This window comes from Equus asinus, chromosome 17 (genome assembly GCF_041296235.1).
Source record: "Equus asinus isolate D_3611 breed Donkey chromosome 17, EquAss-T2T_v2, whole genome shotgun sequence".
In the NCBI taxonomy this organism is placed as follows: domain Eukaryota; kingdom Metazoa; phylum Chordata; class Mammalia; order Perissodactyla; family Equidae; genus Equus; species Equus asinus.
Window position 1 is genome coordinate 30,870,428 of NC_091806.1, and position 565,742 is coordinate 31,436,169.

The window sequence follows — 565,742 nt, forward strand, 5'->3', positions numbered from 1 at the left end:
CAGAGTATCCCCACCACCAACCCACCCTGGGCTGGGCCATGAATGGAAAATAAACCTGTGTGGTAAGCTACTGAGACTCAGGAATTGTTTGAATCAGCAATCAGCCTACTATAACCAACACACCCTCTCTAGGGACACTGAGCCCAAGAGCGCAAGGGAAGTGACATTCAACATCAGAGTGTGCTCCTGAGGGGCCAGGGCTAACCAGCATTTCCCAAGAACAGCCTTTGATGAGGGGAGGGGGAGCCATGACCACACACCACAACCTGGGCAGCACCAATTCCCAAAAACCTTTATTGTTTTAAGTGGCAAAATGTTATTGGTCTCTTTGGGGCACCTGGCAGGGCGGAAGGAGACCGGGGTTGCGGCTGGGCTCCGCCCATTACAAAAATCAAAGGCTTTCATAAAAAATGCTATAAACTGGTATCAAAAGAAAACCCAAGGGAGGCTGGAGGAGGAAGCAGAAAGGGATGTGGGAAGAGCGGAAGGGAGGGAGGGACAAAAACCTTCGACCACTAGTGACTGAATCCAGGCTGGGAGGGAAGGTGTGGGGGGAAAGTTGGAATGGTGATACAAAGTGCATAAATGTGCCTCCCCAGACGCTCCTCAGAGGTGGATGGGGGACAGAGGCTGCAGCCTGGGGCATGGTGGGGCTCCAGCCATCTCCTCGCTGGGGTCCCCACAGGAAAGGGCACTGCCTGAGACTGCCGGATGGGAAGTACCTGCAACGGGAGGGGAGAGAATGGGTCAGGGGAGGAGAGCGGGGGAGAGAGGAGATGCATCGGCTTCCTCTCCCTGTGCCCATCCTGCATCCGCAAGCTGAGCCCAGTGCTGGGGACCTTGAGCCTGCTGAGTGCCCCCAGGGGTCCCAGACCAGAAGAGTGGCTGAGCACACTTAGGGAGGAAGGCATGGATGGAAACCCTCCTCGTCCATCCCAGGCCAGACAACAGCCTGCTCTGTGTGCAAAATCTAGGGGAAGCCAAGGGACCCAGGCAGTCCTGGAGCTTGGCTTCACCTGCCTGCTTCCAGCCTCAGAGAGAAAGGAAGATGGGGTGCCAAGGGCTAGAAGGGGGATGGGAGTGGCTCCTAAGTCCTCCAGGGCAGGCCCTACTCACCCTGAACCCCACTCCCCAACCCCAGAGAGCCCCGAGCCCATGAACCTGCCCTCACCTAGTGACTTCTCAGACCTTCTTCTTCTTCAGCTTCAGGGCTTGCAGCCAGTTGGGTGACGATCCTTCTGACCTAGAAGGCGGAGGGTAAAGGTCATAAGGAAAACTTGAGGAAAGCTGAACAAAATGGGGAGTGGAAGGGATAGAAGCCCCCAACCCCCACTCACAACCAGAAGAGGCAGCCTGGAGCCTGGCTGCAGAGACCAGAATGCTGCTACCAACTCAAGAGAGTTAATTTGGGGCATGTCAACCTCCTCCCCGAGCCTCAGCTTTCCTCTTCTGTAAAGTGGAGTTTCCCTTTTCAGGCCAACACAGTCAGGTCAGTTGATGCCCACAACTCGGGTCACCTACCCTGAGGATTTCTCTGGCTTGGGAGGTAACACAAGGGGCTTCCCCAGCCCTGGGACCTTGCAGGATTTGGAGCGCTGGACCGCAGACTCCTTCTGGCCGGACCTGCTCTCCACTGGCTCTCCCTCCTCAGCTGAGCGGTTCCGGGAGCGCAGCTTGGCCTGAGAGACAAGTCCAGGTGCAGACAGACGTCAGAGCGACAAGCAGGAGGATTCAGAGAGCTGGGCCTTCTCCCAAGAGTATGCAGTGCCCAGAATCAGGCACAGACCCCTTTGCAGTCCTTTTACCCAGATGGATGGAAAGTCACTTAAAGACAAGCTTCCCCCAAGAGCTGAGGCATGCCTCGCACACAGTAGGCCCTCAAAAATATACTGTCAAACTGAATTCAGACTAATTGGACAGGACAAAGCCAGTGGTGACTTCCCACTCCTGTGACTTGGCTCACTCTTCCATCTGCCTGGAATGCCTTCCTGCCACCCCACCCCCCAGAGCCAACTCCCATGCATGCCTCAAAGCTAAGACCAAACGCTTCTGTGAGGCCTTCCCCAATCTACCCTCCCATCCTCAGGCACCTACTGTTAAGAAATAACTTCTCTCTCTCTGACCAAGCTCAGCCTTTATTTACCTCTACCTCCCAGTGACACCGAACTTCTCCCTTCTCCAGAGCTAATTATGGCCACGGCTCGTGTACCTCACTACCCTGTGAAGTTCCGGGACATGAACACACCTTGTTCTTCCTTCCATACCACTTAGCACATAGCACAGGATCCAGTGGGGCACAAAGGGATCTTTGGGGGCCCTTCCTGGAGAGCAGAATGAGAGGAGGAATGGGAAGAAGGGGATGGGGGAACGAAGAGCAAGCTGGACGCAAGGTGGCTAGCAGGCCAGGTGGCTGGATGTTTCTTGAATGATCAGATGGTACCTTCAGGGCTGATGGGCTCAGGCCAGGAAAGAGGTTGACTTTCAGCCCCTTGGTGCCCAAGGACATCCGTGTCCGGCGGTTCTGAGGCTCCTCCACTACCTCCTCATCTGAAGATGGCACCCGAGAAGTTCGTGGCTCTGCAAGGATCCAGAGAGTGGGCTCAGCTCAGGCAATAAACTCAGACCTCCCCACCCCAGACAGGGGCACAGATGTCATCAAACAATACTCTACCTGTAGAGTCCTGGAACAGCCGTGCGTCTGAGTCTGCCGCCTCCGAGAGGCCCAGGGTACCCCCCGGCCGGATGGCTGGGGCCCGGTGCCCACGCTTGCGCCCCAGATTGGCACGGCTCCGATACATGGCACTGTCGAGGATCTCGGTATCCTGCTCAGGACAATGGCAACACCGCTGCCACCTCTGCCCCGTGGTCCTGTCCCACCCCAGAGGAGCCCCTCCACAGCAGCTGGCCATGAGCGGATCCCTCCCTCAGTCTGGAGCTCCCTGTTTATATGACTACCCGCTTTCTGCCTCCCAGACCGAGACTGCTCAGGGCTCCTCGCAGCTAAGGGAAACCCCAGGGACGAAGCTCTGGCTCCACCACCTGCAGTGCCCCTACAACAGCACCCTACTGCCCTAGGCTCACCCTCCACTGACCTCAATGAAGGAGAAGTCCTGACTGGGGGACCTGGGCGGAGGGTCTTGAGGGGGCCGCGTCGGGCCCTGCTTGCCCTGCCCGGCCCCTGCAGGGCCCCACGTGCCATCCACCTCGTCTGTCCGGCTGGCTTCGCCATCAGGCTGGGGCCTCCAGGAGGGCACAGGGTCCCTGCTAGGCTCCAGAGGCTCCCCTAGGTCAGCACCTGCTGTGGCTCCTTCCTTCTCTAACAGGTCCCTGTGGCCAGAGGCTGCTGACTCCCTCCGGGCTTCTGCCTTGGAGCTGCTGGCAGCCAGCATCTCCTCCAGCAGGCCCTGGGAGCCAGAGGGCGGGGAGCGGGCTGGGCACCCGCCGGAGCTACAAAGCAGACAGAGCAGAGGACACAGTCACCGTGAGGTACACCTCCCTCCCCCGAAGACCCCTTTATAGGATCTGACTCCCCTCTCCCCCAACCTCTCCCTCCTTTCCATGCTTTTCCCAGACTCCTTCAGGAAGGACACAGTCAGAGCCTCTCACAACACAGCCACAGAGGGGACAAGCTAGGCCAGGCCAGCAGTTCAAATCCTAGGTCTGCCACTTACTGAGACTCTGGATGAATCCCCTCACCTATAAAAGCCGTGGGGTCCTCTAACTTTATAGAGCCACTGAGGACATGAAATGATAATCAGAAGCACCTAGCATAGTGCCTGACTCTCAGGATGTGTCCTATAAAAACAGCTGTTACTGCTGCTGTTGCTGTTGATGCTGTCAACGTGTCCCTCCCAGGGGCACCTGCTTTGATGGCCATGCTCCTTGAGATAAGCCAGGTCCTGGCCCACCTACCTGTCTAATCTCCTCAGCCCTCGCCCCTGACGTCTTCCCTCCCTATGCCCCAGTCTCACAGCACAGGCAGGGACTCCCAGAGCATGCCAGGCCCTCGCAGGCTGCTGTGTATCTGGACAAGCTGTTCCCCGCCTAGAAAGATCCCCCACCGCCCCTCCACTCACTCTCCCTGCACTTCAGTTCCTCTTCTGAGGCTCGCCTGCTCCCTTCCCCCAGCCACCACTCCTCCTCAGCTCAGCGAGCCCTGGGCTCCCACCTGTGCCAGCCCCTGGCCCAGAGTCTGTGGTTCTCTGTCCCCACTGCCCGTCTGTGAGCTCCTCAAGGGCAAAGATAGGGCCCCCTCTCGCCTTTGTGCCCCCAGCACCTGGCCCACGGCCTGGTCAGGAGCAGGACTAAGCAAATGTTTGCTCAGTGAATGAGAGGCTGGGTCACCTTGCACCTCAATGCAGCTTATGTGTCTTCTGCCTGCCGCTCCCATAAAACACAACACAAACACACAGGCACAGCACACCACATGATCTAACTCATGTACCTCACATAAGAAGCCTGTGTGTTGTCCAGCTGCCACCCCCTGAAATACAGACACCCTGCACACACTCACAGCACACCTCATGCAGGGATGGGAGGGCACTGTTCGTCTGTCATTCCCTCCAGAGATGCCTAGTACCCACTCTCATAAGCACAGCAGAGCCATACCACACACACACACACACACACACACACACACACACACTCCATCACTCGGGCGTGGGAAAGGCTGGCAGGGCAGTGCGTGGAACCAGGCAGGACTGGAGGGGAGGAGAATGAGGCAGGTGAGTCAGTACCAGGCAGGAAGGGGGGAGGGCTGGAGAGAACATGTGTCAGTCTGTCCTTCCACAAGCTGCTGACAGATGGAAATTAAAGCGGTCTGGGGAGGGAGGGTGGAGGGAGAGGCAGCAGCAGAAGTGCAGCAAGGCAGCGGAATCGGGAGCCGCCAGCCCTGGATGGGGGCCAAAGCCAGCTCACCCTGCTGCCTAAAATCAAGGAGGCCGGGAGAGAGGGGGTGGTGTCAGCACCCCAACCAGCCTGAGGAGGCCCTGCTCCAAGCCTCTCCCTGGGGTAGGGCAGAGAGAAGGCTGAGGGCAGGCCGGGAGAGCTAAGAGGATGTGAAACAGCGGATGGGTGGATGGAAAGATCCATATCCAGAGCAAGACCTGGCCCTAAGCCACAAGGGCAGAGGGAAGGGGAGGAGCTTGATGGGCTGGGGAGATGTGGGGGCCATAAGGTGGGGAGAGCACTGGGGTGCAGTGTGCATCTAAGCCTGTCTAAACCCACTCACCCTCTCCCCATCTCAGGAGAAGCCTTCCTACTTCTGAGCACCCAGAACACCTACAACCTGAGCTCCTCACTGGCTCTCCTTGCAGGGAAGTGGGACAAAGGAATGGTCAGGAGCCTGTGCTGGGCACTGCCACTCCAGTATGGATATGGGCTCCATCCCATACTATGCCTGTGGCCTTGGCAAAGTTACTGATGTATTCCAAGCCTCAGTTTCTTCATCTGTAAAATGGGGATAATAAAAGTACCCAACCTTTGCTCGGTGTGTTGGCAGAAATATGTGCCCGGCACATACTCAGCACTTGAAAAATTTTTAGGATAATCACCATCATCAATACAGGTTCTTGGCCTGAGGACCTGTCTCATCTTATACCATCTATAGCTCTCACCATGTCTGGACATGGCATATCCTGAGGGCCTGGACTCTAGCCAACTCCACCCCCCACCACCACTCCAGGTGCAGACTGGTAAACGGCATGCAGAAGATCTGCAAAACATCAGCTTCCCAGTGTTCTAGGCTCCAAATCCTGAAATGAGGGCGGTTCAGGCTGGAGCTGGAATGACAGGTCCAAAGGGGCAGCAGCTGGCCTTGACCCCAGAGAGAAAAGCAGAGAACCCAGAGAGATGACCACAAGGCTGGGGCCTGAGGGAACAAGGAGGAGGCCACGATCACAGCTGTGGGCCTTCTGCAAGTCCCACTGCCTCTCTGGGCCTCCAACTCCCCATCCATGAAATGAGGGAGCTGGCCTCAATGATCTGAGGGTCCTCTCAGATTCTATGAAGGCCCCAAAATGACTGGGAGGTTTCTGCATCCCTGGGGCCCAGGGGGTTGGGCAGGAGATGACCAGGAGGCCAGAGAGAGAAGAAGGCAGTCCATCAGCTCTCAGGAGACCCAGGAGAGCCTCCCACCAGGACAAGGTGGCCCTAGACACAGAGGAGGGGCCTGACCTCTCCCCACATGCCACCCACGCCCATGCTTGTCTGGTCACAGCTGTGCTGGACAGCATTCCAGTCAATGATCACCATCAGGGGTACCTTTATCCCACACAGGGATGATGACAAAAATGTCCCCAGGGGCCTCCCTTTATGGACAGCTCACATCCATCCAAATTGAAACAACAGCTACAACTACAGTTAGAGAGTAGGTTTCTATCACAACAGCCCTGTGAGTATTAGGAGTAAATTACTCTCAATTTACAGAGGCGTTGCAGGCCCTGAGAAGAAAAGGAACTAGCCCAAGGTCACAGAGATGGTGACAGAATCAGGACCCAAACCTGGCTGAGGGGCCCAAAGCCAGATGCTCTGAACTAGCCTCAAGGACTTCTTGTTACCAGGGGAACCTCCAAAACTTCCTTTAAAGAGCAACTTTCCAGAGTGCAGAATTTCCCTAGGTCAGACGTCAGAACACTAGTTCCTTGAACAGTCAAACAAGTCTGGGAAACACTTTGTTAGAGAAAGGGAAACGTTTCCTCATTCCTGTGCTTTCATGCACTAATTCACGCTAATACACAGACACTCTGAGTCGCTGCATGGCCACAGAGTACACAACATTTTCCAACGTATAACACAGCCTGAAAACCAGGGCGTTTTAAAGGTGTGATGCAGACCAAAGCTCAGAGAGCTGAGTGCTGAGGGCTCCCTGCTTCTCTGCCACTACCCTCCTCTTCCCCAGCCCAGGCTCCGGCATAATCTGCAGCCCCCAGCCAGCCTCTCCCTCCATCCTAAAAAAAGGGAAAGATACTCTCACTTCCCCACCCCCTGCTTCTCAGGAGCCACCCCAATCAGAGGGGAAAGGTGGAGGGCTGTGGGTCGCACCACTTGGTAGTCTGAGTCTTGAACACAGAGGCCATACCTGACAGCATTTAAGATAAAGAAGGCAGAAAGGCACTGCTGACTCTGTGATCTTAAGCAGGTCACCCTGCTTCTCGACCTGCAAACTGGAGATGATAAGATCCCTTTCCTGCTTCACAGGCAGCTGTGAAGATCAAGGAGGTAAGAGGTGCAGCTGAGCACTAGGGACTGCAGAGTTCTGGAGTCCCAGGAAGAGAAATCGGGAGCAACCCCAGCACACCTCCATTCTCCCCAGGCACCAGGAATGCTAAAGCTTCCTGAGCCTAACGTTAGAAAGTGAGGCTCAGAGAGGTGGTCCAGCAACTGGTTCAAGATCCCAGGAGCCTCTGGACTCCTAGTCCTGTGCACTCCCCACTTCCCTATAGTCTTCACCACCTGCCCACGCTCCCCCATCGCCCCTCAACAGACTGGGTCCCCAGAATGTCCCCCCTCCTCAGCTCCCCCTAGCCCCACATCATCCTGGCCCCACTCTCTGCCCACCTTCCCCTCTCCCTCCTTCTCCTAAACCCCAAATGCCTCTCCCAACCCCTCCAACACCTCAAGATTCCCTCTAGACCTTTCCTGGCCCCTCCTGCCCCCCTCCCACTACTATGAGCCTCCTCCACCTGTAACACAGCCCCCACCCAACACTTCCCTTCCCTTCTTCCCTGATGGCCAATGAGAAGCTCCAGGGTGAGAAAAGGTCAAACTTTCTACTCAGTCAAGAGAATAAAATCAAATCTCAATGGATGGAAATGTTAACGAAATAGATGCAATGCCTTTTTATCACCCTTTCCAGGTGTGAAATCACCTCAGCTGGTTTTAGAACATAAAAATCTCTGAGACAGATCGTGGCTGGCTCATAAAACTACTGGTTCATTTCTCTGGAAAGTTCTTTTGCAGCAACTGTGTGCACAGACGCCAAGGTCATGGGGCTAGGAGCCAGGTCCCACCATCTTTCAGGTTCTTAAACAGTTGTTCTCCTGGGTCTTAAGACAGAACAGGCAGGAAGCACCAAGTAAGTTCCTAACTTCCGTGAGAAACAATGAGCATCACTATCGACTCCACTTGACCTGCAGTGGCCCAGGCCAAGAAGACACAGAGTCCTCCATCCTAGGCCTATGAAAGCCACATTCCCTGGCCTGGAAGCACCTGTGGCTTCAGAGCTGAGGGGCCTCAAGCATAGCCGCTGTGCACAGAGTGCAACCCACCAGAAACTATCTGAAGATGTGACATACATCATTTCCTTCAGCACAGTCACAATACAAAATCACCAAGGAAACCTAAAGCACGGGCTTTGAAAGAATAACAGCTCAAACATCCCATTTGTCATCAAAAAAGGAGCACACATGTATGTGTGCCATATTTCAATTAAAAAAAAAGTAAAATTAAAAATTCACAGTCCATGAGCTGGTCCTGTGGCCTAGGGGTTAAGTTCAGCACACTCCACTTCAGCAGCCCAGGTTCAGTTCCTGGGCACGGACCTATACTGCTCGTCAACAGCCATGCTGTGGCGGTGAAACATGTACAAAATAGAGGAAGACTAGCACAGATGTTAGATCAAGGTGAAACTTCCTCAGCTAAAAAAAAAAAAATTCACAGTCCAAACCATCTCAATTTTCCAAACACTGAAAGTCCTTGGGGAAAGCTGTTTCTTTCCTCCTCAGAAGGGCTGCAGTTTTGGGGACAGATGTCACACCTTCCCTCCCACACAGGGATGGGGCTCTCTTACCTGGCTCCAAAGCGGGAGGCTTCTCCTGTCTCCATTCGGAGGTCCTCAGGGCGGGTCTCCAAGGAAGGTAAGGAGTTGTCTTTGCCCTGGGTCTCTGGCCCACTTGTCTCTCCGACCCCCAGCTCCCTGGCCTCTGAGGGGTCTCTGGCCTCCAGACCAGGGGACAGAACACCGTTGTCCCTGAGTCCTAGCTCTGGGCACTGGCTGACCTCTCCTACCCCGTGCTCCCTGGCTTCACTCAAGGCCCTAGAGAGCTCCACATCTCGGAGCGCTAAGTCCTGGGTCCAGTCCATCTGTCCCACTCCACATCCCCGTGGCTCCCAAGAACCTCGAGACTCCAGGTCACATGGCATCTCCAAATTCCTCAGGCCCAGATTGCTACCCCAGTCCGCCTGGCCCGCCCTGAGCTCCCTGGGGCTGCAGCCTGCCCCTGGGGCCGTGTTCCTCAGCCCGAGGCCAGGTGTCCAGTCTGCCTGTCCCACTCCACGCTCCCTTGATTTAAGGAACTCTCCGGCCTCCACACCTGACCAGTCGGTCTGCCCCACGCCACTCTCTCTGGCCTGGCTGTGGCCTTCTACTTCCCCTGCCCCAGCCAAATCTCTGCCCCTCACCCCAACATCCGAAGTCCACTCCTTCTCCCCGACTCCAATCCCCCTGGGCTCCTCAGACCCTCCAGTCTCCAAACAGCTGGCCAGGTCCACATCTCTCAAGCCCAGGTTGTCTGACCAGCCCATCCGTCCCATAGCATCCTCCCTGGCCTCACTCGAGCCCCCAGAACGCACACAGCTGGACACTTCCAAGTTCCTGAGGCCCAGCTGGTCAGTCCAGTCCACAGGCCCGGCCGAGGTCTTCTCAGGAGACACAAAGTGGTCCATCTTGCTGGAAGAGCTCAGGCCAGCACCGCTCACTCTGTCATTGCCGATGATGCCAAACTGATGGCTCCTCTCAGTATCCTCTAGGCAGAAGTCACCACTCCAGTCTCGCTGCCCCGGGCTGAAGGCCACCTCTGGCTGGTGGACAACACCGAGGCTGAAGTCGCTGGCCCAGCCTCTCTGCCCCACCTCCCTGTCTTCCTGGTCAGCATCACCTGGGCTCTGGCCTCCTGCCTGCTGTCTCCCCTGCAGCCCTCCAACCTCTTGGCTGGCACCACTGCCTTGCCAGCTGTTCCGGTCCCTCTGCCCCAGTGCCCCATCCTGTGACTGGGGGGTGCTAGGGCTGAACAAGTCCCCTGACTCTCTCTCTTCAGACTGGCCTGCATCCCCACTGGCCTTGCCCGGGCTGTCTCCACCACTCGGAATCTTCTTCTCAAACTCTTCATCCTGTTGTTGGGCTTCCTCAAGGCTGAACCCGGCGCTCAGGGCTCTCATTCCGAAGCCTCTGTCCTGGGGGCCGAGGGCTGTGGGGCTGCCGCTGCTGCTGTAGTCCCTCATCCAGGCACTCCTCCCAAAATCCCGGTCCAGCTGCTCTGCATCCCGACTGCCGTAGGTGCTCAGAGAAGGATCTCTCTTCCCAAATTCCTGGTCCTGCTTGTCTGCATCCTGGCTGCTGTACCTGCCAAGGTGGTCTTTCTTTCCCAATTCCTGGTTGTGCTCATCTGCATCCTGACTGCTGTAAGTAGCCAGCGAATCTCTCTTCCCAAATTCCCAGTCCCGAAGGCTCATATCCTGGCTGCTGTAAGTACCCAGCGAATTTCTCTTCCCAAATTCTTGGTCCTGGAGTTCCGCATCCCGGCTGCTGTAAGTACCCAGCGAATCTCTCTTCCCAAATTCTTGGTCCTGGAGTTCCGCATCCCGGCTGCTGTAAGTACCCAGCGAATCTCTCTTCCTGAATTGCTGGTCCTGGAGTTCCGCATCCCGGCTGCTGTAAGTACCCAGCGAATTTCTCTTCCCAAATTCTTGGTCCTGGAGTTCCGCATCCCGGCTGCTGTAAGTACCCAGCGAATCTCTCTTCTCAAATTCTTGGTCCTGGAGTTCCACATCCCGGCTGCTGTAAGTACCCAGCGAATCTCTCTTCCTGAATTGCTGGTCCTGGAGTTCCGCATCCCGGCTGCTGTAAGTACCCAGCGAATCTTTCTTCCCAAATTGCTGGTCCTGGAGTTCCACATCCCGGCTGGAGTAAGTGCCCTGGGAATCCCTCATTCTGAACTCCCAGTCCTGAACATCCGCCTCGCGGCCCCGCTGAGTGCCAAGCTGGGTCAGCTTTCCAATCACCTGGTCCTGGGCTGTGAGCCCTCCACTCCCATCTTGGGCGCTGATCTCTATCTCCTCCTGGCCGATGCCACACCTGCTGGCCCACTCCCTGGCACTCCCTTCCCCTGCTCCTTGCCCACACTTGCTGGTCCAATCCCTCTCTCCAAGGCCTGGGTCCCCTCTAGGGCTCACACCCCCAAGGCCATAGTCCTGAGAAGTGTCTTGGGACCAGCTGGAAGGACTAAAACCGCTGGGATGTGGGTCTGCTGCAATCCCAAATTCACTCTGCAGATCTTTCTGGGCCCAGCCAAGGAGTCCCTGGGAATCAGGAAAAAGGAGAGAGATAAAGAAACAATGCTTAGAGTCAGTCAGGGTGGAAGTCAATCCAGAATGAGAGTCAGCACTGCCCAGTGCCCGAGAGCCCCACTTCAGAGAGCCCCACAGCCTGGGTTTGGATCCCAGCTGTGTGATCTTGAGCAAATCACTTAACTACTCTTGGCTTCAGGGTCCTCATCCTTGAATGGGGATAATGCCTACTGCATGGGGTGGTTTGGGAGGATTAACAAGATCATTTAAGCCAAGGGCTCAGCAGAGCACCTGGCACGCAATGGGCACTCAATCGATGATCCCATGGTCATGTTTACAGCCCTTGGGCAACACTTGGCTAACAGCCAGGAGAAAGCCTGCCTGGCAGAGTGGTCTTCACATGGGCTGGGGGGAGGGGTAGTCTTTCAATTATAAGCCCGCAAGAGTCAAAGCCCCTCCACAACCTCCTTTCGAAGGCAGGATTCCACCACCACCCCTGGCCCTTCTAGCCCATGAGATCCCAGCCTCATCCTCCCTAAGGAAAGTACCCTTCCGCCACAGGCCTCCCCAGAAAGACCTCTCAGCCCTAGCCTAGGCTCTGGGGGAGACAGGAGGAACACCCTCTGGTGCAGGCGAAAGACCCAGCTAGGGCACCCCCCACCCCGTACTCCCTGACTCACTCCTGCTGGCAGCTGAGCCCTGGGCTCAGGGCTGCGGAGCCGGCCAGCCTCATCCCGCAGCGCGGCGTTGGCCAGTAGCCTCTCCAACACAGACATGCTGGGCTCCCTGTCCCCAAGCTGGGCCATGGGCCCTGGCCCCTGCCCGCCCCAGGCTGCTAGGTGCGGCAGGCGCTGCTGGGACAGGGCTGGGCCGCTCTCCTCGCCCGGACCTGTCCAACGGCTCTGGCTCCCTCTCGCCCTGGCCCCGCTCCCTCCAGAGCAGCTGCAGCTCTGGCAGCCCCGCCCAGAAGCCAGTTGAGTCACTCACATCCCAGGACAGACACACCTACTGCAGGAGCCAGCTTGGCCTTAACTCCTTCCTGCTCTTCCTCCGCCCCCTCTGCCCCAGAGGCCCCCTGGCTCCTCCTTCCTTCCAGCTCCGCCCCTGCCAGCCCAGGCTGCGCTTGAAAAATAAATTTCAAAAGCCACCTGGACCCCAGCTCTTAAATTCAGAGGCAGCCTGGTAGGAGAAAGGGCACTGGCCCAGCCACTAACTTGCTGGGTAACCTTGCACAAGGCTCTCCCTCCTCTGGGCGTCAGCTGCCCATCCACAAGACAAGTGTGGGGCTCCACAGTAATAATGGTCACAAAAGCCAACACTTACTAAGCGCTCATCATGAACCAGGTACAGCTCTTAGCGCTTTACGGGTATCAGAGCTCATTTAGTCTTCACCATCACTATGAGACATAGCTCATTATCGTTATCCCCATTTTACAGATGCAGAAACTGAGGCACATGTGGAAAAGTAACTTGTTCAAGGTCACATGTGGGCAAATAAACAGCAGAGGCAGGAGATGAACCAGGCAGTCTGGTTCCAGAGCCCACGCTCTCCGTGGCTGTGCTATTTCGCCTTTCACAATACTCCACGTAATAACGGACTGAACACTCAATATATGCCAAGCATTGCCCCGAGTGCTTTCCACATCTCATTTCACCCGCAACACAACCCTAAGAGGCCAGTGTTATTATTATGAAAGGACTCTGAAGCTTAGAGGTCAAGGCACATTCCCAGGACCACTCAGCTAGTGAATACTGGAGTCAGAAATGAGCTCGCACTAAACCCTGAGCGCCGTCTTGTACCCTCTGCTCTGCCAGCTTTGCCAGAATACACAGCTATGAGCAGCATGTCCACAGCTGCCTTTCTCACGGCTGTATCCCAAGTTCTTGAAATATAAAATCCACGCTGAAAGAACAAAGCCACTGAAGGCCTGGCCTCCATCCCGAGGCCCCCACCCCTCCTTGTGCCCCTGTCCTCACCTCAGAGCAGGCACTCGGGGTCTGCATGTCCTGCAGCTCAGATCCAGCTCCCCGCCTTGCACTGCCAGCACTGGGTGGTGGGGAAGCCAGGAGGTCATCCAGCCAGTGGGAGCTGCTTTCAGGGCCTGCAGGCTCGGGGGACGCCCCACAGGAGTCTTGAGCCTCTGCCCTGGGTTGGGTGGTCTCAGCCCGGACCAGGGTCACGGCCTCCTCCTCGGCAGGCAGTGCCTGCTCAGGGTCAGGAGTGTCAGCAAAGAGGACACAAGGCTGGTCAGGGGATGCTGGCTGCTGCTGCCCCAGGACCGGCTCCAGGACAGGCAGGGCAGTCTCCCTGGTGGCCAGAGGAAGAGGGGACTCCTGTGCAGCCAAGGGCTCCCGGTCCTCATCTCTCTCCTCTGCCTGCAGCAAAGCTGGTCCAGGTGGGCCCCCTGTTGTTGGCAGAGGCTCGAGGGGAAGAGCTGGGGACTGAGGCTGACTCTCTCCATCGTCCTCTTGGGTTGGGGAGGTGCCCGAATCACCTGCCTGCACCCAGGAACCAGGCCTTCCTGGCTCCTCTGGAGCTGACCAGGCCCCTTGCCCCTGCTGGGACACTCCTTCCTCCCTGCTGGACGCAGCCCAGTCTCCAGCCTCAGCAGCCTCGGCGGCCTCAGCAGCTTCAGTGATGGGGGAGGGAGGCGGCGAGTCCAGTCGCCACACCCCCAGACCTGAAGGCCGCGTGGGGAAGGTCCACTCAAAGGACTGAGACAAGCTCCAGTTGGACTCTGTCCCATTCCCAAAGGGACGATCCAGGGCTGACTGGCTCCCCTGTGTTTGGGGCAGGGCAGCCAGCGAGCCCCCCAGCTTCTCCTGCTCTTGGCCGGGCGGCTGGAGCACACCTTCAGAAAACCGGCGTTGAGCCAGGCCAACATGGGGAAGGTCTGCAACACTCTTGGCCACCTCCTCTTCAGAGGGCAACGTCCGAGCGAGATCCAGCAACCCACCCTCAGCCCTCAGGGGTTGGGGCGAGGTGGCTGGGGGCTGCTCTGAGCTGTGGCACCCTGAGACTTTCTCAAGGAGAGGGCTTTTGGTTCTGGCGGCCTCTGGGACCCCAGCAGCAGGGAGCCCTGGGCTTGGGGGATGGCGGGAGCCCTCATCAGGCAGGGCTGCAGTTGGGGATGCTGGAGTCTCAGGGAGGCAGGGAGAAGCCCCAGCAGCTGCTGGACTCTGGGTTTCTGGAAGCTGAGAGTGGCGGGGAGAGCTCTCATGGGGTGAGAGAAGATGGGGAGACCCGGGGGCTGGATCTGAGACTTCAGTGGCAAGGCCTGGGCTGGCAGACCCTCCATTCTCTGAGGCAGGGCCTGGACTTGAGAGGGCCCAGAGCTTGGCAACCTGCAAGAGAAAGGTCAAGAGCCATCACTCACCTCTCAGCTGGGTGGGGGAGGTCCCTGCTAACCCCATATAGACCCCAGGTCAGTTGCTTCCTCACACTCTCCCTTCACAGACAAGAGGAGGAAACCAGGGCTCAGAGGGAGGCCTCCAAGGACAACTGGGAGAGACCTCAAACTGAGTTAGAGCATCTTAAGCTTCTTAGGGTTCACAGACCCCTCCTGCAGGCCCTTTCCCCAGAAAACACACAGCCTTATTCACCTAGTATCACTCACACCACTTCAGGTGGTTCAAACCCATCCACCCACCCCAAAGTTCATCTTAGGATCTCCTAAGAGTCCGCAGTTGATGCGTCAAGAACACTGGCTTTAATAAGGGAAAAGGATAACTGGGCAATCTGACCGTTTGGGCATGGGGGCGTTCTGCCTCCGAGTGGGACTCCAAGCCCAGTGCAGCTGCAGACCAGCTCCCAGGAGCAGCTGCAGCAGGGAGGTGTGGAGCTCCCGACCCTGCCCCGTGTAGCCACAGGTCCCAGCACCACCCAAGGAAGCAGGCAGGCCTTGGATTCAGGCGCAAGGCACTGGGCGACACGACAGCACCCGGCGTGGCGTCCCCCTGGCACTGCCTCCTATAAGCTGTATGCCCTCCAGTACGGTCACTTGGTGTCTCTGAGCCTCTGCCTCCCCATCTGGACACTGAAGTTCATGGCAACAACATAAATCACACAGAGTTAGGTGAGGATTAAATAAGATTTGTGCACGTGGCCTCTTGGAATAGGACTTATAGAAATAATGGAGGCAGTGGGATGATGAGGGGCACGGGGAAGAAGGGGACAGAGGGGGCACCAAGCACCTGGCTCTCCTTCACCGCTCCACTCGGCCTGTCCCTGACAACGACATGAGTATTGTTCTATCTGACCTTCGCCTTCCCCAGGGGTCATGCTTCCCCTGCCGCCCTGTCCAATAGAGCTGTTTCTCCCACATCATCATCTACCGGGTATGGGCAGAGAAAGGCATCCTGATTGCTTCTCAAGGCCCCTTCCATCCCCTCCATCCTCCTCCTCTCTACAATGCTCTAATTTTAAAGCTCATGTCCTTAAACTATACACTCACCATCCCTCCTGTTAGAGTCCCCAACAGACCCCTCATTCCTTGAAAAGCATAGCTCCTGGATCGCTGCAGCCTGGCCCAGCACGACTCCTGTTAAAATTTCTAGTGACTTTAAGAGCCACAAGGTTGACCCTTCCAGCATCCTGGCTCTGTTCCATGACCCCTCTTTTGCAACGACTTGTAACCCCAGGGTCATACCCGCAGACCTTGTCCTTACCAATAACTGCCGCCCCTCCACAAACTCAGCGTCAAGTGTCCCGCTCCCCGGTTCCCACCTCCTATCTGTCCAGCTCCCTCCTCCCATCTCCCCACCTCCCACAATCCTTCAGCCCCTCTAGGAGGCACAGCCATTGACCCCCCTTCCTTCTCTCTGTCCCCCCTTCTCCTCCTGCCCTCACTTCTCTCTTTACCACCATTAAAGTCACTCTTACACAACCCTCAACTCCCTCCTTCATCCTACCGGTTGACCTGTTCTTCAAGACAGCTCTCCTCCACCCTAAGGCTGTACATGGGCAGCTGGACGTGGCTGGAGAACAGCAGGTAACCAGGACGGCTGGTCTCACTTGAGCTTCACCCCCACTGCTCTCACACAGGCCCTGGAGCTGCTCAGTCTTCCCTCCTTCCCCGCCTTCCCCTCGATCCCAGGCAAGGCATCCTCTGCTCAAACCTCCAACACCTCCTCCCCACCCTCTCTCAGCTGATGGCCTTGCTTGCCGTTCCTGTGAGCACAGGGGCCATCAGCAGAGAACACCCACCCCCACCGCACCTGCCTGTGAGCCTCAGCACTCTGCTCCCCTCTTCGATGGATTGTGAACTGTCCTCGCTCAAAGCTAAGGCCAACCCCCCTACTCCTGCATCATTGATCTCTTCTTCTCTCTTGGAGCATTTCCATCAGCATGCAAACTGCTCTCATTTCTTCTGTCTTGAAAAAAAAAATACCCTTTGACTTCACCTCTCCCTAGTTACCAACCATTTTCGCGAACGCATTGTCTACATTCACTAGCACCACAGTTCCTCTTGCCCCCTCTCTCCAAAACCTGCTCCAGACAGGCTTTTTCCCTCACCTAACTGCTCTCATCAGGGTCACCAATGCAGCTAGATCCCATTCTCAGGGCTCACCTTCCTCGACCTGTCAGCAGCAGCTGACCGCTGAGGGTGCCCCACTCCAGTCCCGGGAGCTGGCTTTCTCTGGCCTCCAGGACTGCCCCCTCAGCGGCTTTCCTCCCACCTCACCGCTGCTCCTTCCCGTCTCCTTGCTATGCCCTGGTCCTCTTCCCTCTCATCCGTCACCCACTCCCTTGGTGATCGCAGCCAGGCTTAACTACCATCTGTTCGCTGACAAGTCCCTGGAACTCCAGACTCAAATATCCCACTGCCCACTCGACATTTCCACTTGGATGTCTAAAAGGCACCTCGAACTCAACAAATTCCAAAAGCAAATTCCTCATATCTCCCTCGATCCTGCTTCAACCTTAGAAGTCCCCATCTCAGTAAACGTAACCTCACCTTTCTGGTTCAGGCCAAAAGCCCTGTTCTTCCTTGATTCTGCACTTTCTCTCCTCACATCAAGCTATCTACAAATCCCATCCCCTTCACCTTCACATTCTATCCAAAGTCGACCACTTCCTGCCATCTCCACCCACAAGCTACCTCCAGAGACCAAGCCACCATCGTCTCTCACCTGGACTATTCCAACAGACCCCCAAGTGGTCCCTCCTGCTGCTCTTAGCTCCCTGCAACCAATTCTTAATCCAGAGGGCAGGGGACTCTTTACAACTAAATCAACAGCATTCAACTAAACCAGTCACTCTTCTCCTCCAAACCCATCAATGGCTTCTTCCCCTCACTCATGCCAAGGTCCTTTAGTGGCCTATGTGGCTCAACACAACCCAACCCATCACCTCTTGGGCCTCACCACCACCCACTCGTCCCCTCTCACTGCAATCAGACATCTTGGCTTCCTTGCCAGGAAGGCACCGAGGCCTTTGTACTTGCAGTTCCCTCCACCAAGAATGTTGTTCCCCTAACATCCACACAGCTCACTCCCTCACCTTCTTTGGAGCAAGGCCCTCCCGACTACCCTCACCCCAGCATGCCCCATCTTTACGGTCTCATGCACTACACATCTGCTGGTTCACAGGAATGTCAGTTTGCGCCTGCTCCCCACCCCCCAATGTGAGAATTAAACTGAGAGCAGGCATGGGATGTGTTTTGTTCTCAGCAGTTTCCCTAGCACCCGGCTCATAGGAGGTGCTCATCAAATATTTGCTGGATGGACAAATGAATGAAGTCAGGTCTCCATCACAAGGCAGATAGGACAGCCTCTGGCCAGCAAGGGCTCTAGGAGCAAAAAGAGCCATCTTTACATCATTTACTCAGGAAAGTAGGCTGACGGTCCTATGAGCACACTGTGAGAAGAGGGGAAGATCTAACAGGAAACCCCCCAAGAAACATCTCTTCCTTCTTCTTAACCCTGAGAAGCAGCCCAGCCAGGGAGAGCGTTGGAGTCAGACCCTTCAGATCCTGCCTCAGCCCCTGGGTTACTTAACCTGTGTGAGCCCTGGCATCCTCAGCTCTCACGTGGGACCAACAGGGCCTACTAGCTGGAGTGATCACAAGGATTAATTTAGTCAACATTCCTGGGACATGCCCAGCACACAGTAGGTCCCCGATCAGTGGCAGTTGTTACTCTTAATAATGAACAGCCTCATGGCCTGAATGCACTTAGCCACCTAGCTGATCCACCTAGCTGAGGGAGAGCACTGGCCTGGGAGTTGAGAAATCTGAGTCCCAGGGCCAGCCCTTGGACAAGTCACCACCTCCATGGGCCTCAGTTTTCCCATCTGAATAATAAGGAGGGTGGAACAGATGATCTCAGATGACCCTTCCAGCTCTAAAATACTATGATCTTGATTCGTAACAGAATAACTCACGTCAGTAGGTGGCTCAGAGCTGGCTGGCTGAGCAAGGTGCCCGTTGAAGGCCCGGTCCGAAGCAGGGCTCCTATGAGGGAGAAAGACAGGAAATGGAGAAGGAAGCCTGTCACAGATGGATAAGAGGACAGAGGTGCTCAAGAGTCAGCCTAAGGGACTGTAACAGCACCCAGAATTAACCACCGCCCCCTAGTCAGACAATTACTACTGAGCCCTGCCTGGAACCACTGGGGACAGAGAAGCTGTACAGTTTCCACAGAGGAAGTGCCGCAGGAGATGGTACCTATTCCCTACCTGCACATCAGGGGTTAAATTCCCCAGCGCCTTCAGGAAAAACATCCTGCATGCCCAGACCCCTCAGTGGTTCCCAAAAAGATAACTCCTCCTTCCCCAAGTCCGTAAGGGGTTAAGGTTCTCCTCCAGCCAGAATGCAGCTGGTCCCGGCTGCCCTGCCAATCCTTCTTGAAGGATTGCAGGGGGAGGGAAGGGGGAAGAGTGATTTTCCAAGATTGAAGTTGTTCCTCTTAAACTCTGCTTGGAGCAAGTGAGGAGAGGAGGAGGGAAGGCAGAACCCAGCCCGGGCAGGGTGTGACCTCTGGGGAGCCCTGGCCTGGGACAGAGAAGGGTTAATTAGGGGCCCTGCCCTCCAGGTACTTTCAGGTGAGAGAAGGGTAAGGCTGGAGGGCAGGGCAGGGGCCTTTAGCTTCTGGCTCAGCCCAGACCACAGCAGCAGGAGCAGGAGGGGAGCCTCTGGGTCCAGCAGAGCCACCAAGGGCCCAGGGGACCAAGTGGTCCCCAAGGTGGCTCTCCCTGCCCTGAGGATGGCCTCCATGCAGCTGACGGCACCCAAGATCCCTCAGCCTTCTCCTCCAATGCCCTGTGCCCACCATCCCAAGGGGCACCTCCTGGCCAGTCTTCCTTTACACGGGCACCAACTCCAGAGAAGTGTGTCATATGCAACAGTCTCCAACCCAGCTGCAATCTCTGCATGGACACATGTCTGGCATTAAGGCATGTTCCTGCCTTATCTCTCCCATCAGACTCCTCCTCATGGACAGACTGTGTCCTGCTCATCCTGCTACCCACACACCTCTCAGCACCTGGCACACTGCTCCACCCACGGCAGGAGCTGGCAGTTATGAGCACATGCTCTGGAATCAACTAGACATGAGTTCAAACCCCAGCGCTGCCTCTTACTTGCTGAGGGACCAAGGGAAGTCACTTGTGAGCCTCAGTTTCCTCCTCTCTAAAATGGGCCTGATACTCCCTTCACTAAACAGGATGGCTGTGGATTAAATGAGGCAAAGCTCGGCTCTCAGTATAAAGAAACTAAAAATAAACTTCCACGCTGCACACGTGAACTCCACCATAAACATGCATCCACTCTGCAAAGAAAATTACAATTTTAAAAAGAAGATAGTAAGGATAACACCATCTGCTGGGGGAATGCTTTGTGATAGACCAGGGTCTGCCTGCACTCACAGTACACAACTAACTAAAAGTGAACGACACAGTCCCAGATGGGGCCACCCACTTTGTCCTCCAGGCTGCAACAAAACAGACAGCCTCCCACCCCTCACCTCTCCTTGGGGGTCTTGCTGTGCTCTTCCGGGCACTGTGTGGGAGACTTTGTTGGCCCCTCCTGGGACCATCCCCTGGAGAGGGGCCCACCGTCCTCATCCCTGGGACCGGAGGCCACACCATAAGTCCTGGGGCCGTATCTTGAGCTGCCATCATGGTTAAAGGTGAGGCGGGAGCCCCAGAGGCGGTCAGGGCTGGCTGGGACTTCTTTCCGTGGCTGCTCCATCTTGGCCAGGATCTCTTCTACTGTGGTGGCTGCAAAGCGCTCCGAGGCTGGACGGAACGGGGCAGGGGCCTTCCGCACACCCCCTGGGGCGGCACATCGAGCTGGGGGTGTCAACGGGGGCATCTCTTCTTTCCCAGCCTCCTCTTTCCCAGTCTCTCGGGTGACCTCTCCTCCAGCAGAGGCCTCGGACGTGGGCCTTGTTGCAAAGGGAAGGGGACGCTTGCTGCCACCATAGGGCTGGGGTCCCGCCAGCATGTTCATCTTCCGGGCAGAAGGTAGCTCAGCCAGGGGACCCCGGGGGGGCCGAGGCCCAACAGGCACCAGCAGGCTGGGCTTGGCAGGCAAGGCTGGCTTGGAGGGCAGGGCCCGGGGTTTGGGCTTAACGGGGGGTTTGGCCCGAGTGTCACCTGCCAAAAGGAGAGGGTTGGTTGAGGGGCTGTCAGAAGAACCAGGAAGCAGAACTTCATCTCCCACCCTACAAACTCAAAATGTTCACCTCCTTCTAGGCAACAAACGTCACCTCGTCTATGAAGCCGTCCTTGATTTTCCATACACAACCCTGAAGCATCTTCTCCCTTCTCCAAATTCCCAACAGGTTTAGTCAATTCCTCTTATAAGCTAAAGCTATTTAAGAGCCCAGCTGGCACCTTATTTCCCTTTGTACCCTACTTTGCACCTAATATGTGTTCTTATCAAATGAACGAATGAATGAGTGAATGAATGAATGAGCAAATGAACCAGTGAACAAATGCCTGCCTGCCTACCTACATCAAGCAGTCATCCCTTCATCTCCCCAAACCAGTCCTTTCCTCTTATACAACACTCTACTACACTATCCTCCATGGTAAACCTTTTATCCCAGCGAACTTCCCCACTCTGCCCCCTCCCCCAGGGCATACCCAGGCCACCTCCCCACTGTCATCCGGTGTGTGATCAGGAATGCAAACTTACTATTGACCTAAACCAAACAGAAGTAAATCTGCTACAGGAAAAACAACACCACCAGAAACCTACCCTCTATATAAAGCATTTCAATGCCAAATAAAAGACTTTAGAATTACTCATGGGCAAGGCCCTCCTGCTAGAATCCTACATCATCCACTCATTCGGCTCAGTCTAAGAAAGGAGTCTTCAACAGGGAGCCAGGAGGCCTGGGTTCAAACCCCCGTAAGTTCACGCCGTTTCTCTTCTGGGCCTCAGTTTCCTCCTCTGTAAAAACCCCAGCTTGATCCACTTCCTCTTGGAAGGACAGTCTGCTTTCATCTTCTCGAGATCTATGATCCCACACAGTTCGGAGGGGGTCTCAACAGGAGCTGAGAACCTTTCAAACTCATCCTGCACGTCCTCAGCACCCCTCCTTCCCTGCCGCCTCAACAGAATCGTCGAGCCCACCCCCTCCAAGACAGAACAGGGGTTCAGCCTCTGCCCCTCCAGCCAGCCTCACAGCCACCCTGCCCCGCCCCGCCCTGCACCCATAGGTACCTGGCTCGGAGCCAGCAGATACCAGCTCCTCCTCCAACTCCTGGGGTGGTGGGGAAGCCATGGCTGTACCTTCCCTGAGAGCAGACACTTTCATCACATGCGGCAGAACCTGCTGAGAATTGGGAAGCAGAGGGGTGTGAGCTGGGGTGGCTGAAGACCCAGGAAAAGAGGGAGAGAGAGAGAAGGCAAAAGGGTTGGGCGTTGGCAGTAGGCTTAGCCGGGGGAAGTCTCCTACTTCTAGCAGAGGCAGAGTGTGGGACAGGAAGAGAGAACTTCAGGAGGGGGGTTGGGGGAGGTCAAGGGAGGTCCCAACAGCCATATCCTCCCCTGTTCCCAGACCACTCTCTAACTGTCTCCTAACCCCAAAGTCTTGGAGCTTCAGGGAGCCGCCCACTGCTCCCTCCTCTGGCAAGCTCTCCAAGACACCCCACTTACCGTTCCCAAGGCACCCCTTGAGTCTGGTAGCCCTGCTCTCGAGGTTTCTACTCAGGAGCAGAGCAAGAGGGCCGCAAAGTCTGAAGTCTCTCCGTGAATCACCTCATGGGAGACGGGAAAAACCCGCTCCTCCCCAACCTGGGGCTCCGCCCCACCGCCTGCCTCCCCCTTCCCGCTCACCCTCCTTTCCTCCCTCCCTCCCTCCTGCAGCTGGGAGTGGTTCCCTCTCCCCGCTCTTTCCCCCTCCTTCTTCCACATCCCTGCCCCACTCCCGCCTCCCTCAAAGCTGCCTCATCCAAACACGGAAAAATAAGGAATAAAAAGTAAACATCTGGAATACATTTTTTTCTTTAATTTCTCAATCGCTTTGGCTTCAGCTTGGAATTTGATGAGGTAAAGCCAAGGCCTAGTCCTGTTGCCATAGCAATGGCCTCCCACTGGATTTCCAGAGCCTCGCCAAGAGGAAGGAGGAGCCGGCCCAAGCCTAGGCTGGGAGAATGGGACAGGGCTTGAGAGCATCCGGGTGGTGGGGTGCCTTGGGGGAAAAACTCCCTGGGGTTTCCCCCTTCTAGACAGTCAGGGTGGGACAGCCACAGCCTATGAAAACGGGCTAGGTGGGCATCACTCACCAGCCTAAGGTTGGCCTGAGGGGTTTTGGGGGGGGCAGAAGAAATTGTAACCCAAATGACACTGCCTTATGGTGGAAGCCAAATGGTTGCCCCTCCTCTAAGCTCAGAACAGGAGTTTTGGGATCTGATACACCAGGATGCTAATACCGAGTGGGTCTACCACTTTAAACGTGTGCAACTTTAGGCACATTGCTTACTTCTCTAAGCCTCAGTTTCCCTATGTGAAAAATAGAGCTCCTGAGACCGTTGGGAGGCTCACATGAGAGGATGCATGCAAATTGCTTAGCACAATGCCTGGCGCCTAATAAGTGTCCAATAAACGGTGGCCATCATTAGCATGATTCCATTCAGTGTCACCAACGAGCGAACATCCTTGGTAACCACCTCCTCCTCTCCCCAGACTACAGGCTGCCAGCATTCCAGACCATTCCTTCACTCCCACAGGCCCAAGTCATGTCACCTGTTCTTCAGACTTCCCACCACCTCCTCAGTTCCCATCCTGGCTCCTGAAGCACCATCCCACCCACAAGACCCCCAGGCTCTCCAGCCTGGCAGACAGAGCCCTGCCCCTCTTCTTCCAAAGGAAGGGGAATGTTTCCTATCACCTGATACACACACAGTTGGTGAAGACAACCCAACCCTTTCCAACCTGCAAGGGGTACTGCCTTTCTCAGAGTCAACCACTCCAGCTGGGCTGGGAAGACAGCACCAAATCTTAAGAAGGGACCTCGGTGCCCAACCTTTGCAAAACCCACTCAGCCTTCACCTTTGACCCTGAAGCTGCCTGTTTCAAAGATAGGCAGAGAATATGAAGAGGGTAGAGAGAAACCCAGGACCATCAATCCCTTGGTCAGTTGGCTACCACAAGGACTGTTCATGGCGGGTGGGTGAATAACTGCAGAGCCAGTCTAAGTGAGTATGGGGGGAGGGGCACCCAACAGGAAAAAAAATTTAAAAAACACAAGATTGTTTCCTTGTCCTTGAACATTATTACAAGGGACATGGTGTGGGTGGTTACAAATGGGGAGGAACTGGCCCAGAACAAAAAACCCTTTCACCTGGGGGCCTGATGGGCACCTCTGTGGTATGAGGGGATGCAGCAATTAAGTGGGGGGCTGGCCTTCCCTAATTGAGGAGGAGGCCACAGCACAGACGCCCAAGCCAGGAAACCCAGGTGACCAAGACCATAGCCGAAAGCTGTGGAATCACAGCGGCTCTGACCCCTCCCCATCCCCAAGAGTCAGGGGGAGACTAGCTGACTCCCGGGAGCAAAGGCTGCCAGAAGGGCTAGGGAGACGCCCGGCGGCTCCATCCAGAGGACAAGAGCCAAGAAAGAGGCATAGGCGCAGGCGGGGTCGGCCCTACGGACCCTAGCTTCTCCGGCTGGATCCAGGACCAGAGAGGTCGGCAGGGACAGCACGTAAACTGCTGTAGGAGGGAGGGCCAGCGGGAAGACGGAACAGCCCGGGGCGAGGGGCCGTCTGGAGGGGCCCAGTGGGGAGCTCTGGACACAGAGGGGACGGCGGCAGGCGAAGAGGAGAAGGAGAAAAGGGTGGAGGAGGAGGAGGGGGCGGCGGCAGCAGAAGAGGAGGACCTGTGCGCGGGATGTGAAGCAGCCGGCGAAGAGACAAGGGACTGGGGACGCGGACCGGGTCGGGGCGGACTGAGGTGGCTGGGGGCGTGCCGAGGGAGCTGGAGGAGGGGACCAGCGCGGGCCCGGGAGAAGGCGAAGGCGGGGGTCCCTTCGGCAGCTCAGCCCGCCCCCGGCCCCGCCCCAAGCCCTCGCCCCCTCCCCCCTTTCTTCTGGCTCGGCCAGCAAGAGCTCCAGACCGTGCATCCTCCGCCCCCGCGCACATGCGCGGGCTCCGCCGTGCCCCCTCTTCCCCTGCGCCCCCGGCCCCTGCAAACTTTCCTGGTGACCCTGCCTCCACCTCAACCCGAGGTCCCGGCTGGAAAGCGCCTACTCCGTCCACGCCTCTCCCCAGCCGCCAGTCTCGGACCCCGCCCCCTCCCTCGCCCTCCTGCCCGCCCCCGCGCACTCACGCGCTCCCCCAGGATCCGGCTCCGCTCCCCGACGCCAGTCGTCGTCGCCGCCGCCGCCGCCGCTGCTGCCGCCGCCGCCGTCACCGCGGGACCAAGCCAGTGCGAGCCCAGGCGGGACCCCGCCCCTGGCCCCGCCCAGGCCCACGCCTCCAGAGTGCTTCATGAATATCCATGAGCCGGCGAAAACCCGGAGTAGGAAGCCCGAGAACTCACGGGATGGTATGCAAATAGGCACAGCCCAGGTGCTCAATTATTCATGAGGCTTACAAATGAGGGGCCCGCCCCAGGCTCAGACCTGGGCGAAACTGACGCAATTCCGCGAGCAGCTCAGAGTGTTCGGACAAAATGGCCACCGAGACGACTGCCTAGAGAGGAGACCGCCCGATCCTCAGCCCGGCGGCCTGTTCTGATTGCAGCACCATAGAGTCACGGCCAGAAAGAAGGTAACCGTTGGCCCACTGGAGAGGCTTCCTGTGGCAACAGCTGAGAACCTAGGCAACGTGGTCACTCCACGTGTATAAATTCAGACTTACATAGCAGCCGTGAGGAAGACAGGAAGCTCTATTTTCCTCGCTAAGCCTCATTTATTTCCTGTTATGTCCCCTTCCCAGATAGAAACTCCTCCCAGCCTCAAAATTTGGTATGCCCCTTTCCTCCCATAAGTACAAAAGCTTCACATTGGCCATACCTTTCCTGTACACCCATTAGACTGCACCCCGCCCCACACACATCGCGCACATCCTCCCCAACTCTGCAGGCTCAGGTTTCCATTCCCCAGGCTGCAGGGAGGCTAGTTGATCCCGATTCCATTATCTGAAGCCTGGGAAGACCCTTGACTCACAGGTGATTAGGGATGGAGCCAAGAGCTGCCTCCCCTTAGCTGGGCTAATGGAGTGGAACTGTGAGACTTCCTAATCAGATCAGCTCTCATTTCTAGACTCTCAGGTGGCCCATCCCGGCAGAAGAGGGTGAAAACCAATGCTTGTCCAGCCGGGAACAGAACAGGATGTACCTGGAGACTTGTTTCCCGGCTGACCAGCAGGGCCCTGCCCAGCCAGAATATGGTAAATAACACCAAGAAAAGCAGGAGCATTACAGCAGGGCCAGAGAGAAAGCATAAGGACATGGTTTCCAAAGTCAGTTCCCTTTATTAAATGTTGATTTTTCACAGACCAGAAATACAAAATAAAAGTAGAAATAGGCCCCAGTTAGGAGCTACAGGCCTGACCCCACATGACCCCTGCTGCAGCAACTTGAACAGGACAAGCAGCAGCTATATCCGTAAGGTTGGGAAAGTAGGATGAGGATTTGGATCCTGCACTGCCCTGCCTCCCAGCCAATCTCTCCCCAGATTATAAAGAGCCATCCTTGTGAAGCAGCAGAGAAAGACGCATCCCCTGCTGCCCTAGCGAAGTGCATACCACCAGGAGAGCTTGTTCAGATGGCACGGAATCCAAGGACTACATTTGATATGAAGAGAAACTGGTAGGAAAATATGGGTGGGAAGACAGAGAGTGTGACAGGGCAAGCCCAAGGAGGGAGAATTTTCCTCCTCTCTACTCATCAGATCCTGATGCCGAGTCTTCTGAGCTGGGGGGAGTACTGGCTAGTTCTTCTTCTTCAGAGTCCTGAAAACCAAAGGTCTCTTAAGGGGAAAGGTAAGAGTCCTGGCTGCCCTCCCCGCCATTCCTCAGTGGCGAAGGGCCCCCAATTCCCTACCCACCTCCCTAAACTCCAGCACTAGCCTTCAGAGCGTCAGAATTCCACCTGTCCACTCCATCTCATTACTCCTATAGACCAACCGTAACCCCTGGCCCAGAAACATCTGTCCCCACCCACCCACCCTTGACTCAGATGCCCCTAACCTTTCCAGGCCCCACAGCCCGGAAACTCCTGCCGCACCTCACTCCGCCTTCTCTTCTTTTTGCTCTTGTTCTCTCCTGAAGAGCTCTCATCACTGGACACAAACTCTTTGCTCTTGAAGCTCTCACTTAGCTGCCTTGGCGACGACTTGGACGACGAGCCCCTAGAGGGCGTTGATTTCTTTTCCATCTTTACTTTGACTTTCTTCTTCTTCTTTGACTTGTCCCTATATTAGCAAGAGGGAAAAGGGACTAGGCCTTCTGGTTCCCACCACCACCAAGGCCAAACCTCTCCTAGCTTTCACAGGGCCATTCTCAATCCTAGTCACACTGCCCATCTTACTCTAAACGTAAACAACCAGCCATGTCAACCCCAAGTGCCCCAAGGGAGAGCATCCAAAGCAAATAACCAGAAGTATCAGGGGCCATAGCCCGAAGCAGCCCCATATGCAAAACTTACTTAACATCTCTTGCTTTATCTTTAAAAATTCATGTAAATTATGCTCCATGATAATTTTAATTCCTCCATACCTTCAAATAAAATTGACCCTCTAAAAAAATGGGCCCTATAATTCCCCTGGCACGTTACCCATACTTGGACAACTGCCTACCCAGATTGGAGCAGCACTACCCCGCTGCAGAGAAAAGCATATTTAACACCCAGTTCTCAATCTGGACCTGCAAAAATATCCACCAAAAAAAAGCAGATACTGGGTCATTTTGTTCCTGACACTCACCTCTTAGAAGACTCACCCCGGCCCCCTTCATATTCTTTCATGGCTTTTTCATATTCCCTCCTGGCATCCTCAGCCTTGCGATCCCACTCCTGTCTCACACACACAGAAAAATAAGAGAGAAGAATGAGACCTCTTCCTTTGATGCAGGCAAAATCTAGAAAGAACAGTTCCACCAATGGCCCCCCCGGCCCCTCTATCAGTTACAAGGTTCGCCACCCCTTGTCTCTGCAGCTACTCACCTCTTTCTTCTCTTTGGACATTCCCTTCCAAATCTCGCCTGCCTTCTTGGAAAGATCAGTGATACTGATGCCAGGATGGTCTGACTTGATCTTCTCTCGGCTGGCATTGAGCCACAGCATGTAGGCAGACATGGGCCTCTTGGGGGCATTGGGGTCCTTGCCCTTCTTCACCTACATAGAAACGAAACCAGATGCCTTCAGCCATCTATTTCCCACAGACGTCCACATTCTCCCAAAGAAATTACTTGGATCACCTACTTGGAGGAAAAAAATGGAGAAAGGAGTAAACAGCATCAGGCTGGACCAAGAGCTCCCTAAAAGCAGAGACCATGTCTTCCTCCCCTCTGCACCCCAGTGCCTAGCTCACTAGGGGCCCTTTCCTTGGGCTCCTGAGAAAGAAGCTACCTGTCTCCTAATTCAGATCTCCCAGATGCTAATTATCTCAAGGACCAGAGAAAAATTTCCCAGAAGATACTCAAGACCATAATCACTGGCTACAAAAAGTAGCACCAGGAGGACCAACTGACAGGTCCTGCTGGTGGTGGACAGGAGGCGGTAAAGAAAATGGCTTCCCTAACACCCTCCCATTTAGAGGTGAGTCTGTACCTCCATAGGCTTCTTGCGGCTCTTGCGATCTTTGGCCATCTTGGCCTTTTTAAGCTGTTTCCGTTTCTTCTCATCCCGGTCACTGTCACCCTCATTACTGGAGGAGCTAGCAGAGGCATTGCTGTCAAACCTGCCAAAGAGAGTGGGGCTTAGACTCCTGAAGGGAGGAGAGCAGCCCATAGCCCCAAGGATAGGAAGAAAACAAGTCCAAAGATACCTGCCCAGAAAGGGGAGAGGGAGGAGGACCACAGGACAGCCTCCACCACCAGCCCCCAACCCCACCTCCTCCCCCTCACTGAGGTGGCTTCAACCATCCCCTCTCCAGACCCAGCCACGGCAATGAGTTATTTGTTGAATCAATAAATGAAAAGCAAATGAACCAATGGGCTTCAGCTGCTCTCTTTGGTCATAGCCTAACCCAAGTCCTACTCCATCCCCACGCCCCCGGAGGACAGAAACTTTGTCTCATCTTGCCAGAACATGCCCTAAATCCACTTTTCCACCTCCTTTGAGTTAATCATCTTAACCCACCCAAAGTCTTTTCTGACAAAGAGATAATTAGTTACCATAAAAAGTGGGGAAAACCAACTTCAGGCCAACCCAGCAAATACCCATATAAGTCAGTCCTATCTGATATACGTGGAAGTCCTCAGAGATAGAACTACCTTACACCTGTATGGTGCTGAACACTTTTCAAGGCATTTGCACAAGCATTTGCTCACCGACCTTCATAAGTATGTGGCAAGCAGAACTAGTGGACACCTGGCGAATTTTTTTTTTCTTCTGCCCAATATTCATTCCCAATTCTTCTGGATTAACGATTCCAATTTTCTGTTGGGAAGCACCTTACCCCCATCCATGGGGGGCTCACCCCAACCACAGGCTCTAAGGGTGGGTACCTGGCCTAGTTCTGGCCCATCAGAGCACATCCTAGTAACCCAGACTCAGAAGGGGCAGTAACTATGCTGTTTACTGCTGTTCTGAGAGAAGAGGCACTTGTGGGTGTTACACTAGTAGGATTAAGCCTGCCCAGAGCTTCTGAGGGTCATTTGGCACTGCCTGGAGCAAACCTATCTAAATATAAGGAAATCAGAATAGAAACAGATTCCCCACAACTTTTGAGCACCTGGATCCAGACGCCTGAAGCCAACTATATCCCTGGACTCTCCAGCTAGACGAACTTATAAAATTCCCTTATTATGCTAAAGTCACTTTGAGTCACAGTTCAGACATCGGCAATCAAGAGCCTTGATCAACACAGCATAGGGGGACCACTGCCCTTTTATAGGTGAAGGCACAGATCCAACAATGGACAACCCAAGGACTCCCAGCTAGTAAGCAGACAAGCACTGGCTCTTATTCTCATTCTCTCCCTACTGTACTTTTCCAGCTTCCCAACGTGCCCTGCATTTACAAAGCCCTTGACAGTTTTCAAAGCATTTCCATCTATCCCTCTTTGGAAGTCACTTTTCCACCCTGGATCAGTAGCTAATGCTGGGACATGAGAAATGTCCAGAAATCTTTTGGTCCCTTAAGCTTACAGGCCACCACCTCACCCCCATGAGGTGGAACCAAAACTCACTCCTCTGCCACGTCTTCCTCCTCTTCACCTGGGTTGAATGACTCATCTGAAAAAGAACACAGGATGTATCAACTGTGTCCCAGTGGAAATCCTGCTCCCTTACCCAGACATGCAACTCTGGCCCCAGGGTGAGCCTAGCCCTGGCCCCAGGGAAGAGTCTGACCGCCCCTGTGCCCCAGCACTGGCAAGACCAGCCCACCGGTTTCTTCTCCTGAGTCATCGCTGCTGTCATTGGCATTCTCTTCCCGGATCTTGCCCTCCTCCTTCATCCGCTCCAAGTAGGCATCATGCTGATCTTCATCAGAGTCGGCATATTCGTCGTAGTTTGGGTTCATGCCCTAGCCAGGGAAGAGGAGAGAGTGAGGACCAGCTGGCCCTGGTGCCAGGGCCCCTGCACACTCAAAAGCACTCCCCCATGCCTGTGAGTAACATCACAGCAGCAGCTCCCAGGAGAGCCCCGGGGCTGCACTGTCCACACACAGCCAACGTGCAGGGCCTACGCCGAGGACTTCCTGCCAGCTGGTTAGTCCAAGCCCCTCCCTCTCCCAGCCTACTGGGGGCTCCTGAGGGGCTGCAGAGACTGATCTAAGGTCATGCTGAGGAAACCTGCACCGGGAGGGGGAAGGGTCACACGCACCTCTTTTTTCTATAAGGGTAAGAAAAGAAGAGAGAGTGAAAAAGAAGCCGGAAAACTCCCTGCCCCTTCCCCCCCTGCAGAAAGAACAGGAGAGAGGCTCATCCTTTCCACACACGCAGGTACCTCTTTCAATCCTCGGTTTTTGATGTTGAGTTTTTTTGCGTTGACAAAATCAAACAGCTTCCCGTACTCCTCCCTGAGGGAAGATGCGCCATGTTACCAGACAGCAAGGCCAACGCAGGGCTGGACCACACACTGTTCTGACACCCATGGGCAGGGACCTGTGGGGCCTGGAGCTCCTGACCACATTATCCAACCCAACAGCTCAGAGACCCCCAGAGGACAGCAGTAAGGAAGAGGCAGACACTAGTCCTGAAAGTCTTGGAACACACCAGTCTGCACAGTCTTAAGAGTTCTGGGGAAAAAAAGGCGGGAGGGGTGTGTACCTATTTACAAGACATGCACGGAGCTGGGGGTATGTCAGGAGAGGGGACGTTATCACCTTTTTACTGGTCTGTATCTCATACTTCACAGGGTGGTTATGAGGATTAAGGGCAAAGATGTTTGTAAAACATTTAGCCCACAGGAAGCACTCAATAAACATTAGCTGTTAGGTGCTGTGTTCTCGGGCAGAAAGCTCATTCCAGGAAAGAGAGAGATAGCATTTCTACCAAGAGGGGAGTGCAGAAGAAAGGCTCGTACTGAACACACACGGCTTTTGTAATAGAGAAAACAGTATTTTTCTTCAAGTACAGAAAGAAGACAACGGAGAGGCTTCCAAAGGCTGGGCGTTCCAAGGAAAAGAACCAAATCCCAGGGACCAGGACACCCAGGAAGTGACTGGCAGAGGCTCTCACCTCTCAATGCTACTGAAGGTGTACTGAGTGCCCTGCTTGGTCTCGATTTCAAAGTCAAAGGAACGAGTGGTGGTGGTACCGCGGGCAAAGTTGACAAAGGAGATCTCATCGAAGCGGATGTGCACTGGTGGCTTGTGGACGTAGATGAAGCCCCGCTCCAGTGGGTACAGCAGTCCTGAGCTGGCCTTGTAGGAGCAGGTGATGCACTGGGCCCCTGAGTGCCTGGTGGAGGGCACAGGGAGCCCAGTCAGTGCCTACCTGGGCAGCAGGTGGCACAGAGCCAAAGGGCACATCTGTCAGCAGGGACATACGTGTGCTGAGGCCCTCAAGGGAGTGCACCTCACTAAGCTGCTCTGAGGGAGGCAACTAACACCATCAAGATATGACCCAACCAGGCCTCTAAGAGGCCACATTCCCATCCCAGGGGGCGTTTACCAAGGAGACACAGCCAAGCCCCTCCCCAGGCAGGCCAGGACCACAGGCCTGCACTCTCACCCTTGGAAGTTGCCTGGAACTGTGATCTTGCGGTTGACCAGCGCTTTCATGACCCGGCTGACCATCTCGTAGAGGGATCCCGACATGTTCTTGGTGAGACGCCCCTCGAAGCGCTTCTCTACCTCTTCCCTACAAAGAGAGGAAGACAAGGTCATGAGCACTGCTGTCTTTTAATGGCACACCTGTCCCCTGCCTGGACAGCAGCAGGACAGAGTCCAAGGAGACACTCACTCATTCATGTTGAGAGTCAAGGAGATGTCCTCATCCTTGGAGAAGAGGAGGATCAGGAAGTGGTAACGGGTTTGGCCCTGCTTGATGGGGGGATCCAGGCTGATCTGGTAAGCAAAAGCCAACAGGGTTTAGCACCAGTCGATCCTCCATAAGAACTTGCTGACTAACTAAACACCACTGAGATCTGTTTACTAAAGACTCGGGCAAAAACCAGGACAACCCACCCCCATGGTTTCTGCTTACCACAAAGAACATCTGGCGCTGGTCCTTGTGGGGCAGCAAAAAGAGACGCAGTACCGTGGTGTAGGGTATCTTGTAGTCAAAGGTCTTGCCGTGTAGGTGCAGAAAGGTGGGATAGATCCGAATGTCATAACGGCCTCGAGGAGTCAGACACTGAAGCTCCCGGAAGATGCAGATGGCATCTCCAGTGGCCTGGATCACATCCGCCTTAGACAGCACATTCTGGGCAAAGGCCTGCAAAGGCACACAGTGGTCATGGAGTAGCGGGATCTTGCTATTGGACCAGCCAGGGCCCACGTGGCACCATCTCCTCCCAAGGTGACCAGGGAGGCCTCACCTCAACAGGGTCCACGCCATCCTCCTGGGTGGGAGGCACGTAGAAGCGCACCTCCATGAGAGAGACCTCTGCATCATCATTCTGGTGGAATTCCAGTGTCACCTCATTCTTGCCTGTGGTGCACTGGGACACATTGCTGAGGGGTATCTCGAAGACCGGCTGGTCGCCAATGTCAAAGGAGAGCAGCTGCCCTGTGGGGAAAGGGCTTTTCAAGCCACAAGCTCCTTCCCTTGGGTCTGTGTAAACAACATCCCCCACCCGGAGACCATAGGTTCCCTGAGGATAGGGCACCGGGGCTGTTTTGTGCAAACTATACCCTCAAGACCATGCACAGTGCCTGATACACCGTTGGTCCTCGAGAAATACACGATGAATTACAGACTGATAGGAAATCAGGGATAGTTGGCAGAGGAGAACAAAACAAGCTAAAAGCTGAAACCTTTCACCCTGTTTTCTCCCCCAGACCTCAATCTTTCCCAGGACTCACCACCAAACTTCACCGTCCCCCAGTTCCAGCCCTTCACACATAGGTCCTTCTCCATCAGTTCAAGGCGATAGTGAGTTTTGAAGAAATCAGAGAGTTTCTCAAACTCCTGTACGTGGAACAGAGAGAGCAATCCCAGTAAAGCCTCAATACACACTTGAACATTCTGGGATTGGCTATTTCTGAGAAACTGCCCTAATATACCTTTTATCAGAAATCCATGCTGACTTAGAATCTCAGCTATAGAATTGTTTAAAAGGCTGTTAAAGAGGTTGGTTCTGGGGACTGGATCTCAGGCTGGGAGAGGAGGAAAGTAAGAAACTGACATTCCTGGTTATGAGCGTCTGGTTTTGTGTAGGTACTGCTCTAATGAAAGTGGAAGTTAAGAGGAAGTGAAGTCTTTAACTCAAGCAGCTCAAAATGGAAAAACAAAACCCAAACTAAAGCATCCAGCTAAGACTCTGAACCTAGATAAAGGCAATGAGCAGAAACCACCAAAGAAATCAAAACAGCATAAAATATTCTGGAGTCAAGGCACAAAGAAACTGTGGAGACTGACACCCAAAGCTGACCACTGCTTAATGGACTCAATGGCTCTGCTCTAAGGAGCCCAAACTAGCAAATACAACGTTATCAAAGGAAGGAGCCTCAGTTCTCTCTAGAAGATTAAATATAAAGAAGATGGCCCAGTAAAAAGAGGATTTGTGGCAACAGGACATCTCACCGATTCTCGGAAGCCGTCATACTTGTAGACATGGCCATTTTTTGTGAGCAGTTTAAGTCCATGGCCCAGAGCTACACGGCGCCAGATGCCTTCCGTCAACTCCCCAGCCTGGATATTGTCCACTTTGCCCGTCTTACTATTCTTGAAGATGATGCCCTGGCGGCTCAACCTCAGCCGACCATCATTCTGTTGGGAAAAAAACAGGTCCAAATGCACAGGGATGGTGCGCAGTGCATACCAGGTACATTCCCACCCAGCACCCCTCCTGGGCTGGCCAGATATCAGTGCAGGAGCAACAGCTGAAGTGCTAAGGACAGACAAGTAGTGAGGAAGTCTGGATTCTAATCGTGGCTCTGGCATCAAAACCCCTTGCAGGTCCTGAGTTTCAGGATTCAGGACTGAGCAGCATGTAAGGTTCCTTAACTCTCGTACTCTCTCTCGATATTGTCTTTGGGGAACACTAGGTACACAATATACTCCTTTTCTAAAGAAGCAATATTACCAAGGCCAGCTCTTGTTAACGGCCAAAAAGTCTACTCCCCTTCCCTCTGCCCCCTGTACTAAAAGGCCAACCTCTTCTTACCATGGAGCCTTTCACCTCCTGATAGATGTCGTTGAACTCCAGTGTTTCTGCCATGCTGACCTGCTCCTGTTGGCCTCAACTGGGAGGTGGGCCCCAACTCCTGCCTGGATGGGTATGCAGACTCTTAGGAGGTTGGATATCTGAATTCAAGAGGGAGATGGAGAAGCATGAAAGATAATACCTCCCTTTGCTCAGGATGGAGCCAGGTGGCACCCCTTGGCTGCGCCTGGAAATTCTCAAGATCTCCTCTGCTTGGAAGCCTGTGGGCCGGCTCTCTAGAGCTCGTGGGGCCAGGCCCAGCCCTGGCTGGAGAACAGGGCCTGGAGTAGCGCTTACACGCCAACCAGACACCCGCTCTGGGAGCTCCACCGGGCGCCATGGCAACGAGCAGCGGAACCCTAGGGCCTGCCGGAGCCTGCAGCTCGCCCGCGCCCCAACCCAACTCAGCGCGCAGAGTTTCCCTCCCAGTGCCCCTACCGCGCCGCGGCCCCAGACCCACGGCTCCCCCCTCCCCCTAAAATGGATTCGCCCGCTGCCGTGGATTCGAGCGCGGACTGGTCCATCTGGAGCGTCCCGCGGGGGGGCAGGGCCCGAGCCCTCCTGGGGCACGGGGACGGCGACCACCCACCTTCTCAAGCTGCAGCCTCGCGACGCCCCGGGTGCGGGCGGTGGGCGCGCTGGGGGATGCGGGGGAGGGGGGCGGGGACACGGGGGATGGGGGGACGCTGGGGAAGCTTTTCCCGCGTGCGCGGCCCCGCGTCCGCCACCGGAAGCCGTGCACAGACCATAGAGAGGACGAGCTGGTTAGAGAGACCCGAGACCGGCCCGCCAAAGACGTAGTCACGTAGAGCGGCTGCGGCTCTGGAGGACCTGAGGGAAGCCGGCCTGCGACGAAAGTGACGGAGTCCGACTAGAACCTGGGGGCGCATAGGAGTGTAAAAATTACAGACACTTCCTCAGTGGAGAACTAGGTTCTAGAGAGAGCTTGTGGAGTTTTATTTTTCAGACTTTGCACAGATGCGTGTGTATGTGTGGCCCTCTCTCCTGCATAGTAGTGGTTTCAGTGGAGTAGAGGGAGGCTGGGGGACAAGAAGAAAAGTATTTAAAGAGTTGTGGGGAGAAATGGCCCCTCCTACTGGCTGCCAAGAGCATGCGGATTTTAGTGTCTTTGTGGCTGTACCGTTCTCCCTGGCACATGGGATTGGCTCCTTTTTGAAATGAGTTCACTATCTATACCCCCCAAATTTCACATCCGTAACTGCAATGTACGGGTGGCCTGGAAGAGGCTGGCAAAAGCAGTATCAAGTTAAAGTCTGGTGTCACATTCACCGTGGAGCCAGAACTGATTTGAAACCACATCAGTCTCGGATTGCAGAAGCCAGGCCCCCCTTATATAGTCGTAGGGCGCATCTTGCAAAATCAAAGGAAGCCAGACCTTGAAGAGATGCTTGAATTTGTCTACAACTTCCTTTGCACATGGGAAAACTGGTCTCAGGGAGTTAGTAACAAAGATGGAGGCTGGAACCCAAATCCCTTTACCCTGGTCCAGTTCTCTTCTATCACAATCACAGTGACTCTACATTCAGAATGATGGATATGTGTCCTGCATAAAGACATTAGGATAGAATATTTAAACTCAAGATTTCTCTGACAGTCTGACTTAAAACAGTTAGAAAAGCTTGCTAACTCAATCCTGGGTAAAGAGAGGACGGGAATACACTGCTGCTCCCTGAACTCATGGCTGCTCCAGCACTACCTAGCAACATAAATTCAACTGGATTCAATAAATGTGTAGTGAGCTCCAACACAGGTACGGGATTTGAGGAAACTAGTAAATAAGACAGAAACAGCCCCAGCCTTCCAGGAGCATGTAATCTAACAAATGATTCAGATAAGTGAACTGACAGTAAAACAAAACCCAATGTGATAATGCTATGCTACAGGTAGAGCTTTAGCCACTGCCATCTTGAGTAGGAAATATGAACTATGTGACTCTTTACTCATACCCTGCCCGGAGACCAAGAGAAGTGTTCCAGAGACCCCTCCCCCTGACCTCTGCTATTGGAGGCAACTAGGGAAGGGAGGAACTGGCTGCAGGATTGAGTGGCTTTAGGAAGATCTCAGGAATGAAGGGGGTACTCAGCTCAGGCAGGCTCTTAAGTGGCTGGGGGATGGGGCATTGCGAGGGGCTTTAAGGAGAGAATGAAGCAGCTGGTGAGCTGAGATGAAGATGCGGCATAACAGAACGGAACAGAAACGGTAGACAGAGTGCAGATAAAACATGAGTCCCAGAGGGCCCTAGCCAGCTGCATCCCAGGCAATCAGGAGCCTGGAATTGGAGACCCCACCCCTGCCGTGACATCACAGGGGAGTGGGGTGGAGACGAACAAAAAGGGGGTCCCCCGCCCTGGCCTTGGGCTCTTGGCAGCCTAGAGTGTCAAGAGCAGAGAGCCTGGGCACTGGGCTAGGGTTGCCTGACTTAAAGGAGCAGGCTCCCTATTCCTCCAGCCCCTCTAAGCTGTCCCCTCCAGGCGGTGGTCTCTGTCTCCCTGCCCAGAGGATCTCTCCCTCCTGAGGCCACCACTGGGTCTTTTCTGAGTGGTCCCTGATCACTCTGTCAACATGAACTGCATTTCAGATTTCTTCACCTACGAGACCACCAAGTCAGTGGTTGTGAAGAGCTGGACCATTGGAATCATCAACCGAGCAGTTCAGCTTCTGATCATCTCCTATTTTGTGGGGTGAGTTTGTGGCTCTCCAGGTCCTAGGAGGGAGGGCTGCCTGATGTGCTGTCCCCCCATCCCCTCAGTGTTGCTGTCCAGCTTCCTAAGCTTATCCTCTCATGGGGGAAAGCCTCTTATGTGGAGCCATGTCCCAAGGACTGGCCTCTGCCACCCCTACTAGCGATCTGGTGCCCAGGTGAGTTTTTTCCCCCAGCAAATCCTCCGGAGTTGGAGGGTGGTCTTCAGGCACATCCTACAAGAATGGGAGTCCCTGCCCCTGCACTACCCTCCACCAGGAGAGGTCTCAGGTGACCATCTCCCCTCTCCCTACTCTCATCTCCCCCCAACCAGAGAATGGACAGACCACACACATACACATCTTCTTATTCCCCTCAGTCAACTCTTTGGGGTCTCAAACAGATGTGAGAACACAGGGAAGAGAAAGGAGAGGCACTGAAACCAGGCAGGTGGTGACAGGTTGATTAGGTTGGTGGCAGGGTGAGAAGGAGAGAAGTGGATCTACTTTAGCATTAGAAGCAGAATTAGAAGCACTTCCCCTTCTGGCATGGAGAGATGGTGAGAGGACATGGAAAGGGGAGAAGCCTTTGCTCCTGGAGGGAAGGACAAAGCGGGGAGATCTGTCTCTTTGGAGTAGGGGGAGGTGTGGAGAAACAGAGACACAGAAAACACTCAAGGGAAGAGTTGGAGGAGAAAAATGTGGCTTTTCCTCCGCAAGAATCCAGAAATGCTCTCCCCTTTGTCAGAAAGCATAAATGCCCTACTTCTACCTGACTCTGCACCATATAACCCATCCTGGGAGTTGCTTAAGAGCCAGTAACAAAGGACCACAGAGCAGACAATGGCCGGGGGAAAAACACAGGTTCTGTCCTTCTTGTGGTCATTCGCACACACTGGTGGGCACCAGGAAATACAGGCAGAAACCTCGAGGGCTTTCTTTCCTGGCGTACCGGTCTCTAATGTGATGCTGTTCTTTGAGACAATGGGTCTGTGTGTGTAAGACAGCAAGCCACTGACAACTGTCATGGGTTAATTCAAGCAAGTGAAAGGAGACATCTGTGTGCATGTGGGCTGGAGCTGGGTGTGAGTGGGCCGCTTACTGAAGGTCGGAGTAGCGTGTGATGGTGTGTGTGGAAAGGTGGGTAGATGTGGATTAAGGGGTTTTTCGCTCCTCTTGCTTAGTTAGAGCCAGTAGCCTTCATTTATGTGGATGTTGTAGACGAGAGTATACATCTACGCTCCTAGTGGGGATATTAGAGAAGGGATTCAAGCTTTAGGGTAGGATTAAATGACCTTGAAGTTCCCTTCCAACTTTGAGGTTTTGTGAGATACAATGTTTGGAAATGTTCCGTGTCCACATCTCCAGAGCCTGGGTTGAAGTCGGTGCTTAAAGATTCCATGTTCACATGTACATGCGATGCTGTGATTATTTATAGCCACAAGGTGATATGTTGGTCTAGGTGAGTGCAAAAGCTGCCTCAGCACATTCCTAGCCTGGCCCAGCTCCATTGGCTCCAGTCAGAAGATTGATGGAGGGTAGGTAGCCAGCTCCTGGACCAGTCCACTCAGCTCCCCCGCTGCCTGTGTCTCTCCCTCATCATGATCCAATCTGATGCTCCGACCCTCAGTGCTGGATCCCAGCCTGCTGGAGAGGCTCTTTGGCGTCTTGATATCCAATCCCATCCATCTCCCAGCCTGACAGCTCCCCATGGAGCAACTCCTTCCAGTTATATCAGTGCATTCTGCAGCCCAACTCCCAGGCCTGAACCCAATCTCTGTGCACAGGAGCCCATGCACCATTAGGACTTCATGAATCCATTGTCATTAACTGAGCAAAAATGTATTGAGTGTCTCTTTGTGCCAGGCATTATGCTCTGAGGATAGAACAGTGGGCAAAAGCAGACAGGGTCCTCATGATCATGAAGCTTACAATGCAAGAGATGGACATTAATCAAATAATCTCCAGAAACAAATGTAAAATTTCAACTGCAGCTCAGGGTTCGAAGAAGAGGTGCACGGTGCTAGGAGAGCTGCTGGTATGGAGACAGTTGACCTGGTTGGGGAATTCAGAGAAGGTTTTCTGAAGATGTGACATCCAAGCTAATCTGAAGGAGCAACCCAGGGGAAAGCAAGAAAGGAAGAGGGTTGAAGGCAGAGAAACCCAGCTCTGCAAAGGGAAAGAGCATGGCGAATGGGGAGAAGAGAAGGTCTTTATGGCTAGAGCAGAGGGAGCAAAGGCGAGGGTGGTGTAAGTTGGGGATGGGATCACAGACAGGGGCCCCACCTCTGATACCTCACATCTTTTGTTTTTGGAGAAGAGTAATGGATGGGAAGCTACTGAAGCACCTTAACCTGTGTGTGTATATGTGTGTGCCTGTGTGATTGAGAGAAAGGCAGGCATGATGAGATCTGAGTTGGGAAGATCGCTCAGGCTGATACACCAAGGGTTTGGAGTGGGTAGGAATGGATACGAGAAAACCAGTGAAGAGGCAGTGCAGTCACATGGAAAGAGATGTTGGAAGCTTGGACTCCATAGAATTTGAAAGGATTTTTAATGCTTTAATGTGATGTTAACGCTAAAGTAACACTTCAATCTCTTCCATATTAGCCCTGCCGGGTAGACCAGATGCACAACCTTACCTAGGCCACATGTGATATGAGCCAACCATTCCTCTTATGCACTCACAGCAACACACCACCTAATCGTCCCCACACAAACTAGCCTCTAGCCTCCACTGCTTGTGTGTAGTTGACACCACCTCATCACAGGTTTCCTTTACTCAACTCCCCCCCAACCCCAACAGGGACACAGAGAGGCCAGGACTTACCTGGTGTTTCTCACGACGTCTCTCCCGGGCACAGGTAGTAATCCCTAGTCTCCTCTATGGGTTGGACTTCCTAAGAGCCAATCTGCTTTCTAGATCCAATGGGGACCTGAGGAGGAAGTAGAAGGAGATCCCTGGGGCCTGAGTCTCCAGAAGCGCTGGCCCGTGCACAGCCTGAGCTTGGTTTTCAGGGCCTTGCTGGAGGAAGCTACCTCCCTGCAAACTAGTGGTGAGGGACCCTCCCAGCCCTTTGATGCTCCATCCATTAGAAGGATCTGTGGTGGCTGAAGGTGCCTCTGACCCCATCATAGCCCTGCTCTCCCTGCCTTGTTCCTCCCCCGGCAAAGCCCGATCCACAAACTTACCATTTACACAGCTACCCCCTTTGGTTCATAATGTTCAGCCTCGTTTCAAATCTTACATAGAAGCTTAATACATAAAGCAGTTAAAAGCTGCTCTAGTTTAAAGAGAAGGGCCAGGAATTCTACCTTCTTGGCCCCCTACCCCATCCTCTCAGCTCAAGGTAGCACCCAGAGGCACCTCATTGGCACACTAGGTGACATATGGTGGAAATACCTGTTGGAACCCCCATCTTACAAGTGTAGAGAGAGGCATGGCTTTCATTTTTGTCTCCCCTCTCCCCTCACCACACCCTATGATGGGGAGACCACGGAACGTGGAGCACCTGGTTAGAAGCCTCGCTCTGACACCAACTGGGAGTGGGGCTTGGTGGTGCCATTTTACATCTCTAAGTCTCTGTCCTTATATCTGGAAAATGGGTGTAGGAATGCTTCTCCCAGGGAGTGATGGCGAGGGGAGGTAACATGTCGGGTGCCTTGCCTGAGATGGGTGACTCGGTAATAGGTGTTGACCGTTATTATTTCATAGACTGCCCATCACGCCTCCCCCTTTCCCTCTGCCCAGCTCACGCCTTCCTGAGAGACCCTCTCCTCCAGGCACACACAACACACACTCCTCACACCCACTCCCTGGCTTCCTCCCTGACTCCCTGGAAGGGGCCGCTGCTCTGGCCTCCTTCCTGCACATCCCACCTGCCAAGGAGCTGCCACCCGCCTTCCGCTCTATAAATAATAAACCAGGAACACAAGAAAAAAATAAGTCAAAGCAGCAGAGTAAATGCCAAGAATTAAAGGCTCAGTCCTGCCCTATCTCCTCAGCCCTGGCCTCTAGAGACAGACTCAACTCTCTGTTCTGGAAATGAAGCATCCCCTTTTTCAAGCTGCCCTGATGACTTCCTCAGCCCCGTGGGGCCACTGGAATTCTTCCTCTTGTTATTTAACTTGGAGAAAGAATTCAGATGTGGCCTCTCCTCCCCAGTGGGCATAAGAGGGAGGCCTGAAGGAAGAGGAGGAGGAAAGAGATTGATTAATTGTTCCTCCAAGCCCTCAGCCCTTTCTCCTGAGACTTTCCTACCTGCTAGGACATTAGACTGTGTTCTCTCTGGTGACAGGGCAGGGCCAGCAGGACAAGGACCAGGATCCAGTTCAGGAGGCCAGCTGAGGCCTGGCCATGAGCTAGAACACAGCTGGAGACCTTCCAGTGAGGTGGTCATGAGCAGTCTGCCTGGGTAGGAGCCCACATATCAGCTTGGCAGTTTAGCCCACCACTCTGTGCTGCAGTGTCCTCATATGTAACATAATGATAATAACAAAGCTGTCTCGTTGGGTTGTGGTAGAGATTGAATGAATCCTTAACACATACAGCACTTAGCGTGCTACGTTGATTATACGATGTTAGTAATCTGAACTCTGCTTCTCACCTGCGAATATTCCTGGACTGAAGGACAGGAGAGGGGCCTCAGGAAGCTATTTCATTAGATCAGTACTCAGAGATGTGTCCATTCTGTGGCTAGGCACACTGAGGTTCCAGAGAGTGTGTCATGACTGTGGCTTCCACTCGGCCAAGTGTCCAGCAGCGACACAGATGCTCTTAGCTGGGAGCAGAGAGACTGGGCCTTAGACCTCACTTCCTCCACCCCAAAGGGCCCCAGGCTGTGAGCTAATAATGCTCATTTGGATAACTTCACCTTTCTGGTAATGGATGCTCCCTTCTCTTCTGCCAGGACAGAAGATGATGGATGAGATTTCTATGTGAGCTATCCTTCCTTGCAAGACCTTAATGAAACACCTCCCCTTCCAAAAAAAGAAGAGAATAATGCTAGGAAATAAAGCCCACCACACCACAGGCTTCTATAGAGGCGCGGTGTTCATAAGAGCATTTTATAAGCATGCGAATAACTCTTAATGGTGGTGCATTAGTCAGGATGTTGCCTGCTGTAAGGCAGCAACAATAAAACAGGTGACAGGTTAGGAGCCATCGCCGGCAGTGGCTGCAACACCACTCTTTCTCTCCCACTCAAGAGAGCATTCTGAATTCAAGCACATGAGGGAAGCACAATTGTGGGGATAACTCAACCCTCTCCCTGAAAACTGGATAAGGAGCAGCTTGCAAACACCAGCCTGTGTTCACATAAACATGTTGGGCAGGTGACCATCTCACCAGGGACTGTGACCCCAGCATGACCCGGGAGCCGCTCCCCTCTGCATCTCCCAACATCAGGGAACCACAGAGGTCATCCAGTCCAAGGAGCTTCCTCTCGGCACAGCCGGAAGGTGGGCATCAGGCCTTTCCTTGAGTCTTCCTGGGCTTGTGACACTCGCTCCCTCCCACAGCAGCCCGTGCATAGACGCCTCTCTGGGAGTTAGGAAGCTCCTGGGCCTGAAGTTGTAACCCTCTCCTTATAAATTCCTTGGGCCAGCCCAGGTGCTGCCCTCAGCAGCGTCCTTGCCTAGGCCCCCCAGCATTGTCCTCTCTGAGCTACATAATCTCCAGTTCCTTCTGCTCTTCTTCATCTGCTTCCTCTCCATCTAATGGGGCTCTCCACCCTGTACCACCCTGGGTAGCCTGCAGAAAGTAACCCTAACCCAGCGTTTCCAAAAGTGCACTACAATGCATGAGATGTCACCAGTGTTTCTTCAAAACTGAGAGATGTCACCAGTGTTTCTTCAAAACTGAGAGAGCACAGCATTTTCCAAACATGCTCGATGAGGTTTGCTCAGCTGTACAATGGGGACAGTAGCAGCGTCTGCCTCCCAGTGTCCTGTCAGGAACAACTGGGACTGCTCCTCAGGCTGGAAGCATGGTTTCCAGGCCAAGAGTGGCTTGAGCCTTGAGGGCTGTGATGGGTAATTTCAAATGGAAAGGCGGGCACCTCACAGAAATGCAGAGGGAAGAGTTGTCTGCAAGTGTCTTCAGGCCCTTCTTGCTGCAGGGGAAGGGTGAGAGAGTCCGGGGAGGGAGGAGGGCGTGGAAGAAGGGGTCTCTCCCTGATCCACGTGATGGGGTGATGGCTGGAAGCTGCAAGGAGAAACTAGTACAGGCAAATGTCCACTAGGTGGCAGCACAAGCCAAGGAATAAGATCAGAGGCCCTTGCCTCCCAACCCAACTCCATTTACCTGCCAGGTAAAGGCTCAGCCGTTGCCCTCCCTCCCCTCTCCATCCACAGAGGGAGACTGCCCAGTGTCCAGCTCCCAAGTGCCTTCAGTGACTCATTTACTGAACACCCACCATGTGCCAGGCACCTAGGGTACAGCCATGAACAAAGCCTGGGATGCATGGGGTTAGAGGCCTAGGATCCACACCTTCTCTCTCTCTGGGGTGCCTGCCAGACAGGTGGTCTCCACAGTCAGTGGGAATGACAATACGTTCTCCACTAGGCGAGTGAAAATTGGTTCTTGAGGGATAAAACTATTTCACTCTTTTTATGTATAAAGCACAAGTAAACATACGATACATAAATAGATATCTATACATTAGCCCCCCTTATCTGCAGGGGAGACACTTCAAGACCCGCAGTGGATGCCTGAAGCCACAGATAGTACAAAAGCCCATATGTACGATGTTCTTTCCTATACATACATACCTATGATAAACTCTAATTTATAAATTAGGCTCAGTAAGAGATTAACAAGAATAACTAATAAAATAGAACAATTACAACAATATGTTGTAATAAAAGTTATGTGAATGTGGTCTCTCTCTCTCTCTCTCTTAAAATATCTTATTGTACAAATTTAATGCCTTTTCCATCTTCACCAAGCACTTACTACTCACTTTAGCCATACTTTTGCAGCTTCAGGTGCAGCAGCAAAACTAGCACGAATTTCTTTTGCTTTCTTCACAATTTCACAGAGAGAAGATTCGTTCTTACCGCAGACCTTAGCAACCTCAGCATACGATCTTTTTTCCTTTCCTTATTCAGTCGAGACCTTTCACCTTTTCACTTAAAGGAAGCACTTTATAGCTTCTCTTTTGCTCAGCCGAATTGCCAGCATCACCACTCTGGCCCTTTGAGGCCATTATTAAGTAAAATAAGGGTTGCTTGAACACAGGCACGGGGATACAGTCGATGTGATAACCGAGACGACTACTGAGAGGCATATACAGCGTGGATGCGCCGGACAAAGGGCTGATTAACATCCCCTGGGCAGGAGGGAGTGGGACAGTGTGAGTGTACAATTTAAAACTTATGAATTGTTTATTTCTAGAATTTTCCATTTAATATTTCCAGACCGCCATTGACCGCAGGTAACTGAAACCGTGGAAAGTGAAACTGCAGATAAGCGAGGACTACTGTAGTGTTCAGATTTCATGGGGGGATTACAGTTAGGAAAAAAAAAAATATCTAAAAAGGCTCCTTAGGGGGAAAAGATGGAGAAACACTAGTCTAAGCCAACCCAGGGCTCACCCTCAGGCCGCCCCTCCCCCCATCTCCAGCACAGGCCTCCACCTGCCAGGGACCCCATGTCATCCTAACATTATCAGGAAGGGAACCTCTCTCAGCCTCTGTCTGATGGCTCTAGACCCTTCTTTCTTGCTCTCCATCTCTGCTTTCCTGCCCAGGTGGGTTTTCCTGCACGAGAAGGCATACCAGGTACGGGACACAGCCATTGAGTCCTCGGTGGTGACCAAGGTGAAGGGCTTTGGACAGTATGCCAACAGAGTCATGGACGTGTCTGATTATGTGACCCCACCCCAGGTATGGTCCCCCCCACCCCAGGGCGCAGTGTGGACGCCCAGATGCTAGGCAGGTTGGAGGGGAGGAGGCAGGGCAGGAAGAGTGCTCACGGGATCCCCAAACCAGCATCTGGCATCAGTGGCCCGGAGAACTCCTTCCTCAGCGGCTGGGAGGTGGGGGAGCTTGGGCCTGCCATCGGAGTGCAGCACTGGGCATCGGGAAAGCTGGGCTCCCCTCGGGATCTGCCAACTTGTCCTGTAATCAAGGACAACACACAGAAGGAGCAAGAGGGGCTGGAGGGTGGTTGGGAAAGGCTGGTTTGGACCCACCTGTGTACTTGACTAGCCTTGTGACCTTAGCCAGATCTCTCAACTCGAGCCTCAGTTTCCTCGTCTATAGACTGGGGATAACAATGGTACCCACCTCACAGATTGACAGTGTTGCACTTTTTCTCTCCCTCCTCAAGGGCACCTCTGTTTTTGTCATCATCACAAAGATGATCGTTACTGAAAACCAGATGCAAGGATTCTGCCCAGAGGTGAGGGGAGGGAGGGAGGTCAGATGAAGTGGTCAAGGAAGAAAATGTTTGGGGGCTGGGGCTGGCAGGGAGGGGCAAGCATGTAAGCAGAGGCCCAAGGTCCAGCCTTGGAGCCGTGTCTGCGACCTGTACCCTCCAGAGGCCCCCAGTTGTGGGGAGGCAGTGGGAGCAGAGGGGCTCACCCAGGGTCCGTCACCCACCTGCAGACCTGTCTCCCCACAGAGCGAGGAGAAGTACCGCTGTGTGTCAGACAGCCAGTGCAGGCCCGAGCGCTTCCCAGGTGGCGGTGAGTGCAGCCCCGTCCATCCGCGCCCCTCACAACCCCAAAGTGTTAGCGTGCCCTAGAGGGCAGCACATCCCTTACCACCTAGGAGAGAGAGTGGGAATTGGCCTATGTGTGTGCCAGACCCAGCGGGGCTACCCCCAGAGGAGTTCCCAGTCCAGGGATGGTGGTGACAGACAGGTGTGCCAGGAGGTGGCAAGTGCTGTCAAGGAGGTACTGTGGGAGCTGGGGGAGGGAGGGAAATTGGTTTTGGGTGGGTGACCCCAGTGGCTTCCTAGAGGCACTGAGATTTGAGATGGGCCCTGAAGGATGGGTAGGACTTGGCAGGATGGGAGGTTCTAGGCAGAAGGAACAGCTGCAGCAAAGGCTCAGAGGCCAGGAGGAGCATGCTGTGATTGTAGAACAAGAGGACAAGGGACCCTGGGGTGGCCGGGGCTTGGAACCTGTGAGAGGAGAGCTGTCACCGCCCTTTGGCTTGGTCTAGGGCTCAGGAAGAGGGGAGAGAAGAGTTCTGCAGGGCTAATGTGTCACCATCGACCTCCCCTGCCCTGCCTGTCTTTCCCTCTACCTTTGGAGTCCCTGTGGGAGGGGGGTAGAGGAGTGGCTAAGGGCCAAGTGGGCACCCAGCACTTGTGGCTCCACCCCCACAGGGATCCTCACTGGCCGCTGCGTGAACTACAGTTCTGTGCTCCGGACCTGTGAGATCCGGGGCTGGTGCCCCACCGAAGTGGACACAGTGGAAATGTAAGGACCTGAGCCAAACAGGAGGAGAGGGGACCTCACCCTCGCTCAGTTTTGCCCTATGGGAGCCCTGCATCTCTGAGCTTGCAGGGTGTCTTGTGGGCACCCCCAGTAGTGTCCACTCTGGGGACGGGGAAGTGGCCTCAGGATATCATCTTCTCTAGCCCACCTCACCAGCCACCCTCCTGTCCCTCTGACCCTCAGACCCAGAGAGGCCATGACCATGTGCCTGTGGGGAGACATCCACCAGGAAAGGTGGTCCCCCCTTGTCTCCCCTTCCTCTTCCCAAGAAGCTAAGTCCTCCTGTTCTCGCCCACAGGCCTGTCATGATGGAAGCTGAGAATTTCACTATTTTCATCAAGAACAGCATCCGTTTCCCTCTCTTCAACTTTGAAAAGTGAGTCCTAGCTTCTTCCCTAAAGCCAGCAGCAGGGCACCCGGCCCACCCTGCCACCTCCTGTCAGAGGAGTGGAGATGCCCGTCACCACGGTTCTCCCCACTTTCTCCCCATCTCCCCGCCTCCCTGGGGCTCCTCCTCCCGATGTCCCTGCTGGCCTCCGGGCCGTGTTCTCTGCCAGCTGCCCTGCCTGGGGGCTCAGAACCCACATGGGAGTTCTGTTTGGGGCAGGAGAGGGACAACTGAAACCTGGGCCTGGAACTCCAATACCTCCAAAGGTTGGGGCCCGAGGGCGCACCCCATTTCTTTCCTCCCCACATCAAGCCCATGTGTGCGTGCCCCTTTCCTCTTAGTGAGTTCAGCCTCTCTTCCTTGTCTCCTTCATTCAACAACTCCGCTGTGGGTTTCAGGGGTGTGCAAACACAAAACCAGGCAGGACAGAGGTGCCAGGGGTAACCAGGCGTGACCTGGGCTAGGGGATATTAGACATGAACACACATAACCCTAATACGTGATAGGTGACTGGAGTAACAAGAAAGATGCAGGGACAGAGGCAAGGGAGGCAGTGAGAGTCCAAGAGATCAGGACTCAGATCCCCGTTCCTGGGCCTGGAGGGCCCTGAGGCTCGGTAAGCCTAGAGAAAAATTGGTGCAGGACTGTCTTCACATTAACCCTGGGCCTCGCCTCTCTCCTCTTCTCCTCCCCAGGGGTAACCTGCTTCCCAACCTGACGGCCGCCGACATAAAGACATGCCGCTTCCACCCTGACAAGTCCCCTTTCTGCCCCATCTTGCGGGTGGGGGATGTGGTCAAGTTTGCGGGGCAGGATTTTGCCAAACTGGCCAGCACGGTGAGGACGTAGCCACTGTCCACGACCCCAGCCCGGGAACTCCCTCCTTCCCCGACTTGGGGGCCCTGTGGCAAGCAGCGGGGCGCTGGGGAAGAGGAGCGGGAGTGAGACAGCGCCACCTCGTGGAAGCATCCGGGCCTGCAGCTGGCTGTGTGCTGAAGCCCTTTTTATGCAGCCCCGCCCTGAGGGTCTTGTCTCCCTCACCCTTCCCCACAAGCCTCAGTCTCCCATTCCCATCTTCCCACCTCAGCTGCAGGCAGAGGCCTTAGGTCTCTGAAAAGGCCCACACAATGGGAAAGTGGATCTTTGGCCACTTTCTCTGTCCTGTGTTGGCTAAGGGCCTCAAGTCAACAAAAGCAGGATTTAGAGGCTCGAGGGTCCTCAGCCCTAGCTGTAGTACTTCTTCACCAAGCAACATGTGACAAACCACTTTTCTTTCTCCTTCCCTCCGTCCTCCACCTAGGGAATGGAAAGAAATCACTTGTCTGTTTGTCACGAAGCTCCCCAGCCCCCAGCCCCCACCCTGGCCGAGGACAGGGAGGCGGAGGGCTGTGGAGAGCTCACACGCGGCCCCTTTCTCCAGGGTGGAGTTCTGGGCATTAAGATTGGCTGGGTGTGCGACTTGGACAAGGCCTGGGACCAGTGCATCCCCAAGTACTCCTTCACCCGCCTCGACGGCGTTTCTGAGAAGAGCAGCATCTCCCCAGGCTACAATTTCAGGTAATCCCCTGTCTCCTGGAACATCAGGAGAAGGCAGCAAGGGCTGTGGTACAGAGCTGCATCTCCAGCAGCAACACATGTACTGGGAAGAAAGGGTCCCACATTCCCCCATCAGGTTTCTGCTCAAACTTAGGAAGGACTTTCCAACAGCGAGCCACTCAGAGACAGATAGACTGTCCTGTGAGATAACGGCTGCCCATCACTGGGAGGGACCATGCTGAGGATTCATGCTCCTGGCTGCCAGTTAGACCACATGCCCAAGGTCTCCTGCAATGCTGGGTTCTGTGATTTGGAGCCCATCTTAGCTCTGGCTCTGAAGCTATGACGTGGCTGTGTAACTCCCAGGTAGCCCCATTCCTTCTCCTGGACCTGAATTTTCTAAGGTTGCTCACTCTGCAAAGCAAGGGCAATGGCTGGTGTCATTTTACACGATGGAAGTTTTGTATTTCTGTCCATAACCAGGAAATTTCATCTGAGGCACAAAGAACTGTTACAGTGGTCGATAGTTCTTCAGTGCCTTCCCAAGCAAGAACAAGAACTCGAACCAGTCTTTAAATATTATCTAATTTATATTCCCAATTTATATTTCCCAATTATGCCTTGAGATATAAGGGATCTCACCCCACCCCTCATTTTGAAGAAAGGGAAAAAGAAGAACCCTGGGGAACTAGCCTGGTGGTGTAGTGGTTAAGTTCATGCTCTCCACTTTAGCAGCCCAGAGTTTGCAGGTTTAGATCCTGGGCAAGGACTTACATACTGCTTGTCAAGCCATGCTGTGGTGGCGTCCCACATACAAAATAGAGGAAGATTGGCATAGATGTTAGCTCAGGGCCAATCTTCCTCACCAAAAAAAAAAAGAGAGAGAGAGAACCCCGGGGATAAACTGTTTGGAACCAGCTGTAGGCCCCTGAATAAGCCTTGACCTTCTCTCACCCTAACTTTCCCATCTGTCAAATGGTGATAGTATCCTTATTGTCTTGAGGATCCTGTTAGCTAATGTGTGAAAAGCTTCACCTGTCTGGGGGGTTTTCTGCTTAATTTTTGAAGATCCTGATGTTTCTGGCAGGGCCCTGATTAAGTACACACTGTTACCCACTAAACAGGCTAAATAGGCCATGATCAGGAAGAAAAATACATACAATAACGTATTTAAGCTATATGTTCAAAGAATTACTACTCCAATTTCCTTTGTTGTAGTGGTATTTTCCAATATAATGTCATACGTAAGCCAAAAAAAATTATCCACCTTTTTTTACCTTTATTTGTAGTTTCAAAAAGTAATTATGCGCCCAGTAAGCTTTATATTTAATAGTTAAAACATACATGTATATGTTCTGGAAAGAAGAATTTTTTCAAATTGAAAATGCTTTCATAATCAACTCCAAACTTTAAAAAAAAACCATAGGAAACAACACATATTTTAAAGTAGGTTAAAAATACTGTTTGGCTCCCCAGCAGAAATTGGCGTATTTATTCAGTCGGTACATCACACTGAGATCAATACAAAGGATATCTGTATGGTGGCTTAAAATAGTAACATATTAATAAAATGCTTATGATCCAAAATGCAAGTTTTCATCTCTGTAACTTCCCTCTGGCCGTTGGGAATTCTTCAACCCTCCAAATAACTCATTTGGCTGGAGGGTTTGTGAAGAATCTATTATGAAGACCCTGACTATTGGTGTCACACAGCTTTAGAACAATGTCTTTTGTTTAAAGAGGAATCGGTTTGGAGTCCTTCAGCTCCAGTTTTATTGGGCGGTGGTGCCCTCCCTGCCTCCCCACCCAGGCAAGTAGGACACAAGATGGACCTACTCCTGAGTAAGCACGGATTGTATTTGGAGAGTCAGATCAGAGGATCTCTAAGGACCCTGCGAGTGTAATTCCCAGGGGCCTAAAGGAAACTGTCTGAGAGGTGTGGGCCCCAGGTAACTGACCGCCTCACCAAAGACCTCCAAGCCAGAGTATGAAGGGGAAAAGCTGCTCAGTTCGACCTTCGTGGTTTCCAGAGGGCCCGAGGAATAGTACTGGCATGGGGGAATGTAAGACAGCCATGCCAAGCAGAGGGCTGTGCTCAAGCTCCCTCAAGTACCTCCCTTGGGTGCCCACTCACCACCCTCATGGTGCCTTCAAGCTACTAGCACCACACAGACACCCACGGCTTAGCTAAGAGCCCAGGTTGGGGAGGCTACGGGCCACTTTTCTGAATCCTCGGTTCAGCCAGGTTCAGCACAGGCCACAGGGTGGTTCCTATGATACAGTAAAATGTATGCTGCTCTTTAGAACCCCACAAAGTTCCTTATTAGTGGGCCACCCTGTGTGCAAAGTGTCTCGTGTGCTTTGGCTTATTGCTCCTCATTCATCCTGCAAGGGAGGTGCTACAATCTTGCCACTTTACAGGTGAGAAAACCAAGGCTTGCAGAGTTAAGTTGGTTTCCCAAGATCACAGAGCCAGTAAGCGTGTTACTGAACAAGGGCTTCATCTGCTCGCTGCAAGATAAAAGGCTAAGCAGGAGGTGGTAGAGAAAGAACTTTAATAAGCGATAAACCAGCAAATTGGAAGATGGTGGACATCGTCCTAAAAAAACCATCTTAAAGGGGAACTGATTTGGAAATGACTTATTTAAGACAAACGTTGTTGGGGAGGGGGCTCAGAAATGTCAGGTGATGGATGACCACAGAATGTTGGGTGGCTCTCCGTAGCAGATCTGCTGAATGAGACATTCCTGAGGAATCTAAGAAAACCTCAGTTACTTCCTTATCTTCAGCGGAAGGAATAGTTTGGACAGAGGACGTAAATTTTCTGCTAACCAGTTATTCTTTCTCCTGGTTACAGATTGGCTTGCCTACGTGAGGTTCTAAGCATTTTTCTAAAGCACGTGGTTGCATATTGGGGAGGGGGAGCATATGGCCCTGGGGGCTGAAGTTCTAAGAGTCCTCTGCACAGGGGCGACTGTCTTTCATATTTCTTCATGGGGGGCGTGTGCAAACTCGGGCGGATTCTATGTGTTGCATGCGGTGGATTTTTAGTCTGTGACATCTGAAGTTTACAATCAGTCACTGTAGCTTCTCAGTGCTCCTGTGTGATGCTTAGTCAGGTGAGGGGCTGTCCCAAGTTGCTCTCTTATCAGTGGTCCTCTTGCTTTTCTGCAAAGCAAGCTCAGAAACTTTGGTTACTTTGTTTCCCACGTTAACCTGTGGGTACAGGCACAGCTTCATCCTAATCCAGAAAAACTTTAACTCCTTCGTCCTTGGTTTCAAGGGTGGGAGTCTGGATGCAAACATATTTTCTTGGATGATGTCCACCCCAACCAGAAAGGCTAGGGACATTCACGTTTGTTCATCATCAGAAAAACATGCCTGTGTGGTTGTTACTCTCATCCCCACTTGAGAACAAAGATTCTGAGGTCCAGGGAAGCTAAAAGACTAGCAGCTGCTGGAGGCACAATTCATAGCCTGGCCTTTTGTCTCCCAAACAAACTCATTGGCCGCTCCCTCTCCAACAGAGGCCAGAATTTTCAACATCCTACTGTTGCTGTGTGTTCCAGAGGGAATGGAATCATTCAGCCAAGATTCAGCCTTGTTTTAATCTTCAAACTCAGACATCCAGAGGCAGCTAGAGATTTGTATTTCCATCACTAATTACTTCTGCAGCTTCTTTCCAATTCCCCCCGCCCCCCCGCTTTTTGCACCTCCTTGCCTGCAGAAACAGAGATTTAGAGAATTTATAGCTGTTGCAAACCCCTTGGAGACGCTTAGACTGAGGCAGTCATTTTATAGATGAGGAAGTGGAACCTCCAAAGGGAGAAGTGACTTGCCCAAAGCCGTGGGTGCATCTTAGAGTAGCGTTAGAGGTCTATTCAAGGGGCTGCTTCACCAGATGGCCTGTCCATCATCAGATGGCCTCCAGTTATTGGAAATGTGACTTCATATTGAGCCAAAATGCATCTCCCTTCAACTCCCACCCAAAGGACCTAGTGCTGTCCATCTAAACTAATCTTTATTTGTGTGACCTCCTGAGGGATTCCATCTGTCCCCACCTGAAATTTGGTAGAAAGATTTTATTTTTACTCCTAGGTCTGTTCTGCATGGCTAAAGACTCTAGGGGCCACTTTAACTTTGTATTTTTATGAAGCCTCTTTCCAAGTACCTTGAGAGTGTGCTGTTGGTGGGTTCATTCAGATTAGTAGTGGACAAAGTGCAGCATTTCAAAACAAAGAACTGGTGAGAGTTGCCAATTCGGTGGCGAGCAGGTGACAGGCACGCCAGCAGCAGGATTCCTGCAAGGGCCTGGCTCTTGTATCACAGGTGGACCCTCAGCTCGCAGAGGGGGATTGAACCAGAGTGCTACATTCCCCGAAGTGCTGGGAGCAGGGGATGCCGTGTCTGAGTCCTGAGTGTGAGTTTGCCAGTGAGCGGGTGTGTTTGTGGATGAATGTATGTGAGTGAGTGTGCAAGTATAGGAGTGTCTATGAGTGATCATGAGTGAATGTGTGTGTCAGTTGTGTGCGTAAGCGAGTGTGTGTGTGTGTCAGTCAACGTACGTGTGTATGTGAGTGTAGAGGCAGAGATGGTACAAAGAAAAATTAAAAATACTGTATCAGTCAGGGTCCCAGCAGGAAACAGATGGCACATGCAAATTGGGTAATTTGAGGAGAGTTTAATAAAGGGGCTGTTTCAAAGGTGTGAGCAGGGTGTAGGGAAACCGCAAAGGAGAATGCAGTGCCTGGGGCCAGTCGGGGACATTGGTGACTGCCCAGGTCTGAAGGGGCCAGGGCAGGAAGCAGCTACTGGAACCCAGAGACAGAGAGCTGTGAGGAGGGGCAGGCTGACAGGAGCTGTGACCCAGCCGGGCCCACCGGAAGCCCAAGCCCAGCAGAGCAGCCAGGGCAGGGCAGGGCAGGAGGAGCGTGGATCAGAGGAGGTGTCTAGTACAAGTCCTCACAACGCTCACCTGTGAAATCACAGCCTTTCGTCAACTTTTGGAGATCTTTATGCCCCCTTATGCCCCTGAGGAAAGCATGGACCATTGACTGCCCAAGAAAAATGCACGTCTTCATAGACATGAGCAATTTTGCAGGCAATTTCTTTTTTAAAGGATACTTTATTTCTATAAATAAGATATAAATACATCCTCAGAGTAATAAACCCAAGCAAAACAGATACATACAGCGTAATGGCCTGGAAACCCCTGCACTCCTCCAGTCCTGCTCCGCCTGCAGGAAGTTAACATCCTGGGTGGTTCAGTGAGTTTCCTTCCAGTCTTTTTTCTCTGCATTGATATCTATGTGGCATAAAATTCTGGGACTCTGAAGACCTTTAAAAACCTATCCCCGGACCTCAGATTAAGAGCTCCTAGAGTGAAGTTTGCAAAGCCTTTTCACACCTATTTTTGACAAGATTCACAGCTCGCTGCCCTCCCCCATGGAAGGCTCGGACAGATTTTGAGATTTGCCCAAGATTACACAGCCTAATAAGGAGGTGCATCAGGACTCAAACCCAGGAAACTAATCTATAGCCATTGGTTCCGTCACACCCTCCACCACCACATTGCTTGCAAAAACGAAAAAGCAGCTGTAGGAGATACACCTGGTAGTGATTGCTGGAGTGATGGGAAAGAAGCAAAACGGTGCATTTAGCAATGTCTGCTTTCTTGTTTCTCCTCCGAGCATTCCTAAGACAGCTTTGCTACTAAAAGGCAACACAATTTTGGATTTCCTCTCTGGGTGTCTGGGACAAAAAACACTTGTTCAGCTGCTAGATGTTCCTCGTGCCGTAGGTGTTTCTAGTGATCGTTCTGTGTTGGAAATGTACCCACAGCAGCTTTCATGAATCTCTGAAATTTGGCGCCTGCTCAGCTTCCATGCTGAAACGTGCAGATCAGCAAGATCTTAGGCCAATTGACAGAGATGGAATCGAAGTGCGCCCTTGGCTTCCATCATGCTTTTTGCAATCTGGATTTTTCTCTTTCCAAAAGCCATAGAATATGTGTTAAAAGCAGCCATTTCCATCATTTCGACAGAAACACTTGAAGGCTCTCTTCGATGGGGGGTATTTGCTTGAATTCTCCATGATACATTTTCCTTTTCACTTTCCTTAGGTTACAGTGGGAGGTGAGGCAGTTAGAGCGACCCTGAATTTAAACAGGCCTTTGTAATTTTCATGTCTATCTTATCCTCACAACAACCAACATTGTTGGTAGAAAATATCGGCTAACACTCATTAAGCACTTACCAGTGATCCAGGGACATAGCTAGTGCTCTTTGTGGATTATCTCATCGACTCAGATGAGGGAGAATGTTATAGCTGAAAATCTGAGGCTCAGAGATGTCATTTATCTGCCTAAGGCAACACAGCAAATAGCACTGGAGCTAGAATCCAAACCCTGGCAGCCTGACTCCAGAGCCTGTGCTAGCAGCCACAAGTATCCTGGTAGGACCGATGTGGTTACCCCCGTTTTACAGATGAGGAAACTGAGGCTAAAAAGATTACCCCCAGGAGAAGACAGCTAGTAACCTGGCTCCCACATACATCTTCTAGCTGTGTCCATTGGTCTTTCCCAGCCTGATTAATGATAAATTAATAGTAATACATTTTTAAAAAATCAACAACAAACCATTTTTTAAATACCTGCCTTTGAAGTTGATTAGGTTCCTAGAAGATGAGTAAATAAATATGGCTTGGGGGCCGTCTCTCAGGGGAGGAGCCCAGCCTGCTCGAAGGATGCTGCCCCACCCCTATGCCGTGAGTCGCCAGGAGATATTTTCCTGTCAGTATAAAATCAACTGCCAAAGTATATTTCGGCTGGCAGAAGTACTTCCTGCTAGGCAAAAGCTTTGCTGAGAACGCCACCTCCTTCACTTAGAAACCCACATTCCAGGCTCAGGTTTTCCCTTGCAAGTCCAAGTCCAGCCCGGATCCCGCAAGTTTGTAGCTGTTTTTCCTGCTGCTGTCACAGTGTCCCTGCTTTAGGAAGGAATTGCCACCACTCTACAGGATCGTCTCTAAACAGATGTCTGAGCGCTTCCAAGGGGTTTGTACATCGTGATACAAACCCTCTCCATTCAGCAAACGTTTATTGACTGCCAACTGCTGCAAATGTCAGCTCAGTGCAGGGAAGCGCTTGCGAGGGAGGGAACCATCCAAAGCTGAGGTTTGGCCGCTCCTCCAGGTAGTGAGTCCCCTCTCACTGCGGGTGTTCAGGAAGTGGCTGGAAACCCTCTGTGATGAATGTGGGGAGAGCTTTGAAGGTCTCTTCCAACTTCCAGATTACATCACGTGCTGGGCTTTGGGGCTGATACAGAGGTGAACAAGAGGAGTTCCTACGATCAAGGAACTTTTAATCTAGTGGAAATAGTAAACCTGAACCCAAATAACAAACATGTTTATACAAAAAAAAAATATTTGGCAGGGCCAGCCCGGTGGCACAGTGGTTAAGTTCATATGCTTCGCTTCATGGGGCCTGGTGTTGGCTGGTTCGGATCCAGGGCACAGACCTAGTATCGCTCATCAAGCCACATGGTGGCAGCATCCCACATAAAATAGAGGAAGATTGGCACAGATATTAGCTCAGCGACAACCTTCCTCAAGCAAAAAGGGGAAGATTGGCAACAGATGCTAGCTCAGGGCCAATCTTCTTCACACACACACACACAAAAGTTTGGTGCTGAGGCAAGGCAGGAATAATTAAGATGAGGCAGAGGTGAAGCAAAGAGGGCCCAGGCTGTGGGTCAGGAGACCTGCAGGCTGTGCTTCAGGCCTTGTCACAAATGCTCAGTGTGATTTTGAGCAAGTCTTATCCCCTCTGTGGGCCTCAGTTTCTTCCTGTGTAAAATGGACTAGTTAAAGGTGATCATCTTTAGGGCCTCTTCAAGCTCTAAGAGTCTGAGTCAACGCACGTAGGTGTCTGGGGGAGGGCTTTGGAAACTCGGGCTGCTGAAGCAAGCACTATTATTTATAGACCTGTCACATCGGCATGTAGCTTCAACACTGCCCTGCAGAAGCACATCTGACAACTGATTTATTATGGTAATTGACGTTGGTACGTACTCATTCTTTATCTATTGCTGCTTGTGGCATGAGGAGCATGCACACACACCCACACACACAGAAATGTCTCGGCCCTGTCTGGCCTCCGAATTGTTCCGTTCGGTCCTGTGTTGGAAGTGTCTTGTCTGGTCACAGAACAGGTGTGTCAGTGACGGTCCTGTTGGGAAAGCTCCCTCAGCTGGGGTTTGTGAAGAAACTCACAAACATGGAAGCTGAGATACTCAGGGCCTAACAAAGTAGAAAGTTGTGCCCACCTCTAGCCACACAGTCACAGCGGGAGGCATGAGAAACTGGGGGAGTGCTGGGGCCCCTGAGAGGAGCAGTAGTCACAGAGCGACACAGCCACAGGCCAGCGAGGCAGGGAAGCAGTGGGCAGAATACATACCCTACCTTTCTCCTTCCTGCCCTCTGGTCCCCCACCAGGGCATCACATTCCAAACCCCCCAAATACCAGAAGGGAAGGAGGGCAGGCATGCAGCCTGGAGAGGTCAGCCTGAGGGGGCCCAAGACCAGAGGCTGGGTCTCGGGGCAGTGGAGAGCAGTCAGCACCAGTAATCATCCCACATCCTTCAGATGTCTGGGCTCAGGTGGCCCTCCCAACGCTGACAGCGCCAGCTCTGCCCTCGTCCCCTTCCCCACCCCCACCCAGGTTTCCTGCCCCTCCCGGGCTCAGCGCCAGCCGGTGTCCTGGCTCTGTTCTCCCCTCCCATGGTTCTGGCCTCATCGCAGTCACAGCCATGCTGCGCTTTCCTCAACAGCTGAGGTGTTTTCACAGGCACCGGCTTCACAAGCTCCCTGCCCACTGAGGCTGCAGTGAACTCTCTTGCTGGCTCCTCCACAGGGAAGCAGCAGGCAGTTAGATTCCAGCAGCCTGGGTTCAGCTCCCAGCTGCGGCCCTTGCAGGCCGGTAGCCCAAGGACAGCTGCTATGCTTCTCTCCCGCCTGTGAAGTCTGGACGGTGTGGCCTGATGATCCATAGATGATGCTCCTTGAAAGCTCTGAGCCAGGTGCGGTGCTCAGCCTTCATGTCCTACAGCTCCCTGAATCCTCTCAATAAGCCCTCAGCACTTGTTAGTCTCTCCAGTTCACATTTGGGGAAACTGGGACACAGAGAGCTGAAGTAACGTGCCCCAGGTTCTATAAACTAATTCAAGTGGTAAAGCCAGAATTCAAGCCCGGGATTGTCTCATTTCAGAGCCCCTAAGCCACCAGCCACCCCACTGAGCTGTTGTCATGGGGCCTCAATGAAATATGGGTGCGGAAGCCTCTCACTAGCGTCAGCAGCAATAAACACTCCACATGTACGATGTCTCTACGCTTTTCCACATCTCCCCTCCACTGGGGCTGGTTCCCACCAATACCACCTACTTTGCCACCCAGCTGGCTGCCAGATTGAAATGTTTTCTGTTTGGGAGAGAAACAGCCTGTTGTTACCCCTTTGTACTAGCTCCACCTGAAAAATCGGGAGAATTCGGAGAAGCTACAGTCAACAGGAGGAACCCTGGAGGCCAACGTTGCTCGACTCATGCTGTGAGATGTCAAGAATCTCAGAAATTCATTTGTTCCTCCAGCAAGCATTTACCCTACCCTCTGCTGCACGGGGCCCTCGGGCAGAGAGAGAAGGAGATCTGAATCATAGTCAGTAGTCCAAATTGTTAACTACAGTCTGCGTGGCAGGTACTGTCGTGGAGGCCAGGATCCCAGCGGAGACAGGAAAGGTGGCCCAGGGGGTGTATACAGCCTCAGTGCCGCACTGGTAAACCAGCTCTCTGGAAAAGAAGAAAACAAAACCCCAATTTGGGCGTTTGCTGATTTCCATGGTGTAAATACTCCACCATAGTCGATTTCAAGCTACAAGCATGACGTCCCTGAATGTGGAATTGGGAAGAGATGCACACAATTGGCTTTGCCAGCCAGGGCGAGGTGGACCACCCACTGCCATGACCCTCTATCTCTGTCCTCCAGCCCCCTGGTGCTCTTTCAGCTTCTGAAAAAACACCACGTGCTTTCCCATGAGAGGGCTTGCAGTTCCCTCAGCCAGGAAAGCTGCCCCACCTTGGGCCTTCTTACCTTTCAACTCGCCATCCTTCAAGTCTCAGCTTTGCATCACTTTCACACGAAGCCTTCCTTGGCCGGCCAGCCAGGGTCAAATGCCTTCGCTAGCTATGCTCTTAGAATGGTGCTCCACTCCTTCCCAGCCCTTATGTCTGATTTTAGCTATTTATGGGATTGTGTGATTAAATTATTATTTCTCTCCCCTCATGACAGCAGAGCTGGCCCAGGTATCAGGAGTGCCTAGCGCCAGTGCCTGGCATATCTGCTCTAAATGTCTGTTGAGTGTTGAAAGGATAAGAGGCCACTGAGCTGGGCTCTAATGGATGAATAGGAGTTTGCAAGGTGGAAAAGGGGAGGAGACGGGAACGGCATGAGCAAAGACACAGAAATCTATGTCTCTGAAATGTGGGCAGGAAATACAGGAAGGCAGGTGGTGTGGTGTGGCTGGTGCTTGAGGTGCCTGGCAGGGAGAAAACTTTGCAGATGAAGCTAGGAAGGTGGACCAGGCTAGGTTCGGAGGGGCCTTGTATTCCAGGCCGAGGTGTGGAATGCTGGTGTCACTCTCACCAACCCCATTTCCCAGAACCAGAGGAAGTGGGAGAAATCAGGGCCCGGCGTGGTCTAGCTCAGCTTTTCCCCTTTTCAGATGAGGAGGCTGGTGGCCCTTCTTCTGACTTTTCATGGCCCTCCTATGCTTCCTGCTCTGCTCCCAGCCAATGACTCTGGGGGTCAAGACCCACCTTGCAAATGCAAAAGTGTCCCCCAGCTGGAAAACTGAAAAAAATTAGCCAGGACCTAACAAAAATCAAGCAATGAAAAGAACAGTCCAGAACGCTGGCTAAGAGTCTGGGCTCTGGAACTGGACTGGCAGACTTTGAATCCCAGCTTCGCTCACCGACTGTTGGCTTTGTGACCTGAGGCAAGTTGCTTAACTTTTCTGATCCTGATTCCTCATCTGTAAAATGGAACTAGCAACAGTACTGAATTTCATGGGGTTTTGTGAGTGTTAAATGACTTAAGAAGTGTATAGCATTTAGCACGGTGCTGGGCACAGAGTAAGAACTCAGTATATGTTGACGACTGTTATTGTTGCTGATACTATTATCTCCAGGAGGCAGGAGAGTGTAATGGTTAAGGTAAATGTAGATATTATTAGTTCATTTTATCTTGAGCTGAGGATAAGAAAGAAAGGGAACATGCTTTCAGCACTTACTATATATGAACATTGTCTCATCTCATCCTCCTGCAGCTCTCTACTCTCACTTCTCAGTTGAGGTGAAAAGCTCAGAGAGGTTGAGTGGTTTGTCCAGGGTCAAAAAGCTAGTTCAAGACAGTGGTTGAACCACCCCCAGATCTCCCAGGACTTTCTTAGAGAGTTTATTCCTAGGAGTGGAATCATCACTGGAATTTGCCCTCTCTCTGTCTAACCAACTCCCCAATTTTAACTCATTCTTTGTCCTTTGACAAAGAAATTCTCCTCTGGGAGCCTCAGTCTTCTCAGCTATAAAATTACAGGAGTTTGTAACAGTTGGGGTGCCGTCACAAACAACCCCCTCGTCTCAGTGGCTTCACATGACATGGCCCAGTGCACTGTGGGTCAGTGGAGGTGGGGTGCTCCACACAGTCACACGGGGATCTGGGTTCCTGCCACCGGTTGACACAGTCTCCCCTAGGGCCTGAGATCTCCCCTGGCTCCTGAGCAGCTGGCCAGGAGGAAAGGAAGGATGAAGAAGGTACGCCTTACGCCTGTCACACACCTTGGCCCGCAGGTAACAGACCTCGTTTCCATTCACGTTCCATTGGCAAGAACTAGTCATGGGGCCCCAGCTAAATGCAAGTGGAGCTGGGAAATATGGTCCAGACATGTGCCAGAAGAGAAGAGAGCCAAGATCCTGGGGCCACAGGGTTGGGCCAGATTCTGTGACCTCCCACTGGCCATACTAGAGAAGTGCAGAGGTCAGGACTCCTGGGTCCTTCCCCTGTGTGCAGCCTGGGTCCTCCCTCCTGGAGCACTGTTCCTCCTCGCTCCTACCCAGGAAGAGAACCAGTCCCTGCCAACCCTCCTCCGAGGGTGGGTGGGTGGTGAGATAATGAGCGTATCATGCTTATTGCCTCTTGGAAGGCAGGTGCTGGAGAAAAACCAAGTCTGCTTTGGTTTTTCTCCCTGTTCCCTTCACATTCCTTCTCGAGACAAATTTAGTCAGCCCTGCTTCCAACAGCAGTGCCCAGGATGCCGACTTTTTGTTCTCTGAGTTGATGTCAGAGCATTTGTCATGCCTGCAGCCTTGGGCCTGGAATGCAGGCCTCAGGAGCACAGTCCCAGCCTCTGCCCTGCCCCAAATGTCTGTGCCCCATCTACCCACCCCTGCTCAGTCCCCATGGGCATCAGTTGCCATGGCTCTCAGACAAGGGCCCTGAATTCTCCACTGGCATGAGACAGAACACAGAATATAGAAGGGCTTTGAGGTCTGGCACAGGGCTGCCTGTGTCCTTAACAGCCACTTAGAGCTCAGAGGCGGGACAGTTCAGGGTTAAGAGCACAGACTTTGGAGTTGTCCAAGTAGATCAGAATCCCGGCTCAGGCAAGTTAACTTTTCATCTGTCTCCCCATCTGTGAAATGCGTCAAGGGTGCCGCCTTCATAAGATTTCCTGAGATGCGTATATTAAGAGCTTTGCCTATTTTTCTGGTGCTCTATAAGTGGTGGGTGTGGAGATGGTGATGGTCCATACTTAGCCTCAAGCCAACCTGAAAGCCAGAGTGAGAACTTCCTGGAGGCTTCAGCCCATTCCAGAGACTTCTTTTCCAAACTGCTTTAAAATCTCCTGAGAGGCCTCCTTGGAGAGTTATGTTCTTGGACCTCCTCATCTTTGCAGAAATGATTTCTTTGCTTTCTGTCTTTCTTTCTTTTCTTCTTCTTCTTCTTCTTCTTCTTTTTTTTTTTTTTGGTAAGGAAGATTGGCCCTGAGCTAACATCTGTTGCCAATCTTCCTCTTTTCCTTTTTTTTTCTTTTTCTCCGCAAAGCCCCCCAAGCATATAGTTGTAGATCCTAGTTGTAGGTTCTTCTGGTTCTTCTATGTGGGATGCTGCCTCAGCATGACTTGATGACTGATGCTAGGTCCACGCTCAGGATCTGAACTGGCAAACTCTGGGCCACCAAAGCGGAGAGCACAAATTTAACCATTCGGCCATTGGGCTGGCCCCTGATTTCCTCTCTGATGTCTATCCTGTTATCCTCCTGCTGGTGCAACTTGAATTCCTTCCACTTTGCCTTGGTTTGTGAAGCCCTCTGCCACCACTGCCCAGACCATAACTTACGATGTTTTTAAAGATTATTTGGGAATGTCTCCTGCAAGCCTTTGCTTCCTGAGGTTAGGTAGTTGTGTTTCTTTCAGCCTCCTTCCTGGGGCCACTCTCACTTTTACTCTGAGTCTCAGTCTCAAGAAGATCATCCTGCCTCCCCTGCCTGTCCTTTCAGTTACAAAGGCCACAGGGAAACACCTCCCCAGTCAGGCTCCCAGGGAACCTCTTTCTCACTGAAAGTTTTCAGCCTTACCTGGGCAGCAGGTGCAGCACTCAGCCATACAAGCTCCGGCCGTGCCCAGGCACAGGCAGAGACAGCAAATGGGCCACCTGTACTCCTACACACCTTCCTGGCCCAGTTAAACCTCTGCAGATCTGAGCCGCCTGCTCTGTGAAATGGGGAAGGTAAGGGTCATTGTCCTGGGAGGAAACAGTCGGTGGTCTCAAAAGGGGTGATCGAATGAAGGGACTATTCACAAAGGTGCATGCAGGGAGAGGGGAACCAAGAAGGCTAGGGAAGGACCAGGGCTGGCCCCACAGGAAAGCTGTTCCTACATAGGCTGGCAGGGCCAAGAGGAGGGAGCAGTGCCCAGAACCTGGAGAGAGGTGTGGCTGTAGGACAGGCCACCCTCCAGGCTCTGGGCCTTAGGTGGAATTCACCCGCTGTTAGAGGCCCAGCAGAGAGGAGCTGAAGGATAAAACACCCTCACTCTTCTTCCCTCCTGTCCTCTGATCACCTGTAGGTGCCTTCCACTGGCTGAACCCAACTGGAACCAGAGGGTAGGGAGCTTGCTGGAAGCAGACTTTGCAGAAAAGGGCAGAGACTGAGGGTGCAGGCGTAGGCGTGGAGAGAGTGCTGCCTCGAAGGGTGGGTCTCAGCGTGTACCCCCCTTGCCAACAGACCTGCCAGGGGGCTTGAGCACCCCCATTTATAGACATGGCAAGTGAAACCCTGAGGGTTAAGTCACACAAGAGGCCACACTGCCAGCCAGCGATGGAGCCAGGATTTAGACTCCACAGTTCCCATGGCCAGAGCAGACAGTGGTCAACATTTCACGATTGAAGATGACTCCTCCCCACAGATGGTCTTCCTCCCAGGCCTGTAATCCCTCCATTATTTATTCACTTGGGCTGAGCATTTCATTCTCCCTGCTTGGAACTTTCTTTTTTCTTTTTATTGAGGTAACATTGATTTATAATATTATGTCGATTTCAGGTGTACATCAGTATAATTTGACTTCTGTATACATTACGTCGCATTCACCACCACAAGTCCAGTTTCTCTCTGTCAGCACCTGCTGGACAGTTTCAAATCCAAAGATCCCTGCTTGGGGCTGGGGGGGAGCATCATATCGATCACTCAACAATTCCAGGGAAGGAGTTTCTCAGACCTTTCTGCTGGGAGAGGTCTGGGACAGGGCTCAGGAATCCGTGGGGGCTGGAAACACTGAAAGGGAGGCAGCAGCCCGGAATAAGATGGTTGTTGATCCCCCCCACCCCCCCAGTTACAGAGCTTCTGAGCACTTCACCCCCATCCTCTCACTTAATCCTCACCATTTTCCTGGGATACTGGCACCAGTATTTACAGTATTCACAGCTGTGGGACAGTAGCCCAAAGAGATTACACTTGGCTAATGATAGAGTTTTGCCTGAGATGGGCAGAGCCACATGGAGGAAAATGCACTGGCTTTAGAAGCCAAAAGATGAATGCAGGTCAAATGCTTCCTACCTGTGAAACTACAAGGTAAGTCCCCTCACCACCACAGGCATCTTCCAGATGGGAGTGTGAACACCTGCCTCACTGTGTTTGGTGAGAATTAAATGTGATCATTCTTATCCGTCCCCAGTACAGTTCCTGGCACCCCGCATCCCAGGCAGAGAAGGTGTTGATGACAAAATCTTGAATGTCAGCAAACCTAGCGTTGAGTCTCGGAGAGTTGGATGGCCCTGGACAAGTCATGTAACCCCTGGAGCCTCATTTAAAACATAGAGCAATCACATCCCCATCCCACAAGTTTGTGTGAAGGTGAAATGAGATGAGGTGTCTGAAAGGACTTTTTTAAACCTCTCTATAAATGCAAATGTATTTCTTCAGCAATAACAACAGCCAACATCAGCGAACATTTCCTGGGTGCTTACGGTGTTCCAGGCACTGTTCTAAACCCCCCATGTGTGTGGTTTCATTCAGTTCTCACGGCAACCCTATGAAGCAGGACTTTTGTATTCCAATCACAAATGAGGAAATTGAGTCTCAGAGAGGTTAAGTAACTGGCCCAAGGTTGCATTGCTGGTAAGTGGCAGAGCCAGGTGTTGAACCCAAGCAGGCTGAGAAGCCTCTGGAGAGGTGAGCATCTGCAGGTAGCCAGGACATGGGATACGCAGACAAAGGGAACTGAAGAAGCTTGGAGTCCAGCATGGCTCAAACATTCGTACAAATCAGAATCATTTAGGGAGATTATTTAAAAGGCAGAGTCCTGGCCCCCTCCCCTGCCCTGCCACAGAGATGCTGATTCCATGGGTTTGAGGTGGAGGCTGGGACTCCTCCTTTTTAACAAGCCCCTAAGATGATGCCTGTCAGCTAACCACGCAGGGAGGACCGTGGCAGGTGTCCCACCACGCCATCGGTAAGGGTTGCTCAGTAAGTGAGGCTCATAGGCTCTAGAGGACCTTGAAGTCTCAAGAAGGAGCCCACAGTGGGACCCACCTTTGCCTCTGGCTTCCAGGTTTGCCAAGTACTACAAGATGGAGGACGGCAGCGAGTACCGCACACTCCTGAAGGCTTTTGGCATCCGCTTCGACGTGCTGGTGTATGGGAATGTGAGTGCTTAGGCTGGGCAGATGGGCTGGTCAGGGGAGGAAACCCAGATCCATCTGGGGCCCTGAAGAGGCTCCTCTCGGGGGCAGGGTCCTGCTGCTGACCGGCTCTGAGACCCTGGGTTGGTCACATCTCCAGTGTCCTCACCTGTACCATGAAGGGATGGGGCCTGCTGACCCCCCAAGAACCCTTCTAGCTCCACTTCCTCTCTGGCTGGGAGTCCAAGTTCAGCCTCAGCCTCACTTCTGCCCTGCTGGACCCTCTGCCCACTCCCCTTGGTCTTTGTGCCTGCAGGCTGGCAAGTTCAACATCATCCCCACCATCATCAGCTCCGTGGCAGCCTTCACCTCCGTGGGAGTGGTGAGTTTGCCACTCCAGGCTCTGACAGGAGGCCGGTCAGGGTGGGGCCCCGGCTGGCATGGGGGGTCGGTGGGACCCAGAATGCTTCTGCCGAGAATGTAAAGCCCAACCTCTTGCCAGATGCTTCCTCTCCTCTACCCCCTCCCTGCTGGCTTGGCCCTTACATGAAGGCCTCCAGTCATGGAGAACTTATCACCTCCCTCAGCAGCCTCCCCACTAGCAGGAGGCACCACCCAATGCAAAGTTCCTGTCCCTCACCATGAAGGTGGGCGAGGAGACCAGGGTTCCACAGACCTGAGGAGCCTTCAGGAGGAGCCGATCCTGGCTGGCAAGCCCACTCTCAGGGACTTCCACCCCCTCAGTCCTTCTGCTTCTCCCTCCAAGTCCTCTCTCTGCATTTTGCTCTGGGGTCACCCCCAGGAGCTGGGGAGGCAGGTCATGAAGACATTCTGCAAAGCCCCTGGACATTTTTCCAAAAGGAAACATTGGTGAGGCCTCTTGGGGGACTCACCCTGACCCTTGGCCTGCTCTCTGCCCGAGGGCACTCCTGCCCACTGCCCGGGCAGCTCAGGGTCCGCCTGAGCCTGCTGCTTCCTGCCCTCCTGCTCCCACCTGTCCCAGGGCAGCCCCTCTGAGCCCACCTGCCTCTCTTCCTCCAGGGGACTGTCCTCTGTGACATCATCCTGCTCAACTTCCTCAAGGGGGCCGACCAGTACAAAGCCAAGAAGTTTGAGGAGGTGAGGAGGTAGAGGGGCAGGGCAGGGAGGGCCACTAAGACCCAGGGACTCTCAGTGGCTCACCTTCTGGGGACTTCCCAAGGGAAGTTCGTTGGGCCTCAATGTATATTGGGGAGTCCAGAAAAGAGGGGGTTTGGAGACCTCTCTGTGGAGAATCTTGGGGCTGTGCAGGTCATCGCTGTCAGCATCCCCATCCATCATCATCCCCTGTCTGTCTCTAGGGCGGGACAAATCCTGTGATGAGTTAGCTCAGGTTTCTGTTTGTCCTTGAGGTGCAGGGAAAGGAGCTCAGGATCACACAGACTTGCTCTAGCCCCCTAGTGAACAGGCCGTGAGCCCTGACTGCTGAGTCTGTCGAATGGAGCCCCCTAGGAGGACCTCGCCCATAGTGAGAGCATGAAAAAGCCAGCCCTTCTGCCTGCAGGTGAATGAGATGACGCTGAAAGCTGCTGCCTCGGCCAACCCAGTGTTCTCCAGCGACCAGACCACGGAGGAGAAGCAGTCCACAGATTCAGGGGCCTACTCCATAGGCCACTAGGGCCTCTTCCCAGGGCCCCATGCTCACCCCTGGAATCCGGGCCTCCCCATAGGGCATCCCACCTGGGCAAGGGAGGATGGGAGAGGGGAGGGGCTCTCATTTCTGCTGCTCATCTCATGAGGCCACAGCCGGGGACCAGCTGTTCCCACAGGGCTCCGACATACAGGTAGTACTCCCTGCTAAGACCTCTATCTTCCCTTCACCCCTTGCCTCACCCCAATCTGCTTCCCAAGACCCCCAGGGCAGTGGCACCTGAGTCATCCCCCTTCCAAAGAGTAGACATAAGAATAGTAATAATGAGTGGCCACAGGGCCTACCAAGTACCAGGCACTCTCACATGCATTATCTCGTTTAATCCTTAGAATAATCCTATGAGGTAGATATTAGTTCCCCTGTTTTGAAGATACCCTGAGGCTCAGAGAGACAGTCATGTGCCCAAGGCCACACAGCCAGGAGGCGGGAGAGCTGGGATTTGAACCCAGGTCTAACTCCATTGCCCACACTGCACAAGAGAAGAATGAACGTCAGGGGGCGTCTGCCCTGCTGCTTCCACCTGCTCCACTCTACCACGATTAGGTTCAGCTGAATCAAGAGTAAGCCCCAGGCTTTCCCGGGAGCTCAGGCAGGCCCCATTTTAGGAGAGACCAGTGAGACAGTGGTGCGAGGTCTCCTTCTCCAACTTGGGTGGGTCCCAAATTCACAAGGAAATAGGAGGCATGACTGTCAGTGAATTTGTCCTTACCTCCCCCACAGCTCTGTCCCCAACCCAGGGAAGGGGCCATTCTTGTTCTCTCTCTGGGGCTCCCACATACTTATAGCCATGTGGGTCCCCTCACTCCAGAAGCCAGAGTAGGCCACACCCAGGGTGATGTGATTGTTAGACCTGGGGCCCTGTTCTAAGAGGGCAGCAATCCTCCTTAAAAACATTGGTGAAAAGGCTCCAGTGAGCCCCAGTGCCCTGTGGGCAGGTGATCAGCGGGCGGGTCCCCGCAGGGTCCTAACAAAGTGGTCAGTCTCCTAATGTTAGAAACTAAAGGGCCTTAGAAAACATCTTGCCCACTCTCCTGTTCACAGATGAGCAATGGAAGCCAAAGGGGGAAATGACTTATGTCATAGTGAGTGGCCCAAAGGGAACCAGGTGTCCTGCCTCTCTGGGGAGGAGGCAAGAACAGGAAGCTGGGAAGGCTGTGGAGAGAGCATCTGGTCCACCCCTGCCTCCATGTGCCCAGACCTCCCCTTCCCCTTCTGGGCTCTCACCCCATGAGGGGCCCAGAAATCACACCAGGGCCGAGTGCAGGAGCAGGTCCAGATTTTATGAAGACTGATGCACATACGATTGGGGCATTTTTTAAAAAATAATAAAAATTAGGCATAAGAAGGAGCTCATGCAAGTGAACAGCACTGAAGTGTGCTTCATGAGCTTCACGGTAAATCTGCCTCCAGGAAAGTTGGAGTGTGGGCATGACCATGAGGACTTGGCAGAAAAGAACTTAACTGTAGATGAGGGCTGGCCCCTCTAAGGAAGGTGCGGAGAAAGGGGGTGTGGGCAGCTTTGGGGGTAGTTTGGGACGATCAAGCAGTGAGCACTTGCAAAGGCCCAACCCCAATGATCCCCCACTGCAGGGGGAGAAGGGGTAAGATTCCCACAGATAAGGCCCATCCCCCTTCCTCAACTGAGTCTTCACCCCTCAGCTCCACCCCAGGAGCAGCCTCCAGAATAAGGCCGTGTCTGGAGATCTGATGAGCAGACAACATCAATGAAGACAGCACTGCATTCTCCAACCAGGAGACACACAGGCATTCCCAGTGAATCCAGCTCTCAGGAGCCTGGCTGGGGCTGAGGACGTTCTCTGAGGAGGAGATGGAGGCAGCGGTGTCCTGGAGGGGCCCTCTCCCCCAGCCCTCCCCTTCCCCACACTGGCCTGAACCCGTGTGTGTGAGCCTGACACTGTCCTCCCACAGCTGAACTAAGTTAGCGCTTCTGTGTGCTAGACTTCGGGTTGACATCAGTACTAATAAAATAGCTAACTTGTCTCCCCTGCATCCTGGTGTCCTCAATACAGTCACCGACATAATCACATGGACCCGCACACCAACCCTGGTGAGATTGCTCTGGTTTGTTATTAATCCTATTTCATAGAAGAAGAAATGTGCAATACATGGAAATTCAAACTGGAACCCATGCTCATTCCTACCACTACACTGCTTCCTTAATGACTCTGCACAAAATCCAACATTTAGTGACAACCTGCCATTGCCAGGCCGTGGGCTAAATGCATTACAGATGTTGTCTAACTCAACTTTATTTTATTGAAGAAGAAACTGAGGCTTAGTAAGGCTAAAAAATTTGAAATGTAGAACAGGGACTCAGACCCAGAGCTTTGTGACTCTGGTGGCTGGGATCCTGACTTCTGTGCTATGTCTGTCCGGGAAAAATTAGGACATTCCTTGGTGCCTTCTTTTCTATATGTGTTGGGTTAAACCAGGTTCTGCTGCAGTAACAAGTGGGCTGTGAAATCTCAAGGTTTACTACACACAGCAGGTCAGACAGCCCCTTCCATCGGGTAGCTACGCCTTCAGGGACACGGGAACCCCCAGATCCCTGTGGCAAGGACAGTGAGAACGGGAAGATCATAGGGGGTCATTTAAAGGCCAGGCCTGGAAGAGACTTACATCATTTCCTCCCACATTGCATTGGCCACACCCAGTAGCATGCTGCAGAGCCCAACTTATGCAAGGAATACCAGGAAACACACTCTACCTCTTTCCCCAGCAAGAAAAAATGGTGTACATTGCACTCTCTGCTTCCTTATCTCCTTTTCAATGGCTTCTCTTCTCCACAACCACCCTCCCCCCATGCCCACTGACAGTGACACACATCCTTGCCTTCTGTGTTCCTTCTCACAAAACCTCTTTCTCGGCAAGTAACCATCAACTTCCCAGAGGTATTAAGAGATAAGGCCCTTGGAGTTTCTTCTCCTAAGAGTATTTGCTTTTTAATCAAAGGTTGTTCAAGACTGCAAGTCCTTAAACAACCAAAGGAATGAATATATAATGGTTGAAGTCGAGCCCAATAACAGACAGTGCTGGATATTTCAGGGACACCTTATCTACCCTTGCCTGCATCAAGCAAGCTTCAATCTGGAGAGGTCTAAGCCCCCTCCTCTCCCTGCCCACCCCTACCTCCAGTCTTGGCTGGCAGGATATTGGGCTACCAGGATTGGCTAGAACTGATTCACCATCAAAGAGTTAAGCAGGGGCTTGCTTTCAGCCGAAATACCAGTCCCAGAGCTCCCTATGCAGAGCTTCCTTTACTGCCTATCCCTCCCACCCCTGAAAGCCAGATTCCACTGTTCTTTCAGAGGCAGACCATCAAGAATTAGCCTGTTTCAGGGTCGTCCCTGTGGCTCAGTGGTTAAAGTTCCACACACTCTGCTTCAGTGGCCTGTGGCTTGCATGTTAGGATCCCAGGTGTGGACCTACTCCACTTATGGGCCATGCTGTGGAGGCATCCCACATACAAAGGGGAGGAAGATTAGCATAGATGTGAGCTCAGGGCGAATCTTCTTCACACATACACGAAAAAGAATTCGCTTGTTGCAGTATACAATGCAGGGACCTGGGGGGGGGCCTGACCCCCAGGCAGCCCCCGTTCCAAGCCCTTGGGGAGACTGACATGCTGTGATTAGCAGCTTCCTGACCCAATCTGCAACCAAGGCTGAGGGACAGGCCCCTCTGTGGAGGACAGACCTCTTCACCAGAAGCAGTCCCTGAGGTCCAGCATTGGTGAGATTCATGGCAAGCCCAAGACCCGTGGTCCCATTGTCAGAGGCCCGCTCATATTCAGGGAACTCAGCCCTGCTGCTTCTTCGCGACCCGCTTCCCCTGGGGTTCTCTGCCCTGTCCTGTTCCACCACCTCCAGAACCTTTAGAAAGAAAGCACATCTGGGAGACTGTTATTTTTTTCATGAAACTCCACATCCCATCAGATGCCTGGACAGGCACATACATGTTCACACAGAAACGTAGACCTGTACACAGGTGTGCTCAGACACAAACATATATACACACCCCAAAACATACTGGCCAAAGACACACAAGTACACACATGCATGCACACACAGATTCAGGCATCTTACGGTGCAGAGCTTCATAGGTGTCCACAGACACACAGGCCTATCCATAAACACACAGAGATGTACAAAATGTACACCCTCAAACAATACACAAATACACACTGACTCAAATATTTACGCACATTTACATATACAGATTCACACATACACAGATACACACAGGTATACAAAGAGTGACTCGCTTACACACCAAAATACATATACACGCATGTGCACATCCATCTGCAGAAATATTTATACCTTCTCCCTGTGCCCCATGTAGAACGACACCCAAAGAAGTATTTCTGTCTCAGAGTGCCCCCCTCATTCTCTCCCCACAATCCAAGGCTGTCTGCCCTCTTAATACCCAGTCTCAGGTCTGAACTTCTGCTTCATCAACGCCAGATCCTACCGGGAGCCAGCATCCTGCCTCGAACAAGGTAAAGAGCAGCAACAATGCTGTCTCTCAATGTCCCCTGGGTCAGAGAACACCTGGTGAGGGAGAGAAGCTGAGGCCTGGGGCTGTAGACACAGCATAGGAGCCAGAGGCTACCAGATACCCTGACTGGCCCCTAGGCCCTCCTGCTGGGAGGCACCTCCCTCCTGAGAATGTGGCCCCTTTAGGGAGGTAGGCTGTAGATGTGGGAGAGGGAGAAGTGTCAGGGAGTGGGAAGGACGGCCACACTCCTGGGAATGGAGTGGGGAACAGATCTCAGAAGAAGGTGGGGCCTTTCAATTCACCCTCAGTGGCTGGAAGAATGCAAAATAGAGGCGACTATCTGAGGCCAACAAGACAGAGGACTAGAGGAACAGGCTGCCCCCACACAAGACTACTAACTCCTCCCTCTCACGTGCTTATCCAGATGGCATCGCACTGCTCCACCCCAACCCTTGAATCAGCAAGATCAGCTCCGTTTTGGAAAGCCGCCCCACTCTCACCCTACTCCACCCCGCATAGTGAACCCAAACAAAACAGGAGGGCCAGTTCCCCACCCCCCCAGCGAATGGGATCTTCCCCCAGAGCCTGGGGCGGAGGGGTGGGAATCCCGAAGCCAGGGCTGAGAAGGGTCCTCCGGAGTCCATGCTCCGCCCCCAGGTGGCTCTGCAGCCGAACACCTCAGCACCCCCACCCACACCACCTCCACTACCCACCCCACCTCCACCACCTTTTACTTTCCTCAAAGCCCCACCCTGCAAGAGTGAGCGTTTCCGGGCGTTTCCAACCCCGGGGATTCCTCTGAAGTGAGCAGTGAAGAAACGAGTCAGGAGATGCTGTGGGAAGTCTGATTTTATATCCAGGAGGGACAAAGGGACCAGCCCAGTGTCCAGGGAACAGACGGGAAGCTGTGAAGGCAGGAGGCTTCAAGGCAGGGTCTCCGTGCCAATGGCTTAGAAGGAGCAGATGAAGGGCAGAAACCTGCTGCAAGGAGCTCTTCGCCAGCGACCCCCTGGCAGTAGAGAGAGCACAGTGAGGTCAGCTGCCCATCTGAGTGTGGCTTGTGCCCCGCTCCTTCCCTCCTCAGGCACCTCATACCCTCCCTTGCCTGCTGTGGCTGTGACCAGTCAGCCATATGTTGCCTACACATCCCTACCAGTTAACGTTTCTTGAGCTCCCACAGCGAAGGAGGCAGGGTGATTAAGTGCTTTCATCTTCACAATGACTCCAAGAGATGGGTGCTAGCTCATCCCCATTTCCCAGATGAGGAAACTGAGGCTTAGTGGGGGTAATAATTTGCCTGTGTCTCTACTGGCCAGTGGCAGAGCCGGGATGTGATCCGGAGCTGTCTTACTCCAGCGCCTATGGTCTTAGCCATTGTACTAAGCTCCCTCACATCCCTCATCCATGCTGTTGGAAGCTGGAGAACAGTCTGTCAGCCTTCCCTAATTCCCACATCTTTCCTTAGTCCCTCATCCACCCTTAAATTCACATCTGCTACTCTCATCTGTCGCCCTCATATCAGATGAGGGAAAGGACCACCCCCCAGGCCATAAGATGGAAAGCCCACATCTAGCCCCCACACTGGGCACCCCATCACCTGGTTTTGCTTTGAGGAATCCTTCCCTAAATCTCAGCCCTTCTCACAGAGAGGACGTTGGCTCTCGAATTGTGGGGAGGGTGTGAGTTTCGGGGAGTGTGTTGAGACAGCTCAAACGGATAGTATGTAAGAGTCCACATTGCCCCCCTTCCCATTTCCCAGTCCCCCTCACCTCTGCTGCTTACAGCAACACAGTCGCCTCTCCCATTTCCAGGCTCCCCTGGGGCCCAGTTTTCATAATCCCAGGTGCTCCCATCAGTCCAGAAGAATCTCTTGTACTGGAACTAGAGAAGGGATAAGCTGCATCAGAGGGCAGACGTCCAAGAAGACAGAGAGATTCAGGGGCTCCAGAGAATGCTCACTGAGCACAAAGTATCCCTTTCTGGACATTCACTACATATATAATCTCTTATCACTGTTCACCCGGCTAGAAGCCAGATACCCTAGAGATCCATCCCTGAGTGCAGGCAATGGCATCATCACACAGAGTAGGCTTCTCAAACTTCATTGTGTATACAAATCTCCTGGGCATCTTGTTGAAATGCAGATTCTGATTCAGGAGGTCTGGGGTGCGGCCCAAGATTGTGCATTTCAAGCAAGCTACCAAGGGATGCTGATACTACTGCTTCATGGACCACCCTTGAGTAGCAAATGTGATGGCACTTATTCATCCACAATCCCAGAACCACTCTAACAGAAGAAGGACCTCATTAGAGATGAGGAATCTGAGGCTCAAGGAAGTCATTCAGCTTGTAAGTGACCAAGATGGGCATGGAACCTACCTCGTGACACCAGTGGTGTGCTGGTAAGTCTTTAACAACCAGCTCTGGGGGAAGGTGAGAAAGCAGAGGAACTTGTGGCAGTTGCCAATTTCCTTGGGGTAAATTCATCCACCATGGGAGATCTCAAGCTACAAGCGTGAAGTCACTGAACATGGAGTTGGGAAGAGATGTGCATAATCAGTGGTTCTCCTGAGCCAGTGCAAGCCAGCTCCAGCTCATCACCACCTGCCTAAGGTCACCTCAGCTGCTGGGATAAGATTTGAGGCCAGCAGGTGTACCCTCGAGGTGATCATGAAAAACTTCCTGTACCTGGGATTTGGCCCCTCACTTACCCAGTCCTTCAAGAAGCCTCCAATCCAGACCTGGCCTTCGTTGATCCCCGTGATCGAGATCTGGATGTGATAGTTTAAACTGGAGCTGTGTATGGAGACAAGATTGCCTCGGTAGCACCTCCTGCAGACATTCTGCAGAGAGAAGAGGTGGGGTAGAGAATTCACTCTGGTTTTTCTCAAGTCCATGAGTCTCCAGCAGAGATCCCTCCATCCCTTTACATTTCAGAAATCAGGGACCTACTTTCCGCCCTCAGTCTCATTGCTTGCTCCATTTTCTGTTGTCAGGAACTTCTTGTAGGAAGTGGTAGTAATACTCAGAATCATTATAGCCCCCATTTATTGAGAGTTTACAGTGACCCTGGGATTATTCTAAATACTTTCCATGTATTATCTCTTTGAAACTTCACCAGAAGTCTAACAGCTTGGAACTATATATCTCCATTTTACAAATGAAGATACTGAAGCTCTGAAAGGTGAAGTGACTTGCGCAGGTAACACAGCCACTGACAGGCAGAGCCGGGATTGAACACAGGTCTATCTAATACCAAAGCCTTTCGTCCAAATCAGTGGTTCTCAAAGTGCAGTCTCCAGGCAACAATATGATCATCACCTGGGAATGTGGTATAAATGCAAACTATTAGGCTCCGCCACAGACTTGCTAAATCAGAAATTTTGGGGAAGGTGCCCAGAAATCTGTATTTTGGCTTTGAGAACCACTAGTCTAGATGGATATGAAACAGAAGGTTGGATCTACTCTCTTCTTCTCCCATTGGTCCTGCACAGTAGCTTTCCTGCCACTCACCTGAGCTTGTCTAAAGTCCATGGGGCTCCGCACCAAAAGGTAGTTGACATTCTTGCACCCAGGATGGCCACATAATTGTACTGTTTCCTCTTCCCTGGGGCACTGAAACTGTTCAGCTAGGGCTGCTGGGTCCGACTCCATGGCCTGGTCATCCTCAAAGATGTCTTGATTGGTGGAAGCCTCAGCCTCCTCTCCTTCTGACTGGATCACCTCCTCTGTCAGGGCCAACTCTCCCTCCTGCTCCCCTGAACCTTCCACATCCTGGATCAGGTCTGCCTGTGTCTCTCGGATGTCCAAATGGGGGTCATCATTCTCTGGGAAGAAGAGGTAACTTACCATCAGATGAGTTCTCCCCTCTTCCAGTGCTGTGGACAGCTCTGATCCCACTCAAGCCTTCTTATGGACGCCACCTGGCGACAAGACTGGAAGGATCTCTGAGGTGTTGGGTGAGGCAAGAACTCTTGGGTCATATGCACATATGGATGAGAACCTGACTTCTGGCTGACACCACAGGTATGTATTTTGAGTTGGGAGGAAGCACCTGTGAGAAGCCCTTCACCTACATGAGTGGGTGGTTTTTCTTTGTGAAGGAGCCCTGATAGAAAGTTCAGGTCACAGTAGTGAGTCCAGGAGAAATCTTAACAGAGATGAGCTAGGTCAAGTGAAGAGGGGAGGCTGTGGTCTTGGCCCCACGAGTGCAAAAAAGGTGCAGAAAAGAGGAGAAAAGAGAAATATAGATGAGACGAGAAGGGGAGGACTTACTCAGATGAAGAGCAGCAACTGTCCCCAGCAGGAGAAGGGGCAGGAGCAGAGGGCATTTCATATCTACTCAGTCTTGTGACAGGGACACAGCTCCACCTTGCCTCCCTGGGTTGTCCAGTGTGTCTGCAAAGGCCCTGTCACACGGCAAAGAAGAAGAGTTTGTTTAACTGGTTTATTAAAGAGCCAAGTAGAGAGCTTGCTTCTCCTCCAATGAACAGACCCTGAGCTGGAGAATCAGGGAAAGGACGTGAGGGTGTCGGCTCAAGGTGAAAAGTCCCTTTTTTCCTGAGAACTCCATCACTGCTTGCTGGAACAACACTTAGCCCAGACCCTGGAGAAACACGTCTGCTCAGGACCAGGGCCAATTTCACTGACAGTGGAGAAGAAGAGGGAAGGAGAGTAGCCATTATGGTCCGAAGGACAGACCTCTGAGGTGTTTGCCAGATAGGGTCCTGCTTCCTCCCAAGCCCTGGACCCCTCCTCCATGGGCAGCCAGGGGAGCACTCACCTCCTGAGTCTGAGGCTCTTCTCTCAGGGTCTCTGGCTGCTGGGCCCCAGAGGCAACCCTTATACTGGGCTTTTGGGGAAGTGGGAAGAGACTCAGGGTGGGGTGTGGGGCAATGGAGCTGATCAGGAGTTTGCTCAATCCTCTCCCCCCTGAGCCCTGCTCTCTACTGTGACTGCAGGGACCTGCCTCCTGGGGTCTACTGCCATCTACCCTGGTGTGCTTGAGAAGACCCCAGATGTATATTGTCAAGGCAAAGTTGTTATTATTGCCCCTAAAGGGCCTCTGTCTGAACAATACTCATTAATCCCAGGAGCAGCCTGTCTTTGGTCATATCCCAACAAACGGAGTGGAGAATCCAGGGATCCGGGAGGCCATGAGAGGAGGAGGTAGGAGGTGAAGGGAGCCTCAGTCCCCCTTGGCCCTCATCTACAAGTACTTTATATGCATCACGTCCCTGAATCTTCACTTTCATCTCATTCCCATGAGGACATATGATTATCCCTACTTCACAGACATGAAAAGTGAGATTCAAAGAGGGAAAGTGACTGGCCAAAATTTCACTGCATGTGGGTGAACTGGGATTTTGAAGTTTTTTTGACACTAAAAACCTCTGTCTCTCTGTCTCCCCTCCCTGCCTCCTTTCCTCACTCTCCTTCTCCCTCTCCCTCCCTTTCTCAACTTTAATGCTTGAGAAACCTATGCTCTTTCTTCTGCATTGAGGATCTAGATCAAGATGCTCAACCTTTGCACTCTTACGATTAGGAGTATTTCTTTGTTGTGGGGAGCTGTCCTGTGCATTGTAAGAAGTTTAGCAGCATCTCCAGTGTCTACTGACTAGAACCCAATAATACCTCTCCAAGTTATGATTATCAACAAGCTCTCTATATATTTTCAAATGTCCTCTGCAGAGCAAAATGACCCCAGTTGAGGACCACTGATCTAGAATATGCCATTTTTTCCAACCTCAGGTCATGTCTTTCCAGCAAGGAGGCAACAGCTCCAATGGAAAGCCTCATGCAGAATCATTCAGACATTGGTGACCACCCTCCCCACCCACCCCACCGTCCACCTCCCACCAGCCATGTATTACCACAGTGTCAGGACTAGGGACAAGTGAGTGAAGCAAGATTTAAGGATGCAGAAGTCAAGGCAAACGATATTTCAATGCAATCTTTCTTAAAAGTCAAAATAAATGCAAAAATATCAAAACTTCCATCAACCAAACTCCAGCCAAATTCAGTGCAGTCCAAGGAGAGACTAGCAAGTGCTAAGCGGTGACTATGCTGGATATCACTGCCAAGAGCTGGTGGACTTGTTGGGGTGGAGGACTCAACTCTGTGACCTCCTGGTTTTCCTCAGATTCCAGCCCAGTCCCCCAGTTCTCAGGGCACCAGGAACAGGTAACTCAGAGGGTGAAAAGGCCTGGATTCCTTCCTCTCCTCTGCTCTCCCAGGGGACCTACAAATGGAGAAGTATCAGAGAGGTCACTTCTGGGCCTGATTGCAGAGTAACCGTCTTGGCTGTTATCTCCCCAACCCAACGGAGCAGACCCTCAGCTTATCTAGCTGACTGAGGGGATTGGCCAATTCCAGGGCCCCCAAACCCTGGTCTCTGGGTTTCAAACTTCAGACCTCTTAGTGGAGGAGGGAATAGAGGACTAGACCTCCTCCTCATTGTTCTCCCCCATCCTGGGGCCCAGGCCAGGGGCATCATTTCACTGAGTGGTTGGGTTGACCAATAGGGTCAACTACTCTCGTGAACCAGCACCACAACAAGCTTTGCACATGTTGTTTCATTTCAACATCCCTGTTTCACAGATGAGGAAATGACATCTCAAAGCACTTAAACAAGGTGCTCAAGATCACACAGCAAGTGAGAGACAGTTCTAAACCAGAGACAGGCTCCTTTTGCACTCCTGACTGCCTTCCCTCTGCCTTCTCTCACTCACCTACCTTCTCCACAGCCGGCCCCTCCTCTGCATTAACCCAGTTTTCTTTGCACACAGGCCCTGGGAAAAGACATTCCAATGATGTCCTCAGTGACCACAGTGATGTCCATCCATTAGCTCACACAACTCATAAGAAGTGGCATGTTGACCCTGCTCTGTCTGACTCCCAAGTCCTCGCTTTTTTGGACACACCCAAATTTGTTACCTCCAGACACTCTAGCTAATGGTGCCAACATTTTCAACATCCATCAACTTCCAAGTCTCTGGCTTACTGTTTGCATTTATGTTCATAGGGTTTTCAAACTCTGCCTCCCGGGAGTCTGTCCACCACCACATTATGCAGAGGGTGTGTCTTGCCATCTTGAGAGGCAGTGTTGTGTGATGTATAATGAAATCACAAGTCCCAGAGTCAGCCCTCTGTGTCTCAGTTTTCTCATCTGTAAACTGAGGCTAATGCCAGAACCTACCTCTAATGAGATCAGCTTCAGTACAGCTCTCAGAACTGTCCCTGGCGGATGGTGTTGGGAGTGACCCTTGTCAGGAAACCAGGGCTAGAACTGTGACCCTGATCAACACACAAGCCCTGAGTGTTGCTTGAGCTCTGCGCTTTGCACGATGTGAGGACTCCACAGATTCCATTGTAAACACACCATCTTCCTTTCACAGAGCTTAGTTAATATCTTGTTGGAGAGGAAAAGTACACACAGAAACCTGTATTTTGAAATGTAAAGCCAGTGCCCTTATGTCATTATTTTCATTTTTTACAACATTTTTTGTGGATGTATAACATGCATTTTGTCAAGTATGGTACACTGCTCAGGGAAGTTTTACAGAGTGAATGCTTCCACATAACTGTGCCCAAAAGAAGATACAGAACGTTCCCGGGAACCCAGACGTCTCCTTCATGCCCCTTCTGGACATTAATCCCCCAAAGGGGAATCTCCATGGACTGGAAGTCACACTTCTGTCACAACACACGCCCTCAACAGAAGAGATTTATGAGGGACAACACAAAATCCACCTACCGCCTAGCACAGAGCCTGGCACCTAGTAAATGCTTAATAAACGGGAGATTTTGTTACTCTTTTTATTAATATAGGAATAGAGGGAAGTAATGCCTTCCCACACCAGAATATAAAGTCCGTAAGGGCAAAGAGTGAAAATTCTATTTCAGCAGCGTCCTCCACAGTACCCAGCACAGGGCTGAATCCATAACAGTGTTTCAGAATTCCATCATCTTTGAAATCCACAGACTATTGTGGTACAATTACAATATCACAATGGACCTGTTTGATTTCTATCTGTTTCTCAATTTACTGTGCAAATCTGAGCAAGTAGCTTCTCAATTCTGGGCCATACTCAAAAATGAAAGGTCTTGATTGGCCTCTCTCTATGACCTTGGTCCCATCTGTAATTCTCTGAATTTGAGGGGTCCTGGAGGAAAGGGGCTTCAGGACACTGACCCCTTACTTTCTGCTTGCCTCCCTAGTGGAGAGTGGAGAGAGGATTCAGAATGCCTTCCTTCCTCATCTCTGATTGGGACACCCTCACCCCAGCTAGGTTGGAGTCCTATGCCCCAAGATGAACCCAAGGATAAGGGAGTCCATCCCATCCCCTCCCCCCAACTGTGCTCCATCCCCATAGGATCGTCTCCTGGAGGGGAGAGCAGCCAACGCTCCAGCCAGAGAATCATAATGGTTAAAGGACCATGCTCTGGAGCAGATAGTAAAACCACAGGCTAGCTGGCATCTGGGTATTCAGCCTTGGCAAATCTTTTAACAGGTCATCCCTTCTCTGAGCCTGGCTCTGTAAGATGGGATAATAATTGTTGATCACACAAGGTCATCTCTGTATAGTGCCTGCCACAGTAGGGAGTACTTTGTGAGTGTGTAATAAGTGGCAAAAAGTAGTGGATATTGTTGTGCTTATATTATAAACAACTGTATGTTCCCAAACAGTGTCCTAACATATTCCCAGGCCTTATACAGAGTTGACCATAGAGCAGGTTGTCTGATATTGGGTTTCCCAAGGAGAAGACCCTGAGACAAGGACTTATGTGCCAATTTATTTGGGAGGTGCAAGGGCACTAGTAGCGAAGAGAATAATTCACAAGAAAATATGTGTTGTAAAGACAGCCACCTCCCTGGGTAACGAAGTTAATTCCACTGTGAAACACTGCCCAGGACATGCCTTAAAATTGTTGCACCTGAGGGCCAAGGGACTGAGGTGCTCATACACCCACTCCTGAGAGTTGTCGGCTGTTCCTGGGACGTGCTAATTTTCTAGCACATCAAGGCAACCACAGTCTGTAGGAGAGGCCAGGACATTGATGGTCCATCATGAAAGATTCAAGAGAGATTGGTGGGGTCCTGCCAGGATCTGTACACCGGCACCCAGTAATTGGGCATTCTATGAAAAGAGCTAGCTGAGCCCATTCCTCTGTCTCCAAGACTGCCCCACAGACCCCACCCCACGTTTCATCCTCCTTGACAGTAATAACTTCTGGCCCCTTTCATGAAAGACAGTAGAGTCATCGTAGGGCAGAAAGTTCAAGATTGAGGCTAAGCAGAGTGGATCAATGATCAGAGGAAACAGAAATCAGTTTCAGGAAAATAATTTTATTCCTGGGTGGTGGAGGAAGGGGCTGCAGGCATGGGAGGGGAGGCAGGGCCCAAGGAGGGGTCGGCTCTGAACTCCCGGCTGGGTCCTGCTAAGTAGGAACAGACACACAGAATGAACGCGTTGCAATGAGGTACTCTCCAGCCACCTTCTGTGAAGGCAGAACAAGAAGGGGCCTTCAGCCTCTTGTTTCCCCTGACTTAGCCCCAGGAGGGTCTTTCCCCCTCCCCACCGCACACTTCACTGGAAATGAAGTTTGAAGATCCAGAAGGCCTCTCCCTTGGAGGGTCCACATCTTCCTAGCACCACCTTTATAACCCCCTCCCACCTCCCATGCCTTGTCATGTTTCATTCCCACTTCCACATCACCTCGGTTCCACATGGACACACAGCTGCCACCAGAGGCCAGGGGCTGGCTGAGAGCCCAGTACCAAATCTTCCAGGCACTGCCATCACCCCAGTAAAAGTGCCGGCAGCTGCCCTAGAGGAGAGAGGAAGGGAGAAGGTGGCCTTGGAGCATAAGGCAAAGGGAAAGCAGATAGGTGGAGCTGGAACTGTCCCTGTCTGATCCTCCTGCTGCCTGCTGGGCATTTGCCTTCTCTGCTGGATCATCATGGACACAGTCCTGGTCAACCAAAATGTTGATCCACAGTGATCAGCACCATTACATTCTATGCATCCTCATGACACACTCATCCTTCTGGCCCTGACAAGAGGTGGGACAGGAGTTTCAACCCCTTTCTAGAGATGAGGACCCAGGCTCATAGTCCTGCCCAAGTCATACAGACAGTCAGAGGCTGAGCAGAACTAGAACCCAAACCTACTCATCTAAAGCCTTGGCTCTTCCCGATGCCTAGGCAGCCACCTTACTATCATGCCCAGGTGTCCAACTCTCCCCAGTGGTTCAGAGGATCAGACAGCAGAAGCACAAAGAAATATGCAGCAAGTTGAGCACTGGCTTGGGTCAGAAGGGGCTCCCCATTTAGATCTGGGACCCCTCTTACCAAGCCTGTGCTCATGCCTCAAATCCAGACTTGACCCTGGCTGACACTTCTGGCTGAGCACTGGATGTGGTAAGGAAAGATGAGGTTATGGATGGAGACGAGTTTGCCCCAGTAGCACCTCTGCCAAGTACACTGCAAGGCAGGATAAAAGAGGAAAAGTGGGGTGCCCCTCCTGAGGAATACACGTGATGTTAGCCCTGGATCTTGAAGTCTCCACAATTCATTCCCCCACTCACCAAGCCAATCAGACAGCCATTTGAAGACTAGAGATCAAAATGTAACTTCTGTTTCCACTTGACCCTCACCTTTTACGCCCTCTTACCCACGTCTAACACCTCTGCAAGCCTGAGACCCTGCTGACACCCCCAGGGTCCTCAGTGAGGAAAATAAACAGTGACTCAGAGGCTGGGGACATCCCCTCCCTGCCTTCCTCTCCACCCCTGGACTCAGCCTCAGCCACAGGCCACTCACCTGAGCTTGACTAAACGTCATGGCTCTCACCGCCCAACAAAGTGGCAGGTCTTACATCCAGGGATGCCCACCTGTTTGACTGTATCCTCTTCCTTAGGGCACTTAAAGTCCTTGTCCACCTCTTCTAGGGCTGAGACTGATTTGACAGCCCCCTCTTCCTCAGGGGCATCTTCACCTCCAGAGCCTCCCTCCTCCTCTTCCTCCAGCAAGATCAGTCCCTCCATAGGAGCCTCCATTGTCCCGTGTTCTGGCATCTCCCCATCCTAAGGCAGGATCTCATCTCCCAAGGGGCTCTCAAAGTTGGACGTTTCAGTCCCCGGTAGAGAGAAAGTCCAACTGCACCCCCTCACATCTTTTCCCGTTCACTCCAGAACCATGGACAGTTCCCTCCTTGCCCTAGCCATCAGAATGCTCAGCCTTGGAAAGAGAGGAACCTAGAACCAAGCCTCCATGAGGATAACCTAGCCTCCCACATGAGGTCATGGGGTGAAGATCAAGGACTTCGCATCAGGCCATTGTGGGTTTGGGTACTGATTCCATCATCTACTAGCTTTACTTCATTTGCAATATGGGTATACAATACTTCATTCCTCATGGGGATGCTATGAGGATTAAAGGAGATAATGCATACAAAATGCTTAGCACAGTACACTAGGTGAGGTCAAAGTAAAAGAAAGTCATTATGCTGATTATCATTGGCATTATCTATAAAGGACAAAATGGAGAATGTCATAGTATAAATGAGGCTGCAGATATACAGATGACCTGAGAAGTCCCTCTAACTCCAGGTTCTACAGTCTCTGTTCCTTTAAATGCAGACATCTTGCAATAGAGGATGGCCAGCAAAAGAGGTGGCTTGTGACTCTGACCCTATATACTTTAGAAAGGAGCAGAAGAGAAAGAAAGACTGAAGACTAAGGAGACTTACCCAGATGAAGAGCTGAAACTGCCCCAAGTACAACAGCCAGAAATAGGGAAAGTTTCATCTTGGCTTTTTCCTGCAATGGGGAACATAGTTTGTCAAACACACACATACATACACACACACACACACACACACACCCCACAGCCACACCCTTAGGGGACATTGGGAGTGAGGTAAAGAAACAGCAGGCATGAACAGAAGCCAGGATGGGCCAGAAAAGCTAATGCTGAGCCCAGCCTTTGATTCTCCAGGATGCTAGCACTTCTCTCTGAATAGAATGAAGCAGACCATGAGGGGCAGACAACGTTGGCTTTCCTGTGAACCTGAATGTGAAGAAGGGAATATTATTTTTTTGTTTTGTACTTAATAAGCCCCTCACAGTCTATGAAACATAGAGAATCCAGAAACAATGATTATTGGCCTTCCTAGGCCACACATCACTTACAAAATGGCTTCCCTCCTCAAAGCTCAAAAAGCCACATGTACATCTCCCTTCCTCAGACAACAGGAGCTCTCGCATACCTCAGAAGGAATGTGAAAGGTAGAGGATGAGAATTCCTGTCTGCTGACACCTATGCAACCTTACAGCCACACACAATCCCAGCCAGCCCTCCAGAACCTCCCAGCCCAGGCCAGACGTGTCCCAGGAGATGAACATTTACTTGGAATAAGTTCCACTACACCAGAAAGCACCTACCTGCCCAGAAGTCTTCCTGGGTCCTGAGGAATTCCCAAATCCCAGATCTTCCTTCTCTCCATCCCACAGTGACATTTTATATAGGGACTTTGGAGGAAGTTCCCCAGAGGAAGGAAGGTTTGCCACAGCCTGAGGGAGGTGGGAGGGCTGATAAGAACCCTTCATTTCTTCACGTCCCTGGGGAGACCACTCATTACCCTCCAGCTTCTCACCTGTCACCCCTTTCAGGAACCTGGGGGGCCGTTCTGAGATGTCTCAGAGACTGTGGTTCCTATCCTGTACTTAATTTCAGACTCTCCTTGGGAGCTTGTCCAAAATGCATGATTCTCCTGCTTTATTGGTGGGAATGTGAATTGTCACAGACATTTTAACCCTGAAGTACGTTTCATTAGCTTCACAGTAAATGTGCCTCCATGAAAGTTGGAGTGTGGGCATGATCATGAGGACTTAGCAGAAATGAACTTAACTGTAGATGAGGGCTGGCCCCTCGAAGGAAGGTGCAGAGAAAAGGGGTGTGGGCAGCTTTGGGAGTAGTTTGGGACGAACAAGCAGTGAGCACTTGCAAAGGCCCAACACCAATGATCTCCCACCGCAGGGACAGAAGGGGTACGATTCCCAAACATAAGGCACATCTCAGCAGACACATCAATGAAGACAGCACTGCATTCTCCAACCAGGAGGCCCACAGACATTCCCGGTGAATCCAGCTCTCAGGAGCCTGGCTGGGGCTGAGGACATTCTCTGAGGAGGAGATGGAGGCAGCGGTGTCCTGGAGGGGCCCTCTCCCCCAGCCCTCCCCTTCCCCACACTGGGCTGGTCCTCCTGTGGGTGCATCAGCCCCTCCTGGCCTGAACCCGTGGGTGTGAGCCTGATGCTGTCTTCCCACAGCTGAACTAAGTTAGCGCTTCTGTGTGCTAGACTTCGGGTTGACATCAGTACTAATAAAATAGCTAACTTGTCTCTCCTACATCCTGGTGTCCTCAGCACAGTCACCAACATAATCACATGGAGCCACACACCAACCCTGGTGAGCCTGCTGTGATTTGTTATTAATCCTATTTCATAGAAGAAGAAATGTGCAATACATGGAAATTCAAACTGGAACCCATGCTCATTCCTACCACTACACTGCTTCCTTAATGACTCTGTACAAAATCCAACATTTAGTGACAACCTGCCATTGCCAGGCCGTGGGCTAAATGCATTACAGATGTTGTCTAACTCAACTTTATTTTATTGAAGAGAAACTGAGGCTTAGTAAGGCTAAAAAATTGAAATGTAGAACAGGGACTCAGACCCAGAGCTTTGTGACTCTGGTGGCTGGGATCCTGACTTCTGTGCTATGTCTGTCCAGGAAAAATTGGGACATTCCTGGGCACCTTCTTTTCTATATGTGTTGGGTTAAACCAGGTTCTGCTGCAGTAATCTCAAGGTTTCCTACACACAGCAGGTCAGACAGCCCCTTCCCTCGGGTAGCTATGCCTTCAGGGACACGGGGACCCCCAGATCCCTGTGGCAAGGACAGTGAGAACGGGAAGATCATAGGGGGTCATTTAAAGGCCAGGCCTGGAAGAGACTTACATCATTTCCTCCCACATTGCATTGGCCACACCCAGTAGCATGCTGCAGAGCCCAACTTATGCAAGGAATACCAGGAAACACTGACTACCTCTGTTCCCAGCAAGAAAAAATGGTGTACATTGCACTCTCTGCTTCCTTATCTCCTTTTCAATGGCTTCTCTTCTCCACAACCACCCTCTCCCCATGCCCACTGACAGTGACACACATCCTTGCCTTCTGTGTTCCTTCTCACAAAACCTTGTTCTCGGCAAGTGACCAATCAACCTCCCCGAGGTATTAAGAGATAAGGCCCTTGGAGTTTCTTCTCCTAAGAGTATTTGCTTTTTAATCAAAGGTTGTTCAAGACTGCAAGTCCTTAAACAACCAAAGGAATGAATATATAATGGTTGAAGTCGAGCCCAGTAACAGATAGTGCTGGATATTTGAGGGACACCTTATCTACCCTTGTCTGCGTCAAGCAAGCTTCAATCTGGAGACGTCTAAGCCCCCTCCTCTCCCTGCCCTCCGTCTACCTCCCGTTGTTGCTGGCAGGTTATTGGGCTACCAGGATGCCCTAGAATCGATTTCCCACCTAAGAATTAAATGGGGACTTGCCATTCAGCCGAAATCCCAGTCTCAGAGTTCCCTATGCAGAGCTTCCTTTACTGCCTATCCCTCCCACCCCTGAAAGCCAGATTCTACTGTTCTTTCAGAAGCAGAGTGTCAAGAATTAGCCTGTTGCAGGGTCGGCCCTGTGGCTCAGTGGTTAAAGTTCCACACACTCTGCTTCAGTGGCCTGTGATTTGCAGGTTAGGATTCCGGGTATGGACCTACTCCACTTATGGGCCATGCTGTGGAGGCATCCCACATACAAAGGGGAGGAAGATTAGCATAGATGTGAGCTCAGGGTGAATCTTCTTCACACATACACGAAAAAGAATTCGCTTGTTGCAGTATGCAATGCCGGGACCTGGGTGCGGGCCTGACCCCCAGGCAGCCCCCGTTCCAAGCCCTTGGGGAGACTGACATGCTGTGATTAGTAGCTTCCTGACCCAAACTGCAACCAAGGCTGAGGGACACACCCCTCTGTGGAGGACAGGCCTCTTCACCAGAAGCAGTCCCTGAGGTCCAGCATTGGTGAGATTCATGGCAAGCCCAAGACCCGTGGTCCCGTTGTCAGAGGCCCGCTCATATTCAGGGAACTCAGCCCTGCTGCTTCTTCGCCACCTGTGTCCCCTGGGGTTCTCCGCCCTGTCCTGTTCCGCCACCTCCAGAACGTTTATAAGAAAGCACATCTGGGAGACTGTTCTTTTAGTTCCTGAAACTCCACATCCCATCAGATGCCTCGACAGGCACACACGTGTTCACACACAAACGTAGACCTGTACACAGGTGTGCTCAGACACACACTAACATGTATACACACCCCAAAACATACTGGCCAAAGACACACAAGTACACACATGCGTGCACACACAGATTCAGGCATCTTACGGTCCAGAGCTTCATAGGTGTCCACAGACACACAAGCCTATCCGTTAACACACAGAGATGTACAAAATGTACAGCCTCAAACAACACACAAATACACACTGACTCAAAGATTTACGCACATTTACATGTACAGATTCACACATACACAGATACACACAGGTATACAAAGAGTGACTCGCTTACACACCCAAATACATATACACGCATGTGCACGTGCATCTCCAGAAATATTTGTACCTTCTCCCTGTGCCCCATGTAGAACGACACCCAAAGAAGTATTTCTGTCTCAGAGCGCACCCCTCTTTCTCTCCCCACAACCCAAGGCTGTCTGCCCTCTTAATACCCAGTCTCAGGTCTGAACTTCTGCTTCATCAACGCCAGATCCTACTGGGAGCCAGCATCCTGCCTCGAACAAAGTAAAGAGCAGCAACAGTGCTCTCTGTCAATGTCCCCTGGGTCAGAGAACACGGGGTGAGGGAGAGAAGCTGAGGCCTGGGGCTGTAGACACAGCATGGGAGCCAGGGGCTACCAGATACCATGACTGGCCCCAAGGCCCTCCTGGTGGGTGGCACCTGCCTCCTGAGAACGTGTCGTCTTTATGGAGGTAGGCTGCGGATAGGGGAGAGGGAAGAAAGCCACCCTCCTGGGAATGTAGTGCGGAACAGATCTCAGAAGAAGTTGGGGCCTTTCAATTCACTCACAGTGGCTGGAAGAATGGAAAGCAGGGGTCAGTATCTGAGGCCAAGAAGACAGAGGACTAGAGGAACAGGCTGCCCCCACACAAGACTCCTCCCTCCCACGTGCTTATCCAGATGGCGTCTCACTGCTCCACCCCAACCCTTGAATCAGCAAGATCAGCTCCATTTTGGAAAGCCGCCCCACTCTCACCCTACTCCACCCCGCATAGTGAACCCAAACAAAACAGGAGAGCCAGTTCCCCACCCCCCAGCGAATGGGATCTTCCCCCAGAGCCTGGGGCGGAGGGGTGGGAATCCCGAAGCCAGGGCTGAGAAGGGTCCTCCGGAGTCCATGCTCCGCCCCCAGGTGGCGCTGCAGCCGAACACCTCAGCACCCCCACCCACCCCTACTGGGAGCCCTACTCCACCACCTTTTACTTTCCTCAAAGCCCCACCCTTTGGGAGTGATGGTTTCCAGGCGTTTCCAACTCCAGGGATTCCTCCAAAGGGAGCAGTGAAGAAAAGAGTCAGGAAATGCTGTGGGATGTCTAGTTTTATTTCCAGGAGAGACAGGGGGACGAGCCCAGTGTCCAGGGGACAGACGGGAAGCTGTAAAGGCAGGAGACTTCAAGGCAGGGTCTCTGTGCCAACGGCTCAGGAGGAACAGATGAAGGGCAGACGCCTGCTACAAGGGGCTAGTCGCCAGTGACCCCCTGGCAGTAGAGAGCACAGTGTGGTCAGCTGCCCATCTGAGTGTGGCTTGTGCCCTGCTCCTTCCCTCCTCAGGCACTTCATACCCTCCCTTGCCTGCTGTGGCTGTGATCAGTCAGCCATATGTTGCCTACACATCCCTACCAGCTCACGTTTCTTGAGCTCCCACAGCGAAGGAAGCAGGGTGATTGAGTGCTTTTATCTTCACAATGACTCCAAGAGATGGGTGCTAGCTCATCCCCATTTCTCAGATGAGGAAACTGAGGTTTAGTGGGGGTAATAATTTGCCTGCATCTCAGCCGACCAGTGGCAGAGCCAGGATGTGAACCAGAGCAGTCTTACTCCAACGCCTATGGTCTTAGCCATTTTACTAAGCTCCCTCACATCCCTCATCCATGCTGTTGGAAGCTGGAGAACTGTCTGTCAGCCATCCCTAATTCCCACATCTGTCCTTAGTCCCTCATCCACCTTTAAATTCACATCTGCTAGTCTCATCTGTCACCCTGATATCAGAAGAGGGAAAGGACCCCCACCCAGGCCATAGGATGGAAAGCCCGCATCTAACCCCCACACAGGGTACCCCATCACCTGGTTTTGCTTTGAGGAATCCTTCCCTACATCTCAGCCCTTCTCACAGAGAGGAAGTTGGCTGTCCGGTTGGGGGGAGGGTGTGAGTTTGGGGAGGAGTGTTGAGACAGCTCAAAAGGACACTATGTAAGAGTTCACCTTGACCCCCAATCCCCTTGCCCTGGTGCTGAATTCCCCTCACCTCTGGTGCATAGAGCCACGCAGCGGCCTCTCCCATTTCTAGGTTGCCCTGAGGCCCAGTAGCTAAAATTCCAGCGGCTCCCATCAGTCCAGCGAAATCTCCTGCACCAGCGCTAGAGAAGGGATAGGCTGCATCAGAGGGCAGAAATCCAGGAAGACAGAGACAATCACGGGCTCCAGAGAATGCCCACTGGGCACCAAGCATCCCTTTCTGGACACTCACTATATGTATAATCTCTTCTCACTGTTCACCCGGCTAGAAGCCAGATACCCTAGAGATCCATCCCTGAGTGCAGGCAATGGCATCATGACACAGACTAGGCTTCTCAAACTTCATTGTGTATACAAATCTCCTGGGCATCTTGGTGAAATGCAGGTTCTGATTCAGGAGGTCTGGGGTGCGGCCCAAGATTGTGCATTTCAAGCAAGCTACCAAGGGATACTGATACTACTGCTTCATGGACCACCTTTGAGTAGCAAATGTGATGGCACTTATTCATCCACAATCCCAGAGCCACTCTAACAGAAGAAGGACTCCATTTTTAACATGGGGCAACTGAGGCTCAAGGAAGTCGTTCAGCTTGTAAGTGACCAAGAAGGGCATGGAACCTATCTCATGACGGCAGGGGTGCGCTGGTCTTTAACAACCAGCTCTGGGGGAAGGTGAGAAGGCAGAGGGACTTGTAGCGGTTGCCAATTTCCTTGGTGTAAATTCATCCACCATGAGAGATTACAAGCTACAAGCATGAAGTCACTCAACATGGAGTTGGGAAGAGATGTGCCTAATCAGTGGTTCTCCTGAGCCAGTACAAGCCAGCTCCAGCTCATCACCACCTGCCTAAGGTCACCTCAGCTGTTTGGATAAGACTCGAGGCCAGAAGGTGTACCCTCGAGGTGAGCAGAAAGAACCTCCTGTACCTGGGAGTTGGCCCCTCACTTACCCAGCCTCTCAAGATGCCTCCAATCCAGACCTGGCCTTAGTTGATACCCCTGATTGAGCACTGGAGGCAATAGTTTAAGCTGGAGCTGTGTATGGAGACAAGATTGCCTTGGTAGCACCTCATGCAGACATTCTGCAGAGACAAGAAGAGGTGGTTTAAAGAATTCACTCTCCTTTTACTCAAGTTCGTGAGTCTCCAGGAGAGAGCCCTACATCCCTTTTCAGTTCATAAATCAGGACCTACTTGCCCTCTCAATCTCATTGCTTGCTCCTTTTACTGCTGTCAGCAACTTCTTGCAGGAAATAATAATACTCAGAATCATTATAGCCCCCATTTATTGAGAGTTTACAATGACCCAGGGACTATTCTAAATACTTTCCATGTATTATCTCATGGAAACTTCACCAGAAGTCTAGGAGCTTGGAACTATATATCTCCATTTTACAAATGAAGATACTGAAGCTCTGAAAGATGAAGTGACTTGCGCAGGTAACACAGCCACTGACAGGCAGAGCCAGGATTGAACACAGGTCTGTCTAATACCAAAGCCTTTTGTCCAAATCAGTGGTTCTCAAAGTGCAGTCTCCAGGCAACAATATCATCATCACCTGGGAATGTGGTATGAATGCAAACTCTTCGGCCCCACCCAAGACTTGCTAGATCAGAAATTTGGGGTAAGGGGCCCAGAAATCTCTATTTTTTTTTTACAGATTTCATCTCACTAGGAGATTCTGGTGCACATTAGGCTTTGATAACCACTAGTCTAAATGAGTATGGAACGGAAGGCTGAATCCACTCTCTTCTTCTCCCCCAGGACCTCCACAGTAGCATTCCTGTCACTCACCTCAGCTTGTTTAAACCTCCTAGGAGTTCGCATCAAGCTGTAGCGGCAAGTCTTGCACCCAGGATGGCCAGACAATTCAATTGTTTCCTCTTCCCTGGGGCACTGCAAGTCTTCACCTAGGGCAGCTTGGTCCGACTCCATGGCCTGCTCATCCTCAAAGGTGTCTTGATTGGTGGAAGCCTCAGCCTCCTCTCCTTCTGACTGAATCACCTCATCTGTCAGGGCCAACTCTCCCTCCTACTCCCCTGAAGCTTCCACATCCTGGATCAGGTCTGCCTGTGTCTCTCGGATGTCCAAATGGGGGTCATGATTCTCTGGGAAGAAGAGGTACCTTGCCTTCAGTTGGGGAGGGGGGAGCCCTTTCATCCAGGACCATGGGCAGCTCTTATCCACCTCAAGCCTTCCTATGAATGCCACCTGGCGCCAAGACTGGAAGGATCTCTGAGGTGTTGCGTGAGGCACGAACTCTTGGGTCATCTGCACAAATGTATGAGAACCTGACTTCTGGCTGACACCACAGGTGTGTATTTTGGGGGTGGGAGGAAGCACCTGTGAGAAGCCCTTCTCCTACACAAGTGGGTGGTTTTTCTTTGTGAAGGAGCCCTGATAGAAAGTAAAGGTCACAGTTGTGAGTCCAGGAGAAATCTTAACAGAGATGAGCTGGGTCAAGTGAAGAGGGGAGGCTGTGTCTTCGGCCCATGAGTGCAAAACTGGTGCAGAAAAGAGGAGAAAAGAGAAACATAGATGAGAAGAGAAGGGGAGGACTTACACATATGAAAAGCAGCAACTGTCCCCAGCAGGGGAAGGGGCAGGAGCAGAGGGCATTTCATATCTACTCAGTCTTGTGACAGGGACACAGCTCCACCTTGCCTCCCTGGGATGTCCAGTATGTCTGCACAGCCCCTGGCACAGGGCAAAGAAGAAGAGTTTGTTTAACTGGTTTATTAAAGGGCAAACTAGAGAGCTTGCTTCTCGGCCAATTAACAGACCCTGAGTTGGAGAATCGGGGAAAGGACGTGGGGGTGTCGGCTCAAGGTGAAAAGTCCCTTTTTTCCTGAGAACTCCATCACTGCTCGCTGGAACAACACTTAGCCCAGACCCTGGAGAAACAGGTCTGCTCAGGGCCAGGGCCAATTTCACTGACAGTGGAGAAGAAGAGGGAAGGAGAGTAGCCATTATGGTCCGAAGGACAGACCTCTGAGGTGTTTGCTAGATAGGGTCCTCCTTCCTCCCAAGCCCTGGACCCCTCCTCCATGGGCAGCCAGGGGAGCACTCACCTCCTGAGTCTGAGGCTCTGCTCAGAGTCTCTGGCTGCTGGGCCCCAGACGCAGCCCTTATACTGGGCTTTTGTGGAAGTGGGAAGAGACTCAGGGTGGGGTGTGGGGCAATGGAGCTGATCAGGAGTTTGCTCAATCCTCTCCCCCCCGCCCCAGCTCTGCTCTCTACTGGGACCTGCCTCCTGGGGTCTACTGCCATATGTGCGTACCCATCCACCCCGGTGTGCTTGAGAAGACCCCAGATGTCTATTGTCGAGGCAAACTTATTATTAGTGCCCCTAAATGGCCCCGGCCTGAACAATACTCCTTAACCCCAGGAGCAGCCTCCCTTTGGTCAATATCCCAACAAATGGAGTGGAGAATCCAGGGATCCGGGAGACCATGAAAGGAGGAGGGAGGAGGTGAAGGGAGCCTCAGCCCCCCTTGGCCCTTATCTATAACAAGTCCTTTATATGCATCGTGTCCCTGAATCTTCACTTTCATCTCATTCCCTTGAAAATGTATGACTATCCCTACTTCACAGACATGAAAAGTGAGATTCACAGAGGGAAAGTGACTGGTTAAGATTTCACTGCAAGTGTGTGAACCGGGATTTCTAAGTCTTTTTGTCTGTACAACCTCTGTCTCTCTGTCTCCCCCTCCCTCCCTCCTTTCCTCACTCTCCTTCTCCCTCTCCCTCCCTTTCTCACCTTTAATGTGTGAGTTGAGTATCACTGATCTAGAATATGCCATTTTGTCCAACCTCAGGTCGTATCTTCTGGCAAAGTGGCAACAGCTTGAATGGAAAGCTTCATGCAGAGTCACTCAGACATTGGTGGACCACCTCCCCACCCCTCCCACTCTCCATCTCTGTCCAGCCATCTATCACCACAGGGTCAGGACTAGGGGGAAGTGAGTGATGCATTTGTCTCGAGTGCAAGATTTGAGGGAACACTACAGAATTCAGTAGTCAAGGCAAACAATATTTCAATGAAATCTTTCTTAAAAGTCAAATTAAATGCAAAAACATCAAAACTTCCATCAACCAAGCTCCAGCCAAATTCAGTGCAGTCCACGGAGAGACTAGCAAGTGCTAAGCAGTGACTTTGCTGGATATCACTGCTAAGAGCTAGCAGACTTTTTGAAATGGAGGACTCAACTCTGTGACCTCCTGGTTTTCCTCAGATCCCAGCCCAGTCCCCCCTTCACAGGGAACCAGGAACAGGTAACTCAGAGGGTGAAAAGGCCTGGATTACCTTCCTCTCCTCTGCTCTCCCAGGGGACCTACAAATGGAGAAGTATCACAGAAGTCACTCTGGGCCTGATTGCAGAGTAACCGTCTTGGCTGTTATCTCCCCAACCCAATGGACCAGACCCTCAGCTTATCCAGCTTACTGGGGGGATTGGCCAATTCCAGGGCCCCCAAACCCTGGTCTCTGGGTTTCAAACTTCAGACCTCTTAGTGGAGGAGGGGATAGAGAACTAGACCTCCTCCCCATTGCTCTCCCGCCTCCTGGGCCCAGGCCAGGAGCATCATTTCACTCAGCGGTTGGGTTGTCCAATAAAGTCAACTACTCTCGTGAACCAGCACCACGACAAGCTTTGCACGCATCGTTTCATTTCAACGTACATGTTTCACAGATGACGAAACAACATCTCAGAGCCCTTAAACAGGTGCCCAAGATCACACAGCAAGTCAGAGACAGTTCTAAACCAGAGACAGGCTCCTTATGCACTCACGACTGCCTTCCCTCTGCCTCCTCTCACTCACCTCCCTTCTCCACAGCCTGCTCTTCCTCTGCATTGACCCAGTTTTCTTTGCTTATGAACCCTGGGAAAAGTCATTCCAATGACTTGCTCAGTCGCCATCGTGATGCCTATCTAATTTATAACTGAAAATAACATTTTTAAAGGTCTACCATGGACCACATATTATGCCTCATTAAGGCTTTTACATCCATTATCCTACTTAATTAGTCACTAAAATCATCCTACAATCTGGTGTTGCCATCTCTAGCCTGTATATCTACTACAAAAGCTCAGAGAGGTTGAATGACTTGCCCCAGTCCACACTACTCAAAAGAAGTGGCATGTTGACCCTGGTCTGTCTGACTCCCAAGTCCTCGTTATTTTTGACACACCCAAATGTGTTACCTCCAGACACTCTAGCTAATGGTGCCAACATTTTCAACATCCGTCAAGTTCCAAGTCTCTGGCTTACTGTTTGCATTTATGTTCATAGGGTTTTCACACTCTGCCTCCCGAGAGTCTGTCCACCCCCACAGTGTGCAGAGGGTGTGTCTTGCCATCTTGAGAGGCAGTGTTGTGTGATGTATAATGAAATCACAGGTCCCAGAGTCAGCCCTCTGTGTCTCAGTTTTCTCATCCGTAAACTGAGGCTGATGCCAGAACCTACCTCTAATGAGATCAGCTTCAGTACAGCTCTCAGAACTGACCCTGTCAGATGGTGTTGGGAGAGGCCCTTGTCAGGAAACCAGGGCTAGAAATGTGACCCTAATCGACACACAAGCTCTGAGAATAGATTTGGCTCTGCACTTCATACGGTGTGAGGAGCTCCACAGGTTCCATTGTAAACACACCATCTTCCTTTCACAGAGCTTAGTTAATATCTTGTTGGAGAAAGAAAATAGACACAGAAACCCATATTTTGAAATGTAAAGCCAGTGCCCTTATTTCACTCATTCATTTTTATACAACATTTTTTGTGGATGTATAACACTCATTTTGTCAAGTATGGTACACTGCTCAGGGAAGTTTTACAGAGTGAATGCTTTCACATAACTGTGCCCACAACAAGATACAGAACGTTCCCGGGAACCCAGACGTCTCCTTCATGCCCCTTCTGGACATTAATCCCCCAAAGGGGATCTCCATGGACTGGAAGTCACACTTCTGTCACAACACACGCCCCCAACAGAAGAGATTTGTGAGGGACAACACAAAATCCACCTACTGCTTAGCACAGAGCCTGGCACCCAGTAAATGCTTAATAACTGGGAGATTTTGTTACTATTTTTGTTAATATAGGAATAGAGGGAAGTAATGCCTTCCCACACCAGAATATAAAGTCCGTGAGGGCAAGGAGTGAAAATTCTACTTCAGCTGCATCCTCCACAGTACCCAGCACAGGGCTGAATCCATAACAGTGTTTCAGAATTCCAGCATCTTTGAAAGCAACAGACTATCATGGTACGATTACAATATCACAATGGACCTGTTTGATTTCTATCTCTGTCTCAATTTACTGTGCAAACTTAAGCAAGTAGATTCTCCTATCTGGGTCATACTCCAAAAATTAAAGGTCTTGATTGGCATCTCTCTATGACCTTGATCCCATCTGTAATTCTCTGGATTTCAGGGGTCCTGGAGCAAAGGGGCTTCAGGACATTGACCCCTTACTTTCTGCTTGCCTCCCAGCTGGAGAGTGGAGAGAGGATTCAGAATGCCTTCCTTCCTCATGTCTGATTGGGACACCCTCACCTCAGCTAGGTTGGAGTCCTATGCCCCAAGATGAACCCAAGGTTAAGGGAGTCCATCCTGCCCGCCCCCCCACCCGCCCCCACTGTGCTCCATCCCCATAGGATCATGTCCTGGAGGGGAGAGCAGCCAACGCCTCTGGCCAGAGAGTCATAATGGTTAAAGCAACATGCTCTGGAGCAGTTAGTAAAATAACAGCCTTGCTCGCATCTGGGTATTCAGCCTTGGGAAAATCTCTTAACAGGTCATCCCTTCTCTGAGCCTGGCTCTGTAAGATGGGATAATAATTATTGATCACACAAGGTCATCTCTGTAAGATGCCTGCCACAGTAGGGGGAAATTTGTAGGTGTACAATGTGGTAACAATTTGTAGCTATTGCTGTGCTTATATTATAAACAACTGTGTATTCCCCAACAGTAATTTGTGTGCAAATTTATTTGAGAGGTGCTAGGGCACTAGTAGGGAAGAGAAGAATTCACAATAAAATGTCTGTTGTAAAGACAGCTACCTCAGAGTGTAACTGGAAGTTCATTCCCCTGGGAAATGGTACGCAGGACATGCCTTAGAATTATTCCACCCGAGGGACTGGGGTGCTCAGATATCCACTCCTGAGAGTTGTTGGCTGTGGCTGGGACATGTTAATTTCTTAGCACGTTAAGGTAACCACAGTCTGTAGGAGAGAGAGGCCAGGACATTGAGGGTCCACCGTGAAAGATTCAAGAGAGATGGATGGGGTCCTGGCAGAAACTGTACCTAGGTGCCCGGTAATTCGGTGTTGTATGAAAAGAGCTAGCTGAGCCCATTCCTCTGTCTCCAGGACAGCCCCACTGAGCCGATCCCATGTTTCATGCTCCATGAGAGCGATAACTTCTAGTCCCTTTCATGACAGACAGTGGAGTAGGGAGTCATTGTAGGACAGAAAGTTCATGAGTGGGGCTAAGCCGAGTGGATCAATGATCAGAGGAAAAATAAATCAATTTCAGGAAAGCAATTTTACTGCTGAGGGTGAAGGTAGGGGAGGCAGGCAGGGGAAAGGAGGCAGTGTCTTAGGAGGGGGCAGCTCTGAAGTCTTGACTGGGTCCCACTCAGTGGGAACAGACAAAGGGGAGGACCACGTCGCACTGAGATAGTCTCCAGCGACCTCCTGTGAAGGCAGAACCAGAAGCGGCCTTCAGCCTCTTCTTTCCCCTGACTCAGCCCCAGGAGTCTTCACTCCCCACCCCACCCTGCACTTCAGTGGAGATGAAGTCTGTAGATTCAGGAGGCGTCTCCCTTGAAGGGTTCAGTTCTTCCTCGAAACTCCTCTAGGAGCCCATCCCACCTCCCCAGGCCTTTTCAGATTTCATTCCCACTCCCACCTCACCTTGGGTGTACATGGATACACAGTTGCCACCAGAGGCCGAAGGCTCGCCGTGAGCCCAGAACCAAAAATCCCAGGCACTGCCATCCATCCAGTAAAAGCTCCTGGAGCCACCCTAGAGGATAGAGGAGGGAGAAGGTGGGTTGGAGCATGAAGCAAAAGGAAGACAGGTAGGCAGAGCTGGCACTTTTCCTGTCTGGTCTTCCTGCTGTCTGCCAGGTATGTTCCTTGACTATTGGACCATGATGGACACTGTTCTGGTCAACCGAAATGTTGATCCACAGTAATCATCACCATCACATTCTATGCATCCCTGTGATGCATTCATCCTTCTGGCCCTAACAAGAGTTCGGACAGGAGTTTCAACCCCATCCTAGAAATGAGGAACCAGGCTCACATTCCTGCCCAAGTCATAGAAACAGTCAGAGGCTGAGCAGAACTTGAACCCAAACCTCCTCGTTCTAAATCCTTGCCTCTTCCCGATACTTAGGCAGCCCCTTTGATGTCTTGCCCAAGTGTCCGTTTATCCCCAGTTCTTCAGGGGATCATAGAGCAGAAGCATAAAGAAATCTGCAATAAGTTGTGCGCTGACTTGGGTCAGGAGGGGCTCCCTTAGAGCTGGTACTAGTCTTACCGAGCCTCTGGCTGCACCTCCGATCCAGATTTGACCCTGGTTGACACTTCTGGCTAATCGCTGGATCCGGTAGTTAGAGGTGAAGCTATGGATGGAGACGAGGAAGCCCCGGTAGCAAGTATACTGCAAGCCAGGACAAAAGAAGAAAATGAAGCGCCCCTCCCACAGGAATTCACACAACCTCAGCCCTGGGTGTCAAAGTCTCCACAATTCATTCCCCCACTCCCCACCCCAACCCCACAGCCATTTGAAGACTGGAGATCAAACCATAACTTCTGTTTCCACATGATCCACAACTCTTAACCACCTTACCCACCTCTAACACCTCTGAGGGCCTCAGCCCATGCTGACACCCCCAGGGTCCTCAGTGAGGCAAATAACCAGTGACACAGAGGCAAGGGACATCCCCTCCATGCCCTCCTCCCCACCCCAGGCCTCAGACTCAGCTACAGGCCACTTACCTGAGCTTGATTATATTCCATGGCTGTCGGCACCAGTGTAAGGCGGCAGGTCTTGCATCCAGGGATGCCTCCCAGTGTGATTGTATCCTCTTCCTTAGGGCACTGAAAGTCTTTGTCCACCTCTTCTAGGGCTGAGACAGACTTGACAAGCCCCTCTTCCTCATGGGCATCTTCACTTCCAGAGCCCCCTGCTCCTCTCCCTCCAGCAGCGTCAGTCCCTCCATAGGAGCCTCCATTGCCCCACGTTCTGGGATATCCCTATCCTGAGACAGGGTGTCATCTCCCAAGGGGGTCTCGAATTTGGATGTTTCAGTCCCTGACAGAGAGAAAGGCCAAATGCTCCTCCTTCACATCTCTCTCTGTTCCTCCACAGAACCATGGACATTTCCCACCTTGCCCTAGGCATCTGAGGGCTCAGCCTTGGAAAGAGAGAAACTTGAAACAAGGTTCCCTGAGGAGAACCCAGCCTCCCACATGAGGTCATGGTGTTAAGAGCAAGGTCTTAGCATCAAGGGGTTGTAGGTTTGCATACCGATTCCATGGTCTACTAGCTTTACTTTACTTGTGATATGGGGGTACAAATGGGCAAGCTCTCAAGGGGAGCTCATGGGGATGATATGAGGATTAAAGGAGATGATGCATAGAAAATGTTTAGCATAGTGCACTCAGTGAGCTCAAAGTAAAAGGAAGTCATTATTGTGATCATCGTTAACATTATGAAGAAAGGACAAAACTGAGAATATCATACTATAACCAAGACTGCAGATATACAGATGCCCTGAAGTGTCCCTTTAACTCCAGGCTCTAGAGACCCTGCTCCTTTAAAGGCAGAGATCCTGAAATAGGGGATAGCCAGAGGAGGAGGTGACTTTGTGACTCTCACTTTGTGTAATGTAGAAAGGAGCAAAGGAGAGAAAGAAAGACTGAAAACCAAAGAGACTTACTTAGAGGAAGGGCTGAAACTGCCCCCAAATAGAAGAGCCAGAAGTAGGGGGAGTTTCATCTTGACTTTGTCCTGAAATGGAGAACACAGTTTGTCATAAACACACACACATAACAGCCACACCATTAGGGGACCTTGGGAGTGAGGTGGAGAAAGAGTAGGCATGAGTAGAAGTCAAGATGGACCAGAAAAGCTAATGCTGAGCCCAGCCCCTGAGGCTCCAGGATGCTAGAATAGAATGAAGCAGACTATGAGGGACAGCCAAGGTTGGCTTTGCTGTGGACCTGAGTATGAATAAGGGAATTATTACTTTTACTTTTTGTACTTAATGGACCCTCACAGTCTATGAAACAGAGAGGATCCAGAAACAATGATTATTGGCCTTCCTAGGAGTACACAGCACGTAGAAAGTGGGTTCCCTCCTCAAAGATCAAGAAGCCACATGTGCATCGCTGCTTTCCCCAGACAAGGAGAGCTTTGGCATACCTCAGATGGAATGTGAAAGGTAGAGGATGAGAATTCCTGTTGCTGCTGACACCCATGCAACCTGACAGCTGCACACAGTGCCAGCCAGCCCTCCAGAACCTCCCAGTTCAGGCCAGATGTGTCCTGGGAGATTGAACATTTACCTGGAACCAGTTCCACTACACCAGAAAGCACTTACCTACCAAGAAATGTTCCTGGGTCCTGAGGAGTTCCCAATCTCAGACCTTCCGATGCTTCCTCCCACAGTGACATTTTATATAGTGGCCTTGGAGGAAGTTCCCCGGAGGAAGAAAGTTTTGCCACAGCCTGAGGGATGTGAGAGTACTGATAAGAACCCTGCATTTCTTCAGTTCCCTGGGGAGCCCACTCATTGCCTTCCAGCTTCTCTCCTGTCAGCCTTTTCAGGAAATTGGAGGCCATTCTGAGACCACTCGGAGCCAGTGGTTCCTATCCTGTACTGCATTTCAGAATCTCCTTGGAAGCTTGTCCAAAATGCACAGCTCTCCTGCTTTACTGGTGGGAATGTGAACTGCCACAGACATTTTGGAAATGAATCTGCCAATATCTATTAAAACTAAAAGTATCATTTGATCAATTTCAGTCTTTGGAGACTCTCCTTTGGGAAGAAAAGCACCTATAAGTAAGAACACTTTTACAAAGTTGTGTATCGCTTTACAGTTTGTAGAAATGAAAGTTTCCATGGCAACAAGGAGCTGACTCCCAGCTGGATGGATTGGAAGTGAATTGAAAGAAGGGAAAGAAGGGTATTCCAGGCGGAAGGAGCAACATGAGCAAAGGTGTGGAGGTGGGGCGACCTTGGCACATGCACAGGACAGTGTCCTTTCCTTCATAACAGATGCTAACAGTGTACACATTGGAAAGGACTGGGAAAAACAGGGAAGAATACATCCACTCTTAAGCCAAGGAATGGAAATATCCTTCCTCTTATCCACTGACTTAAGGAGATTGAAGCAGAAGTCAAGGGAATGACTCAACAAGAAACCAGACAGAAGCTTTGAGCTGGCTCCTGCTCACTCCCCTCCCTAAGCCCTGCTTGCAGGGCCACTTTGCGTGTTGGATAGAGCTACTGCAGTCAATGACAAGATGCAGCTGATTCTTGGAGGCCAGTTGGCCACTCAGGCACCTCTACCCCAAGGAAAGTCTCCTTTAGGTCACACAATCCACAATCTGAAAGCCACAGCTTAGTGACCCTGGAAATTCCATTTCATGAACATCCAGTGGAGGTATGGAGCAATGGCTGAGGGTGTGTGTTCTGGAGTCTGACAGTCCAGGTTTGAATCTAGGATCTATCACTTACTAGCTGTGTGACCCTGGACAAGTTCCTTCCCCTCTCTGTACTTCATATCATCGTTTATCAAGTGGGGATAACAGTACCTACCTTACTAGGTAGTCAGGGTGTAGTGGACATACTGTGAGCTGCCTGACTACCTTACCACCTTCCTGAGGTTTCTGGAACTCCTCCTCCTATGGATCTTGGTGGGGAGAGGGCCTCTCACTATTGAAGATGAAAGAGCCAAATAGGTTCCCAGCCTCCTTTACAGCTAGGGGATATGGCTCGACTCTATTAAACAGAAGCATTCATTCAAGCCTTTGAATCTGGACCTAATGACCAAAAAGTGGGGGCCACGAAGACCTCTCTCTGGTTGTGGCAATGGCAATATCACATTCCTGGCACTGCAGTGGCCATAGTGTTAGAAGATCGATCCAGAGTCCATGTGGTCCCAGCCACGGGGTCTGAATTATAGCAGCGGCAGGGGGGTCCTCCCCAGACCTGTCCTGTGTCCTGGTTTTGGCCCCAAGTCTGCTTCTGTAGCCCTTCCTGCACTTTTATTAGCTACCTCTCTTTCTTTTAACAAACTCGTTTTTCTACTCAGATCAACCAGGGAGAGTTTTTTTTTTGCCTGCCACTAACATCCCTGAGCGATGCAGGAACTGACATTTAGTTATTGCTCAACAAATGACAGCTACTCATATTAATAGGCAGAAGTGATCAAGGTCTTCGGGGCTGACCCACATTAATCAAACTCTCAAGAGACCAACATCTATATCTGGTCCCAATAACTTAATTTAAGTTGACCTATGCCAACAAGGGGCCCACTTGCCTGGGCCCTCTGATCAGTGCATTCTCTCCTTGTATCATAAACTACAGTGTGTTTAGTAGACCTAGATTGTTTTTAATTGAGGTTATGATAGGTTACAACCTTGTGATATTTCAGTTGTACATTCTTATTTGTCAGGCATCTTATAGGTGCACCACTTCACCCTTTGTGCCCACCCATCAACCCTCTTTCCCCTGGTAAACACTAATCTGTTCTCTTTGTCCATGTGTTTGTTTATCTTCCACATATGAGTAGAGTCATACAGAGTTTGTCTTTCTTTATCTGGCTTATTTCACTTAACATAATACCCTCAAGGTCCATCCATGTTGTTGTGAATGGGACTATTTTATCCTTTTTCATGGCTGAGTAGTATCCCATTGTATGTATATATCATATCTTCTTTATCCAGTCATCAGTCAATGGGCACTTATGTTGCTTCCACATCTTGGCTATTGTGAATAATGCTTCACTGAACATAGGGGTGCATTCATCTCTTTGAATTCCTGATTTCAAGTTCTTTAATAGATACCCAGTAGTAGGATGGCTGGGTCATATGGTATTCCTAGTTTTAATTTTTTGAGAAATCTCCATAGTGTTTTCCATACTGGATGCACCAATTTGCATTCCCACCAGCAGTGGGTGAGGGTTCCTTTGTCTCCACAACGTCTCCAACACTTATCTTTTGTTTGGATTATTTTAGCCATTCTAATAGGTATAAGGTGATATCTTAGTGTAGTTTTGATTTGTATTTCCCTGATCAGTGATGATGAGCATCTTTGCATGTGCCTATTAGTCATCTGTATATCTTCTTTGGAGAAATGTCTGTTCGTAGCTCCTGCCCATTTTTTGATCACATTATTTGATTTTTTGTTGTTGAGTTGTGTGAGTTCTTTATGTATTATGGAGATTAACCCTTTGTCAGATATATGATTTGAAAATATTTTTTTCCAGTTGGTGGATTGTGTTTTTGTTTCAATCCTGGTTTCCCTTGCCTTGTAGAAGTTGTTTAGTCTGATGAAGTTCCAACTGTTTATTCTTTCTACTGTTTCCCTTGTCTGAGAAGACATGGTGTCTGAAAAGATCCTTTTAAGACTGACGTCAAAGAGTATACTGCCTATATTTTCTTCTAGAATCCTTATGGTTTCAGGTTTTACCTTTAGGTCTTTGATCCATTTGGAGTTTATTTTTGTGAATGGCGTAAAAGAATGGTCCATTTTCATTCTTTTACATGTGGCTGTTCAGTTTTCCCTACACCATTTGTTGAAGAGCCTTTCTTTTCTCCATTGTATGCCCTCAGCTCCTTTGTCGAAGATTAACTGTCCATAGATGTGTGGTTTTATTTCTGGACTTTCAGTTCTGTTCCATTGACCTGTGTGTCTGTTTTTGTACTAGGACCATGCTTTTTTGATTACTATAGCTTTGTAGTACATTTTGAAGTGAGGGATTGTGACGCCTCCAGCTTTGTTCTTTTTTCTCAGGATTGCTTTAGCAATTCGGGGTCTTTTGTTGCCCCATATGAATTTTAGGCTTCTTTGTTCTATTTCTGTGAAGAATGTGCTTGGGATTCTGATTGGGATTGCGTTGAGTGTGTAGATTGCTTTAGGTAGTATGGACATTTTAACTATGTTTATTCTTCCAAACCATGTGCATGAAATGTCTTTCCATCTCTTTATGTCTTCATCAATTTCGTTAAGGAAAGTCTTGTAGTTTTCACTGTTTAGGTCTTTCACTTCCTTGGTTAAATTTATTCTGAGATATTTTATTCTTTTCATTGCGATTGTGCATGGGATTGTGTTCTTGAGTTCACTTTCTGTGAGTTTATATTTATATTATATTATATTTATATTATAGAAATCCTACTGATTTACGTAAGTTGATTTTGTACGCTGCAACCTTGCTGTGATTGTTAATTACTTCTAGTAGCTTTCCAATGGATTTCTTAAGGTTTTCTATATATAAGATCATGTCATCTGCAAACAGTGAGAGTTTCACTTTTTCCTTGCCTATTTGGATTCCTTTTATTTCTTTTTCCTGCCTAATTGCTCTGGCCAATACCTCCAGGACTATGTTGATTAAGAGTGGTGAGAGTGGGCACCCTTGTCTTGTTCCTGTTCTCAGAGGGGTGCTTTCAGTTTTCCCCCATTGAGTGTGATGTTGGCTGTGCGTTTGTCATATGTGTTCTTTAATATGTTGAGGTACTTTCCCTCTTATCCATTTTATTGAGAGATTTTATCGTAAATGGCTGTTGGATCTTGTCAAATGCTTTCTCTGGGACTATTGAGATGATCACGTGCTTCTTGTTCCTCATTTTGTTAATGTGGTGCATCACGTTGATTGACTTGCGGATGTTGAACCATCCCTGTGTCCCTGGTATAAATCCCACTTGTTCATGGTGTATGATCTTTGTAGTGTATTGCTGTATTTGGTTTGCCAATATTTTGTTGAGGATTTTTGCGTCTATTTTCATCAGTGATATTGGCCTGTCGTTTTCCTTCTTTGTATTGTCCTTGTCTGGTTTTGGGATCAGGATGATGTTGGCCTGGTAGAATGTGTTAGAAAGTGCTCCATCTTCCTCAATTTTCTGGAATAGTTTGAGAAGGATAGGTATTAAATCTTCTTTGAATGTTTGGTAGAATTCTGCAGAGAAGCCACCCGGTCGTGGACCGGGGATTTTGGGGGAGGTTTTTTTTTTTTTTAAAGATTTTATTTCTTTCCTTTTTCTCCCCCAAAGCCCCCCAGTACATAGTTGTATATTCTTCGTTGTGGGTCCTTCTAGTTGTGGCATGTGGGACGCTGGCTCAGCGTGGTTTGATGAGCAGTGCCATGTCCACGCCCCGGATTCGAACCAACGAAACACTGGGTCGCCTGCAGCGGAGCACGCGAACTTAACCACTCGGCCATCGGGCCAGCCCCTTGGGGGAGGTTTTTGATTACTGTTTCAATCTCTTTATTTCTGATTGGTCTATTCAGATACTCTTTATTCCTGATTCAGTTTGGGGAGGTTGTAATAGTCTAGGAATTTGTCCATTTCTTCTAGGTTGTCCAATTTGTTGGCATATAGTTTCTCATAGCATTCTCCTAATCTTTTGTCCATTTCTCCTCTTTCATTTCTGATTTTATTTTTTGAGTCCTCTGTCTTTTTTTCTTAGTGAGCCTGGCTAAAGGTTTCTCATTTTTGTTTATTTTCTCAAAGAACCAGCTCTTTGTTTCATTGATCCTTTCTACTGTCATTTTTGTTTCGATTTCATTTATTTCTGCTCTAATTTTTATTATTTCCCTCCTTCTACTGACTTTGGGCTTTGTTTGTTCTGTTTCTAATTCTGTTAGGTGTAGTTTGAGGTTGCTTATTTGAGACTTTTCTTGTTTATTGAGGTGAGCCTGTATTGCAGTGATTTTCGCTCTTAGGACGACTTTTGCTGCATCCCAAATGAGATGGTATGATGTGTTTTCATTTTCATTTGTCTCCAGGTAATTGATTTCTCCTTATTTCTTCAATGATCCATTGGTCATTCGGTATTGTGTTGTTTAATCTCCACATCTTTGCCCCTTGCCCAGCTTTATTCTTGTAATTGATTTCTAGTTTCATAGCATTATGGTCAGAAAAGATGCTTCATATTATTTCAATCCTTTTGAATTTGTTGAGGCTTGCTTTGTTTCCCAACGTATGGTCTATCTTTGAGAATGTTCCATGCACACTTGAGAAGAATGTGTAACCTGCTGTTTTTGGATGGAGTGTTCTACATATATCTATGAAGTCCTTCTGGTCTAGTTTTTCATTTATTTCAACAATTTCCTTCTTGACTTTCTGTCTGGATGATCTATCCATTGGTGTTAGTAGGGTGTTGAGGTCCCCTACTATTATTGTTTTGTTGTTGATATCTCCTTTTAGTTTTGGTAATAGTTGCTTTATGTACTTTGGTGTTCCTGTTTTGGGTGCATATATATTTACAAGTGTTATGTCTTCTTGATGGAGTGTCCCTTTTATCATTATGAACTGCCCCTCTTTGTCTCTCTTTACCTGTTTTGCCTTGAAGTCTACTTTGCCTGATATGAGTGTGGTGACACCTGCTTTCTTATGTTCACTATTAGCTTGGAGTATCATCTTCCGTCTCTTCACTCTGAGTCTGTGTTTGTCTTTGGGGCTGAGGTGTGTGTCCTGGAGGCAGCATATTGTTTGGTCTTGTTCTTTAGTCCATCCTGCCACTCTGTGTCTTTGATTGAAGAATTCAATCCACTTACATTTAGAGAGATTATTTAAATATGGGGGCCTCATACTGCCATTTTATCACTCATTTTCCAGTTCTTCTGTGTTTCCTTTGTTTCTCGTCCCATGAATTTTCGACTACCAATTCATTAGGTAGTTTTCCATGTTGCGTTTCTTCTTATTTTTAATTTGTGTCTCTGTTATAGTCATTAGCTTAGTGATTTCCATATGGTTTGTATAAAACATCTCATACATGAGATAGTCCATTTTCTCATAGCCTGTTATTTCCTTAGACTAAGCCAGTTCCATCCCTTTCCTTTCCCCCTTCTAAGTTGTTATTGTCACATGTTTTTTTCTTCTTGTGTTGTGAGCTTGTGATCAAAATGACAGGATTACATTTATTCTTGGTGTTTTCCTTCCCTTTCTCTTCAATGTTATGCTTAAGCATTTGCTAACCTGTTCTGATGGATAGCTGTGATTTTCTGATTTTGCCTTTCTACTTATATCCTTTGGTCAGGGTTTGGTAACCCCTTTCCTCTTTTTTTTTTTTTTCAAGTATGAGGGCCTTCCTGAGAATTTCTTATAGAGGGGATCTTGTGGCAATGAACTCCCTTAACTTTTGTTGATCTTGGAAATTTCTTATTTCTCCATCATATTTGAAGGATATTTTCACTGCATAGAGTGTTCTTGGCTGCTAGTTTTTGTCTTTCAGAATTTTGAATATATCATTCGACTCTCTCCTAGCCTGTAAGATATCTACTGACAGCCTGATAGGGGTTCCTTTGTAGGTTATTGTCTTCTTTGCTGCCCTTAATATTTTCTCTTTATCGTTGACTTTTGCAAGCTTCACTACTATCTGCCTTTGGGTTGGGCTTTTTACATTGATAATGTTTAGAGATCTATTGGCTTCTGCCACCTGGATTTCCAGCTCCTTCCCCAGATTTGGGAAGTTCTCAGCTATTATTTCTTTCAACCAGCTTTCTGCTCCATTCTTCTTCTCTTCTCCCTCTGGGATACTGATAATCCTTATGTTGCATTTTCTATTTGAGTCAGATATTTCTTGGAGAATTTCTTCATTTCTTTTTAGTCTTAGTTCTCTATCCTCCTCTATCTGAAGCATTTCTATATTCCTATCCTCCAAACTGCTAATTCAGTCCTCCATATTATCAGCTCTACTGATCGGGGAGTCTAGATTCTTCTTAATCTCCTCTATCGTGTTTTTCATCTCCGACATTTCTGATTGTTTCTTCTTTATAGTACCAAGCTCTTTTGTGATGTAGCTCCTGAACTCATTGAGTTGTCTATCCTTATTCTCTTTATACTCATTTAGATTTATTTTTTTTTGAGGAAGATTAGCCCTGAGCTAACATCTTTTACAAATCCTCCTCCTCTTGCTGAGGAAGACTGACTCTGAGCTAACATCCATGCCCATCTTCCTCTACTTTATATGTGGGAGGCCCACCACATCATGGCTTGACAAGCAGTGTGTAGGTCCTCACCCAGGCTCCAAACGAGCAAACGCCAGGCTGGCGAGGCAGAATGTGTGAACTTTCCCACTGCACCTCTGAGCCGGCCCAACATTGAGCTTTTTAATGATGGTTATTTTGGATTCTTTGTCATTTAGGTTACAGAGTTCCATGTCTTTGGGATTGTTTTCTTGGTACTTGTCATTTTCCTTCTGTTCTGGGGACAGTATATTTTTTCATACTGCTTTATGGTGTGGATTTGTCCCTCATCAAAGAGATAGAGTTTGATGGCTGCTTTCACTTGCTGCCTCTGTGAGGGAAGGGGCGGCAGCCATGTAATCTGCACAGACCAGGCTCCCTGTCAGCTGTTCCTGATCAAGCCCGGGCCACTCCTTGGGATTTCAATGGAGATGTAGGATCTCCTGTAAACTGGGGCAACAATCATATGGGGGCTTCGGGTTGCTGCTGTCTGGTCCCACAGACCGAGCTAGAAATACTCCCTCCTTAGGGACTGCAGTGGTGTTATGGGCTTTCATGGTAGGCAGGAGCTGGTTCACCATGACTTACAGCCCAGTCGCCATCTGGTCCTGCTGGATCTCACTTGCCCACTCTGGGCCACAGCAGAGCCAAGGGTGTTTAATGCAGCTGATGGATAGCTCACCCAGCCATGCCACTTCTGCTCCTAGGTCGCCCAGCCTTTGTGCTTGGTGAGTGGGGCCTCTCCACTAGGGTCTAGAAGAGACTCTCCCTGGGGCCACCATGGGACTGTGGATTTTCCCCCTGGACTGAACAGCAATCACGCTGGGGCTCCAGATTGTCACCGCCCACCCATGCAGTCACACTGGATCTCACTTGCCCCCTCTAGGCCACAGCAGAGCTATGGGTGTTTAATGTAGACCTAGATTTTTAATTGGAACAATAAGCTGGAGGTCTGGGAGTTCAGTAACTTTGAGCAAGGAGGCCTGATGCCCATCATCTCTACTCCAGTCTCAGACCTGCCCCCTTCCCCCAAGAAGTGTTAGATGAATACTGCAAGATCCCAAGTCTTAGAATTCCCCTCTTCTGGCCCCAAAGTTACTATAGCACCTGGATGTCCCTAATCAGACTTGGTTGCCCATTTCCATATCAGCATTCCTATGGAGGATCCCAAGAGACCACCCCTGCATTTCATCTTTCCTAATCTCATTCTCAGGGACTCATTCCAACTATGACTTCATGGGGGAGCTTGCTGTAGCTCTGCTGCAGCCTGTCCAGGGGAAGTCTTGGCACTGAGGGCTCTCCCACGGCACAAGTTGGGCTGCTGCACAACACGTACAACATGCGTGTACAGAGCACTGGGTAGAGGTCACCTTGATTATGGTGGCCAATACCAAGGAGCACAAGTTTACTTCCTTCCCGTGACCAACACAGAGCAGCTTGAAGATAGAAAGCTCTGCAGCTCCAGATACTAATATCAAACTGTTTAGCCCTCATGCTAACCTGCATCCTTCCCCACACCCTGCCCCAGGGTTTATCAACCTGGAAGTGATGAGTGAGTTCAAGGGGCCACGGATTCTCCAATCCTATGATTGGACAACATATGATGTGATGTTCCTAGGGTGAGGGTCCAAACCTTCCATGACATTCTTTTGTGGTCTCCCAAAAGGAAAAGGACCTCTACATTTACTGAATGACTTGTTCTGAAATCTCATCTCAAATTTGTTCATTGCCACGAATGACCTCTAACCTTCTTCATCAATAAAGTCCTGCTTGGCCCTTCAGATAGTCGGAATTCTAAGATGTCCTCCAAGCTCCTTCCCCTCCCCCATGTACCCATGCTGCACAATCCCTGGGACTGTCAATATGATGTATGTTTACTCCTGTGGTTGCGTTATGCTTTAGGGTACAGTCCAATTTAGGAAAGGGAGATTATCCAGGGTGAGTCTGGCCTAATCAGGGGAGCCCTTCAAAGGGACTGAGCTCTTCCTGAAGTCAGAGATTCCACACGTGAGGGAGATTCAACTTGAGGGAGATTCTCCACTGCTGGCTTTGAGAATGGAGGGGGCCATGTGGCAAGGAATGTGGGCAGCCTCTAGGACCTGAAAGCACCCCCCATCTGACAGCCAGCAGGGAAACAGACACCCCAGCCCTACAAGGACAAGGAGCAGAGCTCTGCTACAACTAGGTGAGCTTGAAAAAAGACCCTGAACTCTAGACGAGACCGCAGCCCAGCCAACACCTTCATTTTAGCCTTGTGAGATCCTGAGCAGAAAACCCGGCCATGCTGCGCTCACTTCTGACCTATAGAACTGTGAGCTAATAAAGGTATATTCTTTAAAGTCACTAAATTTGTGTCAACTTGTCATGCAGCATAGAAGAGTAATACAGCCCTCAAGGCCCATTTTCCTCCCAGGATGAAACTGATATTTGGTGCAGTTGGTGGGCAAGGGCAGGGCTGATTGACACGGAGGAGTGTCCCAAAGGAATGATTTGAGGACTTCCTGGAAAAGATCCCAGGGATAGCAGATCAGGAAGCACAGACAGAGAAAAAGAGAAGTTCTGTTCAAGGCAGATGTCCCACCACCCTTCCTTTCAGACCATACCAGTCTGGGAAGTCACTTCTAGTTCCAAGTTCTTCCCTCAGAGACATGATGGACTTCAGGGACCAGATCTTCAGGGCTGATCGACTGGCTGCTGACTGGGCTTGGCCAACATCCCTGTGGGGCAGATAAGACATGGTGAAAGGAGTGAGATCATCCAAGAGTGAGCAGCCCAGGAGATAGAGACCTGGACCGTTGCTCTGTGAAATCAGCCTCAACAACGGCTCCTCAGACACTTCCCCATTTCGATGTTCCAGTGATTGACATGGACCAACAATACTGGTGCTGGAAGGGCCCTAGAGATGATCCAGTCCAGTCTCCATGTCTGAGATGTGCAAAGTGCCCTGAACTGGACTCAGATGTCCTGAATCCCAGTTCAGTGCTCTTCCTGCACCCTCCGTGAGATTACCCTCCTTCCCCTCCAGGCACCTCCTTCCCCTCCAGGCAACTCCTCTCCCAGAGACTTCATACACACAAGGCTGGAAGGAATATGTCTCTGCAGTCAGTGCCTCCCCTTGCACCACCTTCTTCCTTCAATATATCCCCAGTCCATCTACTCCTTTGACCTCTGCTGCCATCTCCCTAGCCCAAGCTGCCATGTTTGACAACACACACCAGAGCCCATCATCCCCATACTTCCCATACTTCAATGCCTTCCCTCTGCACTAGCAATTAATCCAAACTCATTACCACTGCCTGCAAGGCTCCTCGTGGCTGGCTCTTGTCTACTTGTCCAACCTCACTGGTATGAGTGACCCTAGTCATACTGGTTTCAGCTCCCTTGGCCAAGCTAGAGTTTTTGTACTAGCTCCTTCTCATCTGTCAGGTCTCAGCTCAAAGGTTGCCTCTTCAGAGAACCCTTCTTTGAGAACTCTCTAAATAAAGAAGCCCACTCATCCCACTCTCGTGTCTAGTTACTTTGTCCCACATCTTCCCATTTATTTCCTTCAGAGCATTTACCACAATGATATCATCTTTCTTATTTATTAGTTTCTTGTTTATTGTCTGTCTCCTCAGTAGGAAGAAAGATCCATGAGAACAGAGACCTTGTCTTTTTTGTTCACTACCTAGGACTCTACCCAGATCATTGGGTAGAGTTTTTGAATTATATGTTGAAATAATTAATCAACTCATTAATCAACTTCAGCTTTACCCCCTGGAGAAAGTCCAGCTGAGCTTAGCTCAGAGTCTAAGTCCCTTAATTTTGATTCTACAGGTATTTTTCTGAGTTCCACTTGCCATAGGCACAATCCTGGGCCAGGCTGTGTGCTCTGGATCATTCAATCATTTATTCATTCGTTCAACAAATACTCAGAGGTAGTCTCTACTCTCAGGGAGGCTTCATGTAGCTGATAAAGCATGGCAAACAGAATGAACTTTTTAGTCAGTCAGTAAGACAAGGCCCTGGATTGAGTGGAAATCTAGAAGGATGGCACCTATATAAACAGGAAGATACAAACTTCCAGTGCTACCCGAGTCACATTAAGGGCAAGGGCAGTCAGGGAGGGTTTCCTTAAAGAGATCTTACTTGGACTGGGCTCTGGAGGACTGACAGACAGGATAAGAGAGACAGAGGAGTGGTGGGAAGCACTTCTAGGGGCCCAACCATGGCCGGGGTACTGCTGGAATTTAAGCCAAGATATGGATGATTTGGTGTTTCCTGGAGGGTAAGTCAAAGAATGAGGTGGCTTCTCTGCTTTGCACCAAAGCCCAGCTCCTCCAGCAGTGTAGACTTGCGGTCAGTTCCTCAAACCCCTCTTACTCCCCACACTGTAGTATGCTACTTTCTGCCCACCCCGTTGGTCCACAGAAACTACTCTTACCAAGGTCCCCACTGGCCAACCAATTGGCAAACCCAACAGACACTCTTCATTTCTTATCCTACTTGACCTCTGTCATACACAATACATCTTTACTTCCTCCTTCTTAAAAGCTGTCTCCTTTCTTAGCAACTTTTCTGGTTATTTCTTCCCAGTTTGGGACTGGTAGGCTCCCCTTCTTCTTCTGGAAACTTAAATATTGGTAATCACCTCATCCCTTGGTGGTCTTTTTTCCTAACTCTGCACAATCAACATGGACTATCTCATCTGCCCCTATGTCTCGAGCTACCAAATATATGCTGATCACTCCCAAACTCCAGCCCCAGACCTGTTCCTCATCAGGTCTGGTCCCCAGCTGCAGACTCACATATACAGCCACGCAATAAGCTTCCCAACCTGGATGTCCCACGAGCATTAAGAATTGAACATGCGTCAGACTGAACTCACCACCCACATACACACTCACGTGCACCTACACAAACCTGCTCCTCTAGTTGTGGTCATTTTCTCAGGAGAAATCATCCCCTTGCACCCAGATCTCCAAGCCAGGACTCAGGGACCATCCTTGACCTGCCCTCCTCCATCACCCATGCATCCATAAGTCACAGTGCTCTCTCTTCCCCACCTTGTCTACCCCCCCCCCAGCCCTATTTCCTCTGCCTCTCTCCTAATCAATGGCTGACCATCTTTCACCTAGATCATTTCAATGGCCCACAAATTACTTTCCATGCCTCCAGGATTACCACCTTCCCCCACCTTTGATGTGTTGTCCACCTGCTGCCAAAATGAGCTATCTAAAACCCAGAGCTAATCACACCAACACTTTTCAATTACTTCTTCTTGCTCTTGGGCAGATACTCTCTTCATGGTCTGACCCCTATGTACCTCAGCCTTGACACTCTTGATACTTTGGACTGGATACTTCTTTGTTGTATGGGTCCTCCCCTGCATTGTAGGATGTTTAGCAGCATCCCTGTCCTCTACAAACTAAATGCCAGTAGCACCTTCCTCCCAGATTGTGACTATCAAAAATGTTTCCAGACATTGCCAAATGTCCCCTCAGGGGCAAAATTCCCCCAGTTGAGAGCCCCTGCTCTACCACCTCAACTCCCCAAACACACACACACACACACACACACACACACACACACACACACACATTGTGCTCCAATCATTTTGAACACCCTGCTATTTCCCTAACATGCCATGAGCTCTCAGGCCTGCATGCTTTTGCTCATATCATCTGCCCAGAAAGCCCTTTCTTCCATAACCACTGGGCTTACTCCTTCTCTTCATCTATGTCTCAGCCAAGGATTGCCTCTTCTATGACGCCTGCCCTGGTTCTCCCAGAGGGAAGTAGAAAAGAGTCTAATCAGGGCTTATTTCTACCCCAGTCCCTGTTCCATCTCACTGCAGCTTTCTTCTGATTTCGTTTCCTCGGTGGACCAAGGCATACTCACCTGTGTATCTCTGGTACCTCCACACTCCTAGAAACACGCTCGGGGCACAATTCATGTCTGCCAAATGAGTGAATAAACGACAAAAGGCAATTCTTGTTGAAGAGTGTCACAGACTGAACTGGGCAGAAGCTCCCTGAAATGACATCTTAGGCAGGAACTTTAATAACAATAACAACAGCAGCCACTAGTATTTAGGAAGCATTTTTTATGTGCTAAGTTGTCCGTATCATTTAATCTTCTAAACAACTCTATGAGGCAAGTACCATTGTCATCCGTAAATTAAAGATAAAAGACTGAAGCTCAGAGTGGTTAAGTTACTTTCCAGGTAAGCATCAGAGGCAGGATTTGAATGGGAGCCTGCCGTTTTACCCTTCACACCTCTCACCCCGTGGTGGCAAATGACTAGCACAAAGCACTGATGGTCATTCTCTAATGTAAGCGACACAGATGGCAACCCTGTAAGTTAGTGGGACAGATGACGATATGGGAAGCAAGAAGAAGGTGCTCCTTGGAATTGGAAGGACCCTGGCTCCATTCCTGGCTCTGACACTCATGAGCTGGCCCACTTCAGCAGACACCTTATCTCCCAGTCTCCATTTGCCCATGTGTGAGTTAAGGTTGACAACCTCACTCAGGCTTTGGGGAGGATGAATTGAGAAGGTGGCTGTGTAATAATCTACTAAGTGCCTGACACATGGTAGATCTTCAACAAACAATCCTGAATATTATCCCTATTTTAGGCATAGAGAAATTGAGGCTCAGAAAGGTTAAGTGATGGTCCAAATTTCACAAACTAGCAAATGACAGAGCTTGAAAAAGAACTTTAACTCATCTGTCATCCACGAGGAGAGGTTTTCTTAGCATCTTCTACATACTCATCACTGCGTGGGACTAGTCACTGCCCCACCATTGAGGAACCAAGTCATAAGCACCTGGAGTTATAGCTCTGATCTCCCCAGCTGGAAGCTCAGAGCTGGAATCAGATATTCAGTTGGTATGAATAGCCCAGGCATGGGGCTCTGACAGACACAGCAAGGGAGGTTTGTGCCCAGGCAGTGAGGGCCTAGGGATGTAAGCCAACTCACAGATTCGGCAATGAACAAGAAAGGTGGGCTGGCCTGTGCTTGTTGGTGTAGTGGGCTTTCAGGTTTGCTGGGCTCAGCACCAGGCTGGCCACACACCATCCCGGAAGCAGCTGCTCTCAGGCCCCAGGAAGACTCCTGGAGAGGGGCTGGGTACGTCAGGGTCTTCCTCCTAAATAGGCCATGCTCTCTTGGTCAGCTGTAAGAGGACAGCATTCTGACCCAAACCATACATCCTTCTATGCCTGCCCAACATGACACCCCCAGAAACATCCCAACCCTCACCAACACCTTCTGGCTCATGTCTTCCTGCAGTTTCTGCAAGCAAGTCCCTGTGAGTGGGGGAACAGAAATATCAGAGTGGTGGAGGGCTAAAGAGGCTCTTTCCTTTCTTCCCTCCTCCCTTTCATCCTTGCCACCCTCTTTCCTTCCCTTAGTCCCTTTTCTCCCTCTTTCTTTCCTTTCTTTTTTTTTTTTTTGTGGAAGATTAGCCCTGAGCTAACTGCTGCCAATCCTCCTCTTTTCACTGAAGAAGACTGGCCCTGAGCTAACATCTGCGCCCATCTTCCTCTACTTTATATGTGGGTTACCTACCACAGCATGGCCTTGTCCTACCCCCTGGTGCCTTGTCCGCACCCAAGATCCAAACTGGCGAACCCCGGGCCAGCGAAGTAGAACTTGTGAACTTAACCGCTGCACCACCTGGCCGGCCCCTCTCCCTCTCCTTTTTTCTTTCTTTCTCTTCCTCCCTCCCTTCCTTCCTTCTCCCCCACTCTTTGTGTCTCTCTCTGTGTCTGTGTGTGTGTGTGCGTGTGTTTGTCTGTGTGTGTGTATGTGTGTGCATGTCCCTTATATATCCAGTATTTCTTGACCCTCCATTCTGTGCCTGGTAAGGTGCAAAGCCCCGAGGATACAGTGGGTAAAAAAAGATACATTTAATGCCCACATGCACTTCCCAGCCTAAAGGTAGACACACATTAACTCTTTTTCATCCTATGTCAAACTGCAACTGTGACAAGCTCTATGCAGGAGAGGTGCCTGGTGTGAAGAAAATCTGTTCTAGTTAACAGATCAGAAGGAAAGTCTGAGCAGAGAGGTGAAGGAACTGTAGGAGTTAACTGCGGGTTGGGTGGGTGCATTCCAAGCAAGGAAAACTAAACCAGTTCACTTGTAAATGGTACCCTTGAGATTTAATGTGATTTTTTATATATAATAAAAATTAATAGCTGCCCTTAATTGAGGACCCACTGTGTGCCAGGGCCAAGCGCTGTTCATGTGGAGTCTCATTTATCCTTACTACTCTCTGAGGTGGGCTCCATACTCCCATTTCAGGTGAGGAGACAAAGGCAACTGAGCGGCTATGACTCGGTCAAGGACAAGCAGCCGGAGATGGTGAGAAGGAGATGCGGGGCTGCATGCCTGTGCTCTTCCCCAGCCCCAGCCATCTGTGACCCCAAGCCCCTGGCTCCTGAAGGAATGTACAGCCCAGCCCCTGATGATTCCCATTTCTGTTCTCATGGGTTTTTCGCATTGACTCCTGGAGAAACAGAGTAGTACAAAAATTGGATATGAAGATTGATGTTTTTCATTGACTTTGGCTTAAGATTTGGGGTAATTAGAAAGTCTTCTTTTGCCTTCGTAATGTTCCCATTCTAAAGGCTACAAGAGAGTGTAGGCTGTTTTGTTAAGCAGAGACCAGCTTGGGCAGATGCCTGCAGAGTGGTTTCTGTCCTGAACCAGGTTGTGACATTCCAGGCTCCACCAGGAGTGAAATGTAGACACTCCTTGTCCTACCCTCCCCTCAGGGGATCTCAGATTGTACCGATAACATCCCCAGTCACACATGCCAGGTGGTTTGAATGTCCTGTTTGAAGTGATTTATGTTCACTGTTTGACTTAACCCTTACAACTCTATGATGTAGTTCTACTGTTATCGCCATTTTACAAATGAGGAAACTGAGGCACCGTGAATCTTAGTCTCAGACCTTGTGTGGGGAAGAGCTGGAGGTTGGTTTTGGACAGTCCACCTGCAGAGCCCAATCTACCTCCACCTTTTATTCTCAAATGTTCTCTCTGGTCCTCCCCACAAGTCCCCGTGGTACTTATTATCTCCATTACAGGGGAGGAAACTGAGGCTCCACGTGATTAAGGGTTTCTTCAAGGTCACACAGCTGGTCAGCACTTGCAAAGCCTGGAGCCTTTCCCATGCACCTACTGCTTGAGTCCACCTTCAGGCCTGGGAGGGAACATTGGACTCAGGAAACAGAATGCTGAGAGGCCTATAAGCAGATGTTTGAGGTTAGAAAAAAAAATCAAAACCCCTGGAGAGGGGGCTGGTGAGACCACAAGCTGTGGTCCTGCGTTTAATGAACCTGCCAGTAAGTCAGCCCTGCTGTGCACAGAGACGTGGGTTGCAGTGTGCCCAGGAGGGGTCAGACGTGTCCCACCCAGGAAATTGTCATCGCCAAAGAACGGACAGATCGGAGCCCATGCCTTGATACCTGGATGCAGTGTCCTTTCCAAAGACTGTTAGAGGAGGCACCCTCTCTGTGCCCTGGAGTCACACCCAGCACATTTGGGGATCATCTATCCGCTGGGGGTCTGGCAGGAAGAGGAGCTCCAGGTGTAACCACTGGAGTCTTTGCCCCAAGCTTTAAATTTAGGGAAGAGGGTCGACAGCACCTGGGAAGCGGGCAGCCAACACCTTTGGCTTAACAACAGCTAGCACCAGATTCACAGATGATGATGAATGGATGGACATCATCTCTAGAAGCTCCAAAGGTGGCTCTCTGGCAACATCTGGCCCCCTGAGATCTGTTATTAGGAACACTCTCCAGTGTGCAGAGCTAGGTTGCTCTCATGGTTCACTTTCAGGAGGCACCCCCCACGCCAGCTCAGGCAGCAGAGGAGAACAGAACGGGGTGGGCCCAATGTCCCAAGATGTGAGTGAGGGCAGCCCCCAGGACGGGGTGGGTGGGGGATAAATAAGGTGTGACATTGCCTTAAGATGGGCTTGTAAGCAGCCACTTACAATCATGTTTTGGACGACTATTTGATGACAAAGAAAAGTTTATGAGATCGTTTCCCTTATCACACACATAGTCATGACGAGAGCGAACATACCAACGTCTTAACCATGGTCATTTCTGAGCAGTGCAGTTAACAATGATATTTGTTTTTCATGCACTTCTTTGTTTTCTGAATTCTTTTACAAACACCACATGTTTCTGTCGTAAGAATGAATGTAAAGAGAAGGTAACACCTAAAATGAACGTGACCTTAGGAGACAGACAAATCTGGGTCTAAACGCCAGCTCCACAATGCGCCAGACAGATGATCTTGGACATAACTTGCCGCTCAGAGCCTAACTCTCCTCATCTGTAAAATGCAGCGAGTGAAAGGAGATTGTCACACAGACTTCCTGATTCCGGCTGTCAGCTGTTGTTTATTTTATTCTACTTGTCCAGCTGTTCTTTAAACGGCAGGCACTTTGCTCCTCATGGAAGTGTCCTCTGCCCCAGGAGAGGCCCCGCCCGGCACCAAGGTCTGTAGAGGGGGAGACTTGCCTCCAGTTCCTCTCTGCTGAGGCTGGAGCTGGAGAGGAGGGTTGCACCAGGAACCCAAAACTTGTGAAACCCCTGTTGCTTGCTTCCTCATTTAAAAGAGCAGTTGGTCCCATCTGGGGAAGAAGTTGCAGCAAGGGGCTCTTGGGGCAGAAAGAGGCGGCTGTGCACACAGCTGCGCTTCTCTCTCTCTGGGTCCAAGTGTTTCCTGCACTTGCTGAGGAATCCAGACATCTTTTTCCTTTTTTCAATTTTTTAACACAATGTTTTATCTTTTTTAATCCAATGATACTTTTCTAAGAAAATGGTAATTCTGATTTAAATTCAATGTATTTAAATGTACCACAATGATTTTAAAATATCCCATCCTATTTCTCAAACTAAAACTCAAGGAAAATATATTGATCTTGTCTATACCTTTAAAATGAAGGCAATTTTCCAGACATCTTTTTTTAGTATCAGCTTTATGGAGATATATTCACATACAAGTCGCCCATTTAAAGTGTATGCAATTCAATGGTTTTTAGCATATTCAGAATTGTACACTCATTATCAATTTTAGAAAATTTTCATCACCCTAAAAAGAACCCCTTACCCATTAGCACTCACTACCACCTTGCCCAGCTCTAGGCAATCACTAATCTACTTTCTGCTTCTAGAGAGTTTCCTCATCTGGACATTTCATATAAATGGAGTCACACTGTATGCAGTTTCTAGTGACTGGCATCCTTCACTTAGCATACTGTTTTCAAGGTTCATCCACGTAGTAGCATGTGTCAATACCTCATTCCTTTGTATTGCCAAATAATATTCCATTTTATAAATACACTACATTTGATTTATCCATTCACCAGTTGATGGGCATTAGGCATCCTTTTTGACTTAATATGTTAACTGCAATCATAGCTATCATCTGTTGAGTACCTACCATGTGCTAGGCACTTGACCTAATTTCCAACCCTTGCAACAGTCCAGAGGGCAGGTCTATTTCTCCCTTTATACTGATAAAGGAACTGACATGTAGAGGTGAAGTGGCCCATCCAAGGTCACACTAGTGACAGAGCCAGGATGAAAAAAGGGTTGGCCTGGCCCCCCAGTCCATGTTCTTCCCACTGCCCCATCCCACCCCATGTGTCTGCTCTCTCCTTCCAGTTGGCACTGAGGCCAGAACAAGAAAGAATTCACTCATTCAGTGATCATTCATTCAATGAGCCCTAACCGGCACCACATGGACAGCAAGCACACATTAGTCACTGAGCCAGGTAAGACCCATATGCCGCCTCCTGGAGTTGGCTGTCCAGGTGAGGAGAGGTCATCATGCAAGGAGGCAGGTGCCAGTCACCAAAAAGGGTGCGACCAAGTGCCGAGAACTCAGAGCTGTTGGAGAGCCCAAGGAAAGATTTTGAGAGAAGACAGCATTTTGAAGAGGACCCCAGTAGACCAGGCAGATTTTCCTGGCAGAGATGGGAGGAGCCACCACGCAGAGGAACTGGTGTGCTCACAGACGCCCAGACCAGGAACCTTGGCCCACAAGAATGAATTCTGTCCTCCTGGAGGTGGGAGGTGAAGAGGGTGGGGAAGGTAGGGGAGTGGTTGGAATCACATCCTGAGAGCCATGAATGCCAATCTGGAGTCTGAGCTTTGCCCCATGGACAGCAGGAAGCCGTGGAAAGTTTTGGAGCAAGACAAGATTAAAGCTGTTCACGAGCACTCGGATGTCTGTCTTCAGACCCAGGTCCCCAGTCCCCTGGAAATTACCCTTCCAGCGGTTTACAGAAGAGCTGTGTTTCAGCCCCTTGTGTATCTCTGCAACCCCAGCACCTAGGACAGTGCCTGATGCATTGTAGAGGCTCCATAAACATTAGCTGATTGACAGACTGATTGGATGAAGGAATCTGCCTGCCAGCCCCCTCCCCCTCACTGTCCTCTCCCAGCCCCTCTCTGGGCTAAGTGGAAGAAAACACCTGGTGTATTCCAGTTTGTCCCATCTCGCCCACCTACCATCTCTCTCCCTCCCAGTCCCTCCCCTTCTCCCTCCTTGCTACCCCTTTCCTTTCTGGTCATGAGTAAATGAAAGAACAAATGCGCACGTGCTCCCACCACGGGCTAGGCAGTAGCAATTACGTTAAATTCTCACTGTCACCCTCAGGGATAGAAATGATTCATTGCTTTTTGCAGGTGAGGAAGTTGTGATCCAGAATGGTTAAGGGACTTGCCCAGCTGCTGAGTGACAGAACTGAGACTCACCTGGGGCCCTTCTGATTCCATCTAGTGCTTCCAGCTGGGGGTGGGGAGTATTGTGGTGGGAGTAGGATGGGGTACAGAGGAAGAGGAGGCAAAGGAAGGGACTCCTGGGAGGTGGTGAGGGTGCAGGGGTGGAGGGGCTTCTCAAGCCCATCCTAGAACCAGGTAGCTGGATACCAGTCTGAAGGCTCCTACCCCACTCTGGGTCCAGCTGCCACATCAGGATGCTGCCACCAGATTCCTTGACTCCACTCCTGTGTCCACTCCCCAGGAAGCTGGGGCATGGGGCAGGAGCACACACACACGCACAGCATCCCCAAAGCCTGAAGTGGTGAAACAGTAGTTGCCTTAAGCAGAAAGACTTTATTGTTCTACAAAATTCTTCTCCCGAGAACATTTTTATATAATTCCCAAAGTCAGTCATCATCTCCCTTCTTGATGAGGAAAACATTCCTAAGAGGCTTTGTCAGAAATCCTTCAGTCGAGCAGGCCAGCTGGTGCCCAAGGCTCTCTGGGTGGCCTGATTCTCTGCCACTCCTCTTAAAACCTTCTAGAATGTTAGCTTCAGCACGAACCACCAACTCCAGAACCCTCTCATTTTACAGATGGGAAAACTGATGCTCAACCCAGAGGAGGCTCTGCTTAAGGGCCTCCAGCATCAGTGGCACAGCTGGATCTCAGGCCCAGGGAACCCCCCCCCCCAACCCCACCCCGTCTCTCCTCTTTCTCCCAAGGCTCTCTAACCAAGCCTTTGTCGCTGCCACTCTCTAACCAAGGCTGTGCCTTTGAGGGAGAGCTGGGCACCACCTCCAAATGCCAGGGGGCATAGCTGAGGCCATGACAACCTCACCCTCCACCTGGAAATTTACCTGGCGGTAATGGGTCCAGGCACACACGGGCTTCAGGGCCAAAGAGGCCAAGAGAAGCAGGTCAAACACCTCCTCTCCCATCACAGCACCTCCCTTTGGGTCAAGGCTCTGCCAAGGCCATGTGCGTCCTGCTCTGGGACTAAGGAGAACTTCCACAAGCTTTTGCTTTGGGTCTGTATGGTATCAATCAGCTTGGCATTGAAATTCTTTTCTTGCCTATCAGAAGTCTCAGCTAGCTGTTACGTGTCTTCTTTTTTTTTTTTAAGAAAAAGTAATGTCTGCTTAATACAAGCAGCCTGAGTGAGCAAAGACTTTCTGGATACGGGGTCCTCAAAGGTAGGGGAAGATTAGCAAATGCATCCGCAGAGCTGAAAAGGGAGGGCTTCCGAACTAAGCGATTGTAGGGGGGCCTTCCGTCCCCTGGCACTCTCGGTACACCAGGAAGGGGTGCATGAACATCAGAAGAGTGACGAGCACCAGCATCACGTTCACCTGGAGGCAGACAGGAAGGAGGGAGGTGAAGTCCAGGAACTCTGAGCAATGCCCATGACCAATGAGGGGACCAGAATTCCGCCTAGTTTATCTTCCACTTTCCACTCAGACACTCTGGTGCCCTGGAGGAAGGACTCTGCGTTACTTTTCATTCTGCCCTGTGGAGCCAGGTGGGGAGGGATATTGTGCCCATTTCATGGATGAAGAAAGAGAGGCCCAGGCGGCATTCAGTGACCAGCTCAGGGTCACACAGGAAGCTGACGGAGGGACCAGAGCTACATCATATCTTCTGAATATTCAGTTAGGGTGCTCCGATATCACAACCAAGTAATTCTCCTCAGTCTTTCAGTTCAGGGCTTTTTTTTCTCCCAATGACTGATTTGAACTCCTGTTCTACGCTTTGCTGATCTTTTTAAAATGAGACTAAAGGGCTGTGCAGTGGTCAGAACACTGAATTCAAAGTCAGAGGACTTCTGCTCCTTTGCTGTGGGCTTCTGAACATATAAGTCACACAACCCAAATCTCTGAGCCTCAGTTTCTTCTATCTCAAACAGCTGGAAAGTCGCACCCACCTCCCAGGGCTGGGCAGGTGAGCATCACTGGTGGTGTGGGGATGCAGGGGTGAGAGCACAGAGCTCCTGGCACTCATGTCAGCTGTGGAATCTAATGCACGTTGCATCCCTAGGGCCGAGGCCAAGGTCCGCCTGTGCTCATCATAAGCAGGAAATATCTTTGAACTCTTAGGTTTTCATGAATCATCGTGAGGATTTTGCGTTCTCCTCCTGAATATGATTACTTGTCTCCACACACATAAAAAAATATTTTCTTCCCAAATCTCTGAAGAACGTGGACCCCCTGGGCAGCCACCCCATGATAGCCCTGTGGTTTCAGGTACCCACAGCACAAGGCACGGTGCTCCCACTGACCCCAGTTTGAGAAGCAAGACCAAGGATGTACCCGTGTGCAGCAATGTTCCTGCAGGAAATACCTCAGCCAGATTTGGGGCGCCCCCTGCTGGGTGCCCATTGAGTCACCCTGATCTGGATGTCCTTGGTGGTCTGAGGCCCACAATACTCACATAGAATGGGTCATTCTGGAGGGGGGCCTTGATGAATGTGAAGATGAGGAACTGGAGCAGAGACACAATGGCTGACAAGGCCATCACTAGCCCAAAGATCTTCCCAAAGTGCTCCGGAGGGAAACTGGGAGAGAGACAAATGGAGTTCCAGTGAGACTCAGGGACCCTCCCTCCAAGCAGGGCCTCATCTGGGAGGGCCTTTGTCAGCTACCTGCTCACAACTCCCCTGTCCTCAGCCTGTGTTCACCCACCCTCACCCACACAGCCCTCTCCCCTTTGCCTTTGGTCAGGCTTTCAAACCACAGAACACAGAGAATTTATTGTGCTTGACAGTGGGAAAACAGCAGGGCCCCTGACACGAGCTGCACCCCAGGGAAGTTGCGAGAAAAAGATGAACACAAAAACAGATCACTATATAGCAGATGATGTGTGCACCATCAAATGCAGCAGGAATAGAGTGCCCAGAGCACAAATAAGGGAAGACACTTTATTTCCAGCTCTTCCCTGGGAGAGTTGGAACAGAAGTGGGCCTCGGAGGGTGAATAAGAGTCCACCAGATAGATAACAGAGGCAGAGGGAGAGCTGATACGAAGGCTCAAGTACATGAAAGCTCTACTCCTCCGGCCAGCCTCACCTCCAGGCACCACCCTCTGCACCTGCTCCCAGACCCTGTCACCATCACCTGACCATCTCAGGCCCATCCTCACCTCCCAATTTCTGTGCCTCCAGCACACTTCCCTTTGCGCCATGTGTCCCCTATTATGTAAAGCACCCTAAGCCCACTTACTCAAGGGTCAGGAAGGCAGCATTGCCCCCATAGAGGAAGGAGCGGCTGATCACTTGCAGGATGAAGGTGACGTACTGGAGGGGGAGGACAGGGACCGAGGCACAGAGGGCGAAGCCCAGGCACAGCAGAGACGTCAGGGCCAGAGAAGGAACCGTGGAGCAAAGGGCCACCGCCGAGGCTGAGAAACCTGGTCCAAAAGGGAAGAGGAGGGGCTGCCTGCAAGCGGGCACAATGGAGGGCAGGAAGGAGGCAAGAGAGATCTGGGTAAAGGGAGGAGCCACCATCCATCTAACTCTACAGGCAGAAACCCAGGGTGTCATCCTTGAATCCTCTTTCTCCCACATGCCCCATCTCCAGTCCATCAATGAATGTTGATGAGCCACCTCCTAATTATCATTCAAAAGTATCCACTCTTCTCCATCCCCACCAACTCATGCTAGTTTTAAACCACCATCACTCACTCACAGATTACACAGATTGCAATGGCCTCCTAACAGGGCCACCTGCTCTGGCCCCTGCAACCTGCAGCCAGGCATTCTGTGTAGCATGACAGGTACTAACAAAAGACAGGGGCGATCCAAACAGCCATCCGGAGGGACAGCTGTCTTGGCTGTACTGCAGCCCCGTCACAGATAACTAGGCAGCGTGAGAGGAGTGAGGAGAAGGCCCTGCTGGGGAGCATCCTTGGGACAGAGAGTCACACAGAAGGAAGACTGCAGAACAGGGCGTGCAGTATGTGGCCTTTATCTGAGAGCGAAATTATGTCTATATAGTCTGTCTTTAAGAAAAAGATCATTGCCTAAAGACAGAGTGAATGAACAGGGTGCAGGGAACAGAGAGGAAAACTAAGCTTCTTTGAATGTATATTGTTTCATGGTTTTGGCTTTGGGAAAATGTAAATGTTTGATATACAAATGTTTAAAAATTAAATTAAAATAAAATAATAGGAAGAGAAGAAGCAAAGCAACCCTCCAAAATCAGGAACAAAATGAAACCAATGAACATTACTTTATGTCAAGTTGGTGATTCTTAAAACAGTAATTTGACTGTACATCCTCTTGTGGGATATATGCTAAGGAGGAGAATGGAAGGAAAGACGGAAGGACAGAGAGAGAGAGGAACAGCATTCAGCAACAGTATTCTTATTCATAGTATTGATATTGCTAAAACCAGTGATAATATATAAAACATACTTTTAAAATACTATACGTGTGTGTGTCTGTTTAGTATTGTTAGGAACCAAGATTTTCAGAGGAAGAGAAAAAGAGATACGAATGTAAAATTAAGGAAGTAAAAATTGAATTAAAGTATCATTGTTAGGCATTCACAGTGTATTTTTTCTTCCAAAAAATTATGTACGCTTTAACTCTATCCAAAGCCCAAAAGCAATGACAACCCAGGAGAATTAGAAATGCTAGCATCCAGACTACAGTCTTTAAATACCATTTCCCATTAAAGGGACCCAGCGTTACTTGGAGAAATGGCTGGTTTCAGGTCTGAGATAGGAAACATACCCAATGAGATGGATGTGAATATCTCATTGTGCTAGAAACTAAAGACACTCTCTAAAACTAATGGGATGATGTCTAAAGGACACAGATACTGGATTGGTAAAGTTCCCAATGGCCAAAGATGTGACGATTTGAACATCAAAAAGAATCGTGGTGAAAATGGATTGAAACACATCAAATATATTTAAAATGAGACTTTGAAAGAGAAACAATGAGTAGTCACCCCTGGAGGTTGCTAGGACATCACTTCATTATTCTCAAAACTGGTAAAAAGAAGAAAAACCAAGCTTTTATGCCCGGGTAACAAAATAGTTAATAAGGGGAAGTTTTCCTTTCTAAAGGAATTCTCACTGTTGAAAGCAGAAGGAAAGATGGAAATAGGAAATCACGAGTTGGCAACCCTAGTAAAATAATGGGTATAGGCATTGATCATCAATGGCTGCTACAATCATCAGACGCACAGTCGATGGGAAACTTATAATAAGTGGATGAGACTGACAATGTCTGAGCCCATTGATCAATCTTAACATGATAAGAACAGGACAATAGGTACCAGGGGCCTGCTGACGGGAGCCCTTAGGAAGCCCACAGCTCCACCTCTGAATTATTCTTGCCAAAAATATGAAACTGAGTCTCCTTGAGCTTCCAACCTGTGTGTTTACAGGAAATACCCAAAGAAACATTTTAAATGACACCAAAAGAATGCCAAATCCAAAATGTGGAAATGTGACAGAGCAAATCACCCCCTTTCTTCAACAAATAAACAAGGACAAAAAGCATGTGGGAGACGACGCTTGTAGGTTTAAAAAAACATAAAAGGCACATCAACCAAATATACTGTGTGGCTCTTAATTTGAACAAATCAACTGTAAAAAGACATATTTGAGACAATTAGGGAAATTTGAGCAGATTGCATAGTAGATGGTATTAAGAAATCATTGAGGGGTGTTTTTAGATGTGATAATTATACTATGGTGATATTCAAGTAAAAGAGGACTTATCTGTTAGAGCTATAAACTGAAGTATTTACAGATGAAATGGTTTGATGACTGAGATTTGCTGTAGAATACTCCAGCAGGGTAGGAGAAGCAGGGCAGGGATGTCATGGAAGGTGTAGATGAAAGTCATAGGAGAAATGTTACTCTCTACTTTTGTCCCTCCACATCCCCAACCCCTGCAGGTTAAAATACCTCAGCACCCCTCTGTTCCTCGACAGATGTCCACGGAGCCTGTCCAAGCTCCTCGGCATAGGGCACAGCCTGCCCCTTCTCACGGCTCTCTCTCCAGCCCCTTCCATACTCCTTTGTACCCTGGCCAGCCTGAATTACACTGTTTTTTTTTTCCTGAGGAAGATTCGCCCTGAGCTAACATCTGTGAATCTGTGCCAATCTTCCACTATTTTGTATGTGGGTTGCCACCGCAGCATGGCTGATGAGTGGGGTAGGTCTGCACCTGGGATCCAAACCAACGAACCTGGGCCACTGAAGCAGAGTGTGCTAAACTTAACCACTACAACACCGGCCAGTCCTTGAATCACTTTAAGGGATTCCTCGGAGTCCTCAACATTTCCCTCTCTCCTTCACAACCTTGACCCCACCTTCAGCTCCTCTTCATCTCCTTACTTCTGACTCATCCTTCAGGTTTCAGCTTAGATGACACTTTCTCCAGGAAGCCTTCCCATACAATAATCTCATCCTTATCTAGAACAGGTTGTGTGCCCTTATTGTGTCCCCATAGCCCACTGTGGGTTTACTTCATGGTTTGCAATGCCTAATTACTTGTCTTTCTCCACTCTCTACACTGACAACAAGGACATATCTGTCTTGTCCACTGTTGAATCTGGATCTACGTCTGGTCCATAATTGGCACTCAGCGACTAGTGGTTAGACAGACAGATGGATAGATGGATGAAGGAATGGAGGGATAGACGGATGGATGCAAGTAGAAAAAGATTAAGAACAAAAGAGAAGATGGGCAGAAAGGCAAATGAAGATCTCTCCTCTCCTGGTTGCCTGATGCTCCAGAGCCCAGGTCTCACCTGTCTTGCTCGCTTTCTTCTGCTACCTCTGTTTAAGCTGGTCCATGAGCAGGCCATTCCAGGGGGAACAGAGCACTGTGAAGAACTGAGTGATGGCAAAGGCATTTGTGTAGATGCTGACTGCAGAGGGCAGAGAAGGGCTGAGAGATAAGAAATTTCCAGGGCTGCCTAACAGGAGGGGACCCTCCCACCCTGCCCTGCCTGACCATTTTCCCCACATCCCTGATCAGACCTTTCTCTTGAGCACATAGCTCTACTGGGCTTCAGCACCCCGCAGCCCTCAAGGTTCCAAGTCCCCAACTGGGATGCACAGATGGGATGCCTCCCAGCCCTGCCACGTATCTAGTGCCCTGTCTCCCTTGGCCAAGGAGGTGAGTAGAGAGTTAGGGTGCCAATGAAGAGATAATGCCACAATTGTATCATAGACAGCCACATCAGGTGCCAGGCAAAGCGCCGAGAGAAAGCGTAGCTCCAGAAAGAGCAGAGCTCCTTCTGCTGCCCTGCATCTGGGATCTCTGACGGAGAAATGAGGATCTGGGCATGAACTACAAGGAAAGTGGAGCACAGGGGTGAACAACAGTGTTGAAGCCTGAACGGAACAATTTGAGGTCCACGTTCACCTTGTATTCTTACCTCCCAGAACTCATCCGGCGTGCTCTCTGAGCTGCCCGCAAGTGGCACATGCTCACCTCTACGCCTTGGTCATCCTGGCCCTACCACCTTGAATGACTCTCCCCATGTTCTTCTCATCTACTGAAATCTGATCTGTCTTTCACAGTTTTAGTTCAATGACACTTCTTGCACTAACACTTTCCTGATCTTTCTCAGCCAGGATGGTGAAAAAAAAGACAAGGAAAGGAGAAAGTTAGACATGAGATGAGGGTTAGTGGCTGACAGCTGTTGTCTCAGTTGTTCTGCATCCCCTCTCTTTCGGTACCAGGATCCTGGTTTCTTCTGGAAATCTTCCCCTGCCCTTTTCATCATGGTCCAGATGGGCCTGTGAATTAAGCATTCTGTTCCTCAGCCAAGGTGGCCCAATCTGATCATTTTCCCTAGAGAGTGGCTGTGACTTTCGACTGGGACCCCCAGGCGTATCCTGGTTCTGCTCATCCTGGAACCCGGAAAGTTCATTTTTCCCTTGATTCTGTGAGCTTTCCAGAATCCTGTTCTTGTTTCTACCTCAGCCAGCAGTGGTTTGTGATGTTTGTAGCCAAAGACCCAAGAGATGAGGAGGCAACAGAGGCGGTGATGGAAATGGAACAGTGAGAGGGCAGACCCAGGAGACCTGCAGAAATGGGGACAAATAAGGCAGACTTAGGACTGAAGAGTCGGGGGACAGGAAGGAAAATGATGGAAGATGGAATTCAGGGGGTAGTGTGATAATGACATGAGAGAAAGAAGAGAGGGACAGAAAGGAGAAAAGAAACAAAAGTCTTGCCCTTGTCTGGACCCTGTATAAAGTGAGGGGGTTGAGAAGACCCCACAGGTCCTTTCTCCACCTGACCTTTCCAGATTGAGCCGCTAGGGGAGCTCTGGAGGTGAGGGACCAGGTCGACCTCCACGAAGACCAGGTTCTGAAGGGAACTGGGTTCACCAGCAGGGCTCACCTTCCTTTGGCGAAACGAACTCCGACTGTCCCTCCAGCTCTTTGGACTCCACTGTCTTCTTCTCCTCCTCCCTGCTGTCCCTCCCAGAGCACAGGCCTTGGAAACAGAAGTCCCCTCAGCCAAGCCCAAGGGCTGTGAGCTGAGCCTGAGTCTCAGGCTGGAGGGAATAGTGCAGGGGATCCCCCGTTTCACAGCACAGTGAAATCACCTCTTAACAACCCCGAAGCCCAAGTCACAGCCAGACAGGTTAAATCAGAGTGTCTGGGAGTGGCAGCCAGGCTTCCAGATTTTTTGAACATCTCCGAGTGATTCTGTGATTCTGATACCCAGCAAAGTTTGGGAACCACTGGAGGCATGGGCAGAGGAGGAGAGGCTGAGTGCACATCCCATCTTTTGTTCTTGCTGGCTGTGGCAACACGGCTCAGACATAACCCTTCCGACCCCCATTTTTCCCATTTGGAAAATGGAGCTAAGGCTATCTATCTGAGAGGATCATGGTGAGATGAAATCAGAGAGCACTTGAGATCTGGCAGATAGTAAGTGAGCAGCAAATGAAAGCTATCCCTCTACTGCTTGTGGGGAAGAGCTGCAAAAAGGGTCACATTTCTTCACTTCCTCTGTTCTCCACTCTTTCTGATGGAATTTTGCAGCTCTGACTATTTCCTCATCCCCTGAATCTGCAGCGGGCCTTGTGAGCTGCCTCAGCCAAGAGAATGCAGCAGAAATGATGCTGTGCCGATTAAAGCCGGGAACTTTAAGAAAGCTTGTGCATTTCTGCACTCTCTCTCTTGGAACCCTGGAACCATCACATGGACAAGCCCAAGCCAGCCTGCCAGAGGATGAAAGCCAGGTGTCCCAGACATCCCTGTCACCCTCAATGACCTCCAGAAAAAACTCGTGTGAGTGAGGTCATCCTAGACAAGCCAGCCCCGAGCTAGCCCACTAGATGATCAGAGGCAAGAATGAGCCCTGTCAAGATCATCCGAGTCTGTCCCTGATCAGTAGAACTCGTCAGCTACCCACAGACCCAGGAAAAATAATAAATGCTTAAGGTTTCAGGTCACTGAGTTCTGGGGTAGTCTGTTATGTAGCAATTGCCAACTGACACACCCATTCTGGTCTTCCTCTCCTGTGACAGGTTTCCTCTGCCCTACTGTGACCACGACTTTCCCATCCCCTGCTTCCATCCCAGGTCACATGGGGGGCTCTGGCCCACAATCGCTAGATCATAGTCCTTACCCATAGTGGTAGTTGGGGGGCAGCGGGTAGGGGATGTGCCCCCGGGGCAGCAGGAGGAAAGTGCGCCCAACATGCCAGACACTGAAGACAGAGAAGAAGAGGAAGGAGGCCCTGAGGCTGACGCCCTGTTCATAAAGGAGCTGCAGATAAAGGAGGAAAAAAGTCAGTGTAGGGGCCAGCCCAGTGGCATAGTGGTTAAGTTCACATGCTCTGCTTTGGCAGCCTGGGGTTCGTTGGTTCAGCTCGCGGGCGTGGATGTGCACACTGCTCATCAAGCCATGTTGTTGTGGCATCCCACATACAAAATAGAGGAAGACTGGACTAGATGGTAGCTCAGGGACACTCTTCCTTAAGCAAAAAGCAGAAGATGGCAACAGATGTTAGCTCAGGGCCAATCTTCCTCAACAACAACAAAAAAAGGTAAGGAAATTCTGACACATGCTATAACATGGATGAACTTTGAGGACATCATGCTAAGTAAAATAAGCCAGTTATAGAAGGATAACTACTACATGATTCCATTTGGATGAGGTCCCTAGAGTAGCCAAATTCACAGAGACAGAAAGCAGAAGGGTGGTTGCCAGGAGCTGGGGGCAGATGGAATACTGGAGAGTTAGTGTTTAATGGGGACAGAGGTTCAGTTACACGAGATTGAAAAGAGTTCAATCTGGAGATGGATGGTGGTGTTGCTTGCCTAACAATATGATGAACTTAATGCCACTGAACCATACACTTAAAAATGGTTAAGATGGTAAATTTTATTCTATAGATTTTACCACACCAAAGAAAAGTCCGGGTAAGAAGCAGGAACTGGAACCCCAGTTTCTAAGAATGAGTCTTGGTACAGGCTGCTGCCTTCCACCCTGGAAGCTAATTAATTACACCTCGTACACACATAGCCTCCCTGTCACCCCAGGGCCCAACCAGCAGCAGAGGAGGCAGCGTATTATCCATCCCCACAGTCTTATAGAGCCTCCTAGTGAAGTGAAGTTTCTCAGAGATCTTCCAGCCTGGTGCTTTTTTATTTTTTAATGGCAGCAAAGTCCTTTTGTTCAAACAAAATTTTACACAGAAATTCAACTTATGAAACACATGAGTGGGGAGTGGCTCTGTCATCCTCCCCCTTATTCTCCTTGGTGACCAACATAACATCAAAGGGAAGCCCTCAGTGTTCCTCGACACCCAGTTTGAAAACTATTGACCTAGCCCAACCTCCTCACTTTACAGAGGGTTAAACTGAGGTCCAGAGAGGCACAAGGAATTGCTCAAAGTCAGAGTGAGCAGCAGCAAGGTCAGAGTAAACGGAGATCTCCAGCTCCTGCTCTGGCACGCTCTCTCTCCTTCCAACTCCAAAGAGGGAAGAGAGAAAGGGAAGCACATCCAGGGGAAGGAGGAAGAACCTGGAAAGTGGTTCTTGTAGGAGCGGTAGAAAAGCTTGAGTACGTGCCCCAAGGCTCAGCCTGTGGGCGACCCTCCAAGCCCAGGTGTTCACAGTACTAAGCTAGTTTCATATCTGGATAGTGACTCCCAGAGATCCTCTTCTCTTGCCTCTGGCCCACAGGCTGTGCCAGCTGCCTCTGGCCTAACACAAAGCCCAGAGGGAAGTCCCAAGTTGGTCGGCTTGGGGTGTCAAGGACTCATATTCTTTTATTCCTTTCACTCATTCATCCTTAGTTTGCTAGCTTTTGTCCTCCAGCTTGTTGCCTCATAATAACAGAATGGCTGTCACACATCCAGCTATATTCAAACATTCAAATAGTTGCCACAACATTCAAAGGGGAAGGGTGGAAAGCGGGACCACGGAGGAAGGCTTTCTTTTTGCTCTGCTCTCATCTTCCAACAAGGAGGGAAATACCCTTAAAGTCCTCATGAATACAACCCCTTCACATGATTAACAAGGACAGGAGAACATGCCCACCTCTACTCTCATTAGCAAGGAGGAAAGCGACTGCCTCAGTTGGCCTAGATCAATCAGGATTCATCCCTTGGGCTGGGTGAATGGACAGACCCCTCTGTGGAGGACAGGCTTCTTCACCAGAAGCAGTCCCTGAGGTCCAGCATTGGTGAGATTCATGGCAAGCCCAAGACCCGTGGTCCCGTTGTCAGAGGACCGCTCATATTCAGGGGACTCAGCCCTGCTGCTTCTTCGCCACCCGCCTCCCCTATGGTTCTCTGCCCTGTCCTGTTCCACCACCTCCAGAACCTTTAGAAAGAAAGCACATCTGGGAGACTGTTCTTTTAGTTCCTGAAACTCCACATCCCATCAGATGCCTCGACAGGCACATACGTGGACACACACAAACGTAGACCTGTACATAGGTGTGCTCAGACACACACTAACATGTATACACACCCCAAAACATACTGGCCAAAGGCACACAAGTACACACATGCGTGCACACATGGATTCAGGCATCTTACGGTGCAGAGCTTCATAGGTATCCACAGACACACAAGCCTATCCAACACACAGAGATGTACAAAATGTACACCCTCAAACAACACACAAATACACACTGACTCAAAGATTTACGCACATTTACATGTACAGATTCACACATACACAGATACACACAGGTATACAAAGAGTGACTCGCTTACACACCCAAATACATATACACGCATGTGCACATGCATCTCCAGAAATATTTGTACCTTCTCCCTGTGCCCCATGTAGAACGACACCCAAAGAAGTATTTCTGTCTCAGAGTGCCCCCCTCATTCTCTCCCCACAACCCAAGGCTGTCTGCCCTCTTAATACCTAGTCTCAGATCTGAACTTCTGCTTCATCAACTCCAGGTCCTACCGGGAGCCAAGCATCCTGCCTCGAACGAGATAAAGAGCAGCAACAGTGCTCTCTCTCAATGGCGCCTGGGTCAGACAACACAGGGTGAGGGAGAGAAGCTGAGGCCTGTGGCTGTAGACACAGCATGGGAGCCACAGGCTACCAGATACCCTGACTGGCCCCAAGGCCCTCCTGCTGGGAGGCACCTCCATCTTGAGAATGTGGCCCTTTTAGGGAGGTAGGCTGCAGATGGAGGAGAGGGAAGGACAGCCACCCTCCTGGGAATGGAGTGGAGAACAGATCTCAGAAGAAGTTGGGGCCTTTCAATTCACCCACAGTGGCTGGAAGAATGGAAAACAGGGGCCAGTATCTGAGATCAACAAGACAGAGGAACAGAGGAACAGGCTGCCTAGAGACAAGGAGACAAGACTACTTTCTCCTCCCTCCAACATGCTTATCCAGATAGCACCTCACTGCTCCACCTCAATCCTTGATTCAGCAAGCTCAGCTCCGTTTTGGAAAGCCACCTCACTCTCACCCAACCCCACCGCGCAAACTGAACCCAAACAAAACAAGAGGGCCAGTTCTCCACCCCCCACTGAATGGGATCTTCCCCCAGAGCCTGGGTGGGGAGGGGTGGGAATCCCGAATCCAGGGCTGAGAAGGGTCCTCCAGAGTCCATGCTCCGCCCCCAGGTGGCGCTGCAGCCAAACACCTCAGCACCCCCACCCACCCCTACCGGGAGCCCTACTCCACCACCTTTTACTTTCCTCAAAGCCCCACCCTGTGGGAGTGATGGCTTGCAGGCGTTTCCAACCCCAGGGAGTGCTCCAAAGTGAGCAGTGAAGGAACGAGTCAGGAGATGCTGTGGTAAGTCTGATTTTATTTCCAGGAAGGACAAGGGGACGAGCCCAGTGTGCAGGAGGCAGACGGTAAGCTGTGAAGGGAGGAGGCTTCAAGGCAGGGTCTCCGTGTCACCGGCTTAGAAGGAGCAGATGAAGGGCAGACGCCTGCTACAAGGGGCTAGTCGCCAGTGACCCCCTGGCAGTAGAGAGCACAGTGAGGTCAGCTGCCCATCTGAGTGTGGCTTGTGACTCCCTCCTTCCCTCCTCAGGCACCTCATACCCTCCCTCGCCTGCTGTGGCTGTGATCAGTCAGCCATATGTTGCCTAAACATCCCTACCAGCTCACGTTTCTTGAGCTCCCACAGCGAAGGAAGCAGGGTGATTGAGTGCTTTCATCTTCACAATGACTCCAAGAGATGGGTGCTAGCTCATCCCCATGTCCCAGATGAGGAAACTGAGGCTTAGTGGGGTAATAACTTGCCTGTGTCTCAGCAGGCCAGTGGCAGAGGTGGGATGTGAACTGGAGCAGTCTTACTCCAGCGGCTATGGTCTTAGCCATTGTACTAAGCTCCCTCACATCCCTCATCCATGCTGTTGGAAGCTGGAGAACTGTCTGTCAGCCATCCATAATTCCCACTTCTTTCCTTAGTCCCTCATCCACACGTAAATTCACATCTCTTATTCGCATCTGTCGCCCTCATATCAAGAGAGGGAAAGGACGCCCCCCAACCCCAGGCCAAAAGATGGAAAGCCCGCATCTAACCCCCACACAGGACACCCCATCACCTGGTTTTGCTTTGAGGAATCCTTCCCTACATCTCAGCCCTTCTCACAGAGAGGACGTTGGCTCTCCAGTTGGGGGGAGGGTATGAGTTTCGGGAGGCGTTTGAGACAGCTCGAAAGGACAGTATGTAAGAGTCCACATTGCCCCCCTTCCCATTTCCCAGTCCCCCTCACCTCTGCTGCTTACAGCAACACAGTCGCCTCTCCCATTTCCAGGCTCCCCTGGGGCCCAGTTTTCATAATCCCAGGTGCTCCCATCAGTCCAGTGAAATCTCCTGCGCCACCACTAGAGAAGGGATAGGCTGCATCAGAGGGCAGACGTCCAGGAAGACAGAGACAATCACGGGCTCCAGAGAATGCACACCGAGCACCAATCATCCCTTTCTGGACACTCACTACATGTATAATCTCTTCTCACTGTTCACCCAGCTAGAAGCCAGATACCCTAGAGATCCATCCCTGAGTGCAGGCAATGGCATCATGACACAGACTAGGCTTCTCAAACTTCACCATGTATACAAATCTCCTGGGGATCTTGTTGAAATGCACATTCTGATTCAGGAGGTCTGGGGTGCGGCCCAAGATTGTGCATTTCAAGCAAGCTACCAAGGGATGCTGATACTACTGCTTCATGGACCACCCTTGAGTAGCAAATGTGATGGCACTTATTCATCCACATTCCCAGAGCCACTCCAACTGAAGAAGGACTCCATTTTAGACATGAGGCAAGTGAGGCTCAAGGAAGTCATTCAGCTAGGAAGTGACCAAGATGGGCCAAGTTTCCCAAGATGGGAAACTATCTCATGACGCCAGTGGTGTGCTGATAAATGTTTAACAACCATCTCTGGGGGAAGGTGAGAAGGCAGAGGGACTAGTAGCAGTTGCTAATTTCCTTGGTGTAAATTCATCCACCATGAGAGATTTCAAGCTACAAGCATGAAGTCATTGAACATGGAGTTGGGAAGAGATGTGCATAGTCACTGGTTCTCCTGAACCAGTACAAGCCAGCTCCAGCTCATCACCACCTGCCTAAGGTCACCTCAGCTCCTGGGATAAGACTTGAGGCCGGCAGGTGTACCCTCGAGGCCAGCAGAAAGAACTTCCTGTACCTGGGAGTTGGCCCCTCACTTACCAAGCCCATCTTGAAGCCTCCAATCCAGACCTCACCTTCGTCGATACCCCTGAGCAAGTGCTGGAGGAGATAGTATAAGATGTTGCGGTGTATGGAGACAAGATGGCCTCGGTAGCTCCTCCTGCAGACATTCTGCAGAGACAAGAAGAGGTGGTGTAAAGAATTCACTCTCCTTTTACTCAAGTCCATGAGTCTCCAGCAGAGAGCACTACATCCCTTTTCAGTTCATAAATCAGGGACCTACTTGCCCTACTCAATCTCATCGCTTGCTCCTTTTACTGCTGTCATGAACTTCTTGCAGGAAATAATAATACTCAGAATCATTATAGCCCCCATTTATTGAGAGTTTACAATGACCCAGGGACTATTCTAAATACTTTCCATGTATTATCTCATTGAAACTTCACCAGAAGTCTAAGAGCTTGGACTATATGTCTCCATTTTACAAATGAAGATACTGAAGCTCTGAAAGGTGAAGTGTCTTGCCCAGGTAACACAGCCATTGACAGGCAGAGCCAGGATTGAACACAGGTCTGTCTAATACCAAAGCCTTTTGTCCAAATCAGTGGTTCTCAAAGTGCAGTCTGCAGGCAACAATATCATCATCACCTGGGAATGTGGTATAAAGGCAAACTCTTAGGCCCCATCACAGACTTGCTAAATCAGAAATTTTGGGGATGGAGCCCAGAAATCTGTTTTGTAACAGATTTAATATCGCTAGGAGATTCTGGTGCACATTAGGCTTTGATAACCACTAGTCTAATTGTGTATGGAACAGGAGTCTGAATCCACTCTCTTCTTCTCCCCCAGATCCTCCACAGTAACTTTGCTGCCGCTCACCTCAGCGTCACTAAACGTCATAGGAGTTCGCACCAAGAAGTAGCTGCGGGCCTTGCACCCAGGATGACCAGACAATTGAACTGTTTCCTCTTCCCTGGGGCACTGCAAGTCTTCGCCTAGGGCCGCTGGGTCCGACTCCACGGCCTGCTCATCCTCAAATGTGTCTTGATTGGTGGAAGCCTCAGCCTCCTCTCCTTCTGACTGAATCACCTCCTCTGTCAGGTCCAACTCTCCCTTCTGCTCCCCTGAACCTTCCACATCCTGGATCAGGTCTGCCTGTGTCTTTCGGATGTCCAAATTGGGGTCATCATTCTCTGAAAAGAAGAGGTAACTTGCCTTCATTGGGGGCGGGGGCGGAGGTCCCTTTCTTCCAGCACCATGGACAGCTCTCATCCCACTCAAGCCTTCCTATGGACGCCACCTGGCGCCAAGACTTTAACAATCTCGGAGGCATAGAGTTAGGCTAGAACTCTTGGGTCATATGCACAAAGGGATGAGAACCTGACTTCTGGTTGACACCACAGGTGTGTATTTTGGGGGTGGGAGGAAATACCTGTGAGAAGCCCTTCACCTACACAAGTGGGTGGTTTTTCTTTGTGAAGGAGCCCTGATAGAAAGTTCAGGTCACAGTGTGAGTCCAGAAGAAATCTCAACAGAGATGAGCTGGGTCAACTGAAGAGGGGAGGCTGTGGCCTCGGCCCCATGAGTGCAGAAACAGTGCAGAAAAGAGGAGAAAAGAGAAATATAGATGAGACGAGAAGGGGAAGACTTACTCAGATGAAGAGCAGCAACTGTCCCCAGCAGGAGAAGGGGCAGGAGCAGAGGGCTTTTCATATCTACTCAGTCTTGTGAAGGGACACAGCTGCACTTTGCCTCCCTGGGTTGTCCAGTGTGTCTACACAGCGCCTGTCACATAGCAGAGATGGAAAGTTTGTTTAACTGTTTAATTAAAGGGCCAACTAGAGAGCTTGCTTCTCATCCAATGAACAGACCCTGAGCTGGAGAATCAGGAAAAGGACATGAGGGTGTCGGCTCAAGGTCAAAAGTCCCTTTTTTCCTGAGAACTCCATCACTGCTCACTGGAACAACACTTAGCCCAGACCCTGTAAGAACAGGTCTGCTCAGGACCAGGGCCAATTTCACTCACAGTGGAGAAGAAGAGGGAAGGAGAGTAGCCATTATGGTCTGAAGGACAGACCTCTGAGGTGTTTGCCAGATAGGTCCTGCTTCCTCCCAAGCCCTGGACCCCTCCTCCATGGGAAGCAAGGGGAGCACTCACCTTCTGAGAGTCTGAGGCTCTGGTGCCAGTGTCTCTGGCTGCTGGGCCCCAGAGGCAACCCTTGTACTGGGCTTTTGGGGAAGTGGGAAGAGACTCAGTGTGGGGTGCAGGGCATTGGAGCTGATCAGGGGTTTGCTCAATACTCTCCTCCCTGAACCCTATTGTCTACTATGACTGCAGGGACCTGCCTCCTGAGATCTACTGCCACCCACCCTGGTGTGCTTGAGAAGACCCCAGATGTATATTGTCAAGGCAAAGTTCTTATTATTGCCCCTAAATGGCCCCAGTCTGAACAATACTCCTTAACCCCAGGAGCAGCCTCCCTTTGGTAAATATCCCAACGAATAGAGTGGAGAATCCAGGGATCGGGGAGACCATGACAGGAGGAGGGAGGAGGTGAAGGGAGCCTCAGCCCGCCTTGGCCCTTATCTAGAACAAGTACTTTATATGCATCATGTCCCTGAATCTTGACTTTCATCTCATTCCGATGAGGACATGTGATTATCCCTACTTCACAGACATGAAAAGTGAGATTCAAAGAGGGAAAGGGACTGGTTGAGATTTCACTGCAAGCAGGTCAACCAGGATTTTGAAGTCTTTTTGTCTCTACAACCTCTGTCTCTCTGTCTCCCCCTCCCTCCATCCTTTCTTCACTCTCCTTCTCCCTCTCCCTCCCTTTCTCACCTTTAATGTGTGAAAGACATATGCTCTTTCTCCTGCACTGAGGATCTAGATCAAGATGCTCAACCTTTGCACTCTTACTATTTGGAGTCCATTCTTTCTTGGGGGGCTGCCCTGCGCATTGTAAGAAGTCTAGCAGCATCCCCAGTCTCTACCAATTAGATGCCAATAACACCTCTCCAAGTCATCATTATCAAAATTGTCTCCATACATTTCCAACTGTCCTCTGGGGAGCAAAATGGCCCCAGCTGAGTATCACTGATCTAGAATGTGCCATTTTGTCCAACCTCAGGTCATATCTTCTGGCAAGGCGGCATCAACTTGAATGGAAAGCTTCATGCAGAGTCCTTCAAACATTGGTGGGCCAGCTTCCCCACCCCACCCCACTCTCCATCTCCCTCCAGCTGTCTACCACCACAGGGTCAGGACTAGGGGGAAGTGAGTGATGCATTCATCTCGAGTGCAACATTGAAGGGAACACTACAGAATTCAGTAGTCAAGGCAAATAATATTTCAATGCAATCTTTCTTAAAAGTCAAATTAAATGCAAAAATATCAAAACTTCCATCAACCAAGCTCCAGCCAAATTCAGTGCACTCCAAGGAGAGACTAGCAAGTGCTAAGCAGTGACTTACCTTGATATCACTGCCAAGAGCTAGTGGACTTGTTAGGATGGAGGACTCAACTCTGTGACCTCCTGGTTTTCCTCAGATTCCAGCCCAGTCCCCCAGTTCTCAGGGAACCAGGAACAGGTAACTCAAAGGGTGAAAAGGCCTGGATTCCTTCCTCTCCTCTGCTCTCCCAGGGGACCTACAAATGGAGAAGTATCAGAGAGGTCACTTCAGGGCCCTGATTGTGAAGTAACCATCCTGGCCGTTATCTCCCCAACCCAACGGTCCAGCTTATCTAGCTGACTGGGGGGATTGGCCAATTCAAGGGCCCACAAACCCTGGTCTCTGGGTTTCAAACTTCAGACCTCTTAGCGGAGGAGGGGATAGAGGACTAGACCTCCTCCTCATTGTTCTCCCCCGTACTGGGGCCGAGGACAGGGACATCATTTCACTCAGCGGTTGTGTTGACCAATAAGGTGAACTACTCTCGTGAACCAGCACCAGAACAAGCTTTGCACGCGTTGTTTCATTTCAACGTCCATGTTTCACAGATGAGGAAACGACATCTCAGAGACTTAAACAGGTGCCCAAGATCACACAGCAAGTCAGAGACAGTTCTAAACCAGAGACAGGCTCCTTATGCACTCACAGCCGCCTTCCCTCTGCCTCCTCTCACTCACCTACCTTCTCCACGGCCTGCTCCTCCTCTGCGTTGACCCAGTTTTCTTTGCATATGAACCCTGGGAAAAGTCATTCCAATGACTTGCTCAGTCACCACAGTGATGCCTATCTAATTTAAAACTGGAAATAACATTTTTAAAAGTCTACCATGGGCCACATATTATGCTTCATTCAGGCTTTTACATCAATTATCCTACTATCTGGTATTGCCATCTCTAGCCTATATATCTACTACAAAAGCTCAGAGAAGTTGAATGACTTGCCCAAGTCCACACAACTCATAAGAAGTGACATGTTGGAAGGCGGGACCAAGATGGCGGAGTGAGAGGTCTTCTTTGTCTCTCCCCATCCAATCTACAATTAATTGGACATTCACTGACTAACAAAGGATATCCAGATAGCATCTCAAGATGCCTAAAAGTCTCGTGCTACTACACATCGGAACACAGGCAGACTTCCCCCCCGGGAGGAGGTGGAAATAGGTGAAAGCTTCCAAGCCCCAACTCCCGACCCCCAGACAGCCTAGTTCCTGGAGGACGCTCTCTTCCAATGGACTCCACCATAGCATCGCCAGACACCAAGGGCAGGAGTGTGCACTCACCAGTGGAGCGACAGTGGAAACAGGTGACAACACCGCTACCCAAGCCCCCGCAATCGCACCTAGGCCCAGGGGGATATCCCAGGGCCCCGCACCCACTGGCAGGGAAGGCTTCCACTCGCCATTAGCAGGGAGGCCCCACCCAGAAGCCAGAACAAAGAGAAGCTCCTGGCGGGCCCGGCACAGCACCAGACCGCAAGCTACCACTGAGCTCACGGTCTCTGGTGCACAGCTCTGTACAGGGGACACCCTGACTTCCCATAGACGTGCTTGGGGACATGTTTGGAGCTCCAGCGCCTGGCTCTGTGGTGTTGGGGAAGGCTCTGGGGTCCCGCATCTCCCTGGCAGGGAAAGCCTCTGCTCGCCATTAACAGGGAGGCCACGCCCAGAATCCAGGAAAAAAGGAAAGTTCCTGGTGAACGGATCTCCCGGGGTGGCTCCAGACTGCAAGCTGCCGCTGGCGCTTGGCTCGGTGCAAGGGGCACCCAGACTTCCCGTAGACGTGCTTGGGGACATGCTTGGAGCTCCAGCGCCTGGCTCTGTGGCGCAGGGTAAGGCTCCGGGGTCCCACATCGCCCTGGCAGGGAAAGCCTCTGCTCGCCATTAGCAGGGAGGCCACGCCCAGAATCCAGGAAAAAGGAAAGCTCCCGGTGGGCGGATCCCCTGGGGCAGCTCCAGGCTGCAAGCTGGTGCTGGGCTCAGGGTCTCCTGCACACAGGTCAGTACAGGGGGTGCCCAGACTTCCCATGGACGCACCTGGGGACTGGCTGGAGCTCCAACACCCAGCTCTGCAGCCTGGGGGGTTGCTCTAGGGTCCCACACCCCCCCAGCAGGGAGGGCCTCTGCTCTCCATTGGTAGGGAGGCCCCACACAGCATTCGGAACACCAGGAAGCTCCCTAGAGCAGAATTCCCCACAAGGCAGCAGCTTACAAGCCACCGCCAGGCCTACGGACTCTGGCCGTGTCCCAGACGAGGCAAGGGGCTCCCAGAGATCCTGTGAGAGTAAAGTGGGGCAGAGTAGAGCTCCGGTGAAATGACTACGTAGCCCATGGGGGAACTCCAGGTTCTTGCAGCAGCCTCAGTGAAAGCCTCTGCACAGCACTAGTGGAGAGGTCCCAACTGGCAATCACAAGGCGGGAAGGCCCTGGGGCAAAAGCAGCACAGCTAAGTGAGCTAATGACAGACTACAGAAGATACCCATAGCTCTGCTGGGACTTATGGTGGACAAGTGTGATCTGGTGGGCTCCGTTAGGGACAAATCAGAGATTATAGGTGATCCTGCTCCTGGCTGATGGGAAAGCCCACAACACTGCTGTAGACCACAAGGAGGGAGCGCGTCTAGGTGGGCTGCCGCAGTAGGCACCAGCAGCCTGAGGCCCCCTTGCGATAGCCCCCACAACCAACAAGGGACCCCACAGGACCACTGTGACTACGAGGAGGGGTCCAGACCCAGTCAGTAACAACTGACAGGGTTCCTGGTTGGGGCAGTCTAAACAGCTGCCCCCTCACACACACCAGTTGCAACAAGTGGAAACAGTGACTAAACTCTATCTCTAGGTGGAGGCACAAACCCACACCATCAAGCAGTATGAAAAAATATATTAAATCTCCAGAACAGAAGGAAAATGATAAGCATCCAGAAAACAATCCCAAAGACAATGAAATCTACAACCTAAATGACGATGATTTCAAAACTGCCATTATGAAAACACTCAACGACCTAAAAGAGAATTCAGATAGACAACTCAACGAGTTCAGGAGCTATGTCACAAAAGAGCTTGACGCCATAAAGAAGAACCAATTAGAAATACTGGAGATGAAGAACACAATGGAGGAGATTAAGAAAAATCTGGACTCTCTGAACAGTAGGGTCGATAATATGGAGGACAGAATTAGCAATTTGGAGGATAGGAATAAAGAAATGCTGCAGGCAGAGGAGGAGAGAGAATTAAGACTAAAAAGAAATGAAGAAACTCTCCAAGAATTATCCGACTCAATTAGGAGATGCAACATAAGGATTATAGGTATACCAGAGGGAGAAGAGAGGGAGAAAGGGGCAGAAGGCCTGTTCAAAGAAATAATAGCTGAGAACTTTCCAAACTTGGGAAGAGAGATGGAACTTCATGTCACAGAAGTCAATAGATCTCCAAGCTTTATTAACGCAAGAAGACCAACCCCAAGACATATAGTAGTGAAACTAGCAAAAGTCAATGACAAAGAGAAAATACTAAGGGCAGACAGGCAGAAGAAAATAACTTATAAAGGAAACCCCATAAGGCTATCAGCAGATTTCTCAAGAGAGGCCTTACAGGCTAGAAGAGATTGGAATGAAATATTCAAAACTCTGAAGGACAAAAACTTGCAGCCAAGAATACTCTACCCAGCAAAAATATCCTTCAACTACAATGGAGAAATAAAAACTTTCCCAGATAAACAAAAGGTAAGGGAGTTCATCACCACAAAACCTCCTCTTCAAGAATTGCTCAGGAAGAAACTCATTCCTGAAAAATCAACAAAAGGAAAGGGGTTATAAAATCCAGAACAAAGGAGATAAGCAGAAGGAATAATACAAAGTAACAGCTCTCCATCAGGACAAAATGCAAAAGAACCGGAAAGCAAGTGATAAAATTGCAACAGTAGGCCCCCACGTTTCAATAATCACACTAAACGTGAATGGATTGAACTCTCCAATCAAAAGGCACAGAGTGACAGAATGGATCAAACAACAAGATCCAACAATATGCTGCCTCCAGGAAACACACCTCAACCCCAAAGACAAACACAGACTCAGAGTGAAGGGGTGGAAGACAATACTCCAAGCCAATAATGAACAAAAGAAAGCAGGTGTTGCCATACTTATATCAGACAAAGTAGACTTCAAAGCAAAACAGGTAACGAAAGACAAAGAGGGGCAGTATATAATGATAAAAGGGACGCTCCACCAAGATGACATAACAGTCATAAATATACACGCACCTAACACAGGAGCACCAAAATTCGTGAAGAAACTCTTAACAAAACTAAAAGGAGACATCAACAGTAATACAATAATAGTAGGGGACCTCAACACCCCATTAACACCAATGGACAGATCATCCAGACAGAAAATCAACAAGGAAATAATAGAATTAAATGAAAAATTAGATCAGATGGACCTAATAGATATATATAGGACACTTCATCCAAAAACAGCAGGTTACACATTCTTCTCAAGCTCGCGTGGAACATTCTAAAGGATAGACCATATCTTGGGAAACAAAGCAAGCATCAATAAGTTCAAGAGGGTTGAAATAATATTAAGCATCTTTTCTGATCACAATGCTATGAAACTAGAAATCAACTACAAGAATGAAGCTGGGAAAGGGCCAAAAATGTGGAGACTAAACAACATGCTACTGAACAAACAATGGATTATTGAAGAAATTAAAGAAGAAATCAAATATTATCGGGAGACAAATGAAAATGAAAACACACCGTTCCAAATTATTTGGGACACAGCAAAGGCAGTCCTAAGAGGAAAATTCATTGCAATACAGGCTCACCTCAATAAGCAAGAAAAATATTACATAAACAACCTCAAACGACACCTAACAGAATTAGAAAAAGAAGAACAAACAATGCCCAAAGTCAGTAGAAAGAGGGAAATAATAAAAATTAGAGCAGAAATAAATGATATTGAAACGAAAAAGACAGTAGAAAGGATCAATGAAACAAAGAGTTGGTTCTTCGAAAAAATTAACAAAATCAACAAACCCTTAGCCACACTCACTAAAAAAAAAGAGAGAAGTCTCAAATAAATAAAATTAGAAATGAGAGAGGAGAAATCACAACAGATACCGAAGAAATACAAAGGATCATAAGAGAATACTATGAAAAACTATATGCCAACAAATTGAACAACCTAGAAGAAATGGATAAATTCCTAGACTCATACAACCTACCCAAACTGAATCAGTAAGAAATAGAGAATCTGAATAGACCAATCACAAGTAAAGAAATAGAAACAGTAATCAAAAACCTCCCCAAAAATAAGAGTCCAGGACCAGACGGCTTCTCTGGAGAATTCTACCAAACATTCAAAGAAGATTTAATACCTATCCTTCTCAAACTGTTCCAGAAAATAGAGGAAGATGGAGCACTCCCTAATACATTCTATGAAGCCAACATCACCCTGATCCCCAAACCTGACAAGGACAACACAAAGAAGGAAAACTACAGACCAATATCACTGATGAACATAGATGCAAAAATCCTCAACAAAATTTTGGCAAACCGAATACAGCAATATATCAAAAAGATTATGCACCATGATCAAGTGGGATTTATACCAGGGACACAGGGATGGTTCAACATCCGCAAGTCAATCAACGTGATTCACTACATTAACAATATGAGAAACAAAAACCACATGATCTTCTCAATAGATGCAGAAAAAGCATTCGACAAGATCCAACATCCATTTATGATAAAAACCCTCAATAAAATACGTATAGAAGGAAAGTACCTCAACATAATAAAGGCCATATATGACAAACCCACAGCCAACATCATACTCAATGGACAAAAACTGAAACCCACCCCTCTCAGAACAGGAACAAGACAAGGGTGCCCACTTTCACCACTCCTATTCAACATAGTACTGGAGGTGTTGGCCAGAGCTATTTGGCAGGCAAAAGAAATAAAAGGAATCCAAATAGGCAACAAAGAAGTAAAACTCTCGCTGTTTGCAGACGACGTGATCTTATATATAGAAAACCCCAAAGAATACATACAAAAACTATTAGAAACAATCAACAACTACAGCAAAGGTGCAGGGTATAAAATCAACACACATAAATCAGTAGCATTTCTATATGCTAACAATGAACTAACAGAAAAAGATCTCAGGAACTCAATCCTATTCACGATTGCAACAAAAAGAATAAAATACCTTGGGATAAATTTAACCAAGGAAGTGAAAGATCTATACAACGAAAACTACAAGACCTTTTTGAAAGAAATAGACGACAACATAAAGAGATGGAAAGATATTCCATGCACATGGATTGGAAGAATAAACATAGTTAAAATGTCCATACTACCTAAAGCAATATACAGATTCAATGCTATCCCAATCAGAATTCCAATGTCATTCTTTACAGAAATTGAACAAAGAATCCAAAAATTCATATGGGGCAGCAAAAGACCCCGAATTGCTAAAGCAATCCTGAGAAAGAAGAACAAAGCTGGAGGCATCACAATCCCTGACTTCAAAACATACTACAAAGCCACAGTAATCAAAACAGCATGGTACTGGTACAAAAACAGATGCACAGATCAATGGAACAGAATTGAAAGCCCAGAAATAAAACCACACATCTATGGACAGCTAATCTTTGACAAAGGAGCTGAGGGCCTACAATGGAGGAAAGAAAGTCTGTTCAACAAATGGTGCTGGGAAAACTGGACAGCCACATGGAAAAGAATGAAAATCAACCATTCTTTTTCACCATTTACTAAAATAAACTCAAAATGGATCAAAGACCTAAAAATTAGGCCTGAAACAATAAGTCTGCTAGAAGAGAATATTGGCAGCACACTCTTTGACATCAGCTTCAAAAGAATTTTTTCAGACACCATAACCCCTCACATGAGGGAAACAATAGAAAGGATAAACAAATGGGACTTCATCAGGCTAAAGAGCTTCTTCAAGGCAAGGGAAAACAGGATTGAAACAAAAAAACAGCCCACTAAGTGGGAAAAAATATTCACAAGTTATTTATCCGACAAAGTGTTAATCTCCACAATATACAAAGAACTCACACAACTCAACAATAAAAAATCAAACAACCCAATTACAAAATGGGCAGGGGACATGAACAGACATTTCTCCAAAGAAGATATACGGATGGCCAATAGACACATGAAAAGGTGCTCATCATCACTAATCATCAGGGAAATGCAAATCAAAACTACACTAAGATATCACCTTACACCTGTTAGAATGGCAAAAATATCCAAAACCAAGAGTGACAAATGTTGGAGAGGCTGTGGAGAAAAGGGAATCCTCATACACTGTTGGTGGGAATGCAAACTGGTGCAGCCACTATGGAAAACAGTATGGAGATTCCTCAAAAACTTAAGAATAGAAATACCTTATGACCCAGCCATCCCACTACTGGGTATATATCCTAATAACCTGAAATCATCAATTTCAGAAGCTCTATGCACCCCTATCTTCATTGCAGCATTATTCACAATAGCCAAGTCATGGAACCAACCTAAGTGCCCAGCAACTGATGATTGGATAAAGAAGTTGTGGTATATTTATACAATGGAATACTACTCAGCCATAAAAAAGACAAAGTTGTCCCATTCACAACAACATGGATAGAGCTTGAGAGTATTATGTTGAGTGAAATAAGCCAGACAGAGAAAGACAAACTCGGCATGACTCCACTCATAGGTGGCAGTTAACGTATGGACAAAGAGAACTGATCGGTGGTTGCCAGGAGAAAGGGGGGTGGGGGAAGGGTACTAGGGCTGAAGTGGTCTACCTACAACATGACTAATAATAATGTACAACTGTAATTTCACAAGGATGTTAACTTTTATAACCTTAATAAAAAGAAAAAGACGTGACATGTTGCCCATACTCTGTCTGACTCCCAAGTCCTTGCTTTTTTTGACACACCCAAATGTGTTACCTCCAGACACTCTAGCTAATGGTGCCAAGGTTTTCAACATCTGTCAACTTCCAGGTCTCTGGCTTACTGTTTGCATTTATGTTCATAGGGTTTTCACACTCTGCCTCCCGAGAGTCTGTCCACCCCCACAGTGTGCAGAGGGTGTGTCTTGCCATCTTGACAGGCAGTGTTGTGTGATGTATAATGAAATCACAAGTCCCAGAGTCAGCCCTCTGTGTCTCAGTTTTCTCATTTGTAAACTGAGGCTAATGCCAGAACCTACCTCTAATGAGATCAGCTTCAGTACAGCTCTCAGAACTGACCCTGTCGGATGGTGTTGGGAGTGGCCCTTGTCAGGAAAGCAGGGCTAGAACTGTGACCCTGATCAACACACAAGCCCTGAGTGTTGCTTGAGCTCTGCGCTTTGCACGATGTGAGGACTCCACAGATTCCATTGTAAACACACCATCTTCCTTTCACAGAGCTTAGTTAATATCTTGTTGGAGAGGAAAAGTACACACAGAAACCTGTATTTTGTAATGTAAAGCCGGTGCCCTTATGTCATTATTTTCATGTTTTACAACATTTTTTGTGGATGTATAACATGCATTTTGTCAAGTATGGTACACTGCTCAGGGAAGTTTTACAGAGTGAATGCTTCCACATAACTGTGCCCACAACAAGATACAGAACGTTACCCGGAACCCAGAGGTCTCCTTCATGCCCCTTCTTGACATTAATCCCCCGAAGGGGATCTCCATGGACTGGAAGTCACACTTCTGTCACAACACACGCCCCCAACAGAAGAGATTTGTGAGGGACAACACAAAATCCGCCTACCGCCTAGCACAGAGCCTGGCACCTAGTAAATGCTTAATAAACGGGAGATTTTGTTACTCTTTTTATTAATATAGGAATAGAGGGAAATAATGCCTTCCCACACCAGAATATAAAGTCCTTGAGGGCAAAGACTGAAAATTCTATTTCAGCTGCATCCTCCACAGTACCCAGCACAGGGCTGAATCCATAACAGTGTTTCAGAATTCCAGCATCTTTGAAATCCACAGACTATTGTGGTACAATTACAATATTACAATGGACCTGTTTGATTTCTGTTTCTCAATTTATTGTGTAAATTTGAGCAAGTAGCTTCTTCTATCAGGCCCATACTCAAAAGTGAAAGGTCTTGATTGGTCTCTCTCTATGACCTTGGTCCCATCTGTAATTCTCTGAATTTGAGGGGTCCTGGAGGAAAGGGGCTTCAGGGCTTTGACCCCTTACTTTCTGCTTGCCTCCCAGCTGGAGAGTGGAGAGAGGATTCAGAATGCCTTCCTTCCTCATGTCTGATTGGGACACCCTCACCTCAGCTAGGTTGGAGTCCTATGCCCCAAGATGAATCCAAGGTTAAGGGAGTCCATCCTGTCCCCCCCACCCCCAGACTGTGCTCCATCCTCATAGGATCATGTCCTGGAGGGGAGAGCAGCCAACGCCTCCAGCCAGAGAATCATAATGGTTAAAGGACCATGCTCTGGAGCAGATAGTAAAATAACAGCTTTGCTCGCATTTGGGTATTCAGCCTTGGGCAAACATTTTAATAGGTCATCCCTTCTCTGAGCCTGGCTCTGTAAGATGGGATAATAATTGTTGATCACACAAGGTCATCTCTGTATAGTGCCTGCCACAGTAAGGAGTACTTTGTGAGTGTGTAATAAGTGGCAAAAATTAGTGGATATTGTTGTGCTTATATTATAAACAACTGTATGTTCCCAGTGTCCTAACATATTCCCAGGCCTTATATAGAGTTGACCATAGAGCAGGTTGTCTGACATTGGGTTTCCCAAGGAGAAGACCCTGAGACAAGGACTTGTGTACCAATTTATTTGGGAGGTGCAAGGGCACTAGTAGCGAAGAGAATAATTCACAAGAAAATATGTGTTGTAAAGACAGCCACCTCCCTGGGTAACGAAGTTAATTCCACTGTGAAGCACTGCCCAGGACATGCCTTAAAATTGTTGCACCTGAGGGCCAAGGGACTGAGGTGCTCATACACCCACTCCTGAGAGTTGTCGGCTGTTCCTGGGACGTGCTAATTTTCTAGCACATCAAGGCAACCACAGTCTGTAGGAGAGGCCAGGACATTGATGGTCCATCATGAAAGATTCAAGAGAGATTGGTGGGGTCCTGCCAGGATCTGTACACCGGCACCCAGTAATTGGGCATTCTATGAAAAGAGCTAGCTGAGCCCATTCCTCTGTCTCCAAGACTGCCCCACAGACCCCACCCCACGTTTCATCCTCCTTGACAGTAATAACTTCTGGCCCCTTTCATGAAAGACAGTAGAGTCATCGTAGGGCAGAAAGTTCAAGATTGAGGCTAAGCAGAGTGGATCAATGATCAGAGGAAACAGAAATCAGCTTCAGGAAAGTAATTTTATTCCTGGGTGGTGGAGGAAGGGGCTGCAGGCATGGGAGGGGAGGCAGGGGCCCAGGAGGGGGCGGCTCTGAACTCCCGGCTGGGTCCTGCTAAGTAGGAACAGACACACAGAAGGAACGCATTGCAATGAGGTACTCTCCAGCCACCTTCTGTGAAGGCAGAACAAGAAGGGGCCTTCAGCCTCTTGTTTCCCCTGACTTAGCCCCAGGAGGGTCTTTACCCCTCCCCACCGCACACTTCACTGAAAATAAAGTTTGAAGATCCAGAAGGCCTCTCCCTTGGAGGGTCCACATCTTCCTAGCACCATCTCCATAAGCCCCTCCCACCTCCCCTGCCTTGTCATCTTTCATTCCCGCTTCCACATCACCTCGGTTCCACATGGACACACAGCTGCCACCAGAGGCCAGGGGCTGGCTGAGAGCCCAGTACCAAATCTTCCAGGCACTGCCATCACCCCAGTAAAAGTGCCGGCAGCTGCCCTAGAGGAGAGAGGAAGGGAGAAGGTGGCCTTGGAGCATAAGGCAAAGGGAAAGCAGATAGGTGGAGCTGGAACTGTCCCTGTCTGATCCTCCTGCTGCCTGCTGGGCATTTGCCTTCTCTGCTGGATCATCATGGACACAGTCCTGGTCAACCAAAATGTTGATCCACAGTGATCAGCACCATTACATTCTATGCATCCTCATGACACACTCATCCTTCTGGCCCTGACAAGAGGTGGGACAGGAGTTTCAACCCCTTTCTAGAGATGAGGACCCAGGCTCATAGTCCTGCCCAAGTCATACAGACAGTCAGAGGCTGAGCAGAACTAGAACCCAAACCTACTCATCTAAAGCCTTGGCTCTTCCCGATGCCTAGGCAGCCACCTTACTATCATGCCCAGGTGTCCAACTCTCCCCAGTGGTTCAGAGGATCAGACAGCAGAAGCACAAAGAAATATGCAGCAAGTTGAGCACTGGCTTGGGTCAGAAGGGGCTCCCCATTTAGATCTGGGACCCCTCTTACCAAGCCTGTGCTCATGCCTCAAATCCAGACTTGACCCTGGCTGACACTTCTGGCTGAGCACTGGATGTGGTAGGGAAAGATGAGGTTATGGATGGAGACGAGTTTGCCCCAGTAGCACCTCTGCCAAGTACACTGCAAGGCAGGATAAAAGAGGAAAAGTGGGGTGCCCCTCCTGAGGAATACACGTGACGTTAGCCCTGGATCTTGAAGTCTCCACAATTCATTCCCCCACTCACCAAGCCAATCAGACAGTCACTTGAAGACTAGAGATCAAAATGTAACTACTGTTTCCACTTGACCCTCACCTTTTACGCCCTCTTACCCACGTCTAACACCTCTGCGAGCCTGAGACCCTGCTGACACCCCCAGGGTCCTCAGTGAGGAAAATAAACAGTGACTCAGAGGCTGGGGACAACCCCTCCCTGCCTTCCTCTCCACCCCTGGACTCAGCCTCAGCCACAGGCCACTCACCTGATCTTGACTAAACGTCATGGCTCTCACCACCCAACAAAGCAGCAGGTCTTACATCCAGGGATGCCCACCTGTTTGACTGTATCCTCTTCCTTAGGGCACTGAAAGTCCTTGTCCACCTCTTCTAGGACTGAGACTGATTTGACAGCCCCCTCTTCCTCAGGGGCATCTTCACCTCCAGAGCCTCCCTCCTCCTCTTCCTCCAGCAAGGTCAGTCCCTCCATAGGAGCCTCCATTGTCCCGTGTTCTGGCATCTCCCCATCCTAAGGCAGGATCTCATCTCCCAAGGGGCTCTCAAAGTTGGACGTTTCAGTCCCCGGTAGAGAGAAAGTCCAACTGCACCCCCTCAAATCTTTTCCCGTTCACTCCAGAACCATGGACAGTTCCCTCCTTGCCCTAGCCATCAGAATGCTCAGCCTTGGAAAGAGAGGAACCTAGAACCAAGCCTCCATGAGGATACCCTAGCCTCCCACATGAGGTCATGGGTTGAAGATCAAGGACTTAGCATCAGGCCATTGTGGGTTTTGGTACTGATTCCATCATCTACTAGCTTTATTTCATTTGCAATATGGGTATACAATATTACATTCCTCATGGGGATGCTATGAGGATTAAAGGAGATAATGCATACAAAATGCTTAGCACAGTACACTAGGTGAGCTCAAAGTAAAAGAAAATCATTATGGTGATCATCATGGGCATTATCTATAAAGGACAAAATGGAGAATGTCATAGTATAAATGAGGCTGTAGATATACAGATGCCCCGAGGAGTCCCTCTAACTCCAGGTTCTACAGTCTCTGTTCCTTTAAATGCAGACATCTTGCAATAGAGATGGCCAGCAAAAGAGGTGGCTTTGTGACTCTGACCATATATACTTTAGAAAGGAGCAGAGGAGAGAAAGAAAGACTGAAGACTAAGGAGACTTACCCAGATGAAGAGCTTGAACTGCCCCAGATAGAACAGCCAGAAATAGGGAAAGTTTCATCTTGACTTTTTCCTGCAATGGGGAACATAGTTTGTCAAACACACACATACACACACACACACACACACACACACACACACACCACAGACACACCATTAGGAGACATTGGGAGTAAAGATACAGAAACAGCAGGCATGAACAGAAGCCAGGATGGGCCAGAAAAGCTAATGCTGAGCCCAACCTTTGATTCTCCAGGATGCTAGCACTTCTTTCTGAATAGAATGAAGCAGACCATGAGGGGCAGACAAGGTTGGCTTTCCTATGGACCTGAATGTGAAGAAGGGAATATTATTTTTGTTTTGTACTTAATAGGCCCCTCCCAGTCTACGAAACATAGAGAATCCAGAAACAATGATTATTGGCCTTCCTAGGCCACACAGCACTTAGAAAATGGATTCCCTCCTCAAACCTTAAAAAGCCACATGTGCATCTCTGTCTCGCCCAGACAAGGAGAGCTCTCACATACCTCAGAAGGAATGTGAAAGGTAGAGGATGAGAATTCCTGTCCCTGCTGACACCCTTGAAACCTGACAGCCAACACAATCCCAGCCAGCCCTCCAGAACCTCCCAGCTCAAGCCAAATGCCTCCCAGGAGATGAACATTTACTTGGAATAACTTCCACTACACCAGAAAGCACTTACCTTCTCAGAAGTCTTCCTGGGTCCTGAGGAATTCCCAAAACCCAGATCTTCCTTCTCTCCATCCCACAGTGACATTTTATATAGGGACTTTGGAGGAAGTTCCCCAGAGGAAGGAAGGTTTGCCACAGCCTGAGGGAGGTGGGAGGGCTGATAAGAACCCTGTGTTTCTTCAGTTCCCTGGGGAGACCACTCATTACCCTCCGGCTTCTCTCCTGTCACCCATTGCAGGAACCTTGGGGGCCACTCTCAGATGTCTCAGAGTCACTGGTTCCAATCCTGTACTGCATTTCAGAATCTCCTTGGGAGCTTGTCCAAAAGGCATGGTTCTCCTGCTTTATTGGTGGGAACGTGAACTGTCACAGAAGTTTTAAGCCTGAAGTCTGTTTCATTAGCTTCACAGTAAACCTGCCTCCAGGAAACTTGGACTGTGGGCATGACCATGAGGACTTAGCAGAAATGAAGTTAACTGTAGATGAGGGCTGGCCCCTCGAAGGAATGTGCAGAGAAAAGGGGTGTGGGCAGCTTTGGGAGTAGTTTGGGACGATCAAGCAGTGGCCATTACAAAGGCCCAACACCAATGATCTCCCACCGCAGGGAGAGAAGGGGTACGATTCCCACACGTAAGGGCCATCACCCCTCCCTGACTCTGCCTTCACCCCTCAGCTCCATCCTCAGGATAGTGGGATAACACCACACCAGGAGCAGCCTCCAGAATAAGGCCATGTCTGGAGACCTGATCAGCAGACATATCAATGAAGATGGCACTGCATTCTCCAACCAAGAGACCCACAAGCATTCCCGGTGAATCCAGCTCTCAGGAGCCTGGGCTGGGGCTGAGGACGTTCTGTGAGGAGGAGATGGAGGCAGCAGTGTCCTGGAGGGGCCCTCTTCCCCAGCCCTCTGTTTTCCCACACTGGGCTGGTCCTGCTGTGGGTGCATCAGCCCATCCTGGCCTGAACCCGTGTGTGTGAGGCTGACGCTGTCTTCCCACAGCTGAACTAAGTTAGCGCTTCTGTGTGCTAGACTTTGGGTTGACATCAGTACTGATAAAATAGCTAACGTGTCTCTCCTGAATCCTGGTGTCCTCAGCACAGTCACCAACATAGCCACATGGACCCGCACACCAACCCTGGTGAGCCTGCTGTGGTTTGTTATTAATCCTATTTCATAGAAGAAGAAATGTGCAATACATGGAAATTCAAACTGGAACCCATGCTCATTCCTACCACTACACTGCTTCCTTAATGACTCTGCACAAAATCCAACATTTAGTGACACTCTGCCATTGGAAAGCCAAGGGCTAAATGCATTACAGATGCTGTCGTACTCAACTTTTATTTTATTGAAGAAGAAACTGAGGCTTAGTAAGGCTAAAAAAATTGAAATGTACAACTGGGACTCAGACCCAGAGCTTTGTGACTCTGGTGGCTGGGATCCTGACTTCTGTGCTATGTCTGTCCGGGAAAAATTAGGACATTCCTGGGCACCTTCTTTTCTATATGTGTTGGGTTAAACCAGGTTCTGCTGCAGTAACAAGTGGGCTGCGAAATCTCAAGGTTTACTACATACAGCAGGTCAGACAGCCCCTTCCATCAGGTAGCTATGCCTTCAGGGACACGGGGACCCCCAGATCCCAGTGGCAAGGACAGTGAGAATGGGAAGAGCATAGGGGATCATTTAAAGGCCAGGTCTGGAGGAGACTTACATCATTTCCTCCCACATTGCTTTGGCTACATCCAGTAGCATGCTGCACAGCCCAACTTATGCAAGGAATACCAGGAAACACTGACTACCTCGGTCCCCAGCAAGAAAAAATGGTGTACATTGCACTCTCTGCTTCCTTATCTCCTTTTCAATGGCTTCTCTTCTCCACAACCACCCTCTCCCCATGCCCACTGACAGTGACACACATCCTTGCCTTCTGTGTTCCTTCTCAGAAAACCTTGTTCTCGGCAAGTTACCAATCAACCTCCCAGATGCATTAAGAGATAATACTCTTAGGGGTTTCTTCTCCTAAGAGTATTTGCTTTTTAATCAAAGGCTATTCAGGATTGCAAGGCCTTAAACAACCAAAGGAATGAATGATATAATGGTTGAAGTCGAACCCAATAACAGACAGTGCTGGACATTTGAGGGACACCTTATCTATACTTGCCTGCCTCAGGAAAGCTTCAATCTGGAGAGGTCTAAGCCCCCTCCTCTCCCTGCCATCCCTCTACGTCCAGTCTTAGCTTGCAGGATATTGGGTGACTGGTATTGGCTAGAACCAAGTCCCCAACAAGGAGTTAAGTGGGGACTTGCCATTTAGCCGAAATACCAGTCCCAGAGCTCCCTATGCAGAGCTTTCTTTACTACCTATCCCTCCCACCTCCCACAGTCACATTCCACTGTTCTTTTAGAAGCAGAGTGTCAAGAATTAGCCTGTTGCAGGGTCGGCCCTGTGGCTCAGTGGTTAAAGTTCCACACACACTGCTTCGGTGGCCTCGGGTTTGCAGGTTAGGATTCTGGGTGTGGACCAACGCCACTTATGGGCCATGCTGTGGAGGCATCCCACATACAAAGGGGAGGAAGATTAACATAGATGTGAGCTCAGGGTGAATCTTCTTCACACATACAAGAAAAAGAATTCACTTGTTGCAGTATGCAATGCAGGGACCTGGGTGGAGGCCTGACCTCCAGGCAGCCCCCGTTCCATGCCCTTGGGGAGACTGACATACTGTGATTAGCAGCTTCCTGACTCAATCTGCACCCAAGGCTGAGGGACACACCCATCTGTGGAGGACAGGCCTCTTCACCAGAAGCAGTCCCTGAGGTCCAGCATTGGTGAGATTCATGGCAAGCCCAAGACCCGTGGTCCCATTGTCGGAGGACCGCTCATATTCAGGGAACTCAGCCCTGCTGCTTCTTCGCCACCTGCGTCCCCTGGGGTTCTCTGCTCTGTCCTGTTCCACCACCTCCAGAACCTTTAGAAAGAAAGCACATCTGGGAGACTGTTCTTTTAGTTCCTGAAACTCCACATCCCATCAGATTCCTCGACAGGCACACACATGTTCACACGCAAACGTAGACCTGTACACAGGTGTGCTCAGACACACACTAACATGTATACACACCCCAAAACATACTGGCCAAAGACACACAAGTACACATGTGCGTGCACACACAGATTCAGGCATCTTACGGTCCAGAGCTTCATAGGTGTCCACAGACACACAAGCCTATCCGTTAACACACAGAGATGTACAAAATGTACACCCTCAAACAACACACAAATACACACTGACTCAAAGATTTACGCACATTTACATGTACAGATTCACACATACACAGATACACACAGGTATACAAAGAGTGACTCGCTTACACACCCAAATACATATACACGCATCTTCAGAAATATTTGTACCTTCTCCCTGTGCCCCATGTAGAACGACACCCAAAGAAGTATTTCTGTCTCAGAGTGCCCCTCTCCTTCTCTCCCCACAACCCAAGGCGGTCTGCCCTCTTAATACCCAGTCTCAGATCTGAACTTCTGCTTCATCAGCCCCAGATCCTACCGGGAGCCAAGCATCCTGCCTCAAACAAGGTAAAGAGTAGCAACAGTTCTCTCTCTCAATGTCCCCTGGGTCAGAGAACAAGGGATGAGGAAGAGAAGCTGAGGCTTGGAGCTGTAGAAACAGCATGGACGCCACAGGCTACCAAATACCCTGACTGGCCCCAAGGCTCTCCTGCTGGGAGGCAACTCCCTCCCAAACTGGTGGCCCCTTTAGGGAGGTAGGCTGCGGATGTGGAAGAGGGAGAGGGTCAGGGAGGGGGAAGGACAGCCACCCTCCTGGGAATGGAGTGGGGAACAGATCTCAGAAGAAGGTGAGGCCTTTCAATTCACCCTCAGTGGCTGGAAGAATGCAAAATAGAGGCGACTATCTGAGGCCAACAAGATAGAGGACTAGAGGAACAGGCTGACCCCAGACAAGACTACTAACTCCTACCTCCCACGTGCTTATCCACATGGAATCTCACTGCTCCACCCCAATCCTTGAATCAGCAAGATTGCCTCCGTTTTGGAAAGCCACCCCACTCCCACCCCACCCCACGTCTCATACTGAATCCAAACAAAGCAATAGGGCCGGTTCCCCACCCCGCACCTAATGGGATCTTCCCGAGAGCCTGGGGGTGAGGGGTGGGAATCCTGGAACCAGAGCTGAGAAGGGTCCTCCAGAGTCCATGCTCCGCCCCCAGGTGGCGCTGCAGCCGAACACCTCCAGCTCCCCCAACCACACCACCTCCACCACCCACCCCACCTCCACCACCTTTTACTTTCCTCAAAGCCCCACCATGCAGGAGTGAGTGATTCCAGGCGTTTCCAACCCCGGGGATTACTCCAAAGTGAGCAGTGAAGAACGAGTCAGGAGATGCTGTGGCAAGTCTGATTTTATATCCAGGAAGGACAAGCGGATGAGCCCAAGGTCCAGGGGACAGACGGGAAGCTGTGAAGGGAGGAGGCTTCAAGGCAGGGTCTCTGTGCCAATGGCTTAGGAGGAGCAGATGAAGGGCAGACGCGTTTCGCAAGGAGCTCGTCGCCAGTAACCATCTGGGAGTAGAGAGCACAGTGAGGTCACCTGCCCATCTGAGTGTGGCTTGTGACTCCCTCCTTCCCTCCTCAGGCACCTCATACCCTCCTTCACCTGCTGTGGCTGTGATCAGTCAGCCATATGTTGCCTACACATCCCTACCAGCTAACGTTTCTAGAGCTCCCACAGCGAAAGAGGCAGGGTGCTTAAGTGCTTTCATCTTCACAATGACTCCAAGAGATGGGTGCTAGCTCATCCCCATTTCCCAGATGAGGAAACTGAGGCTTAGTGGGGGTAATGACTTGCCTGTGTCTCAGCTGGCCAGAGGCAAAGCAGGGATGTGAACTGGAGCAGTCTTACTCCAGTGCCTATGGTCTTAGCCATTGTACTAAGCTCCCTCGCATCCCTCATCCATGCTGTTGGAAGCTGGAGAACTGTCTGTCAGCCATCCATAATTCCCACATCTTTCCTTCATCCCTCATCCACACTTAAATTCACATCTGCTACTCTCATCTGTTGCCCTCACATCAGGAGAGGGAAAGGACATCCCCCTACCCCAGGCCATAAGATAGAAAGCCCGCATCTAACCCCCACACAGGACACCCCATCACCTGGTTTTGCTTTGAGGAATCTGTCCCTACATCTCAGCCCTTCTCACAGAGAGGACGTTGGCTCTCCAGTTGGGGGGAGGGTGTGAGTTTCGGGAAGTGTTTGAGACAGCTCGAAAGGACAGTATGTAAGAGTCCACATTGCCCCCCTTCCCCTTTCCCAGTCCCCCTCACCTCTGCTGCTTACAGCAACACAGTCGCCTCTCCCATTTCCAGGCTCCCCTGGGGCCCAGTTTTCATAATCCCAGGTGCTCCCAATAAGTCCAGTGAAATCTCCTGCGCCACCACTAGAGAAGGGATAGGCTGCATCAGAGGGCAGACGTCCAGGAAGACAGAGACAATCACGGGCTCCAGAGAATGCACACCGAGCACCAAGCATCCCCTTCTCGACACTCACTACACGTATAATCTCTTCTCACTATTCACCCGGCTAGAAGCCAGATACCCTAGAGATCCATCCCTGAGTGCAGGCAATGGCATCATGACACAGACTAGGCTTCTCAAACTTCACCATGTATACAAATCTCCTGGGGATCTTGTTGAAATGCACATTCTGATTCAGGAGGTCTGGGGTGCGGCCCAAGATTGTGCATTTCAAGCAAGCTACCAAGGGATGCTGATACTACTGCTTCATGGACCACCCTTGAGTAGCAAATGTGATGGCACTTATTCATCCACAATCCCAGAGCCACTCCAACAGAAGAAGGACTCCATTTTAGACAGGAGGCACCTGAGGCTCAAGGAAGTCATTCAGCTAGTAAGTGGCAAAGATGCCCTTATGTCATTATTTTCATGTTTTACAACATTTTTTGTGGATGCATAACATGCATTTTGTCAAATATGGTACACTGCTCAGGGAACTTTTACAGAGTGAATGTTCCCACATAGCTGTGTCCACAACAAGATACAGAACGTTCCCGGGAACCCGGACGTCTCCTTCATTCCTCTTCTTGACATTAAACCCCCGAAGGGGATCTCCATGGACTGGAAGTCACACTTGTGTCACAACACACGCCCCCAACAGAAGAGATTTGTGAGGGACAACACAAAATCCACCTACCACTTAGCGCAGAGCTTAATGCTTAATAAACGGGAGATTTTGTCACTCTTTTTATTAATATAGGAATAGAGGGAAATAATGCCTTCACACACCAGAATATAAAGTCCATGTGGGCAATGAGTGAAAATTCTACTTCAGCTGCATCCTCCACAGTACCCAGCACAGGGCTGAATTCATAACAGTGTTTCAGAGTTCCAGCATCTTTGAAATCAACAGACTATCATGGTACAATTACAATATTACAATGGACCTGTTTGATTTCTATCTGTTTCTCAATTTACTGTGCAAACTTGAGAAAGTAGCTTCTTCTATCTGGGCCATACTCAAAATATTCAAGGTCTTGATTGGCCTCTCTCTATGACCTTGATCCCATCTGTTATTCTCTGGATTTGAGGGGTTCTGGAGGAAAGGGGCTTCAGGACACTGACCCCTTACTTTCTGCTTGCCTCCCTAGTGGAGAGAGGATTCAGAATGCCTTCCTTCCTCATCTCTAATTGGGACACCCTCACCCCAGCTAGGTTGGTGTCCTATTCCCCAAGATGAACCCAAGCTTAAGGACGTCCATCCTGCCCCACCCAAGCCCCCATGCACTGTGCTCCACCCCATAGGATCGTGTCCTGGAGGGGAGAGCAGCCAACGCCTCCAGCCAGAGAGTCATAATGGTTAAAGTAACATGCTCTGGAGCAGACAGTAAAATAACAGCCTTGCTCGCATCTGGGTATTCAGCCTTGGGAAAATCTTTTAACAGGTCATCCCTTCTCTGAGCCTGGCTCTGTAAGATGGGATAATAATTATTGATCACACAAGGTCATCTCTGTAAGATGCCTGCCACAGTAGGGGGTCATTTGTAGGTGTACAATGTGGTAACAATTTGTAGCTATTGCTGTGCTTATATTATAAACAAATGTATGTTCCCCAACAGTAAGGGGCTGTGTCCTAACATATTCCCAGGCCTTATATAGTGTTGAATATATTATGTCTGGTATTGGGTTTCCCAAGGAGCAGATCCTAAGTCAAGAATTTGTGTGGAAATTTATTTGGGAGGTGCAAGGGCACTAATAGGGCAGAGAAGAATTCACAATAAAATGTCTGTTGTAAAGACAGCTACCTCAGCGTGTAACTGGAAGTTAATTCCCCTGGGTAAGGGTACCCAGGTCATGCCTTAGAATTATTCCACCCGAGGGACTGGGGTGCTCAGATACCCACTCCTGAGAGTTGTCGGCTGTGGCTGGGACATGTTAATTTCTTAGCACATTAAGGTAAGCACAGTCTGTAGGAGAGAGAGGCCAGGACATTGAGGGTCCACCGTGAAAGATTCAAGAGAGATGGATGGGGTCCTGGCAGAACCTGTATGTAGGCACCCGGTAATTTGGTGTTGTATGAAAAGAGCTAGCTGAGCCCATTCCTCTGTCTCCAGGATGGCCCCACCGACCCGATCCCATGTTTCATGCTCCGTGAGATTGATAACTTCTGGTCCTTTTCATGACAGACAGTGGAGTAGGGAGTCATTGTAGGACAGAAAGTTCATGAGTGGGGCTAAGCCGAGTGGATCAATGATCAGAGGAAAAATAAATCAATTTCAAGAAAGCAATTTTACTGCTGAGGGTGAAGGGAGTGGAGGCAGGAAGGGGAAAGTAGGCAGTGTCTTAAGAGGGGGCAGCTCTGAAGTCTTGACTGGGTCCCACTCAGTGGGAACAGACAAAGGGGAGGACCACGTCGCACTGAGATAGTCTCCAGCGACCTCCTGTGAAGGCAGAACCAGAAGGGGCCTTCAGCCTCTTCTTTCCCCTGACTCAGCCCCAGGAGTCTTCACTCCCCACCCAACCCCACACTCCAGTGGAGATGAAGTCTGTAGATTCAGGAGGCATCTCCTTTGAAGGGTTCAGTTCTTCCTCGAAACTCCTCTAGGAGCCCATCCCACCTCCCCAGTCCTTTTCAGATTTCATCCCCACTCCCACCTTACCTTGGGTATACATGGACACACAGTTGCCACCAGAGGCCGAAGGCTCACCAGTAGCCCAGAACCAAAAATCCCAGGCACTGCCATCCAACCAGTAAAATCTCCTGCAGCTACCCTAGAGGATAGAGGAGGGAGAAGTGGGTTGGAGCGTGAAGCAAAAGGAAGACAGGTAGGAGAGCTGGCCCTTTCCCTGTCTGGTCCTCCTGCTGTCTGCCAGGTATGTGCCTTGACTATTGGACCATGATGGACACTGTTCTGGTCAACCGAAATGTTGATCCACAGTAATCATCACCATCACATTCTATGCATCCCTGTGATGGATTCATCCTTCTGGCCATAACAAGAGGAGTTTCAACCCCATCCTGGAAATGAGGAACCTGGCTCACACTCCTGCCCAAGTCATAGAGACAGTCAGAGGCTGAGCAGAACTTGAACCCAAACCTCCTCGTTCTAAATCCTTGGCTCTTCCTAGGCAGCCCCTTTGATATCTTGCCCAGGTGTCCATTTATCCCTAGTTCTTCTGGGGATCATAGAGCAGAAGCACACAGAAATCTGCAGTAACTTGTGCACTGACTTGGGTCAGGAGGGGGTCCCTTAGAGCTGGAACCGGTCTTACCGAGCCTCTGACTGCACCTCCGATCCAGACTTGACCCTGGTTGACACATCTGGCCTAGGACTGGATCTGGTAGTTAGAGGTGTGGCTATGGATGGAGACGAGGAAGCCCTGGTAGCAACACCAGCAAGTATCCTGCAAGACAGGATAAAAGAGGAAAATGAAGTGCCCCTCCCACAAGAATTCACACAACCTTAGCCCTGGGTCTCGAAGTCTCCACAATTCATTCCCCCACTCCCACCCCAACCCCACAGCCATTTGAAGACTGGAGATCAAAACATAACTTCTGTTTCCACATGATCCACAACTCTTAACTCCCTTACCCACCTCTAACACCTCTGAGGGCCTCAGCCCATGCTGACACCCCCAGGGTCCTCAGTGAGGAAAATAACCAGTGACACAGAGGCCAGAGACATCCCATCCATGCCCTTCTCCCCACCCCAGGCCTCAGCCTCAGCCACAGGCCACTCATGGGAGCTTGATTATATGTCCTAGCTGTCATCACCACAATAAAGCGGCAGGTCTTACATCCAGGGATGCCTTCCAGTTTGACTGTATCCTTTTCCTTAGGGCATTGAAAGTCTTTGTCCACCTCTTCTAGGACTGAGACAGACTTGATGAGCGCCTCTTCCTCAGGGACAACTTCACTTCCGGAGTCCCCCTCCTCCTCTCCCTCCAGCAGCGTCAATCCCTCCATAGGAGCCTCCATTGCCCCACGTTCTGGCATCTCCCCATCTTGAGGCAGGGTGTCATCTCCCAAGGGGTTCTCAAAGTTGGATGTTTCCGACCGACGGAGAGAAAGGCCAAATGCTCCTCCTTCACATGTCTCTCCCTTCCCCCAGAGAACGATGGACAGTTCCCACCTTGCCCTAGGCATCTAAGGGTTCAGCCTTGGAAAGAGAGGAACTTGAAACAAGGCTCCCTGAGAAGAACCCAGCTTCCCACAATGAGGTCATGGTGTTAAGAGCAAGGACTTAGTGTGAGGGGGTTGTGAGTGTGCATACCGATTCCATCATCTACTAGCATTACTTTATTTATGATATGGGTGTACAAGTGGGCAAGCTCCCCAGGGGAGCTTATGGAGATTATATGAGGATTAAAGGACATGATGCATAGAAAATGTTTAGCACAGTGCACTCAGTGAGCTCAAAGTAAAAGGAAGTCATTATTGTGATCATCACTAACATTATGAAGAAAGGACAAAACTGAGAACGTCACACTATAACCAAGACTGCAGATATATGGATGCCCTGAAGAGTCCCTTTAACTCCAGGCTCTAGAGACCCTGCTCCTTTAAAGGCAGAGATCTTGGAATAAGGGATAGCCAGAGAAGGAGGTGACTTTGTGACTCTCACCTTATGTAATGTAGAAAGGAGCAAAGGAGAGAAGGAAAGACTGAAAACCAAAGAGACTTACTTAGATGAAGGGCTTAAACTGCCCCAAACAGAAGAGCCAGAAGTAGGGGGAGTTTCATCTTGACTTTGTCCTGAAATGGAGAACACAGTTTGTCATAAACATACACACATCACAGCCACACCATTAGGGGACCTTGGGAGTGAGGTGGAGAAAGAGTAGGCATGAGTAGAAGTCAAGATGGACCAGAAAAACTAATGCTGAGCCCAGCCCCTGAGGCTCCAGGATGCTAGAATAGAATGAAGCAGACCATGAAGGACAGCCAAGGTTGGCTTTGCTGTGGACCTGAGTATGAATAAGGGAATTATTACTTTTACTTTTTGTACTTAATGGGTCCTTCACTGTCTATGAAACAAAGAAGATCCAGAAACAATGATTATTGGCCTTCCTAGGAGTACACAGCACGTAGAAAGTGGGTTGCCTCCTCAAAGCTCAAGAAGCCACATGTGCATCGCTGCCTTCCCCAGACAAGGAGAGCTTTTGCATACCTCAGAAGAAATGTCAACGGTAGAGGATGAGAATTCCTGTCGCTGCTGACACCCATACAACCTGACAGCTGCACACAGTGCCAGCCAACCCTCCAGAACCTCCCAGTTCAGGCCAGATGTGTCCTGGGAGATTGAACATTTACCTGGAACCAGTTCCACTACACCAGAAAGCACTTACCTACCAAGAAATGTTCCTGGGTCCTGAGGAGTTCCCAATCTCAGACCTTCCAATGCTTCCTCCCACAGCGACATTTTATATAGTGGCCTTGGAGGAAGTTCCCCGGAGGAAGAAAGTTTTGCCACAGCCTGAGGGATGTGAGAGTACTGATAAGAACCCTGCATTTCTTCAGTTCCCTGGGGAGCCCACTCATTGCCTTCCAGCTTCTCTCCTGTCAGCCTTTTCAGGAAATTGGAGGCCATTCTGAGACCACTCGGAGCCAGTGGTTCCTATCCTGTACTGCATTTCAGAATCTCCTTGGAAGCTTGTCCAAAATGCACAGCTCTCCTGCTTTACTGGTGGGAATGTGAACTGCCACAGACATTTTGGAAATGAATCTGCCAATATCTATTAAAACTAAAAGTATCATTTGATCAATTGCAGTCTTTGGAGACTCTCCTTTGGGAAGAAAAGCACCTATAAGTAAGAACACTTTTACAAAGTTGTGTATCGCTTTACAGTTTGTAGAAATGAAAGTTTCCACGGCAACAAGGAGCTGACTCCCAGCTGGATGGATTGGTAGTGAATAGAAAGAAAGGAAACAACGGTATTCCAGGCGGAAGGAGCAACATGAGCAAAGGTGTGGAGGTGGGGCGACCTTGGCACATGCACAGGACAGTGTCCTTTCCTTCATAACTGATGCTAACAGTGTACACATTGGAAAGGACTGGGAAAAACAGGGAAGAATACATCCACTCTTAAGCCAAGGAATGGAAATATCCTTCCTCTTATCCACTGACTTAAGGAGATTGAAGCAGAAGTCAAGGGAATGACTCAACAAGAAACCAGACAGAAGCTTTGAGCTGGCTCCTGCTCACTCCCCTCCCTAAGCCCTGCTTGCAGGGCCACTTTGCGTGTTGGATAGAGCTACTGCAGTCAATGACAAGATGCAGCTGATTCTTGGAGGCCAGTTGGCCACTCAGGCACCTCTACCCCAAGGAAAGTCTCCTTTAGGTCACACAATCCACAATCTGAAAGCCACAGCTTAGTGACCCTGGAAATTCCATTTCATGAACATCCAGTGGAGGTATGGAGCAATGGCTGAGGGTGTGTGTTCTGGAGTCTGACAGTCCAGGTTTGAATCTAGGATCTATCACTTACTAGCTGTGTGACCCTGGACAAGTTCCTTCCCCTCTCTGTACTTCATATCATCGTTTATCAAGTGGGGATAACAGTACCTACCTTACTAGGTAGTCAGGGTGTAGTGGACATACTGTGAGCTGCCTGACTACCTTACCACCTTCCTGAGGTTTCTGGAACTCCTCCTCCTATGGATCTTGGTGGGGAGAGGGCCTCTCACTATTGAAGATGAAAGAGCCAAATAGGTTCCCAGCCTCCTTTACAGCTAGGGGATATGGCTCGACTCTATTAAACAGAAGCATTCATTCAAGCCTTTGAATCTGGACCTAATGACCAAAAAGTGGGGGCCACGAAGACCTCTCTCTGGTTGTGGCAATGGCAATATCACATTCCTGGCACTGCAGTGGCCATAGTGTTAGAAGATCGATCCAGAGTCCATGTGGTCCCAGCCACGGGGTCTGAATTATAGCAGCGGCAGGGGGGTCCTCCCCAGACCTGTCCTGTGTCCTGGTTTTGGCCCCAAGTCTGCTTCTGTAGCCCTTCCTGCACTTTTATTAGCTACCTCTCTTTCTTTTAACAAACTCGTTTTTCTACTCAGATCAACCAGGGAGAGTTTTTTTTTTGCCTGCCACTAACATCCCTGAGCGATGCAGGAACTGACATTTAGTTATTGCTCAACAAATGACAGCTACTCATATTAATAGGCAGAAGTGATCAAGGTCTTCGGGGCTGACCCACATTAATCAAACTCTCAAGAGACCAACGTCTATATCTGGTCCCAATAACTTAATTTAAGTTGACCTATGCCAACAAGGGGCCCACTTGCCTGGGCCCTCTGATCAGTGCATTCTCTCCTTGTATCATAAACTACAGTGTGTTTAGTAGACCTAGATTGTTTTTAATTGAGGTTATGATAGGTTACAACCTTGTGATATTTCAGTTGTACATTCTTATTTGTCAGGCATCTTATAGGTGCACCACTTCACCCTTTGTGCCCACCCATCAACCCTCTTTCCCCTGGTAAACACTAATCTGTTCTCTTTGTCCATGTGTTTGTTTATCTTCCACATATGAGTAGAGTCATACAGAGTTTGTCTTTCTTTATCTGGCTTATTTCACTTAACATAATACCCTCAAGGTCCATCCATGTTGTTGTGAATGGGACTATTTTATCCTTTTTCATGGCTGAGTAGTATCCCATTGTATGTATATATCATATCTTCTTTATCCAGTCATCAGTCAATGGGCACTTATGTTGCTTCCACATCTTGGCTATTGTGAATAATGCTTCACTGAACATAGGGGTGCATTCATCTCTTTGAATTCCTGATTTCAAGTTCTTTAATAGATACCCAGTAGTAGGATGGCTGGGTCATATGGTATTCCTAGTTTTAATTTTTTGAGAAATCTCCATAGTGTTTTCCATACTGGATGCACCAATTTGCATTCCCACCAGCAGTGGGTGAGGGTTCCTTTGTCTCCACAACGTCTCCAACACTTATCTTTTGTTTGGATTATTTTAGCCATTCTAATAGGTATAAGGTGATATCTTAGTGTAGTTTTGATTTGTATTTCCCTGATCAGTGATGATGAGCATCTTTGCATGTGCCTATTGGTCATCTGTATATCTTCTTTGGAGAAATGTCTGTTCGTAGCTCCTGCCCATTTTTTGATCACATTATTTGATTTTTTGTTGTTGAGTTGTGTGAGTTCTTTATGTATTATGGAGATTAACCCTTTGTCAGATATATGATTTGAAAATATTTTTTTCCAGTTGGTGGATTGTGTTTTTGTTTCAATCCTGGTTTCCCTTGCCTTGTAGAAGTTGTTTAGTCTGATGAAGTTCCAACTGTTTATTCTTTCTACTGTTTCCCTTGTCTGAGAAGACATGGTGTCTGAAAAGATCCTTTTAAGACTGACGTCAAAGAGTATACTGCCTATATTTTCTTCTAGAATCCTTATGGTTTCAGGTTTTACCTTTAGGTCTTTGATCCATTTGGAGTTTATTTTTGTGAATGGCGTAAAAGAATGGTCCATTTTCATTCTTTTACATGTGGCTGTTCAGTTTTCCCTACACCATTTGTTGAAGAGCCTTTCTTTTCTCCATTGTATGCCCTCAGCTCCTTTGTCGAAGATTAACTGTCCATAGATGTGTGGTTTTATTTCTGGACTTTCAGTTCTGTTCCATTGACCTGTGTGTCTGTTTTTGTACTAGGACCATGCTTTTTTGATTACTATAGCTTTGTAGTACATTTTGAAGTGAGGGATTGTGACGCCTCCAGCTTTGTTCTTTTTTCTCAGGATTGCTTTAGCAATTCGGGGTCTTTTGTTGCCCCATATGAATTTTAGGCTTCTTTGTTCTATTTCTGTGAAGAATGTGCTTGGGATTCTGATTGGGATTGCGTTGAGTGTGTAGATTGCTTTAGGTAGTATGGACATTTTAACTATGTTTATTCTTCCAAACCATGTGCATGAAATGTCTTTCCATCTCTTTATGTCTTCATCAATTTCGTTAAGGAAAGTCTTGTAGTTTTCACTGTTTAGGTCTTTCACTTCCTTGGTTAAATTTATTCTGAGATATTTTATTCTTTTCATTGCGATTGTGCATGGGATTGTGTTCTTGAGTTCACTTTCTGTGAGTTTATATTTATATTATATTATATTTATATTATAGAAATCCTACTGATTTACGTAAGTTGATTTTGTACGCTGCAACCTTGCTGTGATTGTTAATTACTTCTAGTAGCTTTCCAATGGATTTCTTAAGGTTTTCTATATATAAGATCATGTCATCTGCAAACAGTGAGAGTTTCACTTTTTCCTTGCCTATTTGGATTCCTTTTATTTCTTTTTCCTGCCTAATTGCTCTGGCCAATACCTCCAGGACTATGTTGATTAAGAGTGGTGAGAGTGGGCACCCTTGTCTTGTTCCTGTTCTCAGAGGGGTGCTTTCAGTTTTCCCCCATTGAGTGTGATGTTGGCTGTGCGTTTGTCATATGTGTTCTTTAATATGTTGAGGTACTTTCCCTCTTATCCATTTTATTGAGAGATTTTATCGTAAATGGCTGTTGGATCTTGTCAAATGCTTTCTCTGGGACTATTGAGATGATCACGTGCTTCTTGTTCCTCATTTTGTTAATGTGGTGCATCACGTTGATTGACTTGCGGATGTTGAACCATCCCTGTGTCCCTGGTATAAATCCCACTTGTTCATGGTGTATGATCTTTGTAGTGTATTGCTGTATTTGGTTTGCCAATATTTTGTTGAGGATTTTTGCGTCTATTTTCATCAGTGATATTGGCCTGTCGTTTTCCTTCTTTGTATTGTCCTTGTCTGGTTTTGGGATCAGGATGATGTTGGCCTGGTAGAATGTGTTAGAAAGTGCTCCATCTTCCTCAATTTTCTGGAATAGTTTGAGAAGGATAGGTATTAAATCTTCTTTGAATGTTTGGTAGAATTCTGCAGAGAAGCCACCCGGTCGTGGACCGGGGATTTTGGGGGAGGTTTTTTTTTTTTTAAAGATTTTATTTCTTTCCTTTTTCTCCCCCAAAGCCCCCCAGTACATAGTTGTATATTCTTCGTTGTGGGTCCTTCTAGTTGTGGCATGTGGGACGCTGGCTCAGCGTGGTTTGATGAGCAGTGCCATGTCCACGCCCCGGATTCGAACCAACGAAACACTGGGTCGCCTGCAGCGGAGCACGCGAACTTAACCACTCGGCCATCGGGCCAGCCCCTTGGGGGAGGTTTTTGATTACTGTTTCAATCTCTTTATTTCTGATTGGTCTATTCAGATATTCTTTATTCCTGATTCAGTTTGGGGAGGTTGTAATAGTCTAGGAATTTGTCCATTTCTTCTAGGTTGTCCAATTTGTTGGCATATAGTTTCTCATAGCATTCTCCTAATCTTTTGTCCATTTCTCCTCTTTCATTTCTGATTTTATTTTTTGAGTCCTCTGTCTTTTTTTCTTAGTGAGCCTGGCTAAAGGTTTCTCATTTTTGTTTATTTTCTCAAAGAACCAGCTCTTTGTTTCATTGATCCTTTCTACTGTCATTTTTGTTTCGATTTCATTTATTTCTGCTCTAATTTTTATTATTTCCCTCCTTCTACTGACTTTGGGCTTTGTTTGTTCTGTTTCTAATTCTGTTAGGTGTAGTTTGAGGTTGCTTATTTGAGACTTTTCTTGTTTATTGAGGTGAGCCTGTATTGCAGTGATTTTCGCTCTTAGGACGACTTTTGCTGCATCCCAAATGAGATGGTATGATGTGTTTTCATTTTCATTTGTCTCCAGGTAATTGATTTCTCCTTATTTCTTCAATGATCCATTGGTCATTCGGTATTGTGTTGTTTAATCTCCACATCTTTGCCCCTTGCCCAGCTTTATTCTTGTAATTGATTTCTAGTTTCATAGCATTATGGTCAGAAAAGATGCTTCATATTATTTCAATCCTTTTGAATTTGTTGAGGCTTGCTTTGTTTCCCAACGTATGGTCTATCTTTGAGAATGTTCCATGCACACTTGAGAAGAATGTGTAACCTGCTGTTTTTGGATGGAGTGTTCTACATATATCTATGAAGTCCTTCTGGTCTAGTTTTTCATTTATTTCAACAATTTCCTTCTTGACTTTCTGTCTGGATGATCTATCCATTGGTGTTAGTAGGGTGTTGAGGTCCCCTACTATTATTGTTTTGTTGTTGATATCTCCTTTTAGTTTTGGTAATAGTTGCTTTATGTACTTTGGTGTTCCTGTTTTGGGTGCATATATATTTACAAGTGTTATGTCTTCTTGATGGAGTGTCCCTTTTATCATTATGAACTGCCCCTCTTTGTCTCTCTTTACCTGTTTTGCCTTGAAGTCTACTTTGCCTGATATGAGTGTGGTGACACCTGCTTTCTTATGTTCACTATTAGCTTGGAGTATCATCTTCCGTCTCTTCACTCTGAGTCTGTGTTTGTCTTTGGGGCTGAGGTGTGTGTCCTGGAGGCAGCATATTGTTTGGTCTTGTTCTTTAGTCCATCCTGCCACTCTGTGTCTTTGATTGAAGAATTCAATCCACTTACATTTAGAGAGATTATTTAAATATGGGGGCCTCATACTGCCATTTTATCACTCATTTTCCAGTTCTTCTGTGTTTCCTTTGTTTCTCGTCCCATGAATTTTCGACTACCAATTCATTAGGTAGTTTTCCATGTTGCGTTTCTTCTTATTTTTAATTTGTGTCTCTGTTATAGTCATTAGCTTAGTGATTTCCATATGGTTTGTATAAAACATCTCATACATGAGATAGTCCATTTTCTCATAGCCTGTTATTTCCTTAGACTAAGCCAGTTCCATCCCTTTCCTTTCCCCCTTCTAAGTTGTTATTGTCACATGTTTTTTTCTTCTTGTGTTGTGAGCTTGTGATCAAAATGACAGGATTACATTTATTCTTGGTGTTTTCCTTCCCTTTCTCTTCAATGTTATGCTTAAGCATTTGCTAACCTGTTCTGATGGATAGCTGTGATTTTCTGATTTTGCCTTTCTACTTATATCCTTTGGTCAGGGTTTGGTAACCCCTTTCCTCTTTTTTTTTTTTTCAAGTATGAGGGCCTTCCTGAGAATTTCTTATAGAGGGGATCTTGTGGCAATGAACTCCCTTAACTTTTGTTGATCTTGGAAATTTCTTATTTCTCCATCATATTTGAAGGATATTTTCACTGCATAGAGTGTTCTTGGCTGCTAGTTTTTGTCTTTCAGAATTTTGAATATATCATTCGACTCTCTCCTAGCCTGTAAGATATCTACTGACAGCCTGATAGGGGTTCCTTTGTAGGTTATTGTCTTCTTTGCTGCCCTTAATATTTTCTCTTTATCGTTGACTTTTGCAAGCTTCACTACTATCTGCCTTTGGGTTGGGCTTTTTACATTGATAATGTTTAGAGATCTATTGGCTTCTGCCACCTGGATTTCCAGCTCCTTCCCCAGATTTGGGAAGTTCTCAGCTATTATTTCTTTCAACCAGCTTTCTGCTCCATTCTTCTTCTCTTCTCCCTCTGGGATACTGATAATCCTTATGTTGCATTTTCTATTTGAGTCAGATATTTCTTGGAGAATTTCTTCATTTCTTTTTAGTCTTAGTTCTCTATCCTCCTCTATCTGTAGCATTTCTATATTCCTATCCTCCAAACTGCTAATTCAGTCCTCCATATTATCAGCTCTACTGATCGGGGAGTCTAGATTCTTCTTAATCTCCTCTATCGTGTTTTTCATCTCCGACATTTCTGATTGTTTCTTCTTTATAGTACCAAGCTCTTTTGTGATGTAGCTCCTGAACTCATTGAGTTGTCTATCCTTATTCTCTTTATACTCATTTAGATTTATTTTTTTTTGAGGAAGATTAGCCCTGAGCTAACATCTTTTACAAATCCTCCTCCTCTTGCTGAGGAAGACTGACTCTGAGCTAACATCCATGCCCATCTTCCTCTACTTTATATGTGGGAGGCCCACCACATCATGGCTTGACAAGCAGTGTGTAGGTCCTCACCCAGGCTCCAAACGAGCAAACGCCAGGCTGGTGAGGTAGAATGTGCGAACTTTCCCACTGCACCTCTGAGCTGGCCCAACATTGAGCTTTTTAATGATGGTTATTTTGGATTCTTTGTCATTTAGGTTACAGAGTTCTGTGTCTTTGGGATTATTTTCTTGGTACTTGTCATTTTCCTTCTGTTCTGGAGACGTAGTATAATTTTTCATACTGCTTTATGGTGTGGATTTGTCCCTCATCAAAGAGATAGAGTTTGATGGCTGCTTTCACTTGCTGCCTCTGTGAGGGAAGGGGCGGCAGCCATGTAATCTGCACAGACCAGGCTCCCTGTCAGCTGTTCCTGATCAAGCCCGGGCCACTCCTTGGGATTTCAATGGAGATGTAGGATCTCCTGTAAACTGGGGCAACAATCATATGGGGGCTTCGGGTTGCTGCTGTCTGGTCCCACAGACCGAGCTAGAAATACTCCCTCCTTAGGGACTGCAGTGGTGTTATGGGCTTTCATGGCAGGCAGGAGCTGGTTCACCATGACTTACAGCCCAGTCGCCATCTGGTCCTGCTGGATCTCACTGGCCCACTCTGGGCCACAGCAGAGCCAAGGGTGTTTAATGCAGCTGATGGATAGCTCGTCCAGCCATGCCACTTCTGCTCCTAGGTCGCCCAGCCTTTGTGCTTGGTGAGTGGGGCCTCTCCACTAGGGTCTAGAAGAGACTCTCCCTGGGGCCACCATGGGACTGTGGATTTTCCCCCTGGACTGAACAGCAATCACGCTGGGGCTCCAGATTGTCACCGCCCACCCATGCAGTCACACTGGATCTCACTTGCCCCCTCTAGGCCACAGCAGAGCTATGGGTGTTTAATGTAGACCTAGATTTTTAATTGGAACAATAAGCTGGAGGTCTTGGAGTTCAGTAACTTTGAGCAAGGAGGCCTGATGCCCATCATCTCTACTCCAGTCTCAGACCTGCCCCCTTCCCCCAAGAAGTGTTAGATGAATACTGCAAGATCCCAAGTCTTAGAATTCCCCTCTTCTGGCCCCAAAGTTACTATAGCACCTGGCTGTCCCTAATCAGACTTGGTTGCCCATTTCCATATCAGCATTCCTATGGAGGATCCCAAGAGACCACCCCTGCATTTCATCTTTCCTAATCTCATTCTCAGGGACTCATTCCAACTATGACTTCATGGGGGAGCTTGCTGTAGCTCTGCTGCAGCTTGTCCAGGGGAAGTCTTGGCACTGAGGGCTCTCCCACGGCACAAGTTGGGCTGCTGCACAACACGTACTACATGCGTGTACAGAGCACTGGGTAGAGGTCACCTTGATTATGGTGGCCAATACCAAGGAGCACAAGTTTACATCCTTCCCATGACCAACACAGAGCAGCTTGAAGATAGAAAGCTCTGCAGCTCCAGATACTAATATCAAACTGTTTAGCCCTCATGCTAACCTGCATCCTTCCCCACACCCTGCCCCAGGGTTTATCAACCTGGAAGTGATGAGTGAGTTCAAGGGGCCACGGATTCTCCAATCCTATGATTGGACAACATATGATGTGATGTTCCTAGGGTGAGGGTCCAAACCTTCCATGACATTCTTTTATGGGCTCCCAAAAGGAAAAGGACCTCTACATTTACTGAATGATTTGTTCTCAAATCTCATCTCAAATTTGTTCATTGCCACGAATGACCTCTAACCTTCTTCATCAAAAAAGTCCTGCTTGGCCCTTCAGATAGTCAGAATTCTAAGATGTCCTCCAAGCTCCTTCCCCTGCCCCATGTACCCATGCTGCACAATCCCTGGGACTGTCAATATGATGTATGTTTACTCCTGTGGTTGTGTTATGCTTTAGGGTACAGTCCAATTTAGGAAAGGGAGATTATCCAGGGTGAGTCTGGCCTAATCATGGGAGCCCTTCAAAGGGACTGAGCTCTTGCTGAAGTCAGAGATTCCACACGTGAGGGAGATTCAACTTGAGGGAGATTCTCCACTGCTGGCTTTGAGAATGGAGGGGGCCATGTGGCAAGGAATGTGGGCAGCCTCTAGGACCTGAAAGCACCCTCCATCTGACAGCCAGCAGGGAAACAGACACCCCAGCCCTACAAGGACAAGGAGCAGAGCTCTGCTACAACTAGGTGAGCTTGAAAAAAGACCCTGAACTCTAGACGAGACCGCAGCCCAGCCAACACCTTCATTTTAGCCTTGTGAGATCCTGAGCAGAAAACCCGGCCATGCTGCGCTCACTTCTGACCTATAGAACTGTGAGCTAATAAAGGTATGTTCTTTAAAGTCACTAAATTTGTGTCAACTTGTCATGCAGCATAGAAGAGTAATACAGCCCTCAAGGCCCATTTTCCTCCCAGGATGAAACTGATATTTGGTGCAGTTGGTGGGCAAGGGCAGGGCTGATTGACACGGAGGAGTGTCCCAAAGGAATGATTTGAGGACTTCCTGGAAAAGATCCCAGGGATAGCAGATCAGGAAGCACAGACAGAGAAAAAGAGAAGTTCTGTTCAAGGCAGATGTCCCACCACCCTTCCTTTCAGGCCATACCAGTCTGGGAAGTCACTTCGAATTCCAGTTCTTCCCTCAGAGACATGATGGACTTCAGGGACCAGATCTTCAGGGCTGATCGACTGGCTGCTGACTGGGCTTGGCCAACATCCCTGTGGGGCAGATAAGACATGGTGAAAGGAGTGAGATCATCCAAGAGTGAGCAGCCCAGGAGATAGAGACCTGGACCGTTGCTCTGTGAAATCAACCTCAACAACAGTTCCTCAGACACTTCCCCATTTCGATGTTCCAGTGATTGACATGGACCAACAATACTGGTGCTAGAAGGGCCCTTAGAGATGATCCAGTCCAGTCTCCATGTCTCAGATGTGCAAAGTGCCCTGAACTGGACTCAGATGTCCTGAATCCCAGTTCAGTGCTCTTCCTGCACCCTCCGTGAGATTACCCTCCTTCCCATCCAGGCACATCCTTCCCCTCCAGGCACCTCCTCTCCCAGAGACTTCATACACACAAGGCTGGAAGGAATATGTCTCTGCAGTCAGTGCCTCCCCTTGCACCACCTTCTTCCTTCAATATATCCCCAGTCCATCTACTCCTTTGACCTCTGCTGCCATCTCCCTAGCCCAAGCTGCCATGTTTGACAACACACACCAGAGCCCATCATCCCCATACTTCCCATACTTCAATGCCTTCCCTCTGCACTAGCAATTAATCCAAACTCATTACCACTGCCTGCAAGGCTCCTCGTGGCTGGCTCTTGTCTACTTGTCCAACCTCACTGGTATGAGTGACCCTAGTCATACTGGTTTCAGCTCCCTTGGCCAAGCTAGAGTTTTTGTACTAGCTCCTTCTCATCTGTCAGGTCTCAGCTCAAAGGTTGCCTCTTCAGAGAACCCTTCTTTGAGAACTCTCTAAATAAAGAAGCCCACTCATCCCACTCTCGTGTCTAGTTACTTTGTCCCACATCTTCCCATTTATTTCCTTCAGAGCATTTACCACAATGATATCATCTTTCTTATTTATTAGTTTCTTGTTTATTGTCTGTCTCCTCAGTAGGAAGAAAGATCCATGAGAACAGAGACCTTGTCTTTTTTGTTCACTACCTAGGACTCTACCCAGATCATTGGGTAGAGTTTTTCAAGTATATGTTGAAATAATTAATCAACTCATTAATCAACTTCAGCTTTACCCCCTGGAGAAAGTCCAGCTGAGCTTAGCTCAGAGTCTAAGTCCCTTAATTTTGATTCTACAGGTATTTTTCTGAGTTCCACTTGCCATAGGCACAATCCTGGGCCAGGCTGTGTGCTCTGGATCATTCAATCATTTATTCATTCGTTCAACAAATACTCAGAGGTAGTCTCTACTCTCAGGGAGGCTTCATGTAGCTGATAAAGCATGGCAAACAGAATGAACTTTTTAGTCAGTCAGTAAGACAAGGCCCTGGATTGAGTGGAAATCTAGAAGGATGGCACCTATATAAACAGGAAGATACAAACTTCCAGTGCTACCCGAGTCACATTAAGGGCAAGGGCAGTCAGGGAGGGTTTCCTTAAAGAGATCTTACTTGGACTGGGCTCTGGAGGACTGACAGACAGGATAAGAGAGACAGAGGAGTGGTGGGAAGCACTTCTAGGGGCCCAACCATGGCCAGGATACTGCTGGAATTTAAGCCAAGATATGGATGATTTGGTGTTTCCTGGAGGGTAAGTCAAAGAATGAGGTGGCTTCTCTGCTTTGCACCAAAGCCCAGCTCCTCCAGCAGTGTAGACTTGCGGTCAGTTCATCAAACCCCTCCTACTCCCCACACTGTAGTATGCTACTTTCTGCCCACCCCGTTGGTCCACAGCAACTACTCTTACCAAGGTCCCCACTGGCAAACCATTTGCCAAACCCAACAGACACTCTTCATTTCTTATCCTACTTGACCTCTGTCATACACAATACATCTTTACTTCCTCCTTCTTAAAAGCTGTCTCCTTTCTTAGCAACTTTTCTGGTTATTTCTTCCCAGTTTGGGACTGGTAGGCTTCCCTTCTTCTTCTGGAAACTTAAATATTGGTAATCACCTCATCACTCGGTGCTCTTTTTTCCTAACTCTGCACAATCAACATGGACTATCTCATCTGCCCCTATGTCTCGAGCTACCAAATATATGCTGATCACTCCCAAACTCCAGCCCCTGACCTGTTCCTCACCAAGTCAGGTCCCCAGCTGCAGACTCACATATACAGCCACGCAATAAGCTTCCCAACCTGGATGTCCCACGAGCATTAAGAATTGAACATGCGTCAGACTGAACTCACCACCCACATACACACTCACGTGCACCTACACAAACCTGCTCCTCTAGTTGTGGTCATTTTCTCAGGAGAAATCATCCCCTTGCACCCAGATCCCCAAGCCAGGACTCAGGGACCATCCTTGACCTGCCCTCCTCCATCACCCATGCATCCATAAGTCACAGTGCTCTCTCTTCCCCACCTTGTCTACCCCCACCCCCAGCCCTATTTCCTCTGCCTCTCTCCTAATCAATGGCTGACCATCTTTCACCTAGATCATTTCAATGGCCCACAAATTACTTTCCGTGCCTCCAGGATTACCACCTTCCCCCACCTTTGATGTGTTGTCCACCTGCTGCCAAAATGAGCTGTCTTTAACCCAGAGCTAATCACACCAACACTTTTCAATTACTTCTTCTTGCTCTTGGGCAGATACTCTCTTCATGGTCTGACCCCTATGTACCTCAGGCTTGACACTCTTGATACTTTGGACTGGATACTTCTTTGTTGTATGGGTCCTCCCCTGCATTGTAGGATGTTTAGCAGCATCCCTGTCCTCTACAAACTAAATGCCAGTAGCACCTTCCTCCCAGATTGTGACTATCAAAAATGTTTCCAGACCCTGCCAAATGTCCCCTCAGGGGCAAAGTTCCCCCAGTTGAGAGCCCCTGCTCTACCACCTCAACTTCCCAAACACACACACACACACACACACACACACACACACACACACACACATTGTGCTCCAATCATTTTGAACACCCTGCTATTTCCCTAACATGCCATTAGCTCTCAGGCCTGCATGCTTTTGCTCATATCATTTCATCTGCCCAGAAAGCCCTTTCTTCCATAACCACTGGGCTTACTCCTTCTCTTCATCTATGTCTCAGCCAAGGATTGCCTCTTCTATGACGCCTGCCCTGGTTCTCCCAGAGAGAAGTAGAAAAGAGTCTAATCAGGGCTTATTTCTACCCCAGTCCCTGTTCCATCTCACTGCAGCTTTCTTCTGATTTGGTTTCCTTGGTGGACCAAGGCATACTCACCTGTGTATCTCTGGTACCTCCACACTCCTAGAAACACGCTCTGGGCACAATTCATGTCTGCCAAATGAGTGAATAAACGACAAAAGGCAATTCTTGTTGAAGAGTGTCACAGACTGAACTGGGCAGAAGCTCCCTGAAATGACATCTTAGGCAGGAACTTTAATAACAATAACAACAGCAGCAACTAGTATTTAGGAAGCATTTTTTATGTGCTAAGTTGTCCGTATCATTTAATCTTCTAAACAACTCTATGAGGCAAGTACCATTGTCATCCATAAATTAAAGATAAAAGACTGAAGCTCAGAGTGGTTAAGTTACTCTCCAGGTAAGCGTCAGAGGCAGGATTTGAATGGGAGCCTGCCCTCTTACCCTTCACGCCTCTCAGCCTGTGGTGGCAAATGACTAGCACAAAGCACTGAAGGTCATTCTCTAATGTAAGTGACACACACGGCAACCCTGTAAGTTAGTGGGACAGATGACGATATGGGAAGCAGGAAGAAGGTGCTCGTTGGAATTGGAAAGACCCTGGCTCCATTCCTGGCTCTGACACTCATGAGCTGGCCCACTTCAACAGACACCTTATCTCCCAGTCTCCGTTTGCCCATGTGTGAGTTAAGGATGACAACCTCACTCAGGCTTTGGGGAGGATGAATTGCGAAGGTGTTTGTGCAATAATCTACTAAGTGCCTGATACAAGGTAGATCTTCAACAAACAATCCTGAATATTATCCCTATTTTAGGCATAGAGAAAGTGAGGCTCAGAAAGGTTAAGCGATGGTCCAAATTTCACAAACTAGCAAATGACAGAGCTTGAAAAAGAACTTTAACTCATCTGTCATCCACGAGGAGAGGTTTTCTTAGCATCTTCTACATACTCATCACTGCGTGGGACTAGTCACAGCTTCACCCTTAAGGAACCAAGTCATAAGCACCTGGAGTTATAACTCTGCTCTCCCCAGCTGGAAGCTCAGAGCTGGAATCGGATGTTCAGTTGGTATGAATAGCCCAGGCATGGGGCTCTCACAGACACAGCAAGGGAGGTTTGCGCCCAGGCAGTGAGGGCCTAGGGATGTAAGCCAACTCACAGATTCGGCAATGAACAAGAAAGGTGGGCTGGCCTGTGGTTATTGGTGTAGTGGGCTTTCAGGTTTGCTGGGCTCAGCACCAGGATGGCCACACACCATCCCGGAAGCAGCTGCTCTCAGGCCCCAGGAAGACTCCTGGAGAGGGGCTGGGTACCTCAGGGTCTTCCTCCTATATAGGCCATGCTCTCTTGGTCAGCTGTAAGAGGACAGCATTCTGACCCAAACCATACATCCTTCTATGCCTGCCCAACATGATACCCCCAGAAACATCCCAACCCTCACCTACACCTTCTGGCTCATGTCTTCCTGCAGTTTCTGCAAGCAAGTCCCTGTGAGTGGGGGAACAGAAATATCAGAGTGGTGGAGGGCTAAAGAGGCTCTTTCCTTTCTTCTCTCCTCCCTTTCATCCTTCCCACCCTCTTTCCTTCCCTTAGTCCCTTTTCTCCCTCTTTCTTTCCTTTCTTTCTTTCTTTCTTTTTTTTTTTTTTTGAGTAAGATTAGCCCTGAGCAAACTGCTGCCAATCCTCCTCTTTTCACTGAAGAAGACTGGCCCTGAGCTAACATCTGTGCCCATCTTCCTCTACTTTATATGTGGGTTGCCTTCCACAGCGTGGCCTTGTCCTACCCCCTGGTGCCTTGTCCGCACCCAAGATCCAAACTGGCGAACCCCGGGCCAGCGAAGTAGAACTTGTGAACTTAACCGCTGCACCACCTGGCCGGCCCCTCTCCCTCTCCTTTTTTCTTTCTTTCTCTTCCTCCCTCCCTTCCTTCCTTCTCCCCCACTCTTTGTGTCTCTCTCTGTGTCTGTGTGTGTGTGTGCGTGTGTTTGTCTGTGTGTGTGTATGTGTGTGCATGTCCCTTATATATCCAGTATTTCTTGACCCTCCATTCTGTGCCTGGTAAGGTGCAAAGCCCCGAGGATACAGTGGGTAAAAAAAGATACAGTTAATGCCCACATGCACTTCCCAGCCTAATGGTAGACACACATTAACTCTTTTTCATCCTATGTCAAACTGCAACTGTGACAAGCTCTATGCAGGAGAGGTGCCTGGTGTGAAGAAAATCTGTTCTAGTTAACAGATCAGAAGGAAAGTCCGAGCAGAGAGGTGAAGGAACTGTAGGAGTTAACTGCGGGCTGGGTGGGTGCATTCCAAGCAAGGAAAACTAAACCAGTTCACTTGTAAATGGTGCCCTTGAGATTTAATGTGATATTTTATATATAATAAAAATTAATAGCTGCCCTTAATTGAGGACCCACTGTGTGCCAGGGCCAAGCGCTGTTCATGTGGAGTCTCATTTATCCTTACTGCTCTCTGAGGTGGGCTCCATACCCCCATTTCAGGTGAGGAGACAAAGGCAACTGAGCGGCTATGACTCGGTCAAGGACAAGCAGCTGGAGAAGGAGAGAAGGAGACGCGGGGCTGCATGCCTGTGCTCTTCCCCAGCCCCAGCCATCTCTGACCCCAAGCCCCTGGCTCCTGAAGAAATGTGCAGCCCAGCCCCTGATGATTCCCATTTCTGTTCTCATGGGTTTTCCGCATTGACTCCTGGAGAAACAGAGTACTACAAAAATTGGATATGAAGATTGATGTTTTTCATTGACTTTGGCTTAAGATTTGGGGTAATTAGAAAGTCTTTTTTTTTTGCCTTCATATTGTTCCCATTCTAAAGGCTACAAGAGAATCTAGGCTGTTTTGTTAGGGAGAAACCAGCTTGGGCAGATGCCTGCAGAGTGGTTTCTGTCCTGAACCAGGTGGTGACATTCCAGGCTCCACCAGGAGTGAAATGTAGACACACCTCGTGCTGCCCTCCCCTCAGGGGATCTCAGATTGTACCGATAACATCCACAGTCACACATGCCAGGTGGTTTGTACGTCCTGTTTGAAGTGATTTACGTTCACTGATTGACTTAATCCTTACAACTCTATGATGTAGTCCTACTGTTATCCCCATTTTACACATGAGGAAACTGAGGCACCGTGAATCTCAGTCTCAGACCTTGTGTGGGGAAGAGCTGGAGGTTGGTTTTGGACAGTCCAGCCACAGAGGCCAAGCTGCCTCACCTATTATTCCCAAATGTTCTCTCTAGTCCTCCCTACAAGTCCCCGTGGTACTTATTTTCTCCGTTACAGGGCAGGAAACTGAGGCTCCACATGATTAAGGGTTTCTTCAAGGTCACACAGCTGGTCAGCGCTTGCAAAGCCCAGAGCCTTTCTCATGCACCTACTGCTTGAGTCCACCTTCAGGCCTGGGAAGGAACACTGGACTCAGGAAACAGAATGCTGAGAGGCCTATAAGCAGATGTTTGAGGTTAGAAAAAAAAATCAAAACCCCTGGAGTGGGGGCTGGTGAGACCACAAGCTGTGGTCCTGCGTTTAATGAACCTGCCAGTAAGTCAGCCCCGCTGTGCACAGAGACGTGGGTTGCAGTGTGCCCAGGAGGGGTCAGACGTGTCCCACCCAGGAAATTGTCATCGCCAAAGAACGGACAGATCGGAGCCCATGCCTTGATACCTGGATGCAGTGTCCTTTCCAAAGACTGTTAGAGGAGGCACCCTCTCTGTGCCCTGGAGTCACACCCAGCACATTTGGGGATCATCTATCCGCTGGGGGTCTGGCAGGAAGAGGAGCTCCAGGTGTAACCACTGGAGTCTTTGCCCCAAGCTTTAAATTTAGGGAAGAGGGTCGACAGCACCTGGGAAGCGGGCAGCCAACACCTTTGGCTGAACAACAGCTAGCACCAGATTCACAGATGATGATGAATGGATGGACGTCATCTCTAGAAGCTCCAAAGGTGGCTCTCTGGCAACATCTGGCCCCCTGAGTTCTCTTATTAGGCACACTCTCCAGTGTGCTGACCTAGGCTGCACACACAGTTCCCTGTCAGGAGGCAGCCCCGACGCCAGCTGAGGCAGCAGAGGGGGAACAGAATGGGGCGGGTCCAATGTCCCAAGATGTGAGTGAGGGGAGCCCTCAGGATGGGGTGGGTGGGGGATAAATAAAATGTGACATCGACCTGAGATGGGCTTGTAAGCAGCCACTTACAATCACGTTTTGGACAACTATTTGATGACAAAGAAAAGTCTATGAGATGGTTTCCCTTATCACACACATAGTCACATGACGAGAGGCGTACATACCAACTTGTTAACCATGGTCATTTCTGAGCAGTGCCATTAACAACGATATTTGTTTTTCATGCACTTCTTTGTTTTCTGACTTCTTTTACAACCACCACATGTTTCTGACGTAAGAATGAATGTAAAGAGAAGGTAACAACTAAAATGAACGTGACCTTAGGAGACAGACAAATCTGGGTCTAAACGCCAGCTCCACAATGCGCCAGACAGATGCTCTTGGACATAACTTGCCGCTCAGAGCCTAACTCTCCTCATCTGTAAAATGTGGCGGGTGAAAGGAGATTGTCACACAGAGTTCCTGATTCCGGCTGTCAGCTGTTCTTTATTTTATTTTCTTTGTCCAGCTGTTCTTTAAACGGCAGGCACTCTGCTCCTCATGGAAGTGTCCTCTGCCCCAGGAGAGGCCCCGTCTGGCACCACGGCCTGTGGAGGAGGAGACTTGCCTCCAGTTCCTCTCTGCTGAGGCTGGAACTGGAGAGGAGGGTTGCACCAGGAACCCAAAACTTGTGAAACCCCTGTTGCTTGCTTCCTCATTTAAAAGAGCAGTTGGTCCCATCTGGGGAAGAAGTTGCAGCAAGGGGCTCTTGGGGCAGAAAGAGGCGGCTGTGCACAAAGCTGCGCTTCTCTCTCTCTAGATCCAAGTGTTTCCTGCACTTGCTGAGGGATCCAGACATCTTTTTCCTTTTTGAAGTTTTTAACACAATTTTTTATCTTTTTTAATCCAATGATACTTTTCTAAAAACATGGTAATCCTGATTTAAATTCAAAGTATTTAAATGTACCACAATGATTTTTCAATATCCCATTCTATTTCTCCAACTAAAACTCAAGGAAAATATATTGATCTTGTGTATACCATTAAAATTAAGGCAATTTTCCAGGCATCTTTTTTAGTATCAGCTTTATGGAGATATAGTCACATACAAGTCACCCATTTGAAGTGTATACAATTCAATGGCTTTTAGTATATTCAGAGGTGTACAATCACTATCAATTTTAGAAAATTTTCATCACCCTAAAAAGAACCCCTTACCCATTAGCACTCACTACCACCTTGCCCAGCTCTAGGCAATCACTAATCTACTTTCTGCTTCTAGAGAGTTTCCTCATCTGGACATTTCATATAAATGGAATGACACTGTATGCAGTCTCTAGCGACTGGCATCTTTCACTTAGCATACTGTTTTCAAGGTTCATCCACGTCGCAGCATGTGTCAATACCTCATTCCTTTTCATTGCCAAATAATATGCCATTGTATAAATATTCTACATTTGATTTATCCATTCACCAGTTGATGGGCATTAGGCATCCTTTTTGACTTAATATGTTAACTGCAATCATAGCTATCATCTGTTGAGTACCTACCATGTGCTAGGCACTTGACCTAATTTCTCACCCTTGCAACAGTCCAGAGGGTAGGTCTATTTCTCCCTTTATACTGATAAAGAAACTGACATGTAGAGGTGACGTGGCCCATCCAAGGTCACAGTAGTGACAGAGCCGGGATGAAAAAAGGGTTGGCCTGGCCCCCCAGTCCATGTTCTTCCCACTGCCCCATCCCACCCCCATGTGCTCTGCTCTCTCCCTCCAGTTGGCACTGAGGCCAGAACAAGAAAGAATTCACTCATTCAGTGATCATTCATTCAACGAGCCGTAACCAGCACCACATGGACAGCAAGCATGCCTTAGTCACTGAGCCAGGTAAGACCCATATGCCGCCTCCTGGAGTTGGCTGTCCAGGTGAGGAGAGGTCATCATGCAAGGAGGCAGGTGCCAGTCAACAAAAAGGGTGTGACCAAGTGCCAAGAACTGAGAGCTGTTGGAGAGCCCAAGGAAAGATTTTTAGAGAAGATGGCATTTTGAACAGGACCCCAGTAGACCAGGCAAATTTCCCCAGCAGAGATGGGAGGAGCCACCACGCAGAGGAACTGGTGTGCTCATAGACGCCGAGACCAGGAACCTTGGTCCACAAGAAGGAATTCTGTCCTCCTGGAGGTGGGAAGTGAAGGGGGTGAGGAAGGTAGGGGAGTGGTTGGAATCACATTGCTGAGAGCTGTGAGTGCCAGGCTGGAGTCGGAGCTTTGCCCCATGGAGAGCAGGAAGCCATGGAAAGTTTTGGAGCAAGACAAGATGAAAGCCATTCATGAGCACTCTGATGTCCCCCGGCCCCTGGAAATTACCCTTCCAGCTGTTCACAGAAGAGCTGTGTTTCAGCCCTTTGTGTATCTCTGTGTCCACAGCACCTAGGCCAGTGCCTGATGCATTGTAGAGGCTCCGTAAACATTTGTTGATTGACAGACTGATTGGATGAATGAATCTTCCTGCCAGCCCCCTCCCCCTCACTGTCCTCTCCTAAGCCCCTCTCCGGTCTAAGTGGAAGAAAACACCTGGTGTATTCCAGATTGTCCCATCTCACCCACCTACCATCTCTCTCCCTCCAGGTCCCTCCCCTTCTCCCTCCTTGCTACCCCTTTCCTTTCTGGTGATGAGTAAATGAAGGAACAAATGTGCACATGCTCCCACCATGGGCTAGGCAGTAGCAATTACTTTAAATTCTCACTGTCGCCCTCAGGGATAGAAATGATTCATTGCTTTTTGCAGGTGAGGAAGTTGTGATCCAGAATGGTTAAGGGACTTGCCCAGATGCTGGGTGACAGAACTGACACTCACCCGGGGCCCTTCTGATTCCATCTAGTGCTTCCAGCTGTGGGTGGGGAGTATTGTGGTGGGAGTAGGATGGGGTACAGAGGAAGAGGAGGCAAAGGAAGGGACTCCTGGGAAGGGGTGAGGGTGCAGGGGTGGAGGGGCTTCTCAAGCCCATCCTAGAACCAGGTAGCTGGATACCAGTCTGAAGGCTCCTACCCCACTCTGGGTCCAGCTGCCACATCAGGATGCTGAAGCCAGATTCCTCGACTCCACTCCTGTGTCCACTCCCCAGGAAGCTGGGGCATGAGGCAGGAACACACACACACACACACACAACAGCACCCAGGCCTGAAGTGGTGAAACAGTAGTTGCCTTAAGCAGAAAGACTTTATTGTTCTACAAAATTCTTCTCCCGAGAACATTTTTATATAATTCCCAAAGTCAGTCATCATCTCCCTTCTTGTTGAGGAAAACATCCCTAAGAGGCTTTGTCAGAAATCCGTCAGTCGAGCAGGCCAGCTGGTGCCCAAGGCTCTCTGGATGGCCTGATTCTCTGCCACTCCTCTTAAAACCTTCTAGAATGTTAGCTTCAGAAAGACCTCCAGCTGCATAATCCTCTGATTTTACAGATGGGAAAACTGATGCTCAGCCCTGAGGAGGGTCTGCTCAAGGGCCTCGAGCATCAGTAGCAGAGCTGGATCTCAGGTCCAGGGGCCTCCCCACCCGACCCCGTCACTTCTCTTTCTCCCAAGGCTCTTTAACCAAGCCTTTGTCGCTGCCACTCTCTAACCAAGGCTGTGCCTTTGAGGGAGAGCTTGGCACCACCTCCAAATGCCAGGGGGCATAGCTGAGGCCATGACAACCTCACCCTTCACCTGGGAATTTACCTGGCGGTACAGGGCCCAGGCACACATGGGCTTCAGGGCCAAAGAGGCCTAGAGAAGCAGGTGACACATCTCCTCTCCCAGCACAGCACCTCCCTTCGGGGCAAGGGTCTGCCAAGGCCATGTGCGTCCTGCTCTGGGACTAAGGAGAACTTCCACAAGCTTTTGCTTTGGGTCTGTATGGTATCAATCAGCTTGGCATTGAAATTCTTTTCTTGCCTATCAGAAGTCTCAGCTAGCAGTTACATGTCTTCTTTTTTTTGAGAAAAAGGAATGGCTGCTTAATACAAGAAGCCTGATGAGCAAAGACTTTCTGGATATGGGGTCCTCAAAGGTAGAGGAAGATTAGCAAAAGCATCTGCAGAGCTGAAAAGAGAGGGCTCCCGAACTAAGCAATTGCAGGGGGGCCTTCCTTCCGCTGGCACTCTCGGTACACCCGGAAGGGGTGCATGAACGTCAGAAGAGTGACGAGCACCAGCATCACGTTCACCTGGAGGGAGACAGGAAGGAGGGAGGTGAGGTCCAGGAACTCTGAGCAATGCCCATGACCAATGAGGAGACCATAATTCTGCCTAGTTTATCTTCCACTTTCCACTCAGACGCTCTGGTGCCCTGGAGGAAGGACTCTGCGTTACTTTTCATTCTGCCCTGTGAAGCCAGGTGGGGAGGGATATTGTGCCCATTTCATGGATGAAGAAAGAGAGGCCCAGGCGGCATTCAGTGACCAGCTCAGGGTCACACAGGAAGCTGACGGAGGGACCAGAGCGTTCACCAGGTAGAGAACAGAGGCAGAGGGAGAGCTGATACGAAGGCTCACGTACATTATATCTTCCGAATACTCAGTTAGGGTGCTCCAATATCACAACAAAGTAATTCTCAGTCTTTCAGTTCAGGGCTTTTTTTTTTTTTTTCTCCCAATGACTGATTTGAACTCCTGTTCTACACTTTGCTCATCTTTTTAAAATGAGGCTAAAGGGCTGTGCAGTGGTCAGAACACTGAATTCAAAGTCAAAGGACTTCTGCTCCTTTGCTGTGGGCTTCTGAACATAGAAGTCACACAACCCAAATCTTTGAGCCTCTGTTTCTTCTATCTCAAACAGCTGGAGAGTCACACCCACCTCCCAGGGCTGGGGGGGTGAGCATCCTTGGTGGTGTGGGGATGTAGGGGTGAGAGCACAGACCTCCTGCCACTCAGATCAGCTGTGGAATCCAATGCACGTTGAACCCCTAAGGCCGAGGCCAAGGTCTGCCTGTGCTCATCACAAGCAGGAAATATCTTTGAACTCTTAGGTTTTCATGAATCATTGTGAGGATTTTGCGTTCTCCTCCAGAATATGATTACTTGTCTCCACACACATAAAAAAATATTTTCTCCCCAAATCTCTGAAGAACATGGGCCCCCTGGGCAGCCACCCCATGATAGCCCTGTGGTTTCAGGTACCCACAGCACAAGGCAGGGTGCTCCCACTGACCCCAGTTTGAGAAGCAAGACCAAGGATGTACCCGTGTGCAGCAATGTTCCTGCAGGAAATACCTCAGCCAGATTTGGGGCGCCCTCTGCTGGGTGCCCATTGAGTCACCCCGATCTGGATGTCCTTGGTGGTCTGAGGCCCACAATACTCACGTAGAATGGGTCATTCTGGAGGGGGCCCTTGATGAAGGTGAAGATGGGGAACTGGAGCAGAGACACAATGGCTGACAAGGCCATCACTAGCCCAAAGATCTTCCCAAAGTGCTCCGGAGGGAAACTGGGAGAGAGACAAATGGGGTTCCAGTGAGACTCAGGGACCCTCCCTCCAAGCAGGGCCTCATCTGGGTGGGCCTTTGTCAACTACTTGTTCACAACTCCCCTGTCCTCAGCCTGCCTTCACCCACCCACACCACACAGCCCTCTCCCCTTTGCCTTTGCTCAGGCTTTCAAACCACAGAACACAGAGAAATTATTGTGCTTGACAGTGGGAAAACAGCAGGGCCCCAGACACACGCTGCACCCCAGGGAAGTTGCAAGAAAAAGATGAACACAAAAACAGATCACTATATGCCAGATGATGTGTGCACCATCAAATGCAGCAAGAATCGAGTGCCCAGAGCACAAATAAGGGAAAACACTTTCTTTCCAACTCTTCCCTGGGAGTGTTGGAACAGAAGTGGGCCTCGGAGGGTGAATAAGCGTTCACCAGGTAGAGAACAGAGGCAGAGGGAGAGCTGATACGAAGGCTCAAGTACATGAAAGCTCTACTCCTCCGGCCAGCCTCACCTCCAGGCACCACCCTCTACACCTGCTCCCAGACCCTGTCACCATCACCTGACCATCTCAGGCCCATCCTCACCTCCCAATTTCTGTGCCTCCAGCACACTTCCCTTTGCCCCGTGTGTCCCCCATTATTTAACACATCTCAAGCCCTCTTATGCAAGGGTCAGGAAGGCAGCATTGCCCACATAGAGGAAGGAGCGGCTGATCACTTGCAGGATGAAGGTGACGTACTGGAGGGGGAGGACAGGGACCGAGACACAGAGGGCGAAGCCCAGGCACAGCAGAGACATCAGGGCCAGAGAAGAAACAGTGGAGCAAAGGGCTACCGCCGAGGCTGAGACACCTGGTCCAAAAGGGAAGAGGAGGGGCTGCCTGCAAGCGGGCACAATGGAGGGCAGGAAGGAGGCAAGAGAGATCTGGGTAAAGGGAGGAGCCACCATCCATCTAACTTTCCAGGCAGAAACCCAGGGGGTCATCCTCGAATCCTCTTTCTCCCACATGCCCCATCTCCAGTCCATCAATGAATGTTGATGATCCACCTCCTAATTATCATTCAAATGTATCCACTCTTCTCCATCCCCACCAACTCATCCTCATCACCATCACTCACTCACAAATTACACAGATTGCAATGGCCTCCTAAGAGGGCCACCTGCTCTGGCCCCTGCAGCCTGTAGCCAGGCAGTCTGTGTAGCATGACAGGTACTAACAAAAGACAGGGGTGATCCAAACAGCCATCCGGAGGGACAGCTGTCTTGGCTGTCCTGCAGCCCCGTCACGGATAACTAGGCAGCGTGAGAGGAGTGAGGAGAAGGTCCTACTGGGGAGCATGTTCTGGACAGAGAGTCACACAGCAGGAAGACTGTAGAACAGGGCGTGCAGTATGTGGCCTTTATCCGAGAGCAAAATTATGTCTATGTAGTCTGTCTTTAAGAAAAAAATCATTGCCTAAAGATAGAGGGAAGGAATAGGGTGCAGGGAACAGAGAGGAAAACTAAGCTTCTTTGAATGTATATTGTTTCATGGTTTTGGCTTTGGGAAAATGTAAATGTTTGATATACAAATGTTTAAAAATTCAATTAAAATAAAATAATAGGAAGAGAACAAGCAAAGCAACCCTCCAAAATCAGGAGCAAAATGAAGCCAATGAACACAACTTTCTGTCAAGTTGGTGATTCTTAAAACAGTGATTTGACTGTACATCCTCTTGTGGGATATATGCTAAGGAGGAGAATGGAAGGAAGCACGGAAGGATGGAAGGACAGGGAGAGAGAGGCACAGCATTCAGCAACAGTATTTTTATTAATAGTATCAACATTGCTAAAACCACTGATAATATATAAAACATACTTTTAAAATACTATACGTGTGTGTGTCTGTATAGTATTGTTAGGAACCAAGATTTTCAGAGGAAGAGAAAAAGAGATACGAATGTAAAATTAAGGAAGTAAAATTTGAATTAAAGTATCATTATTAGGCATTCATGATGTATTTTTTCTTCCAAAAAATTATGTATGCTTTAACTCTATCCAAAGCCCAAACGTAATGACAACCCAGGAGAATTAGAAATACCACCATCCAGACTACAGTCTTTAAATACCATTTCCCATTAAAGGGACCCAGCGTTACTTGGAGAAACGTCTGGTTTCAGGTCTGGGATAGAAAACATACCTGATCAGATGGATGTGAATATCTCATTGTGCTAGAAACTAAAGACACTCTCTAAAACTAATGGGATGATGTCTAAAGGACACAGATACTGGATTGGTAAAGTTCCCAATGGCCAAAGATGTGATGATTTGAACATCAAAAGGAATCGTGGTGAAAATGGATTGAAACACATCAGGTATATTTAAAATCAGACTTTGAAAGAGAAACAATGAGTAGTCACCCCTGGAGGTTGCTAGGGCATCAATTCATTATTCTTAAAATTGGTAAAAAGAAGAAAAACCAAGCATTTATGCCAGGGTAACAAAATAGTTAATAAGGGGAAGTTTTTCTTTCTAAAGGAATTCTCACTGTTGAAAGCAGAAGGAAAGATGGAAATTGGAAATCACCAGTTTGCAACCCTAATAAAATACTGGGTCTAGGCATTGATTATCAATGGCTGCTACAATCATCAGGTGCACAGTCGATGGGAAACTGTATAATAAGTGGATGAGACTGACAAAGTCTGAGCCCATTGATCAATCTTAACATGATAAGAACAGGACAATAGGTACCAGGGGCCTGCTGACGGGAGCCCTTAGGAAGCCCACACCTCCACCTCTGAATTATTCTTGCCAAAAATATGAAACTGAGGCTCCTTGAGCTTCCAACCTGTGTGTTTACAGGAAATAGCCAGAGAAACATTTTAAATCACACCAAAAGGATGCCAAATCCAAAATGTGGAAATGTGACAGAACAAACCACCCCATTTCTTCAACAAATAAACAAGGACAAAAAGCATGTGGGAGATGATGCTTATACGTTTAAAAAGACATAAAAGGCACATCAACAAAATATACTGTGTGGCTCTTAATTTGAACAAATTAACTGTAAAAAGACATATTTGAGACAATTAGGGAAATTTGAACAGAGTGCATAGTAGATGATATTAAGAAATCATTGAGGGTTTTTTTAGATGTGATAATGATACTATGGTGATATTCAAGTAAAAGAGGACTTATCCGTTAGAGGTACAAACTGAAGTATTTACAGATGAAATGGTTTGATGACTGAGATTTGCTATAGAATACTCCAGCAGGGTAGGAGAAGCAGGGCAGGGGAGTCAGGGAGGGGTGTAGATGAAAGTCATAGGAGAAATGTTACTCTCTACTTTTGTCCCTCCCCATCCCCAACCCCTGCAGGTTAAAATACTTCAGCACCCCTCTGTTCCTTGACTTATGTCCAAGGAGCTTGTCAAAGATTCTCGGCATGGGACATAGCCTGTCCCTTCTCATGGCTCTCTCTCCAGCCCCTTCCATACTCCTTTGTACCATGGCCAGCCTGAATTACTTTTTTTTTTTTTTTTTTTTTTGCTTAGGAAGATTCACCCTGAGCTAACATCTGTGCCAATCTTCCTCTATTTTGTATGTGGGTTGCCACCGCAGCATGGCTGATGAGTGGTGTAGGTCTGCACCTGGGATCCTAACCCACAAACCTGGGCCACCAGAGCAGAGAGTGCTGAACTTAACCACTACACCACTGGCCAGTCCTTGAATCACTTGAAGGGATTCCTCGGAGTCCTCAACATTTCCCTCTCTCCTTCACAACCTTGACCCCACCTTCAGCCCACCATATTCTTGGGCCACTCTCCCAGGGCCCTCCTCTTCATCTCCTCACTTCTGACTCATCCTTCAGGTTTCAGCTTAGATGACACTTTCTCCAGGAAGCCTTCCCATACACCGATCTCATCCTCATCTGGAACAGGCTGTGTGCCCTTATTGTGTCCCCACAGCCCCCTGTGGGTTTCCTTCATGGATTGTAATGCCTAATTACTTTCCTTTCTCCACTCTCTACACTGAGAACAAGGACGTATCTGTCTTGTCCGTTGCTGAATCTGGATCTACGTATGGCCCATAACTGGCACTCAGCGACTAGTGGTTAGACAGACAGATGGATGGATGGGTGGATGAATGGAGGGATAGACGGATGGATGCAAGTAGAAAAAGATTAAGAACAAAAGAGAAGATGGACAGAAAGGTAAATGAAGATCTCTCCTCTCCTGGTTGCCTGATGCTCCAGAGCACAGGTCTCACCTGTCTTGCTCGCTTTCTTCTGGTACCTCTGTTTAAGCAGGTCCATGAGCAGGTCATTCCAGGGGACACAGAGCACTCCAAAGAACTGAGTGATGGCAAAGGCATTTGTGTAGATGCTGACTGCAGAGGGCAGAGAAGGGTTGAGAGATAAGAAACTTCCAGGACTGCCTTACAGGAGGGGACCCTCCCACCCTGCCCTGCCTGACCATCCTCCCCACATCCCTGCTCACACCTTTCTCTGGAGCACATAGCCCTACTGGGCTTAGCACCCCACACCGCTCAAGGTTCCAAGTCCCCAGATGGGATGCCTCCCAGCCCAGCCACATACATAGTGCCCTTGGATAAGGTGGTGAGCAGAGAGTTGAGGGTGCCAATAAAGATGTAATGCCACAATTGCATCATGGACAGCCACATCAGGTGCCAGGCAAAGCGCCGAGAGAAAGCGTAGCTCCAGAAAGAGTGGAGCTCCTTCTGCTGCCCTGGATCTGGGATCTCTGACGGAGAAAGGAAGATCTGGGCATTAATTACGAGGAAAGTGGAGGACGAGGGTGAACAACAGTGTAGAGGCCTTAATGGAAGACTTTGAGGTCCACGTTCGCCTTCTATTCTTACCTCCCAGAACTCATCCGGCGTGCTCTCTGAGCTGCCCACAAGTGGGACGTGCTCAGCTCTACGCCTTGGTCATCCTGGCCCTACCACCATGAATGACCCTCCCCATGTTCTTCTCATCGACTGAAATCTGGTCTGTCTTTCACAGTTTTATTTCACCGACACTTCTTGCACTAACACTTTCCTGATCTTTCTCAGTCAGGATGGTGAAAAAAAGACAAGGAGAGGAGAAAGTTAGACATGAGATGAGGGTTAGTGGCTGACAGCTGTTGTCTCAGTTGTTCTGCATCCCCTCTCTTTCGGTACCAGGATCCTGATTTCTTCTGGAAATCTTCCCCTGCCCTTTTCATCATGGTCCAGATGGGCCTGTGAATTAAGCGTTCTGTTCCTCAGCCAAGGTTGCCCAATCTGATCATTCTCCCTAGAGAGGCAGACTGGCTGTGACTTTTGACTGGGACCCCCAGGCGTATCCTGGTTCTATTCATCCTGGAGCCCGGAAAGTTCATTTTTCCCTTGATTCTGTGAGCTTTCCAGAATCCTGTTCTTGTTTCTACCTCAGCCAGCAGTGGTTTGTGATGTTTGTAGCCAAAGACCCAAGAGATGAGGAGGCAACAGAGGCGGTGATGGAAATGGAACAGTGAGAGGGCAGACCCAGGAGACCTGCAGAAATGGGGACAAATAAGGCAGACTTAGGACTGTAGAGTCAGGGGACAGGAAGGAAAATGATGGAAGATGGAATTCAGGGGGTAGTGTGATAATGACATGAGAGAAAGAAGAGAGGGACAGAAAGGAGAAAAGAAACAAAAGTCTTGCCCTTGTCTGGACCCTGTATAAAGTGAGGGGGTTGAGAAGACCCCACAGGTCCTTTCTCCACCTGACCTTTCCAGATTGAGCCGCTAGGGGAGCTCTGGAGGTGAGGGACCAGGTCGACCTCCACGAAGACCAGGTTCTGAAGGGGAACTGGGTTCACCAGCAGGGCTCACCTTCCTTTGGCGAAACGAACTCCGACTGTCCCTCCAGCTCTTTGGACTCCACTGTCTTCTTCTCCTCCTCCCTGCTGTCCCTCCCAGAGCACAGGCTGTGGAAACAGAAGTCCCCTCAGCCCAGCCCAAGGGCTGTGAGCTGAGCCTGAGTCTCAGGCTGGAGGGAATAGTGCAGGGGATCCCCCATTTCACAGCACAGTGAAATCACCTCTTAACAACCCTGAAGCCCAAGTCACAGCCAGACCAGTTAAATCAGAGTGTCTGGGAGTGGCAGCCAGGCTTCCACACTTTTTGAAGATCTCCAAGTGATTCTGTGATTCTGATACCCAGCAAAGTTTGGGAACCACTGGAGGCGTGGGCAGAGGAGGAGAGGCTGAGTTCACATCCCAGCTCTTGTTCTTGCTGGCTGTGGCAACACGGCTCAGACATAACCCTTCCGACCCCCATTTTTCGCATTTGGAAAATGGAGCTAAGGGTATCTATCTGAGAGCATCATGGTGAGATGACATTAGAGAGCAGTTGGGATCTGGCAGATAGCAAGTCAGCAGCAAATGAAAGCTCTCCCTCTACTGCTTGTGGGGAAAAGCTGCGAAAAGGGTCACATTTCTTCACTTCCTCTGTTCTCCACGCTTTGCGATGGAATTTTGCAGCTCTGACTATTTCCCCATCCCCTGCATCTTCACTGAGCCATGTGAGCTGCCTCAGCCAAGAAAACACAGCAGAGATGATGCTGTGCCACTTCCAGCCCTGAACTTTAAGAAAGCTTGTGCATTTCTGCACTCTCTCTCTTGGAACCCTGGAACCATCACATGGACAAGCCCAAGCCAGCCTGCCAGAGGATGAGAGCCAGGTGTCCCAGACATCCCTGTTACCCCCAATGACCTCCAGAGAAAACTCGTGTGAGTGAGGTCATCCTAGACAAGCCAGCTCCTAGCTAGCCCATTAGATGATCAGAGGCAAGAATGAGCCCTGTCAAGATCATCCAAGTCTGTCCCTGATCAGTAGAACTCGTCAGCTACCCACAGACCCAGGAAAAATAATAAATGCTTAAGGTTTCAGGCCACTGAGTTCTGGGGTAGTCTGTTATGCAGCAATTGCCAACTGACACACCCATTCTGGTCTTCCTCTCCTGTGACAGGTTTCCTCTGCCCTACTGTGACCACGACTTTCCCATCCCCTGCTTCCATCCCAGGTCACATGGGGGGCTCTGGCCCACAATCGCTAGATCATAGTCCTTACCCATAGCGGTCGTTGGGGGGCAGCGGGTAGTGGATGTGCCCCGGGGCAGCAGGAGGAAAGTGTGCCCAACATGCCAGACACTGAAGACAGAGAAGAAGAGGAAGGAGGCCCTGAGGCTGATGCCCTGTTCATAAAGGAGCTGCAGACAAAGGAGGGAAAAAAGTCAGTGTAGGGGCCAGCCCAGTGCAATGGTGGTTAAGTTCACATGCTCTGCTTTGGCAGTCTGGGGTTTTTGGGTTCAGATCCCAGGTGTAGACCTGCGCACTGCCCATGAAGCCATGTTGCTGTGGCGTCCCACATACAAAATAGAGGAAGACTGGCCTAGATGGTAGCTCAGGGACACTCTTCCTTAAGCAAAAAGCGGAAGATGGCAACAGATGTTAGCTCAGGGCCAATCTTCCTCACCAAAAAATAAAAAGGTAAGGAAATTCTGACACATGCTATAACATGGATGAACTTTGAGGACATCATGCTAAGTGAAATAAGCCAGTTATAGAAGGATAACTACTACATGATTCCATTTGGATGAGGTCCCTAGAGTAGCCAAATTCACAGACACAGAAAGTAGAAGGGTGGTTGCCAGGAGCTGGGTGGGGTGGGATACTGGAGAGTTAGTGTTTAATGGGGACAGAGTTTCAGTTACACAAGATTGAAAAGAGTTCAATCTGGAGATGGATGGTGGTGTTGCTTGCCTAACAATATGATGAACTTAATGCCACTGAACCATACACTTAAAAATGGTTAAGATGGTAACTTTTATTGTACATATTTTACAACACCAAAGAAAAGTCAAGGTAAGAAGCAGGAGCTGGAACCCCAGTTTCTAAGAATGAGTCTTGGTACAGGCTGCTGCCTTCCACCCTGGAAGCTAATTAATTACACCTCGTACACACATAGCCTCCCTGTCACCCCAGGGCCCAACCAGCAGCAGAGGAGGCAGCATATTATCCATCCCCACAGCCTTATAGAGCCTCCTAGTGAAGTGAAGCTTCTCAGACATCTTGCAGCCTGGTGCTTTTTTTTTTTAATGGCAGCAAAGTCCTTTTGCTCAAACAAAATTTTACACAGAAATTCAACTTATGAAACACATCAGTGGGAGTGGCCCGGTCATCCTCCCCTTATTCTCCTTGGTGACCAACATAACATGAAAGGGAACCCCTCGGTGTTCCTTGACACCCAGTTTGAAAACCGTTGATCTAGCCCAACCACCTCACTTTACAGAGGGTGAAACTGAGGTCCAGAGAGGCACAAGGAATTGATCAAGGTCAGAGTGAGCAGCAGCAAGGTCAGATTAAACGGAGATCTCCAGCTCCTGCTCTGGCACGCTCTCTCTCCTTCCAACTCCAAAGAGGGAAGAGAGGAAGGGAAGCACATCCAGGGGAAGGGGGAAGAACCTGGAAAGCAGTTCTTGCACGAGCGGTAGAAAAGCTTGAGTATGTGCCCCAAGGTTCAGCCTGTGGGCAACCCTCCAAGCCCAGGTGCTCAGTACTAAGCTAGTTTCATATCTGGATAGTGACTCCCAGAGATCCTCTTCTCTTGCCCCTGGCCCACAGGCTGTGCCAGCTGCCTCTGGCCTAACACAAAGCCCAGAGGGAAGTCCCAAGTTGGTCGGCTTGGGGTGTCAAGGACTCATATTCTTTATTCCTTTCACTCATTCATCCTTAGTTTGCTAGCTTTTGTCCTCCAGCTTGTTGCCTCATAATCACAGAATGGCTGTCACACATCCAGCTATATTCAAACATTCAAACAGTTGCCACAACATTCAAAGGGGAAGGGTGGAAAGGGCGACCAAGGAGGAAGGCTTTCTTTTGGCTCTGCTTTCATCTTCCAACAAGGAGAGAAATATCCCTAACGTCCTCGTGAATACAACCCCTTCACCTCACTAACAAGGACTGGAGAATATGCCCAGCTCCACTCATCATTAGCAAGGAGGAAAGCAACTGACTCAGTTGGCTTAGATCAATCAGGATTCATCCCCTAGGGTGGGAACACCACTGCCCAGATGAAATGTTAGCAATGAAGAAAGGAGAATGGCTGTTAGGTGTGCTACTCATAGCACTGGCAACAGCCCATCCCCTGATCACTAACCTCGGCCTTAAGGAGAGCTGGAGAGGACTCTGTGTCTGCCCCTGCTTCCCCCATGAGCCACCCCCCACCTCCCTGTCCAACCAGAAGCTCACAGGCACAAACACCCCACTGCAAAGGGCCCCAAGCCTCTACCCAACACTGGCCCAGGCACATCATGGCCATGCCTTCCCTTAGCCTCCATGCAAAAGTCCTACAGGAGTGTGAACAAGGAGTTTAATGGTTACATGCTCAGCCTCTAGAACCAGACAGGCCTGGGCTCAAGTTCAAGTGCCATGTTTTCTAGCTGCAGAAGCTTGATGGAAAGAAATCATGTAAAGTTCACAAGACAAGTGTCTGGCATATATTAATGCTCAATAAAAGTTGGTTATTACTATTTTTTATGTTTTTGTTTTTTAAGATTGGCACCTGGACTAACATGTGTTGCCAATCTTATTTTTTCTTCTTGTTCTTCTTCTACTTCTTCTTCTCCCCAAAGCCCCCAGTACATAGCTGTATATTCTAGTTGTGAGTGCTTCTGGTTGTGCTATGTGGGACACTGCCTCATGGCCTGATAAGCGGTGCCATGGCCACTTTCAGGATCCAAACCAGCAAAACTCTGGGTCGCCCAAGTAGAGCATGCAAACTTAACCACTCGGCCAATGGGCTGGCCCCGCTATTTTTTACCTGAATGACAAGGAAGACTGCCGAGGAAGAGTCAAACGCTCCATTGTAGAGAGTGATGATGGTTGAGCGGTGTTTGCCAAACAGGTTTCCCACCTGGAGAGAATGTGACCAACCTGAATCACTTATTTGTTCATGAAATAAATATTTCCTGTGCACCCAGCATGTTCCAGGCCTTCATGATACCCAGACTCACCCTCCACCCCAGGAGCTACCACCCTGGCCTGGGTCCACTCCATTTGAGGAAGCCAATGTAGAAAAGTGCTTCTCCTTCCTTCCACCCTCCCCGACCTCCTGCCAGGTGCCTGGGATGAGGGCAGGCTCACACCTGCAGGTTGGTGATCAGAAACAGGATTCCCCTGACGGTGAGCATGGGCACAGCCAGGAAGAGCAGTAGGGCTGATTCTGGAACAATCAAAAACAGAACTGGGGCAGTATCATAGTGCAACCCAAACATGGAACCCCAAACTCTGGCTCCCACTTGCTCCAAATTCCCAACAATCCCAGGGTCAGGGCCCTAATTCTAGCATCCTTCGAGGGCCTTAGGGTACTAGTCAAGGCTCCCCCAGACATCCTTGCAGAGGTCTCCTGAGCCACCTTCTTCCCCACCAAAGACGGTCCTTGGTCTGTGGCAGACCTGGATGTCTCCAGATAGACTCGAAGTGAAGTCACTGCTCCCTTCTCTCATTCAACCACAAACAGCCTCTTCTATTCATCCTTGGCACTGTGGGGAGAGAAGTCTGGACTCTGCCCCCAAGCCCAGCTTCTTATTCGCTTCATGACTTTGAGCTGGATTCTGAATCTGTGACTCAGTGACCCTATCTGTGAAATGGGAATAACAGTCCCTGCTCTTCCTGCCTTATGGGGTGTATGAGTGAGAAAATGGGACAGACTCTTTCCTTTGTTCATCAAACTTGAGCACTTCCTTCATGGGGCATTGTGCTTGGCATTGGAAATGAAGGATGGGTTAAGCATACTTCCTACCCTTGAACAGACTGACCTGCAAACAAACTACTATGATAGGTCTGGAAAGTGTTGGACGATAACTGAACGAAAGTGCCTGGAGTCTGGAGCCCTTACTAAATTAGTCTTTCCCAAACTACAGACTTCTGCCCACTTTCCTGATTTGGGCCATAACCCATGCCCATCCTATTATTTGCCAAAATGTTTTCTTTACGTTGACTACCTTTGATCCAAAAGAAATCTATTCTTTTTAAGGGAAACTTTGTATCACTACTGTAAATGAAAAGCAACTCGTGTTGCTTGTCCAGAATAGAAAGGAATGGAAAAATAAATACAATGAAAGGAAAACAATGTTATTAAATTGTAACTAGATGCAGTTGCCCTCAGAATGCTCCAAGCTTGAAACCTGCTCCTGCCATAGTGTTAAATTCATACCGGCCCCATGTCAAGAATTTCATTCATGAAATCAGAGGACTGAAAGAGAAATAAAAAAAGAATGATTTTTTCACCAGATGATTCAGTGCTTAACGTGGCATGGTTGTGCCTCCTAATGTCCTCTGAAGTAACTATTGTTCTATACCTTGAGAAGCACTGTAAAGTGCTCATTTTAGACTATTCACACTATTTACCATTCAATTTCTGTCTTTATAAAAGGTACCTCTCTCCTAATGCACTCTCCTAAGGTTGGGTGAGATTCCTTTCACAACTGGGTCATTGTAGCCCCAACACTTTTTCCAAAGACCAAAAGCCCCGTTTTATGGAGGAAGGGACAACTGCTGCTCAAATGATTCACAAGGTGAGTCAAACATACTTAGCCACCACCTACACATTCAGCCACTTAAAAATCATTTACAGGCTTTTAGATAAGATAAAGCTGGTTTGATGAGGCGAGTGGTTTTAAAATTGAGCCGCGTGACCTGACACTGGGGAGAAATATTAGAAGGCATCTCTTGGCCCGCATAACCAAGATGCTAAGAGAGGGCACAACTGGGGACTCCAGGCCCACTTCCCACTAACTTGCTCTGTGGCCTTGGGCAAGTCTTTGCAAGGGGTCTCTCTCTAGCTCAGTTTTCTCCTCTGCATACTGGGGGAAAGCAGGAATAAACCAGATTGGAATTCCTAGACTTTGGGAATTTTATACATTTACAGACCAGTAAAATTTGAAAAGAAAACTTTTGACTACCTAGGATCGTCAACTTTTACCCTGCTAAGTAGGGATATTTTCAAAAGCAACTGTCATTCATATTATCATTTCGTTGAAATAAGAGAGAGAGACCATTTTAATACATACAACAGGAAAGATGTAATCTTTGGACCAAATTCTTCTCTCTGAGGCAATCCCTCCATTGTGCTTATTTTTTGCATTTCTTACTAGGTGAAACTGTTTTCATAGACCAGTAATAATTCTCTCAAGGATTCTTTCAAGCTCAAAGTCTGTGGCTCTCTGATAACCGTGGGGGGTCAGTGTTTCCTGCCCATCACTTTCGGCAACTCTCCCACCCAGCAGGTGCCCCTGAGCTTGTGTCCCTCCCACCCCCCGACAGCACTCACCTGCAGAGGTGAAGGCTATGGTGAGCGTGGCAGTGGTGTAGAGAAATCTGAAACACAGAACGGGGGATGGAGGATGTTGTCAAGAAAAAGTAAACCTGGGGGACAAAACCGAGAATTCTACTCACCCAATCTCCAAATTTGGCAGTAGAGCGCATTCTCAGCCTGGGAGTTCAATGGGCACTGGTGCCTCTGGAGCCCCAGGCTCAGAACCAGGTGCCAGAAGCCCCGATGTGATTGATATGGGGCCCTGGGCTATGAACTCAGCTAAGGATGCAATGAGTTCAGGAGAAGGTGACCTGGCTTGGCCAGAGACAAAGTGGGTGGAGCCAAGGCCCTCCCACCTGGGAGTCCCAACAGGCCAATCTTTTGGAGAAAGGGGTTAGTGCCTGGTCTACAAATCAAAACCTTCAGTCTTGGGGCTGGCCCCGTGGCCGAGTGGTTAAGTTCGCGCGCTCCGCTGCAGGCGGCCCAGTGTTTCGTTGGTTCGAATCCTGGGGGCGGACATGGCACTGCTCATCAGACCACGCTGAGGCAGCGTCCCACATGCCACAACTAGAAGAACCCACAACGAAGAATATAAAACTATGTACCGGGGGGCTTTGGGGAGAAAAAGGAAATAATAAAATCTTTAAAAAAAAAAAAAAAAACCTTCAGTCTTAATTCCTATTCACTGTGTGACCTTGGTCAAGACACTGCCCTTCTCTGGGCCTCAGTGGCCTTTTCTATAAAAGGAAATGATTGGACTGACCTAGAACCCAAGCGTAAAGTTCCAGGGTTCTGTGATTATAGAACCACAATCCAAGGGCTATGGGGATCTTCTAGCAGTTTGGGGGTCTTATAAGACATGGGGTAATAAAAGTAGTGCCTGTGTGATATAGTGATTTAGAATAAGAAATATCTATTTGGTCCTTGTCCCTAGTCCCTATCACAGGACTTCTAAAATCCTTCAAATTCCTCAGTGATAAGAGCACTAGGAGCATCTTTTGTTTTAATGAGGTGACTCTGGGTGGGCTCCTGGATGGCTCCTGGAACAGGCTGGTCACCAGAAAGACCAAGCCATAATTAGAAGATTGGAATTTTCAGCCCCACTCCCCACTTCTCTAGAGAGGAGAGAGGGGCTGGAAATGGAGTTAGTAATTAATCATGCCTACTTGAGGAAGCCTCCACAAAACCCCAATAGTAGAGGGTTCGGAGAGCTTCTGGGTTGGTGAACACATCCACATACTAGGAGGGTGACACACCCCAACTTCCCAGGGACAGAAGCTCCGAGGCTCAGGACCCTCCCAGACCTCGCCTACATATCTCTTCATCTGACCATTCATCTGTATCCTTTATCACATCCTTTAAGAAATTGGTAAACATAAGTAAGTTTTCCCCCGAGTTCTGTGAGCTAGGCTAGCAAATAATCAAACCCAAGAGGGAGGAGGTCATGGGAACCTCCGCTGTGTAGCCAAGTCAGACAGAAGTCATGGGCAACCAGGGGACACACCACTTGCTACTGGTGTCTGAAGTGGGGGAAGTCTCGTGGGACTGAGCCCTTACCTGTGGGATCTGACTCTATCTCCAGGAAGATGAGGTCAGAATTGAGTTAAATTGTAGGTCACCCAGCTGTTGTCGCAGGACGGCTTGGTGTGGGAACACCCCCACACACACACATTTGGGTGTGAAGCATCGTTTGTAAAAGTAAAGGAGAAACACAGGAAGGAAGACTGAGTTTTCTTAACACATGGAGGCTGGAGAAGAGGGAGGAGAGGGAAGAGGAGGAGAGGGAGTCAAACACCAAGAGAGACGAGATAAAGTCATTACGTGCCAAGCACTTAAAGACCAAGGGACCTGGCTATTTCCTGGCCCAGCCGGCCCTCCAGTCCCTCTGACAACTAATCTCTCACAAGCATGCCAGGGGCTGCTTGCTTTGGGTTCTATCAGCTCCCAGCAGGGCACTGCTTATCACTGACCCAGGCCACTTGGAGTGGCACCCTGGGTGAGCGAGAGCAAGTCCCTTGGCCTCTTTGACTCATCTGCATGGGAAACCCCACTGCCTTCCCTCCAGCCCCAGGGGACCTTATATCCCACCACTGCAGGTCCCAGGAGACCTCATTGGCTAAGTCTCTGGGGAGTGACGGGGGTGAGGAAGATGACAATTAAGTCTGAGCAACCTGGGCATGAGGCCTTGTAGGAGCTATAGACAATGGTCACCGGGATGAAGTCAGAGTGACATTTTTAGGTTTTGCTAATTTCATAACCCCGGCCCCAGGCCAGCCCTCACAGAAAGCCTGTCACATAGAACACAGATTCACACCTAGCAGAGGAAGGAGGCAAGGAGAGGGAAGTAGGGGTGTGGGAAGAGAGCAGGTCTAACCAAGCTCACACTCTGGGCTGTTTCTCACACAGTTGCTGAGGCAGTGCCTGGCAGGGCTGCCCAGTTGCCTGGCCCGAGACTCCCTCCAAGAGAGGCTGCTGCCAGGAGAATTCCTCTTGCTCATCTCCACCAAGACTAGGCCTTTGGACTTACATGGCTATGAGGTGGGCTATGGTGGTCTTGAAACAGTCAAAGTTGTAGCCGATGGGGAACGTCATGAAGTTGTTCACGAAGGACGCCAGGGTGAAGATGAGCGAGAACTTCTCATCCTGGGATTTGCAGTCTGGAGGCCGGAAAGGGGGATCTCAGAAGCAAGAGTGGGTGGGCCAACCTCCCATCTAGCCCAGCCTTCCTGCCAGGTGGGCTCCCAGCCTGGCTCCCCTCCAGAGCAGCCTCTCCCATCTTGGACAGCTGGCTGGTGGAAAGTTCTCCCTTCAGTGAGCTGAAATGTGGCTGCCTCTAATTACCCCTCAGGAGCTAGTACTTCTCTCTCCAGGCACCTCCTAGACTGAGGTTGAGGAGTAGGGGACAGGGGAGGCTGACATCCCCTTTCTCTCTTGTAGAAAGGTTGGCAGGTTGGGCACGGGATGGAGTCCTCCCTAACCCTTCCCACCAGATTCAGCCTCCTAGAGAAGTCATCACTCCCTTACCACTCTGTCCCGTGGCATTGCCCATCAGCGTGGTATTTACCGTCAGCCTGGCATTTGGTTCACACAGCTCCTCAAAGTAATGCTCTGTCTTGAAGACAAATACCAGCAATGCCCAGCCGAAGAGGATGCCTACAAAGCCAAGACATTCCAGCAGCCCCCACACTTCAGTGGAAATGAAGTTTGAAGATCCAGAAGGCCTCTCCCATGGAGGGTCCAGATCTTCCTAGCACCACCTCCATAAGCCTCCCACCTCCCATGCCTTATCATCTTTTATCCCTACTTCCACGTCACCTAGGTTCCACATGGACACACAGCTGCCACCAGAGGCCAGGGGCTGGCTGAGAGCCCAGTACCAAATCTTCCAGGCACTGCCATCAACCCAGTACAAGCGCTGGCAGCTGCCCTAGAGGAGAGAGGAAGGGAGAAGGTGGGCTAGAGCATGAGGCAAAGGGAAAGCAGGAGGTAGAGCTGGAACTGTCCCTGTCTGATCCTCCTGCTGCCTGCTGGGCATTTGCCTTCTCTGTTGGACCATCATGGACACAGTCCTCGTCAACCAAAATGTTTATCCACAGTGATCAACACCATCACATTCTATGCATCCTCGTGACACACTCATCCTTCTGGCCCTGACAAGAGGTGGGACGGGAGTTTCAACCGCATTCTAGAGATGAGGACCCAGGCTCATAGTCCTGCCCAAGTCATACAGACAGTCAGAGGCTGAGCAGAACTTGAACCCACACCTACTCATCTAAAGCCTTGGCCCTACCCGATGCCTAGGCTGCCACCTTGCTATCATGCCCAGGTCTCCAACTCTCCAAAATTCTTCAGGGGATCAGACAGCAGAAGCACAAAGAAATCTGCAACATGTTCAGCACTGGCTTGGGTCAGAAGGGGCTCCCCATTTAGATCTGGGACCCCTCTTACTCAGCCTGTGCTCATGCCTCAAATCCATACTTGACCCTGGCTAACACTTCTGGCTGAGGACTGGATGTGGTAGGTAAAGATGAGGTTATGGATGGAGACGAGTTTGCCCCTGTAGCACCTCTGAGAAGTATACTGCAAGGCAGGATAAAAGAGGAAAAATTGGGTGCCCCTCCTGAGGAATACACGTGATGTTAGCCCTGGATCTTGAAGTCTCCACAATTCATTCCCCCACTAGCCAAGCCAATCACACAGCCATTTGAAGACTGGAGATCAAAATGTAACTTCTGTTTCCACTTGACCCTCACTTCTTACCCCCTCTTACCCACCTCTAACACTTCTGCGAGCCTCAGACCCTCCTGACACCCCCAGGGTCCTCAGTGAGGAGAAGAAACAGTGACTCAGAGGCCAGAAACATCCCCTCCCTGCCTTCCTCCCCACACCTGGACTCAGCCTCAGCCACAGGCCACTCACCTGAGCTTGACTAAACGTCATGGCTCTCGCCACCACAACAAAGCGGCAGGTCTTGCATCCAGGGATGCCCACCTGTTTGACAGTATCCTCTTCCTAAGGACGCTGAAAGTCCTTGTCCACCTCTTCTAGGGCTGAGACTGATTTGACAGCCCCCTCTTCCTCAGGGGCATCTTCACCTCCAGAGCCTCCCTCCTCCTCTTGCTCCAGCAGCGTCAGTCCCTCCATAGGAGCCTGCATTGTCCCGTGTCCTGGCATCTCCCCATCCTAAGGCAGGATCTCATCTCCCAAGGGGCTCTCAAAGTTGGACGTTTCAGTCCCTGGCAGAGAGAAAGTCCAGCTGCACCCCCTCACATCTTTTCCTGTTCCTCTCCAGAACCATGGACAGTTCCCTCCTTGTCCTAGCCATCAGAATGCTCAGCCTTGGAAAGAGAGAAACCTAGAACCAAGCCTCCATGAGGATAACCTAGCCTCCCACACGAGGTCATGGGGTGAAGATCAAGGACTTAGCATCAGGCCATTGTGGGTTTGGGTACTGATTCCATCATCCACTAGCTTTACTTCATTTGCAGTATGGGTATACAATACTACATTCCTCATGGGGATGCTATGAGGATTAAAGGAGATAATGCATAGAAAATGCTTAGCACAGTACACTAGGTGAGCTCAAAGTAAAAGAAAGTCATTATGGTGATCATCATGGGCATTATCTATAAAGGACAAAATTGAGAATGTCACAGTATAAATGAGGCTGCAGATATACAGATGCCCCGAGGAGTCCCTCTAACTCAAGCTTCTACAGTCTCGGTTCCTTTAAATGCAGACATCTTGCAATAGAGATGGCCAGCAAAAGAGGTGGCTTTGTGACTCTAACCATATATACTTTAGAAAGGAGCACAGGAGAGAAAGAAAGACTGAAGACTAAGGAAACTTATCCAGATGAACAGCTGAAACTGCCCAAAATACAACAGCCAGAAGTAGGGAGAGTTTCATCTTGGCTTTTTCCTGCAATGGGGAACATAGTTTGTCAAACACACACATACCCACACACACACACACACACACACACACCCCACAGCCACACCATTAGGGGACATTGGGAGTGAGGTAAAGAAACAGCAGGCATGAACAGAAGCCAGGATGGGCCAGAAAAGCTAATGCTGAGCCCAACCTTTGATTCTCCAGGATCCTAGCACTTCTTTCTGAATAGAATGAAGCAGACCATGAGGGGCAGACAAGGTTGGCTTTCCTGTGGACCTGAATGTGAAGAGGGGAATATTATTTTCATGTTTCATACTTAATAAGCCCCTCACAGTCTATGAAACAAAGAGAATCCAGAAACAATGATTATTGGCCTTCCTAGGCCACACAGCACTTAGAAAGTGGCTTCCGTCCTCAAAGCTCAAAAAGCCACATGTGCATCTCTGGTTTCCCAGACAAGGAGAGCTCTCACATACCTCAGAAGGAATGTGACAGGCAGAGGATGAGAATTCCTGTCCCTGCTGACACCCTTGAAACCTGACAGCCACACACAATCCCAGCCAGCCCTCCAGAACCTCCCGGCCCAGGCCAGATGTGTCCCACGAGATGAACATTTACTTGGAATAAGTTCCACTACATCAGAAAGCACTTACCTTCCCAAAAGTCTTCCTGGGTCCTGAGGAATTCCCAAATCCCAGATCTTCCTTCTCTCCATCCCACAGTGACATTTTATGTAGGGACTTTGGAGGAAGTTCCCCAGAGGAAGGAAGGTTTGCCACAGATTGAGGGAGGTGGGAGGGCTGATAAGAACCCTTCATTTCTTCACTTCCTTGGGGAGACCACTCATTACCCTCCAGCTTCTCTCCTGTCACCCCTTTCAGGAACCTGAGGGGCCACTCTCAGATGTCTCAGAGCCAGTGGTTCCTATCCTGTACTGAATTTCAGAATCTCCTTGGGAGCTTGTCCAAAAGGCATGGTTCTCCTGCTTTATTGGCGGGAAGGTGTACTGTCACAGACATATTAACCCTGAATTATGTTTTGTTAGCTTCACAGCAAATCTGCATCCTCGAAAGTTGGAGTGTGGGCATAACCATGAGGACTTAGCAGAAACGAAGTAACTGTAGATGAGGGCTGGCCCCTCGAAGGAAGGTGCAGAGAAAAGGGGTGTGGGCAGCTTTGGGAGTAGTTTGGGACAATCAAGCAGTGGGCACTTGCAAAGGCCCAACACCAATGATCCCCCACTGCAGGGAGAGAAGGGGTATGATTCCCACACATAAGGCACATCTCAGCAGACACATCAATGAAGACAGCAGTGCATTCTCCAACCAGAAGACCCACAGGCATTCCCGGTGAATCCAGCTCTCAGGAGCCTGGGCTGGGGCTGAGGACGTTCTCTGTGGGGGAGATGGAGGCAGCGGTGTCCTGGAGGGGCCCTCTCCCCCAGCCCTCCCCTTCTCCACACTGGGCTGGTCCTCCTGCGGGTGCATCAGCCCCTCCTGTCCTGAACCTGTGGGTGTGAGCCTGATGCTGTCTTCCCACAGCTTAACTAAGTTAGCACTTCTGTGTGCCGGACTTCGGGTTGACATCAGTACTGATAAAATAGCTAACTTGTCTCTCCTGCATCCTGGTATCCTCAGCACAGTCACCAACATAATCACATGGACCCACACACCAACCCTGGTGAGCTTGCTGTGGTTTGTTATTAATGCTATTTCATAGAAGAAGAAATGTGCAATACATGGAAATTCAAACTGGAACCCATGCTCATTCCTATCACTGTGTTGCTTCCTTAATGACTCTGCATAAAGGCCCACAGGTAGTGACAACTCACCATTGCGAAGCAGAGGGGTATATGCGTTACAGATGTTGTCTAATTCAACTTTTAATTTATTGAAAAAGAAACTGAGACTTAGTAAGCCTAAGAAAAATGAAATGTAGAACTTGGACTTGAACCGAGAGCTTTGTGACTCTGGTGGCTGGGATCCTGACTTCTGTGCTATGTCTGTCCGGGAAAAATTAGGACATTCCTGGGCACCTTCTTTTCTATATGTGTTGGGTTAAACCAGGTTCTGCTGCAGTAACAAGTAGGCTGTGAAATCTCAAGGTTTCCTACACACAGCAGGTCAGACAGCCCCTTCCATCGGGTAGCTATGCCTTCAGGGACACGGGGACCCCCAGATCCCTGTGGCAAGGACAGAGAGAATGGGAAGATCATAGGGGGTCATTTAAAGGCCAGGCCTGGAAGAGACTTACATCATTTCCTCCCACATTGCATTGGCCACACCCAGTAGCATGCTGCAGAGCCCAACTTATGCAAGGAATACCAGGAAACACAGTCTACCTCGGTCCCCAGCAAGAAAAGATGGTGAACATTGCACTCTCTGCTTCCTTATCTCCTTTTCAATGGCTTCCCTTCTCCACAACCACCCTCTCCCTATGCCCACTGACAGTAACGCTCATCCTTGCCTTCTGTGTTCCTTCTCACAAAACCTTGTTCTCGGCAAGTTACCAATCAACCTCCCAGAGGTATTAAGAGATAAGGCCCTTGGAGTTTCTTCTCCTAAGAGTATTTGCTTTTTAATCAAAGGCTATTCAAGACTGAAAGGCCTTAAACAACCAAAGGAATGAATACATAATGGTTGAAGTTGACCCCAATAACACACAGTGCTGGATATTTGAGGGACACCTTATCTACCCTTGTCTGCCTCAAGCAAGCTTCAATCTGGTGAGATCTAAGCCCGCTCCTCTCCCTGCCCTCTCTCTACCTCCAGTCCTGGCTGGCAGGATATTGGGTGACTGGGATTGGCTAGAACCAAGTCCCCAACAAGTAGTTAAGTGGGGGCTTCCCATTCAGCCAAAATACCAGTCCCAGAGCTCCCTATGCAGAGCTTCCTTTACTGCCTATCTCAACCCCGAAGGCCAGATTCCACTGTTCTTTCAGAAGCAGAGTGTCAAGAATTAGGCTGTTGCAGGGTCGGCCCTGTGGCTCAATGGTTAAACTTGAACATACTCTGCTTGGGTGGCCTAGGGGTTGCAGGTTAGGATTCCGGGTGTGGACCTACTCCACTTATGGGCCATGCTGTGGAGGCATACCACATACAAACGAGAGGAAGATTAGCATAGATGTGAGCTCAGGGCGAATCTTCTTCACACATACACAAAAAAGAATTCGCTTGTTGCAGTATGCAATGCAGGGACCTGGGTGGGGGCCTGACCCCCAGGCAGCCCCCGTTCCAAGCCCTTGGGGAGACTGACATGCTGTTATTAGCAGCTTCCTGACCCAAACTGCAACCAAGGCTGAGGGACACACCCCTCTGTGAAGGACAGGATTCTTCACCAGAAGCAGTCCCTGAGGTCCAGCATTGGTGAGATCCATGCCAAGCCCAAGACCCGTGGTCCTGTTGTCAGAGGCCCGCTCATATTCAGGGAACTCAGCCCTGCTGCTTCTTCGCCACCCACTTCCCCTGGGGTTCTCCGCCCTGTCCTGTTCCACCACCTCCAGAACCTTTATAAGAAAGCATATCTGGGAGACTGTTCTTTTAGTTCCTGAAACTCCACATCCCATCAAATGCCTCGACAGGCACACACGTGTTCACACACAAACGTAGACCTGTACACAGGTGTGCTCAGACACACACTAACATGTATACACACTCCAAAACATACTGGCCAAAGTCACACAAGTACACACATGCGTGCACACACAGATTCAGGCATCTTACGGTCCAGAGCTTCATAAGTGTCCACAGACACACAGGCCTATCCATTAACACAGAGAGATGTACAAAATGTACACCCTCACACAACACACAAATACACACTGACTCGAAGATTTATGCACATTTACATATACAGATTCACACATACACAGATACACACACGTATACAAAGAGTGACTCGCTTACACACCCAAATACATATACATGCATGTGCACGTGCATTTCCAGAAATATTGGTACCTTCTCCCTGTGCCCCATGTAGAATGACACCCAAAGAAGTATTTCTGTCTCAGAGCGCACCCCTCTTTCTCTCCCCACAACCCAAGGCTGTCTGCCCTCTTAATACCCAGTCTCAGGTCTGGACTCCTGCTGCATCAACTCCAGATCCTACCGGGAGCCAAGCATCCTGCCTCAAATAAGGTAAAGAGCAGAAACAGTGCTCTCTCTCAATGTCCCCTGGGTCTGAGAACACGGGGTGAGGGAGAGAAGCTGAGGCCTGGGGCTGTAGACACAGCATAGGAGCCACAGGCTACCAGATACCCTGACTGGCCCCAAGGCCCTCCTGCTGGGAGGCACCTCCCTCCTGAGAATGTGGCACCTTTAGGGAGGTAGGCTGTGGATGGAGGAGAGGGAAGGACAGCCACCCTCCTGGGAATGGAGTGGGGAACAGATCTCAGAAGAAGTTGGGGCCTTTGAATTCACCCACAGTGGCTGGAGGAATGGAAAATAGGGGCAGAATCTGAGGCAAACAAGATAGAGTACTAGAGGAACAGGCTGCCCCCAGACAAGACTACTTTCTCCTCCCTCCCACATGCTCATCCAGATGGCATCTCACTTCTCCAGCCCAATCCTTCAATCAGCAAGGTCAGCTCCGTTTCGAAAATCCACCCCACTCCCACCTCACCGCACCCCGCATACTGAACGCAAACAAAACAGGAGGGCCAGTTCCCCACCCCCCACCTAATGGGATTTTCCCCCAGGGCCTTGGTGGGTAGCTGTGGGAATCCCAGAGCCAGGGTTGAGAGGCGTCCTCCGGAGTCCATGCTCCGCCCCCAGGTGGCGCTGCAGCCCAACACCTCAGCACCCCCCACCCACCCCTACCGGGAGCCCTACTCCACCACATTTTACTTTCCTCAAAGCCCCACCCTGCGAGAGTGATGGCTTCCAGGCGTTCCTAACCTCGGGGTTCCTCCAAAGTGAGCAGAATCATGAAATGCTGTGGGATGTCTAGTTTTATTTCCAGGAGGGACAAGGGGACGAGCCCAGTGTTGGGGGGGCTGACCAGAAGCTGTGAAGGGAGGTGGCTTCAAGGCAGGGTCTCTGTGCCAACGGCTTAGGAGGAGCAGATGAAGGGCAGATGCCTGCTGCAAGTAACTCGTCGCCAGTGACCCCCTGGCAGTAGAGAGCAAAGTGAGGTCAGCTGCCCATATGAGTGTGGCTTGTGCCCCGCTCCGTCCCTCCTCAGGCACCTCATACCCTCCCTTGCCTGCTGTGGCTGTGATCAGTCAGCCATATGTTGCCTACACATCCCTACCAGCTCACGTTTCTTGAGCTCCCACAGCGAAGGAAGCAGGGTGATTGAGTGCTTTTATCTTCACAATGACTCCAAGAGATGGGTGCTAGCTCATCCCCATTTCTCAGATGAGGAAACTGAGGTTTAGTGGGGGTAATAATTTGCCTGTGTCTCAGCTGGCCAGTGGCAGAGGCGGGATGTGAACCAGAGCAGTCTTACTCCAGCACCTATGGTCTTAGCCATTGTACTAAGCTCCCTCACATCCCTCATCCATGCTGTTGGAAACTGGAGAACTGTCTGTCACCCATCCATAATTCGCACATCTTTCCTTCATCCCTCATCCACACTTAAATTCACATCTGCTACTCTCATCTGTCGCCCTCATATCAGAATAGGGAAATGATCTCCCCCCACCCCAGCCCATAAGATGGAAAGACCGCATCTAGCCCACACACAAGGCACCCCATCACCTGGTTTTGCTTTGAGGAATCCTTCACTACATCTCATCCCTTCTCACAGAGAGGACATTGGCTCTCCGGTTGGGGGGAGGGTGTGAGTTTGGGGAGGAGTGTTGAGACAGCTCAAAGGGACAGTATGTAAGAGTTCACCTTGCCCCTCATTCCCCTTGCACTGGTGCTGAGTTCTGCTCACCTCTGGTGCATAGAGCCACGCAGCGGCCTCTCCCATTTCTACGTTGCCCTGAAGCCCAGTATCTAAAATTCCAGCGGCTCCCATCAGTCCAGCGAAATCTCCTGCACCAGTGCTAGAGAAGAGATAGATAGGCGGCATCAGAGGGCAGACGTCCAGGAAGACAGAGACAATCACGGGCTCCAGAGAATGCACACCATGCACCAAGCATCCCTTTCTGGACACTCACTATATGTATAATCTCTTCTCACTGTTCACCCGGCTAGAAGCCAGATACCCTAGAGATCCATCCCTGAGTGCAGGCAATGGCATCATCACACAGAGTAGGCTTCTCAAACTTCATTGTGTATACAAATCTCCTGGGCATCTTGTTGAAATGCAGATTCTGATTCAGGAGGTCTGGGGTGCAGCCCAAGATTGTGCATTTCAAGCAAGCTACCAAGGGATGCTGATACTACTGCTTCATGGACCACCCTTGAGTAGCAAATGTGATGGCACTTATTCATCCACAATCCCAGAGCCACTCTAACAGAAGAAGGACTCCATTGTAGACATGAGGCAAGTGAGGCTCAAGGAAGACATTCAGGTAGTAAGTGACCAAGGTGGGCATGGAACCTGTCTCGTGACGCCAGTGGTGTGCTGGTAAGTCTTTAACAACCAGCTCTGGGGGAAGATGAGAAGGCAGAGGGACTTGCAGCAGTTGCCAATTTCCTTGGCGTAAATTCATCAACTATGGGAGATTTCAAGCTACAAGCATGAAGTCACTGTACATGGAGTTGGGAAGAGATGTGCATAATCACTGGTTCTCCTGAGCCAGTGCAAGCCAGCTCCAGCTCATCACCACCTGCCTAAAGTCACCTCAGCTGCTGGGATAAGACTTGAGGCCAGCAGATGTACTCTCGAGGCGATCAGAAAGAACTTCCTGTACCTGGGAGTTGGCCCCTCACTTACCCAGACCTTCAAGATGCCTCCAATCCAGACCTGGGCTTGGTTGATCCCCCTGATCAAGCACTGGAGGTGATAGTTTAAGCTGGGATTGTGTATGGAGACAAGATTGCCTCGGTAGCACCTCTCGCAGACATTCTGCGGAGAGAAGAAGAGGTGGTGTAAAGAATTCACTCTCCTTGTACTCAAGTCCATGAGTCTCCAGCAGAGAGCCTACATCCATTTTCAGTTCATAAATCAGGGACCTACTTGCCCCCCTCAATCTCATCGCTTGCTCCTTTTACTGCTGTCAGCAACTTCTTGCAGGAAATAATAATAATATTCAGAACCATTATAGCCCCCATTTATTGAGCGTTTACAATGACCCAGGGACTATTCTAAATACTTTCCATGTATTATCTCATGGAAACTTCACCGGAAGTCTAAGCTCTTGGAACTATATATCTCCATTTTACAAATGAAGATACTGAAGCTCTGAAAGGTGAAGTGACTTGCCTAGGTAACACAGCCATTGACAGGCAGAGCCAGGATTGAACACAGGTCTATCTAATACCAAAGCCTTTTGTCCAAATCAGTGGTTCTCAAAGTGCAGTCTCCAGGCAACAATATCGTCATCACCTGGGAATGTGGTATAAAGGGAAACTCTCAGGCCCCATCACAGACTTGTGAAATCAGAAATTTTGGGGATGGAGCCCAAAAATCTGTTTTTTAACAGATTTCATTTCACTAGGAGATTCTGGTGCACATGAGGCTTTGATAACCACTAGTCTAAGTGAGTATGCAACGGCAGGCTGAATCCACTCTCTTCTTCTCCCCCAGGTCCTCCACAGTAGCTTTCCTGCCACTCACCTCAGCGTTTCTAAATGTCCTAGGACTTCGCACCAAGAAGTAGCGGCAGGTCTTGCACGCAGGATGGCCAGACAATTCAATTGTTTCCTCTTCCCTGGGGCACTGTAAGTCTTCACCTAGGGCAGCTGGGTCCGACTCCATGGCCTCCTCATGCTCAAAGGTGTCTTGATTGGTGGAAGCCTCAGCCTCCTCTCCTTCTGACTGAATCACCTCATCTGTCAGGGCCAACTCTCCCTCCTGCTCCCCTGAACCTTCCACATCCTGGATCAGGTCTGCCTGTGTCTCTTGGATGTCCAACTGGGGGTCATGATTCTCTGGGAAGAAGAGGTAACTTCCCTTCAGTTGGGGGGAAGGGGAGGAAATCCCTTTCTTCCAGGACCATGGACATCTCTGATCCCCCTCAAGCGTTCCTATGGTCGCCACCTGGCGCCAAGACTAGAAGGATCTCCAAGGTGTTGAGTGAGGTGAGAACTCTTGGGTCATATGCACAAGTGCATGAGAACCTGACTTCTGGCTGACACCACAGGTGTGTATTTTGGGGGTTGGAGGAAGCACCTGTGAGAAGCCCTTCTCCTACATAAGTGGGTGGTTTTTCTTTGTGAAGGAGCCCTGATAGAAAGTTCAGGTCACAGCTGTGAGTCCAGGAGAAATCTTAACAGAGATGAACTGGGTCAACTGAAGAGGGGAGGCTGTGGCTTCAGCCCCACGAGTGCAAAAAACGGTGCATAAAAGAGGAGAAAATAGAAATATAGATGAGACGAGAAGGGGAGGACTTACCCAGATGAAGAGCAGCAACTGTCCCCAGCAGGAGAAAGGGTAAGACCAGGGGGCATTTCATATCTACTCAGTCTTGTAACAGGGACACAGCTCCACCTTGCCTCCCTGGGATGTCCAGTGTGTCTCCACAGCCCCTGGCACAGGGCAAAGAAGAGAAGTTTGTTTAACTGGTTTATTAAAGGGCAAACTAGAGAGCCTCCTTCTTGTCCAATGAACAGACCCTGAGCTGGAGAATCAGGGAAAGGACATGAGGGTGTCAGCTCAAGGTGTAAAGCCCCTTTTTTCCTGAGAACTCCATCACTGCTCGCTGGAACAACACTTAGCCCAGACCCTGTAAGAACAGGTCTGCTCAGGACCAGGGCCAATTTCTCTCACAGTGGAGAAGAAGAGGGAAGGAGACTGGCCATTATAATCCTGCAGTCAGACCTCCAAGATGTTTGCCAGATAAGATCCTGCTTCCTCCCAAGTCCTGGACCCCTTCTCCATGGGCAGCCAGGGGAGCACTCACCTCCTGAGTCTGAGGCTCTGCTCTCAGAGTCTCTGGCTGCTGGGCCCCAGAGGCAGCCCTTATACTGGGCTTTTGGGGAAGTGGGAAGAGACTCAGGGTGGGGTGCGGGGCATTGGAGCTGTTCAGAAGTTTGCTCAATCCTCTCCCCCCTGAGCCTCTCCCCCCTGGGACCTGCCTCCTGGGGTCTACTGCCATATGTGGGTACCCATCCACCCTGGCGTGCTTGAGAAGACCCCAGATGTCTATTGTCGAGGCAAAGTTATTATTAGTGCCCCTAAAGGGCCCCGGCCTGAACAATACTCCTTAACCCCAGGAGCAGCCTCCCTTTGGTCAATATCCCAACAAATGGAGTGGAGAATCCAGGGATCCGGGAGACCATGACAGGAGGAGGAAGGAGGTGAAGGGAGTCTCAGCCCCCCTTGGCCCTCATCTACAAGTACTGTATATGCATTCACGTCCCTGCATATTCACTTTCATCTCATTCCCTTGAAGATGTGTGATTATCCCTACTTCACAGACATGAAAAGTGAGATTCAAAGAGGGAAAGTGATGGGCCAAGATTTCACTGCAAGCGGGTGACCCGAGATTTCGAAGTCTTTTTGTCTGTACAACCTCTGTCTCTCTGTCTCCCCTCCCTCCCTCTTTTGCTTATTCTCCATCTCCCTCTCCCTCCCTTTCTCCCCTTTAATACTTGAAAAACCTATGCTCTTTCTTCTGCACTGAGGATCTAGATCAAGATTCTCAACCTTTGCACTCTTACTATTTGGAGTGCATTCCTCGTTGTGGGGGGCTGCCCTGTGCATTGTAAGAAGTTTAGCACCATCCCCAGTCTCTACCCACTAGAGCCCAGTAACGCCTCTCCCAGTCATCAGTGTCAAAATTGTCTCCATACATTTCCAACTGTCCTCTGGAGAGCAAAATGGCCCCAGCTGAGTATCACTGATCTAGAATATGCCATTTTGTCCAGCCTCAGGTCGTATCTTCTGGCAAGGTGGCAACAGCTTGAATGGAAAGCTTCATGCAGAGTCACTCAGACATTGGTGGACCACCTCCCCACCCCTCCCACTCTCCATCTCTGTCCAGCCATCTATCACCACAGGGTCAGGACTAGGGGGAAGTAAGTGATGCATTTGTCTTGAGTGCAAGTTTGAGGGAACACTATAGAATTCAGTAGTCAAGGCAAACAATATTTCAATGCAATCTTTCTTAAAAGTCAAATTAAATGCAAAAACATCAAAACTTCCATCAACCAAGCTCCAGCCAAATTCAGTGCAGTCCACGGAGAGACTAGCAAGTGCTAAGCAGTGACTTTGCTGGATATCACTGCTAAGAGCTAGCAGACTTGTTGGGATGGAGGACTCAACTCTGTGACCTCCTGGTTTTCCTCAGATTCCAGCCCAGTCCCCCAGTTCACAGGGAACCAGGAACAGGTAACTCAGAGGGTGAAAAGGCCTGGATTCCTTCCTCTCCTCTGCTCTCCCAGGGGACCTACAAATGGAGAAGTATCACAGAGGTCACTTCTGGGCCTGATTGCAGAGTAACCGTCTTGGCTGTTATCTCCCCAACCCAACGCACCAGACCCTCAGCTTATCAAGCTAAGTGGGGGGATTGGCCAATTCCAGGGCCCCCAAACCCTGGTCTCTGGGTTTCAAACTTAAGACCTCTTAGTGGAGGAGGGGATAGAGGACTAGACCTCCTCCCCATTGCTCTCCCGCCTCCTGGTACCCAGGCCAGGGGCATCATTTCACTCAGCGGTTGGGTTGTCCAATAAAGTCAACTACACTCATGAACCAGCACCATGACAAGCTTTGCATGCATTGTTTCATTTCAACGTCCATGTTTCACAGATGACGAAACAACATCTCAGAGCACTTAAACAGGTACGCAAGATCACACAGAAAGTCAGAGACAGTTCTAAACCAGAGACAGGCTCCTTATGCACTCACGACTGCCTTCCCTCTGCCTCCTCTCACTCACCTCCCTTCTCCACAGCCTGCTCCTCCTCTGCATTCACCCAGTTTTCTTTGCATATGAACCCTGGGAAAAGTCATTCCAATGACTTGCTCAGTCGCCATAGTGATGCCTATCTAATTTAAAACTGGAAATAACATTTTTAAAGGTCTACCATGGACCACATATTATGCCTCATTAAGGCTTTTACATCCATTATCCTACTTAATTAGTCACTAAAATCATCCTACAATCTGGTGTTGCCATCTCTAGCCTGTGTATCTACTACAAAAGCTCAGAGAGGTTGAATGACTTGCCCAAGTCCACACAACTCATAAGAAGTGGCATGTTGACCCTGCTCTGTCTGACTCCCAAGTCCTCGCTATTTTTGACACACCCAAATGTGTTACCTCCAGACACTCTAGCCAATGGTGCCAACATTTTCAACATCCGTCACCTTCCAAGTCTCTGGCTTACTGTTTGCATTTATGTTCACAGGGTTTTCACACTCTGCCTCCCGAGAGTCTGTCCACCCCCACAGTGTGCAGAGGGTGTGTCTTGCCATCTTGACAGGCAGTGTTGTGTGATGTATAATGAAATCACAGGTCCCAGAGTCAGCCCTCTGTGTCTCAGTTTTCTCATCCGTAAACTGAGGCTGATGCCAGAACCTACCTCTAATGAGATCAGCTTCAGTACAGCTCTCAGAACTGACCCTGTCAGATGGTGTTGGGAGCGGCCCTTGTCAGGAAACCAGGGCTAGAAATGTGACCCTAATCGACATACAAGCTCTGAGAATAGATTTGGCTCTGCACTTCATACAGTGTGAGGAGCTCCACAGGTTCCATTGTAAACACACCATCTTTCTTTCACAGAGCTTAGTTAATATCTTCTTGGACAGGAAAAATACACACAGAAACCTGTATTTTGAAATGTAAAGCCAGTGCCCTTTTGTCATTATTTTCATGTTTTACAACATTTTTTGTGGATGTATAACACGCATTTTGTCAAGTATGGTACATTGCTCAGGGAAGTTTTACAGAGTGAATGCTTCCACATAACTGTGCCCACAAGATACAGAACGTTCCCGGGAACCCAGAGGTCTCCTTCATGCCCCTTCTTGACATTAATCCCCCGAAGGGGATCTCCATGGACTGGAAGTCACACTTCTGTCACAACACATGCCCCAACAGAAGAGATTTGTGAGAGACAACACAAAATCCACCTACTGCTTAGCACAGAGCCTGGCACCCAGCAAATGCTTAATAACTGGGAAGATTTTGTTACTCTTTTTATTAATATAGGAATAGAGGGAAGTAATGCCTTCCCACACCAGGATATAAAGTCTGTGAGGGCAAGGAGTGAAAATTCTACTTCAGCTGCATCCTCCACAGTACCCAGCACAGGGCTGAATCCATAACAGTGTTTCAGAATTCCAGCATCTTTGAAATCAACAGACTATTGTGGTACAATTACAATATTACAATGGACCTGCTTGATTTCTATCTCTTTATCAATTTACTGTGCAAACTTAAGCAAGTAGCTTCTCCTATCTGGGCCATACTCAAAAAATGAAAGGTCTTGATTGGCATCTCTCTATGACCTTGATCCCATCTGTAATTCTCTGGATTTCAGGGGTCCTGGAGGAAAGGGGCTTCAGGACACTGACCCCTTACTTTCTGCTTGCCTCCCAGGTGGAGAGTGGAGAGAGGATTTAGAATGCCTTCCTTCCTCATCTCTGATTGGGACACCCTCACCTCAGCTAGGTTGGTGTCCTATGCCCCAAGATGAACCCAAGTTTAAGGGAGTCCATCCTGCCCGCCCCCCCCCACCCCCACTGTGCTCCATCCCCATAGGATCATGTCCTGGAGGGGACAGCAGCCAACGCCTCCAGCCAGAGAGTCACAATTGTTAAAGCAACATGCTCTGGAGCAGTTAGCAAAGTCACAGCCTTGCTTGCATCTGGGTATTCAGCCTTGGGCAAATCTTTTAACAGGTCACCCCTTCTCTGAGCCTGGCTCTGTATGATGGGATAATAATTATTGATCACACAAGGTCATCTCTGTAAGATGCCTGCCACAGTAGGGGGAAATCTGTAGGTGTACAATGTGGTAACAATTTGTAGCTATTGCTGTGCTTATATTATAAACAACTGTATATTCCCCAACAGTAATTTGTGTGCAAATTTATTTGAGAGGTGCTAGGGCACTACTAGGGAAGAGAGGAATTCACAATAAAATGTCTGTTGTAAAGACAGCTACCTCAGAGTGTAACTGGAAGTTCATTCCCCTGGGAAATGGTACCCAGGACATGCCTTTGAATTATTCCACCCGAGGGACTGTGGTGCTCAGATATTCACTCCTGAGAGTTGTCGGCTGTACCTGGGACATGTTAATTTCTTAGCACATTAAGGTAACCACAGTCTGTAGGAGAGAGAGGCCAGGACATTGAGGGTCCACCGTGAAAGATTCAAGAGAGATGGATGGGGTCCTGGCAGAACCTGTACGTAGGCACCCGGTAATTTGGTGTTGTATGAAAAGAGCTAGCTGAGCCCCTTCCTCTGTCTCCAGGACAGCCCCACCGACCCGATCCCATGTTTCATGCTCCGTGAGAGTGATAACTTCTGGTCCCTTTCATGACAGACAGTGGGGTAGGGAGTCATTGTAGGACAGAAAGTTCATGAGTGGGGCTAAGCCGAGTGGATCAATGATCAGAGGAAAAATAAATCAATTTAAGGAAAGCAATTTTACTACTGAGGGTGAAGGTAGGGGTGGCAGGCAGGGGAAAGGAGGCAGTGTCTTAGGAGGGGGCAGCTCTGAAGTCTTGACTGGGTCCCACTCAGTGGGAACAGACAAAGGGGAGGACCACGTCGCACTGAGATAGTCTCCAGCGACCTCCTGTGAAGGCAGAACCAGAAGCGGCCTTCAGCCTCTTGTTTCTCCTGACTCAGCCCCAGGAGTCTTCAACCCATCCCACACTTCAGTGGAGATGAAGTCTGTAAATTCAGGAGGCGTCTCCCTTGAAGGGTTCAGCTCTTCCTCGAAACTCCTATAGGAGCCCATCCCACCTCCCCAGGCCTTTTCAGATTTCACTCCCACTCCCACCTCACCTTGGGTGTACATGGATACACAGTTGCCACCAGAGGCCGAAGGCTCGCCGCGAGCCCACAACCAAAAATTCCAGGCACTGCCATCCAACCAGTAAAAGCTCCTGCACCTACCCTAGAGGATAGAGGAGGGAGAAGGTGGGTTGGAGCTTGAAGCAAAAGGAAGACAGGTGGTAGAGCTGGCACTTTTCCTGTCTAGTCCTCCTGCTGTCTGCCAGGTATGTTCCTTGACTATTGGACCATGACGGACACTGTTCTGGTCAACCGAAATGTTGATCCACAGTAATCATCACCATGACATTCTATGCATCCCTGTGATGCATTCATCCTTCTGGCCCTAACAAGAGATGGGACAGGAGTTTCAACCCCAACCTAGAAATGAGGAACCAGGCTCACATTTCGGCCCAAGTCATAGAAACAGTCAGAGGCTGAGCAGAACTTGAACCCAAACCTCCTCGTCCTAAATCCTTGCCTCTTCCCGATACTTAGGCAGCCCCTTTGATGTCTTGCCCAGGTGTCCGTTTATCCCCAGTTCTTCAGGGGATCATAGAGCAGAAGCATAAAGAAATCTGCAATAAGTTGTGCGCTGACTTGGGTCAGGAGGGGCTCCCTTAAAGCTGGGACTGGTCTTACCGAGCCTCTGGCTGCACCTCCAATCCATATTTGACCCTGGTTGACACTTCTGGCTAATCGCTGGATCCGGTAGTTAGAGGTGAAGCTATGGATGGAGACGAGGAAGCCCCGGTAGCGATTCAGGCAAGTATACTGCAAGCCAGGACAAAAGAAGACAATGAAGCGCCCCTCCCACAGGAATTCACACAACCTTAGCCCTGGGTCTCGAAGTCTCCACAATTCACTCACCAACTACCCACCGCAACCCCACAGCCATTTGAAGACTGGAGATCAAAACATATCAACATGATCCTCAATTCTTATCCCCCTTACCCACCTCTAACACCTCTGAGGGTCTCAGCCCATGCTGATACCTCCAGGGTCCTCAGTGAGGAAAATAACCAGTGACACAGAGGCCAGAGACATCCCCTCCATACCCTCCTCCCCACCCCAGGCCTCAGACACAGCTACAGGCCACTCACGTGAGCTTGATTATATTCCATGGCTGTCGGCACCAGTGTAAGGCGGCAGGTCTTGCATCCAGGGATGCCTCCCAGTGTGATTGTATCCTCTTCCTTAGGGCACTGAAAGTCTTTGTCCACCTCTTCTAGGGCTGAGTCAGACTTGACATGCCCCTCTTCCTCAGGGGCATCTTCACTTCCAGAGCCCCCCTCCTCCTCTCCCTCCAGCAGCATGAGTCCCTCCGTAGGAGCCTCCATTGCCCCACGTTCTGGGATATCCCTATCCTGAGGCAGGGTGTCATCTCCCAAGGGGCTCTCAAAGTTGGATGTTTCAGTCCCTGACAGAGAGAAAGGCTAAATGCTCCTCCTTCACATCACTCTCCCTGCCTCCGCAGAACCATGGACAGTTCCCACCTTGCCCTAGGCATCTGATGGCTCAGCCTTGGAAAGAGAGGAACTTGAAACAAGGCTCCGTTAGGAGGACCCAGCCTCCCACATGAGGTCATGGTGTTAAGAGCAAGGTCTTAGCGTCAAGGGGTTGTAGGTTTGCGTACCGATTCCATGATCTACTAGCTTTACTTTACTTGTGATATGGGTGTACAAATGGGCAAGCTCCCAAGGGGAGCTCATGGGGATGATATGAGTATTAAAGGAGATGATGCATAGAAAATGTTTAGCACAGTGGACTCAGTGAGCTCAAAGTAAAAGGAAGTCATTATTCTGATCATCGTTAACATTATGAAGAGAGGACAAAACCGAGAATATCATAGTATAACCAAGACTGCAGATATACAGATGCCCTGAAGAGTCCCTTTAACTCCAGGCTCTAGAGACCCTGCTCCTTTAAAGGCAGAGATCCTGGAATAGGGGATAGCCAGAGAAGGAGGTGTCTTTGTAACTCTCACCTTATGTAATGTAGAAAGGAGCAAAGGAGAGAAAGAAAGACTGAAAACCAAAGAGACTTACCTAGATGAAGGGCTGAAACCGCCCCAAATAGAAGAGCCAGAAGTAGGGGGAGTTTCATCTTGACTTTGTCCTGAAATGGAGAACACAGTTTGTCATAAACACACACACATCACAGCCACACCATTAGGGGACCTTGGGAGTGAGGTGGAGAAAGAGTAGGCATGAGTAGAAGTCAAGATGGACCAGAAAAGCTAATGCTGAGCCCAGCCCCTGAGGCTCCAGGATGCTAGAACAGAATGAAGCAGACCATGAGGGACAGCAAGTTTGGCTTTGCTGTGGACCTGAGTGTGAATAAGGGAATTATTACTTTTACTTTTTGTACTTAATGGGCCCTCACAGTCTATGAAAAAAAAGAGGATCCAGAAACAATGATTATTGGCCTTCCTAGGAGTATACAGCACTTAGAAAGTGGGTTCCCCCCTCAAAGCTCAAGAAGCCACATGTGCATCGCTGCCTTCCCCAGACAAGGAGAGCTTTGGCATACCTCAGAAGGAATTGAAAGGTAGAGGATGAGAATTCCTGTCGCTGCTGACACCCATGCAACCTGACAGCTGCACACAGTGCCAGCCAGGCCTCCAGAACCTGCCAGTTCAGGCCAGACGTGTCCCAAGAGATTGAACATCTACTTGGAACCAGTTCCATTACACCAGAAAGCACTTACTTACCAAGAAGTGTTCCTGGGTCCTGAGGAGTTCCCAATGTCAGACCTTCCGATGCTCCCTGCAACAGTGATAGTTTATATAGTGGCCTTGGAGGAAGTTCCCCAGAGGAAGAAAGGTTTGCCACAGCATGAGGGATGTGAGAGGACTGATAAGAACCCTGCATTTCTTCACTTCCCTGGGGTGCCCACTCATTGTCTTCCAGCTTCTCTCCTGTCAGCCTTTTCAGGAAACTGGAGGCCATTCTGAGATCACTCAGAGCCAGTGGTTCCTATCCTGTACTGCATTTCAGAATCTCCTTGGAAGCTTGTCCAAAATGCACAGCTCTCCTGCTTTACCGGTGGGAATGTGAACTGCCACAGACATTTTGGAAGTGAATTTGCCAATATTTATTAAAACTAAAAGTATCATTTGATCAATCTCAGTCTTTGAAGACCTTTGGAGACTCTCCTTTGGAAAGAAAAGCACCTATAAGTAAGAACACTTTTACAAAGTTGTGTATTGCTTTACAGTTCATAGAAATGAAAGTTTTCACGGCAACAAGGAGCTGACTCCCAGCTAGATGGATTGGAAGTGAATAGAAAGGAAGGAAACAGGGGCATTCCAGGTGGAAGGAGCAACATGAGCAAAAGAATGGAGGTGGGGCGACCTTGGCACATGCACAGGACAGTGTCCTCTCCTTCATAACTGATGCTAACAGTGTACACATTGGAAAGGACTGGGAAAAACAGGGAAGAATACATCCCATCTTAAGCCAAGGAATGAAAATATCTTCCTCTGTATCCACTGACTTAAGGAGATCGAAGCAGAAGTCAAGGGAATGACTCAACAAGAAACCAGACAGAAGCTTTGAGCTGCCTCCTGCTCACTTCCCTCCCTAAGCCCTGCCTGCAGGGCCACTTTGCATGTTGGATAGAGCTACTGCAGTCAATGACAAGACGGAGCTGATTCTTGGAGGTCAGTTGGCCGCTCAGGCACCTCTACCCCAAGGAAAGTCTCCTGTAGGTCAGACAATCCACAATCTGAAAGCCACAGCTTAGTGACCCTGGAAATTCCGTTTCATGAACATCCAGTGGAGGTATGGAGCAATGGCTGAGGGTATGTGTTCTGGAGTCTGACAGTCCAGGTTTGAATCTAGGATCTATCACTTACTAGCTGTGTGACCCTGAACAAGTTCCTTCCCCTCTCTGTACTTCATACCATCGTTTATAAAGTGGGGATAACAGTACCTACCTTACTAGGTAGTCAGTGTGTAGTGGACATACTGTGAGCTGCCTGACTCCCTTACCACCTTCCTGAGGTTTCTGGAACTCCTCCTCCTATGGATCTTGGTGGGGAGCGGGCCTCTCATTATTGAAGATGAAAGAGCCAAATAGGTTCCCAGCCTCCTTTACAGCTAGGGGATATGGCTCGACTCTGTTGAACAGAAGCATCCATTCAAGCCTTTAATGTGGACCTAATGACCAAAAAGTGGGGGCCACGAAGACATCTCTCTGGTTGTGGCAGTGGTAATATCACATTCCTGACACTGCAGTGGCCATAGTGTTAGAAGATGGATCCAGAGTCCCTGTGGTCCCAGCCACAGGGTCTGAATTATAGCAGCGGCGGGGGGGGGGGGGTCCTCCCCAGACCTGTCCTGTGTCCTGGTTTTGGCCCCAAGTCTTCTTCTGTAGCCCTCCTGCACTTTTATTAGCTACCTCACTTCCTTTTAACAAACTCATTTTTCTACTCAGATCAACCAGGGAGAGTTTCTTTTGCCTGCCACTAACATCCCTGTGCGATGCAGGAACTGACATTTAGTTATTGCTCAACAAATGACAGCTACTCGTATTAATAGGCAGAAGTGATCAGGGTCTTCGGGGCTGACCCACATTAATCAAACTCTCAAGAGACCAACGTCTATATCTGGTCCCAATAACTTAATTTAAGTTGACCTATGCCAACAAGGGGCCCACTTGCCTGGGCCCTCTGATCAGTGCATTCTCTCCTTGTATCATAAACTACAGTGTGTTCAGTAGACCTAGATTTTCTTTATTGAGCTTATGATAGTTTACAACCTTGTGAAATTTCAGTTGTACATTATTATTTGTCAGCCATCTTATAGGTGCACCACTTCACCCTTTGTGCCCACCCATCAACCCTCTTTCCCCTGGTAACCACTAATCTGTTCTCTCTGTCCATGTGTTTGTTTATCTTCCATGTATGCGTAGAGTCATACAGAGTTTGTCTTTCTCTATCTGGCTTATTTCACTTAACATAATACCCTCAAGGACCATCCATGTTGTTGTGAATGGGACTATTTTATCCTTTTTCATGGCTGAGTAGTATCCCATTGTATGTATGTATCATATCTTCTTTATCCAGTCATCAGTCAATGGGCACTTATGTTGCTTCCACATCTTGGCTATTGTGAATAATGCTGCGATGAACATAGGGGTGCATTCATCTCTTTGAATTGCTGATTTCAAGTTCTTTGCATAGATACCCAGAAGTAGGATGGCTGGGTCATATGGTATTCCTATTTTTAATTTTTTGAGAAATCTCCATAGTGTTTTCCATAGTGGCTGCACCGATTTGCATTCCCACCAGCAGTGTATGAGGATTCCTTTTTCTTCACAACCTCTCCAACATTTATTTTTTGTTTTGGTTATTTTAGCCATTGTAATGGGTATAAGGTGATATCTTAGTGTGGTTTTGATTTGTATTTCCCTGATCTGTGATGATGAGCATCTTCATGTGCCTAGTAGTCATCTGTATATCTTCTTTGGAGAAATGTCTGTTCATATCTCATGCCCATTTTTTGATCAGGTTATTTGATTTTTTTGTTGTTGACTTGCGTGAGTTCTTTATATATTATGGAGATTAACCCTTTGTCGGATATATGACTTGAAAATATTTTTTTCCAGTTGGTGGATTGTGTTTTTGTTTCAATCCTGCTTTCCCTTGCCTTGTAGAACCTGTTTAGTGTGATGAAGTTCCAATTGTTTATCCTTTCTATTGTTTCCCTTGTCTGAGAAGACACGGTGTCCAAAAAGATCTTTTTAAGACTGATGTCAAAGAGTATACTGCATATATTTTCTTCTAGTATCCTTATGGTTTCAGGTCTTACCTTTAGGTCTTTGATCCATTTGGAGTTTATTTTTGTGAATGGCATAAAAGAATGGTCCATTTTCATTCTTTTACATGTGGCTGTCCAGTTTTCCCAGCACCATTTGTTGAACAGACTTTCTTTTCTCCATTGTATGAGCTCAGCTCCTTTGTCGAAGATTAACTGTCCATAGATGTGTGCTTTTATTTCTGGGCTTTCAATTCTGTTCCATTGATCTGTGCACCTGTTTTTGTACTAGGACCATGCTTTTTTGATTACTATAGCTTTGTAGTACATTTTGAAGTGAGGGATTGTGACGCCTCCAGCTTTGTTCTTTTTTCTCAGGATTGCTTTAGCAATTCAGGGTCTTTTGTTGCCCCATATGAATTTTAGGATTTTTTGTTCTATTTCTGTGAAGAATGTCCTTGGGATTGCATTGAGTCTGTGGATTGCTATGGGTAGTATGGACATTTTAACTATGTTTGTTCTTCCAATCCATGTGCATGGAATGCCTCTCCATCTCTTTATGTCTTCATCAATTTCATTAAGGAAAGTCTTGTAGTTTTCACTGTATAGTTCTTTCTCTTCCTTGGTTAAATTTATTCTGAGATATTTTATTCTTTTCGTTGCAATTGTTCATGGGATTGTGTTCTTGAGTTCTCTTTCTGTTAGTTTATCTTAAGTATAGAAATGCTATTGATTTATGTAAGTTGATTTTGTACCCTGCAACCTTGCTGTAATCATTAATTACTTCTAGGAGCTTTCCAATGTATTTTTTAAGGTTTTCTATATATAAGGCCACATCAGCGGCAAACAGAGAGAGTTTCAATTCTTCCTTGCCTATTTGGATTCCTTTTATTTCTTTTTCCTGCCTAATTGCTCTGGCCAATACCTCCAGGACTATGTTGATTAAGAGTGGTGAGAGTTGGCACCCTTTTCTTGTTCGTGTTCTCAGAGGGGTGCTTTCAGTTTTTCCCCATTGACTATGATTTTGGCTGTGCATTTATCATTTGTGTTCCTTATTATGTTGAGGTACTTTCCCTCTTATCCATTTTATTGAGAGATTTTATCATAAATGGCTGTTGGATCTTGTCAAATGCATTCTCTGGTTCTATTGAGATGATCACGTGGTTCTTGTTCCTGATTTTGCTAATGTGGTGTATCACGTTGATTGACTTGCGGATGATGAACCATCCCTGTGTCCCTGGTATAAATCCCACTTGTTCATGGTGTATGATCTTTGTAGCATATTGCTGTATTTGGTTTGCCAATATTTTGTTGAGGATTTTCGCGTCTATTTTCATCAGTGATATTGGCCTGTCGTTTTCCTTCTTTGTATTGTCCTTGTCTGGTTTTGGGATCAGGATGATGTTGTCCTGGTAGAATGTGTTAGAAAGTGTTCCATCTTCCACAATTTTCTGGAATAGTTTGAGAAGGATAGGTATTAAGTCTTCTTTGAATGTTTGGTAGAATTCTGCAGAGAAGCCACCTGGTCGTGGACTTTTATTTTGAGGGAGGTTTTTGATTACTGTTTCAATCTCTTTACTTGTGATTGGTCTATTCAGATTCTCTTTCTTCCTGGTTCAGTTTGGGGAGGTTGTAAGAGTCTACGAATTTATGCATTTCTTCTAGGTTGTCCAATTTGTTGGCATATAGTTTTTCATAGTATTCTCTTATAATCTTTTGTATTTCTGTGGTATCCATTTCTCCTCTTTCATTTCTGATTTTATTTATTTGAGTCTTCTTTTTTTCTTAGTGAGCCTGGCTAAAGGTTTTTCACTTTGTTTATTTTCTCAAAGAACCAGCTCTTCGTTTCATTGATCCTTTCTACTGTCTTTTTTGTTTCAATTTCATTTATTTCTGCTCTAATTTTTATTATTTCCCTCCTTCTACTGACTTTGGGCTTTGTTTGTTCTTTTTCTAATTCTGTTAGGTGCAGTTTGAGATTGCTTATTTGAGACTTTTCTTGTTTATTGATGTGAGCCTGTATTACAATGAATTTCCCTCTTAGGACGACTTTTGCTGCATCCCAAATGAGATGATATGATGTGTTTTTATTTTCATTTGTCTCCAGATAATTGATTTCTCCTTATTTCTTCAATGATCCATTGGGCATTCAGTATTGTGTTGTTTAATCTCCACATCTTTGCCCCTTGCCCAGCTTTTTTCTTGTAATTGAATTCTAGTTTCATAGCATTATGGTCAGAAAAGATGCTTGATATCATTTCAACCCTCTTGAATTTGTTGAGGCTTGCTTTGTTTCCCAACATGTGGTCTATCTTTGAGAATGTTCCATGCACACTTGAGAAGAATGTGTAACCTGCTGTTTTTGGATGGAATGTTCTATATATATCTATCAAGTCCACCTGGTCTAGTTTTTCATTTATTTCTACAATTTCCTTCTTGACTTTCTGACTGATGATCTATCCATTGGTGTTAGTGGGGTGTTGAGGTCCCCTACTATTATTGTATTGTTGTTCATATCTCCTTTTAGTTTTGGTAATAGTTGCTTTATGTACTTTGGTGTTCCTGTTTTTGGTGCATATATATTTACAAGTGTTATGTCTTCTTGATGGAGTGTCCCTTTTATCATTATGAACTGCCCCTCTTTGTCTCTCTTTACCTGTTTTGTCTTAAAGTCTATTTTGCCTGATATAAATGTGGTGACACCTGCTTTCTTATGTTCATTATTAGCTTGGAGTATCATCTTCCATCTCTTCACTCTGAGTCTGTGTCTGTCTTTGGGGCTGAGGCGTGTTTCCTGGAGGCAGGCTATTGTTTGGTCTTGTTGTTTAATCCATCCTGCCACTCTGTCTTTGATTGGAGAATTCAATCCACTTACATTTAGAGAGATTATTTAAATATGGGGGCCTAATACTGCCATTTTATCACTCATTTTCCAGTTCTTCTGTGTTTCCTTTGTTTCTTGTCCCATGAATTTTCGACTACCAATTGATTAGGTAGTTTTCCATGTTGGGCTTCTTCTTATTTGTAATTTGTGTCTCTGTTATAATCATTAGCTTAGTGGTTTCCATGTGGTTTGTATAAAACATCTCATAGATGAGATAGTCCATTTTCTCATAGCCTCTTATTTCCTTAGACTAAGCCAGTTCCATCCCTTTCCCTTTCCCCTTCTAAGTTGTTATTGTCACATGTTTTTTCCTTCTTGTGTTGTGAGCTTGTGGTCAAAATGACCAGATTACATTTATTCTTGGTGTTTTCCTTCCCTTTATCTTTAATGTTATGCTTAAGCATTTGCTAGCCTGTTCTGATGGAGAGCTGTGATTTTCTGATTTTGAATTTCTACTTATATCCTTTGCTCAGGGTTTGGTAACTCCCTTCCTCTTTTTTTTTTTCAAGTATGAGGACCTTCCGGAGAATTTCTTATAGAGGGCATCTTGTGGCAACAAACTCCCTTAACTTTTGTTTACCTTGGAAAGTTCTTATTTCTCCATCATATTTGAAGGATACTTTCACTGGAGAGAGTATTCTTGTCTGCAAGTTTTTGTCTTTCAGAATTTTGAATATATCATTCGACTCTCTCCCAGCCTGTGAGATATCTGCTGAGAAATCTGCTGACAGCCTGACAGGGGTTCCTTTGTAGGTTATTTTCTTCTTTGCTGCCCTTAATATTTTCTCTTTGTCGTTGACTTTTGCAATCTTCACTACTACCTGCCTTTGGGTTGGGCTTTTGACACTGATAAAGTTTAGCAATCTATTGGCTTCTGTCACATGGAATTCCAGCTCCTTCCCCAGGTTTGGGAATTTTTCAGCAATTATTTCTTTGAACACGCTTTCTGCTCCATTCTTCTTCTCTTCTCCCTCTGGGATGCTTAAAATCCTTATGTTGCATTTTCTATTTGAGTCAGATATTTCTTGGAGAATTTCTTCATTTGTTTTTAGTCTTAGTTCTCTCTCCTCCTCTATCTGAAGCATTTCTATATTCCTATCCTCCAAACTGCTAACTCAGTCCTCCATGTTATCAGCTCTACTGTTCAGGGAGTCTAGATTCTTCTTAATCTCCTCCACTGTGTTTGTCATCTCCAACATTTCTGATTGTTTCTTCTTTATAGTGTCAAGCTCTTTTGTGATGTAGCTCCTGATCTCATTGAGTTCTCTATCTGTATTCTCTTTCAACTCATTCAGGTTTTATTTTTTTTGTGGAAGATTAGCCCTGAGCTAACATCTGCCACAAATCCTCCTCTTCTTGCTGATGAAGAGTGACCCTCAGCTAACATCCATGCCCATCTTTCTCTACTTTGTATGTGGGAGGCCCACCACAGCATGGCTTGACAAGCAGTGTGTAGGTCCTCACGTTGGCTCCGAACCATCAAACCCCAGGCTGCTGAAGCAGAATGTGCGAACTTAAACACTGCACCTCTGAGTCGGCCCCTCATTGAGCTTTTTAATGATAGCTATTTTGGATTCTTTCACATTTAGGTTACAGATTTCTGTGTCTTTGGGATTGTTTTCTTGGTACTTGTCATTTTCCTTCTGTTCTGGAGATCTAATATATTTTTTCATACTGCTTTATGGTGTGGATTTGTGCCTGCGCATATAGAGTTTGGTTGCTGCATTCACTTGCTGCCACTGAGGGAAGGGGCAGCAGCCATGTAATCTGCACTGACCAGGCTCCCTGTCAGCTGTTCCTGACCGAGCCTGGGCCACTCATTTGGATTGCAGTGGCCCCGTGGGGTCTCCTGTAAACTGGGGAAACAATCACACGGGGGCTATGGGTTGCTGCTGTCTGGTCCCACAGACCCGCTTAGACATGCTCCCTCCTTAGGGACTGCAGTGGTGTTATAGGCTTTCATGGTAGGTGGGAGCTGGTTCACTCCGACTTGCAGCCCGGCTGCTGTCTGGTCCTGCTGGATCTCACTTGCCCACTCTGGGCCACAGCAGAGCAAAGGGTGTTTAATGCAGCTGATGAGTAGTTTGCCCTGCCATGCCACTTCTGCTCCTAGGTCGCCCAGCCTTTGTGCTTGGTGAGTGGGGCCTCTCCACTAGGGTCTAGGAGAGACTCTCCCTGGGGCCACCATGGGACTGTGGATTTTCCCCCTGGACTGAACAGCAATCACGCTGGGGCTCCAGATTGCCACCACCCACCCATGCAGTCCCACTGGATCTCACCTGCCCGCTCTAGGCCACAGCAGAGCTATGGGTGTTTAAAGTAGACCTAGATTTTTAATTGGAACAATAAGCTGGAGGTATTGGAGTTCAGTGACTTTGAACAAGGAGGCCTGACACCCATCATTTCTACTCCAGCCTCAGACCTGCCCCCTTCCCCCAAGAAGTGTTAGATGAATACTGCAAGATCCCAAGTCTTAGGATTCCCCTCTTCTGGCCCCAAAGTTACTATAGCACCTGGATGTCCCTAATCAGACTTGGTTGCCCATTTCCATATCAGCATTCCCATGGAGGATCCCAAGAGACCACCCCTGCATTTCATCTTTCCTAATCTCATTCTGAGGGACTCATTCCAACTTTGAGTTCATGGGGGAGCTTGCTGTAGCTCTGCTGCAGCCTGTCCAGGCGTAGACTTGGCACTGAGGGCTCTCCCATGGCACAAGTTGGGCTGCTGCACAACATGTACAATGTGTGTGTACAGAGCACTGGGTAGAGGTCACCTTGATTATGGTGGCCAATACCAAGGAGCACAAGTTTACATCCTTCCCATGACCAACACAGAGCAGCTTGAAGATAGAAAGCTCTGCAGCTCCAGATACTAATATCAAACTGTTTAGCCCTCATGCTAACCTGCATCCTTCCCCACACCCTGCCCCAGGGTTTATCAACCTGGAAGTGATGAGTGAGTTCAAGGGGCCACGGATTCTCCAATCCTATGATTGGACAACATATGATGTGATGTTCCTAGGGTGAGGGTCCAAACCTTCCATGACATTCTTTTATGGGCTCCCAAAAGGAAAAGGACCTCTACATTTACTGAATGATTTGTTCTCAAATCTCATCTCAAATTTGTTCATTGCCAGGAATGACCTCTAACCGTCTTCACCAAACAAGTCCTACTTGGCCCTTGAGATAGTCAGAATTCTAAGATGTCCTCCAAGATCCTTCCCTACCCCCATGTACCCATGCTGCACAATCCCTGGGACTGTAAATATGATGTATGTTTACTCCTGTGGTTGTGTTATCTTATATGGTACAGTCCAATTTAGGAAAGGGAGATTATCTAGGGTGAGTCTGGCCTAATCAGGGGAGCGCTTCAAAGGGACTGAGCTCTGCCTGAGTCAGAGATTCCACACGTGAGGGAGATTCAACTTGAGGGAGATTCTCCACTGCTGGCTTTGAGAATGGAGGGGGCCATGTGGCAAGGAATGTGGGCAGCCTCTAGGAACTGAAAGCACCCTCCATCTGACAGCCAGCAGGGAAACAGACACCCCAGTACTACAAGTACAAGGAGCAGAGTTCTGCTACAACTAGGTGAGCTTCAAAAAAGACCCTGAACTCTAGACGAGACCGCAGCCCAGCCAACACCTTCATTTTAGCCTTGTGAGATCCTGAGCAGAAAACCCATCCATGCTGTGCTCACTTCTGACCTATACAGCTGTGAGCTAATAAAGGTATGTCGTTTAAAGTCACTAAATTGGTGTCAACTTGTCATGCAGCATAGAAGAGTAATATAGCCCTCAAGGCCCATTTTCCTCCCAGGATGAAACTGATATTTGGTGCAGTTGGAGGGAGGGCAGGGCTGATTGACACAAAGGAGTGTCCCAAAGGAATGGATTTGAGGACTTCCTGGAAAAGATCCCAGGGATAGCAGATCAGGAAGCACAGAGAGAGAAAAAGAGAAGTTCGGTTCAAGGCAGATGTCCCACCACACTTCCTTTCAGATCATAACAGTCTGGGAAGTCACTTCTAGTTCCAAGCTCTGCCCTCAGAGACCTGATGGACTTCAGCGACCAGACCTTCAGGGCTGATCAACTTGCTGCTGACTGGGCTTGGTCAATACCCCTGTGGGGCAGATAAGAGGTGGTGAAAGGGCTGAGATCATCCAGGGGTGAGCAGCCCAGGAGATAGAGACCTGGACCGTTGCTCTGTGAAATCAGCCTCAACAACAGTTCCTCAGACACTTCCCCATTTCGATGCTCCAACAATTGACATAGACCAACAATACTGGCCCTGGAAGGGCCCTTAGAGGTGATCCAGTCCAGTCTCCATGTCTCAGATGTGGAAAGTGCCCTGAACTGGACTCAGATGTCCTGAATCCCAGTTCAGTATTCTTCCTGAACCCTCTGTGAGATTACTCTCCTTCCCCTCCAGGCGCCTCCTTTCCCTCCAGGCACATCCTTCCCCTCCAGGCACCTCCTCTCCCAGAGACTTCATATACACAAGGATGGAAGGGATACTTCTTTGCAGTCAGTGCCTCCCCTTGCACCACCTTCCTCCATCAATATATTCCCAGTCCGTCTACTTCTTTGACCTCTGCTGCCATCTCTCTAGCCCAAGCCTCCATGTTTGATAACACACATCAGAGCCCATCATCCCCATACTTCCCATACTTCAATGTCTTCCCTCTGCACTAGCAATTAATCCAAACTCATTACCACTGCCTGCAAGGCTCTTTGTGCCTGGCTCTTGTCTGCTTGTCCAAACTCACTGGTATGAGTGACCTAATCATACTGGTTTCAGCTCCATTGGCCAAGCTAGAGTTTCTGTACTAGCTCCTTCTCATCTGTCAGGTCTCAGCTCAAAGGTTGCCTCTTCAGAGAACCCTTCTTTGAGAACTTTCTACATAAAGAAGCCCACTCATCCCACTCTTGTGTCTAGTTACTTTGTACCACATCTTCCCATTTATTTCGATCAGAGCATTTACCACAATGATATCATCTTTCTTATTTATTAGTTTCTTGTTTATTGTCTGTCTCCTCAGTAGGAAGAAAGATCCATGAGAACAGAGACCTTGCCTTCTTTGTTCACTGCCTAGGACTCTACCCAGATCATTGGGTAGAGTTTTTAATTATATGTTGAAATAATTAATCAAGTGATTAATCAACTTCAGCTTTACCCCCTGGAGAAAGTCCAGCTGAGTTTAGGTCAGAGTATAAGTCCCTTAATTTTGATTCTACAGGTATTTTTCTGCATTCCACTTGCCATAGGTACAATGCTGGGCCAGACTGTGTGCTCTGGATCATTCAATAATTTATTCATTCATTCAACAAATACTCAGAGGTAGTCTCTACTCTCAGGGAGGCTTCATGTAGCTGATAAAGCATGGCAAACAGAATGAACCTATTAGTCAGTCAGTAAGACAAGGCCCTGGATTGAGTGGAAATCTAGAAGGATGGCACCTATATAAACAGGAAGATACAATCTTCCAGTGCTACTCCAGTTACATTAAGGGCAAGGGCAGTCAGCGAGGGCTTCCTTGAAGAGATCTTACTTGGACTGGGCTCTGGAGGACTGACAGACAGGATAAGAGAGACAGAGCAGTGGTGGGAAGCACTTCCAGGGGCCCAACCATGGCCAGGATACTGCTGGAATTTAAGCCAAGATATGGATGATTTGGTGTTTCCTGGAGGGTAAGTCAAAGAATGAGGTGGCTTCTCTGCTTTGCACCAAATTCCAGCTCCTCCAGCAGTGTAAACTTGCCGGCCAGTTCCTCCAACCCCTGTTACTCCCCACACTGTAGTATGCTACTTTCTGCCCACCCCGCTGGTCCACAGAAACTACTCTTACCACGGTCCCCACTGGCCACCCAACTGCCAAACCCAACAGACACTCTTCATTTCTTATCCTACTTGACCTCTGTCATACACAATACATCTTTACTTCCTCCTTCTTAAAGACTGTCTCCTTTCTTAACAACTTTTCTGGTTATTTGTTCCCAGTTTGGGACTGGTAGGCTCTCCTTCTTCTTCTGGCAACTTAAATATTGGTAATCACCTCATCCCTCGGTGCTCTTTTTTCCTAACTGCACACAATCACCATGGACTATCTCATCTGCCCCTATGTCTCGAGCTACCAAATATATGCTGATCACTCCCAAACTCCAGCCCCTGACCTGTTCCTCACCAAGTCAGGTCCCCAGCTGCAGACTCACATATACAGCCATGCAATAAGCTTCCCAACTTGGATGTCCCACGAGCATTAAGAATTGAACATGCGTCAGACTGAACTCACCACCCACATACACACTCACGTGCACCTACACAAACCTGCTCCTCTACTTGTGGTCATTTTCTCAGGAGAAATCATCCCCTTGCATCCAGATCCCCAAGCCAGGACTCAGGGACCATCCTTGACCAGCCCTGCTCCATCACCCATGCATCCATAAGTCACAGTGCTCTCTCTTCCCCACCTTGTCTACCCCCACCCCCAACCCTATTTCCTCTGCCTCTCTCCTAATCAATGGCTGACCATCTTTCACCTAGATCATTTCAATGGCCCACAAATTACTTTCCATTTCTCCAGGATTACCACCTTCTCCTACCTCTGATGTGTTGTCCACCTGCTGCCAAAATGAGCTGTCTAAAACCCAGAGCTAATCACACCAACACTTTTCAATTACTTCTTCTTGCTCTTGGGCAGATACTCTCTTCATGGTCTGACCCCTATGTACCTCAGGCTTGACACTCTTGATACTTTGGACTGGATACTTCTTTGTTGTATGGGTCCTCCCCTGCATTGTAGGATGTTTAGCAGCAGCCCTGTCCTCTACCCACTAAATGCCAGTAGCAACTTCCTCCCAGATTCTGACTATCAAAAATGTTTCCAGACATTGCCAAATGTCCCCTCAGGGGCAAAATTCCCCCAGTTGAGAACCCCTGCTCTACCACCTCAACTCCCCATACACGCACACACACACACACACATTGTGCTCCAATCATTTTGAACACCCTGCTATTTCCCTAACATGCCATGAGCTCTCAGGCCTGCATGCTTTTGCTCATATCATTTCATCTGCCCAGAAAGCCCTTTTTTCCATAACCACTGGGCTTACTCCTTCTCTTCATCTATGTCTCAGCCAAGGATTGCCTCTTCTATGACGCCTGCCCAGGTTCTCCCAGAGAGAAGTAGAAAAGAGTCTAATCAGGGCTTATTTTTACCCCAGTCCCTGTTCCATCTCACTGCAGCTTTCTTCTGATTTCATTTCCCCGGTGGACCAACGCATACTCACCTGTGTATCTCTGGTACCTCCACACTCCTAGAAACACGCTCGGGGCACAATTCATGTCTGCCAAATGAGTGAATGAATGACAAAAGGCAATTCTTGTTGAAGAGTGTCACAGACTGAACTGGGCAGAAGGTCCCTGAAATGACATCTTAGGCAGGAACTTTAATAACAATAACAACAGCAGCCACTAGTATTTAGGAAGCATTTTTTATGTGCTAAGTTGTCCGTATCATTTAATCTTCTAAACAACTCTATGAGGCAAGTACCATTGTCATCCGTAAATTAAAGATAAAAGACTGAAGCTCAGAGTGGTTAAGTTACTTTCCAGGTAAGCGTCAGAGGCAGGATTTGAATGGGAGCCTGCCCTCTTACCCTTCACACCTCTCACCCCATGGTGGCAAATGACTAGCACAAAGCATTCACGGTCATTCTCTAATGTAAGCGACACACACGGCAACCCTGTAAGTTAGTGGGACAGATGACGATATGGGAAGCAGGAAGAAGGTGCTCCTTGGAATTGGAAGGACCCTGGCTCCATTCCTGGCTCTGCCACTCAGGAGCTGGCCCACTTCAGCAGACACATTATCTCCTGGTCTCCGTTTGCGCATGTGTGAGTTAAGGATGACAACCTCACTCAGGGTTTGGGGAGGATGAATTGAGAAGGTGGCTGTGCAATAATCTACTAAGTGCCTGACACATGGTAGATCTTCAACAAACAATCCTGAATATTATCCCTATTTTAGGCATAGAGAAAGTGAGGCTCAGAAAGGTTAAGTGATGGTCCAAATTTCACAAACTAGCAAATGACAGAGCTTGAAAAAGAACTTTAACTCATCTGTCATCCACGAGGAGAGGTTTTCTTAGCATCTTCTACGTACTCATCACTGTGTGGGACAAGCCCCACCATTGAGGAACCAAGTCATAAGCACCTGGAGTTATAGCTCTGCTCTCCCCAGCTGGAAGCTCAGAGCTGGAATCGGAGGTTCAGTTGGTGGCAATAGCTCAGGCATGGGGCTCTCACAGACACAGCAAGGGAGGTCTGTGCCCAGGCAGTGAGGGCCTAGGGATGTAAGCCAACTCACAGATTCGGCAATGAACAAGAAAGGTGGCTGGCCTGTGCTTGTTGGTGTAGTGGGCTTTCAGGTTTGCTGGGCTCAGCACCAGGCTGGCCACACACCATCCCTACAGCAGCTGCTGTCAGGCCCCAGGAAGACTCCTGGAGATGACTGAAGGGCCCCACAGGGGGAGAGGGGCTGGGTACCTCAGGATCTTCCTCCTAAATAGGCCATGCTCTCTTGGTCAGCTGTAAGAGGACAGCATTCTGACCCAAACCATCCATCCTTCCATCCCTGCCCGACATGACACCCCCAGAAACACCCCAACCCTCTCCAACGCCTTCTGGCTCACGTCATCCTGCAGTTTCTGCAAGCAAGTCCCTGTGAGTGGGGGAACAGAAATGTCAGAGTGGTGGAGGGCTAAAGAGGCTCTTTCCTTTCTTCTTTCCTTCCTTTCTTCCCTCCTCCCTTTCATCCTTCCCTCCTTCTTTCCTTCCCTTAGTCCCTTTTCTCCCTCTTTCGTTTCTTTCTTTCTTTTTTTTTTTTTGAGGAAGATTAGCCCTGAGCTAACTGCTGCCAATCCTCCTCTTTTCGCTGAAGAAGACTGGCCCTGAGCTAACATCCGTGCCCATCTTCCTCTACTTTATATGTGGGTTGCCTTCCACAGCGTGGCCTTGTCCTACCACCTGGTGCCTTGTCCGCACCCAAGATCCAAACTGGCGAACCCCGGGCCAGCGAAGTAGAACTTGTGAACTTAACCGCTGTGCCACCTGGCCGGTCCCTCTCCCTCTCTTTTTTTCTTTCTTTCTCTTCCTCCCTCCCTTACTTCTCCCCCACTCTTTGTGTCTCTCTCTGTGTCTGTGTGTGTGTGTGTGCGTGTGTTTGTCTGTGTATGTGTATGTGTGTGCGTGTCCCTTATATATCCAGTATTTCTTGACCCTCCATTCTGTGCCTGGTAAGGTGCAAAGCCCTGAGGATACAGTGGGTAAACAAAGATACAGTTAATGCCCACATGCACTTCCCAGCCTGATGGTAGACACACATTAACTCTTTTTCATCCTATGTCAAACTGCAACTGTGACAAGCTCTATGCAGGAGAGGTGCCTGGTGTGAAGAAAATCTGTTCTAGTTAACAGATCAGAAGGAAAGTCTGAGCAGAGAGGTGAAGGAACTGTAGGAGTTAACTATGGGTTGGGTAGGTGCATTCCAAGCAAGGAAAACTAAACCAGTTCACTTTTAAATGGTACCCTTGAGATTTAATGTGATTTTTTATATATAATAAAAATTAATAGCTACCCTTAATTGAGGACCCACTGTGTGCCATGGCCAAGTGCTGTTCATGTGGAGTCTCATTTATCCTTACTACTCTCTGAGGTGGGCTCCATACCCCCATGTCAGGTGAGGAAACAAAGGTAAGTGAGCGGCTATGACTCGGTCAAGGACAAGCAGCCTGAGAAGGTGAGAAGGAGATGCGGGGCTGCATGCCTGTGCTCTTCCCCAGCCCCAGCCATCTCTGACCCCAAGCCCCTGGCTCCTGAAGGAATGTACAGCCCAGCCCCTGGTGATTGTCATTTCTGTGCTCATGGGTTTTCCGCATTGACTCCTGGAGAAACAGAGTAGTACAAAAATTGGATATGAAGATTGATGTTTTTCATTGACTTTGGCTTAAGATTTGGGGTAATTAGAAAGTCTTCTTTTGCCTTCATAATGTTCCCATTCTAAAGGCTACAAGAGAGTGTAGGCTATTTTGTTAGCCAGAGACTAGCTTGGGCAGATGCCTGCAGAGTGGTTTCTGTCCTGAACCAGGTGGTGACATTCCAGGCTCCACCAGGAGTGAAATGTAGACACACCTTGTGCTACCCTCCCCTCAGGGGATCTCAGATTATACTGATAACATACACAGTCACACATGCCAGGTGGTTTGAATGTCCTGTTTGAAGTGATTTACGTTCACTGATTGACTTAATCCTTACAACTCTATGATGTAGTCCTACTGTTATCCCCATTTTACTGATGAGGAAACTGAGGCACCATGAATCTCAGTCTCAGACCTTGTGTGGGGAAGAGCTGGAGGTTGGTTTTGGACAGTCCAGCCGCAGAGCCCGAGCTGCCTCCACCTATTATTCCCAAATGTTCTCTCTAGTCCTCCCTACAAGTCCCTGTGGTACTTATTTTCTCCGTTACAGGGGAGGAAACTGAGGCTCCACATGATTAAGGGTTTCTTCAAGGTCACACAGCTGGTCAGCGCTTGCAAAGCCCAGAGCCTTTCTCATGCACCTACTGCTTGAGTCTACCTTCAGGCCTGGGAGGGAACATTGGACTCAGGAAACAGAATGCTGAGGGGCCGATAAGCACATGTGTGAGGTTAGCAAAAAGAAATCAAAACCCCTGGAGTGGGGGCTGGTGAGACCACAAGCTGTGGTCCTGCGTTTAATGAACCTGCCAGTAAGTCAGCCCCGCTGTGCACAGAGACGTGGGTTGCAGTGTGCCCAGGAGGGATGAGACGTGTCCCACCCAGGAAATTGTCATCGCCAAAGAACGGACAGATCGGAGCCCGTGCCTTGATACCTGGATGCAGTGTCCTTTCCAAAGACTGTTAGAGGAGGCAACCTCTCTGTGCCCTGGAGTCACACCCAACACATTTAGGGATCATCTATCCGCTGGGGGTCTGGCAGGAAGAGGAACTCCAGGAATAACCACTGGAGTCTTTGCCCCAAGCTTTAAATTTAGGGAAGAGGGTCGACAGCACCTGGGAAGCGGGCAGCCAACACCTTTGGCTGAACAACAGCTAGCACCAGATTCACAGATGATGATGAATGGATGGACGTCATCTCTAGAAGCTCCAAAGGTGGCTCTCTGGCAACATCTGGCCCCCTGAGTTCTCTTATTAGGCACACTCTCCAGTGTGCTGACCTAGGCTGCGCATACGGGTCCCTGTCAGGAGGCAGACCCGACGCCAGCTGAGGTAGCAGAGGGGGAACAGAATGGGGTGGGCCCAATGTCCCAAGATGTGAGTGAGGGGAGCCCTCAGGATGGGGTGGGTGGGGGATAAATAAAATGTGACATCGACCTGAGATGGGCTTGTAAGCAGCCACTTACAATCACGTTTTGGACGACTATTTGATGACAAAGAAAAGTCTATGAGATCGTTTCCCTTATCACACACATTGTCACATGAAGAGAGGCGTACATACCAACGTGTTAACCATGGTCATTTCTGAGCAGTGCAGTTAACAACGATATTTGTTTTTCATGCACTTCTTTGTTTTCTGACTTCTTTTACGACCACCACATGTTTCTGACGTAAGAATGAATGTAAAGAGAAGGTAACACCGAAAATGAACGTGACCTTAGGAGACAGACAAATCTGGGTCTAAACGCCAGCTCCACAATGTGCCAGACAGATGCTCTTGGACATAACTTGCTGCTCAGAGCCTAACTCTCCTCATCTGTAAAATGTGGCGGGTGAAAGGAGATTGTCACACAGAGTTCCTGATTCTGGCTGTCAGCTGTTCTTTATTTTATTCTACTTGTCCAGCTGTTCTTAAACGGCAGGCACTCTGCTCCTCATGGAAGTGTCCTCTGCCCCAGGAGAGGCCCCGCCCGGCACCACGGCCTGTGGAGGGGGAGACTGGCCTCCAGTTCCTCTCTGCTGAGGCTGGAGCTGGAGAGGAGGGTTGCACCAGGAACCCAAAACTTGTGAAACCCCTGTTGCTTGCTTCCTCATTTAAAAGAGCAGTTGGTCCCATCTGAGGAAGAAGTTGCAGCAAGGGGCTCTTGGGGCAGAAAGAGGCGGCTGTGCACACAGCTGCGCTTCTCTCTCTCTGGATCCAAGTGTTTCCTGCACTTGCTGAGGAATCCAGACATCTTTTTCCTTTTTTGAAGTTTTTAGCACAATTTTTTATCTTTTTTAATCCAATGATACTTTTCTAAGAAAACGGTAATTCTGATTTAAATTCAATGTGTTTAAATGTACCACAATGATTTTAAAATATCCCATTCTATTTCTCCAACTAAAACTCAAGGAAAATATATTGATCTTGTCTATACCATTAAAATTAAGGCAATTTTCCAGACATCTTTTTTTAGTATCGGCTTTATGGAGATATATTCACATACAAGTCACCCATTTAACGTGTATACAATTCAATGCCTTTTAGTATATTCAGAGGTGTACAATCACTATCAATTTTAGAAAATTTTCATCACCCTAAAAAGAACCCCTTACCCATTAGCACTCACTACCACCTTGCCCAGCTCTAGGCAATCACTAATCTACGTTCTGCTTCTGGAGAGTTTCCTCATCTGGACATTTCATATAAATGGAGTCACACTGTATGCAGTCTCTAGCGACTGGCATCTTTCACTTAGCATACTGTTTTCAAGGTTCATCCACATCGTAGCATGTGTCAATACCTCATTGCTTTTCATTGCCAAAAATATTCCATTGTATAAATACACTACAGTTGATTTATCCATTCACCAGTTGATGGGCATTAGGCATCCTTTTTGACTTAATATGTTAACTGCAATCATAGCTATCATCTGTTGAGTACCTACCATGTGCTAGGCACTTGACCTAATTTCTAATCCTTGCAACAGTCCAGAGGGCAGGTCTATTTCTCCCTTTATACTGATAAAGAAACTGAGATGTAGAGGTGAAGTGGCCCATCCAAGGTCACACTAGTGACAGAACCAGGATGAAAAAAGGGTTGGCCTGGCCCCCCAGTCCATGTTCTTCCCACTGCCCCATCCCACCCCCATGTGCTCTGTTCTCTCCTTCCAGTTGGCACTGAGGCCAGAACAAGAAAGAATTCACTCATTCAGTGATCATTCATTCAACGAGCCCTAACTGGCACCACATGGACAGCAAGCACTCATTAGTCACTGAGCCAGGAAAGACCCATATGCCACCTCCTGGAGTTGGCTGTCCAGGTGAGGAGAGGTCATCATGCAAGGAGGCAGGTGCCAGTCACCAAAAAGGGTGTGACCAAGTGCCGAGAACTCAGAGCTGTTGGAGAGCCCAAGGAAAGATTTTTAGAGAAGATGGCATTTTGAACAGGACCCCAGTAGACCAGGCAAATTTCCCCAGCAGAGATGGGAGGAGCCAACATACAGAGGAACTGGTGTGCTCACAGATGCCCAGACCAGGAACCTTGGTCCACAAGAAGGAATTCTGTCCTCCTGGAGGTGGGAAGTGAAGAGGGTGAGGAAGGTAGGGGAGTGGTTGGAATCACATTGCTGAGAGCCGTGAAAGCCAGGCTGGAGTCTGAGCTTTGCCCCATGGACAGCAGGAAGCCGTGGAAAGTTCTGGAGCAAGACAAGATTAAAGCCATTCACGAGCACTCTGATGTTCCCAGGCCCCTGGAAATTACCCTTCCAGCTGTTCACAAAAGAGCTGTGTTTCAGCCTTTTGTGTATCTCTGTATCCCCAGCACCTAGGAGAGTGCCTGATGCATTGTAGAGGCTCCATAAACATTTGTTGATTGACATACTGATTGGATGAAGGAATCTGCCTGCCAGCCCCCTCCCCCTCACTGTCCTCTCCCAGCCCATCTCTGGGCTAAGTGGAAGAAAACACCTGGTGTATTCCAGTTTGTCCCATCTCACCCACCTACCATCTCTCTCCCTCCAGGTCCCTCCCCTTCTCCCTCCTTGCTACCCTTTTCCTTTCTGGTCATGAGTAAATGAAGGAACAAATGTGCACATGCTCCCACCACGGGCTAGGCAGTAGCAATTACCTTAAATTCTCACTGTTGCCCTCAGGGATAGAAATGATTCATTGCTTTTTGTAAGTGAGGAAGTTGTGATCCAGAATGGTTAAGGGACTTGAACAGATGTTGGATGGCAGAACTGAGACTCACCCGGGGCCCTTCTGATTCCATCTAGTGCTTCCAGCTGGGGGTGGGGAGTATTGTGGTGGGAGTAGGATGGGGTACAGAGGAAGAGGAGGCAAAGGAAGAGACTCCTGGGAGGGGGTGAGGGTGCAGAGGTGGAGGGGCTTCTCAAGCCCATCCTAGAACCAGGTAGCTGGATACCAATCTGAAGGCTCCTAGCCCTCTCTGGGCCCAGCTGCCACATCAGGATGCTGAAGCCAGACTCCTCGACTCCACTCCTGTGTCCACTCCCCAGGAAGCTGGGGCATGAGGTAGGAACATACACACACACACAACATCAACAAAGCCTGAAGTGTTGAAACAGTAGTTGCCTTAAGCAGAAAGAAATGATTGTTCTGCAAAATTATTCTCCCAAGAACATTTTTATATAATTCCCAAAGTCAATCATCATCTCCTGTCCTGTTGAGGAAAACATCCCTAAGAGGCTTTGTCAGAAATCCTTCAGTCTAGCAGGCCGGCTGGTGCCCAAGGCTCTCTGGGTGGCCTGATTCTCTGCCACTCCTCTTAAAACCTTCTAGAATGTTAGCTTCAGAAAGAACCTCTAATTCCAGAATCTTCTCATTTTACAGATGGGAAAACTGATGCTCAGCCCAGAGGAGGGTCTGCTCAAGGGCATCCAACATCAGTGGCAGAGATGGATCTCAGGTCCAGGGGCCTCCCCACCCAACCCCGTCTCTCCTCTTTCTCCCGAGGCTCTCTAACCAAGCCTTTGTCGCTGCCACTCTCTAACCAAGGCTGTGCCTTTGAGGGAGAGCTGGGCACCACCTCCAAATGCCAGGGGGCATAGCTGAGGCCATGACAACCTCACCCTTCACCTGGGAATTTACCTGGCGGTACAGGGCCCAGGCACACATGGGCTTCAGGGCCAAAGAGGCCTAGAGAAGCAGGTGACACACCTCCTCTCCCATCACAGCACCTCCCTTCGGGTCAAGGGTCTGCCAAGGCCATGTGCTTCCTGCTCTGGGACTAAGGAAAACTTCCACAAGCTTTTGCCTTGGGTCTGTATGGTATCAATCAGCTTGGCACTGACATTATTTTCTTGCCTATCAGAAGTCTCAGCTAGCAGTTACGTGTCTTCTTTTTTTTTTTAAAAAAAAGTAATGTCTGCTTAATACAAGTAGCCTGAGTGAGCAAAGACTTTCTGGATACGGGGTCCTCAAAGGTAGGGGAAGATTAGCAAAAGCATCTGCAGAGCTGAAAAGGGAGGGCTCCCGAACTAAGCAATTGCAGGGGGGGTCTTCCTTCCGCTGGCACTCTCGGTACACCAGGAAGGGGTGGATGAACGTCAGAAGAGTGACGAGCACCAGCATCACGTTCACCTGGAGGGAGACAGGAAGGAGTGAGGTGAAGTCCAGGAACTCTGAGCAATGCCCACGACCAATGAGTGAACCAGAATTCCGCCTAGTTTATCTTCCAATTTCCACTCAGACACTCTGGTGCCCTGGAGGAAGGACTCTGCGTTACTTTTCATTCTGCCCTGTGGAGTCAGGTGGGGAGGGATACTGTGCCCATTTCATGGATGAAGAAAGAGAGGCCCAGGCGGCATTCAGTGACCAGCTCAGGGTCACACAGGAAGCTGACGGAGGGACCAGAGCGTTCACCAGGTAGAGAACAGAGGCACCATCCATCTAACTTTCCAGGCAGAAACCCAGGGGATCATCCTCGAATCCTCTTTCTCCCACATGCCCCATCTCCAGTCCATCAATGAATGTTGATGAGCCACCTCCTAATTATCATTCAAATGTATCCACTCTTCTCCATCCTCACCAACTCATCCTAGTTTTAAACCACCATCACTCACTCACAGATCACACAGATTGCAATGGCCTCCTAAGAGGGCCACCTGCTCTGGCCCCTGCAACCTGTAGGCAGGCAGTCTGTATAGCACAACAGGTACTAACAAAAGACAGGGGCAATCCAAACAGCCATCTGGAGGGACAGCTGTCCTGGCTGTACTGCAGCCCTGTCACGGATAACTAGGCAGCGTGAGAGGAGTGAGGAGAAGGCCCTGCTGGGGATCATCCTCGGGACAGAGAGTCACACAGCAGGAAGACTGCAGAACAGGGCGTGCAGTATGTGGCCTTTATCTGAGAGCAAAATTATATCTATATAGTCTGTCTTTAAGAAAAAGATCATTGCCTAAAGACAGAGGGAAGGAATAGGGTGCAGGGAACAGAGAGGAAATCTAAGCTTCTTTGAATGTATATTGTTTCATGGTTTTGGCTTTGGGAAAATGTAAATGTTTGATATACAAATGTTTAAAATTAAATTAAAATAAAATAATAGGAAGAGAACAAGCAAAGCAACCCTCCAAAATCAGGAACAAAATGAAGCCAATGAACTCAACTTTATGTCAAGTTGGTGATTCTTAAAAACAGTGATTTGACTGTGCATCCTCTTGTGGGATATATGCTAAGGAGGAGAATGGAAGGAAGCACGGAAGGATGGAAGGACAGAGAGAGAGAGGCACAGCATTCAGCCACAGTATTTTTATTAATAGTATCAACATTGCTAAAACCACTGATAATATATAAAACATACTTTTAAAATACTATACGTGTGTGTGTCTGTATAGTATTGTTAGGAACCAAGATTTTCAGAGGAAGAGAAAAAGAGATACGAATGTAAAATTAAGGAAGTAAAATTTGAATTAAAGTATCATTATTAGGCATTCATGACATATTTTTTCTTCCAAAAAATTATGTATGCTTTAACTCTATCCAAAGCGCAAAAGCAATGACAACCCAGGAGAATTAGAAATGCCACCATGCAGACTACAGTCTTTAAATACCATTTCCCATTAAAGGGACCCAGCGTTACTTGGAGAAATGGCTGGTTTCAGGTCTGGGATAGGAAATATACCTGATCAGATGGATGTGAATATCTCATTGTGCTAGAAACTAAAGACACTCTCTAAAACTAATGGGATGATGTCTAAAGGACACAGATACTGGATTGGTAAAGTTCCCAATGGCCAAAGATGTGACTATTTGAACATCAAAAGGAATCGTGGTCAAAATGGATTGAAACACATCAAGTATATTTAAAATGAGACTTTGAAAGAGAAACAATGAGTAGTCACCCCTGGAGGTTGCTAGGGCATCAATTCATGATTCTCAAAATTGGTGAAAAGAAGAAAAACCAAGCATTTATGCCACGGTAACAAAATAGTTAATAAGGGGAAGTTTTTCTTTCTAAAGGAATTCTCGCTGTTCAAAGCGGAAGGAAAGATGGAAATAGGAAATCACCAGTTTGCAACCCTAATAAAATACTGGGTCTAGGCATTGATTATCAACGGCTGCTACAATCATCAGGCGCACCCTCGATGGGAAACTTTATAATAAGTGGATGAGACTGACAATGTCTGAGCCCATTGATCAATCTTAACATGATAAGAACAGGACAATAGGTACCAGGGGCCTGCTGACGGGAGCCCTTAGGAAGCCCGCAGCTCCACCTCTGAATTATTCTTGCCAAAAATATGAAACTGAGTCTCCTTGAGCTTCCAACCTGTGTGTTTACAGGAAATAGCCAGAGAAACATTTTAAATCACACCAAAAGGATGCCAAATCCAAAATGTGGAAATGTGACAGAACAAACCATCCCATTTCTTCAACAAATAAACAAGGACAAAAAGCATGTGGGAGACGATGCTTATACGTGTAAAAAGACATAAAAGGCACATCAACAAAATATACTGTGTGGCTCTTAATTTGAACAAATTAACTGTAAAAAGACATATTTGAGACAACTAGGGAAATTTGAACAGAGTGCATAGTAGATGATATTAAGAAATCATTGAGGTTTTTTTAGATGTGATAATGAAACTATGGTGATATTCAAGTAAAAGAGGACTTATCCGTTAGAGGTACAAACTGAAGTATTTACAGATGAAATGGTTTGATGACTGAGATTTGCTATAGAATACTCCAGCAGGGTAGGAGAAGCAGGGCAGGGGAGTCAGGGAGGGGTGTAGATGAAAGTCATAGGAGAAATGTTACTCTCTACTTTTGTCCCTCCCCATCCCCAACCCCTGCAGGTTAAAATACCTCAGCACCCCTCTGTTCCTTGACTTATGTCCAAGGAGCTTGTCAAAGATTCTCGGCATGGGACACAGCCTGCCCCTTCTCATGGCTCTCTTTCCAGCCCCTTCCATACTTCTTTGTACCATGGCCAGCCTGAATTACTTTTTTTTTTTTTTTGCTTAGGAAGATTCACCCTGAGCTAACATCTGTGCCAATCTTCCTCTATTTTGTATGTGGGTTGCCACCGCAGCATGGCTGATGAATGGTGTAGGTCTGCACCTGGGATCCTAACCCACGAACCTGGGCCACCAGAGCAGAGAGTGCTGAACTTAACCACTACACCACTGGCCAGTCCTTGAATCACTTGAAGGGATTCCTCGGAGTCCTCAACATTTCCCTCTCTCCTTCACAACCTTGACCCCAACTTCAGCCCACCATATTCTTGGGCCACTCTCCCAGGGCCCTCCTCTTCATCTCCTCACTTCTGACTCATCCTTCAGGTTTCAGCTTAGATGCCACTTTCTCCAGGAAGCCTTCCCATACACCGATCTCATCCTCATCTGGAACAGGCTGTGTGCCCTTATTGTGTCCCCACAGCCCCATGTGGGTTTACTTCATGGATTGTAATGCCTAATTACTATCCTTTCTCTACTCTCTACACTGAGAACAAGGACATATCTGTCTTGTCCATTGTTGAATCTGATCTATGTCTGGCCCATAATTGGCACTCAGCGACTAGTGGTTAGACAGACAGATGGATAGATGGACTAAGGAATGGAGGGATAGACGGATGGATGCAAGTAGAAAAAGATTAAGAACAAAAGAGAAGATTGGCAGAAAGGTAAATGAAGATCTCTCCTTTCCTGGTTGCCTGATGCTCCCGAGCCCAGGTCTCACCTGTCTTGCTCGCTTTCTTCTGGTACCTCTGTTTAAGCTGGTCCATGAGCAGGCCATTCCAGGGGACACAGAGCACTCCGAAGAACTGGGTGATGGCAAAGACATTTGTGTAGATGCTGACTGCAGAGGGCAGAGAAGGGTTGAGAGATAAGAAATTTCCAGGACTGCCTTACAGGAGGGGACCCTCCCACCCTGCCCTGCCTGACCATCCTCCCCACATCCCTGCTCACACCTTTCTCTGGAGCACATAGCCCTACTGGGCTTAGCACCCCACACCGCTCAAGGTTCCAAGTCCCCAACTGGGATGCACAGATGGGATGCCTCCCAGCCCCACCACATACCTAGTGCCCTTGGCTAAGGTGGTGAGCAGAGAGTTGAGGGTGCCGATAAAGGTGTAATGCCACAATTGTATCATGGACAGCCACATCAGGTGCCAGGCAAAGCACCGAGAGAAAGTGTAGCTCCAGAAAGAGCGGAGCTCCTTCTGCTGCCCTGGATCTGGGATCTCTGACGGAGAATGGAGGATCTGGGCATGAACTACAAGGAAAGTGGAGGACGAGGGTGAACAACAGTGTAGAGGCCTTAATGGAACACTTTGAGGTCCACGTTCGCCTTCTATTCTTACCGCCCAGAACTCATCCGGCGTGCTCTCTGAGCTCCCCACAAGTGGGACATGCTCACCTCTACGCCTTGGTCATCCTGGCCCTACCACCATGAATGACCCTCCCCATGTTCTTCTCATCGACTGAAATCTGGTCTGTCTTTCACAGTTTGATTTCACCGACACTTCTTGCACTAACACTTTCCTGATCTTTCTCAGTCAGGATGGTGAAAAAAAGACAAGGAGAGGAGAAAGTTAGACATGAGGGTTAGTGGCTGACAGCTGTTGTCTCAGCTGCTCTGCATCCCCTTTCTTTCGGTGCCAGGATCCTAGTTTCTTCTGGAAATCTTCCCCTGCCCTTTTCATCATGGTCCAAATGGGCCTGTGAATTCAGTGTTCTGTTCCTCACCCAAGGTGGCCCAATCCGATCATTCTCCCTAGAGAGTGGCTGTGACTTTCGACTGGGAGCCCCAGGCGTATCCTGGTCCTGCTCATCCTGAGCCCGGAAAGTTCATTTTTCCCTTGATTCTGTGAGCTTCCCAGAATCCTGTTCTTATTTCTACCTCAGCCAGCAGTGGTTTGTGATGTTTGTAACCAAAGACCCAAAAGAGATGAGGAAGCAACAGAGGCGGTTATGGAAATGGAACAGTGAGAGGGCAGACCCAGGAGACCTGCAGGAATGGGGACAAACAAGGCAGACTTAGGACTGGAGAGTCGGGGGACAGGAAGGAAAATGAAGGAAGATCGAATTCAGGGGGTAGTGTGATAATGACGTGAGAGAAAGAAGAGAGGGACAGAAAGGAGAAAAGAAACAAAAATCTTGCCCCTGTCTGGACCCTCTATAAAGTGAGGGGATTGAGAAGACCCCACAGGTCCTTTCTCCACCTGACCTTTCGTGAGTGAGTTTCTAGGGGAGCTATGGAGATGAGGGACCAGATCGGCCGCCACAAAGACCAGGTTCTGAAGGAAACTGGGTTCACCAGCAGGGCTCACCTTCCTTTGGCGAAACGAACTCCAACTGTCCCTCCAGCTCTTTGGACTCCACTGTCTTCTGCTCCTCCTCCCTGCTGTCCCTCCCAGAGCACAGGCTGTGGAAACAGAAGTCCCCTCAGCCCAGCCCAAGGGCTGTGAGCTGAGCCTGAGTCTCAGGCTGGAGGGAATAGTGCAGGGGATCCCCCGTTTCACAGCACAGTGAAATCACCTCTTAACAACCCCGAAGCCCAAGTCACAGCCAGACCAGTTAAATCAGAGTGTCTGGGAGTGGCAGCCAGGCTTCCAGATTTTTTGAAGATCTCTGAGTGATTCTGTGATTCTGATACCCAGCAAAGTTTGGGAACCATTGGAGGCGTGGGCAGAGTAGGAGAGGCTGAGTTCACATCCCAGCTCTTGTTCTTCCTGGCTGTGGCAACACGGCTCAGACATAACCCTTCGGACCCCTATCTTTCACATTTGGAAAATGGAGCTAAGGGTATCTATCTGAGAGCATCATGCTGAGATGAAATTAGAGAGCAGTTGGGATCTGGCCAATAGTAAGTCAGCAGCAAATGAAAGCTCTCCCTCTACTGCTTGTGGGGAAAAGCTGCAAAAAGGGTCACATTTCTTCACTTCCTCTGTTCTCCACGCTTTGCAATGGAATTTTGTAGCTCTGACTATTTCCCCATCCCCTGTCTGCAGCGGGCCTTGTGAGCTGCCTCAGCCAAGAAAACACAGCAGAGATGATGCTGTGCCACTTCCAGCCCTGAACTTTAAGAAAGCTTGTGCATTTCTGCACTCTCTCTCTTGGAACCCTGGAACCATCACATGGACAAGCCCAAGCCAGCCTGCCAGAGGATGAGAGCCAGGTGTCCCAGACATCCCTGTTACCCTCAATGACCTCCAGAAAAAACTCGTGTGAGTGAGGTCATCCTAGACAAGCCAGCCCCTAGCTAGCCCACTAGATGATCAGAGGCAAGAATGAGCCCTGTCAAGATCATCTGAGCCTGTCCCTGATCAGTAGAACTCGTCAGCTCCCCACAGACCCAGGAAAAATAATAAATGCTTAAGGTTTCAGGCCACTGAGTTCTGGGGTAGTCTGTTATGCAGCAATTGCCAACTGACACACCCATTCTGGTCTTCCTCTCCTGTGACAGGTTTCCTCTGCCCTACTGTGACCACAACTTTCCCATCCCCTGCTTCCATCCCAGGTCACATGGGGGGCTCTGGCCCACAATCACTAGATCATAGTCCTTATCCATAGCGGTAGTTGGGGGGCAGCGGGTAGGGGATGTGCGCCCGGGGCAGCAGGAGGAAATTGTGCCCAACATGCCAGACACTGAAGACAGAGAAGAAGAGGAAGGAGTCCCTGAGGCTGATGCCCTGTTCATAAAGGAGCTGCAGATAAAGGAGGAAAAAAGTCAGTGTAGGGGCCAGCCCAGTGGCATAGTGGTTAAGTTCACATGCTCTGCTTTGGCAGCCTGGGATTCGTAGGTTCAGATCCCAGGTGTGGACCTGCACAGTGCTCATGAAGCCACGTTGTGTGGCATCCCACATACAAAATAGAGGAAGACTGGCATAGATGGTAGCTCAGGGACACTCTTCCTTAAGTAAAAAGAGAAGATTGGCAACAGACGTTAGCTCAGGGCCAATCTTCCTCACCAAAAGAAAAAGGTAAGGAAATTCTGACACATGCTATAACGTGGATGAACCTTGAGGACATCATGCTAAGTGAAATAAGCCAGTTATAGAAGGATAACTGTTACGTGATTCCATTTGGATGAGGTCCCTAGAGTAGCCAAATTCACAGACACAGAAAGTAGAAGGGTGGTTGCCAGGAGCTGGGTGGGGTGGGATACTGGAGAGTTAGTGTTTAATGGGGACAGAGTTTCAGTTACACAAGATTGAAAAGACTTCAATCTGGAGATGGATGGTGGTGTTGCTTGCCTAACAATATGATGAACTTAATGCCGCAGAGCCATACACTTAAAAATGGTTAAGATGGTAAATTTTATTCTATAGATTTTACCACACCAAAGAAAAGTCTGGGTAAGAAGCAGGAGCTGGAACCCCAGTTTCTAAGAATGAGTCTTGGTACAGGCTGCTGCCTTCCACCCTGGAAGCTAATTAATTACACCTCGTACACACATAGCCTCCCTGTCACCCCAGGGCCCAACCAGCAGCAGAGGAGGCAGCGTATTATCCATCCCCACAGTCTTATAGAGCCACCTAGTGAAGTGAAGCTTCTCAGAGATCTTCCAGCCTGGTGCTTTTTTTTTTTTTTATGGGCAGCAAAGTCCTTTTGTTCAAACAAAATTTTACACAGAAATTCAACTTATGAAACACATGAGTGGGGAGTGGCTCTGTCATCCTCCCCCTTATTCTCCTTGGTGACCAACATAATATCAAAGGGAGCCCCTCAGTGTTCCTCGACACCCAGTTTGAAAACCGTTGATCTAGCCCAACCACCTCACTTTACAGAGGGTGAAACTGAGGTCCAGAAAGGCACAAGGAATTGATCAAGGTCAGAGTGAGCAGCAGCAAGGTCAGATTAAACGGAGATCTCCAGCTCCTGCTCTGGCACGCTCTCTCTCCATCCCACTCCAAAGAGGGAAGAGAGGAAGGGAAGCACATCCAGGGGAAGGAGGAAGAACCTGGAAAGCAGTTCTTGCACGAGCGGTAGAAAAGCTTGAGTATGTGCCCCAAGGTTCAGCCTGTGGGCAACCCTCCAAGCCCAGGTGCTCAGTACTAAGCTAGTTTCATATCTGGATAGTGACTCCCAGAGATCCTCTTCTCTTGCCCCTGGCCCACAGGCTGTGCCAGCTGCCTCTGGCCTAACACAAAGCCCAGAGGGAAGTCCCAAGTTGGTCGGCTTGGGGTGTCAAGGACTCATATTCTTTTATTCCTTTCACTCATTCATCCTTAGTTTGCCAGCTTTTGTCCTCCAGTTTGTTTCCTCATAATCACAGAATGGCTGTCACACATCCAGCTATATTCAAACATTCAAACACTTGCCACAACATTCAAAGAGGAAGGGTGGAAAGGGGTACCAAGGAGGAAGGCTTTCTTTTCGCTCTGCTCTCATCTTCCAACAAGGAGAGAAATATCCCTAAAGTCCCCCTGAATACAACCCCTTCACCTCACTAACAAGGACTGGAGAATATGCCCAGCTTCACTCATCATTAGCAAGGAGGAAAGCGACTGCGTCAGTTGGCTTAGATCAATCAGGATTCATCCCCTGGGCTGGGCACCCACTGCCCAGATGAAATGTTAGCAATGAAGAAGGGAGAATGGCTGTTAGGTGGGCTACTAATAGCACTGGCAACAGCCCATCCCCTGATCACTAACATTGGCCTTTAGGTGAGCTGGAGAGGACTCTGTGTCTGCCCCTGCTGCCCCGACGAGCCACCCCCCACCTCCCTGTCCAACCCAGAAGCTCACAGGCACAAACACTCCCTTGCAAAGGGCCCCAAGCCTCTGCCCAACACTGCCCCAGGCACATCATAGCCATGCCTTCCCTTAGCCTCTGTGCAAAAATCCTACAGGAGTGTGAAGAAGGAGTTTAATGGTTACAAGCTCAGCCTCTAGAACCAGACAGGCCTGGGCTCAAGTTCAAGTGTCATGTTTTTTAGCTGCGGAAGCGTTGATGGAAAGAAATCATGTAAAGTTCACAAAACAAGTGTCTGGCATATATTAGTGCTCAATAAATGTGGGCTATTACTATTTTTTACGTTTTCATTTTTCTTTTTTAACTCAGGCACCACGACTAACATCTGTTGCCAATCTTCTTCTTTTTCCCCTTCTTCTTCTTCCCAAAGCCCCCCAGTACGTAGCTGTATATTCTAGTTGTGAGTGCTTCTGGTTGTGCTATGTGGGACACCGCCTCAGCATGGCCTGATGAGCGGTGCCATGGCCACTTTCAGGATCCAAACCAGCGAAACCCTGGGTCGCCCAAGTAGAGCATGCAAACTTAACCACTCGGCCAATGGGCTGGCCCCGTATTTTTTACCTTAATGACAAAGAAGACTGCCGAGGAAGAGTCAAACGCTCCATTGTAGAGAGTGATGATGGTTGAGCGGTGTTTGCCAAACAGGTTTCTCACCTGGAGAGAATGTGACCAACCTGAATCACTTATTTATTCATGAAATAAATATTTCCTATGCACCCAGCATGTTCTACGCCTTCATGATACCCAGACTCACCCTCCACCCCAGGAGCTACCACCCTGGCCTGGGCCAACCCCATTTAAGGTAGCCAATGTAGAAAAGTGCTTCTCCCTCCTTCCACCCTCCTGCCAGGTGCCTGGGATGAGGGCAGGCTCACACCTGCAGGTTGGTGATCAGAAACAGGATTCCCCTGACGGTGAGCATGGGCATGGCCAGGAAGAGCAGCAGGGCTGATTCTGGAACAATCAAACCAGAGGTGGGGCAGTATCATAGTGCAACCCAAACATGGAACCCCAAACTCTGGCTCCTACTTGCTCCAAATTCCCAACAATCCCGGGCTCAGGGCCCTAATTCTAGCATCCTTCGAGGTCTTATGGTACTGGTCAAGGCTCCCCCAAATGTCCTTGCAGAGGTCTCCTGAGCCACCTTCTTCCCCACCAAAGATGGTCCTTGGTCTGTGGCAGATCTGGATGTCTCCAGATAGACTCGAAGTGAAGCCACTGCTCCCTTCTCTCATTCAACCACAAACAGCCCCTTCTATTCATCCTTGACACTGTGGGGAGAGAAGTCTGGATTCCGTCCCTAAGCCCAGCTTCTTATTCACTGAATGACTTTGAGTTGGATTCTGAATCTGTGACTCAGTGACCCTATCTGTGAAATGGGAATAACAGTCCCTGCTCTTCCTGCCTTATGGGGTGTTGGCAGACCTCAGTGAGAAAATGGGACAGACTCTTTCCTTTGTTCATCAAACTTGAGCACTTCCTTCATGGGGCATTGTGCTTGGCATTGGAAACGAAGGATGGGTTAAGCACACTTCCTGCCCTTGAACAGACTGACCTGCAAACAAAGTACTATGATAGGTCTGGAAAGTGTTTGATGATAACAGAACTAAAATGCCAGGAGTTTGGAGCCCTTAATAAATTAGTCTTTCCAAACTACAGACTTCTTTCCTGATTTGGGCCATAACCCATGCCCATCCTATTATTTGCCAAAATGTTTTCTTTACGTTGACTCCCTTTGATCCAAAAGAAATCTATTCTTTTTAAAGGAAACTTTGTATCACTACTGTAAATGAAAAGCAACCCGTGTTGCTTGTCAAGAATAGAAGGGAATTGTAAAAATAAATACAATGAAAGGAAAACAATGTTATTAAATTGTAACTAGATGCAGTTGCCCTCAGAACGTTCCAAGCTTGAAACCTGCTCCTGCCATAGTGTTAAATTCATACCGGCCGCATGTCAAGACTTTCGTTCATGAAATCAGAGGACTGAAACAGAAATAAAAAAAGAATGATTTTTCCACCAGACAATTCAGTGCTTAACGCGGCATGGTTGTGCCTCCTAATGTCCTCTGAAGTAACTATTGTTCTATACCTTGAGAAGCACTGTAAAGTGCTCATTTTAGACTATTCATGCCATTTACCATTCAATTTCTGTCTTTATAAAAGGTACCTCTCTCCTAATGCACTCTCCTAAGGTTGGGTGAGATTCCTTTCACAATTGGGTCATTGTGGCCCCAAGACTTTTTCCAAAACCCAAAAGCCCCATTTTATGGAAGAAGGGACAACAGCTCCTCAAATGATTCACAAGGTGAGTGAAACATACCTAGCCACCACCTCCACATTCAGCCACTTAAAAATCATTCACAGGCTTTTAGATAAGATAAAGCTGGTTTGATGAGGCGAGTGGTTTTAAATAACTGGCTTGAGGTGCCAGGCTATCTCATGAGATCAGAGACACTCAGCCCGTGTTTACGGAGCACAAATGGAGACGACCTCATGATGCCATACGGCTTCAGCAAAGGACTACACACACAACAGTTATGTACTTTTACTTCCTATCCCCAAAATTGAACCACGCGATCTGATGCTGTGGAGAAATATTAGAAGGCATCTCTTGGCCAGCATAACCAAGATGCTAGGAGAGGGCACGGCCGGGGACCCCAAGGCCACTTCCCAATAACTTGCTCTGTGGCCTTGGGCAAGTCTTTGCAAGGGGTCTCTCTCTAGCCTCAGTTTTCTCCTCTGCATACTGGGGGAAAGCAGGAATAAACCAGATTGGAATTCCTAGACTTTGGGAATTTTATACATTTATAGACCAGTAAAATTTGAAAAGAAAACTTTTGACTACCAAGGATCATCAACTTTTGACCTGCTAAGTAAGGATATTTTCGAAAGCAGCTGTCATTCATATTATCATTTCGTTGAAATAAGAGAGAGAGAGACCATTTTAATACATAGAAGAGGAAAGATGTAATCTTTGGACCAAATTCTTCTCTCTGAGGCAATCCCTCCATTGTGCTTACTTGTTGCATTTCTCAGTAGGTGAAACTGTTTTCATAGACTGGTAATAACTCTCTCAAGGATTCTTTCAAGCTCAAAGTCTGTGGTTCTCTGATAACCTTGGGGGGTCAGTGTGTCCTGCCCATCAACTTCGGCAACTGCCCCACCCAGCAGGTGCCCCTGAGCTTGTGTCCCTCCCACCCCCCTGACAGCACTCACCTGCAGAGGTGAAGGCTATGGTGAGTGTGGCAGTGGTGTACAGAAATCTGAAACACAGAACAGGGGATGGAGGATGTTGTCAAGGAAAAGGAAACCTGGGGGACAATACCGAGAATTCTACTCACCCAATCTCCAAATTTGGCACTAGAGTGCATTCTCAGCCTGGGGGTTCAATGGGCATGGATGCCTCTGGACCCCAGGCTCAGAACCAGGTGCCAGAAGCCCGGATGTGATTGATATGTGGCCCTGACCTCACAAATGAGGGTATTTTGCTCCTCTCAAGGTCCAGGGCTAGACGGGGAAATCCTGGGCAATGAACTCAGCTAAGGATGCAATGAGTTCAGGAGAAGGTTACTGGGCTTGGCCAGAGACAAAGTGGGTGGAGCCAAGGCCCTCCCACCTGGGAGTCCCAGCAGGCCAATCCTCTGGAGAAAGGGGTTAGCGCCTGGTCTACAAATCAAAACCTTCAGTCCTAATTCCTACTCGCTGTGTGACCTTGCTCAAGACACTGCCCTTCTCTGGATCTCAGTGGCCTTTTCTATGAAAGGAAATGATTGGACTGACCTAGAACCCAAGCTTAAACTTGTAGGGTTCTGTGGTTATAGAACCACAATCCAAAGGTTATGGGGATCTTCTAGCAGTTTGGGGGTCTTATAAGACATGGGGTAATAAAAGTAGTGCCTAAGTGTGACATAGTGATTTAGAATAAGAAATGTCTATTTTGTCCTTGTCCCTAGTCCCTATCACAGGACTTCTAAAATCCTTCAAATTCCTCAGTGATAAGAGCACTAGGAGCATCTTTTGTTCTAATGAGGTGACTCTGGGTGGGCTCCTGGTTGGCTCCTAGGACAGGCTGGTCACCAGAAAGACCAAGCCATAATTAGAAGATTGGCATTTTCAGCCCCACTCCCCACTTCTCTAGAGAGGAGAGAGGGGCTGGAAATGGAGTTAGTAATTAATCATGCCTACTTGAGGAAGCCTCCACAAAACCCCAATAGTAGAGGGTTCAGAGAGCTTCTGGGTTGGTAAACATATCCACATACTGGGAGGGTGACACACTCCAACTTCCCAGGGACAGAAGCCCCGGGGCTCAGGACCCTCCCCGACCTCGCCTACATATCTCTTCATCTGACCATTCATCTGTATCCTTTATCACATCCTTTAATAAACTGGTAAATATAAGTAAGTTTTCCCCCGAGTTCGGTGAGATGGTCTAGCAAATAATCGAACCCAAGCGGGAGGAGGTCATGGGAACCTCCGCTGTGCAGCCAAGTCAGACAGAAGTTGTGGGTAACCAGGGGACACACCACTTGCTACTGGTGTCTGAAGTGGGGGCAGTCTCGTGGGACTGAGCCCTTACCTGTGGGATCTGACTCTATCTCCAGGAAGATAAGGTCAGAATTGAGTTAAATTGTAGGTCACCCAGCTGTTGTCGCAGGATGGCTTGGTGTGGGAACACCCCCCACACACACACATTTGGCTGTGAAGTATCATGTGTAAGAGTAAAGGAGAAACACAGGAAGGAAGACTGAGTTTTTCTTAACACATGGAGGCTGGAGAAGAGGGAGGGCACAGGGGGAGGAGAGGGAAGAGGAGGAGAGGGAGTCAAACACCAAGTGAGACGAGATAAAGTCATTATGTGCCAAGCACTTAAAGACCAAGGGACCTGGCTATTTCCTGGCCCAGCCAGCCCTCCAGTCCCTCTGACAACTAATCTCTCACAAGCATGCCAGGGGCTGCTTGCTTTGGGTTCTATCAGCTCCAAGCAGGGCACTGCTTATCACTCACCCAGGCCAGTTGGAGTGGCACCCTGGGTGAGCGAGAGCAAGTCCCTTGGCTTCTTTGACTCATCTGCATGGGAAACCCCACTGCCTTCCCTCCAGCCCCAGGGGAGCTGATATCCCACCACTGCAGGTCCCAGGAGACCTCATAGGCTGAGTCTCTAGGGAGTGATGGGAGGTGAGGAAGATGACAATTAAGTCTGAGCAACCTGGCCATGAGGCCTTGTAGGAGCTATAGACAAGGGTCCCCGGAATGAAGTGAGAGTGACATTTTTAGGTTTTGCTAATTTCATAACCCTGGCCCCAGACCAGCCGTCACAGAAAGCCTGTCACATAGAACACACATTCACACCTAGCAGAGGAAGGAGGCAAGGAAAGGGAAGTAGGGGTGTGGGAAGAGACCAGGTCTAGCCAACTTCACCCTCTGGGCTGTTTCTCACACAGCTGCTGAGGCAGTGCCTGGCAGGGCTGCCCAGTTGCCTGGCCCGAGACTCCCTCCAAGAGAGGCTAATGCCAGAAGAATTCCTCTTGCTCATCTCCACCAAGACTGGGCCTTTGGACTTACATGGCTATTAGACGGGCCTTGGTGGTCTTGAAACGGTCAAAGATGTAGCCGGTGGGGAACGTCATGAAGCTGTTCATGAAGGACGCCAGGGTGAAGATGAGCGAGAACTTCTCATCCTGGGATTTGCAGTCTGGAGGCCGGAAAGGGGGATCTCAGAAGCAAGAGTGGGTGGGCCAACCTCCCATCTAGCCCAGCCTTCCTGCCAGGTGGGCTCCCAGCCTGGCTCCCCTCCAGAGCAGCCTCTCCCATCTTGGACAGCTGGCTGGTGGAAAGTTCTCCCTTCAGTGAGCTGAAATGTGGCTGCCTCTAATTACCCCTCAGGAGCTAGTACTTCTCTCTCCAGGCACCTCCTAGACTGAGGTTGAGGAGTAGGGGACAGGGGAGGCTGACATCCCCTTTCTCTCTTGTAGAAAGGTTGGTAGGGTGGGCACGGGATGGAGTCCTCCCTAACCCTTCCCACCAAGTGAGAACCAGCCTCAGCCTCCTAGAGAAGTCATCACTCTCTTACCAGTCTGTCACGTGGCAATGCCCGTTAGCGTGGTATTGCCCGTTAGCCTGGCATTTGGTTCACACAGCTCCTCAAAGTAATGCTCTGTCATGAAGACAAACACCAGTGACACCCAGCCGAAGAGGATGCCTACAAAGCCAAGACATTCCAGCAGCCACCACACTTCAGTGGACATGAAGTTTAAAGATCCAGAAGGCCTCTCCCTTGGAGGGTCCACATCTTCCTAGTACCACCTCCATAAGCACCTCCCACCTCCCATGCCTTATCATGTTTCACCCCCACTTCCACATCACCTCGGTTCCACATGGACACACAGCTGCCACCAGAGGCGGGGGCTGGCTGAGAGCCCAGTACCAAATCTTCCATGCACTGCCATCAACCCAGTAAAAGCGCTGGCAGCTGCCCTAGAAGAGGGAGGAAGGGAGAAGGTAGGCTGAAGCCTGAGGCAAAGGGAAAGCAGGAGGTAGAGCTAGAACTGTCCCTGTCTGATCCTCTTGCTGCCTGCTGGGCATTTGCCTTCTCTGTTGGACCATCATGGACACAGTCCTCATCAACCAAAATGTTTATCCACAGTGTTCAGCACCATCACATTCTATGCATCCTCGTGACACACTCATCCTTCTGGCCCTGACAAGAGGTGGGGCAGGAGTTTCAACCCCATTCTAGAGATGAGGACCAAGGCTCATAGTCCTGCCCAAGTCACACAGACAGTGAGAGGCTGAGCAGAACTTGAACCCACACCTACTCATCTAAAGCCTTGGCTCTTCCCGATGCCTAGGCAACCACCTTGCTATCATGTCAAGGTGTCCAACTCTCCCCAATTCCTCAGAGGATCAGAGAGCAGAAGCACAAGAAATTTGCAGCAAGTTGAGCACAGGTTTGGGTCAGAAGAGCCTCCCCATTTAGTTCTGGGACCCTTCTTACCCAGCCTGTGCTCATGTCTCAAATCCAGACTTGACCCTGGCTGACACTTCTGGCTGAGCACTGGATGTGGTAGGTAAAGATGAGGTTATGGATAGAGACGAGTTTGCCCCAGTAGCACCTCTGCCAAGTATACTGCAAAGCAGGATAAAAGAGGGAAAATGGGGTGCTCCTCCTCAGGAATACACATGACGTTAGCCCTGGATCTTGCAGTCTCCACAATTCATTCCCCCACTCCCCAACACAATCATACAGCCATTTGAAGACTGGAGATCAAACTGTAACTACTGTTTCCACTTGACCCTCACTTCTTACCCCCTCTTAGCCACCTCTAACACTTCTGTGAGACTCAGCCCCTGCTGACACCCCCAGGGTCCTCAGTGAGGAAAATAAACAGTGACTCAGAGGCTGGGGACATCCCCTCCCTGCCTTCCTCCCCACACCTGGACTCAGCCTCAGCCACAGGCCACTCACCTGAGCTTGACTAAACGTCATGGATCTCACCACCACAACAAAGCGGAAGGTCTTGCATCCAGGGATGCCCACCTGTTTGACAGTATCCTCTTCCTTAGGGCACTGAAAGTCCTTGTCCACCTCTTCTAGGACTGAGACTGATTTGACAGCCCCCTCTTCCTCAGGGACATCTTCACCTCCAGAGCCTCCCTCCTCCTCTTCCTCCAGCAGCATCAGTCCCTCCATAGGAGCCTCCACTGTCCCGTGTTCTGCCATCTCCCCATCCTAAGGCAGGATCTCATTACCCAAGGGGCTCTCAAAGTTGGACGTTTCAGTCCCTGGCAGAGAGAAAGTCCAACTGCACCCCCTCACATCTTTTCCTGTTCCTCTCTAGAACCATGGACAGTTCCCTCCTTGCCCTAGCCATCAGAATGCTCAGCCTTGGAAAGAGAGGAACCTAGAACCAAGCCTCCATGAGGATAACCTAGCCTCCCACATGAGGTCATGGGGTGAAGATCAAGGACTTAGCATCAGGCCATTGTGGGTTTGGGTACTGATTCCATCATCTACTAGCTTTATTTCATTTGCAATATGGGTATACAATATTACATTCCTCATGGGGATGCTATGAGGATTAAAGGAGATAATGCATACAAAATGCTTAGCACAGTACACTAGGTGAGCTCAAAGTAAAAGAAAGTCATTATGGTGATCATCATGGCCATTACGTATAAAGTACAAAATGGAGAATGTCATAGTATAAATGAGGCTGCAGATATACAGATGTCCCATGGGGTCCCTCTAACTTTAGTTTCCACAGTCTCTTTTCCTTTAAATGCAGACATCTTGCAATAGAGGATGGCCAGCAAAAGAGGTGGCTTTGTGACTCTGACCCTATATACTTTAGAAAGGAGCAGAGGAGAGAAAGAAAGACTGAAGACTAAGGAGACTTACCCAGATGAAGACCTTAAACTGCCCCAAATAGAACCGCCAGAAATAGGGAGAGTTTCCTCTTGGCTTTTTCCTGCAATGGGGAACATAGTTTGTCAAACACACACATACACACACACACACACACACACACACCCCGCAGCCACACCATTAGGGGACATTGGGAGTGAGGTAAAGAAACAGCAGGTATGAACAGAAGCCAGGATGGGCCAGAAAAGCTAATGCTGAGCCCAGCCTTTGATTCTCCAGGATCCTAGCACTTCTTTCTGAATAGAATGAAGCAGACCATGAGGGGCAGACAAGGTTGGCTTTCCAGTGGACCTGAACGTGAAGAGGAGAATATTATTTTTATGTTTCGTACTTAGTAAGCCCCTCACAGTCTCTGAAACAAAGAGAATCCAGAAACAATGATTATTGGCCTTCCTAGGCCACACAGCACTTAGAAAGTAGGTTCCCTCCTCAGAATTCAAAAAGCCACATGTGCATCTCTGGTTCCCCAGACAAGGAGAGCTCTCGCATACCTCAGAAGGAATGTGAAAGGTAGAGGATGAGAATTCCTGTCCCTGCTGACACCTATGCAACCTGACAGCCACACACAATCCCAGCCAGCCCTCCAGAACCTCCCAGCCCAGGCCAAATGCCTCCCAGGAGATGAACACTTACTTGGAATAAGTTCCACTACCCCAGAAAGCACTTACCTGCCCAGAAGTCTTCCTGGGTCCTGAGGAATTCCAAAATCCCAGATCTTCCTTCTCTCCATTCCACAGTGACATTTTATGTAGGGACTTTGGAGGAAGTTCCCCAGAGGAAGGAAGGTTTGCCACAGCCTGAGGGAGGTGGGAGGGCTGATAAGAACCCTTCATTTCTTCACTTCCTTGGGGAGACCACTCATTACCCTCCAGCTTCTCTCCTGTCACCCCTTTCAGGAACCTGGGTGGCCATTCTCAGATGTCTCAGAGCCAGTGGTTCCTATCCTGTACCGCATTTCAGAATCTTCTTGGGAGCTTGTCCAAAATGCATGGTTCTCCTGCTTTATTGGTGGGAATGTCAACTGTCACAGACATATTAACCCTGAAGTATGTTTCATTAGCTTCACAGTAAATCAGCCTCCAGGAAAGTTGGAGTGTGGGCATGACCATGAGGACTTAGCAGAAACGAAGTTAACTGTAGATGAGGGCTGGCCCCTCGAAGGAATGTGCAGAGAAAAGGGGTGTGGGCAGCTTTGGGAGTAGTTTGGGATGATCAAGCAGTGGGCACTTGCAAAGGCCCAACCCCAGTGATCTCCCACCGCAAGGAGAGAAGGGGTAAGATTCCCACACACAAGGCCCATGTCCCTTCCCTGACTCTGCCTTCACCCCTCAGCTCCATCCTCAGGATGGTGGGATAGCACCACCCCAGGAGCAGCCTCCAGAATAAGGCCATGTCTGGAGATCTGATCAGCAGACACATCAATGAAGATGACACTGCATTCTCCAACCAAGAGACCCACAAGCATTCCCGGTGAATCCAGCTCTCAGGAGCCTGGGCTGGCGCTGAGAAGGTTCACTGAGGAGGAGATGGAGGCAGCGGTGTCCTGGAGGGACCCGCTTCCCCATCCCTCTCTTTTCCCACACTGGGCTGGTCCTCCTGTGGGTGCATCAGCCCATCCTGGCCTGAACCTGTGGGTGTGAGCCTGACACTATCCTCCCACAGCTGAACTAAGTTAGCGCTTCCGTGTGCAGGACTTCGGGTTGACATCAGTACTAATAAGTAGCTAACTTGTCCCTTCTGTGTCCTCGTGTCCTCAGCACAGTCACCAACATAATCACATGGACCCGCCCACCAACCCTGGTGAGCTTGCTGTGGTTTGTTATTAATCCTATTTCATAGAAGAAGAAATGTGTAATACATGGAAATTCAAACTGGAACCCGTGCTCATTCCTACCACTACACTGCTTCCTTAATGACTCTGCACAAAAGCCATCATTTAGTGACAACCTGCCATTGCCAGGCCGTGGGGTAAATGCATTACAGATCTTGTCTAACTCAACTTTTATTTTATTGAAGAAGAAACTGAGGCTTAGTAAGGCTAAAAAAATTGAAATGTAGAACAGGGACTCAGACCCAGAGCTTTGTGACTCTGGGGCCTGGGATCCTGACTTCTGTGCTATGTCTGTCCGGGAAAAATTAGCACATTCCTTGGCACCTTCTTTTCTATATGTGTTGGGTTCAACCAGGTTCTGCTGCAGTAACAAGTAGACTGTGAAATCTCAAGGTTTACTACACACAGCAGGTCAGACAGCCCCTTCCATCGGGTAGCTATGCCTACGGGGACCCCCAGATCCCCTGAGAAAAGGAAGATCATAGGGGGTTATTTAAAGGCCAGTTCTGGAAGAGCCTTACATCATTTCCTCCCACATTGCATTGGCCACACCTAGTAGCATGCTGCAGAACTCAACTTTTTTTTTTTTTAAAGATTTTATTTTTTCCTTTTTCTCCCCAAAGCTCCCCGGTACATAGTTGTATATTCTTCATTGTGCGTCATTCTAGTTGTGGCATGTGGGACGCTACCGCAGCGTGGTTTGATAAGCAGTGCCATGTCCGCGCCCAGGATTCAAACCAACGCAACACTGGGCCACCTGCAGCGGAGCGCCCGAACTTAACCACTCAGCCACGGGGCCAGCCCCTACAGAGCCCAATTTATGCAAGGAATACCAGGAAACAAAGTCTACCTCGGTCCCCAGCAAGAAAAAAATGGTGAACATTGCACTCTCTGCTTCCTTACCTCCTTTTCAATGGCTTCTCTTCTCCACAACCACCCTCTACCCATGGCCACTGAGAGTGACACACATCCTTGCCTTCTGTGTTCCTTCTCACAAAACATAGTTCTCGGCAAGTTACCAATCAACCTCCCAGAGGTATTAAGAGATAAGGCCCTTGGAGTTTCTTCTCCTAAGAGTATTTGCTCTTCAATCAAAGGCTATTCAGACTGAAAGGCCTTAAACAACCCAAGGAATGAATATATAATGGTTGAAGTCGAGCCCAATAACAGACAGTGCTGGATATTTGAGGGACACCTTATCTACCCTTGCCCGCCTCAAGCAAGCTTCCATCTGGAGACATCTAAGCCCCTCCTCTCCCTGCCCTCCCTCTACCTCCAGTCTTGGCTGGCAAGATATTGGGTGACTGGGATTGGCTAGAACCAAGTCCCCAACAAGGAGTTAAGTGGAGGCTTGCCATTCAGCCTAAATACCAGTCCAAGAGCTCCCTATGCAGAGCTTCCTTTACTGCCTATCCCTCGCACCCCCAAAAAGCCAGATTCTACTGTTCTTTTAGAAGCAGAGTGTCAAGAATTACTCTGTTGCAGGGTCAGCCCTGTGGCTCAGTGGTTAAAGTTCCACACACTCTGCTTCAGTGGCCTGCACTTTGCAGGTTAGGATTCAGGGTGTGGACCGACCCCACTTATGGGCCATGCTGTGGAGGCATCCCACATACGAACGAGAGGAAGATTAGCATAGATGTGAGCTCAGGGCGAATCTTCATCACACATACACGAAAAAGAATTCGCTTGTTGCAGTCTGCAATGCAGGGACCTAGGAGGGGGCCTCACCCCCAGGTAGTCCCCGTTCCAAGCCCTTGGGGAGACTGACATGCTGTGATTAGCAGCTTCCCGACTCAATCTGCAACCAAGGCTGAGGGACACACCTCTCTGTGGAGGACAGGCCTCTTTACCAAAAGCAGTCCCTGAGGTCCAGCATTGGTGAGATTCATGGCAAGCCCAAGACCCGTGGTCCCGTTGTCAGAGGCCCGCTCATATTCAGGGAACTCAGCCCTGCTGCTTCTTCGCCACCCGTGTCCCCTGAGGTTTTCTGCCCTGTCCTGTTCCACCACCTCCAGAACCTTTATAAGAAAGCACATCTGAGAAACTGTTCTTTTAGTTCCTGAAACTCCACATCCCATCATATGCCTCGACAGGCACAGACGTGCTCACACACAAACGTAGACCTGTACACAGGTGTGCTCAGGCACACAATAACATGTATACACACCCCAAAACATACTGGCCAAAGTCACACAAGTACACACATGTGTGCACACACAGATTCAGGCATCTTATGGTGCAGAGCTTCATAGGTGTCCACAGACACACAGGCTTATCCATAAATACACAGAGATGTACAAAATGTACACCCTCAAACAACACACAAATACACACTGACTCAAAGATTTATGCACATTTACATGTACAGATTCACACATACACAGATACACACAGGTATACAAAGAGTGACTCGCTTACACACCCAAATGCATCTCCAGAAACATTTGTACTCCCTCCCTGTGCCCCATGTAGAACGACATCCAAAGAAGTATTTCTGTCTCAGAGCGCCCCCCTTTTTCTCTCCCCACAACCCAAGGCGGTCTGCCCTCTTAATACCCAGTCTCAGGTCTGAACTCCTGCTGCATCAACTCCAGATCCTACCAGGAGCCAGCATCCTGCCGCAAACAAGGTAAAGAGCAGAAACAGTGCTCTCTCTCAATGTCCCCTGGGTTGGAGAACATGGGTTGAGGGAGGGAAGCTGAGACCTGGGGGTGTAGACACAGCATGGGAGCCACAGGCTACCAGATACCCCGACTGGCCCCAAGACTCTCCTGCTGGGAGTCACCTCCCTCCTGAGAATGTAGCCCCTGTAGGGAGGTAGGCTGTGGATAGGGGGGAGGGAAGGACAGCCACCCTCCTGGGAATGGAGTGGGGAACAGATCTCAGAAGAAGTTGAGGCCTTTCAATTCACCCACAGTGGCTGGAAGAATGGAAAACAGGGGCCAGTATCTGAGGCCAACAAGACAGAGGACTAGAGGAACAGGCTGCCCCCAGAGAAGACTGCTTTCCCCTCCCTCCCTCATGCTTATCCAGATGGCATCTCACTGCTCCACTCTATCCTTGAACCAGCAAGATCAGCTCCGTTTTGAAAAGCCACCCCACTCCCACCCCACCCCACCCCAGCCCACCCTGCATACTGAACCCAAACAAAACAGGAGGGCCAGTTCCCCACCCCCCACCGAATGGGATCTTCCCCCAGAGCCTGGGGGGGGAGGGGTGGGAATCCCTGAGCCAGGGCTGAGAAGGGGTCTCCGGGTCCATGCTCCGCCCCCAGGTGGCGCCGCAGCCAAACACCTCAGCACTCCCACCCACCCCTACAGGGAGCCCTACTCCACCACATTTTACTTTCCTCAAAGCCCCACCCTGCGGGAGTGATGGCTCTAGGCGTTTCGAACCTCAGCGAGTCCTCCAAATTGAGCGATGAAGAAATGAGTCAGGAAATGCTGTGGGAAGTCTGGTTTTATTTCCAGGAGGGACAAGGGGATGAGGCCAGTGTCCAGGGGGCTGACCGGAAGCTGTGAAGTGAGGAGGCTTCAAGGCAGGGTCTCCGTGCCAACGGCTTAGAAGGAGCAGAGGAAGGGCAGACACCTGCTGCAAGGAGCTCTTCGCCAGTGACCCCCTAGCAGTAGAGAGCACACTGAGGTCAGCTGCCCATCTGAGTGTGGCTTGTGACTCCCTCCTTCCCTCCTCAGGCATCTCATACCCTCCCTCGCCTGCTGTGTCTGTGATCAGTCAGCCATATGTTGCCTACACTTCCCTACGAGTTAACGTTTCTTGAGCTCCCACAGCGAAGGAGGCAGGATGATTGAGTGCTTTCATCTTCACAATGACTCCAAGAGATGGGTGCTAGCTCATCCCCATTTCCCAGATGAGGAAACTGAGGCTCAGTGGGGGTAATAACTTGCCTGTGTCTCAGCTGTCCAGTGGCAGAGGCGGGATGTGAACCGGAGCAGTCTTACTCCAGCACCTATGGTCTTAGCCATTGTACTAAGCTCCCTCACATCCCTCATCCATGCTGTTGGAAGCTGGAGAACTGTCTGTCAGCCATCCATAATTCCCACATCTTTCCTTAGTCCCTCATCCACAGTTAAGTTCACATCTGCTACTCTCATCTGTCGCCATCATATCAGAAGAGGGAAAGGACCCCCACCCAGGCCGTAAGATGGAAAGCCTGCATCCAACCCCCACACAGGACACCCCATCACCTGGTTTTCCTTTGTGGAATCCTTCCCTACAAATCAGCCCTTCTCACAGAGAGGACGTTGGCTCTCCAGTTGGGGGAGGGTGTGAGTTTGGGGAGGAGTGTTGAAACAGCTCAAAGGGACAGTATGTAAGAGTTCACCTTACCCCCATTCCCCTTGCCCTGGTGCTGAGTTCCCCACACCTCTGGTGCATAGAGCCACGCAGCGGCCTCTCCCATTTCTAGGTTGCCCTGAGGCCCAGTATCTAAAATTCCAGCGGCTCCCATCAGTCCAGCGAAATCTCCTGTGCCAGCACTAGAGAAGGAATAGGCTGCATCAGAGGGCAGACGTCCAGGAAGACAGAGACAATCACGGGATCCAGAGAATGCCCTCTGAGCACCAAGCATCCCTTTCTGGCCACTCACTAAATGTATAATCTCTTCTCACTGTTCACCCAGCTAGAAACTAGATACCCTAGAGATCCATCCCTGAGTGCAGGCAATGGCATCATAACACAAACTTCTCAAACTTCATTGCGTATACAAATCTCCTGGGGATCTTGTTGAAATGCAGATTCTGATTCAGTACTTCTGGGGTGCAGCCCAAGATTGTGCATTTCAAGCAAGCTACCAAGGGATGCTGATACTACTGCTTCATGGACCACACTTGAGTAGCAAATGTGATGGCACTTATTCATCCACAATCCCAGAGCCACTCTAACAGAAGAAGGACTCCATTTTTGACATGAGGCAACTGAGGCTCAAGGAAATCATTCAGCTTGTAAGTGACCAAGATGGGCATGGAACATATCTCGTGACGCCAGGGGTGTGCTGCTAAGTCTTTAACAACCAGCTCTGGGGGAAGGTGAGGAAGCAGAGGGACTTGTAGCAGTTGCCAATTTCCTTGGTGTAAATTCATCCACCAGAAGAGATTTCAAGCTACAAGCGTAAAGTCACAGAACATGGAGTTGGGAAGAGATGTGCCTAATCACTGGTTCTCCTGAGCCAGTACAAGCCAGCTCCAGCTCATCACCACCTGCCTAAGGTCACCTCAGCTGTTGGGATAAGGCTTGAGGCCAGCAGGTGTACCCTCGATGCGATCAGAAAGAACTTCCCGTACCTGGGAGTTGGCCCCTCACTTACCCATCCTCTCCTGATGCCTCCAATCCAGACCTGGCCTTAGTTGATACCCCTGATTGAGCACTGAAGGCGATCGTTTAAGCTGGAGCTGTGTATGGAGACAAGATTGCCTCGGTATCACCTCCTGCAGACATTCTGCAGAGACAAGAAGAGGTGGTGTAAAGAATTCACTCTCCTTTTACTCAAGTCCATGAGTCTCCAGCAGAGAGCCTACATCCCTTTTCAGTTCATAAATCAGGACCTACTTACCCTCCTCAATCTCATCGCTTGCTCCTTTTACTGTTGTCAGGAACTGCTTGCAGGAAATAATAATAATACTCAGAATCATTATAGCCCCCATTGATTGAGAGTTTACAATGACCCAGGGACTATTCTAAATACTTTCCATGTATTATCTCATGGAAACTTCACCAGAAGTCTAGGAGCTTGGAACTATGTATCTCCATTTTACAAATGAAGATACTGAAGCTCTGAAAGGTGAAGTGACTTGCCCAGGTAACACAGCCACTGACAGGCAGTGCCAGGATTGAACATAGGTCTATCTAGTACCAAAGCCTTTTGTCCAAATAACTGGTTCTCAAAGTGCAGTCTCCAGGCAACAATATCATCATCACCTGGGAGTGTGTTATAAATGCAAACTCTTAGGCCCCACCCAAGACTTGCTTCATCAGCAATTTGGGGTAAGGGGCCCAGAAATCTCTATTTTTTTTTTACAGATTTCATCTCACTAGGAGATTCTGGTGCACATTAGACTTTGATAACCACTAGTCTAAATGAGTATGGAATGGAAGGCTGAATCCACTCTCTTCTTCTCCCCCAGGTCCTCCACAGTAGCTTTCCTGCCACTCACCTGAGCTTGTCTAAACCTCCTAGGAGTTCGCACCAAGAAGTAGCGGCAGGTCTTGCACGCAGGATGGCCAGACAATTCAATTGTTTCCTCTTCCCTGGGGCACTGCAAGTCTTCACCTAGGGCAGCTGGGTCCCACTCAATGGCCTGCTCATCCTCAAAGGTGTCTTGATTGGTGGAAGCCTTAGCCTCCTCTCCTTCTGACTGAATCACCTCCTCTGTCAGGGCCAACTCTCTCTCCTGCTCCCCTGAACCTTCCACATCCTGGATCAGGTCTGCCTGTGTCTCTCGGATGTCCAAATGGGGGTCATCATTCTCTGGGAAGAAGAGGTAACTTGCCATCAAATGAGTTCTCCCCTCTTCCAGTGCCATGACAGCTCTGATCCCACTCAAGCCTTCCTATGGATGCCACCTGACGACAAGACGGGAAGGATCTCCGAGGTGTTGAGTGAGGCAAGAACTCTTGGGTCATATGCACAAATGCATGAGAACCTGACTTCTAGCTGACACCACAGGAGTGTATTTTGGGGTGGGAGGATGCACTTGTGAGAAGCCCTTCACCTTCACAAGTGGGTGGTTTTTCCTTGTGAAGGAGCCCTGATAGAAAGTTCAGGTCACAGTTTTGAGTCCAGAAGAAATCTTAACAGAGAGGAATTGGGTCAACTGAAGAGGGGAGGCTGTGGCCTTGACCCCACCTGTGCAAAAATGGTGCAGAAAAGAGGAGAAAAGAGAAATACAGATGAGACGAGAAGGGGAGGACGTACCCAGAAAAAGAGCAGCAACTGTCCCCAGCAGGAGAAGGGGCAGGAGCAGAGGGCATTTCATATCTACTCAGTCTTGTGACAGGGACACAGCTCCACCTTGCCTCCCTGAGATGTCCAGTGTGTCTGCACAGCCCCTGGCACACGGCAAAGAAGAAGAGTTTGTTCAACTGGTTTATTAAAGGGCCAACTAGAGAGCCGGCTTCTCGTCCGATGAACAGATCCTGAGCTGGAGAATCGGGGAAAGAACGTGGGGGTGTCGGCTCAAGGTGAAAAGTCCGCTTTTTCCTGAGAACTCCATCACTGCTCACTGGAACAACACTTAGCCCGACCATGGAGCAACAGATCTGCTCAGGACCAGGGCCTATTTCACTCACAGTGGAGAAGAAGAGGGAAGGAGAGTAGCCATTATGGTGCTAAGGACAGACCTCTGAGGTGTTTGCCAGATAAGATCCTGAATCCTCCCAAGCCCTGGACCTCTCCTCCATTGGCAGCCAGGGGAGCACTCACCTCCTGAGAGTCTGAGGCTCTGGACTCAGTGTCTCTGGCTGCTGGGCCCCAGAGGCAGCCCTTATACTGGACTTTGGGGGAAGTGGGAAGAGACTCAGGGTGGGGTGTGGGGCATTGGAGCTGGTCAGGAGTTTGCTCACTCCTCTCCCGCATGAGCCCTGCTCTCTACTGGGACCTGCCTCCTGGGGTCTACTGCCATATATGGGTACGCATCCACCCCGGTGTGCTTGAGAAGACCCCAGATGTCTATTGTCGAGGCAAAGTTATTATTAGTGCCCCTAAAGGGCCCCGGCCTGAACAATGCTCCTTAACCACAGGAGCAGCCACCCTATGGTCAATATCCCAACAAATGGAGTGGAGAATCCAGGGATCCGTGAGACCATAAGAGGAGGAGGGGGGAGGTGAAGGGAGCCTCAGCTCCCCTTGGCTCTTATCTAGAACAAGTCCTTTATAAGCATCGCGTCCCTGAATCTTCACTTTCATCTCATTCCCTTGAAAATGTATGATTATCCCTACTTCACAGACATGAAAAGTGAGATTCAAAGAAGGAAAGTGACTGGACAAGATTTCACTGCAAGCAGGTGAACCAGGATTTCGAAGTCTGTTTGGCTCTACAACCTCTGTCTCTCTGACTCCCCTCCCTCCCTCCTTTCCGAACTCTCCTTGTCCCTCTCCCTCCCTTTCTCACCTTTAATGTGTGAAAGACCTAGGCTCTTTCTTCTGCACTGAGGATCTAAATCAAGATTCTCAACCTTTGCACTCTTACTATTTGGAGTCCATTCTTTGTTGTGGGGGGCTGCCCTGTGCATTGTAAGAAGTTTAGCAGCATCCCCAGTCTCTACCAATTAGATGCCAATAACACCTCTCCCAGTCGTCACTATCAAAATTGTCTCCATACGTTTCCAACTGTCCTCTGGGGAGGAAAATGGCCCCAGTTGAGTATCACTGATCTAGAATATGCCATTTTGTCCAACCTCAGCTCGTATCTTCTGGCAAGGTGGCAACAGCTTGAATGGAAAGCTTCATGCAGAGTCCTTCAAACACTGGTGGACCAGCCTCCCCACCCCACCCCACTCTCCATCTCCCTACCGCCATCTGCCATCACAGTGTCCGGAATAGGGGGAAGTGAGTGATGCATTCGTCTCGAGTGCAAGATTGAAGGGAACACTACAGAATTCAGTAGTCAAGGAAAATAATATTTCAATGCAATCTTTCTTAAAAGTCAAAATAAATGCAAAAATATCAAACCCAGCTTCCATCAACCAAGCTCCAGCCAAATTCAGTGCAGTCCAAGGAGAGACTAGCAAGTGCTAAGCGGTGACTTACCTGGATATCACTGCCAAGAGCTAGTGGACTTGTTGGGATGGAGGACTCAACTCTGGGCGCTGCTGGTTTTCCTCAGATTCCAGCCCAGTCCCCCAGTTCTCAGGGCACCAGGAACAAGTAACTCAGAGGGTGAAAAGGCCTGGATTCCTTCCTCTCCTCTGCTCTCCCAGGGGACCTACAAATGGAGAAGTATCAGAGAGGTTACTTCTGGGCCTGATTGCAGAGTAACCGTCCTGGCAGTTATCTCCTCAACCCAACGCACCAGACCCTCAGCTCATCTAGCTGACTGGGGGGATTGGCCAATTCCAGCGCCCCCAAACCCTGGTCTCTGGGTTTCAAACTTAAGACCTCTTAGTGGAGGAGGGAATAGAGGACTAGACTTCCTCCTCATTGTTCTCCCCCCCCCCCCACCGCCCGGGGCCCAGACCAGGGGCATCATTTCACTGAATGGTTTGGTTGACCAATAAGGTCAACTGTAGTCCTGAACCAGCACCAGGACAAGCTTTGCACGCGTGTTTTCTTTTCAATGTCCATGTTTCACAGATGACGAAACGACATCTCAGAGCCCTTAAACAGGTGCCCAAGATCACACAGCAAGTCAGAGACAGTTCTAAACCAGAGACAGGCTCCTTATGCACTCATGACTGCCTTCCTTCTGCCTCCTCTCACTCACCTCCCTTCTCCACAGCCTGCTCCTCCTCTGCATTGACCCAGTTTTCTTTGCATATGAAACCTGGGAAAAGTCATTCCAATGACTTGCTCAGTCAACACAGTGTTGCCTATCTAATTTAAAACTGGAAATAACATTTTTAAAGGTCTACCATGGGCCACATGTTATGCTTCATTCAGGCTTTTACATCCATTATCCTACTTAGTCACTAAAATCACCTACAATCTGGTATTACCATCTCTAGCCTATATATCTACCACAAAAGCTCAGAGAGGTTGAATGACTTGCCCAAGTCTACACAACTCATAAGAAGTGACTTGTTGACCCTACTCTGTCTGACTCCCAAGTCCTCGCTTTTTTTGACACACCCAAATTGTTACCTCCAGACACTCTAGCTAATGGTGTTAACATTTTCAACATCTGTCAAGTTCCAAGTCTCTGGCTTGTTGTTGGCATTTATGTTCATAGGGTTTTCAAACTCTGCCTCCTGAGAGTCTGTCCACCCCCACATTATGCAGAGGGTGTGTCTTGCCATCTTGAGAGGCAGTGTTGTTTGATGTATAATGAAATCACAAGTCCCAGAGTCAGCCGTCTGTGTCTCAGTCTTCTCATCCGTAAACTGAGGCTAATGCCTCAACCTACCTCTAATGAGATCAGCTTCAGTACAGCTCTCAGAACTGTCCCTGTCGGATAGTGTTGGGAGTGGCCCTTGTCAGGAAACCAGGGCTACAACTCTGACCCTGATCAACACACAAGCCCTGAGTGTAGATTCGGCTCTGCGCTCTGCACGCTGTGAGGAGCTCCACAGATTCCACTGAGCACATGCCATCTTCCTTTCACAGAGCTTAGTGAATGTCTTGTTGGAGAAAGAAAATACACACAGAAACCCGTATTTTGAAATGTAAGGCCAATGCCCTTATGTCATTATTTTCATTTTTTACAACGTTCTTTGTGGATGTGTAACATGCATTTTGTCAAGTATGGTACACTGTGGGTGTGTAATAAGTGGCAAAAATTAGTGGATATTGTTGTGCTTATATTATAAACAACTGTATGTTCCCGAACAGTGGGGCTGTGTCCTAACATATTCCCAGGCCTTATAGAGTTGACCATAGAGCAGGTTGTCTGATATTGGGTTTCCCACGGAGAAGACCCTGAGACAAGGACTTGTGTGCCAATTTATTTGGGAGGTGCAAGGGTACTAGTAGCGAAGGGAATAATTCACAAGAAAATATGTGTTGTAAAGACAGCTACCTCCATGAGTAACTGGAAGTTAATTCCCCTGGGACATGGTGCCCAGGACATGCCTTAGAATTATTCCACCCGAGGGACTGGGGTGCTCAGATACCCACTCCTGAGAGTTGCCAGCTGTACCTGGGACATGTTAATTTCTTAGCACATTAAGGTAACCACAGTCTGTAGGACATTGATGGTCCACCGGGAAAGATTCAAGAAAGACGGATGGGGTCCTGGCAGAACCTGTACCTGGGTGCCCGGTAATTTGGTGCTGTATGAAAAGAGCTAGCTGAGCCCATTCCTCTGTCTCCAGGACGGCCGCACAGACCCCATCCCATGTTTCATCCTCCTTGAGAGTAATAACGTCTGGTCCCTTTCACGACAGACAGTGGAGTAGGGAGTCACTGTAGGACACAAAGTTCATGAGTGGGGCTAAGCCGAGTGGATCAATGATCAGAGGAAAAATAAATCAATTTAAGGAAAGCAATTTTACTGCTGAGGGTAAAGGTAGGGGAGGCAGGCAGGGGAAAGGAGGCAGTGTCTTAAGAGGGGGCAGCTCTGAAGTCTTGACTGGGTCCCACTCAGAAGGAACAGACAAAAGGGAGGACTGTGATGCAATGAGATAGTCTCCAGTGACCTGTGAAGGCAGAACCAGAAGGGGCCTTCAGCCTCTTGTTTCCCCTGACTCAGCCCCAGGAGTCTTCACTCCCCACCCCACCCCACACTTCAGTGGAGATGAAGTCTGTAGATTCAGGAGGCGTCTCCCTTGAAGGGTCCAGCTCTTCCTCGCAACTCCTCTGGGAGCCCATCCCACCTCCCCAGGCCTTTTCAGATTTCATCCCCACTCCCACGTCACCTTGGGTATACATGGACACACAGTTGCCACCAGAGACCGAAGGCTCGCCAGCAGCCCACAACCAAAAATCCCAGGCACTGCCATCCGTCCAAGAAAAGCGCCTGGAGCTACCCTAGAGGATAGAGGAGGGAGAAGTGGGTTGGAGCCTGGGGCAAAAGGAAGACAGGTAGGCAGAGCTGGCACTTTCCCTGTCTGGTCCTCCTGCTGTCTGCCAGGTATTTTCCTTGACTATTGGACCACGATGGACACTGTTCTGGTCAACCGAAATGTTGCTCCACAGCGATCATCACCATCATAACCTATGCATCCCTGTGATGGATTCATCCTTCTGGCCATAACAAGAGATGGGACAGGAGTATCAACCCCATCCTAGAAATGAGGAACCAGGCTAACAGTGCTGGCCAAGTCATAGAGACACTCAGAGGCTGAGCAGAACTTGAACCCAAACCTCCTCGTTCTAAATCCTTGGCTCTTCCTGATACCTAGGCAGCCCCTTTGATGTCGTGCCCAGGTGTCTGTTTATCCCCAGTTCTTCAGGGGATCATAGAACAGAAGCACGCAGAAACCTGCAGTAAGTTGTGCACTGACTTGGGTCAGGAGTAGCTCCCTTAGAGCTGGGACACATCTTACCCAGCCTGTGACTGCACCTCCGATCCACACATAACTCTGGTAGACAACACGGGCTAAGCAATGGATGTGGTAGTTAGAGTTGAGGTTATGGATGGAGGCAAGGTTGCCCCGGTAGCAAGTCCGGCAATAATCCTGCAAGCCAGGACAAAAGAGGAAAATGAAGCGCCCCTCCCACAGGAATTCACACAACCTTAACCCTGGGTCTCGAAGTCTCCACAATTCATTCCCCGACTCCCTACCCCAACCCCACAGCCATTTGAAAACTGGAGATCAAAACATAACTGCTGTTTCCACATGATCCACAACTCTTATCCCCCTTACCCACCTCTAACACCTCTGAGGGCCTCAGCCCATGCTGACACCCCTAGGGTCCTCAGTGAGGAAAATAAGCAGTGACACAGATGCCAGAGATATCCCCTCCATGCCCTTCTCCCCACCCCAGGCCTCAGTCTCAGCCACAGGCCACTCACCTGAGCTTGATGAAACATCATGGCTGTTGTCACCACAATAAATCGGGAGGTCTTGCATCCAGGGATGCCTTCCAGTTTGATTGTATCCTCTTCCTTAGGGCACTGAAAGTCTTTGTCCACCTATTCTAGGGCTGAGACAGACTTGACAAGCCCCTCTTCCTCAGGGGGATCTGCGCTTCCAGAGCCTCCCTCCTCCTCTCCTTCCAGCAGCATCAGTCCCTCCCTAGGAGCCTCCATTGTCCCACGTTCTGGAATCTCCCTATCCTGAGGCAGGGTGTCATCTCCCAAGGGGTTCTCAAAGTTGGATGTTTCAGTCCCTGACAGAGAGAAAGGCTATATGCTCCTCCTTCACATCACTCTCCCTTCCTCCACAGAACCATGGACAGTTCCCACCTTTCCCTAGGCATCTGAGGGCTCAGCCTTGGAAAGAGAGGAACTTGAAACAAGGCTCCCTGAGGAGAACCCAGCCTCCCACATGAGGTCATGGTGTTAAAAGGAAGGTCTTAGCATCAAGGGGATGTGGGTTTGCATACCGATTCCATCGTCTACTAGCTTTACTTTATTGTGATATGGGTGTACAAGTGGGCAAGCTCCCAAGGGGAGCTCATGGGGATGATATGAGGATTAAAGGAGATGATGCATAGAAAATGTTTAGCACAGTGCACTCAGTGTGCTCAAAGTAAAAGGAAGTCATCATTGTGATCATCATTAACATTATGAAGAAAGGACAAAACTGAGAATATCATACTATAACCAAGACTGCAGATATACAGATGCCCTGAAGAGTCCCTTTACCTCCAGGCTCTAGAGACCCTGCTCCTTTAAAGGCAGAGATCCTGAAACAGGGGATAGGCAGAGAAGGAGGTGACTTTGTGACTCTCACCTGATGTAATGTAGAAAGGAGCAAAGGAGAGAAAGAAAGACTGAAAACCAAAGAGACTTACCTAGATGAAGGGCTGAAACTGCCCCAAATAGAAGAGCCAGAAGTAGGGGGAGTTTCATCTTGACTTTGTCCTGAAATGGAGAACACAGTTTGTCATAAACACACACACATCACAGCAACACTATTAGGGGACCTTGGGAGTGAGGTGGAGAAAGAGTAGGCATGAGTAGAAGTCAAGATGGACCAGAAAAGCTAATGCTGAGCCCAGCCCCTGAGGCTCCAGGATGCTAGAATAGAATGAAGCAGACCATGAGGAACAGCCAAGGTTGGCTTTCCTGTGGACCTGAGTGCGAATAAGGGAATTATTACTTTTATTTTTTGTACTTAATCGGCCCCTCACAGTCTATGAAATAAAGAAGATCCAGAAACAATGATTATTGGCCTTCCTAGGAGTACACAGCACTTAGAAAGTGGGTTCCCTCCTCAAAGCTCAAGAAGCCACATGTGCATCGCTGCCTTCCCCAGACAAGGAGAGCTTTGGCATACCTCAGAAGGAATTGAAAGGTAGAGAATGAGAATTCCTGTCGCTGCTGACACCATGCAACCTGACAGCTGCACACAGTGCCATCCAGCCCTCCAGAACCTCCCAGTCCAGGCCAGATGCCTCCCAAAAGATTGAACATTTACTTGGAACCAGTTCCACTACACCAGAAAGCACTTACCTACCAAGAAGTCTTCCTGGGTCCTGAGGAGTGCAGAAATCTCAGATCTTCTGTTGCTCCATCCCACAGTGACATTTTATATAGTGGCCTTGGAGGAAGTTCCCCAGAGGACGAAAGGTTTGCCACAGCCTGAGGGATGTGAGAGGACTGATAAGAACCCTGCATTTCTTCACTTCCCTGGGGCGCCCACTCATTGCCTTCCATCTTCTCTCCTGTCAGCCTTTTCAGGAAACTGGAGGCCATTCTGACATCGCTCGGAGCCAGTGGTTTCTATCCTGTACTGCATTTCAGAATATCCTTGGAAGCTTGTCCAAAATGCACAGCTCTCCTGCTTTACTGGTCGGAATGTGAACTGCCACAGACATTTTGGAAATGAATCTGCCAATACCTATTAAAACTAAAAGTATCAATTGATCAATCTCAGTCTTTGGAGACTCTCCTTTGGAAAGAAAAGCACCTATAAGTGAGAACACTTTTACAAAGCTGTGTATAGCTTTACAGTTCGTAGAAATGAAAGTTTCCACGACAACAAGGAGCTGACTCCCAGCTAGATGGATTGGTAGTGAATAGAAAGGAAGGGAACAGGGGCATTCCAGGTGGAAGGAGCAACATGAGCAAAGGTGTGGAGGTGGGCAACCTAGGCACATGCACAGGACAGTGTCCTTTCCTTCATAACTGATGCTAACAGGGTACACAACGGAAAGGACTGGGAAAAATAGGGAAGAATACATCCCATCTTAAGCCAAGGAATGGTAATATCCTTCCTCTGTATCCACTGATCTCCTTAAGGAGATCGAAGCTGAAGTCAAGGGAATGACTCAACAAGAAACCAGACAGAAGCTTTGAGCTGCCTCCTGCTCACTCCCGTCCCTAAGGCCTGCCTGCAAGGTCGCTTTGCGTGTTGGATGGAGCTACTGCAGTCAATGACAAGATGGAGCTGATTCTTGGAGGCCAGTTGGCCGCTCTGGCACCTCTACCCCAAGGAAAGTCTCCTGTAGGTCAGACAATCCACAATCTGAAAGCCACAGCTTAGTGACCCTGGAAATTCCGTTTCATGAACATCCAGTGGAGCTATGGAGCAATGGCTGAGGGTGTGTGTTCTGGAGTCTGACAGTCCAGGTTTGAATCTAGGATCTATCACTTACTAGCCGTGTGACCCTGAACAAGTTCCTTCCCCTCTCTGTACTTCATACCATCGTTTATAAGGTGGGGATAACAGTACCTACCTCACTAGGTAGTCAGTATGCAGTGGACATACTGTGAGCTGCCTGACTCCCTTACCACCTTCCTGAGGTTTCTGGAACTCCTCCTCCTATGGATCTTGGTGGGGAACGGGCCTCTCATTATTGAAGATGAAAGAGCCAAATAGGTTCCCAGCCTCCTTTACAGCTAAGGGATATGACTCGACTCTATTAAACAGAAGCATCCATTCAAGCCTTTGAATCTGGACCTAATGACCAAAAAGTGGGGGCCACGAAGACCTCTCTCTGGTTGTGGCAATGGCAATATCACATTCCTGGCACTGCAGTGGCCATAGTGTTAGAAGATGGATCCAGAGTCCTTATGGTCCCGACCACGGGGTCTGAATTATAGCAGTGGCAGGGGGCTCCTCCCCAGACCTGTCCTGTGTCCTGGTTTTGGCCCCAAGTCTGCTTCTGTAGCCCTTCCTGCACTTCTATTAGCTACCTCATTTCCATTTAACTAACTCATTTTTCTACTCAGATCAACCAGGGAGAGGTTTTTTGCCTGCCACTAACATCCCTGAGCGATGCAGGAACTGACATTTAGTTATTGCTCAACAAATGACAGCTACTCGTGTTAATAGGCAGAAGTGATCAGGGTCTTTGGGGCTGGCTCACATTAATCAAACTCTCAAGAGACCAATGTCTATATCTGGTCCCAATAACATACTTCAGGTTGACCAATGCCAACAAGGGGCCCACTTGCCTGGGCCCTCTGATCAGCACATTCTCTCTTGTATCACAAGCTACAGTGTGCTCAGTAGACCTAGAGTTTTTTATTGAGGTTATGGTAGTTTACAACCTTGTGAAATTTCAGTTGTACATTCTTATTTCTCAGGCACCTTATAGGTGCACCACTTCACCCTTTGTGCCCACCCCCCACCCCCTTTCCCCCTGGTAACCACTAATCTGTTCTCTTTGTCCATGTGTTTGTTTATCTTCCACATATGAGTAGAGTCATACAGAGTTTGTCTTTCTCTACCTGGCTTATTTCACTTAACATAATACCCTCAAGGACCATCCATGTTGTTGTGAATGGGACTATTTTAGCCTTTTTCACGGCGGAGTAGTATCCCATTTTATGTATATACCATATCTTCTTTATCCAGTCATCAGCCAATGGGCACTTATGTTGCTTTCACATCTTGGCTATTGTGAATAATGCTGCGATGAACATAGGGGTGCATTCATCTCTTTGAATTGCTGATTTCAAGTTCTTTGGATAGATATCCAGTGGTGAGATGGCTGGGTCATATGGTATTCCTATTTTTACTTTTTTGAGAAATCTCCATACTGTTTTCCATAGTCGATGCGCCAATTTGCACTCCCAAGAGCAGTGTATGAGGGTTCCTTTTTCTCCACAACCTCTCCAGCATTGATTTTTTGTTTTGGTTATTTTAGCCATTGTAATGGGTATAAGGTGATATCTTAGTGTAGTTTTGATTTGTATTTCCCTGATCAGTGATGATGAGCATCTTTTCATGTGCCTATTAGTCATCTGTATATCTTCTTTGGAGAAATGTCTGTTCATAGCTCCTGCCCATTTTTTGATCAGGTTCTTTGATTTTTTGTTGTTGAGTTGTATGAGTTCTTTATATATTATGGAGAGTAACCCTTTGTCGAATATATGACTTGAAAATATTTTTTTCCCGTTGGTGGATTGTGTTTTTGTTTCAACCCTGGTTTCCCTTCCCTTGTAGAACCTGTTTAGTCTGATGAAGTTCCAATTGTTTATTCTTTCTATTGTTTCCCTTGTCTGAGAAGACACGGTGTCTGAAAAGATCTTTTTAAGACTGATGTCAAAGAGTATACTGCCTATTATTTTATCTAGAATCCTTATGGGTTCACGTATTACCTTTAGGTCTTTGATCCATTTGGAGTTTATTTTTGTGAGTGGCATAAAAGAATTGTCCATTTTCATTCTTTTACATGTGGCTGTCCAGTTTTGCCAGCACCATTTGTTGAACAGACTTTCTTTTCTCCATTGTATGCCCTCAGCTCCTTTGTCGAAGATTAATTGTGCATAGAAGTGTGCTTTTATTTCTGGGCTTTCAATTCTGTTCCATTGATCTGTGCACCTATTTTTGTACTAGGACCATGCTTTTTTGATTACTATAGCTTCGTAGTACATTTTGAAGTGAGGGATTGTGACGCCTCCAGCTTTGTTCATTTTTCTCAGCATTGCTTTAGCAATTCAGGGTCTTTTGTTGCCCCATATGAATTTTAGGATTCTTTGTTCTATTTCTGTGAAGAATGTCCTTGGGATTCTGATTGGGATTGCGTTGAGTGTGTAGATTGCTTTAGGTAGTATGGACATTTTAACTATGTTTATTCTTCCAATCCACGTGCATGGAATGCCTTTCCATCTCTTTATGTCTTCATCAGTTTCGTTCAGGAAAGTCTTGTGGTCTTCACTGTATAGGTCTTTCACTTCCTTGGCTACATTTATTCTGAGATATTTTATTCTTTTCATTACGATTGTGCATGGGATTGTGTTCTTGAGTTCTCTTTCTGTTAGTTTATCTTAGAGTATAAAAATGCTACTGATTTACATAAGTTGATTTTGTACCCTGCAACCTTGCTGTAATTGTTAATGACTTCTAGTAGCTTTCCAATGTATTTTTTAAGATTTTCTATGTATAAGATCATGACATCAGCAAACACAGAGAGTTTCACTTCTTCCTAGCCTATTTGGATTCCTTTTATTTCTTTTTCCTGCCTAATTGCTCTGACCAAAACCTCCAGGACTATGTTGAATAAGAGTGGTGAGAGTTGGCACCCTTTTCTTGTTCCTGTTCTCAGAGGGGTGCTTTCAGTTTTTTCCCCATTGAGTATGATGTTGGCTGTGCATTTGTCATATGTGTTCCTTATTTGGTCGAGGTATGTTCCCTCTTATCCATTTTATTGAGAGATTTTATCATAAATGGCTGTTGGATCTTGTCAAATGCTTTCTCTGGGTCTATTGAGATGATCATGTGGTTCTTGTTCCTCATTTTGTTAGTGTGGTGTATCACGTTGATTGACTTGTGGATGTTGAACCATCCCTGTGTCCCTGGTATAAATCCCACTTGTTCATGGTGTATGATCTTTGTAGTGTATTGCTGTATTTGGATTGCCAATATTTTGTTGAGGATTTTTGCATCTATTTTCATCAGAGATATTGGCCTGTAGTTTTCCTTCTTTGTATTGTTCTTGTCTGGTTTTGGGATCAGGATAATGTTGGCCTGGTAGAATGTGTTAGAAAGTGCTCCATCTCCTCAATTTTCTGGAATAGTTTGAGAAGGATAGGTATTAAATCTTCTTTGAATGTTTGGTAGAATTCTGCAGAGAAGCCACCCGGTCGTGGACTTTTATTTTGAGGGAGGTTTTTGATTACTGTTTCAATCTCTTTACTTGTGAGTGGTCTATTCAGATTCTCTTTCTTCCTGATTCAGTTTGGGGAGGTTGTAAGAGTCTACGAATTTATGCATTTCTTCTAGGTTGTCCAATTTGTTGGCATATAGTTTTTCATAGTATTCTCTTATAATCTTTTGTATTTCTGTGGTATCCATTTCTCCTCTTTCATTTCTGATTTTATTTATTTGAGTCTTCTTTTTTTCTCAGTGAGCCTGGCTAAAGGTTTCTCATTTTTGTTTATTTTCTCAAAGAACCAGCTCTTCGTTTCATTGATCCTTTCTACTGTCTTTTTTGTTTCGATTTCATTTATTTCTGCTCTAATTTTTATTATTTCCCTCCTTCTACTGACTTTGGGCTTTGTTTGTTCTTGTTCTAATTCTGTTAGGTGTAGTTTAAGGTTGCTTATTTGGGACTTTTCTTGTTTATTGAGGTGAGCCTGTATTGCAATGAATTTCCCTCTTAGGATCACTTTTGCTGCATCCCAAATGAGATGGTATGATGTGTTTTCATTTTCATTTGTCTGCAGATAATTGATTTCTCCTTATTTCTTCAATGATCCATTGGGCATTCAGTATTATGTCGTTTAATCTCCACATCTTTGCCCCTTGTCCAGCTTTATTCTTGTAAGTGATTTCTGGTTTGATAGCATTATGGTTGAAAAAGATGCTTGATATTATTTCAATCCTCTTGAATTTGTTGAGGCTTGCTTTATTTCCCAACATGTGGTCTATCTTTGAGAATGTTCCATGCACACTTGAGAAGAATGTGTAACCTGCTGTTTTTGGATGGAGTGTTCTATCTATATCTATAAAGGCCATCTGGTCTAGATTTTCATTTATTTCTACAATTTCCTTCTTGACATTCTGACTGGATGATCTATCCATTGGTGTTAGTGGGGTGTTGAGGTCCCCTACTATTATTGTATTGTTGTTCATATCTCCTTTTAGTTTTGGTAATAGTTGCATTATGTACTTTGGTGTTCCTGTTTTGGGTGCATATATATTTACAAGTGTTATGTCTTCTTGACGGAGTGTCCCTTTTATCATTATGAACTGCCCCTCTTTGTCTCTCTTTACCTGTTTTGCCTTGAAGTCTACTTTTCCTGATATAAGTGTGGTGACACCTGCTTTCTTATGTTCACTATTAGCTTGGAGTATCATCTTCCATCCCTTCTCTCTGAGTCTGTGTCTGTCTTTGGGGCTGAGGTGTGTTTCCTGGAGGCAGCATATTGTTTGGTCTTGTCCTTTAATCCATCCTGCCACTCTGTGTCTTTGATTGGAGAATTCAATCCACTTACATTTAGAGAGATTATTTAAATATGGGGGCCTAATACTACCATTTTATCACTCATTTTCCAGCTCTCCTGTGTTTGCTTTGTTTCTTGTCCCACGAATTTTCGACTACCAATTCATTAGGTAGTTTTCCATGTTGGGCTTCTTCTTATTTGTAATTTGTGTCTCTGTTATAATCATTAGCTTAGTGGTTTCCATGTGGTTTGTATAAAACATCTCATACATGAGACAGTCCATTTTCTCATAGCCTCTTATTTCCTTAGACTAAGCCAGTTCCATCCCTTTCCCCTCCCCTTCTAAGTTGTTATTGTCACGTTTTTTTGTCTTGTGTTGTGAGCTTGTGGTCAAAATCACCAGACTATGTTTATTCTTGGTTTTGTCCTTCCCTTTATCTTTAATGTTGTGCTTAAGCATTTGCTAGCCTGTTCTGATGGAGAGCTGTGATTTTCTGATTTTGCCTTTCTACTTCTATCCTCTGCTCAGGGTTTGGTAACCCCTTTCCTTTTTTTTTTCAAGTATGAGGGCCTTCCTGAGAATTTCGTACAGAGGAGGTCTTGTGGCAATGAACTCCCTTAAATTTTGTTTACCTTGGATAGTTCTTATTTCTCCATCATATTTGAAGGATATTTTCATTGGATAGAGTATTCTTGGCTGCAAGTTTTTGTCTTTCAGAATTTTGAATATATCATTCGACTCTCTCCTAGCCTGTAAGATATCTGCTGAGAAATCTGCTGACAGCCTGATAGGGGTTCTTTTGTAGCTTATTGTCTTCTCCTTTGCTGCCCTTACTATTTTCTCTTTTTCCTTGACTTTTGCAAGTGTCACTACCATCTGCCTTTGGGTTGTGCTTTTTACATTGATAAAGTTTAGAGATTTACTGGCTTCTGTCACATGGAATTCCAGCTCATTCCCCAGGTTTGGGAAGTTCTCAGCTATTATTTCTTTGAACAAGCTTTCTGCTCCATTCTTCTTCTCTTCTCTCTCTGGGATACTTATAATCCTTATGTTGCATTTTCTAATTGAGTCAGACATTTCTTGGAGAATTTCTTCATTTCTTTTTAGTCTTAGTTCTCTCTCCTCCTCTATCTGAAGCATTTCTATATTCCTATCCTCCAAACTGCTAATTCAGTCCTCCATATTATCAGCTCTACTGTTCAGGGAGTCTAGATTCTTCTTAATCTCTTCTATTGTCTTTTTCATCTCCAACATTTCTGAATGTTTCTTCTTTATAGTATCAAGCTCTTTTGTGATGTAGCTCCTGAACTCATTGAGTTGTCGATCTATATTCTCTTTCAACTCGTTCAGGATTTTTTTTTTTTTTTGAGGTTGATTAGCCCTGAGCTAACATCTGCCACCAATCCTCCTCTTCTTGCTGAGGAAGACTGACCCTGAGCTAACATCCATGCCCATCTTCCTCTACTTTATATGTGGGAGGCCCACCACAGCATGGCTTGACAAGCGGTGTGTAGGTCCTCACCCAGGATTCAAACCAGCAAACCCCAAGCTGCCAAAGCAGAATGTGCGAACTTAACCACTGCACCTCTGAGCCGGCCCCTCATTGAGCTTTTTAATGATAGCCATTTGGGATTCTTTGTCATTTAGATTACAGATTTCTGTGTCTTTGGGATTGTTTTCTTGGTACTTGTCATTCTCCTTCTGTTCTGGACACTTAATAAATTTTTTCATAATGCTTTATGGTGTGATTTGTGCCTCTGCAAAGAGATAGAAATTGGTTGCTGCTTTCACTTGCTGCCACTGTGGGGGAAGGGGCAGCAGCCGTGTAATCTGCATAGACCAGGCTCCCTGTCAGCTGTTCCTGACCAAGCCTGGGCCACTCCTTGGGATTGCAATGGCCATGTAGGATCTCCTGTAAACTGGGGGAACGGTGATATGGGGGCTTTGAGTTGCTGCTGTCTGGTGCCACAGATCCACCTAGAAATGCTCCCTCCTAAGGGACTGCAGTGGTGTTATCGGCTTTCATGGTAGGCAGGAGCTGCTTTGCCCCAACTTGCAGCCCTGCCACCATCTGGTCGTGCTGGATCTCACTTGCCCACTCTGGGCCACAGCAGAGCCAAGGAGGTTTAACGCAGCTGATGAGTAGTTTGCCCAGCCATGCCACTTCTGCTCCTAGGTTGCCCAGCCTTTGTGCTTGGTGAGTGGGGCCTCACCACTAGGGCCTAGCAGAGACTCTCCCTCAGGCTACCATGGGACTGTGGTTTTTCCCACTGGACTGAGGAGCAATCATGCTGGGGCTCCAGATTGTCACTGCCCACCTATGCAGTCCCACTGGATCTCACTTGTCCCCTCTAGGCCACAGCAGAGCTATGGGGGTATAACGTAGACCTAGATTTTTAATTGGAACAAAAAGCTGGAGGTATTGGAGTTCAGTGACTCTGAGCAAGGAGGCCTGATGCCCATCATCTCTACTCCAGCCTCCAACATGCCCCCTTACCCCAAGAAGTGTTAGATGAATACTGCAAGATCCCAAGTCTTAGAATTCCCCTCTTCTGGCCCCAAAGTTACTATAGCACCTGGATGTCCCTAATCAGACTTCGTTTCCCATTTCCATATCAGCATTCCCATGGAGGATCCCAAGAAACCACTCCTGCATTTCATCTTTACTAATCTCATTCTGAGGGACTCATTCCAACTTTCAGTTCATGGAGGAGCTTGCTGTAGCCCTGGTGCAGCCTGTCCAGGTGAAGACTTGGCACTGACGGGTCTCCCATGGCACAAGTTGGGCTGCTGCACAAATGTACAACATGTGTGTACAGAGCACTGGGTAGAGGTCACCTTGATTATGGTGGCCAATACCAAGGAGCTCAAGTTTACATCCTTCCCGTGACCAACACATTCAGCTTGAAGATAGAACGCTCTGCAGCTCCAGATACCAATATCACACTGTTTAGCCCTCATGCTAACCTGCATCCTTCCCCACACCCTGCCAGATACTCGGAATTCTAAGATGTCCTCCAAGCTCCTTCCCCTACGCCCATGCACACATGCTGCACAATCCCTGGGACTGTAAATATGATGTATTTTTACTCCTGTGGTTGTGTTATGTTATATGGTACAGTCCAATTTAGGAAAGGGAGATTATCCAGGGTGCATCTGGCCTAATCAGGGGAGCCCTTCAAACGGACTGAGCTCTTCCTGAAGTCAGAGATTCCACAAGTGAGGGAGATTCAACTTGAGGGAGATTCTCCACTGCTGGCTTTGAGAATGGAGGGGGACATATGACAAGGAATGTGGGCAGCCTCTAAGACCTGAAAGCACCCCCCATCTGACAGCCAGCAGGGAAACAAAGACCCCAGTCTTACAAGTACAAGGAGCAGAGTTCCGCTACAACTAGGTGAGCTTGAAAAAAGACCCTGAACTCTAGACGAGACCACAGCCCAGCCAACACCTGCATTTTAGCCTTGTGAGATCCTGAGCTGAAAACCCAGCCATGCTGTGCTCAATTCTGACCTATAGAACTGTGAGCTAATAAAGGTATGTCATTTAAAGTCACTAAATTGGTGTCAACTTGTCATGCAGCATAGAAGAGTAATATAGCCCTCAAGGTGCATTTTCCTCCCAGGATGAAATTGATGGTGCAGTTGGTGGGAAAGGGCAGGGCTGATTGACACAGAGGAGTGTCGCAAAGGAATGGATTTGAGGACTCCCTGGAAAGATCCCAGAGATAGCAGATCAGGAATCACAGGCAGAGGAAAGCAGAGGTTAGGTTCAGTGCAGATGTCCCACCACCCTTCCTTTCAGACCATAACAGTCTGGGAAGTCACTTCTAGTTCCAAGTTCTGCCCTCAGAGACCTGATGGATCTCAGGGACCAGACCTTCAGGGCTGATCAACTGGCTGCTGACTGGGCTTGGCCAACATCCCTGTGGGGCAGATAAGACATGGACTGAGATCATCCAAGAGTGAGCAACCCAGGAGATAGAGACCTAGACTGTTGCTCTGTGAAATCAGCCTCAACAATTGCTCCTCAGACACTTCCCCATATTGATGCTCCAACGATTGACATAGACCAACAATACTGGCGCTGGAAGGGCCCTTAGAGATGATCCAGTCCAGTCTCCATGTCTCAGATGTGCAAAGTGCCCTGGACTGGACACAGACGTCCTGAATCCCAGTTCAGTGCTCTTCCTGCACCCTCCGTGAGATTACCCTCCTTCCCCTCCACGCACCTCCTCTCCCAGAGACTTCATACACACAAGGCTGGAAGGAATATGTCTTTGCAGTCAGTGCCTCCCTGTGCACCACCTTCTTCCTTCAATATATCCCCAGTCCGTCTACTTCTTTCCATCTCTGCTGCCATCCTCTAGCCCAAGCTGCCATGTTTGATAACACACACCAGAGCCCATCATCCCCATACTTCCCATTCAATGTCTTCCCTCTGCACTAGCAATTAATCCAAACTCATTACCACTGCCTAAAAGGCTCCTCGTGGCTGGCTCTTGTCTGCTTGTCCAAACTCACTAGTATTAGTGACCCTAGTCCTACTGGTTTCAGCTCCATTGGCCAAGCTAGAGTTTTTGTACTAGCACCTTCTCATCTGTCAGGTCTCAGCTCAAAGGTTGCCTCTTCAGACAACCCTTCATTGAGAACTCTCTAAATAAACAAGCCCACTGATCCCACTCTCGTGTCTAGTTACTTTGTCCCACATCTTCCCATTTATTTCCATCAAAGCATTTACCAAAATGATATCGTCTTGCTTATTTGTTAGTTTCTTGTTTATTGTCTGTCTCCTCAGTAGGAAGAAAGATGCATGAGAACAGAGACCTTGTCTTCTTTGTTCACTGCCTAGGACTCTTCCCAGATCATTGGGTAGAGTTTTTCAATTATATGTTGAAATAATTAATCAACTGATTAATCAACTTCAGCTTTATCCCCTGGAGAAAGTTCAGCTGAGTTTAGGTCAGAGTATAAGTCCCTTAATTTTGATTCTACAGGTATTTTTCTGAGTTCCACTTGCCATAGGCACAATCCTGGGCCAGGCTGTGTGCTCTGCATCATTCATTCATTTATTCATTCATTCAACGAATACTCAGAGGTAGTCTCTACTCTCAGGGAGGCTTCATGTAGCTGATAAAGCATGGCAAACAGAATGAACCTATTAGTCAGTCAGTAAGACAAGGCCCTGGATTGAGTGGAAATCTAGAAGGATGGCACTTATATAAAGTGGAAGAAACAAACTTCCAGTGCTACTCGAGTCATATTAAGGGCAAGGGCAGTCAGAGAGGGCTTCCTTGAAGAGATCTTACTTGGACTGGGCTCTGGAGGACGGACAGACAGGATAAGAGAGACAGAGGAGTAGTGGGAAGCACTTCTAGGGGCCCAACCATGGCCAGGATACTGCTGGAATTTAAGCCAAGATATGGATGATTTGGTGTTTCCTGGAGGTTAAGTCAAAGAATGAGGTGGCTTCTCTGCTTTGCACCAAAGCCCAGCTCCTCCAGCAGTGTAGACTTGCTGGCCCGTGCCTCAAATCCTTCTTACTCTCCACACTGTAGTAATCTACTTTCTGCCCACCCCGCTGGTACACAGAAAGTACTCTTACCAAGGTCCCCACTGGCCACCCAATTGCCAAACCCAACAGACACTCTTCATTTCTTATCCTACTTGACCTCTGTCATACACAACACGTCTTTACTTCCTCCTTCTTAAAGACTGTCTCCTTTCTTAGCAACTTTTCTGGTTATTTCTTCCCAGTTTGGGACTGGTGGGCTCCTCTTCCTCTTCTGGAAAGTTAAATATTGGTAATCACATCATCACTTGGTGCTCTTTTTTTCCTAACTCCACACAATCACCATGGACTATCTCATCTACCCCTATGTCTCGAGATACCAAATATATGCTGATCACTCCCAAACTCCAGCCCCAGACCTGTTCCTCACCAGGTCCGGTCCCCAACTGCAGACTCACGTATACAGCCATGGGATAAGCTTCCAAACTTGGATGTCCCACGAGCATTAAGAATTGAACATGCGTCAGACTGAACTCGCCACCCACCTACACACTCACATGCACCTACAAAAACCTGCTCCTCTACTTGTGGCCCCTTTCTCAGGAGAAATCATCCCCTTCCACCCATATCACCAAGCCATAACTGTAGGGCCATGCTTGATCAGCCCTGCTCCATCACCCATGCATCCATAAGTCACAGTGCTCTCTCTTCCCCACCTTGGCTACCCACTCAGCCACATTTCCTCTGCCTCTCCTAATCAATGGCTGACCATCTTTCACCTAGATCATTTCAATGGCCCACAAATTACTTTCCATGCCTCCAGGATTACCACCTTCTCCCACCTCTGATGCGTTGTCCACCTGCTGCCAAAATGAGCTGTCTAAAACCCAGAGCTAATCACACCAACACTTTTCAATTACTTCTTCTTGCTCTTGGGAAAATACTCTCTTCATGATCTAACCTCTATGTACGTCAGCCTCAACACTATTGACACTTTGGACAGGATACTTCTTTGTTGTAGGGGTCCTCCCATGCATTGTAGGATGTTTAGCAGCATCCCTGTCCTCTACCCACTAAATGCCAGTAGTACCTTCCTCCCAGGTTGAGACTTTCAAAAATGTTTCCAGACATTGCCAAATGTCCCCCTCAGGGGCAAAATTCCCCCAGTTGAGAGCCCCTGCTCTACCACCTCAACCCCCAAACACACACACACACACGCACACACATTGTGCTCCAATCATTTTGAACACCATGTTATTTCCCTAACATGCCATGAGCTCTCAGGCCTGCATGCTTTTGCTCATATCATTTCATCTGCCCAGAAGGCCCTTTCCTCCATAACCACTGGGCTTACTCCTTCTCTTCATCTATGTCTCAGTCAAGAATTGCCTCTTCTATGACGCCTGCCCTGGTTCTACCAGAGAGAAGTAGAAAAGAGTCTAACCAGGGCTTATTTCTACCCCAGTCCCTGTTCCATCTCACTGCAGCTTTCTTCTGATTTTGTTTCTTCAGTGGAACAAGGCATACTCACCTGTGGATCGCTGGTACCTTCACACTCCTAGAAACATGCTCAGGGCCCTAATTCACGTCTGCCTAATGAGTGAATGAATGACAAAAGGCAATTCTTGTTCAAGTGTGCCACAGACTGAACTGGGCAGAAGCTCCCTGAAATGACATCTTAGGCAGGAACTTTAATAACAATAACAACAGCAGCCACTAGTATTTAGGAAGCATTTTTTATGTGCTAAGTTGTCCGTATCATTTAATCTTCTAAACAACTCTATGAGGCAAGTACCATTGTCATCTTTAAAATAAAGATAAAAAGACTGAAGCTCAGAGTGGTTAAGTTACTTTCCAGGTAAGTTTCACAGCCAGGATTTGAATGGGAGCCTGCCCTCTTACCCTTCACACCTCTCACCCCGTGGTGGCAAACGACTAGCACAAAGCACTGACGGTCATTCTCTAATGTAAGCGACACACAGGCAACCCTGTAAGTTAGTGGGACAGATGATGATATGGGAAGCAGGAAGAAGATGCTCCTTGGAATTGGAAGGACCCTGGCTCCATTCCTGGCTCTGACACTCATGAGCTGGCCCACTTCAGCAGACACCTTATCTCCCAGTCTCCGTTTGCCCATCTGTGAGTTAAGGATGACAACCTCACTCAGGCTTTGGGGAGGATGAATTGAGAAGGTGGTTGTGCAATAATCTACTAAGTGCCTGACACATGGTAGATCTTCAACAAACAATCCTGAATATTATCCCTATTTTAGGCATAGAGAAAGTGAGGCTCAGAAAGGTTAAGCGGTGGTCCAAATTTCACAAACTAGCAAATGACAGAGCTTGAAAAAGAACTTTAACTCATCTGTCATCCACGAGGAGAGGTTTTCTTAGCATCTTCTACGTAGTCATCACTGCGTGGGACAAGTCACAGCTCCACCATTGAGAAACCAAGTCCTAAGCACCTGGAGTTATAACTCTGCTATCCCCAGCTGGAAGCTCAGAGCTGGAATCGGAGGTTCAGTTGGTGGGAATAGCCCAGGCATGGGGCTCTCACAGACACAGCAAGGGAGGTCTGTGCCCAGGCAGTGAGGGCCTAGGGATGTAAGCCAACTCGCAGATTCGGCAATGAACAAGAAAGGTGGGCTGGCCTGTGCTTGTTGGTGTAGTGGGCTTTCAGGTTTGCTGGGCTCAGCACCAGGCTGGCCACACACCATCCCTACAGCAGCTGCTGTCAGGCCCCAGGAAGACTCCTGGAGATGACTGAAGGGCCCCACAGGGGGAGAGGGGCTGGGTACCTCCAGGTCTTCCTCCTAAATAGGCCATGCTCTCTTGGTCATCTGTAAGAGGACAGCATTCTGACCCAAACCATCCATCCTTCCATCCCTGCCCGACATGACACTCCCAGAAACACCCCAACCCTCTCCAACGCCTTCCGGCTCACGTCATCCTGCAGTTTCTGCAAGCAAGTCCCTGTGAGTGGGGGAACAGAAATGTCAGAGTGCTGGAGGGCTAAAGAGGCTCTTTCCTTCCTTCTTTCCTTCCTTTCTTTCTTCCTCACTTTCATCCTTCCCTCCCTCTTTCCTTCCCTTAGTCCCTTTTCTCCCTCTCTTTCTTTCCTTTCTCTCTTCTTTTATTTCAGGAAGAGTGGCCGTGAGATAGCAACCCTGCCCATCTTCCTCTACTTAATATGTGGGTCGCCTGCCACAGCATGGCCTGCCAGGAGGTGCTATGTCCTCACCCAAGATCTGAACCTGCAACCCCAGGCCGCCAAAGCAGAACTTGCGAACTTAACCGCTGTGCCACTGGGCCGGCCCCTCTCCCTCTCTTTCTTTTACAACCACCACGTTTCTGACGTAAGAATGAATGTAAAGAGAAGGTAACACCTAAAGTGAACGTGACCTTAGGAGACAGACAAATCTGGGTTTAAATGCCAGCTCCACAATGCACCAGACAGATGATCTTGGACATAACCTGCTGCTCAGAGCCTAACTCTCCTCATCTGTAAAATGCAGCGGGTGAGAGGAGATTGTCACACAAAGTTCCTCATTCCTGCTGTCAGCTGTTCTTTATTTTATTTCATTTGTCCAGCTGTTCTTTAAATGGCAGGCACTCTACTCCTCATGGAAGTGTCCTCTGCCCCAGGAGAGGTCCCGCCTGGCACCACGGCCTGTGGAGGGGGAGACATGCCACCGGTTCCTCTCTGCTGAGGCTGGAGCTGGAGAGGAGGGTTGCACCAGGAACCCAAAACTTGTGAAACCCCTGTTGCTTGCTTTCTCATTTAAAAGAGCAGTTGGTCCCATCTGAGGAAGAAGTTGCAGCAAGGGGCTCTTGAGGCAGAAATGCTTTTTAACACAATTTTTGATCTTTTTTGATCCAATGATACTTTTCTAAGAAAATGGTAATTCTGATTTAAATTCAATGTATTTAAATGTACCACAATGATTTTAAAATATCCCATTCTATTTCTCAAACTAAAACTCAAGGAAAATATATTGATCTTGTCTGTACCTTTAAAATGAAGGCAATTTTCCAGACATCTTTTTTTAGTATGAGCTTTATGGAGATATATTCACATACAAGTCACCCATTTAAACTGTATACAATTCAATGGTTTTTAGTATATTCAGAATTGTACAATCACTATCAATTTAGAAAATTTTCATCACCCTAAAAAGAACCCCTTACCCGTCAGGACTCACTACCACCGCCGCCCAGCTCTAGGCAATCACTAATCTACTTTCTACCTCTAAGGATTTTCCTCATCTGGACATTTCATATAAATGGAGTCACACTGTATGCAGTCTCTAGCGACTGGCTTCTTTCACTTAGCATAATCTTTTCAAGGTTCATCCACGTCGTATCATGTATCAATACCACATTTCTTTTTATTGCCAAATAATATTCCATTGTATAAATATACCACATTTGATTTATCCATTCACCAGATGATGGGCGTTAGGCATCCTTTTTGACTTAATATGTTAACTGCAATCTAACTATCATCTGTTGAGTACCTACTGTGTGCTAGACACTTGACCTAATTTCTAATCCTTGCAACAGTCCAGAGGGCAGGTCTATTTCTCCCTTTATACTGATAAAGAAACTGAGATGTAGAGGTGAAGTGGCCCATCCAAGGTCACACTAGTGACAGAGCCGGGATGAAAAAAGGGTTGGCCTGGTCCCCCAGTCCATGTTTTTCCCACTGCCCGATCCCACCCCCTTGTGCTCTGCTCTCTCCTTCCAGTTGGCACTGAGGCCAGAACAAGAAAGAATTCAGTGATCATTCATTCAACGAGCCCTAACTGGCACATGGACAGCAAGCATGCATTAGTCACTGAGCCAGATAAGACCCATATGCCGCCTCCTGGAGTTTGCTCTCCAGGTGTGGAGAGGGCATCATGCAAGGAGGCAGTACCAGTCATCAAGAGGGATGTGACCAAGTGCCGAGAACTGAGAGCTGTTGGAGAGCCCTACAAAAGATTTTGAGAGAAGATGGCATTTTGAACAGGACCCCAGTACACCAGGCAGATTTCCCCAGCAGAGATGGAAAGAGCCACCAAGCAGAGGAACTGGTGTGCTCACAGACACCCATACCAGGAATCTTGGTCAACAAGAATGAATTCTGTCCTCCTGGAGGTGGGAGGTGAAGAGGGTGGGGAAGGTAGGGGAGTGGTTGGAATCACATTGCTGAGAGCCATGAACGCCAGGCTGCAGTCTGAGCTTTGCCCCATGGACAGCAGGAAACCGTGGAATGTTTTGGAGCAAGACAAGATGAAAGCCATTCATGAGCACTCTGATGTCTGTCTTCAGACCCAGGTCCCCAGGCCCCTGCAAATTACCCTTCCAGCAGTTCACAGAAGAGCTGTGTTTCAGCTCCTTGTGTATCTCTGTAGCCCCAGTACCTAGGACAGTGCCTGATGCATTGTAGAGGCTCCATAAACATTTGTTGATTGACAGACTGATTGGATGAATGAATCTGCCAGCCAGCCCTCTCCCCCTCACTGTCCTCTCCCAGCCCCTCTCCGGGCTAACTGGAAGGAAACACCTGGTGTATTCCAGATTGTCCCATCTCACCCACCTACCATATCTCTCCCTCCAGGCCTCTCACCTTCTCTCTCCTTGCTACTCTTTTCCTTTCTGGTCATGAGTAAATGAAGGAACAAATGTGCACGTGCTCCCACCATGGGCTAGGCAGTAGCAGTTACTTTAAATTCTCACTGTCGCCCTCAGGGATAGAAATAATTCATTGCTTTTTGCAGGTGAGGAAGTTGTGATCCAGAATGGTTAAGGGACTTGCCCAGTTGCTGGGTGGCAGAACTGAGACTCACACGGGGCCATTCTGCTTCCATCTAGTGCTTCCAGCCGGGGGTCTGGAGTATTATGGTGGGGAGTGGCATGGGGTGCGGAGGAAGAGGAGGCAAAGGTAGGGTCTCCTGGGAGGAGGTGAGGGTGCAGGGGTGGAGGGGCTTCTCAAGCCCATCCTAGAACCAGGTAGCTGGATATCAGTCTGAAGGCTCCTACCCCACTCTGGGTCCAGCTACCACATCAGGAAGCTGCTGACAGATTCCTGGCCTCCACTGCTGTGTCCACTCCTCAGGAAGCTGGGGCATGGGGCAGGAACACACACACACACACACACACACAACAGCCCCCAGGCCTGAAGTGGTGAAACAGTAGTTGCCTTAAGCAGAAAGACTTTATTGTTCTACAATATTCTTCTCCCTAGAGCATTTTTATATAATTCGCAAAGTAAATTTTCATCTCCATTCTTGATGAGGAAAACATCCCTAAGAGGCTTTGTCAGAAATCCTTCAGTCGAGCAGGCCAGCTGGTATCCAAGGCTCTCTGGGTGGCCTGACTCTCTGCCACTCCTCTTAAAACCATCTAGAACGTTAGCTTCAGAAAAAACCTCCAACTCCAGAACCCTCTCATTTTACAGATGGGAAATCTGATGCTCAGCCCAGAGGAGGGTCTGCTCAAGGGCCTCCAGCATCAGTGGCAGAGATGGATCTCAGGCCCATGGGACCCCCCGACACCACCCCATCTCTCCTCTTTCTCCCGAGGCTCTCTAACCAAGCCTTTGTCACTGCCACTCTCTAACCAAGGCTGTGCCTTTGAGGGAGAGCTGGGCACCACCTCCAAATGCCAGGGGGCATAGCTGAGGCCATGACAACCTCACCCTCCACCTGGGAATTTACCTGGCAGTACAGGGCCCAGGCACACTTGGGCTTCAGGGCCAAAGAGGCCTAGAGAAGCAGGTGACACATCTCCTCTTCCAGCACAGCACCTCCCTTCGGGTCAAGGGTCTGCCAAGGCCATGTGATTCCTGCTCTGGGACTAAGGAGAACTTCCACAAGCTTTTGCTTTGGGTCTGTATGGTATCAATCAGCTTGGCATTGAAATTCTTTTCCTGCCTATCAAAAGTCTCAGCTAGTAGTTACGTGTCTTCTTTTTTTTAAGAAAAAGTAATGTCTGCTTAATACAAGTACCTGAGCGAGCAAAGACTTTCTGGATATGAGGTCCTCAAAGGTAGGGGAAGATTAGCAAAAGCATCCGCAGAGCTGAAAATGGAAGGCTTCCAAACTGAGCGATTGCAGGGGGGCCTTCTTTCCGCTGGCACTCGTGGTACACCAGGAAGGGGTGGATGAACGTCAGAAGAGTGACAAGCACCAGCATCACGTTCACCTGGAGGGGTACAGGAAGGAGGGAGGTGAAGTCCAGGAACTCTGAGCAATGCCCATGACCAATGAGGGGACCAGAATTCCGCCTAGTTTATCTTCCACTTTCCACTCAGACACTCTGGTGCCCTGGAGGAAGGACTCTGCGTTACTTTTCATTCTGCCCTGTGGAGCCAGGTGGGGAGGGATATTGTGCCCATTTCATGGATGAAGAAAGAGAGGCCCAGGCGGCATTCAGTGACCAGCTCAGGGTCACACAGGAAGCTGACGGAGGGACCAGCGCTACATCATATCTTCTGAATATTCAGTTAGGGTGCTCCGATATCACCACCAAGTAATTCTCCTCAGTCTTTCAGTTCAGGGCTTTTTTTTGTTTCCTCCCAACGACTGATTTAAACTCCTGTTCTACACTTTGCTCATGTTTTTAAAATGAGGCTAAAGGGCAGTGCAGTGGTCAGAACACTGAATTCAAAGTCAAAGGACTTCTGCTCCTTTGCTGCGGGCTTCTGAACATAGAAGTCACACAACCCAAATCTTTGAGCCTCTGTTTCTTCTATCTCAAACAGCTGGAGAGTCACACCCACCTCCCAGGGTTAGTCGGGTGTGGGGATGCAGGGGTGAGAGCACAGAGTTCCTGCCACTCATGTCAGCTGTGGAATCCAATGCACCTTGCATCCCTAGGGCCGAGGGCAAGGTCCACCTGTGCTCATCGCAAGCAGGAAATATCTTTGAACTCTTAGGTTTTCATGAATCGTTGTGAGGATTTTGCGTTCTCCTCCAGAATATGATTACTTGTCTCCACACACATAAAACAATATTTTCTCCCCAAATCTCTGAAGAACGTGGGCCCCCTGGGCAGCCACCCCATGATAGCCCTGTGGTGTCAGGTACCCACAGCACAAGGCAGGGTGCTCCCACTGACCCCAGTGTGAGAAGAAAGACCAAGGATGTACCCGTGTGCAGCAGTGTTCCTGCAGGAAATACCTCAGCCAGATTCGGGGCGCCCCCGATGGGTGCCCATTGACTCACCCAGATCCGGATGTCCTTGGTGGTCTGAGGCCCACAATACTCACGTAGAATGGGTCATTCTGGAGGAGGCCCTTGATGAAGGTGAAGATGAGGAACTGGAGCAGAGACACAATGGCTGACAATGCCATCACTAGCCCAAAGATCTTCCCAAAGTGCTCCGGAGGGAAACTGGGAGAGAGACAAATGGGGTTCCAGTGAGACTCAGGGACCCTCCCTCCAAGCAGGGCCTCATCTGGGTGGGCCTTTGTCAGCTACTTGCTCACAACTCCCGTGTCCTTGGCCTGCCTTCACCCACCCTCACCTACACAGCCCTCTCCCCTTTGCCTTTGGTCAGGCTTTCAAACCACAGAACACAGAGAAGTTATTGTGCTTGACAGTGGGAAAACAGCAGGGACCCAGACACACGCTGCACCCCAGGGAAGTTACGAGAAAAAGATGAACCCAAAAACAGATCACTATATGCCATATGATGTGTGCACCATCAAATGCAGCAGGAATAGAGTGCCCAGAGCACAAATAAGGGAAGACACTTTCTTTCCAACTCTTCCCTGGGAGTGTTGGAACAGAAGTGGGCCTCGGAGGGTGAATAAGAGTCCACCAGATAGATAACAGAGGCAGAGGGAGAGCTGATACGAAGGCTCAAGTACATGAAAGCTCTACTCCTCCGGCCAGCCTCACCTCCAGGCACCACCCTCCACACCTGCTCCCAGACCCTGTCTCCATCACCTGACCATCTCAGGCCCATCAACACCTCCCAATTTCTGTGCCTCCAGCACACTTTCCTTTGCCCCGTGTGTCCCCCATTATGTAACGCAACCCAAGCCCACTTACGCAAGGGTCAGGAAGGCAGCATTGCCCCCATAGAGGAAGGAGCGGCTGATCACTTGCAGGATGAAGGTGACGTACTGGAGGGGGAGGACAGGGACTGAGGCACAGAGGGCGAAGCCCAGGCACAGCAGAGACGTCAGGGCCAGAGAAGGAACCGTGGAGCAAAGGGCCACCGCCGAGGCTGAGAAACCTGGTCCAAAATGGAAGAGGAGGGGCTGCCTGCAAGCGGGCACAATGGAGGGCAGGAAGGAGGCAAGAGAGATCTGCGGAAAGGGAGGAGCCACCATCCATCTAACTTTCCAGGCAGAAACCCAGGGATCATCCTCAAATCCTCTTTCTCCCACATGCCCCATCTCCAGTCCATCAATGAATGTTGATGATCCACCTCCTAATTATCATTCAAATGTATCCACTCTTCTCCATCCCCACCAACTCATCCTAGTTTTAAACCACCATCACTCGCTCACAGATTACACAGATTGCAATGGCCTCCTAAGAGGGCCACCTGCTCTGGTCCCTGCAACCTGTAGACAGGCATTCTGTGTAGCACCACAGGTACTAACAAAAGACAGTGGCGATCCAAACAGCCATCTGGAGGGACAGCTGTCTTGGCTGTACTGCAGCCCTGTCACGGATAACTAGGCAGCGTGAGAGGAGTCAGGTGAAGGCCCTGCTGGGGAGCATCCTCGGGACAGAGAGTCACACAGCAGGAAGACTGCAGAACAGGGCGGCGTGCAGTATGTGGCCTTTATCTGAGAGCGAAATTATGTCTATATATTCTGTCTTTAAGAAAAAGACCATTGCCTAAAGACAGAGGGAAGGAATAGGGTGCAGGGAACAGAGAGGAAAACTAAACTTCTTTGAATGTATACTGTTTCATGGTTTTGGCTTTGGGAAAATGTAAATGTTTGATATACAAATGTTTAAAAATTCAATTAAAATAAAATAATAGGAAGAGAACAAGCAAAGCAACCCTCCAAAATCAGGAACAAAATGAAACCAATGAACATTAGTTTATGTCAAGTTGGTGATTCTTAAAACAGTAATTTGACTGTACATCCTCTTGTGGGATATATGCTAAGGAGGAGAATGAAAGGAAGGACGGAAGGACAGAGAGAGAGAGGAACAGCATTCAGCAACAGTATTCTTATTCATAGTATTGATATTGCTAAAACTAGTGACAATATATAAAACATACTTTTAAGATACTATACGTGTGTGTGTCTGTATAGTATTGTTAGGAACCAAGATTTTCAGAGGAAGAGAAAAAGAGATACGAATGTAAAATTAAGGAAGTAAAATTTGAATTAAAGTATCATTATTAGGCATTCACAGTGGTTGCGTTACATAATGGGGGACACACGGGGCAAAAAAATTTTTCTTCCAAAAAATTATGTATGCTTTAACTCTATCCAAAGCCCAAAAGCAATGACAACCCAGGAGAATTAGAAATGCTAGCATCCAGACTACAGTCTTTAAATACCATGTCCCATTAAAGGGACCCAGCGTTACTTGGAGAAATGGCTGGTTTCAGGTCTGGGATAGGAAACATACCCAATGAGACGGATGTGAATATCTCATTGTGCTAGAAACTAAAGAGACTCTCTAAAACTAATGGGGTTACCTCTAAAGGACACAGATACTGGATTGGTAAAGTTCCCAATGGCCAAAGATGTGACGATTTGAACATCAAAAAGAATCGTGGTGAAAATGGATCAAATATATTTAAAATGAGACTTTGAAAGAGAAACAATGAGTAGTCACGCCCGGAGGTTGCTAGGACATCACTTCATTATTCTCAAAATTGGTGAAAAGAAGAAAAACCAAGCATTTATGCCAGGGTAACAAAATAGTTAATAAGGGGAAGTTTTTCGTTCTAAAGGAATTCTCGTTGTTGAAAGCAGAAGGAAAGATGGAAACAGGAAATCACCAGTTTGCAACCCTAATAAAATACTGGGTCTAGGCATTGATCATCAATGGCTGCTACAATCATCAGGTGCACAGTCGATGGGAAACTTATAATAAGTGGATGAGACTGACAAAGTCTGAGCCCATTGATCAATCTCAACATGATAAGAACAGAACAATAGGTACCAGGGGCCTGCTGACGGGAGCCGTTAGGAAGCCCACAGCTCCACCTCTGAATTATTCTTGCCAAAAATATGAAACTGAGTCTCCTTGAGCTTCCAACCTGTGTTTTTACAGGAAATAGCCAAAGAAACATTTCAAATGACACTAAAAGGATGCCAAATCTAAAATGAGGGAAGTGTGAACAGAACAAATCACCACGTTTCTTCAACAAATAAACAAGGACAAAAAGCATGTGGGAGACGACGCCTATACGCGTAAAAAGACATAAAAGGCACATCAACCAAATATACTGTGTGGCTCTTAATTTGAACAAATCAACTGTAAAAAGACATATTTGAGACAATTAGGGAAATTTGAGCAGACTGCATAGTAGATGATATTAAGAAATCATTGAGGGTGTTTTTAGATGTGATGATACTATGGTGATATTTAAGTAAAAGAGGTCTTATCTATTGGAGCTATAAACTGAAGTATTTACAGTTGAAATGGTTTGATGACTGAGATTTGCTGTAGAATACTCCAGCAGGGTAGGAGAAGCAGGGCAGGGATGTCATGGAAGGTGTAGATGAAAGTCATAGGAGAAATGTTACTCTCTACTTTTGTCCCTCCCCATCCCCAACCCCTGCAGGTTAAAATACCTCAGCACCCCTCTGTTCCTCGACTTATGTCCAAGGGGCTTGTCCAAGTTCCTTGGCATGGGGCACAGCCTGCCCCTTCTCACGGCTCTCTCTCCAGCCCCTTCCATACTCCTTTGTACCCTGGCTAGCATGAATTACTCTTTTTTTTTTTTTTGCTGAGGAAGATTCGCTCTGAGCTAACATCTGTGAATCTGTGCCAATCTTCCACTATTTTGTATGTGGGTTGCCACTGCAGCATGGCTGATGAATGGTGTAGGTCTCCACCTGGGATCCAAACCCACGAACCTGGGCCACCGAAGCAGAGCGTGCTAAACTTAACCACTACAACACGGGCCAGTCCTTGAATCACTTGAAGGGATTCCTCGGAGTCCTCAACATTTCCCTCTCTCCTTCACAACCTTGACCCCACCTTCAGCCCACCATATTCTTGGGCCACTCTCCCAGGGCCCTCCTCTTCATCTCCTCACTTCTGACTCATCCTTCAGGTTTCAGCTTAGATGCCACTTTCTCCAGGAAGCCTTCCCATACACCGATCTCATCCTCATCTGGAACAGGTTATGTGCCCTTATTGTGTCCCCACAGCCCCCTGTGGGTTTCCTTCATGGATTGTAATGCCTAATGACTTTCCTTTCTCTACTCTCTACACTGAGAACAAGGACATATCTGTCTTGTCCACTGTTGAATCTGCATCTACGTCTGGCCCATAATTGGCACTCAGCGACTAGTGGTTAGACAGACAGATGGATAGATGGATGGAGTAATGGAGGGATAGACGGATGGATGCAAGTAGAAAAAGATTAAGAACAAAAGAGAAGATTGGCAGACAGGTAAATGAAGATCTCTCCTCTCCTGGTTGTCTGATGCTCCAGAGCGCAGGTCTCACCTGTCTTGCTCGCTTTCTTCTGATACCTCTGTTTAAGCTGGTCCATGAGCAGACCATTCCAGGGGGCACAGAGCACTCCAAAGAACTGAGTGATGGCAAAGGCATTTGTGTAGATGCTGACTGCAGAGGGCAGAGAAGGGTTGAGAGATAAGAAGTTTCCAGGACTGCCTTACAGGAGGGGACCCACCCACTCTGCCCTGCCTGATCATCCTCCCCACATCCCTGCTCAGACCTTTCTCTGGAGCACATAGCCCTACTGGGCTTAGCACCCCGTACCCCTCGAGGTTCCAAGTCCCCAACTGGGATGCACAGATGGGATGCCTCCCAGCCCCGCCACATACCTACTGCCCTGTCTCCCTTGGCCAAGGTGGTGAGTGGAGAGTTGAGGGTGCCGATAAAGAGGTAATGCCACAATTGTACCATAGACAGCCACATCAGGTGCCAGGCAAAGCGCCAAAAGAAAGCGCAGCTACAGAAACAGCGGAGTTCCTTCTGCTGCCCTGCATCTGGGATCTCTGATGGAGAAAGGAGGATCTGAGCATGAATTACGAGGAAAGTGGAACACTGGGGTGAACAACAGCGTAGAGGCCTTAATGGAACAGCTTGAGGTCCACGTTCACCTTGTATTCTTACCTCCCAGAACTCATCCGGCGTGCCCTCTGAGCTGCCCACAAGTGGCACATGCTCACCTCTATGCCTTTGTCATCCTGGCCCTACCACCTTGAATGACCTTCCCCATGTTCTTCTCATCTACTGAAATCTGGTCTGTCTTTCACAGTTTGAGTTCAGTGACCCTTCTTGCACTAACACTTTCCTGATCTTTCTCAGCCAGGAGGGTGAAAAAAAAGACAAGGAAAGGAGAAAGTTAGATACGAAATGAGGGTTAGTGGTAGACAGCTGTTGTCTCAGCTGCTCTGCATCCCCTCTCTTTCGGTACCAGGATCCTGATTTCCTCTGGAAATATTCCCCTGTCCTTTTCATCATGGTCCAGATGGGCCTGTGAATTCAGTGTTCTGTTCCTCAGCCAAGGTCGCCCAATCCGATCGTTCTCCCTAGAGAGGCAGACTGGCTGTGACTTTCGACTGGGACCCCCAGGCGTATCCTGGTTCTGCTCATCCTGGAGCCCGGAAAGTTCATTTTTCTCTTGATTATGTGAGCTTCCCAGAATCCTGTTCTTGTTTCTACCTCAGCCAGCAGTGGTTTGTGATGTTTGTAACAAAAGACCCAAAAGAGATGAGGAAGCAACAGAGGCTGTTATGGAAATGGAATAGTGAGAGGGCAGACCCAGGAGACCTGCAGAAGTGAGGACAAATAAGGCAGACTTAGGACTGAAGAGTCGGGGGACAGGAAGGAAAATGAAGGAAGATGGAATTCAGGTGGTAGTGTGATAATGACATGAGAGAAAGAAGAGAGGGACAGAAAGGAGAAAAGAAACAAAAGTCTTGCCCCTGTCTGGACCCTGTATAAATTGAGGGGGTTGAGAAGACCCCGCAGGTCCTTTCTCCTCCTGACCTTTCCTGATTGAGTCTCTAGGGAAGCACTGGAGGTGAGAGAGCAGGTCGGCCGCCACGAAGACAAGCTTCTGAAGGGGAACTGGGTTCACCAGCAGGGCTCACCTTTCTTTGTCGAAACGAACTCCGACTGTCCCTCCAGCTCTTTGGACTCCACTGTCTTCTTCTCCTCCTCCCTGCTGTCCCTCCCAGAGCACAGGCTGTGGAAGCAGAAGCCCCCTCAGCCCAGCCCGAAGGCTGTGAGCTGAGCCTGAGTCTCAGGCTGGAGGGAATAGTGCAGGGGATCCCCCGTTTCACAGCACAGTGAAATCACCTCTTAACAACCCCGAAGCCCAAGTCACAGCCAGACCAGTTAAACCAGAGTGTCTGGGAGTGGCAGCCAGGCTTCCAGATTTTTTAAAGATCTCCGAGTGATTCTATGATTCTGATACCCAGCAAAGTTTGGGAACCACTGGAGGCGTGGGAAGAGTAGGAGAGGTTGAGTTCACATCCCAGTTCTTGTTCTTCCTGGCTGTGGCAAGATGGCTCAGACATAACCCTTCCGACCCCTATCTTTCACATTGGGAAAATGGAGCTAAGGGTATCTATCTGAGAGGATCATGGTGAGATGAAATCAGAGAGCACATGGGATCTGGCAGACAGTAAGTGAGCAGCAAATGAAAGTTCTCCCTCTACTGCTTGTGGGGAAGAGCTGCAGAAAGGGTCACATTTCTTCACTTCCTCTGTTCTCCACTCTTTCCGATGGAATTTTGCAGCTCTGACTGTTTCCCCATCCCCTGAATCTGCACCAGGCCTTGTCAGCTGCCTCAGCCAAGAGAATGCAGCAGAAATGATGCTGTGCCGATTAAAGCCATGAACTTTAAGAAAGCTTGTGCATTTCTGCACTCTCTCTCTTGGAACCCTGGAACCATCACATGGACAAGCCCAAGCCAGCCTGCCAGAGGATGACAGCCAGGTGTCCCAGACATCCCTGTTACCCCCAATGACCTCCAGAAAAAAACTCGTGTGAGTGAGGTCATCCTAGACAAGCCAGCCCCGAGCTTGCCCACTAGATGATCAGAGGCAAGCATGAGCCCTGTCAAGATCATCCGAGTCTGTCCCTGATCAGTAGAACTCGTCAGCTCCCCACAGACCCAGGAAAAATAATAAATGCTTAAGGTTTCAGGCCACTGAGTTCTGGGGTAGTCTGTTATGCAGCAATTGCCAACTGATACACCCATTCTGGTCTTCCTCTCCTGTGACAGGTTTCCTCTGCCCTACTGTGACCACGACTTTCCCATCCCCTGCTTCCATCCCAGGTCACATGGGGGGCTCTGGCCCACAATCACTAGATCATAGTCCTTACCCATAGCGGTGTTTGAGGGGCAGCGGGTAGGGGATGTGCGCCCGGGGCAGCAGGAGGAAAGTGCACCCAACATGCCAGACACTGAAGACAGAGAAGAAGAGGAAGGAGGCCCTGAGGCTGATGCCCTGTTCATAAAGGAGCTGCAGATAAAGGAGGAAAAAAGTCAGTGTAGGGGCCAGCCCAGTGGCATAGTGGTTAAGTTCACATGCTCTGCTTTAGCAGCCTGGGGTTCATGGGTTCAGATCCCAGGTGTAGACCTGCACACTGCTCATCAAGCCATGTTGTTGTCGCGTCCCACATACAAAATAGAGGAAGACAGGCATAGATGGTACCTCAGGGACATTCTTCCTTAGCAAAAAGAGGAAGATTAGCAACAGATGTTAGCTCAGGGCCAATCTTCCTCACCAAAAAAAAAAAAAAGTAAGGAAATTCTGACACATGCTATAACATGGATGAACCTTGAAGACATCATTCTAAGTGAAATAAGCCAGTTATAGAAGGATAACTACTACATGATTCCATTTGGATGAGGTCCCTAGAGTAGCCAAATTCACAGAGACAGAAAGCAGAAGGGTGGTTGCCAGAAGCTGGGGGGAGATGGGAACTGGAGAGTTCGTGTTTAATGGGGACAGAGTTTCAGTTACACGAGATTGAAAAGAGTTCAATCTGGAGATGGATGGTGGTGTTGCTTGCCTAACAATGTGATGAACTTAATGCCGCTGAACCACACACTTAAAAATGGTTAAGATGGTAAATTTTATTCTATACATTTTGCCACACCAAAGAAAAGTCAAGGTAAGAAGCAGGAGCTGGAACCTCAGTTTCTAAGAATGAGTCTTGGTACAGGCTGCTGCCTTCCACCCTGGAAGCTAATTAATTACACCTCGTACACACATAGCCTCCCTGTCACCCCAGGGCCCAACCAGCAGCAGAGGAGGCAGCGTATTATCCATCCCCACAGCCTTATAGAGCCTCCTGGTGAAGTGAAGCTTCTCAGAGATCTTCCAGCCTGGTGCTTTTTTATTTTTTTTTACTGGCAGCAAAGTCCTTTTGTTCAAACAAAATTTTACACAGAGATTCCACATATGAAACACATCAGTGGGGAGTGGCCCTGCCATCCTCCCCCTTATTCTCCTTGGTGACCAACATAACATCAAAGGGAACCCCTCAGTGTTCCTCGACACCCAGTTTGAAAACCGTTGATCTAGCCCAACCACCTCACTTTACAGAGGGTGAAACTGAGGTCCAGAGAGGTATAAGGAATTGCTGAAGGTCAGACTAAGCAGCAGCAAGGTAAGATTAAATGAAGATCTCAAGCTCCTGTTCTGGCACGCTCTCTCTCCTTCCAACTCGAAAGAGGGAAGAGAGAAAGGGAAGCACATCCAGGGGAAGGAGGAAGAACCTGGAAAGTGTTTCTTGTACGAGCAGTAGAAAGGCTTGAGTACGTGCCCCAAGGTTCAGCTTGTGGGCGACCCTCCAAGCCCAGGTGCTCACAGTACCAAGCTAGTTTCATATCTGGATAGTGACTCCCAGAGATCCTCTTCTCTTGCCCCTAGCCCACAGGCTGTGCCAGCTGCCTCTGGCCTAACACAAAGCCCAGAGGGAAGTCCCAAGTTGGTCGGCTTGGGGTGTCAAGGACTCATATTCTTTTATTCCTTTCACTCATTCATCCTTAGTTTGCTAGCTTTTGTCCTCCAGCTTGCTGCCTCATTATCACAGAATGGCTGTCACAACTCCAGCTATATTCAAACATTGAAACAGTTGCCACAACATTCAAAGAGGAAGGGTGGAAAGGGGGACCAAGGAGGAAGGCTTTCTTTTTGCTCTGCTCTCATCTTCCAACAAGGAGAGAAATACCCTTAAAGTCCTCGTGAATACAACCCCTTCACCTCATTAACAAGGATGGGAGAACATGCCCACCTCTACTCTCATTAGCAAGGAGGAAACAGACTGCCTCAGTTGGCCTAGATCAATCAGGATTCATCCCCTGGGCTGGGTGGATGGACAGACCCCTCTGTGGAGGACAGGCTTCTTCACCAGAAGCAGTCCTGAAGTCCAGCATTGGTGAGATCCATGGCAAGCCCAAGACCCGTGGTCCCGTTGTCAGAGGCCCGATCATATTCAGGGGACCCAGCCCTGCTGCTTCTTCACCACCCACCTCCCCTGGGGTTCTCCGCCCTGTCCTCTTCCACCACCTACAGAACCTTTATTAGAAAGCACATCTGGGAGACTGTTCTTTTAGTTCCTGAAACTCCACATCACATCAGATGCCTCGACAGGCACACACGTGTTCACACACAAACATAGACCTGTACACAGGTGTGCTCAGACACACAATAACATGTATACACACCCCAAAACATACTGGCCAAAGTCACACAAGTACACACATGTGTGCACACACAGATTCAGGCATCTTATGGTGCAGAGCTTCATAGGTGTCCACAGACACACAGGCTTATCCATAAATACACAGAGATGCACAAAATGTACACCCTCAAACAACACACAAATACACACTGACTCAAAGATTTACACACATTTACATATACAGATTCACACATACACAGATACACACAGGTATGCAAAGAGTGACTCGCTTACACACCCAAATACATATACACGCATGTGCATATGCATCTCCAGAAATATTTGTACCTTCTCCCTGTGCCCCATGTAGAACGACACACAAAGAAGTATTTCTGTCTCAGAGTGTCCCCCTCATTATCTCCCCACAATCCAAGGCTGTTTGCCCTCTTAATACCCAGTCTCAGGTCTGAACTGCTTCATCAACCCCAGATCCTACTGGGAGCCAAGCATCCTGCCTCGAACAAGGTAAAGAGCAGCAACAGTTCTCTCTCTCAATGTCCCCTGGGTCAGAGAACACGGGGTGAGGGAGAGAAGCTGAGGCCTGGGGCTGTAGACACAGCATAGGAGCCACAGGCTACCAGATACCCTGACTGGCCCCAAGGCCCTCCTGCTGGGAGGCACCTGCATCTTGAGAATGTAGCCCCTTTAGGGAGGTAGGCTGTGGATGGGGGAGAGGGAAGGACAGCCACCCTCCTTGGAATGGAGTGGGGAACAGATCTCACAAGAAGTTGGGGCCTTTCAATTCACCCACAGTGGCTGGAAGAATGGAATACAGGGGCCAGTATCTGAGATCAACAAGACAAAGGAATAGAGGAACAGGCTGCCTACGAGACAAGTAGACAAGAATACTTTCTCCTCCCTCCAACATGCTTATACAGGTAGCATCTCACTGCTCCACCTCAATCCTTGAATCAGCAAGATCAGCTCCGTTTTGGAAAGCCACCCCACTCCCACCCAACCCCACCCCGAAAACTGAACCCAAACAAAACAGGACGGCCAGTTCCCCACCCAGCACCGAGTGGGATCTTCCCCCAGAGCCTGGGGTGGAGGGGTGGGAATCCCCAAGCCAGGGCTGAGAAGGGTCCTCCGGAGTCCATGCTCCGCCCCCAGGTGGCGCTGCAGCCGAAAACCTCAGCACCCACACCTACCCCTACCAGGAGCCTTTTCTCCACCACCTTTTACTTTCCTCAAAGCCCCACCCTGCGGGAGTGATGGCTTCCAGGCGTTTCCAACCCCAGGGAGTCCTCCAAAGTGAGCAGTGAAGGAATGAGTCAGGAGATGCTGTGGGAAGTCTGATTTTATTTCCAGGAGGGACAAGGGGACCAGCCCAGTGTCCAGGGGACAGACGGGAAGCTGTGAAGGCGAGAGGCTTCAAGGCAGGGTCTCTGTGTCACCGGCTTAGAAGGAGCAGATGAAGGGCAGACGCCTGCTACAAGGGACTAGTCGCCAGTGACCATCTGTCAGTAGAGAGCACAGTGAGGTCAGCTGCCCATCTGAGTGTGGCTTGTTTCCCACTCCATCCCTCCTCAGGCACCTCATACCCTCGCTCGCCCGCTGTGGCTGTGATCAGTCAGCCGTATGTTGCCTACACATCCCTACCAGCTCACATTTCTTGAGCTCCCACAGCAAAGGAAGAAGGGTGATTGAGTGCTTTCATCTTCATAATGACTCCAAGAGATGGGTGCTAGCTCATCCCCATCTCCCAGATGAGGAAACTGAGGCTTAGTGGGGTAATAACATGCCTGTGTCTCAGCAGGCCAGTGGCAGAGCCAGGATGTGAATCGCAACTGTCTTACTCCAGCGCCTATGGTCTTAGCCATTGTACTAAGCTCCCTCACATCCCTCATGCATGCTGTTGGAAGCTGGAGAACTGTCTGTCGGCCATCCCTAATTCCACCATCTTTCCTTAGTTCCTCATCCACACTTAAATTCACATCTGCTACTCTCATCTGTCGCCCTCATATCAGGAGAGGGAAATGACGCCCCCCTACCCCAGCCAAAAGATGGAAAGCCCGAATCTAACCCCCATACAGGACACCCCATCACCTGGTTTTGCTTTGAGGAATCCTTCCCTATATCTCAGCCCTTCTCACAGAGAGGACGTTGGCTCTCCAGTTGGGGGAGGGTGTGAGTTTGGGGAGGTGTGTTGAGACAGCTCATAAGGATAGTATGTGAGAGTCCACATTGCCCCCCTTCCCCTTTCCCAGTCCCCCTCACCTCTGCTGCTTAGAGCAACACAGTTAGCTCTCCAAATTCTAGGCTCCTGCGGGGCCCAGTGTTCATAATCCCAGGGGCTCCCATCAGTCCAGCGAAATCTCCTGCGCCACCACTAGAGAAGGGATAGGCTGCATCAGAGGGCAGATGTCCAGGAAGACAGAGACAATCACGGAATCCAGAGAATGCCCACCGAGCACCAAGCATCCCTTTCTGGACAACACTATATGTATAATCTCTTCTCACTGTTGACCCAGCCAGAAGCCAGATACCCTAGAGATCCATTCCTGAGTGCAGGCAATGGCATCATCACACAGAGTAGGCTTCTCAAACTTCATTGTGTATACAAATCTCCTGGGGATCTTGTTGAAATGCAGATCCTGATTCAGGAGGTCTGGGGTGCGGCCCAAGATTGTGCATTTCAAGCAAGCTACCAAGGGATGCGGACACTACTGCTTCATGGACCACCCTTGAGTAGCAAATGTGATGGCACTTATTCATCCACAATCCCGGAGTGACTCTAACAGAAGAAGGACTCCATTTTAGACAGGAGGCACCTGAGGCTCAAGGAAGTCATTCAGCTAGGAACTGACCAAGATGGGCCGTGAACCTATCTCGTGACGCCAGTGATGTGCTGGTAAATCTTTAACAACCAGCTCTGGGGGAAGGTGAGAAGGCAGAGGGACTAGTAGAAGTTTCCAATTTCCTTGGTGTAAATTCATCCACCATGAGAGATTTCAAGCTACAAGCATGAACTCACTCAACATGGAGTTGGGAAGAGATGTGCATAGTCACTGGTTCTCCTGAACCAGTACAAGCCAGCTCCAGCTCATCACCACCTGCCTAAGGTCACCTCAGCTGCTGGGATAAGACTTGAGGCTGGCAGGTGTACCCTCGAGGCCAGCAGAAAGAACTTCCCGTACCTGGGAGTTGGCCCCTCACTTACCAAGCCCATCGTGAAGCCTCCAATCCACGCCACACCTTCGTCGATACCTCTGAGCAAGCGCTGGAGGAGATACTATAAGATGTTGTGGTGTATGGAGACAAGATGGCCTCGGTAGCTTCTCCTGCAGACATGCTGCAGAGAGAAGAAGAGGTGGTGTAAAGAATTCACTCTCCTTTTACTCAAGTCCATGAGTCTCCAGCAGAGAGCCTTACATCCCTTTTCAGTTCATAAATCAGGACCTACTTGCCCCCCTCAATCTCATCGCTTGCTACTCTTACTGCTGTCAGCAACTTCTTGCAGAAAATAATAATAATACTCAGAATCATTATAGCCCCCATTTATTGAGAGTTTACAATGACCCCGCGACTATTCTAAATACTTTCCATGCATTATCTCATGGAAACTTCACCAGAAGTCTAAGAGCTTGGAACTATATATCTCCATTTTACAAATGAAGATGCTGAAGCTCTGAAAGGTGAAGTGACTTGCCCAGGTAACACAGCCATTGACAGGCAGAGCCAGGATTGAACACAGGGCTATCTAATACCAAAGCCTTTGTCCAAATAAGTGGTTCTCAAAGTGCAGTCTCCAGGCAACAATATCATCATCACCTGGGAGTGTGCTATAAATGCAAACTCTTAGGCCCCATCACAGACTTGCTAAATCAGAAATTTTGGGGATGGAGCCCAGAAATCTGTTTTGTAACAGATTTAATATCGCTAGGAGATTCTGGTGCACATTAGGCTTGATAACCACTAGTCTAAATGTTTACGGAACAGGAGTTTGAATCCACTCTCTTCTTCTCCATCAGATCCTCCACAGTAACCTTGCTGCCACTCACCTCAGTGTCACTAAACGTGCTAGGAGTTCGCACCAAGAAGTAGCTGCGGGCCTTGCACCCAGAATGGCCAGAGAGTTGAACTGTTTCCTCTTCCCTGGGGCACTGCAAGTCTTCACCTAGGGCTGCTGGGTGCAACTCCATGGCCTGCTCATCCTCAAAGGTCTCTTGATTGGTGGAAGCCTCAGCTTCCTCTCCTTCTGACTGAATCACCTCCTCTGTTAGGGCCAACTCTCCCTCCTGCTCCCCTGAACCTTCCACATCCTGTGTCAGGTCTGCCTGTATCTCTCAGACGTCCAAATTGGGGTCATCATTCTCTGAAAAGAAGAGGTAACTTGCTTTCAGTGGGGGGCGGGCGAGGGGGGGGGGGTTGCAGTCCCTTTCTTCCAGGACAATGGACAGCTCTTATCCCACTCAAGCCTTCCTATGGACGCCACCTGGCGCCAAGACTTTAACAATCTCGGAGGCATTGAGTGAGGCTAGAAAAATGGATGAGAACCTGACTTCTAGCTGACACCACAGGTGTGTATTTTAGGGGTGGGAGAATGCACCTGTGAGAAGCCCTTCACCTACACAAGTGCGTGGTTTTTCTTTGTGAAGCAGCCCTGATAGAAAGTTCAGGTCACAGTTGTGAGTCCAGAAGAAATCTTAACAGAGATGAGCTGGGTCAACTGAAGAGGGGAGGCTGTGGCCTCGGCCCCACCAGTGCAAAAAGGGTGCAGAAAAGAGGAGAAAAGAGAAATATAGACGAGACGAGAAGGGGAGGACTTACCCAGATGAAGAGCAGCAACTGTCCCCAGCAGGAGAAGGGGCAGGAGCAGAGGGCGTTTCATATCTACTCAGTCTTGTGACAGGGACACAGCTCCACCTTGCCTCCCTGGGTTGTCCAGTATGTCTGCAAAGCCTCTGTCACACGGCAAAGAAGAAGAGTTTGTTTAACTGGTTTATTAAAGGGCCAACTACAGAGCTTGCTTCTTGTCCAATGAACAGGCCCTGAGCTGGAGAATAAGGGAAAGGACATGAGGGTGTTGGCTCAAGGTCAAAAGTCCCTTTTTTCCTGAGAACTCCATCAGAGCTCTCTGGAACAACACTTAGCCCAGACCCTGTAAGAACAGGTCTGCTCAGGACCAGGGCCAATTTCACTCACAGTGGAGAAGAAGAGGGAAGGAGAGTAGCCATTATGGTCCGAAGGACAGACCTCTGAGGTATTTGCCAGATAGGGTCCTGCTTCCTCCAAAGCCCTGGACCCCTCCTCCGTGGGCAGCCAGGGGAGCACTCACCTTCTGAGAGTCTGAGGCTCTGCTCTCAGTGTCTCTGGCTCTTGGGCCCCAGAGGCAACCCTTATACTGGGCTTTTGGGGATGTGGGAAGAGACTCAGTGTGGGGTGCGGGGCATTGGAGCTGATCAGGGGTTTTCTCAATCGTCTCCTCCCTGAACCCTATTGTCTACTATGACTGCAGGGACTTACTTCCTGGGGTCTACTGCCACCCACCCTGCTGTGCTTGAGAAGACCCCAGATGTATATTGTCAAGGCAAAGTTGTTATTATTGCCCCTAAATGGCCCCAGTCTGAACAATGCTCCTTAACCCCAGGAGCAGCCTCCCTTTGGTCAATATCCCAACAAATGGAGTGGAGAATCCAGGGATCCGGGAGACCATGAGAGGAGGAGAGAGGAAGTGAAGGGAGCCTCAGCTCCCCTTGGCCCTTATCTAGAACAAGTCCTTTATATGCATTGCGTCCCTGAATCTTCACTTTCATCTCATTCCCATTGGGACATGTGATTATCCCTACTTCACAGACATGAAAAGTGAGATTCAAAGAGGGAAAGTGACTGGCCGAGATTTCACTGCAAGCAGGAGAACCAGGATTTCGAAGTCTGTTTGGCTCTACAACCTCTGTCTCTCTGTCTCCCCTCCCTCCCTCCTTTCCTAACTCTCCTTGTCCCTCTCCCTCCCTTTCTCACCTTTAATGTGTGAAAGACCTATACTCTTTCTTCTGCACTGAGGATCTAAATCAAGATTCTCAACCTTTGCACTCTTACCATTTGGAGTCCATTCGTTGTTGTCGGGGGCTGCCCTGTGCATTGTAAGAAGTTTAGCAGCATCCCCAGTCTCTACCAATTAGATGCCAATAACACCTCTCCAAGTCATCACTATCAAAATTTTCTCCATACATTTCCAACTGTCCTCTGGGGAGCAAAATGGCCCCAGCTGAGTATCACTGATCTAGAATGTGCCATTTTGTCCAACCTCAGGTCATATCTTCTGGCAAGGCAGCATCAACTTGAATGGAAAGCTTCATGCAGAGTCATTCAGACATCGGTGGACCACCTTCCCCACCCCACCCCACTCTCCATCTCCCTCCAGCCGTCTACCACCACAGGGTCAGGACTAGGGGGAAGTGAGTGATGCATTCATCTCGAGTGCAACATTGAAGGGAACACTACAGAATTCAGTAGTCAAGGCAAGTAATATTTCAATGCAATCTTTCTTAAAAGTCAAAATAAATGCAAAAATATCAAAACTTCCATCAACCAAGCTCCAGCCAAATTCAGTGCACTCCAAGGAAAGACTAGCAAGTGCTAAGCGGTGACTTTGCTGGGTATCACTGCCAAGAGCTAGTGGACTTGTCAGGATGGAGGATTCAACTCTGTGACCTCCTGGTTTTCCTCAGATTCCAGCCCAGTCCCCCAGTTCACAGGGAACCAGGAACAGGTAACTCAGAGGGTGAAAAGGCCTGGATTTCTTCCTCTCCTCTGCTCTCCCAGGGGACCTACAAATGGAGAAGTATCAGAGAGGTCATTTCTGGGCCTGATTGCAGAGTAACTGTCCTGGCTGTTATCTCCCCACCCAAGGGACCGGACCTTCAGCTTATCTAGCTGACTGAGGGGATTGGCCAATTCCAGGGCCCCCAAACCCTGGTCTCTGGGTTTCAAACTTCAGATCGCTTAGTGGAGGAGGGAATAGAGGACTAGACATCCTTCTCATTGTTCTCCCCCGTCCTGGGGCCGACGTCAGGGCATCATTTCACTCCGCGGTTGTGTTGACCAATAAGGTGAACTACTCCCATGAACCAGCACCACGACAAGCTTTGCACGCGTTTTTTCTTTTCAACGTCCATGTTTCACAGATGACGAAACGACATCTCAGAGCCCTTATACAGGTGCCCAAGATCACACAGCAAGTCAGAGACAGTTCTAAACCAGAGACAGGCTCCTTATGCACTCACGACTGCCTTCCCTCTGCCTCCTCTCACTCACCTTCCTTCTCCACAGCCTGCTCCTCCTCTGCATTGACCCAGTTTTCTTTGCATATGAACCCTGGGAAAAGTCATTCCAATGATTTGCTCAGTCACCACAGTGATGCCTATCTAATTTAAAACTGGAAATAACATTTTTAAAAGTCTACCATGGGCCACATATCATGCTTCATTCAGGCTTTTACATCCATTATCCTACTTAATTAGTCACTAAAATCATCCTACAATCTGGTATTGCCATCTCTAGCCTATATATCTACTACAAAAGCTCAGAGAGGTTGATGACCCAAGTCCACACAACTCATAAGAAGTGGCATGTTGACCCTGCTCTGTCTGACTCCCAAGTCCTTGCTTTTTTTGACACACCCAAATGTGTTACCTCCAGACACTCTAGCTAATGGTGCCAACGTTTTCAATGTCCGTCAACTTCCAGGTCTCTGGCTTACTGTTTGCATTTATGTTCATAGGGTTTTCAAACTCTGCCTCCCCAGAGTCTGTCCACCCCCACATTGTGTAGAGGGTGTGTCTTGCCATCTTGAGAGGCAGTGTTGCGTGATGTATAATGAAATCACAAGTCCCAGAGTCAGCCCTCTGTGTCTCAGTTTTCTCATTTGTAAACTGAGGCTAATGCCAGAACCTACCTCTAATGAGATCAGCTTCAGTACGGCTCTCAGAACTGTCCCTGTCAGATGGTGTTGGGAGTGGCCCTTGTCAGGAAACCAGGGCTAGAACTGTGACCCTGATCAACACACAAGCCCTGAGTGTTGCTTGAGCTCTGCACTTTGCACGATGTGAGGACTCCACAGATTCCATTGTAAACACACCATCTTCCTTTCACAGAGCTTAGTTAATATCTAAACTAAGATAAGAGAAAGAAAGAAAATTTCTTGGAGAAAGAAAATGCACACAAAAACCCGTATTTTGAAATGTAAAGCCAGTGCCCTTATGTCATTATTTTCATTTTCTACAACATTTTTTGTGGATGTATAACATGCATTTTGTCAAGTATGGTACACTGCTCAGGGAAGTTTTACAGAGTGAATGCTTCCACATAACTGTGCCCACAACAAGATGCAGAACGTTCCCGGGAACCCAGACGTCCCCTTCATGCCCCTTCTTGACATTAATCCACCAAAGGGGATTTCCATGGACTGGAAGTCACACTTCTGTCACAACACACGCCCCCAACAGAAGAGATTTATGAGGGACAACTCAAAATCCACCTACCGCCTAGCACAGAGCCTGGCACCTAGTAAATGCTTAATAAACGGGAGATTTTGTTACTCTTTTTATTAATATAGGAATAGAGGGAAGTAATGCCTTCCCACACCAGAATATAAAGTCCGTAAGGGCAAGGAGTGAAAATTCTACTTCAGCTACATCCTCCACAGTACCCAGCACAGGTCTGAATCCATAACAGTGTTTCAGAATTCCATCATCTTTGAAATCCACAGACTATTGTGGTAAATTGCAATATTACAATGGACCTGCTTGATTTCTATCTGTTTCTCAATTTACTGTGCAAATCTGAGCAAGTAGCTTATCCTATCTGGCCCATACTCAAAAATGAAAGGTCCTGATTGGCCTCTCTCTATGACCTTGGTCCCATCTGTAATTCTCTGAATTTGAGGGGTCCTGGAGGAAAGGGGCTTCAGGGCATTGACCGCTTACTTTCTGCTTACCTCCCTAGTGGAGAGAGGATTCAGAATGCCTTCCTTCCTCATCTCTGATTGGGACACCCTCACCTCAGCTAGGTTGGAGTCCTATGCCCCAAGATGAACCCAAGGTTAAGGGAGTCCATCCTGCCCGCCTCCCCCTGCGCCCGGCACTGTGCTCCATCCCCATAGGATCATGTTCTGGAGGGGAGAGCAGCCAATGCCTCCAGCCAGAGAATCATAATGGTTAAAGGACCATGCTCTAGAGCAGATAGTAAAATAACAGCTTTGCTCGCATTTGGGTATTCAGCCTTGGGCAAATCTTTTAATAGGTCATCCCTTCTCTGAGCCTGGCTCTGTAAGATGGGATAATAATTGTTGATCACACAAGGTCATCTCTGTATAGTGCCTGCCACAGTAGGGAGTACTTTGTGAGTGTGTAATAAGTGGCAAAAATTAGTGGATATTGTTGTGCTTATATTATAAACAACTGTATGTTCCCAAACAGTGTCCTAACATATTCCCAGGCCTTATATAGAGTTGACCATAGAGCAGGTTGTCTGATATTGGCTTTCCCAAGGAGAAGACCCTGAGACAAGGACTTGTGTGCCAATTTATTTGGGAGGTGCAAGGGCACTAGTAGCGAAGAGAATAATTTACAAGAAAGTATGTGTTGTAAAGACAGCTACCTCCCTGGGTAACTGGAAGTTAATTCCACTGTGAAACAGTGGCCAGGACATGCCTTAAAATTGTTCCACCTGAGGGCCAAGGGACTGAGGTGCTCATACACCCACTCCTGAGAGTTGTCGGCTGTTCCTGGGACATGCTAATTTTCTAGCACCTTAAGGAAACCACAGTCTGTAGGAGAGGCCAGGACATTGATGGTCCATCATGAAAGATTCAAGAGAGATTGGTGGGGTCCTGCCAGGATCTGTACACCGGCACCCAGTAATTGGGCATTCTATGAAAAGAGCTAGCTGAGCCCATTCCTCTGTCTCCAAGACTGCCCCACAGACCCCACCCCACGTTTCATCCTCCTTGACAGCAGTAACTTCTGGCTCCTTTCGTGAAAGACAGTAGAGTCACCGTAGGGCAGAAAGTTCAAGATTGAGGCTAAGCAGAGTGGATCAATGATCAGAGGAAACAGAAATCAGTTTCAGGAAAGTAATTTTATTCCTGGGTGGTGGAGGAAGGGGCTGCAGGCACGGGAGGGGAGGCAGGGCCCCAGGAGGGGGCGGCTCTGAACTCCTGACTGGGTCCTGCCAAGTAGAAACAGACACAGAAGGAACGCCTAACAATGAGGTACTCTCCAGCCACCTTCTGTGAAGGCAGAACAAGAAGGGGCCTTCAGCCTCTTGTTTCCCCTGACTTAGCCCCAGGAGGGTCTTGCCCCCTCCCCACCGCACACTTCACTGGAAATGAAGTTTGAAGATCCAGAAGGCCTCTCCCTTGGAAGGTCCAGATCTTCCTAGCACCACCTCCATAAGCCCCTCCGACCTCCCATGCCTTGTCATCTTTCATCTCCACTTCCACATCACCTCGGTTCCACATGGACACACAGCTGCCACCAGAGGCCAGCTGCTGGCTGAGAGCCCAGTACCAAATATTCCAGGCACTGCCATCAACCCAGTAAAAGCGCCGGCAGCTGCCCTAGAGGAGAGAGGAAGGGAGAAGGTGGGCTTGGAGCATAAGACAAAGGGAAGACAGGTAGGTAGAGCTGGAACTGTCCCTGTCTGATCCTCCTGCTGCCTGCTGGGCATTTGCCTTCTCTGCTGGACCATCATGGACACAGTCCTGGTCAACCAAAATGTTTATCCACAGTGATCAGCACAATTAGATTCTATGAATCCTTGTGACACACTCATCCTTCTGGCCCTGACAAGAGGTGGGACAGGAGTTTCAACCCCATTCTAGAGGTGAGGACCCAGGCTCATAGTCCTGCCCAAGTCACACAGACATTCAGAAGCTGAGCAGAACTTGAACCCAAACCTACTCATCTAAAACCTTGGCTCTTCCCGATGCCTACGTTGCCACCTTGCTCTCGTGTCCAGGTGTCCAACTCACCCCAATTCTTCAGAGGATGAGAGAGCAGAAGCACAAAGAAATCTGCAGCAAGTTGAGCACTGGCTTGGGTCAGAAGGGGCTCCCCATTTAGATCTGGGACCCCTCTTACGAAGCCTGTGTTCATGCCTGAAATCCAGCCTTGACCCTGGCTGACACTTCTGGCTGGGCACTGGATGTGGTAGGTAAAGATGAGGTTATGGATGGAGACGAGTTTGCCCCAGTAGCACCTCTGCCAAGTATACTGCAAGGCAGGATAAGGGAGGAAAAATGGGGTGCCCCTCCTCAGGAATACACATGATGTTAGCCTTGGGTCTTGCAGTCTCCACAATTCATTCCCCCACTCACCAAGCCAGTCAAACAGCCATTTGAAGACTGGAGATCAAAATGTAACTACTGTTTCCACTTCACCCTCACCTCTTACGCCCTCTTACCCACCTCTAAAACCTCTGAGAGCCTCAGAGCCTGCTGACACCCCCAGGGTCCTCAGTGAGGAAAATAAACAGTGACTCAGAGGCCAGACACATCCCCTCCATGCCCTTCTCCCCACCCCGGCCTCAGCATCAGCCACAGGCCACTCACCTGAGCTTGACTAAACGTCATGGCTCTCACCACCACAACAAAGCGGCAGGTCTTGCATCCAGGGATGCCCACCTGTTTGACTGTATCCTCTTCTTTAGGGCACAGAAAGTCCTTGTCCACCTCTTCTAGGGCTGAGACTGATTTGACAGCCCCCTCTTCCTCAGGAGCATCTTCATCTCCAGAGCCTCCCTCTTCCTCTTCCTCCAGCAGCGTCAGTTCCTCCATAGGAGCCTCCATTGTCCCGTGTTCTGGCATCTCCCCATCCTAAGGCAGGATCTCACCTCCCAAAGGGCTCTCAAAGATGGACGTTTCAGTCCCTGGTAGACAGAAAGTCCAACTGCACCCCCTCACATCTTTCCTGTTCCTCTCCAGAACCATGGACAGTTCCCTCCTTGACCTAGCCATCAGAATGCTCAGCCTTGGAAAGAGAGGAACCTAGAACCAAGCCTCCGTGTGGATAACCTAGCCTCCCACATGAGGTCATGGGGTGAAGATCAAGGACTTCACATCAGGCCATTGTGGGTTTGGGTACTGATTCCATCATCTACTAGCTTTACTTCATTTGCAATATGGGTATACAATACTACATTCCACGTGGGAAGGCTATGCGGATTAAAGGAGATAATGCACAGAAAATGCTTAGCACAGTACACTAGGTGAGCTCAAAGTAAAATAAAGTCATTATGGTGATCATCATGGGCATTATCTATAAAGAACAAAATTGATAATGTCATAGTATAAATGAAGCTGCAGATATGCAGATGCCCCAAGGGGTCCTTTTAACTCCAGGTTCTACAGTCTCTGTTCCTTTAAATGCAGACATCTTGCAATAGAGGATGGCCAGCAAAAGAGGTGGCTTTGTGACTCTGACCCTACATACTCTAGAAAGGAGCAGAGGAGAGAAAGAAAGACTGAAGACTAAGGAGACTTACCCAGATGAAGAGCTGAAACTGCCCCAGATAGAGCAGCCAGAAGCCAGAGTTTCATCTTGGCTTTTCCCTGCAAAGGGGAACATAGTTTGTCAAACACACACATACACACACACACACACACACACACACACCCCACAGCCACACCATTAGGGGACATTGGGAGTGAGGTAAAGAAACAGCAGGCATGAACAGAAGCCAGGATGGGCCATAAAAGCTAATGCTGAGCCCAGCCTTTGATTCTCCAGGATGCTAGCACTTCTTTCTGAATAGAATGAAGCAGACCATGAGGGGCAGACAAGGTTGGCTTTCCTGTGCACCTGAATGTGAAGAGGGGAATATTATTTTTGTTTTGTACTTAATAAGCCCCTCACAGTCTCTGAAACAAAGAGAATCCAGAAACAATGATTATTGGCCTTCCTAGGCCACACAGCACTTGAAAAGTGGGTTCCCTCCTCAAAGCTCCAAAAGCCACATGTGCATCTCTGCCTTCCCCAGACAAGGAGAGCTCTCGCATACCTCAGAAGGAATGTGAAAGGTAGAGGATGAGAATTCCTGTCCCTGCTGACACCCTTGAAACCTGACAGCCACACACAATCCCAGCCAGCCCTCCAGAACCTCCCAGCCCAGGCCAAATGCCTCCCAGGAGATGAACATTTACTTGGAATAAGTTCCACTACACGAGAAAGCACTTACCTGCCCAGAAGTCTTCCTGGGTCCTGAGGAATTCCAAAATCCCAGATCTTCCTTCTCTCCATCCCACAGTGACATTTTATATAGGGACTTTGGAGGAAGTTCCCCAGAGGAAGGAAAGTTTACCACAGCCTGTGGGAGGTGGGAGGGCTGATAAGAACCCTTCATTTCTTCACTTCCTTGGGGAGACCACTCATTACCCTCAAGCTTCTCTCCTGTCACCCCTTTCAGGAACCTGGAGCACCACTATCAGATGTCTCAGAGCCAGTGGTTCCTATCCTGTACTGCATTTCAGAATCTCCTTGGGAGCTTGTCCAAAATGCATGGTTCTCCTGCTTTATTGGTGGGAACTTGAACTGTCATAGAAGTTTTAACCCTGAAGTATATTTCATTAGCTTCACAGTAAACCTGCCTCCAGGAATGTTGGAGTGTGGGCATAACCAGGAGGACTTAGCGGACATGAACTTAACTGTAGATGAGGGCTGCCCCTCGAAGGAAAGTGCAGAGAAAAGGGGTGTGGGCAGCTTTGGGAGTAGTTTGGGATGATCAAGCAGTGGGCACTTGCAAAGGCCCAACACCAATGATCTCCCACCGCAGGGAGAGAAGGGGTACGATTCCCACACACAAGGCCCATCAGCCTTCAATGACTCTGCCTTCACCCCTCATCTCCATCCTCAGGATGGTGGGATAACACCACCCCAGGAGCAGCCTCCAGAATAAGGCCATGTCTGGAGATCTGATCAGCAGGCACATCAATGAAGATGACACTGCATTCTCCAACCAGGAGGCCCACAGCCATTCCCAGTGAATTCAGCTCTCAGGAGCCTGGGCTGGGGCTGAGGACGTTCTCTGAGGAGGAGATGGAGGCAGCGGTGTCCTGGAGGGGTCCTCTTCCCCAGCCCTCTTTTTTCCCAAACTGAGCTGGTCCTCCTGTGGGTGCATCAGCCCATCCTGGCCTGAACCCGTGTGTGTGAGCCTGACACTGTCTTCCCACAGCTCAACTAAGTTAGTGCTTTTGTATGCTAGACTTCGGGTTGACATCAGTACTGATAAAATAGCTAACTTGTCTCTCCTGCATCCTGGTGTCCTCAGCACCGTCACCAACATAGCCACATGGACCCGCACACAAACGCTGGCGAGCTTGCTGTGGTTTGTTATTAATGCTATTTCATAGAAGAAGAAATGTGCAATACATGGAAATTCAAACTGGAACCCATGCTCATTCCTACCACTACACTGCTTACTTCATAATTCTGCACAAAATCCAACATTTAGTGACAACCTGCCATTGCCAGGCCAAGGGCTAAATGCATTACAGATGTTGTCGTACTCAACTTTTATTTTATTGAAGAAGAAAGTGAGGCTTAGTAAGGCTAAAAAAATTGAAATGTAGAACTGGGCCTCAGACACAGAGCTTTGTGATTCTGGGGGCTCGGATTCAGACTTCTGTGCTATGTCTGTCCGGGAAAAATTAGGACATTCCTGGGCACCTTCTTTTCTATAGGTGCTGGGTTAAACCAGGTTCTGCTGCAGTAACAAGTGGGCTGCGAAATCTCAAGGTTTACTACACACAGCAGGTCAGACAGCACCTTCCATCAGGTATCTATGCCTTCAGGGACACAGGGACCCCCAGATCCCTGTGGCAAGGACAGTGAGAATGGGAAGAGCATAGGGGGTCATTTAAAGGCCAGGCCTGGAAGAGACTTACATCATTTCCTCCTACATTGCATTGGCCATACCTAGTAGCATGCTGCAGAGCCCAACTTATGCAAGGAATAACAGGAAACACAGTCTACCTCGGTCCCCAGCAAGAAAAAAATGGTGAACATTGCACTCTCTGCTTCCTTATCTCCTTTTCAATGGCTTCTCTTCTCCACAACTGCCCTCTCCCAATGCCACTGACAGTGACACACATCCTCGCCTTCTATGTTTCTTCTACAAATCTTGTTCTCGGCAAGCTATCAATCAACCTCCCAGATGCATTAAGAGATAATACTCTTAGGGGTTTCTTCTCCTAAGAGTATTTGCTTTTTAATCAAAGGCTATTCAAGATTGCAAGGACTTAAACAACCAAAGGAATGAATATATAATGGTTGAAGTCGAGTCCAATAACAGACAGTGCTGGATATTTGAGGGACACCTTATCTACACTTGCCTGCCTCAAGCAAGCTTCAATCTGGAGACGTCTAAGCCCCCTTCTCTCCCTGCCATCCCTCTACCTCCAGTCTTGGCTTGCAGGATATTGGGTGACTGGGATTGGCTAGAACCAAGTCCCCAACAAGGAGTTAAGTGGGCGCTTGCCATTTAGCCAAAATCCCAGTCCCAGAGCTCACTATGCAGAGCTTCCTTTACTGCCTATCCCTCCCACCTCCTACAGTCAGATTCCACTGTTCTTTTAGAAGCAGAGTGTCAAGAATTAGCCTGTTGAGGAGTCGGCCCTGTGCCTCAGTGGTTAAAGTTCCACACACTCTGCTTCGGTGGCCTAGGGTTTGCAGGTTAGGATTCTGGGTGTGGACCAACGCCACTTATGGGCCATGATGTGGAGGCATCCGACCTACAAAGGAGAGGAAGATTAGCATAGATGTGAGCTCAGGGCGAATCTTCATCACACATACACGAAAAAGAATTCGCTTGTTGCAGTATGCAATGCAGGGACCTGGGTGGAGGCTTCACCCCCAGGTAGCCCCCGTTCCATGCCCTTGGGGAGACTGGCATGCTGTGATTAGCAGCTTCCTGACTCAATCTGCACCCAAGGCTGAGGGACACACCCCTCTGTGGAGGAGAGGCCTCTTCACCAGAAGCAGTCCCTGAGGTCAAGCATTGGTGAGATCCATGGCAAGCCCAAGACCCGTGGTCCCGTTGTCAGAGGCCCGCTCATATTCAGGGAACTCAGCCCTGCTGCTTCTTCGCGACCCGCTTCCCCTGGGGTTCTCTGCCCTGTCCTGTTCCACCACCTCCAGAACCTTTATAAGAAAGCACATCTGGGAGACTGTTCTTTTAGTTCCTGAAACTCCACATCACATCAGATGCCTCGACAGGCACACACGTGTTCACACACAAACATAGACCTGTACACAGGTGTGCTCAGACACACACTAACACGTATACACACCCCAAAACATACTGGCCAAAGACACACAAGTACACACATGCGTGCACACACGGATTCAGGCATCTTATGGTGCAGAGCTTCATAGGTGTCCACAGACACACAGGCTTATCCATAAATACACAGAGATGCACAAAATGTACAGCCTCAAACAGCACACAAATACACACTGACTCAAAGATTTACGCACATTTACATATACAGATTCACACATACACAGATACACACAGGTATACAAAGAGTGACTCGCTTACACACCAAAATACATATACACGCATGTGCACGTGCATCTCCAGAAATATTTGCACCTTCTCCCTGTGCCCCATGTAGAACGACACCCAAAGAAGTATTTCTGTCTCAGAGTGTCCCCCTCATTCTCTCCCCACAACCCAAGGCTGTCTGCCCTCTTAATACCCAGTCTCAGGTCTGAACTTCTGCTTCCTCAACCCCAGATCCTACTGGGAGCCAAGCATCCTGCCTCGAACAAGGTAAAGAGCAGCAACAGTTCTCTCTCTCAATGTCCCCTGGGTCAGAGAACAAGGAATGAGGGAGAGAAGCTGAGGCCTGGGGCTGTAGACACAGCATAGGAGCCACAGGCTACCAGATATCCTGACTGGCCCCAAGGTCCTCCTGCTGGGAGGCAACTCTCTCCCAAGATTGTGGCCCCTTTAGGGAGGTAGGCTGCAGATGTGGGAGAGGGAGAAGGGTCAGGGAGTGGGAAGGACAGCCACCCTCCTGGGAATGGAGTGGGGAACAGATCTCAGAAGAAGTTGGGGCCTTTCAATTCACCCACAGTGGCTGGAAGAATACAACTAGAGGCGACTATCTGAGGCCAACAAGATAGAGGACTAGAGGGACAGGCTGCCACCAGACAAGACTACTAACTCCTTGCTCCCAGGTGCTTATCCACATGCCATCTCACTGCTCCACCCCAATCCTTTAATCAGCAAGATCGCCTCCGTTTTGGAAAGCCACCCCACTCCCACCCCACCCCACACTCCATACTGAATCCAAACAAAGCAAGAGGGCCAGTTCCCCACCTCGCACCTAATGGGATCTTCCCCAGAGCCTGGGGGGGAGGGGTGGGAATCCCGGAACCAGGGCTGAAAAGGGTCCTCCAGAGTCCATGCTCCGCCCCCAGGTGGCGCTGCAGCCGAACACCTCCAGATCCCCCACCCACACCACTTCCACCACCCACCCCACCTCCACCAGGTTTTACTTTCCTCAAAGCCCCCCGCCCCACCCCCCCCACCCCCCCCCACCCCCCCCCCCCTCCGCCTTGCAGGAGTGAGTGATTCCAGGCGTTTCCAACCCCGGGGATTCCTCCAAAGTGAGCAGTGAAGAAACCAGTCAGGAGATGCTGTGGGAAGTCTGATTTTATATCCAGGAGGGACAAGGAGACCAGCCCAGTGTCCAGGGGACAAACGGGAAGCTGTGAAGGGAGGAGGCTCCAAGGCAGGGTCTCCGTGTCACCGGCTTAGGAGGAGCAGATGAAGGGCAGACGCGTTTCGCAAGGAGCTCGTCGCCAGTAACCATCTGGGAGAACAGAGCACAGTGAGGTCAGCTGCCCATCTGAGTGTGGCTTGTGCCCCGCTCCTTCCCACCTCAGGCACCTCATACCCTCCCTTGCCTGTGTCTCAGCTGGCCAGAGGCAAAGCAGGGATGTGAACTGGAGCAGTCTTACTCCAGCGCCTATGGTCTTAGCCATTGTACTAAGCTCCCTCACATCCCTCATCCATGCTGTTGGAAGCTGGAGAACTGTCTGTCAGCCGTCCCTAATTCCACCATCTTTCCTTCATCCCTCATCCACAATTAAATTCACATCTGCTACTCTCATCTGTCGCCCTCATATCAGGAGAGGGAAAGGACGTCCCCCTACCCCAGGCCGTAAGATAGAAAGCCCGCATCTAACCCCCACACAGGACACCCCATCACCTGGTTTTGCTTTGAGGAATCCTTCCCTACATCTCAGCCCTTCTCACACAGAGGACGTTGGCTCTCCAGTTGGGGGGAGGGTGTGAGTTTCGGAAAGTGTTTGAGACAGCTCAAAAGGACAGTATGTAAGAGTCCACATTGCCCCCCTTCCCCTTTCCCAGTCCCCCTCACCTCTGCTACTCAGAGCAACACAGTTGCCTCTCCCATTTCCGGTCTCCCCTGGGGGCCAGTTTTCATAATCCCAGGTGCTCCCATCAGTCCAGCGAAATCTCCTGCGCCACCACTAGAGAAGGGATAGGCTGCATCAGAGGGCAGACGTCCAGGAAGACAGAGACAATCATGGGATCCAGAGAATGCACACCAAGCACCAAGCATCCCCTTCTGGACACTCACTATATGTATAATCTCTTCTCACTGTTCACCCAGCTAGAAGCCAGATACCCTAGAGATCCATCCCTGAGCGCAGGCAATAGCATCATCACACAGAGTAGGCTTCTCAAACTTCATTGTATATACAAATCTCCTGGGGATCTTGTTGAAATGCAGATCCTGATTCAGGAGGTCTGGGGTGCGGCCCAAGATTGTGCATTTCAAGCAAGCTACCAAGGGATGCGGACACTACTGCTTCATGGACCACCCTTGAGTAGCAAATGTGATGGCACTTATTCATCCACAATCCCGGAGCCACTCTAACAGAAGAAGGGCTCCATTGTAGACATGAGGCAAGTGAGGCTCAAGGAAGTCATTCAGCTAGTAAGTGACCAAGATGGGCGTGGAACCTATCTCGTGACACCAGTGGTGTGCTGGTAAGTGTTTAACAACCAGCTCTGGGGGAAGGTGAGAAGGCAGAGGGACTTGTAGCGGTTGCCAATTTCCTTGGTGTAAATTCATCCACCATGGGAGTTTACAAGCTACAAGCATGAAGCCACTCAACATGGAGTTGGGAAGAGATGTGCATAGTCACTGGTTCTCCTGAGCCAGTACAAGCCATCTCCAGCTCATCACCACCTGCCTAAGGTCACCTCAGCTGCTGGGATAAGACTTGAGGCTGGCAGGTGTACCCTCGAGGTGATCAGAAAGAACTTCCTGTATCTGGGAATTGGCCCCTCACTTACCCAGCCCTTCAAGATGCCTCCAATCCAGACCTGGCCTTGATTGATATCCTTGATCTTGTACTGGAGGAGATGGTTTAAGCTGGAGCTGTGTATGGAGACAAGATGGCCTTGGTAGCACCTCTCGCAGACATTCTGCAGAGAGAAGAAGAGGTGGTGTAAGAATTCACTCTCCTTTTACTCAAGTGTATGAGTCTCCAGAAGAGAGCCCTATATCCCTTTTCAGTTCAGAAAGCAGGGACCTACCTGCCCCCCTCAATCTCATCACTTGCTCCTTTTACTGCTGTCAGCAACTTCTTGCAGGAAATAATAATAATACTCAGAATCATTATAGCCCCCATTTACTGAGAGTTTACAATGACCCAGGGACTATTCTAAATACTTTCCATGTATTATCTCATGGAAACTTCACCAGAAGTCTAAGAGCTTGGAACTATATATCTCCATTTTACAAATGATGATACTGAAGCTCTGAAAAGTGAAATGACTTTCCCAGGTAACACAGCCATTGACAGGCAGAGCCAGGATTGAACACAGGTCTATCTAATACCAAAGCCTTTTGTGCAAATAAGTGGTTCTCAAAGTGCAGTCTCCAGGCAACAATATCGTCATCACCTGGGAATGTGGTATAAATGCAAACTCTTAGGCTCCTCCACAGACTTTCTAACTCAGAAATTTTGGGGAAGGGGCCCAGAAATCAGTGTTTTGGCTTTGAGAACCACTAGTCTAGATGGATATGGAAGAGAAGGTTGGATCCACACCTTTTTCTGCCATTGATCCTGCACAGTAGCTTTCCTGCCACTCACCTGAGCTTGTCTAAAGTCCTTGGGGCTTGGCACCAAAAGGTAGTTGACATTCTTGCACCCAGGATGGCCACACAAGTGTATTGTTTCCTCTTCCCTGGGGCACTGCAACTGTTCAGCCAGGGCTGCTGGGTCCAACTCCATGGACTGCTCATCCTCAAAGGTGTCTTGATTGGTGGAAGCCTCAGCTTCCTCTCCTTCTGACTGAATCACCTCCTCTGTCAGGGCCAACTCTCCCTCCTGCTCCCCTGAACCTTCCACATCCTGGGTCAGGTCTGCCTGTGTCTCTCGGATGTCCAAATGGGAGTTATCACTCTCTGGGAAGAAGAGGTAACTTGTCATCAGATAAGGTCTCCCCTCTTCCAGTGCCATGGACAGCTATGATCCCACTCAAAACTTCCTATGGACGCCACCTGGCACCAAGACTAGAAGGATCTCTGAGGTGTTGGGTGAGGCAAGAACTCTTGGGTCACGTGCACAAATGGATGAGAACCTCACTTCTGGTTGACACCACAGGTGTGTATTTTGGGGGTGGGAGAATGCACCTGTGAGAATCCCTTTGCCTACACAAGTGGATGGTTTTCCCTTGTGAAGGAGCCCAGATAGAAAGTTCAGGTCACAGTTGTGAGTCCAGGAGAAATCTTAACAGAGATGAGCTGGGTCAACTGAAGAGGGGAGGCTGTGGCCTCGGCCCCTGAGTGCAAAAACAGTGCAGAAAAGAGGAGAAAAGAGAAATATAGACGAGACGAGAAGGGGAGGACTTACCCAGATGAAGAGCAGCAACTGTCCCCAGCAGGAGAAGGGGCAGGAGCAGAGGGTGTTTCATATCTACTCAGTCTTGTGACAGGGACACAGCTCCACTTTTCCTCCCTGGGATGTCCAGTGTGTCTGCACAGCCCCTGTCACACGGCAAAGAAGAAGAGTTTGTTTAACTGGTTTATTGAAGGACAAACTAGACAGATTCCTTCTTGTCCAATGAACAGACCCTGAGCTGGAGAATCAGGGAAAGGACATTGGGGTGTCGACTCAAGGTGAAAAGTCCCCTTTTTCCTGAGAACTCCATCACTGCTCAACGTAACAACACTTAGCCCAGACCCTGGAGGAACAGGCCTGCTCAGGACCAGGGCCAATTTCACTTACAGTGGAGAAGAAGAGGGAAGAAGTGTAGCCATTAGGCTTCTAAGGACAGATATCTGTGATGTTTGCCAGATAGGGTTCTGCTTCCTCCCAAACCATGGACCCCTCCTCCATGGGAAGCCAGGGGAGCACTCACCTCCTGAGAGTCTTGGGCTCTGCTCTCAGTGTCTCTGGCTGCTGGGCCCCAGAGGCAACCCTTATACTGGGCTTTGGGGAAGTGGGAAGAGACTCAGGGTGGGGTGCGGGGCATTGGAGCTGATCAGGAGTTTGCTCAATCCTCTCCCCCCGAGCCCTGCTCTCTACTATGACTGCAGGGACCTGCCTCCTGGGGTCTACTGCAATCCACCCTGGTGTGCTTGAGAAGACCCCAGATATCTATTGTCAAGGCAAAGGTGTTTTTATTGCCCCTAAATGGCCCCAATCTGAATAATACTCCTTAATCCAAGGATCAGCTTCCCTTTGGTCAATATCCCAACAAATGGAGTGGAGAATCCAGGCATCCAGGAGACCATGAGAAGAGGAGGTAGGAGGTGAAGGGAGCCTCAGCCCCCCTTGGCCCTTATCTACAACAAGCACTTTATATGCATCACGTCCTTGAATCTTCACTTTCATCTCTATCCCATGAGAACATATGATTATCCCTATTTCACAGACATGAAAACTGAGATTCAAAGAGGGAAAGTGACTGGCTAAGATTTCACTGCAAGCAGGTGAACCAGGATTTCGAAGTCTTTTTGGCGCTAAAACTTCTGTCCCCCTTCCTCCCTCCTTTTCTCACTCTCATTCTCCCTCTCCCTCCCTTTCTCACCTTTAATGTGTGAAACACCTATGCTCTTTCTTCTGTACGGAGGATCTAGATCAAGATGCTCAGCCTTTGCACTCTATTTGGAGTCCATTCTTTGTTGTGGGGGGCTTCCCTTTGCATTGTAAGAAGTTTAGCAGCATGTCCAGTGTCTACCTACCAGAACCCAATAACACCTCTCCAAGTCATCACTATCAAAAAGGTCTCTACTTATTTCCAAATATCCTCTGGGGAGCAAAATGACTCCAGTTGAGGACCACTGATCTAGAATATGCCATTTTGTGCAACCTCAGGTCATATCTTTCCAGCAAGGAGGCAACAGCTCGAATGGAAAGCCTCAGGCAGAGTCATTCAGACATTGGTGGACCACCCTCCCCACCCCACCCCACCACCCTCCTCCCACCAGCCATCTATTACCAAGGGTCAGGACTAGGGACAAGTGAGTGAAGCAAGATTTAAGGATGCAGAAGTCAAGGCAAACAAAATTTCAATGCAATCTTCCTTAAAAGTCAAAATAAATGCAAAAATATCAAAACTTCCATCAACCAAGCTCCAGCCAAATTCAGTGCAGTCCAAGGAGAGACTAGCAAGTGCTAAGTGGTGACTTTGCTGGATATCACTGCCAAGAGCTAGTGGACTTGTCGGGGTGGAGGACTCAACTCTGTGACCTAATCGTTTTCCTCAGATCCAGCTCAGCCCCCAAGTTCTCAGGGCACCAAGAACAGGTTACCCAAAATGTGAAAAGGCCTGGATTCCTTCCTCTCCTCTGTTCGCTCAAGGCACCCACAAATGGAGAAGTATCACAGAGGTTACTTCTGGGCCTGATTGCAGAGTAACCGTCCTGGCTGTTATCTCCACAGCCCAACGGACCAGATCCTCAGTTTATCTAGCTGACTGGGGGGATTGGCCAATGCCAGGGCCCCCAAACCCTGCTCTCTGGGTTTCAAACTTCAGACCTCTTAGTGGAGGAGGGGGTAGAGGACTAAACCTCCTCCTCATTGTTTTCCTTCGTCCTGGGGCCCAGGCCAGGGGCATCATTTCACGGAGTGGTTGGGTTGAGCAGTAGAGTCAACCACTCTCTTGAACCAGCATCACAACAAGCTTTGCATGTGTTGCTTCATTTCAACATCCCTGTTTTACAGATGAGGAAATGACATCTCAGAGCACTTAAACAAGGTGCCCAAGATCACACAGCAAGTGAGAGACAGTTCTAAACCAGAGACAGGCTCCTTTTGCACTCATGACTGCCTTCCCTCTGCCTTCTCTCACTCACCTCCCTTCTCCACAGCTGGACCCTCCTCTGCCTTGACCAAGTTTTCTTTGCACACGGACCCTGGGCAAAGACATTCCAATGGCTTCCTCAGTGAGTACAGTGATGTCCATCCATTAGCTCACACAACTCATAAGAAGTATCATGTTGACCCTACTCTGTCTGACTCCCAAGTCCTCGCGTTTTTGGACACACCCAAATGTGTTACCTCCAGACACTCTAGCGAATGGTGCCAACATTTTCAACATCCATCAACTTCCAAGTCTCTGGCTTACTGTTTGCATTTATGTTCATAGGGTTTGCACACTCTGCCTCCCGAGAGTCTGTCCACCTCCACATTATGCATAGGGTGTGTCTTGCCATCTTGAGAGGCAGTGTTGTGTGATGTATAATGAAATCACAGGTCCCAGAGTCAGCCCTCTGTGTCTCAGTTTTCTCATCCGTAAACTGAGGCTAATGCCAGAACCTACCTCTAATGAGATCAGCTTCAGTACAGCTCTCAGAACTGTCCCTGGCGGATGGTGTTGGGAGTGGCACTTGTCAGGAAACCAGGGCTACAACTATGACCTTAATCTACACAGAAGCCCTGAGTGTAGATTCGGCTCTGCGCTTTGCATGATGTGAGGAGCTAGACAGGTTCCATTGTAAACACACCATCTTCCTTTCACAGAGCTTAGTTAATATCTTGTTGGTCAGGAAAAATACACACAGAAACCTGTATTTTGAAATGTAAAGCCAGTGCCCTTGTGTCATTATTTTCATGTTTTACAACTTTTTTTGTGGATGCATAACATGCATTTTGTCAAGTATGGCACACTGCTCAGGGAACTTTTACAGAGTGAATGCTCCCACCTAACTGTGCCCACAACAAGATACAGAACTTTCCTGGGAACCCAGACGTCTCCTTCATGCCCCTTCTTGACATAATCCCCCGAAGGGGATCTCCATGGACTGGAAGTCACACTTCTGTCACAACACACGCCCCCAACAGAAGAGATTTGTGAGGGACAACACAAAATCCACCTACCACTTAGCACAGAGCTTAATGCTTAATAAATGGGAGATTTTGTTACTCTTTTTATTAATATAGGAATAGAGGGAAATCATGCCTTCCCACACCAGAATATAAAGTCCATGAGGGTAAAGAGTGAAAATTCTACTTCAGCTGCATCCTCCACAGTACCCAGCACAGGGCTGAATTCATAACAGTGTTTCAGAGTTCCAGCATCTTTGAAATCAACAGACTATCATGGTACAATTACAATATTACATTGGACCTGTTTGATTTCTATCTCTTTCTCAATTTACTGTGTAAACTTGAGCAAGTAGCTTCTCCTATCTGGCCCATACTCAAAATATTAAAGGTCTTGATTGGCCTCTCTCTATGACCTTGATCCCATCTGTTATTATCTGGATTTGAGGGGTCCTGGAGGAAAGGGGCTTCAGGACACTGACCCCTTACTTTCTGCTTACCTCCCTAATGAAGAGAGGATTCAGGATGCCTTCCTTCCTCATCTCTGATTGGGACACCCTCACCTCAGCTGGCTTGGAGTCCTATGCTCCAAGATGAACCCAAGGTTAAGGGAGTCCATCCTGCCCGCCTCCCCCTGCGCCCTGCACTGTGCTCCATCCCCATAGGATCATGTCCTGGAGGGGAGAGCAGCCAATGCCTCCAGCCAAAGAATCATAATGGTTAAAGGAACATGCTCTGGAGCAGATAGTAAAACCACAGGCTTGCTTGCATCTGGGTATTCAGCCTTGAGAAAATCTTTTAACAGGTCATCCCTTCTCTGAGCCTGGCTCTGTAAGATGGGATAATAATTATGGATCACACAAGGTCATCTCTGTATAGTGCCTGCCACAGTAGGGGGTCATTTGTATGTACACTGTGTGGTAACAGTTAGTGGCTATTGTTGTACTTATATTATAAACAACTGTGTGTTCCAGAACAGTAGGGGGCTGTGTCCTAACATATTCCCAGGCCTTATATAGGGTTGAACATATAGCAGGTTGTGTGATATTGGGTATCCCAAGGAGCAGATCCTAAGTCAAGAATTTGTGTGCAAATTTATTTGGGAGGTGCAAGGGTACTAGTAGCAAAGAGAATAATTCACAAGAAAATATGTATTTTAAAGACAGCTACCTCCATGGGTAGCTGGAAGTTAATTCCACTGGGAAATGGTACCCAGGTCATCCCTTAGAATTATTCCCCCCGAGGACTGGGGTGCTCAGATACCCACTCCTGAGAGTTGTCGGCTGTACCTGGGTCATGTTAATTTCTTAGCACATTAAGGTAAGCACAGTCTGTAGGAGAGAGAGGCCAGGACATTGAGGGTCCACCGTGAAAGATTAAAGAGAAATGGATGGGGTCCTGGCAGAACCTGTACATAGGCGCCCGGTAATTTGGTGCTGTATGAAAAGAGCTAGCTGAGCCCATACCTCTGTCTTCAGGATGGCCTCACCGACCCCATCCCATATTTCATGCTCCGTGACAGTGATAACTTCTGGTCCCTTTCATGACGGACAGTGGAATAGGGAATCATTGTAGGACACAAAGTTCATGAGTGGGGCTAAGCCGAGTGGATCAAGGATCAGAGGAAAAATAAATCAATTTCAGCAAAGCAATTTTACTGCTGAGGGTGAAGTGGAGGGGGAGCCAGGCAGGCGAGAGGAGGCAGTGTCCTAGGAGAGGGCAGCTCTGAAGTCTTAGTTAGGTTCCGCTCAGTGGGAACAGACAAAGGGGAGGACTGCGTCACATTGAGATAGTCTCCAGCGACCTCCTGTGAAGGCAGAACCAGAAGGGGCCTTCAGCCTCTTGTTTCCCCTGACTCGGCTCCAGGAGTCTTCACTCCCCACCCCACCCCACATTCCAGTGGAGATGAAGTCTGTACATTCAGGAGGCGTCTCCCTTGAAGGGTCCCGCTCTTCCTCGCAACTCCTCTAGGAGCCCATCTCACCTCCCCAGGCCTTTTCAGATTTCATCCCCACTCTCACCTCACCTTGGGTATACATGGAAACACAGTTGCCACCACAGGCCGAAGGCTGGCCAGCAGCCCAGAACCAAAAATCCCAGGCACTGCCATCCATCCAGTAAAAGCTCCTGCAGCTACCCTACAGGATAGAGGAGGGAGAAGGTGGGTTGGAGCATGAGGCAAAAGGAAGACAGGTAATAGAGCTGGCACTTTCCCTGTCTGGTCCTCCTGCTGTCTGCCAGGTATTTTCCTTGACTATTGGACCATGATGGACACTGCTCTGGTCAACCGAAATGTTGATCCACAGTGATCATCACCATCACACTCTATGCATCCCTGTGATGCATTCATCATTCTGGCCCTAACAAGAGGTGGGACAGGAGTTTCAACCACATCCTAGAAATGAGGAACCAGGCTCACAGTCCTGCCCAAGTCATAGAGACAGTCAGAGGCTGAGCAGAACTTGAACCCAAACCTCCTCGTTCTAAATCCTTGGCTCTTCCTGATACCTAGGTAGCCCCTTTGATGTCTTGCCCAGGTGTCCGTTTATCCCCAGTTCTTCAGGGGATCATAGAGCAGAAGTACAAAGAAATCTTCAGTAAGTTGTGCACTGACTGGGGTCGGGAGAGGCTCCCTTAGAGCTGGGACCCGTCTTACTGGATATTTGGCTGCACCGCCAATCCAGACTTGACCCTGGTTGAGAAATCTGGCTTCGGACTGGATCTTGTCGTTACAGGTGTGGTCATGGATGGAGATGAGGAAGCCCCCATAGCACCTCCGGCAAGTATCCTGCAAGCCAGGATAAAAGAGGAAAATGAAGTGCCCATCCCACAGGAATTCACACTACCTTAGTGCTGGGTCTCCAAGTCTCCACAATTCATTCCCCCACTCCCCACACCAACCCCACAGCCATTTGAAGACTGGAGATCAAAACACAACTTCTGTTTCCACATGATCGACAACTCTTATCCCCCTTACCCGCCTCTAACACCTCTGAGGGCCTCAGCGCATGCTGGCACCCCCAGGGTCCTCAGTGAGGAGAATAAACAGTGAGACAGAGGCCGGAGACATCTCCTCCATGCACTCCTCCCCACCCCAGGCATCAGTCTCAGCCACAGGCCACTCACGTAAGCTTGATTATATGACATGGCTGTCGACACCACAATAAATTGGCAGGTCTTGCATCCAGGGGCGCATTTCAGTTTGACTGTATCCTCTTCCTTAGGGCACTGAAAGTCTTTGTCCACATCTTCAAGGGCTGAGACAGACTTGACAAGCCCCTCTTCCTCAGGGGCATCTTCTCTTCCAGAGCCCCCCTCCTCCTCTCTCTTCGTCAGCGTCAGTCCCTCCATAGGAGGCTCCATTGCCCCATGTTCTGACATCTCCCTATCCTGAGACAGGGTGTCATCTCCCAAGGGGCTCTCAAAGATGAATGCTTCAGTCCCTGACAGAGAGAAAGGCCAATTGCACCTCCTTCACATCTCTCTCTGTTCCTCCACAGAACCATGGACAGTTCCGACCTTGCCCTAGGCATCTGAGGCTTCAGCCTTGGAAACAGAGGAACTTGAAACAAGCCTCCATGAGGAGAACCCAGTCTCCCACATGAGGTCATGGTGTTAAGAGCAAGGTCTTAGCGTCAAGGGGTTGTGGGTTTGTGTACTGATTCCATCGTCTACTAGCTTTACTTTATTTGTGATATGTGTGTACAAATGGGCAAGCTCCCAAGGGGAGCTCGTGGGGATGATATGAGGATTAAAGGAGATGATGCACAGAAAATGTTTAGCACAGTGCACTCAGTGAGCTCAAAGTAAAAGGAAGTCATTATTGTGATCATCATTAACATTATGAAGAAAGGACAAAACTGAGAATATCATACTATAACCAAGACTGCAGATATACGGATGCCCTGAAGAGTCCCTTTAACTCCAGGCTCTAGAGACCCTGCTCTGTTAAAGGCAGAGATCCTGAAATAGGGGATAGCCAGAGAAGGAGGTGACTTTGTGACTCTCACCTTATGTAATGTAGAAAGGAGCAAAGGAGAGAAAGAAAGACTGAAAACCAAAGAGACTTACTTAGATGAAGTAGATGAAGAGCTGAAACTGCCCCCAAATAGAAGAGCCAGAAGTAGGGGGAGTTTCATCTTGACTTTGTCCAGAAATGGAGGATACAGTTTGTCATAAACATACACAATCACAGCAACACCATTAGGGGACCTTGGAGTTAGCTTGAGAAAGAGTAGGCATGAATAGAAGTCAGGATGGACCAGAAAAGCTAATGCTGAGCCCAGCCCCTGAGGCTCCAGGAAGTAAGAATAGAATGAATCAGACAATGAGGGACAGCAAGGTTGGCTTTCTTGTGGACTTGAGTGTGAATAAGGAAGTTATTACTTTTACTTTTTGTACTTAATGGGCCCCTCACAGTCTCTGAAACAAAGAAGATCCAGAAACAATGATTATTGGCCTTCCTAGGAGTACACAGCACTTAGAAAGTGGGTTCCCTCCTCAAAGCTCAAGGAGCCACATGTGCATCGCTGCATTCCGCAGACAAGGAGAGCTTTGGCATACCTCAGAAGGAATTGAAAGGTAGAGGATGAGAATTCCTGTCCCTGCTGACACCCGTGCAACCTGACAGCTGCACACAGTGCCATCCAGCCCTCCAGAACCTCCCAGTCCAGGCCAGACGTGTCCCAAGAGATTGAAAATTTACTTGGAACCAGTTCCACTATACCAGAAAGCGCTTACTTACCAAGAAGTGTTCCTGGGTCCGGAGGAGTTCCCAAATCTCAGATCTTCCATTGCTCCGTCCCACATTGACATTTTATATAGTGGCCTTGGAGGAAGTTCCCCAGAGGAAGAAACTTTTGCCACAGCCTGAAGGATGTGAGAGGGCTGATAAGAACCCCGATTTCTTCACTTCCCTAGGAAGCCCACTCATTGCCTTCCAGCTTCTCTCCTGTCACCCTTTTCAGGAACCTGGAGGCCATTCTAAGATCGCTCAGAGCCAGTGGTTCCTATCCTGTACTGCATTTCAGAATATCCTTTGGAGCTTGTCCAAAACGCACCGCTCTCCTGCTTTACTGGTGGGAATGTGAACTGCCACAGATGTTTTGGAAATGAATCTTCCAATACGTAGTAAAAGCAAAAGTATCATTTGATCAATTTCAGTCTTGGAGACTCTCCTTTGGGAAGAAAAGCACCTGTAAGTAAGAACACTTTTACAAAGTTGTGTATTGCTTTACAGTTTGTAGAAATGAAAGTTTCCACGGCAACAAGGAGCTGACTCCCAGCTGGATGGATTGGTAGTGAATAGAAAGAAAGGAAACAGGGGCATTCCAGGTGGAAGGAGCAACATGAGCAAAGGTGTGGAGGTGGGGCGACCTTGGCACATGCACAGGACAGTGTCCTCTCCTTCATAACTGATGCTAACAGGGTACACAACGGAAAGGACTGGGAAAAACAGGGAAGAATACATCCCATCTTAAACCAAGGAATGGAAATGTCCTTCCTCTGTATTCACTGATCTCCTTGAGGAGATCGAAGCAGAAGTCAAGGGAATGACTCAACAAGAAACCAGACAGAAGCTTTGAGCTGCCTCCTGCTCACTTCCCTCCATAAGCCTTGCCTGCAGGGCCACTTTGCATGTTGGACAGAGCTACTGCAGTCAATGACAAGATGGAGCTGATTCTAGGAGGTCAGATGGCCGCTCAGGCACCTCTACCCCAAGGAAAGTCTCCTGTAGGTCACACAATCCACAATCTGAAAGCCACAGTTTAGTGACCCTGGAAATTCCATTTCATGAACATCCAGTGGAGGTATGGAGCAATGGCTGAGGGTGTGTGTTCTGGAGTCTGACAGTCCAGGTTTGAATCTAGGATCTATCACTTACTACCTGTGTGACCCTGGACAACATCCTTCACCTCTCTGTACTTCATACCATCGTTTATAAGGTGGGGATAACAGTACCTACCTCACTAGGTAGTCAGTATGCAGTGGACATACTGTGAGCTGCCTGACTCCGTTACCACCTTCCTGAGGTTTCTGGAACTCCTCCTCCTATGGATCTTGGTGGGGAGCGGCCTCTCATTATTGAAGATGAAAGAGCCAAATAGGTTCCCAGCCTCCTTTACAGCTAAGGAATATGACTCCGCTCTGTTGAACAGAAGAATCCGTTCAAGTCTTTGAAACTGGACCTAATGACCAAAAAGTGGGGGCCACGAATACCTCTCTCTGGTTGTGGCAGTGGCAATATCACATTCCTGGCACTGCAGTGGCCATAGTGTTAGAAGATGGATCCATTGTCCCTATGGTCCCAGCCACAGGGTCTGAATTATAGCAGCGGCAGTGGGGTCCTCACCTGACCTGTCCTGTGTCCTGGTTTTGGCCCCAAGTCTGCTTCTGTAGCCCTTCCTGCACTTCTATTAGCTACCTCACTTCCTTTTAGCAAACTCATTTTTCTACTCAGGTCAACCAGGGAGAGTTTCTTTTGCCTGCCACTAACATCCCTGAGCGATGCAGGAACTGACATTTAGTTATTGCTCAACAAATGACAGCTACTCATCTTAATAGGAAGAAGTGATCAGGGTCTTTCGGGCTGGCTCACGTTAATCAAACTCTCCAATGTCTATATCTGGCCCCAATAACTTAATTTAAGTTGACCTATGCCAACAAGGGGCCCACTTGCCTGGGCCCTCTGATCAGTGCGTTCTCTCCTTGTATCATAAACTACAGTGTGTTCAGTAGACCTAAATTTTTTTTTATTGAAGTTATGATAGGTTAAAACATTGTGAAATTTCAGTTGTACATTCTCATTTGTCAGGGAGCTTATAGGTGCACCACTTCACCCTTTGTGCCCATCCATCACCCCCCTTTCACCTGGTAACCACTAATCTGTTCTCTTTGTCTTTGTGTTTCTTTATCTTCCACGTATGAGTAGAGTTATACAAAGTTTGTCTTTCTCTATCTGGCTTATTTTGCTTAACATAACACTCTCAAGGACCATCCATGTTGTTGTGAATGGGACTATTTTATCCTTTTTTGTGGCTGAGTAGTATCCCATTTTATGTATATGCCACATCTTCTTTATCCAGTCATCAGTCAATGGGCACTTATGTTGCTTCCATATCTTGGCTATTGTGAGTAATGCTTCGATGAATATCAGGGTGCATTCATCTCTTTGAATTGCTGATTTCAAGTTCTTTGCATAGATATCCTGTGGTGAGATGGCTGGGTCATATGGTATTCCTATTTTTACTTTTTTGAGAAATCTCCATACTGTTTTCCATAGTGGATGCGCCAATTTGCATTCCCACCAGCAGTGTATGAGGGTTCCTTTTTCTTCACAACCTCTCCAACATTGATTTTCTGTTTTGGTTATTTTAGCCATTGTAATGGGTATAAGGTGATATCTTAGTGTAGTTTTGATTTGTATTTCCCTGATCAGTGATGATGAGCATCTTTCCATGTACCTATTAGTCATCTGTATATCTTTGGAGAAATGTCTGTTTATAGCTCGTGCCCATTTTTTGATCAGGTTATTTGATTTTTTGTTGTTGAGTTGTGTGTGTTCTTTATATATTATGGAGATTAACCCTTTGTCGGATATACGACTTGAAAATATTTTTATCCAGTGGTGGGTTGTGTTTTTGTCTCAGTCCTAGTTTCCCTTGCCTTGTAGATCCTGTTTAGTCTGATGAAGTTCCAATTGTTTATTCTTTCTATTGTTTCCCTTGTCTGAGAAGACATGGTGTCCGAAAAGATCCTTTTAAGACTGATGTCAAAGAGGATACTGCCTATATTTTCTTCTAGAATGCTTATGGGTTCAGGTCCTACCAGTAGGTCTTTGATCCATTTGGAGTTTATTTTTGTGAGTGGTGTAAATGAATTGTCCATTTTCATTCTTTTACATGTGGCTGTCCAGTTTTCCCAGCACCATTTGTTGAACAGAGTTTCTTTTCTCCATTGTAGGCCCTCAGCTCCTTTCTTGAGGATTAACTGTCCATAGATGTGTGCTTTTATTTCTGGGCTTTCAATTCTGTTCCATTGATCTGTGCGCCTGTTTTTGTACTAGGACCATGCTTTTTTGATTACTATAGCTTTGTAGTACATTTTGAAGTGAGGGATTGTGACGCCTCCAGCTTTGTTCTTCTTTCTCAGGATTGCTTTAGCAATTCAGGGTCTTTTGTTGCCCCATATGAATTTTAGGATTCTTTGTTCTATTTCTGTGAAGAATGTCCTTGGGATTGTGATTGGGATTGCGTTGAGTGTGTAGATTGCTTTAGGTAGTATGGACATTTTAACTATGTTTATTCTTCCAATCCATGTGCATGGAATGCCTTTCCATCTCTTTATGTCTTCATCAATTTCGTTAAGGAAAGTCTCGTAGTTTTCACTGTTTAGGTCTTTCACTTCCTTGGTTAAATTTATTCCGAGATATTTTATTCTTTTCGTTGCAATTGTGCATGGGATTGTGTTCTTGAGTTCTCTTTCTGTTAGTTTATCTTAGAGTATAGAAATGCTACTGATTTACATAAGTTGATTTTGTACCCTGCAACCTTGCTGTAATCGTTAATTACTTCTAGTAGCTTTCCAATGTGTTTTTTTAAGGTTTTCTATATAAATTATCATGTCATCTGCAAACAGTGAGAGTTTCACTTCTTCCTTGCCTATTTGGATTCCTTTTATTTCTTTTTCCTGCCTAATTGCTCTGGCCAAAACCTCCAGGACTCTGTTGATTAAGAGTGGTGAGAGTTGGCACCCTTGTCTTGTTCGTGTGCTCAGAGGGGTGCTTTCAGTTTTTCCCCATTTAGTATGGTGTTGGCTGTGTGTTTGTGATATGTGTTCCATACTATGTTGAAGTACTTTCCCTCTTATCCATTTCATTGAGAGATTTTATCATAAATGGCTGTTGTATCTTGTCAAATGCTTTCTCTGGGTCTACTGAGATGATTACGTGGTTGTTGTTCCTCATTTTGTTAGTGTGCTGTATCACGTTGATTGACTTGCAGATGTTGAACCATCCCTGTGTCCCTGGTATAAATCCCACTTGTTCATGGTGTATGATCTTTTTAGTGTATTGCTGTATTTGGTTTGCCAATATTTTGTTGAGGATTTTTGCATCTATTTTCATCAGAGATATTGGCCTGTTGCTTTCCTCCTTGTATTGTCCTTGTCTGGCTTTGATGTTGGCCTGGTAGAATGCGTTAGAAAGTGCTCCATCTTCCTCAATTTTCTGGAATAGTTTGAGAAGAATAGGTACTAAATCTTCTTTGAATGTTTGGTAGAATTCTGCAGAGAAGCCACCTGGTCGTGGACTTTATTTTGGGGGAGGTTTTTGATTACTGTTTCAATCTCTTTACTTGTGATTGGTCTATTCAGATTCTCTTTCTTCCTGACTCAGTTTGGGGAGGTTGTAAGAGTCTACAAATTTATCCATTTCTTCTAGGTTGTCCAATTTGTTGGCAGATACTTTTTCATATTATTCATATTATTCTCTTATAATCTTTTGTAATTCTGTGGTATCAATTTCTCCTCTTTCTTTTCTGATTTTATTTATTTGAGTCTTCTTTTTTTGTTAGTGAGCCTGGCTAAAGGTTTGTCACTTTTGTTTATTTTCTCAAAAAACCAGCTCTTCATTTCATTGATCCTTTCTACTGTCATTTTTGTTTCGATTTCATTTATTTCTGCTGTAATTTTTATTATTTCCCTCCTTCTACTGACTTTGGGTTTTGTTTGTTCTTTTTCTAATACTGTTAGGTGTAGTTTGAGGTTGCTTATTTGAGACTTTTCTTGTTTATTGAGGTGAGCCTGTATTGCAATGAATTTCCCTCTTGGGATCGCTTTTGCTGCATCCCAAATGAGATGGTATGATGTGTTTTCATTTTCACTTGTCTCCAGATAATTGATTTCTCCTTATTTCTTCAATGATCCATTGGGCATTCAATATTGTGTCGTTTAATCTCCACATCTTTGCCCCTTGTCTAGCTTTATTCTTGTAATTGATTTCTGGTTTCATAGCATTATGGTTGGAAAAGATGCTTGATATTATTTCAATCCTCTTGAATTTCTTGAGGCTTGCTTTATTTCCCAACGTATGCTCTATCTTTGAGAATGTTCCATGCACACTTGAGAAGAATGTGTAACCTGCTGTTTTTGGATGGAGTGTTCTATATATATTTATGAAGTCCATCTGGTCTACTTTTTCATTTATTTCTACAATTTCCTTGCTGACTTTCTGACTAGATGATCTATCCATTGGTGTTAGTGGACAGTTGAGGTCCCCTACTGTTATTGTATTGTTGTTGATATCTCCTTTTACTTTTGCTAATAGTTGCATTATGTAATTTGCTGTTCCTGTTTTGGGTGTATATATATTTACAAGTGTTATGTCTTCTTAATGGAGTGTCCCTTTTATCATTATGAAGTGCCCCTCTTTGTCTCTCTTTACCTGTTTTGCCTTGAAGTCTATTTTGTCTGATATAACTATGGTAATACCTGCTTTCTTACGTTCACTATTAGCTTGGAGTATCATCTTCCATACCTTCACTCTGAGTCTATGTCTGTCTTTGGGGCTGAGGTGTGTTTCCTGGTGGCAGCATATTGTTTGGTCTTGTTCTTTAATCCATCCTGCTACTCTGTGTCTTTGATTGGAGAATTCAATCCACTTACATTTAGAGAGATTATTCAATTGTGGGGGGCCTAGTGCTGCCTTTTTATCACTCATTTTTCAGTTCTCCTGCATTTGCTTTGTTTCTTGTCCCATGAATTTTAGACTACCAATTCATTTAGGCAGTTTTCCACGTTGGATTTCGTCTTATTTTTAATTTGTGTCTCTGTTCTGATTATTTCCTTGGTGGTTTCCATGTTCTTTGTATAAAACATCTCATAGATGAGATAGTCCATTTTCTCATAGCCTCTTATTTCCTTAGACTAAGCCAGTTCCATACCTTTCCTCTTCCCTTTCTAAGTTGTTATTGTCACATTTCTTTTCTTCTTGTGTTGTGAGCTTGTGGTCAAAATCACCAGACTATGTTTATTCTTGGTGTTTTCCTTCCCTTTCTCTTCAATGTTATGCTTAAGCATTTGCTAACCTGTTCTGATGGAGAGCTGTGATTGTCTGATTTTGCCTTTCTACTTATATCCTTTGCTCAGGGTTTGGTAACCCCGTTCCTTTTTTTTTTTTTTTTCAAGTATGAGGGCTTTCCTGAGAATTTCTTATAGAGGGGGTCTTGTGGCAATGAACTCCCTTAACTTTTGTTTATCTTGGAAAGTTCTTATTTCTCCTTCACATTTGAAGGATATTTTCATTGGATAGAGTATTCTCGGCTGCCAGTTTTTGTCTTTCACAATTTTGAATATATCATTCAACTCTCTCCTAGCCTGTAAGATATCTGCTGAAAAATCTGCTGACAGCCTCATAGGGGAATCCTTTGTAGGTTATTGTCTTCTCCTTTGCTGCCCTTAATATTTTTCTTGTCATTGACTTTTGCAATCTTCACTACTATCTGCCTTTGGATTGGACAATTTACATTGATAACGTTTAGAGATCTATTGGATTCTGTCACATGGATTTCCAGCTCCTTCCCCAGGTTTGGGAAGTTCTCAGCTATTATTTCTTTGAACAAGCTTTCTGCTCCATTCTTCTTCTCTTCTCCCTCTGGGATACTTATAATCCTTGTGTTGCATTTTCTACTTGAGTCAGATATTTCTTGGAGAATTTCTTCATTTCTTTTTAGTCTTAGTTCTCTCTCCTCCTCTATCTGAAGCATTTCTATATTCCTATCCTCCAAACTGCTAATTCAGTCCTCCATATTATCAGCTCTATTGTTCAGGGAGTCTAGATTCTTCTTAATCTCCTCTATTGTGTTTTTCATCTCCAACATTTCTGATTGTTTCTTCTTTATGGTATCAAGCTGTTTTGTGATGTAGCTCCTGAACTGATTGAGTTTTCTATCTGTATTCTCTTTTAACTCATTCAGGTTTTATTTTATTTTATTTTATTTTTGTGGAAGATTAGCCCTGAGCTAACATCCGCCACCAATCCCCCTCTTCTTGCTGAGGAAGACTGACCCTGAGCTAACATCCATGCCCATCTTCCTCTACTTTATATGTGGGAGGCCCACCACAGCATGGCTTGACAAGCAGTGTGGAGGTCCTCACCCGGCATCTGAACCAGCAAACCCCAGGCTGCGAAAGCAGAATGTCTGAACTTAACCACTGAACCTCTGAGCCGGCCCCTCTTTGAGCTTTTTAATGATAGCTATGTTGGATTCTTTGTCATTTAGACTACAGATTTCTGTGTTTTGGGGATTGTTTTCTTGGTACTTGTCATTTTCCTTCTGTTCTGGAGATTTAATCTATTTTTTCATACTGCTTTATGGTGTGGATTTGTGCCTCTGCAGAGAGACAGAGTTTGGTTGCTGCATTCACTTGCTGCCACTGTGAGGGAAGGGGCATCAGCCATGTAATCTGCACTGACCAGGAGCCCTGTCAGCAGTTCCTGACCTAGCCTGGGCCACTGCTCAGGATTGCAGTGGCCCTGGGGGGTCTACTGTAAACTGGGTTAACAATCACACGGGAGCTTTGGGTTGCTGTAGTCTGGTTCCAAAGACCCGCCTAGACATGCTCCCTCCTTAGGGACTGCAGTAGTGTTATGCACTTTCATGGTAGGCGGGAGCTGGTTCACCCTGACTTGCAACCCTGCTGCCATCAGGACCTGCTGGATCTCACTTGCCCACTCTGGGCCACAGCAGAGCCAAGGGGGTTTAATGCAGCCAATCGGCAGCTCACCCAGCCATGCCACTTCTGCTCCTAGGTCGCCCAGCCTTTGTGCTTGGTGAGTGGGGCCTCTCCACTAGGGCCTAGCAGAGACTCTCCCTGGGGCCACCATGAGACTGTGAATTTTCCCATCGGACTGAGGAGAAATCACGCTGGGGCTCCAGATTGTCCCCACCCACTCATGCGGTCCCACTGGATCTCACTTGCCCCCTCTAGGGCACAACAGAGCTATGGGTGTTTAATGTAGACCTAGATTTTTAATTGGAACAAAAAGCTGGAGGTCTTGCAGTTCAGTGACTTTGAGCAAGGAGACCTGATGCCCATCGTCTCTACTCCAGCCTCAGATCTGCCCCCTTTCCCCAAGAAGTGTTAGATGAATACTGCAAGATCCCAAGTCTGACGATTCCCCTCTTCTGGCCGCAAAGTTACTATAGCACCTGGATGTCCCTAAGCAGACTTGGTTACCCATTTCCATATCAGCATTCCCATGGAGGATCCTAAGAGACCAACCCTGCATTTCATCTTTCCTAATCTTATTCTCAGAGACTCATTCCAACTTTGGGTTCATGGGGGAGTTGGCTGTAGCCCTGATGCAGCCTGTCCAGGCGAACACTTGGCACTGAGGGGTCTCCCATGGCACAAGTTGCGCTGCTGCACAACACGTGTGCAGAGCACTGAGTAGAGGTCACCTTGATTATGGTGGCCAATACCAAGGAGCTCAAGTTTACATCCTTCCCATGACCAACACACAGCAGCTTGAAGACAGAAAGCTCTACAGCTCCAGATACCAATATCACACTGTTTAGCCCTCACGCTAACCTGCATCCTTCCCCACACCCTGCCCCAGGGTTTATCAACCTGGAAGTGATGAGTGAGTTCAAGGGGCCATGGATTCTCCAATCCGATGATTGGACAACATATGCTGTGATGTTCCTGGGGTAAGGATCCAAACCTCCCATGACACTCTTTTATGGGCTCCCAAAAGGAAACGGATCTCTACATTTACTGAATGATTTCTTCTCAAATCTCATCTAAAATTTGTCCATTGCCAGGAATGACCTCTAAACTTCTTCACCAAAAAAGTCCTGCTTGGCCCTTCAGATAGTCAGAATTCTAAGATATCCTCCAAGCTCCCTCCCCTACCCCCATACACACATGCTGCACAATCCCTGGGACTTTAAATATGATTTATTTTTACTCCTGTGGTTGTGTTATGTTATACGGTAGAGTCCAATTTAGGAAAGGGGGATTATCCAGGGTGCGTCTGGCCTAATCACGGGAGCCCTTCAAAGTGACAGAGCTCTTCCTGAAGTCACAGATTCCACATGTGAGGGAGATTCAACTTGAGGGAGATTCTCCACTGCTGGCTTTGAGAATGGAGGGGGCCATGTGGCAAGGAATGTGGGCAGCCTCTAGGACCTGAAAGCACCCCCCATCTGACAGCCAGCAGGGAAACAGAGACCCCAGTACTACAAGTACAAGGAGCAGAGTTCTGCTACAACTAGGCGAGCTTGAAAAAAGACCCTGAACTCTAGATGAGACCCCAGCCCAGCCAACACCTTCATTTTAGCCTTGTGAGATCCTGAGCTGAAAACCCAGCCATGCTGTGCTCACTTCTGACATATAGAACTGTGAGCTTATAAAGGTATGTCATTTAAAGCCACTAAATTTGTGTCAACTTGTCATGCAGCATAGAAGACTAATACAGCCCTCAAGGCCCATTTTCCTCCCAGGAGGAAACTGATAGTTGGTGCAGTTGGTGGGAAAGGGCAGGGCTGATTGACACAGAGGAGTGTCCCAAAGGAATGGATTTGAGGACTTCCTGGAAAAGATCCCAGGGATAGCAGATCAGAAAGCACAGACAGAGAAAAAGAGAAGTTCTGTTCAAGGCAGATGTCCCACCACCCTTCCTTTCAGATCATAACAGTTTGGGAAGTCACTTCTAGTTCCAAGCTCTGCTCTCAGATTCCTGATGGACCTCAGGGACCAGACATTCAAGGCTGATCAGCTGGATGCTGACTGGGCTTGGCCAATATCCCTGTGGGGCAGATAAGATGTGATGAAAGGTCTGAGATCATCCAGGGGTGAGCAGCCCAGGAGATAGAGACCTGGACCGTTGTTCTGTGAAATCAGCCTCAACATCAGTTCCTGAGACACTTCTCCATTTCAATGTTCCAACGATTGACATAGACCAACAATACTGGCACTGGAAGGGCCCTTAGAGGTGATCCAGTCCAGTCTCCATGTCTCACATGTGGAAAGTGCCTGAACTGCACTCAGATGCCTTGAATCCAGTTCAGTATTCTTCCTGCACCCTCTGTGAGATTACCCTCCTTCCCCTCCAGGCACCTTCTTCCCCTCCAGGCACCTCCATGCCCTTCAGGCACCTCCTCTCCCAGAGACTTCCTACACACAAGGCTGGAAGGAATGTGTCTTCGCAGTCAGTGCCTCCCCCTGCACCACCTTCTTCCTTCAATATATCCCTAGTCCGTCTACCTCTTTGACCTCTGTTGCCATCTCCATGGTCCAAGCTGCCATGTTTGATAACACACATCAGAGCCCATCATCCCCATACTTCCCATTCAATGTCTTCCCGCTGCACTAGCAATTAATCCAAACTCATTACCACTGTCTGCAAGGCTCTTCATGGCTGGCTCTTGTCTACTTGTCCAACGTCACTGGTATGAGTGACCCTAGCCATACTGGTTTCAGCTCCATTGGCCAAGCTAGAGTGTTTGTACTAGCTCCTTTTCATCTGTCAGGTCTCAGCTCAAAGGTTGCCTCTCCAGAGAACCCTTCTTTGAGAACTCTCTAAATAAACAAGCCCACTCATCCCACTCTCGTGTCTAGTTACTTTGTCCCACATCTTCCCATTTATTTCCTTCACAGCATTTACCACAATGATATCATCTTGCTTATTTATTAGTTTCTTGTTTATTGTCTGTCTCCTCAGTAGGAAGAAAGATCCATGAGAACAGAGACCTTGTCTTGTTTGTTCACTAACTAGGACTCTACCCAGCTCATTGGGTAGAGTTTTTCAATTATATGTTGAAATAATTAATCAACTGATTAATCAACTTCAGCTTTACCCCCTGGAGAAAGTACAGCTGAGTTTAGGTCAGAGTATAAGTCCCTTAATTTTGATTCTACAGGTATTTTTCTGAGTTCCACTTGCCATAGGCACAATGCTGGGCCAGGCTGTGTGCTCTGGATCATTCATTCATTTATTCATTCATTCAGCAAATACTCAGAGGTAGTCTCTACTCTCAGGGAGGCTTCATGTAGCTGATAAAGCATGGCAAACAGAATGAACCTATTAGTCAGTCAGTAAGACAAGGCCCTGGATTGAGTGGAAATCTAGAAGGAGGGCACTTATATAAACTGGAAGATGCAAACTTCTAGTGCTACTCGAGTCACATTAATGGCAAGGGCAGTCAGCGAGGGCTTCCTTGAAGAGATCTTACTTGATCTGGGCTGTGGAGGACTGACAGACAGGATAAGAGAGAGAGAGGAGTAGTGGGAAGCACTTCTAGGGTCCCAACCATGGCCGGGATACTGCTGGAATTTAAGCCAAGATCTGGATGATTTGGTGTTTCCTGGAGGTTAAATCAAAGAATGAGGTGGCTTCTCTGCTTTGCACCAAAGCCCAGCTTCTCCAGCAGTGTTGACTTGCCAGCCAGTTCCTCAAATCCTTCTTACTCCCCACACGGTAGTAATCTACTTTCTGCCCACCCCGTTGGTCCACAGAAACTACTCTTACCAAGGTCCCCACTGGCCAACCAATTGCCAAACCCAACAGACATTCTTCATTTCTTATCCTACTTGACCTCTGTCATACACAATACGTCTTTACTTCCTCCTTCTTAAAGCCTGTCTCCTTTCTTAGCAACTTTTCTACTTATTTATTCCAAGTTTGTGACTGGTGGGCTCCTCTTCCTCTCTGGAAAGTTAATTATTGGTAATCACCTCATCCCTTGGTGGTCTTTTTTCCTAAATCCACACAATCACCATGGACTATCTCATCTGCCCCTATGTCTCGAGCTACCAAATATATGCTGATCACTCCCCAACTCCAGCCCCAGACCTGTTCCTCACCAGGTCTGGTCCCCAGCTGTGGACTCGCATATACAGCCATGCAATAAGCTTCCCAACGCGGATGTCCCACGAGCATTAAGAATTGAACATGCGTCAGACTGAACTCACCACCCACATACAAATTCACGTGCACCTACACAAACCTGCTCCTCTACTTGTGGTAATTTTCTCAGGAGAAATCATCCACTTTCACCCAGGGCCCCAAGCCAGGACTCTAGGGCCATCCTTGACCGGCCCTGCTCCATCACCCATGCATCCACAAGTCACAGTGCTCTCTCTTCCCCACCTTGGCTACCCCCCCAGCCCCATTTCCTCTGCCTCTCTCCTAATCAATGGCTGACCATCTTTCACCTAGATCTTTTCAATGGCCCACAGATTACTTTCCATGCCTCCAGGATTACCACCTTCTCCCACCTCTGATGCGTTGTACACTTCCTGCAAAAATGAGCTGTGTGAAACTCAGAGCTAATCACACCAACACTTCTCAATTACTTCTTCTTGCTCTGGGAACATATTCTCTTCATGGTCTGACCCCTATGTACCTCAGCCTCAACACTATTGATACTTTGGACTGGATGCTTCTTTGTTGTAGGGGTCCTCCCATGCATTGTAGGATGTTTAGCAGCATCCCTGTCCTCTACCCACTAAATGCCAGTAGTACCTTCCTCCCAGGTTGTGACTATCAAAAATGTTTCCAGACATTGCCAAATGTCCCCCAGGGGCCAAATTCCCACAGTTGAGAGCCCCTACTCCACAACCTCAACTCCCCAAACACACACACACACACACACACACACACCACGCACATTGTGCTCCAATCATTTTCTACACCTGCTATTTCCCTAACATGCCATGAGCTCTCAGGCCTGCATGCTTTTGCTCATATCATTTCATCTGCCCAGAAAGCCCTTTCTTCCACGACCACTGGGCTTACTCCTTCTCTTCATCTATGTCTCAGCCAAGGATCGCCTCTTCTATGACGCCTGCCCTGGTTCTCCCAGAGAGAAGTAGAAAAGAGTCTAATCAGGGCTTATTTCTACCCCAGTCCCTGTTCCATCTCACTGCAGCTTTCTTCTGATTTGGTTTCCTCGGTGGACCAAGGCATACTCACCTGTGTATCTCTGGTACCTCCACACTCCTAGAAACATGCTGGGGGCACAATTCACGTCTGCCAAATGAGTGAATGAATGACAAAAGGCAATTCTTGTTGAAGAGTGCCACAGACTGAACTGGGCAGAAGCTCCCTGAAATGAGATCTTAGGCAGGAATTTTAATAACATTAGCAACAGCAGCAACTAATATTTAGGAAGCATTTTTTATGTGCTAAGTTGTCCGTTTACGTTAATCTTCTAAACAACTCTATGTGGCAAGTAACATTGTCATCCATAAATTAAAGATAAAAGACTGAAGCTCAGAGTGATTAAGTTACTTCCCAGGTAAGCGTCAGAGCCAGGATTTGAATGGGAGCCTGCCCTCTTACCCTTCACACCTCTCACCCCGTGGTGGCAAATGATTAGCACAAAGCATTCACGGTCATTCTCTAATGTAAGCAACACACATGGCAACCCTGTAAGTTAGTGTGACAGATGATGATATGGGAAGCAGGAAGAAGGTGCTCCTTGGAATGGGAAGGACCCTGGCTCCATTAATGGCTCTGCCACTCAGGAGCTGGCCCCACTTCATCAGACACCTTATCTCCCAGTCTCCGTTTGCCCATCTGTGAGTTAAGGATGACAACCTCACTCAGGCTTTGGGGAGGATGAATTGAGAAGGTGGTTGTGCAATAATCTACTAAGTGCCTGACACATGGTAGATCTTCAACAAACAATCCTGAATATTATCCCTATTTTAGGCATAGAGAAAGTGAGGCTCAGAAAGGTTAAGTGATGGTCCAAATTTCACAAACTAGCAAATGACAGAGCTTGAAAAAGAACTTTAACTCATCTGTCATCCACGAGGAGAGGTTTTCTTAGCATCTTCTACGTACTCATCACTGCGTGGGACAAGTCACTGCCCCACCATTGAGGAACCAAGTCATAAGCACCTGGAGTTATAACTCTGCTCTCCCCAACTGGAAGCTCAGAGCTGGAATCGGAGGTTCAGTTGGTGGGAATAGCCCAGGCATGGGGCTCTCACAGACACAGCAAGGGAGGTTTGTGCCCAGGCAGTGAGGGCCTAAGGATGTAAGCCAACTCACAGATTTGGCAATGAACAAGAAAGGTGGGCTGGCCTGTGCTTATTGGTGTAGTGGGCTTTCAGGTTTGCTGGGCTCAGCACCAGGCTGTCCACACACCATCCCTGCAGCAGCTGCTGTCAGGCCCCAGGAAGACTGAGATGACTGAAGGGCTCCACAGGGGGAGAGGGGCTGGGTACCTCCAGGTCTTCCTCCTAAATAGGCCATGCTCTCTTGGTCAGCTGTAAGAGGACAGCATTCTGAGCCAAACCATCCATCCTTCCATCCCTGCCCGACATGACATCCACAGAAACACCCCAACACTCTCCAAGGCCGTCTGGCTCACATTGTCCCACAGTTTCTGCAAGCAAGTCCCTGTGAGTGGGGGAACAGAAATATCAGAGTGGTGGAGGGCTAAAGAGGCCCTTTCCTTCCTTCTTTCCTTACTTTCTTTACTCCTCCCTTTCATCCTTCCCTCGCTCTTTCCTTCCCTTAGTCCCTTTTCTCCCTCTCTTTCTTTCCTTTCTTTCTTTCTTTTTTTTGAGGAAGACTGGCCCTGAGCTAGTATCCATGCCCACCTTCCTCTACTTTATATGTGGGTCGCCTGCCACAAACTGGCCTGCCAGGCAGTGCCATGTCCACACCCAAGATCCGAACCAGCAACCCGAGGCCGCCGAGGGAGAACGTTTGAACTTAACCGCTGCGCAACAGGGCGGGCCCCTCTCCCTCTCTTTCTTTCTTTCCTTTTTTCTTTCTTTCTCTTCCACCCTTCCTTCCTTCCTTCTCCCCCTCTCTTTGTGCCTCTCTCTGTGTCTGTGTGTGTGGGTGCGTGTGTGTGTCTGCGTGTGTGTGTGTCCCTTATATATCCAGTGTTTCTTGAGCCTCCATTCTGTGCCAGGTAAGGTGCAAAGCCCTGAGGATACAGTGGGTAACCAAAGATACAGTTAATGCCCACGTGCAGTTCCCAGCCTGATGGTAGACACACATTAACTCTTTTTCATCCTATGTCAAACTGCAACTGTGACAAGCTCTATGCAGGAGAGGTGCCTGGTGTGAAGAAAATCTGTTCTAGTTAACAGATCAGAACGGAAAGTCAGAGCAGAGAGGTGAAGGAACTGTGGGAGTTAACTACGGGTGGGGTGGGTGCATTCCAAGTAAGGAAAACTAAACCAGTTCACTTTTAAATGGTGCCCTTGAGATTTAATGTGATTTTTTATACATAATAAAAATTAATAGCTGCCCTTAATTGAGGACCTACTGTGTGCCAGGGCCAAGCGCTGTTCATGTGGAGTCTCATTTATCCTTACTACTCTCTGAGGTGGGCTCCATACCCCCATTTCAGGTGAGGAGACAAAGGCAACTGAGCGGCTATGACTCGGTCAAGGACAAGCAGCCTGAGAAGGTGAGAAGGAGACGCAGGGCTGCATGCCTGTGCTCTTCCCCAGCCCCAGTCATCTCTGGCCCCAAGCCCCTGGCTCCTGAAGGAATGCACAGCCCCACCCCTGGTGATTGTCATTTCTGTGCTCATGGGTTTTCCGCATTGACTCCTGGAGAAACAGAGCAGTAGAAAAGTTGGATGTGAAGATTGATGTTTTTCATTGACTTTGGCTTAAGATTTGGGGTAATTAGAAAGTCTTTTTTTTTGCCTTCGTAATGTTCCCATTCTAAAGGCTACAAGAGAGTGTAGGCCGTTTTGTTAGGCAAAAACCAGCTTGGGCAGATGCCTGCAGAGTGGTTTCTGTCCTGAACCCAGGTGGTGACATTCCAGGCTCCACCAGGAGTGAAATGTAGACACACCTTGTGCTACCCTCCCCTCAGGGGATCTCAGATTGTACCGATAACATCCACAGTCACACATGCCAGGTGGTTTGTATGTCCTGTTTGAAGTGATTTACATTCACTGATTGACTTAATCCTTACAACTCCATGATGTAGTCCTACTGTTATCCCATTTTACAGATGAGGAAACTGAGGCACCGTGAATCTAAGCTCTGACCTTGTGTGGAGAAGAGCTGGAGGTTGATTTTGGACAGTCCAGCTGCGGAGCCCAAGCTGCCTCCACCTTTTATTCTCAAATGTTCTCTCTGGTCCTCCCCACAAGTCCCCATGGTACTTATTATCTCCATTACAGGGGAGGAAACTGAGGCTCCACGTGATTAAGGGTTTCTTCAAGGTCACGCAACTGGTCAGCGCTTGCAAAGGCCAGAGTCTTTTCCATGCACCTACTGCTTGAGTCCAGTTCAGGCCTGGGAGGGAACATTGGACTCAGGAAACAGAGTGCTGAGAGGCCTATAAGCAGATGTTTGAGGTTAGAAAAAAAAAATCAAAACCCCTGGAGTGGAGGCTGGTGAGACCACAAGCTGTGGTCCTGGGTTTAATGAAGCTGCCAGTAAGTCAGTCCCGCTGTGCACAGAGATGTGGGGTGCAGTGTGCCCAGGAGGGGTCAGACGTGTCCCACCCAGGAAACTGTCATCAGCAAAGAACGGACAGATTGGAGCCCATGCCTTGATACCTGGATGCAGTGTCCTTTCCAAAGAATGTTAGAGGAGGCACCCTCTCTGTGCCCTGGAGTCACACCCAACACATTTAGGGATCATCTATCCACTGGGGGTCTGGAAGGAAGAGGAGCTTCAGGAATAACCACTGGGGTCTTTGACCCAAGCTTTAAATTTAGGGAAGAGGGTGGACAGCACCTGGGAAGCGGGCAGCCAACACATTTGGCTAAAGAACAGTTAGCACCAGATTCAAAGATGATGATGAATGGATGGAGGTCATCTCTAGAAGCTCCAAAGGTGGCTCTCTGGCAACGTCTGGCCCCCTGAGTTCTCTTATTAGGCACACTCTCCAGTGTGCTGGCCTAGGCAGCTCTCATGGTTCACCGTCAGGAGGCACCCCCCACGCCAGCTCAGGCAGCAGAGGGGGAACAGAACGGGGTGGGCCCAATGTCCCAAGATGTGAGTGAGGGGAGCCCCCCAGGAAGGGGTGGGTGGGGGATAAATAAAATGTGACATCGCCCTAAGATAGGCTTGTAAGCAGCCACTTACAATCACGTTTTGGACGACTATTTGATGACAAAGACAAGATTATGAGATCATTTCCCTTATCACACAAATAGTCACATGACGAGGGGCAGACATACCAACGTGTTAACCATGGTCATTTCTGAGCAGTGCAGTTAACAACGATATTTGTTTTTCATGCACTTCTTTGTTTTCTGACTTCTTTTACAACCATCACATGTTTCTGACATAAGAATGAATGTAAAGAGAAGGTAACACCTAAAATGAACGTGACCTTAGGAGACAGACAAATCTGGGTCTAAACGCCAGGTCCACAATGCGCCAGACAGATGCTCTTGGACATAACTTGCCGCTCAGAGCCTAACTCTCCTCATCTGTAAAATGTGGCGGGTGAAAGGAGATTGTCACACAGAGTTCCTGATTCCGGCTGTCAGCTGTTCTTTATTTTATTCTACTTGTCCAGCTGTTCTTTAAACGGCAGGCACTCTGCTCCTCATGGAAGTGTCCTCTGCCCCAGGAGAGGCCCCGCCCGGCACCACGGCCTGTCGAGGGGGAGACTTGCCTCCAGTTCCTCTCTGCTGAGGCTGGAGCTGGAGAGGAGGGTTGCACCAGGAACCCAAAACTTGTGAAACCCCTGTTGCTTGCTTCCTCATTTAAAAGAGCAGTTGGTCCCATCTGAGGAAGAAGTTGCAGCAAGGGGCTCTTGGGACAGAAAGAGGCGGCTGTGCACACAGCTGCGCTTCTCTCTCTCTGGATCCAAGTGTTTCCTGCACTTGCTGAGGAATCCAGACATCTTTTTCCTTTTTTGAAGTTTTTTTTTTTTAAAAGATTTTACTTTTCCTTTTTCTCCCCAAAGCCCCCCGGTACATAGTTGTGTATTCTTCGTTGTGGGTTCTTCTAGTTGTGGCATGTGGGACGCTGCCTCAGCGTGGTCTGATGAGCAGTGCCATGTCCGCGCCCAGGATTCGAACTAATGAAACACTGGGCCACCTGCAGCGGAGCGCGCGAACTTAACCACTCGGCCACGGGGCCAGCCCCCTTTTTTTGAAGTTTTTAACACAATTTTTTATGTTTTTTAATCCAATGGTACTTTTCTAAGAAAATGGAAATTCTGATTTAAACTCAATGTATTTAAATGTACCGCAAGGATTTTTCAATATCCCATTCTATTTCTCAAACTAAAACTCAAGGAAAATATATTGATCTTCTCTATACCTTTAAAATTAAGGCCATTTTCCAGAGATCTTTTTAGTATCAGCTTTATGGAGATATATTCACATACAAGTCACCCATTTAAAGTGTATACAATTCAATGGTTTTTAGTATATGCAGAATTGTACACTCATTATCAATTGTAGAAAAGTTTCATCACCCTAAAAAGAACCCCTTACCCATTAGCACTCACTACCACCTTGCCCAGCTCTAGGCAATCACTAATCTACTTTCTGCTTCTGGAGAGTTTCCTCATCTGGACATTTAATATAAATGGAGTCACACTGTATGCAGTCTCTAGCGCCTGGCTTCTTTCACTTAGCATAATCTTTTCAAGGTTCATCCACATCGTAGGGTGTTTCAATACCTCATTCCTTTTTATTGCCAAATAATTTCCATTGTCTAAATGGACTACATTTGATTTATCCATTCACCAGTTGATGGGCATTAGGCATCCTTTTTGACTTAATATGTTAACTGCAATCATAGCTATCATCTGTTGAGTACCTACCATGTGCTAGGCCCTTGACCTAATTTCTAATCCTTGCAACAGTCCAGAGGGCAGGTCTATTTCTCCCTTTATACTGATAAAGAAACTGAGATGTAGAGGTGAAGTGGCCCATCCAAGGTCACACTAGTGACAGAGCCGGGATGAAAAAAGGGTTGAACTGGCCCCCCAGTCCATGTTCTTCCCACTACCTCATCCCACCTCCATGTGCTCTGCTCTCTCTTTCCAGTTGGTACCGAGGCCAGAACAAGAAAGAATTTACGCATTCAGTGATCATTCATTCAACGAGGCCTAACCAGCACCACGTGGACAGCAAGCACTCATTAGTCACTGAGCCAGGTAAGACCCATACACTGCCTCCTGGAATTTGTTGTCCAGGTGAGGAGAGGTCACCATGCAAGGAGGCAGGTGCCAGTCACCAAGAAGGGTGTGATGAAGTGCCGAGAACTCAGAGCTGTTGGAGAGCCCAAGGAAAGATTTTTAGAGAAGACAGCATTCTGACAAGGACCCCAGTAGATCAGGCAAATTTCCCCAGCAGAGATGGAAAGAGCCACCACGCAGAGGAACTGGTGTGCTCACAGATGCCCAGACCAGGAATCTTGGTCCACAAGAATGAATTATGTCCTCCTGGAGGTGGGAGGTGAAGAGGGTGGGAAAGATAGGGGAGTGGTTGGAATCACATTGCTGAGAGCCATGAATGCCAGGCTGCAGTCTGAGCTTTGCCCCATGGACAGCAGGAAACCGTGGAAAGTCTTGGAGCAAGACAAGATGAAAGCCATTCATGAGCACTCTGATGTCTGTCTTCAGACCCAGGTCCCCAGGCCCCTGCAAATTACCCTTCCAGCAGTTCACAGAAGAGCTGTGTTTCAGCCCCTTGTGTATCTCTGCAACCCCAGTACCTAGGACAGTGCCTGATGCATTGTAGAGGCTCCATAAACATTTGTTGATTGACAGACTGATTGGATGAATGAATCTGCCTGCCAGCCCCCTCCCCCTCACTGTCCTCTCCCAAGCCCTCTCCGGGCTAAGTGGAAGAAAACACCTGGTGTATTCCAGATTGTCCCATCTCGCCCACCTACCATCTCTCTCCCTCCAGGTCCCTTCCCTTCTCCCTCCTTGCTACCCCTTTCCATTCTGGTCATGAGTAAATGAAGGAACAAGTGTGCACGTGCTTCCACCATGGGCTACGCAGTAGCAATTACTTTAATTTGTCACTGTCACCCTCAGGGATAGAAATGATTCATTGGCTTTTGCAGATGAGGAAGTTGTGATCCAGCATGGTTAAGGGACTTGCCCAGCAGCTGGGTGGCAGAACTGAGACTCACCAGGGGCCATTCTGATTCCATCGAGTGTTTCCAGCTGGGGGTGTGGAGTATTGTGGTGGGGAGTGGGATGGGTTGCGGAGGAAGAGAAGGCAAAGGAAGGGACTTCTGGGAGGGGGTGAGGGTGCAGGGGTGGAGGGGCTTCTCAAGCCCATCCTAGAACCAGGTAGCTGGATACTAGTCTGAAGGCACCTACCCCACACTGGGTCCAGCTGCCACATCAGGATGCTGCAGCCAGGTTCCTTGACTCCACTGCTGTGTCCACTTCCCAGGAAGCTGGGGCATGGGGCAGGAACACACCCACGCACACAACAGCCCCAAAGCCTGAAGTGGTGAAACAGTAGTTGCCTTAAGCAGAAAGACATTATTGTTCTACAAAATTCTTCTCCCAAGAGCATTTTTATATAATTCCCAAAGTCAATCATCATCTCCCTTCTTGATGAGGAAAACATCCCTAAGAGGCTTTGTCAGAAATCCTTCAGTCGAGCAGGCCAGCTGGTACCCAAGGCTCTCTGGGTGGCCTGATTCTCTGCCACTCCTCTTAAAACCTTCTAGAACGTTAGCTTCAGAATGAACCTCCAACTCCAGAACACTCTCATTTTACAGATGGGAAAACTGATGCTCAGCCCAGAGGAGGGTCTGCTCAAGGGCCTCCAGCATCAGTGGCAGAGCTGGATCTCAGGCCCAGGGGCCTCCCAACCTCATCCCGTCTCTGCTCTTTCTCCCAAGGCTCTCTAACCAAGCCTTTGTCGCTGCCACTCTCTAACCAAGGCTGTGCCTTTGAGGGAGAGCTGGGCACCACCTCCAAATGCCAGGGGACATAGCTGAGGCCATGACAACCTCACCCTCCACCTGGAAATTTACCTGGTGGTACAGGGCCCAGGCACACATGGGCTTCAGGGCCAAAGAGGCCTAGAGAAGCAGGTGACACATCTCCTCTCCCAGCACAGCACCTCCCTTCCGGTCAAGGGTCTGCCAAGGCCATGTGTGTCCTGCTCTGGGACTAAGGAGAACTTCCACAAGCTTTTGCTTTGGGTCTGTATGGTATCAATCAGCTTGGCATTGAAATTCTTTTCCTGCCTATCAGACGTCTCAGCTAGTAGTTACGTGTCTTCTTTTTTTAAGAAAAAGTAATGTCTGCTTAATAAAAGTAGCCTGAGTGAGCAAAGACTTTCTGGATACGAGGTCCTCAAAGGCAGGGGAAGATTAGCAAAAGCATCCGCAGAGCTGAAAATGGAAGGCTTCCAAACTAAGCGATTGCAGGGGGGCCTTCTTTCCGCTGGCACTCGCCGTACACCAGGAAGGGGTGGATGAACGTCAGAAGAGTGACAAGCACCAGCATCACGTTCAGCTGGAGGGGGACAGGAAGGAGGGAGGTGAAGTCCAGGAACTCTGAGAAATGCCCACGACTAATGAGGTGACCAGAATTCTGCCTAGTTTATCTTCCACTTTCCACTCAGACACTCTGGTGCCCTGGAGGAAGGACTCTGCGTTAAGTTTGATTCTGCCCTGTGGAGCCAGGTGGGGAGGGATATTGTGCCCATTTCATGGATGAAGAAAGAGAGGCCCAGGCGGCATTCAGTGACCAGCTCAGGGTCACAGAGGAAGCTGACAGAGGGACCAGAGCTACATTGTATCTTCTGAATATTCAGTTAGGGTGCTCCGATATCACAACCAAGTAATTCTCCTCAGTCTTTCAGTTCAGGGCTTTTTTTTTTTTTTCCTCCCAACGACTGATTTAAACTCCTGTTCTACACTTTGCTGATCTTTTTAAAATGAGGCTAAAGGGCTGTGCAGTGGTCAGAACACTGAATTCAAAGTCAAGGGACATCTGCTCCTTTGCTGTGGGCTTCTGAACATAGAAGTCACACAACCCAAATCTTTGAGCCTCTGTTTCTTCTATCTCAAACAGCTGGAGAGTCGCACCCACCTCCCAGGGCTGGGCGGGTGAGCATCCCTGGCGGTGTGGGGATGCAGGGGTGAGAGCACAGAGTTCCTGTCACTCATGTCAGCTGTGGAATCCAATGCACGTTGCATCCCTAGGGCCGAGGCCAAGGTCCGCCTGTGCTCATCACAAGCAGGAAATATCTTTGAAGTCTTAGGTTTTCATGTATCGTTGTGAAGATTTTGCATTCTCCTCTAGAATATGATTACTTGTCTCCACACACATGAAACAATATTTTCTCCCCAAATCTCTGAAGAACGTGGGCCCCCTGGGCAGCCACCCCATGATAGCCCTGTGGTGTCAGGTACCCACAGCACAAGGCAGGGTGTTCCCACTGACCCCAGTGTGAGAAGCAAGACCAAGGATGTACCCGTGTGCAGCAGTGTTCCTGCAGGAAATACCTCAGCCAGATTTGGGGCGCCCCCGATGGGTGCCCATTGACTCACCCAGATCCGGATGTCCTTGGTGGTCTGAGGCCCACAATACTCACGTAGAATGGGTCATTCTGGAGGGGGCCCTTGATGAAGGTGAAGATGGGGAAGTGGAGCAGAGACACAATGGCTGACAAGACCATCACTAGCCCAAAGATCTTCCCAAAGTGTTCTGGAGGGAAACTGGGAGAGAGACAAATGGGGTTCCAGTGAGACTCAGGGACCCTCCCTCCAAGCAGGGCCTCATCTGGGTGGGCCTTTGTCAGCTACTTGCTCACAACTCCCCTGTCCTCGACCTACCTTCAGCCACCCACACCACACCGCCCTGTCCCCTTTGCCTTTGGTCAGGCTTTCAAACCACAGAACACAGAGAAGTTATTGTGCTTGACAGTGGGAAAACAGCAGGGCTCCAGACACACGCTGCACCCCAGGGAAGTTGCAAGAAAAAGATGAACACAAAAACACATCACTATATGCCAGATGATGTGTGCACCATCAAATGCAGCAAGAATAGAGTGCCCAGAGCACAAATAAGGGAAGACACTTTCTTTCCAGCTCTTCCCTGGGAGTGTTGGAACAGAAGTGGGCCTCGGAGGGTGAATAAGAGTCCACTAGATAGATAACAGAGGCAGAGGGAGAGCTGATACGAAGGCTCAAGTACATGAAAGCTCTACTCCTCCGGCCAGCCTCACCTCCAGGCACCACCCTCTGCACCTGCTCCCAGACCCTGTCTCCATCACCTGACCATCTCAGGCCCATCAACACCTCCCAATTTCTGTGCCTCCAGCACACTTCCCTTTGCCCCGTGTGTCCCCCATTATGTAACGCGACCCAAGCCCACTTACGCAAGGGTCAGGAAGGCAGCATTGCCCCCATAGAGGAAGGAGCGGCTGATCACTTGCAGGATGAAGGTGACGTACTGGAGGGGGAGGACAGGGACTGAGGCACAGAGGGCGAAGCCCAGGCACAGCAGAGATGTCAGGGCCAGAGAAGGAACCGTGGAGCAAAGGGCCACCGCCGAGGCTGAGAAACCTGGTCCAAAAGGGAAGAGGAGGGGCTGCCTGCAAGCAGGCACAATGGAGGGCAGGAAGGAGGCAAGAGAGATCTCGGTAAAGGGAGGAGCCACCATCCATCTAACTTTCCAGGCAGAAACCCAGTGGGTCATCCTCGAATCCTCTTTCTCCCACATGCCCCATCTCCAGTCCATCAATGAATGTTGATGAGCCACCTCCTAATTATCATTCAAATGTATCCACTCTTCTCCATCCCCACCAACTCATCCTAGTTTTAAACCACCATCACTCACTCACAGATTGCACAGATTACAATGGCCTCCTAACAGGCCCACCTGCTCTGGCCCCTGCAACCTGTAGCCAGGCATTATGTGTAGCATGACAGGTACTAACAAAAGACAGAGGCGATCCAAACAGCCATCCAGAGGGACAGCTGTCTTGGCTGTCCTGCAGCCCCGTCACGGATAACTAGGCAGCGTGAGAGGAGAGAGGAGAAGGCCCTGCTGGGGAGCATCCTCGGGACAGAGAGTCACACAGCAGGAAGACCACAGAACAGGGCATGCAGTATGTGGCCTTTATCTGAGAGAAAAATTATATCTATATAGTCTGTCTTTAAGAAAAAGATCATTGCCTAAAGACAAAGGGAAGGAATAGGGTGCAGGGAACAGAGAGGAAATCTAAGCTTCTTTGAATGTATACTGTTTCATGGTTTTGGCTTTGGGAAAATGTAAATGTTTGATATACAAATGTTTAAAAATTCACTTAAAATAAAATAATAGGAATAGAACAAGCAAAGCAACCCTCCAAAATCAGGAACAAAATGAAGCCAATGAACACAACTTTATGTCAAGTTGGTGATTCTTAAAACAGTGATTTGACTGTACATCCTCTTGTGGGATATATGCTAAGGAGGAGAATGGAAGGAAGCACGGAAGGATGGAAGGACAGAGAGAGAGAGGCACAGCATTCAGCCACAGTATTTTTATTAATAGTATCAACATTGCTAAAACCACTGATAATATATAAAACATACTTTTAAAATACTATACGTGTGTGTGTCTGTATAGTATTGTTAGGAACCAAGATTTTCAGAGGAAGAGAAAAAGAGATACGAATGTAAAATTAAGGAAGTAAAATTTGAATTAAAGTATCATTATTAGGCATTCATGACATATTTTTTCTTCCAAAAAATTATGTATGCTTTAACTCTATCCAAAGCGCAAAAGCAATGACAACCCAGGAGAATTAGAAATGCCACCATCCAGACTACAGTCTTTAAATACCATTTCCCATTAAAGGGACCCAGCGTTACTTGGAGAAATGGCTGGTTTCAGGTCTGGGATAGGAAACATACCTGATCAGATGGATGTGAATATCTCATTGTGCTAGAAACTTAAGACACTCTCTAAAACTAATGGGATGATGTCTAAAGGACACAGATACTGGATTGGTAAAGTTCCCAATGGCCAAAGATGTGATGATTTGAACATCAAAAGGAATCGTGGTGAAAATGGATTGAAACACATCAAGTACATTTAAAATGAGACTTTGAAAGAGAAACAATGAGTAGTCACCCCTGGAGGTTGCTAGGGCATCAATTCATTATTCTCAAAATTGGTGAAAAGAAGAAAAACCAAGCATTTATGCCAGGGTAACAAAATAGTTAATAAGGGGAAGTTGTTCTTTCTAAAGGAATTCTCGCTGTTCAAAGCAGAAGGAAAGATGGAAATAGGAAATCACCAGTTTGCAACCCTAATAAAATACTGGGTCTAGGCATTGATTATCAACGGCTGATACAATCATCAGGCGCACCCTCGATGGGAAACTTTATAATAAGTGGATGAGACTGACAATGTCTGAGCCCATTGATCAATCTTAACATGTAAGAACAGGACAATGGGTACCAGGGGCCTGCTGACCGGAGCCCTTAGGAAGCCCACACCTCCACCTCTGAATTATTCTTGCCAAAAATATGAAACTGAGTCTCCTTGAGCTTCCAACCTGTGTGTTTACAGGAAATAGCCAGAGAAACATTTTAAATCACACCAAAAGGATGCCAAATCCAAAATGTGGAAATGTGACAGAACAAACCATCCCATTTCTTCAACAAATAAACAAGGACAAAAAGCATGTGGGAGACGATGCTTATACGTGTAAAAAGACATAAAAGGCACATCAACAAAATGTACTGTGTGGCTCTTAATTTGAACAAATTAACTATAAAAAGACATATTTGAGACAATTAGGGAAGTTTGAGCAGAGTGCATAGTAGATGATATTAAGAAATCATTGAGGGTTTTTTTAGATGTGATAATGAAACTATGGTGATATTTACGTAAAAGAGGACTTATCCGTTAGAGGTACAAACTGAAGTATTTACAGTTGAAATGGTTTGATGACTGAGATTTGCTGTAGAATACTCCAGCAGGGTAGGAGAAGCAGGGCAGGGGAGTCAGGGAGGGGTGTAGATGAAAGTCATAGGAGAAATGTTACTCTCTACTTTTGTCCCTCCCCATCCCCAACCCCTGCAGGTTAAAATACCTCAGCACCCCTCTGTTCCTTGACTTATGTCCAAGGAGCTTGTCAAAGCTTCTTGGCATGGGACACAGCCTGCCCCTTCTCACGGCTCTCTCTCCAGCCCCTTCCATACTTCTTTGTACTCTGGCCAGCCTGAATTACTTATTTTTTTTTTTTTTTTTTTTTTGCTAAGGAAGATTTGCCCTGAGCTAACATCTGTGCCAATCTTCCTCTATTTTGTATGTGGGTTGCCACTGCAGCATGGCTGATGAATGGTGTAGGTCTGCACCTGGGATCCTAACCCACGAACCTGGGCCACCAGAGCAGACAGTGCTGAACTTAACCACTACACCACCGGCCAGTCCTTGAATCACTTGAAGGGATTCCTCGGAGTCCTCAACGTTTCCCTCTCTCCTTCACAACCTTGACCCCGCCTTCAGCCCACCATATTCTTGGGCCACTCTCTCAGGGCCCTCCTCTTCATCTCCTCACTTCTGACTCATCCTTCAGGTTTCAGCTTAGATGACACTTTCTCCAGGAAGCCTTCCCATACACCGATCTCATCCTCATCTGGAACAGGTTATGTGCCCTTATCGTGTCCCCACAGCCCCCTGTGGGTTTCCTTCATGGATTGCAATGCCTAATGACTTGTCTTTCTCCACTCTCTAGACTGAGAATAAGGACATATCTGTCTTGTCCGTTGCTGAATCTGGATCTACGTATGGCCCATAACTGGCACTCAGCGACTAGTGGTTAGACAGACAGATGGATAGATGGATGGAGGAATGGAGGGATAGACGGATGGATACAAGTAGAAAAAGAATAAGAACAAAAGAGACGATGGGCAGACAGGTAAATGAAGATCTCTCCTCTCCTGGTTGCCTGATGCTCCCGAGCCGAGGTCTCACCTGTCTTGCTCCCTTTCTTCTGGTACCTCTGTTTAAGCTGGTCCATGAGCAGACCATTCCAGGGGGCACAGAGCACTCCAAAGAACTGAGTGATGGCAAAGACATTTGTGTAGATGCTGACTGCAGAGGGCAGAGAAGGGTTGAGAGATAAGAAAATTCCAGGACTGCCTTACAGGAGGGGACCCTCCCACCCTGCCCTACCTGACCATCCTCCCCACATCCCTGCTCACACCTTTCTCTGGAGCACATAGCCCTACTGGGCTTAGCACCCCACACTGCTCAAGGTTCCAAGTCCCCAGCTGGGATGCACAGATGGGATGCCTCCCAGCCCCACCACATACCTAGTGCCCTTGGCTAAGGTGGTGAGCAGAGAGTTGAGGGTGCCGATAGAGATGTAATGCCACAATTGTATCATGGACAGCCACATCAGGTGCCAGGCAAAGCGCCGAGAGAAAGCGTAGCTCCAGAAAGAGTGGAGCTCCTTCTGCTGCCCTGGATCTGGGATCTCTGACGGAGAAAGGAGGATCTGGGCATTAATTACGAGGAAAGTGGAGGACGAGGGTGAACAGCAGTGTCAAGGCCTTAATGGAACACTTTGAGGTCCACGTTCGCCTTCTATTCTAACCTCCCAGAACTCATCCGGCGTGCTCTTCGAGCTGCCCACAAGTGGGACATGATCACCTCTACGCCTTGGTCATCCTGGCCCTACCACCTTGAATGACCCTCTCCATGTTCTTCTCATCGACTGAAATCTGATCTGTCTTTCACAGTTTGATTTCACCGACACTTCTTGCACTAACACTTTCCTGATCTTTCTCAGTCAGGATGGTGAAAAAAAGACAAGGAGAGGAGAAAGTTAGACATGAGGGTTACTGGCTGACAGCTGTTGTCTCAGCTGCTCTGCATCCCCTCTCTTTCGGTACCAGGATCCTGGTTTCTTCTGGAAATCTTCCCCTGCCCTTTTCATCATAGTCCAGATGGGCCTGTGAATTCAGTGTTCTGTTCCTCACCCAAAGTGGCCCAATCCGATCATTCTCCCTAGAGAGTGGCTGTGACTTTCGACTGGGGCCCCCAGGCGTATCATGGTCCTGCTCATCCTGGAGCCCGGATAGTTCATTTTTCCCTTGATTCTGTGAGCTTCCCAGAATCCTGTTCTTGTTTCTACCTCAGCCTGCAGTGGTTTGTGATGTTTGTAACCAAAGACCCAAAAAGATGAGGAAGCAACAGAGGCGGTGATGGAAAGGGAACAGTGAGAAGGCAGACCCAGGAGACCTGCAGAAGTGAGGACAAATAAGGCAGACTTAGGACTGAAGAGTCGGTGGACAGGAAGGAAAATGATGGAAGATGGAATTCAGAGGGTAGTGTGATAATGACGTGAGAGAAAGAAGAGAGGGACAGAAAGGAGAAAAGAAACAAAAGTCTTGTGCCTGTCTGGACCCTGTATAAAGTGAGGGGGTTGAGAAGACCCCACAGGTCCTTTCTCCACCTGACCTTTCCTGATTGAGTCTCTAGGGAAGCTCTGGAGGTGAGGGACCAGGTCGGCCGCCACAAAGACAAGGTTCTGAAGGGGAACTGGGTTCACCAGCAGGGCTCACCTTCCTTTGGTGAAACGAACTCCGACTGTCCCTCCAGCTCTTTGGACTCCACTGTCTTCTGCTCCTCCTCCCTGCTGTCCCTCCTAGAGCACAGGCTGTGGAAACGGAAGCCCCCTCAGTCCAGCCCAAGGGCTGAGAGCTGAGCCGGAGTCTCAGGCTGGAGGGAACAGTGCAGGGGATCCCCCATTTCACAGCACAGTGACATCACCTCTTAACAACCCCGAAGCCCAAGTCACAGCCAGACCAGTTAAATCAGAGTGTCTGGGAGTGGCAGCCAGGCTTCCAGACTTTTTGAACATCTCCAAGTGATTCTGTGATTCTGATACCCAGCAAAGTTTGGGAACCACTGGAGGCGTGGGCAGAGTAGGAGAGGCTGAGTTCACATCCCAGCTCTTGTTCTTCCTGGCTGTGGTAACACGGCTCAGACATAACCCTTCCAACCCCCATTTTTCGCATTTGGAAAATGGAGCTAAGGGTATCTATCTGAGAGCATCATGGTGAGATGAAATTAGAGAGCAGTTGGGATCTGGCAGATAGCAAGTCAGCAGCAAATGAAAGCTCTCCCTCTACTGCTTGTGGGGAAAAGCTGCAAAAAGGGTCACATTTCTTCACTTCCTCTGTTCTCCACGATTTGCAATGGAATTTTGTAGCTCTGACTATTTCCCCATCCCCTGAATCTGCAGCGGGCCTTGTGAGCTGCCTCAGCCAAGAAAACACAGCAGAGATGATGCTGTGCCAATTCCAGCCCTGAACATTAAGAAAGCTTGTGCATTTCTGCACTCTCTCTCTTGGAACCCTGGAACCATCACATGGACAAGCCCAAGCCAGCCTGCCAGAGGATGAGAGCCAGGTGTCCCAGACATCCCTGTTACCCCCAATGACCTCCAGAAAAAAACTCGTGTGAGTGAGGTCATCCTAGACAAGCCAGCCCCGAGCTTGCCCACTAGACGACAGAGGCAAGAATGAGCCCTGTCAAGATCATCCAAGTCTGTCCCTGATCAGTAGAACTCGTCAGCTCCCCACAGACCCAGGAAAAATAATAAATGCTTAAGGTTTCAGGCCACTGAGTTTTGGGGTGTCTGTTATGCAGCAATTGCCAACTGACACACCCATTCTGGTCTTCCTCTCCTGTGACAGGTTTCCTCTGCCCTACTGTGAGCACGACTTTCCCATCCCATGCTTCCATCCCAGGTCACATGGGGGGCTCTGGCCCACAATCGCTAGATCATGGTCCTTACCCATAGCAGTAGTTGGGGGGCAGCGGGTAGGGGATGTGCCCCCGGGGCAGCAGGAGGAAAGTGCACCCAACATGCCAGACACTGAAGACAGAGAAGAAGAGGAAGGAGGCCCTGAGGCTGACGCCCTGTTCATAAAGGAGCTGCAGATAAAGGAGGGAAAAAAGTCAGTGTAGGGGCCAGTGCCGTGGCATGGTGGTTAAGTTCACATGCTCTGCTTTGGCAGCCTGGGGTTCGTGGGTTCAAATCCCAGGTGTGGACCTGCACAGTGCTCATCAAGCCACGTTGTTGTGGCATCCCACATACAAAATAGAGGAAGACTGGCATAGATGGTACCTCAGGGACACTCTTCCTTAAACAAAAAGGGGAAGATTGGCAACAGACGTTAGGTCAGGGCCAATCTTCCTCACCAAAAGAAAAAGGTAAGGAAATTCTGACACATGCTATAACGTGGATGAACCTTGAGGACATCATGCTAAGTGAAATAAGCCAGTTATAGAAGAATAACTATTACGTGATTCCATTTGGATGAGGTCCCTAGAGTAGCCAAATTCACAAAGACAGAAAATAGAAGGGTGGTTGCTAGGAGCTGGGTGGGGTGGGATACTGGAGAGTTAGTGTTTAATGGGGACAGAGTTTCAGTTACACGAGATTCAAATGAGTTCAATCTGGAGATGGATGGTGCTGTTGCCTGCCTAACAATATGATGAACTTAATGCCGCTGAGCCATACACTTAACAATGGTTAAGATGGTAAATTTTATTCTATAGATTTTACCACACCAAAGAAAAGTCCGGGTAAGAAGCAGGAGCTGGAACCCCAGTTTCTAAGAATGAGTCTTGGTACAGGCTGCTGCCTTCCACCCTGGAAGCTAATTAATTACACCTCGTACACACATAGCCTCCCTGTCACCCCAGGGCTGAACCAGCAGCAGAGGAGGCAGCGTATTATCCATCCCCACAGTCTTATAGAGCCTCCTAGTGAAGTGAAGCTTCTCAGAGATCTTCCAGCCTGGTGCTTTTTTTTTTTTACTGGCAGCGAAGTCCTTTTGTTCAAACAAAATTTTACACAGAAATTCCACATATGAAACACATCAGTGGGGAGTGGCCCTGTCATCCTCCCCCTTATTCTCCTTGGTGACCAATATAACATCAAAGGGAACCCCTCGGTGTTCCTCGACACCCAGTTTGAAAACCGTTGATCTATCCCAACCACCTCACTTTACAGAGGGTGAAACTGAGGTCCAGAGAGCACAAGGAATTGCTCAAGGTCAAAGTAAGCAGCAGCAAGGTCAGAGTAAACGGAGATCTCCAGCTCCTGCTCTGGCGCGCTGTCTCTCCTTCCAACTCCAAAGAGGGAAGAGAGAAAGGGAAGCACATCCAGGGGAAGGAGGAAGAACCTGGAAAGTGGTTCTTGTAAGAGCAGTAGAAAGGCTTGAGTAGGTGCCCCAAGGCTCAGCCTGTGGGCGACCCTCCAAGCCCAGGTGCTCACAGTACCAAGCTAGTTTCATATCTGGATAGTGACTCCCAGAGATCCTCTTCTCTTGCCCCTGGCCCACAGTCTGTGCCAGCTGCCTCTGGCCTAACACAAAGCCCAGAGGGAAGTCCCAAGTTGGTCAGCTTGGGGTGTAAAGGACTTATATTCTTTTATTCCTTTCACTCATTCCTCCTTAGTTTTCTGGCTTTTGTCCTCCAGCTTGTTACCTCATAATCACAGAATGGCTGTCACAGCTCCAGCTATATTCAAACATTCAAACACTTGCCACAACATTTAAAGGGGAAGGGTGGAAAGGGGGACCAGGGAGGAAGGCTTTCTTTTCGCTCTGCTTTCATCTTCCAACAAGGAGAGAAATATCCCTAAAGTCCTCATGAATACAACCCCTTCACCTCACTAACAAGGACTGGAGAATATGCCCACCTCTACTCTCATTAGCAAGGAGGAAAGGGACTGCCTCAGTTGGCTGAGATCAATCAGGATTCATCCCCTGGGCTGGAAACACCACTGCCCAGATGAAATGTTAGCAATGAAGAGGGGAGAATGGCTGTTAGGTGGGCTACTAACAGCACTGGCAACAGCCCATCCCCCGATCACTAACCTCAGCCTTTAGGAGAGCTGGAGAGGACTCTGTGCCTGCCCCTGCTGCCCCGACGAGCCACCTCCCACCTCCCTGTCCAACCCAGAAGCTCACAGGCACAAACACCCCACTGCAAAGGGCCCCAAGCCTCTGCCCAACGCTGGCCCGGGCACATCATGGCCGTGCCTTCCCTTAGCCTCCGTGCAAAAATCCTACAGGAGTGTGAAGAAGAAGTTTAATGGTTACAAGCTCAGCCTCTAGAACCAGACAGGCCTGGGCTCAAGTTCAAGTGTCATGTTTTCTAGCTGCAGAAGCGTTGATGGAGAGAAATCATGTAAAGTTCACAAGACAAGTGTCTGGCATATATTAATGCTCAATAAATGTTGGCTATTACTATTTTTTACGTTTTTGTTTTTGTTTTTTAGAATTGGCACCTGGACTAACATCTGTTGCCAATCTTCTTTTTTTTTTTCCCCTTCTTCTTCTCCCCATAGCCCCCCAGTACATAGCTGTATATTCTAGTTGTGAGTGCTTCTGCTTGTGCTATGTGGGACACCGCCTCAGCATGGCCTGATGAGCGGTGCCATGTCCACTTTCAGCATCCAAACCAGCAAAACCCTGGGTTGCCTAAGCAGAGCATGCAAACCTAACCACTCAGCCAATGGGCTGGCCCCGCTCTTTGTGACTTAAGGACAAGGAAGACTGCTGAGGAAGAGTCAAACGCTCCATTGTAGAGAGTGATGATGGTTGAGCGGTGTTTGCCAAACAGGTTTCCCACCTGCAGAGAATGTGACCAACCCGAATCACTTATTTATTCATGAAATAAATATTTCCTGCGCACCCAGCATGTTCCAGGCCTTCATCATACCCAGACTCACACTCCACCCCAGGAGCTACCACCCTGGCCTGGGCCAACCCCATTCAAGGTAGCCAATGTAGAAAAGTGCTTCTCCCTCCTTCCACCCTCTCCACCCTCCTGCCAGGTGCCTGGGATGAGGGCAGGCTCACACCTGCAGGTTGGTGATCAGAAACAGGATTCCCCCGACGGTGAGCATGGGCATGGCCAGGAAGAGCAGCAGGGCTGATTCTGGAACAATCAAACCAGAGGTGGGGCAGTATCATAGTGCAACCCAAACATGGAACCCCAAACTCTGGCTGCTACTTGCTCCAAATTCCCAACAATCCCGGGCTCAGGGCCCTAATTCTAGCATCCTTCGAGGTCGTAGGGTACAGGTCAAGGCTCCCCCAAATGTCCTTGCAGAGGTCTCCTGAGCCACCTTCTTCCCCACCAAAGATGGTCCTTGGTCTGTTGCAGACCTGGATGTCTCCAGATAGATTCGAAGTGAAGTCACTGCTCCCTTCTCTCATTCAACCACAAATAGCCCCTTCTATTCATCCTTGACACTGTGGGGAGAGATATCTGGACTCCGTCCCTAAGCACAGCTTCTTATTCACTGCATGACTTTGAGCTGGATTCCGAATCTGTAACTCAGTCACCCTATCTGTGAAATGGGAATAACAGTCCCTGCTCTCCGTGCCTTATGGGATGTATGAGTGAGAAAATAGGACAGACTCTTTCCTTTGTTCATCAAACTTGAGCACTTCCTTCATGGGGCATTGTGCTTGGCATTGGAAATGAAGGATGGGTTAAGCATACTTCCTACCCTTGAACAGACTGACCTGCAAACAAACTACTATGATAGGTCTGGAAAGTGTTGGACGATAATAGAACTAAAATGCCAGCAGTGTGGAGCCCTTACTAAATTAGTCTTTCCCAAACTACAGACTTCTGCCCACTTCCCTGATTTCGGCCATAATCCATGCCCATCCTATTATTTGCCAAAATGTTTTCTTTACGTTGACTCCCTTATATCCAAAAGAAATCTATTATTTTTAAGGGAAACTTTGTATCACTACTGTAAATGAAAAGCAACTCATGTTGCTTGTCAAGAATAGAAAGGAACTGTAAAACAAATACAATGAAAGGAAAACAATGTTATTAAATTGTAACTAGATGCAGTTGCCCTCAGAACGTTCCAAGCTTGAAACCTGCTCCTGCCATAGTGTTAAATTCATACCGGCCCCGTGTCAAGACTTTCGTTCATGAAATCAGAGGACTGAAAGAGAAATTAAAAAAGAATGATTTTTCCACCAGACGATTCAGTGCTTAACCCGGCAAGGTTGTGCCTCCTAATGTCCTCTGAAGTAACTATTGTTCTATACCTTGAGAAGCACTGTAAAGCGCTAATTTTAGACTATTCACTCTATTTACCATTCAATTTCTGTCTTTATAAAATGTACCTCTCTCCTAATGTTGGGTGAGATTCCTTTCACAATTGGGTCATTGTGGCCCCAACACTTTTTCCAAAAACCAAAAGCCCCGTTTTATGGAGGAAGGGAGAACTGGTGATCAAATGATTCACAAATGTGAGTCAAATTTACTTAGCCCCCACCTCCACATTCAGCCACTTAAAAATCATTTACAAGCTCTTTGATAAGATAAAGCTGGTTTGATGAGGAGAGTGGTTTTAAATAACTGGCTTGAGGTGCCAGGCTATCTCATGAGATCAAAGACACTCAGCCCGTGTTTACGGAGCACAAATGGAGACGACCTCATGATGCCATACGGCTTCAGCAAAGGACTACACACACCAGAGTTATGTACTTTTACTTCCTATCCCCAAAATTGAACCATGCGATCTGACGCTGGGGAGAAATGTTAGAAGGCATCTTTTGGCCAGCATAACCAAGATTCTAGGAGAGGGCACGGCCGGGGACCCCAAGCCCACTTCCCACTAACTTGCTCTGTGGCCTGGGGCAAGTCTTGGCAAGGGGTCTCTCTCTAGCCTCAGTTTTCTCCTCTGCATACTGGGGGAAAGCAGGAATAACCCAGATTGGAATTCCTAGACTTTGGGAATTTTATACATTTATAGACCAGTAAAATTTGAAAGGAAAACTTTTGACTACCTAGGATTGTCAACTTTTACCCTGCTAAGTAAGGATATTTTCAAAAGCAACAGCCATTAATATTATAATTTCGTTGAAATAAGAGAGAGAGAACATTTTAAGACACAGAAGAGGAAAGATGTAATCTTTGGAACAAATTCTTCTCTCTGAGGCAATCCCTTCATTGTGCTTATTTTTTGCATTTCTCACTAGGTAAAACTGTTTTCATAGACCAGTAATAACTCTCTCAAGGATTCTTTCAAGCTCAAAGTCTGTGGCTCTCTGATAACCATGGGGGGGGGGGGGTCAGTGTGGCCTGTCCATCACCTTCGGCAACTGCCCCACCCAGCAGGTGCCCCTGAGCTTGTGTCCCTCCCAACCCCTGACAGCACTCACCTGCAGAGGTGAAGGCTATGGTGAGTGTGGCAGTGGTGTAGAGAAATCTGAAACACAGAACAGGGGATGGAGTATGTTGTCAAGAAAAAGGAAACCTGGGGGACAAAACTGAGAATTCTACTCACCCAATCTCCAAATTTGGCACTAAAGTGCATTCTCAGCCTAGGGGTTCAATGGGCATGGATGCCTCTGGAGCCCCAGACTCAGAACCAGGTGCCAGAAGCCCGGATGTGATTGATATGTGGCCCTGAGCTACGAACTCAGCTAAGGATGCAATGAGTTCAGGAGAAGGTTATCTGGCTTGGCCAGAGACAAAGTGGGTGGATCCAAGGCCCTCCCACCTGGGAGTCCCAACAGGCCAAACCTTTGGAGAAAGGGGTTAGTGCCTGGTCTACAAATCAAAACCTTCAGTCCTAATTCCTACTCGCTGTGTGACCTTGCTTAAGACACTGCCCTTCTCTGGGCCTCAGTGGCCGTTTCTATAAAAGGAAATGATTGGACTGACCTAGAACCCAAGCTTAAAGTTGTAGGGTTCTGTGATTATAGAACCACAATCCAAAGGTTATGGGGATCTTCTAGCAATATGGGGGTTTTATAAGACATGGGGTAATAAAAGTTGTTGCCTAAGTGTGATATAGTGATTTATAATAAGAAATGTCTATTTGGTCCTTGTCCCTAGTCCCTATCACAGGACTTCTAATATCCTTCAAGTTCCTCAGTGATAAGAGCACTAGGAGCATCTTTTGTTCTAATGAGGTGACTCTGGGTGGGTTCCTGGATGGCTCTTGGAAGAGTTGGTCACCAGGAAGACCAAGCCATAATTAGAAGATTGGAATTTTCAGCCCCGCTCCCCAATTCCCTAGAGAGGGGAGAGGGGCTGTAAATGGAGTAATTAATCATGCCTACTTGAGGAAGCCTCCACAAAACCCCAATAGTAGAGAGCTTCCAGATTGGTGAAAACATCCACATACTAGGAGGGTGACACACCCCAACTTCCCAGGGACAGAAGCTCCGGGGATCAGGACCCTCCCAGACCTCGCCTACATATCTCTTCATCTGGCCATTAATCTGTATCCTTTATCACATCCTTTAATAAACTGGTAAACATAAGTAAGTTTTCCCCCGAGTTCTGTGAGCTGGTCTAGCAAATAATCAAACCCAAGGGGGAGGAGGTCATGGGAACCTCCACTGTGTAGCCAAGTCAGACAGAAGTCGTGGGCAACCAGGGAACACACCACTTGCGACTGGTGTCTGAAGTGGGGCAGTCTTGTGGGACTGAGCCCTTACCTGTGGGATCTGACTCTATCTCCAGGAAGATGAGGTCAGAATTGAGTTAAATTGTAGGTCACCCAGCTGTAGTCACAGGACGGCTTGGTGTGGGAACACCCCCCCCACACACACACACACATTTGGGTGTGAAGTATCGTGTGTAAAAGTAAAGGAGAAACACAGGAAGACTGAGTTTTTCTTAACACATGGAGGCTGGAGAAGAGGGAGGGAGCACAGGGAGGAGAGAGAAGAGGAGGAGAGGAAGTCAAACACCAAGAGAGACGAGATAAAGTCATTACGTGCCAAGCACTTAAAGACCAAGGGACCTGGCTATTTCCTGGCCCAGCCGGCCCTCCAGTCCCTCTGACAGCTAATCTCTCACAAGCATGCCAGGTGCTGCTTGCTTTGGGTTCTATCAGCTCCAAGCAGGGCACTGCTTATCACTGACCCAAGCCAGCTGGAGTGGCACCCTGGGTGAGCGAGAGCAAGTCCCTTGGCCTCTTTGACTCATCTGCATGGGAAATCCCACTGCCTTCCCTCCAGCCCCAGGGGTCCTGATATCCCACCACTGCAGGTCCCAGGAGACCTCATTGGCTAAGTCTCTGGGGAATGACGGTGGGGTGAGGAAGATGACATTTAAGTCTGAGCAACCTGGCCATGAGGTCTTGTAGGAGATATACACAAGGGTCCCCAGGATGAAGACAGAGTGACATTTTTAGGTTTTGCTAATTTCATAACCCCGGGCCCCAGGCCAGCCCTCACAGAAAGCCTGTCACATAGAACAAACATTCACACCTAGCAGAGGAATGAGGCAAGGAAAGGGAAGTAGGGGTGTGGGAAGAGAGCAGGTCTAGCCAACTTCACCCTCTGGGCTGTTTTTCACACATCTGCTGAGGCAGTGCCTGGCAGGGCTGCCCAGTTGCCTGGTCTGAGACTCCTTGCAAGAGAGGCTAATGTCAGAAGAATTCCTATTGCTCATCTCCACCCAGACTGGGCCTTTGGGACTTACATGGCTATGAGGCGGGCCACAGTGTTCTTGAAATGGTCAAAGATGTAGCCGGTGGGGAACGTCATGAAGTTGTTCATGAAGGACGCCAGGGTGAAGATGAGCGAGAACTTCTCATCCTGGGCTTTGAAGTCTGAGGCCGGAAAGGGGGATCTCAGAAGCCAGAGTGGGTGGGCCAACCTCCCATCTAGCCCAGCCTTCCCGCCAGGTGGGCTCCCAGCCTGGCCCCCTTCCAGAGCAGCCTCTCCCGTCTTGGACAGCTGGCTTGTGGAAAGTTCTCCCTTCGGTGAGTTGAAATGTGGCTGCCTCTAATTACCCCTCAGGAGCTAGTACTTCCCTCTCCAGGCACCTCCTAGACTGAGGTTGAGGGGTAGGGGACAGGGGAGGCTGACACCTCCTTTCTCTCATTGTAGAAAGGTTGGCACGGTGGGCAGGGGATGGAGTCCTCCCTACCCCTTCCCACCAAGTGAGAACCATCCTCAGCTTCCTAGAAAAGTCATCACTCTCTTACCAGACTGTCCCGTGGCATTGCTCGTCAGTGTGGTATTGCCCGTGAGCCAGGCATTTGGTTCACACAGCTCCTCAAAGTAATGCTCTGTCTTGATGACAAACACCAGCGATGCCCAGGCGACGAGGACGCCTACAAAGCCAAGACATTCCAGCAGCCCCCACACTTCAGTGGAAATGAAGTTTGAAGATTCAGAAGGCCTCTCCCTTGGAGGGTCCAGATCTTCCTAGCACCACCTCCGAAACGTCCCACCTCCCATGCCTTATCATCTTTCATCCGCACTTCTGAATCACCTCAGTTCCACATGGACACACAGCTGCCACCAGAAGCCAGAGGTTGGCCGAGAGCCAGGTACCAAACCTTCCAAACACTGCCATCAACCCAGTAAAAGCGCTGGCAGCTGCCCTAGACGACAGAGGAAGGGAGAAGGTGGGCTGGAGCATGGGGCAAAGGGAAAGCAGGAGGTAGAGCTGGAACTGTCCCTGTCTGATCCACCTGCTGCCTGCTGGGCATTTGACTTCTCTGCTGGACCATCATGGACACAGTCCTTGTCAACAAAAAGGTTGATCCACAGTGATCAGCACCACCACATTCTATGCATCCTCGTGACACACTCAACCTTCTGGCCCTACCAAGAGGTGGGACAGGAGATTCAACCCCATTCTAGAGATGAGGACCCAGGCTCATAGTCTTGCCCAAGTCATACAGACAGTCAGAGGCTGGTCAGAACTTGAACCCAAACCTACTCATCTAAAGCCTTGGCTCTTCCCGATGCCTAGGCAGCCACCTTGCTCTCGTGCCCAGGTGTCCAACTATCCCCAATTCTTCAGGGGATCAGAGAACAGAAGCACAAAGAAATCTGCAGCATGTTGAGCACTGGCTTGGGTCAGAAGGGGCTCCCCATTAAGATCTGGGAGCCCTCTGACCCAGCCTGTGCTCGTGCCTCAAATCCAGACATGACCCTGGCTGACACTTCTGGCTGAGCACTGGATGTGGTAGGTAAAGATGAGGTTATGGATGGAGACGAGTCTGCCCCAGTAGCACATCTGCCAAGTACACTGCAAGGCAGGATAAAAGAGGAAACATGGGGTGCCCCTCCTCAGGAATACACGTGACGTTAGCCCTGGATCTTGAAGTCTCCACAATTCATTCCCCCACTCCCCAACCCAATCACACAGCCATTTGAAGACTGGAGATCAAAACGTAACTTCTGTTTCCACTGGACCCTCACTTCTTACCCCCTCTTACCCACCTCTAACACTTCTGTGAGACTCAGCCCCTGCTGACACCCCCAGGGTCCTCAGTGAGGAAAATAAACAGTGACACAGAGGCTGGGGACATCCCCTCCCTGCCTTCCTCCCCACCCCTGGACTCAGCCTCAGCCACAGGCCACTCACCTGAGCTTGACTAAACGTCATGGCTCTCGCCACCACAACAAAGCGGTAGGTCTTGCATCCAGGGATGCCCACCTGTTTGACAGTATCCTCTTCCTTAGGACACTGAAAGTCTTTCTCCGCCTCTTCTAGGGCTGAGACTGATTTGACAGCCCCCTGTTCCTCAGGGGCATCTTCACATCCAGATCCTCACCCCTCCTCTTCCTCAAGCAGCGTCAGTCCCTCCATAGGAGACTCCATTGTCCCGTGTTCTGGCATCTCCCCATCCTAAGGCAGGATCTCATCACCCAAGGGGCTCTCAAATTTGGACGTTTCAGTCCCTGGCAGAGAGAAAGTCCAGCTGCACCCCCTCACATCTTTTCCCGTTCCTCTCTAGAACCATGGACAGTTCCCTCCTTGCCCTAGCCATCAGAATGCTCAGCCTTGGAAAGAGAGAAACCTAGAACCAAGCCTCCATGAGGACAACCTAGACTCCCACATGAGGTCATGGGGTGAAGATCAAGGACTTAGCATCAGGCCATTGTGGGTTTGGGTACTGATTCCATCATCTACTAGCTTTATTTCATTTGCAATATGGGTATACAATACTACATTCCTCATGGGGATGCTATGAGGATTAAAGGAGATAATGCATACAAAATGCTTAGCACAGTACACTAGGTGAGCTCAAAGTAAAAGAAAGTCATTATGGTGATCATCATGGGCATTATCTATAAAGCACAAAACTGACAATATCATAGTATAAATGAGGCTGCAGATATACAGATGCCCAGAGGAGTCCCTCTAGCTCCAGGTTCTACAGTCTCTGTCCCTTTAAATGCAGACATCTTGAAATACAGGATGGCCAGCAAAAGAGACTGCTTTGTGACTTTGACCCTACATACATTAGAAAGGAACAGAGGAGAGAAAAAAAGACTGAAGACTAAGGAGACTTACCCAGATGAAGAGCTGAAACTGCCCCAAATAGAATAGCCAGAAATAGGGAGAGTTTCATGTTGGCTTTTTCCTGCAATGGAGAACATTGTTAAACACACACATACACACACATACACACACACACACACACACACACACACACACACCCCACAGCCACACCATTAGGGACATTGGGAGTAAGGTAAAGAAACAGCAGGCATGAATAGAAGCCAGGATGGGCCTGAAAAGCTAATGCTGAGCCCAGCCTTTGATTCTCCAGGATGCTAGCACTTCTATCTGAATACAATGAAGTAGACCATGAGGGGCAGACAAGGTTGGCTTTCCCGTGGACCTGAATGTGAAGAGAGGAATATTATTTTTATGTTTTGCACTTAATAAGCCCCTCGCAGTCTATGAAACAAAGAGAATCCAGAAACAATGATTATTGGCCTTCCTAGGACACACAGCGCTTACAAAGTGGGTTCCCTCCTCAAAGCTCAAAAAGCACATGTGCATCTCTGGTTCCCCAGACAAGGAGACCTTTCATATAACTCAGAAGGAATGTGAAAGGCAGAGGATGAGAATTCCTGTCCCTGCTGACACCCTTGCAACCTGACAGCCACACACAATACCAGCCAGCCCTCCAGAACCTCTCAGCCCAGGCCAAATGCCTCCCAGGCGATGAACATTTACTCGGAATAACTTCCACTATACCAGAAAGCTCTCATCTGCCCAGAAGTCTTCCTGGGTCCTGAGGAATTCCCAAATCCCAGATCTTCCTTCTCTCCAACCCACAGTGACATTTTATATAGGGACTTTGGAGGAAGTACCCCAGAGGAAGGAAGGTTTTCCATAGCCTGAGGGAGGTGGGAGGGCTGATAAGAACCCTTCATTTCTTCACTTTCTTGGGGAGACCACTCATTACCCTCCAGCTTCTCTCTTGTCACCCCTTTCAGGAACCTGGGAGGCCATTCTCAGATGTCTCAGAGCCAGTGGTTCCTATCCTGTACTGCATTTCAGACTCTCTTTGGGAGCTTGTCCAAAATGCATGGTTCTTCTGCTTTATTGGTGGGAATGTGAATTGTCACAGACGTTTTATCCCTGAAGTGTTTTTCATTAACTTCACAGTAAATCTGCCTCCAGGAAAGTTGGAGTGTGGGCATAACCATGAGGACTTAGCAGGAACGAACTTAACTGTAGATGAGGGCTGGCCCCTTGAAGGAAGGTGCAGAGAAAAGGGGTGTGGGCAGCTTTGGGAGTAGTTTGGGACGACCAAGCAGTGGACACTTGCAAAGGCCTAACCCCAATGATCTCCCACCGCAGGGAGAGAAGGGGTACGATCCCCACACACAAGGCCCATCTCCCTTCCCTGACTCTGCCTTCACACCTCATCTCCACCCTCAGGATGGTGGGATAACACCACCCCAGAAGCAGCCTCCAGAATAAGGCCATGTCTGGAGATCTGACCAGGAGACACTTCAATGAAGACAGCAGTGCATTCTCCAACCAGGAAACACACAGGCATTCCCAGTGAATCCAGCTCTCAGGAGCCTGGGCTGGGGCTGAGGGTGTTCTCTGAGGAGGAGATGGAGGCAGCAGTGTCCTGGAGGGGCCCTCTCCCCCAGCCCTCCCCTTCCCCACACTGGGCTAGTCCTTCTGTGGGGGCATCAGCCCCTCCTGGCCTGAACCTGTGGGTGTGAGCCTGATGCTGTCCTCCCACAGCTGAACTAAGTTAGCACTTCTGTGTGCTAGACTTCGGGTTGACATCAGTACTAATAAAATAGCTAACTTGTCTCTCCTGCATCCTGGTGTCCTCAGCACAGTCACCAACATAATCACATGGACCCACACACCAACACTGCTGAGCTTGCTGTGATTTGTTATTAATCCTATTTCATAGAAGAAGAAATGTGCAATACATGGAAATTCAAACTGGAACCCATGCTCATTCCTACCACTACATTGCTTCCTTAATGACTCTGCATAAAGGCCCACAGTTAGTGACAACTCACCATTGCAAAGCAGAGGGTTATATGCATTACAGATGTTGTCTAATTCAACTTTTATTTTATTGAAGAAGAAACTGAGGCTTAGTAAGGCTAAGAAAAATGAAATGTAGAACTAGGACTCGAACCCAGAGCTTTGTGACTCTGGTGGCTGGGATCCTGACTTCTGTGCTATGTCTGTCCGGGAAAAATTAGGACATTCCTGGGCACCTTCTTTTCTATATGTGTTGAGTTAAACCAGGTTCTGCTGCAGTAACAAGTAGGCTGCAAAATCTCAAGGTTTCCTACACACAGCAGGTCAGACAGCCCCTTCCATCGGGTAGCTATGCCTTCAGGGACACGGGGACCCCCAGATCCCTGTGGCAAGGACAGTGAGAACAGGAAGATCATAGGGGGTCATTTAAAGGCCAGGAAGAGACTTACATCATTTCCTCCCACACTGCATTGGCCACATCCAGTAGCATGCTGCAGAGCCCAACTTACGCGAGGAATACCAGGAAACACAGTCTACCTCTGTCCCCAGCAAGAAAAAATGGTGACCATTGCACTCTCTGCTTCCTTATCTCCTTTTCAATGGCTTCTCTTCTCCGCAACCGCCCTCTCCCCATGCCCACTGACAGTGACACACATCCTTGCCTTCTGTGTTCCTTCTCACAAAACCTCGTTCTCGGCAAGTTACCAATCAACCTCCCAGACGCATTAAGACATAAGGCCCTTGGAGTTTCTTCTCCTAAGAGTATTTGCTTTTTAATCAAAGGCTATTCAAGACTGAAAGGCCTTAAACAACCAAAGGAATGAATATATAATGGTTAAAGCTGAGCCCAATAACAGACAGTGCTGGATATTTGAGGGACACCTTATCTACACTTGCCTGCCTCAAGCAAGCTTCAATCTGGAGAGGTCTAAGCCCCCTCCTCTCCCTGTCCTCCCTCTACCTCCAGTCTTGGCTGGCAAGATATTGGGTGACTGGGATTGGCTAGAACCAAGTCCCCAACAAGGAGTTAAGTGGGCGCTTGCCATTTAGCCGAAATCCCAGTCCCAGAGCTCACTATGCAGAGCTTCCTTTACTGCCTATCCCTCCCACCCCTGAAGGCCAGATTCCACTGTTCTTTCAGAAGCAGAGTGTCAAGAATTACCCTGTTGCAGGGTCCGCCCTGTTGCTCAGTGGTTAAAGTTCCACACACTCTGCTTCGGTGGCCTGGGTTTTGCAGGTTAGGATTCCGGGTGTGGACCTACTCCACTTATAGGCCATGCTGTGGAGGCATCCCACATACAAACGAGAGGAAGATTAGCATAGATGTGAGCTCAGGGTGAATCTTCTTCACACATACACGAAAAAGAATTCGCTTGTTGCAGTCTGCAACGCAGGGACCTGGGTGGGGGCCTGACCCCCAGGCAGTCCCAGTTGCATGCCCTCGGGGAGACTGACATGCTGTGATTAGCAGCTTCCTGACACAAACTGCACCCAAGGCTGAGGGACACACCCCTCTGTGGAGGACAGGCCTCTTCACCAGAAGCCGTCCCTGAGGTCCAGCATTGGTGAGATCCATGGCAAGCCCAAGACCCATGGTCCCGTTGTCAGAGGCCCGCTCATATTCAGGGAACTCAGCCCTGCTGCTTCTTTGCCACCCTCCTCCCCTGGGGTTCTCTGACCCTGTCCTGTTCCACCACCTCCAGAACCTTTATTAGAAAGCACATCTGGGAAACTGTTCCTTTTGTTCCTGAAACTCCACATCCCATCAGATGCCTGGACAGGCACACACACATGTTCGTACACAAACTTAGACCTGTACACAGGTGTGCTCAGACACACACTAACATGTATACACACCCCAAAACATACTGGCCAAAGACACACAAGTACACACATGCATGCACACACAGACTTACGCATCTTACAGTGCAGAGCTTCATAGGTGTCCACAGACACACAGGCCTATCCATTAATACACAGAGATGTACAAAATGTACACCCTCAGACAACACACAAATACACACTGACTCAAAGATTTACGCACATATACAGATTCACACATACACAGATACACACAGGCATACAAAGAGTGACTCGTTTACACACCAAAATACATATATACGCATGTGCACGTGCATCTCCAGAAATATTTCTACCTTCTCCCTGTGCCCCATGTAGAACGACACCCAAAGAAGTATTTCTGTCTCAGAGCGCACCCCTCATTCTCTCCCCACAATCCAAGGCTGTCTGCCCTCTTAATACCCAGTCTCAGGTCTGAACTTCTGCTTCCTCAACCCCAGATCCCACCAGGAGCCAAGCATCCTGCCTCAAACAAGGTAAAGAAAGAGCAGCAACAGTGCTCTCTCTCAATGTCCCCTGGGTCAGAGAACACGGGGTGAGGGAGAGAAGCTGAGGCCTGGGGCTGTAGACACAGCATGGGAGCCACAGGCTACCAGATACCATGACTGGCCCCAAGGCCCTCCTGCTGGGAGGCACCTCCCTCCTGAGAATGTGGCCCCTTTAGGGAGGTAGGCTGTGGATGGGGGAGAGGGAAGGACAGCCACCCTCCTGGGAATGGAGTGGGGAACAGATCTCACAAGAAGTTGGGGCCTTTCAATTCACCCACAGTGGCTGGAAGAATGGAAAATAGGGGCCAGAATCTGAGGCCAACAAGACAGAGGACTAGAGGAACAGGCTGCCCCCAGACAAGACTACTCTCTCCTCCCTCCCGCATGCTTATCCAGATGGCATCTCACTGCTCCACCCCAATCCTTCAATCAGCGAGGTCAGCTCCTTTTCGAAAAGCCACCCCACTCCCACTCCACCGCCTCCCGCATACTGAACCCAAACAAAACAGGAGGGCCAGTTCCCCACCCCCCACCGAATAGGATCTTCCCTCAGAGCCTTGGTGGGGAGCTGTGGGAATCCCAGAGCCAGGGCTGAGAAGGGTCCTCCGGAGTCCATGCTCCGCCCCCAGGTGGCGCTGCAGCCCAACACCTCAGCACCCCCTCCCACCCCTACCCGGAGCCCTACTCCACCACCTTCCTACTTTCCTCAAAGCCCAACCCTGCAGGAGTGATGGCTTCCAGGCGTTCCTAACCTCGGGGTTCCTCCAAAGTGAGCAGTGAAGAAACGAGTCATGAAATGCTGTGGGAAGTCTGGTTTTATATCCAGGAGGGACAAGGGGACCAGCCCAGCGTCCGGGTGGCTGATTGGAAGCTGTGAGGGAGGAGGCTTCAAGGCAGGGTCTCCGTGCCAACGGCTTAGGAGGAGCAGATGAAGGGCAGGTGCCTGCTGCAAGGAACTCGTCGCCAGTGACCCCCTGGCAATAGAGAGCACAGTGAGGTCAGCTGCCCATCTGAGTGTGGCTTGTGCCCCCCTCCTTCCCTCTTCAGGCACCTCATACCCTCCCTTGCCTTCTGTGGCTGTCATCAGTCAGCCATATGTTGCCTACACATCCCTACCAGCTAACGTTTCTTGAGCTCCCACAGCAAAAGTGGCAGGGTGGTTAGTGCTTTCATGTTCACAATGACTCCAAGAGATGGGTGCTAGCTCATCCCCATTTCCCAGATGAGGAAACTGAGGCTTACTGGGGGTAATAACTTGCCTGTGTCTCAGCAGGCCAGTGGCAGAGGTGGGATGTGAACTGCAGCAGTGTTACTCCAGCGCCTATGGTCTTAGCCATTGTACTAAGCTCCCTCACATCCCTCATCCATGCTGTTGGAAGCTGGAGAACTGTCTGTCAGCCATCCCTAATTCCCACATCTTTCCTTCATCCCTCATCCACACTTAAATTCACATCTGCTACTCTCATCTGTCTCCCTCATATTAGAAGAGGGAAAGGATCTCCCCCCACCCCAGGCCATAAGATGAAAAGCCCACATCTAGACCCCACACAGGGCACCCCATCACCTGGTTTTTCTTTGAGGAATCCTTCGCTGCATCTCAGCCCTTGTCACAGAGAGGACCTTGGCTCTCCGGTTGGGGGTAGGGTGTGAGTTTGGGGAGGAGTGTTGAGAGAGCTCAAAGGGACAGTGTGTAAGAGTTCACCTTGCCCCCCATTCCCCTTGTGCTGGTGCCAAGTTCCCCTCACCTCTGGTGCATAAAGCCACGTAGCAGCCTCTCCCAGTTCTACGTTGCCCTGAGGCCCAGTATCTAAAATTCCAGCGGCTCCCATCAGTCCAGCGAAATCTCCTGCAGAAGCGCTAGAGAAGAGATAGGCTGCATCAGAGGGCAGACATCCAGGAAGACAGAGACGATCATGGTCTCCAGAGAATGCCCACCGAGCACCAAGCATCCCTTTCTGGACACTCGCTGTATGTATAATTTCTTCTCACTGTTCACCCGGCCAGAAGCCAGATACCCAAATATCCATCCCTGAGTGCAGGCAATGGCATCATCACACAGAGTTGGTTTCTCAAACTTCATTGTGTATACAAATCTCCTGGGGATCTTGTTGAAATGCAGATTCTGATGCAGGAGGTCTGGGGTGCAGCCCAAGATTGTGCATTTCAAGCAAGCTACCAAGGGATGCTGATACTACTGCTTCATGGACCACCTTTGAGTAGCGAATGTGATGGCACTTATTCATCCAGAATCCCAGAGCCACTGTAACAGAAGAAGGACTCCATTTTAGACAGGAGGCACCTGAGGCTCAAGGAAGTCATTCTGCTAGTAAGTGACCAAGATGGGCATGGAACCTATCTCGTGACACCAGTGGCATGCTGGTAAATGTTTAACAACCATCTCTGGGGGAAGCTGAGAAGGCAGAGGGACTTGCAACAGTTCCCAATTTCCTTGGTGTAAATTCATCCACCATGGGAGATTTCAACCTACAAGCGTAAAGTCACAAAACATGGAGTTGGGAAAAGATGTGCCTAATCACTGGTTCTCCTGAGCCAGTACAAGCCAGCTCCAGCTCCTCACCACCTGCCTAAGGTTACCTTAGCTGCGGGATAAGACAGGAGGACAGCAGGTGTACTCTCGAGGTGATCAGAAAGAACTTCCTGTACCTGGGAGTTGGCCCCTCACTTACCAAGCCTCTCAAGATGCCTCCAATCCAGACCTGGCCTTGGTTGATCCCCCTGATCAAGCACTGGAGGCGATTGTTTAAGCGGTAGCTGTGTATGGAGACAAGATTGCCTCGGTAGCACCTCTCAGACATTCTGCAGAGACAAGAAGAGGTGGTGTAAAGAATTCACTCTCCTTTTACTCAAGTCCATGAGTCTCCAGGAGAGAGCCCTACATCCCTTTTCAGTTCATAAATCAGGGACCTACTTACCCCCCTCAATCTCATCGCTTGCTCCTTTCACTGCTGTCAGCAACTTCTTGCAGGAAATAATAATAATACTCAGAATCATTATAGCCCCCATCTATTGAGAGTTTACAATGACCCAGGGACTATTCTAAATACTTTCCATGTATTATCTCATTGAAACTTCACCAGAAGTCTAAGAGCTTGGAACTATATGTCTCCATTTTACAAATGAAGATACTGAAGCTCTGAAAGGTGAAATGATTTTCCCAGGTAATTCAGCCATTGACAGGCAGAGCCAGGGTTGAACACAGGTCTATCTAATACCAAAGACTTTCGTCCAAATCAGTGGTTCTCAAAGTGCAGTCTCCAGGCAACAATATCTTCATCACCTGGGAATGTGGTATAAAGGCAAACTCTCAGGTCTCATCACAGACTTGTGAAATCAGGAATTTTGAGGATGGAGCCCAGAAATCTGTTTCTTAACAGATTTAATATCACTAGGAGATTCTGGTGCACATGAGGCTTTGATAACCACTAGTCTAAGTGAGTATGGAATGGCAGGCTGAATCCACTCCCTTCTTCTCCCCCAGGTCCTCCACAGTAGCTTTCCTGCCACTCACTTCAGCTTTTCTAAACGTCCTAGGAGTTCGCACCAAGAAGTAGCGGCAAGTCTTGCACCCAGGATGGCCAGACAATTCAATTGTTTCCTCTTCCCTGGGGCACTGTAAGTCTTCACCTAGGGCAACTTGGTCCAACTCCACGGTCTCCTCATCCTCGAAGGTGTGTTTATTGGTGGAAGCCTCAACCTCCTCTCCTTCTGACTGAATCACCTCGTCTGTCAGAACCAACTCTCCCTCCTGCTCCCCTGAACCTTCCACATTCTGGATCAGGTCTGCCTGTGTCCCGTGGATGTCCAAATGGGGGTCATCATTCTCTGGGAAGAAGAGGTATCTTGCCATAAGTTGGGGGTAGGGGAGGAAAGCCCTTTCTTCCAGGACCATGGACAGCTCTGATCCCACTCAAGCCTTCGTGTGGACGCCACCTGGCGCCAAGACTGGAAGGATCTCCGAGGTGTTGAGTGAGGCGAGAAGTCTTGGGTCATATGCACAAATGGATGAGAACCTGACTTCTGGCTGACACCACAGGTGTGTACTTTTGGGGTGGGAGGAAGCACCTGTGAGAAGCCCTTCACCTTCACAAGTGGATGGTTTTTCTTTGTGAAGGAGCCCCGATAACAAGTTCAGGTCACAGTTATGAGTCCAGGAGAAATCTTAACAGAGATGAGCTGGGTCAACTGAAGAGGGGAGGCTGTGGCTTCGGCCCCACGAGTGCAAAAACGGTGCAGAAAAGGGGAGAAAAGAGAAATATAGATGAGACGAGAAGGGGAGGACTTACCCAGATGAAGAGCAGCAACTGTCCCCAGCAGGAGAAGGGGCAGGAGCAGAGGGCATTTCATATCTACTCAGTCTTGTGACAGGGACACAGCTCTACCTTGCCTCCCTGGGATGTCCAGTGTGTTTGGAGAGCCCCTGGCACAGGACAAAGAAGAAAAGTTTGTTTAACCGGTTTATTAAAGGGCAAACTAGAGAGCTCCCTTCTCGTCCAATTAACAGACCCTGAGTTGGAGAATCAGGGAAAGGACATGAGGGTGTCAGCTCAAGGTCAAAAGTCCCTTTTTTCCTGAGAACTCCATCACTGCTCAATGGAACAACACTTAGCCCAGACCCTGGAGGAACAGGTCTGCTCAGGACAAGGGCCTATTTCACTCACAGTAGAGAAGAAGAGGGAAGGACAGTGGCCGTTATAATCCTGCTGTCAGACCTCCAAGGTTTTTGCCAGATAAGATCCTGCTTCCTCCCAAGTCCGGGACCCCTCCTCCATGGGCAGCCAGGGGGAGCACTCACCTCCTGAGTCTCAGGCTCTGCTCTCAGTGTCTCTGGCTGCTGGGCCCCAGAGGCAACCCTTATACTGGGCTTTGGGGGAAGTGGGAAGAGACTCAGGGTGGGGTGCGGGGCATTGGAGCTGATCAGGAGTTTGCTCAATCCTCTCCCCCCTGAGCCATGCTCTCTACTGTGACCTGCCTCCTGAGGTCTACTGCCATATGTGGGTACCCATCCACTCTGGTGTGACTGAGAAGATCCCAGATGTCTATTGTCGAGGCAAAGTTATTATTAGTGCCCCTAAAGGGCCCCGGCCTGAACAATGCTCCTTAACCTCAGGAACAGCCTCCCTTTGGTCAATATCCCAACAAATGGAGTGGAGAATCCAGGGATCCAGAGACCATGACAGGAGGAGGTAGTAGGCGAAGGGAGTCTCAGCCCCCCTTGGCCCTTATCTACAAGTACTTTATATGCATTCACGTCCCTGCATATTCACTTTCATCTCATTCCCTTGAAGATGTATGATTATCCCTACTTCACAGACATGAAAAGTGAGATTTAAAGAGGGAAAGTGACTGGCCAAGATTTAACTGCAAGCGGGTGAACCGGGATTTCGAAGTCTTTTTGGCTCTGCAACCTCTGTCTCTCACTCTCCCCCTCCCTCCCTCCTTTCCTCACTCTCCTTCTCCCTCTCCCTCCCTTTCTCACCTTTAATGCTTGAGAAACCTATGCTCTTTCTTCTGCGCTGAGGATCTAGATCAAGATTCTCAACCTTTGCACTCTTGCTATTTGGAGTGCCTTCTTCTTTATGGGGGGCTGCCCTGTGCATTGTAAGAAGTTTAGCACCATCCCCAGTCTCTACCCACTAGAGCCCAGTAACGCCTCTCCCAGTCATCACTATCGAAATTGTCTCCATATATTTCCAACTGTCCTCTGGGGAGCAAAATGGCCCCAGCTGAGTATCACTGATCTAGAATATGCCATTTTGTCCAACCTCAGGTCGTATCTTCTGGCAAGGCAGCAACAATTTGAATAGAAAGCTTCATGCAGAGTCACTCAGACATTGGTGGACCACCTCTCCACCCCTCCCACTCTCCATCTCTGTCCAGCCATCTATCACCACAGGGTCAGGACTAGAGGGAAGTGAGTGATGCATTCGTCTCGAGTGCAACATTGAAGGGAACACTACAGAATTCAGTAGGCAAGGCAAACTATATTTCAATGCAATCTTTATTAAAAGTCAAAATAAATGCAAAAATATCAAAACTTCCATCAACCAAGCTCCAGCCAAATTCAGTGCAGTCCAAGGAGAGACTAGCAAGTGCTAAGCGGTGACTTACCTGGATATCACTGCCAAGAGCTAGTGGACTTGTTGGGATGGAGGACTCAAGTCTGGGACCTCCTGGTTTTCCTCAGATTCCAGCCAAGTCCCCCCTTCACAGGGCACCAGGAACAGATAACTCAGAGGGTGAAAAGGCCTGGATTCCTTCCTCTCCTCTGCTCTCCCAGGGGACCTACAAATGGAGAAGTATCAGAGAGGTCACTTCTGGGCCTGATTGCGGAGTAACCATCCTGGCTGTTATCTCCCAAGCCCAACGGACCAGACCCTCAGCTTATCTAGCTGACTGGGGAGATTGGCCAATTCCAGGGCCCCCAAACCCTGGTCTCTGGGTTTCAAACTTCAGACCGCTTAGTGGAGGAGGGCATAGAGGACTAGACCTCCTCCTCATTGTTCTCCCAACTCTTGGGGCCGAGGCCAGGGGCATCATTACACTCAGCTGTTGGGTTGACCAATAAAGTCAACTACTCTCATGAACCAGCACCATGACAAGCTTTGCATGCATTTTTTCATTTCAACGTCCATGTTTCACAGATGATGAAACGATGTCTCAGAGCACTTAAACAGGTGCCCAAGATCACACAGTAAGGCAGAGACAGTTCTACACCAGAGACAGGCTCTTTATGCACTCATGATTGCCTTCCCTCTGAATCCTCTCACTCACCTCCCTTCTCCACAGCCTGCTCCTCCTCTGCATTGACCTAGTTTTCTTTGCATATGAACCCTGGGAAAAGTCATTCCAATGACTTGCTCAGTCACCACAGTGATGCCTATCTAATTTAAAACTGAAAATAACATTTTTAAAGATCTACCATAGGCCACATATTATGCTTCGTTAAGGCTTTTACATCCATTATCCTACTTAATTAGTTACTAAAATCATCCTACAATCTGGTGTTGCCATCTCTAGCCTATATATCTGCTACAAAAGCTCAGAGAGGTTGAATGACTTGCCCAAGTCCACACAACACATAAGAAGTGGCATGTTGACCCTACTCTGTCTGACTCCCAAGTCCTCCCTTTATTGGACACACCCAAATTTGTTACCTCCAGACACTCTAGCCAATGGTGCCAACATTTTCAACATCCGTCAAGTTCCAAGTCTCTGGCTCACTGTTTGCATTTATGTTCATAGGGTTTTCAAACTCTGCCTCCCCAGAGTCTGTCCACCCGCACATTGTGCAGAGGGTGTGTCTTGCCATCTTGAGAGGCAGTGTTGTGTGATGTATAATGAAATCACAGTTCCCAGAGTCAGCCCTCTGTGTGTCAGTCTTCTCATCTGTAAACTGAGGCTAATGCCAGAACCTACCGCTAATGAGATCAGCTTCAGTACAGCTCTCAGAACTGTCCCTGGCGGATGGTGTTGGGAGCGGCCCTTGTTAGGAAAGCAAGGCTACAACTGTGACCCTAATCAACACACAAGCCCTGAGTGTAGATTCAGCTCTGCGCTTCGTACGGTGTGAGGAGCTCCTCAGGTTCCATTGTAAACACACCATCTTCCTCTCACAAAGTTTAGTTAATATCTTGTTGGAGAAAGAAAATGCACACAGAAACCCATATTTTCAAATGTAAAGCCAGTGCTCTTATTTCACTCATTCATTTTTGTACAACATTTTTTGTGGATGTATAGCATGCATTCTGTCAAGTATGGTATGCTGCTCAGGGAAGTTTTACAGAGTGAATGCTCCCACACAACTGTGCCCACAACAAGATACAGGACGTTCCCGGGAACTCAGTCATCTCCTTCATGCCCCTTCTTGACATTAATCCCCCGAAGGGGATCTCCATGGGCTGGAAGTCACACTTCTGTCACAACACACGCCCCCAACAGAAGAGATTTGTGAGGGGCAACGCAAAATCCACCTACAGCTTAGCACAGAGCCTGGCACCCAATAAATGCTTAATAACTGGATGATTTTGTTACTCTTTTTATTAATATAGGAATAGAGGGAAGTAATGCCTTCCCACACCAGAATATAAAGTCCGTGAAGGCAAGGAGTGAAAATTCTACTTCAGCTGCATCCTCCACAGTACCCAGCACAGGGCTGAATCCATACAGTATTTCAGAATTCCAGCATCTTTGAAATCAACAGACTATCGTGGTACAATTACAGTATTACAATGGACCTGTTTGATTTCTATCTCTTTCTCAATTTACATTGCAAACTTCAGCAAGTAGCTTCTCCTATCTGAGCCATACTCAAAAACTTAAAGGTCTTGATTGGCCACTCTCTATGACCTTGATCCCATCTGTAATTCTCTCGATTTGAGGCCTCCTGGAGGAAAGGGGCTTCAGGACACTGACCCCTTACTTTCTGCTTGCCTCCCAGGTGGAGAGAGGATTCAGAATACCTTCCTTCCTCATCTCTAATTGAGACACCCTCACTTCCAGCTAGGTTGGAGTCCTATGCCCCAAGATGAACCCAAGGTTAAGGGAGTCCATCCTGCCCGCCTCCCCCAGGCCCCTGCACTGTGCTCCATCCCCATAGGATCATGTCCTGGAGGGGAGAGCAGCCAATGCTTCCAGCCAGAGAATCATAATGGTTAAAGGAACATGCTCTGGAGCAGATAGTAAAACCACAGGCTTGCTTGCATCTGGGTATTCAGCCTTGAGAAAATCTTTTAACAGGTCATCCCTTCTCTGAGCCTGGCTCTGTAAGATGGGATAATAATTATGGATCACACAAGGTCATCTCTGTATAGTGCCTGCCACAGTAGGGGGTCATTTGTATGTGCACTGTGTGGTAACAGTTAGTGGCTACTGTTGTGCTTATATTATAAACAACTGTGTGTTCCAGAACAGTAGGGGGCTGTGTCCTAACATATTCCCAGGCCTTATATAGGGTTGAACATATAGCAGGTTGTGTGATATTGGGTATCCCAAGGAGCAGATCCTAAGTCAAGAATTTGTGTGCAAATTTATTTGGGAGGTGCAAGGGTACTAGTAGCAAAGAGAAGAATTCACAAGAAAATATATGTTGTAAAGACAGCTACCTCCATGGGTAGCTGGAAGTTAATTCCACTGGGAGATGGTACCCAGGTCATCCCTTAGAATTACTCCCCCCGAGGACTGGGGTGGTCAGATACCCACTCCTGAGAGTTGTCGGCTGTACCTGGGTCATGTTAATTTCTTAGCACATTAAGGTAAGCACAGTCTGTAGGAGAGAGAGGCCAGGACATTGAGGGTCCATCATGAAAGATTCAAGAGAAATGGATGGGGTCCTGGCAGAACCTGTACATAGGCGCCCGGTAATTTGGTTCTGTATGAAAAGGGCTAGCTGAGCCCATACCTCTGTCTTCAGGATGGCCCCACAGAACCAATCCCATATTTCATGCTCTGTGAGAGTGATAACTTCTGGTCCCTTTCATGACAGACAGTGGAATAGGGAATCATTGTAGGACAGAAAGTCCATGAGTGGGGCTAAACCGAGTGGATCAAGGATCAGAGGAAAAATAAATCAATTTCAGGAAAGCAGTTTTACTGCTGAGGGTGAAGGAAGGGGAGGCAGGCAGGCGAAAGGAGGCAGTGTCCTAGGAGGGGGCGGCTCTGAAGTCTTGGTTGGGTTCCACTCAGTAGGAACAGACAAAGGGGAGGACTGCGTCACACTGAGATAGTCTCCAGCGACCTCCTGTGAAGGCAGAACCAGAAGGGGCCTTCAGCCTCTTGTTTCCCCTGACTTGGCCCCAGGAGTCTTCACTCCCCACCCCACCCCACACTCCAGTGGAGATGAAGTCTGTAGATTCAGGAGGGGTCTCCCTTGAAGGGTCCAGCTCATCCTCAAAACTCCTCTAGGAGCCCATCCCACCTCCCGAGGCCTTTTCAGATTTCATCCCCACTCCCACCTCACCTTGGGTATACATGGACACACAGCTGCCACCACAGGCCGAAGGCTGGCCAGCAGCCCAGAACCAAAAATCCCAGGCACTGCCATCCATCCAGTAAAAGCTCCTGCAGCTACCCTACAGGATAGAGGAGGGAGAAGGTGGGTTGGAGCCTGAGGCAAAAGAAAGACAGGTAGGAGAGCTGGCACTTTCCCTGTCTGTTCCTCCTGCTGTCTGCCAGGTATTTTCCTTGACTATTGGAACACGATGGACACTGTTCTGGTCAACCGAAATGTTGATCCACAGTGATCATCACCATCACATTCTATGCATGCCTGTGATGCAGTCATCCTTCTGGCCCTAACAAGAGGTGGGACAGAAGTTTCAACCACATCCTAGAAATGAGGAACCAGGCTCACAGTCCTGCCCAAGTCATAGAGACAGTCAGAGGCTGAGCAGAACTTGAACCCAAACCTCCTCGTTCTAAATCCTTGGCTCTTCCTGATACCTAGGTAGCCCCTTTGATGTCTTGCCCAGGTGTCCGTTTATCCCCAGTTCTTCAGGGGATCATAGAGCAGAAGCACACAGGAATCTGCAGTAAGTTGTGCACTGACTGGGGTCGGGAGAGGCTCCCTTAGAGCTGGGACCCGTCTTACTGGATATTTGGCTGCACCGCCAATCCAGACTTGACCCTGGTTGAGAAATCTGGCTTTGGACTGGATCTTGTCGTTACAGGTGTGGTCATGGATGGAGATGAGGAAGCCCCCATAGCACCTCCGGCAAGTATCCTGCAAGCCAGGATAAAAGAGGAAAATGAAGTGCCCATCCCACAGGAATTCACACTACCTTAGTGCTGGGTCTCCAAGTCTCCACAATTCATTCCCCCACTCCCCACACCAACCCCACAGCCATTTGAAGACTGGAGATCAAAACATAACTTCTGTTTCCACATGATCGACAACTCTTATGCCCCTTACCCGCCTCTAACACCTCTGAGGGCCTCAGCGTATGCTGGCACCCCAAGGGTCCACAGTGAGGAAAATAAACACTGAGACAGAGGCCAGAGACATCTACACGCATCCTCCCCACCCCAGACATCAGTCTCAGACACAGGCCACTCACGTAAGCTTGATTATATGACATGGCTGTCGACACCACAATAAATTGGCAGGTCTTGCATCCAGGGGCGCATTTCAGTTTGACTGTATCCTCTCCCTTAGGGCACTGAAAGTCTTTGTCCACCTCTTCTAGGGCTGAGACAGGCTTGACAAGCCCCTCTTCCTCAGGGGCATCTTCACTTCCAGAGCCCCCCTCCTCCTCTCCCTTCGTCAGCGTCAGTCCCTCCATAGGAGGCTCCATTGCCCCACGTTCTGGCATCTCCCTATCCTGAGGCAGGGTGTCATCTCCCAAGGGGCTCTCAAAGTTGGATGCTTCAGTCCCTGACAGAGAGAAAGGCCAATTGCACCTCCTTCACATCTCTCTCCCTTCCTCCACAGAACCATGGACAGTTCCCACCTTGCCCTAGGCATCTGAGGCTTCAGCCTTGGAAAGAGTGGAACTTGAAACAAGGCTTCCTGAGGAGAACACAGCCTCCCACATGAGGTCATGGTGTTAAGAGCAAGGTCTTAGCGTCAAGGGGTTGTGGGTTTGTGTACTGATTCCATCATCTACTAGCTTTACTTTATTTGTGATATGGGTGTACAAATGGGCAAGCTCCCAAGGGGAGCTCGAGGGGATGATATGAGGATTAAAGGAGATGATGCACAGAAAATGTTTAGCACAGTGCACTCAGTGAGCTCAAAGTAAAAGGAAGTCATTATTGTGATCATCATTAACATTATGAAGAAAGGACAAAACTGAGAATATCATACTATAACCAAGACTGCAGATATACGGATGCCCTGAAGAGTCCCTTTAACTCCAGGCTCTAGAGACCCTGCTCTGTTAAAGGCAGAGATCCTGAAATAGGGGATAGCCAGAGAAGGAGGTGACTTTGTGACTCTCACCTTATGTAATGTAGAAAGGAGCAAAGGAGAGAAAGAAAGACTGAAAACCAAAGAGACTTACTTAGATGAAGGGCTGAAACTGCCCCAAATAGAAGAGCCAGAAGTAGGGGGAGTTTCATCTTGACTTTGTCCTGAAATGGAGAACACAGTTTGTCATAAACATACACAATCACAGCAACACCATTAGGGGACCTTGGAGTTAGCTTGAGAAAGAGTAGGCATGAATAGAAGTCAAGATGGACCAGAAAAGCTAATGCTGAGCCCAGCCCCTGAGGCTCCAGGAAGTAAGAATAGAATGAATCAGACAATGAGGGACAGCAAGGTTGGCTTTCCTGTGCACTTGAGTGTGAATAAGGAAGTTATTACTTTTACTTTTTGTACTTAATGGGCCCCTCACAGTCTCTGAAACAAAGAAGATCCAGAAACAATGATTAGTGGCCTTCCTAGGAGTACACAGCACTTAGAAAGTGGGTTCCCTCCTCAAAGCTCAAGAAGCCACATGGGCATCGCTGCCTTCCGCAGACAAGGAGAGCTTTGGCATACCTCAGAAGGAATTGAAAAGTAGAGGATGAGAATTCCTGTCCCTGCTGACACCCATGCAACGTGACAGCTGCACACAGTGCCAGCCAACCCTCCAGAACCTCCCAGTCCAGGCCAGACGTGTCCCAAGGGATTGAACATTTACTTGCAACCAGATCCACTACACCAGAAAGCGCTTACCTACCAAGAAGTCTTCCTGGGTCCGGAGGAGTTCCCAAATCTCAGATCTTACGTTGCTCCCTCCCACATTGACATTTTATATAGTGGCCTTGGAGGAAGTTCCCCAGAGGAAGAAAGGTTTGCCACAGCCTGAAGGATGTGAGAGGGCTGATAATAACCCGCATTTCTTCACTTCCCTGGGGCGCCCACTAATTGCCTTCCAGCTTCTCTCCTGTCACCCTTTTCAGGAACCTGGAGGCCATTCTGAGATCGATTGGAGCCAGTGGTTCCTATCCTGTACTGCATTTCAGAATATCCTTGGGAGCTTGTCCAAAACGCACCGCTCTCCTGCTTTACTGGTGGGAATGTGAACTGCCACAGGTGTTTTGGAAGTGAATCTTCCAATATGTAGTAAAAGCAAAAGTATCATTTGATCAATTTCAGTCTTGGAGACTCTCCTTTGGAAAGAAAACCAGCTATAAGTAAGAACACGTTTACAACGTTGTGTATTGCTTTACTGTTTGTGGAAATGAAAGTTTCCATGGCAACAAGGAGCTGACTCCCAGCTGGATGGATTGGTAGTGAATAGAAAGGAAGGAAACAGGGATATTCCAGGAGGAAGGAGCAACATGAGCAAAGGTGTGGAGGTGGGGCGACCTTGGCACATGCACAGGACAGTGTCCTTTCCTTCATAACTGATGCTAACAGTGTACACAATGGAAAGGACTGGGAAAAACAGGGAAGAATACATGCCATCTGAAGCCAAGGAATGGAAATGTCCTTCCTCTGTATCCACTGATCTCCTTGAGGAGATTGAAGCAGAAGTCAAGGGAATGACTCAACAAGAAACCAGACAGAAGCTTTGAGCTGGCTCCTGCTCACTTCCCTCCCTAAGCCCTGCCTGCAGGGCCACTTTGCGTGTTGGACACAGCTACTGCAGTCAATGACAAGATGGAGCTGATTCTTGGAGGTCAGTTGGCGGCTCAGGCACCTCTACCCCAAAGAAAGTCTCCTTTCGGTCACACAATCCACAATCTGAAAGCCACAGCTTAGTGACCCTGGAAATTCCATTTCATGAACATCCAGTGGAGGTATGGATCAATGGCTGAGGGTGTGTGTTCTGGAGTCTGACAGTCCAGGTTTGAATCTAGGATCTATCACTTACTAGCTGTGTGACCTTGGACAAGTTCCTTCACCTCTCTGTACATCATATCATCGTTTATAAAGTGAGGATAACAGTACCTACCTCACTAGGTAGTCAGCGTGTAGTGGACATACTGTGAGCTGCCTGACTCCGTTACCACCTTCCTGAGGTTTCTGGAACTCCTCCTCCTATGGATCTTGGTGGGGAGCGGGCCTCTCATTATTGAAGATGAAAGAGCCAAATAGGTTCCCAGCCTCCTTTACAGCTAAGGGATATGACTCGGCTCTGTTGAACAGAAGCATCCATTCAAGTCTTTGAAACTGGACCTAATGACCAAAAAGTTGGGGCCACGAAGACCTCTCTCTGGTTGTGGCAGTGGCAATATCACATTCCTGGCACTGCAGTGGCCATAGTGTTAGAAGATGGATCCAGAGTCATTATGGTCCCAGCCACAGGGTCTGAATTATAGCAGCGGCAGTGGGGTCCTCCCCAGACCTGTCCTGTGTCCTTGTTTTGGCCCCAAGTTTGCTTCTGTAGCCCTTCCTGCACTTCTATTAGCTACCTCACTTCCTTTTAACTAACTCATTTTTCTACTCAGGTCAACCAGGGAGAGTTTCTTTTGCCTGCCACTAACATCCCTGAGCGATGCAGGAACTGACATTTAGTTATTGCTCAACAAATGACAGCTACTCATCTTAATAGGCAGAAGTGATCAGGGTCTTTGGGGCTGACTCACATAAATCAAACTCTCAAGAGACCAATGTCTATATCTGGTCCCAATAACTTAATTTAAGTTGACCTATGTCAACAAGGGGCCCACTTGCCTGGGCCCTCTGATCAGTGCGTTCTCTCCTTGTATCATAAACTACAGTGTGTTCAGTAGACCTAAATTTTTTTTTATTGAAGTTATGATAGGTTAAAACATTGTGAAATTTCAGTTGTACATTCTCATTTGTCAGGGAGCTTATAGGTGCACCACTTCACCCTTTGTGCCCATCCATCACCCCCCTTTCACCTGGTAACCACTAATCTGTTCTCTTTGTCTTTGTGTTTGTTTATCTTCCACGTATGTGTAGAGTTATACAAAGTTTGTCTTTCTCTATCTGGCTTATTTTGCTTAACATAACACTCTCAAGGACCATCCATGTTGTTGTGAATGGGACTATTTTATCCTTTTTTGTGGCTGAGTAGTATCCCATTTTATGTATATGCCACATCTTCTTTATCCAGTCATCAGTCAATGGGCACTTATGTTGCTTCCATATCTTGGCTATTGTGAGTAATGCTTCGATGAATATCGGGGTGCATTCATCTCTTTGAATTGCTGATTTCAAGTTCTTTGCATAGATATCCAGTGGTGAGATGGCTGGGTCATATGGTATTCCTATTTTTACTTTTTTGAGAAATCTCCATACTGTTTTCCATAGTGGATGCACCAATTTGCATTCCCACCAGCAGTGTATGAGGGTTCCTTTTTCTTCACAACCTCTCCAACATTGATTTTCTGTTTTGGTTATTTTAGCCATTGTAATGGGTATAAGGTGATATCTTAGTGTAGTTTTGATTTGTATTTCCCTGATCAGTGATGATGAGCATCTTTCCATGTACCTATTAGTCATCTGTATATCTTTGGAGAAATGTCGGTTCATAGCTCGTGCCCATTTTTTGATCAGGTTATTTGATTTTTTGTTGTTGAGTTGTGTGTGTTCTTTATATATTATGGAGATTAACCCTTTGTCGGATATGTGACTTGAAAATATTTTTATCCAGTGGTGGGTTGTGTTTTTGTTTCAGTCCTAGTTTCCCTTGCCTTGTAGATCCTGTTTAGTCTGATGAAGTTCCAATTGTTTATTCTTTCTATTGTTTCCCTTGTCTGAGAAGACACAGTGTCCGAAACGATCCTTTTAAGACTGATGTCAAAGAGTATACTGCCTATATTTTCTTCTAGAATCCTTATGGTTTCAGGTCCTACCAGTAGGTCTTTGATCCATTTGGAGTTTATTTTTGTGAGTGGCGTAAAAGAATGGTCCATTTTCATTCTTTTACATGTGGCTGTCCAGTTTTCCCAGCACCATTTGTTGAAGAGATTTTCTTTTCTCCGTTGTATGCCCTCAGCTCCTTTGTCAAAGATTAACTGTCCATAGATGTGTGCTTTTATTTCTGGGCTTTCAATTCTGTTCCATTGATCTGTGCGCCTGTTTTTGTACTAGGACCATGCTTTTTTGATTACTATAGCTTTGTAGTACATTTTGAAGTGAGGGATTGTGACGCCCCCAGCTTTGTTCTTTTTTCTCAGGATTGCTTTAGCCCCATATGAATTTTAGGATTCTTTGTTCTATTTCTGTGAAGAATGTCCTTCGGATTCTGATTGGGATTGCGATGAGTCTGTAGATTGCTTTAGGTAGTATGGACATTTTAACTATGTTTATTCTTCCAATCCATGTGCATGCAATGCCTTTCCATCTCTTTATGTCTTCATCAATTTCGTTAAGGAAAGTCTCGTAGTTTTCACTGTTTAGGTCTTTCACTTCCTTGGTTAAATTTATTCCGAGATATTTTATTCTTTTCGTTGCAATTGTGCATGGGATTGTGTTCTTGAGTTCTCTTTCTGTTAGTTTACCTTAGAGTATAGAAATGCTACTGATTTACATAAGTTGATTTTGTACCCTGCAACCTTGCTGTAATCATTAATTACTTCTAGGAGCTTTCCAATGTATTTTTTAAGGTTTTCTATATATAATATCATGTCATCTGCAAACAGTGAGAGTTTCACTTCTTCCTTGCCTATTTGGATTCCTTTTATTTCTTTTTCCTGCCTAATTGCTCTGGCCAAAACCCCCAGGACTATGTTGATTAAGAGTGGTGAGAGTTGGCACCCTTGTCTTGTTCGTGTGCTCAGAGGGGTGCTTTCAGTTTTTCCCCATTGAGTATGATGTTAGTTGTGTGTTTGTGATATGTGTTCCATACTATGTTGAAGTACTTTCCCTCTTATCCATTTCATTGAGAGATTTTATCATAAATGTCTGTTGAATCTTGTCAAATGCTTTCTCTGGGTCTATTGAGATGATCACGTGGTTCTTGTTCCTCATTTTGTTAATGTGGTGTATCACATTGATTGACTTGCAGATGTTGAACCATCCCTGTGTCCCTGGTATAAATCCCACTTGTTCATGGTGTATGATCTTTGTAGTGTATTGCTGTATTTGGTTTGCCAATATTTTGGTGAGGATTTTTGCGTCTATTTTCATCAGAGATATTGGCCTGTCGCTTTCCTCCTTGTATTGTCCTTGTCTGGTTTGTGGATCAGGATGATGTTGGCCTGGTAGAAAGTGTTAGAAAGTGCTCCATCTTCCTCAATTTTCTGGAATACTTTGAGAAGAATAGGTATTAAATCTTCTTAAATGTTTGGTAGAATTCTGCAGATAAGCCACCTGGTCGTGGACTTTATTTTGGGGGAGGTTTTTGATTACTGTTTCAATCTCTTTACTTGTGATTGGTCTATTCAGATTCTCTTTCTTCCTGGTTCAGTTTGGGGAGGTTGTAAGAGTCTACGAATTTATGCATTTCTTCTAGGTTGTCCAATTTGTTGGCATATAGTTTTTCATATTATTCTCTTATAATCTTTTGTAATTCTGTGGTATCAATTTCTCCTCTTTCTTTTCTGATTTTATTTATTTGAGTCTTCTTTTTTTGTTAGTGAGCCTGGCTAAAGGTTTGTCACTTTTGTTTATTTTCTCAAAAAACCACCTCTTCATTTCATTGATCCCTTTCTACTGTCATTTTTGTTTCGATTTCATTTATTTCTGCTGTAATTTTTATTATTTCCCTCCTTCTACTGACTTTGGGCTTTGTTTGTTCTTTTTCTAATTCTGTTAGGTGTAGTTTGATGTTGCTTATTTGAGACTTTTCTTGTTTATTGAGGTGAGCCTGTATTGCAATGAATTTCCCTCTTGGGATCGCTTTTGCTGCATCCCAAATGAGATGGTATGATGTGTTTTCATTTTCACTTGTCTCCAGATAATTGATTTCTCCTTATTTCTTCAATGATCCATTGGGCATTCAGTATTGTGTCGTTTAATCTCCACATCTTTGCCCCTTGCCCACCTTTATTCTTGTAATTGATTTCTGGCTTCATAGCATTATGGTTGGAAAAGATGCTTGATATTATTTCAATCCTCTTGAATTTCTTGAGGCTTGCTTTATTTCCCAACGTATGCTCTATCTTTGAGAATGTTCCATGCACACTTGAGAAGAATGTGTAACCTGCTGTTTTTGGATGGAGTGTTCTATCTATATCTATGAAGTCCATCTGGTCTACTTTTTCATTTATTTCTACAATTTCCTTGCTGACTTTCTGACTAGATGATCTATCCATTGGTGTTAGTGGACTGTTGAGGTCCCCTACTGTTATTGTATTGTTGTTGATATCTCCTTTTACTTTTGGTAATAGTTGCATTATGTAATTTGGTGTTCCTGTTTTGGGTGCATATATATTTACAAGTATTATGTCTTCTTGATGGAGTGTCCCTTTTATCATTATGAACTGCCCCTCTTTGTCTCTCTTTACCTGTTTTGCCTTGAAGTCTATTTTGTCTGATATAACTATGGTAATACCTGCTTTCTTATGTTCACTATTAGCTTGGAGTATCATCTTCCATACCTTCACTCTGAGTCTATGTCTGTCTTTGGGGCTGAGGTGTGTTTCCTGGTGGCAGCATATTGTTTGGTCTTGTTCTTTAATCCATCCTGCTACTCTGTGTCTTTGATTGGAGAATTCAATCCACTTACATTTAGAGAGATTATTCAATTGTGGGGGGCCTAGTGCTGCCTTTTTATCACTCATTTTTCAGTTCTCCTGCATTTGCTTTGTTTCTTGTCCCATGAATTTTAGACTACCAATTCATTTAGGCAGTTTTCCACGTTGGATTTCGTCTTATTTTTAATTTGTGTCTCTGTTCTGATTATTTCCTTGGTGGTTTCCATGTTCTTTGTATAAAACATCTCATAGATGAGATAGTCCATTTTCTCATAGCCTCTTGTTTCCTTAGACTAAGCCAGTTCCATACCTTTCCTCTTCCCTTTCTAAGTTGTTATTGTCACATTTCTTTTCTTCTTGTGTTGTGAGCTTGTGGTCAAAATCACCAGACTATGTTTATTCTTGGTGTTTTCCTTCCCTTTATCTTTAATGTTATGCTTAAGCATTTGCTAACCTGTTCTGATGGAGAGCTGTGATTGTCTGATTTTGCCTTTCTACTTATATCCTTTGCTCAGGGTTTGGTAACCCCGTTCCTCTTTTTTTTTTTTTCAAGTATGAGGGCTTTCCTGAGAATTTCTTATAGAGGGGGTCTTGTGGCAATGAACTCCCTTAACTTTTGTTTATCTTGGAAAGTTCTTATTTCTCCTTCACATTTGAAGGATATTTTCATTGGATAGAGTATTCTCGGCTGCCAGTTTTTGTCTTTCACAATTTTGAATATATGATTCAACTCTCTCCTAGCCTGTAAGATATCTGCTGAGAAATCTGCTGACAGCCTCATAGGGGAATCCTTTGTAGGTTATTGTCTTCTCCTTTGCTGCCCTTAATATTTTTCTTGTCATTGACTTTTGCAATCTTCACTACTATCTGCCTTTGGATTGGACTATTTACATTGATAACGTTTAGAGATCTATTGGATTCTGTCACATGGATTTCCAGCTCCTTCCCCAGGTTTGGGAAGTTCTCAGCTATTATTTCTTTGAACAAGCTTTCTGCTCCATTCTTCTTCTCTTCTCCCTCTGGGATACTTATAATCCTTGTGTTGCATTTTCTACTTGAGTCAGATATTTCTTGGAGAATTTCTTCATTTCTTTTTAGTCTTAGTTCTCTCTCCTCCTCTATCTGAAGCATTTCTATATTCCTATCTTCCAAACTGCTAATTCAGTCCTCCATATTATCAGCTCTACTGTTCAGGGAGTCTAGATTCTTCTTAATCTCCTCTATTGTGTTTTTCATCTCCAACATTTCTGATTATTTCTTCTTTATAGTATCAAGCTCTTTTGTGATGTAGCTCCTGATCTCATTGAGTTCTCTATCTGTATTCTCTTTTAACTCATTCAGGTTTTATTTTTCTGTGTGTGGAAGATTAGCCCTGAGCTAACATCTGCCACCAATCCCCCTCTTCTTGCTGAGGAAGACTGACCCTGAGCTAACATCCATGCCCATCTTCCTCTACTTTATATGTCGGAGGTCCACCACAGCATGGCTTGAGAAGCAGTGTGTACATCCTCACCCGGCATCTGAACCAGCAAACCCCAGGCTGCCAAGGCAGAATGTCTGAACTTAACCACTGCACCTCTGAGCCGGCCCCTATTTGAGCTTTTTAATGATAGCTATTTTGGATTCTTCATCATTTAGATTACAGATTTCCGTGTCTTTGGGATTGTTTTCTTGGTACTTGTCATTATCCTTCTGTTCTGGAGATTTAATAGATTTTTTCATACTGCTTTATGGTGTGGATTTGTGCCTCTGCAGAGAGACAGAGTTTAGTTGCTGCTTTCACTTGATGCCACTGTGAGGGAAGGGGCATCAGCCATGTAATCTGCACTGACCAGGATCCAGGTCAGCACTTCCTGACCAAGCCTGGGCCACTGCTCTGGATTGCAGTGGCCCTGGGAGGTCTCCTGTAAACTGGGTGAACAATCATATGGGGGCTTCGGGTTGCTGCTGTCTGGTTCCAAAGACCCGCCTAGACATGCTGCCTCCTTAGGGATTGCAGTGGTGTTATGCACTTTCATGGTAGGCGGGAGCTGGTTCACCCTGACTTGCAACCCTGCTGCCATCAGGACCTGCTGGATCTCACTTGCCCACTCTGGGCCACAGCAGAGCCAAGGGGGTTTAATGCAGCCAATCGGCAGCTCACCCAGCCATGCCACTTCTGCTCCTAGGTCGCCCAGCCTTTGTGCTTGGTGAGTGGGGCCTCTCCACTAGGGCCTAGCAGAGACTCTCCCTGGGGCCACCATGAGACTGTGAATTTTCCCATCGGACTGAGGAGAAATCACGCTGGGGCTCCAGATTGTCCCCACCCACCCATGCAGTCCCACTGGATCTCACTTTCCCCCTCTAGGCCACAACAGAGCTATGGGTGTTTAATGTAGACCTAGATTTTTAACTGGAACAAAAAGCTGGAGGTCTTGCAGTTCAGTGACTTTGAGCAAGGAGACCTGATGCCCATCCTCTCTACTCCAGCCTCAGATCTGCCCCCTTTCCCCAAGAAGTGTTAGATGAATATTGCAAGATCCCAAGTCTGACGATTCCCCTCATCTGGCCCCAAAGTTACTATAGCACCTGGATGTCCCTAAGCAGACTTGGTTACCCATTTCCATACCAGCATTCCCATGGAGGATCCCAAGAGACCACGCCTGCATTTCATCTTTCCTAACCTCATTCTCAGAGACTCATTCCAACTTTGGGTTCATGGGGGAGTTTGCAGTAGCTCTGATGCAGCCTGTCCAGGTGAAGACTTGGCACTGAGGGCTCTCCCATGGCACAAGTTGGGCTGCTGCACAACACGTACAACACGTGTGTACAGAGCACTGGGTAGAGGTCACCTTGATTATGGTGGCCAATACCAAGGAGCACAAGTTTACATCCTTCCCGTGACCAACACACAGCAGGTTGAAGACAGAAAGCTCCACAGCTCCAGATACCAATGTCACACTGTTTAGCCCTCACGCTAACCTGCATCCTTCCCCACACCCTGCCCCAGGGTTTATCAACCTGGAAGTGATGAGTGAGTTCAAGAGGCCATGGATTCTCCAATCCTATGATTGGACAACATATTCTGTGATGTTCCTGGGGTAAGGATCCAAACCTCCCATGACACTCTTTTATGGGCTCCCAAAAGGAAACGGATCTCTACATTTACTGAATGATTTCTTCTCAAAATCTGATCTAAAATTTGTCCATTGTCAGGAATGACCTCTAAACTTCTTCTAAACCAAAAATGTCCTGTTTGGCCCTTCAGATAGTCAGAATTCTAAGATATCCTCCCAGCTCCCTCCCCTACCCCCATGCACACATGCTGCACAATCCCTGGGACTTTGAATATGATTTATTTTTACTCCTGTGGTTGTGTTATGTTACACGGTACAGTCCAATTTAGGAAAGGGGGATTATCTAGGGTGCGTCTGGCCTAATCACGGGAGCCCTTCAAAGTGACAGAGCTCTTCCTGAAGTCACAGATTCCACATGTGAGGGAGATTCAACTTGAGGGAGATTCTCCACTGCTGGCTTTGAGAATGGAGGGGGCCATGTGGCAAGGAATGTGGGCAGCCTCTAGGACCTGAAAGCACCCCCCATCTGACAGCCAGCAGGGAAACAGAGACCCCAGTACTACAAGTACAAGGAGCAGAGTTCTGCTACAACTAGGTGAGCTTGAAAAAAGACCCTGAACTCTAGACGAGACCGCAGCCCAGCCAACACCTTCATTTTAGCCTTGTGAGATCCTGAGCAGAAAACCCAGCCATGCTGTGCTCACTTCTGACCTATAGAACTGTGAGCTTATAAAGGTATGTCATTTAAAGTCACTAAATTTGTGTCAACTTGTCATGCAGCATAGAAGACTAATACAGCCCTCAAGGCCCATTTTCCTCCCAGATGAAACTGATAGTTGGTGCAGTTGGTGGAAAAGGGCAGGGCTGATTGACACAGAGGAGTGTCCCAAAGGAATGGATTTGAGGACTTCCTGGAAAAGATCCCAGGGATAGCAGATCAGGAAGAACAGACAGAGAAAAAGAGAAGTTTGGTTCAAGGCAGATGTCCCACGACCCTTCCTTTCAGACAATAACAGTCTGGGAAGTCACTTCTAGTTCCAAGCTCTGCCCTCAGAGACCTGATGGACCTCAGGGACCAGACCTTCAAGGCTGATCAGCTGGATGCTAACTGGGCTTGGCCAATATCCCTGTGGGGCAGATAAGAGGTGATAAAAGGGCTGAAATCATCCAGGGGTGAGCAGCCCAGGAGATAGAGACCTGGACCGTTGCTCTGTGAAATCAGCCTCAACAACTGTCCTCAGACACTTCTCCATTTCGATGCTCCAACGATTGACATAGACCAACAATACTGGCGCTGGAAGGGCCCTTAGAGGTGATCCAGTCCAGTCCCCATGTCTCAGATGTGTAAAGTGCCCTGAACTGGACTCAGATGTCCTGAATCCCAGTTCAGTATTCTTCCTGCACCCTCTGTGAGATTACCCTCCTTCCCCTCCAGCCACCTCCTTCCCCTCCAGGCATCTCCACGCCCTTCAGGCACCTCCTCTCCAAGAGACTTCATATACACAAGGCTGGAAGGAATATGTCTTTGCAGTCAGTGCCTTCCCCTGCACCACCTTCTTCCTTCAATATATCCCCAGTCCGTCTACCTCTTTGACCTCTGTTGCCATCTCCATGGTCCAAGCTGCCATGCTTGATAACACACATCTGAGCCCATCATCCCCATACTTCCCATTCAATGTCTTCCCTCTGCACTAGCAATTAATCCAAACTCATTACCACTGTCTGCAAGGCTCTTCATGGCTGGCTCTTGTCTACTTGTCCAACGTCACTGGTATGAGTGACCCTAGTCATACTGGTTTCAGCCCCATTGGACAAGCTAGAGTTTTTGTACTAGCTCCTTCTCATCTGTCAGGTCTCAGCTCAAAGGTTGCCTCTTCAGAGAACCCTTCTTTGAGAACTCTCTAAATAAACAAGCCCACTCATCCCACTCTCGTGTTTAGTTACTTTGTCCCACATCTTCCCATTTATTTCCTTCAGAGCATTTACCACAATGATATCATCCTGCTTATTTATCAGTTTCTTGTTTATTGTCTGTCTCCTCAGTAGGAAGAAAGATCCATGAGAACAGAGACCTTGTCTTGTTTGTTCACGAACTAGGACTCTACCCAGATCATTGGGTAGAGTTTTTCAATTATATGTTGAAATAATTAATCAACTGATTAATCAACTTCAGCTTTACCCTCTGGAGAAAGTCCAGCTGAGTTTAAGTCAGAGTATAAGTCCATTAATTTTGATTCTACAGGTATTTTTCTGAGTTCCACTTGCCATAGGCACAATCCTGGGCCAGGGTGAGTGCTCTGGATCATTTATTCATTTATTCATTCATTCAGCAAATACTCAGAGGTAGTCTCTACTCTCAGGGAGGCTTCATGTAGCTGGTAAAGCATGGCAAACAGAATGAACCTATAAGTCAGTCAGTAAGACAAGGCCTTGGATTGAGTGGAAATCTAGAAGGAGGGCACTTATATAAAGTGGAAGATGTAAACTTCTAGTGCTACCCGAATCACATTAAGGGCAAGGGCAGTCAGCGAGGGTTTCCTTGAAGAGATCTTACTTGGACTGGGCTCTGGAGGACTGACAGACATGATAAGAGAGACAGAGGAGTAGTGGGAAGCACTTCTAGGGGCCCAACCATGGCTGGGATACTGCTGGAATTTAAGCCAAGATATGGATGATTTGGTGTTTCCTGGAGGTTAAATCAAAGAATGAGGTGGCTTCTCTGCTTTGCACCAAAGCCCAGCTCCTCCAGCAGTGTAGACTTGCCGGCCAGTTCCTCCAACCCCTGTTACTCCCCACACTGTAGTAATCTACTTTCTGCCCACCCCGTTGGTCCACAGAAACTACTCTTACTAAGGTCCCCACTGGCCAACCAATTGCCAAACCCAACAGACATTCTTCATTTCTTATCCTACTTGACCTATGTCATACACAATACGTCTTTACTTCCTCCTTCTTAAAGCCTGTCTCCTTTCTTAGCAACTTTTCTACTTATTTATTCCAAGTTTGGGACTGGTGGGCTCCTCTTCCTCTCTGGAAAGTTAATTATTGGTAATCACCTCATCCCTTGGTGGTCTTTTTTCCTAAATCCACACAATCACCATGGAATATCTCATCTGTCCCTATGTCTCTAACTACCAAATATATGCTGATCACTCCCCAACTCCAGCCCCAGACCTGTTCCTCACGAGGTCTGGTCCCCAGCTGTGGACTCACATATACAGCCACGCAATAAGCTTCCCAACCTGGATGTCCCACGAGCATTAAAAATTGAACATGCGTCAGACTGAACTCACCACCCACATACACACTCATGTGCACCTACACAAACCTGCTCCTCTACTTGTGGTAATTTTCTCAGGAGAAATCATCCACTTTCACCCAGGGCCCCAAGCCAGGACTCTAGGACCATCCTTGACCGGCCCTGCTCCATACCCATGCATCCATAAGTCACAGTGCTCTCTCTTCCCCACCTTGGCTACCCACCCAGCCCTATTGCCTCTGCCTCTCTCCTAATCAATGGCTTACCATCTTTCACCTAGATCATTTCAATGGCCCACAGATTACTTTACTTGCCTCCAGGATTACCACCTTCTCCCACCTGTGATGCGTTGTCCACATGCTGCCAAAATGAGCTGTGTGAAACTCAGAGCTAATCACACCAACACTTTTCAATTACTTCTTCTTCCTCTGGGAAAATATTCTCTTTATGGTGTGACCCCTATGTACCTCAGCCTCAACACTATTGATACTTTGGTCTGGAAACTTCTTTGTTGTAGGGGTCCTCCCCTGCATTGTAGGATGTTTAGCAGCATCCCTGTCCTCCACCCACTAAATGCCAGTAGTAACTTCCTCCCAGGTTGTGACTATCAAAAATGTTTCCAGACATTGCCAAATGTCCCCTCAGGGGCAAAATTCCCCCAGTTGAGAGCCCCTACTCTACAAGCTCAACTCCCCAAACACACACACACAAACACACACACACACCATGCAAATTGTGCTCCAATCATATTCTACACCTGCTATTTCCCTAACATGCCATGAGCTCTCAGGCCTGCATGCTTTTGCTCATATCATTTCATCTGCCCAGAAAGCCCTTTCTTCCACGACCACTGGGCTTACTCCTTCTCTTCATCTATGTCTCAGCCAAGGATCGCCTCTTCTATGACGCCTGCCCTGGTTCTCCCAGAGAGAAGTAGAAAAGAGTCTAATCAGGGCTTATTTCTACCCCAGTCCCTGTTCCATCTCACTGCAGCTTTCTTCTGATTTGGTTTCCTCGGTGGACCAAGGCATACTCACCTGTGTATCTCTGGTACCTCCACACTCCTAGAAACATGCTGGGGGCACAATTCACGTCTGCCAAATGAGTGAATGAATGACAAAAGGCAATTCTTGTTGAAGAGTGCCACAGACTGAACTGGGCAGAAGCTCCCTGAAATGAGATCTTAGGCAGGAATTTTAATAACATTAGCAACAGCAGCAACTAATATTTAGGAAGCATTTTTTATGTGCTAAGTTGTCCGTTTACGTTAATCTTCTAAACAACTCTATGTGGCAAGTAACATTGTCATCCATAAATTAAAGATAAAAGACTGAAGCTCAGAGTGATTAAGTTACTTCCCAGGTAAGCGTCAGAGCCAGGATTTGAATGGGAGCCTGCCCTCTTACCCTTCACACCTCTCACCCCGTGGTGGCAAATGATTAGCACAAAGCATTCACGGTCATTCTCTAATGTAAGCAACACACATGGCAACCCTGTAAGTTAGTGTGACAGATGATGATATGGGAAGCAGGAAGAAGGTCCTCCTTGGAATGGGAAGGACCCTGGCTCCATTAATGGCTCTGCCACTCAGGAGCTGGCCCCACTTCATCAGACACCTTATCTCCCAGTCTCCGTTTGCCCATCTGTGAGTTAAGGATGACAACCTCACTCAGGCTTTGGGGAGGATGAATTGAGAAGGTGGTTGTGCAATAATCTACTAAGTGCCTGACACATGGTAGATCTTCAACAAACAATCCTGAATATTATCCCTATTTTAGGCATAGAGAAAGTGAGGCTCAGAAAGGTTAAGTGATGGTCCAAATTTCACAAACTAGCAAATGACAGAGCTTGAAAAAGAACTTTAACTCATCTGTCATCCACGAGGAGAGGTTTTCTTAGCATCTTCTACGTACTCATCACTGCGTGGGACAAGTCACAGCCCCACCATTGAGGAACCAAGTCATAAGCCCCTGGAGTTATAACTCTGCTCTCCCCAACTGGAAGCTCAGAGCTGGAATCGGAGGTTCAGTTGGTGGGAATAGCCCAGGCATGGGGCTCTCACAGACACAGCAAGGGAGGTTTGTGCCCAGGCAGTGAGGGCCTAAGGATGTAAGCCAACTCACAGATTTGGCAATGAACAAGAAAGGTGGGCTGGCCTGTGCTTATTGGTGTAGTGGGCTTTCAGGTTTGCTGGGCTCAGCACCAGGCTGTCCACACACCATCCCTGCAGCAGCTGCTGTCAGGCCCCAGGAAGACTGAGATGACTGAAGGGCTCCACAGGGGGAGAGGGGCTGGGTACCTCCAGGTCTTCCTCCTAAATAGGCCATGCTCTCTTGGTCAGCTGTAAGAGGACAGCATTCTGAGCCAAACCATCCATCCTTCCATCCCTGCCCAACATGACACCCCTAGAAACATCCCAACCCTCCCCAATGCCGTCTGGCTCACGTAATCCCACAGTTTTTGCAAGCAAGTCCCTGTGAGTGGGGGAACAGAAATATCAGAGTGGTGGAGGGCTAAAGAGGCCCATTCCTTCCTTCTTCCTTACTTTCTTTACTCCTCCCTTTCATCCTTCCCTCGCTCTTTCCTTCCCTTAGTCCCTTTTCTCCCTCTCTTTCTTTCCTTTCTTTCTTCTTTTTTTTGAGGAAGACTGGCCCTGAGATAGTATCCGTGCCCACCTTCCTCTACTTTATATGTGGGTCGCCTGCCACAGCGTGGCCTGCCAGGCGGTGCCATGTCCACACCCAAGATCCGAACCAGCAACCAGAGGCCGCCGAAGGAGAACGTTTGAACTTAACCGCTGCGCAACAGGGTGGGCCCCTCTCCCTCTCTTTCTTTCTTTCCTTTTTTCTTTCTTTCTCTTCCACCGTTCCTTCCTTCCTTCTCCCCTTCTCTTTGTGTCTCACTCTGTGTCTCTGTGTGTGGGTGCATGTGTGTGTCTGCGTGTGTGTGTCCCTTATATATCCAGTGTTTCTTGAGCCTCCATTCTGTGCCAGGTAAGGTGCAAAGCCCTGAGGATACAGTGGGTAACCAAAGATACAGTTAATGCCCACGTGCAGTTCCCAGCCTAATGGTAGACACACATTAACACTTTTTCATCCTATGTAAAACTGCAACTGTGACAAGCTCTATGCAGGAGAGGTGCCTGGTGTGAAGAAAATCTGTTCTAGTTAACAGATCAGAACGGAAAGTCAGAGCAGAGAGGTGAAGGAACTGTGGGAGTTAACTACGGGTGGGGTGGGTGCATTCCAAGTAAGGAAAACTAAACCAGTTCACTTTTAAATGGTGCCCTTGAGATTTAATGTGATTTTTTATATATAATAAAAACTAATAGCTGCCCTTAATTGAGGACCTACTGTGTGCCAGGGCCAAGCGCTGTTCATGTGGAGTCTCATTTATCCTTACTACTCTCTGAGGTGGGCTCCATACCCCCATTTCAGGTGAGGAGACAAAGGCAACTGAGCGGCTATGACTCGGTCAAGGACAAGCAGCCTGAGAAGGTGAGAAGGAGATGCAGGGCTGCATGCCTGTGCTCTTCCCCAGCCCCAGTCATCTCTGGCCCCAAGCCCCTGGCTCCTGAAGGAATGCACAGCCCCACCCCTGGTGATTGTCATTTCTGTGCTCATGGGTTTTCCGCATTGACTCCTGGAGAAACAGAGCAGTAGAAAAGTTGGATGTGAAGATTGATGTTTTTCATTGACTTTGGCTTAAGATTTGGGGTAATTAGAAAGTCTTTTTTTTTGCCTTCGTAATGTTCCCATTCTAAAGGCTACAAGAGAGTGTAGGCCGTTTTGTTAGGCAAAAACCAGCTTGGGCAGATGCCTGCAGAGTGGTTTCTGTCCTGAACCCAGGTGGTGACATTCCAGGCTCCACCACGAGTGAAATGTAGATACACCTTGTGCTACCCTCCCCTCAGGGGATCTCAGGTTGTACCGATAACATCCACAGTCACACATGCCAGGTGGTTTGTATGTCCTGTTTGAAGTGATTTACATTCACTGATTGACTTAATCCTTACAACTCCATGATGTAGTCCTACTGTTATCCCATTTTACAGATGAGGAAACTGAGGCACCGTGAATCTAAGCTCTGACCTTGTGTGGGGAAGAGCTGGAGGTTGATTTTGGACAGTCCAGCTGCGGAGCCCAAGCTGCCTCCACCTTTTATTCTCAAATGTTCTCTCTGGTCCTCCCCACAAGTCCCCTAGGTACTTATTATCTCCATTACAGGGGAGGAAACTGAGGCTCCACGTGATTAAGGGTTTCTTCAAGGTCACGCAACTGGTCAGCGCCTGCAAAGGCCAGAGTCTTTTCCCTGCACCTACTGCTTGAGTCCAGTTCAGGCCTGGGAGGGAACATTGGACTCAGGAAACAGAATGCTGAGAGGCCTATAAGCAGATGTTTGAGGTTAGAAAAAAAAAATCAAAACCCCTGGAGTGGAGGCTGGTGAGACCACAAGCTGTGGTCCTGGGTTTAATGAACCTGCCAGTAAGTCAGCCCGGCTGTGCACAGAGATGTGGGGTGCAGTGTGCCCAGGAGGGGTCAGACGTGTCCCACCCAGGAAACTGTCATCACCAAAGAACGGACAGATCGGAGCCCATGCCTTGATACCTGGATGCAGTGTCCTTTCCAAAGAATGTTAGAGGAGGCACCCTCTTTGTGCCCTAGAGTCACACCCAACACATTTAGGGATCATCTATCCACTGGGGGTCTGGCAGGAAGAGGAGCTCCAGGAATAACCACCCTGGTCTTTGACCCAAGCTTTAAATTTAGGGAAGAGGGTCGACAGCACCTGGGAAGCGGGCAGCCAACACCTTTGGCTAAAGAACAGTTAGCACCAGATTCAAAGATGATGATGAATGGATGGAGGTCATCTCTAGAAGCTCCAAAGGTGGCTCTCTGGCAACGTCTGGCCCCCTGAGTTCTCTTATTAGGCACACTCTCCAGTGTGCTGGCCTAGGCAGCTCTCATGGTTCACCGTCAGGAGGCACCCCCCACGCCAGCTCAGGCAGCAGAGGGGGAACAGAACGGGGTGGGCCCAATGTCCCAAGATGTGAGTGAGGGGAGCCCCCCAGGAAGGGGTGGGTGGGGGATAAATAAAATGTGACATCGCCCTAAGATAGGCTTGTAAGCAGCCACTTACAATCACGTTTTGGACGACTATTTGATGACAAAGACAAGTTTATGAGATCATTTCCCTTATCACACAAATAGTAACATGACGAGGGGCAGACATACCAACGTGTTAACCATGATCATTTCTGAGCAGTGCAGTTAACAACGATATTTGTTTTTCATGCACTTCTTTGTTTTCTGACTTCTTTTACAACCATCACATGTTTCTGACATAAGAATGAATGTAAAGAGAAGGTAACACCTAAAATGAACGTGACCTTAGGAGACAGACAAATCTGGGTCTAAACACCATCTCCACACTGTGCCAGGCAGATGATCTTGGACATAACTGGCCTCTCAGAGCCTAACTCTCCTCATCTGTAAAATGTGGCGGGTGAAAGGAGATTGTCACACAGAGTTCCTGATTCCGGCTGTCAGCTGTTCTTTATTTTATTCTATTTGTCCAGCTGTTCTTTAAACGGCAGGCACTCTGCTCCTCATGGAAGTGTCCTCTGCCCCAGGAGAGGCCCCGCCCGGCACCACGGCCTGTCGAGGGAGAGACTTGCCTCCAGTTCCTCTCTGCTGAGGCTGGAGCTGGAGAGGAGGGTTGCACCAGGAACCCAAAACTTGTGAAACCCCTGTTGCTTGCTTCCTCATTTAAAAGAGCAGTTGGTCCCATCTGAGGAAGAAGTTGCAGCAAGGGGCTCTTGGGACAGAAAGAGGTGGCTGTGCACACAGCTGCGCTTCTCTCTCTCTGGATCCAAGTGTTTCCTGCACTTGCTGAGGAATCCAGACATCTTTTTCCTTTTTTGAAGTTTTTAACACAATTTTTTATCTTTTTTAATCCAATGATACTTTTCTAAGAAAATGGAAATTCTGATTTAAACTCAATGTATTTAAATGTACCACAAGGATTTTTCAATATCCCATTCTATTTCTCAAACTAAAACTCAAGGAAAATATATTGATCTTCTCTATACCTTTAAAATTAAGGCCATTTTCCAGAGATCTTTTTAGTATCGGCTTTATGGAGATATATTCACATACAAGTCACCCATTTAAAGTGTATACAATTCAATGGTTTTTAGTATATGCAGAATTGTACACTCATTATCAATTTTAGAAAATTTTCATCACCCTAAAAAGAACCCCTTACCCATTAGCACTCACTACCACCTTGCCCACCTCTAGGCAATCACTAATCTACTTTCTGCTTCTAGAGAGTTTCCTCATCTGGACGTTTCATATAAATGGAGTCACACTGTATGCAGTCTCTAGCGACTGGCTTCTTTCACTTAGCATAATCTTTTCAAGGTTCATCCACGTCGTAGTGTGTTTCAATACCTCATTCCTTTTTATTGCCAAATAATTTCCATTGTCTAAATGGACGACATTTGATTTATCCATTCACCAGTTGATGGGCATTAGGCATCATTTTGACTTAATATGTTAACTGCAATCATAGCTATCATCTGTTGAGTACCTACCATGTGCTAGGCCCTTGACCTAATTTCTAATCCTTGCAACAGTCCAGAGGGCAGGTCTATTTCTCCCTTTATACTGATAAAGAAACTGAGATGTAGAGGTGAAGTGGCCCATCCAAGGTCACACTAGTGACAGAGCCGGGATGAAAAAAGGGTTGAACTGGCCCCCCAGTCCATGTTCTTCCCACTACCTCATCCCACCCCCATGTGCTCTGCTCTCTCTTTCCAGTTGGCACTGAGACCAGAACAAGAAAGAATTTACGCATTCAGTGATCATTCATTCAACGAGGCCTAACCAGCACCACGTGGACAGCAAGCACTCATTAGTCACTGAGCCAGGTAAGACCCATATGCCACCTCCTGGAGTTGGCTGTCCAGGTGAGGAGAGGTCACCATGCAAGGAGGCAGGTGCCAGTCACCAAGAAGGGTGTGATGAAGTGCCGAGAACTCAGAGCTGTTGGAGAGCCCAAGGAAAGATTTTTAGAGAAGACAGCATTCTGACAAGGACCCCAGTAGATCTGGCAAATTTCCCCAGCAGAGATGGAAAGAGCCACCACGCAGAGGAACTGGTGTGCTCACAGACGCCGAGACCAGGAACCTTGGTCCACAAGAATGAATTCTGTCCTCCTGGAGGTGGGAGGGGAAGAGGGTGGGGAAGGTAGGGGAGTGGTTGGAATCACATTGCTGAGAGCCATGAATGCCAGGCTGGAGTCTGAGCTTTGCCCCATGGACAGCAGGAAGCCATGGAAAGTTTTGGAGTAAGACAAGATGAAAGCCCTTCGTGAGCACTCTGATGTCTGTCTTCAGACCCAGGTCCCCAGGCCCCTGCAAATTACCCTTCCAGCAGTTCACAGAAGAGCTGTGTTTCAGCCCTTTGTGTATCTCTGTATCCCCAGTACCTAGGACAGTGCCTGATGCATTGTAGAGGCTCCATAAACATTTGTTGATGGACAGACTGATTGGATGAATGAATCTTCCTGGAAGCCCCCTCCCCCTCACTGTCCTCTCCTAAGCCCTCTCCGGGCTAAGTGGAAGAAAACACCTGGTGTATTCCAGATTGTCCCATCTCGCCCACCTACCATCTCTCTCCCTCCAGGTCCCTTCCCTTCTCCCTCCTTGCTACCCCTTTCCATTCTGGTCATGAGTAAATGAAGGAACAAGTGTGCACGTGCTTCCACCATGGGCTACGCAGTAGCAATTACTTTAATTTGTCACTGTCGCCCTCAGGGATAGAAATGATTCATTGGCTTTTGCAGATGAGGAAGTTGTGATCCAGCATGGTTAAGGGATTTGCCCAGCAGCTGGGTGGCAGAACTGAGACTCACCAGGGGCCATTCTGATTCCATCGAGTGTTTCCAGCTGGGGGTGTGGAGTATTGTGGTGGGGAGTGGGATCGGTTGTGGAGGAAGAGAAGGCAAAGGAAGGGACTTCTGGGAGGGGGTGAGGGTGCAGGGGTGGAGGGGCTTCTCAAGCCCATCCTAGAACCAGGTAGCTGGATACTAGTCTGAAGGCACCTACCCCACACTGGGTCCAGCTGCCACATCAGGATGCTGCAGCCAGGTTCCTTGACTCCACTGCTGTGGCCACTTCCCAGGAAGCTGGGGCATGGGGCAGGAACACACCCACGCACACAACAGCCCCAAAGCCTGAAGTGGTGAAACAGTAGTTGCCTTAAGCAGAAAGACTTTATTGTTCTACAAAATTCCTCTCCCAAGAGCATTTTTATATAATTCCCAAAGTCAATCATCATCTCCCTTCTTGATGAGGAAAACATCCCTAAGAGGCTTTGTCAGAAATCCTTCAGTCAAGCAGGCCAGCTGGTACCCAAGGCTCTCTGGGTGGCCTGATTCTCTGCCACTCCTCTTAAATCCTTCTAGAACGTTAGCTTCAGAAAGAACCTCCAACTCCAGACACTCTCATTTTACAGATGGGAAAACTGATGCTCAGCCCAGAGGAGGGTCTGCTCAAGGGCCTCCAGCATCAGTGGCAGAGATGGATCTCAGGTCCAGGGGACGCCCCCACCCCACCCCGTCTCTGCACTTTCTCCCAAGGCTCTCTAACCAAGGCTTTGTCGCTGCCACTCTCTAACCAAGGCTGTGCCTTTGAGGGAGAGCTGGGCACCACCTCCAAATGCCAGGGGGCATAGCTGAGGCCATGACAACCTCACCCTTCACCTAGAAATTTACCTGGTGGTACAGGGCCCAGGCACACATGGGCTTCAGGGCCAAAGAGGCCTAGAGAAGCAGGTGACACATCTCCTCTCCCAGCACAGCACCTCCCTTCGGGTCAAGGGTCTGCCAAGGCCATGTGCTTCCTGCTCTGGGACTAAGGAGAACTTCCACAAGCTTTTGCTTTGGGTCTGTATGGTATCAATCAGCTTGGCATTGACATTCTTGTCCTGCCTATCAGAAGTCTCAGCTAGTAGTTACGTGTCTTCTTTTTTTTAAGAAAAAGTAATGTCTGCTTAATACAAGTAGCCTGAGTGAGCAAAGACTTTCTGGATACGAGGTCCTCAAAGGTAGGGGAAGATTAGCAAAAGCATCCGCAGAGCTGAAAATGGAAGGCTTCCAAACTAAGCGATTGCAGGGGGGGCCTTCTTTCCGCTGGCACTCGCCGTACACCAGGAAGGGGTGGATGAACGTCAGAAGAGTGACAAGCACCAGCATCACGTTCACCTGGAGGGGGACAGGAAGGAGTGAGGTGAAGTCCAGGAACTCTGAGAAATGCCCACGACTAATGAGGGGACCAGAATTCTGCCTAGTTTATCTTCCACTTTCCACTTAGACACTCTGGTGCCCTGGAGGAAGGACTGTGCGTTACGTTTCATTCTGCCCTGTGGAGCCAGGTGGGGAGGGATATTGTGCCCATTTCATGGATGAAGAAAGAGAGGCCCAGGCGGCATTCAGTGACCAGCTCAGGGTCACAGAGGAAGCTGAGGGAGGGACCAGGCTACATCATATCTTCTGAATATTCAGTTAGGGTGCTCCGATATCACAGCCAAGTAATTCTCCTCAGTCTTTCAGTTCAGGGCTTTTTTTTTTTTCTCCCAACGACTGATTTAAACTCCTGTTCTACACTTTGCTGATCTTTTTAAAATGAGGCTAAAGGGCTGTGCAGTGGTCAGAACACTGAATTCAAAGTCAAAGGACTTCTGCTCCTTTGCTGTGGGCTTCTGAACATAGAAGTCACACAACCCAAATCTTTGAGCCTCTGTTTCTTCTATCTCAAACAGCTGGAGAGTCGCACCCACCTCCCAGGGCTGGGCGGGTGAGCATCCCTGGCGGTGTGGGGATGCAGGGGTGAGAGCACAGAGTTCCTGCCACTCATGTCAGGTGTGGAATCCAATGCACGTTGCATCCCTAGGGCCGAGGCCAAGGTCCGCCTGTGCTCATCGCAAGCAGGAAATATCTTTGAAGTCTTAGGTTTTCATGAATCGTTGCGAAGATTTTGCGTTCTCCTCTAGAATATGATTACTTGTCTCCACACACATAAAACAATATTTTCTCCCCAAATCTCTTAAGAACGTGGGCCCCCTGGGCAGCCACCCCATGATAGCCCTGTGGTGTCAGGTACCCACAGCAAAAGGCAGGGTGTTCCCACTGACCCCTGTGTGAGAAGAAAGACCAAGGATGTACTCGTGTGCAGCAGTGTTCCTGCAGGAAATACCTCAGCCAGATTTTGGGCGCCCCCTGCTGGGTGCCCATTGAGTCACCCCGATCCGGATGTCCTTGGTGGTCTGAGGCCCACAACACTCACGTCGAACGGGTCATTCTGGAGGGGGCCCTTGATGAAGGTGAAGATGAGGAACTGGAGCAGAGACACAATGGCTGACAAGGCCGTCACTAGCCCAAAGATCTTCCCAAAGTGCTCCGGAGGGAAACTGGGAGAGAGACAAATGGGGTTCCAGTGAGACTCAGGGACCCTCCCTCCAAGCAGGGCCTCATCTGGGTGGGCCTTTGTCAGCTACTTGCTCACAACTCCCCTGTCCTCGGCCTGCCTTCACCCACCCTCACCCACACAGCCCTGTCCCCTTTGCCTTTGCTCAGGCTTTCGAACCACAGAACACAGAGAAGTTATTGTGCTTGACAGTTGGAAAACAGCAGGGCCCCTGACACGAGCTGCACCCTGGGGAAGTTGCAAGAAAAAGATGAACACAAAAACACATCACTATATAGCAGATGATGTGTGCACCATCAAATGCAGCAAGAATAGAGTGCCCAGAGCACAAATAAGGGAAGACACTTTCTTTCCAGCTCTTCCCTGGGAGTGTTGGAACAGAAGTGGGCCTCGGAGGGTGAATAAGAGTCCACCAGATAGATAACAGAGGCAGAGGGAGAGCTGATACGAAGGCTCAAGTACATGAAAGTTCTACTCCTCCGGCCAGCCTCACCTCCAGGCACCACCCTCTGCACCTGCTCCCAGACCCTGTCTCCATCACCTGGCCATCTCAGGCCCATCAACACCTCCCAATTTCTGTGCCTCCAGCACACTTCCCTTTGCCCCGTGTGTCCCCCGTTATGTAATGCACCCCAAGCCCACTTACGCAAGGGTCAGGAAGGCAGCATTGCCCCCATAGAGGAAGGAGTGGCTGATCACTTGCAGGATGACGGTGACGTACTGGAGGGGGAGGACAGGGACTGAGGCACAGAGGGCGAAGCCCAGGCACAGCCGAGACGTCAGGGCCAGAGAAGAAAGAGTGGAGCAAAGGGCTACCGCCGAGGCTGAGAAACCTGGTCCAAAAGGGAAGAGGAGGGGCTGCCTGCAAGCAGGCACAATGGAGGGCAGGAAGGAGGCAAGAGAGATCTGGGTAAAGGGAGGAGCCACCATCCATCTAACTTTCCAGGCAGAAACCCAGGGGGTCATCCTCGAATCCTCTTTCTCCCACATGCCCCATCTCCAGTCCATCAATGAATGTTGATGATCCACCTCCTAATTATCATTGAAATGCATCCACTCTTCTCCATCCCCACCAACTCATCCTAGTTTTAAACCACCATCACTCACTCACAGATTACACAGATTACAATGGCCTCCTAACAGGGCCACCTGCTCTGGCCACTGCAACCTGCAGCCAGGCAGTCTGTATAGCACAACAGGTACTCACAAAAGACAGGGATGATCCAAACAGCCATGCAGAGGGACAGCTGTCTTGGCTGTCCTGCAGCCCCGTCACGGATGACTAGGCAGCGTGAGAAGAGTGAGGAGAAGGCCTTGCTGGGGAGCATCCTCGGGACAGAGAGTCACACAGCAGGAAGACTGCAGAACAGGGCATGCAGTATGTGGCTTTTATCTGAGAGTGAAATTATGTCTATATAGTCTGTCTTTAAGAAAAAGATCATTGCCTAAAGACAGAGGGAACGAATAGGGTACAGGGAACAGAGAGGAAAACTAAACTTCTTTGAATGTATACTGTTTCATGGTTTTGGCTTTGGGAAAATGTAAATGTTTGATATACAAATGTTTAAAAATTCAATTAAATTTTTTGGGAAGAGAACAAGCAAAGCAATCTTCCAAAATCAGGAACAAAATGAAACCAAGGAACATAACTTTATGTCAAGTTGGTGATTCTTAAAACAGTAATTTGACTGTACATCTTCTTGTGGGATATATGCTAAGGAGGAGAATGGAAGGAAGGACGGAAGGACAGAGAGAGAGAGGCACAGCATTCAGCAACAGTATTGTTATTAATAATACCGATATTGCTAAAACCAGTGACAATATATAAAACATATTTTTAAAATACTATACATGTGTGTGTCTGTATAGTATCGTTAGAAACTAAGATTTTCAGAGGAAGAGAAAAAGAGAGACAAATGTAAAATTAAGGAAGTAAAATTTGAATTAAAGTATCATTATTAGGCATCCATGATGTATTTTTTCTTCCAAAAATTTATGTACGCTTTAGCTCTATCCAAAAGCAATGACAAGCCAGGAGAATTAGAAATGCTAGCATCCAGACTACAGTCTTTAAATACCATTTCCCATTAAAGGGACCCAGCATTACTTGGAGAAATGGCTGGTTTCAGGTCTGGGATAGGAAAACATACCTGATCAGATGGACGTGGACATCTCATTGTGCTAGAAAGTAAAGACACTGTCTAAAACGAATCGGATGATGTCTAAAGGACACAGATACTGGATTGGTAAAGTTCCCAATGGCCAAAGATGTGATGATTTGAACATCAAAAAGAATCGTGGTGAAAATGGATTGAAACACATCAAATATATTTAAAATGAGACTTTGAAAGAGAAACAATGAGTAGTCACCCCTGGAGGTTGCTAGGGCATCACTTCATTATTCTCAAAACTGGTAAAAAGAAGAAAAACCAAGCTTTTATGCCCGGGTAACAAAATAGTTAATAAGGGGAAGTTTTCCTTTCTAAAGGAATTCTCACTGTTGAAAGCAGAAGGAAAGATGGAAATAGGAAATCACGAGTTGGCAACCCTAGTAAAATAATGGGTATAGGCATTGATCATCAATGGCTGCTACAATCATCAGACGCACAGTCGATGGGAAACTTATAATAAGTGGATGAGACTGACAATGTCTGAGCCCATTGATCAATCTTAACATGATAAGAACAGGACAATAGGTACCAGGGGCCTGCTGACGGGAGCCCTTAGGAAGCCCACAGCTCCACCTCTGAATTATTCTTGCCAAAAATATGAAACTGAGTCTCCTTGAGCTTCCAACCTGTGTGTTTACAGGAAATACCAATAGAAACATTTTAAATGACACCAAAAGAATGCCAAATCCAAAATGTGGAAATGTGACAGAACAAATCACCCCCTTTCTTCAACAAATAAACAAGGACAAAAAGCATGTGGGAGACGATGCTTATAGGTTTAAAAAGACATAAAAGGCACATCAACCAAATATACTGTGTGGCTCTTAATTTGAACAAATCAACTATAAAAAGACATATTTGAGACAATTAGGGAAATTTGAGGAGACTGCATAGTAGATGGTATTAAGAAATCATTGAGGGGTGTTTTTAGATGTGATAATGATACTATGGTGATATTCAAGTAAAAGAGGACTTATCTGTTAGAGCTATAAACTGAAGTATTTACAGATGAAATGGTTTGATGACTGAGATTTGCTGTAGAATACTCCAGCAGGGTAAGAGAAGCAGGGCAGGGGAGTCAGGGAGGGGTGTAGATGAAAGTCATAGGAGAAATGTTACTCTCTACTTTTGTCCTTCCACATCCCCAACCCCTGCAGGTTAAAATACCTCAGCACCCCTCTGTTCCTCGACAGATGTCCACGGAGCCTGTCCAAGCTCCTCGGCATGGGGCACAGCCTGCCCCTTCTCACAGCTCTCTCTCCAGCCCCTTCCATACTCCTTTTTACCCTGGCCAGCCTGAATTACCGTTTTTTTTGTTTTGTTTAGTTGTTGCTGAGGAAGATTTGCCCTGAGCTAACATCTGTGCCAATCTTCCTCTATTTTGTATGTGGGTTGCCACCGCAGCATGGCTGATGAGTGGTGTAGGTCCACACCTGGGATCCAAACCCACAAACCTGGGCCGCTGAAGCAGAGTGTGCTAAACCTAACCAATACACCTCCAGCCAGTCATTGAATCCCTTTAAGGCAGTCCTCGGAGTCCTCAACATTTCCCCCTCTCCTTCACAACCTTGACCCCGCCTTCAGCCCACCGTATTCTTGGGCCACTCTCCCAGGGCCCTCCTCTTCATCTCCTCACTTCTGACTCATCCTTCAGGTTTCAGCTTAGATGACACTTTCTCCAGGAAGCCTTCCCATACACCGATCTCATCCTCATCTGGAACAGGTTATGTGCCCTTATTGTGTCCCCACAGCCGCCTGTGGGTTTCCTTCATGGATTGTAATGCCTAATTACTTTCCTTTCTCCACTCTCTACACTGAGAACAAGGACATATCTGTCTTGTCCATTGTTGAATCTGATCTATGTCTGTCCCATAATTGGCACTCAGCGACTAGTGGTTAGACAGACAGATGGATGGATGGAGGGAGGGAGGGAGGGATAGACGGATGGATGCAAGTAGAAAAAGATTAAGAACAAAAGAGAAGATGGGCATGAAGGTAGATGATCTCTCCTCTCCTGGTTCCCTGATGCTCCAGAGCCCAGGTGTCACCTGTCTTGCTCCCTTTCTTCTGGTACCTCTGTTTAAGCTGGTCCATGAGCAGACCATTCCAGGGGGCACAGAGCACTCTGAAGACCTGAGTGATGGCAAAGACATTTGTTTAGATGCTGACTGCAGAGGGCAGAGAAGGGTTGAGAGATAAGAAATTTCCAGGACTGCCTTACAGGAGGGGACCCTCCCACCCTGCCCTACATGACCATCCTCCCCACATCCCTGCTCACACCTTTCTCTGGAGCACATAGCCCTACTGGGCTTAGCACCCCGTACCCCTCGAGGTTCCAAGTCCCCAACTGGGATGCACAGATGGGATGACTCCCAGCCCCGCCACATACCTAGTGCCCTGTCTCCCTTGGCCAAGGTGGTCAACAGAGAGTTGAGGGTGCCGATAAAGAGGTAAAGCCACAATTGTATCATACACAGCCACATCAGGTGCCAGGCAAAGTGCCGAGAGAAAGCGTAGCTCCAGAAAGAGTGGAGCTCCTTCTGCTGCCCTGGATCTGGGATCTCTGACGGAGAAAGGAGGATCTGGGCATTAATTACGAGGAAAGTGGAGGACGAGGGTGAACAACAGTGTAGAGGCCTTAATGGAACACTTTGAGGTCCACGTTCACCTTGTATTCTTACCTCCCAGAACTCATCCGGCGTGCTCTCTGAGCTGCCCACAAGTGGCACATGCTCACCTCTATGCCTTTGTCATCCTGGCCCTACCACCTTCAATGACCTTCCCCATGTTCTTCTCATCGACTGAAATCTGGTCTGTCTTTCACAGTTTGATTTCACCGACACTTCTTGCACTAACACTTTCCTGATCTTTCTCAGCCAGGAGGGTGAAAAAAAGACATGGAGAGGAGAAAGTTAGACATGAGATCAGAGTTAGTGGCTGACAGCTGTTATCTCAGCTGCTCTGCATCCCCTCTCTTTCGGTACCAGGATCCTGGTTTCTTCTGGAAATCTTCCCCTGCCCTTTTCATCATGGTCCAGATGGGCCTGTGAATTAAGCATTCTGTTCTTCAGCCAGAGTGGACCAATCCGATCGTTCTCCCTAGAGAGGCAGACTGGCTGTGACTTTTGACTGGGACCCCCAGGCGTATCCTGGTTCTGCTCATCCTGGAGCCCGGAAAGTTCATTTTTCCCTTGATTCTGTGAGCTTCCCAGAATCCTGTTCTTGTTTCTACCTCAGGAAGTAGTGGTTTGTGATGTTTGTAACCAAAGACCCAAAAAGATGAGGAGGCAACAGAGGCGATGATGGAAATGGAACGGTGAGAGGGCAGACCCAGGAGACCTGCAGAAATGAGGACAAATAAGGCAGACTTAGGACTGAAGAGTCGGGGGACAGGGAGGAAAATGATGGAAGATGGAATTCAGGGGGCAGTGTGATAATAACATGAGAGAAAGAAGAGAGGGACAGAAAGCAGAAAAGAAACAAAAGTCTTGGCCCTGTCCAGATGCTCTATAAAGTGAGAGGGTTGGGAAGACCCCACAGTTCCTTTCTCCACCTGACCTTTCCTGATTGACTCTCTAGGGAAGCTCTGGAGGTGAGGGGCCAGGTCGGCAGCCACGAAGACAAGGTTCTGAAGGGGAACTGGGTTCACCAGCAGGGCTCACCTTCCTTTGTCGAAACGAACTCCGACTGTCCCTCCAGCTCTTTGGACTCCACTGTCTTCTGCTCCTCCTCCCTGCTGTCATTCCCAGAGCACAGGCTGTGGAAACAGAAGACCCCTCAGCCCAACCCAAGGGCTGTGAGCTGAGCCTGAGTCTCAGGCTGAAGGGAATAGTGCAGGGGATCCCCCGTTTCACAGCACAGTGAAATCACCTCTTAACAACCCCGAAGCCCAAGTCACAGCCAGACCAGTTAAAACAGAGTGTCTGGGAGTGGCAGCCAGGCTTTCAGATTTTTTGAACATCTCCGAGTGATTCTGTGATTCTGATACTCAGCAAAGTTTGGGAACCACTGGAGGCGTGGGCAGAGTAGGAGAGGCTGAATTCACATCCCCGCTCTTGTTCTTCCTGGCTGTGGCAACACGGCTCAGACATAACCCTTCCGACCCCTATCTTTTGCATTTGGAAAATGGAGATAAGGCTATCTATCTGAGAGGATCATGGTGAGATGAAATCAGAGAGCACGTGGAATCTGGCAGACAGTAAGTGAGCAGCAAATGAAAGCTCTCCCTCTACTGCTTGTTGGGAAGAGCTGCCGAAAGGGTCACATTTCTTCACTTCCTCTGTTCTCCACTCTTTGCGACGGAATTTTGCAGCTCTGACTGTTTCCCCATCCCCTGAATCTGCACCGGGGCTTGTCAGCTGCCTCAGCCAAGAGAACGCAGCAGAAATGATGCTGTGCCGATTAAAGCCCTGAACTTTAAAAAGCTTGTGCATTTCTGCACTCCCTCTCTTGGAACCCTGGAACTACCACATGGACAAGCCCAAGCCAGCCTGCCAGAGGATGAGAGCCAGGTGTCCCAGACATCACTGTCACCCCCAATGACCTCCAGAAAATAACTCATGTGAGTGAGGTCATCCTAGACAAGCCAGCTCCTAGCTAGCCCACTAAGGATGATCAGAGGCAAGAATGAGCCCTGTCAAGATCATCCCAGTCTGTCTCTGATCAGTAGAACTCGTCAGCTACCCACAGACCCAGGAAAAATAATAAATGCTTAAGGTTTCTGGCCACTGAGTTCTGGGGTGTCTGTTATGCAGCAATTGCCAACTGACACACCCATTCTGGTCTTCCTCTCCTGTGACAGGTTTCCTCTGCCCTACTGTGACCACGACTTTCCCATCCCCTGCTTCCATCCCAGGTCACATGGGGGGCTCTGGCCCACAATCGCTAGATCATAGTCCTTACCCATAGCGGTAGTTGGGGGGCAGTGGGTAGGCGGTGGGCCCCGGGGCAGCAGGAGTAAAGTGCACCCAACATGCCAGACACTGAAGACAGAGAAGAAGAGGAAGGAGACCCTGAGGCTGACGCCCTGTTCATAAAGGAGCTGCAGATAAAGGAGGGAAAAAAGTCAGTGTAAGGGCCAGTGCCGTGGCATGGTGCTTAAGTTCACATGCTCTGCTTTGGCAGCCTGGGGTTTGTGGGTTCAGATCCCATGCGTAGACCTGCACAGTGCTCATGAAGCCATGTTGTTGTCGCGTCCCACATACAAAATAGAGGAAGACTGCCATAGATGGTACCTCAGGGACACTCTTCCTTAAGCAAAAAGTGGAAGATTGGCAACAGATGTTAGCTCAGGGCCAATCTTCCTCACCAAAAAAAAAAAGGGTAAGGAAATTCTGACACATGCTATAACATGGATGAACCTTGAGGAGATCATGCTAAGTGAAATAAGCCAGTTATAGAAGGATAACTACTACATGATTCCATTTGGATGAGGTCCCTAGAGCAGCCAAATTCACAGAGACAGAAAGTAAAAGGGTGGTTGCCAGGAGCTGGATGGAGTGGGATACTGGAGAGTTAGTGTTTAATGGGGACAGAGTTTCAGTTACACGAGATTGAAAAGAGTTCAATCTGGAGATGGATGGTGGTGTTGCTTGCCTAACGATATGATGAACTTAATGCCGCTGAGCCATACACTTAAAAATGGTTAAGATGGTAAATTTTATTCTATATATTTTACCACACCAAAGAAAAGTCCGGGTAAGAAGCAGGAGCTGGAACCCCAGTTTCTAAGAATGAGTCTTGGTACAGGCTGTTGCCTTCCACCCTGGAAGCTAATTAATTACACCTCGTACACACATAGCCTCCCTGTCACCCCAGGGCCCAACCAGCAGCAGAGGAAGCAGCGTATTATCCATCCCCACAGCCTTATAGAGCCTCCTAGTGAAGTGAAGCTTCTCAGAGATCTTCCAGCCTGGTGTTTTTTGTTTTTTTTTTTACTGGCAGCAAAGTCCTTTTGTTCAAACAAAATTTTACACAGAAATTCAACTTATGAAACACATCAGTGGGGAGTGGCTCTGTCATCCTCCCCCTTATTCTCCTTGGTGACCAACATAACATCAAAGGGAACCCCTCAGTGTTCCTCGACACCCAGTTTGAAAACCGTTGATCTATCCCAACCACCTCACTTTACAGAGGGTGAAACTGAGGTCCAGAGAGGCACAAGGAATTGGTCAAGGTCAGAGTAAGCAGCAGCGAGGTCAGATTAAACGGAGATCTCCAGCTCCTGCTCTGGCACGCTCTCTCTCCTTCCAATTCCAAAGAGGGAAGAGAGAAAGGGAAGCACATCCAGGGGTAGGAGGAAGAACCTGGAAAGTGGTTCTTGTACGAGCAGTAGAAAGGCTTGAATATGTGCCCCAAGGCTCAGCCTGTGGGCGACCCTCCAAGCCCAGGTGTTCACAGTACCAAGCTAGTTTCATATCTGGATAGTGACTCCCAGAGATCCTCTTCTCTTGCCCCTGGCCCACAGGCTGTGCCAGCTGCCTCTGGCCTAACACAAAGCCCAGAGGGAAGTCCCAAGTTGGTCAGCTTGGGGTGTAAAGGACTCATATTCTTTTATTCCTTTCACTCATTCATCCTTAGTTTGCTAGCTTTTGTCCTCCAGCTTGTTGCCTCGTAATCACAGAATGGCTGTCACAGCTCCAGCTATATTCAAACATTCAAACATCTGCCACAACATTCAAAGGGGAAGGGTGGAAAGGGGGACCCAGGAGGAAGGCTTTCTTTTCGCTCTGCTCTCATCTTCCAACAAGGAGAGAAATATCCCTAAAGTCCTCATGAATACAACCCCTTCACCTCACTAACAAGGACTGGAGAATATGCCCACCTCTACTCTCATTAGCAAGATGGAAAGCAACTGCCTCAGTTGGCTTAGATCAATCAGGATTCATCCCCTGGGCTGGAAACACCACTGCCCAGATGAAATGTTAGCAATGAAGAAGGGAGAATGGCTGTTAGGTGGGCTACTAACAGCACTGGCAACAGCCCATCCCCCGATCACTAACCTCAGCCTTTAGGAGAGCTGGAGAGGACTCTGTGTCTGCCCCTGCTTCCCCCATGAGCCACCTCCCATCTCCCTGTCCAACCCAGAAACTCACAGGCACAAACACCCCACTGCAAAGGGCCCCAAGCCTCTGCCCAACACTGGCCCAGGCACATCATGGCCATGCCTTCCCTTAGCCTCCGTGCAAAAATCCTACAAGAGTGTGAAGAAGGAGTTTAATGGTTACAAGCTCAGCCTCTAGAACCAGACAGGCCTGGGCTCAAGTTCAAGTGTCATGTTTTCTAGCTGCAGAAGCGTTGATGGAAAGAAATCATGCAAAGTTCACAAGACAAGTGTCTGGCAAATATTAATGCTCAATAAATGTTGGCTATTACTATTTTTAATCGTTTTTTTTTTAAGATTAGCACCTGGACTAACATCTGTTGCCAATCTTCTTCTTTTTTCCCCTTCTTCTTCTCCCCAGAGCCCCCCAGTACATAGCTGTATATTCTAGTTGTGAGTGCTTCTGGTTGTGCTATGTGGGACACCGCCTCAGCATGGCATGATGAGCGGTGCCATGTCCACGTCCAGGACCCGAACCAGCGAAACCCTGGGTCGCCTAAGCAGAGCATGCAAATGTAACCACTTGGCCAAGTGGCTGGCCCCGCTATTTTTTACCTTAATGACAAAGAAGACTGCCGAGGAAGAGTCAAACGCTCCATTGTTGAGAGTGATGATGGTTGAGCAGTGTTTGCCATACAGGTTTCACACCTGGAGAGCACGTGACCAGCCTGAATCACTTATTTATTCATGAAATAAATATTTCCTGTGCACTCACCATATGCCAGGCCTTCATGATACCCAGACTCACCCTCCACCCCAGGAGCTTCCACCCTGGCCTGGGCCAACCCCATTTAAGGTAGCCAATGTAGAAAAGTGCTTCTCCCTCCTTCCACCCTCCCCACCCTCCTGCCAGGTGCCTGGGATGAGGGCAGGCTCACACCTGCAGGTTGGTGATCAGAAACAGGATTCCCCCGACGGTGAGCATGGGCATGGCCAGGAAGAGCAGCAGGGCTGATTCTGGAACAATCAAAAACAGAGGTGGGGCAGTATTATAGTGCAATCCAAACAGGGAACCCCAAACTCTGGCTCCCACTTGCTCCAAATTTCGAACAATCCCGGGGTCAGGGCCCTAATTCTAGCATCCTTCGAGGGTCTTAGGGTACTGGTCAAGGCTCCCCCAAATGTCCTTGCAGAGGTCTCCTGAGCCACCTTCTTCCCCACCAAAGATGGTCCTTGCTCTATGGCAGACCTGGATGATTCCAGATAGACTCGAAGTGAAGACACTGCTCCCTTCTCTCATTCAACCACAAACAGCCCCTTCTATACATCCTTGACTCTGTGAGGAGAGAAGTCTGGACTCTGCCACCAAACCCAGCTTCTTATTCACTGCATGACTTTGAGCTGGATTCCGAATCTGTGACTCAGTCACCCTATCTGTGAAATGGGAATAACAGTCCCTGCTCTTCCTGCCTTATGGGGTGTGTGAGTGAGAAAATGGGACAGACTCTTTCCTTTGTTCATCAAACTTGAGCACTTCCTTCATGGGGCATTGTGCTTGGCATTGGAAATGAAGGATGGGTTAAGCATACTTCCTACCCTTGAACAGACTGACCTGCAAACAAACTACTATGATAGGTCTGGGAAGTGTTGGACTATAACAGAACTAAAATGCCGGGAGTCTGGAGCCCTTACTAAATTAGTCTTTCCAAACTACAGACTTCTGCCCACTTTCCTGATTTGGGCCATAACCCATGCCCATCCTATTATTTGCTAAAATGTTTTCTTTACGTTGACTCCCTTTTACCCAAAAGAAATCTATTATCTTTAAAGGAAACTTCGTATCACTACTGTAAATGAAAAGCAACTCGTGTTGCTTGTCAAAAATAGAAATGAATTGTAAAAATAAATACAATGAAAGGAAAACAATGTTATTAAATTGTAACTAGATGCAGTTGCCCTCGGAACGTTCCAAGCTTGAAACCTGCTCCTGCCATAGTGTTAAATTCATACCGGCCCCATGTCAAGACTTTCGTTCATGAAATCAGAGGACTGAAAGAGAAATAGAAAAAGAATGATTTTTCCACCAGACGATTCAGTGCTTAACGTGGCAAGGTTGTGCCTCCTAATGTCCTCTGAAGTAAGTATTGTTCTATACCTTGAGAAGCACTGTAAAGTGCTCATTTTAGACTATTCACACTATTTACCATTCAATTTCTGTCTTTATAAAAGGTACCTCTCTCCTAATGCACTCTCCTAAGGTTGGGTGAGATTCCTTTCACAATTGGGTCACTGTGGCCCCAACACTTTTTCCAAAAACCGAAAGCCCCGTTTTATGGAAGAAGGGACAACAACTGCTCAAATGATTCACAAGGTGAGTCAAACATACCTATCCACCACCTCCACATTCAGCCACTTGGAAATCATTTACAGGCTCTTAGATAACATAAAGCTGGTTTGATGAGGAGAGTGGATTTAAATAACTGGTTTGAGGTGCCAGGCTATCTCATGAGATCAAAGACGCTCAGCCCGTGTTTACGGAGCACAAATGGAGACGACCTCATGATGCCATACGGCTTCAGCAAAGCACTACACACACAACAGTTATGTACTTTTACTTCCTATCCCCAAAATTGAGCCATGCGATCTGACACTGGGGAGAAATATTAGAAGGCATCTCTTGGCCAGCATAACCAAGATGCTAGGAGAGGGCATGGCCGGGGAACCCAGGCCCACTTCCCACTAACTTGCTCTTTGGCCTTGGGCAAGTCTTTGCAAGTGGTCTCTCTCTAGCCTCAGTTTTCTCCTCTGCATACTGGGGGAAAGCAGGAATAACCCAGATTGGAATTCCTAGACTTTGGGAATTTTATACATTTATAGACCAGTAAAATTTGTAAAGGAAACTTTTGACTACCTAGGATCATCAACTCTTACCCTGCTGAGTAAGGATATTTTCGAAAGCAACTGTCATTCATATTATCATTTCGTTGAAATAAGAGAGAGAGAACATTTTAAGACACAGAAGAGGAAAGATGTAATCTTTGGAACAAATTCTTCTCTCTGAGGCAATCCCTCCATTGTCCTTATTTGTTGCATTTCTCAGTAGGTGAAACTGTTTTCTTAGACCAGTAATAACTTTCTAAAGGATTCTTTCAAGCTCAAAGTCTGTGGCTCTCTGATAACCGTGGGGGGTCAGTGTGTCCTGTCCATCACCTCGGCAACTGTCCCACCCAGCAGGTGCCCCTGAGCTTGTGTCCCTCCCACCCCCCTGACAGCACTCACCTGCAGAGGTGAAGGCTATGGTGAGTGTGGCAGTGGTGTACAGAAATCTGAAACACAGAACAGGGGATGGAGGATGTTGTCAAGGAAAAGGAAACCTGGGGGACAAAACCAAGAATTCTACTCACCCAATCTCCAAATTTGGCACTAGAGTGCATTCTCAGCCTAGGGGTTCAATGGGCATGGATGCCTCTGGACCCCAGGCTCAGAACCAGGTGCCAGAAGCCCGGATGTGATTGATATTTGGCCCTGACCTCACAAATGAGGGTTTTTGGCTCCTCTCAAGGTCCAAGGCTACACTGGGAAATCCTGGGCAATGAACTCAGCTAAGGATGCAATGAGTTCAGGAGAAGGTTACTGGGCTTGGCCAGGACAAAGTGAGTGGAGCCAAGGCCCTCCCACTTGGGAGTCCCAACAGGCCAATCCTTTGGAGAAAGGGGTTAGTGCCTGGTCTACAAATCAAAACCTTCAGTCCTAATTCCTACTCGCTGTGTGACCTTGGTCAAGACACTGCCCTTCTCTGGGCCTCAGTGGCCTTTTCTATAAAGGGAAATGATTGGACTGACCTAGAACCCAAGCTTAAAGTTGTAGGGTTCTGTGATTATAGAACCACAATCCAAAGGTTATGGGGATCTTCTAGCAGTTTGGGAGTGTTATAAAACATTGGGTAATAAAAGTAGTGCCTGTGTGATATAGTGATTTAGAATAAGAAATGTCGATTTGGTCCTTGTCCCTAGTCCCTATCACAGGACTTCTAAAATCCTTCAAATTACTCAGTGATAAGAGCACTAGGAGCATCTTTTGTTCTACTGAGCTGACTCTGGGTGGACTCCTGGATGGCTCCTGGAACAGGCTGGTCACCAGAAAGACCAAGCCATAATTAGAAGATTGGAATTTTCAGCCCCACTCCCCACTTCTCTAGAGAGGAGAGAGGGGCTGGAAACCAAGTAAGTAATTAATCATGCCTACTTGAGGAAGCCTCCACAAAACCCCTATAGTAGAGGGTTCGGAGAGCTTCCTGCTTGGTGAACACATCCACATACTAGGAGGGTGACACACCCCAACTTCCCAGGGACAGAAGCTCCGGGGCTCAAGACCCTCCCAGACCTCACCTACATATCTCTTCATCTGGCCGTTCATCTGCATCCTTTATCACATCCTTTAATAAACTGGTAAATGTAAGTAAGTTTTCCCCCGAGTTCTGGGAGCTGGTCTAGCAAATAATCAAACCCAAGGGGGAGGAGGTCATGGGAACCTCTGCTGTGTAGCCAAGTCAGACAGAAGTTGTTGGTAACCAGGGGACACACCACTTGCGACTGGTGTCTGAAGTGGGGGCAGTCTCGTGGGACTGAGCCCTTACCTGTGGGATCTGACTCTATCTCCAGGAAGATGAGGTCAGAATTGAGTTAAACTGTAGGTTACCCAGATGTTGTCGCAGGACGGCTTGTTGTGGGAACACCCCACAGACACACACATTTGGGTGTGAAGTATCGTGTGTAAAAGTAAAGGAGAAACACAGGAAGGAAGACTGAGTTTTTCTTAACACATGGAGGCTGGAGAAGAGGGAGGAGAGGGAAGAGGAGGAGAGGGAGTCAAACACCAAGAGAGACGAGATAAAGTCATTATGTGCCAAGCACTTAAAGACCAAGGGACCTGGCTATTTCCTGGCCCAGCCGGTCCTCCAGTCCCTCTGACAACTAATCTCTCACAAGCATGCCAGGGGCTGCTTGCTTTGGGTTCTATCAGCTCCTATCAGGGCACAGCTTATCACTGACCCAGGCCAGTTGGAGTGGCACCCTGGGTGAGCGAGAGCAAGTCCTTTGGCCTCTTTGACTCATCTGCATGGGAAAGCCCACTGCCTTCCCTCCAGCACAAGGGGACCTGATATCCCACCACTGCAGGTCCCTGGAGACCTCATAGGCTAAGTCTCTGGGGAATGACGGGGGGGTGAGGAAGATGACAATTAAGTCTGAGCAACCTGGCCATGAGGCCTTGTAGGAGCTATAGACAAGGGTCCCCAGGATGAAGGCAGAGTGACATTTTTAGGTTTTGCTAATTTCATAACCCCGGGCCCCAGGCCAGCCCTCACAGAAAGCCTGTCACATAGAACACACATTCACACCTAGCAGACAAAGGAAGCAAGGAAAGGGAAGTAGGGGTGTGGGAAGAGAGCAGGTCTAGCCAACTTCACACTCTGGGCTGTTTCTCACACAGCTGCTGAGGCAGTGCCCGGCAGGTCTGCCCAGTTGCCTGGCCCGAGACTCCTTCCAAGAGAGGCAAATGCCAGAAGAATTCCTGTAGCTCGTCTCCACCCAGACTGGGCCTTTGGGACTTACATGGCTATGAGGCGGGCCACAGTGTTCTTGAAACGGTCAAAGATGTAGCCGGTGGGGAACGTCATGAAGTTGTTCACGAAGGATGTCAGGGTGAAGATGAGCGAGAACTTCTCATCCTGGGCTTTGAAGTCTGAGGCCGGAAAGGGGGATCTCAGAAGCCAGAGTGGGTGGGCCAACCTCCCATTCAGCCCAGCCTTCATGCCAAGTGGGCTCCCAGCCTGGCTCCCCTCCAAAGCTGCCTCTCCCATCTTGGACAGCTGGCTGGTGGAAAGTTCTCCCTTCGGTGAGCTGAAATGTGGCTGCCTCTAATTACCCCTCAGGAGCTAGTACTTCCCTCTCCAGGCACCTCCTAGACTGAGGTTGAGGGGTAGGGGACAGGGGAGGCTGACACCTCCTTTCTCTCATTGTAGAAAGGTTGGCAGGGTGGGCAGGGGATGGAGTCCTCCCTACCCCTTCCCACCAAGTGAGAACCAGCCTCAGCTTCCTAGAGAAGTCATCACTCCCTTACCAGTCTGTCCCGTGGCATTGCCCGTCAGTGTGGTATTGCCCGTCGGCCTAGCATTTGGTTCATACAGCTCCTCAAAGTAATGCTCTGTCTTGAAGACAAACACCAGCGACACCCAGCCGAAGAGGATGCCTACAAAGCCAAGACATTCCAGCAGCCACCACACTTCAGTGGAAATGAAGTTTGAAGATTCAGAAGGCCTCTCCCTTGGAGGGTCCGGATCTTCCTAGCACCACCTCCACAAACCTCCCACCTCCCATGTCTTATCATCTTTCATCCCCACTTCCACATCACCTCAGTTCCACACGGGCACACAGCTGCCACCAGAGGCCAGGGGCTGGCTGACAGCCCAGTACCAAATCTTCCAAGCACTGTCATCAACCCAGTAAAAGCGCTGGCAGCTGCCCTAGACGAGAGAGGAAGGGAGAAGGTGGGCTGGAGCATGGGGCAAAGGGAAAGCAGGAGGTAGAGCTGGAACTGTCCCTGTCTGATCCTCCTTCTGCCTGCTGGGCATTTGACTTCTCTGCTGGACCATCATGGACACAGTCCTCGTCACCCAAAAGGTTGATCCACAGTGATCAGCACCATCACATTCTATGCATCCTCGTGACACACTCATCCTTCTGGCCCTAACAAGAGGTGGGACAGGAGTTTCAACCCCATTCTAGAGATGAGGACCCAGGCTCATAGTCCTGCCCAAGCCATACAGACAGTCAGAGGCTGAGCAGAACTTGAACCCAAACCTACTCATCTAAAGCCTTGGCTCTTCCCGATGCCTAGGCAGCCACCTTGCTCTCGTGCCCAGGTGTCCAACTCTTCCCAATTCTTCAGTGGATCAGAGAACAGAAGCACAAATAAATCTGCAGCATGCTGAGCACTGACTTGGGTCACAAGGGGCTCCCCATTTCGATCTGGGACTGCTCTTACCCAGACTGTGCTCATGCCTCAAATCCAGCCTTGACCCTGGCTGACACTTCTGGCTGGGCACTGGATGTGGTAGGTAAAGATGAGGTTATGGATGGAGACGAGTCTGCCCCAGTAGCACATCTGCCAAGTATACTGCAAGGCAAGATAAAGGAGGAAAAATGGGATGCCCCTCCTCAGGAATACACATGACGTTAGCCCTGGATCTTGAAGTCTCCACAATTCATTCCCCCACTCCCCAACCCAATCACACAGCCATTTGAAGACTGGAGATCAAAACGTAACTTCTGTTTCCGCTTGACCCTCACTTCTTACCCCCTCTTACCCACCTCTAACACTTCTGTGAGACTCAGCCCCTGCTGACGCACCCAGGGTCCTCAGTGAGGAAAATAAACAGTGACACAGAGGCTGGGGACATCCCCTCCCTGCCTTCCTCCCCACCCCTGGACTCAGCCTCAGCCACAGGCCACTCACCTGAGCTTGACTAAACGTCATGGCTCTCACCACCACAACAAAGCGGCAGGTCTTGCATCCAGGGATGCCCACCTGTTTGACAGTATCCTCTTCCTTAGGACACTGAAAGCCCTTGTCCTCCTCTTCTAGGGCTGAGACTGATTTGACAGCCCCCTCTTCCTCAGGGGCATCTTCACATCCAGATCCTCACCCCTCCTATTCCTCAAGCAGCATCAGTCCCTCCATAGGAGCCTCCATTGTCGCGTGTTCTGGCATCTCCCCATCCTAAGGCAGGATCTCCTCTCTCAAGGGGCTCTCAAACTTGGACGTTTCAGTCCCTGGCAGAGAGAAAGTCCAACTGCACCCCCTCACATCTTTTCCTGTTCCTCTCTAGAACCATGGACAGTTCCCTCCTAGCCCTAGCGATCAGAATGCTCAGCCTTGCAAAGAGAGGAACCTAGAACCAAGCCTCCATGAGGATAACCTAGCCTCCCACATGAGGTCACGGCGTGAAGATCAAGGACTTAGCATCAAGCCATTGTGGGTTTGGGTACTGATTCCATCATCTACTAGCTTTACTTCATTTGCAATATGGGTATACAATACTACATTCCTCATGGGGATGCTATGAGGATTAAAGGAGATAATGCATACAAAATGCTTAGCACAGTACACTAGGTGAGCTCAAAGTAAAAGAAAGTCATTATGGTGATCATCATGGGCATTATCTATAAAGGACAAAATTGAGAATGTCATAGTATAAATGAGGCTGCAGATATACAGATGCCCCGAGGAGTCTCTCTAACTCCAGGTTCTACAGTCTCTGTCCCTTTAAATGCAGACATCTTGAAATAGAGGACGGCCAGCAAAAGAGATGGCTTTGTGACTCTGACCCTACATACTCTAGAAAGGAGGAGAGGAGAGAAAGAAAGACTGAAGACTAAGGAGATTTACCCAGATGAAGAGCTGAAACTGCCCAATACAGAACAGCCAGAAGTAGGGAGAGTTTCATCTTGGCTTTTTCCTGAAATGGGGAACATAGTTTGTCAAACACACACACACACCCCACAGCCACACCATTAGGGACATTGGGAGTAAGGTAAAGAAACAGCAGACGTGAATAGAAGCCAGGATGGGCCAGAAAAGCTAATGCTGAGCCCAGCCTTTGATTCTCCAAGATGCTAGCCCATCTTTCTGAATATAATGAAGCAGACCATGAGGGGCAGACAAGGTTGGCTTTCCCGTGGACCTGAATGTGAAGAGGGGAATAGTATTTTTATGTTTTGCACTTAATAAGCCCCTCACAGTCTATGAAACAAAGAGAATCCAGAAACAATGATTATTGGCCTTCCTAGGCCACATAGCGCTTAGAAAGTGGGTTCCCTCCTCAAAGCTCAAAAAGCCACAAATGCATCTCTGGTTCCCCAGACAAAGAGACCTTTCACATAACTCAGAAGGAATGTGACAGGCAGAGGATGAGAATTCCTGTCCCTGCTGACACCCTTGCAACCTGACAGCCACACACAATCCCAGCCAGCCCTCCAGAACCTCCCAGCCCAGGCCAAATGCCTCCCAGGAGATGAACATTTACTTGGAATAACTTCCACTACACCAGAAAGTTCTCACCTGCCCAGAAGTCTTCCCGGGTCCTGAGGAATTCCCAAATCCCAGATCTTCTTTCTCTCCATCCCACAGTGACATTTTATATAGGGACTTTGGAGGAAGTTCCCCAGAGGAAGGAAGGTTTTCCATAGCCTGAGGGAGGTGGGAGGGCTGATAAGAACCCTTCATTTCTTCACGTCCCTGGGGAGACCACTCATTACCCTCCGGCTTCTCTCCTGTCACCCCTTTCAGGAACCTGGGAGGCCATTCTCAGATGTCTCAGAGCCAGTGGTTCCTATCCTGTACTGAATTTCAGACTCTCCTTGGGAGCTTGTCCAAAATGCATGATTCTCCTGCTTTATTGGTGGGAATGTGAATTGTCACAGACATTTTAACCCTGAAGCTTCACAGTAAGTGTGCCCCAAGGAAAGTTGGAGTGTGGACATGATCATGAGGACTTAGCAGAAATGAACATAACTGTAGATGAGGGCTGGCCCCTCAAAGGAAGGTGCAGAGAAAAGGGGTGTGGGCAGCTTTGGGAGTAGTTTGGGACGACCAAGTAGTGGGCACTTGCAAAGGCCTAACCCCAATGATCTCCCACCGCAGGGAGAGAAGGGGTACGATCCCCACACACAAGGCCCATCTCCCTTCCCTGACTCTGCCGTCACCCCTCATCTCCACCCTCAGGATGGTGGGATAACACCACCCCAGGAGCAGCCTCCAGAATAAGGCCTTGTCTGGAGATCTGACCAGGAGACACTTCAATGAAGACAGCAGTGCATTCTCCAACCAGGAGACCCACAGGCATTCCCGGTGAATCCAGCTCTCAGGAGCCTGGGCTGGGGCTGAGGGTGTTCTCTGAGGAGGAGATGGAGGCAGCAGTGTCCTGGAGGGGCCCTCTCCCCCAGCCCTCCCCTTCCCCACACTGGGCTGGTCCTTCTGTGGGGGCATCAGCCCATCCTGGTCTGAATCCGTGTGTGTGAGCCTGACGCTGTCCTCCCACAGCTGAACTAAGTTAGCGCTTCTGTGTGCTAGACTTCGGGTTGACATCAGTACTAATAAAATAGCTAACTTGTCTCTCCTGCATCCTGGTGTCCTCAGCACAGTCACCAACATAATCACATGGACCCACACACCAACACTGCTGAGCTTGCTGTGATTTGTTATTAATCCTATTTCATAGAAGAAGAAATGTGCAATACATGGAAATTCAAACTGGAACCCATGCTCATTCCTACCACTACGTTGCTTCCTTAATGACTCTGCATAAAGGCCCACAGTTAGTGACAACTCACCATTGCAAAGCAGAGGGTTATATGCATTACAGATGTTGTCTAATTCAACTTTTATTTTATTGAAGAAGAAACTGAGGCTTAGTAAGGCTAAGAAAAATGAAATGTAGAACTAGGACTCGAACCCAGAGCTTTGTGACTCTGGTGGCTGGGATCCTGACTTCTGTGCTATGTCTGTCCGGGAAAAATTAGGACATTCCTGGGCACCTTCTTTTCTATATGTGTTGGGTTAAACCAGGTTCTGCTGCAGTAACAAGTAGGCTGCAAAATCTCAAGGTTTCCTACATACAGCAGGTCAGACAGCCCCTTCCATCGGGTAGCTATGCCTTCAGGGACACGGGGACCCCCAGATCCCTGTGGCAAGGACAGTGAGAACAGGAAGATCATAGGGGGTCATTTAAAGGCCAGGAAGAGACTTACATCATTTCCTCCCACACTGCATTGGCCACATCCAGTAGCATGCTGCAGAGCCCAACTTACGCGAGGAATACCAGGAAACACAGTCTACCTCTGTCCCCAGCAAGAAAAAATGGTGACCATTGCACTCTCTGCTTCCTTATCTCCTTTTCAATGGCTTCTCTTCTCCGCAACCGCCCTCTCCCCATGCCCACTGACAGTGACACACATCCTTGCCTTCTGTGTTCCTTCTCACAAAACCTCGTTCTCGGCAAGTTACCAATCAACCTCCCAGACGCATTAAGACATAAGGCCCTTGGAGTTTCTTCTCCTAAGAGTATTTGCTTTTTAATCAAAGGCTATTCAAGACTGAAAGGCCTTAAACAACCAAAGGAATGAATATATAATGGTTAAAGCTGAGCCCAATAACAGACAGTGCTGGATATTTGAGGGACACCTTATCTACACTTGCCTGCCTCAAGCAAGCTTCAATCTGGAGAGGTCTAAGCCCCCTCCTCTCCCTGTCCTCCCTCTACCTCCAGTCTTGGCTGGCAAGATATTGGGTGACTGGGATTGGCTAGAACCAAGTCCCCAACAAGGAGTTAAGTGGGCGCTTGCCATTTAGCCGAAATCCCAGTCCCAGAGCTCACTATGCAGAGCTTCCTTTACTGCCTATCCCTCCCACCCCTGAAGGCCAGATTCCACTGTTCTTTCAGAAGCAGAGTGTCAAGAATTACCCTGTTGCAGGGTCCGCCCTGTTGCTCAGTGGTTAAAGTTCCACACACTCTGCTTCGGTGGCCTGGGTTTTGCAGGTTAGGATTCCGGGTGTGGACCTACTCCACTTATAGGCCATGCTGTGGAGGCATCCCACATACAAACGAGAGGAAGATTAGCATAGATGTGAGCTCAGGGTGAATCTTCTTCACACATACACGAAAAAGAATTCGCTTGTTGCAGTCTGCAACGCAGGGACCTGGGTGGGGGCCTGACCCCCAGGCAGTCCCAGTTGCATGCCCTCGGGGAGACTGACATGCTGTGATTAGCAGCTTCCTGACACAAACTGCACCCAAGGCTGAGGGACACACCCCTCTGTGGAGGACAGGCCTCTTCACCAGAAGCCGTCCCTGAGGTCCAGCATTGGTGAGATCCATGGCAAGCCCAAGACCCGTGGTCCCATTGTCAGAGGCCTGCTCATATTCAGGGAACTCAGCCCTGCTGCTTCTTTGCCACCCTCCTCCCCTGGGGTTCTCTGACCCTGTCCTGTTCCACCACCTCCAGAACCTTTATTAGAAAGCACATCTGGGAAACTGTTCCTTTTGTTCCTGAAACTCCACATCCCATCAGATGCCTGGACAGGCACACACGTGTTCACACACAAACATAGACCTGTACACAGGTGTGCTCAGACACACACTAACATGTATACACACCCCAAAACATACTGGCCAAAGACACACAAGTACACACATGCATGCACACACAGACTTACGCATCTTACAGTGCAGAGCTTCATAGGTGTCCACAGACACACAGGCCTATCCATTAATACACAGAGATGTACAAAATGTACACCCTCAGACAACACACAAATACACACTGACTCAAAGATTTACGCACATATACAGATTCACACATACACAGATACACACAGGCATACAAAGAGTGACTCGTTTACACACCAAAATACATATATACGCATGTGCACGTGCATCTCAAGAATATTTGTACCTTCTCCCTGTGCCCCATGTAGAATGACACCCAAAGAAGTATTTCTGTCTCAGAGCGCACCCCTCATTCTCTCCCCACAATCCAAGGCTGTCTGCCCTCTTAATACCCAGTCTCAGGTCTGAACTTCTGCTTCCTCAACCCCAGATCCCACCAGGAGCCAAGCATCCTGCCTCAAACAAGGTAAAGAAAGAGCAGCAACAGTGCTCTCTCTCAATGTCCCCTGGGTCTGAGAACACTGGGTGAGGGAGAGAAGGTGAGGCCTGGGGCTGTAGACACAGCATGGGAGCCACAGGCTACCAGATACCATGACTGGCCCCAAGGCCCTCCTGCTGGGAGGCACCTCCCTCCTGAGAATGTGGCCCCTTTAGGGATGTAGGCTGTGGATGGGGGAGAGGGAAGGACAGCCACCCTCCTGGGAATGGAGTGGGGAACAGATCTCAGAAGAACTTGGGGCCTTTCAATTCACCCACAGTGGCTGGAAGAATGGAAAATAGGGGCCAGAATCTGAGGCCAACAAGACAGAGGACTAGAGGAACAGGCTGCCCCCAGACAAGACTACTCTCTCCTCCCTCCCACATGCTTATCCAGATGGCATCTCACTGCTCCACCCCAATCCTTCAATCAGCAAGGTCAGTTCCGTTTCGAAAAGCCACCCCACTCCCACTCCACCGCCTCCCGCATACTGAACCCAAACAAAACAGGAGGGCCAGTTCCCCACCCCCCACCGAATGGGATCTTCCCCCAGAGCCTTGGTGTGGAGCTGTGGGAATCCCAGAGCCAGGGCTGAGAAGGGTCCTCCGGAGTCCATGCTCCGCCCCCAGGTGGCGCTGCAGCCCAACACCTCAGCACCCCCTCCCACCCCTACCCGGAGCCCTACTCCACCACCTTCCTACTTTCCTCAAAGCCCAACCCTGCAGGAGTGATGGCTTCCAGGCGTTCCTAACCTCGGGGTTCCTCCAAAGTGAGCAGTGAAGAAACGAGTCATGAAATGCTGTGGGAAGTCTGGTTTTATATCCAGGAGGGACAAGGGGACCAGCCCAGCGTCCGGGTGGCTGATTGGAAGCTGTGAGGGAGGAGGCTTCAAGGCAGGGTCTCCGTGCCAACGGCTTAGGAGGAGCAGATGAAGGGCAGGTGCCTGCTGCAAGGAACTCGTCGCCAGTGACCCCCTGGCAGTAGAGAGCACAGTGAGGTCAGCTGCCCATCTGAGTGTGGCTTGTGCCCCCCTCCTTCCCTCCTCAGGCACCTCATACCCTCCCTTGCCTTCTGTGGCTGTCATCAGTCAGCCATATGTTGCCTACACATCCCTACCAGCTAACGTTTCTTGAGCTCCCACAGCGAAAGAGGCAGGGTGATTAGTGCTTTCATGTTCACAATGACTCCAAGAGATGGGTGCTAGCTCATCCCCATTTCCCAGATGAGGAAATTGAGGCTTACTGGGGGTAATAACTTGCCTGTGTCTCAGCAGGCCAGTGGCAGAGCCAGGATGTGAACCTCAGCAGTCTTACTCCAGCGCCTATGGTCTTAGCCTTTGTACTAAGCTCCCTCACATCCCTCATCCATGCTGTTGGAAGCTGGAGAACTGTCTGTCAGCCATCCCTAATTCCCACATCTTTCCTTCATCCCTCATCCACACTTAAATTCACATCTGCTACTCTCATCTGTCGCCGTCATATTAGAAGAGGAAAAGGATCTCGCCCCACCCCAGGCCATAAGATGGGAAGCCCGCATCTAGCCCCCACACAGGGCACCCCACTAACTGATATTGCTTTGAGGAATCCTTCGCTGCATCTCAGCCCTTGTCACAGAGAGGACCTTGGCTCTCCGGTTAGGGGGAGGGTGTGAGTTTGGGGAGGAGTGTTGAGACAGCTCAAAGGGACAGTATGTAAGAGTTCACCTTGCTGCCCATTCCCCTTGCGCTGGTGCTGAGGTCTGCTCACCTCTGGTGCATAGAGCCACACAGCGGCCTCTCCCATTTCTAGGTTGCCCTGAGGCCCAGTATCTAAAATTCCAGCTGCTCCCATCAGTCCAGCGAAATCTGCTGCACCAGCACTAGAGAAGGGATAGGCTGCATCACAGGGCAGACGTCCAGGAACACAGAGACAATCCCACAATCACGGGCTCCAGAGAATGCCCACCGAGCACTGCGCATCCCTTTCTGGACACTCACTATATGTATAATCTCTTCTCACTGTTCACCCGGCCAGAAGCCAGATAGCCAAAGATCCATCCCTGTGTGCAGGCAATGGCATCATCACACAGAGTAGGCTTCTCAAACTTCATTGTGTATACAAATCTCCTGGGGATCTTGTTGAAATGCAGATTCTGATTCAGGAGGTCTGGGGTGTGGCCCAAGATTGTGCATTTCAAGCAAGCTACCGAGGGATGCTGACAGTAATGCTTCATGGACCACACTTGAGTAGCAAACATTATGGCACTTATTCATCCAGAATCCCAGAGCCACTCTAACAGAACAAGGACTCCATTTTAGACATGAGGCAACTGAGGTTCAAGGAAGTCATTCAGCTAGTACATGACCAAGATGGGCATGGAACCTATCTCGTGACACCAGTGGCATGCTGGTAAATGTTTAACAACCATCTCTGGGGTAAGGTGAGAAGGCAGAGGGACTTGCAGCAGTTGCCAACTTCCTTGGTGTAAATTCATCCACCAAGGGAGATTTCAACCTACAAGCGTGAAGTCACTGAACATGGAGTTGGGAAGAGATGTGCCTAATCACTGGCTCTCCTGAGCCAGTACAAGCCAGCTCCAGCTCATCCCCACCTGCCTAAGGTCACCTCAGAAGCTGGGATAAGACAGGAGGACAGCAGATGTACTCTCGAGGCAATCAGAAAGAACTTCTTACACCTGGGAGTTGGCCCCTCCCTTACCCAGACCTCCAAGATGCCTCCAATCCAGACCTGGCCTTGGTTGATCCCCCTGATCAAGCACTGGAGGCGATTGTTTAAGCCGGAGCTGTGTATGGAGACAAGATTGCCTCCGTAGCACCTCCTGCAGACATTCTGCAGAGACAAGAAGAGGTGCTGTAAAGAATTCACTTTCCTTTTACTCAAGTCCATGAGTCTCCAGCAGAGAGTGGTACATCCCTTTTCAGTTCATAAATCAGGGACCTACTTACCCCCCTCAATCTCATCACTTGCTCCTTTTACTGCTGTCAGCAACTTCTTGCAGGAAATAATAATAATACTCAGAATCATTATAGCCCCCATTTACTGAGAGTTTACAATGACCCAGGGACTATTCTAAATACTTTCCATGTATTATCTCATTGAAACTTCACCAGAAGTCTAAGAGCTTGGATCTATATCTCCATTTTACAAATGAAGATACTGAAGCTCTGAAAGGTGAAATGATTTTCCCAGGTAATTCAGCCATTGACAGGCAGAGCCAGGGTTGAACACAGGTCTATCTAATACCAAAGCCTTTCGTCCAAATCAGTGGTTCTCAAAGTGCAGTCTCCAGGCAACAATATCATCATCACCTGGGAATGTAGTATAAAGGCAAACTCTCAGGCCCCATCACAGACTTGTGAAATCAGAAATTTTGGGGATGGAGCCCAGAAATCTGTTTCTTAACAGATTTAATCTCACTAGGAGATTCTGGTGCACATGAGGCTTTGATAACCACTAGTCTAAGTGAGTATGGAACGGCAGGCTGAATCCACTCCCTTCTTCTTCCTCAGGTCATCCACAGTAGCTTTGCTGCCACTCACTTCAGCTTTTCTAAACGTCCTAGGAGTTCGCACCAAGAAGTAGCGGCAAGTCTTGCACCCAGGATGGCCAGACAATTCAATTGTTTCCTCTTCCCTGGGGCACTGTAAGTCTTCACCTAGGGCAGCTGGGTCTCACTCCATGGCCTCCTCATGCTCAAAGGTGTCTTGATTGGTGGAAACCTCAGCCTCCTCTCCTTCTGACTGAATCACCTCATCTGTCAGGGCCAACTCTCCCTCCTGCTCCCCTGAACCTTCCACATCCTGGATCAGGTCTGCCTGTGTCACTTGGATGTCCAACTGGGGGTCATCATTCTCTGGAAAGAAGAGGTAACTTGCCTTCATTTGGGGGCGGGGAGGGGCGGGGTGGGGGGGGGGGAGTAAAGCCCTTTCTTCCAGGACCACGGACAGCTCTGATCCCACTCAAGCCTTCCTATGGACGCCGCCTGGCGGAAGACTGGAGGGATCTCCGAGGCATTCGGTGAGGCGAGAACTCTTGGGTCATATGTACAAATGAATGAGAACCTGACTTCTGGTTGACACCACAGGTGTGTATTTTGGGGTGGGAGGAAGCACCTGTGGGAAGCCCTTCACCTTCACAAGTGGATGGTTTTTCTTTGTGAAGGAGCCCTGATAGAAAGTTCAGGTCACAGTGGTGAGGCCAGGAGAAATCTTAACAGAGATGAGCTGGGTCAACTGAAGAGGGGAGGCTGTGGCTTCGGCCCCACGAGTGCAAAAACGGTGCAGAAGAGGAGAAAAGTGAAATACAGATGAGACGAGAAGGGGAGGACGTACCCAGATGAAGAGCAGCAACTGTCCCCAGCAGGAGAAGGGGCAGGAGCAGATGGTGTTTCATATCTACTCAGTCTTGTAACAGGGACACAGCTCCACCTTGCTTCCCTGGGATGGCCAGTGTGTCTGGACAGCCCTTGGCACAGGGCAAAGAAGAAAAGTTTGTTTAACTGGTTTATTAAAGGGCAAACTAGAGAGCTTCCTTCTCGTCCAATTAACAGACCCTGTGTTGGAGAATCGGGGAATGGATAGGAGGGTGTCAGCTCAAGGTCAAAAGTCCCTTTTTTCCTGAGAACTCCATCATTGATCGCTGGAAAAACACTTGGCCCAGACCCTGGAGGAACAGGTCTGCTCAGAACCAGGGCCAACTTCACTCACAGTGGAGAAGAAGAGGGAAGGACAGTGGCCATTATAATCCAGCGGTCAGACCTCCAAGGTGTTTGCCAGATAAGATCCTGCTTCCTCCCAAGTCTGGGACCCCTCCTCCATGGGCAGCCAGGGGGAGCACTCACCTCCTGAGTCTCAGGCTCTGCTCTCAGTGTCTCTGGCTGCTGGGCCCCAAAGGCAGCCCTTATACTGGGCTTTGGGGGAAGTGGTAAGAGACTCAGGGTGGGGTGCGGGGCATTGGAGCTGATCAGGAGTTTGCTCAATCCTCTCCCCCCTGAGCCATGCTCTCTACTGTGACCTGCCTCCTGAGGTCTACTGCCATATGTGGGTACCCATCCGCTCCGGTGTGACTGAGAAGATCCCAGATGTCTATTGCCGAGGCAAAGTTATTATTAGTACCCCTAAAGGGCCCCGGCCTGAACAATGCTCCTTAACCTCAGGAACAGCCTCCCTTTGGTCAATATCCCAACAAATGGAGTGGAGAATCCAGGGATCCAGAGACCATGACAGGAGGAGGTAGTAGGCGAAGGGAGTCTCAGCCCCCCTTGGCCCTTATCTACAAGTACTTTATATGCATTCACGTCCCTGCATATTCACTTTCATCTCATTCCCTTGAAGATGTATGATTATCCCTACTTCACAGACATGAAAAGTGAGATTTAAAGAGGGAAAGTGACTGGCCAAGATTTAACTGCAAGCGGGTGAACCGGGATTTCGAAGTCTTTTTGGCTCTGCAACCTCTGTCTCTCACTCTCCCCCTCCCTCCCTCCTTTCCTCACTCTCCTTCTCCCTCTCCCTCCCTTTCTCACCTTTAATGCTTGAGAAACCTATGCTCTTTCTTCTGCGCTGAGGATCTAGATCAAGATTCTCAACCTTTGCACTCTTACTATTTGGAGTGCCTTCTTCGTTATGGGGGGCTGCCCTGTGCATTGTAAGAAGTTTAGCACCATCCCCAGTCTCTACCCACTAGAGCCCAGTAACGCCTCTCCCAGTCATCACTATCGAAATTGTCTCCATATATTTCCAACTGTCCTCTGGGGAGCAAAATGGCCCCAGCTGAGTATCACTGATCTAGAATATGCCATTTTGTCCAACCTCAGGTCGTATCTTCTGGCAAGGCAGCAACAACTTGAATAGAAAGCTTCATGCAGAGTCACTCAGACATTGGTGGACCACCTCCACACCCCTCCCACTCTCCATCTCTGTCCAGCCATCTATCACCACAGGGTCAGGACTAGAGGGAAGTGAGTGATGCATTCGTCTCGAGTGCAACATTGAAGGGAACACTACAGAATTCAGTAGGCAAGGCAAACTATATTTCAATGCAATCTTTATTAAAAGTCAAAATAAATGCAAAAATATCAAAACTTCCATCAACCAAGCTCCAGCCAAATTCAGTGCAGTCCAAGGAGAGACTAGCAAGTGCTAAGCGGTGACTTACCTGGATATCACTGCCAAGAGCTAGTGGACTTGTTGGGATGGAGGACTCAAGTCTGGGACCTCCTGGTTTTCCTCAGATTCCAGCCAAGTCCCCCCTTCACAGGGCACCAGGAACAGATAACTCAGAGGGTGAAAAGGCCTGGATTCCTTCCTCTCCTCTGCTCTCCCAGGGGACCTACAAATGGAGAAGTATCAGAGAGGTCACTTCTGGGCCTGATTGCGGAGTAACCATCCTGGCTGTTATCTCCCAAGCCCAACGGACCAGACCCTCAGCTTATCTAGCTGACTGGGGAGATTGGCCAATTCCAGGGCCCCCAAACCCTGGTCTCTGGGTTTCAAACTTCAGACCGCTTAGTGGAGGAGGGCATAGAGGACTAGACCTCCTCCTCATTGTTCTCCCCCCCTGGGGCCCAGGCCAGGGGCATCATTTCACTGAATGGTTGGGTTGACCAATAAAGTCAACTTCATTCATGAACCAGCACCAGGACAAGATTTGCACGCGTTGTTTCATTTCAACGTCCATGTTTCACAGATGAGGAAATGACATCTCAGAGCACTTAAACAGGTGCCCAAGATCACACAGCAAGTGAGAGACAGTTCTAAACCAGAGACAGGCTCCTTATGCACTCATGACTGCCTTCCCTCTGCCTCCTCTCACTCACCTCCCTTCTCCACAGCCTGCTCCTCCTCTGCATTGACCCAGTTTTCTTTGCATACGAACCCTGGAAAAAGTCATTCCAATGATTTGCTCAGTCACCACAGTGATGCCTATCTAATTAAAACTGAAAATAACATTTTTAAAGGTCTACCATGGGCCACCTATTATGCTTCATTCAGGCTTTTACATCCATTATCCTACTTAATTAGTCACCAACATCATCCTACAATCTGGTGTTGCCATCTCTAGCCTATATACCTACCACAAAAGCTCAGAGAGGTTGAATGACTTGCCCAAGTCTACACAACTCATAAGAAGTGAAATGTTGACCCTACTCTGTCTGACTCCCAAGTCCTCGCTTTTTTTGACACACCCAAATTGTTACCTCCAGACACGCTAGCCAATGGTGCCAACATTTTCAACATCCATCAACTTCCAAGTCTCTGGCTTATTGTTGGCATTTATGTTCATAGGGTTTTCAAACTCTGCCTCCTGAGAGTCTGTCCACCCCCACATTGTGCAGAGGGTGTGTCTGGCCATCTTGAGAGGCAGTGTTGTGTGATGTATAATGAAATCACAAGTCCCAGAGTCAGCCCTCTGTGTCTCAGTCTTCTCATCCGTAAACTGAGGCTAATGCCAGAACCTACCTCTAATGAGATCAGCTTCAGTACAGCTCTCAGAACTGTCCCTGTTGGATGGTGTTGGGAGTGGCCCTTGTCAGGAAACCAGGGCTAAAACTGTGACCCTAATCAACACACAAGCCCTGAGTGTAGATTCGGCTCTGCGCTCTGCACGCTGTGAGGAGCTCCACAGATTCCACTGTGCACATGCCATCTTCCTTTCACAGAGCTTAGTGAATATCTTGTCTTGTTGGAGAAAGAAAATGCACACAGAAACCCGTATTTTGAAATGTAAGACCAGTGCCCTTATGTCATTATTTTCATTTTTTACAACGTTCTTTTGGATGTATAACATGCATTTTGTCAAGTATGGTACGCTGTGGGTGTGTAATACGTGGCAAAAATTAGTGGATATTGTTGTGCTTATATTATAAACGACTGTGTGTTCCAGAACAGTAGGGGGCTGTGTCCTAACATATTCCCAGGCCTTATATAGAGTTGACCATAGAGCAGGGTGTCTGATATTGGGTTTCCCAAGGAGAAGACCCTGAGACAAGGACTTGTGTGCCAATTTATTTGGGAAGTGCAAGGGTACTAGTAGCGAAGAGAATAATTCACAAGAAAATATGTGTTGTAAAGACAGCTGCCTCCAGGGGTAACTGGAAGTTAATTCCCCTGGGAAATGGTACCCAGGACATGCCTTAGAATTATTCCACCCGAGGGACTGGGGTGCTCAGATAACCACTCTTGAGAGTTGTCGGCTGTACCTGGGACATGTTAATTTCTTAGCACATTAAGGTAGCCACAGTCTGTAGGACATTGATGGTCCACCGTGAAAGATTCAAGAGAGATGGATGGGGTCCTGGCAGAACCTGTACCTAGGTGCCTGGTAATTTGGTGCTGTATGAAAAGAGCTAGCTGAGCCCATTCCTCTGTCTCCAGGACGGCCCCACAAACCCCATCTCATGTTTCATCCTGCTTGAGAGTAATAACGTCTGGTCCCTTTCACGACAGACAGCGGAGTAGGGAGTCACTGTAGGACAGAAAGTTCATGAGGCTAAGCCGAGTGGATCAATGATCAGAGGAAAAATAAATCAATTTAAGAAAACCAATTTTACTGCTCAGGGTAAAGGTAGGGGAGGCAGGCAGGGGAAAGGAGGCAGTGTCTTAGAAGGGGGAAGCTCTGAAGTCTTGACTGGGTCCCACTCAGAAGGAACAGACAAAAGGGAGGGCTGTGATGCAATGAGATAGTCTCCAGTGACCTGTGAAGGCAGAACCAGAAGGGGCCTTCAGCCTCTTGTTTCCCCTGACTCAGCCCTAGGAGTCTTCACTCCCCACCCCACCCCACACTTCAGTGGAGATGAAGTCTGTAGATTCAGGAGGCGTCTCCCTTGAAGGCTCCAGCTCTTCCTCGCAACTCCTCTGGGAGCCCATCCCACCTCCCCAGGCCTTTTCAGATTTCATCCCCACACCCATCTCACCTTGGGTATACATGGACACACAGTTGCCACCAGAGACCGAAGGCTCGCCAGCAGCCCACAACCAAAAATCCCAGGCACTACCATCCGTCCAAGAAAAGCGCCTGGAGCTACCCTAGAGGATAGAGGAGGGAGAAGGTGGGTTGGAGCATGAGGCAAAAGAAAGACAGGTAGGCAGAGCTGGCACTTTCCCTGTCTGTTCCTCCTGCTGTCTGCCAGGTATTTTCCTTGACTATTGGACCACGATGGACACTGTTCTGGTCAACCGAAATGTTGCTCCACAGCGATCATCACCATCATATCCTATGCATCCCTGTGATGGATTCATCCTTCTGGCCCTAACAAGAGGCGGGACAGGAGTATCATCCCCATCCTAGAAATGAGGAACCAGGCTCACATTGCTGGCCAAGTCATAGAGACACTCACAGGCTGAGCAGAACTTGAATCCAAAGCTCCTAATTCTAAATCCTTGGCTATTCCTGATACCTAGCAGCCCCTTTGATGTCTTGCCCAGGTGTCTGTTTATCCCCAGTTCTTCAGGGGATCATAGAGCAAAAGCACACAGAAACCTGCAGTAAGTTGTGCACTAACTTGGGTCAAGAGTGGCTCCCTTAGAGCTGGGACACATCTTACCCAGCCTGTGACTGCACCTCCGATCCACACATAACTCTGGTAGACAACACGGGCTAAGCAATGGATGTGGTAGTTAGAGTTGAGGTTATGGATGGAGGCAAGGTTGCCCCGGTAGCAAGTCCGGCAATAATCCTGCAAGCCAGAACAAAAGAGGAAAATGAAGAGCCCCTCCCACAGGAATTCACACTACCTTAACCCTGGGTCTCGAAGTCTCCACAATTCATTCCCCGACTCCCCACCCCAACCCCACAGCCATTTGAAAACTGGAGATCAAAACATAACTTCTGTTTCCACATGATCCACAACTCTTATCCCCCTTACCCACCTCTAACGCCTAAGAAGGCCTCAGCCCATGCTGACACCACCAGGGTCCTCAGTGAGGAAAATAAGCAGTGACACAGAGGCCAGAGACATCCCCTCCATGCCCTTCTCCCCAGCCCAGGCCTCAGTCTCAGCCACAGGTGACTCACCTGAGCTTGATGAAACATCATGGCTGTCGTCACCACAATAAATCGGGAGGTCTTGCATCCAGGGATGCCTTCCAGTTTGATTGTATCCTCTTCATTAGGGCACTGAAAGTCTTTGTCCACCTCTTCTAGGGCTGAGACAGACTTGACAAGCCCCTCTTCCTCAGGGGCATCTTCACTGCCAGAGCCTCCCTCCTCCTCTCCTTCCAGCAGCATCAGTCCCTCCCTAGGTGCCACCATTGCCCCACGTTCTGGCATCTCCCTATCCTGAGGCAGGGTGTCATCTCCCAAGGGGTTCTCAAAGTTGGATGTTTCAGTCCCTGGCAGAGAGAAAGGCCAAATGCTCCTCCTTCACATCACTCTCCCTTCCCCCAGAGAACGATGGACAGTTCCCACCTTGCCCTAGGCATCTGAGGGCTCAGCCTTGGAAAGAGAGGAACTTGAAACAAGGCTCCCTGAGGAGAACCCAGCCTCCCACATGAGGTCATGGTGTTAAGAGCAAGGTCTTAGCGTCAAGGGGTTGTGGGTTTGCGTACCGATCCCATCATCTGCTAGCTTTACTTTATTTGTGATATGGATGTACAAATGGGCAAGTTCCCAAGGGGAGCTTGTGGGGATGATATGAGGATTAAAGGAGATGATGCGTAGAAAATGTTTAGCACAGTGCACTCAGTGAGCTCAAAGTAAAAGGAAGTCATTATTCTGATCATCGTTAACATTATGAAGAAAGGGCAAAACTGAGAATATCATGCTATAACCAAGACTTCAGATATACAGATGCCCTGAAGAGTGCCTTTAACACCAGGCTCTAGAGACCCTGCTCCTTTAAAGGCAGAGATCCTGGAATAGGGGATAGCCAGAGAAGGTCGTGACTTTGTGACTCTCACCTTATGTAATGTAGAAAGGAGCAAAGGAGAGAAAGAAAGACTGAAAAACAAAGAGACTTACTTAGATGAAGGGCTGAAACTGCCCCAAATAGAAGAGCCAGAAGTAGGGGGAGTTTCATCTTGACTTTGTCCTGAAATGGAGAACACAGTTTGTCATAAACACACACACATAACAGCAAGACCATTAGGGACCTTGGGAGTGAGGTGGAGAAAGGGTAGGCATTAATAGAAGTTAAGATGGACCAGAAAAGCTAATACTGAGCCCAGCCCCTGAGGCTCCAGAATGCTAGCATAGAATGAAGCAGACCATAAGGGACAGCCAAGGTTGGCTTTCCTGTGGACCTGAGTGTGAATAAGGGAATTATTACTTTTATTTTTTGTACTTAATGGGCCCCTCACAGTCTCTGAAACAAAGAAGATCCAGAAAAAATGATTATTGGCCTTCTTAGGAGTACACAGCACTTAGAAAGTGGGTTCCCTCCTCAAAGCTCAAGAAGCCACATGGGCATCACTGCCTTCCCCAGACAAGGAGAGCTTTGGCATACCTCAGAAGGAATTGAAAGGTAGAGAATGAGAATTCCTGTCCCTGCTGACACCACGCCACCTGGAAGCTGCACACAGTGCCAGCCAGCCCTCCAGAACCTCCCAGTCCAGGCCAGACGCCTCCCAAAAGATTGAACATTTACTTGCAACCAGTTCCGCTACACTAGAAAGCACTTACCTACCAAGAAGTCTTCCGGGGTCCTGAGGAGTTCCGAAATCTCAGATCTTCTGTTGCTCCATCCCGCAGTGACATTTTATATAGTGGCCTTGGAGGAAGTTCCCCAGAGGAAGAAAGGTTTGCCACAGCCTGAGGGATGTGAGAGGGCTGATAATAACCCGCATTTCTTCACTTCCCTGGGGCGCCCACTCATTGCCTTCCAGCTTCTCTCCTGTCACCCTTTCCAGGAACCTGGAGGCCATTCTGAGATTGCTGGGAGCCAGTGGTTCCTATCCTGTACTGCATTTCAGAATATACTCGAAGCTTGTCCAAAATGCACAGCTCTCCTGCTTTACTGGTGGGAATGTGAACTGCCACAGACATTTTGGAAATGAATCTGCCAATACCTATTGAAACTAAAAGTATCATTTGATCAATTTCAGTCTTTGGAGACTCTCCTGTGGAAAGAAAAGCACCTATAAGTGAGAACACTTTTACAAAGTTATGTATTGCTTTACAGTTTGTAGAAATGAAAGTTTCCACTGCAACAGGAGCTGACTCCCAGCTAGATGGATTGGTAGTGAATAGAAAGGAAGGAAACAGGGGTATTCCAGGTGGAAGGAGCAACATGAGCAAAGGTGTGGAGGTGGGGTGACCTTGGCACATGCAGAGGACAGTGTCCTTTCGTTCATAAGTGATGCTAACAGCGTACACATGGGAAAGGACTGGGAAAAACAGGGAAGAATACATCCCATCTTAACCCAAGGAATGGAAATGTCCTTCCTCTTATCCACTGACTTAAGGAGATGGAAGCAGAAGTCAAGGAAATGACTCAACAAGAAACCAGACAGAAGCTTTGAGCTGGCTCCTGCTCACTCCCCTCCCTAAGCCCTGCCTGCAGGGCCACTTTGCATGTTGGATAGAACTCCTGCAGTCAATGACAAGATAGAGCTGATTCTTGGAGGCCAGATGGCCGCTCAGGCACCTCTACCCCAAGGAAAGTCTCCTGTAAGTCAGACAATCCACAAATCTGAAAGCCACAGCTTAGTAACCCTGGAAATTCCATTTCATGAACATCCAGTGGAGGTATGGAGCAATGGCTGAGGGTGTGTGTTCTGGAGTCTGACAGTCCAGGTTTGAATCTAGGATCTATCACTTACTAGCTGTGTGACCCTGAACAAGTTCCTTCACCTCTCTGTACTTCATACCATCATTCATAAAGTGGGGATAACAGTACCTACCTCACTAGGTAGTCAGTGTGTAGTGGACATACTGTGAGCTGCCTGACTCCCTTACCACCTTCCTGAGTTTTCTGGAACTCCTCCTCCTATGGATCTTGGTGGGGAGCGGGCCTCTCATTATTGAAGATGAAAGAGCCAAATAGGTTCCCAGCCTCCTTTACAGCTAAGCGATATGACTCTGCTCTATTCAACAGAAGCATCCATTCAAGCCTTTGAATGTGGACCTAATGACCAAAAAGTGGGGGCCACGAAGACCTCTCTCTGGTTGTGGCAATGGCAATATCACATTCCTGGCACTGCAGTGGCCATAGTGTTAGAAGATGGATCCAGAGTCCCTATGGTCCCAGCCACAGGGTCTGAATTATAGCAGCGGCAGGGGGGTCCTCCCCAGACCTGTCCTGTGTCCTGGTTTTGGCCCCAAGTCTGCTTCTGTAGCCCTTCCGGCATTTTTATTAGCTACCTCTCTTCCTTTTAACAAACTCATTTTTCTACTCAGATCAACCAGGGAGAGTTTCTTTTGCCTGCCACTAACATCCCTGAGCGATGCAGGAACTGACATTTAGTTATTGCTCAACAAATGACAGCTACTCATCTTAATAGGCAGAAGAGATCAGGGTCTTTGGGGCTGACCCACATTAATCAAACTCTCAAGAAACCAATGCCTATATCTGGTCCCAATAACATACTTTAGGTTGACCTATGCCAACAAGGGGCCCACTTGCTGGGCCCTCTGATCAGCACATTCTCTCCTTGTATCAAAAGCTACAGAGTGCTCAGTAGACCTAGAGTTTTTTATTGAGGTTATGGTAGTTTACAACCTTGTGAAATCAGTTGTACATTCTTATTTGTCAGGCATCTTATAGGTGCACCTCTTCGCCCTTTGTGCCCACCCCCCACCCCCTTTCCCCCTGGTAACCACTAATCTGTTCTCTTTGTCCATGTGTTTGTTTATCTTCCACATATGAGTAGAGTCATACAGAGTTTGTCTTTCTCTATCTGGCTTATTTCACTTAACATAATACCTTCAAGGACCATCCATGTTGTTGTGAATGGGACTATTTTATCCTTTTTCATGGCTGAGTAGTATCCCATTTTATGTATATACCACATCTTCTTTATCCAGTCATCAGTCAATGGGCACTTATGTTGCTTCCATATCTTGGCTATTGTGAATAATGCTTCGATGAATATCGGGGTGCATTCATCTCTTTGAATTGCTGATTTCAAGTTCTTTGGATAGATACCCAGTGGTGGGATGGCTGGGTCGTATGGTATTCCTATTTTCAATTTTTTTAGAAATCTCCATACTGTTTTCCATAGTCAATGCACCAATTTGCATTCCCAAGAGCAGTGTATGAGGGTTCTTTTTTCTTCACAACCTCTCCAGCATTGATTTTTTGTTTTGGTTATTTTAGCCATTGTAATGGGTATAAGGTGATATCTTAGTGTAGTTTTGATTTGTATTTCCCTGATCAGTGATGATGAGCATCTTTCCATGTACCTATTAGTCATCTGTATATCTTTGGAGAAATGTCTGTTCATAGCTCATGCCCATTTTTTGATCAGGTTGTTTGATTTTTTGTTGTTGAGTTGCATGAGTTCTTTATATATTATGGAGAGTAACCCTTTATTGGATATATGACTTGAAAATATTTTTTTCCCGTTGGTGGATTGTGTTTTTGTTTCAACCCTGGTTTCCTTGCCTTGTAGAACCTGTTTAGTCTGATGAAGTTCCAATTGTTTATTCTTTCTATTGTTTCCCTTGTCTGAGAAGACACAGTGTCTGAAAAGATCTTTTTAAGACTGATGTCAAAGAGTATACTGCCTATTATTTTCTTCTAGAATCCTTATGGTTTCAGGTCTTACCTTTAGGTCTTTGATCTATTTGGAGTTTATTTTTGTGAGTGGTGTAAAAGAATTGTCCATTTTCATTCTTTTACATGTGGCTGTCCAGTTTTCCCAGCACCATTTGTTGAACAGACTTTCTTTTCTCCATTGTATGCCCTCAGCTCCTTTGTCGAGATGAACTGTCCATAGATGTGTGCTTTTATTTCTGGGCTTTCAATTCTGTTCCATTGATCTGTGTGCCTGTTTTTGTACTAGGACCATGCTTTTTTGATTACTGTAGCTTTGTAGTACATTTTGAAGTCAGGGATTGTGACACCTCCAGCTTTGTTCTTTTTTCTCAGGATTGCTTTAGCAATTCAGGGTCTTTTGTTGCCCCATATGAATTTTAGGATTCTTTGTTCTATTTCTGTGAAGAATGTCCTTCGGATTCTGATTGGGATTGCATTGAGTGTGTAGATTGCTTTAGGTAGTATGGACATTTTAACTATGTTTATTCTTCCAATCCATGTGCATGGAATGCCTTTCCATCGCTTTATGTCTTCATCAATTTCGTTCAGGAAAGTCTTGTAGTCTTCACTGTATAGGTCTTTCACTTCCTTGGCTAAATTTATTCCGAGATGTTTTATTCTTTTCGTTGTGATTGTGCATGTGATTGTGTTCTTGAGTTCTCTTTCTGTTAGTTTATCTTAGAGTATAGAAATGCTACTGATTTACATAAGTTTATTTTGTACCCTGCAAGCTTGCTGTAATCGTTAATTACTTCTAGGAGCTTTCCAATGTATTTTTTAAGGTTTTCTATATATAAGATCATGTCATTGGCAAACAGAGAGAGTTTCACTTCTTCCTTGCCTATTTGGATTCCTTTTATTTCTTTTTCCTGCCTAATTGCTCTGGCCAAAACCTCCAGGACTATGTTGAATAAGAGTGGTGAGACTTGGCACCCTTTTCTTGTTCCTGTTCTCAAAGGGTTGCTTTCAGTTTTTTCCCCATTGAGTACGATGTTGGCTGTGCATTTGTCATATGTGTTCCTTATTATGTTGAGGTACTTTCCTCTTATCCATTTTATTGAGAGATTTTATCATAAATGGCTGTTGGATCTTGTCAAATGCTTTCTCTGGGTCTACTGAGATGATTACGTGCTTCTTGTTCCTCATTTTGTTAGTGTGGTGTATCACATTGATTGACTTGCAGATGTTGAACCATCCCTGTGTCCCTGGTATAAATCCCACTTGTTCATGGTGTACGATCTTTGTAGTGTATTGCTGTATTTGGTTTGCCAATATTTTAGTGAGGATTTTTGCGTCTATTTTCATCAGAGATATTGGCCTGTAGTTTTCCTTCTTTGTATTATTCTTGTCTGGTTTGGGGATCCGGATGATGTTGCCCTGGTAGTATGTGTTAGAAAGTGCTCCATCTTCCTCAGTTGTCTGGAATAGTTTGAGAAGGATAGGTATTAAATCTTCTTTGAATCTTCGGTAGAATTCTGCAGAGAAGCCACCTGGTCGTGGACTTTTATTTTGGGGGAGGTTTTTGATTACTGTTTCAATCTCTTTACTCGTGATTGGTCTATTCAGATTCTCTTTCTTCCTGATTCAGTTTGGGGAGGTTGTAAGAGTCTACGAATTTATCCATTTCTTCTAGGTTGTCCAATTTGTTGGCATATAGTTTTTCATAGTATTCTCTTATAATCTTCTGTATTTCTCTGGTATCCATTTCTCCTCTTTCATTTCTGATTTTATTTATTTGAGTCTTCTTTTTTTCTCAGTGAGCCTGGCTAAAGGTTTGTCACTTTTGTTTATTTCCTCAAAGAATCAGCTCTTCGTTTCATTGATCCTTTCTACTGTCTTTTTTGTTTCAATTTCATTTATTTCTGCTCTAATTTTTATTATTTCCCTCCTTCTACTGACTTTGGGCTTTGTTCTTTTTCTAATTCTGTTAGGTGTAGTTTGAGGTTGCTTATTTGAGACTTTTCTTGTTTATTAAGGTGAGCCTGTATTGTAATGAATTTCCCTCTTATGATCACTTTTGCTGCATCCCAAACGAGATGGTATGATGTGTTTTCATTTTCACTTGTCTCCAGATAATTGATTTCTCCTTATTTCTTCAATGATCCATTGGGCATTCAGTATTGTGTCATTTAATCTCCACATCTTTGCCCCTTGTCCAGCTTTATTCTTGTAATTGATTTCTGGTTTCATAGCATTATGGTTGAAAAAGATGCTTGATATTATTTCAACCCTCTTGAATTTGTTGAGGCTTGCTTTATTTCCCAACATATGGTCTATCTTTGGGAATGTTCCATGCACTCTTGAGAAGGATGTGTAACCTGCTGTTTTTGGATGAAGTGTTCTATATATATCTATAAAGGCCATCTGGTCTAGATTTTCATTTATTTCTACAATTTCCTTCTTGACTTTCTGACTGGATGATCTATCCATTGGTGTTAGTGGGGTGTTGAGGTCTCCTACTATTATTGTATTGTTGTTGATATCTCCTTTTAGTTTTGGTAATAGTTGCTTTATGTAATTTGGTGTTCCTGTTTAGGGTGCATATATATTTACAAGTGTTATGTCTTCTTGATGGAGTGTCCCTTTTATCACTATGAACGGCCCCTCTTTGTCTCTCTTTACCTGTTTTCCCTGAAGTCTACTTTGCCTGATATAAGTGTGGTGACACCTGCTTTCTTATGTTCACTATTAGCTTGGAGTATCATCTTCCATCCCTTCTCTCTGAGTGTGTGTCTGTCTTTGGGGCTGAGGTGTGTTTCCTGGAGGAAGCATATTGTTTGGTCTTGTCCTTTAATCCATCCTACCACTCTGTGTCTTTGATTGGAGATTTCAATCCACTTACATTTAGAGAAATTATTTAAATATGGGGACCTAATACTGCCATTTTATCACCCATTTTCCAGTTCTCCTGTGTTTCCTTTGTTTCTTGTCCCACGAATTTTAGACTACCAATTCATTAGGTAGTTTTCCATGTTGGGCTTTTACTTATTTGTAATTTGTGTCTCTGTTATAATCATTAGCTTAGTGGTTTCCATGTGGTTTGTATAAAACATCTCATACATGAGATAGTCCATTTTCTCATAGCCTCTAATTTCCTTAGATTAAGCCAGTTCCATCCCTTTCCCCTCCCCTTCTAAGTTGTTATTGTCACATGTTTTTTTTGTCTTGTGTTGTGAGCTTGTGGTCAAAATGACAAGATTATATTTATTCTTGGTGTTTTCCTTCCCTTTATCTTTAATGTTGTGCTTAAACATTTCCTAAACGGTTCTGATGGAGAGCTGTGATTTTCTGATTTTGCCTTTCTCCTTATATCCTCTGCTCAGGGTTTGGTAACCTCTTTCATCTATTTTTTTTCAAGTATGAGGGCCTTCCTGAGAATTTCTATAAAGGGCATCTTGTGGCAATGAACTCCCTTAAATTTTGTTTATCTTGGAAAGTTCTTATTTCTCCATCATATTTGAAGGATATTTTCATTGGATAGAGTATTCTTGGCTGCAAGTTTTTGTCTTTCAGAATTTTGAATATATCATTCAACTCTCTCCTAGCCTGTAAGATATCTGCTGAGAAATCTGCTGACAGCCTGATAGGGGTTCCTTTGTAGGTTATTGTCTCCTTCTTTGCTGCCCTTAATATTTTCTCTTTGTCGTTGACTTTTGCAAGCATCACTACTATCTGCCTTTGGGTTGTGCTTTTTACATTGATAAAGTTTAGATATCTACTGGCTTCTGTCACATGGAATTCCAGCTCCTTCCCCGGGTTTGGGAAGTTCTCAGCTATTATTTCTTTGAACAAGCTTTCTGCTCCATTCTTCTTCTCTTCTCCCTCTGGGATACTTATAATCCTTATGTTGCATTTCCTAATTGAGTCAGACATTTCTTGGAGAATTTCTTCATTTCTTTTTAGTCTTAGTTCTCTCTCCTCCTCTATCTGAAGCATTTCTATATTCCTATCCTCCAAACTGCTAATTCAGTCCTCCATATTATCAGATCTATGTTCAGGGAGTCTAGATTCTTCTTAATCTCCTCTATTGTCTTTTTCATCTCCAACATTTCTGAATGTTTCTTCTTTATAGTATCAAGCTCTTTTGTGATGTAGCTCCTGAACACATTGAGTTGTCTACCTGTATTCTCTTTCAACTCGTTCAGGTGTTCTTTTTTTTTGAGGTTAATTAGCCCTGAGCTAACATCTGCCACCAATCCTCCTCTTCTTGCTCAAGAAGACTGACCCTGAGCTAACATCCATGCCCATCTTCCTCTACTTTATATGTGGGAGGTCCACCACAGCATGGCTTGACAAGCAGTGTGTAGGTCCTCCCCCAGGATTTGAACCAGCAAACCCCAGGCTGCCAAAGCAGAATGTGCAAACTTAACCACTGCACCTCTGAGCCGGCCCCTCATTGAGCTTTTTAATGATAGCTATTTTGGATTCTTCGTCATTTAGATTACAGATTTCTGTGTCTTTGGGATTGTTTTCTTGGTACTTGTCATTATCCTTCTGTCTTGGAGACTTAATATATTTTTTTCATACTGCTTTATGCTGTGGATTTGTGCCTTTGCAAAGAGATAGAGTTTGGTTGCTGCTTTCACTTGCTGCCACTGTGAGGGAAGGGGCATCAGCCATGTAATCTGCACTGACCAGGATCCAGGTCAGCACTTCCTGACCAAGCCTGGGCCACTGCTCTGGATTGCAGTGGTCCTGTGGGATCTCCTGTAAACTGGGGGAACGATCAGATGGGGGCTTCGGGTTTCTGCTGTCTGGTCCCACAGAACCACCTAGAAATGCTCCCTCCTTAGGGACTGCAGTGGTGTTATCGGATTTCATGGTAGGCAGGAGCTGCTTTGCCCCAACTTGCAGCCCAGCCACCATCTGGTCGTGCTGGATCTCTCTTGCCCACTCTGGACCACAGCAGAGCCAAGGGTGTTTAATGCAGCTGATGAGTAGTTCGCCCAGCATGCCACTTAAGCTCCTAGGTCGCCCAGCCTTTGTGCTTGGTGAGTGGGGCCTCTCCACTAGGGCCTAGCAGAGACTCTCCCTCAGGGCACCATGGGACTGTGGCTTTTCCCACTGGACTGAGGAGCAATCATGCTGGGGCTCCAGATTGTCACTGCCCACCTATGCAGTCCCACTGGATCTCACTTGCCCCCTCTAGGCCACAGCAGAGCTATGGGGGTATAATGTAGACCTAGATTTTTAATTGGAACAAAAAGCTGGAGGTCTTGGAGTTCAGTGACTCTGAGCAAGGAGGCCTGATGCCCATCATTTCTACTCCAGCCTCAGAACAGCCCCCTTCCCCCAAGAAGTGTTAGATGAATACTGCAAGATCCCAAGTCTTAGGATTCACCTCTTCTGGCCCCAAAGTTACTATAGCACCTGGATGTCCCTAATCAGACTTGGTTGCCCATTTACATATCAGAATTCCCATGGAGGATCCCAAGAAACCACTCCTGCATTTCTTCTTTCCTAATCTCATTCTCAAGGACTCATTCCAACTTTCAGTTCATGGGGGAGCTTGCTGTAGCCCTGGAGTAGCATGTCCAGGGGAAGACTTGGCACTGAGGGGTCACTCATGGCACAAGTTGGGCTGCTGCACAACACGTACAACATGTGTGTACAGAGCACTGGGTAGAGGTCACCTGGATTATGGTGGCCAATACCAAGGAGCACAAGTTTACATCCTTCCCATGATGAACACACAGCAGCTTGAAGATAGAAAGCTCTGTAGGTCCAGATAACAATATCACACTGTTTAGCCCTCATGCTAACCTACATCCTTCCCACTCCCTGCCCCAGGGTTTATCAACCTGGAAGTGATGAGTGAGTTCAAGGGGCCATGGATTCTCCAATCCTATGATTGGACAACATATGATGTGATGTTCCTAGGGTGAGGGTCCAAACCTTTCATGACATTCTTTTATGGGCTCCCAAAAGGAAGAAGACCTCTACATTTACTGAATGATTTTTTTCTCAAATCTCATCTCAAATTTGTCCATTGCGAGGAATGACCTCTTACCTTCTTCAACAAAAACGTCCTGCTTGGCCCTTGAGATAGTCGGAATTCTAAGATGTCCTCCAAGCTCCTTCCCCTACTGCCATGTACACATGCTGCACAATCCCTGGGACTGTAAGTATGATGTATTTTCACTTCTGTGGTTGTGTTATGTTATATGGTACAGTCCAGTTTGGGAAAGGGAGATTCTCCATGGTGCGTCTGGCCTAATCAGGGGAGCCCTTCAAAGGGACTGAGCTCTTCCTGAAGTCAGAGATTCCACACGTGAGGGAGATTCAACTTGAGGGAGATTCTCCACTGCTGGCTTTGAGAATGGAGGGGGACATATGACAAGGAATGTGGGCAGCCTCTAAGATCTGAAAGCACCTCCCATCTGACAGCCAGCAGGGAAACAGACACCCCAGTCCTACAAGTACAAGGAGCAGAGTTCTGCTACAACTAGGTGAGCTTGAAAAAAGACCCTGAACTCTAGACAAGAACGCAGCCCAGCCAACACCTTCACTTTAGCCTTGTGAGATCCTGAGCAGAAAACCCAGCCATGCTGTGCTCACTTCTGACCTATAGAACTGTGAGCTAATAAAGGTATGTCATTTAAAGTCACTAAATTTGTGTCAACTTGTCATGCAGCATAGATGACTAATCCAGCACTCAAGGCCCATTTTCCTCCCAGGATGAAATTGATAGTTGGTGCAGTTGGTGGGAAAGGCCAGGGCTGATTGACACAGAGGAGTGTCCCAGGGGAATGGATTTGAGGACTTCCTGGAAAAGATCCCAGAGATAGCAGATCAGGAAGCACAGACAGAGGAAAAGAGAGGTTCGGTTCAGGGCTGATGTCCCACCAGCCTTCCTTTCAGACCATAACAGTCTGGGAAGTCACTTCTAGTTCCAAGCTCTGCCCTCTGAGACCTGATGGACCTCAGGGACCAGAGCTTCAGGGCTGATCAACTGGCTGGTGACTGGCCTTGGCCAACATCCCTTTGGGGCAGATAAGACATGGTGAAAGGACTGAGATCATCCAAGAGTGAGCAACCAAGGAGATAGAGACCTAGACTGTTGCTCTCTGAAATCAGCCTCAACAATTGCTCCTCAGACACTTCCCCGTTTTGATGCTCCAACGATTGCCATAGACCAACAATACTGGTGCTGGAAGGGCCCTTAGAGATGATCCAGTCCAGTCTCCATGTCTCAGATGTGGAAAGTGACCTGAACTGGACTCAGATGTCCTGAATCCCAGTTCAGTGCTCTTCCTGCACCCTCCGTGAGATTACCCTCCTTCCCTCCAGGCACCTCCTTCCCCTCCAGGCACCTCCTCTCCCAGAGACTTCATACACACAAGGCTGGAAGGAATGTGTCTTTGCAGTCAGTGCCTCCCCGTGCACCACCTTCTTCCTTCAATGTATCCCCAGTCCATCTACTTCTTTCCACCTCTGCTGCCATCCTCTAGCTCAAGCTGCCATGTTTGATAACACACATCAGAGCCCATCATCCCCATACTTCCCATTCAATGTCTTCCCTCTGCACTAGCAATTAATCCAAACTCATTACCACTGCCTGCAAGGCTCCTCGTGGCTGGCTCTTGTCTGCTTGTCCAACCTCACTGGTATAAGTGACCCTAGTCATACTGGTTTCAGCCCCATTGGCCAAGCTAGAGTTTTTGTACTAGCTCCTTTTCATCTGTCAGGTCTCAGCTCAAAGGTTGCCTCTTCAGAGAACCCTTCTTTGAGAACTCTCTAAATAAAGAAGCCCACTCATCCCACTCTCGTGTCTAGTTACTTTGTCCCACATCTTCCCATTTATTTCCTTCAGAGCATTTACCAAAATGATATCATCTTGCTTATTTGTTAGTTTCTTGTTTATTGTCTGTCTCCTCAGTAGGAAGAAAGATCCATGAGAACAGAGACCTTGTCTTGTTTGTTCATTAACTAGGACTCTACCCAGATCATTGGGTAGAGTTTTTGAATTATATGTTGAAATAATTAATCAACTGATTAATCAACTTCAGCTTTATCCCCTGGAGAAAGTCCAGCTGAGTTTAGGTCAGAGTTTAAGTCCCTTAATTTTGATTCTACAGGTATTTTTCTGAGTTCCACTTGCCATAGGCACAATCCTGGGCCAGGCTGTGTGCTCTGGATCATTCATTCATTTATTCATTCATTCAACAAATACTCAGAGGTAGTCTCTACTCTCAGGGAGGCTTCATGTAGCTGATAAAGCATGGCAAACAGAATGAACCTATTAGTCAGTGAGTAAGACAAGGCCCTGGATTGAGTGGAAATCTAGAAGGATTGCACTTATATAAAGTGGAAGATACAAACTTCCAGTGCTACCCGAGTCACATTAAGGGCAAGGGCAGTCAGTGAGGGCTTCCTTGAAGACATCTTACTTGGACTGAGCTCTGGAGGACTGACAGACAGGATAAGAGAGACAGAGGAGTAGTGGGAAGCACTTCTAGGGGCCCAACCATGGCCCGGATACTGCTGAAATTTAAGCCAAGATATGGATGATTTGGTGTTTCCTGGAGACTAAGTCAAAGAATGAGGTGGCTTCTCTGCTTTGCACCAAAGCCCAGCTCCTCCAGCAGTGTAGACTTGCTGGCCCGTGCCTCAAATCCTTCTTACTCTCCACACTGTAGTAATCTACTTTCTGCCCACCCCGTTGGTCCACAGAAACTACTCTTACCAAGGTCCCCACTGGCCAACCAATTGCCAAACCCAACAGACACTCTTCATTTCTTATCCTACTTGACCTCTGTCATACACAATACGTTTTTACTTCCTCCTTCTTAAAGCCTGTCTCCTTTCTTAGCAACTTTTCTGGTTATTTCTTCCCAGTTTGGGACTGGTGGGCTCCTTTTCCCTTTCTGGATAGTTAAATATTGGTAATCACATCACCCCTTGGTGCTCTTTTCTTCCTAACTCCGCACAATCACCATGGACTATCTCATCTACCCCTATGTCTCAAGATACCAAATATATTCTGATCACTGCCTAACTCCAGCCCCAGACCTGTTCCTCACCAGGTCTGGTCCCCAGCTGCAGACTCACATATACAGCCGTGCGATAAGCTTCCCAACTTGGATGTCCCATGAGCATTAAGAATTGAACATGCGTCAGACTGAACTCACCACCCACATACACACTCACATGCACCTACAAAAACCTGCTCCTCTACTTGTGGCCCCTTTCTCAGGAGAAATCATCCCCTTCCACCCATATCACCAAGCCAGGACTGTAGGGCCGTCCTTGACCGGCCCTGCTCCATCACCCATGAATCCTTAAGTAACAGTGCTCCTTCTTCCCCACCTTGGCTACCCACTCAGCCCCATTTACTCTGCCTCTCCTAATCAATGGCTGACCATCTTTCACCTAGATCATTTCAATGGCCCACAAATTACTTTCCCTGCCTCCAGGATTACCACCTTCTCCCACCTCTGATGCGTTGTACACTTCCTGCAAAAATGAGCTGTCTAAAACCCAGAGCTAATCACACCAACACTTTTCAATTACTTCTTCTTGCTCTTGGGAAAATACTTTCTTCATGATCTAACCCCTATGTACGTCAGCCTCAACACTATTGATACTTTGGACGGGATACTTCTTTGTTGGAGGGGTCCTCCCATGCATTGTAGGATGTTTTGCAGCATCCCTGTCCTCTACCCACTAAATGCCAGTAGTACCTTCCTCCCAGGTTGAGACTATCAAAAATGTTTCCAGACATTGCCAAATGTCCCCTCAGGGGCTAAATTCCCCCAGTTGAGAGCCCCTGCTCTACCACCTCAACTCCCCAAACACGCACACGCACACACACAAACACTCACACACGTGCGCACATTGTACTCCAATCCTTTTGAATACCATGTTATTTCCCTAACATGCCATGAGCTCTCAGGCCTGCATGCTTTTGCTCATATCATTTCATCTGCCCAGAAAGCTCTTTCTTCCATAACCACTGAGCTTACTCCTTCTCTTCATCTATGTCTCAGTCAAGCATTGCCTCTTCTATGACGCCTGCCCTGGTTCTCCCAGAGAGAAGTAGAAAAGAGTCTATCAGGGCTTATTTCTATCCCAGTCCCTGTTCCATCTCATTGCAGCTTTCTTCTGATTTCGTTTCTTCAGTGGACCAAGGCATACTCACCTGTGGATCGCTGGTACCTCCACACTCCTAGAAACATGCTCAGGGCCCAATTCATGTCTGCCTAATGAGTGAATGAATGACAAAAGTCAATTCTTGTTCAAGAGTGCCACAGATGAACTGGGCAGAAGCTCCCTGAAATGACATCTTAGGGAGGAACTTTAATAACAATAACAACAGCAGCCACTAGTATTTAGGAAGCATTTTTTATGTGCTAAGTTGTCCATATACTTTAATCTTCTAAACAACTCTATGAGGCAAGTAACATTGTCATCAGTAAAATAAAGATAAAAACACTGAAGCTCAGAGTGGTTAAGTTACTTTCCAGGTAAGTGTCAGAACCAGGATTTGAATGGGAGCCTGCCCTCTTACCCTTCACACCTCTCACCCCGTGGTAGCAAATGACTAGCACAAAGCACTGACGGTCATTCTCTAATCTAAGCAACACACATGGCAACCCTGTAAGTTAGTGGAACAGATGATGATATGGGAAGCAGGAAGAAGGTGCTCCTTGGAATGGGAAGGACCCTGGCTCCATTCCTGGCTCTGACACACATGAGCTGGCCCACTTCATCAGACACCTTATCTCCCAGTCTCCGTTTGCCCATCTGTGAGTTAAGGATGACAACCTCACTCAGGTTTTGGGAAGGATGAATTGAGAAGGTGGTTGTGCAATAATCTACTAAATGCCTGATACATGGTAGATCTTCAACAAACAATCCTGAATATTATCCCTATTTAAGGCATAGAGAAAGTGAGGCTCAGAAAGATTAAGCGGTGGTCCAAATTTCACAAACTAGCAAATGACAGAGCTTGAAAAAGAACTTTTAACTCATCTGTCATCCACGAGGAGAGGTTTTCTTAGCATCTTCTACATACTCATCACTGCGTGGGACAAGTCACAGCTCCACCACTGAGGAACCAAGTCATAAGCACCTAGAGTTATAACTCTGCTCTCCCCAGCTGGAAGCTCAGGGCTGGAATCGGAGTTTCAGTTGATGGGAATAGCCCAGGCATGGGGCTGTCACAGACACAGCAAGGGAGGTTTGTCCCCAGGCAGTGAGGGCCTAGGGATGTAAACCAACTCACAGATTCGGCAATGAACAAGAAAGGTGGGCTGGTCTGTGCTTGTTGGTGTAGTGGGCTTTCAGGTTTGCTGGGCTCAGCACCAGGCTGGCCACACACCATCCCTGCAGCAGCTGCTGTCAGGCCACAGGAAGACTCCTGGAGATGACTGAAGGGCCCCACAGGGGGAGAGGGGCTGGGTACCTCAGGGTCTTCCTCCTAAATAGGCCATGCTCTCTTGGTCAGCTGTAAGAGGACAGCATTCTGACCCAAACCATCCATCCTTCCATCCCTGCCCGACATGACATCCACAGAAACACCCCAACACTCTCCAACGCCTTTTGGCACACGTCATCCTACAGTGTCTGCAAGCAATTCCCTGTGAGTGGGGGAACAGAAATATGAGAGTGGTGGAGGGCTAAAGAGGCTCTTTCCTTCCTTCTTTCCTTCCTTTCTTCCTTCCTCGCTTTCATCCTTCCCTCCCTCTTTCCTTCCATTAGTCCCTTTTCTCCCTGTCTTTCTTTCCTTTCTCTCTTCTTTTTTTTGAGGAAGACTGGCCATGAGCTAGCATCCGTGCCCATCTTCCTCTACTTAATATGTGGGTCGCCTGCCACAGCATGGCCTGCCAGGAGGTGCCATGTCCGCACCCAAGATGTGAACCAGCAACCCTAGGCCGCCGAAGCAGAACTTGCGAACTTAACCGCTGCACCACTGCGCCGGCCCCTCTCCCTCTCTTTCTTTTACAACCACCACGTTTCTGACGTGAAAATGAATGTAAAGAGAAGGTAACACGTAAAGTGAACGTGACCTTAGGAGACAGACAAATCTGGCTTTAAATGCCAGCTCCACAATGCACCAAACAGATGATCTTGGACATAACCTGCTGCTCAGAGCCTAAATCTCCTCATCTGTAAAATGCGGCGGGTGAGAGGAGATTGTCACACAAAGTTCCTGATTCCGGCTGTCAGCTGTTCTTTATTTTATTTCATTTGTCCAGCTGTTCTTTAAATGGCAGGCACTCTGTTCCTCATGGAAGTGTCCTCTGCCCCAGGAGAGGCCCCGCCTGGCAGCACGGCCTGTGGAAGGGGAGACTTGCCTCCAGTTCCTCTCTGCTGAGGCTGGAGCTAGAGGGGAGGGTTGCACCAGGACCCTAAAACTTGTGAAACCCCTGTTGCTTGCTTCCTCATTTAAAAGAGCAGTTGGTCCCATCTGAGGAAGAAGTTGCAGCAAGGGGCTCTTGGGGCAGAAATGCTTTTTAACACAATTTTTGATCTTTTCTGATCCAATGATACTTTTCTAAGAAAATGGTAATTCTGATTTAAATTCAATGTATTTAAATGTACCACAATGATTTTAAAATATCCCATTCTATTTCTCAAACTAAAACTCAAGGAAAATATATTGATCTTGTGTATACCTTTAAAATTAAGGCAATTTTCCAGACATCTTTTTTTAGTATCAGCTTTATGGAGATATACTCACATACAAGTCACCCATTTAGGGTGTATACTATTCAATGGTTTTTAGTATATTCAGAATTGTACAATCACTATCAATTTAGAAAATTTTCATCAGCCTAAAAAGAACCCCTTACCAATCAGCACTCACTACCACCTCCACCCAGCTCTAGGCAATCACTAATCTACTTTCTGCCTCTAAGGATTTTCCTCATCTGGACATTTCATACAAATGGAGTCACACTGTATGCAGTCTCTAGCGACTGGCTTCTTTCACTTAGCATAATCTTTTCAAGGTTCATCCACATCGTAGCATGTATCAATACCTCATTCCTTTTTATTGCCAAATAATATTCCATTGTATAAATATACTACATTTGATTTATCCATTCACCAGATGATGGGCATTAGGCATCCTTTTTGACTTAATACGTTAACTGCAATCTACCTATCATGTGTTGAGTACCTACTGTGTGCTAGGCACTTGACCTAATTTCTAGTCCTTGCAACAGTCCAGAGGTCAGGTCTATTTCTCCCTTTATGCTGATAAAGAAACTGAGATGTAGAGGTGAAGTGGCCCACCCAAGGTCACACTAGTGACAGAGCCGGGATGAAAAAAGGGTTGAACTGGCCCCCCAGTCCATCTTCTTCCCACTGCCCTATCCCACCCCCATGTGCTCTGCTCTCCCCTTCCAGTTGGCACTGCGGACAGAACAAGAAAGAATTCACTCATTCAGTGATCAATCATTCAACGAGCCCTAACCGGCACCACATGGACAGCAAGCATGCATTAGTCACTGAGCCAGGAAAGACCCATATGCTGCCTCCTGGAGTCGGCTGTCCAGGTGTGGAGAGGTCATCATGCAAGGAGGCAGTACTAGTCATCAAGAAGGGTGTGACCCAGTGCCGAGAACTCAGAGCTGTTGGAGAGCCCAAGGAAAGATTTTTAGAGAAGATGGCATTTTGACCAGGACCCCTGTACACCAGGCAGATTTCCCCGGCAGAGATGGAAAAGCCACCACAAGGAGGAACTGGTGTGCTCACAGATGCCCAGACCAGGAATCTTGGTCCACAAGAATGGATTCTGTCCTCCTGGAGGTGGGAGGTGAAGAGGGTGGGGAAGGTAGGGGAGTGGTTGGAATCACATTGCTGAGAGCCATGAATGCCAGGCTGCAGTCTGAGCTTTGCCCCATGGACAGCAGGAAGCCTTGGAAAGTTTTGGAGTAAGACAAGATGAAAGCCCTTCGTGAGCACTCTGATGTTTGTCTTCAGACCCAGGTCCCCAGGCCCCTGCAAATTACCCTTTCAGCAGTTCACAGAAGAGCTGTGTTTCAGCCCCTTGTGTATCTCTGTATCCCCAGTACCTAGGACAGGGCCTGATGCATTGTAGAGGCTCCATAAACATTTGTTGATTGACAGACTGATTGGATGAATGAATCTGCCTGCCAGCCCCCTCCCCCTCACTGTCCTCTCCTAAGCCCTCTCCGGGCTAAGTGGAAGAAAACACCTGGTGTATTCCAGATTGTCCCATCTCGCCCACCTACCATCTCTTTCCCTCCAGGCCTCTCACCTTCTCTCTCTTTGCTACTCTTTTCCTTTCTGGTCATGAGTAAATGAAGGAACAAATGTGCACGTGCTCCCACCATGGGCTAGGCAGTAGCAGTTACTTTAAATTCTCACTGTCGCCCTCAGGGATAGAAATGGTTCATCACTTTTTGTAGGTGAGGAAGTTGTGATCCAGAATGGTTAAGGGACTTCCCAGCTGCTGGGTGGCAGAACTGAGACTCACCCGGGGCCCTTCTGATTCCATCTAATGCTTCCAGCTGGGGGTCTGGAGTATTATGGTGGGGGGTGGGATGGGGTGCGGGAGGAAGAGGAGGCAAAGGCAGGGTCTCCTCGGAGGAGATGATGGTGCAGGGGTGGAGGGGCTTCTCAAGCCCATCCTAGAACCAGGTAGCTGGATACCAGTCTGAAGGCTCCTACCCCACTCGAGTCCAGCTGCCACATCAGGATGCTGCACGCAGATTTCTGGACTCCACTGCTGTGTCCACTCCCCAGGAAGCTGGGGCATGGGGCAGGAACACACACACACACACACAACAGCCCCAAAGCTGAAGTGGTGAAACAGTAGTTGCCTTAAGCAGAAAGATTTTATTGTTCTACAAAATTCTTCTCCCAATAACATTTTTATATAATTCCCAAAGTCAATCATCATCTCCCTTCTTGATGAGGAAAACATCCCTAAGAGGCTTTGTCAGAAATCCTTCAGTCGAGCAGGCCAGCTGGTACCCAAGGCTCTCTGGGTGGCCTGATTCTCTGCCACTCCTCTTAAATCCTTCTAGAATGTTAGCTTCAGAAAGAAACTCCAACTCCAGACCCCCTCATTTTACAGATGGGAAAACTGATGCTCAGCCCAGAGGAGGGTCTGCTCAAGGGCCTCCAGCATCAGTGGCAGAGCTGGATCTCAGGCCCAGGGCCCCCCCCCCACCCCACCCCGTCTCTGCACTTTCTCCCAAGGCTCTCTAACCAAGCCTTTGTCGCTGCCACTCTCTAACCAAGGCTGTGCCTTTGAGGGAGAGCTGGGCACCACCTCCAAATGCCAGGGGGCATAGCTGAGGCCATGACAACCTCACCCTCCACCTGGAAATTTACCTGGTGGTACAGGGCCCAGGCACACATGGGCTTCAGGGCCAAAGAGGCCTAGAGAAGCAGGTGACACATCTCCTCTTCCAGCACAGCACCTCCCTTCAGGTCAAGGCTATGCCAAGGCCATGTGCGTCCTGCTCTGGGACTAAGGAGAACTTCCACAAGCTTTTGCTTTGGGTCTGTATGGTATCAATCAGCTTGGCGTTGACATTCTTGTCCTGCCTATCAGAAGTCTCAGCTAGTAGTTATGTGTCTTCTTTTTTTTTAAGAAAAAGTAATGTCTGCTTAATACAAGTAGCCTGAGTGAGCAAAGACTTTCTGGATACGAGGTCCTCAAAGGTAGGGGAAGATTAGCAAAGCATCTGCAGAGCTGAAAATTGAAGGCTTCCAAACTAAGCGATTGCAGGGGGGCCTTCTTTCCGCTGGCACTCGCTGTACACCAGGAAGGGGTGGATGAACGTCAGAAGAGTGACAAGCACCAGCATCACGTTCACCTGGAGGGGGACAGGAAGGAGGGAGGTGAAGTCCAGGAACTCTGAGCAATGCCCACGACCAATGAGGGGACCAGAATTCTGCCTAGTTTATCTTCCACTTTCCACTCAGACACTCTGGTGCCCTGGAGGAAGGACTCTGCGTTACTTTTCATTCTGCCCTGTGGAGCCAGGTGGGGAGGGATATTGTGCCCATTTCATGGATGAAGAAAGAGAGGCCCAGGCGGCATTCAGTGACCAGCTCAGGGTCACAGAGGAAGCTGAGGGAGGGACCAGCGCTACATCATATCTTCTGAATATTCAGTTAGGGTGCTCCGATATCACAACCAAGTAATTCTCCTCAGTCTTTCAGTTCAGGGCTTTTTTTTTTTTTTCTCCCAATGACTGATTTAAACTCCTGTTCTACACTTTGCTGATCTTTTTAAAATGAGGCTAAAGGGCTGTGCAGTGGTCAGAACACTGAATTCAAAGTCAAGGGACATCTGCTCCTTTGCTGTGGGCTTCTGAACATAGAAGTCACACAACCCAAATCTTTGAGCCTCTGTTTCTTCTATCTCAAACAGCTGGAGAGTCGCACCCACCTCCCTGGTGGTGTGGGGATGCAGGGGTGAGAGCACAGACCTCCTGCCACTCAGATCAGCTGTGGAATCCAATGCACGTTGCATCCCTAGGGCCGAGGCCAAGGTCCGCCTGTGCTCATCGCAAGCAGGAAATATCTTTGAAGTCTTAGGTTTTCATGAATCGTTGCGAAGATTTTGCGTTCTCCTCTAGAATATGATTACTTGTCTCCACACACATAAAACAATATTTTCTCCCCAAATCTCTTAAGAACTTGGGCCCCCTGGGCAGCCACCCCATGATAGCCCTGTGGTGTCAGGTACCCACAGCAAAAGGCAGGGTGTTCCCACTGACCCCAGTGTGAGAAGAAAGACCAAGGATGTACCCGTGTGCAGCAATGTTCCTGCAGGAAATACCTCAGCCAGATTTTGGGCGCCCCCTGCTGGGTGCCCATTGAGTCACCCCGATCTGGATGTCCTTGGTGGTCTGAGGCCCACAATGCTCACGTAGAACGGGTCATTCTGGAGGGGGCCCTTGATGAAGGTGAAGATGGGGAACTGGTCAGAGACACAATGGCTGACAAGGCCATCACTAGCCCAAAGATCTTCCCGAAGTGTTCCGGAGGGAAACCGGGAGAGAGACATATGGGGTTCCAGTGAGACTCAGCGACCCTGCTTCCAAGCAGGGCCTCATCTGGGTAGGCCTTTGTCAGCTACTTGCTCACAACTCCCCTGTCCTCGACCTACCTTCACCCACCCACACCACATCGCCCTGTCCCCTTTGCCTTTGCTCAGGCTTTCAAACTACAGAACACAGAGAATTTATTGTGCTTGACAGTGGGAAGACAGCAGGGAGCCAGACACACGCTGCACCCCAGGGAAGTTGCAAGAAAAAGATGAACACAAAAACACATCACTATATGCCAGATGATGTGCGCACCATCAAAGGCAGCAAGAATAGAGTGCCCAGAGCACAAATAAGGGAAGACACTTTATTTCCAACTCTTCCCTGGGAGTGTTGGAACAGAAGTGGGCCTCGGAGGGTGAAGAAGAGTCCACCAGATAGATAACAGAGGCAGAGGGAGAGCTGATATGAAGGCTCAAGCACATGAAAACTCTACTCCTCCGGCCAGCCTCACCTCCAGGCACCACCCCTACACCTGCTCCCAGACCCTGTCTCCATCACCTGACCATCTCAGGCCCATCCTCACCTCCCAATTTCTGTGCCTCCAGCACACTTCCCTTTGCCCCGTGTGTCCCCCATTATTTAACGCACCCCAAGCCCACTTACGCAAGGGTCAGGAAGGCAGCACTGCCCCCATAGAGGAAGGAGCGGCTGATCACTTGCAGGATGACGGTGACGTACTGGAGGGGGAGGACAGGGACTGAGGCACAGAGGGCGAAGCCCAGGCACAGCAGAGACGTCAGCACCAGAGAAGGAACCGTGGAGCAAAGGGCCACCGCCGAGGCTGAGAAACCTGGTCCAAAAGGGAAGAGGAGAGGCTGCCTGCAAGCGGGCACAATGGAGGGCAGGAAGGAGGCAAGAGAGATCTGGGTAAAGGGAGGAGCCACCATCCATCTAACTTTCCAGGCAGAAACCCAGGGGATCATCCTCGAATCCTCTTTCTCCCACATGCCCCATCTCCAGTCCATCAATGAATGTTGATGAGCCACCTCCTAATTATCATTCAAATGTATCCACTCTTCTCCATCCCCACCAACTCTTCCTAGTTTTAAACAACCATCACTCACTCACAGATTACCCAGATTACAATGGCTTCCTAACAGGGTCACCTGCTCTGGCCCCTGCAACCTGTAGCCAGGCATTCTGTGTAGCACGACAGGTACTAACAAAAGACAGGGGCAATCCAAACAGCCATGCGGAGGGACAGCTGTCTTGGCTGTACTGCAGCCCGCCACGGATAACTAGGCAGCGTGAGAAGAGAGAGGAGAAGGCCCTGCTGGGGAGCATCCTCAGGACAGAGAGTCACACAGCAGGAAGACTGCAGAACAGGGCGTGCAGTATGTGGTTTTTATCTGAGAGCAAAATTATGTCTATATAGTCTGTCTTTAAGAAAAAGATCATTGCCTAAAGACAGAGGGAACGAATAGGGTGCAGGGAACAGAGAGGAAAACTAAACTTCTTTGAATGTATACTGTTTCATGGTTTTGGCTTTGGGAAAATGTAAATGTTTGATATACAAATGTTTAAAAATTCAATTAAGTTAAAATAATAGGAAGAGAACAAGCAGAGCAATCTTCCAAAATCAGGAACAAAATGAAACCAATGAACATAACTTTATGTCAAGTTGGTGATTCTTAAAACAGTAATTTGACTGTGCATCCTCTTGTGGGATATATGCTAAGGAGGAGAATGGAAGGAAGGACGGAAGGACAGAGAGAGAGAGGAAGAGCATTCAGCAACAGTATTGTTATTCATACTATCAATATTGCTAAAACCAGTGATAATATATAAAACATATTTTTAAAATACTATACAATTTGTGTCTGTATAGTATTGTTAAGAACCAACATTTCCAGAGGAAGAGAAAAAGAGAGACAAATGTAAAATTAAGGAAGTAAAATTTGAATTAAAGTATCATTATTAAGCATTCATGATGTATTTTTTCTTCCAAAAATTTATGTGTGCTTTAACTCTATCCAAAGCCCAAAAGCAATGACAAGCCAGGAGAATTAGAAATGATAGCATCCAGACTACAGTCTTTAAATACCATGTCCCATTAAAGGCACCCAGCGTTACTTGGAGAAATGGCTGGTTTCAGGTCTGGGATAGGAAACATACCTGATCAGATGGACGTGAACATCTCATTGTGCTAAAAAGTAAAGACACTCTCTAAAACTAACAGGATGATGTCTAAAGGACACAGATACTGGATTGGTAAAGTTCCCAACGGCCAAAGATGTGACAGTTTGAACATCAAAAGGAATCGTAGTGAAAATAGATTGAAACACATCAAGTATATTTAAAATGAGACTTTGAAAGAGAAACAATGAGTAGTCACCCCTATAGGTTGCTAGGGCATCAATTCATTATTCTTAAAACTGGTAAAAATAAGAAAAACCAAGCATTTATGACAGGGTAACAAAATAGTTAGTAAGGGGAAGTTTTTCTTTCTAAAGGAATTCTCACTGTTGAAAGCAGAAGGAAACATGGAAATAGGAAATCAGCAGTTTGCAACCCTAATAAAATAATGGGTCTAGGCTTTGATTATCAATGGCTGCTACAATCATTGGGCGCACAGTCGATGGGAAACTTTATAAGTGGATGAGGCTGACAATGTCTGAGCCCATTGATCAATCTTAACATGATAAGAACAGGACAGTAGCTACCAGGGGCCTGCTGACGGGAGCCCATAGGAAGCCCACAGCTCCACCTCTGAATTATTCTTGCCAAAAATATGAAACTGAGTCTCCTTGAGCTTCCAACCTGTGTGTTTACAGGAAATACCCAAAGAAACATTTCAAATGACACCAAAAGGATGCCAAACCTAAAATGTGGGAAATGTGACAGAACAAGTCACCCCATGTCTTCAACAAATAAACAAGGACAAAAAGCATGTGGGAGACGATGCTTATAGGTTTAAAAAGACATAAAAGGCACATCAACCAAATATACTGTGTGGCTCTTAATTTGAACAAATCAACTGTAAAAAGACATATTTGAGACAATTAGGGAAATTTGAGGAGACTGCATAGTAGATGGTATTAAGAAATCATTGAGGGGTGTTTTTAGATGTGATAATGATACTATGGTGATATGTAAGTAAAAGAGGACTTATCTGTTAGAGCTACAACCTGAAGTATTTACAGATGAAATGGTTTGATGACTGAGATTTGCTGTAGAATACTCCAGCAGGGCAGGAGAAGCAGGGCAGGGGAGTCAGGGAGGGGTGTAGATGAAAGTCATAGGAGAAATGTTACTCTCTACTTTTGTCCCTCCTCATCCACAACCCCTGCAGGTTAAAATACTTCAGCACCCCTCTGTTCCTCGACTTATGTCCAACGAGCTTGTCCAAGCTCCTCGGCATGGGGCACAGCCCGCCCCTTCTCACAGCTCTCTCACCAGCCCCTTCCATACTCCTTTGTACCCTGGCCAGCCTGAATTATCTTTCTTTTTTTTCTTTCTTTTTTTTTTTTTTTTTTTTTGCTGAGGATGATTTGCCCTGAGCTAACATCTGTGCCAATCTTCCTCTATTTTGTATGTGGGTTGCCACCGCAGCATGGCTGATGAGTGGTGTAGGTCTGCACCTGGGATCCTAACCAACGAACCCGGGCGGAGGAAGCAGAGCATGCTAAACTTAACCACTACACCACAGGCCAGTCCTTGAATCACTTGAAGGGATTCCTTGGATTCCTCAAGGTTTTCCTCTCTCCTTCACAACCTTGACCCCGCCTTCAGCCCACCGTATTCTTGGGCCACTCTCCCAGGGCCCTCCTCTTCATCTCCTCACTTCTGACTCATCCTTCAGGTTTCAGCTTAGATGACACTTTCTCCAGGAAGCCTTCCCATACACCGATCTCATCCTCATCTGGAACAGGCTGTGTGCCCTTATTGTGTCCCCACAGCCCCCTGTGGGTTTCCTTCATGGATTGTAATGCCTAATGACTTGCCTTTCTCCACTCTCTACACTGAGAACAAGGACATATCCATCTTGTCCGTTGTTGAATCTGGATCTACGTATGGTCCATATTTGGCACTCAGCGACTAGTGGTTAGACAGACAGATGGATGGATGGATGGAGAAATGGAGGGATAGATGGATGGATGCAAGTAGAAAAAGATTAAGAACAAAAGAGAAGATGGGCAGAAAGGTAAATGAAGATGTCTCCTCTCCTGGTTCCCTGATGCTCCCGAGCCCAGGTCTCACCTGTCTTGCTCCCTTTCTTCTGGTACCTCTGTTTAAGCTGGCCCATGAGCAGACCATTCCAGGGGGCACAGAGCACTCCGAAGAACTGAGTGATGGCAAAGGCATTTGTGTAGATGCTGACTGCAGAGAGCAGAGAAGGGTTGAGAGATAAGAGATTTCCAGGACTGCCTTACAGGAGGGGACCCTCCCACCCTGCCCTGCCTGACCATCCTCCCCACATCCCTGCTCACACCTTTCTCTGGAGCACATAGCCCTATTTGGCTTAGCACCCCACACCCCTCGAGATTCCAAGTCCCCAGCCGGAATGCACACATGGGATGCCTCCCAGCCCCGCCACATACCTAGTGCCCTGTCTCCCTTGGCCAAAGTGGTGAGTAGAGAGTTGAGGGTGCCAATAAAGAGCTAATCCCACAATTGTATCATAGACAGCCACATCAGGTGCCAGGCAAAGCGCCGCGAGAAAGCGTAGCTCCAGAAAGAGCGGAGCTCCTTCTGCTGCCCTGGATCTGGGATCTCTGACGGAGAAAGGAGGAACTAGGCATGAATTACAAGGAAAGTGGAGCCCGGGGGTGAAAAACAGTGTAGAGGCCTTAATGGAACAGTTTGAGGTCCACGTTCACCTTGTATTCTTACCTCCCAGAACTCATCCGGTGTGCTCTCCGAGCTGCCCACAAGTGAGACATGCTCACCTCTACGCCTTGGTCATCCTGGCCCTACCACCTTCAATGACCTTCCCCATGTTCTTCTCATCGACTGAAATCTGGTCTGTCTTTCACAGTTTGATTTCAATGACACTTCTTGCACTAACACTTTCCTGATCTTTCTCAATCACGAGGGTGAAAAAAGACAAGGAGAGGAAAAAGTTAGACATGAGGATTAGTGGCTGACAGCTGTTGTCTCAGCTGCTCTGCATCCCCTCTCTTTCGGTACCAGGATCCTGGTTTCTTCTGGAAATCTTCCCCTGCTCTTTTCCCCATGGTCCAGATGGGCCTGTGAATTAAGTGTTGTGTTCCTCACCTAAGGTGGCCCAATATGATCATTCTCCCTAGAGAGTGGCTGTGACCTTCGACTGGAACCCCCAGGCATATCCTGGTCCTGCTCATCCTGGAGCTCGGAAAGTTCATTTTTCCCTTGATTTTGTGAGCTTCCCAGAATCCTGTTCTTGTTTATACCTCAGCCAGCAGTGGTTTGTGATGTTTGTAACCAAAGACCCAAGAGATGATGAGGCAACAGAGGCGGTGATGGAAATGGAACATGGAGAGGGCAGGCCCAGGAGACCTGTAGAAATGGGGACAAATAAGGCAGACTTAGGACTGAAGAGTCGGGGGACAGGGAGGAAAATGATGGAAGATGGAATTCAGGGGGTAGTGTGATAATGACGTGAGAGAAAGAAGAGAGGGAAAGAAAGGAGAAAAACGAAAGTCTTGCCCCTGTCTGAACCCTCTACAAAGGGAGGGGACCCTCTACAAAGTGAGGGGGTTGAGAAGACCCCACAGGTCCTTTCTCCACCTGACCTTTCCTGATTGACTCTCTAGGGAAGCTCTGGAGGTGAGGGGCCAGGTCGGCTGCCACGAAGACCAGGTTCTGAAGGGGAGCTGGGTTCACCAGCAGGGCTCACCTTCCTTTGGCGAAACGAACTCCAACTGTCCCTCCAGCTCTTTGGACTCCACTGTCTTCTACTCCTCCTCCCTGCTGTCCTTCGCAGAGCACAGGCCTTGGAAACAGAAGCTCCCTCAGCCCAGCCCAAGGGCTGTGAGCTGAGCCTGAGTCTCAGGCTGGAGGGAATAGTGCAGGGGATGCCCCGTTTCACAGCACGGTGAAATCACCTCTTAACAACCCCGAAGCCCAAGCCACAGCCAGACAGGTTAAATCAGAGTTTCTGGGAGTGGCAGCCAGTCTTCCAGATTTTTTGAAGATCTCCGAGTGATTCTGTGATTCTGATACCCAGCAAAGTTTGGGAATCACTAGAGGCGTGGACAGAGTAGGAGAGGCTGAGCTCACATCCCAGCTCTTGTTCTTGCTGGCTGTGGCAATACAGCTCAGACATAACCCTTCCAACCCCCATTTTTAACATTTGGAAAATGGAGATAAGGCCACCTATCTGAGAGGATCATGGTGAGATCAAATCAGAGAGCACTTGGGATCTGGCAGATAGTAAGTGAGCAGCAAATGAAAGCTCTCCCTCTACTGCTTGTGGGGAAGAGCTGCAAAAAGGGTCACATTTCTTCACTTCCTCTGTTCTCCACTCTTTGCGATGGAATTTTGCAGCTCTGACTGTTTCCCCATCCCCTGCATCTGCACCAGGCCTTGTGAGCTGCCTCCGCCAAGAGAATGCAGCAGAAATTATGCTGTGCCGATTAAAGCCCTGAACTTTAAGAAAGCTTGTGCATTTCTGCACTCTCTCTCTTGGAACCCTGGAAGCACCACATGGACAAGCCCAAGCCGGCCTGCCAGAAGATGAGAGCCAGGTGTTCCAGACATCCCTGTTACCCCCAATGACCTCTAGAAAAAACTCGTGTGAGTGAGGTCATCCTAGACAAGCCAGCCCCGAGCTAGCCCACTAGATGATCAGAGGCAAGAATGAGCCCTGTCAAGATCATCCAAGTCTGTCCCTGATCAGTAGAACTCGTCAGCTACCCACAGACCCAGGAAAAATAATAAATGCTTAAGGTTTCAGGACACTGAGTTCTGGGGTGTCTGTTATGCAGCAGTTGCCAACTGACACACCCATTCTGGTCTTCCTCTCCTGTGACAGGTTTCCTCTGCCCTACTGTGACCACGACTTTCCCATCCCCTGATTCCGTCCCAGGTCACATGGGGGGCTCTGGCCCACAATCGCTAGATCATAGTCCTTACCCATAGCGGTAGTTGGGGGGCAGTGGGTAGGGGATGTGCCCCCGGGGCAGCAGGAGTAAAGTGCACCCAACATGCCAGACACTGAAAACAGAGAAGAAGAGGAAGGAGGCCCTGAGGCTGATGCCTTGTTCATAAAGGAGCTGCAGATAAAGGAGGGAAAAAAGTCAGTGTAGGGGCCAGCGCCATGGCATGGTGCTTAAGTTCAGATGCTCTGCTTTGGCAGCCTGGGGTTTGCGGGTTCAGATAACAGGCGTAGACCTGCACAGTGCTCATGAAGCCATGTTGCTGTGGCGTCCCACATACAAAATAGAGGATGACTGGCATAGATGGTACCTCAGGGACACTCTTCCTTAAGCAAAAAGCAGAAGATGGCAACAGATGTTAGCTCAGGGCCAATCTTCCTCACCAAAAAAAAAAGGGTAAGGAAATTCTGACACGTGCTATAACATGGATGAACCTTGAGGACATCATGCTAAGTGAAATAAGCCAGTTATCGAAGGATAACTACTACATGATTCCATTTGGATGAGGTCCCTAGAGTAGCCAAATTCACAGACACAGAAAGTAAAAGGGTGGTTGCCAGGAGCTGGGTGGGTTGGGATACCGGAGAGTTAGTGTTTAATGGAGACAGAGTTTCAGTTACATGAGATGGAAAAGAGTTCAATCTGGAGATGGATGGTGGTGTTGCTTGCCTAACAATATGATGAACTTAATGCCTCTGAACCACACACTTAAAAATGGTTAAGATGGTAAATTTTATTCTATACATTTTACCACACCAAAGAAAAGTCAAGGTAAGAAGCAGGAGCTGGAACCCCAGTTTCTAAGAATGAGTCTTGGTACAGGCTGTTCCCTTCCACCCTGGAAGCTAACTAATTACACCTCGTACACACATAGCCCCCCTGTCACCCCAGGGCCCAACCAGCAGCAGAGGAGGCAGCGTATTACCCATCACCACAGCCTTATAGAGCCTCCTAGTGAAGTGAAGCTTCTCAGAGATCTTCTAGCCTGGTGCTTTTTTTTTAATGGCAGCAAAGTCCTTTTGTTCAAACAAAATTTTACACAGAAATTCAACTTATGAAACACATCAGTGGGGAGTGGCCTGGTCTTCCTCCCTCTTTTTCTCCTTCGTGACCAACATAAGACCAAAGGGAACCCCTCAGTGTTCCTCGACACCCAGTTTGAAAACCGTTGATCTAGCCCAACCTCCTCACTTTACAGAGGGTGAAACTGAGGTCCAGAGAGGCACAAGGAATTGCTCAAGGTCAGAGTAAGCAGCAGCAAGGTCAGATTAAACGGAGATCTCCAGCTCCTGCTCTGGCGCGCTCTCTCTCCTTCCAATTCCAAAGAGGGAAGAGAGAAAGGGAAGCACATCCAGGGGAAGGAGGAAGAACCTGGAAAGTGGTTCTTGTACGCGTGGTAGAAAGGCTTGAGTACGTGCCCCAAGGTTCAGCCTGTGGGCGACCCTCCAAGCCCAGGTGCTCAGTACTAAGCTTGTTTCATATCTGGATAGTGACTCCCAGAGATCCTCTTCTCTTGCCCCTGGCCCACAGGCTGTGCCAGCTGCCTCTGGCCTAACACAAAGCCCAGAGGGAAGTCCCAAGTTGGTCGGCTTCGGGTGTCAAGGACTCATATTCTTTTATTCCTTTCACTCATTCATCCTTAGTTTGCTAGCTTTTGTCCTCCAGCTTGTTGCCTCATAATCACAGAATGGCTGTCACAGCTCCAGCTATATTCAAACATTCAAACAGTTGCCACAACATTCAAAGGGGAAGGGTGGAAAGGGGGACCAAGGAGGAAGGCTTTCTTTTTGCACTGCTCTCATCTTCCAACAAGGAGAGAAATACCCTTAAATTCCTCATGAATACAACCCCTTCACCTCATTAACAAGGACTGGAGAACATGCCCACCTCTACTCTCATTAGCAAGGAGGAAAGCGACTGCCTCAGTTGGCTTAGATCAATCAGGATTCATCCCCTGGGCTGGGCAGATGGACATACCCCTCTGCGGAGGACAGGCCTCTTCACAAGAAGTGGTCCCTGAGGTCCAGCATTGGTGAGATCCATGGCAAGCCCAAGACCCGTGGTCCCATTGTCAGAGGACCGCTCATATTCAGGGAACTCAGCCCTGCTGCTTCTTCGCCACCCACCTCCCCTGGGGTTCTCCAACCCTGTCCTGTTCCACCACCTCCAAAACCTTTAGAAAAAAAGCACATCTGAGAGACTGTTCTTTTTGTTCCTGAAACTCCACATCCCATCAGATGCCTCAACAGGCACACACTCATGTTCACACACAAACGTAGACCTGTACATAGGTGTGCTCAGACACACACTAACATGTTTGCACACCCCAAAACATACTGGCCAAAGACACACAAGTACACACATGCGTGCACACACAGATTCAGGCATCTTACGGTGCAGAGCTTCATAGGTGTCCACAGACACACAGGCCTATCCATTAATACAGAGAGATGTACAAATGGTACAACCTCAAACAACACACAAATACACACTGACTCAAAGATTTACGCACATTTACATGTACAGATTCACACATACACAGATACACACAGGTATACAAAGAGTGACTCGCTTACACACCCAAATACATATACACGCATGTGCACGTGCATCTCCAGAAATATTTGTACCTTCTCCCTGTGCCCCATGTAGAACGACACCCAAAGAAGTATTTCTGTCTCAGTGTGCCCCCCTCATTCTATCCCCACAACCCAAGGCTGTCTGCCCTCTTAATATCCAGTCTCAGGTCTGAACTTCTGCTTCATCAACTCCAGATCCTACCGGGAGCCAAGCATCCTGCCTCAAACAAGGTGGAGAGCAGCAACAGTGCTCTCTCTCTATGTCCCCTGGCTCAGAGAACACGGGGTGAGGGAGAGAAGGTGAGGCCTGGGGCTGTAGACACAGCATGGGAGCCACATGCTACCAGATACCCTGACTGGCCCCAAGACCCTCCTGCTGGGAGGCACCTCCATCTTGAGAATGTGGCCCCTTTAGGGGTAGGTTGCAGATGGGGGAGAGGGAAGGACAGCCACCCTCCTGGGAATGGAGTGGGGAACAGATCTCACAAGCAGTTGGGGCCTTTCAATTCACCCACAGTGGCTGGAAGAATGGAAAACAGGGGCCAGTATCTGAGATCAACAAGACAGAGGAATAGAGGAACAGGCTGCCTGCAAGACAAGTAGACAAGACTACTTTCTCCTCCCTCCCACATGCTTATCCAGATGGCATCTCACTGCTCCACCCCAATCCTTGAATCAGCAAGATCAGCTCTGTTTTTGACAGCCACCCACTCCCACCCAACCCCACCCTGCATACTGAACCCAAACAAAACAGGAGTGCCTGTTCCCCACCCCCCACAGAATGGGATCTTCCCCCAGAGCTTGGGGGGAGGGGTGGGAATCCCCAAGGCGGGGCTGAGAAGGGTCCTCCCGAGTCCATGCTCCACCCCCAGGTGGCGCTGCAGCCCAACAGCTCACCAACCCACCCACCCCCTACCCGGAGCCCTACTCCACCACCTTTTACTTTCCTCAAAGCCCCACCCTGCGGGAGTGATGGCTTCCAGGCGTGTCCAAACCCAGGGAGTGCTCCAAAGTGAGCAGTGAAGGAACGAGTCAGGAAATGCTGTGGGAAGTGTGGTTTTATTGCCAGGAGGGACAAGGGGACCAGCCCAGTGTCCAGGGGGCAGACGGGAAGATGTGAAGGCAGGAGGCTTCAGGCAGGGTCTCCGAGTCAGCGGCTTAGAAGGAGCAGATGAAGGGCAGACGCCTGCTGCAAGGAAATACTCGCCAGTGACCATCTGGGAGTAGAGAGCACAGTGAGGTCAGCTGCCCATCTGAGTGTGGCTTGTGCCCCCCTCCTTCCCTCCTCAGCCACCTCATGCCCTGCCTCGCCTGCTGTGGCTGTGATCAGTCAGCCATATGTTGCCTACACATCCCTACCAGCTCATGTTTCTTGAGCTCCCCCACAGCGAAGGAAGCAGGGTGATTGAGTGCTTTCATCTTCACAATGACTCCAAGAGATGGGTGCTAGCTCATCCCCATTTCCCAGATGAGGAAACTGAGGCTTACTGGGGGTAATAACTTGCCTGTGTCTCAGCAGGCCAGTGGCAGAGCCAGGATGTGAACCGCAGCAGTCTTACTCCAGCGCCTATGGTCTTAGCCATTGCACTGTGCTCCCTCACATCCCTCATCCACGCTGTTGAAAGCTGGAGAACTGTCTGTCAGCCATCCCTAATTCCCACATCTTTCCTTCATCCCTCATCCACACTTAAATTCACATCTGCTACTCTCATCTGTCGCCGTCATATCAGAAGTGGGAAAGGACGCCTCCCCACCCCAGGCCAAAAGATGGAAAGCCCGCATCTAGCCCCCACACGGGGTACCCCATCACCTGGTTTTGCTTTGAGGAATCTTCCCTACATCTCAGCCCTTCTCAAAGAGAGGACGTTGGCTGTCCGGTTGTGGGGAGGGTGTGAGTTTGGGGAGGAGTGTTGAGACAGCTCAAAAGGATAGTATGTAAGAGTCCACATTGACCCCCTTCCCCTTTCCCAGTTCCCCTCACCTCTGCTGCTTAGAGCAAAACAGCCAACTCCGATAGTTCCAAGCTTCTGCAGGGCCCAATTTTTATAATCACAGCGGCTCCCATCAGTCCAGGAACATATCGGTTTCGGGGGCTAGAGAAGGGATAGGCTGCATCAGAGGGCTGACGTCCAGGAAGACACAGATAATCATGGTCTCCAGAGAATGCCCACTGAGCACCAAGCATCCCTTTCTGAACACTCACTATATGTATAATCTCTTCTCACTGTTCACCCGGCTAGAAGCCAGATACCCTAGAGATCCATCCCTGAGTGCAGGCAATGGCATCATCACACAGAGTAGGCTTCTCAAACTTCGTTCTATATACAAATCTCCTGGGGATCTTGTTGAAACGCAGATTCTGATTCAGGAGGTCTGAGGTGCTGCCCAAGATTGTGCATTTCAAGCAAGCTACCAAGGGATGCTGATACTATTGCTTCATGGACCACATTTTAGTAGCAAATATGATGGCACTTATTCATCCACAATCCCAACAGAACAAGGACTCCATTTTAGACATGAGACAACTGAGGCTCAAGGAAGTCATTCAGCTAGTGAGTGACCAAGATGGGCCAAGGTTCCCAAGATGTGAACCTATCTCATGACGCCAGTGGTGTGCTGGTAAGTGTTTAACAACCATCTCTGGGGGAAGGTGAGAAGGCAGAGGGACTAGTAGCAGTTGCCAATTTCCTTGGTGTAAATTCATCCACCATGGGAGATTTCAAGCTACAAGCATGAAGTCATTGAACATGGAGTTGGGAAGAGATGCGCCTAATCACTGATTCTCCAGAGCCAGTACAAGCCAGCTCCAGCTCATCACCACCTGCCTAAGGTCACCTCAGCTGCTGGGATAAGACTGGAGGCCAGCAGGTGTACCCTCGAGGTGATCAGAAAGAACTTCCTGTACCTGGGAGTTGGCCCCTCACTTACCAAGGGCAACAAGTATCATCCAATCCAGGCCTGGCCTTGGGGGATATCCTTGATCATGTGCTGGAGGCGACGGTTTAAGCTGGAGCTGTGTATGGAGACAAGATGGCCTCGGTAGCGCCTCCTGCAGACATTCTGCAGAGAAGAAGAGGTGGTGTAAAGAATTCACTCTCCTTTTGTTCAAGTCCATGAGTCTCCAGCAGACAGCCCTACATCCCTTTTCAGTTCATAAAGCGGGGACCTACTTGCCCCCTTCAATCTCATCGCTTGCTCCTTTTACTGTTGTCAGGAACTTCTTGCAGGAAATAATAATAATACTCAGAATCATTATAGCCCCCATTTATTGAGAGTTTACAATGACCCAGGGACTATTCTAAATACTTTCCATGTATTATCTCATTGAAACTTCACCAGAAGTCTAAGAGCTTGGAACTATATGTCTCCATTTTACAAATGAAGATACTGAAGCTCTGAAAGGTGAAGTGACTTTCCCAGGTAACACAGCCATTGACAGGCAGAGCCAGCGTTGAACCCAGGTCTATCTAATACCAAAAACTTTGTCCAAATCAGTGGTTCTCAAAGTGCAGTCCCCAGGCAACAATATCATCATCACCTGGGAATGTGGTATAAATGCAGACTCTTGGGCCCCATCACAGACTTGCTAAATCAGAAATTTTGGGGGAAGGGGCCCAGAAATCTGTTTTTTAACAGATTTAATATCACTAGGAGATTCTGATGCATGTTAGGCTTTGATAACCACTAGTCTAAATGTGTATGGAACAGGAGTTTGAATCCACTCTCTTCTTCTCCATCAGATCCTCCACAGTAGCTTTGCTGCCACTCACCTCAGCATCCCAAAACGTCGTAGGAGTTTGCAGCAAGCGCTAGCTGCGGGTCTTGCACCCAGGAGGGCCAGACAATTGAACTGCATCCTCTTCCCTGGGGCACTGCAAGTCTTCACCTAGGGCAGCTGGGTGCAACTCCACGGCCTGCTCATCCTCAAAGGTGTCTTGATTGGTGGAAGGCTCAGCCTCCTCTCCTTCTGACTGAATCACCTCCTCTGTCAGAGACAACTCCCCCTCTTGCTCCCCTGAACCTTCCACATCATGGATCAGGTCTGTCTGTGTCTCTCGGATGTCCAAATGGGGGTCATCATTCTCTGGGAAGAAGAGGTAACTTGCCATCAGATAAGTTCTCCCCTGTTCCAGTGCCGTGGACAGCTCTGATCCAATTCAAGCCTTCCTATGGACGCCACCTGGCACCAAGACTAGAAGGATCGCTGAGGTGTTGGGTGAGGCAAGAACTCGGGTCACATGCACAAATGGATGAGAACCTGACTTCTGGCTGACACCACAGGTGTGTATTTTGGGGGTGGGAGGAAGCACCTGTGAGAAGCCCTTCGCCTACACAAGTGGATGGTTTTCTCTGTGAAGGAGCCCTGATAGAAAGTTCAGGTCACAGTTGTGAGTGCAGAAGAAATCTTAACAGAGATGAGCTGGGTCAACTGAAGAGGGGAGGCTGTGGCCTCGGCCCCACCAGTGCAAAAACAGCGCAGAAAAGAGGAGAAAAGAGAAATATAGATGAGACGAGAAGGGGAGGACTTACCCAGATGAAGAGCAGCAACTGTCCCCAGCAGGAGAAGGGGCAGGAGCAGAGGGCGTTTCATATCTACTCAGTCTTGTGAGAGGGACACAGTTCCACTTTTCCTCCCTGAGATGTCCAGTGTGTCTGCACAGCCCCTGTCACACGGCAAAGAAGAAAAGTTTGTTTAACTGGTTTATTAAAGGGCAAACTAGAGAGATTCCTCCTTGTCCAATGAACAGACTCTGTGCTGGAGAATCAGGGAAAGGACATGGGGGTGTCGACGCAACGTGAAAAGTCCCCTTTTTCCTGAGAACTCCATCACTGCTCGCTGGAGCAACACTTAGCCCAGACCCTGGAGGAACAGGTCTGCTCAGGAACAGGGCAAATTTCACTCACAGTGGAGAAGAAGAGGGAAGAAGTGTAGCCATTAGGGTCCTAAGGACAGACCTCTGAGGTGTTTGCCAGATAGGGTTCCGCTTCCTCCCAAGCCCTGGACCCCTCCTCCATGGGCAGCCAGGGGAGCAGTCACCTCCTGAGAGTCTTGGGCTCTCCTCTCAGTGTCTCTGGCTGCTGGGCCCCAGAGGCAGCCCTTATACTGGGCTTTGGGGAAGTGGGAAGAGACTCAGGGTGGGGTGCGAGGCATTGGAGCTGATCAGGAGTTCGCTCAATCCTCTCCCCCCGAGCCCTGCTCTCTACTATGACTGCAGGGACCTGCCTCCTGGGGTCTACTGCCATCCACCCTGGAGTGCTCGAGAAGACCCCAGATATCTATAGTCGAGGCAAAGTTGTTATTACTGTCCCTAAAGGGCCCCATCTGAACAATAATCCTTAATCCAAGGATCAACTTCCCTTTGGTCAATATCCCAACAAATGGAGTGGAGAATCCAGGGATCCGGGAGACCATGAGAGGAGGAGGTAGGAGGTGAAGGGAGCCTCAGGCCCCCTTGGCCCTTATCTACAACAAGCACTTTATATGCATCACGTCCTTGAATCTTCACTTTCATCTCTATCCCGTGAGGACATATGATTATCCCTATTTCACAGACATGAAAAGTGAGATTCAAAGAGGGAAAGTGACTGACTAAGATTTCACTGCAAGCGGGTGAACCAGGATTTCGAAGTCTTTTTGGCGCTGAAACCTCTGTCTCCCTCTCTCCCCCTCCCTCCCTCCTTTCCTCACTCTCATTCTCCCTCTCCCTCCCTTTCTCACCTTGAATGTGTGAAACACCTATGCTCTTTCTTCTGTACGGAGGATCTAGATCAAGATGCACAACCTTTGCACTCTATTTGGAGTCCATTCTCTGTTGTGGGGGGCTGCCCTGTGCATTGTAAGAAGTTTAGCAGCATTTAGTAGCATAGACCAGTGTCTACCTACCAGAGCCCAATAGCACCTCTCCAAGTCATCACTATCAAAAAGGTTTCTGCGTATTTCCAAATCTCCTCTGGGGAGCAAAATGACCCCAGTTGAGGACCACTGATCTAGAATATGCCATTTTGTCCAACTTCAGGTCATATCTTTCCAGCAAGGAGGCAACAGCTCGAATGGAAAGCCTCAGGCAGAGTCATTCAGACATTGGTGGACCACCCTCCCCACCCCACCCCACCGCCCTCCTCCCACCAGACATCTATTATCACAAGGTCAGGACTAGGGACAAGTGAGTGAAGCAAGATTTAAGGATGCAGAAATCAAGGCAAACAAAATTTCAATGCAATCTTTCTTAAAAGTCAAAATAAATGCAAAAATATCAAAACTTCCATCAACCAAGCTCCAGCCAAATTCAGTGCAGTCCAAGGAGAGACTAGCAAGTGCTAAGCGGTGACTTTGCTGGATATCACTGCCAAGAGCTAGTGGACTTGTCGGGGTGGAGGACTCAACTCTGTGACCTAATCGTTTTCCTCAGATCCAGCTCAGCCCCCAAGTTCTCAGGGCACCAAGAACAGGTTACCCAAAGTGTGAAAAGGACTGGATTCCTTCTCCTCTGTTCACTCAAGGCACCCACAAATGGAGAAGTATCAGAGAGGTTACTTCTGGGCCTGATTGCAGAGTAACCGTCTTGACCGTTATCTCCGCAGCCCCATGGACCAGATCCTCAGTTTATCTAGCTGACTAGGGGGGTTGGCCAATTCCAGGGCCCCCAAACCCTGGTCTCTGGGTTTCAAACTTCAGACCTCTTAGTGGAGGAGGGGGTAGAGGACTAAACCTCGTCCTCATTGTTCTCCCCCGTCCTGGGGCCGAGGCCAGAGGCATCATTTCAAGGAGTGGTTGGGTTGACAAGTAGGGTCAACCACTCTCTTGAACCAGCATCACAAGCTTTGCATGTGTTGCTTCATTTCAACATCCCTGTTTTACAGATGAGGAAATGACATCTCAGAGCACTTAAACAAGGTGCCCAAGATCACACAGCAAGTGAGAGACAGTTCTAAACCAGAGACAGGCTCCTTTTGCACTCATGACTACCTTCCCTCTGCCTTCTCTCACTCACCTCCCTTCTCCACAGCCAGCCCCTCCTCTGCCTTGACCCAGTTTTCTTTGCACACGGACCCTGGGCAAAGACATTCCAATGACTTCCTCAATGACCACAGTGATGTCCATCCAACTCATAAGAAGTAGCATGCTGACCGTACTCTGTCTGACTCCCAAGTCCTCGCGTTTTTGGACACACCCAAAAGTCTTACCTCCAGACACTCTAGCCAATGGTGCCAACATTTTCAACATCCGTCACCTTCCAAGTCTCTGGCTTACTGTTTGCATTTATGTTCATAGGGTTTTCACACTCTGCCTCCCGAGAGTCTGTCCACCTCCGCATTGTGCAGAGGGTGTGTCTTGCCATCTTGAGAGGCAGTGTTGTGTGATGTATAATGAAATCACAAGTCCCAGAGTCAGCCCTCTGTGTCTCAGTTTTCTCATCTGTAAACTGAGGCTAATGCCAGAACCTACCTCTAATGAAATCAGCTTCAGTACAGCTCTCAGAACTGTCCCTGGCGGATGGTGTTGGGAGCGGCCCTTGTCAGGAAACCAGGGCTAGAAATGTGACCCTGATCAACACACAAGCCCTGAGTGTTGCTTGAGCTCTGCGCTTTGCACTATGTGAGGAGCTCCACAGGTTCCATTGTAAGCACACCATCTTCCTTTCACAGAGCTTAGTTAATATCTTGTTGGACAGGAAAAATACACACAGAAACCTGTATTTTGAAATGTAAAGCCAGTGCCCTTATGTCATTATTTTCACGTTTTACAACATTTTTTGTGGATGCATAACATGCATTTTGTCAAGTATGGCACACTGCTCAGGGAAGTTTTACAGAGTGAATGCTCCCCCATAACTGTGCCCACAAGATACAGAAGGTTCCCGGGAACCCAGACGTCTCCTTCATTCCCCTTCTTGACATTGATCCCGAAGGGGATCTGCATGGACTGGAAGTCATGCTTCTGTCACAAGACACGCCCCCAACAGAAGAGATTTGTGAGGGACAACACAAAATCCACCTACCACTTAGCACAGAGCCTGGCACCTAGTAAATGCTTAATAAACTGGAGATTTTGTTACTCTTTTTATTAATATAGGAATAGAGGGAAATCATGCCTTCCCACACCAGAATATAAAGTCCATGAGGGCAATAAGTGAAAATTCTACTTCAGCTGCATCCTCCACAGTACCCAGCACAGGGCTGAATTCATAACAGTGTTTCAGAGTTCCAGCATCTTTGAAATCAACAGACTATCATGGTACAATTACAATATTATATTGGACCTGTTTGATTTCTATCTGTTTCTCAATTTACTGTGCAAACTTGAGCAAGTAGCTTCTCCTGTCTGGGCCGTAGTCAAAATATTAAAGGTCTTGATTGGCCTCTCTCTATGACCTTGATCTCATCTGTTATTCTCTGGATTTGAGGGGTCCTGGAGGAAAGGGGCTTCAGGACACTGACCCCTTACTTTCTGCTTACCTCCCTAGTGGAGAGAGGATTCAGAATGCCTTCCTTCCTCATCTCTGATTAGGACACCCTCACCCCAGCTAGGTTGGAGTCCTATGCCCCAAGATGAACCCAAGGTTAAGGGAGTCCGTCCTGCCCCAGCCCACCACCCACGCACTGTGCTCCACCCCACAATATCGTGTCCTGGAGGGGAGAGCAGCCAACGCCTCCAGCCAGAGAGTCATAATGGTTAAAGCAACATGCTCTGGAGCAGACAGTAAAATCACAGCCTTGCTCGCATCTGGGTATTCAGCCTTGGGAAAATCTTTTAACAGGTCATCCCTTCTCTGTGCCTGGCTCTGTAAAAAGGGATAATAATTATTGATCACACAAGGTCATCTATGTAAGATGCCTGCCACAGTAGGGGGTCATTTGTAGGTGTACAATGTGGTAACAATTTGTAGCTATTGCTGTGCTTATATTATAAACAAATGTATGTTCCCCAACAGTAAGGGGCTGTGTCCTAACATATTCCCAGGGCTTATATAGGGTTAAACATATAGCAGGTTGTCTGATATTGGGTTTCCCAAGGAGCAGATCCTAAGTCAAGAATTTGTGTGCAAATTTATTTGAGAGGTGCAAGGGCACTAATAGGGAAGAGAAGAATTCACAATAAAATGTCTGTTGTAAAGACAGCTACCTCAGCGGGTAACTGGAAGTTAATTCCCCTGGGTAAGGGTACCCAGGTCATGCCTTAGAATTATTCCACCCGAGGGACTGGGGTGCTCAGATACCCACTCCTGAGAGTTGTCGGCTGTACCTGAGTCAGGTTAATTTCTTAGCACATTAAGGTAACCACAGTCTGTAGCAGAGAGAGGCCAGGACATTGAGGGTCCATGGTGAAAGATTCAAGAGAGATGGATGGGGTCCTGGTAGAACCTGTACATAGGCGCCCGGTAATTCGGTGTTGTATGAAAAGAGCTAGCTGAGCCCATTCCTCTGTCTCCAGGACAGCCCCACCGACCCCATCCCATGATTCATGCTCCGTGAGAGTGATAACTTCTGGTCCTTTTCATGACAGACAGTGGAGCAGGGAGTCACTGTAGGACAGAAAGTTCATGAGTGGGGCTAAACCGAGTGGATCAATGATCAGAGGAAAAATAAATCAATTTCAGCAAAGCAGTTTTACTGCTGAGGGTGAAGGGAGCAAAGGCAGGCAGGGGAAAGGAGGCAGTGTCTTAGGAGGGGGCAGCTCTGAAGTCTTGACTGGGTCCCACTCAGAAGGAACAGACAAAAGGGAGGGCTGTGATGCAATGAGATAGTCTCCAGTGACCTGTGAAGGCAGAACCAGAAGGGGCCTTCAGCCTCTTGTTTCCCCTGACTCAGCCCCAGGAGTCTTCACTCCCCACCCGACCCCACACTCCAGTGGAGATGAAGTCTGTAGATTCAGGAGGCGTCTCCCTTGAAGGCTCCAGCTCTTCCTCACAACTCCTCTGGGAGCCCATCCTACCTCCCCAGGCCTTTTCAGATTTCATCCCCACTCCCACCTTACCTTGGGTATACATGAACACACAGTTGCCACCAGAGGCCGAAGGCTCACCAGTAGCCCACAACCAAAAATCCCAGGCACTGCCATCCAACCGGTAAAATCTCCTGCAGCTACGCTTGAGGATAGAGGAGGGAGAAGTGGGTTGGAGCATGAGGCAAAAGGAAGACAGGTAGGCAGAGCTGGCCCTTTCCCTGTCTGGTCCTCCTGCTGTCTGCCAGGTGTGTTCCTTGACTATTGGACCACGATGGACACTGTTCTGGTCAACCGAAATGTTGACCCACAGTGATCATCACCATCACATTCTATGCATCCCTGTGATGCATTCATCCTTCTGGCCCTAACAAGAGGAGTTTCAACCTCATCCTAGAAATGAGGAACCTGGCTCACAGTCCTGCCCAAGTCATAGAGACAGTCAGAGGCTGAGCAGAACTTGAACCCAAACCTCCTCGTTCTAAATCCTTGGCTCTTCCTGATACCTAGGCAGCCCCTTTGATGTCTTGCCCAGGTGTCCATTTATCCCCAGTTCTTCAGGGGATCATAGAGCAGAAGCACACAGAAATCTTCAGTAACTTGTGCGCTGACTTGGGTCAGGAGGGGCTCCCTTAGAGCTGGAACCGGTCTTACCGAGCCTCGGACTGCACCTCCGATCCAGACTTGACTCTGGTTGACACATCTGGCCGAGGACTGGATCTGGTAGTTAGAGGTGTGGCTATGGATGGAGACAAGGAAGCCCTGGTAGCAACACCAGCAAGTATCATGCAAGCCAGGATAAAGGAGGAAAATGAAGCGCCCCTCCCACAGGAATTCACACTACCTTAGCCCTGGGTCTCAAAGTCTCCACAATTCATTTCCCCACTCCCCACTCCAACCCCACAGCCATTTGAAGACTGGAGATCAAAACATAACTTCTGTTTCCACATGATCCACAGCTCTTATCCCCCTTACCCACCTCTAACGCCTGTGAGGGCCTCAGCCCATGCTGACACCACCAGGGTCCTCAGTGAGGAAAATAACCAGTGACACAGAGGTCAGAGACATCCCCCTCCATGCCCTCCTCCCCACCCCTGGACTCAGCCTCAGCCACAGGCCACTCATGGGAGCTTGATTATATGTCCTGGCTGTCATCACCACAATAAAGCAGCAGGTCTTCCATCCAGGGATGCCTTCCAGTTTGACTGTATCCTTTTCCTTAGGGCACTGAAAGTCTTTGTCCACCTCTTCTAGGGCTGAGACAGACTTGATGAGCCCCTCTTCCTCAGGGACAACTTCACTTCTGAAGCCCCCCTCCTCTTCTCCCTCCAGCAGCATCATTCCCTCCATAGGAGCCTCCATTGCCCCACGTTCTGGCATATCCCCATCCTGAGGCAGGGTGTCATCTCCCAAGGGGCTCTCAAAGTTGGATGTTTCCGTCCCCAACAGAGAGAAAGGCCAAATGCTCCTCCTTCACATCACTCTCTGTTCCTCCACAGAACCATGGACAGTTCCCACCTTGCCCTAGGCATCTGAGGGCTCAGCCTTGGAAAGAGGGGAACTTGAAACAAGGCTCCCTGAGGAGAACCCAGTCTCCCACATGAGGTCATGGTGTTAAGAGCAAGGTCTTACTGTGAGGGGAATGTGAGTGTGCGTACTGATTCCATCATCTACTAGCTTTACTTTATTTGTGATATGGGTGTACAAGTGGGCAAGCTCCCAAGGGGAGCTTGTGGGGAGGTTATGAGGATTAAAGGAGATGATGCATAGAACATGTTTAGCACAGTGCACTCAGTGAGCTCAAAGTAAAAGGAAGTCATTATTCTGATCATCATTAACATTATGAAGAAAGGACAAAACTGAGAATGGCACACTATAACCAAGACTGCAGATATATGGATGCCCTGAAGAGTCCCTTTAACTCCAGGCTCTAGAGACCCTGCTCCTTTAAAGGCAGAGATCCCGAAATAGGGGATAGCCAGAGAAGGAGGTGTCTTTGTGACTCTCACCTTATTTATTGTAGAAAGGAGCGAAAGAAAGACTGAAAACCAAGGAGACTTACTTAGAGGAAGGGCTGAAACTGCCCCAAATAGAAGAGCCAGAAGTAGGGGGAGCTTCATCTTGACTTTGTCCTGAAATGGAGAACACCGTTTGTCATAAACACACTCACATCACAGCCACACCATTAGGGAACGTTGGGAGTGAGGTGAACAAAGAGTAGGCATGAGTAAAAGTCAAGATGAACCAGAAAAGCTAATGCTGAGCCCAGCCCCTGAGGCTCCAGGATGCTAGAATAAAATGAAGCAGACCATGAGGGAGAGCAAGGTTGGCTTTCCTGTGGACCTGAGTGTGAATAAGGGAATTATTACTTTTACTTTTTGTACTTAATGGGCCCCAGACAGTCTCTGAAACAAAGAAGATCCAGAAACAATGATTATTGGCCTTCCTAGGAATACACAGCACTTAGAAAGTGGGTTCCCTCCTCAAAGCTCAAGAAGCCACATGTGCATCGCTGCCTTCCCCAGACAAGGAGAGCTTTGGCATACCTCAGAAGGAATGTGAAAGGTAGAGGATGAGAATTCATATCCCTGCTGACACCCGTGCAACCTGGCAGCTGCACACAGTGCCAGCCAGCCCTCCAGAACCTCCCAGTTCAGGCCAGAAGTGTCCCGAGAGATTGAACATTTACTTGGAACCAGTTCCACTACACCAGAAAGCGCTTACCTACCAAGAAGTCTTCCTGGGTCCTGAGGAGTTCCCAAATCCCAGATGTTCTGTTGCTCCATCCCACAGTGACATTTTATATAGTGACCTTGGAGGAAGTTCCCCAGAGGAAGAAAGGTTTGCCACAGCCTGAGGGATGTGAGAGGGCTGATAGGAACCCTGCATTTTTCCCTTCCCTGGGGAGCCCACTCATTGCCTTCCAGCTTCTCTCCTGTCAGCCTTTTCAGGAACCTAGAGGCCATTCTGAGATCACTTGGAGCCAGTGATTCCTATCCTGTACTGCATTTCAGAATATACTTGGGAGATTGTCCAAAATGCACAGCTTCCCTGCTTTACTGGTGGGAATGTGAACTGCCATGGATATTTTGGAAATGAATCTGCCAATATCTATTAAAACTAAAACTATCACTTGATCAATTTCAGTCTTTGGAGACTCTCCTTTGGAAAGAAAAGCACCTACAAGTAAGAACACTTTTACAAAGTTGTGTATTGCTTTACAGTTTGTAGAAATGAAAGTTTCCACTGCAACAGGAGCTGACTCCCAGCTAGATGGATTGGTAGTGAATAGAAAGGAAGGAAACAGGGGTATTCCAGGTGGAAGAAGCAACATGAGCAAAGGTGTGGAGGTGGGGCGACCTTGGCACATGCAGAGGACAGTGTCCTTTCCTTCATAAGTGATGCTAACAGTGTACACATTGGGAAGAACTGGGAAAAACAGGGAAGAATACGTCCCATCTTAAGCCAAGGAATGGAAATATTCTTCCTCTGTATCCACTGATCTCTTTAAGGAGATCGAAGAAGAAGTCAAGGGAACGACTCAACAAGAAACCAGACAGAAGCTTTGAGCTGGCTCCTGCTCACTCCCCTCCCTAAGCCCTGCCTACAGGACGACTTTGCGTGTTGGACAGAGCTACTGCAGTCAATGACAAGATGGAGCTGATTCTTGGAGGCCAGATGGCCGCTCAGGCACCTCTACACCAAGGAAAGTCTCCTGTAGGTCACACAATCCACAATCTGAAAGCCACAGCTTACTGACCCTGGAAATTCCATTTCATGAACATCCAGTGGAGGTATGGAGCAATGGTTGAGGGTGTGTGTTCTGGAGTCTGACAGTCCAGGTTTGAATCTAGGATCTATCACTTACTAGCTGTGTGACCTTGGACAAGTTCCTTCACCTCTCTGTACTTCATACCATCATTCATAAAGTGGGGATAACAGTACCTACCTCACTAGGTAGTCAGCGTGTAGTGGATATGCTGTGAGCTGCCTGACTCCCTTACCACCTTCCTGAGGTTTCTGGAACTCCTGCTCCTATGGATCTTGGTGGGGAGTGGGCCTCTCATTATTGAAGATGAAAGAGCCAAATAGGTTCCCAGCCTCCTTTACAGCTAAGGGATATGGCTCGACTCTATTAAACAGAAGCATCCATTCAAGCCTTTGAATCTGGACCTAATGAGCAAAAAGTGGAGGCCACGAAGACCTCTCTCTGGTTGTGGCGGTGGCAATATCACATTCCTGGCACTGCAGTGGCCATAGTGTTAGAAGATGGATCCAGAGTCCCTATGGTCCCAGCCACAGGGTCTGAATTATAGCAGCGGCAGGGGGGTCCTCCCCAGACCTGTCCTGTGTCCTGGTTTTGGTCCCAAGTCTGCTTCTGTAGCCCTTCCTGCACTTTTATTAGCTACCTCACTTCCTTTTAACAAACTCACTTTTCTACTGAGATCAACCAGGGAGAGTTTCTTTTGCCTGCCACTAACGTCGCTGAGCGATGCAGGAACTGACATTTAGTTATTGCTCAACAAATGACAGCTACTCATCTTAATAGGCAGAAGTGATCAGGGTCTTTGGGGCTGACCCACATTAATCAAACTCTCAAGAGACCAATGTCTATATCTGGTCCCAATAACTTAATTTAAGTTCACCTATGCCAACAAGGGGCCCACTTGCCTGGCCCCTCTGATCTGTGTGTTCTCTCCTTGTATCATAAGCTACAGTGTGTTCAGTAGACCTAGTTTTTTTTTATTGAGGTAATTATAGTTTACAACCTTGTGAAATTTCAGTTGGACATTATTATTTGTCAGGCATCTTATAGGTGCACCACTTCACCCTTTGTGCCCACCCATCACCCCCCTTTCCCCTGGTAACCACTAATCTGTTCTCTCTGTCCATGTGTTTGTCTATCTTCCACGTATGCGTAGAGTCATACACAGTTTATCTTTCTCTATCTGGCTTAATTCACTTAACATAATACCCTCAAGGACCATCCATGTTGTTGTGAATGGGACTATTTTATCCTTTTTCATGGCTGAGTACTATCCCATTTTATGTAGATACCATATCTTCTTTATCCAGTCATCAGTCAATGGGCACTTATGTTGCTTCCACATCTTGGGTATTGTGAATAATGCTGCGATGAACATTGGGGTGCATTCATCACTTTGAATTGCTGATTTCAAGTTCTTTGGATAGATACCCAGTAGTAGGATTGCTGGGTCATATGGTATTCCTATTTTTAATTTTTTGAGAAATCTCCATACTGTTTTCCATAGTCAATGCACCAATTTGCATTCCCACCAACAGTGTGTGAGGATTCCTTTTTCTTCACAACCTCTCGAACATTGATTTTTTGTTTTGGTTATTTTAGCCATTCTAATGGGTATAAGGTGCTATCTTAGTGTAGTTTTGATTTGTATTTCCCTGATCAGTGATGATGAGCATCTTTTCACGTGCCTATTAGTCATCTGTATATCTTCTTTGGAGAAATGTCTGTTCATAGCTCATGCCCATTTTTTGATCAGGTTATTTGATTTTTTGTTGTTGAGTTGTGTGAGTTCTTTATATATTATGGAGATTAACCCTTTGTTGGATATATGACTTGAAAATATTTTTTTCCAGTTAGTCGATTGTGTTTTTGTTTCAATCCTGGTTTCCCTTGCCTTGTAGAACCTGTTTAGTCTGATGAAGTTCCAATTGTTTATTCTTTCTATTGTTTCCCTTGTCTGAGAAGACACGGTGTCCGAAAAGATCCTTTTAGGACTTAGGTCAAAGAGTATACTGCCTATATTTTCTTCTAGTATCTGTACGGTTTCAGGTCTTACCTTCAGGTCTTTGATCCATTTGGAGTTTATTTTTGTGAATGGCGTAAAAGAATGGTCCATTTTCATTCTTTTACATGTGGCTGTCCAGTTTTCCCAGCACCATTTGTTGAAGAGATTTTCTTTTCTCCATTGTATGCCCTCAGCTCCTTTGTCGAAGATTAACTGTCCATAGATGTGTGCTTTTATTTCTGGGCTTTCAATTCCGTTCCATTGATCTGTGCGCCTGTTTTTGTACTAGGACCATGCTTTTTTGATTACTACAGCTTTGTAGTAATTTTCGAAGTCAGGGATTGTGACGCCTCCAGCTTTGTTCTTTTTTCTCAGGATTGCTTTAGCCCCATATGAATTTTAGGATTCTTTGTTCTATTTCTGTGAAGAATGTCCTTCGGATTCTGATTGGGATTGCATTGAGTGTGTAGATTGCTTTAGGTAGTATGGACATTTTAACTATGTTTATTCTTCCAATCCGTGTGCATGGAATGCCTTTCCATCTCTTTATGTCTTCATCAGTTTTGTTAAGGAAAGTCTTGTAGTTTTCACTGTATAGGTCTTTCTCTTCCTTGGTGTAATTTATTCAGAGATATTTTATTCTTTTCGTTGTGATTGTGCATGTGATTGTGTTCTTGAGTTCTCTTTCTGTTAGTTTATCTTAGAGTATAGAAATGCTACTGATTTATGTAAGTTGATTTTGTACCCTGCAACCTTGCTGTAATCGTTAATTACTTCTAGGAGCTTTCCAATCTATTTTTTAAGGTTTTCTATATATAAGATCATGTCATCTGCAAACAGCAAGAGTTTCACTTCTTCACTGCCTACTTGGATTCCTTTTATTTCTTTTTCCTGCCTAATTGCTCTGGCCAAAACCTCCAGGACTATGTTGATTAAGAGTGGTGAGAGTTGGCACCCTTGTCATGTTCCTGTTCTCAGAGGGTTGCTTTCAGTTTTTCCCCATTGAGTATGCTTTTGGCTGTGCGTTTATCATATGTGTTCCTTATTATGTTGAGGTACTTTCCCTCTTATGCATTTTATTGAGAGATTTTATCATAAATGGCTGTCGATCTTGTCAAATGCTTTCTCTGGGTCTATTGAGATGATCACGTGGTTCTTGTTCCTCATTTTGTTAATGTGGTGTATCACGTTGATTGACTTGCAGATGTTGAACCATCCCTGTGTCCCTGGTATAAATCCCACTTGTTCATGGTGTACGATCTTTGTAGTGTATTGCTGTATTTGGTTTGCCAATATTTTGTTGAGGATTTTTGCGTCTCTTTTCATCAGTGATATTGGCCTGTCATTTTCCTTCTTTGTATTGTCTTTGTCTGGTTTTGGGATCAGGATGATGTTGGCCTGGTAGAATGTGTTAGAAAGTGCTCCATCTTCCTCAGTTGTCTGGAATAGTTTGAGAAGGATAGGTATTAAATCTTCTTTGAATCTTCAGTAGAATTCTGCAGAGAAGCCACCTGGTCGTGGACTTTTATTTTGGGGGAGGCTTTTGATTACTGTTTCAATCTCTTTACTTGTGATTGGTCTATTCAGATTCTCTTTCGTCCTGATTCAGTTTTGGGAGGTTGTAAGAGTCTAGGAAATTATCCATTTCTTCTAGGTTGTCCAATTTGTTGGCATATAGTTTTTCATAGTATTCTCCTATAATCTTTTGTATTTCTGTGGTATCCATTTCACCTCTTTCATTTCTGATTTTATTTATTTGAGTCTTCTTTTTTCCTTAGTTAACCTGGCTAAAAGTTTGTCCCTTTTTTTATTTTCTCAAAGAACCAGCTCTTCGTTTCATTGATCCTTTCTACTGTCTTTTTTGTTTCAATTTCATTTATTTCTGCTCTAATTTTTATTATTTCCCTCCTTCTACTGACCTTGGGCTTTGTTTGTTCTTTTTCTAATCCTGTTAGATGCAGTTTGAGATTGCTTATTTGAGACTTTTCTTGTTTATTGAGGTGACCCTGTATTGCAATGAATTTCCCTCTTAGGACGACTTTTGCTGCATCCCAAATGAGATGGTATGATGTGTTTTCATTTTCATTTGTCTCCAGATAATTGATTTCTGCTTATTTCTTCAATGATCCAAGGTCGTTCAGTATTGTGTTGTTTAATCTCCACATCTTTGCTCCTTGCCCAGCTTTATTCTTGGAATCGAATTCTTGTGTCATAGCACTATGGTCAGAAAAGATGCTTGATATCATTTCAACCCTCTTGAATTTGTTGAGGCTTGCTTTGTTTCCCAACATGTGGTCTATCTTTGAGAATGTTCCATGCACACTTGAGAAGAATGTGTAACCTGCTGTTTTTGGATGGAGCATTCTATATATATCTATGAAGTCCACCTGGTCTAGTTTTTCATTTATTTCTACAATTTCCTTCTTGACTTTCTGACTAGATGATCTATCCATTGGTGTTAGTGGGGTGTTGAGGTCTCCTACTATTATTGTATTGTTGTTGATATCTCCTTTTAGTTTTGGTAATAGTTGCTTTATGTACTTTGGTGTTCCTGTTTTTGGTGCATATATATTTACAAGTGTTATGTCTTCTTGATGGAGTGTCCCTTTTATCACTATGAACTGCCCCTCTTTGTCTCTCTTTACCTGTTTTACCTTGAAATCTACTTTGCCTGATATAAGTGTGGTGACACTGGCCTTCTTATGTTCACTATTAGCTTGGAGTGTCATCTTCCATCCCTTCACTCTGAGTCTGTGTTTGTCTTTGGGGCTGAGGTGTGTGTCCTGGAGGAAGCATATTGTTTGGTCTTGTTCTTTAATCCATCCTACCACTCTGTGTCTTTGATTGGAGAATTCAATCCACTTACATTTAGAGAGAATATTTAAATATGGGGGCCTAATACTACCATTGTATCACTCATTTTCCAGTTCCCCTTGTTTGCTTTCTTTCTCGTCCCATGAATTTTCGACTACCAATTCATTAGGTAGTTTTCCATGTTGGGCTTCTTCTTATTTGTAATTTGTGTCTCTGTTATAATCATTAGCTTAGTGATTTCCATGTGGTTTGTATAAAACATCTCATAGATGAGATAGTCCATTTCTCATAGCCTCTAATTTCCTTAGACTAAGCCAGTTCCATCCCTTTCCTTTTCTCCGTCTAAGTTGTTATTGTCACATGTTTTTTTCTTCTTGTGTTGTAACCTTGTGGTCAAAATGACAAGATTATATTTATTCTTGGTGTTTTCCTTCCCTTTATCATTAATGTAATGCTTAAGCCTTTGCTAACCTGTTCTGATGGAGAGATGTGCTTTTCTGATTTGCCTTTCTCCTTATATCCTTTGCTCAGGGTTTGGCAACCCCTTTCCTCTTTTTTTTTTCAAGTATGAGGGCTTTCCTGAGAATTTCTTATAGAGGGTGTCTTGTGGCAATGAACTCCCTTAAATTTTGTTTATCTTGGAAAGTTCTTATTTCTCCATCATATTTAAAGGATATTTTCACTGGAGAGAGTATTCTTGCCTGCAAGTTTTTGTCTTTCAGAATTTTGAATATATCATTTGACTCTCTCCTAGCCTGTAAGATATCTGCTGAGAAATCTGCTGACAGCCTGATAGGGGTTCCTTTGTAGGTTATTGTCTTCTTCTTTGCTGCCCTTAATATTTTCTCTTTGTCGTTGACTTTTGCAAGCTTCACTACTATCTGCCTTTGGGTTGGGCTTTTGACATTGATAAAGTGTAGCGATCTATTGGCTTCTGTCACATGGAATTCCAGCTCCTTCCCCAGGTTTGGGAAGCTGTCAGCTATTATTTCTTTGAACAAGCTTTTTGCTCCATTCTTCTTCTCTTCTCCCTCTGGGATACTTATAATCCTTATGTTGCATTTTCTATTTGAGTCAGATATTTCTTGGAGAATTTCTTCATTTCTTTTTAGTCTTAGTTCTCTCTCCTCCTCTATCTGAAGCATTTCTATATTCCTATCCTCCAAACTGCTAATTCAGTCCTCCATATTATGAGCTCTGCTGTTCGGGGAGTCTAGATTCTTCTTAGTCTCCTCCATTGTGTTTGTCATCTCCAACATTTCTGATTGTTTCTTCTTTATAGTATCAAGCTGTTTTGTGATGTAGCTCCTGAACTCATTGAGTTCTCTATCTGTATTCTCTTTCAGCTCATTCAGGTTTTATTTTTTGTGTGTGGAAGATTAGCCCTGAGTTAACGTCTGCCACCAATCATCCTCTTCTTGCTCAAGAAGACTGACCCTGAGCTAACATCCATGCCCATCTTCCTCTACTTTATATGTGGGAGGCCCACCACAGCATGGCTTGACAAGCGGTGTGTAGGTCCTCACGTGGGCTCCGAACCAGCAAACCCCAGGCTGCCGAAGGAGAATGTGCGAACTTAACCACTGCACCTCCGAGCTGGCCCCTCATTGAGCATTTTAATGATAGCTATTTTGGATTCTTTCACATTCAGGTTACAGATATCTGTGTCTTTGGGATTGTTTTCTTGGTACTTGTCATTTTCCTCTGATCTGGAGATTTAATATATTTTTCATACTGCTTTATGGTGCGGGTTTGCCTCTGCATATAGAGTTTGGTTGCTGCATTCACTTGCTGCCACTGTGAGGGAAGGGGCAGCAGCCATGAAATCTGCACTGACCAGGATCTCTGTCAGCTGTTCCTGACCGAGCCTGGGCCACTCCTTGGGATTGCGGTGGACCCGTGGGGTCTCCTGTAAACTGGGGAAAAAATCACACGGGGGTTATGCTTTGCTGCTGTCTGGTCCCACAGACCCGCTTAGACATGCTCCCTCCTTAGGGACTGCAGTGGTATTATGGGCTTTCATGGTAGGTGGGAGCTGGTTCGGTCCGACTTGCAGCCCTGCTTCTGTCTGGTCCTGCTGGATTTCACTTGCCCACTCTGGGCCACAGCAGAGCCAAGGGTGTTTAATGCAGCTGATGAGTATTTCACCCAGCCATGCCACTTCTGCTCCTAGGTCACCCAGCCTTTGTGTTAGGTGAGTGGGGCCTCTCCACTAGGGCCAAGCAGAGACTCTCCCTGGAGCCACCATACGACTGTGGATTTTCCCACTGGACTGAAGAGCAATCACGCTGGTACTCCAGATTGTCACTGCCGACCCATGCAGTCCCACTGCATCTCACCTGCCGCCTCTAGGCCACAGGATAGTTACGGGTGTTTAATGTAGACCTAAATTTTTAATTGGAACAAAAAGCTGGATGTCTTGGAGTTCAGTGACTTTGAGCAAGGAGACCTGACACCCATCATTTCTACGCCAACCTCAGACCTGCCCACTTCCCCCAAGAAGTATTAGGTGAATACTGAAAGATCCGAAGTCTTAGGATTCCCCTATTCTGGCCCCAAAGTTACTATAGCACCTGGATGTCCCTAATCAGACTTGGTTGCCCATTTCCATATCAGCATTCCCATGGAGGATCCCAAGAGACCACGCCTGCATTTCATCTTTCCTAATCTCATTCTCAGGGACTTATTCCAATTTTGAGTTCATGGGGGAGCTTGCTGTAGCCCTGGTGCAGCTTGTCCAGGGGAAGACTTGGCACTGAGGGCTCTCCCATGGCACAAGTTGGGCTGCAGCACAACACGTACAACATGTGTGTACAGAGCACTGGGTAGAGGTCACCTTGATTATGGTGGCCAATACCAAGGAGCACAAGTTTATATCCTTCCCATGACCAACACACAGCAGCTTGAAGATAGAATGTTCTGCAGCTCCAGATACCAATATCACACTGTTTAGCCCTCATGCTAACCTGCATCCTTCCCCACACCCTGCTCCAGGGTTTATCAACCTGTAAGTGATGAGTGATTTCAAGGGGCCATGGATTCTCCAATCCTATGATTGGACAACAAATGATGTGATGTTCCTAGGTTGAGGGTCCAAACCTTCCATGACATTCTTTTATGGGCTCCCAAAAAGAAAAGAACCTCTAGCTTTAGGGAATGATTTCTTCTCAAATCTCATCTCAAAATTGTCCATTGCCAGGAATGACCTCTAACCTTCTTCACCAAAAAGTCCTACTTGGCCCTTGAGATAGTCGGAATTCTAAGATGTCTACCAAGCTCCTTCACCTACCCCCATGCACACATGCTGCACAATCCCTGGGACTGTAAATATGATGTATTTTTACTCCTGTGGTTGTGTTATGTTATAGGGTACAGTCCAATTTAGGAAAGGGAGGTTATCCAGGGTGAGTCTGGCCCAATTGGGGGAGTGCTTCAAAGTGACCGAGCTCTTCCTGAAGTCAGAGATTCCACACGTGAGGGAGATTCAACTTGAGGGAGATACTCCACTACTGGCTTTCAGAATGGTGGGGGCCATGTGGCAAGGAATGTGGGCAGCCTCTCAGACCTGAAAGCACCCCCCATCTGACAGCCAGCAGGGAAACAGAGACCCCAGTCCTACAAGTACAAGAAGCAGAGTTATGCTACAACAAGGCGAGCTTGAAAAAAGACCCTGAACTCTAGACAAGCCCGCAGCCCTGCAACACCTTCATTTTAGCCTTGTGAGATCCTGAGCAGAAAACCCATCCATGCTGTGCTAACTTCTGACCTATAGAACTGTGAGCTAATAAAGGCATGTCGTTTAAAGTCACTAAATTTGTGTCAACTTGTCATGCAGCATAGAAGACTAATACAGCCCTCAAGGCCCATTTTCCTCCCAGGAGGAAATTGATAGTTGCTGCAGTTGGCAGGAGGGCAGGGCTGATTGACACAAAGGAGTGTCCCAAAGTAATGGATTTGAGGACTTCCTGGAACAGATCCCACGGATAGCTGATCAGGAAGCACAGACAGAGAAAAAAGAGAAGTTCGGTTCAAGGCAGATGTCCCACCACCCTTCCTTTCAGACCATAACAGTGTGGGATGTCACTTCTAGTTCCAAGTTCTGCCCTCAGAGACATGATGGACTTCAGCGACCAGACCCTCAGGGCTGATCGACTGGCTGCTGACTGGGCTTGGCCAATACCCCTGTGGGGAAGATAAGACATGCTGAAAGGACTGAGATCATCCAGGGGTGAGCAGCCCAGGAGATAGAGACCTGGACCGTTGCTCTGTGAAATCACACTCAACAACAGTTCCTCAGAAACTTCCCCATTTCGATGCTCCAACGATTGACATAGACCAACAATACTGGTGCTGGAAGGGCCCTTAGAGGTGATCCAGTCCAGTCTCCATGTCTCAGATGTGTAAAGTGCCATGAACTGGACTCAGATGTCCTGAATCCCAGTTCAGTATTCTTCCTGCACCCTCCGTGAGATTACCCTCCTTCCCCTCCAGGCACCTCCTTCTTCTCCAGGCACCCCTCTCCCAGAGACTTCCTACACACAAGGCTGGAAGGAATGTGTCTTTGCAGTCAGTGCCTCCCCCTGCACCACCTTCTTCCTTCAATATATCCCCAGTCCGTCTACTTCTTTGACTTCTGCTGCCATCTAGCCCAAGCTGCCTGGTTGATAACACACATCAGAGCCCATCATCCTCATGCTTCCCATTCAATGTCTTCCCTCTGCACTAGCAATTAATCCAAACTCATTACCACTGCCTGCAAGGCTCCTCGTGGCTGGCTCTTGTCTACTTGTCCAACCTCACTGGTATGAGTGACCCTAGTCATACTGGTTTCAGCCCCATTGGCCAAGCTAGAGTTTTTGTACTAGCTCCTTCTCATCTGTCAGGTCTCAGCTCAAAGGTTGTCTCTTCAGAGAACCCTTCTTTGAGAACTTTCTACATGAAGAAGCCTACTCATCCCACTCTCGTGTCTAGTTACTTTGTCCCACATCTTCCCATTTATTTCCATCAGAGCATTTACCAAAATGATATGATCATTTTTGTTTATTAGTTTCTTGTTTATTGTCTGTCTCCTCAGTAGGAAGAAGGATCCATGACAACAGAGATCTTGTCTTTTTTCTTCACTACCTAGGACTCTACCCAGATCAATGGGTAGAGTTTTTAATTACATGTTGAAATAACTAATCAATTGATTAATCAACTTCAGCTTTATCCCCTGGAGAAAGTCCAGCTGAGTTTAGGTCAGAGTATAAGTCCATTAATTTTGATTCTACAGGTATTTTTCTGAGTTCCACTTGCCATAGGCACAATCCTGGGCCAGGTTGTGTGCTCTGGATCATTCATTCGTTTATTCATTCATTCAACAAATACTCAGAGGTAGTCTCTACTCTCAGGGAGGCTTCATGTAGCTGATAAAGCATGGCAAACAGAATGAACCTATTAGTCAGTCAGTAAGACAAGGCCCTGGATTGAGTGGAAATCTAAAAGGATGGCACTTACATACACTGGAAGATGCAAACTTCCAGTGCTACCCGAGTCACATTAAGGGCAAGGGCAGTCAGTGAGGGCTTCCTTGAAGAGATCTTACTTGGACTGGGCTCTGGAGGACGGACAGACAGGATAAGAGAGACAGAGGAGTAGTGGGAAGCACTTCTAGGGTCCCAACCATGGCCGGGATACTGATGAAATTTAAGCCAAGATATGGATGATTTGGTGTTTCCTGGAGGTTAAATCAAAGAACGAGGTGGCTTCTCTGCTTTGCACCAAAGCCCAGCTCCTCCAGCAGTGTACACTTGCTGGTCAGTTCCTCAAACCCCTCTTACTCCCCACACTGTAGTAATCTACTTTCTGCCCACTCCGCTGGTCCACAGAAACTACTCTTACCAAGGTCCCCACTGGCCACCCAATTGCCAAACCCAACAGACACTCTTCATTTCTTATCCTACTTGACCTCTGTAATACACAATACATCTTTACTTCCTCCTTCTTAAAAGCTGTCTCCTTTCTTAGCAACTTTTCTGGTTATTTCTTCCCAGTTTGGGGCTGGCAGGCTCCCCTTCTTCTTCTGGAAACTTAAATATTGGTAATCACCTCATCCCTTGGTGCTCTTTTTTCCTAACTCCGCACAATCACCATGGACTATCTCATCTACACCTATGTCTCGAGCTAGAAAGTATATGCTGATCACTCCCAAACTCCAGCCCCAGACCTGTTCCTCACCAGGTCTGGTCCCAGCTGCGGACTCACATATACAGCCACGCAATAAGCTTCCCAACCTGGATGTCCCACGAGCATTAAGAATTGAACATGCGTCAGACTGAACTCACCACCCACATACACACTCACGTGCACCTACACAAACCTGCTCCTCTAGTTGTGGTCATTTTCTCAGGAGAAATCATCCCCTTGCACCCAGATCCCCAAGCCAGGACTCAGGGACCATCCTTGACCTGCCCTCCTCCATCACCCATGCATCCATAAGTCACAGTGCTCTCTCTTCCCCACCTTGTCTACCCCCCCACCCCTATTTCCTCTGCCTCTCTCCTAATCAATGGCTGACCATCTTTCACCTAGATCATTTCAATGGCCCACAAATTACTTACCCTGCCTCCGGGATTACCACCTTCTCCCACCTCTGATGTGTTGTCCACCTGCCGCCAAAATGAGCTGTCTAAAACCCAGAGCTAATCACACCAACACTTTTCAATTTCTTCTTCTTGCTCTTGGGCAGATGCTCTCTTCACGGTCTGACCCCTATTTACCTCAGCCTTGACACTATTGATACTTTGGCCTGGATACTTCTTTGTTGTATGGGTCCTCACCTGCATTGTAGGATGTTTAGCAGCATCCCTGTCCTCTACCCACTAAATGTCAGTAGCACCTTCCTCCCAGATTCTGACTATCAAAAATGTTTCCAGACATTGCCAAATGTCCCCTCAGGGGCAAAATTCCCCCAGTTGAGAGCCCCTGCTCTACCACCTCAAGTCCCCAAACACGCACACACACACACACACACACACACACACACACACACATTGTGCTCCAATCATTTTGAACACCCTGCTATTTCCCTAACATGCCATGAGCTCTCAGGCCTGCATGCTTTTGCTCATATCATTTCATCTGCCCAGAAAGCCCTTTCTTCCATAACCACTGGGCTTACTCCTTCTCTTCATCTATGTCTCAGCCAAGGATCGCCCCTTCTATGACGCCTGCCCTGGTTCTCCCAGAGAGAAGTAGAAAAGAGTAAATCAGGGCTTATTTATACCCCAGTCCCTGTTCCATCTCACTGCAGCTTTCTTCTGATTTCGTTTCCTTGGTGGACCAAGGCATACTCACCTGTGTCTCTCTGGTACCTCAACACTCCGAGAAACACGCTCGGGGCACAATTCACGTCTGCCAAATGAGTGAATAAACGACAAAAGGCAATTCTTGTTGAAGAGTGTCACAGACTGAACTGGGCAGAAGCTCCCTGAAGTGAGATCTTAGGTAGGAACTTTAATAACAATAACAACAGCAGCAACTAGTATTTAGGAAGCATTTTTTATGTGCTAAGTTGTCCGTATCATTTAATCTTCTAAACAACTCTATGAGGCAAGTACCATTGTCATCCGTAAATTAAAGATAAAAGACTGAAGCTCAGAGTGGTTAAGTTACTTTCCAGGTAAGCGTCAGAGGCAGGATTTGAATGGGAGCCTGCCCTCTTACCCTTCACACCTCTCACCCCGTGGTGGTAAATGACTAGCACAAAGCACTGACGGTCATTCTCTAATGTAAGCAACACACATGGCAACCCTGTAAGTTAGTGGGACAGATGACGATATGGGAAGCAGGAAGAAGGTGGTCCTTGGAATTGGAAGGACCCTGGCTCCGTTCCTGGCTCTGACACTCAGGAGCTGGCCCACTTCATCAGACACCTTATCTCCCAGTCTCCGTTTGCCCATCTGTGAGTTAAGGATGACAACCTCACTCAGGCTTTGGGAAGGATGAATTAAGAATGTGGTTGTACAATAATCTACTAAGTGCCTGACACATGGTAGATCTTCAACAAACAATTCTGAATATTATCCCTATTTTAGGCATAGAGAAAGTGAGGCTCAGAAAGGTTAAGTGATGGTCCAAATTTCACAAACTAGCAAATGACAGAGCTTGAAAAAGAACTTTAACTCATCTGTCATCCACGAGGAGAGGTTTTCTTAGCATCTTCTACGTACTCATCACTGCGTGGGACAAGTCACCGCCCCACCATTGAGGAACCAAGTCATAAGCACCTGGAGTTATAACTCTGCTATCCCCAGCTGGAAGCTCAGAGCTGGAATCGGAGGTTCAGTTGGTGTGAATAGCCCAGGCATGGGGCTCTCACAGACACAGCAAGGGAGGTTTGTGCCCAGGCAGTGAGGGCCTAGGGATGTAAACCAACTCACAGATTCGGCAATGAACAAGAAAGGTGGGCTGGTCTGTGGTTATTGGTGTAGTGGGCTTTCAGGTTTGCGGGGCTCAGCACCAGGCTGGACACACACCATCCCTGCAGCAGCTGCTGTCAGGCCCCAGGAAGACTCCTGGAGAGGGGCTGGGTACCTCAGGGTCTTCCTCCTAAATAGGCCATGCTCTCTTGGTCAGCTGTAAGAGGACAGCATTCTGACCCAAACCGTACATCCTTCTATGCCTGCCCAACATGACACCCCCAGAAACATCCCAACCCTCACGAACACCTTCTGGCTCATGTCATCCTGCAGTTTCTGCAAGCAAGTCCTTGTGAGTGGGGGAACAGAAATATCAGAGTGGTGGAGGGCTAAAGAGGCTCTTTCCTTTCTTATTTCCTTCCTTTCTTCCCTCCTCCCTTTCATCCTTCCCTCGCTCTTTCCTTCCCTTAGTCCCTTTTCTCCCTCCTTCTTTCCTTTCTTACTTTTTTTTTTTTTGGAGGAAGATTAGCCCTGAGCTAACTGCTGCCAATCCTCCTCTTTTCGCTGAAGAAGACTGGCCCTGAGCTAACATCCATGCCCATCTTCCTCTACTTTATATGTGGGTTGCCTACCACAGCGTGGCCTTGTCCTACCCCCTGGTGCCTTGTCCGCACCCAAGATCCAAACTAGCAAACCCCAGGCCAGCGACGTAGAACTTGTGAACTTAACCACTGCGCCACCTGGCCGGCCCCTCTCCCTCTCTTTTTTTCTTTCTCTCTCTTCCTCCCTCCCTTCCTTCCTTCTCCCAGACTCTTTGTGTCTCTCTCTGTGTCTGTGTCTGTGTGCGTGTGTGTCTCTCTCTGTGTCTGTGTCTGTGTGCGTGTGTTTCTCTATGTATGTGTATGTGTGTGCGTGTCCCTTATATATCCAGTATTTCTTGACCCTCCATTCTGTGCCAGGTAAGGTGCAAAGCCCTGAGGATACAGTGGGTAAACAAAGATACAGTTAATTCCCACATGCAGTTCCCAGCCTGATGGTAGACACACATTAACTCTTTTTCATCCTATGTCAAACTGCAACTGTGACAAGCTCTATGCAGGAGAGGTGCCTGGTGTGAAGAAAATCTGTTCTAGTTAACAGAACAGAAGGAAAGTCTGAGCAGAGAGATGAAGGAACTGTAGGACTTAACTACAGGTTGGGTGGGTGCATTCCAAGTAAAGAAAACTAAACCAGTTCACTTTTAAATGGTGCCCTTGAGATTTAATGTGATTTTTTATATATAATAAAAATTAATAGCTGCCCTTAATTGAGGACCCACTGTGTGCCAGGGCCAAGCGCTGTTCATGTGGAGTCTCATTTATCCTTACTACTCTCTGAGGTGGGCTCCATACCCCCATTTCAGGTGAGGAGACAAAGGCAACTGAGCCGCTATGACTCAGTCAAGGACAAGCAGCCTGAGAAGGTGAGAAGGAGATGCAGGGCTGCATGCCTGTCCTCTTCCCCAGCCCCAGCCATCTCTGACCCCAAGCCCCTGGCTCCTGAAGAAATGTGCAGCCCAGCCCCTGATGATTCCCATTTCTGTTCTCATGGGTTTTCCGCATTGACTCCTGGAGAAACAGAGTAGTCCAAAAATTGGATGTGAAGATTGATCTTTTTCATTGACTTTGGCTTAAGATTTGGGGTAATTAGAAAGTCTTCTTTTTTGCCTTCGTAATGTTCCCATTCTAAAGACTACAAGAGAATCTAGGCTGTTTTGTTAGGGAGAAACCAGCTTGGGCAGATGCCTGCAGAGTGGTTTCTGTCCTGAACCAGGTGGTGACATTCCAGGCTCCACCAGGAGTGAAATGTAGACACACCTTGTGCTGCCCTCCCCTCAGGGGATCGCAGATTGTACCGAGAACATCCATAGTCACACATGGCAGGTGGTTTGTACGTCCTGTTTGAAGTGATTTACGTTCACTGATTGACTTAATCCTTACAACTCCATGATGTAGTCCTACTGTTATCCCCATTTTACAGATGAGGAAACTGAGGCACCGTGAATCTCAGTCTCAGACCTTGTGTGGGGAAGAGCTGGAGGTTGGTTTTGGACAGTCCAGCCGCAGAGCCCGAGCTGCCTCCACCTATTATTCCCAAATGTTCTCTCTAGTCCTCCCTACGAGTCCCAGTGGTACTTATTTTCTCCGTTACAGGCTCCACATGATTAAGGGTTTCTTCAAGGTCATGCAGCTGGTCAGCACTTGCAAAGCCCAGAGCCTTTCTCATGCACCTACTGCTTGAGTCCACCTTCAGGCCTGGGAGGGAACATTGGACTCAGGAAACAGAATGCTGAGAGGCCGATAAGCACATGCGTGAGTTTAGAAAAAAGAAATCAAAACCCCTGGAGTGGGGGCTGGTGAGACCACAAGCTGTGGTCCTGCGTTTAATGAACCTGCCAGTAAGTCAGCCCCGTTGTGCAGCGAGACGTGGGTTGCAGTGTGCCCAGGAGGGGTCAGACATGTCCCACCCAGGAAATTGTCATCGCCAAAGAACGGACAGATCGGAGCCCGTGCCTTGATACCTGGATGCAGTGTCTTTTCCAAAGAATGTTAGAGGAGGCATCCTCTCTGTGCCCTGGAGTCACACCCAGGACATTTGGGGATCATCTATCCGCTGGGTGTCTGGCAGGAAGAGGAGCTCCAGGAATAACCACTGGGGTCTTTGCCCCAAGCTTTAAATTTAGGTAAGAGGGTCGACAGCACCAGGGAAGCGGGCAGCCAACACCTTTGGCTGAACAACAGCTAGCACCAGATTCACAGATGATGATGAATGGATGGACGTCATCTCTAGAAGCTCCAAAGGTGGCTCTCTGGCAACGTCTGTCCCCCTGAGTTCTGTTATTAGGCACACTCTCCAGTGTGCTGACCTAGGCTGCACACACAGTTCCCTGTCAGGAGGCAGCCCCGACGCCAGCTGAGGCAGCAGAGGGGGAACAGAATGGGGCGGGTCCAATGTCCCAAGATGTGAGTGAAGGGAGCCCCCAGGACGGGGTGGGTGGGGGATAAATAAAATTTGACATCGACCTAAGATGGGCTTGTAAGCAGCCACTTACAATCACGTTTTGGACGACTATTTGATGACAAAGAAAAGTCTATGAGATCCTTTCCCTTATCACACACATAGTCACATGAAGAGAGGCGTACATACCAACGTGCTAACCATGGTCATGTCTGAGCAGTGCAGTTAACAACGATATTTGTTTTTCATGTACTTCTTTGTTTTCTGACTTCTTTTACAACCACCACATGTTTCTGACGTAAGAATGAATGTAAAGAGAAGGTAACACCTGAAATGAACGTGACCTTAGGAGACAGACAAATCTGGGTCTAAACACCAGCTCCACAATGCGCCAGAAGATGCTCTTGGACATAACTTGCCGCTAAGAGCCTAACTCTCCTCATCTGTAAAATGCGGCGGGTGAAAGGAGATTGTCACACAGAGTTCCTGATTCCGGCTGTCAGCTGTTCTTTATTTTATTTTCTTTGTCCAGCTGTTCTTTAAACGGCAGGCACTCTGCTCCTCATGGAAGTGTCCTCTGCCCCAGGAGAGGCCCCGCCCGGCACCACGGCCTGTCGAGGGGGAGACTTGCCTCCAGTTCCTCTCTGCTGAGGCTGGAGCTGGAGAGGAGGGTTGCACCAGGAACCCAAAACTTGTGAAACCTCTGTTGCTTGCTTCCTCATTTAAAAGAGCAGTTGGTCCCATCTGAGGAAGAAGTTGCAGCAAGGGGCTCTTGGGGCAGAAAGAGGCGGCTGTGCACACAGCTGCGCTTCTCTCTCTCTGGATCCAAGTGTTTCCTGCACTTGCTGAGGAATCCAGACATCTTTTTCCTTTTTTCAAGTTTTTAACACAATTTTTTATCTTTTTCAATCCAATGAAACTTTTCTTAAAAAATGGTAATTCTGATTTAAATTCAATGCATTTAAATGCACCACAATGATTTTCAAATATCCCATTCTAATTCTGAGACTATAACTCAAGGAAAATATATTGATCTTGTCTATACCTTTAAGATTACGGCTATTTTCCAGACATCTTTTTTTAGTATCAGCTTTATGGAGACATATTCACATACAAGTCACCCATTTAAAGTGTGTACAATTCAATGGTTCTTAGTATATTCAGAATTGTACAATCACTATCAATTTTAGAAAATTTTCATCACCCTAAAAAGAACCCCTTACCCATTAGCACTCACTACCACCTTGCCCACCTCTAGGCAATCACTAATCTACTTTCTGCTTCTAGAGAGTTTCCTCATCTGGACATTTCATATAAATGGAGTCACACTGTATGCAGTCTCTAGCAACTGGCTTCTTTCACTTACCATACTGTTTTCAAGTTTCATCCACGTCGTAGCATGTGTCAATACCTCATTCCTTTTCATTGCCATATAATATTCCATTGCATAAAAATACTACATTTGATTTATCCATTCACCAGTTGATGGGCATTAGGCATCCTTTTTGACTTAATATGTTAACTGCAATCATAGCTATCATCTGTTGAGTACCTACCATGTGCTAGGCACTTGAGCTAATTTCTAATCCTTGCAACAGTCCAGAGGGCAGGTCTATTTCTCCCTTTATACTGATAAAGAAACTGAGATGTAGAGGTGAAGTGGCCCATCCAAGGTCACACTAGTGACAGAGCTGGGATGAAAAAAGGGTTGGCCTGGCCCCCCAGTCCATGTTCTTCCCACTGCCCCATCCCACCCCCATGTGCTCTGCTCTCTCCTTCCAGTTGGCACTGAGGCCAGAACAAGAAAGAATTCACTCATTCAGTGATCATTCATTCAACGAGCCCTAACTGGCACCACATGGACAGCAAGCACGCATTAGTCACTGAGCCAGGTAAGACCCATATGACACCTCCTGGAGTCGGCTGTCCAGGTGAGGAGAGGTCATCAGGCAAAGAGGCAGGTGCCAGTCACCAAAATGGGTGTGACCAAGTGCCAAGAACTCAGAGCTGTTGGAGAGCCCAGGGAAAGATTTTTAGAGAATATGGCACTTTGAACAGGACCCCAGTAGACCAGGCACATTTCCCCGGCAGAGATGGGAGGAGCCACCACGCAGAGGAACTGGTGTGCTCACAGACGCCCAGACCAGGAACCTTGGTCCACAAGAATGAATTCTGTCCTCCTGGAGGTGGGAAGTGAAGAGGGTGGGGAAGGTAGGGGAGTGGTTGGAATCACATTGCTGAGAGCCATGAATGCCAGTCTGGAGTCTGAGCTTTGCCCCATGGACAGCAGGAAGCCGTGGAAAGTTTTGCAGCAAGACAAGATGAAAGCCGTTCATGAGCACTCTGATGTTCCCAGGCCCCTGGAAATTACCCTTCCAGCTGTTCACAGAAGAGCTGTGTTTCAGCCCTTTGTGTATCTCTGTATCCCCAGCACCTAGGACAGTGCCTGATGCATTGTAGAGGCTCCGTAAATATTTGTTGATTGACAGACTGATTGGATGAATGAATCTGCCTGCCAGCCCTCTCCCCCTCACTGACCTCTCCTGGCCCCTCTCCGGGCTAAGTGGAAGAAAACACCTGGTGTATTCCAGTTTGTCCCATCTCACCCACTTACCATCTCTCTCCCTCCAGGTCCCTCCCCTTCTCCCTCCCTGCTACCTCCTTTCCTTTCTGGTCATGAGTAAATGAAGGAACAAATGTGCACGTGCTCCCACCACTGGCTAGGCAGTAGCAATTACTTTAAATTCTCACTGTCGCCCTCAGGGATAGAAATGATTCATTGCTTTTTGCAGGCGAGGAAGTTGTGATCCAGGATGGTTAAGGGACTTGCCCAGATGCTGGATGGCAGATCTGAGACTCACCCAGGGCCCTTCTGATTCCATCTAGTGCTTCCAGCTGAGGGTGGGGAGTATTGTGGTGGGAGTAGGATGGGGTACAGAGGAAGAGGAGGCAAAGGAAAGGACTCCTGGGAGGGGGTGAGGGTGCAGAGGTGGAGGGGCTTCTCAAGCCCATCCTAGAACCAGGTAGCTGGATACCAGTCTGAAGTCTCCTACCCCACTCTGGGTCCAGCTGCCACATCAGGATGCTGAAGCCAGATTCCTCAACTCCACTCCTGTGTCCACTCCCCAGGAACTGGGGCATGGGGCAGGAACACACACACACACACACAACAGCCCCAAAGCTGAAGTGGTGAAACAGTAGTTGCCTTAAGCAGAAAGAAATGATTGTTCTGCAAAATTCTTCTCCCAAGAACATTTTTATATAATTCCCAAAGTCAATCATCATCTCCTTTCTTGTTGAGGAAAACATCCCTAAGAGACTTTGTAAGAAATCCTTCAGTCGAGCAGGCCAGCTGGTGCCCAAGGCTCTCTGGGTGGCCTGATTCTCTGCCACTCCTCTTAAAACCTTCTAGATTGTAAGCTTCAGAAAGAACCTCCAACTCCAGAATCCTCACATTTTACAGATGGGAAAACTGATGCTCAGCCCAGAGGAGGGTCTGCTCAAGGGCCTCCAGCATCAGTGGCAGAGCTGAATCTCAGGCCCAGGGCCCCCCACCCCATCCAGTCTCTGCTCTTTCTCCCAAGGCTCTCTAACCAAGCCTTTGTCGCTGCCACTCTCTAACCAAGGCTGTGCCTTTGAGGGAGAGCTGGGCACCACCTCCAAATGCCAGGGAGCATAGCTGAGGCCATGACAACCTCACCCTCCACCTGGAAATTTACCTGGCGGTACAGGGCCCAGGCACACATGGGCTTCAGGGCCAAAGAGGCCTAGAGAAGCAGGTGACACACCTCCTCTGCCATCACATCACCTCCCTTCAGGTCAAGGCTCTGCCAAGGCCATGTGCTTCCTGCTCTGGGACTAAGGAGAACTTCCACAAGCTTTTGCTTTGGGTCTGTATGGTATCAATCAGCTTGGCATTGAAATTCTTTTCTTGCCTATCAGAAGTCTCAGCTAGCAGTTACGTGTCTTCTTTTTTCTAAGAAAAAGTGATTTCTGCTTAATACAAGAAGCCTGAGTGAGCAAAGACTTTCTGGATACGAGGTCCTCAAAGGTAGGGGAAGATTAGCAAAAGCATCTGCAGAGCTGAAAAGGGAGGGCTCCCGAACTAAGCGATTGAAGGGGGGCCTTCCTTCTGCTGGCACTCTCGGTACACCAGGAAGGGGTGCATTAACGTCAGAAGAGTGAGGAGCACCAGCATCACGTTCACCTGAATGGAGACAGGAAGGAGTGAGGTGAAGTCCAGGAACTCTGAACAATGCCCACGACCAATGAGGGGACCAGAATTCCGCCTAGTTTATCTTCCACTTTCCACTCAGACACTCTGGTGCCCTGGAGGAAGGACTCTGCGTTGCATTTCATTCTGCCCTGTGGAGCCAGCTGGGGAGAGATATTGTGCCCATTTCATGGATGAAGAAAGAGAGGCCCAGGTGGCATTCAGTGACCAGCTCAGGGTCACACAGGAAGCTGACAGAGGGACCAGAGCTACATCATATCTTCTGAATATTCAGTTAGGGTGCTCCGATATCACAACCAAGTAATTCTCCTCAGTCTTTCAGTTCAAGGCTTTTTTTTTTTCTCCCAGTGACAGATTTAAACTCCTTTCTACACCTTGCTGATCTTTTTAAAATGAGGCTAAAGGGCTGTGCAGTGGTCAGAACACTGAATTCAAAGTCAAAGGACTTCTGCTCCTTTGCTGTGGGCTTCTGAACATAGAAGTCACACAACCCAAATCTTTGAGCCTCTGTTTCTTCTAGCTCAAACAGCTGGAGAGTCATGCCCACCTCCCAGCGCTGGGCGGGTGAGCATCCCTGGCGGTGTGGGGATGCAGGGATGAGAGCACAGACCTCCTGCCACTCAGATCAGCTGTGGAATCCAATGCACGTTGCATCCCTAGGGCCGATGCCAGGGTCCGCCTGTGCTCATCACAAGCAGGAAATATGTTTGAAGTCTTAGGTTTTAATGAATCATTGTGAGGATTTTGCGTTCTCCTCTAGAATATGATTACTTGTCTCCACACACATAAAAAAATATTTTCTTCCCAAATCTCTGAAGAAAGTGGGCCCCCTGGGCAGCCACCCCATGATAACCCTGTGGTTTCAGATACCCACAGCACAAGGCAGGGTGTTCCCACTGACCCCAGTTTGAGAAGCAAGACCAAGGATGTACCCGTGTGCAGCAATGTTCCTGCAGGAAATAACTCAGCCAGATTTGGGGCGCCCCCTGATGGGTGCCCATTGACTCACCCAGATTGGGATGTCCTTGGTGGTCTGAGGCCCACAATACTCACGTAGAACGGGTCATTCTGGAGGGGGCCCTTGATGAAGGTGAAGATGGGGAACTGGAGCAGAGACACAATGGCTGACAAGACCATCACTAGCCCAAAGATCTTCCCAAAGTGTTCTGGAGGGAAACTGGGAGAGAGACAAATGGGGTTCCAGTGAGACTCAGGGACCCTCCCTCCAAGCAGGGCCTGATCTGGTTGGGCCTTTGTCAGCTACTTGCTCACAATTCCCCTGTCCTCAGCCTACCTTCAGCCACCCACACCAGACAGCCCTGTCCCCTTTGCCTTTGCTCAGGCTTTCAAACTACAGAACACAGAGAATTTATTGTGCTTGACAGTGGGAAGACAGCAGGGAGCCAGACACACGCTGCACCCCAGGGAAGTTGCAAGAAAAAGATGAACACAAAAACACATCACTATATGCCAGATGATGTGCGCACCATCAAAGGCAGCAAGAATGGAGTGCCCAGAGCACAAATAAGGGAAGACACTTTCTTTCCAACTGTTCCCTGGGAGTGTTGGAACAGAAGTGGGCCTCGGAGGGTTAATAAGCGTTCACCAGGTAGAGAACAGAGGCAGAGGGAGAGCTGATACGAAGGCTCAAGTACATGAAAACTCTACTCCTCCGGCCAGCCTCACCTCCAGGCACCACCCTCTACACCTGCTCCCAGACCCTGTCACCATCACCTGACCATCTCAGGCCCATCCTCACCTCCCAATTTCTGTGCCTCCAGCACACTTCCCTTTGCCCCGTGTGTCCCCCATTATGTAACGCACCCGAAGCCCATTTACACAAGGGTCAGGAAGGCAGCATTGCCCCCATAGAGGAAGGAGCGACTGATCACTTCCAGGATGAAGGTGACGTACTGGAGGGGGAGGACAGGGACCGAGGCACAGAGGGCGAAGCCCAGGCACAGCAGAGACATCAGCGCCAGAGAAGGAACCGTGGAGCAAAGGGCTACCGCCGAGGCTGAGAAACCTGGTCCAAAAGGGAAGAGGAGAGGCTGCCTGCAAGCGGGCACAATGGAGGGCAGGAAGGAGGCAAGAGAGATCTGGGTAAAGGGAGGAGCCACCATCCATCTAACTTTCCAGGCAGAAACCCAGGGGATCATCCTCGAATCCTCTTTCTCCCACATGCCCCATCTCCAGTCCATCAATGAATGTTGATGAGCCACCTCCTAATTATCATTCAAATGTATCCACTCTTCTCCATCCCCACCAACTCATTCTACTTTTAAACCACCATCACTAACTCACTTATTACACAGATTGCAATGGCCTCCTAAGAGGGCCTCCTGCTCTGGCCCCTGCAACCTGTAGCCAGGCATTCTGTGTAGCATGACAGGTACTAACAAAAGACAGCTGCTATTCAAACAGCCATCCAGAGGGACAGCTGTCTTGGCTGTACTGCAGCCCTGTCATGGATAACTAGGCAGCATGACAGGAGTAAGGAGAAGGTCCTGCTGGGGAGCATCCTCAGGACAGAGAGTCACACAGCAGGAAGACTGCAGAACAGGGCGTGCAGTATGTGGCCTTTATCTGAGGGCAAAATTATGTCTATATAGTCTGTCTTTAAGAAAAAAAATCATTGCCTAAAGACAAAGGGAACGAACAGGGTGCAGGGAACAGAGAGGAAAACTAAACTTCTTTGAATGTGTACTGTTTCATGGTTTTGGCTTTGGGAAAATGTAAATGTTTGATATACAAATGTTTCAAAACTAAATTAAATTAAAATAATAGGAAAAGAACAAGCAGAGCAATCTTCCAAAATCAGGAACAAAATGAAACCAATGAACACAACTTTATGTCAAGTTGGTGATTCTTAAAACAGTAATTTGACTGTACATCCTCTTGTGGGATATATGCTAAGGAGGAGAATGGAAGGAAGCACGGGAGGACAGAGAGAGAAGAACAGCATTCAGCAACAGTATTGTTATTAATAATATCGATATTGCTAAAACCAGTGATAATATATAAAACATATTTCTAAAATACTATACGTGTGTGTGTCTGTATAGTATTTTTAGGAACCAAGATTTTCAGAGGAAGAGAAAAAGAGATACGAATGTAAAATTAAGGAAGTAAAATTTGAATTAAAGTATCATTATTAGGCATTCATGATGCATTTTTTCTTCAAAAAATTATGTATGCTTTAACTCTATCCAAAGCCCAAAAGCAATGACAAGCCAGGAGAATTAGAAATGCCACCATCCAGACTACAGTCTTTAAATACCATTTCCCATTAAAGGGACCCAGCGTTACTTGGAGAAACGGCTGGTTTCAGGTCTGGGATTGGAAACATACCCAATGAGATGGATGTGAATATCTCATTGTGCTAGAAACTAAAGACACTCTCTAAAACTAATGGGATTATGTCTAAAGGACACAGATACTGGATTGGAAAAGTTCCCAATGGCCAAAGATGTGATGATTTGAACATCAAAAGGAATCGTGGTGAAAATAGATTGAAACACATCAAGTATATTTAAAACGAGACTTTGAAAGAGAAACAATGAGTAGTCACCCCTGGAGGTTGCTAGGGCATCAATTCATTATTCTCAAAATTGGTAAAAAGAAGAAAAACCAAGCATTTATGCCAGGGTAACAAAATAGTTAGTAAGGGGAAGTTTTTCTTTCTAAAGGAATTCTCGCTGTTGAAAGCAGAAGGAAAGATGGAAATAGGAAATCACGAGTTGGCAACCCTAGTAAAATAATGGGTATAGGCATTGATCATCAATGGCTGCTACAATCATCAGACGCACAGTCGATGGGAAACTTATAATAAGTGGATGAGACTGACAATGTCTGAGCCCATTGATCAATCTTAACATGATAAGAACAGGACAAGAGGTACCAGGGGCCTGCTGACGGGAGCCCTTAGGAAGCCCACAGCTCCACCTCTGAATTATTCTTGCCAAAAATATGAAACTGAGTCTCCTTGAGCTTCCAACCTGTGTGTTTACAGGAAATACCCAAAGAAATGACACCAAAAGAATGCCAAATCCAAAATGTGGAAATGTGACAGAACAAACCATCCCATTTCTGCAACGAATAAACAAGGACAAAAAGCATGTGGGAGATGATGCTTATACGTTTAAAAAGACATAAAAGGCACATCAACAAAATATACTGTGTGGCTCTTAATTTGAACAAATTAACTGTAAAAAGACATATTTGAGACAATTAGGGAAATTTGAGCAGAGTGCATAGTAGATGATATTAAGAAATCATTGAGGGTTTTTTTAGATGTGATAATGATACTATGCTGATATTTAAGTAAAAGAGGACTTATCCGTTAGAGGTACAAACTGAAGTATTTACAGATGAAATGGTTTGATGACTGAGATTTGCTGTAGAATACTCCAGCAGGGTAAGAGAAGCAGGGCAGGGGAGTCAGGGAGGGGTGTAGATGAAAGTCATAGGAGAAATGTTACTCTCCACTTTTGTCCCTCCCCATCCCCAACCCCTGCAGGTTAAAATACCTCAGCACCCCTCTGTTACTTGGCTTATGTCCAAGGAGCTTCTCAAAGATTCTTGGCATGGGACACAGCCTGCCCCTTCTCACGGCTCTCTCTCCAGACCCTTCCATACTCCTGTGTACCATGGCCAGCCTGAATTACTTTTTTTTTTTTTTTTTTTTTGCTGAGGAAGATTCAACCTGAGCTAACATCTGTGCCAATCTTCCTCTATTTTGTATGTGGCTTGCCACCACAGCATGGCTGATGAGTGGTGTAGGTCTGCACCTGGGATCCTAACCAACGAACCTGGGCCACCGGAGCAGAGAGTGCTGAACTTATCCACTACACCACCGGCCAGTCCTTGAATCACTTGAAGGGATTCCTCGGAGTCCTCAACATTTCCCTCTCTCCTTCACAACCTTGACCCCGCCTTCAGCCCACCGTATTCTTGGGCCACTCTTCCAGGGCCCTCCTCTTCATCTCCTCACTTCTGACTCATCCTTCAGGTTTCAGCTTAGATGCCACTTTCTCCAGGAAGCCTTCCCATACACCGATCTCATCCTCATCTGGAACAGGTTATGTGCCCTTATTGTGTCCCCACAGCCCCCTGTGGGTTTCCTTCATGGATTGTAATGCCTAATGACTTTCCTTTCTCCACTCTCTACACTGAGAACAAGGACATATCTGTCTTGTCCATTGTTGAATCTGATCTATGTCTGGCCCATAATTGGCACTCAGCGACTAGTGGTTAGACAGACAGATGGATAGATGGATGGAGGAATGGAGGGATAGACGGATGGATGCAAGTAGAAAAAGATTAAGAACAAAAGAGAAGATGGGCAGAAAGGTAAATGAAGATCTCTCCTTTCCTGGTTGTCTGATGCTCCAGAGCGCAGGTCTCACCTGTCTTGCTCGCTTTCTTCTGGTACCTCTGTTTAAGCTGGTCCATGAGCAGGCCATTCCAGGGGGCACAGAGCACTCCAAAGAACTGAGTGATGGCAAAGGCATTTGTGTACATGCTGACTGCAGAGGGCAGAGAAGCATTGAGAGATAAGAAAATTCCAGGACTGCCTTACAGGAGGGGACCCACCCACCCTGCCCTGCCTGATCGTCCTCCCCACATCCCTGCTCACACCTTTCTCTGGAGCACATAGCCCTACTGGGCTTAGCACCGCACACTGCTCAAGGTTACAAGTTCCCAACTGGGATGCACAGATGGGATGCCTCCCAGCCCCGCCACATACCTAGTGCCCTTGGCTAAGGTGGTGAGCAGAGAGTTGAGGGTGCCGATAAAGATGTAATGCCACAATTGTATCATGGACAGCCACATCAGGTGCCAGGCAAAGCGCCCCAAGAAAGCGTAGCTCCAGAAAGAGCGGAGCTCCTTCTGCTGCCCTGGATCTGGGATCTCTGACGGAGAAAGGAGGATCTGGGCATTAATTACGACGAAAGTGGAGGACGAGGGTGAACAACAGTGTAGAGGCCTTAATGGAACACTCTGAGGTCCATGTTCGCCTTCTATTCTTACCTCCCAGAACTCATCCGGCGTGCTCTCCGAGCTGCCCACAAGTGGGACGTGCTCAGCTCTACGCCTTGGTCATCCTGGCCCTACCACCTTGAATGACCCCCCCCCCATGTTCTTCTCATTGACTGGAATCTGATCTGTCTTTCACAGTTTGATTTCACCGACACTTCTTGCACTAACACTTTCCTGATCTTTCTCAGTCATGATGGTGAAAAAAAGACAAGGAGAGGAGAAAGTTAGACATGAGATGAGGGTTAGTGGCTGACAGCTGTTGTCTCAGCTGCACTACATCCCCTCTCTTTCGGTTCCAGGATCCTGGTTTCTTCTGGAAATCTTCCCCTGCCCTTTTCATCATGGTCCAGATGGGGCTGTGAATTCAGTGTTCTGTTCCTCACCCAAGGTGGCCCAATCCGATCATTCGCCCTAGAGAGTGGCTGTGACTTTCGACTGGGGCCCCCAGGCGTATCCTGGTTCTGCTCATCCTGGACCCCGGAAAGTTCATTTTTCCCTTGATTCTGTGAGCTTCCCAGAATCCTGTTCTTGTTTCTACCTCAGCCATCAGAGGTTTGTGATGTTTGTAACAAAAGACCCAAACAGATGAGGAGGCAACAGAGGCGGTGATGGAAATGGAACGGTGAGAGGGCAGACCCAGGAGACCTGCAGAAATGAGGACAAATAAGGCAGACTTAGGACTGAAGAGCCGGGGGACAGGAAGGAAAATGACGGAAGATGGAATTCAGGGGGTAGTGTGATAATAACATGAGAGAAAGAAAAGACGGACAGAAAGCAGAAAAGAAACAAAAGTCTTGCCTCTGTCTGGACGCTCTATAAAGTGAGGGGGTCGAGAAGACCCCACAGGTCCTTTCTCCACCTGACCTTTCCTGATTGAGTCTCTAGGGAAGCTCTGGAGGTGAGGGACCAGGTCGGCCGCCACGAAGACCAGGTTCTGAAGGGAACTGGGTTCACCAGCAGGGCTCACCTTCCTTTGGTGAAACGAACTTCAACTGTCCCTCCAGCTCTTTGGACTCCACTGTCTTCTTCTCCTCCTCCCTGCTGTCCCTCCCACAGCACAGACCTGGGAAACAGAAGCTCCCTCAGCCAAGCCCAAGGACTGTGAGCTGAGCCTGAGTCTCAGGATGGAGGGAATAGTGCAGAGGATCCCCCGTTTCACAGCACAGTGAAATCACCTCTTAACAACCCCGAAGCCCAAGCCACAGCCAGACCTGTTAAATCAGAGTGTCTGGGAGTGGCAGCCAGGCTTCCAGAGTTTTTGAGGATCTCCAAGTGATTCTGTGATTCTGATACCCAGCAAAGTTTGGGAACCACTGGAGGCGTGGGAAGAGTAGGAGAGGCGGAGTTCACATCCCAGCTCTTGTTCTTCCTGGCTGTGGCAACATGGCTCAGACATAACCCTTCCGATCCCCATTTTTTGCATTTGGAAAATGGAGCTAAGGCTGTCTATCTGAGAGGATCATGGTGAGATGAAATTAGAGAGCAGTTGAGATCTGGCAGATAGCAAGTCAGCAGCAAATGAAAGCACTCCCTCTACTGCTTGTGGGGAAAAGCTGCAAAAAGGGTCACATTTCTTCACTTCCTCTGTTCTCCATGCTTTGCAATGGAATTTTGTAGCTCTGACTATTTCCCCATCCCCTGAATCTGCAGTGGGCCTTGTGAGCTGCCTCAGCCAAGAAAACACAGCAGAGATGATGCTGTGCCAATTCCAGCCCGAACTTTAAAAAGCTTGTGCATTTATGCACTCTCTCTCTTGGAACCCTGGAACCATCACATGGACAAGCCCAAGCCAGCCTGCCGGAGGATGAGAGCCAGGTGTCCCAGACATCCCTGTTATCCCCAATGACCTCCAGAAAAAAACTCGTATGAGTGAGGTCATCCTAGACAAACCAGCCCCTAACTAGCCCATTAGATGATCAGAGGCAAGAATGAGCCCTGTCAAGATCATCCAAGTCTGTCCCTGATCAGTAGAACTCGTCAGCTACCCACAGACCCAGGAAAAATAATAAATGCTTAAGGTTTCAGGCCACTGAGTTCTGGGGTAGTCTGTTATGCAGCAATTGCCAGCTGACACACCCATTCTGGTCTTCCTCTCCTGTGACAGGTTTCCTCTGCCCTACTGTGACCACGACTTTCCCATCCCCTGCTTCCATCCCAGGTCACATGGGGGGCTCGGGCCCACAATTGCTAGATCATAGTCCTTACCCATAGCGGTAGTTGGGGGGCAGCGGGTAGGGGATGTGCCCCCGGGGCAGCAGGAGGAAAGTGCGCCCAACATGCCAGACACTGAAAACAGAGAAGAAGAGGAAGGAGGCCCTGAGGCTGACGCCCTGTTCATAAAGGAGCTGCAGACAAAGGAGGGAAAAAAGTCAGTGTAGGGGCCAGCGCCGTGGCATGGTGCTTAAGTTCACATGCTCTGCTTTGGCAGCCTGGGGTTCGTGGGTTCAGTTCCCAGGTGTGGACCTGCACAGTGCTCATGAAGCCACGTTGTTGTGGCATCCCACATACAAAATAGAGGAAGACTGGCATAGATGGTACCTCAGGGACACTCTTCCTTAAGCAAAAAGAGGAAGAGTGGCAACAGATGTTAGCTCAGGGCCAATCTTCCTCACCAAAAGAAAAACGTAAGGAAATTCTGACACATGCTATAACGTGGATGAACCTTGAGGACATCATGCTAAGTGAAATAAGCCAGTTATAGAAGGATAACTATTACGTGATTCCATTTGTAGGAGGTCCCTAGAGTAGCCAAATTCACAGAGACAGAAAGTAGAAGGGTGGTTGCCAGGGGCTGGGTGGGGTGGGATACTGGAGAGTTAGTGTTTAATGGGGACAGAGTTTCAGTTACACGAGATTGAAAAGAGTTCAATCTGGAGATGGATGGTGGTGTTGCTTGCCTAACAATATGATGAACTTAATGCCGCTGAGCCATACACTTAAAAATGGTTAAGATGGTGAATTTTGTTCTATAGATTTTACCACACCAAAGAAAAGTCTGGGTAAGAAGCAGGAGCTGGAACCCCAGTGTCTAAGAATGAGTCTTGGTACAGGCTGTTGCCTTCCACCCTGGAAGCTAACTAATTACACCTCGTACACACATAGCCTCCCTGTCACCCCAGGGCCCAACCAGCAGCAGAGGAGGCAGCGTATTACCCATCACCACAGCCTTATAGAGCCTCCTAGTGAAGTGAAGCTTCTCAGAGATCTTATAGCCTGGTGCTTTTTTTTTTTAATGGCAGCAAAGTCCTTTTGTTCAAACAAAATTTTACACAGAAATTCAACTTATGAAACACATCAGTGGGGAGTGGCCTGGTCCTCCTCCCTCTTTTTCTCCTTCGTGACCAACATAACACCAAAGGGAACCCCTCAGTGTTCCTCGACACCCAGTTTGAAAACCGTTGATCTAGCCCAACCTCCTCACTTTACAGAGGGTGAAACTGAGGTCCAGAGAGGCACAAGGAATTGATCAAGGTCAGAGTAAGCAGCAGCAAGGTCAGATTAAACGGAGATCTCCAGCTCCTGCTCTGGCGCGCTCTCTCTCCTTCCAATTCCAAAGAGGGAAGAGAGAAAGGGAAGCATATCCAGGGGAAGGAGGAAGAACCTGGAAAGTGGTTCTTGTACGCGTGGTAGAAAGGCTTGAGTACGTGCCCCAAGGCTCAGCCTGTGGGCGACCCTCCAAGCCCAGGTGCTCAGTACTAAGCTTGTTTCATATCTGGATGGTGACTCCCAGAGATCCTCTTCTCTTGCCCCTGGCCCACAGGCTGTGCCAGCTGCCTCTGGCCTAACACAAAGCCCAGAGGGAAGTCCCAAGTTGGTCGGCTTCGGGTGTCAAGGGCGCATATTCTTTTATTCCTTTCACTCATTCATCCTTAGTTTGCTAGCTTTTGTCCTCCAGCTTGTTGCCTCATAATCACAGAATGGCTGTCACAGCTCCAGCTATATTCAAACATTCAAACAGTTGCCACAACATTCAAAGGGGAAGGGTGGAAAGGGGGACCAAGGAGGAAGGCTTTCTTTTTGCACTGCTCTCATCTTCCAACAAGGAGAGAAATACCCTTAAATTCCTCATGAATACAACCCCTTCACCTCACTAACAAGGACTGGAGAACATGCCCACCTCTACTCTCATTAGCAAGGAGGAAAGCAACTGCCTCAGTTGGCTTAGATCAATCAGGATTCATCCCCTGGGCTAGGAACACCACTGCCCAGATGAAATGTTAGCAATGAAGAAGGGAGAATGGCTGTTAGGTGGGCTACTAATAGCACTGGCAACAGCCCATCCCCTGATCACTAACCTCGGCCTTCAGGAGAGCTGGAGAGGACTCTGTGTCTGCCCCTGCTGCCCCCTTGAGCCACCTCCCACCTCCCTGTCCAACCCAGAAGGTCACAGGCACAAACACCCCATTGGAAAGGGCCCTGAGCCTCTGCCCAACACTGGCCCGGGAACATCATTGCCATGCCTTCCCTTGGCCTCTGTGCAAAAATCCTACAGAAGTGTGAACAAGGAGTTTAATGGTTACAAGCTCAGCTTCTAGAACCAGACAGGCCTGGGCTCAAGTTCAAGTGTCATGTTTTCTAGCTGCAGAAGCGTTGATGGAAAGAAATCATGTAAAGTTCACAAGACAAGTGTCTGGCATATATTAGTGCTCAATAAATGTTGGCTATTACTATTTTTTACGTTTTCGTTTTTGTTTTTTAACTCAGGCACCTGGACTAACATCTGTTGCCAATCTTCTTTTTTTTCCCCTTCTTCTTCTCCCCAAAGCCCCCCAGTATGTAGCTGTATATTCTAGTTGTGAGTGCTTCTGGTTGTGCTATGTGGGACACTGCCTCAGCATGGCCTGATGAGCGGTGCCATGTCCACTTTCAGGATCCAAATGAGCAAAACCTTGGGTCGCCCAAGTAGACCATGCAAACTTAACCACTCGGGCAATGGGCTGGCCCCATATTTTTTACCTTAATGACAAGGAATACTGCCGAGGAAGAGTCAAACACTCCATTGTAGAGAGTGATGATGGTTGAGCGGTGTTTGCCAAACAGGTTTCCCACCTGGAGAGAACGTGACCAACCTGAATCACTTATTTAATCATGAAATAAATATTTCCTGTGCACCCAGCATGTTCCAGGCCTTCATCTTACCCAGACTCACCCTCCACCTCAGGAGCTACCACCCTGGCCTGGGCCATCCCCATTTAAGGTAGCCAGTGTAGAAAAGTGCTTCTCCCTCCCTCCACGCTGCCCAACCTCATGCCAGGTGCCTGGGATGAGGGCAGGCTCACACCTGCAGGTTGGTGATCAGAAACAGGATTCCCCCGACGGTGAGCATGGGCATGGCCAGGAAGAGCAGCAGGGCTGATTCTGGAACAATCAAACCAGAGGTGGGGCAGTATCATAGTGCAACCCAAACATGGAACCCCAAACTCTGGCGGCTACTTGCTCCAAATTCCCAACAATCCCGGACTCAGGGCCCTAATTCTAGCATCCTTCGAGGTCTTAGGGTACTGGTCAAGGCCCCCCCAAATGTCCTTGCAGAGGTCTCCTGAGCCACCTTCTTCCCCACCAAAGATGGTCCTTGGTCTGTGGCAGACCTGGATGTCTCCAGATAGACTCGAAGTGAAGCCACTGCTCCCTTCTCTCGTTCAACCACAAACAGCCCCTTCTATCCATTCTTGACACTGTGGGGAGAGAAGTCTGGACTCTGCCCCCAAACCCAGCTTCTTATTCACTGCATGACTTTGAGTTGGATTCTGAATCTGTGACTCAGTGATCCTATCTGTGAAATGGGAATAACAGTCCCTGCTCTTCCTGCCTTATGGGGTGTTGGGAGACCTGAGTGAGAAAATGGGACAGACTCTTTCCTTTGTTCATCAAACTTGAGCACTTCCTTCATGGGGCATTGTGCTTGGCATTGGAAATGAAGGATGGGTTAAGCACACTTCCTGCCCTTGAACAGACTGACCTGCAAACAAAGTACTATGATAGGTCTGGAAAGTGTTTGATGATAACAGAACTAAAATGCCAGGAGTTTGGAGCCCTTAATAAATTAGTCTTTCCAAACTACAGACTTCTTTCCTGATTTGGGCCATAACCCATGCCCATCCTATTATTTGCTAAAATGTTTTCTTTACGTTGACTCCCTTTTATCCAAAAGAAATCTATTATTTTTAAAGGAAACTTTGTATCACCACTGTAAATGAAAAGCAACTCATGTTGCTTGTCAAGAATAGAAAGGAACAGTAAAAATAAATGCAATGAAAGGAAAACAATGTTATTAAATTGTAACTAGATGCAGTTGCCCTCGGAACGTTCCAAGCTTGAAACCTGCTCCTGCCATAGTGTTAAATTCATACCGGCCCCATGTCAAGACTTTCGTTCATGAAATCAGAGGACTGAAACAGAAATAGAAAAAGAATGATTTTTCCACCAGACGATTCAGTGCGTAACGCGGCAAGGTTGTGCCTCCTAATGTCCTCTGAAGTAACTATTGTTCTATACCTTGAGAAGCCCTGTAAAGTGCTCATTTTAGACTACTCACACTATTTACCATTCAATTTCTGTCTTTATAAAAGGTACCTCTCTCCTAATGCACTCTCCTAAGGTTGGATGAGATTCCTTTCACAATTGGGTCATTGTGGCCCCAACACTTTTTCCAAAAACCGAAAGCCCCGTTTTATGGAAGAAGAGACAACAACTGCTCAAATGATTCACAAGGTGAGTGAAACATACCTATCCACCACCTCCACATTCAGCCACTTGAAAATCATTTACAGGCTCTTAGATAAGATAAAGCTGGTTTGATGAGGATAGTGGTTTTAAATAACTGGCTTGAGGTGCCAGGCTATCTCATGAGATCAAAGACACTCAGCCCGTGTTTACGGAGCACAAATGGAGACGACCTCATGATGCCATACGGCTTCAGCAAAGCACTACACACACAACAGTTATGTACTTTTACTTCCTATCCCCAAAATTGAGCCGCGCAATCTGATGCTGTGGAGAAATATTAGAAGGCATCTCTTGGCCAGCATAACCAAGATGCTAGGAGAGGGCATGGCCGGGGACCCCAAGCCCACTTCCCACTAGCTTGCTCTGTGGCCTTGGGCAAGTCTTTGCAAGTGGTCTCTCTCTAGCCTCAGTTTTCTCCTCTGCATACTGGGGGAAAGCAGGAATAACCCAGATTGGAATTCCTAGACTTTGGGAATTTTATACATTTATAGACCAGTAAAATTTGTAAAGAAAACTTTTGACTACCTAGGATCATCAACTCTTACCCTGCTGAGTGAGGATATTTTCGAAAGCAACTGTCATTCATATTATCATTTCGTTGAAATAAGAGAGAGAGAACATTTTAAGACATAGAAGAGGAAAGATGTAATCTTTGGAACAAATTCTTCTCTCTGAGGCAATCCCTCCATTGTGCTTATTTGTTGCATTTCTCAGTAGGTGAAACTGTTTTCTTAGACCAGTAATAACTTTTTAAAGGATTCTTTCAAGCTCAAAGTCTGTGGCTCTCTGATAACCGTGGGGGGTCAGTGTGTCCTGTCCATCACCTTCGGCAACTGTCCCACCCAGCAGGTGCCCCTGAGCTTGTGTCCCTCCCACCCCCCTGACAGCACTCACCTGCAGAGGTGAAGGCTATGGTGAGTGTGGCAGTGGTGTACAGAAATCTGAAACACAGAACAGGGGATGGAGGATGTTGTCAAGGAAAAGGAAACCTGGGGGACAAAACCAAGAATTCTACTCACCCAATCTCCAAATTTGGCACTAGAGTGCATTCTCAGCCTGCGGGTTCAATGGGCATGGATGCCTCTGGACCCCAGGCCCGGAACCAGGAGCCAGAAGCCCAGATGTGATTGATATGTGGCCCTGACCTCACAAATGAGGGTATTTGGCTCCTCTCAAGGTCCAAGGCTAGACTGGGAAATCCCTGGCAATGAACTCAGCTAAGGATGCAATGAGTTCAGGAGAAGATTACTGGGCTTGGCCAGAGACAAAGTGAGTGGAGCCAAGGCCCTCCCACTTGGGAGTCCCATCAGGCCAATCTTTTGGAGAAAGGGGTTAGTGCCTGGTCTACAAATCAAAACCTTCAGTCTCAATGACTACTCACTGTGTGACCTTGGTCAAGACACTGCCCTTTTCTGGGACTCAGTGGCCTTTTCTATAAAGGGAAATGATTGGACCGACCTAGAACCCAAGCTTAAAGTTCCAGGGTTCTGTGATTATAGAACCACAATCCAAAGGTTATGGGGATCTTCTAGCAGTTTGGGGGTCTTATAAGACATGGGGTAATAAAAGTAATGCCTGTGTGATATAGTGATTTAGAATAAGAAATATCTATTTGGTCCTTGTCCCTAGTCCCTATCACAGGACTTCTAAAATCCTTCAAATTCCTCAGTGATAAGAGCGCTAGGAGCATCTTTTGTTCTAATGAGGTGACTCTGGGTGGGCTCCTGGATGGCTCCTGGAAGAGACTGGTCACCAGAAAGACCAAGCCATAATTAGAAGATTGGAATTTTCAGCCCCGCTCCCCACTTCTCTAGAGAGGGGAGAGGGGCTGGAAATGGAGTTAGTAATTAATCATGCCTACTTGAGGAAGCCTCCACAAAACCCCAATAGTAGAGGGTTCGGAGAGCTTCTGGGTTGGTGAACACATCCACATACTAGGAGGGTGACACACCCCAACTTCCCAGGGACAGAAGCTCCGGGGCTCAGGACCCTCCCAGACCTCGCCTACATATCTCTTCATCTGGCCATTCATCTGCATCCTTTATCACATCCTTTAATAAACTGGTAAATGTAAGTAAGTTTTCCCCCGAGTTCGGTGAGGTTGTCTAGCAAATAATCGAACCCAAGTGGGAGGAGGTCATGGGAACCTCTGCTGTGTAGCCAAGTCAGACAGAAGTTGTGGGTAACCAGGGGACACACCACTTGCGACTGGTGTCTGAAGTGGGGGCAGTCTTGTGGGACTGAGCCCTTACCTGTGGGATCTGACTCTATCTCCAGGAAGATGAGGTCAGAATTGAGTTAAATTGTAGGTCACCCAGCTGTTGTCGCAGGACGGCTTGCTGTGGGAAGACACCACAGACACACACATTTGGGTGTGAAGTATCGTGTGTAAAAGTAAAGGAGAAACACAGGAAGGAAGACTGAGTTTTTCTTAACACATGGAGGCTGGAGAAGAGGGAAGAGAGGGAAGAGGAGGAGAGGGAGTCAAACACCAAGAGAGACGAGATAAAGTCATGATGTGCCAAGCACTTAAAGACCAAGGGACCTGGCTATTTCCTGGCCCAGCCGGCCCTCCAGTCCCTCTGACAACTAATCCCTCACAAGCATGCCAGGGGCTGCTTGCTTTGGGTTCTATCAGCTCCCAGCAGGGCACTGCTTATCACTCACCCAGGCCAGTGGAGTGGCACCCCGGGTGAGCAAGAGCAAGTCCGTTGCCCTCGTTGACTCATCTGCTTGGGAAACCCCATTGCCTTCCCTCCAGCCCCAGGGGACCTGATATCCCACCACTGCAGGTCCCAGGAGACCTCACTGGCTAAGTCTCTGGGGTTTGATGGGGCGTGAGGAAGATGACAACTAAGTCTGAGCAACCTGGCCATGAGGCCTTGTAGGAGCTATAGACAAGGTTCCCCGGGATGAAGGCAGAGTGACAATTTTAGGTTTTGCTAATTTCATAACCCCAGCCCCAGGCCAGCCCTCACAGAAAGCCTGTCACATAGAACACACATTCACACCTAGCAGAGGAAGGAGGCAAGGAAAGGGAAGTAGGGGTGTGGAAAGAGAGCAGGTCTAGCCAACTTCACACTCTGGGCTGTTTCTCACACAGCTGCTGCGGCAGTGCCTGGCAGGGCTGCCGAGTTACCTGGCCCAAGACTCCCTCCAAGAGAGGCTAATGCCAGAAGAATTCCTCTTGCTCATCTCCACCAAGACTGGGCCTTTGGACTTACATGGCTATGAGGCGGGCCAAGGTGGTCTTGAAATGGTCAAAGAGGTAACCGGTGGGGAATGTCATGAAGTTGTTCATGAAGGACGCCAGGGTGAAGATGAGCGAGAACTTCTCATCCTGGGCTTTGCAGTCTGGAGGCCAGAAAGGGGGATCTCAGAAGCCAGAGTGGGTGGACCAACCTCCCATCCAGCGCAGCCTTCCTACCAGGTGGGCTCCCAGCCTGGCTCCTCTCCAGAGCAGCCTCTCCCGTCTTGGACAGCTGGCTGGTGGAAAGTTCTCCCTTCGGTGAGCTGAAGTGTGGCTGCCTCTAATTACCCCTCAGGAGCTAGTACTTCTCTCTCCAGGCACCTCCTAGACTGAGGTTGAGGGGTAGGGGACAGGGGAGGCTGACACCCCCTTTCTCTCACTGTAGAAAGGTTGGCAGGGTGGGCAGGGGATGGAGTCTTCCCTACCTCTTCCCACCAAGTGAGAACCAGCCTCAGCCTCCTAGAGAAGTCATCACTCTCTTACCAGTCTGTCCCGTGGCATTGCCCGTCATCGTGGTATTGCCCGTCAGCCTGGCATTTGGTTCACACAGCTCCTCAAAGTAATGCTCTGTCTTGAAGACAAACACCAGCGACACCCAGCCGAAGAGGATGCCTACAAAGCCAAGACATTCCAGCAGCCACCACACTTCAGTGGAAATGAAGTTTGAAGATCCAGAAGTCCTCTCCCTTGGAGGGTCCACATCTTCCTAGCACCACCTCCATAATCCTCCCACCTCCCATGTCTTATCATCTTTCATTCCCACTTCCACATCACCTCAGTTCCACATGAACACACAGCTGCCACCAGAGGCCAGGGGCTGGCTGAGAGCCCAATACCAAATCTTCCAGGCACCGCCATCACCCAGTAAAAGCGCTGGCAGTTTCCCTAGAGGAGAGAGGAAGGGAGAAGGTGGGCTGGAGCATGAGGCAAAGGGAAAGCAGGAGGTAGAGCTGGAACTGTCCCTGTCTGATCCTCCTGCTGCCTGCTGGGCATTTGCCTTCTCTGTTGGACCATCATGGACACAGTCTTCGTCAACCAAAATGTTGATCCACAGTGATCAGCACCATCACATTCTATGCATCCTCGTGACACACTCATCCTTCTGGCCCTAACAAGAGGTGGGACAGGAGTTTCAACCCAATTCTAGAGATGAGGACCCAGGCTCATAGTCCTGCCCAAGTCATACAGACAGTCAGAGGCTGAGCAGAACTTGAACCCAAACCTACTCACCTAAAGCCTTGGCTCTTCCCGATGCCTAGGCAGCCACCTTGCTATCGTGCCCAGGTGTCCAACTCTCCCCAATTCTTCAGAGGATCAGAGAGCAAAAGCACAAAGAAATTTGCAGCATGTTGAGCACTGGCTTGGGTCAGAAGGTGCTCCCCATTTAGATCTGGGACGCTTCTTACCCAGCCTGTGCTCATGCCTCAAATCCAGACTTGACCCTGGCTGACACTTCTGGCTGAGCACTGGATGTGGTAGGGAAAGATGAGGTTATGGATAGAGACAAGTTTGCCCCAGTAGCACCTCTGCCAAGTATGCTGCAAGGCAGGATAAAAGAGGAAACATGGAGTGCCCCTCCTCAGGAATACACATGACATTAGCCCTGGATCTTGAAATCTCCACAATTCATTCCCCCACTCGCCAACCCAATCACACAGCCATTTGAAGACTGGAGATCAAAACGTAACTTCTGTTTCCACTTGACCCTCACTTTTTACCCTCTCTTACCCACCTCTAACACTTCTGTGAGCCTCAGCCCCTGCTGACACCCCCAGGGTCCTCAGTGAGGAAAATAAACAGTGACTCAGAGGCTGGGGACATCCCCTCCCTGCCTTCCTCCCCACCCCTGGACTCAGCCTCAGCCACAGGCCACTCACCTGAGCTTGACTAAACGTCATGGCTCTCGCCACCACAACAAAGCAGCAGGTCTTGCATCCAGGGATGCCCACCTGTTTGACAGTATCCTCTCCCTTAGTGCCCTGAAAGTCTTTGTCCACCTCTCCTAGGGCTGAGACTGATTTGACAGCCCCCTCTTCCTCAGGGGCATCTTCACCTCCAGAGCCTCCCTCCTCCTCTTCCTCCAGCAGCGTCAGTCCCTCCCTAGGAGCCTCCATTGTCCCGTGTTCTGCCATCTCCCCATTCTAAGACAGGATCTCATCTCCCAAGGGGCTCTCAAAGTTGGACGTTTCAGTCCCTGGCAGAGAGAAAGTCCAGGTGCACCCCCTCACATCTTTTCCTGTTCCTCTCTAGAACCATGGACAGTTCCTTCCTTGCCCTAGCCATCAGAATGCTCAGCCTTGGAAAGAGAGGAACCTAGAACCAAGCCTCCATGAGGATAACCTAGCCTCCCACACGAGGTCATGGGGTGAAGATCAAGGACTTAGCATCGGGCCATTGTGGGTAGGGGTACTGATTCCATCATCTACTACCTTTACTTCATTTGCAATATGCGTATACAATACTACATTCCTCATGGGGATGCTATGAGGATTAAAGGAGATAATGCATACAAAATGCTTAGCACAATACACTAGGTGAGCTCAAAGTAAAAGAAAGTCATTATGGTGATCATCATGGGCATTATGTATAAAGGACAAAATTGAGAATGTCATAGTATAAATGAGGCTGCAGATATACAGATGCCCCGAGGAGTCCCTCTAACTCCAGGATCTACAGTCTCTGTTCCTTTAAATGCAGACATCTTGCAATAGAGGATGGCCAGCAAAAGAGGTGGCTTTGTGACTCTGACACTACAGACTTTAGAAAGGAGCAGAAGAGAAAGAAAGACTGAAGACTAAGGAGACTTATCCAGATGAAGAGCTGAAACTGCCCCAGATAGAACAGCCAGAAACAGGGAGAGATTCATCTTGGCTTTTTCCTGCAATGGGTAACATAGTTTGCCAAACACACACATACACACACACACACACACACACACACACCCCACAGCCACACCATTAGGGGACATTGGGAGTGAGGTAAAGAAACATCAGGCATGAACAGAAGCCAGGATGGGCCAGAAAAGCTAATGCTGAGCCCAGCCTTTGATTCTCCAGGATGCTAGCACTTCTTTCTGAATAGAATGAAGCAGACCATGAGGGGCAGACAAGGTTGGCTTTCCAATGGACCAGAATGTGAAGAGGGGAATATTATTTTTATGTTTTGTACTTAATAAGCCCCTCACAGTCTCTGAAACAAAGAGAATCCAGAAACAATGATTATTGGCCTTCCTAGGCCACACAGCACTTAGAAAGTAGGTTCCCTCCTCAGAGCTCAAAAAGCCACATGTGCATCTCTGGTTCCCCAGAAAAGGAGACCTTTCACATAACTCAGAAGGAATGTGACAGGCAGAGGATGAGAATTCCTGTCCCTGCTGACACCCTTGCAACCTGACAGCCACACACAATCCCAGCCAGCCCTCCAGAACCTCCCAGCCCAGGCCAAATGCCTCCCAGGAGATGAACATTCACTTGGAATAAGTTCCACTACACCAGAAAGCACTTACCTGCCCAGAAGTCTTCCTGGGTCCTGAGGAATTCCCAAATCCCAGATCTTCCTTCTCTCCATCCCACAGTGACATTTTATATAGGGACTTTGGAGGAAGTTCCCCAGAGGAAGGAAGGTTTGCCACAGCCTGAGGGAGGTGGGAGGGCTGATAAGAACCCTTCATTTCTTCACTTCCCTGGGGAGACCACTCATTACCCTCCAGCTTCTCTCCTGTCACCCCTTTCAGGACCCTGGGGGGCCATTCTGAGATGTCTCAGAGCCAGTGGTTCCTATCCTGTACTGAATTTCAGACTCTCCTTGGGAGCTTGTCCAAAATGCATGATTCTCCTGCTTTATTGGTGGGAATGTGAATTGTCACAGACATTTTAACCCTGAAGCTTCACAGTAAGTGTGCCCCCAGGAAAGTTGGAGTGTGGACATGATCATGAGGACTCAGCAGAAATGAACATAACTGTAGATGAGGGCTGGCCCCTCGAAGGAAGGTGCAGAGAAAAGGGGTGTGGGCAGCTTTGGGAGTAGTTTGGAACGACCAAGCAGTGGGCACTTGCAAAGGCCTAACCCCAATGATCTCCACCGCAGGGAGAGAAGGGGTACGATCCCCACACACAAGGCCCATCTCCCTTCCCTGACTCTGCCTTCACCCCTCATCTCCATCCTCAGGATGGTGGGATAACACCACCCCAGGAGCAGCCTCCAGAATAAGTCCATGTCTGGAGATCTGACTAGGAGACACTTCAATGAAGACAGCAGTGCATTCTCCAACCAGGAGACCCACAGGCATTCCCGGTGAATCCAGCTCTCAGGAGCCTGGGCTGGGGCTGAGGGTGTTCTCTGAGGAGGAGATGGAGGCAGCAGTGTCCTGGAAGGGCCCTCTCCCCCAGCCCTCCCCTTCCCCACACTGGGCTGGTCCTTCTGCGGGTGCATCAGCCCCTCCTGGCCTGAACCAGTGGGTGTGAGCGTGACGCTGTCCTCCCACAGCTGAACTAAGTTAGCACTTCTGTGTGCTAGACTTCAGGTTGACATCTGTACTAATAAAATAGCTAACTTGTCTCTCCTGCATCCTGGTGTCCTCAGCACAGCCACCAACATAATCACATGGACCCGCACACCAACACTGCTGAGCTTGCTGTGATTTGTTATTAATCCTATTTCATAGAAGAAGAAATGTGCAATACATGGAAATTCAAACTGGAACCCATGCTCATTCGTACCACTACGTTGTTTCCTTAATGACTCTGCATAAAGGCCCACAGTTAGTGACAACTCACCATTGCGAAGCAGAGGGCTATATGCATTACAGATGTTGTCTAATTCAACTTTTATTTTATTGAAGAAGAAACTGAGGCTTAGTAAGGCTAAGAAAAATGAAATGTAGAACTAGGACTCGAACCCAGAGCTTTGTGACTCTGGTGGCTGGGATCCTGACTTCTGTGCTATGTCTGTCCAGGAAAAATTAGGACATTCCTTGGCACCTTCTTTTCTATATGTGTTGGGTTAAACCAGGTTCTGTTGCAGTAACAAGTAGGCTGTGAAATGTCAAGGTTTCCTACACACAGCAGGTCAGACAGCCCCTTCCATCGGGTAGCTATGCCTTCGGGGACTGGGGACCCCCAGATCCCTGTGGCAAGGACAGTGAGAACAGGAAGATCACAGGGGGTCATTTAAAGGCCAGGAAGAGACTTACATCATTTCCTCCCACATTGCATTGGCCACATCCAGTAGCATGCTGCAGAGCCCAAGTTATGCGAGGAATACCAGGAAACACAGTCTACCTCGGTCCCCAGCAAGAAAAAATGGTGAACATTGCACTCTCTGCTTCCTTATCTCCTTTTCAATGGCTTCTCTTCTCCACAACCGCCCTCTCCCCATGCCCACTGACAATGACACATATCCTTGCCTTCTGTATTCCTTCTCACAAAACCTCGTTCTAGGCAAGTTACCAATCAACCTCCCAGACGCATTAAGACATAAGGCCCTTGGAGTTTCTTCTCCTAAGAGTATTTGCTTTTTAATCAAAGGCTATTCAAGACTGCAAGGCCTTAAACAACCAAAGGAATGAATATATAATGGTTGAAGTAGAGCCCAATAACAGATAGTGCTGCATATTTGAGGGACACCTTATCTACCCTTGCCTGCCTCAAGCAAGCTTCAATCTGGAGAGGTCTAAGCCCCCTCCTCTCCCTGCCCACCCTCTACTTCCCGTTGTTGCTGGCAGGATATCAGGCTACCAGGATGGCCTAGAATCGATTCCCCACCTGAGAATTAAATAGGGACTTGCCATTCAGCCGAAATCCCAGTCCCAGAGCTCCCTATGCAGAGCTTCCTTTACTGCCTATCCCTCCCACCCCTGAAAGCCAGATTCTACTGTTCTTTCAGAAGCAGAGTGTCAAGAATTAGCCTGTTGCAGGGTCGGCCCTGTGGCTCAGTGGTTAAAGTTCCACACACTCCGCTTCAGTGGCCTGTGGTTTGCAGGTTAGGATCCCAGGTGTGGACCTACTCCACTTATGGGCCATGCTGTGGAGGCACCCCACATACAAAGGGGAGGAAGATTAGCATAGATGTGAGCTCAGAGCGAATCTTCTTCACACATACACGAAAAAGAATTCGCTTGTTGCAGTATGCAATGCAGGGACCTGGGTGGGGCGCTGACCCCCAGGCAGCCCCCGTTCCAAGCCCTTGGGGAGACTGACATGCTGTGATTTGCAGCTTCCTGACCCAAACTGCAATCAAGGCTGAGGGACACACCCCTCTGTGGAGGGCAGGCCTCTTCACCAGAAGCAGTCCCTGAGGTCCAGCATTGGTAAGATTCATAGCAAGCCCAAGACCCGTGGTCCCATTGTCAGAGGCCCACTCATATTCAGGGAACTCAGCCCTGCTGCTTCTTCGCCACCCGCCTCCCCTGGGGTTCTCCACCCTGTCCTGTTCCACCACCTCCAGAACATTTATAAGAAAGCACATCTGGGAGACTGTTCTTTTAGTTCCTGAAACTCCACATCCCATCAGATGCCTCGACAGGCACACACGTGTTCACACACAAACGTAGACCTGTACACAGGGGTGCTCAGACACACACCAACATGTATACACACCCCAAAACATACTGGCCAAAGGCACCCAAGTACACACGTGCGTGCACACACAGATTCAGGCATCTTACGGTGCGGAGCTTCATAGGTGTCCACAGACACACAGGCCTATCCATTAATACAGAGATGTGCAAAATGTACACCCTCAGACAACACACAAATACACACTGACTCAAAGATTTACGCACATTTACATGTACAGATTCACACATACACAGATACACACACGTATACAAAGAGTGACTCGCTTACACACCCAAATACACATACACGCATGTGCACGTGCATCTCCAGAAATATTTGCACCTTCTCCCTGTGCCCCATGTAGAACGACACCCAAAGAAGTATTTCTGTCTCAGAGTGCCCCCCTCATTCTCTCCCCACAACCCAAGGCTGTCTGCCCTCTTAATACCCAGTCTCAGGTCTGAACTCCTGCTGCATCAACCCCAGATCCTACCGGGAGCCAAGCATCCTGCCTCGAACAAGGTAAAGGGCAGCAACAGTGCTCTCTCTCAATGTCCCCTGGGTCTGAGAACAAGGGATGAGGGAGATAAGCTGAAGCCTGGGGCTGAAGACACAGCATGGGAGCCAGAGGCAACCAGATACCCTGACTGGCCCCAAGACTCTCCTGCTGGGAAGCACCTCCCTCCTGAGAATGTAGCCCCTATAGGTAGTTAGTCTGTGGATGATGGAGAGGGAAGGACAGCCACCCTCCTGGGAATGGAGTGGGGAACAGATCTCAGAAGAAGTTGGGGCCTTTCAATTCACCCACAGTGGCTGGAAGAATGGAAAACAGGGGCCAGTATCTGAGGCCAACAAGACAGAGGACTAGAGGAACAGGCTGCCCCCAGATAAGACTACTTTCTCCTCCCTCCCACATGCTTATCCAGATGGCATCTCACTGCTCTACCCCAATCCTTCAATCAGCAAGATCAGCTCCGGTTTGGAAAACCACCCCACTCCCACTCCACCCCACCCCACCCCACCCCGCATACTGAACCCAAACAAACCAGGACGGCCAGTTCCCCACCCCCCACCGTATGGGATCTTCCCCCAGAGCCTGGGGCGGAGGGGTGGGAATGCCTGAGCCAGGGCTGAGAAGGGTCCTCCGGAGTCCATGCTCCGCCCCCAGGTGGCGCTGCAGCCCAACACCTCAGCACCCACACCCACCCCTACCGGGAGCCCTACTCCACCACCTTTTACTTTCCTCAAAGCCCCACCCTGCAGGAGTGATGGCTTTCAGGTGTTTCGAACCCCAGGGAGTCCTCCAAAGTGAGCGATGAAGAAAAGAGTCAGGAAATGCTGTGGGAAGTCTGGTTTTATTTCCAGGAGGGACAAGGGGACAAGGCCAGTGTCCAGGGGGCTGACCGGATGCTGTGAAGTGAGGAGGCTTCAAGGCAGGGTCTCCGTGCCAACGGCTTAGGAGGAGCAGATGAAGGGCAGACGCCTGCTGCAAGGAGCTCTTCGCCAGTGACCCCCTGGCAGTAGAGAGCACAGTGAGGTCAGCTGCCCATCTGAGTGTGGCTTGTGCCCCGCTCCTTCCCTCCTCAGGTACCTCATACCCTCCCTCGCCCGCTGTGGCTGTGATCAGTCAGCCATATGTTGCCTACACATCCCTACCAGCTCACATTTCGTGAGCTCCCACAGCGAGGGAGGCAGGGTGATTAAGTGCTTTCATCTTCACGATGACTCCAAGAGATGGGTGCTAGCTCATCCCCATTTCTCAGATGAGGAAACTGAGGCTTAGTGGGGGTAATAACTTGCCGCTGTCTCAACTGGCCAGTGGCAGAGCCGGGATGTGAACCGCAGCAGTCTTACTCCAGTTCCTACGGTCTTAGCCATTGTACTAAGCTCCCTCACATCCCTCATCCATGCTGTTGGAAGCTGGAGAACTGTCTGTCAGCCATCCCTAATTCCCACATCTTTCCTTAGTCCCTCATCCACAGTTTAGTTCACCTCTGCTACTCTCATTGTTGCCATCATATCAGAAGAGGGAAAGGACCCCCATCCAGGCCGTAAGATGGAAAGCCCGCATCTAGCCCCACACAGGACACCCCATCACCTGGTTTTGCTTTGAGGAATCCTTCCCTACATCTCAGCCCTTCTCAAAGAGAGGACATTGGCTCTCCAATTGCGGGGAGGGTGTGAGTTTGGGGAGGAGTGTTGAGACAGTCAAAGGGACAGTATGTAAGAGGTCACCTTACCCCCGTTCCCCTTGCCCTGGTGCTCAGTTCCCCTCACCTCTGGTGCATAGAGCCACGCAGCGGCCTCTCCCATTTCTAGGTTGCCCTGAGGCCCAGTAGCTATAATTCCAGCGGCTCCCATCAGTCCAGCGAAATCTCCTGCGCCAGCACTAGAGAAGGGATAGGCTGCGTCAGAGGGCAGACGTCCAGGAAGACAGAGACAATCACGGGCTCCGGAGAATGCCCACCGAGCACCAAGCATCCCTTTCTGGACACTCACTATATGTATAGTCTCTTCTCGCTGTTCACCCGGCTAGAAGCCAGATACCCTAGAGATCCATCCCTGAGTGCAGGCAATGACATCGTCACACAGAGTAGGCTTCTCAAACTTCATTGTGTATACAAATGTCCTGGGGATCTTGTTGAAATGCAGATTCTGATTCAGGAGGTCTGGGGTGCGGCCCAAGATTGTGCATTTCAAGCAAGCTACCAAGGGATGCTGATACTACTGCTTCATGGACCACACCTGAGTAGCAAATGTGATGGCACTTATTCATCCACAATCCCAGAGCCACTCTAACAGAAGAAGGACTCCATTTTTGACATGGGGCAACTGAGGCTCAAGGAAGTCATTCAGCTAGTAAGTGACCAAGAAGGGCATGGAACCTATCTCGTGATGCCAGTGATGAGCTGGTAAGTCTTTAACAACCATCTCTGGGGGAAGGTGAGAAGGCAGAGGGACTTGTAGCAGTTGCCAACTTCCTTGGTGTAAATTCATCCACCATGGGAGATTTCAAGCTACAAGCATGAAGTCACTGAACATTGAGTTGGGAAGAGATGTGCATAATCAGTGGTTCTCCTGAGCCAGTACAAGCCATCTCCAGCTCATCCCCACCTGCCTAAGGTCACCTCAGCTGCTGGGATAAGACTTGAGGCAGGCAGGTGTACCCTCAAGGTGATCAGAAAGAACTTCCGTACCTGGGAGTTGGCCCCTCACTTACCCAGCCTCTCCTGATGCCTCCAATCCAGACCTGGCCTTGGTTGATACCCCTGACTGAGCACTGGAGGCGATAGTTTAAGTGGTAGCTGTGTATGGAGACAAGATTGCCTCGGTAGCACCTCCTGCAGACATTCTGCAGAGACAAGAAGAGGTGGTGTAAAGAATTCACTCTCCTTTTACTCAAGTCCATGAGTCTCCAGCAGAGAGCCTACATCCCTTTTCAGTTCATAAATCAGGACCTACTTGCCCCCCTCAGTCTCATCGCTTGCTCCTTTTACTGTTGTCAGGAACTTCTTGCAGGAAATAATAATAAAACTCAGAATCATTATAGCCCCCATTGATTGAGAATTTACAATGACCCAGGGACTATTCTAAATACTTTCCATGTATTATCTCATGGAAACTTCACCAGAAGTCTAAGAGCTTGGAACTATGTATCTCCATTTTACAAATGAAGATGCTGAAGCTCTGAAAGGTGAAGTGACTTGCCCAGGTAACACAGTCACTGACAGGCAGAGCCAGGATTGAACATAGGTCTATCTAATACCAAAGCCTTTTGTCCAAATAAGTGGTTCTCAAAGTGCAGTCTCCAGGCAACAATATCATCATCACCTGGGAATGTGGTATAAATGCAAAGTCTTAGGCCTCACCACACACTTGCGAAATCAGAAAGTTTGGGCATGGTGCCCAGAAATCTGTTTTTTAACAGATTTCATCTCACTAGGAGATTCTGGTGCATATTAGGCTTTGATAACCACTAGTCTAAATGAGTATGGAACGGAAGGCTGAATCCACTCTCTTCTTCTCCCCCAGGTCCTCCACAGTAGCTTTCCTGCCACTCACCTGAGCTTGATTAAACCTCCTAGGAGTTCGCACCAAGAAGTAGCGGCAGGTCTTGCACCCAGAATGGTGCAATTCAATTGTTTCCTCTTCCCTGGGGCACTGCAAGTCTTCACCTAGGGCTGCTGGGTCCCACTCCATGTCCTGCTCATCCTCAAAGGTGTCTTGATTGGTGGAAGCCTCAGCCTCCTCTCCTTCTGACTGGATCACCTCCTCTGTTAGGGCCAACACTCCCTCCTGCTCCCCTGAACCTTCCACATCCTGCATCAGGTCTGCCTGTGTCTCTCGGATGTCCAAATGGGGGTCATCATTCTCTGGGAAGAAGAGGTAACTTGCCATTAGATGAGTTCTCCCCTGTTCCAGTGCAATGGACAGCTCTGATCCCACTCAAGCCTTCCTATGGATGCCACCTGACCACAAGACAGGAAGGATCTCCGAGGTGTTAAGTGAGGCAAGAACTCTTGGGTCATGTGCACAAAGGGATGAGAACCTGACTTCTAGCTGACACCACAGGTATGTATTTTGAGTTGGGAGAATGCACCTGTGGGAAGCCCTTCACCTACATGAGTGGGTGGTTTTTCCTTGTGAAGGAGCCCTGATAGAAAGTTCAGGTCACAGTTGTGAGTCCAGGAGAAATCTTAACAGAGATGAGCTGGGTCAACTGAAGAGGGGAGGCTGTGGCCTCGGCCCCACCAGTGCAAAAAGGGTGCAGAAAAGAGGAGAAAAGAGAAATATAGATGAGACGAGAAGGGGAGGACTTACCCAGATGAAGAGCAGCAACTGTCCCCAGCAGGAGAAGGGGCAGGAGCAGAGGGCATTTCATATCTACTCAGTCTTGTGACAGGGACACAGCACCACCTTGCCTCCCTGGGATGGCCAGTGTGTCTGCACAGCCCCTGGCACATAGCAGAGAAGGAAAGTTTGTTTAACTGGTTTATTCAAGGGCAAACTAGAGAGCTTCCTTCTCGTCCAATGAACAGACCCTGAGCTGGAGAATCAGGGAAAGGACATGAGGGTGCCGGCTCAAGGTCAAAAGTCCCCTCTTTCCTGAGAACTCCATCACTGCTCACTGGAACAACACTTAGCCCAGACCCTGGAGGAACAGGTCTGCTCAGGGCCAGGGCCAATTTTACTCAGAGTGGAGAAGAAGAGGAAAGGAGAGTAGCCATTATGGTGCTAAGGACAGACCTCTGAAGTGTTTGCCAGATAGGGTTCCACTTCCTCCCAAGCCCTGGACCCCTCCTCCATGGGCAGCCAGGGGAGCACTCACCTCCTGAGAGTCTAAGGCTCTGGTCTCAGCGTCTCGGGCTGCTGGGCCCCAGAGGCAGCCCTTATACTGGGCTTTTGGGGAAGTGGGAAGAGACTCAGTGTGGGGTGTGGGGCATTGGAGCTGATCAGAAGTTTGCTCAATCCTCTCCCCCATGAGCCCTGCTCTCTACTGGGACCTGCCTCCTGGGGTCTACTGCCATATGTGGGTATGCATCCACCCCGGTGTGCTTGAGATGACCCCAGATGTCTATTGTCGAGGCAGAGTTATTATTAGTGCCCCTAAAGGGCCCTGGCCTGAACAATGCTCCTTAACCACAGGAGCAGCCTCCCTTTGGTCAATATCCCAACAAATGGAGTGGAGAATCCAGGGATCTGGGAGACCATGAGAGGAGGAGGGGGGAGGTGAAGGGAGCCTCAGTCCCCCTTGGCCCTTATCTAGAACAAGTCCTTTATAAGCATCACGTCCCTGAAACTTCACTTTCATCTCATTCCCTTGAAAATGTATGATTATCCCTACTTCACAGACATGAAAAGTGAGATTCAAAGAAGGAAAGTGACTGGACAAGATTTCACTGCAAGCGGGTAAACCAGGATTTCGAAGTCTTTTTGGCTCTACAACCTCTGTCTCTCTGTCTCCCCTCCCTCCCTCCTTTCTGAACTCTCCTTGTCCCTCTCCCTCTCTTTCTCACCTTTAATGTGTGAAAGACCTAGGCTCTTTCTTCTGCACTGAGGATCTAAATCAAGATTCTCAACCTTTGCACTCTTACCATTTGGAGTCCATTCGTTGTTGTCGGGGGCTGCCCTGTGCATCGTAAGAAGTTTAGCAGCATCCCCAGTCTCTACCTATTAGATGCCAATAACACCTCTCCCAGTCATCACTATCAAAATTGTCTCCATGCATTTCCAACTGTCCTCTGGGGAGCAAAATGGCCCCAGTTGAGTATCACTATCTAGAATATGACATTTTGTCCAACCTCAGGTCGCATCTATGGCAAGGCAGCAACAGCTTGAATGGAAAGCTTCATGCAGAGTCCTTCAAACATTGGTGGACCAGCTTCCCCATCCCACCCCACTCTCCATCTCCCTCCCGCCATCTGCCACCACAGGGTCCGGAATAGGGGGAAGTGAGTGATGCATTCATCTCGAGTGCAAGATTGAAGGGAACACTACAGAATTCAGTAGTCAAGGCAAACAATATTTCAATGCAATCTTTCTTAAAAGTCAAAAACAATGCAAAAATATCAAACCCAGCTTTCATCAACCAAGCTCCAGCCAAATTCAGTGCAGTCCAAGGAGAGACTAGCAAGTGCTAAGCAGTGACTTTGCTGGATATCACTGCCAAGAGCTAGCGGACTTGTTGGGATGGAGGACTCAACACTGTGACCTCCTGGTTTTCCTCAGATTCCAGCCCAGACCCCCAGTTCTCAGGGAACCAGGAGCAGGTAACTCAGAGGGTGAAAAGGCCTGGATTCCTTCCTCTCCTCTGCTCTGCCAGGGGACCTACAAATGGAGAAGTATCAGAGAGGTCACTTCTTGGCCTGATTGCAGAGTAACCATCCAGGCTGTTATCTCCCCAGGCCAACGGACCAGACCCTCAGCTTATCTAGCTGACTTGGGGCATTGGTCAATTCCAGGGCCCCCAAATCCTGGTCTCTAGGTTTCAAAATTAAGACCTCTTAGTCGAGGAGGGGGTGGAGGACTAGACCTCCTCCTCATTGTTCTCGCCCCTCCTGGGGCCCAGGCCAGGTGCATCATTTCACTGAGCAGTTGGGTTGACCAATAAGGTCAACTACTCTCGTGAACCAGCACCATGACAAGTTTTGCACACGTTGTTTCATTTCAACGTCCATGTTTCACAGATGACGAAACGACATCTCAGAGCACTTAAACAGGTGCCCAAGATCACACAGCAAGTCAGAGACAGTTCTAAACCAGAGACAGGCTCCTTATGCACTCACGACTGCCTTCCCTCTGCCTCCTCTCACTCACCTCCCTTCTCCACAGCCTGCTCCTCCTCTGCATTGACCCAGTTTTCTTTGCATATGAACCCTGGGAAAAGTCATTCCAATGACTTGCTCAGTCAACACAGTGATGCCTATCTAATTTAAAACTGAAAATAACATTTTTAAAGGTCTACCATGGGCCACGTATTATGCTTCATTCAGGCTTTTACATCCATCATCCTACTTAATTAGTCACTAAAATCACCTACAATCTGGTATTACCATCTCTAGCCTATATATTTACCACAAAAACTCAGAGAGGTTGAATGACTTGCCCAAGTCTACACAACTCATAAGAAGTGACTTGTTGACCCTACTCTGTCTGACTCCCAAGTCCTCGCTTTTTTTGACACACCCAAATTGTTACCTCCACACACTCTAGCTAATGGTGTTAACATTTTCAACATCCATCAAGTTCCAAGTCTCTGGCTTGTTGTTGGCATTTATGTTCATAGGGTTTTCAAACTCTGCCTCCTGAGAGTCTGTCCACCCCACATTATGCAGAGGGTGTGTCTTGCCATCTTGAGAGGCAGTGTTGTTTGATGTATAATGAAATCACAAGTCCCAGAGTCAGCTCTCTGTGTCTCAGTCTTCTCATCCATAAACTGAGGCTAATGCCACAACCTACCTCTAATGAGATCAGCTTCAGTACAGCTCTCAGAACTGTCCCTGTCGGATAGTGTTGGGAGTGGCCCTTGTCAGGAAACCAGGACTACCACTCTGACCCTGATCAACACACAAGCCCTGAGTGTAGATTCGGCTCTGCGCTCTGCACGCTTTGAGGAGCTCCACAGATTCCACTGTGCACATGCCATCTTCCTTTCACAGAGCTTAGTGAATATCTTGTCTTGTTGGAGAAAGAAAATGCACACAGAAACCCGTATTCTGAAATGTAAGACCAGTGCCCTTATGTCATTATTTTCATTTTTTACAACGTTCTTTGTGGATGTGTAACATGCATTTTGTCAAGTATGGTACACTGTGGGTGTGTAATAAGTGGCAAAAATTAGTGGATATTGTTGTGCTTATATTATAAACAACTATATGTTCCCGAACAGTACTGGGCTGTGTCCTAACATATTCCCAGGCCTTATATACAGTTGACCATAGAGCAGGTTGTCTGATATTGGGTTTCCCAAGGAGAAGACCCTGAGACAAGGACTTGTGTGCCAATTTATTTGGGAGGTGCAAGGGTACTAGTAGCGAAGGGAATAATTCACAAGAAAATATGTGTTGTAAAGACAGCTACATCCATTGGTAACTGGAAGTTAATTCCCCTGGGACATGGTGCCGAGGACATGCCTTAGAATTATTCCACCCAAGGGACTGGGGTGCTCAGATACCCACTCCTGAGAGTTGCCGGCTGTACCTGGGACATGTTAATTTCTTAGCACATTAAGGTAACCACAGTCTGTAGGACATTGATGGTCCACCGGGAAAGATTCAAGAAAGACGGATGGGGTCCTGGCAGAACCTGTACCTGGGTGCCCGGTAATTTGGCATTGTATGAAAAGAGCTAGCTGAGCCCATTCCTCTGTCTCCAGGACGGCCGCACAGACCCCATCCCATGTTTCATCCTGCTTGAGAGTAATAACGTCTGGTCCCTTTCACGACAGACAGCGGAGTAGGGAGTCACTGTAGGACACAAAGTTCATGAGTGGGGCTAAGCTGGGTGGATCAATGATCAGAGGAAAAATAAATCAATTTAAGGAAAGCAATTTTACTGCTGAGGGTAAAGGTAGGGGAGGCAGGCAGGGGAAAGTAGGCAGTGTCTTAAGAGGGGGCAGCTCTGAAGTCTTGACTGGGTCCCACTCAGAAGGAACAGACAAAAGGGAGGGCTGTGATGCAATGAGATAGTCTCCAGTGACCTGTGAAGGCAGAACCAGAAGGGGCCTTCAGCCTCTTGTTTCCCCTGACTCAGCCCCAGGAGTCTTCACTCCCCACCCCACCCAACACTTCAGTGGAGATGAAGTCTGTAGATTCAGGAGGCGTCTCCCTTGAAGGGTCCAGCTCTTCCTCGCAACTCCTCTGGGAGCCCATCCCACCTCCCCAGGCCTTTTCAGATTTCATCCCCACTCCCACCTCACCTTGGGTATACATGGACACACAGTTGCCACCAGAGACCGAAGGCTCGCCAGCAGCCCACAACCAAAAATCCAAGACACTGCCATCCATCCAAGAGCCACCCTAGAGGATAGAGGAAGGAGAAGGTGGGTTGGAGCCTGAGGCAAAAGGAAGACAGGTAGGCAGAGCTGGCCCTTTCCCTGTCTGGTCCTCCTGCTGTCTGCCAGGTATTTTCCTTGACTATTGGACCATGATGGATACTGTTCTGGTCAACTGAAATGTTGATCCACAGCGATCATCACCATCACATCCTATGCATCCCTGTGATGGATTCATCCTTCTTGCCCTAACAAGAGGTGGGACAGGAGTTTCAACCACATCCTAGAATTGAGGAACCAGGCTCACAGTCTTGCCCAAATCATAGAGACAGTCAGAGGCTGAGCAGAACTTGAACGCAAACCTCCTCGTTCTAAATCCTTGGCTCTTCCTGATACCTAGGCAGCCCCTTTGATGTCTTGCCCAGGTGTCCGTTTATCCCCGGTTCTTCAGGGGATCATAGAGCAGAAGCACACAGAAACCTGAAGGAAGTTGTGCACTGACTTGGGTCACGAGGGGCTCCCTTAGAGCTGGGACACGTCTTACCCAGCCTGTGACTGCACCTCTGATCCACACATAACTCTGGTAGACAACACTGGCTAAGCAATGGATGTGGTAGTTAGAGTTGAGGTTATGGATGGAGGCGAGGTTGCCCCAGTAGCAACTGTGGCAAGTATCCTGCAAGCCAGGACAAAAGAGGAAAATGAAGCACTCCTCTCACAGGAATTCACACAACCTTAGCCCTGGGTCTCGAAGTCTCCACAATTCATCCCCCACTCCCCACCCAACCCCACAGCCATTTGAAAACTGGAGATCAAAACATAACTTCTGTTTCCACATGATCCTCAACTCTTATCCCCCTTACCCACCTCTAACACCTCTGAGGGCCTCAGCCCATGCTGACACCACCAGGGTCCTCAGTGAGGAAAATAAGCAGTGACACAGAGGCCAGAGACATCCCCTCCATGCCCTTCTCCCCACCCCAGGCCTCGGTCTCAGCCACAGGCCACTCACCTGAGCTTGATGAAACATCATGGCTGTCATCACCACAATAAATCGGGAGGTCTTGCATCCAGGGATGCCTTCCAGTTTGATTGTATCCTCTTCATTAGGGCACTGAAAGTCTTTGTCCACCTCTTCTAGGGCTGAGACAGACTTGATGAGCCCCTTTTCCTCAGGGGCATCTTCACTTCCAGAGCCTACCTCCTCCTCTCCTTCCGGCAGCATCAGTCCCTCCCTAGGAGCCTCCATTGCCTCACGTTCTGGCATCTCCCTATCCTGAGGCAGGGTGTCATCTCCCAAGGGGCTCTCAAAGTTGGATGTTTCCGTCCCCAACAGAGAGAAAGGCCAAATGCTCCTCCTTCACATCACTCTCCCTGCCTCCACAGAACCATGGACAGTTCCCACCTTGCCCTAGGCATCTGAGGGCTCAGCCTTGGAAAGAGAGGAACTTGAAACAAGGCTCCCTGAGGAGAACCCAGCCTCCCACATGAGGTCATGGTGTTAAGAGCAAGGTCTTAGCGTCAAGGGGTTGTGTGTTTGAGTACCGATTCCATCGTCTACTAGCTTTACTTTATTTGTGATATGGGTGTACAAGTGGGCAAGCCCCCAAGGGGAGCTCATGGAGATGGTATAAGGATTAAAGGAGATGATGCATAGAAAATGTTTAGCATAGTGCACTCAGTGAGCTCAAAGTAAAAGGAAGCCATTATTCTGATCATCGTTAACATTATGAAGAAAGGACAAAACTGAGAATATCATACTATAACCAAGACTGCAGATATACAGATGCCCTGAAGAGTCCCTTTAATTCCAGGCTCTAGAGACCCTGCTCCTTTAAAGGCAGAGATCCTGGAATAGGGGATAGCCGGAGAAGGAGGTCACTTTGTGACTCTCACCTTATGTAATGTAGAAAGGAGCAAAGGAGAGAAAGAAAGACTGAAAACCAAAGAGACTTACTTAGAGGAAGGGCTGAAACTGCCCCAAATAGAAGAGCCAGAAGAAGGGGGAGTTTCTTCTTGACTTTTTCCTGAAATGGAGAACATAGTTTGTCATAAACACACACACATAACAGCAAGACCATTAGAGAACCTTGGGAGTGAGGTGGAGAAAGAGTAGGCATGAATAGAAGTCAAGATGGACCAGAAAAGCTAATGCTGAGCCCAGCCCTTGAGGCTCCAGGATGCTAGAATAGAATGAAGCAGACCATGAGGGACAGCCAAGGTTGGCTTTCCTGTGGACCTGAGTGTGAATAAGGGAATTATTACTTTTATTTTTTGTACTTAATCCGCCCCTCACAGTCTATGAAAGAAAGAGAATCCAGAAAAAATGATTATTGGCCTTCCTAGGAGTACACAGCACTTAGAAAGTGGGTTGCCTCCTCAAAGCTCAAGAAGCCACATGTGCATCGCTGCCTTCCCCAGACAAGGAGAGCTTTGGTATACCTCAGAAGGAACTGAAAGGAAGAGGATCAGAATTCCTGTCCCTGCTGACACCCATGCAACCTGGCAGCTGCACACAGTGCCAGCCAGCCCTCCAGAACCTCCCAGTCCAGGCCAGACGCCTCCCAAAAGATTGAACATTTACTTGGAACCAGTTCCACTACACCAAAAAGCGCTTACCTACCAAGAAGTCTTCCTGGGTCCTGAGGAGTTCCCAAATCCAAGATCTTCCGTTGCTCCATCCCGCAGTGACATTTTATATAGTGGCTTTGGAGGAAGTTCCCCAGAGGAAGAAAGGTTTGCCACAGCCTGAGGGATGTGAGAGGGCTGATAAGAACCCTGCATTTTTCACTTCCTTGGGGAGCCCACCCATTGCCTTCCAGCTTCTCTCCTGTCACTCTTTCCAGGAAACTGGAGGCCATTCTGAGATTGCTCGGAGCCAGTGGTTCCTATCCTGTACTGCATTGCAGAATCTCCTTGGAAGCTTGTCCAAAATGCACAGCTTCCCTGCTTTACTGGTGGGAATGTGAACTGCCACAGACATTTTGGAAGTGAATCTGCCAATATCTATTAAAACTAAAAGTATCACTTGATCAATTTCAGTCTTTGGAGACTCTCCTTTGGAAAGAAAAGCATCTACAAGTAAGAACACTTTTACAAAGTTGTGTATTGCTCTACAGTTTGTAGAAATGAAAGCTTCCACGGTAACAAGGAGCTGACTCCCAGCTAGATGGATTGGTACTGAATAGAAAGGAAGGGAACAGCAGCATTCCAGGTGGAAGGAGCAACATGAGCAAAGATGTGGAGGTGGGGCGACCTTGGCCCATGCACAGGACAGTGTCCTTTCCTTCATAAGTGATGCTAACAGTGTACACATTGGAAAGGACTCGGAAAAACAGGGAAGAATACATCCCATCTTAAGCCAAGGAATGGAAATAACCTACCTCTGTATCCACTGACTTAAGGAGATCGAAGCAGAAGTCAGGGGAATGACTCAACAAGAAACCAGACAGAAGCTTTGAGCTGGCTCCTGCTCACTTCTCTCCCTAAGCCTTGCCTGCAGGGCCACTTTGCGTGTTGGATAGAGCTCCTGCAGTCAATGACAAGATGGAGCTGATTCTTGGAGGCCAGTTGGCCGCTCAGGCACCTCTACCCCAAGGAAAGTCTCCTTTAGGTCACACAATCCACAATCTGAAAGCCACAGCTTACTGACCCTGGAAATTCCATTTCATGAACATCCAGTGGAGGTATGGAGCAATGGCTGAGGGTGTGTGTTCTGGAGTCTGACAGTCCAGATTTGAATCTAGGATCTATCACTTACTAGCCGTGTGACCCTGAACAAGTTCCTTCGCCTCTCTGTACTTCATACCATCGTTTATAAAGTGGGGATAACAGTACCTACCTCACTAGGTAGTCAATATATAGTGGACATACTGTGAGCTGCCTGACTCCCTTACCACCTTCCTGAGGTTTCTTCAACTCCTCTTACTATGGATCTTGGCGAGGAGCAGGCCTCTCATTATTGAAGATGAAAGAGCCAAATAGGTTCCCAGCCTCCTTTACAGCTAAGGGATATGGCTCGACTCTATTAAACAGAAGCATCCATTCAAGCCTTTGAATCTGGACCTAATGACCAGAAAGTGGGGGCCACGAAGACCTCTCTCTGGTTGTGGCAGTGGCAATATCACATTCCTGGCACTGCAGTGGCCATAGTGTTAGAAGATGGATCCAGAGTCCCTATAGTCCCAGCCACAGGGTCTGAATTATAGCAGCGGTAGGGGGGCCCTCCCCAAACCTGTCCTGTGTCCTGGTTTTGGTCCCAAGTCTGCTTCTGTAGCCTTTCCTGCATTTTTATTAGCTACCTCTCTTTCTTTTAACAAACTCATTTTTCTACTCAGATCAACCAGAGAGAGTTTTTTTGCCTGCCACTAACATCCCTGAGCGATGCAGGAACTGACATTTAGTTATTGCTCAACAAATGACAGCTACTCATATTAATAGGCAGAAGTGATCAAGGTCTTTGGGGCTGACCCACATTAATCAAACTCTCAAGAGACCAATGTCTATATCTGGTCCCAATAACATCCTTTAGGTTGACCTATGCCAACAAGGGGCCCACTTACCTGGGCCCTCTGATCAGCACATTCTCTCCTTGTATCACAAGCTACAGTGCGCTCAGTAGACCTAGAGTTTTTTATTGAGGTTATGGTAGTTTACAACCTTGTGAAATTTCAGTTGTACATTCTTATTTCTCAGGCATCTTATAGGTGCACCACTTCACCTTTTGTGCCCACCCCCCACCCCCCAACCCCCAGCCCCCACCCCTTTTTCCCCTGGTAACCACTAATCTGTTCTCTTTGTCCATGTATTTGTTTATCTTCCACATATGAGTAGAGTCATACAGAGTTTGTCTTTCTCTATCTGGCTTAATTCACTTAACATAATACCCTCAAGGACCATCCATGTTGTTGTGAATGGGACTATTTTATCCTTTTTCATGGCTGAGTAGTATCCCATTTTATGTATATACCATATCTTCTTTATCGAGTCATCAGTCAATGGGCACTTACGTTGCTTCCACATCTTGGGTATTGTGAATAATGCTGCGATGAACATTGGGGTGCATTCATCTCTTTGAATTGCTGATTTCAGGTTCTTTGGATAGATACACAGTAGCAGGATTGCTGGGTCATCTGGTATTCCTATTTTTAATTTTTTGAGAAATCTCCATACTGTTTTGCATAGTGGATGCGCCAATTTGCATTCCCAACAGCAGGGTATGCCGGTTGCTTTTTCTTCACAACCTCTTCAACATTGACTTTTTGTTTTGGTTATTTTAGCCATTCTAATGGGTATGAGGAGATATCTCAGTGTAGTTTTGATTTGTATTTCCCTGATCAGTGATGATGAGCATCTTTTCATGTGCCTATTAGTCATCTGTATATCTTCTTTGGAGAAATGTCTGTTCATATCTAATGCCCATTTTTTGATCAGGTTATTTGATTTTTTGTTGTTGAGTTGTACGAGTTCTTTATATATTATGGAGAGTAACCCTTTATCGGATATATGACTTGAAAATATGTTTTTTCCAGTTAGTCGATTGTATTTTTGTTTCAATCCTGGCTTCCGTTGCCTTGTAGAACCTGTTTAGTCTGAGGAACTTCCAAATGTTTATTCTTTCTATTGTTTCCCTTATCTGAGAAGACACGGTGTCTGAAAAGATCTTTTTAAGACTGATGTCAAAGAGTATACTGCCTATTATTTTCTTCTGGATTCTTTATGGTTTCAGGTCTTACCTTTAGGTCTTTGATCCATTTGGAGTTTATTTTTGTGAATGGCATAAAAGAATGGTCCATTTTCATTCTTTTACATGTGCCTGTCCAGTTTTCCCAGCACCATTTGTTGAAGAGATTTTCTTTTCTCCATTGTATGCCCTCAGCTCCTTTGTCGAAGATTAACTGTCCATAGATGTGTGCTTTTATTTCTGGGCTTTCAATTCTGTTCCATTGATCTGTGCACCTGTTTTTGTACTAGGACCATGCTTTTTTGATTACTACAGCTTTGTAGTACATTTTGAAGTCAGGGATTGTGACGCCTCCAGCTTTGTTCTTTTTCTCAGGATTGCTTTAGCCCCATATGAATTTCAGGATTCTTTGTTCTATTTCTGTGAAGAATGTCCTTCGGATTCTGATTGGGATTGCATTGAGTGTGTAGATTGCTTTAGGTAGTATGGACATTTTAACTATGTTTATTCTTCCAATCCATGTGCATGGAATGTCTTTCCATCTCTTTATGTCTTCATCAATTTCGTTCAGGAAAGGCTTGTAGTCTTCACTGTATAGGTCTTTCAATTCCTTGGTTAAATTTATTCCAAGATATTTTATTCTTTTTGTTGCGATTGTGCATAGGATTGTGTTCTTGAGTTCTCTTTCTGTTAGTTTATCTTAGAGTATAGAAATGCTACTGATTTACATAAGTTGATTTTGTACCCTGCAACCTTGCTGTAATTGTTACTTACTTCTAGTAGTTTTCCACAGTATTGTTTAAGGTTCTCTACATATAAGATCATGTCATCTGCAAACAGCGAGAGTTTCACTTCTTCCTTGCCTATTTGGATTCCTTTTATTTCTTTTTCCTGCCTAGTTGCTCTGGCCAAAACCTCCAGGACTATGTTGATTAAGAGTGGTGAGAGTTGGCACCCTTGTCTTGTTCCTGTTCTCAGAGGGGTGCTTTCAGTTTTTCCCCATTGAGTATGATGTTGGCTCTGCGTTTGTCATATGTGTTCCATATTATGTTGAGGTACTTTCCCTCTTATCCATTTTATTGAGAGATTTTATCGTAAATGGCTGTTGGATCTTGTCAAATGCTTTCTCTGGGTCTATTGAGATGATCACGTGATTCTTGTTCCTCATTTTGTTAATGTGGTGTATCACGTTGATTGACTTGCAGATGTTGAACCATCCCTGTGTCCCTGGTATAAATCCCACTTGTTATGGTGTATGATCTTTTTAGTGTGTCGCTGTATTTGGTTTGCCAATATTTTGTTAAGGATGTTTGCATCTATTTTCATCAGTGATATTGGCCTGTCATTTTCCTTCTTTGTATTGTCCTTGTCTGGTTTTGGGATCAGGATGATGTTGGCCTGGTAGAATGTGTTAGAAAGTGCTCCATCTTCCTCAATTTTCTGGAATAGTTTGAGAAGGATAGGTATTAAATCTTCTTTGAATGTTTGGTAGAATTCTGCAGAGAAGCCACCTGGTCGTGGACTTTTATTTTGGGGGAGGTTTTTGATTACTGTTTCAATCTCTTTACTTGTGATTGGTCTATTCAGATACTCTTTATTCCTGATTCCGTTTGGGGAGGTTGTAAGAGTCTATGAACTTATACATTTCTTCTAGGTTGTCCAATTTGTTGGCATATAGTTTTTCATACTATTCTCCTATAATCTTTTGTATTTCTGTGGTATCCATTTCACCTCTTTCATTTCTGATTTTATTTATTTGAGTCTTCTTTTTTTCTCAGTGAGCCTGGCTAGAGGTTTGTCACTTTGTTTATTTTCTCAAAGAACCAGCTCTTCATTTCATTGATCCTTTCTACTGTCTTTTTTGTTTCAATTTCATTTATTTCTGTTCTAATTTTTATTATTTCCCTCCTTCTACTGACTTTGGGCTTTGTTTGTTCTTGTTCTAATTCTGTTAGGTGTAGTTTGAGATTGCTTATTTGAGACTTTTCTTGTTTATTGAGGTGACCCTGTATTGCAATGAATTTCCCTCTTAGGACGACTTTTGCTGCATCCCAAATGAGATGGTATGATGTGTTTTCATGTTCATTTGTCTCCAGATAATTGATTTCTCCTTATTTCTTCAGTGATCCATTGGTCATTCAGTATTGTGTTGTTTAGTCTGCACATCTTTGCCCCTTGCCCAGCTTTATTCTTGTAATTGAATTCCAGTTTCATAGCATTATGGTCAGAAAAGATGCTTGATATCATTTCAACCCTCTTGAATTTGTTGAGGCTTGCTTTGTTTCCCAACATATGGTCTATCTTTGAGAATGTTCCATGCACACTTGAGAAGAATGTGTAACCTGCTGTTTTTGGATGGAGCGTTCTATATATATCTATGAAGTCCACCTGGTTTAGTTTTTCATTTATTTCTACAATTTCCTTCTTGACTTTCTGACTAGATGATCTATCCATTGGTGTTAGTGGGGTGTTGAGGTCCCCTACTATTATTGTATTGTTGTTGATATCTCCTTTTAGTTTTGGTAATAGTTGCTTTATGTAATTTGGTGTTCCTCTTTTGGGTGCATATATATTTACAAGTATTATGTCTTCTTGATGGAGTGTCCCTTTTATCATTATGAACTGCCTCTCTTTGTCTCTCTTTACCTGTTTCGCCTTGAAGTCTATTTTGCCTGATATAAGTGTGGTGACACCTGCTTTCTTATGTTCACTATTAGCTTGGAGTGTCATCTTCCATCCCTTCACTCTGAGTCTGTGTCTGTCTTTGGGGCTGAGGTGTGTTTCCTGGAGGCAGCATATTGTTTGGTCTTGTTCTTTAATCCATCCTGCCACTCTGTGTCTTTGATTGGAGAATTCAATCCACTTACATTTAGAGAGATTATTTAAATATGGGGGCCTAAGACTGCCATTTTATCACTCATTTTCCAGTTCTCCTGTGTTTCCTTTGTTTCTTGTCCCATGAATTTTCGACTACCAATTCATTAGGTAGTTTTCCATGTTGGGCTTCTTCTTATTTGTAATTTGTGTCTCTGTTATAATCATTAGCGTAGTCATTTCCATGTGGTTTGTATAAAACATCTCATAGATGAGATAGTCCATTTTCTCATAGCCTCTTATTTCCTTAGACTAAGCCAGTTCCATCCCTTTCCTTTTCCCCTTCTATGTTGTTGTTGTCACATGTTTTTTTCTTCTTGTGTTGTGAGCTTGTGATCAAAAAGACAAGATTACATTTATTCTTGGTGTTTTCCTTCCCTTTATCTTTAATGTTATGCTTAAACATTTGCTAACCTGTTCTGATGGAGAGCTGTGATTTTCTGATTTTGCCTTTCTACTTATATCCTTTGCTGAGGGTTTGGTAACCCCCTTCCTCTTTTTTTTGTCAAGTATGAGGGCCTTTTGAGAATTTCTTATTGAGGGCGTCTTGTGGCAACAAACTCCCTTAACTTTTGTTTACCTTGGATAGTTCTTATTTCTCCATCATATTTGAAGGATATTTTCACTGGATACAGTATTCTTGGCTGCAAGTTTTTGTCTTTCATAATTTTGAATATATCATTCGACTCTCTCCTAGCCTGTAAGATATCTGCTGACAGCCTGATAGGGGTTCATTTGTAGGTTATTGTCTTCTTGTTTGCTGCCCTTAATATTTTCTCTTCGTCATTGACTTTTGCAAGCTTCACTACTATCTGCCTTTGAGTTGGGCTTTTTACATTGATAAAGTTTAGAGATCTATTGGCTTCTATCACATGGATTTCCAGCTCCTTCCCAGGTTTGGGAAGTTCTCAGCTACTATTTCTTTCAACAAGCTTTCTGCTCCATTCTTCTTCTCTTCTCCCTCTGGGATACTTATAATCCTTATGTTGCATTTTCTACTTGAGTCAGATATTTCTTGGAGAATTTCTTCATTTCTTTTTAGTCTTAGTTCTCTCTCCTCCTCTATCTGAAGCATTTCTATATTCCTATACTCCAAACTGCTAATTCAGTCCTCCATATTATCAGCTCTACTGTTCAGGGAGTCTAGATTCTTCTTAATCTCCTCCATTGTGTTTTTCATCTCCAACATTTCTGATTGTTTCTTCTTTATAGTATCAAGCTCTTTTGTGATGTAGCTCCTGAACTCATTGAGTTCTCTATCTGTATTCTCTTTTAACTCATTCAGGTTTTATTTCTTTGTGGAAGATTAGCCCTGAGCTAACATCTGCCACCAATTCTCCTCTTCTTGCTGAGGAAGACTGACCCTTAGCCAACGTCCATGCCCATCTTCCCCTACTTTATATGTGGGAGGCCCACCACAGCATGGCTTGACAAGCGGTGTGTAGGTCCTCACCCGGGATCCAAACCAGCAAACCCCAGGCTGCTGAAGCAGAACGTGCGAACTTAACCACTGCACCTCCGAGCTGGCCCCTCATTGTGCTTTTTAATGATAGCTATTTTGGATTCTTTGTCATTTAGGTTACAGATGTCTGTGTCTTTGGGATTGTTTTCTTGGTACTTGTCATTTTCCTTCTGTTCTGGAGACTTAATATATTTTTTCATACTGCTTTATGGTGTTGATTTGTGCCTCCACATATAGAGTTTCCTTCCTGCTTTCCGTTGCTGCCACTGTGAGGGAAGAGGCAGCAGCCGTGTAATCTGCACAGACCAGGCTCCCTGTCAGCTGTTCCTGACTGAGCCTGGGCCACTCCTTGGGATTGCAGTGGCCCTGTGGGGTCTCCTGTAAACTGGGCAAACAATCACACGGGCGCTTTGGGTTGCTGCTGTCTGGTCACACAGACCTGCTTAGACATGCTCCCTCCTTATGGACTGCAGTGGTGTTATGGGCTTTCATGGTAGGTGTGTGCTGGTTTGCCACAACTAGCAGCCCTGCTACCATCTGGTCCTGCTGAATCTCACTTGTGCACTCTGGGCCACAGCAGAGCCAAGGGGGTTTAATGAAGCTGATGGGTAGCTTGCCCAGCCATGCCACTTCTGCTCCTAGGTCACCCAGCCTTTGTGCTTGGTGTGTGGGGCCTTTCCACTAGGGCCAAGCAGGACTCTCCCTGGGGCCACCATGGGACTGTGGATTTTCCTACTGGACTGAGGAGCAATCACGCTGGAGCTCCAGATTGTCACCGCCCACCCATGCAGTCCCACTGGATCTCACTTGCCCCCTCTAGGCCACAGCAGAGCTATGGGTGTTTAATGTAGACCTAGATTTTTAATTCAAACGATAAGCTGGAAGTCTTGGAGTTCAGTGACTTTGAGCAAGGAGGCCTGATGCCCATCATGTCTACTCCAGTCTCAGACCTGCCCCCTTCCCCCAAGAAGTGTTAGAGGAATACTGAAAGATCCCAAGTCTTAGAATTCCCCTCTTCTGCCCCCAAAGTTACTATAGCACCTGGATGTCCCTAATCAGACTTGGTTGCCCATTTCCATATCAGCATTCCCATGGAGGATCCCAAGAGACCACCCCTGCATTTCACCTTTCCTAATCTCATTCTCAGGGACTCATTCCAACTTTGAGTTCATGGGGGAGCTTGCTGTAGCCCTGGTGCAGCTTGTCCAGGGGAAGACTTGGCACTGAGGGCTCTCCCATGGCACAAGTTGGGCTGCTGCACAACATGTACAACATGTGTGTACAGAGCACCGGGTAGAGGTCACCTGGATTATGGTGGCCAATAGCAAGGAGCTCAAGTTTACATCCTTCCCATGACCAACACAAGCAACTTGAAGATAGAAAGCTCTACAGCTCCAGATACCAATGTCACACTGTTTAGCCCTCACACTAACCTGCACCCTTCTCCACACCCTTCCCCAGGGTTTATCATTCTGGGAATGATGAGTGATTTCAAGGGGCCATGGATTTTCCAATCCTATGATTGGACAACATATGATGTGATGTTCCTAGGCTGAGTGTCCAAACCTTCCACGACATTCTTTTATGGGCTCCAAAAGAGGAAAAGGACCTCTACATTTACTGAATGATTTGTTCTCAAATCTCATCTGAAATTTGTCCATTGCCAGGAATGATGTCTACCCTTCTTCAGCAAAAAAGTCCTGCTTGGCCCTTCAGATACTTGGAATTCTAAGATGTCCTCCAAGCTCCTTCCCCTACCCCCATGCACACATGCTGCACAATCCCTGGGACTGTAAATATGATGTATTTTTACTCCTGTGGTTGTGTTATGTTATAGGGTACAGTCCAATTTAGGAAAGGGAGATTATCCAGGGTGAGTCTGGCCTTATCAGGGGAGCGCTTCAAAGTGACTGAGCTCTTCCTGAAGTCAGAGATTCCACACGTGAGGGAGATTCAACTTGAGGGAGATACTCCACTACTGGCTTTGAGAATGGTGGGGACCATGTGGCAAGGAATGTGGGCAGCCTCTCAGACCTGAAAGCACGCCCCATCTGACAGCCAGCAGGGAAACAGAGACCCCAGTCCCACAAGTACAAGGAGCAGAGTTGTGCTACAACTAGGTGAGCTTGAAAAAAGACCCTGAACTCTATACGAGACCGCAGCCCAGACAAAACCTTCATTTTAGACTTGTGAGATCCTGAGCAGAAAACCCAGCCATGCTGTGCTCACTTCTGACCTAAAGAACTGTGAGCTAATAAAGGTATGTCGTTTAAAGTCACTAAATTTGTGTCAACTTGTCATGCAGCATAGATGACTAATCCAGCACTCAAGGCCCATTTTCCTCCCAGGATGAAACTGGTAGTTGGTGCAGTTGGTGGGAAAGGGCAGGGCTGATTGACACAGAGGAGTGTCCCAAAGGAATGGATTTGAGGACTTCTTGGAAAAGATCCCAAGGATAGCAGATCAGGAAGCACAGACAGAGAAAAAGAGAGGTTCGGTTCAAGGCAGATGTCCCACGACCCTTCCTTTCAGACCATAACAGTCTGGGAAGTCACTTCTAGTTCCAAGTTCTGCCCTCGGAGACCTGATGGACTTCAGGGACCAGACCTTCAGGGCTGATCGACTGGCTGCTGACTGGGCTTGGCCAATATCTCTGTGGGGCAGATAAGAGGTGGTGAAAGGGCTGAGATCATCCAAGAGTGAGCTGTCCAGGAGATAGAGACCTGGACCGTTGCTCTGTGAAATCAGCCTCAACAACATTCCTCAGACACTTCCCCATTTCGATGCTCCAACGATTGCCATAGACCGATAATACTGGTGCAGAAAGGGCCTTTAGAGATGGTCCAGTCCAGTCTCCATGTCTCAGATGTGTAAAGTGCCCTGAACTGGACTCAGATGTCCTGAATCCCAGTTCAGTGCTCTTCCTGCACCCTCCGTGAGATTACCCTCCTTCCCCTCCAGGCACCTCCTCTCCCAGAGACTTCATACACACAAGGCTGGAAGGAATATGTCTTTGCAGTCAGTGCCTCCCCCTGCACCACCTTCTTCCTTCAATATATCCCCAGTCCGTCTACTTCTTTCCACCTCTGCTGCCATCTCCCTAGCCCAAGCTGCCATGTTTGATAACACACATCAGAGCCCATCATCCCCATACTTCCCATACTTCAATGCCTTCCCTCTGCACTAGCAATTAATCCAAACTCATTACCACTGCCTGCAAGGCTCCTCGTGGCTGGCTCTTGTCTACTTGTCCAACCTCACTGGTATGAGTGACCCTAGTCGTACTGGTTTCAGCCCCATTGGCCAAGCTAGAGTTTTTGTACTAGCTCCTTCTCATCTGTCAGGTCTCAGCTCAAAGGTTGCCTCTTCAGAGAACCCTTCTTTGAGAACTCTCTAAATAAAGAAGCCCACTCATCCCACTCTCGTGTCTAGTTACTTTGTCCCACATCTTCCCATTTATTTCCTTTAGAGCATTTAGCAAAATGACATCATCGTGCTTATTTATTAGTTTCTTGTTTATTGTCTGTCTCCTCAGTAGGAAGAAAAATCCATGAGAACAGAGACCTTGTCTTTTTTGTTCACTACCTAGGACTCTACCCAGATCATTGGGTAGAGTTTTTCAATTATATGTTGAAATAATTAATCAACTGATTAATCAACTTCAGCTTTACCCCCTTGAGACAGCCCAGCTGAGCTTAGGTCAGAGTATAAGTCCATTAATTTTGATTCTACAGGTATTTTTCTGAGTTCCACTTGCCATAGGCACAATCCTGGGCCAGGCTGTGTGCTCTGGATCATTCATTCATTTATTCATTCATTCAACAAATACTCAGAGGTAGTCTCTACTCTCAGGGAGGCTTCATGTAGCTGATAAAGCATGGCAAACAGAATGAACCTATTAGTCAGTCAGTAAGGCAAGGCCTTGGATTGAGTGCAAATCTAGAAGGATGGCACTTACATAAACTGGAAGATGCAAACTTCCAGTGCTACCCGAGTCACAGTAAGGGCAAGGGCAGTCAGAGACGGCTTCCTTGAAGAGATCTTACTTGGACTGGGCTCTGGAGGACTGACAGACAGGATAAGAGAGACAGAGGAGTAGTGGGAAGCACTTCTAGGGGCCCAACCATGGCCGGGGTACTGCTGGAATTTAAGCCAAGATATGGATGATTTGGTGTTTCCTGGAGGTTAAGTCAAAGAATGAGGTGGCTTCTCTGCTTTGCACCAAATCCCAGCTCCTCCAGCAGTGTAGACTTGCCGGCCAGTGCCTCAAATCCTTCTTACTCTCCACACTGTAGTAATCTATTTTCTGCCCACCCTGCTGGTCCACAGAAACTACTCTTACCAAGGTCCCCACTGGCCACCCAATTGCCAAACCCAACAGACACTCTTCATTTCTTATCCTACTTGACCTCTGTCATACACAATACATCTTTACTTCCTCCTTCTTAAAGCCTGTCTCCTTTCTTAACAACTTTTCTGGTTATTTCTTCCCAGTTTGGGACTGGTGGGCTCCTCTTCCTCTTCTGGAAAGTTAAATATTGGTAATCACCTCATCCCTTGGTGCTCTTTTTTCCTCACTCCACACAATCACCATGGACTATCTCATCCGCCCCTATGTCTCAAGCTAGCAAACATATGCTGATCACTGCCAAACTCCAACCCCTGACCTGTTCCTCACGAGGTCTGGTCCCCAGCTGCAGACTCACATATACAGCCATGCAATAAGCTTCCCAACCTGGATGTCCCACGAGCATTAAGAATTGAACATGCGTCAGACTGAACTCACCACCCACATACACACTCACATGCACCTACAAAAACCTGCTGCTCTACTTGTGGTCATTTTCTCAGGAGAAATCATCCCCTTCTACCCAGATCACCAAGCCAGGACTATAGGGCCATCCTTGACCAGCCCTGCTCCATCACCCATGCATCCATAAGTCACAGTGCTCGCTCTTCCCCACCTTGGCTACTCACTCAGCCCTATTTCCTCTGCCTCTCCTAATCAATGGCTGACCATCTTTCACCTAGATCATTTCAATGGCCTACAAATTACTTTCCCTGCCTCCAGGATTACCACCTTCTCCCACCTCTGATGTGTTGTCCACCTGCTGCCAAAATGAGCTGCCTAAAACCCAGAGCTAATCACACCAACACTTTTCAATTACTTCTTCTTGCTCTTGGGAAAATACTCTCTTCATGATCTAACTCCTATGTACCTCAGCCTCAACACTATTGATACTTTGGACTGGATGCTTCTTTTTTGTAGGGGTCCTCCCCTGCATTGTAGGATGTTTAACAGCATCCCTGTCCTCTACCCACTAAATGCCAGTAGTACCTTCCTCCCAGGTTGTGACTATCAAAAATGTTTCCAGACATTGCCAAATGTCCCCTCAGGGGCTAGATTCCCCCAGTTGAGAGCCCCTGCTCTACCACCTCAACTCCCCAAACACGCACACACACACACACACACACATTGTGCTCCAATCATTTTGAACACCCTGCTATTTCCCTAACATGCCATGAGCTCTCAGGCCTGCATGCTTTTGCTCATATGATTTCATCTGCCCAGAATGCCCTTTCCTCCATAACCACTGGGCTTACTCCTTCTCTTCATCTATGTCTCAGCCAAGGATTGCCTCTTCTATGATGCCTGCCCAGGTTCTCCCATAGAGAAGAAGAAAAGAGTCTAATCAGGGCTTATTTCTACCCCAGTCCCTGTTCCATCTCACTGCAGCTTTCTTCTGATTTGGTTTCCTCAGTGGACCAAGGCATACTCACCTGTGGATCGCTGGTACCTCCACACTCCTAGAAACACGCTGGGGGCACAATTCATGTCTGCCAAATGAGTGAATGAATGACAAAAGGCAATTCTTGTTCAAGAGTGCCACAGACTGAACTGGGCAGAAGCTCCCTGAAATGAGATCTTAGGCAGGAACTTTAATAACAATAACAACAACAGCAACTAGTATTTAGGAAGTATTCTTTATGTGCTAAGTTGTCCGTGTCATTTAATCTTCTAAACAACTCTATGAGGCAAGTACCATTGTCATCCGTAAATTAAAGATAAAAGACTGAAGCTCAGAGTGGTTAAGTTACTTTCCAGGTAAGCGTCAGAGCCAGGGTTTGAATGGGAGCCTACCCTCTTACCCTTCACACCTCTCACCCCGTGGTGGTAAATGACTTGCACAAAGCACTGGCGGTCATTCTCTAATGTAAGCGACACACATGGCAACCCTGTAAGTTAGTGGGACCGATGATGATATGGGAAGCAGGAAGAAGGTGCTCCTTGGAATGGGAAGGACCCTGGCTCCATTCCTGGCTCTGCCACTCATGAGCTGGCCCACTTCAGCAGACACCTTATCTCCCGGTCTCCGTTTGCCCTTCTGTAAGTTAAGGATGACAACCTCACTCAGGGTTTGGGGAGGATGAATTGAGAAGGTGGTTGTGCAATAATCTACTAAGTGCCTGACACATGGTAGATCTTCAACAAACAATTCTGAATATTATCCCTATTGTAGGCATAGAGAACGTCAGGCTCAGAAAGATTAAGCGATGGTCCAAATTTCACAAACTAGCAAATGACAGAGCTTGAAAAAGAGCTTTAACTCATCTGTCATCCACGAGGAGAGGTTTTCTTAGCATCTTCTACGTACTCATCACTGCATGGGACAAGTCACAGCCCCACCATTGGGGAACCAAGTCATAAGCACCTAGAGTTATAACTCTGCTCTCCCCAGCTGGAAGCTCAGAGCTGGAATCGGAGTTTCAGTTGGTGGGAATAGCCCAGGCATGGGGTTCTCACAGACACAGCAAGGGAGGTCTGTGCCCAGGCAGTGAGGGCCTAGGGATGTAAGCCAACTCACAGATTCGGCAATGAAGAAGAAAGGTGGGCTGGTCTGTGCTTGTTGGTGTAGTGGGCTTTCAGGTTTGCTGGGCTCAGCACCAGGCTGGCCACACACCATCCCTGAAGCAGCTGCTGTCAGGCCCCAGGGAGACTCCTGGAGATGACTGAAGGGCCCCACAGGGGGAGAGGGGCTGGGTACCTCAGGGTCTTCCTCCTAAATAGGCCATGCTCTCTTGGTCAGCTGTAAGAGGACAGCATTCTGACCCAAACCATCCATCCTTCCATCCCTGCCTGACGTGACACCCCCAGATACACCCCAACCCTCTCCAACGCCTTCTGGCTCACGTCATCCTGCAGTTTCTGCAAGCAAGTCCCTGTGAGTGGGGGAACAGAAATGTCAGAGTGCTGGAGGGCTAAAGAGGCTCTTTCCTTCATTCTTTCCTTCCTTTCTTCCCTCCTCCCTTTCATCCTTCCCTCGCTCTTTCCTTCCCTTAGTCCCTTTTCTCCCTCTCTTTCTTTCCTTTCTTCCTTTTTTTTTTTTTTGAGGAAGAGTGGCCCTGAGCTAGCATCCATGCCCATCTTCCTCTACTTTATATGTGGGTCGCCTGCCACAGCGTGGCCTGCCAGGTGGTGCCATGTCCGCACCCAAGATCAGAACCAACGAACCCCAGGCCGCCGAAGCAGAACATGAGAAATTAACCGCTGCGCCACCTGGCCAGCCCCTCTCCCTCTCCTTTTTTCTTTCTTTCTCTTCCTCCCTCCCTTCCTTCCTTCTCTCCGACTCTTTGTGTCTCTCTCTGTGTCTCTGTGTGTGTGCGTGTGTGTCTGCGTGTGTGCGTATGTGTGTGGGTCCCTTATATATCCAGTATTTCTTGAGCCTCCATTCTGTGCCAGGTAAGGTGCAAAGCCCTGAGGATACAGTGGGTAAACAAAGATACAGTTAATGCCCACATGCAGTTCCCAGCCTGATAGTAGACACACATTAACTCTTTTTCATCCTGTGTCAAACTGCAACTGTGACAAGCTCTATGCAGGAGAGGTGCCTGGTGTGAAGAAAATCTGTTCTAGTTAACAGATCAGAAAGGAAAGTCCGAGCAGAGAGGTGAAGGAACTGTAGGAGTTAAGTATGGGTTGGGTGGGTGCATTCCAAGCAAGGAAAACTAAACCAGTTCACTTGTAAACGGTGCCCTTGAGATTTAATGTGATTTTTTATATATAATAAAAATTAATAGCTGCCCTTAATTGAGGACCTATCGTGTGCGTGCCAGGGCCAAGCGCTGTTCATGTGGAGTCTCATTTATCCTTACTACTCTCTGAGGTGGGCTTCATACCCCCATTTCAGGTGAGGAGACAAAGGCAACTGAGCGGCTATGACTCGGTCAAGGACAAGCAGCCTGAGAAGGTGAGAAGGAGACGCGGGGCTGCCTGACTGTCCTCTTCCGTAGCCCCAGCCATCTCTGGCCCCAAGCCCCTGGCTCCTGAAGGAATGCACAGCCCCACCCATGGTGATTGTCACTTCTGTGATCACGGCTTTTCTGCACTGACTCCTGGAGAAACAGAGTAGTACAAAAATTGGATATGAAGATTGATGTTTTTCATTGACTTTGGCTTAAGATTTGGGGTAATTAGAAAGTCTTTTTTTTTGCCTTCGTAATGCTCCCATTCTAAAGGCTACAAGAGAATCTAGGCTGTTTTGTTAGGCAGAAAACAACTTGGGCAAATGCCTACAGAGTGGTTTCTGTCCTGAACCAGGTGGTGACATTCCAGGCTCCACCAGGAGTGAAATGTAGACACACCTTGTGCTGCCCTCCCCTCAGGGGATCTCAGATTGTACCGATAACATTCACAGTCACACATGCCAGGTGGTTTGTATGTCCTGTTTGAAGTGATTTACATTCAGTGATTGACTTAATCCTTACAACTCCATGATGTAGTCCTACTGTTATCCCCATTTTACAGATGAGGAAACTGAGGCACCATGAATCTGAGCTCAGACCTTGTGTGGGGAAGAGCTGGAGGTTGGTTTTGGACAGTCCACCTGCAAAGCCCAAGCTGCCTCCACCTTTTATTCTCAAATGTTCTCTCTGGTCCTCCCCACAAGTCCCCGTGGTACTATTATCTCTATTACAGGGGAGGAAACTGAGGCTCCACATGATTAAGGGTTTCTTCAAGGTCACGCAGCTGGTCAGCACTTGCAAAGCCCAGAGCCTTTCTCATGCACCTACTGCTTGAGTCCACCTTCAGGCCTGGGAGGGAACATTGGACTCAGGAAACAGAATGCTGAGAGGCCGATAAGCAGATGTTTGAGGTTAGAAAAAAAAATCAAAACCCCTGGAGTGGGGACTGGTGAGACCACAAGCTGTGGTCCTGCGTTTAATGAACCTGCCAGTAAGTCAGCCCCGCTGTGCACAGAGACGTGGGTTGCAGTGTGCCCAGGAGGGGTCAGACGTGTCCCACCCAGGAAACTGTCATCGCCAAAGAACGGACAGATCGGAGCCCGTGCCTTGATACCTGGATGCAGTGTCTTTTCCAAAGAATGTTAGAGGAGGCACCCTCTCTGTGCCCTGGAGTCACACCCAACACATTTGGGGATCATCTATCCGCTGGGGGTCTGGCAGGAAGAGGAGCTCCAGGAAGAACCACTGGGGTCTTTGCCCCAAGCTTTAAATTTAGGGAAGAGGGTGGACAGCACCTGGGAAGCGGGCAGCCAACACCTTTGGCTGAACAACAGCTAGCACCAGATTCACAGATGATGATGAATGGATGGACGTCATCTCTAGAAGCTCCAAGGTGGCTCTCTGGCAACATCTGGCCCCCTGAGTTCTGTTATTAGGCACACTCTCCAGTGTGCTGACCTAGGCTGCTCTCATGGTTCACCGTCAGGAGGCACCCCCCACGCCAGCTCAGGCAGCAGAGGGGGAACAGAACGGCTAGGCCCAATGTCCCAAGATGTGAGTGAAGGGAGCCCCCAGGACGGGGTGGCTGGGGGATAAATAAAATGTGACATCGCCCTAAGATAGGCTTGTAAGGAGCCACTGACAATCACGTTTTGAAGGACTATGTGATGGCAAAGAAAAGTTGATGAGATCGTTTCCCTTATCACACACATAGTCACATGGCGAGGGGCAAACATACCAACCTGTTAACCATGGTCATTTCTGAGCAGTGCAGTTAACAATGATATTTGTTTTTCATGCACTTCTTTGTTTTCTGACTTCTTTTACAACCACCACATGTTTCTGACGTAAGAATGAATGTAAAGAGAAGGTAACGCCTAAAATGAACGTGACCTTAGGAGACGGACAAATCTGGGTCTAAACGCCAGCTCCACAATGCGCCAGACAGATGCTCTTGGACATAACTTGCCGCTCAGAGCCTAACTCTCCTCATCTGTAAAATGCGGCGGGTGAAAGGAGATTGTCACACAAAATTCCTAATTCCTGCTGTCAGCTGTTCTTTATTTTATTTTCTTTGTCCAGCTGTTCTTTAAACGGCAGGCACTCTGCTCCTCATGGAAGTGTCCTCTGCCCCAGGAGAGGCCCCGCCTGGCACCACGGCCTGTGGAGGAGGAGACTTGCCTCCAGTTCCTCTCTGCTGAGGCTGGAGCTGGAGAGGAGGGTTGCACCAGGAACCCAAAACTTGTGAAACCCCTGTTGCTTGCTTCCTCATTTAAAAGAGCAGTTGGTCCCATCTGGGGAAGAAGTTGCAGCAAGGGGCTCTTGGGACAGAAAGAGGCGGCTGTGCACACAGCTGCGCTTCTCTCTCTCTGGATCCAAGTGTTTCCTGCACTTGCTGAGGAATCCAGACATCTTTTTCCTTTTTTGAAGTTTTTAGCACAATTTTTTATCTTTTTTAATCCAATGATACTTTTCTAAGAAAACAGTAATTCTGATTTAAATTCAATGTGTTTAAATGTACCACAATGATTTTAAAATATCCCATTCTATTTCTCAAACTAAAACTCAAGGAAAATATATTGATCTTGTCTATACCATTAAAATTAAGGCAATTTTCCAGACATGTTTTTTTAGTATCGGCTTTATGGAGATATATTCACATACAAGTCACCCATTTAAAGTGTATACAATTCAATGGGTTTTAGCATATTCAGAATTGTACACTCATTATCAATTTTAGAAAGTTTTCATCACCCTAAAAAGAACCCCTTACCCATTAGCACTCACTACCAACTCCGCCCAGCTCTAGGCAATCACTAATCTACTTTCTGCTTCTAGACGGGTTCCTCATCTGGATATTTCATATAAATGGAGTCACACTGTATGCAGTCTCTAGCGAATGGCTTCTTTCACTTAGCATAATCTTTTCAAGGTTCATCCACGTCGTAGTGTGTTTCAATACCTCATTCCTTTTTATTGCCAAATAATTTCCATTGTCTAAATGGACTACATTTGATTTATCCATTCACCAGTTGATGGGCATTAGGCATCCTTTTTGACTTAATATGTTAACTGCAATCTAACTATCATCTGTTGAGTACCTACCATGTGCTAGGCCCTTGACCTAATTTCTAATCCTTGCAACAGTCCAGAGGGCAGGTCTATTTCTCCCTTTATACTGATAAAGAAACTGAGATGTAGAGGTGAAGTGGCCCATCCAAGGTCACACTAGTGACAGAGCCGGGATGAAAAAAGGGTTGGCCTGGCCCCCCAGTCCATGTTCTTCCCACTGCCCCATCCCACCCCCATGTGCTCTGCTCTCTCCTTCCAGTTGGCACTGAGGCCAGAACAAGAAAGAATTCACTCATTCAGTGATCATTCATTCAATGAGCCCTAACCGGCACCACATGGACAGCAAGCATGCATTAGTCACTGAGCCAGGTAAGGCCCATATGCCGCCTCCTGGAGTTTGCTGTCCAGGTGTGGAGAGGTCATCATGCAAGGAGGCAGGTGCCAGTCACCAAAATGGGTGTGACCAAGTGCCGAGAACTCAAAGCTGTTGGAGAGCCCAAGGAAAGATTTTTAGAGAAGATGGCATTTTGAACAGGGCCCCAGTAGACCAGGCAGATTTACCCGGCAGCCATGGGGCGAGCCACCACGCAGAGGAACTGGTGTGCTCACAGATGCCCAGACCAGGAACCTTTGTCCACAAGAATGAATTCTGTCCTCCTGGAGGTGGGAGGTGAAGAGGGTGGGGAAGGTAGGGGAGTGGTTGGAATCACATTGCTGAGAGCCATGAATGCCGGGCTGCAGTCTGAGCTTTGCCCCATGGACAGCAGGAAGCCTTGGAAAGTTTTGGAGCAAGACAAGATGAAAGTCATTCGTGAGCACTCTGATGTCTGTCTTCAGACCCAGGTCCCCAGGCCCCTGCAAATTACCCTTCCAGCAGTTTACAGAAGAGCTGTGTTTCAGCCTCTTGTGCATCTCTGTATCCCCAGCACCTAGGACAGTGCCTGATGCATTGTAGAGGCTCCATAAACATTTGTTGATTGACAGACTGATTGGATGAATGAATCTGCCTGCCAACCCCTCCCCCTCACTGTCCTCTCCTAAGACCCTCTCTGGGCTAAGTGGAAGAAAACACCTGTTGTATTCCAGATTGTCCCATCTTGCCCACCTACCATCTCTCTCCCTCCACGTCCCTCCCCTTCTCCCTCCTTCCTACCTCCTTTCCTTTCTGGTCATGAGTAAATGAAGAAAGAAATGTGCACCTGCTCCCACCACGGGCTAGGCAGCAGCAATTACTTTAAATTCTCACTGTCGCCCTCAGGGATAGAAATGATTCATTGCTTTTTGCAGGTGAGGAAGTTGTGATCCAGAATGGTTAAGGGACTTGCCCAGTTGCTGGGTGGCAGAACTGAGACTCACCCAGGGCCCTTCTGATTCCATCTAGTGCTTCCAGCTGGGGGTGTGGAGTATTGTGGTGGGGAGTGGGATGGGGTGCGGAGGAAGAGGAGGCAAACGAAGGGACTCCTGGGAGGCGGTAGGGTGCAGGATTGGAGGGACTTCTCAAGCCCATCCTAGAACCAGGTAGCTGAATACCAG

The 565,742-nt window shown here is 48.4% G+C and overlaps 16 protein-coding genes and 6 pseudogenes across 28 annotated transcripts; 1 reads left to right on the forward strand and 21 right to left on the reverse strand.

Annotated features, from left to right (window-relative positions):
• Positions 1 to 275: 275 nt before the first annotated feature.
• TNKS1BP1 (tankyrase 1 binding protein 1) lies at positions 276 to 25,191 on the reverse strand. 5 transcript variants are annotated; one of them, XM_044750491.2, is made up of 12 exons: positions 25,064 to 25,191; positions 21,957 to 22,068; positions 20,248 to 20,881; positions 18,668 to 18,737; positions 13,261 to 14,628; positions 8,789 to 11,295; positions 3,093 to 3,447; positions 2,672 to 2,822; positions 2,441 to 2,577; positions 1,522 to 1,679; positions 1,172 to 1,243; positions 276 to 722 (listed from the first exon to the last, which is right to left on the reverse strand). In XM_044750491.2, exons 2-11 carry the CDS (start codon positions 22,048 to 22,050, stop codon positions 1,183 to 1,185), a joined length of 5,535 nt encoding a protein of 1,844 aa, XP_044606426.2. In that variant the 5' UTR covers positions 22,051 to 22,068; positions 25,064 to 25,191; the 3' UTR covers positions 276 to 722; positions 1,172 to 1,182. The 5 variants fall into 5 exon arrangements, with proteins under 5 accessions (XP_044606426.2, XP_070343892.1, XP_070343891.1 ...); XM_070487791.1 differs by having other exon boundaries at positions 21,957 to 22,065; positions 25,064 to 25,175; XM_070487790.1 differs by lacking the exon at positions 25,064 to 25,191 and adding an exon at positions 22,392 to 22,583.
• Positions 25,192 to 26,191: 1,000 nt separating this feature from the next.
• Positions 26,192 to 35,471, reverse strand: SSRP1 (structure specific recognition protein 1). Of its 2 annotated transcripts, none has more exons than XM_014829431.3 (17): positions 35,306 to 35,471; positions 34,678 to 34,817; positions 34,095 to 34,280; positions 33,374 to 33,479; positions 32,887 to 33,077; positions 32,553 to 32,783; positions 32,310 to 32,413; positions 32,079 to 32,207; positions 31,584 to 31,805; positions 30,850 to 30,922; positions 30,289 to 30,427; positions 30,090 to 30,135; positions 28,508 to 28,637; positions 27,902 to 28,072; positions 27,663 to 27,751; positions 26,966 to 27,152; positions 26,192 to 26,691 (listed from the first exon to the last, which is right to left on the reverse strand). In XM_014829431.3, the coding sequence occupies exons 2-17, from the start codon at positions 34,729 to 34,731 to the stop codon at positions 26,620 to 26,622; spliced, it is 2,130 nt and encodes a 709-aa protein (XP_014684917.1). In that variant the 5' UTR covers positions 34,732 to 34,817; positions 35,306 to 35,471; the 3' UTR covers positions 26,192 to 26,619. The 2 variants fall into 2 exon arrangements, with proteins under 2 accessions (XP_014684917.1, XP_014684918.1); XM_014829432.3 differs by having other exon boundaries at positions 34,678 to 34,781; positions 35,306 to 35,458.
• P2RX3 (purinergic receptor P2X 3) lies at positions 30,547 to 68,701 on the forward strand. 2 transcript variants are annotated; one of them, XM_070487795.1, is made up of 13 exons: positions 30,547 to 30,845; positions 37,316 to 37,418; positions 45,168 to 45,303; positions 45,749 to 45,820; positions 46,043 to 46,106; positions 46,754 to 46,847; positions 47,164 to 47,241; positions 47,949 to 48,090; positions 48,674 to 48,810; positions 64,941 to 65,034; positions 65,327 to 65,392; positions 66,052 to 66,129; positions 66,554 to 68,701. In XM_070487795.1, the coding sequence occupies exons 1-13, from the start codon at positions 30,683 to 30,685 to the stop codon at positions 66,665 to 66,667; spliced, it is 1,341 nt and encodes a 446-aa protein (XP_070343896.1). In that variant the 5' UTR covers positions 30,547 to 30,682; the 3' UTR covers positions 66,668 to 68,701. The 2 variants fall into 2 exon arrangements, with proteins under 2 accessions (XP_070343896.1, XP_014684908.3); XM_014829422.3 differs by lacking the exon at positions 30,547 to 30,845 and having other exon boundaries at positions 37,300 to 37,418; positions 66,554 to 66,792.
• A 3,351-nt stretch (positions 68,702 to 72,052) lies between these two features.
• On the reverse strand, positions 72,053 to 76,070 carry LOC106823605 (proteoglycan 3-like). The gene is made up of 6 exons (XM_044750193.2): positions 76,005 to 76,070; positions 75,497 to 75,630; positions 74,735 to 75,048; positions 73,933 to 74,064; positions 72,991 to 73,102; positions 72,053 to 72,230 (listed from the first exon to the last, which is right to left on the reverse strand). Exons 2-6 carry the CDS (start codon positions 75,555 to 75,557, stop codon positions 72,172 to 72,174), a joined length of 678 nt encoding a protein of 225 aa, XP_044606128.1. The 5' UTR covers positions 75,558 to 75,630; positions 76,005 to 76,070; the 3' UTR covers positions 72,053 to 72,171.
• An 11,983-nt stretch (positions 76,071 to 88,053) lies between these two features.
• Positions 88,054 to 91,493, reverse strand: LOC106823606 (proteoglycan 3-like; annotated as a pseudogene).
• Positions 91,494 to 96,393: 4,900 nt separating this feature from the next.
• LOC139040468 (bone marrow proteoglycan-like) lies at positions 96,394 to 99,531 on the reverse strand. Of its 3 annotated transcripts, XM_070487237.1 has the most exons (6): positions 99,481 to 99,525; positions 98,818 to 98,888; positions 97,874 to 98,189; positions 97,413 to 97,535; positions 96,782 to 96,893; positions 96,394 to 96,562 (listed from the first exon to the last, which is right to left on the reverse strand). In XM_070487237.1, the coding sequence occupies exons 3-6, from the start codon at positions 97,892 to 97,894 to the stop codon at positions 96,504 to 96,506; spliced, it is 315 nt and encodes a 104-aa protein (XP_070343338.1). In that variant the 5' UTR covers positions 97,895 to 98,189; positions 98,818 to 98,888; positions 99,481 to 99,525; the 3' UTR covers positions 96,394 to 96,503. The 3 variants fall into 3 exon arrangements, with proteins under 3 accessions (XP_070343338.1, XP_070343335.1, XP_070343336.1); XM_070487234.1 differs by having other exon boundaries at positions 97,874 to 98,888; positions 99,481 to 99,531; XM_070487235.1 differs by lacking the exon at positions 99,481 to 99,525 and having other exon boundaries at positions 97,874 to 99,048.
• Positions 99,532 to 120,565: 21,034 nt separating this feature from the next.
• Positions 120,566 to 202,749, reverse strand: LOC123278170 (equilibrative nucleobase transporter 1-like). Its single transcript, XM_070487377.1, has 14 exons — positions 202,633 to 202,749; positions 202,072 to 202,173; positions 201,409 to 201,520; positions 201,118 to 201,246; positions 200,621 to 200,771; positions 198,109 to 198,155; positions 195,923 to 195,999; positions 195,598 to 195,690; positions 129,462 to 129,601; positions 128,223 to 128,302; positions 126,642 to 126,735; positions 123,067 to 123,282; positions 122,280 to 122,403; positions 120,566 to 121,201 (listed from the first exon to the last, which is right to left on the reverse strand). Exons 1-14 carry the CDS (start codon positions 202,747 to 202,749, stop codon positions 121,100 to 121,102), a joined length of 1,584 nt encoding a protein of 527 aa, XP_070343478.1. The 3' UTR covers positions 120,566 to 121,099.
• Positions 133,110 to 138,668, reverse strand: LOC106826559 (proteoglycan 3-like). 2 transcript variants are annotated; one of them, XM_070487799.1, is made up of 6 exons: positions 138,442 to 138,668; positions 136,620 to 136,752; positions 135,847 to 136,160; positions 135,007 to 135,138; positions 134,049 to 134,160; positions 133,110 to 133,287 (listed from the first exon to the last, which is right to left on the reverse strand). In XM_070487799.1, the coding sequence occupies exons 2-6, from the start codon at positions 136,678 to 136,680 to the stop codon at positions 133,229 to 133,231; spliced, it is 678 nt and encodes a 225-aa protein (XP_070343900.1). In that variant the 5' UTR covers positions 136,681 to 136,752; positions 138,442 to 138,668; the 3' UTR covers positions 133,110 to 133,228. The 2 variants fall into 2 exon arrangements, with proteins under 2 accessions (XP_070343900.1, XP_044606241.1); XM_044750306.2 differs by lacking the exon at positions 138,442 to 138,668 and adding an exon at positions 137,126 to 137,212.
• Positions 202,750 to 208,342: 5,593 nt separating the features above from the next.
• Positions 208,343 to 212,533, reverse strand: LOC123278039 (proteoglycan 3-like). The gene is made up of 6 exons (XM_044750305.2): positions 212,450 to 212,533; positions 211,942 to 212,075; positions 211,165 to 211,478; positions 210,322 to 210,453; positions 209,374 to 209,485; positions 208,343 to 208,601 (listed from the first exon to the last, which is right to left on the reverse strand). The coding sequence occupies exons 2-6, from the start codon at positions 212,000 to 212,002 to the stop codon at positions 208,543 to 208,545; spliced, it is 678 nt and encodes a 225-aa protein (XP_044606240.2). The 5' UTR covers positions 212,003 to 212,075; positions 212,450 to 212,533; the 3' UTR covers positions 208,343 to 208,542.
• A 1,108-nt stretch (positions 212,534 to 213,641) lies between these two features.
• LOC106826546 (bone marrow proteoglycan-like) lies at positions 213,642 to 220,287 on the reverse strand. 2 transcript variants are annotated; one of them, XM_070487796.1, is made up of 6 exons: positions 220,207 to 220,285; positions 219,542 to 219,611; positions 218,597 to 218,913; positions 218,136 to 218,267; positions 217,506 to 217,617; positions 213,642 to 213,937 (listed from the first exon to the last, which is right to left on the reverse strand). In XM_070487796.1, exons 2-6 carry the CDS (start codon positions 219,597 to 219,599, stop codon positions 213,885 to 213,887), a joined length of 672 nt encoding a protein of 223 aa, XP_070343897.1. In that variant the 5' UTR covers positions 219,600 to 219,611; positions 220,207 to 220,285; the 3' UTR covers positions 213,642 to 213,884. The 2 variants fall into 2 exon arrangements, with proteins under 2 accessions (XP_070343897.1, XP_044606556.2); XM_044750621.2 differs by lacking the exon at positions 213,642 to 213,937 and adding an exon at positions 216,343 to 217,293 and having other exon boundaries at positions 220,207 to 220,287.
• Positions 220,288 to 243,811: 23,524 nt separating this feature from the next.
• LOC123278162 (equilibrative nucleobase transporter 1-like) lies at positions 243,812 to 256,565 on the reverse strand. Its single transcript, XM_044750610.2, is given in 10 exon segments — positions 243,812 to 243,885; positions 245,298 to 245,413; positions 245,627 to 245,804; positions 246,892 to 246,987; positions 248,130 to 248,268; positions 250,880 to 250,972; positions 251,196 to 251,272; positions 253,537 to 253,583; positions 255,883 to 256,012; positions 256,391 to 256,565. Coding segments are annotated over 10 exon segments (1,125 nt in total).
• Positions 256,566 to 257,332: 767 nt separating this feature from the next.
• LOC123278161 (bone marrow proteoglycan-like) lies at positions 257,333 to 262,346 on the reverse strand (annotated as a pseudogene).
• A 1,790-nt stretch (positions 262,347 to 264,136) lies between these two features.
• Positions 264,137 to 267,568, reverse strand: LOC106826469 (proteoglycan 3-like; annotated as a pseudogene).
• A 5,819-nt stretch (positions 267,569 to 273,387) lies between these two features.
• Positions 273,388 to 333,385, reverse strand: LOC123278167 (bone marrow proteoglycan-like). 2 transcript variants are annotated; one of them, XM_044750615.2, is made up of 5 exons: positions 333,139 to 333,385; positions 331,521 to 331,837; positions 331,051 to 331,182; positions 330,421 to 330,532; positions 329,494 to 330,201 (listed from the first exon to the last, which is right to left on the reverse strand). In XM_044750615.2, exons 2-5 carry the CDS (start codon positions 331,773 to 331,775, stop codon positions 330,143 to 330,145), a joined length of 558 nt encoding a protein of 185 aa, XP_044606550.2. In that variant the 5' UTR covers positions 331,776 to 331,837; positions 333,139 to 333,385; the 3' UTR covers positions 329,494 to 330,142. The 2 variants fall into 2 exon arrangements, 1 of the variants encoding a protein (XP_044606550.2); XR_011495088.1 differs by lacking the exons at positions 329,494 to 330,201; positions 330,421 to 330,532; positions 331,051 to 331,182; positions 331,521 to 331,837 and adding exons at positions 273,388 to 273,519; positions 274,147 to 274,216 and having other exon boundaries at positions 333,139 to 333,171.
• On the reverse strand, positions 321,716 to 325,553 carry LOC106827953 (proteoglycan 3-like). Of its 2 annotated transcripts, none has more exons than XM_044750303.2 (6): positions 325,486 to 325,553; positions 324,978 to 325,111; positions 324,216 to 324,529; positions 323,413 to 323,544; positions 322,469 to 322,580; positions 321,716 to 321,898 (listed from the first exon to the last, which is right to left on the reverse strand). In XM_044750303.2, exons 2-6 carry the CDS (start codon positions 325,036 to 325,038, stop codon positions 321,840 to 321,842), a joined length of 678 nt encoding a protein of 225 aa, XP_044606238.2. In that variant the 5' UTR covers positions 325,039 to 325,111; positions 325,486 to 325,553; the 3' UTR covers positions 321,716 to 321,839. The 2 variants fall into 2 exon arrangements, with proteins under 2 accessions (XP_044606238.2, XP_070343899.1); XM_070487798.1 differs by lacking the exon at positions 325,486 to 325,553 and adding an exon at positions 325,353 to 325,474 and having other exon boundaries at positions 321,721 to 321,898.
• A 53,616-nt stretch (positions 333,386 to 387,001) lies between the features above and the next one.
• LOC106827955 (bone marrow proteoglycan-like) lies at positions 387,002 to 390,700 on the reverse strand. Its single transcript, XM_014836133.3, has 6 exons — positions 390,656 to 390,700; positions 389,993 to 390,062; positions 389,048 to 389,364; positions 388,582 to 388,713; positions 387,952 to 388,063; positions 387,002 to 387,732 (listed from the first exon to the last, which is right to left on the reverse strand). Exons 2-6 carry the CDS (start codon positions 390,048 to 390,050, stop codon positions 387,674 to 387,676), a joined length of 678 nt encoding a protein of 225 aa, XP_014691619.2. The 5' UTR covers positions 390,051 to 390,062; positions 390,656 to 390,700; the 3' UTR covers positions 387,002 to 387,673.
• A 20,914-nt stretch (positions 390,701 to 411,614) lies between these two features.
• Positions 411,615 to 430,086, reverse strand: LOC123278165 (equilibrative nucleobase transporter 1-like; annotated as a pseudogene).
• A 6,083-nt stretch (positions 430,087 to 436,169) lies between these two features.
• LOC123277957 (proteoglycan 3-like) lies at positions 436,170 to 439,645 on the reverse strand (annotated as a pseudogene).
• A 4,136-nt stretch (positions 439,646 to 443,781) lies between these two features.
• On the reverse strand, positions 443,782 to 446,922 carry LOC123277956 (bone marrow proteoglycan-like). The gene is made up of 6 exons (XM_044750047.2): positions 446,877 to 446,922; positions 446,213 to 446,282; positions 445,268 to 445,584; positions 444,798 to 444,929; positions 444,168 to 444,279; positions 443,782 to 443,948 (listed from the first exon to the last, which is right to left on the reverse strand). Exons 2-6 carry the CDS (start codon positions 446,268 to 446,270, stop codon positions 443,893 to 443,895), a joined length of 675 nt encoding a protein of 224 aa, XP_044605982.2. The 5' UTR covers positions 446,271 to 446,282; positions 446,877 to 446,922; the 3' UTR covers positions 443,782 to 443,892.
• An 18,724-nt stretch (positions 446,923 to 465,646) lies between these two features.
• On the reverse strand, positions 465,647 to 487,953 carry LOC106827908 (equilibrative nucleobase transporter 1-like; annotated as a pseudogene).
• A 22,724-nt stretch (positions 487,954 to 510,677) lies between these two features.
• Positions 510,678 to 528,938, reverse strand: LOC106826454 (equilibrative nucleobase transporter 1-like). The gene is made up of 14 exons (XM_070487378.1): positions 528,702 to 528,938; positions 527,677 to 527,709; positions 527,308 to 527,530; positions 526,799 to 526,928; positions 524,469 to 524,515; positions 522,130 to 522,206; positions 521,805 to 521,897; positions 519,054 to 519,193; positions 517,816 to 517,925; positions 516,544 to 516,721; positions 516,215 to 516,330; positions 512,646 to 512,832; positions 511,860 to 511,983; positions 510,678 to 510,779 (listed from the first exon to the last, which is right to left on the reverse strand). Exons 1-14 carry the CDS (start codon positions 528,936 to 528,938, stop codon positions 510,678 to 510,680), a joined length of 1,797 nt encoding a protein of 598 aa, XP_070343479.1.
• A 5,779-nt stretch (positions 528,939 to 534,717) lies between these two features.
• Positions 534,718 to 538,778, reverse strand: LOC123278164 (proteoglycan 3-like). Its single transcript, XM_070487800.1, has 6 exons — positions 538,711 to 538,778; positions 538,203 to 538,336; positions 537,444 to 537,754; positions 536,602 to 536,733; positions 535,659 to 535,770; positions 534,718 to 534,895 (listed from the first exon to the last, which is right to left on the reverse strand). Exons 2-6 carry the CDS (start codon positions 538,261 to 538,263, stop codon positions 534,837 to 534,839), a joined length of 675 nt encoding a protein of 224 aa, XP_070343901.1. The 5' UTR covers positions 538,264 to 538,336; positions 538,711 to 538,778; the 3' UTR covers positions 534,718 to 534,836.
• Between the last annotated feature and the right edge of the window lie 26,964 nt (positions 538,779 to 565,742).

Coding starts and splice junctions, on each gene's coding strand:
- LOC123277956 (XM_044750047.2), bottom strand. CDS start 446,270: ATGAAACTCCCCCTACTTCTGGCTCTTCTATTTGGGGCAGTTTCAGCC. Junction 444,280..444,797: donor GAGGTGCAGTCACAGGCTGG/GTAAGATGTGTC, acceptor TCTATCCTCTAG/GGTAGCTCCAGGCGCTTTTC. Junction 443,949..444,167: donor TGTGTCCATGTATACCCAAG/GTGAGATGGGTG, acceptor CTGCCTTCACAG/GTCACTGGAGACTATCTCAT.
- LOC123278164 (XM_070487800.1), bottom strand. CDS start 538,263: ATGAAATGCCCTCTGCTCCTGCCCCTTCTCCTGCTGGGGACAGTTGCT. Junction 537,755..538,202: donor AGTTGCTGCTCTTCATCTGG/GTAAGTCCTCCC, acceptor TCTTCTTCCCAG/AGAATGATGACCCCCATTTG. Junction 534,896..535,658: donor CGTGGCTCTATGCACCAGAG/GTGAGGGGAACT, acceptor CTCTACTGCCAG/GGGGTCACTGGCGAAGAGCT.
- LOC106827953 (XM_044750303.2), bottom strand. CDS start 325,038: ATGAAACACCCTCTGCTCCTGCCCCTTCTCCTGCTGGGGACAGTTGCT. Junction 322,581..323,412: donor GAGGCATCTTGAAGGGCTGG/GTAAGTGAGGGG, acceptor TCCCTTCTCTAG/TGGTGGCGCAGGAGATTTCG. Junction 321,899..322,468: donor TGTTGCTCTGAGTAGCAGAG/GTGAGGGGGACT, acceptor CTGTTCTCCCAG/ATGGTTACTGGCGACGAGCT.
- LOC106827955 (XM_014836133.3), bottom strand. CDS start 390,050: ATGAAACTCCCCCTACTTCTGGCTCTTCTATTTGGGGCAGTTTCAGCC. Junction 389,365..389,992: donor AGTTTCAGCCCTTCATCTAA/GTAAGTCTCTTT, acceptor TCTCTCTGTCAG/GGACTGAAGCATCCAACTTT. Junction 388,064..388,581: donor GCGGTGCAGCCAAATATCCA/GTAAGACGGGTC, acceptor TCTATCCTGTAG/GGTAGCTGCAGGAGCTTTTA.
- LOC139040468 (XM_070487234.1), bottom strand. CDS start 97,894: ATGGAATATAATCAAGCTCAG. Junction 97,536..97,873: donor TGGAATATAATCAAGCTCAG/GTAAGTGGCCTG, acceptor CCTGGCTTGCAG/TATACTTGCTACCGGGGCTT. Junction 96,563..96,781: donor TGTATCCATGTACACCCAAG/GTGAGGTGGGAG, acceptor CTGCCTTCACAG/GAGGTCGCTGGAGACTATCT.
- SSRP1 (XM_014829431.3), bottom strand. CDS start 34,731: ATGGCAGAAACACTGGAGTTCAACGACATCTATCAGGAGGTGAAAGGC. Junction 32,208..32,309: donor TTGACTCTCAACATGAATGA/GTGAGTGTCTCC, acceptor CTCTCTTTGTAG/GGAAGAGGTAGAGAAGCGCT. Junction 30,428..30,849: donor AAAACCGAGGATTGAAAGAG/GTACCTGCGTGT, acceptor TTCCCTGGCTAG/GGCATGAACCCAAACTACGA.
- LOC106826546 (XM_044750621.2), bottom strand. CDS start 219,599: ATGAAACTCCCCCTACTTCTGGCTCTTCTATTTGGGGCGGTTTCAGCC. Junction 218,268..218,596: donor TGGAATATAATCAAGCTCAC/GTGAGTGGCCTG, acceptor CCTGGCTTGCAG/TATACTTGCCTGAATCGCTA. Junction 217,294..217,505: donor TGTATCCATGTACACCCAAG/GTGAGGTGGGAG, acceptor CTGCCTTCACAG/GAGGTCGCTGGAGACTATCT.
- LOC123278039 (XM_044750305.2), bottom strand. CDS start 212,002: ATGAAATGCCCCCTGGTCTTACCCTTTCTCCTGCTGGGGACAGTTGCT. Junction 209,486..210,321: donor GAGGCATCTTGAAGGTCTGG/GTAAGTGAGGGG, acceptor TCTCTTCTCTAG/CACTGGTGCAGGAGATTTCG. Junction 208,602..209,373: donor CGTGGCTCTATGCACCAGAG/GTGAGCAGAACT, acceptor CTCTACTGCCAG/GGGGTCACTGGCGACGAGTT.
- LOC106823605 (XM_044750193.2), bottom strand. CDS start 75,557: ATGAAATGCCCTCTGCTCCTGCCCCTTCTCCTGCTGGGGACAGTTGCT. Junction 74,065..74,734: donor TGGACTTTAGACAAGCTCAG/GTGAGTGGCAGG, acceptor TTCTCTCTGCAG/AATGTCTGCAGGAGGTGCTA. Junction 73,103..73,932: donor GAGGCTTCTTGAAGGACTGG/GTAAGTGAGGGG, acceptor TCCCTTCTCTAG/TTCCAGTACAAGAGATTCTT.
- P2RX3 (XM_070487795.1), top strand. CDS start 30,683: ATGCTGAGGAAACCTGCACCGGGAGGGGGAAGGGTCACACGCACCTCT. Junction 37,419..45,167: donor ATCATCTCCTATTTTGTGGG/GTGAGTTTGTGG, acceptor TTTCCTGCCCAG/GTGGGTTTTCCTGCACGAGA. Junction 65,393..66,051: donor CCTTCACCTCCGTGGGAGTG/GTGAGTTTGCCA, acceptor CTCTTCCTCCAG/GGGACTGTCCTCTGTGACAT.
- LOC106826454 (XM_070487378.1), bottom strand. CDS start 528,938: ATGGAGGCTCCTAGGGAGGGACTGACGCTGCTGGAGGAAGAGGAGGAG. Junction 517,926..519,053: donor CCCCCCAACTACCGCTATGG/GTAAGGACTATG, acceptor TGGCTGAGGGAG/CTTCTGTTTCCCAGGTCTGT. Junction 516,331..516,543: donor GGCACTAGGTATGTGGCGGG/GCTGGGAGGCAT, acceptor CTCTGCAGTCAG/CATGTACACAAATGCCTTTG.
- LOC123278170 (XM_070487377.1), bottom strand. CDS start 202,749: ATGCAGGCTCCTATGGAGGGACTGACGCTGCTGGAGCAAGAGGAGGAG. Junction 128,303..129,461: donor CCCCCCAACTACCACTATGG/GTAAGGACTATG, acceptor GTGCTCTGGGAG/GGACAGCAGGGAGGAGGAGA. Junction 121,202..122,279: donor TCCAGAATGACCCATTCTAT/GTGAGTATTGTG, acceptor GTCTGCCTCCAG/GTGAACGTGATGCTGGTGCT.
- LOC106826559 (XM_070487799.1), bottom strand. CDS start 136,680: ATGAAAAGCCCTCTGCTCCTGCCCCTTCTCCTGCTGGGGACAGTTGCT. Junction 134,161..135,006: donor GAGGCTTCAAGATGGGCTTG/GTAAGTGAGGGG, acceptor TCCCTTCTCTAG/TGGTGGCGCAGGAGATTTCA. Junction 133,288..134,048: donor TGTTGCTGTAAGCAGCAGAG/GTGAGGGGGACT, acceptor CTCTACTGCCAG/GGGGTCACTGGCGACTAGCC.
- TNKS1BP1 (XM_044750491.2), bottom strand. CDS start 22,050: ATGAAAGTGTCTGCTCTCAGGGAAGGTACAGCCATGGCTTCCCCACCA. Junction 18,738..20,247: donor AGCAAGACCCCCAAGGAGAG/GTGAGGGGTGGG, acceptor TCTCCCTCATAG/GAGCCCTGCTTCGGACCGGG. Junction 14,629..18,667: donor GCTCTGAGCCACCTACTGAC/GTGAGTTATTCT, acceptor TTTCTCTTGCAG/GTTGCCAAGCTCTGGGCCCT.
- LOC123278167 (XM_044750615.2), bottom strand. CDS start 331,775: ATGTCAGAACATGGGGCAATGGAGCCTCCTATGGAGGGACTGACGCTG. Junction 330,533..331,050: donor GCGGTGCAGCCAAATATCCA/GTAAGACGGGTC, acceptor TCTATCCTGTAG/GGTAGCTGCAGGAGCTTTTA. Junction 330,202..330,420: donor TGTTTCCATGTATACCCAAG/GTGAGGTGAGAG, acceptor CTGCCTTCACAG/GAGGTCGCTGGAGACTATCT.